The sequence below is a fragment of the Camelus bactrianus genome, chromosome 27, assembly GCF_048773025.1.
Source record: "Camelus bactrianus isolate YW-2024 breed Bactrian camel chromosome 27, ASM4877302v1, whole genome shotgun sequence".
In the NCBI taxonomy this organism is placed as follows: Eukaryota; Metazoa; Chordata; class Mammalia; order Artiodactyla; family Camelidae; genus Camelus; species Camelus bactrianus.
In genome coordinates, this window is record NC_133565.1 from 27,766,534 (window position 1) to 28,343,249 (window position 576,716).

At 42.2% G+C, this 576,716-nt stretch overlaps 4 protein-coding genes, 2 non-coding genes and 1 pseudogene across 13 annotated transcripts; 3 read left to right on the forward strand and 4 right to left on the reverse strand.

Moving 5' to 3' along the window:
* The first annotated feature begins 23,237 nt into the window (after nt 1–23,237).
* Nucleotides 23,238–130,760, forward strand: SH3GL3 (SH3 domain containing GRB2 like 3, endophilin A3). 3 transcript variants are annotated; one of them, XM_045516769.2, is made up of 10 exons: nt 23,238–23,496; nt 81,579–81,647; nt 87,087–87,159; nt 89,685–89,828; nt 91,917–92,050; nt 95,297–95,455; nt 104,570–104,673; nt 107,655–107,764; nt 125,860–125,965; nt 127,930–128,068. In XM_045516769.2, the coding sequence occupies exons 1-9, from the start codon at nt 23,452–23,454 to the stop codon at nt 125,949–125,951; spliced, it is 930 nt and encodes a 309-aa protein (XP_045372725.1). In that variant the 5' UTR covers nt 23,238–23,451; the 3' UTR covers nt 125,952–125,965; nt 127,930–128,068. The 3 variants fall into 3 exon arrangements, with proteins under 3 accessions (XP_045372725.1, XP_010953440.1, XP_010953443.1); XM_010955138.3 differs by lacking the exon at nt 125,860–125,965 and having other exon boundaries at nt 23,245–23,496; nt 127,930–130,758; XM_010955141.3 differs by lacking the exons at nt 23,238–23,496; nt 125,860–125,965 and having other exon boundaries at nt 81,586–81,647; nt 89,692–89,828; nt 127,930–130,760.
* Nucleotides 38,926–58,407, reverse strand: LOC123616884 (actin-related protein 3-like; annotated as a pseudogene).
* Nucleotides 81,235–81,307, reverse strand: TRNAP-AGG (transfer RNA proline (anticodon AGG)). Its single transcript has one exon. It is a non-coding gene; the product is annotated as a tRNA-Pro (tRNA).
* Nucleotides 130,761–143,898: 13,138 nt separating the features above from the next.
* ADAMTSL3 (ADAMTS like 3) lies at nt 143,899–406,131 on the forward strand. 5 transcript variants are annotated; one of them, XM_074354070.1, is made up of 30 exons: nt 143,903–144,139; nt 145,591–145,700; nt 182,939–183,058; nt 224,187–224,314; nt 243,502–243,547; nt 252,610–252,846; nt 259,585–259,711; nt 277,296–277,370; nt 283,297–283,454; nt 295,586–295,697; nt 300,719–300,857; nt 301,970–302,020; nt 302,703–302,907; nt 307,125–307,272; nt 309,337–309,421; nt 320,289–320,578; nt 331,713–331,842; nt 336,111–336,303; nt 336,415–336,594; nt 346,109–346,262; nt 355,361–356,432; nt 361,561–361,688; nt 363,818–363,946; nt 386,532–386,714; nt 389,316–389,432; nt 393,569–393,752; nt 395,162–395,366; nt 398,168–398,268; nt 403,130–403,361; nt 404,026–406,131. In XM_074354070.1, exons 2-30 carry the CDS (start codon nt 145,608–145,610, stop codon nt 404,062–404,064), a joined length of 5,061 nt encoding a protein of 1,686 aa, XP_074210171.1. In that variant the 5' UTR covers nt 143,903–144,139; nt 145,591–145,607; the 3' UTR covers nt 404,065–406,131. The 5 variants fall into 5 exon arrangements, with proteins under 5 accessions (XP_074210173.1, XP_074210172.1, XP_074210171.1 ...); XM_074354068.1 differs by having other exon boundaries at nt 403,130–403,344; XM_074354069.1 differs by having other exon boundaries at nt 145,591–145,676; nt 403,130–403,344.
* Nucleotides 406,132–411,300: 5,169 nt separating this feature from the next.
* On the reverse strand, nt 411,301–425,578 carry LOC105069114 (stabilizer of axonemal microtubules 2). The gene is made up of 4 exons (XM_010955144.3): nt 425,389–425,578; nt 422,352–422,531; nt 417,062–417,264; nt 411,301–414,789 (listed from the first exon to the last, which is right to left on the reverse strand). Exons 1-4 carry the CDS (start codon nt 425,424–425,426, stop codon nt 413,846–413,848), a joined length of 1,365 nt encoding a protein of 454 aa, XP_010953446.1. The 5' UTR covers nt 425,427–425,578; the 3' UTR covers nt 411,301–413,845.
* Nucleotides 425,574–515,313, forward strand: EFL1 (elongation factor like GTPase 1). Of its 2 annotated transcripts, none has more exons than XM_074354073.1 (20): nt 425,574–425,709; nt 426,484–426,593; nt 429,204–429,271; nt 430,755–430,839; nt 435,456–435,589; nt 437,366–437,503; nt 439,006–439,220; nt 446,233–446,356; nt 448,708–448,784; nt 449,518–449,654; nt 450,598–450,720; nt 452,260–452,359; nt 453,656–453,807; nt 454,033–454,199; nt 458,968–459,106; nt 490,553–490,684; nt 495,923–496,070; nt 500,754–501,736; nt 509,625–509,809; nt 514,971–515,313. In XM_074354073.1, the coding sequence occupies exons 2-20, from the start codon at nt 426,503–426,505 to the stop codon at nt 515,157–515,159; spliced, it is 3,387 nt and encodes a 1,128-aa protein (XP_074210174.1). In that variant the 5' UTR covers nt 425,574–425,709; nt 426,484–426,502; the 3' UTR covers nt 515,160–515,313. The 2 variants fall into 2 exon arrangements, with proteins under 2 accessions (XP_074210174.1, XP_074210175.1); XM_074354074.1 differs by lacking the exon at nt 425,574–425,709 and adding an exon at nt 426,333–426,352.
* LOC123616939 (U6 spliceosomal RNA) lies at nt 447,364–447,468 on the reverse strand. The gene has a single exon (XR_006725034.1). It is a non-coding gene; the product is annotated as a U6 spliceosomal RNA (small nuclear RNA).
* Nucleotides 515,314–576,716: the final 61,403 nt, after the last annotated feature.

The following is a 576,716-nucleotide window of genomic DNA, read 5'->3' on the forward strand; positions in this document are numbered from 1 at the left end:
AGCTCCAGAGATTCCTGGGGGAAGGACTGAGGCTCTTGTCAAGATAGCATTACAGTTCATTTCCTTTCTCTGCCTGATCCTGCTTCTATACCCTCCCTTCCAGAGGCATTGATCTATGAGCAATCCCTGATAAAGGTCCTGCGTTATCAATTTTGTCTCAGCTTCTTCTTCCCAAGACACCCAACTGGGGAAGCAAGTGCTGGCTCTCAGCCTGATCTCTTGTCTCCATCTGGATTTCAGATCTGGACAGCTTTGACTCATCAAATTTCGCATTTTCCTTGTATTTTTTCCATGAGTTTTGTATGGGAAAGGAGTGAAAATACCTTCATTTCTTGCTATATTTAAGAAGAATACAGAGTCAAAATAACTGACTCTTAAAATTTAATTTTGATATAGTAATTTCAAACTTTTAGAAAAGTTGCAAAAATGGTACAAAGAACTTCTATATACCCTTTATCCAGATTCACTTATTGTTTGTATATTTCCCTCCATTTTCTCCTTTATCATTCTTTCTCTCTATATATACACATATACATACCTGTATATCATATATATGTGTGTATTATTGTTATTATTTGAACTGCTTGAAAGTAAGTAGCAGACATTGGACCCTGTGATAGGCTGAACGTTTGTGTCTCCCTGAAAATTCATATGTTGAAACTTAATCCCCAATGTGATGGCATTTGGAGATGGAGCCTTTCAGAGGCGATCAGGTCATGAAGGTAGAGCCTTGATGAATGGGCTTAGTGCCTTTATGAAAGAGATCCCACCGTGTTCCCTGTTCCTTCTGCCATGTAAGGACACAGTGAGAAGATGGCCATCTGGGAACCAGGGAGTCCTCACCAGACCCCAGATCTTTAGCACCTTGATCTTGGACTTGCCAGCCTCCAGAAATGTGAGAGATAAATTTATGTATGTTGTCTAAAAGCCACCCAGTTTGTAGTTTTCTGTTATAGCAGCCCATACTGACTAAGACATCCTCCATATCCCTAAATACTTAAGTGTGTATTTACTGAGAACCAGGGCATTTTCTTACATAATCACAGTTCAGTGATCTCAGTTGGAAAGTTTAACACTGATACAATACTCTCTGTCAATCCGTGGTCCGTATTCAGTTTGTTAATTGTCCCAATTATGTCCTTTATAGCTATTCTTTTCTGGTCCAGAATCCAATCCAGAATTATTCTTTGCATTTAGTTGTCATGAATTGTCAGTCTCTCAAATCTGGAACAGTTCCTACCTAGGGCTTTTTTTTGCCTTTCATGACTTTGACATTTTTGAAGACTACAGGTCAGTTAGTTTATGGCATGACCCTTGATTTGGGTTTGTTTGGTGTTTCCTCTGATTAGATTTAAGTTTTAAATTTTTGGTGGACATGTCCCAGGAGTGATGTGTTACTGTCTGTGTATCATGTCAGGAGGGACATGATGTCAGTTTGTCCCAGTGTTGGTGAGGTTAACTTTGATCACTTGGTTAAGGAGATGTTCACCAGATTTCTTCTCTGTAAAGTTCTTTTTTTCCCCTCTTTGTAATTACAGGAGCTACCTGGAGATTATGGAAATATCCTTTTACTCATCAAACTTTTTACCCACTAATTCTGGCATCCACCGATAGTTTTAAAACTATTACTCCTACATTTACTATTTCTTCTATGTGTAAGGAAGAATTGTCTGCATATATTTATTTACATTAGAGTGGACTTCTGGGTACTTAATTTTATTCCATGGGTTTGAATTCATCCAATTTTATGCTTAAGTTGTTTCTTCATGTTTATTTAATTTGATTCCAAAATGGTTTAAGATTCAGCCAGTGGGATCCTTTTTAGGTAGGCCTCTGTGTCTTTTAGACATGCCCCCCCCCCCCTTTGAAGATACCCATATTTTCTGGTGGGACAAGATGTTTCTGGTTTATATTGTGCTTTCCCTGCCCCAACACTGGAATTAGCCCTTTCTCCAAGGAGCCATTATCCTTTTAGTGAAGAATGACATTTAGAAATCAAATCTGGGCACTGAGTATGTTTACTGCTACTGGAGTCATTGCTTCTAGGCCCTCTCAGCTGTCAGGGCTAGGAAAAATGTGTGTGTGTATATAATTTATATACATATTTATGTATGTGCATATATATATGTATTCTTAGATCTATGTTTATATCAATCTGAAAATTTAACGCTTTATATTATAAACCATTCATACTGATACCTCTATTCCAATCCAGCACTGCAAGATTTATTCCGGTCTTCCTCTTTCTATTTGCTAACTCCCTTCTCCAATAGTGAAAAATTGGCTTCCATTATCCTCAATAAATTTACTTTGCTCCAGCCTGGAATACACAGAAAGTAGCTTCTGAGTTACTAACATATCCTACTCTGAAAAGGCCAACCTACTAACTAAAATGAAATATGTGTTTAAAGGTCTTTTTCTTTTTTAGGTAAAACTTACATACAGTAAAACGCATAGATGGGTCTTAAGTATACAGTTAGATGAGGTTTAATCAATGTATACACCTGTGGAACTATCATTACAATCAGGACATGGGATATTGCCATCAATGCAGAAAGTTCTTTCATGCCCCCTTTTAGTAAATTCTGGTCCCCTAGGGAAACTACTGCTCTGAATTCTATCACTACAGATTAATTTTGCCTATTCTTGAACTTCATATAAATGGAATACACAGTATGTACTCTTCTGTGTTTGGTTTCTTTTATGAAACGTAATAGTTCTGAGATTCACCCATTAATCTCAAATTCATGTATGTACATTCATTCATTCACACATGTTGTTGCGTGTATCAGTTGCTACATTTTTTACTGCGAAAAAGCAGTCCATTGTGTAAATATTTTGCTATCTACTTATTCTCCTACTGATGGATGTTTGGTTGTTTTTGGCTATTATGAATGAAGTTGCTGTGAACATTCTTGTATACGTCTCTTTCAGGAAAAATGTTTTTGTTTTTCTTAAGTAAATACCTAGCATGTCATAGGATGATTGTATGTTTACCTTTATAAGAAAATGCAAACCATTTTCAAAGTAATTGTGTACCAGCAAATTAGTTTATACCAACAGTATATGAGAGTTCCATTCGCTCCACATTCTTGTAAATATTTGGTGTTGTAAATTGTTTTAATTGTAGTCATTCTAGTGGATATGAGATGATATCTCATTATGGTTTTAACTTGCATTTCCCTGATGGCAAATGATGCTAAGCATCTTTTCATGGGCTTACTGGTCATTTGTATATCTTCTTTTGGGAAATGTATGTTCAAAGCCTTTTGCCCATTTTTACTTAGGCTGTTTGTCTTTTCATGTAGATTTGTAGGAGTTCCTTAAATATATTCTAAATACAAGTCTTTCTTCAGGTATATGTATTGTGATGATTTTCTCCCAACCCATGGTTTCTCCTCATTTTCTCAATAGTGTCTTTTGATAAGCAGAATATTTTAATTTTGATGCCACCTGGTTTATAAAAAAATTCTTTGTTTTTTGTCTCCTTTATAAGAAATATTTGCCTATTCTCCTATTTTTTATTCTAGAAACTTTGTAGTCTTAGCTCTTATATTTAAATCAGTAACCCACCTCAAATTAATTTTTGTGTGTGGTGTGTGATAGGGGTCAAGTTTCATTTTTTTCCACATGTTTATCCAATTGTTTTAGTTTCACTTATTGAAAAACTTTCTTTTCCTCCATTGAATTGCCTTGGTGCCTTGGTTGAAAATCAATTATATGTGTGGGCCTATTTCTGGACTCTATTCTCTTCCATTAACCTATTTATCTGTCCCTACGTTAATAACACAATCTCCTGATTACTGTAACTTTATAGTACATTTTGAAATCAGGTAGTGTGTGTCCTTAAGCTTTGTTCTTTTTCAAGATTCCTTTGACTGCTCTGAGTCCTTTGCATTGCCACATATAATTTATAGTTAACTCATCTATTTCAACCAAAAAAATGTCCTTGGGAATTTGACTGGAATTAATCTGCAGATTAATTTTGGGGGAGAAATAAAATCTTAGCAATAATGTGTCTTCCAATGTGTGAACTTGGTGTGGACTTTGATTTAGACCTTGACCCTTTGAATTTTTCTCTCACCATGTATGTGTGCATATATGTATGCATGTATGTATATATGTTGGCCAGCTCTGCTCAATAGAAATTTCTTTACTCTTCTTCCATTGAGCTGAAAGCTATAACTCCAACTGCTAACACCTGCCAACACCTGCCTTCCTGGCTCAGAAGCAGGCATATTACGTAGATAAGATTATTTTGGAAAGAGTTAGCAATAAGAATGAATAGAAGAGAGACATGGATTCCTCTGTACTTGTAGGGAGCACAGGCCATGGCTCTCCTGTATGATGGTCCAAGGTGGCTCATGGCACTGGTGGGAAAGAAGTGGTCAGAAATTGGGGGGAAGCATTTAGAGCTCTGATTAGGGAATTCTAGGGGAGAGATAAATTGTATAAGTTCTGGCTAAAGTGACTGGTTATTAGAAAAAGTGGCCCCCTTAGGCAGATACATCCCGTGTAAATAAATCTTTCCCAAAGGAGCATATATCCCATTCAGGGCAAGGCTGAGTCTTTGGGTCTGACAGATAAATAGACTTTCCCTTCTCAGGTCTGGTCACTTGTGTGAATATTTCACTGAAGCAGCAAAATATTAAAATAGCTACTATCCATTGGACACTTATTCTGTGCCAGGCCCCATACTGCCATTTTACATACATTTCATCTTCACAACAACCTTTTGGGATAGGTAATATTACCTATAATTTATAGATGAAGAAATTAAGGATTTGAATGGTGAAGTGCACCAGGACCACATGGTTAGCAAATGGAAGAGACCCTGCACTAACTCCCATGCCTCCTGGTCTCTCTACATCGCACTGATCTATATTCATTTTAAATCTCACAGCCTTAGTGCCCCTGAGACCTCATCATCCTGGGGGAAGCCCCATAGACGTCTAATTTATCTTCTTGGCAACTTCTCTTCTCCATAAATCTAGACCAAGGCCAGGGTGAGCTTCTCTGTCAGATTCAGTCTCTGCTGTGCCTTAATTAGCCCAATGGAGATGGAACACCATGGCCATCAGGCCTGGAAATTAGGCTTGGGAAATCCCTGGTGGTGTTTAGGCCATTATTACTCAGCCTGGGCTTGCTTCTGGGCTTTTAAGTGCATTAGAGCACTCTACATTGACTTGCCTGGCTGCTCCATGCTGGCTGACTTGTCAAATTACCTCTCATTTGTACAGCTCACCTGCTGTTGTTGAAGCACTTTCCTGGCATTGGGAGCTACTGGTTCCTCCTGAGGCATCTGGGGACTGGGCCTAGTTTTACAGATAGGGAAGCTGAGACCTGGCTATATTGAGTAAGTAGTATTTGGTCTTCTTCAAATGCTTCCTGTTTGTAACTGGAGTGATTTCTATGTTGTTTTTTTTTTTAAATCATGTGGCTGCATCTAAAGTTTCAATATGGCAGTTTAATGAGCTTCTAAGTGAGGCTACGTTTGGGGTATCAAAGTGAAGCAGAGAGGAAGGCCGATTCATTATTGCATGTGACCACCCAAAGGAATAGCTTAGATCCTGAGGTTGGCAGTCATTGTCTCAGTTATCTGGATTCATGGGCTTGTGGTCTAAAGTTGCACAGCTGTTCATATATTCTAACGGGAAGTGATTTACCCAAGGCTGCCCAAGGGTGACAGCAGAACCAAGACAGACCCGTGGTCTTGTGACTTCACCAGAGCATCGTGCTGCCTCTCATAGCATCTGCTATGTATTAGGTTTGGCAATAGACAGACACTTGGGATGGGGCTGGTTGGATGGAGTCTGAAGGAGATGTGTAACCAGGTGCAAAGCAGAGTCTCTAGAAATGGTCAGGCAAAAAGAAACCCAACAGCCAGTGACTGGGGCCAGGGCCTCAGTCCCCCGAAGCTCTAGCAGAGACATGCTAAATGTAGGAGTCAAAGCAGCCCACCCTGTGAGCCAGATCTCATAGTGGAGGTAGAGCCAGGGTTGGTGGGAATGCCTTGTCCTGGGCCAGCCTGCCAGGAGCAGTGACCTTACTCCCATTGAGGGAGGGGAACCTGAGGACTTCCTACCTCAAGTTTGTCATTCTGGGATGTAAGAGTCAGACTGAGCTTTTGAGCAAGGACACTAGGGATGGGGAGCTGGGAGGGGCCAAGGTCACAGCATGTAACAGGGGCTCTTGGGCAAAACTTTCCAGCTCTTCTAAGGTGGAAAAATAGTACCTCTGACTGCTGTCCTGATATCAAGATACCTCTCCAGCTAGTTGTACCAATTTACCCCATCGAAAGGCATGTCTCTCTCCTTCAGTAAAGTTCTAAAACTTTAGATATATAAAAATTATTACGGGAGGTTGTGAAAATGCTCTTTCTTCAGCACTGGCCCTATAGTTGGTCTGATAGGAGGAGGCAGCTCTGGATGAGGGGTAGTGAAGTAATCTGCGTTTTGAATAAGCCAACCGGGAGATTCACAGGCAGATGGGAGATCATGGAGACATTTTTATAAACACTCCCCAGTCCCATTGGCACTCACCTCTGGCCAGGGCCACATGCAGAAGGGAGTCTCTGGCATAGCAGCCTCTGTCCAGGATCCTCAGACTTGCTGCTGCTGTCCCAGTCCTGTCACCCAGGTTCCTTGCCTAAACATTGGCCCAGTCTCAGTCTTGTGGTCTGATTTTGTAGTTTGGGTATCTGCTTACTGTTCCTCAAATTCTTAGCCCTTTCTTGGGCACTCCAAAGGATTGGCGTCTGCTACAAATGATCTCTTTTTTTTTCTTAACATATTTCTACTTGAATATTGTTGGTATGTGGAATTTTTAGGGTCTGGCTACATTAGATACTGAAGTGCATTGTTTGTGATATAAGTTGCAAGTATTTTCTCAGTCTGTCATCCTTTTATTTTGCTCATTTTAAAAACCATACAATTAAAAAATATTGCTTCTGGATTTTGAGTGATAGTTGGGTTTTCTCGTGTGATAGAGATAAGTATAAATAAGATGGCAGAAAATGTTAGGGAGATTGATGCAGCTGGTATCTAAGAATACCAGATGGAGGGCAGAAATGGCTGAGGCAAGTAAGCCTCCCTGGGGCCTCAATTTCCCTTCTTGTGGGAGAGATGCCCCCCGCCACTGCCCCGTTCCCTCACCCACCCTAAGAATAACTTTTAGAAAAGATAGCCCTAAACTTTCCAGTGCCTAAAATTTCCACCCAGAAACATATAGGAAATCTAGGGGAAACCACTAACAAGAATATAGTTAACATGTCAAAATTTTCTAGTTTTCCATCCGAAAAGTGTGGCCCAGAATAGAGATCCTCTAAGGTTGTGGGAGGAGGGAGGGCGGGACCGAAACTGGAAAATCATTAGTTGCCCTTCTGCATCCTGTCTGGGATTGTTAGATCTGGGCAAAGCTGGCCGAGATGCACGGCTGTCTGAAGTAGGCTCATCCTGGGGGAAATATGGATTCTGACCACAGCCGTCCCTGTTTCAAATGTTATTTCATGTTTGAAAGCAGTGATATAGTTGATAAAAGAAGGTAAAAGTATCTGTACTTGGTATGACTTAGTATTCATGATATTGTCCTGAAGAAAGTAACTGGCTGGAGTTTCTGTGGCTGCTGCTTCTAAAATAACCCCTTGATCTGGACATTTATCCCAAGAGGCTGCCTCATTTCTAAAACTCTTCCTTACGAGTCATGTCCTTTGAATAATGTCCACACCCTTTGAAGCTAAAGCAGAATTTCAGAAGCTGTCCCAAGGCCTTTGAAGACAGATAGGCAGTCAGTTTTGCTATTCTGTAGTGGCAGAAGTGGACTGATGGTGAAGCAATGAAGCTTAGCCCTCAAAGCCTCTACCTTGTTGGGATCCCTTTCCAGGATCAGCAGGTTCCCTTCCAGGACTAAGTGGAAAAAGCAGCTACCTCAACACACCTCTGTTCACTGCTTGAGCGGGGTGTCCATCCTCTACATGTGCGCTGTCTCCTTCCTCATTCCCTGCTAGAAAGCCACTCCTGTGTCCCCTCACCCCAGTAACACCCCAGGCCCTCACTCCAAGCTATTGAAGAGACCAGGAGTGCAGTAACAGAAGGCATTAACAAAAGGCTTTGAAGCTGAACTATTTCTAAACTATCAGTACTAAAAAATATATTTCCATCAGGCATGCTATGCGAAATACTGAATTACTTTTCTGGGCTCTCTATAGAAAATAATATCACAAAATCAGTGTCATATGAACAAGCATTCAAAGTCAGAGAGTGCGAAGCCAGAAAGGGTAAGAAAATGTGTAATAGGGTTGTGTCGAGCAATTAGTGGATGGTAATGTTGATGATGATAAGTGATTTTCCTAGATTGTCCAGTCATTACTTTATTGCCTCTCAGTTCCTACCCATCCTTCTTTGCTCTGCTTTGTGATGCTGGGATGGGCCGTGTAAACATTTCTCCTTCTCCTGCTGGCATAACGTCCAGATTTGCCAGAGAAGAGTGCTGGAGGGGCCCTGGAGGACAAAGATGCTTCTCTTCCTGCTGCTGGATTTTCCTGCTTCTCCTCCCTTCTCTACTCTTCTCGCTTCTGGGGCTTTTGGCCAAACCCTATAGTGCTTCTCCCCATGCACACTTCAGGGCCACCCCAGTGGGTAGTTCCAGCACTTTCTGCCAGCACTGCAGCCAGCTTCTGGCAAGTCTCCCAGGCACCCAGTGGGAGGATGGCCAATAAGTCTTGCTGGTGCCCTGATGGGCAACTTTCCAGTGAGTTTCTGCTGCGGAAGCTTTTCTTTCTTTCTTTCTTTTTTTAACTGAAGTACTGACAGTTACATTGTGTCAGTTTCTGGTGTACAGCACAATGTCCCAGTTATGCATATATATACATATATTCGTTTTCACATTCTTTTTCATTAAAGATTATTACAAGATATTGAACCTAGTTCCCTGTGCTATATTACACTAGTTAACATATATGCACCCAATTTAGGAGCACATAAATACATAAAACAAATACTAATAGACATAAAGGGAGAAATTGATGGGAACACAATCATAGTAGGAGACTTTAACACCTCAATAACATCACCAGACAGATCTTCTAGACAGAAAATCAGTAAGGCAACAGAGAAACTAAATGACACAATAGAACAGTTGGACTTGCTTGATATTTTTATGACATTACATCCTCAAAACACAGAATATGCAGAAGCTTTTCAGCAAGTTCTCCTCACACCCCAGAGGGCAGAGGGCAGCTCCTCAATAAGTTTAGTCCACACCCTAGCAGGTGGTTTACTGCTTGTCAGACCTGGCCTGAGACCCCCCAGCAAACTTCTCCACCATCCAGTGGGCCACACCCATACCGCCTCCATCGAGGTCTGAATCTCAGCCCTGGGGGGGTGGAAGGTGGGAGGTGAGGAGTTCTTCCAAATTTGTTCCTTCCTTGGGTACTCAGCCCTAGAGGCTGCAGTTTTCCCCTTTATCCACTATTTCCGTACTCCTCAGATTTCATCAGGGAGGCTCCTGTATTCATCAGAGAGTCTGAAGGTACACTGGCCATGGACTGTTAAAGGAGAAACTGAGGTGAATTAAACACTCCTAGCTTCTTATCCAGCTCTTGGGGTCTGGTTCATTGTTAAGGGATTTGGGACAAGTATGGAATTGGGAGCAAACTTCATATTGGGCAAAGGTTTAAGCTAATAAAATCTGTGACAGTTTCCCTTTTTGAGAACTTGAACTTATGCTGGAACATTACTGCCTACACCATGGTCAACAAATTCTCCTAGATTGTGCAGGCCAAACAGTGTCTTCTAAGTTACCTTGGGAAACTACTAGGGGCAGAGCAGGGAGGCAGAAAAACTTGCAGGAGAAAACAGATGATCTACCCAGACCTGCAAGGTGATCACACGTGTTCCTTGGGGAGCATGCTAATTTGGTTTAATGAATTTTGGTATTTTCAGCATATTCATGTGTGCACATTGAGTATCCTTAACAGCAAAGCAATTGGCTATGTGTCTTAGTTGCCCAATTCACTCTTAGGGAGATGACAGAAAACACTTGAAATGGGAAAAGTAGGGCTTGAGGAATTCCCGAGGTAAGAGGAAATTGACTGTGTTGGGGAGAGAACAGTGCCATCTCAGAACAATCAAAATCATTTTTTGATGCCAGATTTTTCCATCCCACCTTAAAATTTGGTTGTCTGCACCATTTCTCTGAGACTACTGGGAGCTGTTACACATTTGAGTGAGGAGCATTAAACTAGCACCCCCTCTCTACTCAGTCTTCATTTGGGACATCAGTCTTGGGTCCTCAGAGGCACATGGGTCAGTGCCCCTGCCCCACAGTCATCTGCTCACAGCACTGTGAGATCCAAGTCCAAGGGAATAGTCCACACAACCAACCACACCAGTGGCTGACCTAGAACTGTAGTTTCAACCAGAAGAACTTTCTCCAGTGGTATTTCAATGATCATCTAGACTTTCATCTCCTCAGTTAAGAGCCTAATCTCAATTTTTACTTCACTGACTCTTTTCCATGGATCAAATCTCCTATCTAAGCAGTACCTAATAAAGAATCTGTGTGCGGGATTCACCCAGATTAGGTTACATTAGATGCAATTATATTAGCATGAATGATGGACTAATGTTGATGGATTACAGAACAGTTAATCTGGCCCTTCAGTCAATTCTTAACTTACATTCAAATGATAGACTCAATCTGTCTGGAGTAAAAGGGGTGGTAGGGAGTAGTCTACCCATTTCATCCTCATATGCCATTTAGGAGTGGCAGGCGCTAGTTTTAGGGGACCTTTATGGACAATCGTGTTTATTTGTCTTCTCAGAATCTCATCCATGCTTGACCTCAGTCTGTGATAACTACTTAGTGTGTGAGCAGAAATAGTTTCCTCTGAAACTCTTCCTTGTCACCCCCACCCCCCATTCCCAGTCCTTTTGTCCCTCATATTCTCCCTAAAGTGGCTGCTCTTGGCCATGGCCCTGGGTGCACATTGTCAGTCTGGGGATTAGCCCTCTGGAGTGGATTTCTCTCTTTTGCTCATTGCTGGAGACAGGGTGGAGGGAGTCTCAGATCCTGCTAGAAGGATGGAAAGGGCCATTATGGTCATCTGGTCTCCAGGTGGATTATCTGAACTATATCAGGTATCTTGTGCAGTTGGCATATCTCCTGTATTTTATTATCCCGAAGAGTGTCTGCCTTCTTCCCAGATTTGGGTTATGTTATGAGCATCCTTTTCAATTATCGTGGCCTTGGAAGGCATGGGCTCTAGAAAGAGAATGGAGGAGAGAAAAACCACAAAAATATTTTAAATATATTGGATGTATTAATTAGTATTTTATGATCCCCAATCTTTTTATTTATTTATATAACTTTAAAAGCAAACTTCAGTGGAGTTGAATACACTTGTGTGATAGCTCTTGCCTCTTTTCATTCTAACCATCTGGGCAGGCCTCCCTAATTTGGTGTAAGCCCTTTGTATGCTATATAATTTGCTTAATACTTCCCTATGTTGTACCAACTTCTGTTTAAACAGTAAAGTGGAATTAAGACACTTAAAAGAGGAAAATCTGATACCTTGGGTATAAATTCTGGGAATCTGTTAAATATGTATTAGAAACATGAAAATAAAGTTGAATTATCCTTAGAAGGAGTGGCTAAAAAAATAGTAATTGATATGATCAAAAGTAGAGGAAGCAGAAAGATATTAAAATTTACCCAAAATATCTCCAAAAGAGTGGGCAGGGGTGCCATGGACAGTTGTGCAGGTTGTCCAGTTGAGGAAGCAAGCTTACACTTCACTCCCCTGGTTAGGCGGCCATGGGAATACATGGATGCTGCAGGGGTTAGGGGCAGCCCTGAGAGCAGAGACTGCTTTATCATATGTGAACTAGAACAGATCATACAACTATGAGTTTTGGGGAAATGTATCATTAAGAGAATGGATATTTTAGCTCTTAGGCAAATTGGGCTTCTCCAGGGCGCTTCCAGCAGGCTGGGACCCAGATTGGAGGCACCTGGTACTTCCCTGCAAGGCACTTTATCTAGACCTTGTGGAGAATAGAAAGACCAGGCCTGGACCTCCAACTTTCAGATTACACAGCTGAAATGCCCAGTTTAAAGAACTAAAAAAGTTTTAGGTATTCAGAGCAACTTGAGCATTTCAGGCCATTCAATTAAATTATTTCCAAAAGCCCAAACATCTAAGCTTCTAAAGCTACTTAAAATTACGCCCCATGTATGTCTGGAAATCAAGGAAATATAAGACAACAATAAAAAGGTAAGACTGTATAAAAGGTGAACTTGGATCTCAGGGGAGGATCCTACCAGTGCCCTGAAGAGATGGGGAAGTGGCTCAGGTTCTTTTCCTGAAACTGAGGAATTTGGAAACTAGCTGGGGCCACGTCTGGAACATCCGGCATTTGCTGCCTGTGGGAAGGGGTTGCCCCACGCCTGGAGGTGTGTGTCAGGGCCAGACTTGTGGAGAGCTGGATGCAGAGAGGCAAAGAGGAGATGGGGCTCCTTTTCCTCACCATCAGAGGGAAGCAGGGGAGGAAAACGTGGGTTCCCAGGATCACATTCAAGATGAGAGGAGGGGGCTGGAGGGAGCAAACACCAGATGGACTCAATTTTCTATATAAAAATCAAGTGAGGTCGTCCAGCAAGCATCAGTGAGTGGAGAGCAAAAGCAGAATGGAAAACAGAGAGGAGACGGGCCGTTTTTGAAGTTTTTAGCCTTAACCGTATTGCACGGGGGTGGCCAGGATTAGGTAATTGGTGATTTGTTTTTAAGCAGAAGTGATGGATCTGCAAAGGAGAAACTTCAGAGCATTTGTTCATTGTCAGTGATTTAAGCATTATGATTTAATTCCTGTTTTTAAAATAGCTGCTCTATGTAGTCAAAATCTTTCAGTTATGAACTTTATGTAATTCTTTGTGCATTTAGAGGAGTGCACATATTTTAAGAGTACAGCTTAATATATTTTCACAAAGTAAACCCTCTCATGTGCCCTGCACCCAGACTGAGAAATGGAACATTAGTAACCTCCAGAAACCTCATTGTGACCCCTTCCAGTCCTGACTGCCCCTGGATCACCAGGATCCTGATTTCCTACAGCTTAGATCAGATTTGCCTAAAACTAAATGCACTTTAAAGTCAATCCATGCATGCTCTGCAAACCCACGGGTGAGATCTTCAGTCACTCATTTACTTCTCAAATTTTGTGGGGTGACAGAATTCATCAGGTTCTGTGCTGGTCGATGTGTGTGTGTGCATGCGTTTGTGTATCTGTACAGACATGGGCCAGACAAAGTTTTGTCTTCCAGAAGCTTGCCTGAGCTGAGCTTACCGTCCGTGAAGAGGATGAGTGACAACGTGTATGTCAGTACCCCAGTGGTCCTCCATCACTTCAGCTGCATTGACTCTCTTGTTGCCAAGCATGAGTGGGCAGACGGTGTGTGAGAGTCAGGAGTCAGGAAAGATCACAAGGATGAGATGGTGCTAACCAATCCAATACATGCTTCCTAAGCTATGTTTTCCAGCTCAGAGTCTGGTAGGGAGGAGAATAAAGCCACAACTTACTACAGAAATAAGGGTCATATTAGGGCCAAGTAATCCAGCCACCAAATACACACCATGTGATACCCAAATGACTGCCCTGGTCAGGGAAAAGCACCCTGAGGGACAGTGGTAGGGACGGATACTGGCCAGCGCACTAGGCTCCAGCCTCTCCTAAGGCTGCATGGGCCTCTCCATGGAAACCTGCTCACAAGTTTAAAATATCTGCTCCTGCTGGATAAATAGATTCATTTCTGCTGGCCTAGCCCCCAGCACAAGGCCAAGTGCATAGCAGGTGCTCAACAAGTGTGTGTTAAGTGAACGAACCCTAGTGTACTTTATTGTTTGTTGTTGTTGTTATTTGGTGGTGGGGGAGGAAGGTAATTAGATTTATTTATTTTAACAGAGGCGCTGGGGATTGAACCCAGGACCTTGATGCATGCTAGGCATGTGCTCTACCACTGAGCCAAACCCTCCCCCTCCCCTAGTGTACTTTAAAGCAAGGAGTATTCAAATACATCAAAGTTCTGATTCTCTCCAGGCCGACTGGGTGGACTTTTGAGGCTAGAGTTTGAGAGGGGCCAGTCACCTCTTGTTGGGGTCACTTTGTCTCTCCGAGCTCGGTCTCATCCCTGAATGAGAGATTGCACACTTCTACAGGGTTGCCATGAGAGTGCACAGTGGGCCTGGCACGTCCCATGCACACTGTGACTTCTTTCCCTCTGCATGTCCAGGGGCCTCCTATGGCCTGGGCCACAGAAGGTGGCTGCAGATGACTGGTTCCATGCTTCAGGGGTGAGGGAAGTCTATGGTTTGGGCAAAATCTGGCAAAATCAGGCTCAGAATCCCACATCCACTTGGGCCAAGGTGATGACAAATAACAGCCTCTAAAGCTTACCAGCTAAGTTGCTGAGCCACAGGAGAGAAAATGCTGCCCCACAGCCAAGGGAAACTCAGTTGTTTTCCATCCATCCAGTGCGTTAAACACCAGAGCCGTTTATGGTGCATGTCCACTGTTCATATCGTGAACATGTGTTACACTTAAAAAGCTGCACCCCGGTCTCTACAAGACTGTCGAGGACTTTTCATTTTCATTTACAGCCTTTCTACTCAAAGTGTGGTCCCTGGACCAGCAGCATTGGCATTACCTGGGAGCTTGTCAGAAGTGCAGAATCTTGTGCCTTGGGACCTACTGCAGACCCAGGGAATCAGAACCTGCGTTTGAACCAGATTCCCAGGGGGGTTGTGTGTACCTTAAAGATTGAGAAGTGCTGCTCTAGAGAGGTGTGGAATCACACATTTATTTGACTTTGACTGTGTATTAAAATAAACTTCTGCTGTTTCACTTTGAGGTCCCTCACTGCCCCCTATAGACCATAATCATAACAGCAATAACGAACCTCAAAATACAAATCAACTCAGACACTAAATAAACTTCTCTTGTATGATTAGAGGCACATGCAGAACAAGTGGGAGATTCTTGAAATACCAGATGCTAAGTCCATTTCTGTTACATTTGTAAATGCACCAAGTCCTACACTTAAGGGGAACCACAGTTTTTTCTCACAAGGGCAGTGGAAAGAGAAATAGAGTCAATCTGGGGATTGATTTAGCTCCTGAAAAATGGGGGCTCTTAGAAAAATGGCTCGTAGGAAAATGGGTGGAGAAAAGTACCCTTTTCAGTAGCCAAACAAGCATTCTTTTCTTGAAGTTGAATGTGTCATCCTTTTTGGATTTTCTTAGAATGATTCAATGATCTACAATTTCATAATTGTCGCCTCTAAGTCCTGAGAACTGGTGTCCTAATGTTCTTCAGTGTTTCATTTAGAATGTTAAAAAAGGGGGGGTTATAAGGGGGGGGAATTAACATTTTTTCCTCAAGGGGAATGGGGACAATGGGCACAGTCAGAGCATTAGTCCCAGCAGGTGCCTGGAGTAGAGACAGGTAGAGGATACATGCAAGCTTGGACTGATGGGGTCTAGGGTCAGAGTCTCCAGCAGAGAAGGGCCCACAGACTTCTGTGCAACCCTGAGTAGTGACTGGAAGAGGAATAAGCCATGTGTAATAATGATATTAATGAGAATGTCTCATGATTTTAACAAAGCTTCCCTGGGTCCTACAATGCCTGTGAGGTTATTGTTATCAACCTCATAGTCCACTTAAGGAGCTGGGGCTCTGGCAGGGTCAAGGACAAGGCCACAACCAAATGGGAATTCCCTGTCCTCCATGGCAGCACTGCTGTGGACACCGACCGAGGTGTGCCCATGGAAAAACCCTGTTTCCTGTGCTCCCTCCCTCTGCTGACCATTCTGGCAGGGTTCCTGGCCCTTAGTCCAGCCTCTGGCTGCAGAACTGACTCATGCCATTCCACGAGAGTCGGTACCAGAAGGACCACTGCTCACATCACCTTGAGTATGCAGCACAAACAGCAACCCCTCACATTTCCGTGGCCCTTTAACGCCATTGGCTTTGACCACAACTCCTCCCTCATCACCCCCTCTCCAATTTCTTGTTAAATCTAATACATTACCTTGGATCTTCACCTTCCCTCTTCATTGTTATTTATTCCCTAAGTGAATATGTTTAGAGAGTGGCTCTAGGCCTCCATGTCCTCTTCTGGCACTGGGAGCCCAGCAGTAAATAGAGTAGAATAATCTCTTGCCTTTCTGGAGCTACTCTGTCCAACACAGTAGCCACTAGCCACATGCGGCTATTTAAATTTTAATTAATTAAAACTAAATAAAGTAGAAATTGAGAGCCACAGCTTGCCTACTGGTTATCGGTATTGGACAGCACAGATAGAGAACATTTCCATCATCACAAAGTTCTGTTGCCGCCTTAGAGTTTTTATTCATTCTGGCAGTGGAGTTGGATGATAAAAATAGATATTATTAAAATATCCGGTATCTAGAGAGCTAAGAGGGAAAGATAAATGGAGGAAAAGGGGATAGATAGTGATGGAATTGGGATGCAGGAGGCTGCTTACTAAGCACTGGCTCTACTGGCCACTTCCCCTTCTTGAAATTCCTCCTTTGGTACCATGACACTGTTCTCGATTTGTTCTTCTCCTCCCTCTCTGGATAGTGTTTTAGTGACAGAACCACCCTTCTTAAGATTCTAACACAATGAGAACTGAAAGAGGACCACTGATTAGCTAAAGTCCCAGATGCAATCCAGAATATCAAGGTATTCAAACTTCAGCAACATTTTTGCACTCAGATCATTCAGATGAGCTGCTGTGACAAGACTAGCGGTGCAAGTGTGCTCTTAAACAGCTTTGAAATACAAGTAAATGACATGCAACTGACCACTGTCTGAAAAGCTAATGGTTTCTAAAGGTTTACTTCTGCCCCTTCTCAGAAGCACCACAAGGTGGCAGCAGTAGTTTACAAAAGCCATCAAGTCATTCATTCCTCATCCCTGGCATCTATTTATTAGAAGTGAAAAGTAGATCTTCTGGGGTAAAATGTGAAGATGAAATCTGCACCTATGTAATTAAAAAATACTAATTAGAATTACACCGTGACCTAAAACTCTAACTGGAAGATTACAGAGTGCCGAATAATGGAGTCATGTATTGTGTATAACCATTAAATGCATTAACTCACCAGTTAATTATATTTGCTCTCACCGTATGTTGGTTGTAGCCTTCAACCCTCATTTTTAAGTACGCAAAAATACTTCAAATTTTTCCTCTTCATTTTAAAATGGCAAGATTTCCCTGGCCTTTTCTTGAACTGATCAATTGATTTTCCATCAGCTTCATGTAAAACAATAAGTGAAGAAAATCTATACATTTGTTCCCAGTTGTGATCTTGCAAGTTCAAGGCAAATTGCCATGTTCGACATCTGGGATTCATCATGTCTGCTCTGTTACCTCATCGATGGGCACACATCTTTCCCAGATGTGCAAAATACACGGTCTATGAAGTTACAAGGAAAGCAAAATAATATCCATGCTCTCAACTTTCTGCTGTGACCAGGTATGTGGGGATATTAAACCAAGGGAAGGAATACTTCTAGGTCTGGTTTATCTAAATACTTGGCACACTGCACAAATGCCACATAGTGGGCCAAACCCCACCCTTTCATGCATGAGTAACCCCGGGTGTCTTCCCAGAAGGCAGTCTGGGTGAGAGCTTTTTTTCAGGAAAAATAAAGCGTAAAGCTGGAAACTGAGAGGCCATGGTTAAACCAACATTTTAGGCTTGTTTAAGACGTTAGTATTTGAACCCAGCTCCCCAAAGCCTGCCAAGAACTGCAATCTGGAGCTTATATCAGGCCACAGGCTTAATGTCATGGAATTCAAGGCAAATGGAAGACATAAATCCATGTCTCTTTCACACCCCTCCCTTTTATAATATTATTCTCTAATGACCATGGTTGATGGGAGCAATTATAACCATGCTGCAGAAATGGCAATTTGCACTTAGAACTGTTCAGGTCTTTGATGCACTAATTTCACATCTGGGAATCCATTCTAAGGAATTACTCCTAACTACAGAAAGAAATCCTAATATGGAAAAAGATGTTTAATGTAGCATTATTTAAATGATGAAAATGGTGGGGGGAATCCCTTAAACGTGTAGTAATAGAAAATGATCAATATAATTTGACACATCTACATAATTGGTTATTAAGTTGTCATGAAAATAATGTATGTGAAGACTAGACAATATAGAAAATATTCACGTAATTAAGAGAATAAAGAAGGAAATAAAGTAGTATGCATAGTCATGACCCTGCTGGGTTTAAATTTTGCTTAAGAAAAAAGACTGTAAAAGAAAAATATGCCAAAATATTGAGCAGTTGTTTTGATGGTGATTCCAAAGGTAAACCTTCCTCCTTTTTACTTTTTGATAGTTTCTAAATTTTTAAGTGTTATTGTATAATGGATACTATATACTTGTGAAAACTTTTATTTTGAATTCAAAATAGCTTCACTATTCTTTCATCTCAAAATTTCTGTTTAAATTGTCTTCTCTCCATCTTTGCCTCCCTGGCCTAAAACCAGCATCCTGCACCCTGGTCTGGTTCATTTGCTGTTTCAGACAAAGGAAACTGGACCCACTCTCGCCCCTGCTGGAGGCTTCTCAGGTGGCTGGGGCCAGAGCATGAGCTGGTTTACGCTAAAGGAGATGACAAAGTGGCCCTTGTCCATGTGCCCTGGCCATGGCTCATTCTAGTTGTGGCTTCCCTACAACATTTAGTCATTGATGTTGATAGAGAATCTAAGTTCAAATATTTTATGGAATAGTGGTAACCACTGGTTGGGTAAAAATTGTGTGTATATTTTACAAAAGTAAAGAGGAAGAAAAAGCAAAGGAAGCCCTTGTAACAGATAGATGCTAGTGAGAGGAGTATTTGAAAGGGGAAAAAATACAGATAACATGCCATAAAAATGACAAAACTGAGACCAAATATGTCCTTTTCATAATAAATGAATGAATGCGTTAAATTTCTCTAGGAATCTCTCTAGGAAATCTCTGGGAAAAGACATTTAAGATAGATTTTGGCTCCACAAACAAAATTAAATTTTATTCTATTTATAAGAGCAAATGGCTAAAACAAAATGAAAGGTCAAAAATAAGGGAGGTATACTTAAAATTTCTGAGAGAGTAGATCTTAAATGTTCTCATGTCACCAGAAAAAAAAAAAGGTCATTAAGTGAGGTGATGGAGGTGTTAACTAACCTTACTGTAGCGATCATTTTGCAGTATATATGTGTATTAAATCACACTGTACACTTTAAACTTATATAATATTACACTTAATCTCAGTAAAGCTGGGTAAAAGAAGATACAAGAAGAAAAAGACCAATTAGGACATATGAAGCAAAAACAAAAAGTAGGGACACAAGAAATGACATGTGACAAAGTAAAATAGAAGCAAAAGCCATAAGTTGGATAAAATATGTTATTTTACACTCATAAAATTCCAATCCACAAGGAAGATATGACAGTCATATCAACACAGGTAGAATATGACAGCCCTGAAATATTTAAAGCTAATCTCCCAAATGTAAGTCACTGCAGACATAATCATAATTGTAGCAAGAGATGGTAGACTACCTCTCTCGGTCTTGGGTAAGTGAAGTAGAAAAAATCAGGATGAAATCTGAAGAATAAACTCAGAAGATTTATGAGGTACATGATGGGATACAATTGGAGACGTTGATCCATATACTTCAATCCCTGCCCAATATTCTTCTGCTCCTGCCCACCCAGCGAGATTTGTCACTCATGACAGGACCAGACACAAGGACTGCAAGCACTAGATTCACCAGCTGGCCTGACCCCAGGACACAGAGATGTGAATGCGCACTAGCATAGCACTCCGTGGACCAGGGAATGGAAAGGGGAAGTGAGAGCCAAGGACCACAGGAAAGGAACCGAAGAGAACACCCAAACCTCTGCCAGAACATGGGCCATCTGTCCAGAGTGCCAGAGACAACCACAGCATCCTTCTTGTCATTGACCTTGAAGACCACCGAGTGCCCAGATATCCTTCAGTTTAGAGTGATGATGGTTTGTGCCTCAAGACTCTCCCATTGGTTTCATTCCATGTAGACAACTGTGAAATAGCCCAAGACATCTGTATACTCCTTCCCCAAACAGACTGAGGAGCTATGGGCCCTTGAGTCCTGGAGGGGTGACAGTGATGTAAGAGACAAGCCTTGAACTGGCCAACATGGCTCCAGCTAGCATGAGTTTGAGGTCTCCCTGAGCTAGGAATTTCAGTGGAACACATATTCCTATTACCAATGAACTGAAAAACTATACCCTAGAAACCGAGACTACACATTATTTCAAGCCTTTATGGTACATTTATAAAATGTAACATAATTGGCTATGTAAAAAAATTCAAGATATATTATTTGACAATAGTACCACAAGTCTAGAATTTAGGATATCATGAATTAAAAAAATCAAACCACCTAGAAAAGATTTTTAAAAGTTGTCCTGAGTAGCATTTGGATTAAAGAGGAAATTAAAACAGCAATTACAGTGGGGAAGGTATAGCTCAGTGGCAGAGCATGTACATGCACAAGGTCCTGGGTTCAAGCCCTAGTACCTTCATTAAAAAAAAAAAAAAGCCTAATTACATCCCCCACCAAAAAGAATCCCCAAAAAACAAATTCACCAAACCACATACCAAAGATTTGTTCACTGTATGTGAGACAAACCTCAGTTTAATAAAGTCATGGAATGAATAAAATTTAAACAAACTGCAGTTACAAACTTATTTAGAACACAATTAGAAGAACTATCTCACATAATGAAAACAAGATGTGAAACCAAAGCCATACTCTGGAGGGAAATTCATAGTTTTACATGTGCCGATTATAAAACAAGAATATATGAAAAGAAATAAAACACACATTCAACCAAAGAGATTAAGGAGTCCTTAGATAAACATTAGTGGGCATTTGTGTTGCTGTTGTTTGCAGATAATTTTTTTTTTTTGGCTGCTTAGCCTCCAAAGCTTCTTTCTCTATTAGGGAAATCCACTGTGGTGTGGGTCTTATTAGGGAAATGCCACTGGTCATATCATCTAGACTTAGCTAATCAGATGCTGCCCCCTGGAACTTTGAATCTGGAGCAAGTGCCTGAAGAAGCAGGGAAGAGCTTAGCCTCCATTCTAATGGTAGTTGCAGGCTGTGGATCAGTGGCGGAGCCAGCGCATCACAACAAGTTGCCCGTGGACATGCTTGGGATCTGACCACTTGGATTCCTAGTTCCTGCCTGATCCCCCAACCTGGTTCCCCACACCCTCCCAAATCTCTGGGCTGCCTGATATCCTTGTGCAATATGTTCTTTTCCAGCTTAGGGTCAGTTTCTATTGTGAATAACTTCAATCCCCTGAACAAAACAGAAGGAAGAAATGTATAATAAAGGCAGAAATATAATGAGAGGAAAAAAAAATCTATAGCCATGATGAATAAACTCAAGAACTGTTTTCTAAACAACCAATAAAATTGGCAAACCTCTGATGAGTCTTACCACCGAAAAAAATTAAGAAAAATCACAAATACTTTTACAAAGGAAAAATATATATGAAAGATTCTGAAGTTTAAAAATGAAAATATGATGTACAATTCTATACTTGATAAAACGAAGAGATAAATTCACTGAATTTGAATGTATTATCAACCATGGAAAAAAGGCCAAAAAGTTAAAAAAAAAAAATCATCCCCTCTCCAAACAGCACAGAGCCAAACTGGTTTAGGGGGAAGTTCCTTCAAACCTGTGCTATTTAAATAACTCTTGGGCATGGAGAAAGAAGGCAGGTGAGCCTGTTGCAGGCAGCCCTGGACCCCAGTTGCCCCTGCATTAGTAGCAGTTCTCCTGGGGGGTTCTGCCTGTTGTGTGGACAGGCCATCTTGCTATGCTGTTTGAACTCAGTTGTCACCACCCTCACACCTGCTAGTTACCTATCTGTGGTTGGTGTCAGCTGTATATAGGCCAGTCAAGCCCACAGCACTCAAGCAAGTCATTACTAATTAACCCTTTGGATGGCCTTTTATCTCCTTCACTAAATTCATTAATTTTCTCCCATATCAGAGGAAGAATGCTCCTGTTTGCATCCACTAGGGGAAAGTGAGACAACTGAGGTACAGGGAGATGTAGTCGCTGGCCCAGTCCTCACTGGGATGAAGTCAGGGATAAAGGATTTGGGAGTTAATGGCAAAGGAGAGGCTGCATGACTTTTATTCTGGAGAAATGCAGGACACCAGGAGTGGACGCCAGGGAACAGGTGTATATTGGGACTAGGTCATCCCACATGGGATCTGTGGAGGGTCCAGAAAAAGGAGCTTCTTTTGTTTAGGTGGAGAATGGAGGAGGAAGGTGCTTGTTTCTTTCCACGGTAAGCATTGCTAAGAGTGGGTTCTAGGTCTTGTGAGCCTTAAGGACCTTTGGTAGCCAGATTCCCCTCAGATGCTGACCTGCTGGGGGGCAGCTCTGACACGAGAATCAACAGGATGCTCCAGACCCTTGGCCGGGCCTCCGCGCACGTGGGCGCTTTGGCCTCTGTGCAAAAGGACGCTCTGTAGCGGACACAACTGGTAGGATTTACCGAGGGAGGTGGATCTCTCGTCGGGTGAATTTCTCCGGGGTGCAGAGCGCGCTGTTTAAGGGTCCTTAACACAGTTGACAGTGGGCTCAGCACTCTCTGGAGGCGAGCACCATATTTATTAAATTGCCCAATAACTCCTGGGCTCCTAGAGGACCAGAATGTATCCAGATCACCGAGCGGGGATAAGAAGAAATAGCCCTGCCTCCCACAGGCCGCTTTCTCTTACCCCAAGTTCCGATCCCGTTCATTTCTCTCCCTAGGCGTATTTCGGAGCGTCCCTTTCTTAAAACAGAAATCTACCGAAAATGCGCCTGAGGGAGGCGATATTGCCCGTGAGCAAAAGCAGATTTCGCACCGAGTCCCAGAAGAACAGAGAGGTAATCCCTCTCTCCCCATCCAGGGCAATCGTAAAGCCAGATGCATCACGCCCTACGCCCAGCAATTAGCCTTGTGTGGCTCTGCTCTCCAGACCCCGGGACATCCCCACGCCCAGCTTCTTAGGCCCATTTTCCCAGCCACTCGGGTCCTCCGGGTCTCCACGCGACAATGAAGCGTGGGCGGCCCCAGCGGCCTCATTTGCATACCTCCGCGGCTTGGCCAATGGGCTGCGCAGGGGCCTTAGAACGCAGTGTTGCCATCTGCGTGCGCGCGTGTGTGCGAGTGTGACAGCGGCTGCGACTGTGGCCGTGGCCGTGGGAGGCGGGTCTGGCGGAGCCCAGCAGCGCGGGGACCGGCCCCAGCGCCCGCTCCCCGAGCGCGTCGCGGCCGCGTGGCCCGGTGGAGCCCAGAGACCATCCGGCCCCGGCCCCGCGCTGTCGTGATGTCGGTGGCGGGGCTGAAGAAGCAGTTCCACAAAGCCAGCCAGGTAGGGAGGCACCGAGGAGGGAAGGAGGGAAGGAGGGGGATTAGGGTCCCCTCGAGGCTCCAGGGGTCTTTGGGTCTCTGTCTCCCTGAGGGGCTTCTCTTAGGGCTGGATTTCTTCCCGCCTAAGAGGGCGCGGGGGTGGAGTAAAGGGCCGCCTTCCCTCTCCTCCGCTCCTTGGCGCCTCCTCCTTCCCAGCCCCCGGCCCCGGCTGTACCCCGGGCCACTGTAATTCTAAGAGGTTCTGCGGGGAGAGAACTGAGGTGGCGGGCCGCAGGGTCTCGGGCGCAGGGGAGAGAGTGGGCGTCCCGAGGCCTGGAGGCTCCACTCGGTGCCTCTCCCAGACCTGCGTGCGCGCTGCGGGAGGACCACAGAGAGTGCGGAGCCGGCTGGGCCTCCCAAAAGTCCCCCACCTTTTGGTTGGGAGCCCCCAGGGCACGTCCTGCCACCTCTGGGCAGCCGTGTGAGCGTCGGCGGTTCCAGGGATGCTATGTACTTGGCACTCGGCTGGGCCCCGCGGCGCTCCCCGCGCGCGCCTAGAAATGGACCCCGCCTGACTGCGCCCAGTTCCCGGGCTGGGAGAGGGTCTCCACAGTCGTCCTTCCTTGCCCCACCGTCTTCCTGGTGTCATTCTGGGGCTGGGCACAAGGCTTCTGCTCTTAAAGAGCTGTAAGTCTGGTAGGGAGATACCGAGACCTACACGTAAACAATTAGTATTAGACACGCCTCAACGCACAAGGGATGGCAGATAATATAGTAGGGGCATCAAGGAGAGCTTCCCGGAGGAAGAGTCCTGTCATTTGAGAATTAACAATGAGGAGGAATTGTAGTAGGGGATGTGGGTGGAAAGGAGGATGGGCATTCTGAGCAAAGGAAATGGGAAAACAGGCAGGGAGGCATGAAATTGGGGGGGGAGTGTTGACAAGCAAATTTGTATTCCAAGATTGCGGTCTCTTCCAGCCATGGGCAGAGCTCTCATTGTAAAATATATCCCACATCTTCACTGCTGGATCTGTTGCTCTGTACTTACCTCTAGTTTTGCTAGAACCAGGGTGGACAGATTTCATTCAGAATTCATGTTTCTGATAAGATCTCAGCCTGCTTCTCCCACAAATTGGTCCCTGAAGAGCAGCTGGAATTAGAGGATTCTCTTCTTTTGGCAGGCTCAGGCTGAAAGGCACTGCCATCCCCTCACTTTCACCTCTTCCATGAAGAAACTGGGTGATGCCTAGTTCCCTGCTGGGGTCACTGGGTGGACAGTGGTGTGGATTAGGGTGATAAGGGGTCCTGGATGAGAGGTCAATTAAGTGACCAGGGAGATGGTGGATTCACTGTGAGCTTTGGGCACTTTGAGAGGTCTGTGGGACATTCAGATGTCACAGGCCTGGAGGGTGAGGGCAAGGCTGGAGCTATAGATTTTGGGGGTTTTTCAGGCTAAACAGAGATTTAAAAATACAAGTGCAAATGAAAGAAAATGCACAGTGAGCTACACATAGACTCTAGGGAGCACCCACGATTAGGGATAATGTTTAGCCCAGGACTTGATAAGCAGTGACCACTCAATAAATATTTATTGAATAAATGAAACTTTTGGGGTGGAGGAGCACAGAAAGGAAAGAACTACTAGAGTGCAGGAGAGAGGAAAGTGTCATGGAAACCCAGAGATGCAGGAGCATTTAAGGGTGGAAGCAGTCAGCAGCTGTGAGCTCTGCACTGAGGAGCAGGCAGCCCAGGGGCTGAGTGCCACTGTGGTCAGGGGGGTGCCTGTGTGATTGCTGGCTGGCTTGCTACACTAGCTTCCTTAGCTCCGGGAGGGAACTAACCTCTTTTGAAAAATATTCTTTTATTGGGTATGGACTTCACAGGAGCAAATCTCAGAGATGAACAAGACACAGCCCTTGGATGATTGAAATTGGTTTCTGACCACTAACCAGAGTGAAGAGTTGAAATCCCAGGAAGTTACTGGCATTGGTGAAATATTATGCTAGTGATGAGGTCTTTTAGTTTAGCTACCCGTAATCAGTCCGTTAAAAAAGAAATGAGCAGAAGGGCTAATTTATCCTTTTTGTATGAGCTGAAAACTTTTGTGACTTTACCTGAAAAGAAAGACATCACAGATTCTTTCTGGGCTTTATAAACCACGTTTTGTGGTCAAAGTACCCAACTGATACAATTTTATCTGTTCTAGAAGTCTTTCTAAGAAATCTTGCAATGTGACAGATTTCATGGAGAAATTAGATTGGGCTTAATATAATAAGAGGGGAGCATGATAATAAAAAATGCCAGATGTTCTTCTCAGACAACCTTTTAACAGCAGGTTTTAATTCATGGAGAACTTTCCCAGAGCAGGGGAAAGGGAGTCCCGGATGATGTCAATGGCTTAATGATTCCCAGGGATCCAGGCTTGGCTCTGCCACTGACTAGCTCTGTGACCTTGGAAAAATGACTTAACCCACCTGGATGTTAGTTTTCTCTCTGTATAATGAATTAGAGGATTTAGAAGCTTTGTTCTAAAATTGATTATGGTGATGGTTGTACAACTCTGTGAATATACTAAAAATCATTGAATTGTACATGTTAAGTTGTGAATTTTATGGTATATGAATTATATCTCAAGAGAATAACATCTCTATCTCTAATCTATCCCAGTTCTGAACTTGTTAAGTAATTCACTTGAAGTATTTCAGAGAAAGACAAAGATTATAAAGTAGACCTTTTACAATTAAGGGAACCAGGACCATGACAAACTGAGATGATTTATCTCAGTAGTAGGCAAGGTGAAATAACTTATAACTTCCTGGTTAACTGGTCCTTCTTTCTTGATATCTTACCTATCTCTGCAGAAAAAAAAGAAATCCCCTAACTTCACAGAGAATGAAAAACTGTAAACCCCAGGGATTGTGCATCATTTTGGCAGCGCATGGAGACTAACAGGAAAGAGGAAGAAATAAACTAAAATGAGAAGAGTACAAGTTGAATTAATAACAAAATTTAATTAATCCTTTCCTTCAGCATTTGGGACTGTGTAACCCATGTGTCCCAAGTTTGTAATGAAATACCTTTTTCTCTTGAAAAGGTGTTTAAATAGAGCAATTTACTATTCTATTGGTAGGGATGCAGCTTGAGTTATTAGGGATAAATACAAATAGCTTTGAGCCGGCATTGTGGCTCCTTGCTAAACATTGTGTCTGACCAATAAAAATATAACTTACAATAATTGTATCTCGCCCTCATGAATTTGTATTCGTTATGTTTATTTCCCGGTAATTTTCTTGACAGCATTTATTGTTGGTGCAGGTTGCTTGGGCCACATCTGTGTTTGCTCTGACTTGGACACGGTGCATGTCCCTTCCCTTTCTGGACTTCCAGGAGCCCTGTCCCCCATGCCATGAAAGCCTAGTTTCATCTTTCCTCTTTTTCTTCTTCTCTCCACAAACTAACCATCTAGTGATGACAAAAGGTGGTGATGACACTTGTGGGCTTCATGTTAAATTTACTTCTTTTTGCCCTTATGTAGCAGCACCCTTTAACCTCTGTCATGTGACCCAGAAACACAATAGGGACTGGGAAGCCCCTAACAAAGCTGTTTTTTGTAACTTGCCTCCCTTTCGCTTTTGATGCATTAATCAGAAAAATGATGAGTGGTCATACATGGCCAGGACATTCTCCCTGTAATGACTGCACAGACTGGCCGTTAATGGGTAAGCACTTCAGAGAAGGATATTCTTTGTAAATTATGAGAATCTCAAGGGAGGCAGTGAATGTCTCTTGTTTCACTTCCTCACTAGAGAGAAAGATAAAAATGCACTTTGAAAAATCCATAATGATTAATTTTTTTCCTCTTAGATGCATCACAAAATATATTAAGCTAAAACATTCTTGCTTCTTTCCACATAGATTGCTTGATAAATTAATCCATAAATCTATGTGTTATCCACCTATTTTTAAGTCAGGGTGCTAGAGTAGATGCTCAAACTAAATTGATTTTAATTCTTTTTAATATCTGAAGAATACAGTGTAATCCAAACATTTATTACCACTGATGACTTTTTTTCTGAAGTAATGTCAGTTAGCCTACCACTTGGAATTTGATTAAAATGCATTTAAAAGCAGGGGTTTTGTGTGTGTGTGTCCCACTTTTTCAGATTAATTTTTCAGCTTTATTAACAAATTGACTATAAATTATATATCCTAATGTTAAGTGGGGGGGGGTGTATCACATGTATTTGAAGGAAGCTATTGGCATGCTTTAGCCAGAAAATAAAACTGCCAATAAACAGAGCTGATACATGACTATTTGGCCAAATAATAGGTGAATGTATTCTGGAGATTCTACATCAGCAAAGCATGGATAGCTAGATTTTGCTTTTCAGTAGAAACCTGGGAAAGTGTTGAGTTTGTGGGGAAAGATCTGGAGGAAGCACTGGAGGTGGGATGAGGAAAGCATTGCTGCAGTTGTAACTATTCTAGTTCTTCCAAGAGATACCTTCCCAATGCACTCTTCCCTTGCAGTTCCCAAGGTCATCCCCACATGTTTTTACAAAACACAGCACCAGCATCAGTGACCTTCCTGAGCCCAGTGTTGTTCCTTCTGACTTTCTTTCTAATTCATTGGATGATGCTGTCTTTCCCACTGGCATTGGACAAACCTTTCTCAAACACTGATGTCATCCAGTGCTTTGCTCGATCAAGTCATCGATCAGTGATAGGAGCTGCTGCTGTTTCAGGCTGGATGACTTGGGTACTCCCTACTGAACCTGATATCTGAGTCATACCTCTACATCTGCATCTGTTCTTTCTTCCTTCTGGGCACAGGTCAGAGGTCTGGAGAGACCTGTCAGTTAATGCACTGGTGCTCCTCTGTTTCTCCCAGTGTAGCAAGGACGGGGCACACCTGGCTGGCCTCTCCACTCTGCTTTGAACCTCGTCTCCTCTCATTTTCTCAGTGATTTTTGCTGCTGTTGCTGCATCTCTCTTCTCCGCTGCATCTTCTTCTTTCCTGGATCATTTCCATCGGCATATGGAATGCTCTTTAGTATCGCCTTTCTTGAGGAAAGAAAGAGACCCACTGCTCTTCTGGCTTATTTCTTCTCTCTCCTTTGCAGCAAAATGTTTTGAGGAAGTTGTTTGTTGCCCCATCTCTACTTTCTTTTCTCCCGTTCTCTTCTCAAACCGTCCTAGTTGGCTTTCTTCTCCACTGCTCTGAGATCACCTTGCCTAAGTGCTGAGTGGCCTCTAAGTTGCCAAGTCTGATGGTCACTTCTCTCCCAGCAGCCGATGGACCATTCTCCGCTCACAACTCCTTCTGCACTTGCGTGGTTTTCCTCTGGCCTCAGTGCGTGTTCCTTCAGACCTCCTTTAATGCTTCTTCTCATCCTCTTGAACCCCAAACCCTGGAGTGAGTACCCCAGGGCCCTGGCTTGAGGTAACTCCCCTTTTTCTCAGCCTTGCACTCTGCCAAGCTGTTCTATCCAGCCTCACGGATTCGTATACCATCTATACTTGATTACTGTCTAAATTGTATTTCTAGCCCAGACACTCCTCCTGAATACAGACCCGTAACAAACTCACAAGTCTAACTGCCTAGATTGCCTCATCTTTTGGATATTTAAAAGGTTATCAAACTTAAGATGTCCAAACCTGAACTCTTAATTTTCTCCACCCCAACCTGCTTTTCTGCTGGTGGTTTCTATCTCAGTCAATGGTTTGCTAATATTTTGTCATGGATTTTTGTTTCTGTATTCATGAGGGATTTTTGGTCTTTATTTTTGTATTGTCTTTGTCTAGTATTGGTGTCAGGTAATACTATAATGAAATGAATTGAGAAGTGCTTACTCTTGTTTTCTGGAGAAGATTATGTAGAATTGATATTAATTTTTTGTATACATGTATTATTGAAGTATAGTCAGTTTGCAGTGTTGTGTCAATCTTTTTTGAACATTTAGTGAAGTTTTCCAGTGAAACCATCTGGGCTTGAAGAGTTCTCATTTGGGAGTTTCATTAGTTTGTGTTTTTTAAGGAATCAATCCATTTCATTTAGGTTATCAGATTCATGTGTGGAAAGTTATTAACAATATTCCTCTATTAATCATTATCATCAGTTCCCTTGCTGTAAGTGTATAGGATCTCTTTCATTTTTGGTATCGGTAATTTCATGCCTTCTCTCTTTTTGTCAGTCTTGCTAGAAGTTTGTCAGTTATATTGATCTTTTCAAAGAACTAGCTCTTTGTTTCATTTTCTCCATTGTTTTGCTGTTTTCAATTTCATTGATTTCTGCTCTTATCTTTCTTTGTCTTTAGTTTTTAGAAGTTTGCCTATAATGTGTCTTGGTGTGGATTTCTTTTGCTTTATCCTGTTTGGGATTCGTTCAGCTTCTTGAATCTGTAGGCTTATGCATTTTACCAAATTGGAGAAGTTTTTCTAGTGCTTTTTCATCCCTGCCCTCTTTCTCTTCTTTTGGGACCCTGATAATATGAGTGTTAGATCTTTTGTTATAGTCCCACGTGTTACTGAGCTCTATTATTATTATTTTTTTTTTTCAGTTTATTTTCTCTCTATTGTTAAGATTGGGTAATTTCTATTATTATATATTCCAGTTCACTGACTCTTTTCTGTCTCTTCATTCTGTGGTTGAATTGCAGGTTGAATTTTTAGTTTTGGTTATTGTATTTTTCAGTTTTATAATTTGTATTTTGTTCTTTATACCTTCTATTTCTTTGCTGAAACTTTCTATTTCTTTGCTGAGACTGTCAATTTTTTCGTTAGTTTCAAGCATGTTTATAATTGCTTCTTGGCTCCTTTCAAATCTTTGTCAGATGATTTTAATGGTTCTGTAATCTTGATGTTGACATCTCTTGATTGTCTTTTTCATTTAGTTTGAGATATTCCTAGTCTTTGGCATGATGTTGATTTTTTAAAATTGAAGTATAATAGATCTACAATACCATGTTAGTCCCAGGTGTACAACATAGTGATTTACTGTCTAAACATTGCAAAATGATCACCATGATAAGTCCAGTTACCATCTGTTACCATACAAAGTTATTATAGTCTTATTGACTATATTCCCCATGCTGTACATTTTATCCTCATGATTCATCTGTTTTGTAACTGGAAATTTGTACCTCTTAATCTTCATTGCCTATTTCACTCATGCCCCTACTCCTCTCCCCTTTGGCAACCACTCATTTGTTCTCTGTATTTATGAGTCTGTTTCTGTTTTGTCATGTTTGTTCATTTGTTTCATTTTTTTAGATTCCACATGTAACTGAAATTATATGGTATTTGTCTCTCTGTCTGACTTATTTCCCTTAGCATAATACCTTCTAGGCCAATCCATGGTGTTGAAAATGGCAAGATTTCATTCTTTCTAATGGCTGAGTAATATTCCATTGTATGTATATACCACATCTTTTTTATCCATTCATCTGTGAAGCATTTTGGCCCTGAAATTTTGTTTGTTGGGAATTTTAAAAATTCCTAATTAATTTCATTACTGGTGATTGGTCTGTTCATATTTTCTACTTCTTCTTGATTTAGTCTTGGAAGAGTCTACATTTCTAGGAATTTATCCATTTCTTCTAGATTGTTCATTTTATTGGCATGTAATTGTTTGTGGTAATCTCTAATGGTCCTTTGTATTTCTGTGGTGTTGTAATTTCTCCTTTTTCATTTATAATTTTATTTGAGCCGTCTCTTTTTTATTCTTGATGAATCTGGCTAAAGGTTTACCAATCTTGTTTATCTTTTCAAGCGAACCACCTCTTAGTTTCATTGATCTGTTCTATTGTTTTTTTAATCTCAATTTCATGTAGTTTTGCTCTGATCTTTATTATTTATTTCCTTCTATTAGCTTTAGATTTTACTTATTCTTTTTTTCTCGTTCCTTTAGGTGTAAGCTTAGATTGTTAATGAGATTTTCCTGGGTAGGATTGTTATCGCTATAAACTTGCCTCTTAGAACTGCTTTTGCTGCATCCCATAGATTTTGGATGATTTTGTTTCCATTTTCATTGGTCTTCAAGTATTTTATTTTCATTTCCTCTTTGATTTCTTCAGTGACCCATTGGTTGTTTAGTGGCATATTGTTTGGCATCCAAATCTCTGTGTTTTTTGCAGCTTTTTCCTTGTGGCTGAAAAAGATGCTTGATATGATTTCAGTCATCCTAAATTCACTGAGACTTGTTTTGTGGCCTAACGTGTGATCTGTCTTGGAGAATATTTTATGTGTGCGTGAAAAGAATGTGTATTATGCTGTATTTGAATGGAATATTCTCTCTATATATCTATGCATTTATCTGGTATATGTATCATCTAGTCTAATGTGTCATTCAAGGCCAGTGTTTCCTTATTGATTTTCTGTCTGGATGATCTGTCCATTGATGTAAGTGGGATGTTAAAGTACCCTACTATTATTGTGTTACTGACAATTTCTCCCATTATGCTTGTTAATATTTGCTTTATGTATTTAGTTGCTCTTATGTTGGGTGCATATATATATTTACAACTGTTGTATCTTCTTGTTGAATTTATCCCTTTATCATTCTGTAATGTCCTTCTTTATCTCTTGTTACAGTCTTTGTTTTAAAGTTTAATTTGTCTGAATATTGCCACTCCAGCTTTCTTTTTCATTTTCATTTGCATAGAATAACTTTTTCCACCCCATCACTTTCAGGCTGTGTGTGTCTTTAGATCTGAAGTGAGTCTCTTGTAGGCAGCATATATATGGGTCATATTTTTGTATCTATTCAGCCACTATACATCTTTTGATTAGAACATTTAGTCCATTAACATTTAAAATAATTAATAATAGCTATATGTTTATTGTCATTTTGTTGTTTTCTGGTTGCTTTGTAGTTCTTTTGTGTTCCTCTCTTCTTTGTTTGCTCTTTTCCCTTCTGACTTGATAACTATCTTTGTGTTATGTTTGGGTTCCTTTCTCTTTTGTGTGTGTGTATTTCTTATAGAGTTTTGTTTTGTGGTTACCATGAGGTTTACATATAACAACATATATAAGATTACTTTAAGTTGATGATCTCTTAAGTTTGAATGCATTCTAACAACCTTGCATTTTTATTCCCTCTACCCCTACATTTAATATTTTTGACTTTGCATTTGCCTCTTTTTATTTTGTGTATCTTTTAACTACTTATTATGGCTATAGATGATTTCACTACTTTTGTCTTTTAACCTTCCTACCATCTTTTTAAGTGACTGATCTACTTACTACCTTTATTGTATGTTTGCCTTTATCATTGAGATATTTCCTTTCATAATTTTTATATTTCTAATTGTGGTCTTTTCTGCTTAGCAAAGTCCCTTTAACATTTCTTCTAAAGCCAGTTTAGTGGTGCTGAACTCTTTTAGCTATTACTTGTCTAAAACCTCTCTATATCTCCTTCAAATCTGAAAGATAACCTTACCAGGTAGAATATTCTTGTTTGTAGGTTTTTCCTTTCATCATGTTAAATATATCATGCTGGTCCCTTCTTGCCTGCAACGTGTCTGCTGAAAAGTTAGCTGACAGTGTTACCCCCTTCTATATAACTAGTTGCTTTTCCTTGCTGCTTTCAAGATTCTTTATCTTTACTTTTTGACATTTTAATTATAATGTGTCTTGGTGTGGCTCTCTTTGGATTGATCTTGAGACTCTGTTTCCTATAGCCCTCTGGCTCTCCTGTATGTAAACCAGATGCTCTGGGGGCTTGTCTTCCCAGTACAGGACTCTCAGGCTGGGAAGCCTGGTGTGGGGCTCAGACCCTTTATTCCTAGGGTAGGACCTCTGCAGTTGTAATTATCCTCCTGTTTTTGGGTTGCCCACCTGACGGTGTGGGTCTCGACTATACAACATCTCTGCCCCTCCTACCTGTCTCATTGTTTTCTTCTTTACATCTTTAGTTGTGGAAGATCTTTTCTGCTAGTTTTCAGATCATTCTTATCCATAATTTCTCTGTGAATATTTGTAATTTTGGTGTGCCTATGGGAGGAGGTGAGCTCAGAGTCTTCCTACTCCTCCATCTTGGCCACACCCTCCTGATGGTGATGTTTAAACTTGAAACTTATGCATTTTATTGTATGAGACTCTGGGACTTATTTAAATTTTCTGTTTTTACTGGCTTTCTTTACCATTGCTCTGGCAGGAGAAGGCAGTGGCACTGTTTTATTACTTCTAAGTGGGAGTAAATGTCCAGGTTTCTCACTCAGACTGTTGGCATTCATGGTGGGGTGCCTCCTTACTGCTAAGTGGGTATTGGAGTTCTGGTGCCTCACGAGGCTTCCACTGATACCTCCCTGGCTGGAATGGGTGGAAGTGCCTTGTTACTGTTCCCCATGTGGCCTCAGCTAACACCATGGGAGGTGGTGGCCTCATAACGACTGGGTAGTGGTAGAAGTCCTGAATCTCCATGAGGCCTCCTCTGATACCACCCCAGGAAGGAGGGTGAGAGGCGCCTTATTACCGCTTGTGGGAGCGGAGGTCCAGGCTTCCCCACATGGTCTCCACTGACACTGAAGGTGGGGTGGTGTGGGGCTTGTTACTGCCTGGTTGGCATGAAAGTCCAGGCTCCCTACTTGGCCTTCTCTGGCACCACCCAGGGGAAGGGAGAGTTGTGGGGGAGGTCAGGTTACCTCATTATAGCCTGGAAAATGTGGAAGTACCCGCTTTCCACTCGTTCTTTGCTGGTATGCATGGGAGTGGGGGGGTCACAGTTTTTTCTTGATGTTTGGAGGAGAGCTGGAGTAGAGCAGGTATCATCTAGACTCCCTCTGATCTTATCTGGTCCTTTGGCTCAAGAGGGCAGGCCTTTATTGAGTCTTTATTTATTTATTTTCCTGCACCTGTTGGCATTTCTAGGTTGCTGGCTTCTTCAGCTCCAAGCCTTGGATATAAGAGGGAAAAAGGAAACTCAGGAAAGGTGACCAAGGTGTCATTTCTTTGCTCCTGCGGTGCCTAGTCAGTGTGCCCCCTTCTTCCCACCTGTTAGGGCCCTCTTGTTTGTGTTACATACAATGCCCAGAGTTTTTGGTTGTAGTTAGTGGGAGGAGTAGAGAAAAGTATGTATCTATTCCATATTCTCTGAAGAGCGGAAGTCCTTCGAGTTACCCCAGTAAAATCCCTTCTTAGCAGATATGACTGTCCTGTTTATCCCTTATGGAATTCCAAGCCTTTTAAATACTGCCTGGAACTACCTGCTAATGTTGAGGGACCATTCAGCAGGTTGTGAGGACTGAAGCCTGGATGGCCTGCTTCTGTTGAAATCCAGCCTATTGTTTGCCTAGATCCCCTTGATCTTGGGGGAAGAATGTTCAAAGTCCAGATTTTTAATGAAATTTGCTGATTTTGAAATTACTGGCAATTAATTTAAATTTATAAATAGCTATGTAGGCCAAAAAGCATGTGTGATGAGTTAATATGGTCTACTGCCAAATGGTTGGCAACTTTTCGCTAAGCATCTTAGATTAGCACATACTGCTCAAACAGTTCATCCTCAGGTTGACTTCTTCTCAGGTTTGAACAGTAGAAGGCGGCTTCCTGGTCACCTGTGCTGTTGGCAGGACTTGCTGAGGAGCTAAATGTGGTCTCTGAAGAGATTGGTCTTGGCTTTTTGGCTGGGGATGTTCCTGGAAGCCTTATTGGAAGGCAGATTGGACGGAACTGAGCTGAGCATTTGACCATGAGCTGTTGTGTTAGGCTCTTGGAAGGAGCTTCGCTGGCATAATGTGGGAACTGTGGGATGATCAGGTGTGAGGGCACAGAGCTGTCAAGTCCTGATATGAATCTGACAGTGCTGAGTGGGCAGAGCAGCAGAAGGCAGGCTTTGATGTGAGTGGGCCGCCTCACTCAACTGCAAATGCTGGCAAGGAGTGAGGCTCAGAGAGAGCGTTGCTTGTCGTGACCTTTTGGGGACTATTTTGAGAGGAGGCTGCAAGGATGGATAGTTTCCAGAGCAGTCTGAGGCAGATAGGACCCTTAGACTCTCACTGAGACTTAGCACCTTGTAAGTAAAAGTCATGTATCTTAACATAGATGTTAATAAACTTTATGTAACTCATAAGATTTTTTTTTTAAGTTAACCAGCATCTTTGGGTTTTATTTATCCTGGATCCCCACAATTCAAATGGGATGTCTTAGATCAAGTACTTTTTCCAAGAAAAGACAGAGTCGTTGTCTAAACCACATGGTCAACCTCGTGGTCATCTTCAATGGCTGATTTCACAATATAATGGAATGACTCTCGGGACCAGGAGTAATGTTGAGATGTGAAGCAGTTAGCATATGATGGAGAAATTTCAGAGTGAAATGACCTATAACATTCCATGATTTGGCCATAAATTGCAAAGTCTTAGACCCTTGAAAGCTCAAGGCCAATAATTCACTTTTACATCTCTTAATTTTCAGTGGTGGATTTCTTTCCTGAAGACCGTGGATGGAGACCTAGGTTTATTCTGAAGGAGTAAAAGTGAGAGTAGGAGCAACTGAGAACATAAAGGAATTTCTCTTTAATTGTCCACCCCCCCACCCCACTCCCTGAGTGGGCATTGTAAAATCAAATATATTAAATGTGCCTTTTATTCAGCTCTGTTCTTTGATGTTTTGAAGCTAAACTTCCAGGAATTGCACCTCTGCTGCGGTTGGTGGAAAGAGCTGGGAACTGCAGAGGCTGGAGGCCTGCATTTGAATAGCGGTTGTGCCAAAAAGGGGGACCTAATATCCTCCCCAGCTGGCTGTGAGGACTCAGTGGAAGGGTGTGGGCCAAAGGGCCTTGTAAACAGTGAAGCTCGTTGCCAGGGGAGGTAGCATGGGATACTGGAAAAAGTGGGATTTGAATTTGGGAAAATTAGGTTTCCCCTGTTTGCCAAGAAGTGTGACTGGGAGAGTAACTTAACTCTCCTTGGGGTGGATTTCCTCATCTCTCAATGGGGATAATGAGACCAATATCTGGAATTCTTCATGGAAGTTTCCATTTATCAAGTGTTTCTTGTCTGTATGGATTGTAAGTAGGAACTTACACGTATGTAGTCTTCACAGCATCCTGCTCAAGTAGTTGCCATGTTCACCATCTTAACCAATGAGAAAAGATGAACAGCCCTTGAAAAGTGTGTGGACCTAATTCTTCCCTGCGTCCCAGTGTTTGTTCTGGAGTCTCATTCACAGGTGGTATCTCCTAAAGGAGTGAGGAGACCCAGAGAGGTAAAGGGATGTCCTCAGGTTCACAGAGCTTTCTCATCTTGGAGTGAGGGCTTGAACTCTGCAGTTGTGAAGGCCTCTACATTTGTTGTTCTTTCCTGTGTAATGAACGTGATTTCTCAATAATGAACTAATTAATGCAGAGGCTGGTAAACTAATTCTGTGGGACAGAGAGAAAAGGAATGTACTATTTTTGTTCGCCATGGTAATTGCTTTAAAAAGATAACTAATTAAATTGAAATAGTTAATCATATTTGAATCCATTATTTATATGTATTTTATTTTATGTACTAAGTGTCCAGGAACTGTGTAAGGATCATGTAGGACATGTCCAGTGAGTGTTTGATACAGCAATGTACGTCACCTGCTGCTTCGGCTGTTGGCCCTTCTCTCCCACTTCTCTGCACATGCTTGGGAGTGTGCATTAGATGTGTGTTTTTCTTGCTTTTTTTTCCTCTCCCTATTCCCTGGCTGTTCTTGTCTTTGAGGCTGACACCTATCACCCTGTCGATTATTGTAGACTGGCAGACCTTGCCACCCATCACTCCTGGAATCTACCATCATATCTCGCTTCTCAACTATTTTTGTGACTTCTTATCTCAGTTTTTCCTTTTTCATTCTTCCTCTCTGTCCGTATCACATCCCCCTTCCTCACAGGGATTATGGCTCTTGCCTAACTAAACTCTGTCCCTGGTTGCCACTAGCATACATTTGAACTTGTCATTCCCTTTCCAGGGACTTGCTGTGGCATCTCCACAGGCACAGGGTAGACTCTCAACTCCTTAAGATGGTGTGTGATGGTTTCAGCTCCTTCTAACAACGCTCAACCTCCATTCTCCAGCAGCCTTATTCCATCCTTTGCCTGTTCTGTTACTTCTGCCTGGAAAATTCCTCTCTATCTCCAGAGCCTGGAGAGCTCCAGAGCACCCAGCTTCCTTGTACTCTTCCTCATTCTCCTCCAACGCTGTTGCTTCCCCTCACTGCCCCCTGAGCCCTGGGTGTACATGGATCGATAATGCTACCTTTGTTGTGTTGAAATTATTTTGGTTACTTTTTGGGCCCTCCTGATAGACCTTGCAAGCTGCTTCTCACATGAAAGTCTTTACTTTTTTATTAAACAAGTTTTTTTTTTAAGCTAATTCAGTTTTAATTTATTTTCATCACTTTTTCTTCATGATTCAGATATTTTAAATTGCAATGAAAATTAACTTTCCATAATATGTCAGGGATTGGCACTAAAAAACTTCCAGACTACAAGTGAATTATACAAATAAATTAAAATATCAAATGGAGATCCAGTTATCAAAGTGAAGGCACTCACCATATTAAAAGTTAACAGTTATGTGTTCAGAGAGCGTAAAAAAGTCAACCTGCTAACCAACTGCTGTGATTTAAAGAACTGTTGCAGAGATTCGATGAAAATAGATTAACTTATAATAACTTGAAACAAGTATGAAAAAGAAATTTGTGCTTTTATTCGAATGATGTTAGACTTTAAATATGCCAATTTTGGTAATCAAATTATTCATTTTTTAGTAAGTAATGACACTATAGAACCGCAACAGTGGTCCAGCATCTTGTCTTCACTTTTCCTTTAAAGCGAGAAAAGGAACGCGAGGAATCAGAAAGCACTTGCGGGCATCAGTTAATCCAAGATACTGGCTTCTTGGTTCCCAAAGCACTCGCAAGGAAAACCGTCGCGGGGCACAGAGGGATGGAAGCACTTCTAATAACTGGAATCTCACGAATGTGTGTCTACATCAAGTCTCATAGGCTGTTTTTTTAACTTATCCTTTACTTGGTCCCTTTTTATCCCTCAAATACTAGTTTTTCCTGTGATTTTTTGCCCTCAAAGTACAAAAAGTATGAAATATAAACAAGCTTTTGCATTGTACACTTAGAAGTGTACAATTCAAGCATTATAGATTTATCTACTTACAGATAAATCCCATCAAATTGTGGACAACTCAGTAAGATATATATCAGGGCATAGAAAGAACTAACACCTACTTCTTTTCATTACACATAAGATTCAAATATTTAGTCTAAAGAAAAACTTTTAATCATCTTGGCTCTCCTGTGCATTCTCATGTTGATAAACTTACTAAAATATTCCTCTATAATTAAGTTTGGTCTTATTATTTCAAGTCGGGTTTAAAACCTTAAAACCAGCCATCCAGACAAAAAAGGCAATCAGAAAGATTATTTCTTCCCCACCTCCCTAACCCCAACAGCTATGAAGTCAATTTTACAGCATGACCCCAAACACTGGATAGTGATGACAAATACTAGGTCCAGTTTCTTCATAATCCTTTTTGGGGAGGCATACATGGAAGAACTCAGGCATGGAAGCCAGCCAGCATGGATCCTTCAAACCAAACTGCATATCACTGCATTTTGGATATAATGACTTGTAGACCAGTAGGTTTTGGCTTCAATCTACCACCACTCAATTCCTCACTTAATTTCAGCCTGGCATCTACAGTTCTTTTCAAATCTCTTTGCAAGTGATGTCCTGAATCCTTGAACATGGTTGAACCTCCAGAGAGGACAATATTCTCATAGAGAGAACATCTGACGTCAGTAGGACAACTGTGGAAGGCAGCTATGCTCACCACTATACCACCAATGCCTCATGAACAGAACAACTGTGAATTACTCCGTCTACCACTTCCAAGATAGGTCAAGTAAAGCCTGGCTTAGCAAACTCTGGTTGAAAAAAAAATCAGTTTACAAGAATCTCTTATAATCAACACTAATGGAAAATTTCTTTCTTTGAGAGAGCATTGGTTCCAGTGTACTGTTTAATCTGCTTTGCTCCATCTGTGTCATACTTGTTCAACTCTTACTAAATCTGGGCAAGCATAACTGTTGTGTCCTTTAAAGCTTCCAAGGATTGCTCTGAGGGATTCCCATTTCTCCTTCTCTCAGCAGTTGCTGAATAAAATATGTTATATTTCATCCAGTGTTTGGAATGTGCTTAATACATCTGCCAATCACATACCCTTCGGCCACAGAGATGACATGAGTGACACTGTCTTCGCTGTCTATTACCATGCCAGTCAGGAGACTGTTCTCCCGCTTGTCTTGAGGTCCAGGATGCAGCTAAGGGCAAGAACAGCCTGCACAGAAATGTACAAGCCTGGAACATAATTTCAGCAGTATATTCCCTGTTTTTTGGTATGTTCAGTGGAGGTTTAAGTAAAACAAAAATAATAGTCTTCAGGTTCTGCTCTTAAATATTTAAAGATCACTTGATCCATAAACTTCCCAGTCTTTAGCTATACCGTGACGAGTTGGCCACTTTTTCTCATAGGAAGGTTTTTCTGTTGCTTCATCGCCAATGAAGAAGCCTAGGCCATCAGCACCTTTCATCACAGTCCTGTGAGCTTGCTCACCCACTTCTGCTGACTGCTTAATGACAAAACTCCGTGCCAAAATCCACCACACAGGCCGGCAGCTGTCTCACCATCACCTGCTGCTGCCGCTGCCACTGTCTGCTTGGTGCTAGCTGGGGCCAGGGTTGGGCAGCGGGAGATGGAAGCTATATGACCATCCACAACCGGCTGCCCTCTCTGCTGGGGAGTGATGGGCAGAGCCGGGAAGCAGCAAGTGAGAAATCAGCAGGCTTGGTCAGTGGCTGCCACTTCCACAACCCAGCAGGCAGGCTGTCCTGAAGTCTTTAGAAATGGTTGTTGAGTGACTGAATGACTGTTTATGCTTGCATTCTTTTCTCATGACTTAAAGCTCACAACTTTTGTAGAAATCAGAGGTTTCCAGACCCCCAATAGCTAACTACTGGGGTGTTGCACCAAAATTAAAAATTTCTTTTGTTGTATTAGTTTTATGTTTGACTCTGGCATCTGCTTTATTTTGAGCTTTGGCTTTTGTAAATTAGGAGTCGGAACTTCTTCACATCCGGGAAGTGTTATCTCCATATCCAGGAAAATTTTTTTGCAGTCAACCAACTAATCATTCCAGGAGTATAGTCATCATGCTAATGAGCTTTCTTTTGCAGAGATGTTGGGTACTGTGCAAAGTATTTTTAGAGGCAGCATCTTACTTCATCTTCATGATACCTCTATCAAGAAGATACTAGCTTTATTCCCCCTTTTACTAAGGTGGGAATTAAGGCTTGGCAAGGTTAAATAAAACTTGTTCAAGGTCATACAGCTGGTGAATGGTCTTGTAAGGATGCAAGGACAGGCCTGTGTGATTCCAAGACAAGTACAATACAGTACTTGTCACCATTGCATGAGATAAATCTGTTGCTACTCTCCAGTCTCTTCCTCATGATTTTTCATCTTTGCATAAGTTCAAGGTGTCGCTATCATTCATTTGAGCCATATGTCACCTGTTTCGTCTCTATTAAACAGAAGCTCTAAATCGGGGGTTGGCGAACTGGTCTGCATGTCAAATATAGCCCATCACCAATTTTTTTGTACAACCTATGAGCTAAGAATGATTTTTACACTTTTTTTAATGGCTGAGAAAAACAAAAGAATAATATTTTGTGACACCTAGTAATTACATACAATTAAAATTTCAGTGTCCACAAATAAAATTTTATTGGAACACATATCCAAGCTCTTTTTTGTGCATACCATCTATGGCCACTTCTGCGCTTTAAAATAAATAAAGCAAAGTCGATTAGTGTGACAAGAGCCAGCATGGAGCACAAAGCCTGGAATATTACTATCTGGTCATTTACAGAAAGTGTTTGCCAGCCTCTGCTCTGAGCTGTAAGTGTGGGGAATTTCTCTCTGCTAGTATGCACATTTCTGAAGCCCTGGGCGGAACTCTAGAGTGGTTTTGTCTGCATCTGCAGTTGGGTGGTGTGTTTTTTTGGAGGCTCTCCAATCACTTAACAATTCGGATTCATCCTGGTGACCTGGGAAGAGCCTTGGTCTGGAATATATTCTTCCTTTGTAATTCAGAAGACTCTCATGCCCAAAGGCACTTCTGGTAATGCCACACCGATGGCCACACACCGATGAACTCCTTTATTCAGAGTTTGCAGTGTGGCCTCATTGTAATTCCTCACCAGGGGAACCAAGCTTGCTCCCCCCCACTGATTTCCTCCACTTCCATCATCATTCCCGTCTTGTTTTAATTATTCCAACTTTACTTTGCCTTCTCCTTTGCTTCATTTTGAATGAGTCCCAATTTGTTTTTCTTGCCAGTTCTCTACTTATTTTTCCCAGGGCTTAAGAAATGATTCTTGAGGGTGATGTCATTTTCATGTTTATCTTCCCTCTCTAGCATGACTTTGATTAAATATGTATGTTTTAACTGGTGAACCGTGTTTTAAGGGAGTCGATCATTGCAAGGACCATGGCCAGTTTCAGCCTCAGTTAACCTGAGTTGATTTGTACAATAGCAATGGAATGTTTTGGCTCCTGTTGCAGGAGGAGTGGATCATATATGTTGTACAGGCTTTTCAGAAACTTCATGCAGAAATTATGTGAACCAGATGGTACCCTTTTGAGTTGCCAGACATGCATATTTTAAAGAAATATGGTGTATTTATTCTCCTTGGTAGACTTAGATGAGAGTTCTTTGGGAATGGAAATCAGCTGAAATTGGCCATAATTGAAAAATTCTTGGAAGCTTGTTATCAAAATAAGATGTGTAATATCAGAAGACCAGCATAGATTGTTAAGTAACATATATTTTTGAATTTATTTAATTTACTTCCCCAAGTATGAAAAGCCCTTTAGACTTCAGTAAAAAAAAAAAAAAAAGGTATACTCCATGGTATGTTTTTTCTTTGATAAGGCTATTGATTTGCTCACTGAGATTTCTTGGGGGCATTTGGGGCAGAGAGAATAGGTGGGTATGAAGTGGAGGAGATTGTATGGGCCCAGAGAATGAATGGAGAGTGAGGGCTGAGTCATTTAACCGAAAGCTAATGGGGGTCACGACCTGGGAGAACTTGCAGGTTATGGAAGGGGCAGAGCCTTGGGAGGACGCTGCTGGGTTTCCTCTGAGTAGGCAGGAGATCTCAATCAGTAGTAGTTACATCTAGGCACTGACTGAGCAGGGATTGCAGAGGAGGCTGGGTTTCTCTGCAGATAATATGAAGGTCCTAATGATGGGAACCCGGGAGCCCCAGCCAGGTAGGAAGGAGAGTGGAGCCAACTTGATTCTGCGCCGGCACTTCCTGGGGAAATGTTTCTCAGTGCCTCAGCCTCCTTACCTGTGAAATGGGGGTAATACTTCATAGGGCTGCTGTATATGTGAGACTTGCACAGTATCTGGCCCAGTTCTAAATTGGAGGGTTGTAGTGAGGGTAAGGAATTATGCATCTTAAGTGTTTTGCATATAATATGGTTCAATAAATGGTGATTTAATTATAATAATCTTTTAACAGGGAGTTGTACCACCTGCTGGTGAAGAGTTTGGGTTCAGAGTCAGGGAGACCTGGTTGGACTCCCAGCCCAGCCACTTAGTAGTGAGTGGTGTGACATTAGACGAGCCCCTTCCCTTCTGTAAGCCTCCATCTGCTCTTCTGTACGACGAGGGGAATAATAACTCCAACGTGGTAGGCTCAGAGAACTAAATGACCTAATGCATGTGAAGGACTTAGCACAGGGCTCGGCACATAATGAACATGCAATAAACACTGTTAGCTTTTTCAGCTGGCCTCCTGCTTGGGACAGAAAGTCAAACTCTGCTCTTTAAAGCAAAATGTGGCCAAGCTTCACCCTCACAAGCTCCTTATATGAGAACCCATTTCTGGGTCCCTGGGGAGCAGAAGGCATGCTGGGGTGATGACTTAGGTCTCTCAATTCCCCTCAACCCCTCCATAATGCTATGTGTTTCCATACCGCATACGTTAAGATCTGCATGTAGTAATTTATGACTTAAGGGCTAAGTGCCTATTTTCAGGATCCTTCAAAGATGAGCACATTTGGGATCAGCACTGCGGGAACTCCCCTGTTGTTTCATTTGTAGTGTTGCATTTGGAGGTAATATAGCCTGTTGGTTAGAGTGTTTTGGGGTGTAGGATAGTGTAGCTGGACCATGTATATTGTTTTCTTTGGTTTGGAGGTCCCCATAAGCAGACCTTGAGACAGAAACTTGTGGGGAGGTAGTTTTTTTGGTTGCTGTTGGTTTTGAGGTGATCCCAGGAAAACCAGGGGAGGAGTGGGGAAGAGAGACGGGGAAGAGAAGGAAACCAGTGAAAGGTGTGCTACCAAGTTTGAGGTGTGCCTACCTCTGAGGGCGCCGGGGGCCCAGGATTACTGGGGAACTCTCAGAGACTGTGTGGAAGCCACCTCAGCATTATCCCAACCAGAGGCAGGAAACTGGGGTGTTTATCTACCAACTGCCCGGCCATCATTGGCTGAGGTCTGCTCCTCAGAGTGTTAACTATCTGGTACTTCCAGGTTCCCCATCCTACCGTTTGATGTTGTTCATGTAGCTGGGAAAAAACCCTCCCACCTGGAAGTTGCAGGTATTTGCAGTAAATAGTCTTCTAGAGATGCCTCCTGGGGGACCATGGGCGGGGCACTGGTAGCATCTATATGCTCCCTTCCTCTGATGTGCAGTGTTGCCTCTGCCACCTACCAGCTCTGTGATCTTGGGTACACTACTTATTGTGCCTTGGTTTTCTCATCTGTAAAATAGACATAATAATAGTACCTCCTTCCTAGACTTTTGTGATGAGGATTAATTGAATGGCACTGGGTAGGATGCTTGCCACATAGTAATTGCTAAGTAAATGCTAGCTTTTATTAATATGTGATTATTTATTGAGTTTCTTCAGGTTCATTGTCAGTGTGATTAAATTTACCATTGTGTTGTAAGATGAAAGTCTTTGGAATGAAGATTAACTTTTAGTTGTATCTTTGGGCATCCAAATCATTTCTTTGATTTTTATTTATTTTAAAACTATTACAACAGGAATGAAAAAAATTTAAGATGAAAAAAACCCTTCTAATTCTACCACCTGTATGCCGTTATTTTTATTTTTAATCTTTCTGTTCTTTGGAAGCCTGTCAATATAAATTTATGTATCTACACTGTTATAATAATTAGTGGCAAACTCCACTTTTATCACTGTTGATCTAATACAAAAATAACAACCACATACCAGGCACACTTCACAGGCTTTAGCTCATACAGTTCTCACCACTCTATGAAGAAGAGGCTATTGTTCCTATTTAACAGGTGAGGAAACTGAGGTGCACAGAGATTATGCAACTTTTTTTTCAAAGCATACAGTTGGTACTTTATGGGGTCAGGATGAACCTGGGAGACCACAGAGCTCAGTCCGCCCCTCTGCTCAGGGCCTCTCGTGTTGGGTGACGTGGGATCCACCTTGGAAGGACATTCATTGGGATGTCTCTTCTTTCCTGACACCTGTTTATTTGTTCTTTATGGATTAAGGGAACTAATTCCTATCACAGAGAATGGAAATATGCTGAAATTGTCTTTCAGTGGATGACTTTAGAACTAGGGGTGATGTGGCACTAGGAGATTAGGTGGCCATTGGATTTGTATTTTGACAGTAATTTGCCAGTTTTGCTCTACTGAGGTGTGGAGCTGTTCCCCACCACTGCACTTTTGATATAGTTCACTTCAGAAATGGCTTAATTTATTTGTTTTTGACTTGAGTTACGTTACACCAGGCAAACATATTTTTCAAGAACTGAAATTTCAGGCTGGCAAAAGGAAACAATGCAATGCTCTTCTTTAGTCATGTATTTGAAAGCACATGATGCTGTGCTATGATGGCAGAACGTTCTCTAGCACTGTGTGAAGGTTTTTGGAGACTCAGAGATCGATTATTTATTTTTGATGAAAATACCTTCTTTCCCTTGTGCAGAGAAATATGTGGTTCAGGCTGCACTGAGAGAAAGCTACTCTTGCTGTTTCTGTCTTGCAGAGATTATGCTCTTGGATTTGGTATTTTCTACCTGAGGCAGTTCTACTTGAGAGAGAAATACTGTAAAAAGCCACTCGAGGGATATTGATACCTATTGTGGGGAAAGGAGTTAATTTTCTTATTGAAAGAAGACAACATTAAAGAAGGAACAAGTCATTTCCAATTTATTACCCAACAAAAAGATGGTTTTAATTTATCCTCTTACCTAGTGGTGTTTGAAAGTGCCCCTTTGCCATATCCTTGCCAACACTGGGTATTTTTATTCTTTTTAAATTTTGTCATCATGATAAATATAAAAACATGTATTGTTTTGATTTGTGTATATTGATTTCATTTGTGTGCTGACCATTTGCATTTCTTCTTTTGTAAATTTCCTTTTATTTTCCATTTTTTTCTACTTGATTGTGAGTTTCAAATTTATCTTTATATATTAAGTATATTAATCCATCATCCTGTGTCATGTAACAATTTATTTGGGAAATCCTCTATGATTAGACATTTGTGTTGTTTTCCTGTTTGTAATTGTTATTACAAATTGTGTCCAATTTTTTTTTTTGAACATAGAATAGTGTTTCCTTTGACACATTCTGTCTTTTCTATCTTTATGGAGTTCTTGTTGTTATGTATATTGACTACCCCTGCCCTCCCAGGGTGTATTCTCCAAATCTCGTTTCTTTCTACAAAGATAATACTGTCCTGACTTTTTTTCTTTTAAATTCAGTGAGGATTTTCTCCAGCTTGTCCTCTAAGTCTCTGATTTGGTTTCCTTTGATATACAAGCTGGCTTTTCAGTGCTATCATGTGTTTAATTTGACAGTTATGTTTTTTCTAAGGATAGAAATCTTGATCTCAATTTGTCTCTTTCCCAGAGATGCAGCGTCCCACTTAGGAATAGGAATAAGTGAACTGCTTTCACGTTTTCTTCTATTACTTTCTGATTCTTATGGGTGTACTTGCTTTCATTTCTCAAATTGGTTCCGTTAATTTGAACTATCAACTTTCTTCCTATGTCAAGTGATTTTTTTTCTTGCTCTTAAAGAAAGTGGCCTTATTGTGTCTAGTTTCAGCAGGTGAGATGTGCTCTGTCAGCCCAGAAGAGGTAAAAAAGGAGAGGCTTAAATTTACAGTTTCACTTTCTCCAGAGAAGGTTACTGTTACTCCCTGGAAGCAGGGAGGGCCTTGCTCTAGAACCAGTGCTGCCCAACACAACTTTCTGTGATGATGAAAATGTCTTAGGATCTGAGCTGCCTGATATGACAACCACTAATCACACATAGCTATTGAGCATTAGAAATGTGGCTAACATGACTGTGATAGAATTCTAAAGTTTCATTTAATTTTAATTAATTAAAATTAAAATTTAATTGGCCATATGTGGTGAGTGGGTGTGTACTGAATAGCATAGCCACCATGAGGCTATAGACCATGTGTGTTTTGTTTACTGCTGTGTTCCCAGCCCCGGTTTCACATGACAGGCACTTAATATTTGTGGAAGTAATGAATGCAGCTGGGGGAAAACTCTGGCGGGGTTTTCTTTAACTGCTGTGCCAACAGTTCCTTTTCCCTTCGTGTGTCTGCGCAAGGTATGTAAGGAACTCTACCTTCATTAGTAACTACCATGAATGCTCTTTTAGGGGCATCTGTGGGACTTACACCCTATGGCCCTTTATTTATCCCATTGTGTGTGCCATTCTGACCAGTGAGTGAGGGATCATCCATCCTTGCTTCAGGCATTCTTGCCTGCTTTATGTCTTTCAGAAATTTCTCAAAGCTTTTGCCAGGTAGATTGGAGTTGCCTCATTTTCCAAAGTGCATCTAGAGATTCTGAATTTTATAATCCTTGGTCATTCCGGTTATTCATTGAAGAGACTGTCTTTGCTCTGTTGTATTGCCTTTGCTCCTTTGTCAGAGATCAGTAGACCATATTTATGGGGGTCTATTTCTGGGCGCTCTGTTCTGCTCCATTGATCTATTTGTGTGTTCTTTCACCAACACCACACCACTTATTTCACTGTAGCTTTATAGTGAGCCTTAAAGTCGGGCAACATCAGTCGTCCAGCTTTGTTCTTCTTCAGTATCATCTTGGCTGGTCTGGGTCTTTTGCGTCTCCGTATAAAACTTCAGAATCAGTTTGTCAATATCTATGAAATAAGTTGCTAGGATTTTGATTGGTATTTTTTACCTTTTATTATGAAAAAATTTAAACATATAGAAAAGTAAAGAGAAAAATACAATGAATACCCCTGCCCCCATCACCTGCATCTCACAATTGTTAACATTTTGCCACCTTTGCTTTATCTTCTTTTTTTCCTGAAATATTTTAACAGGCATCATTACATTTCATTCCAAAATACTTCAGTGTGCATGTCTGAAAAATATAGGCATTTTCCTGCTTAACTATGCTACCATTATCACACTTAATAATGATTCTTTATATCATTCGATGCCCAGCCTATATTAAGACTTCCCTAATTGTTCCCAAATGTCATTTATACCTGGTTTGTACAAACCAGGACCTGATCAAGGACCACACACTGCCTTTGGCTGTTATACCTCTTAAATCTCTCTTTTTAAAAAGTTGAGGTGAAATTCACATAACATAAAATTAATCATTTCAAAGTGGTCAATTCAGTGGCATTTAGTACATTTACAGTGTTGTACAACTACCACCTCCATCCAATTTCAAAACATTTTCATCACTCCAAAAGTCCAAAAGTCTTAACTCCAGGATCAACTCCAAAGTCAGAAGTCTGAAGTCTCCTCTAAATACCCTCTAAATCAGATATGAGTGAGACTTGAGGTACTGTTTATCCTGAGGCAGAATTCCTCTTCAGCTGTGAGCCTATAAAACCAGATAATTTACGTGCTTCGAAAATACAATGGTGGCACAGGCATAGGATAGACATTCCCATTCCAAGAGGGAAAAATCAGAAGGAAGGGGTGATGGATCCCAAGCTTGTCCAAAGTCTACCAAGGCAGATATCATTAGATCTTAAAGTTCAAGGATAAATCTCTCTGGTTTGATGCTTTGTCTTTGGGACCCACCTGGGTGGTGATCCTGCCTTCAGGGTGGCAGTCCCATCTCTGCACCTCTGCCAGTTGGAGTCTTGCCCCCAAGTCTCTGGGTGGCTGCCATCTGGCCTGTTGAAACTGAGGTGATGCACCCCCTCCCCACCCCAACTACAGACTTTGAAACCAAGGAGGCAGCCCGATCATCTCTGAATCGGCTTTGGGATCATTCTTCCCTTTTCTTGAAGAATAGTACATGTTCGCAGCTAAATAGCTCTATGATCCAGTTCTGTTGGAGCTAACAAATTCCTACATTTTATCCTGTCTTAGTCCCTTTCAGTTCAAACTGGCAGTGTTTCCGCTGGGCTGGCTGAGTAGGTCTGTGATTCACACCTACACTAATCTCCTTGTCAAATGGTCGCTCAGCCATGTCCTTAGTGATCTGTTCAGAACTAGCGTTTTCTTTTTCTTTCTTTCTTCTTCTTCTTCCTTTTTTTTTGCAATATGGATAGGCTGAGAAATTTCCAAGTCTTTAGGTTCCAATTCCTTTTTGCTTAACAATTCCTTCTTCAATTAACTTCACTCTTCTCTCGTTTTACTATAAGTAGTCAGGAAGAACCAAGCCACTTCCCCAATGTTTTGCTGAGAGATCTCCTTGGCTAGATATCCAAGTTCTTAGGCTTACAAGTTCTATCTTCCACAAAATACTAGAACACAGTCCAGCCACATTTATAGCAAGGATCACCTTTCCTCTGTTGTCCAATAACATGTTCCTCATTTTCATCTGACACCTCGTCAGAATGGCCTTTGCTCTCCCTATTTCTACCAACATTCCGGTCATGAGTATTTATGTGTTCTCTGAGAAGATGGAAGCGTTCTCTCCAGGTTTCCTCTTCTTTCTGAACCTCCCCCCAGAATCGCCATGACACCCATATTTCCAGGATTCAGCTCACATCTCTCTGGCCTCTACCCGTTACCCAGTGCCAAAGCTGCTTCCACATTTTTAAGTATTTGTTACAGCAGCAACCCTCTTCTTGGTACCAGCTTGGGTTGCACAGCAAGATACCATAGACTGGATGGCTTAAACAACAGACATTGTTTCCCTCGCAGTTCTGGAGGCTGAGAAGTCCACGGTGCTGGAAGGTTTGGTATCTGGTGACAGCCTCTTCCTGGCTTGTAGACGGTTGTCATCTCGCTGTGTCCTCACGTGGAACAGAAAGAGCTCTAGACTCTTCTTCATCTTAGAAGGATATCGGTCCCATTATGCGGGCTCCACCTTCATGATGTTGCCTAAGTGTAATTACCTCCCAAGGACCCCACCTCCAAACACCATCACATTGGGGTTTGGTGCTTCAACGTATGAATTTTCGGGGTGGTGGGGACACTCAGGACACAGCAATACTGTGTACAGATATTTGAGTACCTTGTCAGTTCTTTCGGGCTATGAGTGGAATATAACTATGAGTGGAATTGCTGGGTCATTTTTAAATCTCTTACAATCTAGAAGAGTTTTCTTCACCTGATTTTTTTTTCTTGTTCTTTTCTCCCCTATGCCATCAATTTGTTGGAATGACCAGTCCCACCTTTGTGCTGTGTCTAATTGGCTCCTCATGCTGGTGTTCTAGCATGTTCCATTCGGCCTCAAATGTCCCATAATTTGGCTACGATGTTTTCATTTCTGTGGTCTCTTCTTTACTCAGTTCATTCTGTTCGATATATTGGCCTCTTCTGTTTTGCATGTGCCCTATTTTGGAGGAATGTGCCCTCATTTCCTATTGTGGACCCAAAGCAGTTTCTACTCTTCCCCGCAGTAAAGCTACGTGCAAGAAGGTCTTTGCTCTTATTCCTCGAGGAACTATTTTTGTTCTCTTATGCTTCAGATTCTGGTCTTAGGCCTCAGACTGTTGTGCTTCTGTTTACTCATCCGTGAATGAGCCCAGTGTTGGCTCATGGCTGTGATATGCTGTTCACTCACAGTGCCCTCCCTGTCCTCGCCGACTGAGGCCAGCGGCTGAACCGGTGTCTCCAGAGGGACAGTTCTGGCCTGTCACACATCTTGGGCAGCTCTTTTTGGCTGACATAGCTTCTTTTTCCCCCACCATCCTTTTTCTGACAAGTGATAAAATGGACGTCGGCCCTGCAGGACCTGAGGCCACCTCTGATCAATCTTTCATCCCATGAAAATGTGTGTCTGCCTGCGGGCACTATTCCCGGGTCACCCAGGAAGGCAGTTAGTCTGGTCATCTCTGCGCGGTGTGGGGTTGCTCCCTAGGAGCTGTCAATTCAGGATGGATGAGGAACAAAAGTTACTGATGAGACATAGAGACCCGACTTCTTCAGAAAGTGGTTCCCAGAAGTGTCAGGGAGTTATGTGGTTGGATTGAATTCCTTGAGTTTTGTGTAGGAGCAGCCTACACAATAGGAGTTCGAGTATTGATGGGGTCACTGCTAGCCCACATGGTGCTCTTCATGAATTAGAAAAAGGCTTGAGACCCTTGACTTCCGTGAGCAGAACATTGTGGTGCTATAGATACTGAATTTGTTAGAGGTCATTGGACTGATACTGCTAGAAAATTGTATGGTAAGTACACAGACCTTTAGCGTCTGTGATGGAAAGGGCCTGCTCCCTTGGATGTGGCACAGTTGTCACGGAACCACGTGCTCAGCTGCACACTGCAGCCACCTCGGGTTTTGTGCTGATGTTCACTGGTCAGTGATTATACACTTGAATTCCTTCCTGTCAGTGGAAGAGCCTTCTGATTCTGGTATATGGAAAATGACTCTTGTTCAGATCTCTTGCTTTTATTAGTTTTCATGGGAACTTGAGTGATCATCTAGGCACTGTTAGTTACCTGCCTCCCCTGACCCAGAACACTGATGTTGACTTTTTAAGCTGTGTACCAGGGTTGAATGGGGGGCCCTGAAAGTCCAGCATGGCTTGTGCTAGCGAATGGGGTGCCTTGTAAGTAGTGGGTCTGCTTTGTGGCTTATGAGATGCTCTGTTTCTCTTGATGGCATTCTCCAGGCAGATGTTACATCTTGTATGACTCCCAGGAAATGAGGTTGGCTCCTGAGTGTGACTCGAGGAATTAGACTCTTTAGTCCACTTTCCCTAATTATGATGATAAATACCTACATGAGAAGAAAATTCAAGCAGTACAACAAAGCTAAAGGAAAAAGGCTAAAACTTTTTACTTAAATTCCATTACCCACGGTTAGCTACCATTACCTCCATATCTCCATCCCTGCCCCATTCCCTTTTCCCACATTCATCTAATTTGCTTTTCCAGGATGTTTATTGCTTCCTCTGATGGGGGGTGAAGCCTCCCCCTAGTTCCCCTGTAGTAGCTGTTCTATTACCCAGTCCTTTGCCAGGGTGTGATAGCACAGGGGCAACTTTATGCTTTTGCAAACTGCATTATTCTTCCATAACTGCAAACACAAGGTTCCTGTCCTGTTGAATGGTCCAGTAACCCTGGAGCACAGCAGATTTAGATTTCAGTCTATCAGTGCTGTGTGATCTTGGGAAAGTCACTTAACTCCCCTGGCCTCCACTGCTATTTAAAGAGAGGCTGAACCAAAATGCAGGGGAATTAGGCCTATCTGAGGGAGAACAGCCTGTGGGACAGGTGTGTACCTGTTGTCAGTGGGGTCTAGTGGGAATTCTCTAGAGATAAAGGAGATGGCCAGCTAGCTAGGCACGTAAAAGGGAACTGAACCTGTCTCCGGGGCCTGGGCATTTTTTGCCAGGCTTGGGGAATGGAATCACCAGGGACAGAATTGTTTGGCCCACAGAGGTCACAGAGGTCTGCTAAGAGATTGGGAAGAGATTGATGACCTTGAGTGAGAGCTAACTTCAGGGAGAAGGACGAGGTTGGGACCCTCAAGACATCTCCATGCTTGGATATATATATAAAAATATAATATGTATTTTATATATTACATATATAAAAAATTTAATGTTTTATTTATTTATTTTTGTTGGGGGGAGGTAATTAAGTTTATTTATTTATTTAATGGAGGTACAGGGGACTGAAGCAGGACCTCCTGTATGCTAGGTGTGCACTCTACCTCCCCTCTCACCATTGGATATTTGACCTCCCTTTCTCTGTGGCTCTAGGCTGCCTCTCTCCCTCAGTGGTATTGTGTTAAAATTGCCCCATTAATGGATGCTTTGTGATGGTTTGTTGTTATTTTTTGAGGACCTTGATTAGCAGAGGCTTTGCTCTACACACTGCACTGTCCCAGGTGACTCTCAGATGCTGGTCACTGGTCAATAAAGGCTGGAAGGACTCTGGGAGTCAGTAGGATGGCTCAGCCTCCACGTGGAGAGGAAGCCACTCGGGAGGTCTCCCAAGGATAAAAGTTTGTGGGCTGTTTCTGATAAATGCAATGAGTAGAAAATGTTATTTGTAGCTTTTGAAATATCCACCGTAGGTACAGTGAGTAAGGAAGGGAAGGGAGCTCTGATACCTGGTTCTTCATTCCTGGTTTCTGACACAGCTCCCAAAACCCTTGGAATCTCCTGAGTGATTAGAGTGTCTTTTGTATGCTAATGAGACAGCTGGTGGCTGAGGGCCCCTAGATAGCTTTAGGATGGGGGCGGGTCTCCAAAAAGATCAAGGCATGATTAGAGAGGTAGAATTTTTAGCCATGTCTCCTGACTTCCAGGGAGGGGAGAGGGTCTGGGGATTGAGTTAATCACTAATGGACAATGATTTAATCCATAATGCCTACTTAATGACACCTCAGTAAAAACTCTTAAATGAAGAGGTTTAGAACTTCCCAGTTGGGGAACACATGGAAATGCAGGGAGGGTGGTGTGCCCAGAGAGGGCATGGAAGCTCTGTGCCCCTCTTTAGTTCTTTGCTCTATGCCCCTCTTTAGTTCTTTGCTCTATGCATCTCTTCCATTTGGCTGTTCCTGTGTTGAATCTTTATAATTAAACTGGTAATGATAAAGTGCTCTCCTAAGTTCTATAAGCTATTCTAGCCAATTGTCAAACCCAAGGAGGAGGTTGTAGAAATCCCTGGCTCTGTAGCAAGTCGAACAGTGTGGGTAACCTGGGGACCCGATGCTTGTGCCTGGTGTGTGAAGTGAAGGCAGTGTTGTGGGACAGAGCCTTTAACCCTATGGAGTCTGATGCCAACGCCAGGTAATTAGTGTCAGAATTGAATTGTAGGGCACTCAGCTGGTGTTGGAGAATTGGAGAACTGGTTGTTGGGTGGGGGAAACGCTCCACGCATTTGGAGTGTTTTGAGTAAAAACAGATCACTATCTCTGATGCCTTTAAGAAGATGAATAGGCTGGAATATTGTTAGTCTGGGATGATGTTGAAGGAATTGGCATCAGAGAGGAGATCAAGAGAGACTCCTTCCCACCAGAGGCTGGCACCATCCCTGAGCTCACAGTCAGTGTTTCTCGAACGAGTGAGTTGACAACATGGACCCCAGTCTGGAAAAAGTTTGTTGGAGGCAAGTGGAGATGACCTTGTATACTTAAACAAAGTACAGTGAGGTTCTTTACCAAACAAGCCTAAGATTTTCAACTTGCCAATGTTGTATGAAACGTTGCTTTGGACTAGATCATTCTCTGCATTGAATTTTAGCATTTCTTCAAGAGCCTTAGCCTTTTTCTTTAGCATGCGTGCTGTATGTCCAATACAACACAGTAAGGCAGACTTTTCTTGTAAAATGGTGTAGATGAGAGGATCTGAACATCTCTCTGCTTTGGAATTTGTTGAAGCTTAAAGTGTAAGCAGAGTCACACATTCAAAATTCAGAGTCAGAGGGATCCATGCAGTGCTTGCACGGTGCTGGTATGGAGGCTGGTTTCAAAAGGAGCTTGGTATTTGTAAAGGTGCTCTAAGGAGTGGGAGAATAAATGACATCTTCAGATGCGCGTTCCAAGTCACAAGCAAACCCAGCTTGAAAATTTCCAGCAAGGCCTTTGGAAGACACAGAGCCTGACTTGTCTTCTTCATATTTGCTCAGCTCCCCCAGCATTTGGAAGAAGTTAGCCTGCTTGGGAACATACTGAATTAAGGAACATAGCCAACCAACAAAAGGGGAGAAAAATCTTATTTCAGACTAGACAAACCTTAGGCCCTTACTTCCTGATGTAATGCAGTTGGAAGGTTAATGATTTCTGTTGATGGTGTGAATTGGCCCTTTTCTCCTGTGTGCTTTTTAATGCATGGCTTCTCCTTCAGAGATCAAGGGCCTCTAGGAGCGGCTGAGAGGCTGGAGAGCATCACAGCTCTGCTCTTACCTGTTTCTATAATAGGTTTTATTTATATAAATAATTCTCCTGTTTAAAAATATGTAAATTTCCTGACTGGTTATTACTGAAATTTGAAAATCTACTTTTGTGTATACTTACTTGTAACTAATGACATTTACGAATATCCTTCACTGGTTTTCATTTCTTTTTATTGATTCATCTTGCATCTTCAAAGTATTCAGTTATTCATTTGAAACATATTTATTGAGTACATGCTATGTACCAGACACTTTTCTAGGTGATTGGAGTGTAAATGTGTTTAAAACTGATGAGTATATATATATATGGTAAGTTTAAAAGTGATAAGGACTATGGGAAAAAAGTGTAGAACAAAGGAAGGATGGATTGGAGCAGTAGAGGTGGGGTATGGGACAGTTGCAGTTTTAAATAGGATGGTCAGTGTAGGTCTTATTGAGAATGTGACATTTGAGCAAAGGCTTGGAGGCGAGGAAGTTGGCTGCGCAGATATCTGCTGGAAATGTGTGCTAGGCAGGGGGAAGAGCTGTGCAAAGGCCTTAAGGCAGGAGCCTGCTTGAAGTGTTTGAGGACCCAGGAGGGGAGTGGAAGGAGCAGAATGAGCGAGGAGGTGTAGGATGGTCAGGAAGGATGCGAGGCCACTTCTCTAGGGCCTTGCTGGAAAGACTCTGACTTTTACGCTAAGTGGAAAGAGGAGCCACTGCAGGGTTCTGGAATATTGGACTTAAATTTTAAAAAGATCATTCTGTGTTGCTCTTTTTGAGAATGGACTTTGGAGGGGCAAAGGTATGATCAAGCAAGAGGTAGGCTATTACAAAGGCACCTTCCCCAGGATCTTATAGGGGATTAAGCACTTGGCGAGCCTTTATGGAATGAATGTTTTTTAATACACATTGAGCATTTTAGTATGCTTAAAAAAAACCCCCACACATTTAAGAAATACACATTTTTCTTAGGAAAGGTGGGGACTGAAGTAGGAGGGCTGTGGAATTATCTATGGAACAGGATATTTTGCTCAAGAAGAGACAGGAAAATGAAGGTTGACTTGCTTTGGAGGTGAGGAATGGGGAGGCATGCCCTTCATGTACTAAGACCAGAGTCCAGGCCTCTTGTTACCAGGTGAATCCCAAGATTGGGGTAAATCTTGCTACTGGGGTAAACTCTCTCTGATGAACACTGTAGAGGGCAAGGGGGTGGCAAGGACGATTATGGTATTCATGTTTTACTTCCAGATGGTCACTATGGATTCTAGCTTTAAATTAGTTTGTATTTTCTGATCTCTCACCTCTTACTAGCTATTCAGCTAGGAGATCAGACCTTCTCAGTCATTGGTTGCTCAGTAGTGGGAGTAATGAAGAATTTTGTTTTTAAGTTAAGATTTCATATTTCAAATCCAATTTTTTTGGTGTAATAAATGTTGATTCCTGTTAAACTTGACAGGTTGGTCAGTGTTGATTCTTGTTCAATTTAAGAACTCTGTTTACACTTATAAGAAGATGACTTAAACTTTTAGAGAAGAAAGAGAGCAAAGTTCTTTAAAGAATATGCTATTTTTTATAATGCCTCCCTAATCATCCTGAAATATGAATAATTCAGGGATTTAACCTTAGAACAAATAGCAACTATCCTTTACTGTCTTTTAAATATATATATATATATATATATATATATATATTTTAATTGAAGTATAGTTGATTTACGTATTATCTTGGAGGAGTTTGTGATCACTTAGGGGAGATTCCTCTCCCAGCCCCCCACCTCTCACCCCCAACTTCACAAAATGTATTTAAAATTACACCCTAGGAAAGAATTCAAGCAGAAATAGTGCTCAGAAATACTTGGTATGAAGTTTCATGTTTCTTTTATGTGGTCCTTTCACTTTGGGCCCACACACTTTCCCCATCCTTATGGAGCATGCTCAATGCTAAGGAGTGAATGCATTAATGTATGGGTTTGCCCATCAAAGCCTTGTGTTGAAGGAAAAACAGAAGAGAGTGTCATGGAAGGCTCAGGGATTTTTTTTTTTTCTTATTTGGTAATACAAAGTGCTTTTTGTTATTAATGCATGTGCAATTAGACAACTCCATCCAGAATCCACAGCAGTTCTGTAATATGGCTCTGCCTGGTGCAAAATACCTCATTTTGTATAGAAATGCAGAATTGCTTCATGTAGACAGAATAGAAAGAATCTTTGCTTTATTCACATATGAATAAAACGTCTTTGTCCATGGAAAAGAAAAGTGCCTCTTATTGTTTAGAAGCTGTGTGAATTTTAAATTAAGCTGGTGGCCCACTATATTATATCTTTCAGGGGAAAAAAAGTTAGCTTTGCTTATACACGTTTGGGCCTGATGCCTCATCTGGTGGCATAAATGATTTTTGCTTCGCAGGTTGGTTTTTATCTAAAAGACATCGTGTTTGCCTCAGCCATCAGTGAATTGCTTAACAAATTTTTATAATTTTAACTTAAAAATTGCGGGGGGGGGGTTGTATTATTTATATTCTTTTGTACCATGAAGGATTTGAAGCTGTTTACCAGAAATTTAAAGAATGATGAATCATGATCAGGGAAAATATAAATACATTGTGGTAAAGTCAAGGCTTGTGGAGATCTGTGGGAGTTTATTTACATGTAAATACACTTGTAAGAAGGTCCATGGGGTTGTTATTGTCGATCTTCAAATTTGATGCTGAGCTTCCTGGCAGGCAAAGTGAAAAGAAGGAAGAGATCAGTTAATCTCTTCTCTGGATCTGGGAAGGAGTACTTAGAGCATGTCCACCACAAAGCAGGAGTATGGCATTTAGGCTTTCCCAAAAGAAAACTGACCAATCAGAAGAGTGGACTGAATAAAGGGATGCTGGTGGGCGCTGGCTCCCCTGTGTCTGTGCCTTAAGCCTTACTCTTCATAGAAGGCAGCTCCTCTGCAGTGACACCTGTAGGACCACACGTAGAGACAGGGCTGGAGGAATGCCTGGTGTCCAGTCACACCACCTCTTCAACTCCGCATGTGAATGCCTGGCTGCCTTTGAGGTGTCCTCTGGTCCTTAGCAAAATGAGAAAAATGTAAGGACAAATAAGGGAAAATAGTGAGTTTCTATCAAAACTGAATTTACCCAATTTCAAAAATTATCTTCTTCCTATAATTTTAGTATTGAAAGGTCCTTAATAAAATGAAACAGCAGTTAAAAAAAGTTCTTTCCTAAGAAAATGAAAACTTGAAAACACTTTGTTATATGGCATTATTATTATTATGGTAATATTATTGTTATATTTTATATCTGTTATTTTATTTTAAATATTTTATAATGTAATTACAATTAGATAACTAATTTATAATAATAAGTATAATATTTTATGTTATTATTATTATTACTTCTACTGCCATTATTGATATTTACTGCCTGTAAAATCCTAAAGTCTGGGGACTCCTATCTCTTGGACTGTGAACATCCCTATGAGCTGCTTGGTCTCTAGGGTGCCAGTGAAATGTCCCAGTTTGCTCTCCCAGTGTTCTGTGCATGTCCTCTTCCCCCTGCCCAACTCACCTTGGCTCCTGAGGAGCCACGCATTTGACCGTTACCATCTCTCCTGGGATTTCCTCTTAGCACCCCAACCCAGACAGGACACCTGCAAATTAACAGGAGTCCAGGGTCAGAGGGGAGTTTGTCACTTGGGGCAATGCTGAACCTAAAGGGAGCCGGGCTGTTGAATGGACAGTCATTCGTCACGTGGTTCTGCGTGGTGGCAGTAAGTGTCCTCCCTGAGGTGGGGGTCTCCCAGGGAAAACTGGGTCCCATGAAGAGACCTGGGATGGCCCTGACAGGTCCTCTCAAGGGGACAGATGCCACCTGTTACTTCAGCAAACTTGGCCTGTCCCTGCTTCCATCCATTGGTGGGGATTAAAACAAACACTTCAGGAACTCCCATCGCCAGTATCTTGATGGGACTGTGGGGAGGAAGCCTTTCTGAAACCCAGGCGCAGTGACATTAGCTACATAATATTGTAAGAGAGAGAGATAACTAGTTCAGTTGGCAAAAACAAACAAACAAAAAACAAACAAAACAAACAAACAAAAAACAAACCCAAAACAAAAAACAAAACCCTTGAGTAAAATGTGTTTAATACTCTTCATTTTCTTAACAACTCTACATATATTTAATATTAATCTAATCCTTGGCTTCTCTGAGGTCCAAATAGTTTTCATTTCAAAGCTCCTCCCAGGGTCAGAAGTACCAAGCGGTACTTAGTTCAAAGAATTTGCTTTTGAGCAGTGGCCAGGGCTTGAAAGCAAATGCTCTCCTGGTTACTGGTGTCTGAAAAGCTGCTCCTGGTTCTGATGGGTTCGCGTTAGGCTCTCCTGCAGCTTAGACTTAGAAAGCCCCTCTAAATTCCCTCTCTGTGAGGGAAGGCAAGCAAAAGGCGCCCAACAGTGTAGTCTGACACCAGCACCATCTCCCTGACCTTCAGGCCTTCTCTCTTCTCCCCCTCCCCTTGCCTCCTTCCCTCCCTCCCTGCTCCATCCCCCTTCTCTTTCTCCTTCCCTTTGTCCCCTTGCTTGTCGCCCCCAGCCTCTCTCCCTCTCTCTCTCCCTCTCTCTTGCTATCTCTCTCTCTCTCTCTCTCTCTCTCTCTCTCTCTCTCTCTCTCTCTCTCTCTCTCTCTCTCTCTCGTGCGCGCGCGCGCGCACACACACACACACACACACACACACACACACAGTCACAATGTAATCAGCACTGTGTTTCCCCACCTTTGCCTGGCTGTCACCTCACTCTGTCTCTCTCCCCACCAGCTCCCTCCAGATAAGGTGTTATTCTGCCGAAGAACACTTAGAGAATCCTCGTTAACTAGATCAAGGAGCAGCTGGCAACATTTTCCCTGCCTCTCACATTTAACAAAGGTTTTCTCTCCTTTCCTTCTTAACTTCAGAGCAGTTTGAAAACATTCCTTTAAAAGCATGTCTCCATAGCATCGGTCCTCATGACAAATCCAGATTCTCCTTTTCAGACAGATTTCAGCCACTGCGTGATGACAGTCAGAGTCTGACTTGCACAACAGTTGTACTTTCCCTGTTGTGAATCTGTGCTTCTCTGCTGGGTGTGTTTGTGATGTCTTCCCAGTTCTGCTTTCCACCCTGGTCCATTGATCCCAGCTTAGCGCTCAGAGGGTCTTTGAGAAGCTGTGTAATTGAGATAGAACTAGGTCAAGGTTTTGAACATTAAATGTGTGGGATGTTTGTTACTTGGTAAAGAAAAGGAATTTGTTTTCTGAAAGATCAATCATGACTAGGGAATAAAGACTAGGGAATAATATGACATGGTGTCAGAGCTTTCATGATCTTATTCAACCTCCCCTTTGAGCCCCACATCTACCTAAACTGTTGAGCCACGCTGGATGAGTCACCTTTGTCCTTCGACAGGCTCATATCTGCTTTTTGGTACCTTAGCTCATGCTTTCTTTCATCTGGGAACACCCTTTCCCCTCCTCTTAGCGCCTCCAAATGCTATGAATTCTCCAAGGCAGAATTCCCACCCTACTTCCTTTCTTAAGTCTTTCCTACCTGGCCAGAGCGCAGCCCTCACACTCTGCTGTAGGCTTACTTTTCGCTGCTCTGCTCTTTGCGGTTTACACGTCTGTCACAATGGGCTAAATCGTTGGCCGTCAGTGATTGATTCTAACTCCAGCCCCCCTCCCCTCCCTTGGAGATCGAAGGGTTTGGATGGAGAATTCCAGCCTTCTACTCACTTGGTCTTTCTGGTGACCAGCCCCATCCCGAGTTGTCTAGGGGCCCCACCTTAAGTCATCATCAGCATAGACTCAGAGGTACTCAAAAGGGACTCGTAAAGAATGACAAAGGACAGTCCCATCACTCAGGAAATTCCAGAGGTTTTAGGAAACCAGGGACAAAAGCCTTATATATTTCTTATTATACCACAGTAATTTAGAATCCATTCACATGGAAACAGATTGCTTTTAGGTCAGGAGTTTGTGTGCCTCTTTTGAACCCTTGAAATGTAAGCAGAGGAGAAGTGGGTTCCTCCTAGTCACAGCTGTCACGGGTCAGACTTCTGCTACTTGAGTGTGTGCCAATGCCTGGAGCCTGTGAATGTTACTTTACCTGGCAAAGGGACTTTGCAGTCGTGATTAAGTTAAGAATCTTGAGATAAGGGCATTACCTTGGGTTACCTGGTTGGGTCTGATGTAGTCACAGGGGTCCTTAGTAAGACAGAGGCAGGACGGAAGAGAAGGCAAAGTGAAGATGGAAATAAGAGATTGGAGTGAAGTGAGGAAGGGGTTAGGGGCCAAGGGATGCAAGTGAAGGTGACCTTCAGAAGGTAGAAAAGGCAACGACATGGATTCTCCCCTAGAACCTCCAAAAGGAACCAGCCCTGCCAGCACCTTATGTTAGCCCTGATTTTTGATTTCTGACCTCTAGAACTGTACAGAAATAAATCTGTTTTGTTTTAAGCCCCTAAATTCTTGGTAATTTTTTATAGCAGCAATAGGCTTCCTGCACTTGAGTTCATCATTTAGCAGCAGCGATGCCCAAGTATGAGCTGTGGATAATTGTTTTTAGCATTTCAAAGAATTGTCACCTGGCCCAAATAAACTGTTTTCACACTTTGCTTAATTGCTTGTGCTATATTTTAGTCCCTAGCTTTGATCACCTGTATGACAAATGGAATCAGAATGAATTCCAAAGCTAACAGGCAGAGGGCCTGACATAACTTCACAGAGATGACACGGGTGGTTTGGGAAGTGTTTTGCTTGAAAGCACCTGGCTGTAGGTAGCAAGCTGTGGGTTTGTCTTGGGGTGAGGGTGGGGTAGGGTAGGGTGCAGGTAGGAGGGTGAGATGGAGGAATGAGAGTTAATTCCTAGGCAGGGTTTCTCAAACCTGTGTGAACTAATGTCCCCCCTTTTATAAAAAGCTTCTTGTGTTGAGTTAAATTTAGCTTTGTTATATTGTTACTTAAATATGAATGAACATAAAACTAAACGTTAACTTACGCTTATAGCTTTAAGACAAGTATAAACTCCAAACTTATTTCAAACAAAACTACTAACCCAATAAAATTCAAATGAACACCACTGAGTTAATGTCATGGATAATGTTCTTTTGCTTGATCTAATTTGGCGTTCTCATCATGATTTCACACAGACTTGTAAAGTTCTAGTGTGTTATCTCTGTTTCAACTGAACTATGTTTAATTCACTATATGATATTGTTATGTTCAAAGAAGCAGACACATCACAGTAATTACTTGATTTATCAGGAACAGTTTTCAGACTCAAATGCCAATATTCAGTTGAGTTCATTTACGTAAAGATCAAATGCTGACCAGGGTAAACTGTAGTGTTTAATAGTGTACACGTAGGGGTGAAAAGTCAGGATTGTGACAACTTGTGAGGTGAGGGACGAGGTTGTGTTGGAAAGGGGTATGTGGGGACTTCTGGTTTGCTGGCAGTGTTCAGTTTCATGACCTGGATATTGTTTCTTCAGTCTTTGTGTGTGTGTGTGTGTGTGTGTGTGTGTGTGTGTGTGTGTGTACTAATTTTTAAAGGTATAAAACATAAGTGTGCAGATTGTTGGTTTATCTATAAACTGAACACTAGAACAATCCCATCAAGGACAAGAAATAGAACATTGCTAGCGCCCAGACCCCCCCTTTCCCCATGTGGCCTTTAAGACAGATATACTCCTCTCTCCCTAGCAATTACTATTCTCTTATATAGCAGTCACTTACTGCTTTTATTTACAATTGTATAACCTAAATATCCCTAAATACAATGAATTACTTTCACCTATTTTTTTTTAACTTATAAAAACAAAGCCACGTTCTGTATTTTCTTTTGTGTTTGACTTCTTTTCACTCACCATTTATTTTTTCAGAGCCATCCATGCTGTTCTGTCACTGTAGCTCATTTTTATCACGATATAGAATACCTAATTTATTCGTTCTCCTGTTGGTGGACTTCTGGGTTGTTTTCCGTTTTGGGCTGTTACAGATAATCCTGCTGTGAATTGCTTGCTGGATTGTATGATATACATTACTAAATAATGCCAAACTTTGTTCTGAAATGATTTTCCATGGTGGTTTTCATTTTAGTTTGTATTTCTCTGATTTTGAATGAGGTTGAATGCTTTTTCATATGTGTACTGGCCATTTGTATTTCCTTTTTTGTGAAGGGTCTACTCAACTATTTTGCACATCTTCCTATTGGATTTTCTGTCTTTTTCATATTGATTTATAAGGTATATCTTCATTCTGGATATAAGCTTTTGTCAGTCGTAGCTCAGTGTTATTAATTATTGTGATCATCTTCTCCACTGCCCTAATAGTGTCTGTTGATGAATGGAACTGCTTAATTTTAATGTAGTCAAATTGATCTATTTTTCCCTCTGCGGTAAGTGCTTTTATGTATTCTTTTTAAGACATCTTTCCCAATTCCAGTTTACAAAGCTATTCTTTATTTCATCTTTTAAAGCTCGATGGTTTCTGTTTTCACACTTAGTCATGTATGCTAAGAACAGTAGAGGGTCTGAAATTTTACCCTGCTTGTAAGCTAACAAGTTACCCTGCTCAGTTCCATGAGTGCTGCAAAAGACACAAGGCTTTGGGGTCAGAGACAAATGACTTTATTCCTCACAAAAATAGCAGCAGCCAGAGTAGCAGGATTTTCTTGTGCCAGTTCCTGAGTGCAGAGTCCCACAGGACAAATGTGAAGAGGCCCAGGTGACTCCTGTATGTGAAGGAGGTTGTCTTATAGGAGAGGAACCCCAAGCCAAGGCAAGCTAAGTAAGCCTGCCTGGCTTTTGCTTCAAAGGGAGACCTCCTCTTTATTTTCCTGTCCTTTTCCCTACAGAGAGACATCATATCTTCTAAGACAGGTTGCTCTACAGACATCTTTGAAAAGATAGTCTGGAACAAAGGGAGCAAAGCCTCTACTGACAAGACTTGTAGAAACATGAGAGACCTAGGGAGAATTATCTCCCAAAAGTGCCATCCACCTGTTACTGATGTGTCTGTGGTGGGAAGTAAGTTCTGTTATTTTCCATGTTGATTTTTAGTTTCATGTAATTATCCCAGCATCACGTACTGGTAAAGTGGGAGACTGCTCTATTCTAGGGGAACAGGTGCTGCTGAGTTAGACTGGGGTTCCTGCAACTGGAGGCAGAAAGGACAGAGCTCCATAGGACGTGTGTTCTTGGGGAAGGGGCCAAAGGAGGGAGAGGGGTCTGGGGTGGTCTTCTTCATCAGATCTTAAAATATGTTTGTGTCCATAGAGAGACAAACAGGACATTTGAAATAGGCCTGTATTTCTCTTAACCTGTTAAATATTCAGTATAAAGTTGAATTTAGAATCTGAAAGTTGAGTTATATGGATCATGGACCTAGAATTATCTGCACGGCCAGCTGGCCTCTTTCTGAGCTTTCGGGTTCCTCTTACTGATATGTGTCCTTCCATTTCCACTCTGAAAAGCAGTCTCCTTGGCAGAATAAATGGTAACCAAATGTACAGACTTCTGGGTGGAAAGTGCTATTTTGTGAGCAAAGTACAAAATCTGTAACAAAAGAAAACAAACTACAGAGCAAAAGAAATTTTGTATCATAATTCAGGGTCCATTTAAGATACAGAAACCATGCTAAGCGTTTCAAATAAGAGGAATTTCTGACTATACAGGGGTTTGAAGCCTGAAAGAACAAAAGTGGATGCTGAAGTAATTCAGAGATCGGTAACTTCAGGAAGCAGCTGCTACCTCAAGGTGCTGGGGGGCAAAGGGAAGAACTGTGATCTCAGAACCTACGAGGTCAGAGGAGGGACTGCCGTGGGTGGGCTCTGCCCTGAGAGGGTGGCGAGAGCTGGGTCTTGAATCCCCGAGATGACACCCCAGTGCTGGTGCCAGAAGTGCAAAGATTGGGTGCTGGGGCTTTTACGATGCTAAATGGATGCTGACAGAGGCGGAAGCAGGAACAGAGCCCTTCCCTACTCCTCCCACTTTCCACTGTCAGAACCTAACTAGAAGCCAGCGACATGGAAGCCTGAGAAATGTAGATTGCAGAGCAATAGCCCCAGTGTCACCAAGTAGACGCAGAGGGGTGGGGTTGGGGCTGAGAGACGATAGACAACCAGCACAGATTCTGAGCAGCAGATTGTTCAGATTAGAACATCCTACAACAGTACAAAAATTGTAATGCTCATTTTATTGCCGATTCTGGGTCAGTGTGGAGTGATGGTCAGCTCCCTGGTTTCTCTCTGTGACGTCCCAGCCCCTCGGCAGGGGCTGTGTCCAAGCTGAGGCTAGTGGAGGCCAGTGGTGCTGACCCTGGAAGGAGGCTCTGGGGCAGTGTTTGCTGTTTGTTATCTCCCTGATTACTTTCCAAAGTCAAGCTGAATTAGTTTGGGATGTACATGCGCTTTTGAGGTCAAAGCCAGAAGCCATATCATCTGAGGTCTCGTTGTAGCCTCTCCTCTCATCACCTGGGAAGCTGGGGCTGTCTGGGCAGGTGGGCAAGGAAGGAACAGGTGCAGAGGGAAAGAGGGAAATGATGCACTCAGTATGGAGCGTTTGAGTGGGGATATTCAGGAGGCAGCTGGATATGTGGATCTGGAACTCAGGAGAGTGAATTGGGGCTAAAGATAATAATTTGGGTGCCTGATGTAAGGGACGCTTTTGAGACTATATTTAATTTCCCAGGAGAGAATGGAGGAGTGAGAAGAGATGAGGGAAAAGTTGAAATCAGTCCTTGGAGAGGGCCCCTCAACATTTTCAAAGTGAGAGGAGTCTGCAAGGGCAGGAGAGACCATCCTAATAGAAAAAAAAAAAAAAAGAAAGAAAGAAACATCCTGATAGAAAGCTCTTTTTTGAGCTGTTATTTGCTTGCAACTTTCATCTCGGTGTTACTTAATTGTGCTGTAGTGGAACGCAGTTGCAACAACCATGATGCAAGTTGAAAATGCAGATCCCAAAGTGCTGCTTTTTAGGGACAATCTCCCTCAAAGGACATCTTCCACAAATGTGATTCAGGCAGTCAGTCCACACTCTCCCTGTCCTTTGCTGCAGGGCTGGTGGAGGAGGACGCCGGTTTTTGCTGTCCTCGTCTCTGCAGGTTTCTTGGACCTGACTTAGGCGTTGCACATGTGCTGTGATCACACTAGTGTTGCTGCCTTAATTTCCCTCTGGAATTGAGTTTGATCCATTGAGTTTCTTTTCTTGCTTTGTCATTATAGCTGCTTTTTAAAAAGCAAGATAACTAAATTTTCTGAGCCAGTAATTTCAGTTTGGCTGAGAAGAGGCAAAATATATGGAGTGTCTGAAATCTGCTTTGAGATCACAGAAAGGTCTTTTCCTGATTAAAGTATCCAATAAAACCTCCTGCGTGCCATTGTTATAGGAGATTATTGGTTAGTATGTAATACATTACCTTATAGCGGAAGAAAAAAGGCTCCATGACTGTAGCCTGTGCCGGTAAAAGCAAGTACAACTGAAAAAAAAATTACTACTATGAATAAAGTAAATAAGCTACAAGAATATATTGTATGGCACAGGGAATAGAGTTAATATTTTATAATAACTGTAAGTAGAGTTTTTTTTATTTTTATAAGAGTATAATCTTATAAAAATTTTGAATCACTATGTTTTACATTTAAAACTAATATAATATTGTAAATCAACTGTACCCCAATTTAAAAAATAAATAAGTGAAAGAAAAAAAGGAAAGACTGTGTGCTGGGGCTTTTGCTGCTACTTGATGGATGCTGACAGAGACTGAAAGGAAAAGAAAAATTTGAAGAACTGAAATAGTTTCCTTTCTTTCCCTCCAAACTGTAGATATGGTCCACTTTTTGAGAACAGCTGATATACCCAAATCTAAATTTATATGACAAATAGATATAAGGGAGATTTTTACATCATTAGCACTTTTTTATTTTACTAAAGGGATTCTTTGAAGATGCCTCTAACAAGCTTCTAAATTAAAAATGTGTTTTGAATTATGAAAAACAGATTTACACATAATTTTTCAGGAATACACATCCCAGAAAGGAAGTACTGTTGTAAAGTGTTGAGCAAGGTCGTGAAGGTTTTCATGGGAAGGCAAAGAATGTAACATTCATTTCTACCTTTTCTTTTCCCTTATCAGCATCTCAAAATAGACCAACTGTACATTGTATTGTTACTGTTTATTTGCTACAATATCAATGACGTCTCACTTGATTTTAGTCCTTTAGCCTTGAGCTCAAATGACATCATGGAAATAAGTGAGTACTTTAAGATGTTCTGGGAAGAGTTTGGAAGGGCAGGGTTGCATGGGAGGGTTTGCTGAGGAAGTGCAGGGTGGGCGCCCAGGAGGGTAGCGGAGGCCCTTTGGAGAAGAGACCAAGGTCATGAGTTGCATGGTCCAGGAGCCTGCCTGAGATTGGCTTTTTTCATGTGAGGGCACCTTGTTGAAGAGGGTGGAGGAGCCAAGCCCTCTAAGCAGCATTGAAGCCTTTCCACCTTAGCTTCCGCATTGTGAATTAGTCCATGTTAGCAGGATTTTTTTGCTCCCTGTGGCCAAGCTTTGGGAGCTTTTATGAAATCCTGGGAATGTTCTGGCCCTCAGCTCTCGATACAGACCCAACCTTAATTTATGCATCTGGTGGGTTTATTTTGCTTTGTTTTGGTTTCGTTTTGCTCTTATCCTTTTCATCTCTTTGTGACCTCAGATCTCCAAAACGAGCTGAGTGTGAAATCAGTCAGGATTCTCCTCCCTGAGACCCATGTGTGGGCAAAAGCAACAACCGCCCCAGTGACCACCAAAACCTTTCAGAACAGTTAAAGGGGAAGGTCATATTTGGTCTTCAGCGATGTTAAATTTAACCAAACAGCAAAGGCCAGGGGATGTGAGAAAGACTATGGAAAGTGATTACACTATATAAGATGATTTCTACTCCACCTGTTTTGAAGTTTCACTCAAGTTTGGCTCTTCCTGAGTGTCAGGGCGTGAGTAAGGTCAGCCTGAGAGGAGGTGACAGTGGGTCACGTGCACAGCTAGGGAGTTCTGTGGGGCCTTTGTGGCCTGGAGGTTTTTATTTGCAAAATTGTGGGTGAATCAGCCTTTTCTCCTTAAAGCTTCAGCACTTACAAGCTGCTGACCCACTGGCTTAGAAAAAATCTAGATGCTGTTTTCTTTGTTGTTTTGTCAGGAAAGATGTTATGTCCCCATTTCCAAAGAGAAGTCATATGGATTCATGCCTTTCACCTGTAACTTTCTGTTCAGCTGTTTTGTTCTTATAGGAGGATTTTTTTTAAACTTTCTGAGACTGTTTCCCATATAACTCTTGGAAAGTGACCCAGACAGAATAATAATGTTACTAATTTTGTGCTTTATTCCCTTATCTTGAAGTTATGAAAAGAGCAGATTTGCTTTCCTTCAATTAATCATCATGCTTTTCTGTTATTGCCATCCAGCAACTGTATAATGATTTTTTTTTTTTTAAATCTTAACTTCACTGAAGGTCTCTAGGCCAAGAGGTCACATGTTTGGAGATATTATGGTTTATTTCCTTGCTATCATTCAGAACCAAATTTTACTGTACTTTTATTAGAGAAGTGTCACTAACAGAAATTCAAACAATATCCTTAACATTTCCACAGATGATTTCAGTGGCCTTCAGTACATTTTGTGGGGGCAGTTACTGGCCAGGAGGCCTCCTGTTTGGTGTGCATTGTTCTAGTGCTGGGGGTACCATAACGAGTAAGACAGACAAGATCCTGCTCCAAGGACCTCACAGGCCCCTGCAGGAGGCTGGCTGGGAGCGCAGCATGGTAGGTGTTGTGTTAGCACATGAGGGGATCCACAGGAGAGGCGCCCAACTAGGTCTCGGGAGTCAGGCCAAACGTCTCAGTGAGACACTTGAACTAAGCCTTGAAGGTCTTGTTAGGGGTTAGCTAGGTGGGAAAAGCCTTCCAAGGCAATGGGAATAGCACGTACAAAGGCAGAAAAGAACAGGATGCTTCTGAGGGACTAAGAATTTAGGGGTGGAGGCATGGCTCTGAATGGGGTGGGAGAGCCACAAGGAGCAGCCAGGTCACGGAGGGTATGGCGCACTGTGTTAAGGAGTATGAGTTTTTATTTCAAAGGCTGCAGGGGGCCATTGAATCAGTGTGGGGAATGACATTATTCAGTTGGTGCTCTGGCTAGCTCCCTGGCAGCAGTGTGGCGGAGGGAGTTGAGGAACCCAGGTAGGAGGCTGACAGAGTAGTTCAGGGCTGAGATGGTGGCCTGAACTGAGGATGTGCGAATGGGAATGGAGAGAAAGAAGTGGAATCAAGACATATTTGGGATGTAGGATGATAGGACTTGGAGGCTGATTAATTAGGGGGTGGGGTGGGGTGGAGGAGTGTGTGTTGGATGAGAAAAAGAAATTAGAGTTAATTCAGGAGCGTCCAGAGAGGAAAGGGAAGAGACTTATGTCACACAGGCCAAGAAGAGAGGTACTTTGAAAAAGAGGTTGGTCAATAGAGTCAGAATGCCCATGTAAGCTAAGAGCTGACATTTATTTGGGGGATTTAGAAAGTAGGTCATTGGTGAGAGCAGTTTAAATGGAGCCTTCTGGGGGCACTAAACTTCTTTTTCAGGATCCTTTTGGGGAGGGTCCTGTTCATAACTTGGGCCCTACTTCTGGTCCCCGGGTTTGCTGACCTTTGATCTGCCCTGAGTTTGGGGGTGCAGTCATTTCTCCTCTCTCTAACTTAAGCCAAAGGCTCTGGTTCTTTGCTTCTGTCTGTAGATTTTTAAAAATTCGCCGACCTGTTGACCTGATTCTGCAACTCACAGAGGTTTCATGCAGACCAAGAAAAACTAATGAGGAAAAGAAAAACATTTGACGTTATAAAGTAGATACTAATTTTTTTCTAGGATAAAGAATTCTAAAAACAAGTAAGTCAGAAAAGAGTTACCAAAAATCCCTCTCTCAGACTTTTCTCAGCAACATTAAACAGTGAACTTGCAATGTCTCCAAAAGACTGAGAAGGGAATAAATTGACACCCAAATACTATATTTAGTTTGGTGCCTAGAGGGCACTCAATTTTGCCCAAATGCAAAGGTCTCCTCTCTAGGGGTGGTTGCAGACATTTGTGTATAACTTATTGTCACTTTTGTAAAACACACTTTTGTGAAGTAAGTGTGTGTGTGTGTGTGTGTGTAAATTTAGGGAAAAGGTGGGGAAGAATTGTCCTAGGCTGTTAACAGTGATCATAGCAGGAACAGGGGGAATCATTGCATTCAATTTTTATAATTAGGTCAAAATTTTAATAAGATTTGGTAATATTTTACATTTTGTATTTTTCATTTTTTTTCAGTTTTTAAAAATGCAGTTTATATGAAAGAACAGAAGCTATCACAGGTCAAGGCTTGGTTATACAATTCTTTATTTAAAACAAGGAGTTCCTGCTAATACATTAAAAAACCCGAATATATCATTTGTCTTAGAACTCTCTTTAGACTGCTACTGCTTGGTGAGCATTAGGAGTAAAACATACTCAGTGTCAACCTCCTACCTCCTCTTGAAGGTGATGAAATTTTCCTAGAATGGGCAGTAAGATGGCTTAAGGAGAATGGAATACATTTTTCCAGCCCAACTATTTCTTGTGGTTCAAAGCTCATTTTATCATTCTCCCGTCTGACCTTTTATAATTCGCCTTTTATAACTTTTATACTTGACATTGTCCTTAGCAGATCTTTGTGTACCTAGGTCAATGAAAAGGGTACCCAACAGAGCAAATCCCACAAAGGAAGAAAGGAGAAGAGTTATTCCTCCCAAACACATTGAAACCCTCTCTGGCCCCCATGCACGAATGGGTTCTGGGAACAAAAGTTCCCAGAAAGAGAGTGAACTTCATGATGAATTACATTCCCCCAAAGACTCTGCCTTAACCATGCAGGGTCTCTACAAAGAGAATTTTACATTTTTCTGTGAAAGGATCAAATAGAAAATACCAGTCAGAATCAAATTTTTAAAAAGGTCAGACTCATAGAAGCCTACAGCTAATAATCATTGGCTTGAGTACACACTGGCAAACTTTTAAGAAAACATAAATTATGGGGGGAAAATGTCAGCCTCCTCCATCAGCCCTAATTGGAAATGGCCAAAGAAATATAAAAAGGGATGGAAACCGGCGTTAGTGCTGGAAATTAGAGAAGTCTTCCACCCACATGCCACCAGCTTGGAGGAAGTTCTGTCGGATATGGTACAAACTACAAGAGGCTACCTCGGCCAAATCACAGATAATCTTTTCCAGAAAAAGGTAGGGTGTACAAAAAGTAAATAGGAGAGATTCTGCTAGTCCCTACCCTCCGTAAGAGCCTCCAGTTTCCAGATGTGAGAGCTAAGAGGGGTCAGCCTTTGTGCAGACTGGGAATAGTTGCTCCAATTGTCACCCCATTTCCCATAGTGCACCCACAATTTAGAATCAGCTCCTGAGGGAAGCCCAAAGCCAAGCCAAGCCTGATGACAGCAGACCTTGCTGATACACAGTGGGTGGGGCATCCAGAAGGTGGGTGGTCCTGGGCATGCTCAGCCAAGAGAGGGTTGGGCCAAAACTCTGCTTCTTTCTACTTCTCATCTTTTGTTTTCTTACTGTAGAGTCTGGGACATTTCTTTGACTCTGTCTTCCCAATAAGCAATTCATATTTCAGCTTTGTCCTTTAAGTGCTCATACTTTTTTATTTAGTTTTTTTTTTCTTTCTGATTGCTCCTTTTTCATTGTAGCCATTTCTTGTTTTATGCATATGCTATCTTCTCAAATGTGTCTGTGGGCATTAATGAGAACTTTTAGAAGTTGTCCTCTATGCCTTGATTATCTCTATTTCCTTTGGATCATGTTAAAGTTTCCTCTTTGATATTTTCTCTTACTCTCCTTGTTTTCCTCCAGTTTCTATGATTCCTGGTTGTTAGTCGATAAGAAGGAAGGACTAAGTCCTGGTTGGTGGGTGGCTGGCTTAGGTTTTGTCTGTTTGCCTAAGAGTCTTCTTACTGGAAGGAGTGAGTGTAGCTGGGTGGTTTGTTACTTGGTGGGTTTTACAATAGAGTGAGTAGCCGCAGGGGACAAGCAGGAAGGTTGTTGGGATGTTTGAAAGGTTCTGTAGCATATCTAGGATTTTTACACCCATTTTGGGGCCCATCTGATTATAATAGTCCACTCTCTCGAGTGTAGGTGCAGAACAAAAATTCTAGCTGCGTGTTGGTCAGTTGATATTATTTATGGCTAATATTTAATGGGACTTAACAGTGTCTGATGCTATTCTTTCATGTTAACCCTAGTATATGAGCTATAACCCCTATACATAATCAGCAGTGGGGCAGGGGTGTGGACCAAGATGGTGTAACTGCAGAATCTCTGCCCTCCGGTGTACAGGTGGGCACAGGGATGGAGCTGGAGGGCGTCCACTGATCCTTGTTGCTTTCTGTACAGTTCTTTTATCAAGCCTCCTGATGACTCCCTGAGGGCTCACTCTATTCTTCTTATGTTCACTTTATTTAGACTCAGAAGTTCTCTGTATTAATTTTTATCTTGGAGCAGTTTTCTACCATGTATATATTGCTCTGCTATTTCCTCAGCTCTGATCCCATCTGCTTTCTGTCTTCTAGGAATTTCTCACCATTTCTGATCTGCTGCTGGCACCATTTTTGTTTTTCAGCACTGTTATGCATGTGTCATATGCCTCTTCTCAATATGTATATATTCAAGTTTATTTAAAGATATTTGGTACAGTGGAGAGGAAGATGTGGGTATTCAGTTCACCATCTTGATTCAATGTCTGCGACATTTTCTATACGTTATCTATCTACTTCCGCTTATTGACTTTAATTTCTTTATCCTGCTGCTATAATGATTAAACTTGAAGGGGCATTCAGGGTACAGGAGACATAGTTGCCACATAATAACCCTCGGGCTTTTTGTTCTTTTGAATATAGACTATTTGATTCTGTATAGTTTAGTCACAATTCTACTTGCAGATATGGCTAGTCAGACATGAACATTATTTCCACTATTCAGACAGGGGAGGATGAAGTGGGCCAGCTTTGTTTGTTAAGCTTCCTGTAGATAATTAAATCATGATAAATACGATACATGCAAATGTTGAAAAGATTGAATGCAGGATTCACGGGAGGGAAGACTAAACATTTTTACTGAAATAAAACATACAGACAGGGAGGTGACAGGTCATACATACACAGCTTGATGTATTTTAACAAAGCGAACACTTCCACATAACCAGCTCACAATACCAAACATGAACAGCTCCCTGGCAGACTTCCTGGTAACCCTAACTTAAAGGTAACCACTACGTTGACTTCTGTCATCATGGGTTAGTTTTTCCTGTTTTTAAATTTTATATAAATGGAATAATACAGTATGTTTTCTTTTATTTTGGAACTTTATGTAATTAGAATCACACATCATGAACTTCTTTCATTCAGTTTTATGTCTGAAATCTACCCATGTTGTTGCATGTGGCAGGTGTAGTTCTTTGTTTTTAATTGCTGTACAGTACTGCATGAAAGAAATAATTGTGTTGTAGTTATTCATCCTACTATTAATATAGACCTTTGAGTTGTTGCCAGTTTGGGGTTATTATGCATAATGCTGCTTATACGTGAATTTTGGTGCACATAGGAGGAATTTCTGCTGGATATTTACCTAGGAATGGGTGTGAGTCATAGGGTATGGCTATTTATGTACTCAGTTATAGTAGATCCTGCCAAACTGTTTTGCAAAGTACTCATACCAATGTATACTCCCACCAACAGTTTGTAAGTGTTCTCGTTGCTCCGCTAATCCCCAGAAGCACTTCTGTATTTTTGTTTTAAAATAATTGTAGTCATTTCTGGTAGAGATGTAGTGGCATCTCACTGAGGTTTAATTTGTATTTCCACGATGATAATGAGGTGGAAATATTTCCATATGCTTATTGGCTATTTGGATAACCCCTTTTTGTGAAATTGTCTCCACGAGGCTTTTCCCTGTTCTAAAAAATATTGAGTATGTTGCCTTTCTCTTAGTGACTAGTAGGAATTCTTTTAAATATCTGAATGTGATTTTTTTGTCAGATAAATGTGTTGAAAATGTCTTCTACTCTGTGGCTTGGTTTTCCACTCGCTTATTCTTCTCTTATTTTTAAAGAATTATGACGTATCAATCTTTTCTTTATAGTTAGTATTTTGGGAACTGGTTGAGATATCTCTTATCCCAAGGTTATGTTAATGTTTAGAATTTTTAAAGGTTTAACTTTGACATTTATTTTAAGATCACTGAGGAATTGTTTTTGATCTATGGTATATGGTTAGGGGTCCTAAATTATTTTTAAGAATATAAGGGGATTCTGAAATCAAAGACTTTGAGAACTAGTGATTTAGAGCTGGAAAATCTCCTGTGAGAACACCTTTAGCTCCATCCCACAAACTTAGATTGTATCTATATATTGGTATTATTTAAAAATATTTTCTAGTACACATAGTGATTTCATCTTTGATTCAGGTTAAACTTGTTTAATTTCCAAATATTTGGAACATTTTTCAGGTATTAATTTCCATATTAATTTCACTGTGGTCAAACATACTCTGAATGGTTTTAGACTTTGACCTTGTTGGAGATGTGTTTTATGATTCAGCATATGGTCTGTTTTGGTAAATGTTAGATGTTTACTTGAAAACAATTTTTATTCTGTCGTGTTTGCTGCAATGTTTTACATCTGTCCATTAGATTGTTCAAGTCAACTCATTCTACTGATTTTTTGTTTGTTTGTTGTATCAGTTACTGAGAGAGTTGTGTTAAAATATAAAAATATTTGGAATTGTTTATCCCCAGTTTTGATTTTAAAAGATTTTGCTTTATACATTTTGAGACTATGTTATTATGTCCATATAGATTTAGGATTGTTAGAGCTTTCTTTTTAATTGACTTTTTATAGTTTTTAATGTCCTTCTTTATTCTGGTAATAATGTTTTTGTCTAAAAGGTATATTTCATATAATATTACTATAGCTTCTCAAGGTTTTTTTTTGTTGTTGTAGATGTGTTTGTCTGATATATCTTTTAACATCTGTTTATTTTCCTTCCATATCATAGTTAACGTACGTGTCTTACAGGCAGAATGTAGTGTGTAGTCTCATATTTTGTAGTCTTGGCTGATGCTTCTTTTAATTAGAATAGTTAGTCCGTTTATATTTAAAGTAATATTTTTTCATTTAAATCTGCTATGTTATTGTTTGCTATTCATCTCATTTATTCTTGTTTCTATCTCCTTTCTTCTTTTGAATTAATCATTTTTATTATTCAATTTTGCTTCTCTAGCAGCTTGCCAGTTATATATTTATCATGATTGCAAAAGCAATCCTAGAGATTACAACATGCATTTTTAATGTGGTGGTGTCTTCCTTAAATCAGTGCTTTATCATTTCCAAGCAACAGAAAACCTCATTACAATTTAACCCTGCCTCTTTAGTGGTGGCTTTTGTGCTGTTTTCATGTTTTAAAATTCTGCGTATATTTAAAACCTCATAAGATACTATTATTGCTTTAAACTGTTAATATGCATTTAGATTTAACTTTCTAGTTCTCTTCATTTCTATCTACACTTGGTTGTTTTTCTCTGAAATATTTTCCTTTTATTTGAAGAACTTCCTTTAGTGTGTCTTTTGGTGTTTTTGGTGAGGAATTATCTCAATTTTTTTGTCTGATTATTTTTAAAATTTTGCCTTCATTTTTGAAGGATGTAGTCACTGAGAATAGAATTTTAAGTTGGCAGATATTTTGTCAGCACTTTCAAGATGTGATTTCATTGTCTTGTGGCTTCCATGACTTCTGTGGCAAAGTCAGCTGACAATCTTTTGTGTTGCTTTTTTGAGTGTAAGGTATATTTTTCTTTGATTGTTTTTAAGTTTCCCTGTCTTTGGTTTTTAGCAAAAGACTTGTACCTACATGTAGTTTTCATCATATTTATCCGTCTTGAGATTCATAGAAAAGCTTTAATCTGTAGCTTGAGGTCTTTTGACTCCATCAAATAATTCTTGACCACCTTTTCTTTAAATACTGCTTCTTCTCCATTTCTCTGTTCTCTCATTCTGGAGCTGTGAAATACATGTATGTTAGATGTTTCCCCTGTGTCTGATATGTTTTAATGCTCTTTTTTTTTTTTTTTTTGTATTTTCCATCCTCTTTCCCTTTATGTTTCAACTTGGAATGACATATTCTCCAATTCCAATTCATATATTCTCTTCTTTGCAGTGTTTAAGCCCTCTTTTTGAATTTTTAATTTCAGTTATTTAATTTTTTACCTATAATTTTCATTTGTTCTTTTTTTGTTTTCCAGTTCTTTGGTGGAAATCTACTTTGTCATCTATGTTCTTGAATATATTAGTCATAGCTAACTTTTTAAAAAGTCAGGTAATGTTGTTTATAACATTACATGTTTTATGTGTACCATATTATATTTCTAGTTCTATACAGCCTACAATGTGCTCAACACTAAAAATTTAGTTTCTATTCATCACCATATAGTTGATCTCCTTTACCCATTTTGCCCTCCATTCCTGCCCTTTCCCCTCTGGTAACCACTACTCTATTCTGTGTATCCACATATTTGTTTTTGTTTGATTTGTTCAATTATTTTGTTTTGTTTTTGTTTTAATATTCCACAAACGAGTGAAATCATACAGTATTTGTCTTTCTCCATCTGACTTATTTCACTTAGCATAGTACACTCAAGGTCCATCCATGTTGTCACAAATGCAAGATTTCCTCTTTTTTATGGCTGACTAGTACTCCGTTTATTCCTAGTTATTTTATTATTTTCCTTGTGATTGCAAATGTTGTTGTTTTCTTAATTTCTCCTGATAGCTCATTGTTAACACACAAAAATACAACAGATCTTTGTATGTTGATTTTGTACCCTACAATCTAAATGAATACAATATTGTTTATTATTCCTAATAGTTTTTAAGTGTAGTCTTTAGGGCTTTCTGTATATATAATCATGTCATCTGCAAAAAGTAACAGTTTTCCTTCTTCCTTTCTAATATGGATTGCTTTTGCTTCTCTTTCTTACCCAATTACCCTGGCTAGGCCTTCTAATATCATGTTGAATAAGCGTGGTGAGAGTGGGCATCCTTGTCTTGTTCCTAATTGTAGTGGGATAGCTTTCAGTTTCTCACTACTGAGCATATTGTTAGCTGTGGATCTGTTAATCATAGTTATTTTAAAGATATGTTTCAATGTCAGTATTGAAATTGCCTGTTGGATTATTTATTTTTTTCTTAATTTTCAGTTGTTTGGTTCAGTCTCCTGGCACGCTAGGTGATTTTTTATTTTAATGGCAGATGTGTGTGTGAAGTACATGAAGACTTGTAGCAGTTCTAGGTGATGTTATCTTCATCCAGAGAGAAAGTTTTATTCTGGCACATAATGAGGGTCAAGGCCCATAACCTTGATACAAACAGGGAACAAAATGATTTCAAGTTTGCATTTCAGGCTCTGTGAGGGTGTGTCTCTTTCTACCTTGCAGTTGGTCCTAGGCCTTAGGCCTTCAGGATCTGAACCAAAAGCCCAGGGTGTTTTCTGAGGTACCTCGTTATTGCGCATCCTGAGCCCCAGTTTTGTCTCATGATCACGGTGATAATGCAGGAATCTCTGCTTAGATCTTTAGCCTCCTAGCAGCCTCTTTGTGCTGGTAACTTAGCATCTTGCCTGGTGTATATGCAGCTTCGAACTGTCGAAAGCCTTGAGAGGAAGTTGCACATAGCCTGGCCGGTTTACTTCTTTATATTTCCATTTTTTCCCTGGAATTTTGGCCTCTTAGATCCTGGTTTCCTACGTTACAGTGCACTTCAATTTTCCTCTTCCCAGCCCAGTGAGGCTGCTGCAAGTTCTTGGCCGATGGTTTCTGTTCAGCTTTTGCATCCTGTGTTGCAAGGCTGGAATTTCCCCAAAGGGAAAAAGCAGCTCTGAGTGTCCAGCTCTTCTTGGTGCATTTCCCTTCTTCATGATTTTGGCCCTTCAGGTCCCGATTTCTTTGGATGCTCACTGATGCCTTTAGAGATTTAAAAATTTTTTTAAAAATTTTGAAATAAACTTAGGCTTACAGAAAAGTTGCAAAATTAGCACAAAGAGCTCATAAATGCCCTGTGAACAACTCAACAAATAACCTTCATTATTTATATTTATAATTGAATATTGCCATCATTTCCAAGCTGGCAAGAGCAGAGCATGACAACTAACTAGTTGAAAGAAAAAAACGAAGGAGCCAATGGAGAAGATGATATTTTTGGTTCAGTGTACACTATTCCTCTGAGATTTTTCCTCGTATTAGGCATCTCCCATGACAGATAAGGGTGAGAAGTGCTCTGTCATGTACTTTTCATACATTAATGTAACAATATCTACAGTTATGCCTGTTCGCCCCTGCTCCTGAATGCAGACGCACCTCAGTGTGTTCAGAGCATCCATGAACATCCTTCCCCCTCCCTGTGCTGCTATTGGTTCAGAATTCAATTTTATTGTTTTGTAAACTCACATATTTGCTTTTGCTTGTTTGTTTTCAAATCAGTAGTTACATGTGCCACCAGCACCAGAGCCTACCAATTCCTGTTCTCACCGTTGTTTCTTTGGTCCTTTCCATCTTGGTTCAATTTTTACTTCCTTGGTGAAGTAATTTAGCATTATTTTTATTAGAGACTGTGATGGTCTGTATGTATTTCTATTTTGTTCTGTCTTTCAAACAACAGTTTACGGAGACATAAAATTCCAAATTTTCACTTATTTCTTCTCAGCACTTTGAAGCTTTTCCTTCACTGTATCCTGGTATCCACTGTTGCCACGGAGAAATCTGTCAGTCATATTGGTGCTTTGGCTATTTGTTTGTTTTTCCCCCGTGATAGTTTTAGAAATTTTTATTCTTGAGATCTTGACATGTCTAGATGTGAATTAGTATTTATCTAGCTTAGCACTTGAGTGCACTTCCAAACCATAGACTCATATCTTCCTTTAATTGTAAGGGAAAAAAAATAGCTATTAACTCTTAAAATATTGATTCTCTTATATTCTGTCCTCTTTTCTGGCGTGCACATCGGATATTTCCTGGAGCCTTTCACTTATGCTCCATACTGATTGATTGATATTTCATAAGAAAAAAATAAAACCCTTTTTTCAAAAGAATTTTTTGTTCTTTGAGAAAGTTTCTTAATGTTTTCCAGTTTACCAATTCTCTTCCTGACTAGGCCCGGTCTAGAGTTTATGCATCTCTTGAATTTTTCATTTTCAGGACTACGTGTTTTTTATTTCCAAGATTTCTAATTTTGTAGAGCTGTTTAAGAATTTCCCCCCTTCTTGTGTAACCACTTGCTCTTTATTAATCGAAGTTATTCCTTTGTTTATCGTATTGATAATGGCTAAACACACATATCAAGTCTTTGTCAGATAATTTCATAAAATTATTTTCACCAGGAGTGAATTCATGTTGTGATCTGTGATATTATTGGCTATCTTACTTGGTGTTATACTGATTTGTGTGCCTTAGAATTTAGGTTTATAGACTTAATTTGAATCAGGGAAGATGTCTTTTTGTCACTTTTAACCCCTCTGTGCACGCTTCTGTCTAGCAGTTGTGATTTCTTCCACCTGGCTTCCCAAGGCCCCGATTCTGAGTGTTGGTTTCTGTTCTCTGGTGATATTGGTGTAAATCTCAATCTAGCCACAGAGCTGGGGGTAACCTGCTTAGTCCTTTGGTTTTCGGCCTCCCTGAGCCTGCAGATCCCCAAACACATTAACCGCAGACAGTGACTCGCATCTGGACATTTTTCCTGGCCTCTCTTTCTTTCGCGTCCCCCGGCTTTAAGCAGAGCTTGATTCTAGGCTTTCGTCTCACAGAACAGTTTAGATCCCTTTTTACCCAGTGGGAGCCAGACTGCTGGCTGCCAGAGCTTGTAGCAGACAAGTAGCCTGGCAAAACTGATGCTTCAACCCTGCTCACCGTATTGTATTTCTGTCCTTTTTCTGGTCCACCCAAAAGTGTCTTTTCTCTTTTTAAGCACTGCTTATGTTTCTGGTTTTCTTTTTTGATACTTCTTCTGTGATTGCGATGTAGTCAGTCTTAGGGAATGTATTAGAGTTGAATTTATCTAGTCATTTTGACCAGAATTAGAAGCTTCAGTATTTACTATAGCTTCCAGCACTTAAAAGAAATAGGACTGCAGTTTCTGCAACTATGGAATGAGTTCAGGAGCCCTATGGTGATCAGCCCTATCTTTTTCATCTTTATGTCCCCCCGTCACATAGTAGATGCTCAACAATATTTGTCGAATGATGGTCAAGTATCAAATATCGTCACGTGATCTAGAGAGCTAACACCATATGCGTATTTACTCTTACTTTGGCAAAACAGCTGAACATCACTGGGGAGTTCAGGAAAAGCAGAAGAATGATCATGACTCTTAACTTTGACACCTGTTGAGAAAAAAATCCCACATTGTTGTCTCCTTCCAAATAAGGAACAAATATTAATCACATTAGTTTCTGTTCTTTGAAGTGGGAACACTCATTCTACTGTACATACTGCTTTCTGAAAACAGAACACTGCCTCTGCCTACGTTTCAGCTTTTGTTTTCCTTCCTTCTCCCTTGAGCACTGTTCATTATGGTTAAACCAAATTTCTCACTGTTTCTTGAGTACATTTGTCCTACACTCTACCACTGAGCTATATGGTTCTCAACTGTCTGGAGACTATTGGTTTTCACAACGGGTGTGTGTGTGCTGCTGGCTCCTAGTAGATAGAGGCCAGGGGTGCTATTAAACATCCTACAATGCAGAGGACAGCCGCCTCCACAAGAAATTATCTGGGCTAAATACTAGGGTGCCAAGGTGGAGAAACTCTGCCCTACAAATTTGCTGCCTCCGGGTCTTTTTTCACATTGCCTTATGCCGGAAGGCCTTCCTTCGGTCCTGCCTGTTGAAATGCCGCCTGTCCTTAAAAAGCTAGTTCAAATGTTAAGCCTTCCAGGAAGCAGATCTTGAATGAACCTACCCTTACCCCTCACACCTTAGCCCCTCAGAATTCTTTCTGTGAATCACTAAAATGCCTGTCACTTAGTATGTTCACAATAATTTGTATTTAATAGTATTATTTGGTGTTGTTTGTATTGTTTCTCCCTTATGTTTTAGTTGATTGTTGGTATATGAACTCTTTTGCTGAAATGTGGGTTCCTGGGTGGCCAGGATTAATCTTATTTATCTGTTTCTTTCTTTTTTAACATTTTTTTATTGAGCTATAGTCATTTTATTATTTAAAAAAATTTTTTTAAATGTTTTATTTATTTATTTGTGGAGGAGAGGTAATTAACTTTTTTTTTTTTTTAACAGAGATACTGGGGATTGAACCCAGGACCTCCAGCATCCTAAGCATGCACTCTACCACTGAGCTATACTCTCCCCTCTTATTTATCTGTTTCTACTACAGCAACTTCCATGTGTTTTACATATAATAGGTGCATAATATCTATTGAATGAATGAGGAATGTGTATCTTCCCATGTCGTTAGTTATGGTTACTCTTTTCAACAATTTTCTTAAAGGACTTAGTCTAAAAAAAATCCAACAAGCTGAACCTGAGTTTTTTTGTTGTTGTTTGTTTGTAATAATTTGTGTCAAATACTGTGATAACAAATGACTATATAATACAATAACTTGTGTTTATTTCTACAGCTATTTAGTGAAAAAATAAGTGGTGTAGAAGGAACGAAACTAGATGACGAATTTCTTGACATGGAACGGGTAAGAGAACATTTTAATGTAAATTGTATAATAAATATGACTTTCATCGTGGTAGGAAATATACTGATACTGTGAAGGATATTAGAGTGGCGATCTCGGATGTTTGCAGTCAGGTGTGGCTTATGGAATCCGAAAAAGGTCAGTTCTTTCACTCTTCCTAGTCCAGATGAAGAGCCTGGATCTTGGAGGCGGGATATGGCTAACTGGTGCCCTCTCGTGGACAAAAGTCAGAATGCGCACAAAAGATGGTCAATCTTGGGAAACAGTTTAGGCCTAAGTAATTGGGACTATGTATCTTGGAGAGTCAAAATGTATTTCTGGGACAAGACTATTCAAATATATAAATGTTGACTCAGTGTGTGGAAGACTCTGTTCCCATGTGTTCAAGTTGCTGCTTAACAAACAGGTTTTATCCTGGTTCTGCCCCGAGGACCAGTTGGATAAGCTGTTTCAGCCTTTTCTGAACGTGTGCTCTGCTTGCCGCACACGGATGCTTTGAGGATCATGCAGAAAGTTAATGTGTATGAAAGCGTTTGGAAGAATGCAGCGCGCATGGTACAGAAGTGATTGTCAACAAATTCCGGAGGAAGACTGTAGATACTTTGTCCTTGAACAGTCTTCCTGGTCAGCTGTGTGAAGGAGTTTAGGTGGAGGCGGTCGTGGGACCACCACTAATTACCAGCTTCCTCAGTTTCCTTCCCATTTGTTTTGGGCCCTTTAAACACAGCCTTGTTTTAGTAATTAGACTCTCCAGATGAGAGAGGGCAGAAAGGACAAAGCATCTTTCCTCAGGTGTGACATGGAGGATATGGGCTGTCGCAGGTAGTAGAGCGTTCAGCAGACGCTGGGGAACCAGTCCCTTGGTGGCAGAGAGGGAGGTGGTTTCTTTCTTCAGGATACCCTAGACCTGGCCATGCTGTCCTCCAGGGAGCTCCTTGTTTTCTGGAAGAGCACAATCAACTTTCTAGAAATGTTAATGCCTAGATGGAAAAGCTTACTTTGTTTTGCTTTTGAAAAAAGTTCATTTCTGAAGATTGAAAAACATAGAACATTTAAACATCATTGGCATGTTGGAAATTACTTTAAGAATCACTTGATAAAGAAAGACATTTTGTGTAATTTTATCACTAACAGAATGATTCCATTGAAATGTTAAATGTAAAAGCACATCTCAGGAATTTTAGTTTCTGCTGGAAGACTGACACCTCTTGTTTACTTCCTTTCTCTCCCAAAACCTCAGTGAGTGACAGAAGAGATATAAAAATAAAATCTATTATCTGCTTTATTACAATACTGGAAAGCACAGAAATATCTAATATGTGACAAGAGGCCTTAAGAACTTTCTAGAAGAGGTGAATTAGGTGCTATCAGACCCACGTAAAACAAGACACAGAAACGACAAAGTAGTGGAGAAACATGTTCCATGACAAATGCGAACCATGCAGAAGGGGAGGAGCAGTAGTAATGTCAAAATAAAATTTGATGCCAAAAGAGTACTAAGTGGAGAAAGACGTTTTTAAAAAATTATGGAAGGATGTAGTCTATCAGGAAATTGTAGCAGTTATGAACCATTATACATCACACAGCATGGCATCTAAACATGAAAGGTAAAAGCTGTCAGAACCACATGGAGAACTGACAAAAATCAGTAAAAGATTTCACATACCTTTCTCATAAAATAATAGATTAAACTGACAATAATAGGCTCATAGAGAATTTGCATAAAATATGGTTAATAATTTCCATTATAAATAAATATAAATATCTGCATTCCTCAAATGGACAATACATATTCACTTCAAACTTCTTTAAAACAGTTTTAATAATCCAGTCATATATTGGGCTATAGAAACAAAACTCAACAAATTTCCCAGACTAAAATAGAACACAAGGTTTACAAGGAATCCTGTAATTTCCAAATAATAATTTCCAAATTCTGGATGTTTGGAAATTGAAAAACAGGTAAAAATAATTCTTATTTCAAGAGGAAATGAAAAGTAAAATTAAAGATCATTTAGTCAAGAGAACCCTATGTATCAAGACATGTGATACATGGCTACATCTTACCTGAATTTAGTAGGAAATAAATGTTGGAGAAGCGTGACTCACTGAAGCCAAAAAGCTAGGAAAATAACAGCAAAGTAAATCACTCTAGGCGAAAGGAAGAAATCAATACCGATAAATGAGAGATTAATAAAATAAAAAAAATGATGACAGTAAAAAGGTAGAATCGATAAGTCAGACCAAGAACTATTTGTTTTGAAAATCCACCTCTACTCCTGTGTGTGCAAGAGAGGCAAAAGGGGAAAACAAACTACGTGAGGAATAAGGAGGATATAATGACAGTGTGGAATCTTTAAAAAAAATTCTTTTTTTAAAAGAGAATACGACAAACAGTTACCAGAAACTAGGGCCGCCGGCGGGTCTCTAACTCAGGGACTGAGATGTCAGTGTGTCAGTGGCACAGGCTTTGGGGAACCTCAGGGCTGGAGTACCAATACTAGATGGAAGTTCCAGAGTTAACTGACCGGCAAAGATGCCTTCACACTGAGTGGACTTTACAAAAATAATGTTCACTTCTGTACTTTCCTCTATTTGTCCTGATGGTGTCCCGAGATACTTGCATTGTGTTTAGTTAACCTGAACACACACCCACCCCACCCCCAATATCCGCAGTTACTCTAGGAGGGAGGTTTTGTTTTTATTTTTTCAGACTACATGAGTTATTTTTTCATTGTTCATCTTGATTGCCCACACTTGCCAACATGTTTAGTGTCAGTCTCTTTAATTTGTAAAGGGTTTATTCCCAGTTTAGATTCCTGGGCTGTCCTGGAAGCAGGTCCAGCATGTGCACATCAGTGCCTGGGAGTTTTTGGCCAAGTGTTTCTTGACTTTTTTCCCCCCAAAGTTGTAGAAGAGTCTGAGTAGAAAGTATCTCTGTCTCTGTCTTCTCTCATCCTCACCCTTTGGAGGTGACACCTAGCTTCCTGATGGCTTTTCATGTCTAAAGAGGGTTGTGTACATGGAATGGAGCACTCTAAGTTGTGTTTTAATTAATACTGAATTTATATAAAGTTGTGAATTTAAAACTGAGTTCTTCTTAAGCCTTAAGCTGAACTTATGGATCTTACTTATAATTTTAGTAATTTCAGTATAAAGATGGTGATAATTTTTAGTTGATAATCATTTTACTTAAAGATTTATCACTATTTACATAATTAAACAAATTTTCTTAGACATTTCAAACTGCAGTACAAACACAATGCATAGGATTTCCTCAAATTTCACATCAAGTCTAAAGCAGGATTGTTCTATGTGCTTTCATTTCTTGTAACTCTAATAAAATATAAACACTGAGGTTATCAAATTCTCTTAAACAATTCAAAGAGCTTCATAAACAATTGAACGTACTGATGGGAGTTCAAAGTTTACAAAACTTGTTACCAGGTCAAATGCACATACACGCACGCCCACCGGCACACACAGCTAGCTCACTGGTATCAGTAATATGGGTTTGATTCATTTCTTCAATATCTTTTCTGTGCTGTCTTTTTAAACCTTCCTGGGGCCCCAGATATAAGCATTCAGCTTAAGGGGAACAAATAGAATTGCAGACCGAATGAAATTGCTTGTTTGAAAGCTTCTACCCCTAAAGAGATCACAGGTTTTCCCCAGACTGATTTTGTTTGTGTTATAAATCACTCTGAGCTTGTTTTTCCCCTAGCAATGCACAATAAACGTCTTTCCAGGACATACAGATCTTCCTTATTTCTTTCCCCTTGTGATTAAAGAGTATTCCTTTATTTGGATGTTTCACAGCTTATTCTGTCAGTCTCCTATTGATTATCATTTAGGTTGTTTTCAGCTTTTCAGATGTCTAAGGGACATCTTTTTACCTCAGTGCGGTTTGCTCATGTGTCCCTAGGTGATAAACCCCTGGAAGTATGATAGCTGGCCCATTAATAGGTACTTCCGCCTGGATCTCAAAAAGGTTGTATCATTTTGTATTCCTGTTGTATATGAAAGAGCCCATTATAATACCCTGTATTGGGTCTAATCAATTTAAAAAGTTTTTTTTTTAGATCAGTCAGGTGGGTGGAAAGTACCTCCTTTTTATTTACAATTTTTCTGAATCTTTTGCCAAATATTCATAGGCAACTTGTATTTCCCCTCTCTTGTGGATTGCCGGTTTATTTCTTTCCCTTCTTTCTAGTTGGGTTGCCTTTTTTTTTTTTTTAAATGGGAGTTCTGAGTATAATAGATACTAACACTTTATTTTTTTACATTTTACTTTCTGTTCACCACTTTTCTCAAAGTTTATGTGTTGTGTCTTTTCATGGTTCCACTTTTAAATTTATGGAGTCAGAATTCTGGTCTTTTTATTATGACGCTTGGGTTTTAGGTCATGCTTGGAAGATCCTTCCACGAAGTATTTCAGAATATTATCCTGTATAATTTAGTACTTTTACAGTTTTTTTTAGGTCTATATTTTTAATCCTGTATGTAGTGTGAAGCATGAAATAACTATTATTAATTTGCCAAGTTTTAACAAAAAAGAAAAAAAAATCAAAATTGTGATGGGATTTGAATTAATTTTACATGTTAATTGTGGAAGGATTTACATCTGTCCAAACTGAATTTTCCCATCTAGGAATGTGGCCTTTCAGGTAGGTATTGTGCATTTGTCGTAATATTTATTCCTTGTTATTGCTCATTTTTAAATTGCTCTTACATATGGGATCTCCTTTTTCTTTACATTTTCTTTTGGGCAACTGATGGTATGAAGTAAAGCTATCAGAATGTGTACAGTTAACTATTCTGTGTATTCTCACATTCGTTTTCTGGTTAACCAACAGCCAAGATTGCCCAAGAATGGTTTTGCAGAAGGAAAGATTAAGTCTTAACCTGGCAGGGAAGCCTTTGATGGTAACGTCTTCTGCCCACAGAAGAGTGTTTATTTTTGTAATAACACTAGTGACTATGATTCTTGCATTATTGGTTTATTGAGGTAGTTTCTCATATGAATCCTTGTTATGCCATCCTTATGTAAGTACAGAAATTCAAGTTCACCCACGGTTGAGGAAAGTTTGTCTCAGGAGTGTCTAGTCTTGGTTTTGAGAGTAATATATCAAATATATCGAGTAATTTAGTGGCATATAATAGCTTGTCCAAGTTTTTCTAAATATTATATTAATATTCATTTTAATGTTGAGAAAGAAATTAGTGTTTTCCACTATCATTGGGAAGAGCCATCATTGGAAGGATGTCCCAGAATCAAAAAGTTAAGAAAATATTGCCTTTTCCAAAAGTGGTGAAAACATTCATTTGGATTAAAATCATTATAATGGTGTTATAAGTATTAAATTAATGAAAGTCATTTCTCTGTTTGTTTTTCTGTATGTCGTTTACCAATATCTTATGTGTTTTTTTTTTTTTAAGAAAATAGATGTTACCAATAAAGCTGTTGCAGAAATTCTTTCAAAAGCCACAGAATATCTTCAGCCAAATCCAGGTAAAGTTAGAAAATGTCTTGGAATATTTAGTTTTTCATTCGCTGTCACAGATTCCAATAATCCAGCATGTATAGCTGACATGATCTGGAAACAATGTCCTCTGTGTCCAGATAATGAAATTCAGTTTTGTTTTTTTGAGTGACTGAAGGTAGTTGCTGTGAATCTTAGCTGATGACAAACAGAGCAGACACTTCTGTGAACCATGGTGACACTGTTTGGATGGGGTTTTGGTCTTAGCAGCAAGACACTGCTAAGCAAAGACGTTTTTAATGATACTCTTCAGAAACCTACTAAGTACTTTGTAAAGGTTTTCTTATTCAGTTGTTTTCTCTTTAAAAAAAAAAAAACCCTCTGCTATCCTTTTCTAACGGTGTATATGAATTTTAAATGGCTTTCACTTCATGGCTTTTGAGCTGATGAAATGAGGCGTAATGCATATGAAAAACAGTGTGAGACAGTCCAGTGTTACAGTAGCTTCTCAGCGGGAGGTCTCTGATTCCTCGGCATTGAAGCAGCCTCCCTTGACGAAGTTTTCCTAAGTTCTGGATGATAGAAAACCAACAGAGGGCGTCCGAGCTTTGAGTTCTGCGGGTTTCCAAATCTGCCTTTACTTTTCATGAATTTATTATTTGCACGTAACGACTGTGATTCCTTTGGCTGTAGGAATCAGCACACACTCAACCATCTGAAAATCTAGAAAATAAAACCTTTAAAACATAAATTTAAGAAAATATCATGGCCCAGGGAGGATGGCAGGTATACAGTTCTTTAGAATTGTACAGATGATTATGGTTTTAAAAACCATAATAATATATTTCTTCCCTGGCCTCCTCAACGATTGAACCACACAAGTCCCTTCTCCTGATAAATCAGTCAGCAAATATTTAGCAAATGCTTTCTCTAGGCAAGGGGCTTTCCTGTGTACTGTTAAGTTGGACAGGGAGCCTGCCCTCCATGAGCTGATGTTGGAACGGGGTAGGGAGGTGTTGACCAACAATGGAAGTGTCCACTTGACAAGAGGCCTCTGGTTATTCCTGGAGAAGAAGGGGGAGGCCTAGCAGCCTCTAATTCAGTTTAATGAACCTCAGTAACAGGCCTGCTTACATCCCACATCCTGCCCTGACAGTAGGGAAGAGGAGCAGTGTGTATGTGTGTGTGTGCGCACGCGCGCGTGCTGTGGGCGTGAAGCCTGTGTGCCTGGGGACCAGGAGGATATAAGTGCTTCTGAGGCTGAGGTGGGCAAGATTCAAAAAGGCTGACACCGTGAGTGTCTGAAGTCTTGCTACTCAAAGTGTGGTCCGTGGACCAGCAGGATCAGCATCCCCTGAGAGACTGTGAGAAATGCAGAAACTTGGGCTCATCCCAGACTGACTGGATCAGACTCTGCATCTTAACAGGAACCTTGGGTGGTTTTGCGTGCACATTAAAGTTTGAGAAACACTGGTTGAGAACACATTAAAATAAATATGTAATTATTAAAATAAGAGAAAATAAAATTTATCCCTTTACCAGCTAAAGTTACCTCAAACACCACCTAGCCTACAGAATAAAATCCCAAACCCTTAGCTTGGTGTTCAGTTCACAGTCACATTTTCCCATAGGTATTTCCTGACTTGTCCTGTGCTAGTTTCTTCTTCAGTCAATCCAAGCCTCCTCTTTATCTGCTGGTTATGTACCATTAAGCATTCCCCTTCTGAGCCTCACACTATTTCTGCACTTTGGGAGACACCTTTCCGCCTTCATTCAGCATGTTGTTATGTTTTCCTTTCCCTACACCACACCAATAACTAGGTGTGAGCTCCTTGAAGGCAGAGGCTGGCTTAGGTCTTTCTGGAGTTCCAGTAGTTAGCATGGTGTGTCGCACAGAGCCGAGATTCGTGAACACTCCTGGCCTAAGTCACAGAAAAGAAGGTCCCAAGCAGTGGCCGCCTATCATTTCCCTTGGGCCTGGGAGCTGAGCTGCACCTGAGGGGCTGTCAGCACAGACTCCCATTCACTCTGGGGACATCTGTCTCCTCCCGTAGGTTCTGCTTCCTACATTGAAGTGTGCAGTGGCCCTCCTCCATGATACTGAATATAATCAGTCTGGGTACATGCTTGGGGGGTGGGAGAGTGGTGTTTAATGACCAGTTGGTAGTTTGAAACATCCACCTCAGCAATTCCAATCTTAGTTTGCAATCGGTTCCCAGGAAAATTTGTCTGCCCAGGTGTCAGCGTCTGACAACGTGTTAGCTGTGGGTGGGGTAATGATAGCCCCAGGTACTATTATTTGGAGTCAACAGCGTGTGCCGTAATTTCTATTTCCCATCGCGGCTGTGCGACGGTGCCCTTAGCTCCCACCTTGGTTAAGATTCCAGAAAATCATGTGAGAACCTAGGTAGTTCACACATGGTCCCCTCATGTCTCAGGTCTCTGATATTTTGCCCAAGGCGACCTCGATTTCATCAGCCACGTTTGTTAAATGCCATGCACCTGTCACTCCACCTTGCCACTTTAAGGAATTACAAATGATAATGTTTTTAAGCATACAGAGCTAAGCTAGGAATGCTGAACACTGTGTCGAAGATCCGAGGACAGGTGAAAACCACCGGCTACCCGCAGACGGAAGGCTTGCTGGGCGACTGCATGCTGAAATACGGGAAGGAGCTCGGGGAAGGCTCCGCTTTTGGTGAGTGCTCACCCACCACCTGGGAGAGCCGAGAATGCGTCCTTTGTTGATACTGTGTTATGCACAAGACTTTCATTTTAACAACCCTTATTATTTTTTCATATTCTCAAAGTAATACATATTCAATGCAGGAAGTTTATAAAACACAGGTAAGTAAAATGCCAACATCACCCATAACCACTTACCCAGTGACTGATCCAGTCACACTCTCTCTTGTATATCCCCTGTACCTTGTGTTTATTCTTATTTATATTCACATAACCTTTAAAAGTTAAAATGGAGTTATAAGATATTTACCTTAATACCCTTCTGTAACCTGCGTATTCCCACGGACAATAGCGCAATCCATGTCATAAAACAATTAATCTTCTACAATATTTTTTAAAGGCACCCCAATATTTCAAGTATCATAGTTTGTTCAATCAACCCCATTTATTGGATATTTAGGTTCTTTTCTTTATGTAGCTGCTGCTGCTTTGGTAGCTTCCCAGGTACCCTGTGACTCGAGGGAACGTGTATTGAGAAAGAACTGGCGTCAGGAGGGCGTTAGCAGCAGATGGGCTGCTTGCTGTCCTGAGGAAAACACTGTGCTGTTGGATACCCTCTTCTTGGGGCCACAGAGGGGAAGCTTCCTTAAATGCAGAGACCTGAGTGGGTGGAGGCTGAGCCCCACGTACTCGTGCAACTGGAAATGCTAATCTTGGGGAAGGAGAGGGGATGTCAATCCATGGAGGTGCCGGCCAATATTCAGAATGTCATCTTTGGTGCCTTCAAAGAAACATATTTGGAAATGTTTCTGTCAAAGCTAAATTGGCTGACATTCTGTGGTGTGGGCACTGGAGACAGTGAGCGATGGGGCCAGAGGCAGTATCCTCTGTTTCTGACCAGTTGGGCAGGAGAGAGACCCCAGGCTCAGAAAGGACGTCTCATTTCCATCTCAGAACAAGTTAGGACCAGGCTCTGGGGAGTTAGTTAAGGAAACTTAGCCTCTCGGGAGGAATAAAGCTACAGTGGGCCAAAACGGGTCTTGGCCAGCTGCGGTTTAGAGTAACAGTTTCCACTTAGCTTTGCAAGGTCCTATAACACACACTATCTAGTTTATTTCTTTAAAAAAATAAAAAGTGAGGTGAGGTAACATTACTATCCTGTTTCACAGATGAATAAACTGCACATGCCCTTGACTTGTAGGGAAAACAACTTGAAGGTCAGAATTTTCTGGAAATGCACATTCTTAGACTGGGATTTCAGGTCTTCTTCAAGCCTGGGAGTTAAGAGACCCCAAGCTCTACCTTTTTATGAGATCAATTGGAAAACCCCAACTACAGGAAAAATAGTTCAGTCTAGTGCAGCATTTCCCAGAGGCGTCTTCTAGGAAACCTGCCACTCTCACTGTGCACAGCTACCAGGACACCTGCTTGCAAATTACTGTAGGGTAGCTGGCGCTGAACACTAGGGTGTCATCTGGCGAAAGCTGTCCATCACTGCCCACGCCCAGCATGGCTGGCCGCGGACCTCACTGCAAGAGCGGGCCCTGCCCACCCTGCTGAAAGGCTGTCCCATGTGACGCTGCCAAGCTTTGTTTGACATCAGAAAGAGTAGGGAGCCTTAGAACCGTCTCAAGGATACAAGGAGTGGCCTCAAGAAGACCTAGCATTTAGAAGCTGAGGTTTTGTTTATTTATTCCTATTGTAATCTTTACTGGTTAATACTTAGCCTCTGATGAATGAATCCTTTTATTGTTTACAAAGAGGGATTTTGTTTTGGAGCTTCTAAGGAACCCTTGGTGCCAGTTCACAAAACTACTGGTTTAAAAAAAAAGCTTTAACCCCATCTAGTGGCCTATATGGTAAGTGCCTCGGTCTGTCTGAGCCTCATTTTTTTCTCTATAGTGGAGAAAGTGCAGAAGTAGAAAGACTTTCCCTTTTCATTTTTCTCTTTTCTGGGTCACGATTCAAAGGTCCCAGACTAAGGACCTTGTTACATACCATTGATCATCACAAAGTTTTGGGAAAGAGTTAAATGAACGTCACTGTTAACTTGGAGTTGGATCACCTAAAGAACCTTTTTTATTTGTATTTCCTATTCAAGGCAATGCGTTAATAGAAGTTGGTGAATCCATGAAACTAATGGCTGAGGTGAAAGACTCTCTTGATATTAACGTAAAGCAAACGTTTATTGACCCACTTCAGTTACTACAAGACAAAGATTTAAAAGAGATTGGGGTAAGTTTTCGCGGCTATAAATCTCCCCATTGCTGCTTAATATGATGTTTATATTTAAAACCTTTAGAACATTTCTACAGGGACTCAATGAAAGCTTCCTCTTATTGTGAGTGGTAAAAAAAAAACAACTCAGTTATGTTTACCTGGTTCACTGGGGAAGAGTCCCAGGATCAATTAGCCCTTTACTCTGAGTCTTACTGAAGCCAGTAGAAGCCAAGCTCAGGACAGATATTTCTGCAGTCATCTCTCACGTAACAAAATGATTCCATGACTTCCGTTCTGGATTTTTTTGATCATCAAAATCATACCATCTTTTGATATGTTGGTTATTATTTTCCATTACTTTTTCAAGGAAGTCAGTATCTCGGAATCAACATTTTATATTTGGAAGATGTGCAAGTTGGGCCTCCAGAGCATACGTGGGAACTTTCAGGGAGCTGTAGTCAATCACGTGCCACTTGCTTGGCGGTGTTTTTGCAGATGTGCAAAAACAGCCTTGAGACTTTTACCCGGACAGAGACTTCTACTCTAGAGGGACAGCCCCTGTTGAGAACTTCTTTGGGCGCCCCCTTGAGGAGTTGAACGGAAGACCTTCCCCCCAAGTGCCTTCAGGGTGACCTGGAGGCAGCCCCAGCCAGCTCGCAAGGCGGCTGAACCTCAGGGATGTCCCCTCTTCCTTTCTTCAGGCCCAGTGCTTCTCTTGGTGGGGTCCCTGCACCAGCAGCAGCCTCGCATGTTAGAAATGCAAATTCTTGGGCCCTATTCCAGAGCTTCCCTTCAGAAAGGCCTGGACACCCGTAAAGGCATTTAGAATTTATGCTGGAACCGAAGGGGAGGGAAATTCGGGAAGGTTGAAGGGAAAATGGAAGCAATCATTCAGGAACTCCCAGAACATCCCTCTGCCCTCCCCACAGCCCACATGCCCCCTGCACCCTCCTCAGCTCTTCACTCCTGTCGTCCACTTTCTCTTCCATCTTAGGGAAGGTGATGTTCCTCCTGCTCCCTCAGGCCGGTCCTCCACTGGGCCCCAGAGTCCATCACCCTCACCTCGTCAGGTCCTTTGCTGCGTCTGTCAGTCATTCTGTCTCCTGAATCTCCCTTTTCCCTCTTTCTATCTGTTGGCTTCCTTTGGTTAACATTTAAACACACCAACACAGCAGCCCTTGATTCCTGGCTTCACATCTCACCCCCTCCAGTCCATTCTCCACACCACAGCCAGAGCAGTCTTCCTAAGATACCATCCCCCTGTAGCTGCCCCATGACGTGGGAATAAAGATCCAGTAAAGATCCCCTAATTACGGGCCCCTCCTTCTTTCTACCGGTCAATCGCTCACCCCTTCCCACTTGAACTCTCTGCCCAGCCTCACTGAATGACTTGCAGTCCCCAGGGGATGTTTTGCTTTGTGCTTTCCCTCTGTTCTCTGTCTTTCTCCTTTTCCTCTCCTCTCCTGGCTAAGTCATCTCACCTCTCAGGTCCCAGCTCAGGTGTCCTGTCCTTTGGGAAGCTCTTGTTCTCTCCCTGACTTCATCAGGGGCTCCTTCTGTGTTCCCTGTGCTGTGAGCATCACTGTGCTCTTTCTCTGCTGTTGGGGAGTGAGTGCTCAGGGTAGGGAGTCATGTTTTGTTCACTTTGGTAGCCACAATGCCTAGTGTGGGGTTCGTGCTCCCAAATTCTTCCTGAACAGATGATTCTAGGGAAGAAGAGACACTCTGAGTTGTGGGTATGCCAAAACATCTTTCCCAGATGTGGAACCTTAAAACCAAACATCTCATTTGCCGAAATACATAATACGGCATTTTTTCTTGTGCTGTTTTCCTTAAGAAAGTCGTACAAAAAGCCCAATGGACAACGTAGCTCTTCCACTTGGCCTGGTCCAGTAGGGTAGCTAGCCATGGACACCAATGTGGAATCTGAGCAGTGAGTGGGAGAGAGGTACAAAATACACATATACTTAAATGTTGCAGTTCCCTGTGCAAAAAATTGTTTTCTAAATGGCGTCTCTTGTTACTCAGCTTTTCTTTGATAGATAAACCATATAAATCTAAGTGTAAATCCCATAGATGGTCAAGAATTAAGAATCTAATATTCAGAGGGCTTTTCAGTCTCAGCTGTGCGCTATACGTACCTTGGACATTTAACACGTGACTGACGTATCTGTAAAAGCGTTTACGGACTCAGACGGCTTTCACAAACATTTCTTTACCCATAAACAGTCAGGCTAAGCCATTCTTGTCCTGGTTTTACAACCACACATGTGGAGGCTCGGAGGGATTTAGAGACTTGCCCAGAGTCACAGAACATATGAGAGAGATGCTTCTGACTTTTTGTCCCAAATGCTCTTTTCACCCAATCATTATGGAAATTAGAACCAGTGTTTTTCCACCAGAAGGAATAGTCAAGTCACCCTCGTACTTCAGTGGGACAGTCTGTTTTCATTATACAGTTTTGACATCAAATATTCCAGGGATTATAGTCATAAACTCCCTTGCCCTGTGCAATTATCTGCTCTACAGAACTTCTGATGTGGGATCCCTCATCCCTCTGCTTGAACACAAACTGTGATGGGGAACTTACTACCACACAAGGCAGTGCATTCCATGAACGGACAGCTCTCATGTTTATAATTGTTTTATTTTGTTAAAGAGATCATATTTTAAAAAAGAAATCCCACCATTTCAGAGGTTGCCTGTGAACATCTGTCCTCTTTGTGCATCATGTCCATTGATGGCATTTATTCAGCTTGTTCTGTAATTGTTTGGGAACTTTATGGAAGACGCAAAAGTATTCTAGAGGATACTAGAAATTTGTGCTCTTATAATATACTTCTTAGTGAGGAGCTGACGATAGTGCCAGAAGAACCATCCTTATTTTTGGCATAGTTAATTCAGTTGGAAATTATCTGGGCATTAATAGAATCTAAGTGAGGGGTCCTATAAGGAATGTTGGAAAATTAATCTCAGTACTGACACTGCGTCCTTATGTTCCATGTAGACACTCATTCGTTCTATAATCTATACACCCATCCATCTACCCATTCATTCATTCCACAAATATTCCTTGTGGACCTGCAGCGAAGGGAGCCTCTAATAGATGCTTGAGTGCATGCAAAAGAAGTGGAAGGTGGGTTCCTTCCCTTTTGACTTCAGGCTGAGAAAAATCAATGACTATTTTCATAGCAATGATGAAGATTTCTTTATGCCGTGTTTGAGTGTGATAGGTCTCTGATGAACTCCTTTGTCCCTTAGCACCACCTGAAAAAGCTGGAGGGCCGGCGCCTGGATTACGATTATAAAAAGAAGCGAGTAGGTAAGATACCAGACGAAGAAGTCAGACAAGCAGTAGAAAAATTTGAAGAGTCAAAGGAGTTGGCTGAAAGAAGCATGTTTAATTTTTTAGAAAATGATGTAAGTATTTAAACCAAACAGGAGACTTTAATGTGAATGAAAGCATTGACTATATGACAAGGGTCAGCATGTTGAGAAGCTCTGGAGCCTTAGTGGTTACAAGTTTCTGGAGTTTTCTGTAACCGTTATCTCCTGCCTCAGAAATAGCTTCAGACATTTGGCAAGTCCCAAGTCATATCTCTGATCTGGAGAAGTCCTGTTTATCCTGAATTGCTTCAGAGATGTGCTCAGATCGGTCCCGGGGAGGTGGGGCTGTCTGGGGGGAAGTGCATGGTCGACTAGCCTTTGTATTTGAGACCATAGCCTTAGCAGTTTTGCAGGAGGATGGAAAGCCCATGCCATGTGGTAATTTGCAGTTTTGCTAAGACCGTGAAAAGCACTGTGGGAGGCAGATGTTTTAGGTGGAGCAGCTCTTGGCTGGTGGGAGAGCCTCACTCATCACCCAGCTCTCTGATGCCTTCACTCGTCATAATGAACCTTTAGGATCTAAAAGCATGACCTAAATTTCCAGCTGTACCACAGTGGTGCTTGTGAACCTGAGGATGGTGAAGGTCTTGACACAGATCCCTCAGCAATGCTAACGTTCTGTTGTACCGTGATTCTTGCCACCAGCTCTTACTTTATTTGCCCAAGTGAAGTTAGATTAAATGAAACTAAAGAGGATGGTGACCCCCAACTGGGCACCGTGAAGGCCGAAGGTCACCCTTCTTTGCCTTGGTGATGAGGACTTGTCTGGCATTTTTCACTGCCTGATGAGAAGAACCCTTGGCACCTGTCCCCTCCAGAGGCCCTGCCCTAAGCCCGGCCTCAGTGATGCCAGGAGTTACCTCAGCCCAGCATTCGTTTTGGACCTATCTGTTGAACTTTCAAACCTATTGGGACAAGTCAGATGAGTTATTTATCTGCAAAACTATGTTCTACTTATAATAATTTATTAAAAGGTACATTGAGGTCTTGCATCTTTTGAGTCAAGTCAGACCAAATGTACTGAGCACCTTTTATCTGCCATGGTGATGTGGGGTGGGGGGAGTTATGTCCAATGTTAACAAGACATGAATCCTGGAGGAAACAGTTTGAAAATTCCCATGTCCTGAGTACCAAAAAGTACACCCTGTTTCTCCTTTTAAATATTTTATCAGGTCTTTTACATTTTATGAGAAATAAGAAGAGGTGTTACAGTTTTCCCTGTTTTGCTATGTTGTTTGTTTTTCCTTAAAAAAATATTAATTTCCTTGAAGTTGCCCCCACGCAATAGGCCATTTTGCTTTTGTTTTGTCTTGGATTGCCTTGCTGATTGAAGTCTTTAGAAAGTTTTTGCAGTGTGACATATCAGATGCGTGCATTCCTTATCAGGCCACAGCAAGTGTTGCCCTTCCAGCCCTGCACTCTTTAAAGTGGATTTAAACTCTGAGGTTGAATCTCATGTGTCAGACATGCTGTCTGCCCCATGTCCTTTATTCATGATCTTCATTTGTCATCTGCATTGATAAGCTATTGCAAAGAACTCCCTTTCGGAGGCCTGTCTCAGTTGCTCTGGCCTTGGCGATGGACCAGGAGACCTTAGTTTTCCCTTCAGTGTCAGTCAAAATCAGAAGTGATCCATTCCTTATAAAAGCTCAGTCATTTGTCCATTTGTTGACAATGACAGTATTCTGCTTGTCACAAATAGGTTACCCCCTCCCCACCCCACCCTGGCAGAAGAGCAAGGTGGTGTGTAACCCAAGCCCCCGGGGGCCTTGGCGTCGGCCCTCCAGAGGCACGAGCTGCAGCGTTTCCCCGGAAGTTTCCTGGGGCGGGAGGCACCTCTGTTCAGCTCTGAGGGGCCTGGGCTGCTCCCTCGTTTTAGGGCCTGGACCCACACCTCCGCCGGCAGCCAGGGGAGCCGGCCACTGAGAGGGGAGGAGACCAAAAGGACGAGCTGGTGAAGAGCGCCGCAGGCCCGGGCTCCTTCTCTCCCTCTTCCTGCCTTTCCTGCGCCGTCCTGAGCCGCAGCGGTCACCCTTCGTGCTGTGGTTGCTGATGCTCATAATGACGGCAGTGCTAAACGGGCTCCCGGTGGTGGTGATGGTGGTGATGCGGATGATAGTGAGGAGAGCTCGTGGTCGAGAAGCTGCTTTTGCCTCTTCCCCGTCCCAGGTTTATGGTTGAGGAGACTCCCAAGTTACTGTGGAAGCTCCAGAAGACTGCCTTCGTTCTCTTCTTGGGGCAACAGAAATTAGACCTAGAAAGGGACAGCCTTGTCCTTTTCCATGACAGTGTCTAGACCCTGCCCAGACGGTCTGGCAGTCCTCTGGATGGGGCAAGGTCTAGAAAATCTGCTCCATGTCACCCCTTGGACCTGGCAAGCTAATACTGAAATTGCCTCGTGCTTGGGGTAAGCAGTGGATTGTTGGGGGAAGACAGAGGACCAATGTGTGGTGGGATGAGGCAGACTTTGAACCCTCAGCCCTGTCCTTGGCCCTTCCCCAACAATCAGGCCAGGCCTAGTGGCTCTGCAGCCCACAGAACCCTGACTTCCTGCTCCCTCTGGGTCACCAACCTCGTGTCCAGCCTTCGTCACTCAGCCTCTTGTATTGGTGTCTGCTTCCTTTCACGGTGAAAAGGTCTAAATGAGGAGCCGTGCTTCAGGATGGCTGGTGATGACTGGGTTTCCTTCCAGGAACTCATCCTGGAACTAAAGATGGCTGGGATCTGTCTAATTCCCAGATTAAATGCAGTGGGTCTGCAGGCCCTGCCTTTGCCCAGTGGATCGGATATTCCATCTGACCTGGCACCTGCTGGACACCAGGTACATGCCTGCTTCTTGAGGGCAGACAGACTTGGTCAAACATGTGGCCTCAGGACAGGGAGGCAGGTGGCCTGGGCCCTGGCACTTCTTTCAGACACAACTGGGAGAAGCTTATAATATTGTGGGTTAGCAGTTGGGGGTATCAGAGCTGTTCACCTCAATCTGACTGATTGAGGAATTGACACAAATCAGACTGAAATCAAGGCACAGTGCTTTTAACCAATGGGAATGCCTGATGATTATAAAATACAGGCTTCATGGCCACCTGTGTTGGAGGGTACGCCACGGCCGACCCGCATCCACATCGCACTTTCTGCTCCTTGCACCCCCGTTGACGAAAGCCCCCTCAGTAGGAGCCAGCCTGACTCACCCACCTGGACACTGTCTGAGACAGGCGGCCTCTGGTCATGCGGAGCTGGGTTTTGAGGCAGAGAAGCCATCTTCCTCATTAAGGAACATTCCCCAATCTCGTCCACAGGCAGAGGGGTGAGGAAGGCCGGGGCAGAAGGCTTGCAAGTGTTCGCTCCAGGGAGAAAGTGGAGAGCAGAGCAGCGTGCAGGGAGGGAGGCCACCTGAGGCGGTGTGTCTGGTGCCGCCTGCCCGTCTCTGTCTGGCACTAACGAGGCAGACCCCAAAGTCTCACTCTCCAGGGAACAGGCAGTGTCTTCCCAGCCTTCATGTGCCATGGCCCTGGCTAAGACGCACTAAAAACTTCACCAGATAATGCCTAAAAAATTATTTGCCAAAGATCTGCCTGATTTGAGGAGAGCTCTGACCTAACAGACTTGGTCTCCCGTGGGTCTCCAAATGCAGGTTAGGCAACTCTTCCTAGGATTTTCTGGCCAACAGGCCATTTGTACGGGTTTCCAGGGTGTGGTTGCTCATCTGTCCTCAAATCTGCCTTCTCCCAACTGAGGGACAGACGGAGCAGCCCAGCAAGGATGACAAGCCAGCCCCTTGCCTAGAGGACAGGCTGTCTGTGGGCAGGGGCAGCTCAGGCCTGGGCCCATGGTGGTCCTCCCGCTGCCTACGCCAGGCCTAGTCTAGACCTTAGAGCCACCCTCAGGGAGCATGAGGTGGGCAGAGCAGGAAGCTAGATGTAGCCACCAGCTCTCGGCTCCTTCACAACCTACTTTCTTAAAGAACACAGACCCCAGGGCCAAGCTTCCCGTGCAGGGTCCAGTCACCCTGCTTGTCAGGGCCCCTTGATCTCATCCATCAGAGATCACTCCTCCTCCTGTGGTGCGGAAGGAAGGAAGGGGTGATGAGAGGGACCTGAATTGTTTACTCTGCGTTAATTCCTGAGGGAAAGTGGCCTCCATCTTTCAGCCTATTTCTGGCAGAGCTGGGAATGGGAGAATCAAAGGCAAGCGTCTCGTTTGGCCCCACACTATCGTCCTTGGGGGTCTTGTCGGTAAGAGCTGGATTGGAGACCTTGAGCATCACTTCATTTCTTGCTTGAGGCAGAGGACCCTCATTATTCTACATGCAGATGCAAGCCAGGAGGTGTTTTGGTCCACGAGCTTTCCCACAAGCTCAGAGGGGCAGGTCTATGGCTGATTACTTCTGCTGTGCCAGGCTGGGACTGGTGGGGCTCCCAGAAGCACCCAGAACAGCCCTCCCCTGAAGAAGGGCCGCTGTGTCCACCACCATTAGCTCTGAGGTGTGGGTGCAGGATATTCAGCAGGTTTTTCGCGGTCTCCACCGCCATTTCTTGGGAACACTGTCACCCACAGGCCCACTAACACTCTCCTCTGCTGTCTTTGCAGAGAATTTAATTCCTCACAACCTGAAATTATGGAATGTAGGTTTTTGACATTGGCAGGAACCAGAGCTATCAGCCAGAAGATGCCCATTTCAGTCTGGTGAGGCCAGGCACCTGCAGTCCTCTCTAGATCTCCTGGTACAGATTCCCCACCCGGCGATCCTCCCTCTGTCCACAGGCTCCCACAAGGACAAGCGGCATTACTAGATTCCAGGCTCCTGGGTTCTTCCCATTGGTTTAGGGTGGTGTTTCCCAAAATTCATTTCACGGGGTGTGGTATCTGTGACATTAATCATGTCTCTGTGGTCAAGTAAGTTTGGGAAACCCTGAGTTAACCAAAACTGTCTGGGTTTTCTTTGTCACAAGACTTTTCAGAGTCTTTATATGAATGTCTGAAAAATTAATCTCCAAGAGATTCCTGTGAGAGGCTAGACGAGGCGGTTTCTCAAATCTTTCAACCATAGAACTCTTCACGCCACTATTATTATTATTACTGGCATGACAAGGCACCTGTGACGTATGGAGTGTGACATTTAGGAAGCACTGGACCAGCAGAGAGCAAGCACGCTGAACCAAGCGCAAAAGACCTGAAATACGGTTCTGGTCTTGCTGCTGCCCAGCTGTGCGCCTCTAGGAGGACACCTTCACCTCAGAGTATCAGGCCCAAGAATGACTGCACGTGAGGAATTCTTTAGAACTGTAGAGCGAAGAATAAAAGTGTCAGGGATTATTATCCGTGTTATTAGTTTAATAGGAATTTAATGGCCTTCCTCAGCCTTTTGGCTTTTGCCTTTTTGGAAAAAGCATCTGTTTATGACCAGACTGTAAAATTCATGAGAAAATTTCCCCCGGCTTCTCCGAGGAATCCACAAAGAGTGGAGGTCTTTGATACGACAGAGCAAGAAATCATTTGGATTATCACAATTAAAACTGAAGATGGTCTCCATTGGAAATGCGTCATTTCAGTTGTGAAAGGGGAGGGCTTGCCAGGGCCCAGAAGATGCACGTTTCCTTATTCTTGCGTGCCAAGTACACTGCACATTGCAGGGATCTGGGCAGGGCATTACCTGTTCACAGCAAGTTATCTCTGTTCTCACCGTGGTCTTCAGAGTGTGCCTCTCTGCCCACAGACCTGACTGCCGACCAGTCCCTTGGTAACCGATTGCTGGAGAGTCCGAGGAGGAGGTTTCACAGCCCTGCTCCTTCTCAGCCACCGCAGTTTCCACATCCCTCTTGCACAGAGTTGATCTGAGTTGATCTTAGCCTTTACTACAATATGTAGTACCTTTGAGCCATTCTTCCTTTGGGTATAGCTCAAATCCTCTGCTGTTGGTTCACAGGCCACCCGATGGCTCAGATCCCACTCAAGTGTCCCTGGAGTTTCTACAGCTCCTGGGAATTTCTCTCACTCTTAGTCCACAGCAGTATGGGGGCATCTACGCTCTGCCCCCATCCCCTGGGCTAGGGTACCTCCAACAGCCTCAGTGGGTTCATTACCCCCGTGAGTTTGTTTCCTATAAGTCTCAGGATAATAACTCCCATCCCCCATAAGCAGGGGTCCCTGATCAGAGCTAGTCCCACTGTTAAATTTTGCTCCATTTGAGAATGAGCAAAGCAGCTCTGAAATAGCAGTGTCCTATTGCTGCTGAACTGCCACAAATCTGTGGCTTAAAACAACACAAATTTATTAATCTTAAAGAGTGGAGCTTGGAAGTCCTAAAATCGAGGTATTGGCAGGGCTGCATTCCTCCTGGAGGCTGTAAGGAGGAACCCATTTCTTTGTCTTTTCCAACTTTTAAAGGCCACCTGCATTCCTTGATTTCACAGTCCCTTCCTCCACCTTCAAAGCCAGCAGTGGGGCATCTTTAGCTCTCTCCTCCTGACCCTGCTTCCACCAACACATCTCCTTTTCTGACTCTGACCTTCCTGCCCTCCTCTCACTGGGCCTCCTCCTTATATTGGGCCCACCCGGATAGTCCAGGTAATCTCCTAATCCCAGATTCTTTACGTAATCTGCCATGTAAGGTAACATTTGAGCAGGCCTGGGGAAATAGGACTTGGACCTCTTTGGGGCTATTTTTCTGTCAAAAGCCTCTTCTGGTTTCAGGGTTCCATGAATCTCCCAGGTAGCATCCAGGTCCCCACTCCACCCACTTGTCACCCAGCAGTGCCTGTGTTCGGCCTCTGCTTCCTTCATCTCTTCTTCTGGGGAAGTCTGTTGTGTTACGAGTTTCCCACTTTAGGCATCGGAGCTGGGTGTGAGCCCATCTGTAGCAGCAAGTGACTGTACTCTCAGAGACGGGAGCTGCTTCCCTGGCAGTTCTGCTCCTCTGTGTATGTCATGTGACCCCTTCCAGAGGGCGAGGTCCCACTTTACTCCCAAGATGGCCCCAGCCAGGTGGCAGCTCAGGTCTCAGCCAGAAGTGGTCATCCCCAGTGACCTCCCCCGATTCAACAGGTGAGTTTGCCAAATTGAGTGGTGTGGCCAGTGGGAGAGATCTTTCACCTTCTGGACAGGCTTTGGCTCTTGCAAGGCCTGGGTTTATTGCAACCTTGGTTCTGCCAGTCCAGGTGTTCAATTCTATTTGGGGTTTGGGCAGCAGAGGCCACCTGCACACAGCTCACTGCTCACTACCTGGGGGCAGCTAACACCTCCATTTCCTGTCAAGGAAAGGCAGATGATCCACGTGTGGCACCCCATGGCTTCACTGTCAACAGAGACTTCTAGCTTAATGACCATCTCTTCAAGAGTTGCCTTGAGCACCTACTATGTGCGGGCACTGTATAGCACTGCTATTGTCTTCCAAGTTTTAAGGGGCCCCCAGATCCATTTCCTTCCTAAAGTCAGCCATCAAATGAATAGTTACAAAATCATCTCCAGAAGACATGATCTTGTATTTTAGCCACATCAGAGAGGACAGCCAGCCATCTCCCCCCTCCCCTCCCAATCGCACATGTGTTTCAAAGAGTATTCATTCAACTACCTTACCCTGTTCCCTTAAAAATTATAAAATGTCAAGCATATTTCACAGTGGGTCTTAAAAATACAAATCCGCCTTACTGAAGCCAGAGAAGTGTGGTGGAGACTTTACCCAGCACACAGCGTTTGCTCTGTAAGGAAGGAATTCCTTTCTGTAGCAGATTCTGCTGTGATCGTGTTAGGCCGTGGTGCTGGACTTATTTAAAAGTATGTGTGAAAGCCAGAGAGGTGAAACTTAAGAAATCCTTAGGCTTTTGTAGGGGCCAGTCTGTCTTTGTTTTGTTCATTGGGTTTTCGGAAATTTAAGGCTAGGCTTGTTGTTGTTCCAGCCACAGAGCAGAGTCAAGTAGCTATAATATGACGGGATTTCCTTGTGCGGAGGCTGATCCCAGCACGGCCCACGTGGAACTCCATGCTTGTCTGACGTGAACATCGAGCCCATGCTTAAAGTGGTGCAGGTGGGGAAGGAAAATGAAAGTGTAGACAGCTAAAGCATGGATTATAATAGCAAACACAAGCAGCTTGGATCTTTGAAGACAAACGAACCCATGGTTGCTTTTGCAGGGTGAGTGTGTAAGGCTGAACGAACATGCAGGGCAGGCTTGGCCCTAAACTGATGAGCACATCGAGGGAGGAGATGACGCAGAGGCTTTGGGGAAGCTTGGGAAGGAGGGGTTGATTCTGATTTGTGCCTTTGTCTGGTTCCAGGGTTCATGGGATTCATCCTGGGGCCCCCACCACCTCCGCCCAGTGGCCCTGCCTCTGAGGCTGGCGGAAATCAGCTTAATTAACCCGTCATTCTGTAGCAGCCCCTCAGCCACGTGGGGAAGCAGGGAAGGGTGCTCTCAGGCCCTACTGGAGACATCTCTTCCACAAATTATGCATCCCTAGGTTTTCCAGGCTTTCTTACATGACATAACTTTTTAATTTTATTTTTTTACATCCACTGTAATTTGGTTACTAATTTCATAAATGTCTTGGTTCATGGGAAAGAGATGCCAGAGTCTTTCTAGTTCGTTCCTTTGGGCTGTATGTTTCAGGGAAATGATTGTGTTCTGATAGCAACAAAGACATGTAGGGGCCTGGCAAGTCTTTGCCCTGGTCCGTGCCCTGCTCCGTGGCTTCCCTTCTTACCTGAGAACAGCTTTCCTTGCTTGGGTTCTTTATTTGACTTAGCTAGAAAATGCCAGTAGAGAAGGAAGCAGTTCATTTACTAAACGTTGGCTTCTCTTGTAATTGGAAAAGCTTTATCTCTCCGTTTTCAGATCCATGAGCTTTATAGCACGAACATCTCCCGAGAATATCATCTAATTGGAAAAAATAAGCTTTTTTTGTTGCGTTAAATCAACTTCATAATCACAAATAAATTTGAACATTTTTTTTCCCCAGCATTTATAGCTCTATATCACGACCTGTGTGATTATTATGCAGGGCTCCAAGACGAAATTAAATGAAATGGACCAGAGCCGAGGCAGACAGGGGGCTTCCCTGCAAAGCTGGGTCTTTGTTGATGGTCTCCTGTCTCTCTGAACGTTACCCAGGCTCTGGCCTCCATGGAGTAATTTTCCACTTCTGCTGCAGGTAGAACAAGTCAGCCAGTTGGCCGTGTTTATAGAGGCAGCTTTAGACTATCACAAACAGACCACAGAGATCCTGCAGGAGCTACAAAACAAGCTACAGATGCGGTAAGAGCCCTCACGTTCATTACAAGCCTGGGGCCGCGGAATTAAAATCAATCGAAATCAGTATCCCTGCCTGTCTCTCCATCTCCCCCCTCCGCCCCCCACCCCCGCCCCGTTCTGTTTTGAATTTTCTTCAGCTGGCGCTCTCGGTTGGGTGTGGGGTAGCACCGAGAAGATAAGTACACGGCTTTGGCCGATAGGACAGAACTGGGAAAAGGGATCTGGCAGCTTTCCCCTTGTTCTTTTCTCTAAAGCCCTTTTTCATGACCTATGTTTAGGGCAACCGGGCAAAGCTGCTCACTCGCCTTCGAGTTGAGCCCCTACAGAGCTGTTCTGGATTCACTGCCGACTCAGTGAGAGTTTAGCTGAGGGTGCTATGTCATATACCTCCCTCTGCAACGTCTACGGGTGTGGAGAAAAGTGAGATCATATTCAGAAAGTATGTAGTTATCTGGAAAAAAAGATAGGTTTTTACTTCACCAGCATAAATGAGCCTGTGTTCATAATATTGACTCTGGGAGATACTGAGTCAAAAATATCTTCTGAATGATCAAAGATTGCTGTGTTCCTTATGACTTCAATGATAAACGTATTCTCTATTTTTCTGAAAATTACTGATATATGTAGCATGCATGGTAACCCTATTAATTAAAATGATGCGTTAAAAAACTACACTATTTTTAAACCAGGTTTAATAACAGAAAATTGTTTTATACAGAGGATTTTGATAATGAATACATTTGGAGGGATTTTTGCTTAAATCAATACAGGGAAGACAAAAGGTCTGTCCAGTCTCTGAAGCATCCACTTTTGTAGGGGAGTAGTTCATTGACTGCTCACATGAGCATATTTTCATAATTCTATCTTGATATGAGGAGAAAGAGAAAGCAGCTAACATTGTTGAGTGCCCAGTTCATTCCTGGTACTTCCTAGATGCCTCAGAGACTTTTTGAGAGACAAATACTTCACAAATACAGGCATACTTCGGAGATATTGCAGATTTGGTTCCAGACCACCATAATAAAGCGAGTATTGTAATAAAAGTGAGCCACATGAATTTTTTTGGCTTTCCAGTGCATATAAAAGTTATGTTTACACTCTACTGTAGTCTATTCAGTGCATAAAAGCATTATGTCTAAAAACAATGTACATACCTTAATTAAAAACTACTCTATTGCTAAAATGTGCTACCCATCACCTGAGTCTTCAGTGAGTCCTAATCTTTCTGCTGGTGGAGGGTTTTGCCTCCATGTTGACGGCTGCTCACTGATCAGGGTAGTGGTTGCTGAAGGTTGGGGTGGCTGAGGCCATTTCTTAAAATAAGACAGCAATGAAGTTTTCAGCATAAATGACTCTGCCTTTCACAGTTTTTCTGTAGCAGCCGGTGTTTGATAGCATTTTACCCACCACAGAACTTCTTTCAAAATTGGAGTCAGTCCTCTCAAACTCTCTGCTGCTTTATTAACCAAGTTTATGCAATGTTCTAAATCCTTTGTTGCCATTTCAACAGTCTTCACCAGCAGTAGATTCCACCTCAAGAAACCACTTTCTTTGCTCTCCAAAAGAAGCAACTCCTCCTCTGTTAAAGTTTTATCGTGAGATTGCAACAATTCAATCTCATCTTCAGGCTCCACTTCTAATTCTAGTTCTCTTGTTAACTCTTGAGAGCCCTAGGATTTTCAGAATGGTAAGTGACTACTGGCTTCAATTTCGGGTCACCAACTGCATTAGCCTCTAACACAGTTAGCTTGTTCTTTGAAGCTTTGGAAGCCAGGCATTGACTTCTACTATGGCTGTGAGAGTCCTAGACGGCATCTTCTTCCAACAGAAGGCTGTTTCGTTTACACTCAAGATCTGCTGTTTAGCATAGTCACAGCTTCATTCGTGGTCTGAGCTTGGTCTTCTGGACAACTTGCTGCAGCTTCTACATCAGCACTTGCTGCTTCACCTTGCACTTTGATGTTACGGAGACGGCTTCCTTCCTTCAACCTCACGAACCAACCTCTGCTGGCTTCACTTTTCTTCTGCAGCTTCCTCACCTCCCTCAGCCTACACAGAAGTGGAGGGAGTTAGTGCCTTGCTCTGGATTAGGCTTTGATTTAAGGGAATGTTGTGGCTGGTTTGATCTTCTAACCAGACCACTCAAACTTTCTTCATATCAGCAATAAGGCTGTTTCGCTTCCTTATCATTCGCGTGTTCACTGAAGTAGCACTTTTAATTTCCTTCAAGAACTTTCCCTTTGCATTCCCAACTTGGCTAACTGTTTGGTGCAGGAGGACTAGTTTTTTGCCTGTCCTGGCTTTTGACATGCCTTCCACACTGAACTTAAAAGATTTCTAGCTTTCGATTTAAAGTGAGAAATGTGCAAACTCTTTCTTCCACTTGAACACTTAGGGCCATTGTAGGGCTAATAATTAGCCTAATTTCCATATTATTGTGTCTCAGGGAGAAGGGAGGCTGAGGAGACGGAGACAGACGGGGAAACGGCAGGTCAGGGGGACCAGTTAGAACACACACAACATTTATCAATTAAGTTTGCTGTCTTATGTGGTGCATTTTATGGGGCCCACAATAATTACAGTAGTAACATCAAAAAGCACTGATCACAGATCATCACCACAACAAATGTCATAATAAAGAAAAAGTTTAAAATATTGTGAGAATTACCAAAATGTGACACAGAGATAGGAAGTGAGCGCAAGTATTGGAAAACTGGTGCCGATAAACTTCCTCTACCAGGGTTGCCACCAACCTTCAGTTTATAAAAAACACAGTATCTGCTAAGTGCAGTAAAACAAAGTACGTCTGCATATAGTTGAAAAACTACATGTGGCATATTGCAGCTGTCACTTTGGGCTACTCAAGAATCAACATGTAAAAATCATCTCCTTCACGACCGTCACCTAGAACCTAGGTTTGTAGGCTCATCAAGGCTTTGCTTTCTTCATCAGATGTCTGACTGATCTTAAAATGTGTGTTTCAGAATATCGGCTGCGTCCAATGTCCCCAAACGAGAATACAAGCCACGGCCCATAAAAAGGAGTCCTAGTGAGCTCAATGGAGTGTCCACCACCCCTTCAGCAAAGACAACAGGTGAGATGACCACTCTGTGAGTGCTGTGTGCCCTTCCATGAGACTCTGGTGAGATGACCCTTCTGTGGGTGCTCTGTGCCCTTCTATGAGGCTCTGCTGGAGGCATTTGCTTACTGCTTATTGCTGTATCCTGTGTGAATTCACTGAGACACTGGGTTTCTGTTTTAGGTTATTTGGTGAATTCCCTTTTCCCCCTAGTAATGCCCCCTTTCCATCTTCCTTGTTTCGAGTACTCATACCAAGGAAGAATTCCATCACTTTATTTATTGCTTTCTCATGTGTTAAACCTTAGCCATAAAATCATCATGCTACATTGTCCTTTATATTTATGCTTTTAATGCTTTAAAATATCTTCTTTGGTCATGGTTTTGTATAGTCTCATTTCCAAATCATGATAGTCCTTATAGGTTCTAAGGACACAAATTAAAATAGTCATATATATATATATATATATATATATATATATATATATATATGTAAAAGTTTGAATTAACATTTGTTGAGCACCTGCTATATGCTAGGCACTGCCTTAAGTGCTGCCTCATAATTTTTTAGACAAATGGCATAAATATATTCCTGAATAAAATGATCAAACTGAGAAAAATAACATTCAAGTGATGTAAATCATGCTGTGATCACCCCCTCCATCCCAGCCCCCTCCCCAGATGTAGCCACTGTTAACAATTCGGTATGAACCCTGTCATAGCTGTTTACGTGCATAGATACATGCACTGTGTACACACACATTTTAGATTATTTTCTGTTTTTCGAATACAATCATACTAGCTCGACTGTTCTGCAGTTACCTTTTATAAATGTGTCACGATTTCTTGGAGTTATTTCCATGTCACGTATATGGCTCTATCCCAATATTTTTTAATGGCTTCATAGTTTTCTATTATATATACGATTTTCCTATTAATGGACATTAAGGTTGTTTCCAGTTATTTGCTAAAAGGAATGTCCTTTGTTTGCCTCCATATGCTGCTGGGCACGCCTTTCTTGGAAGAGAAATTGCTGAGTTAGAGTGAGTGCACAGTGTAAGCGGTAGTAGGTACTGCCAAACTACCCTCTGAAACAGGCACACTACTATGAGCGTAGCAATGCCTGCTTCCCCATACCCATGCCGTTAGACTTCAATTCTTGCCGCGTATTAATGGGTAAAAAAATGATTCTTGGTTCTGTGCACAACTTTTTATTTGAGATTCCACGTTAGTGGTGCCGTGACTTACTGCTGCCTGCTTGCCGTGGTTGTCAGGGAATGGGGATGCTCTGCTGAGTGAGATGAACTGGTTTTTAGTTTTCTGGGTGGTTGCATTCCTCGTGGCACTGTTTCAGGTCCCTGCACTCAGTACTCCTTCCTGGAGGCAGATGCCTCGGCTCCCAGGTACTTGGTACAAACCCAGGATAGGAGAACTCAGCACACTGCTCTGTTCCTAGAATGCCAGCCAGTCATCCAGCTTTCAGTTTCCACTTTGAGTTCTGGACATCCTCAGAACCCACGTTTGTTGCATCTGCCTTTGGGAACCACTTTGAACTTCATTTCCTCCATCTGCTGCTTTCCATCTCTCAGGCATTTTGTATATTCCTCATAATTTATGGTCTACCAACTGTGTTCGTTCTTGTTTTCCAACATTATTTGGAACGTGAAGACATACCTATTTTGTAATTAGTAGTGATTCGATTTGTGAAAGGAAGGCTGTGGTCTTGCACTCAATCTGCTGTTTGAATGCAAACTTCCTTTAAGTCCTTCAGTGTCATATGTCCCACTGGTTGCATCTCTCTGCTGTTTGCTACCCAACATGGCTTTAGGTGCCAAATGGATACAGACCTAGAGAACCTTAAATCACGTCTTGAGAAAATCGTTCTTTTTTCATTTCTCTTTTAGTCATTCTGATTTCAAGGAGATAGTAGTACAGTTTTGTGCCAGAATATTTTTAATGTCTAGTTTTAGCAGAGATGATAGGCCTCAGGCTAAAAGTCTTTTACAGGCAAGAGCACCTAGCTTGAATTTAATAAAATGATCTGTTTTTCATCATAATTATTCTCATGATTATAGTCTCTTTATAGCATGTACTTCTACTTTTCAATTTACATTTTGATGGAATGTTTCATTTAAAATTATTTGAATAAAATTGATTTCATTAAAATATTATCAAGAGGATACTCAGGTATAGTTCTCTGTTAAGTCCTTTTGTATTGTATTAGGGTAACACTCGTTTCTGTTTTTTTGAAAAAGAAAGACCCCCAGAGTGCAACCAATGCTCAACAAAATAAGATTTTCTCACTCAGGCAACAATCCAGGGAGAACATTCCATGGTTCCCATCCATGGCATCACTCAGGGGCCTAGGCTGATGGCAGCTCTGTCATCTTCATTGTCCTGGGACTTCCAAGTTGTCCCAGTTGCAGCCAGGCCAGCAGCAGGAAGAGAAGAAAGAACAGAAGGCTAGGCTGGACATTTCGTCTGAAGCCAGTGAGGCAGAAATGACATGCTCACATACCAGAAAGGGAACTCAGATCCAATGACCACGGGTAGTGGCACAGCAAATTGGGAAGTGCAGTCTCTGGCTGGGCAGCCACGGCCAGTTAGGATGGGAAATACACAGCAAGCACCAGTCTGTAAGAATGATGGAATTCTGCTGGACAGGAACTGTGAGGACCCCCTACTGTGTCAGTGAAAGAAGATTAGACCTGGTTGTGCTCTTTGGAAGGTGTGGGGAGGAGTCTGTCTTATCCTGTGGGCCCCCAGGTTCGTCTTCTCAGCAGTCTTCCGGATCTTCCATATCTTCACTTCACATCTGCTGTGGGCTTTGGAGAGCTGCCTCCTTTGGGAATTACTTCTGCTTAGGGGCCTTGAGGGTTCTTCAAGGTTCAATAGATGCAGATGTTTTCAGGTTAGGCTTACACTTCCTTTCATAATTCAGCGCCTCCAAAAATGTAATAGCTTCTGATCTGTATCTCCCAGGCACTTCCATGTGCCGGCATTCACATCCAAGTTTCTTTCTTAGAGCAGTTAAGACTGCCTTATTTCTTTGCTTTCTTGTCTAACCTTTCTCAACTTATGGAGGCTACCTTGAGGCCACCTGAAACAACAGACATGGGTGAGAAGGCAGTGCCTTTAGATTCATCTTTGCTGTGGAATGGGGTGCCTTCATTTGGTCTAGAGAAGTTTCTGAGAACGATTTGGAGCAACAGCCTGCTTACCTTCTGCTATTTAGGGTACAGAAGCAGTTAGCTTTTTAATGCTCTGTGACCCAGCCTCTGATTTTTCTCTTGTCTCTTTTATCTTTGCTTGCAAACTGGGCAGTTCTTGTCTTTCTTATAATAACTTGCTAGATTTATCAAGAAGGAGCTAACATCCACTAACATTCTGTTTTCTCCAGTTTCTTTCTCTAGAGCTGCTGGTATGTGGTATGCTTTCGAAGTCATCATAGGCAAAAGTTTTACCAAATGTTTTGCCACTACCTAACAAGGGCTTTCATGCCTGCTGTATCTGTTTCTTCTTTATCACTAACTGGCCACTGAGTCAATGCCACTAATTTTAGTTTTTATCATGACAACACTCCACTTCTAGTACCAGTTTCTGCATTAGTTAGGGTGATAGTAGTTACTGTTGTTAACTCAGGAAAGCAATGATTCAAACAAGATAGAAATTAACAATGGAAATCCAGGGCCAGAGAGTTCCTCTTAGGCAAATGAGTCAAAAGTGGCTCACATCACTTCCACTCCCATCCCATTGGGAAGACGTTAATCACGTGACCACAACTAGCTGCAAAGGTTGGGGGGGAAGGTTGCTAGAGAGCCACATCCTACCATCATATTACTGTGGAAGAAGGAAAGAGTGAGTTATGGTGTCCAGTCAGCAGTTTCTACCTCGTACATCTACTACAAATGTGTTGTGGAAGAAAATGTCTGAGCTCCCTGTAGGGCCCCACATAATTCATTTCTGTTAGAATGTGGTACCCTGTGCATTCCCACACTGCTTGTGCGAGTGTACATTAGGAAAACCCAGGGATTGACAAAATTTTTTTGTAGAAGGACGGATCATAAATAGTTCACACTTTGTGGGCTCTGTGGTAGCTGCTCAGCTGTGTTGTTACAGTGTGAAAGCAGTCGTAGATGACAAGAAAATCGCCATATGGTTCGCTGACCCCTGGGGTGACTCACTGGGAAATCAACTTAGCAGTAGCTATCAAAATTAATAAAATTGTTTATATACTCTCAGTGGCTTCATTTCTGGAAGTGTATCCTAAAGAAATAATTTACGCAAAAACATAGTCCTGCATCTATTACAGCACTATATAAAGAAAGAAAAACTTATACGTGGGAACAGCCTAATGATCGATATTAATTTATATACATTTGTCAATTGTAGGGTAATGGTTAAGTAGATAATGGTATATCAAATGGGCTATTATGCAGACTTACTCACATGGAAATTATGTAGAAACATAAAAATGTTTGTGATTTGATATTAAGTTGAAAACAAAGGTGCAGAGTTATAAGTATACTATGATTACAACTTTGTACATCAGTATCTGCCCTCAGGCTAAATGGTAGAGTTATGGATAATACTTTCCTTTTTTCGAGATATTCTTTAAATTGCATTTCAGTAAGGATATTTAAATAAACAAAAATGTATTTAATAATGGAAAATGGATGGCTTTTGAAAAAATGGTGTGCTTCCTTCTGTGAAGAAATTGTGTATCTCATTCCATTCTCCATTCTCCCGGGCCCCCAGGAAGCTCAGGGCCAGATAGATGTGAAGTTCAAGCACAGCAGTCATTAAAATGACCACAGCTAGTACGCATGCTCCTCCTCCCATTTGACGAGGGTGATCATGCAACCTAGTTTGCTCGGGGCAGTCCCCGTGTCCATCTGTTGCTCTAGTATCATCGTTTATAGTGCCCCTCTCCGTTTACTCTCAACAGTTCTCTTGTTTGAATGAAAATGTATTGTTTCCTTACTTTTTATGGCTTTACTTTTCTATTTCTGATCTGTAAAACCTTTAGTCTGTATTATTGTAAGCCATTTCAAAATTCCTGTTTAGAAAGAAGCTGGATATAAACAAACTAGAAACTTTGAAAACGAGTCCAACCCCAGCCTAGTTCCCTCTCTATATTATATGTGAATGAAGCAAAATCGGCAGACCCCAGGACCCCAGGACTCAAGTCCTGCCCACCTTCTCTACCCTTCCAGCCTGCCTCCAAACAGGGGGATGGTTCTTAGAGAGGGGACCTCCAGTCGAGCTCCCAAATGCCATGTTCTCATTTGCTATGAGAGAGAACTCAACTTTCCTTTGATGAAAGTGTCTTCATCTACCTATAGGGACATTGAATTTGACCTCTCAGACTGGTATAAAATAAAAATGAAAAAGTATTTTAGTTAAAGTATCACTTCATGAGGATGTAGGTGCCAAAAATAAGCCAGGGATGATTATTTGATGCTTTACGTACGTAACTCATTTCATCCTCATAACAATATTGAAAGGAAGTGATAATAATAAAAACAGTAATAAATAATACATTTGACAATATAACAGTTACACTTACTGAGTACTTACTATGGGCCAGGTAATGTACTAAATACTTCATACACGGTTCTGGTTCAATTATTACGTCCATTTTGCAGATGAGTAGGTGGAGGCTCAGAGAGGTTAAGTGAGGTTTCTCCAAGGTCACAGAGCCAGTGAGTAGCAGAGCTGGGCACTTCACCTTATAGATACTTCATTTTATATCATTAAGAAAGAATACTGAGGAATGTTAGAAAATGTTCAAGAGCATCGGGAATGATTCATTTCCAGCATTCTCAATCAGAGGGAATCCAGCCAGCAAGTGGTTGCAAAGGGAGTCTGTTGTATGCATCTGACTTGGAAGAAGAAAATACTGATAGGACAGTGAGTTCCTTGGCTTCCTCATCCAGACTGTGCATGTCAGTGCTTGTGTCCCCTCCTTCTTGGCCAGTAGCTCAGTCCCTAGGCAGATTAAGTTGTTAGAAGGATGGTGGTCAGCCAGAGATCACAGATGTGCAAAAGATGGCTTTTAAGAAGGCTCGGTGTCCATAACTGGATTCTCCATTGTGCAGACTCCTTGATGGGCCACTGTTTGACGTTTGCCTGTGCCTTTCATGGGCTGCCTCTTCTAAATTTCCCTTGGCGGTAGTCTTAGTCCCTAACTCCAGCACTGGGCTTCGTTGATTTGTAGGTGGAATTTGCAAGTGTTAAGGGGTCCTGTACTGTTTGTTTCTAAGGCACAGTTTCAAAAGAAAATGGCATTTTATAGCCTGCATTAATGGGAAATTACTTTCCATTAGGATTCTGAATGATTTGCACATAATGTTTATAAAGTGAAGGAAAAATGTCAAGCATTTCACTAACAATTTAAAGCAAAGCTCACAGGACTCTGCCAGAAATGAATTCCAAGAACATTTTCTTCAACATTTCTTCTTTCTAAAGAAAAAAAAAATGAGAGATGAAAGGACGGAGATCAATTAGGCAGGATCCATTGTGGGACTGAGATGGAATCTTTGATAATATCACTTCTAGGTACTTAAGAGAATGAATAAAGTGAGCCAAAAATGGAGAAGAGGAGGTGGTGGTGGAAATCACATCTTGAAATGATGGATTGCAGACAAAATCCAAGTTTAGGCCCTGGCTAGGAGAAACCACTGCCTGTCCAAGCCCCTGAGTGTGGGGTCATGACGCTCCATCAGCATACGCTGCCTCTGTGTCCCCAAAGAGAAAGGGAAGCCAAGAAAAGTCTTCCAGCTCAAACGTGTGCTTGGGTCGTTCCCAGAAAACCCTTGGCTTTGAGAAACATAGTATAGGAACTTGTGACCTATGCTCAAGTACCTCCCCTACCCTGGGTAAGTTGTCACTTACTGAATTATAAATGTAAAGACTAGAGGACAGAGTGTAACTTACGTTTTTTATCAGCTCATTTATTTATGAAGGTTTTTTCTTTTCACTGCTGTTCTTAAAGAGGACACCACTTTATATAATTACAACTAAGGGTTAATTGGGTCCAAACTGAGATCGACTTTAAGAAAGTGAAAGGCTGAAATGAGTGAACAAACGTGGGTTCCAAATGTGAGCCCCTGGCATTTCAGAGCGAGGCAAAATCAATCTCTCAGCTGGCTTATATTAAGACATTCTAACTCCCTTTAGGTATAAAAGAAACTTTTATAGACTTCTTGACACTTCTGAGGGGGCTCGGATATTATGTCTAGAGCCGAAGTCATTCTCCTCATTGCAGTGAAATCTCTAGGATTACATTGGAAAACAAACATTTATTCAAAAGTCAAGTGTGAAATTTGGAACTTAAAGGAGAAGAGCACTCTGCAAATAGAAATATATGTATTTTTAACCTAAATTTCCAAAGAGGAAATTAAAATTTCACACAGCAGTGACAATGGGGATTGCCCAGTCAGCAGGTTTTCTTTTTTTTCACTTTTTCCCTTCTGTCCTTTCCACTCTTTTCTTTTTTTCCCCCTGCCACAAGCCCTCCCCCGCATCCATTTCTGTATATATCAGTAGTGCTTCAGAGTCAGAGTTACTGACAGAAAAGTAAGCAAGGAAAAGAAGTCCCATGTTGTAATTCAGATACTGGCACTTATTTGCTGTGTGACCTTGGGTGAGTTTCTTAACATCTCTGGACTGACTTGTACTTGTCCCTAAGTGAAGTGATTGGACTCAATACATTGCAGGTTTCTTTTCCAACTCTAAATTCTGTGGCTGCAATATTTATCTTTTATGAGTACTCAGCATTCTTAAAAATTTGAAAAGTGCACAGATTGAATGTTTTATATTTTCTGTATTTTAAAAAATATTAAAAATTAAAATGTGAACTATGATGATTATTGTTGCCCAGTAGTCACTGATGCTGAGAAGGAAAAGAGTCCTTTACCTAGTTTTCATCTCAAGGAAGCTTTAGAGGGAAAGGTTTTCTCACTAAAAGAAATAGTTTCCTGTAATTCTTCTAAATAGTCTGTAAAAAGAGTTTTTGAAAAGCCTGTAGGATGTAACTTCTAGTATAGTTGTAGGAATTTTAATACTACTTGGCTAAAATGGTTATATTATCTCAAATGCATATTTTAAAACCTTAATATATTTTCTATAATGATATGCTTGGTCTTTAAGCTAAAATTTAAAATGCCATCATCTAATTATTAATATATGCGCTTCTGTTTTAAAAAATGGTGTAGAAGTTAGGGATTACAAACAGGGCACCTATGCAGCACAATTCCAGAGGACTTCATGTTTGAATTCACATGAGTGATGCCCCCTGGAGCTGTCGAGCGGGTGCGGCCTCGGGTACAAACCCTAATGCCAGATTATGGGAATGAGAGACTTAGGGAAAGTGTAAGAAAACAGCGCCGGGCCAATGATAGAAGTCTGACAGCAGACCTCCACGTCAGGAGCACGACAGGCAGAGGGAGTCTGTGGCCAACTTGAGAACACGTGCCCTGTCCAAACAGCGGCTGCTTGTTGCCCAGGAATGTGGACCTAGGGCAGCCAGCCTTTATGATTTTCCAAGAGAAGCCAGAAATCCTATATTTGTGTGCCATCTCCTGATTTTTAAATACTGGCAACTAATGCACCCTGCACAAAGCAAGGAGGAGGCCAAGCAAAACACCATCTGCAAGCTGGTCCTTAGGCTAGCGGCCAGGAAGCCAGCTCTGATTAAGGCTGTCGTTTGTCCTCCCTCTTCCCTTAACGCAGAGAGGCAAAGGCAACCCACAGGCGCTGGACCTGGTTGTAGCAGAGGGGTCACCTCCCAGGAAGCTTTGATACATAAATGGGCTGTGGCTTCTGAGAAATCTGTGGAAGTTCATCTCAGTACATGAGGGGAGGCTTTGTAAGGGTGGAGGGCACAAAGTCTACTAGTTAAACCCATCTTATATAACCCATGTAAGTTGTGGAGGGTTGGTACTAAGGTTAAAACAAATTACAGGGGCTTACTTTTATAGATTATAATGAGTAAGCTTGAGTTCCATTGACAAGTCATTTTAATAAATCACATCTCTTATGGATAAATAACGGGTTCTTATTTCCAGAAAGATAGTTCATAGACTTTTACTAGACTTTACTGACTAGTTTACTACTTAACTGTCTTAGCTTGAGCTGCTACTAAGTGGCTTAAAACAAACATTTATTTCTCACAGTTCTGGAGTCTGGGATGTTCAAGATGAAGGTGCCGGCCGATTCGGTGTCTGGTGAGGGCTCTCTTCCTGGTTTGCAGATGGCTGTCTTCTCACTGTGTCTGCACACATTGGCACTAATTCCATGCATGTGGGCTTCACCCTCATGACCTTATCACCTCCCAAAGGCCCCACCTCCAAATACTATAGCTTTGGGGATTAGGACTTCAACGTCTGAATTTTGGGGGGACACGAACATTCAGTCCACAGTATTAATCACAGATTAATACTTAAAATTTGCAGGTAAGGAAACCAAGGCCCAGATTTGATCTAATCCAGAGCTAAAACCCAGGGATCTGAAATTTCTATCCCATATGTTCTTATCAAGTAGACAAAAACAGTATTTTAGAGATATTGAACAAAATAGATTGTATGGTATTTATCAGAGTTATGCACCAATGCTGTGACTGGGTCAGCTAAAAGTTGTTAGCTTCAAAATTTTTTTGTTACAAGAGCTTGAGATTTTAGATCAGAAAAAAACCAAAAAATGACAATTTTTGATGGAAGCTTGAACCAGATATGCTCGTTCTAATTCAAAAGAGATAGTGTCTATTGGGTTGGGGGGGTGCCTGGCCCAGAGTAGACACTCAGTGTTGGAGAATGGGTCTGAACCGGAAACAGACTTGAAAGTTCCAGGTCAGTTTTTGCCCCAGCATGGTAAGAGATGAACTCTCTAGTTAGAGGGCACAGGTATAGTGAGTCTCAGGGGGATCTCGGGTCCCCTTCCTAACAGGGCTACTGATTCTACCTGGCATCAGGCGCTTCCCTCCCTGTTCCTTAGCTGCCCCATGGGTAGCAGAGATAATATGGAAACACCTCTGAACCCTGGACTTGAGACCGGGAAGCGAGCAGAACACAGGCTCACCCAGCCAAGACAGGTGTCACCTGCAGGCCTTACTGTTAAGTGGGTCAGAAGGAGACCCTGGCTTTCACTCCATACCTCTGGGTCTCAATTCTGTCATCAAAAGAACGGGAATTATTGCCCCAACTGCACGGGGTTCTTCGAAGGATTAAATTAGATCATGTAAATAAGAGGTGCTGGGCAGGATTGGTACTTCTGCAGAGTAAGAGCCTCGAGCACAGCGGCTGTTAACACTACATTATTGGTTATCTGATTCCCCAGCCTACAGCAGATTGGAAGCAGCAGATTAGAAAGGCCTGAGGGACTGCTTCGGGAAGGCCCACTGACAGCAGGAAAAAGTGACAGGTCGCAGCCTGACTACAAGGGAGGCAAGAGAGAAACTATAAAAAGCAGGAACAAAAACGCAAAAGGCACAGCAGTCTGGGGCACTTACTAAAAGACAAAGAGCCCTCCTCAGGTCAGTAGCTTCCAGTAGACCCCACACCTCGCACCCTGATGGGCACTTATGTCGACAGCAGTTGTGTGAATTACCTCTTTCCGTCCTCTTTCCCTACCACCAAAAAAAGAAGAAAAGCAGGAGCAGAGGGCTGTTATAACTGGCCTTTCCACTGGGATGCTCTGACCAAATGCTTCTGGGTAATGAAATTCCCAAAGTCAGGGCCAGCAGAGAAGAAGAGAGTATGGTGGGCTCCTTTGGTGGTCTGAAAATAAGCCAAGGTCAAGGACAGCTAAAGAGCTGTGATTTTTAGTGCTACAGAGAGAAGGATGCCCCCTGCCCCTCTGACCACGCCTTCTTCCTCCACCTCTATCTCCTTCAAAGTCGGGATTAGAAATACAGCCTTTGAGAACAGGCTGGCAGATCCTGGCATGTGGCAGAGAGGGAGTAGGGAGGGAGCACATGAGGTGGCCAGGCTGCAGGAATGCCAGTCCTGTCAGATGGCATCTCCACTCTGGTGTCTAATCCATCACCTGGAGTAGACACTGGTTTTGTTTGGTTATTTACGTACTTATTCTAATGGAAGCCTGAGCTGCTCACTTTGAAGCAGGACAGAGAATAAGCACCTGAAGGACATCCCTCGAGTGACTGGCAAGGAGAGATGGGCTGTGGGCAGACCCCCCGGGATCAGAGAAGGATTTAGGGGGCGAACACGCCTAAGGAGCGTCCCAACGCCCGGGATCTCCCAGCGCACGCCCAGGTGAGGATCCCCCAGCTCACTCCGAGCCCAGCTGATGGGCCACCCCCTCGGCCAGGGATGGCTCAGAAGCTGAGTGGGCATGCATTCACTAGCTAATAATTTTCAGAGCGGGCACATGCCATGGTGGTCCAGAGCACAGACCCTGGACCTAGACGGGGGTCACGTCTCAGACTGCTGTTTAATTGCTTTGAACCTCAATTTCTCCATCCATCAATTGAGGGAAATAGCATTACCTTATCAGAGGGAGGGTTTCTCTGAAAATTAAATCTGCTGATATCTCTGAGGCATTTAGAATATTGTCCTGGCACATGGTAGATACTAAATATTGAGAGTTATTATTTCATCCCTGTGGCTGACCGGGACTGCAGAATTAATTGTGGGACAGCCGCTATCGGAATAAAATGTGCCCGGCAGTTCTGTACATGTGAGTTGTCCTTTGCAGCAGGGACTTTGGGAAACAAAAGGTGGGGTCAGAGGAAGGGCATCCAAAGAATTTTCCTGCTGTTAAAATAAGAGGGGACCCAATATTGTTAGGAACTGGACCACATTATTGCCAAGAGGGAAGGGAAATTTATTTTAGGGAGAACGCGATTTCCCTGCTTATTGTGTGTTGCCAATGCAGCGCTGACTGACCAGCTACCTTAAAGTTCTCGTGGTAGGGTCTCTCTCTCTCTCTTTTTCCCTAATGATGTGGAACAGAGCTTGAATAATAAATATTTAACAGGGACACTCCCTTTTCTCTGTTAAAATAATCTTTGTTTCAGCACTTTAACAAGGAAGACTGTGTTTTTCCCACCTCTGCTCTCATGTTACGTGAAGCCAGGTCTCGGGAGTGAGAGAAAATAAACACGGGTGACCCGGCCAGGGCAGGAGGAGAGGCGGCCTCCTCGCTGGATGGCTGGGGCTGGGGATTCAGCTGCCTGTTCTAGAGCGCGCACGGCCACGGCCACGGCCACGGCGGCTGGCCGGGAGCTCACGTGCACCAGAAAGCGCGGAGGTGGAGATGGTGGTGTGAGACCCCAGGGGAAAAGGGGGTAGCTGTTCAACAAAGATGGGGCGCCAGGTGGGACCCATCCTTTCTGCTGGGAAGATCTGGGCAGAGGCGTGGCTTCGGATCCTGGGAAGCCAGGCACTCGGGCATCTAGTGCACGTGTGTGCCTCGTCCAGTTGGAAAGATCCCACTGACGACATTGTCGCCATTCTGCCTGCACTTTTGGGTTCCACCTCTGGGGAGAGGGAAAATTCACGCACTGTGACTCAAGTGGGCACGGACTTTCTTTCTTTATCTGAACTTACTTATGAGCCTCCGTTTAGACCAATGGTGGAAACAACTTAATCTTTTTTCCATTTCTACTGTTGGCCAAAAACAAAAAAAAAAATTAATCTTTTTTCCATTTCTTCTAATGGTGGAAAAAAATGTAATCTTGCCATTTCAAGGTAACTCCGTCCCTTCCAATAGAAAGCACAGACTGTCCACCTATTGCTTTGTCAATTCGAGATTTAAACCCAGTCAATTCAGTTGAAATTTGCTGTCAGGACTATTGGTTTTTCCTCAAAGGTTCTCTCCTACCTCCTTCTCTACCCCAGGAGGTTGCCTGGGCGCACGGGGGAGTTTAGGGAACTTTACGGTGACAGGTGAGGAAGCTTGTCTCACGCTTAACTGCTCCCACAGCTGAGATAACTCGTCACTCAGGGCTGGTCTGGGTCTGGGGCCCAAGCCTCTGCCTCTGGGTTGCCAGATCTCTGCATTCGGAGCCTGTGTGCCCAACCCCAGGCCCTCTCTGGTCCACTTGCCCCCTCGGCTTTTCCTCACTTCATGCTGGGACTCGAGGAGATGTGTTCACAGTTCGTGGGGAGCCCAGGGTTGCCCCCCCCCCACCGGCTCCCTTTCTGTTTAATTACACCACCTGCCATTTCCACTGTGCTCAGCACCCCCAGGTTGGTAGGTCACTTTGATAGCCTGCTTCTCCCAGAGTTTCACGGGGAAGTGGGGCTAAGAGCCCCCAACCCCGGGGTGGAATCCAGGGAGCACTTCAGCCTTCTTGCCTGCCATCGTCTCTCTCCAGGCCTCTTCCCTGACTCCAGGAAGAGCTCCTGTGTCTTCTCTGGATGGCAGGAAGCAGCCCTTCCCTCTCTACAACTTGTAATAACAAATCTCTGTGCTTTGAGTTCTTCAAGCTCCTTGGAACTCAAAAGTCTCCACCCCCACCCCTTTGCCTCTTAAATCTCTTAAAAGCCTCCCTGACTCTGGCATGAGAGCTGGAAAGCCTTGGCATCCACACCATTTCACAACTGAAATGGCATCATTTTTGAACTTCCAGGCTGAACATTGATTGCTTGTCTGTGTGCAGGTTCCACTGTCTCCCTAAAGTAAAGGGGGCCACAGCTACTTGGGTTGATGGTCCCAGGTGGCAAAAACAACCCAGCCTGGACAAATGCATCGGGTGATATTTCAGAATATCGTCCTGCTGCGAGTGCCGTTCAGGAGCGCCGGCCTGGGCTCTGGTGGGGGTGGGCGTAAAGGTGCCCCTACTGCTGGGGCCTGTGCTCTGTGCAGGAAGCGGTGCAGAGGCAGGTGGAGAGTCAGGTGCTCGCACCTTCCCTGAGTCGGGGAACTCTTGCCTGGGGACTCTCCACACAGGGGTCTCAGGAGAGATGCCATGTTTTGGGTTCGTTTGCTGATGGAGTGTGATGTGAGTATGGTCGGTTTCTAGCTCTTAGAAGAGCAAAGCAGGCAGTGTGGGCAGTGGTCCCTCGCCTGGAATAAATGAAGCGAGAAGTGAGTAACGTGTCTTTCCCCTGATTTGCTCAGTGTCTGTGTGCAGGAGTGCACACACAGGTCGTGGCTGGGGTGAGTACATGCCTGCCATTTAGTATTTATTTTAGTCATTGCAGGTAGCTTACAGAGTCAATGGGAAGAAAAAAAATATATATATATGTATATACACATACAATTAGGCCTGTAGTCGGTGTGACAGTCTGTGAAATTTCTTGGCAACCTATGGCAGTGGTTGATCTATGGATCATGTAGGAGCTACCATCAGGAAGGCGGTCATAGGCTGGGGTCTGGAGCCCTGGTGTCTCATTCTGGCTTTGCCATTAGCCCTGGGGCCAGGATGTTGTGGCCTCTCAGAAGCACTGCTGCCTCTTTGTCAAAAAGAGGAGGGTTCACAGAAGACCCTTCCAGCATAGACATTTTGTGTTCAAGGAAATGCTTCCCAAGACCACCATGGGGCTTGGCACCTGACTCTGTCTCTATTAAAAACTGGTAGTGGGAGAAATGATAAAAGAATACTAATCATTTATCAGACCACATTAAAACAGTTATTCATTAATAAAACTGACTTTGACTCAGTGGCTTGAATTGCCACAGGGATTCAGTGCCCTGCCCTCATCCATCTTCACACCCAGATGTGAGCTGTATTTCCAAAGGGAAATGGAAAGTTCTGTATCGCGAACACACGACTCCCCAGTGCCTTGAACTCACTGACGGTTATTCACTTCAAATTCAAGATAATGAACCTATTTAAATCCTTCTGCTCCCCAGTTCATGATATACAGATCTAGGGTGGGACGGGAGTCTGTCGTGGAAGGAGCCATCTAAATGCTGGAAACATCAGGTAGATTCTAGAGAGAATAGTGCGGGCGGTCCAGTTTTTAAAATGCTGACCTACCTGGATGCCACCACCTGGGAAGGTGCTTCCTACCTAGAGGGGAAGAAGAGGTCCGCCCTCCCCGACCGCCCCCTCTTCCCTTCCCCTGCCAGCTCTCCCAGGCTCTGGTCCAAGGAGTTGGAGGAAAAGAGGGCCATTAGGCTGGTGGTTCACACCCTCTCTTAGAAATTGGAAACACCTGAGAAAATTTCGAAATCCTGATGTCTGGATCCCGTTGCCAGAGCTTCTGACTTAATTGGTCTGGGGTTCAGCCTGGGCTTTTTTAATGTGCTGCCAGGTTGAGAACCCCTGCAGTAGAAGGAAATAGCGGGGCCACCTTAGTCCAACTCGGGACTGCCCTGTTGGAGAAATGGGTGCTACTCGGTGAATTTGCTTCCACCTCCCGGTCTCCCCCAGGACCAAGGGGCTTTTCATTTTTTTTTTAATTGAAGTATAATTGACTTACAGTGTTGTAAAGGGCTTCGCATTTGACTAACCCAACTTTGTCTTCTCTCTTTAGTTGGTTGTAAAAGACTTGGTGAGGAAGGAACTTGGTCTCGCAGACCTTGTTTGAACTCTCAGCTGAAGTCTGGACAGAGAGAGAAATAAGAATGTTTCATAATGATAGAGAAAGGGAATAGAAATGGAAAACATAAAATAGGATGGCAGAAGTGAGATAACATATGCAGATATTTCAATCATGGGAAAGGATTAAGCCCTCTTCTTAAAGGACAAAACCCATGAAACTGGCATGGTCTTGCCCCGGGATGCTGCCTCCCTGCCTCTGCAGACCTCCCTCTCTGGGGTGATGTAATGAGGACATGAGGTGTCTGCCGTTGGTGGTATGCAGGCTTCCCTGGTCTCCCTCTGGGTGGCATGTTCCGTCTACTGGGATGGCCTGTGTCCATGTGGTGGTCTCATGTAGATGGAGTGTGTGGTTTTCCTGGGGTAGATTTTAGCCCCTTTCCAGCCCCATCTTCACTGGAACAGTCAGGTCTCCCTCGGAGCTCATCAGTGATGCTTGCCTTCCAGCCGCTCTGTGGGGCATCACCGCACTAGGCCAGGGCAGCCCCTCAGGCTCTGCACATGCTCTCACTTTTGGCTCTTCTACATGGAACCGTGGGAACCACAACCACTGAGGCCACGTGTACCCTAGACTCTATAGGGAACTGGAGTGGAGCGACCATATGTCCTTCCCAGACACACCAAGCCACTGTCATAAGGTATCCTAGAAAGCATTCTGTCTTCAGAAACCCATAGGCCTAGATAATTGGGGGCATTTAAAAAAAATCAAATCTTCAAGTTGAAATATTTAAAAAAATAGAAAAATAGAGTTTATTTTATAAATTCTTTGACACCAAAACATGACCAGAATGTAAAAAGAAGTCATTTCACTTTTAAATATAGGTGTAAAAATATAAAATAGTAACAAATCCAGTCTAGACATAGGATAAATGTATAACACATAAGTATGATTTCCTCAAGGCATGCAATGGCCATTCATTTTAAAATAATCTTAAAAAATTAATCTTATTATTACTCAAAAAATATGATCCAGTTAAAATGGAAATGAGGTTTTGTGGGAGAAACTCAATACATTGATACTAAACTTTACCTGGTTGAATGATTTCATGAGAATAGGAAATTTTGAAATAGGAAATTGTTTTCTTATGCTTTGCAGATATTGCTTTTTTTATATATAAATAAGATTTGTGGCAACCCTGCGTTGACCGACCAAGTCTCTTGGCACCGTTTTTCTCACAGTATTTGCTTGCTTCATGTCTCTTTGTCACATCTGGGTAATTCTCACAATACTTCAAAATTTTTCATTATTATTATATCTGTTATGGTGATGTGTGAGCTGTGATCTTTGACGTTATTATTATAACTGTTTTGGGGCACCACGCATTGTGCCCATATAAGGTGGTGAACTTGATAAATGTTGTATGTGTTCTGACTGCTCCCCTTGACCTGCTGTTCCCCCATCTCTCTCCCTCTCCTCATCCTCCCTAGTCCCCAAGACATGACAATAGTGAAGTTAGGCCAATGAATAACCCTACAATGCCCCCCCCCCCAAAAGTTCAAGTGAAAGGAAGAGTCACACATCTCACACTTTAAATCAAAAGCTAGAAATCTTTAAGTTCAGTGAGGAAGGCACGTTGAAAGCCAGGACAGGCAAAAAGCTAGTCCTCCTGCACCAAACAGTTACCCAAGTTGGGAATACAGAGGAAAAGTTGTTGAAGGAAATTAAAAGTGCTACCCCAGCGAACACATGGATGATAAGAAAGGGAAACAGCCTTATTGCTGATAGGGAGAAAGTCTGAGTGACCCGATTAAAAGATCAAACCGGCCACAACATTCCTTAAATCGAAGCCTAATCCAGAGCAAGGCCCTAACTCTCTCCACTTCTGTGAAGGCTGAGGGAGGTGAGGAAGCTGCAGAAGAAAAGTTTGAAGCCAGCAGAGGTTGGTTCGTGAGGTTGAAGGAAGGAAGCTGTCTCCGTAACATCAAAGTGCAAGGTGAAGCAGCAAGTGCTGATATAGAAGCTGCAGCAAGTTGTCCAGAAGACCAAGCTCAGAGCACGAATGAAGGTGGCTGCTCTAAACAACAGTGTGGATGAAACAGCCTTCTGTTGGAAGAGGATGCCATCTTGGAATCTCATAACTAGAGAGGAGAAGTCAATGCCTGGCTTCCAAAGCTTCAAAGAACAGGCTGACTCTGTTAGGGGCTAATGCAGCTGGTGACCTGAAATTGAAGCCAGTAGTCACTTATCATTCTGAAAATCCTAGGGCCCTTAAGAGTTAACAAGAGAACTAGAATTAGAAGTGGAGCCTGAAGATGGGACTGAATTGTTGCAATCTCATGATAAAACGTTTTAACAGATGAGAAGTCGCTTCTTTTGGATGAGCAGAGAAAGAGGTTTCTTGAGGTGTAATCTACTCCTGGTGAAGATGCTGTGAAGATAGTTGAAATGGCAACAAAGGATTTAGAGTATCACATAAACTTAGTTGATAAAGCAGCAGAGTTTGAGAGGACTGACTCCAGTTTTGAAAGAAGTTCTACCGTGGGTAATACACTCCTAGACAGCATTGCCTGCTACAGAGAAATCGTTCATGAAGGGAAGAGTCAACTGATGCTGCAAATTTCATTACTGTCTCATTTAAAGAAATTTCCAATTTCCACAGCCACCCTAGCCTTGGACAACCACCACCCTAATCAGTCAGCAGCCGTCAACATCGAGGCAAGACCGTTCGGCAGAAGGATTAGGACTTGCTGAAGGCTCAAATGACGGTTAGCATTTTTTTAGCAATAAAATATTTTAAATTAAAGCATATATGTTTTTTTTAAGATACAATGCTATTGCACACTTAATAGACTACAGTTTAGTGTAAACATAACTTTTATAAGCACAAGGAAACCAAAAAATTTGTGTCTTGCTTTATTAAAATATTTGCTTTATTGTGGTGGTCTAGAACCAAACCTACAATATCTCTGAAGTCGGCCTGTAGAAAAGTAACAACAAGGAACTTGCTTTACTAATTATTAGCATTTATTTTAAAGCTATAGTATTTAGAATGATTTGATTAGTTACCAAAATGGGTCAGTGGAGCAAAGTAGAAAATCCTAAAGTAGATCCAAGTGCATATGATAATTAAATATACGATAAAGATAAAAGTAGCATTTGAAATCAGTGGAGAAGAATCGATTATTTAATAAATTGTGTTGAGATAACTGCTTAAACATTATTAAGCATAAATAATACCTTTATTTGCCAAAATCCAGGTGGATTGAAAGAAAATATTTTCACATTAAAAATTAATTTTGAAAATTATTGGGATAAATTTAGTTCAATATTTCTATGTAAATGTGGAAGGGAAGCCATGAAGTTTTATCAGTTTGACTGCTTATGCTATTTAACCTTTCTGCATGGGTAACAAAACAAATCAGAAACCCTTCTTCCCTGCTCCGTCCCCAGCACGCTCTCCAAAATGAAAAAATCAGATAAGCTAGGAATGCTGCTTGTGTCAAAAATGACAGATATGGGATTAATATAAAAGTTAGTAATAAAAGGGGCTCCTGATACTTAAAAGACAAAGAATGATCAAAAAATACATTGGAAGTGAATGTTGAAAGTTCTGGAAAAATTTATGTCTATAAACAGCCAGTTTACTTCTAGAAGTTTACCCTCAGGAGTTAATTGCACGTATTTGTAAATACACGTATCTTAGGCTATTTTTCAAAAAGTTATCAATGAAAGCCAAGAGAAAACAAGCAGAAAGATGAAAAGGAAGGGATGAAGAAGGGAAGAGAGAGAAAGAGGAACGAAAGAAGGAAGGAAGGAGAGAAGGAAGGAAGGAGGTCCTTTAAATATGCAATAGTAGGAGATAGGTTAAATAAATTGTTATACTGATCTAGTTGATAACTGGTCAGTAATTAAAAGTAACCTGGAAAGATGTTCACAATAATATATACAGGAAGATTCTTTTATGAAAACAGCTATATGTAAATACATAAATATATTCATGAAGGTATCTGGAAGCTTCTGTGCCATGATGTGAATTTAACATTGGCTGTCTCTTCGTTAGTGGTTTACAGCTAACTTTTCTCAGTTTTACATACACCTATTCTTTCTCTCTCTCTCTCTTTTTGAAATTAAAAAATAATTTAAAAATATTATGAAGACTTCTGGCTTGCAGCAACAATCCCAAGACCTCAGGCTGGTCTGCAGAGATTCTGCTCATCCCTCTCTGGTCTCACAGCCTGCCATGTTCCAGCTCCTGGTCACCAGTTCTAGGAATATGTCCCTAACCACCCCGACCTGCCCTGCTTCCTTCTCCTCTGAGCTTCTGAGCTATAAGTGGTACACAACCTCATCTTTGTTCTTTGAATGTTTCCCGTGTGTTGTGCAGTCTCCAGAAAGAAACTCTGAGCTCCCTGAGGCCAGGGGTTGGGCCGTGTAATTCTGCACCTCCCTTTGGCTCCAGGCAGAGCTGAGTGAGCCGCTGCTTCCAGGAGAGGGGCTGGACCGGCATTCTCGGGCTGAGAGTCCCGATAAGAAAAGCCACGGGCCCAGGGGGGCAGCGAGGGGCGAGGCCACAAGCACAGCACCCATGAGGCAGGGTGAGCCTGCCTGGTCGTGGGAAGGCAGGCAGGGGCCCGCTCTTCACGGTTCTTCCAGCTCTCCACCTTTGCAGTTCTCTGTGGGTAATTAGTCCTGTTAACCTGTACTTTTTGTCTTCACATGATGCGGACAGGTTCTAACATTGCCATGGACCAGCCCTGCTGTCGTGGTCTCTATGACTTTGAACCAGAAAACCAAGGAGAACTAGGATTTAAAGAAGGGGACATCATTACACTTACCAATCAGATAGATGAAAACTGGTATGAAGGAATGCTCCATGGGGAGTCTGGATTCTTCCCCATTAATTATGTTGAAGTGATTGTGCCTTTACCTCAGTAAATGTGTAACTCAGACTCTGGACAAACTTTCATAACTGAAATGAATTCGCACCAGTGTTCTCTCAGTGTGGTGTTATGCGGCATTCTTGCTCTTTGACCAACTTAATGACTTTTGTATGTGTGCTCTCTTTATAATGTATTTTGTATCAATTTAATTTGTATGAGTTTCGTGTCTTAGCTACATGAAAATACCTATTTCCTTTTTTTGCTGACTGTCCTAAAAGTCATTGGTTAAATAAATGTACGTGCTTCTTGTTGCTAAAAATAAATGGTAGCCGTTGCAGTTTTGTCCATGAACTGCCCATATTCCTCAAACTGTGATGGAATGCAACACTTGAACCTAAGAATTGCTAAATATTTTGTTTCCTGACATTACTGGTGGCATCTGGTCTTTTCCCTTCATGGTGTTTTAGCTGACCTGTGAATAGCCCAATAAATATGACACACTGTTGGCAAAAGGCCTTGGTTATTCTTAATGTTGAATTGATTTTTAAGTACAGTCATCAAGCTGCAGATTCCTGTGCCCACTCTGACTCCAAGCCCGACCCTGTGACCTGGTTGGCCTGTGGGACGGTAATAGTCTGGGTATAAACAGACTTGAAAAGCACTCAGCCTTTCCACCTGCACTCCTGCACCTCCATCTTCGCCATGAGAACGTGCCCAGATTGCCTGCCAGAGGGAGACGTGGACCAGAACTGAACTGCCTTAGCCAGCCTCCAAACCTGAGGGCCAAGGTAAGGGAGCAGAGACACTATCTACCACAGTTCTAAACATAAATGGGTACGAGATCTTCGTACGTGGATCAAGTTTATTTACCTGGCTGCTGCTTCCTTGAGGATATGTTCTTTTCTTCTGAGATTTCGCCATCACTCAAACAAATGGACGCCTGATGGGCGCATCTCCCAATTCAATAGGTGTTGCCAGGTGTGTTTGACCCTCAGCGTGGACACTGCTTAGCTTCAAGCTGGGATCCCACCCTCACCTTTGCCTTGCCTACTCCTCATCTCTTATTTTGCTGTAGAGGTGAATGGATTGGGTCCCAGCAGACTCACCTGGTGTCCGTCCTTATGACAGCCAGAGATCTGGCGGCACCAAGGGTTGGTCTCTAGGGGCTGACAAAGGAAGTATGAGCCTACTCAGTGTGAGTAAAAGTACAGTGATCAGGAAGGGGGAATGAAAAGTCATGTGTATGAAAAATAAGAGATCAGCTAAGGAGATCAAATGCTCACCTCGAGGTCAAGTCCAGAGAAGCACTAGAGAGATGTCAGAGCACAGAGTCAAGGGAGTGTTCGTGAACAAGGCCTAATGAAGTGTGTCCAGAAGTGTGTCCATAAAAACGCACCGTGTTTATGCACGTGGACTCATCTGCCTGGAAGAGACCCCAAACTTGGGCCAAGTTCCCTTGGGTCTTCTCTGCCTCAGAGGTAAGCCATGGGGAGGGGCTAGGAATCAAAGTGGATGTTATGGCTCCTTTAGGAAGATTTGTTCCAGTTCCTGAGATTGCCCTGGGACTGAGGGCCCTTGGGGACCCTCCTTTGGGCTTGGAGTAATTCAGGCCTGCATTACTGAGCAGCTGCCCTCCTCTCCTGCCCCATCAGCAGGAGGTGCCGGTATGTTCCCCTTCATGGAGGTGGAGGAGAAAGCACCTTCCTGGACCAGCTGTGTCATTTGCTTCATGTGCATTTTCTAATTTAATCTTCATAAAAACACTAAGACAGTTGCAGTGTTCCTATTTGCAGGTGAGGAAATTAGAATTAGGGGAGGTAGGTGACTCGCTGAATGAATGCCACAGAGCTCAGCTCTCAGGGCCATGCTGTTTCTCTGTCTGTCGTGCTAACCTTTTAGAGTGTCTGCCCCACATATAATTTCTACAGGGACCCCGTCAGCCTGAGCTTTGTGACCCTACCCACTGGTCACAGTTGATTGGACCAGGGGTATGCATCTAAACCAGAGAACACCTGTCAATCTCTTCCCTGGGAATCTGGAATTTTCCATATGCTTTTGGTGTTATAGACACTCCTTCCACACTTGGTCCTGTTTCTTCCCTTTTGCTCTCATTTACCTAGCTTTCGAAACTTCAAACTTTATATTATTATTTTACAGCTTGTCTATTATCTTTTATTTTAATCCACTTTATTGAGATTTTATCCAAAGTTTTTTTTTCTTCTCCTTTTTAGGTGTACTTGGAATTTATAATGGGTAATTTAGCCTTCATTTCAATCACTTAAAAGTGATCTGTTTTGTATTTTCAAACTCCTTTCTATTGGCCTTAAATATTTTATTTTAAAATGTGATGCCACTTTCAAATTTTCTTCTTTGTAAGAGGAGTCTTGAATTGTCCTCCTAAGGCACTCCATGAGAACACTCCTGTCCCCCCCGCCCCCCCACCACTAACTCCGCCCCACAGCACAAGTGACAGTCTGCTCCAGGAGTTCAGAGTGAGGGGTGTGTGTCAATCAGTGCCTTCCCCTCCCCTTCCCCTTAGGACTCGGCCTGTCTGCAGAGAGCACGTGTTCTGAATCACTCTTGGCCATGCTGTGTGCTTCGTGATAAAGACCCCGCACTGCAGGTGAGGCCCAAAGGAGTCCAGGGTCTTCTGTGCTGGGTGGTTAAGTCCGTCTGAGTGTAGGGTTCAGAATAAGGAAGCCCTCTTGCCCAGAGATCTGAGCCGCATTTTCCAGTACTGGCTTCTCCAGGAATAAAATGTTATTTTGGTTCCTTTATGGTCTCTATTTCTTTTGTCTTACTTCTCATGTGGTTCTTAATCGGGCCTCTTCCGGTACCAACTTTTGGCATATTTGTGCAGGAACTTTGAGAATGAGGCAGTGAGCATTCAGGGATTAAAGTAGCACATGGGAGAGTCTCATAGTGGGGCCAGGGCACGTGACTTTGGACATCAGTGTGTGGGCACTTGTGTCTTTGTCTGTGACAGCTTTCTATAGTTTTTATTAAGGCCCACTTTGGAATGGCCTCTGTGTTCGGCTGTCCAGACGTTACATGAGTTGAATAGTTTTTACTCCCTCTATTGTGTTATGTTGTTTAGGCCTGTCAACCATTTGGACTTTCTGCCTCTGGGATGATAAGCATTGATTTTCTATTAAGGTCCAAGTGACTGACTCAGAAATACCATGATTTTTCTGCATTAGCATCCCTCTGGGGCCTTCCTCCCCACACATGTTAGATGTGTTTGTTGGTCTTGGAGGTCTAGATTGCAGCTTTACGTTAAAAATGTGGTAGATATTTTTATCAGATAAAAAGGAAATGGGGCTACTGTTTTATTGGACAAAAGACCACATCTCACATGTCTTAGTCTTGGGAATCAGGCTGGCCTCAAAACTGTGTGAGGACCTACAGCATGGATAGTGGCAGGATAGTTTTGATGGTTTAGATGAGTGGTTCTCAGCTCTGCCTGTGCATTCAAATCTGGGCAACTTGAAAAAAAATAGATGGCCTACCCCCACCCCTATGTTTTTATTTAAATTATTGGGGGTGAGCCTGGGCCTTGATATTTTTTTAAGCCCTTAAAATAATTCTAAGGTATAGTCAGGATTGAGAACAATGCTTTCAATAAAAGAGGACCATGCATTAGGAAATGGAGATAAACTAGGGAAGTCCTGACTGGGGGGGGTCTTGTGATGTTCCAGGAAATGGTACCCCTCTTTCCCCGGAACATTAGACAAGGGTCAAAACAGGTGAGAGCCCATATACAACCTGTGTGTAAAAGGATAAGTTGGAGCACGTACTTTAGGATGGGAGCTGGAGGATATGCTGATGAGCCCGAGTAACCAGACAGGCGACCTAGTCCTAGAGGAGCTGGACCGTCATCACCTCCTCTCACAGGGACAGGCTGCATGGCTGCAGGCAGGTGGCTTCCAAACGAGGGGGCCTCTGTTACTCATGCCTAGTGCTAACCCGAGCTCACAAGTCAGATCACACAGTCTCCCTCCCAACTTGGCAGAACTGTTCAGGGCAAACCCCTTCTCATAGAAATCAGAAGAATGGGGGGAAAGTTATTCCTTTCTAGCTCTGGAGAATGAAGGTGAGGAACACACCTCAAAGACGACTCGAGTTTTCAGAGGCCAAAACAGATCTACATGAAAGGGAAAATGGAATATGTAGAAGATATATCCCTTATAGCTGCCTTTCAAAATGAGTTTATACCAGTGCATTAAAAAAAAAATCTAAAGATTGAAAAGCAAGAAATCAAACTCTGTTTATTTGCAGAGCATAAGATGTAGAAAATTCTAGGGAATCTACAAAAAATCTACTAGAACTAATATGCAGACTTATCAAGGTCATGGGATAGTAAGTTACTATATAAAAATTATATTTCTACATATGGCAAAAATTATTGAACTTAATAACTAAAATAGTGAAAAGCAATGCTATTTATAAAACATCAGAAAGCATAAAGTACTTAGAAAGTATTTGAACAAAAAATATGCAAGGCGTTGACAGTGAAAATTACAAAGCATCGCATAAAAAATTAAAGAAGACCTAAACAAATGGAGAGATATACTCAATATTATTAAAATGTCTGTTTTCTCCAAGGTAACCTCTAAATTCGATGCAATTCTAATAAAAATCTCAACAGTCTTATTTGTTGAAACTGACTAGCTGATTCTAAATTATATGGAAATACAGAAGTCCTGGAATAGCCAAAACAAAGAGGAAAACAAAGTTAGAGGACTTACACTATCTGATTTTAAGACTTACTATAAAGATACAGTAACTAAGACAGTGTGGAATTAGCATTAAGTTTAGATAAATAGATCAATGGAGTATAACAGAGGGTCTAGAAATAGACTCACATGTAAATTTATTTTCAGTAAAGGTGTTAAGGTAATTCAGTAGGAAAAGGAAAGTTCTTTTCCATAAAATAAAAATAAACCTTGACCCTTACCTCACACCATATATAAACATTATTTTAAAACGGATTGTAGACCTAAACATAAGAGCTAAGATCTTAAAGTTTTTAGAAGAGAACATAGGTAAATATCTTTATGGTCTTGAAGCAGGCCTAATTTCTTAGGACAAAAAAAGCTCTAATCCCAAGAAGACAAAATTGATAAATTGGACTTCATTAAAATTAAAAATTTCTTCTCATCTAAAGACACTATTAAAAAAAAATAAAAAGACAAATCATCAACTGGTAGAAAATGTTCACAGTACATATCTGTGACAGACTTATATGCAGAATATATACAGAGTTCTCATAAGTCAATTAAAAGCATTTTTAAATGGGCAAAAATTTGAAGAGACACTTTCACAAAAGGAGATACACACATGCCCAGTAAGCATATGAAAAGGTGCTCAACATCATTAGTCATCATCAGGGACTGGCCCATGGAAGGCACCAAGGAGGCCTAGACTTAAGCACTGAGTTTAGATAGAGGAACTAAGCAAAGGTAGCTACGTACCCCCCTCTCCCTCTTGGGAGCTGCTCATTTACCCAGAGCACACAGACAACTCAGGAATAGTGGTGGTGTGTGGTCTTCCTCTGCTTTACTTTATTATTATTGCTCTATTAATTCAAGATTTGGACAAAGAAAGGAATGCTGTTTGTTGGTTTCCCTTGAACCAACTTTTTGAAATAAAGCAACCATGCTTTTTATTTCAAGCTTCAAGCTGGTTGAGGCTTATTATCCTACCATTTTATCCTATTTTAGTCTGCATATATTTGTTCAATCTCTTTGTACATATTTATAACTGTCAGTGTGAAGCCACAGGAATGGTAATAGCGAGAGGACCACAGGCTGCCTCGGTCTCAGCTGTCACTGCCTCTGCCTCCTGGCTCTCCCAGTGCATCTGCAACTCAAAAAACAACCGTTCTTCAAAGCCTTGTGACTCTTGAGAGTCCAGAGACAGAGGGGTTAGTGCTCCCTAGAACCTCTACCAGGGAGGTGACACATCTTGTTTACCTTAAACTAATTATTTTTAAAACCATGGTCTCTGGTTTGCATAGCCAGGAGGAAGCCAGAGGAACAGGCTGGCAAGAGGCAGCCAGAAGGGCACCACAAAGGGAGATCCCCCTACCGAGGGGCCATCCCTGTGAGGTCCCAGGCCAGACGTGGTAATGAATCAGGTGATGCCGAGTCTCCTACAAGATACCCACCACCTCCTTTGCTTCCTGGCAGGGGTCAAAGAAGGCCAATCACAGCACACAGTTCTCTCCCCTCATCGTGATGGTCATTGTCGCCAGAGCAATGGCTACTGATGTATGTCATCAACCCCCTGAGTCTCAGTTATGAGGATAATTCCCTTCCTCAGTTCCCAGCATTCAAATAGAATTTTATGTAATAGCCACGTAGTGATTTCAGTGGGGAGTGGGTAGTTTGAGTGAAACATTTGAGTTCAAATCATCTTGAATCAAAAAAAAAAAATCATCTTGAATCAGAAGTCTCTCTACATGACCTGACATTTCATGTCAATATCAGTTTTTTAAAATTCCTTTTCCATTTTCCTTATTTATGCTTTGTAGAATACTAGTCATTTTGTTCTCAATTTTCCTGACCCCATACATGAATTTGGGGATACTTGTTTCATGGAGTTTTTTTGGTTTCTTTCTTAGTTTTAAAAAACAATAAAAATACACTGCTCTGGCCTAGATTTAATGAAATAGCATTTAGCAATTTCATGGGAAAGTTCTGAATAAGTCCCACTCTTGCTTTGATGGTGAACCAGAGACCCAGGCTAAGATTGAACGTCAAAACTTGCCTTGGAGGATTCAGGGTTGGGTGTGTCTTTCAGGACGAAGTTCGCAATGAAAGAGCAAAAGAACAGAGCTGAGAAAACATCCTAACATCTTTCATGCCAGACCCACTGAACCATATGAGCCAATGGTGAAGACAAAGGCAGGAATCAAAAGTGGCTCACAATGGTTGGTTTTTGTTTTTGAGAAAAAGAAATGTGATATTCTTCACTGTTTAGGAGAAATTATACACACACTACATGCACATTAGAGAACATTTAGAGATTCCTTTTTTGATAAACAAACATGGATAGACTGAGATGGTGAATGAGCTAGGTAGCTGGCGATTTCCAGCCACTCCATCAACTTCCATGGCTTCCAGTATCAACCGTATGTTGATCTAAACCTCCAGCCCAGGTTGTGTTCCTGATTCTAGACCTACAGGCATTCCCAGCTCAAAATGTTCCAGGTGAAGCCTTCATCTCTGCACTGCCTCTTTCCACCCAGTATGGTCCTCATCCTCTTATGTTCCCAATATCCACGAATGACAGACACTACCACCACTCACAGCCCATGGCAGAAGTCAGGGCATTAGCCTTGACTGTCTCTCCTTGGTACCCTACTCCTTAAATTGTTCACCAAGTCTTAACAATTCTACCTCTCTAATAACTGTCTCCAGTCCATCTGTTTTCTTCTGTTTCCACTACCACTCGTACCAGTTTAGGTCATCATGGGCTCTTGCTTGGATTATTAAAAATACAGCCAGAGTTATCATTCCTAAAATCCAGTCTTATTGTGTCATTGCTCTGCCAAATATTATACTAAGCAACCCATTGTGCTTAGAATCAAGTCTAAAAACCCATAGTATGGCATATGTGGCTTTGACAACTTGACCCCTGCCTGCCTCTGTCCACTTAGCTTTCGCCAATCCCATTTCACCTTGTGCTGCAGATGTATTAGTCAGCATAGACTGGTTTATGCTGCAGTAACAAATAACTCAAAAATTTCAGAGGTTTAATAGATAAAGGTAAACGCTTGTTCATACAAATTCTGCAGTTTGTTGGATGACTCTGTGGGTCAGCTGTCCTTCATGGTGTGGTTCAGCAATCCAGGACCCTTTGATTTTGTAGCTCTGCCATGTCAACACGCAGCCTCTATGTCAGCTGCCCAAGAGGAAGAGAGAGACGGAAGAAGCCATAAGCGCTTCTCACTAGGGAATCATAGTCCTCCAGGAGGATCCAGGAAGGAGACACATTAGAAGGGACTTGGTGGATATATAGCATTGTCTTTGCCACACCAAACAACTGACAAACACATGGTTGTTGAACTGGAACTTTCGTCTTTGGGCTTTTGCACGTTTTCCTTTTCGTCTGGAATTCTTACTTCACACCCAAACCTTCTTATGAATAATTCCTGCCCAGAACTAATTTTTTTTCTTTTGTGGAGGAACTGCATGGAATGCCAGACTAGAATCTCTTTCTCAGGATTATGAAATCTGGGACTATTCTAGAAACTGGCTTGTACCTGTCACCCATGAAATTAGATGTAAATTATGTCCCTTGAAATTTGATTTTCAAATCAAACAAAAATGTTTATTTGTATAGATTTTCACATCTCCCTGTGTAATAAAAAGAAATATGTTTAGATGGTTGGTTTTAAGTTGCTGAGCAACCAGCTCCCTAGTTCCGGATCTGATTTTTAAAATATTATATATAAGAAATATAGAATGGTGTGGCACACAACCATTATAGGTAAGCAAACATCCAGCCCATTTCAGAGTTGCTACCACTGAGAACATATTAGGAAAGAGAAAGGAGATGAACAAGTAACAGATGAACGATTTCTTAATTCTTTTTTTTTTAAAATGTAATAAAGTCATTGACTGTATTAATTATCATCACGTGACAAAGTATCACAAACTTAGTGGCTTGAAAAACACACATTTACCGTCTCACCGTTTCTGCAGTTCAGGAATCCAGGTGCAGCTTATCTCGATCCTCTGTTTCAGAGCCTTTCACAAAACTGCAGTAAAAGTGTCAGCCAGGGCCGAGCTGTCATCTAAGACTTGACTAGGGAAGGATGCACTTCCAGGCTCACGTGCTGTTGGCAGAACTCGGTTTTTTTGCTGGTTGTCAGCTGGAGGTCCTCAGATCCTTGCCATGTGGGACTCTGTTTTATAGTGGTGTACTCCATCAAATCCGGCTTGGGAGAGAGTCTGTCTCCTAGCCAGAAGGAAGTTGCAGTGTTACATAACACAGTCAAAGAAGTGACGTCCCATCACCTTTGCCATATTCTGTTGCTAAAGGTAAGTCCACAGGTCCTGCGCACACTCAAGAGGAAGTGATTACACAGTGGCGTGAACACCAGGACAGGGATCGCTGGGGGCCCTCTCAGAATCTGTCCACCACGGATACCCTACAATGTCCCCTCAGTTCCTTATTAGGCTGAGGGTGCATGCACACATACACACGTGTGAGTGTGATGGAAGTGGTCAGACAACAATTACTCGGGAGCACGTGATAAATTTACTCATTCTTTCCTAGATCGCCCCCTTAGCCATTTATATTATTTTAAAACAACCATTTGAGATAGTAGATTGTTCTTCATAGGAGAAAAACTACAGGAAGAACGTAGTTTTGATTTTTTAAAAACAATAACATCCTGTGCTTGTACTTAAAGTGTAGTTCTGACCTGAAATACTCCCTCTCCTAAGAAATCTTCAACAGCCCCATGACTGAATTAGTTACCATCCTACCCACAGCTTTTATAGGTCCCTGTTCTTACACCTCTGGGAACACTCATCACTCTGTACCACACTCGTTCCACAAGGCCAACTACAGGCAGGGACTGTATCTTATCAAGCCACTGTATTCCCAGGACCAAGCACACACCTGGCACAAGGTAGGCTGCCAATTAATATATATTGCGTTTCACTGCATTGAACCGGATTGTTTAGACCGAAAGCTGACCAGATGTGGGTGGTGGGATCTGAAGGGCTTTGGTTCTTCCCACTCACCCAGAGAACATTTTTGCCAGACTCTTGGTAAAGAAAGGATAAAAATGCTTAATTGGCTATCAGAACTCTCCCCCAAAGTTGTGTGTTTTGCAAAACTTAATACATAGGAATGTTTTTTTTTTTTAACTTATATTTGAAAAAAAGACTTTTCTTTGTGGTGTTTCCAACCCAAATATCACCAAGCTGACAGAGTAAGGAACACGAAGGGAGGCAGACTAAACAGGCGGGTCTCACTCTGCGGTGCCGGGTGAGTGACATGCAGAGCAGCCCTGGGGAGCACGCTTCTGTGCACAGCTCGGTCCTGGACGAGTCATAAGAAAACTAATATCACAATTTTAAGCAATAAAGTGTACAGAGTATGTTGGACTCTGTTCTTTTTGCTCAGGTGAATCAATTCTGGAATAAAACCTTGGTCTCCTTGAGTTGTCAGAGATGATGTGCTAGAGATGTAAAGTTTTCCGGCAGCTAAGGGTGAATCATTAAAGGAATATAGAGTGCCTGGTTTCATTTTCCTTTTCTTACAATTTAACCCTTTTGGGAGTGAATATTTTTCTAAAATGTAGCCTGTGCTTCCATATGTCCATAAACAGAATCCGATGGACAAGTGTACTTGTAAATCACCTGGATTCGTGAGCAGAAACACAGCCCTGTGTAATGACAGCGCGATGCTCTCAGGCCCCAGCGAGGTGAACAGATTGTACCAGATTTATGGTGTCTTTTACTTCTTTGGTGCCTTTTACAGTTTTTCTGTAGCCACTTTCTGCTGTCCATATCCCTTTTCTTAGCAGGTATTCTGTCTCTAATTTACAGCCTTTATTTTACTCTTGAAAACTAGATGAACAAACAAGTTAGCACTGTGTGCAAAGAAAGAATCAGTAGTGTTGAGTGAGAGCCAAGTGTTTGCTTATACACAGTGTGCTTGAATCTGATGTCAGCTGGATGCTCAGAATTCGTTTTTGTTCTGCTTGTGGGGAAACTTGGAGAGACTTCTAGAGCTGAGTTCTAGATTAGGAAGGTGTTGCTATGTTATATAAGCAAAGTGTAAAAACATTCTCAGAAGTTACACTGGAAGGACCTCTTAGAGCTTTCTAATTTTTATACTTTTCACAATATAATGAAGAAAACTGATGCTCAGAGAGGTGAAGCAACTTGCCCAGAACCACCCAATTTGTGGCCAAGCCTGGACAGGTAGGAGATTTCCTGACTACAACTCCAGGGTTCTCTACGCTGGCCTTGTGTCTCTAAGGGGAAGAAGACACGGGTCTCGTCAAGGGCAGAGTGCATGAGTTCAAAGGCACTGGCACATCTGCTCTCCCAGAGCATCTCTGTTCTGCTCACGTTGCTTGGTGCAGTCTGTGTGGACATACACGTTCGTGTGTGTGTACAGGTTTATCAGTGTATGTCATGCACACAAAACAGTCAGGTCGGCACCTTCCTAGCCCTGGAGCCTGGGTGAAAACTGGCCTTGGGTTTGGGGTCTGGAGAGTTTTCTGGCCCACCCCTAAAGATGGGGAACTTTTTAGAAAGAGTGTGTCCAACACCACCTCACCCTCCTGACAGCGATCTTGATGGGCTCAGGCCTCCCGCGTGGTGGCAGTCCCAACTCCTGAGCCTCCTGACTTGTAGGAAATCATGGATCTGGCACCCGAGGTGCTCCTTGGGGATCTGGGTGCAGGATGAGAGGAAAAGCCAAGAATGAGGGTGTGCCAGAGCACACAGAGCCGCTCACTGAGTAGAACCACTCCTGTCATACCGCCTCCCAAGGACTGTTTGTTGCTGATGAGGCAGAAGACTTGAACCCATTTTATAAAGTGGATTTCTGTTCCCAAGAAGGGCTCTGGACAGGCAGAAAACTGTCACCACTAGCTGAGCATGTTTCCCAGGTGGGGCGGGGGCTACCTGAGCAGCCGCGTGTGGTGGATGCCTTAGGGGTGGGTGCCCCGGCCAGACCCTCGTCATCGGCAGGCCCACCCATCCCCCAGCTGACGTGAGTGTCCTTCCCGGGGCATTGTCTTTGGCTGGTGAGACATGCCTTGGGGGTTCCACCGCCAATCAGCTCCAGAGGAAGCAAAGACCGACTAGCATGTGGGTACAAACAACACAGTCCTGTTGCCCGAAGACAGGGCAACTCCATGGTGCAGCCTCTGCTCCAGGGTCCCTGAGGATCAGCAGAGGGGCTAGACCTTCCCTCGGGCCCAGGCTCGCTCTGCTTCTGGCCCTTCCTTCTCCTGCGTCTCTTGCTCCATTACAAGTCTGTCCTTTAAGAGTGGTCCCTCGGCAATCTCGCACTCCTAAGACCCCCATGCTCACCTAACGTCCCCCCAAAGCATCCTCTCTGCCCACTGCGGTCAACTGTCACTTCTACAGGATTTGCCTGCAAGAGCTCCTTTTCTCCAAGTCTCCGACTCAGTCTTCTTGAATGTGCTTCCCAAGTCCGTCTCATGAGTCCTGCAACCAGAAAGAGTAATTCTGTATCAAGAACAAATTCAGGCCAAAGCCCTGAATTGATGTCACCTCTCTCTTAAGGTAAAATACACACATACCCCAACATCACTGAGTAACTTCCCTGGTTCTTTCTGTCTATCCCTCATACACATGGTGCATCGTTGAGCTTGTCTGGCTGGGGTCAGTAGATAGTGTGGGGAGTAGGAGTAAGAATCTCTTGAGACAGAAAAGGGAAACTGGGAACTCCTTAGGAAGGAAATGGAACTTGGTTTCTTAGACCTTTCAGAACTGAAATACACTGCCCTTGTCCCCAGGTGGTGGGGTTCTCATGGAGGCAGGTAGCCTGGGAGCCAGTCAGGGAGGGGCCTGAACTCCCCCACCTACCAGAGATAGACTGGTTGGGCAGTCACACCCAGTGGCCTGATCTGAGAGACTGGGCTTTTTTGCAATTGATTTTCTTACGTTTTCCCCTCTCTCCAATCTCCCCCCCACCTCCATGCCTTTAGCAATGTCTTAAAAATTATATATATATATATATGTATTTAATGGAGGTGCTGGGGGTTGAACCCAGGACCTAATGCATGCTAAGCATGAGCTCTACCGCTGACCTATACCTTCCCCTAGCACTGTTTTGTTTAAACATTTAGGCAGGCTTCGGGGGTGCAGGGTGGAGGGTGAGAGGGGAGAGTGTGTGTGTGACTGAGGGAAGACTGCATCTATACTTGGGCAGAGTGATGAAGGAGAGTTCTAAGCAGTGGGTAGCAAATCTGGGGACAGGACCTGTGAGGTCCAGCTAGCCCCCCATCCCCCCCCCCCCCCAGTAGAGACTGTCATCTGTGGCTCTTTGTTATTGTAACTCACAGCACCTTAGCCACACAGGTTGGACTGCTCTCCCTGCTACAGTGAACAGGAAGGTGGAGCTTCCATCAGGGAACTCATGATGTTTTCTCTTCTGCTTTTCACTCCTGACTAACTGTTCCTTGAAGGGGCTGGCCAGATACTAAATGGCACCTGTGGGAGAGAAAGGCTCAGCCCTCCTGGCCTCCTTGCTTAATGTGGGCACTCCCCAGGGGCTGGCTCAGGAATCAAAAGTGCCCAGGGGAAAATGAGACAGGAAGTCTTGCTGAGCCATTAATATCTTCAAGCAGAGTAGCTCAGCTGTTTCCAACAGCCCCACCGCCCCCTCCAACCCCTACTCCAGAGGCCTTCTGAGTGCCTTCCTGAGTCACTGCACCAGCATAATATCTCTTTGAATTCTCCATTTCATCTTGAATATTCATGTGATTTTTGTAATAGACTCCATGATACATCAGGGCTGGTTTTAGACTGTGAATGACATGAGAAGCTGTGTAGTCTAGTTGCTAAGAACATGCAGTGTCTAAACCTTTCTACATCAGTCTCCTCATTTGGAAAATGGAATTAAAAATTAGACCTACTCCATAGTGGTGGGCTAACTGAGTTAACGCAAGCAAAGTAGCTGGCACAGGGCTTGGGGTGCTGTGCATGTGCAGAAATAACATCATTATCCCTCAACCATTCCCTGAATCAGGAAGCAAACACAGTCAGCCCTCATTATTTGCAGATTCCATCTTTGTGAATTTGCCTACTTGCTAAGATTTATTTGCAACCCCCAAATCAATAGTTGCAGCACATTCATGGTCCTCTGATGAGGGGTGAAAACTTTGAGTTGCCTGGGATGCATGTTCCCAGCTAAGGCCAATCAAGGAAATGCTGTGCCTTCTTTTGTCAGCTCTCCCACTGCAAACAAGCATGCTTTTATGGCCTATTCAGTGCCACTTTTCACATTTTTGTCTTTTTTCTTGGTGATTTTACTGTTTAAGATGGCCCTCAAGACCAGTGCGGAAGTGCTCTCCTGTTCTTAAGCAGAAGAAGGCTGTGATATGCCGTGTGGAGAAAATCCTGTGTTAGATAAACGTCATTCAGGCACAAGGTGTGGGTTTGATGTTAATGAACCAATAAAATATGTTAAATAAGATGTCTTTAAGGAGAAATACACACAAAATAATTATGTTATGTATTGATTGGCTGACAAGAACATTATGACCAGAGGCTGGTAGGACTCTAATCCTGTATTTTCCCCAGGAGCAGCGGTTTAGTATTCCCAAATTCATGCTTCCCTTGACTTTATAAGAACATAACAATGGGGACTAAGGAGAATTGGCATACATAGGTGCAGTCTTTCTGGTTAACCCTGCCCTCACTGACCAGTCTCCCCTGCCTCCTGCACACTGAATGTCCTCTGCTCCCTTCCTGCAAGATTCCAGTCATTTTACATGGAGTGGAGAGATGGTGGATTTCCCTGGCTAGAGGAAGTCACCAGAGTAAGGAAGGGAAGATAGGGGAGGAAGGTAGGCAGGGCTAGCTGCACCATCTGTTATGGACCAACCACAGAACAGGCAGGAAAGCAACTTCAGGGATGAATGATGGAGGCTTTAGAAGAGATACAGGCTGTAATCCTGACTTTGCAATTCATTGTGTACAAGTTAGGTATCTCCTGGGTCTCAGCTTCCCCATCTGTGAATTGGGAATAATGATACCAACTAACACCACAGGGCTGTCATGAAGATGAGTTGCACATAAAGAGCTTGGCATGTGGCTGGCACACACTAGGCACCCAAGGAAACGATGACTGTGGTAGGGCTTAGCTGGGGGCATAACGAGACATTCCAAGCAATCCCCGAGCCCTTGCCTTTATACCTGTGAGTTTAGGCCAAGGCCAGGGACAAGCCTTTTGCCTTGCTTCTCTTCACTTCCCCAAGTCCATGAGGAATTCACCCCACTCCCGGTCCCTGGCACTTCCACCCTAAATCCCAGACCTAGACACCCCATTATTTGGGCAGCTGCTTAGCTCTCTGTTAAGCATGGTCTGCTCATAGTTAGTGGCACCAATTCCCGCTTTAGAGGCACCGCTACTCGGTCGGTCGCTCGTGGTTCCTGGCAGCCAAGTGTCTGGGTGGTGAGCGAGCTCAAGGGAGTCCGCCGGCCCCTGCGCGGGTCCACCCTGGGCAGCCCGGGAGGGGCCACTGGTCTCCGACTTTGACTTTGGTCACGCCTGGCCCGGAGCGCCAGAGGCTCGCAGGCACGAGCCAGCGGTTCCGGGCAAACCTCCGTGTGGCCGCTGGGTCTGACTTAGCAGAGTCGGCGCCCGGGCCCGGGAAGGGAGGGTGGAGGCTCGGGGAGGTGGTGGGGGTGGCGATGGCATCCCCGCTCCCGGCTCCGGCTGAGGCGGGGCGCCCCGGCTGGCTCGCGGCGCAGCGGCCGAATTTCCCCAGCGCGCCTGCCGGCGGCGGCGGTGGCGGCGTCGGCAATCCCGGCTCTTGGCACCACGCCTGGCGGCCGGCCCAGGGCGAGGAGTGGCTTCCAGGAAGCGGGCGGAGGAACGTTCCAGCCGAGTCTCGCCGTCGCCGCGGCCCCGCGCGCTCCGAGCGGCCCGGGCCGGCCCTTCACGCGCTCCCTTCGTGCCCCTGTTGCCCCCGGCACGGGCGGAGGGCGCGGGGTCCGGGCGAGGGCGGGCGGGCGCCCGGGCGCGCCGTGCACTTGCCGGGCGGTGCAGGTGGCGGCGCGCGCCCTCCGCCTCTGGGTCCCGGCCAGCGCCGCGCTCCGCACGCCCGGAGGGGGCGGGAGAGGCGGGGCAGCCCCCGTCCCAGCCCCATTTAACTTCTCGGAGGCGTCGGCGACTGCGGCGCCGCGGGCTGGAGGCCGGCGTCGGGGAAGGTCCCGGTCCCGGGTTCCGCACGAGGTGTTGACGAGGCGGCTTCTGCCCGCCTCTCCTCAGCGTGCGCCGAGCCCGCGCGGCCCGGGCTGCACGTCCCAGACATTTCTGCGGCGCCAGGTGGGTGCTCGGAGCTCGGCGCCCGGGGGCGGGCAGGCGCTCGCCGGGGGAGGGAGACGAAGCAGCAGCCGCCGAACCGGCCTGTGGGCCTCCGAGCAGAGGGGCGCTACGCGGCCCCGGCGGCCCCCAGGGCCGGGGCGCTCGCACGGCTAGGAGACCTCGGGCCGGGCCGGCTTCGTGCGGTCCTGGCGGACTGCGGGAGAGGCATTCGGGGGCGCGTAACTGTGGGGGCGCCGCCAGGTCGAGCGCGTTCAGGTTTGAGGGTTTTCAGGTAGAACGCGGGCTGACAGCAGCTAGTGGTCTCGGGCGTCGGAAGTTCCGGCCGCTTGGCAAGTGGGTCGCGAGCGCCTAGGGCGCCACGGGCTGAGCTACGCGCCCGCAGCGGCAAGTGGGAGTGCGGGGCCGGGGCGCGGCGGGGGCGCGGGCGCGGGGACCGCGAGGCGGCCGGTGGTCGGAGGAGCGCGCCCCGGGACGGCTGGGGCGAGCAAGCCCGGGGGGCGCACGGTCCCAGGGCCCGCACTGGCCGCCTCCCTTCAGCCCAGAGTCGCCGCCTCAGGTCGGAAACAGCAGCACATTTGCGGATCGCATTAGGCCAGGCCCTTAATGCTTTCTCCAGATGGAGAGAAGCCACCGACCCGCCCCCGGACACCGGCTCCGCCAAGGCGCCCGCGAGGCGAAGCGAGAGGCGAGGGTGACCTCGGCTTTTCGGCTTTTCCAGGCTCGACTCATACTCATTTCCCTGCAGAACATCAGGAGAACTCTGAAGAACAGCCCCGCTGCCCTCCTGGTCTCAGAGGGCCTCTGCTGGCTCGCCCTCACCTACTTTTAGGAGATTCTGCTAGGGTGGCTCAGAGGCTGTGCCCTCCGACGCTCCCAAGGCAGCTCTCAGGCCTCTCTGGCTGCAGGGCTGGGGCTCTGAGGATTAATGTTGTCATTTGGTCATTGGGAAAGCCTTGAACTATCAGACGACCTGCGGTCCAGTCCAAAAATAGTCACTGTCCTGCTGTATGAACTTAGGCAGGTCCCTTCCTTTCTCTGGGCTGGCTTAGTTGGGTTTGGACTCATTTTTGCCTTAAGTAAAAGAAGCTGGCAGGTGCCCTAACCCTTGGGTCCATGCTGGCTTTCTGAGTCAGATGCCAATAGCCACACCCTGCTGTTGACAGATGGGTTGGGAAGTGGCTGGTGCAGAGATGCCTCAGCTTCTGGAGGGCTGGAGGTGTGGGTTACACACTGGAGCGGGTCTAGCTGCCCGCCTGACTTTGATGTGGACTCCTCCTAGAGAGAGCCCCAGATGGTCTGTACCCTGTGGTAGGTAGCTCCATCCTGGGCCAACACAAACCTTTCCAAGTCATTGTGTGGGGTTCGGGGTTCCTCCCTCTGATTGGTCTAAGTCATGGGTGCTGCCGCTGGGTCCAGAGCTGGTTGGAAACCAACTGTTCCCTCTTTTGTAGGTTAAAAGTGAGATCCCATGGCTTCCTGGAAGAGCCCCTGGTGGCTGCTGAGATGGATGGTCTTCATGCACACTGCCCTCCTGCAGGTAATAGGGAGGGCGAGAGGGATGGTAGGCATCCTTCTGTTTACTTAGGAACATTATTTGAGATCACTTAAAATGTGGTATGATTAATGTTAATCTTATACCAAAGAGAATCTAATTTTGTCTTTTACTTTAAGCAAATGGTACTTCTGGTTGACTTAGCTGTAAGAATATTCCAATCCATTGAGTCCTAATACCCCTGTACCTTGATACTACTATGAATACTATATACCAGTGATGACGTGGGGCTGTGATGGATCCTGCCTTTTCAGTCTAGAATGGCTGTCTGCATGGGCCCGGTAGAGACTTTGCTGCTAGAGGCTAGGATGCAATGAATGAACAGAGCTGAGGTTCTGGCCATAGCTCAGCCACTAAATAAGTATTCTGTGTTTACCTCAATCAACACATATCACACTGTTTTGCAGTCCTTTCTTTAGATTCCTGTCTTTCCCACCAGTCAGGGGGGACCCAGCTCAAGCATTGCATCCTCATTTACCTACAGAGCAGACTCAAACAAAGGAATGAAGCTAGTGTTGCCTGAGAGACAATAGGGAATGGTGGAGACAGTGGCAGAGTTGCTGGTACATGCTCCATCTTTTAAGATCAGCCTCTACTCAGCTGCAGGTGATCATTGCCATGTGACAAGCAAACCCAGGATTGCCAAATCTTCCTATTTTTCAAGATAGCTGGTTATCCAAACTTCCTGTGATATCTCCCAGTTTTTAAAGCATTGAAAGCCAAACAAATATGTTTGTAGACTGGATTCAGCCAAGCAGTTTGTACCTCCAGATCTAAAGGTGCAGAGCACCTTCAGTACTGTGTCCCGAGTGTTGCTGCTAGCCCATACAGTACCTGGTGTGAATTAGAACATGCTAGTCCATACGGTATCTTGTGTGAATTAATAGAAGGCAACCCTTCCCTGCACATTTAACCTCTCATCACATGGCTTGGTGGCCTCTGTACTCTTGGGGTTTGGCAAAGGGCCTGGCCCTTAACAAGGGCTTTCACATCTATTAGATGAGCACGCACACGTAAATAGATACATCCTGGGAGAGATTAATCAGACTTCTGCTTTTCATTTCACTCTCTGGGACTTAGTGCTTCTAAGGCCTCTTCAGCTCCAGTGCCCCATGGTTTCTGTGACTCATGCAGAACTGGTTAGTGAGGTACATCTTCTCCCCCATTATCCATTTTATTGATGCTACCCCATATTCACAGTTTAGTAGATCTCTTTTATTAGAACAAATGTTAATATTTTCAGGGTGATTTTCAGGTTTCTGTGGTCAGCGAGATGTAGCATTGGGGCAAAAGTGCGGAGACTTGCTTCTCCATCCCATCAGCAGATCTGAAACAGGCTATGAGATCTGCAGAGATTTGTTCCTGATCAAGTGGGGCTGAGGCTTCAAGGCGCAGGGTTTCATTTTGTCTTCTTCCACCCTATAAAATTTAAATGTGCTTTGAGGCAGTCTGTTGACCTTTGGCCAAGGGCAGTGTTTGCCCAGCTTGAATCACTCACTGACCTCTTTTGGATTTTTCCATATCTTTGTGCCTCTGCAGTGTTGTTTCCATGTATGGGGCAGTGCGCACAGAAGGTTGTAAAAGGAGATTTCAGGCCAGCGGCCTTCATTATCCACAGCATCAGCTGTGGGAAGCCCAGCTCCACCACTTCATGGCCTGTCATACAAACATCTCTGCATCTCAGTTTTCACGTTTGCAGACAGGGGGTATCTACTTCATTGAATTGTTTGGAGGAGTTAATCCCTTGCGAAGATTAGAAAAGTAAAAAGCAAAACAAAACGAAACTGTCTGGCCTGTAACAAGTGTACCAAAAATATTAGCTCTCCGCTGTTGCTGCCGTCATAACCCCTTGAAATGGGGGAGGCGCCTGTGATTCCGCTGTGGAACTGTAGGGGGCACTCAGGAGGCATCAGCTGAGGACAGAAGATGCTGCAGGGGCTGGAAGGAGGTGGGACCTGATCTTTTCATGGGAGGTTCCTGCAGGTGTGGGTGGGATTGTCCAGGGCAGTCCCATCACTGATCCTGGGAGAATGTTCTAGTAAAGGCTAGGTCGGTTTGGGGCCCTGCTTATGGGTTGGACACTTGGTTATTTCCCCAGGGTCAACCTGGGTTTGATTCAAAGCTGCCCCTCCCAGGTATCGTGGGATTTGGGCGTTGGGGGCCCTTGCCGCGTTCTCTAGTCCCTCCCCTTGTCTTACAAGTGCTGCCACCAGAGGGCTGGTGGGGAATTAATAGCCACGTGAGGATGGGCCACAGGGAGCATGGGATGTGCCAGCTAATTTAATAAAAACTAGATTTTCTTTATTAAATCAGTTAAAACTGAAACTTTTATGTTCACTGACCACAAGTAATTGTGATAGATTGCAGAGCAAGCCATGAGGTCGGCAGCCTTGTGTTTTTCTAACTCGTTCTTGACCATTTCTGGAGGAGCTGGCTGTTCCCTCACGCGGACAGCTGGAGAGGCCTCCCCGCTTCCTGCCACACCCCGGCCCTGGCAGCTTCCTGTTGCTCTGGGCCTGCTCCTGAGGGACCCTGGCCTCCCCTGCGAAGGCAGCTGCTGCTGCTCCAGCTCCCTTCCAGCCTTCGTCACCGAGAAGTCTCAACTCAGTGGGCTGTGACTGTGGGGCCAGTTTTGCCAAATCCATTCCGTTTCCATGCCTGCACGTGGCCTGGGGCAGAGTCACTCTCATTTATTGAGAGGCCAGTCCATTTCCCACTTGATTTCAGTCTCATCTCCCTTCTCTCTGGTCTAGGCTTGCCACACGGCTCCAGGTACCTGGAGAGGGCCACACCACGGTCCGTTCTCTTCTCACCTTGACCAGTGGTGAGGATCCGTCTTCCTTTTAGTTATTCCGGGTCCAGCTCCCAGGGGTTGGAAATAAGGAGAGGGATGGAGGGGAAGGGCCAACAGCTCTGGGCTGAACTGGATGCCCCTCTCTGGTGGTGCCACCGTCTCTCCTCTCTGGCTCTCACTGACTTTCCGCCATCTGGGTAGCACATGTGAGTTCGTCAGAGGGCGCTGTGGGACCTTCCTGTCCCGAGGCAGGAGGTCCAGCTCTGACTTGCCTCGTGCTGCTGGGATCTTCTTGCCCAGCAGGCAGCTCCGCTGGGTAAAGCACTAGCAGGAAGAGTCAAACCCAACTCCCTTTGGTGTTGTCCACTTGATCCGGAGGAAACGCACACGTCCTTGTCATACAGACAGTGGGGATATGGGGTGCGCCAGTGCTGCCTCCTCTCTGTCCTGCCTCCTCCCTGCCATTCTTTGTTCCTTGGTCTGCTGCACAGGAACAGATCAGTGGACCCAGGCTAAGCAGGTGCCTATCTGGGGAGTGGATTGCCCGTCTCCCCTTGCAGGCATCCGTGAGCTCTATGAGTGATTCTTTTCTTTCTTCAGTGCATCTCAGTCCTCCTTAGAGATCGAGGAAGGAGTGAGGTGGTGGCTGGTGATAACAGGACTTACGTCCCTTTGCAGGGAGCTCTAAGAGAGAGGTCCCCCTATGTTGGTAGCTCTCTTTAGAATGTGGGGCACTGAGCTCCTCTTCGTTGTTAGCTTTGGCCCCTAAACTGCAATGGGAAGGGTCCCACTGACTATCTGGATACTAAAATGGGGCTTTAGTCTTAGGGCCAGTGCTCGTCTTGGTGGTAGTTCTGGTTTCAGTGATCCTGATTTCAGTGGTTCTGGTGTGATGTTTTAAACGTTGTCATTTTAGGTCATTCTTGGTGGTTCTGGTCTCAGTGGTTGTCTTTGGCGTTGTTTTTGGTTTTGTTTTGGATCTTAATCATTCTGGTTTTATCAGTTCTGGGGTCGGGAGTGGGGAGTGGTTCTGGTTTCAGTCCTTTTGGATATTTTGGTGGTTCTGGTCTTGGTGGTATGTTTGTCTCAGTGGCCGTCACCGTGGTGGAGACTCTGGTATTAGCAGCTCTTGCCTTGGTGTTGCCTCTGGTCTTGATGGCAGTTCCCCCCCGTGATACCACCTGCAGTAACCCCAACCTTCGCTTTCACTCCACCTCCTTTAAATCAGAAGGCAGAACCCACGCTTGAGGGGTGGTCGTGGGTACAGAAATCCCCTGCCTCCTCCTGACCCAGTGGCAGATTCAATCTGAGTTGGTGGCTGCTGTCACTTCCCTCTTGAACTGAGTCCTCCATGAGCATTGGTTAGAGATCTGTAAACACTTAGATTCACCCTTTACCATAACTTCTTATGATATCATTTAATTTGTGGTAGGACCTTTTTCTTTTTTGCATCCTTTTAATGTTTCTCCCTTTCTTCTCATATGCGTGATCTTCTGATCATCCTTCCTCAGAACTCTTCAGCCAAGTTCTGTGACACTTTTCCTGCTGTTCCCTATCCAAGAAATACTTTTAAGAGAATGACAATCAGTTGATTGAGCTCATTGTCATCATTTGACATTCTGTGTCTAGAGGCATTGACCACTAGCAGGTAAATTGTGCAAATAAAACATTTAAATTGTAGAAAAATAGAAGATATAGATAAATGAAAGGAAAAATCAAAATCTAAAAAATTGCCTTAATATTACCACCCAGATAACAACTACTCACATTTTCATGTGTAATCTTCCAGACTTTTTCTATGCATAAATATGATATAAATTTATGTATATGTTTTGATAAATGGGATCATGCTAAACATACTGTTTTATGCATCATTTTTCAGTCTATAGATCATGAACATCTTTCCAATGTCAATACATATATGACTGCATTTTCATTTGTAATGACTGTGTTCATTGTGCTTTTGGATACACAGGAACACAGTCATTTGTTTAAATACATTATTTCTTTATTGGGCATTTGGGTTGTTTCCAGGATGGTTTGTTCGCTTGTGTTTGCTAGCTGCCACCTGCCGTGAACATTATAGGCTCACGTTTTTCTCACTTACTTGAATATTTCCTTAAAATAATTTTTCCTTAAAGGAATGTGCTTTGCTACACATTTGATAGACACTTTGGCCTTCCTCCTCTTCGCCTTGTTTTATTCTGGGTGGAGGTTTGCCAGTTGGATGCATACTGCAAACTGTGTTGGCACTGATGGTGGAGTCTGAAGAGAAAGACCTAAGCTTGTCCTGGAGGCAGACTCCACCTTATTACCAAGTTGCTGAAGTTATTGGATAGGTAAGGAGTCAGATAGATCCCGGGAGAATCCAGTGGGAGAATGAGTGGGAACTCTCACCTTGATTGTCACAAAATGGAAGAGGTCTGGTATCCCTGAGAGGTTTCTGTCTGCCTCTCTGCCTCTTCCATGAGCTGCAGATCAGCACATCCGTGAGCTGCTTCCTACTTCCCCCAGCGTATTCCCTGGGGGCCTCAAACACAATACTTCCTAAAGGGAGGTCCTCACTGCCCACCCAGCTCTGTCTCAGTGCCTGGATTCTCCATCTTCTGGTCATTTGATACAGAATCCTGGGGTCACTCTAGATGCCTTCTTCTCTGTTGCCCCTGCCCTCTACCCATTTGGCCACTAACTTCCATTTGTTCCATGTCAGAAATATGTCTTAAATCTGTTTTGTCCTCTCTGTTTCTGTTGATACCCTATGTTTGAAGAGTAGGATATCTGACAGCATGGGGTATGAAATAAGGATGAACAAAGAGAGTTTGTGGCTATCTGTCTTGTGGGGAGGACCTTGACGAGCATGCTAAATAAGTAAATGATAAAGAGGAGTCGATCCGGCGGGCAGCATGGAGTCCTGTGGGCCTTGGCCAGAAGGTGACAGGACGCACTACGTTAATACTCCACTGGATCACTAGAACATCCCAAGGATACTTGGGATGCTGCTGGTACTGTGCAGTTGGTTATGGTAACTTCAAGTCAGTTCACGAAGGTGCATGGGTGGGGAGTTAGTCATGGACAAGAGGATGTGAATATGGGCACCGTTTTAGAACCTGAGGGATAGAACTTGACAAGTGATTATGTGGGATCGAGAGAGAAAGAGGGAAGAATTGAAGATTCCTTTAGGTTTTGAACAAGTTTTAGGGACACGTGAAGGTGAAAATTCATCCTGATCTTGTGAGATTGATTATGTTTGAAGGAGTAGTTTCAGGGAGAGCTGTGGATTGCAGAAGGTGAGGCACTGAATGAAGAAAATATGTAATACCCCTTTAGAAGGAGACAGGATCATTAGAAAGGTTTTTCTGAGCAAAGTGAACACTTCAGTGTATATGTTCTTCAAAGGGATGCAGCCAGGAGAAAGGGAGGGATTAAAAATACAAGATGAAAAAACCAATTATATGCAATTGTTTCATAACAGAAAAAAGTAAGCAGTGTTTCCCCACTGCATTGCTAATGGATCTTAAAGCACCAAAATTAACATCTTATGGAAACCACATTTCAAGGTTTATGATTGTGATTGCTCTCAGTTTATTTTTACAAAGATGCTAATTTCCATAAATAGCATGGAAGCATAAAGCAATTTCCTTTCCAAGTATTTTATGCAATTACTTTCTGGAATTTGTCAGCACTGAACAGCTCCAGCCAATAAATGCTATAAATTATTGTGGTCAAATGCTCAGAAATGCATTTGTTTTCCAAGCTTTCATTTATAAATATAATAGCATGTTATTTTGAAAAAAATTTTAAAGGGAAGAATAACTCTATTTTGTCAATAAAAACATATTTATAGTATTAAAGGACTCTTTGAATTCTCTTTACTCTCTCATTTGAAATTCCCATTTTCCCCCGATTTAAAAACATAAAACATATTCAGTATTAAATATGTGGAAAACACAGGAAAGGACAAAGATGAAAAAAATCACCTTTCATTCTAACAGCTGTTAGAATTTTGTTGTAGGTGTCATTAATATTCTTAGAATATTAACATATATATGTATCTTTTAAAAAGTGATTACACTATATTTTGATCATAAGTTTGTAAAGATTTAACAATAAGGACTATTTCTATATGCCATTGCATATTTTATTTATAATAATATTTAATGTCTTCATAGTATTGCATCATTTGGTGTGCTGTATTTTATTAACTATTCTTTACTTCTGACCATTTAAGTTCATCAGTTTTTTGCTGTTGCAAATAATGCTGCTATAAAAATATGCTTGTAGATCCATCTTTGGTCACACTTGTGATTATTTTCTTTGAATACATTTCTAGAAAAATGTGTTTGTTGAAGCATAATTTTAAGGTCAAAAGCTATGCCGGTTTTAAGGCCAATATAAGATTTAAGGAAATTTTAGTAGTGAGAGATTCTTTTTTTTTTTTTTTTTTTTTTTTTGTAGTGAGAGTCTTGAAAACACTTTTGGGCCATTTATATTACTGTTTTTGTGTTTGGTCTCTGTAAGGCATTAGAAATAGTGTGAAAGATTTTATATTCATATTTTTGCCTATTTTTCTATTGAGAATCTCTTACTAATTTGTATGTGCTCTTTATATATAAAGAATATTAGTCTTTTTCTTTAATATATAGCACATAATTTCCCAATTTTATCATTAATAATTTAATTTAATTTTCTTTATATACTGACATATAACATTTTTAAGTTGTCTACTCTAGGAGTCTCTGAATTTAAGAATTCTTTGCTTTGCATCACACTTAGAAATAACCTCATACTGAGAGTAAGTAGATATAGTCTATGTTCTAGTCTTATATTTCTTTTTCAGTATTAAAATTTTTATTTTATAATGGGTTTAGTCAACGTATCTCCCATTCTCTTCCTGCGCTAATACCATTGTTTTAAAGTTACTGTGTAGCTTTGTAATGTATTTACCATCTACTAAGGCAAGACCTCTGTCTTCATTGTTATACTTTTGACTAGTCTGGAAGGTCTTTAACATTGTTTGGACAAGTTGCAAGGATGAAAATCCTACTGGTTTCAATGGCCATGGCAGAATGGAGGAGTAACAAGAGTTCATTCCCTCAAAACTATATGAAACAAACAAAAAAGAACAAAGTGTTCTCCAGTGAAAGCAGGAAATGGTGCCTGTTCGCAAACACAAACTATGAAGTACTTTCTCCGAGCACTGTGAGGTCTAGACCTGGGTGGGAGAGGGTCCTGCAGGCTGACACGTGTGTCCGGATTCTGAGCAGGACAGAGATTTCCCTGATAATGACCGTCACAGTTTGTGCTTACTTAATAAACTTTTGGTAAGAAGAGTGAAATTGGGGGCCTGGATGGGACTCAAAATAAATGAGCATTTTCTCCAAAGAGGCCTAGTTGACACCCAAAACGGTAAGGGACATAGAGTTGAAGGGGAAAACTGTTGACACAGAATTTTTGTCGTCTGGGTGCACAGCAGACCCTCGTACAGGGAGAGCCCGCCGAAGGCGGAGTTGGGGGAGGAAAGCAGCTCTTCTCTTTGCAAAATGCGGTGGATTAAGGGGGTTCCTTGGGAACCTCACTGATTTTTGAATGTTGAAAATAAAAGGAAGAGGTGACGCTAGAGAAAAGGAAAGAGCATATTTAGTGAGAGAATGAGCCAGACAACAATGCAGAGTTGAAGCTGTGGACACTCTAGTTCATTCCCTGATCTCAGGCCTGTTGTCCTTGTGCTGCTGCTCTTCAGCAAGCAGCTGACCCCATTAGGAACAAGAATATAGTAAACTCAATGGAATCAGCACTGAGGACATGCTAGATAGAACGGGCATTCTGTAAGATGAAATATAAAACAAACAAACAAATGATTATGGGAAAACAATAACAAAGGAAATCCAACATACATATAGTTAATGTTTCTTAGAAAGAACAGAAAAAATTCAACAATACAATCAGAGAAAGCTTTTCTCATTCTGTCTTCAGGTCTTTGTAAATTATGATTCTAAATTTTTTGGCATTGAGTATTTCTGAAGAGAACTCTGGGGCCAATCTGATTTTTTCCCCCTTATTATGCCTCATGTGTCTCCCCTGATGCATACACGATTTTTTCTTTATTCTAATGTCCGTATTTTCATCTGGATATGATGTGAATACGTTCTTATCTTCGTAAGTGTCTCTGTTTGTGTGTGTTTTAGGACAGGTTTTTTTTAATGTGGTCTTCAAATCTCTAATGTTTTTATTTTTTATTTTTGCCATTCTTTTCCTGAGCTCACGTTTTCTGTCGTCTTAAAATGTTTTCTTTAAACTCTTGTATTTCTTCCTGAACTTTTTAAAAGTGAGATCAGATTGTCTATAGTTTACTTGTGACTTTTTCTGAGTAATTTATCTAGAGATTCATGTTCATTGATCACATTTTATTTATGTTTGTTTCTATTTTTGAAAGTTTGTGTGCATTGATCTTGTGAGGGTTCTGTTCTGATAGGGATTCTCTTTTCAGTGGGGCTCTGCTCCATGTGAGTCTCATCCTTCTCAGATTAGCAGGCTAACCAGGTTATATTCTTCTCTTGGTGATGAAGGAGACACATGAGAGCAATTCCAAATGCATGAAGGTCTTTGTTATGCATTCTGCTTGTGTCATTTTTGTAAATCTCATTGACCGAAGCAACTCACATAGCTGAAGACACAGTCAAGGGACAGGGAAGTACCCTCTCCTACTATGAGGACATACCAGGTTATATGGCCAAGTCCAGAGTTATTGGAGTGGGCAAGTATTCTCCCATAGGGACTGTATGTATGTACAGGGTGAGGGCTGGGAGTGAATATTTTTGAATAATTAATCTAATCTGGCAAAGCCAGACCTTTCATTGATGCAGTATAGCTCTGGAGAGCATGCTTTAATTGCTACACTCACAGCATTGGCATAAACTAATATTACTCAGTTGGGAAGAGTCAACACTAATGAGGAATTGTAGCCAAGTCCCACTTCGTGCTGTAAAGCCAGCTGTCCTTCATGAGATTGACGTTCATATTAGATAGGGAGGCTGTGATACCTTCCTTCCTATCTTACTCAAAACTCTAGCCCTAAACCTTAGTCTGTAGCAAGTAGCAGTCTAGAAATTGATTGCTCTCAACTCCCTAGTTGAGTGTTACTTCAACTCTTCGACACTGACCCACAGGAGGATGTGCATGATGACTCTAGCATGTACGTATGTATGCGTTCACATTGCTGGAACAAAACTTTCAAGAAACAATGCTTATTCTTTCTATGAGTGGTTCACTATGGTATTTGTTTTTATATCCATTCCATCCCGATTAGTTGATGAAAAAATGGCTGGTTAAGACCTAATTAATTTCATCGCCCACTGATGGGCTGTATTTACAGTTTGATAAAAAAAAAAACTGCCCTAGTTAATAGACCCCATTCTCTGTCTACTTTTATGTGTAGTGTCCTTCTCGGGTATTTGGCTGGAGGGAAGGGGTTGATAAATGAGACTCCTAGCACAACTTCCAAATTCTGATTGGCCATCATCTAGTGTAGCTCTGCTCTCCTGGGGTGCTGTGTTCCCCCACTGAACTGTGGCCAATGGTGTACGTTTAAAGCCATAGTTTCCAACATGCTTGGCAATCAGCGTTCTTCAAAGCTATCTAGATGATCATACTCTTTTACTCCTCTGACCTGCTAACATGATGAATCATATTAATAGGTTTCCTAATATTGAATCATCCTTGTGTTCCTGGCATTAACTGTACTTGGCCATGATATACTGTCTTTTTAATATTCAGCTGGATTTGGTTTGCAATATTTTGTTGAAAAATACTGCATCTGTATTCATAAGTAATGTTGGTTGGTACTATATTTTCCAGGTTTTTATATCAAGATTTCTGTTAACTTTGTAAAATGGATTGGAGCATTTTCAATCATTTTTCCTTTTTTGGATAAGTTTAAATAGCACAGGAATAACCTGTTCTTTGAAGGTCTGAAAGAACTGGATAGTAAAATAAATGGGGCACAGAACATTTTGTGGGGAGTGAGTAGTTCTTTGACAACTTTTTAAAACTTTTTATATGATTATTGGACTTATTCAGGTTTTCTCCTGCTGTTTTAGTCAATTTTGGTAAGTTTCCTTTTCTAAGAAACCTTCTATTTAATCAAAAGGTAAAAATTTTGTAGGATAGAGCAAAGGGGAGTATTTTTGTAATTTTCAAACACATTTTATATTTTGCTTTAATTTCTGATTGATTTTTCTTGAGAGTATGCAACCTTTAAGATTTTAAAGTTTTTAAATGCTCAATTTTAACGTGCTCAATTTCATGAATGTTGCAAGGATATTTAACAATTTGACATTTCTCTAAATTTCCATGGATAATTGACAATAAATTGTATTCTCTGTCTTAGGAAATGTTGTTCTGTTATCCCCTCTCTTTCTTCATTGGTCCTTTCTGTCTACTCTGTGCTCACTCCCTGCACGAATTCCTGTTTAGTTCTAGTGGGTAACAGTCTATCTTGTTTTTTTCCCTCCCTTGGCTCTTACTGATCTTTGTCTTCAGGAAATCACCAGTGTCTTGTCGAGCTGTTTTTGTAAACAGAGACAGTTCTTTCCTTAAGAGGAGTAATGGGTTCGGGTGTTGGGTAGGGTTGAACTATGCTTTCCCATTTTCTGCTCTTGCCTCTGGGTGGTATTTTAGTTTATCCAGTAGGATCAATGATGAAATCTTCAGCATATTTGTTTACAAATATTTTTCTTTATTACCAAGTTGTGCCAGGTCACACTCCCGTTGGTAGCCTGGGAGGGTGCCTCTCACTGTATACTGACCAGCATTTGATAGCACTAAAAAATGTCAGTGTAATAGCAGTCCAGACATTTTAAACTCTTTTAAACTTAAAAAGTCCAGACATTTAAAACCCTTAAACCCAGACAGAAGTGACCACCTTGATTATCGGAGCAGGGAATTCTGAGGGTTGGCGTGGCTCATTTAGAGGTACACTTTAAGCTGTATTATAAAGTGAATAAGTGATGAGTCTATGATTTGTGAAAAGAGAGACCAGTACATGTTAAAATCCCAAGATAAGGCACCAGTGAGCGTGGAAAGATAAAAATACAAGCAAAACTTGGTGGCGCTCAGTGGCATCTGGGGGACAGGACTCCAGGTGAGTTTGGAAAGAAGAAACACAGTCCGGGTCTTCCGCTGGGGTAAAGGCGGGGCCTGCGGAGACCCTCTTCCTGCTTGGTTTGGTTCTCTGGGTGGATGAGAGATGACCTGCCCCTTTGCTGGACTGAAAATTGAAGCCAGCGGCGGAAAGGAGCCAGTCTGAATGGGAGGGCTGTGACTGCCTTCCTGGAGGATGCGCTGCTCATTTGCTCCAGTGATTGTGGTCCTCCTTCATTCAGGTTGAGAGAGAAGAGAACGTGGACTTGCCGGGATAGGCAGAGTGAAGCAGCTCCAATGCCCTGTGGCTGTTCAGATGAAATTCCTTTCAGTGCAAACGCTTCACACTTAGAATGCAGAGCCTCCTTTCCACGGAGTAGTGGTCTGTAGGACAACAGCAACGACTCCTCCCCACCCCTGTCCATGGCCCCCTGATGGAAGCAGGCTCTCCCAGGACCCTGCTCCTCAGGACAGTCTCAGTGGACCTACATCTTGGAGGTAGCCCAGTGGCTCTGAGCTGACCTGCAAGCCCTCCTTCGCATCCTTGGGAAGTCCGGCATGCGGCAGGCATCATTGTTCACAGCTTTGGGGGTGGAGCACTTGGGCTACACACTGTGTAAACACTTTCTGGGATGCATTAGCAGCTTCCATTGTCAGAGCCAGGAAAGCATTTGGTGCACGGGGCAGGAACGCGTGGAGTGGCAGGCGGCCATGCTCTGGCGGGCTCTGATCAGTCCCTGATGTGGAGAAGCTGTTTACCTGGGTGGTACCCACTGTGCATCTGGCTGTTGCCCAGTGGGTCCTTAGGAAGGCAGCTAGCAACCAGGCACTTTGAAAGACAATGGAAAGATTTGGGGTGGCAGTGGGGAACAGCCCAACCCATGCTAGGAAATGAACCAACCACACTTTATTATATAGGTAATTGATAAAAGTAATAGACCAGCACATACATGTACATAGAGCAACACATATGATCTGCTGATGCGATCCCAGCCTTTCTCAGTGGGGCATTGGTGAATCCTTTGAGTGTGACAGATTGAGTGTCTCTGTCCTTTTTGGCCTCACTGCTGATTTTTTCCTATGTTGTCAGTTGCTCCTCTTCGATGCCCAGCCCAGAGCATGAGGTATATGGAGGAAGCCTTGGCTCCCAAGGTTCTTCTGTGGCCAGTGCGGATAGATGTCAAGGTTTTTTTCTGCTTCAGGAATTACCAAGGGAAGCCTGTCCTTCCAAAGACACATGGCACACAGAACATAGGCATCTTTTTTTGACTGTCATGTGGAAGTGCTCCCTGAGCTCAGAGCTTCATTGTGTATTGGACGACTGTGGGATTAGCGCATAATCCTGAGACTCAGTTAATGAATCCATTGACTAACAATCTCTGATGAGGTCAAGAAAGAAAATGATCTTAATGAAAACTAATTTGGGACTAGAGTTGGCAGTAAAAGTGCAAATGGAGCCCTAGTCTATGTTCAGCATTTATAATTCAGATTCTTCCTTCTTCTCTCTTTGATAGTAAGGTGAGTATATATAGAGGAGTTTTCACTTCTTTGGTATGTTAGAATTCCTTTTATGGGATATGTGGTTTATAAATTTTTCTCTCCTGGTCTAAAGCTTGATTTTTTTATCCTCTTATTAGGATGTTTTGCAGAACAAAAGTTTTAAATTTTGATGAAGTCCAATTTACTATTTTTTCTCTCGTGGATCATGGATTTTGTTGTCATGGCTAAGAACTCTTTGCTAGGTCCTGAAAATTTTTGCTTATAGGCAAAATACCCTAACAAGTTCTTTTCTGGAACAGATTGTGTAGCATTGGTGTTAATTCTTTAAATGTTGGGTAGAATCCTCAAGTGAAACCATGTGATCTTGGAGCTTTCTTATTTGACAGGTTTTAAACTATGAACTCAATTTCCTTAATAGTTATAGCACTATTCAGTTATCTTTTTTTATGTTGAGTGAATTTTGGTAATTTCTGTTTCTCAGGGAATTGGCCTATTTCATCTACATTGTTGATTTTATGCATGTAGAGTGGTTTGTTGTATTATGTAATTATCCTTTTAATGACTGTAGGATCTGTAGTGATTTCCTATTTTGTTCCTGATATTAGTAGTTTGTATCATCTCTCTTTACTCTTTGTCAGTCTTGCTTTTATCTTTGTCAATTTATTGTTGTGTTGGACACATTTTGTTGATCTTTTCAAATAATCAGACTTTTCTTTTCTTTTCACCAACTTTTTTCTCCCCTTAATGGAGGCACTGGGGATGGAACCCAGTTCCTCATGCAGGCCAAGCATGTGTTGTGCCACTGAGCTATACCCACCACCCACTAATCAGGTTTTTTTCTTTCATTGATTTCCTTTATTATTTTTCTGTTTTGTAGTTCAGGGATTTTTTTTTTTTTTAAGTTTTTAGTGGTTTTTGTTGTTGTTGTTGTTGTTCTCTTTTGGGGGGGAGGTAATTAGGCTTATTTACTTATTTTTTAATGGAGGTACTGGAGCTTGAACCCAGGACCTTGTGCATGTTAAGCATGCACTCTGTTGCTGAACTATACCCTCCCCCCCACCTTATTTCAGTGATTTCTGCTCTTTATTATTTTATTCCTTCTGGTTGCTCTGGGTTGTTTTTTTTTTTTTTTCTCCTTATTTTCTATTTTATTGGGTGGAATTAAATAATCAATTTGAGATCTTTTCTTTTTTCTAATGTAAGCATTTAGTGCTATAAATTTCTCTTTCTGTAATTTGTTTTGCCATATTCCACAAAATTTGATATGTCTTACTTTAATTCACTTCTTTGAATTTTTTGTTTCCTTTGAGCAGTTCTCTTTTTCCCCATGAATTATTTAGAAATATGTTATTTAGTTTCTATCTGGAGAATTTCCTGTTACCTTTTTGTTACTGATTCCCAGTTTGATTCCATTATGGTCAGAGAACACACTGTATTATTTTAATTCTTTTAAATGTGTTGAGGTTTGTTTTGTGTCCAAAAATATGGTCTATTTTAGTGAATGTTCCATGGGCACTTGAAAAGAGCGTGTATTCTGCTGTTGTTGGTAGAGTGTTCTTTAAATGTCAATTAGATTTTGTTGGTTGACAGTGTTTTGTTCTTCTATATCTTTGCTGATTTTCTATCGAGTTATCATTCCGTTGCTGAGAGAGGGATTTTGAAATCTCCAACTATAATTGTGAATTTGTCTATTTTTCCTTTAAATTTGATCAGTTTTTCTTCAAGCATTTTGAAGCTCTGTTTGGTATATACACATTAGTGTTTATATGTTTTTGGTGGAATGTTCCTCTGTGTCCCTGGAAATTTTCTTTGCTCTGAAGTTTACTTTCTCTGCTTTCATGTAGTCACTCCTTTTAAGGAATTGCTATTAAATATAATATTAGCAAAATATATTGTTCTTTTTCTTTAATGTACATTTACTTTCAGCCTGTCTATATAATTATATCTGAAGTGAGTTCTTATGGAGAGCATATACTTGAGTTGTGTGTGTGTGTTTTTAATCCATTCTGCCAGTCTCTAGCTAATGTATGGTGTACTTGGTGTATTTCAACCATTTGCATTTAAAGAAATTATTGATATGTTATAATTTTATGCTATATAATTGTATGCTATTGTTGTTATAATTATATATTTGTAGGGTTTTAGCCTGCCATTTTATTGTTTGCTTTCTCTGTTTCTTATTCCTCTGTTTCCCTTTTATTGCCTTCCGTGGGTTTCTTGACCATTTTTCAGAATTATGTGTTAATTTATCTATAGAGGTTTTGAATCTCTGTCTTTCCCCCACCCTCTCATGACTGCTTTATCTTATCACAGCCTCTCTGAGTGAAGTGTAGAAACCTTACCTCCATTTAGGTTCTTTTATATTTCCCCATTTTAAATATGGTAACTATCTTAAATATTTTCTCTTTATACATTGAGCACCACATCAGATGATATAATTTTTGCTTCAACTGTCAAACATATTTTTTAAGAAACTCATGAATAAAAGTATATTTTATTATCTTTACCCCTATTTTTACCCATTATATTGTTTATTCTTCCTTCTTGAAGTTCCATGTCCCCTTCTGTTATCATTTACCTTCTTTTTAGAGAACTTCTTTTGTCCTTTTCTTTAGGGGTAGTCTTCTGATGACAAATTCTTAGTTTTCCTTCATCTGAGAATGTCTAGATTTCCCCTTTATTCCTGAAGCGTATTTTTGTTGGGTGTAGAATTTTGGTCTAAATGTCCTTTTTCTTTGGCACTTGAAATCTGCTACTTCCTTCTGGGCTCTGTAGTTGCAGATGAGAAATCCACTATTATTTGAATTGTTGTTCAAATGGAGGTAATGCCTTGTTTCTCTCTAGCTTCTTTTTAGATTCCTGTTTGAGCTTAGATTTCAGATGTTTGATTATTATGTGTCTTGTGTATTTCTTTGGGGTTATTTTATTTAGGGATTCAGATTCTCAAGTCTTTGGTTTTATGCTTTTCACCAAATTGTTAAAATTTCAGCCTTATTCCTTCAAATATTTCTTTTCAGCCCACATTCTTTTTCTTTTCCTTTTAGTACTCTGATAATATGAATTTGATATCTTTTTTATTATCCCGTAGGTCCCCAATGCTCTGTAAATTTTATTTTTAGAGTATTTTCTTTCTGTTGTTTAGATTGAATAGTTTCCCTTCCTCTTTTTCACTTTTACTGACCTGTCATCTTAATATGCTAAAAAAACTGCATCCAGAGAGTTTTTTAAAAATAATTTAAGTTGTTGTATTTTCAATTCTGTAATTTCTATTTGTTTCTTTTTTGTATCTTCTGTTTCTTTTCTGAGATTTTCTATTATTCATTTGTCACTTGAGTATTCATATTTGGTCATTGTAGCATTTTTATGATGGCTGCTTTAAAATCCTTGTCAGATAATTTGAACATCTGAGTCATCTCAGTGGCGGCATCTGTTGATTGTTTTTTCTCATTTAAGTTATGATTTTCCTGCTTCTGGTATAACAAGTGATTTTTTTTATTATTTTCTAAATATTTTTGGTATTATGTTATGAGACTCTGAATCCTACTTAAATCTGTCTTTTATGTTAGCAGACAGTAACCCTGCTTAGATTAGTGTGCAGGTCCTTGCCTTTGTGCGCCGTAATTATAAGAGCTGAGGTAGACCCACTTCTTTAGTTCACTTGATATTTTGCTCAGATGACCTATGTGGCTAGTGGCTGAGTCACTCTGCCTATCACTGCCTTAGGCACATCTTCCTTTACTTGTTTTATTTTTCTTCTCAGTCTTTCATTCATCCATTCCATCCCTTTTTAATTTACTTCCCCAGTATATGTTCGGTCTGCCAAAGGAGGCTTCCAAAATTGTTTATTCTTGCTGTTGACATGAAATACTGAATAGACTACTGACTGGTGTACTGGAAGAAAGAAGCATTTGGTGTCTAGTTGGAGAACACTGGTGTTAAAGGGTAGAGAGATTCAGTGATTGTTTATTGTACAAGGAAGCATGATGGTGATGTAGTCTAAATAAGACTAATTGGTCTTTCCCTTGGCTTGGCCTGAATCGATGCTGTTTTCCTTAAATTTTCCATCAGAGAGCAGATGTCATCTAATGACTTTCCTATAAATGTTTGCTTTCTTAGAAGTGAGCTATGTTTATTTCTCCAGTTACAAAAATGTGTTGTTTATAACGTGTAAAGAAAAAAAAGAAATGTGCATCTATTCTGATTTGCTTCCCATCCACTTTTCTCACTGTGTCATTACCCAGCCTGTTGTCAGGTGGACCAAACTGCCTTCATTAAATAGTGAAGAGGAAGACATCCCAGGCAGGACTTCTAAGCTTGCCCCGCCTTTATCGGAGGTTTAAGAGTATAAGGGAATTCACTTGGAAATATTTGAACTTTAGCCACAAGTTCAGATTAAGGTATTGGTTCAATAAAACAGATCATTCCTTTGAGTCAAGATGAAATTTGCATCAGTGGGAAGAATGAGAGAAAGTGGATGCAGTCATCTCTTGGAATCCTGGGGGGATTGGTTCCAGAACCCGATACAGATACCAAAATCTGAGGATGCTCAAGTAATTTGCATATAACTTAGGCACATCCTCTGTATACATTAAATCATTCCTAGATCACTTACACTACTTAATGCTGTGTAAATAGTCATCAACACAGTGCAGATGCTATGGAAATATTTGCCGGTGCATGGCACATTCAAGGTTTGCTCTTTGGAAAATTTTTTCCGAATATTTTCTATTGGCAGATATGGAACCTGCAGATGCAGAGGGATGACTGTACCTGGTCAGACCTTCTGTTTGTGACTGAGATAGGCATCGCTGAGTTCTTACTTACTATGCCCTTGTATGCAGCTTACTATTTCCTCCAGATAGTGTGGTTGGTCCTGTAGCCATGCTCCAGTCAAATGGAACTGCTGCCTCTTGCTTCCCTCTACTCATTCTCCCCTCTTCTCAATCCTTTCTCCACCTGCCCCTCTGTTCCTAATCCTAGCCATCTATCAAGATTCCAGATGTTTGCAAAGTCTCTTCCATCCTCTCGCTGCATACATCTTGCCCTGATTGTGTTCAACTCCAGAACTGAGTTAGTTCTATCTGTGTCCTTCTTCTCCACTGAGCTTCACATGTGATTCCTCTCCCGCTCTCCTTGAGTTCAGTGTCTGCTTTACCTTTGGGCCCCTCACAGTCTAGCACAGATGCTTGGACATCATGAGGACTCATTTGAGGACATGCTCTCTGCCTTGGAAGAAGTTGGGGAGACATAACATGAGAAGCAAAGAACGGTTCCTGATGTAGCCTCGCTGGGTCCCTGATCCAGCCATGTCTCAAATCTACTCGGTGATCAACCCTGTGCTTTTCCTACACCCTCACCTGCCACGTTCAGGAGCATCTCTTTCCTCTGACTGTTCTGGGCCTTTTCCACACTGGCGCCATGTTTTCAAAGCCTGGGTCTCTCTTATGGGACAGCCTTTGCCATGAGACATCTTCAAGGCCTGGCTTAGCCTTTGACAACCTGACACCATTAAATCCAACTTTTTTGTTTTTGTTTTCTCATTCTGCTGTTAGGAAAAACATTTACAACTTCTCCTTCACGTAATAGTGCTTTATGTCCCTGGCGGCACACTTTGTGCTGATATTCCAAGTTAGGGATTCCTAGTAGATTTGAAATGCAAAGCAAAGATGAGCTGTTTACAACTTACAAAGAACAGCATTCATTTATCTTTGGAGAATCCGTGCATATTTCTCATAACTGTTCTATTTCTTTTTGAGATGTATGACTTGTTTGCTAAATTTTTTATTATGTAAGAATTAGAAAGGATTAAATAATAATGTAGTGCATACTTATGTACCTCCTTCCAGTTTAAGAAATAAAATAGTATTGGTACAAAAACCCAGTTACATTTTCCTCTTTTCCTTTCTCTTCTGTTCCCAGATGTAATGACTGTTCTGAATTTAAAGATTCTAATTCTCTTCCTTTTCTTTATGCTTTTACTACATGTTCCTAGACAAAATATGTAGTGCTATTTTGTAATTTTAAAACTTTATGTAAGTGGAACTGTGAATATTCTGCAGTTTGCTTCTTTTGCTCAACATTGTTAGTGAGATTCATCCATGTTGTTAAATGTAGCTTTTATTCATTCATTTTTTGCTGCTGTGTAGTATTCCATTGTATGATGACATCAAATGTATTTTTTCATCTTCCTGTTGGACGTCTAATTAAGGTGTTTCCAATTTTGTTTTTATGGACAATTCTATTACATTTTCTTTTTGTATGTTAATTTCTCTAAGATCTATGCTTGAGAAAGAAATTGCTGAGTGAAATGATACACCTGTCTTCAGCTTTACTAACTGCTGCACAAATTATTATCTAAAATCTTGGTACGAATTTATAGTCCTACCAAAAATCTCGGAATCTTTATTGTACTGTATTATCTTCAATACTTGATATTTTCAGGCTTTTTCATTTTTGCCAGTTTCATAGTTGTGAAATGGTTTTCTCTTTGATGTTATAATTTGTATTTTCCTGATTGCTAGTGGAATACCCACTTTTTTCCATGTTTGCCGGCACATGAGTTTCCACTTCTGTGAATTGCTTGTTCCTACCTTTTGCCCGTGTCTTTTTCTCATTTATTTGTAGACATTTATATATGATAGATACTAACCATTTGTTGGTTATATATCTTTTCTCAGTCTGTGACTATATTTTTACCTTTACGGTGAACAAAAATGTTTGAATTTTAATGTAGTTTCTCCCTGGCATGTAAGTTCCTGGAGAGCACAGACTTTGGTTTCTTTTGTTCACTAATGTGTCCCAAGTGCCTCGAGCAGTATATGGCAGATGGCAGGTGTTCAAAGTATTTGTGGAATAAATGAATGGATGGCTGTTTTTTCAGCTTATCATTTATAGTTTGCCTTTTCGTGTGTCTTTTAAAAGAAATCCCTTCTTACCTTGATGCCACATAGATACCCTCTTACATTTTCTTCTACACGTTTAGCCTCATACACTTTTGGCCCAAGAAAATTATTTTATATCCTGTATGGCTCCATGAAGAGGAAATGAATGGGTTTTCCAACAGGCTCTGCCTCTCTCAAGCTGTGATACTAGACAGCTCTCTTCACCCCAAGAACTCATTTTTTTTCCACCTTTTTTAAAAAGGGGGGATGATACTAACTGCCTTGCAGGGTTGATGTGAGATTAATTTAGATAAACGATGCCCAGCATCTGGTGCATGCCTGGCGCCTCACAGCCATTCACTATGTGGCTGTTTCTTCCTTCTCTTGTCTCTTCACTAAGGACAGCAAGGCTAGAGCAAGGCCCCAGGAATATGAAACCGTCTCTCCCTGCAGCAACTTCCCCGTGGATGTGGAGAAACCCATGATGGGCTCTTTCCAGCTTCTTTCTGGCAGCTCCCTCTTCCTCTTATCCCCCCCCCCCCCCCCCCCGCCTTCCTCCTGGTCTGGCCTCCTCCCCCCAGCCTGGGTTTCTGCCCTAAGCCAAGTAGCAGACGCCTCTTTTTTACAACCTGTCACAAACCCCTGAGTGGATACAGACAAGCCTTCGAGCCGCTGCACCATTTTTCCTTCTGAACACTTAAAGACACTTTTCATCAGAACGGGCTTGCTTTGAAAGGAGGGTCTAGGCTGCTTTCCTTGCATGGAAGGTTTGTGATTCATTTGCATTTCAGTTACTCCTAAACACAACCAGCCAATGACATGGGTCAGTTCTCTGCTCTTGGCATCGACTTGCTGTGGGAGGGGACCGACAGATTTGCCGCGACAGCAGGCCATCCGCTACGTAGAAGACTTCGACGGAGTCACGCGGAATTATGTTTGAATTGCAGCTGTGAAAAAGGGAAGCCCTTTCGTGCCTGAGGTGGCAGGCAGCATCGTGGTTAGAGCGTCTGTGCTGCTTCGTGGGTCCTTGTTCAGGCATCAAGCTGAGCTGAGTTGTTCAGCTTCATTTTGGGATTAGAACATTGGCTTTTTCAAGTGTGCTCTTGCAGTTAGGCCTTTCACGCCGTTCAAGGTGGGTGGCCCTTGTCATCAGAGCCAATAATTGATGTGGGGGTAGGACCCCCTTCTCAGGCATGGAGATTCTGCAGTGCCTCCAGGTCTTGATTATTCCTTTCTGAAGCCACTTTAGGGACCATCTGCTTAGTCCTGGTGAATAAGAAGCATTGGAAACATCCACCTGTCTTAGCTCAGTGGGATTTTTTCTCCTCAGAACTTTCAGGGAAGTAAGAACTACTCCAGAATCTTCTATAGTGCCATTGTTCAACAGAATGTAATGCAAGCTGTATGTGTATCTGTAAATTTTCTAGTAGCCACATTTAAAAAAATTAATTCTAGTGATATTTCATTTACCTGAAATACCCAAATATTATGAATATTTTAACATATAATCAATGTACAAATTAAAAAAAAATTGTTTAGGGGGGAGGTAATTAGATTTATTTATTTATTTATTAACAGAGGTACTGGGGATTGAACCCAGGACCTCGTGCATGCTAAGCACGAGCTATACCCTGCCCCCTCAAAGTACAGATTCTGCATGAGATACTTTGCTTTGCCTTTTTACATACTCACTTTTTGAAATGAGGAGTGTATTTTACACTTACAGCCCACCTCAATTCGTTCAAATGCTCAATAGCCACGTTGCCTAGTGGCTAGCATACTGGGCAGTGCGGCCGTAAAGGGCTTCTTGGAAAGAGATGGATCAGCACAGCTTGCCCACCTTTGCTCCCTCACTTAGACCACAGCTAGCTAATTTCCTCTGTTCTCTTCTTTCAGGGAGATAATGAATGTGGAGTAGAATCCTTACATAGCCTGGAGCAGGTTGAAATCCATCTCTCTTGCCCTTACCAGACTGATAAGCTGCTTATGATTTAACTGTGCTTGACTACTGTTTCAAAGTATCCCTCATTGTTAGTTTTCAGATTGGGAGGTTAAATAACTGCATAATTTGCGTACTTTAAAATGGCAAAATTTGTCTGAAACGCTCTCATGATAATTTCTTTAGGATATAAACCCCTTGAGGGCAGGATGGCAGCTGTCTCCTTTACCGCTGTGTCCTTAGTGCCTCTCCTACGACCTGGCACAGAGGTGGTGCTCAAAAATCCTGGAAGAATGAATGGGTGAATGTGCTAAGCCTGAGTGCTTTCATCCGCAGTGTTCTGTTTGTATGGTCGTTTTAGCCATTTCAGCTTTTAGACGTGGATTTGTTCTGAGATTTTATTTGGGATGTAGTGATTTTTGAGTAAATTTTTAAGGTTAAGATTGCCATCTGTTCTTCATTTGAATTTAAATATTTGGAAGTCCAACTTGCTGAAATGTGTTTCAAACCTGACCCTTGCCAGCACTGGGTAGTATATTTTTTAAAAAAGTCTTTGCCAATCTGATAAGTGTTTTAAATCTCTTTCTTATTGCTGGTGCTGTCATAAGTTTATTGGCTGTTTTCATTTCTTTTTTATTGAGTTTCCTATTCATGTCTTTTGCCCATTTTTTAAAGTTAATCTGTTCCTCATCTTTTTATTGATCTTTAAGAGCTATTTTTATACATTAACGTTAATAATCTTTGGTTATGTATGTTTAAAGTATTTTCTTATTTGATTATTCCCTTTTCAATTTCAGTTTTAATATTAACTCTATAAATATTTATATGGTTTCTGCCTTTGATGTTATGCTTCTAAAAATTTTCCCTGCAACAAGATCTGATATGCATATAAATATATTTCATTCTGTGCAGTTGCTATGTCGGAATAATTCAGGGTCATGCAATCCAGCAGCCATCTAAGGCGCCTGCCCCTCTGGCAAAGGGTGGGCTCTGGGACTGGTAGACAGAGAGAGGATTCCGGCTCTCCCAGCTCCTAATGCAGGCTGTGAAAGGTGGCCCAGAGCTTTTCTCCCTCTGGGAAGAGAATAGGGCTGGGAGGCGGAGAGGCTTTCTCCTGGTGCCTTGATGGGCGACTGCAGCTAGCCAGCTGGTTCTCCGAGGCCCCTCGGGGACATTGATTGTGCATCCTCCCCTGCTGAGGGGGGTCAGCAGCCAGAAGGAGAAATAACAAACAGCCCCCTCAGATCAGGCATCTCTTACATGGAACTGCTGCACGGAGCTTTCCTCGTACATGGAAGGAGAACTGCTCTGGAGGAGACAGAAAGAAACCGGAAAACCACAAACCAAGAGTATGTAAGGAGATTCCACGACAGCCCCAAATAGCTCTCCTCAGCTAAAAACAAAGAGATTTTCAAAGTGAAAAATTCAGCAGATGAGTTGAAGGACATCCAAGTGGAGGAAATGCCATCTACACCAGTGGGAAACCACGAAGTGTAAATCATGAGGGAAAAGCTAAGGGACTTGGAGAACAGATTTAGGAGACGAGGTATTCAAACAATAGAAACAGCAGAAGGAGAAAAAGCAACGGATGGAGAAGAGGCAACGATGAGACAACCATTAGTAGAAAGTTTCCTCGAATGAGGAAAGACTTGAGTCCGAAAGGGCTCTCTGGGCTGCAGTCAGGACTGATGGAAAAAAGACACAAATGGAGACATACACATATTCTGGTAAAATTTCTGACTTCGAAGGGTGAAGATAAAAGATTTTTACAGTTGCCGCATTATATTATTTAAAATGTCCAGTTTTCAACAAAAATTTGAGACACACAAAGAAACAGGAAAGCGTGGCCCCCACACATGAAAAGAACACAATCATAGAAACTGTTTTAGGAAGCCGATGTTACACTTCTTAAACACTTTCTTTTTTCTTTTTGGATTATTAAATTTCCCTCATTTTCTTCCAGTTTCACTGAGATGTCATTGACATATAGCACTGTGTAAGTTTAAAGAGCACAGCGTAACAATTTGACTTACATACATCCTGAAATGATTATCACAAGAGGTTTAGTGAACATCCATCATCTCATATAGGCACAAAATTAAAGAAATGGAAAAAAAAATTTTTTTTCCTTGTGATGAGAACTCAGGATTTATTCTCTTAACTTTCATTTATAATGTTCAGCAGTGTAAACTGTATTTATCATGTTGTACATTACATCCCTAGTACTTATCTTACAGCTGGAAGTTTTGACTGCCTTCATCCAGTTCCCTCTCCTCTCCCCCCACCCTCCACCTCTGGTGACCACAAATCTTACCTTTTTTCCTTTGAGTTTGTTTGTGTCTTTCTTTCTTTCTTCCTTTCTTCCTTCCTTCCTTCCTTCCTTCCTTCCTTTCTTTCTTTCTTTCTTTCTTTCTTTCTTTCTTTCTTTCTTTCTTCCTTTCTTCCTTTCTTCCTTTCTTTCTTCCTTTCTTTCTTCCTTTCTTTCTTCCTTTCTTTCTTTCCTTTCTTTCTTTCCTTTCTTTCTTTCCTTTCTTTCTTTCCTTCTTTCCTTCTTTCCTTCTTTCCTTTCTTCCTTTCTTTGTTATACATTTCAAAGTGATCACCTTGATTACGTCTAGTTGTTGTGTGTCACCACAGACATTGTAAATCAGCTGTTGTAAATATGTTCAAAAGTTCCAGATGAAAGATCAAGTAACTCACAGTGGGAAAGCAATCAGACTTTTCTTTCACAACTCTTGATTCTAGGAAATGGTGGAATATATACATACAATATACAAAAACATATACACACACACACAAAATTCCACTATTCTCTAGAATATGTATTTATACACACATAAGATCCACATACACATAAATATATATATACATATACATGTACATTTTAACATTTACATTTTTTATCCATATGGAATTGATTTTGATGCATTGATTGAGGAGGGAATCTGAGTTTGCCCTTTTTCCTCCTAATTTACCCATTGCCCCAAGAATGTATTGAATAATCCACCACTTTCCCGTTGATATAAAAGGCTGTGTTCATTTAGTGGTGAATATAAACATGCATATACTGGTCTGACTCAAAGCTTATTTTATTATTATAATTTATTTTATAATTATTTTGCATATATAGGTATTCTAATTTTTATACAAATTATTTTTACTTAATTGTTTGATTGTGATAATTATTTTGCATACACATAGAAAGTCATTTGTGTAACACATTGCTTAAAGGAAGATGGCCATATGCAGGGGTACAGTGGCCGCCTTGCACAACTGTACATGAAGTGACCCAGCAATGATGGTATAAAGAACACCTGTGAATCAACCATGGAGCTCATGAAATGGAATGGAATTATCAATACCCCTGCAGTCTCTTGTGTGTCCTTTCCTTATTGCACCCTCCTCTCTGCTCAGACGTCACCATGGCAAAAGGTGAAATTTGCATCTGTATGTCCTTTAGCCACTTGAGTATGCATCCCCAAATAATGTATTATGTGATGTGCGCCTTTTCTGAACTTTTTATATGAATGAAATCATACTGTGCCTATTCTGCTCAGTGTTATAGTTTAAAATTTCACTTCTGTTGATGTATGAAGCTGTGATCATTCATTTTCACTGCTCTGTTGTGTTCCAGGGTATAAATATACCACAATTTATCAATCCATTCTACTCTTGATGGTTTCTTTTCATACAGTGTTAGATTTATTTTGCTGATACCTTATTTAGGAATTTTGCATTCATTTCAAGAGTGAGATTGATACGAAATTTCTTTCATGTATTGTTCTTGTCTAGTTTTGTTATCAAGATTTTAATCTCATAAGATGAATTATTGGGTGTTCCTTTTTTCTATTCTCTGGAACAGGTTTTTTAAGATTGGAAGTATTCACACTTGGAATGTTTTGTAGAGCTCACCTCTAAAACCTTCTGGATCTATTTTCTTCATGGGAAGAATGTAAAATACTGATTCTATTTCTTTAACCGTTGAAGGCCCATTGAAAGTTTTCTTTTTTTAAGTCAATTTTTGATGATTTAGAATTTTTCTAAAACTTTTTTATTTCTCCTGGCATTTCAAATTTATTGGCCTACTTGTTTTCTTGAGTTCTGAAATATTTTGTTAAGTTTCATTTTCCTCTCTGTATCCTCTCTGCCACCATCATCTCTGTCCTGGACTTTCGTAAGGAGTCTCCCTGCCTTCTGTCTCACTCCCCCTCCAATTCATCTTCCATAATAATAATTTCACTCCTCTACTTAACGTCCCTCCGGTGCTCCCTAGGGACAAACACTGGCTTGAATCTGACTCAGCAGATCCCCTTCAAGACCCAGCCTGTCTGCCTCTCCAGCTCCTCTGCACTTCTCTCCGTTGCCATGCTTCAGCTGTGCGGAGCTACCCCAGTTCATCCAGTTTGCACTATTCTCTCCAGCCTTCTGGCCTTTGTGTTGCTCATTATACCGGTATTGTTCTAGAAGACTCTGTTCCTCCATCCTTTTCTCCAGTTTTCTAACAAATTCCTTCTTGTTCTTTACATCTCAGCTTGGTGGCTGAGACTGTCTCTCTGATGCATTCTGTGACCCTTACTCCACTCCCCCTGCCTCGAGCATGTCACTCTCACACGCTCCCAGAGTGTCCTGTCCTTCCCTCCCCTTGGGTAGCTCTCATCACATGGCTTCGGATTTTCTATTTACTGATCTCTTTCTCAGTCCATGCCCAACCCTAGACAGTGAGCTCCCTGAGAGCACGGACTGTACCTGCGTGTAGGAGGCATTGTATTAATGCTTACATTAAAAACTTGTTTTTGGAACTTTGTGATAGTAACAATCATGGTACATACACTTGTACAGCTTCCTCCAATTTAAAGAACACTACCAGATGCGTTATTTTATTAAATAGTTGCAGCAATTTTGGGGGGGTATAAGGTTTTTGGCTCTACAATTGAGGAAACTGAGTCTTTGTGAGCACAAATATACCTTACCAAGACACACTGGCTCCCTCTCTCAGGAGCCTCCTTTTTTCCTCTCTGTGCTGGCGGTGGCAGGTGGGGGAGACAATGGGTAAAGTCTTCCATGTTGACGCTTTTATCCTAAAGTTATTGTGTGTTTTTCTTTTAACACTGGGCCTCGTGTGCAGCTGTATCTGAGGTCCCTTTGAGTCAGCGAGGGGGTCGCTATGCAGTTCTCTCCTGGGACTGCTTTTGGTTCAAGAAAATGCAATGACTCTCACTACAGAAGATACCAGAGTTTTACTTTTTGGCTGCTGGGTACTTTTCTGCTCAGGAGACTTTTTCTAAATTCACACCAACAGTATTAATCTGGTAACAACAACAAAAAAAAATATAGTAAAGAAACAAAATCACTGCCCCTTCACCTTCTTGCCTGGGTTTCCTGCCACCACGTGGGGTTTTGGAGCTCATCTGGCCTGGTCTCCCCTGTTTACTGGCGGGATGTGTAAGACCCGGAGACGTGAAAGCATGCTGGCAGCCACATGGTTTCTGGTGGAGGTGGCCTGGACCCCCGGGCTCCCAACTGCAAATCCGGGCCCCTTTCTAAACTTGAGCATCCATCACCAATGTAACAGGTGTCCAGTGTCTCCAAGTTTGTCTGGCTTATGAATGTGATTTCCCACGTATCCGGTACCATTAATAAATCCAATCCTATGTTTATTCAGGATTTAAAACTAAGTGACATTTTCACGTCAAACAAGTCTAGAAGGATGTGATTGTGTTTTAGCATGCAGAAGAAAACCAGTCTTCATTCCACGTATCATGAAGAAATTAAAATCGTACCTTAAAAATATACCTGCTTAAATCCACAAACCTGCGTCACACCCGACACCCTGGTTGGATTGAACACTGTAGTTTGCATTCCTCCTTTTTTTTTTTTTTTAAAGTCAGAAGATAGTAACATTTATATTCTTCCTAAACTGATTTGCTTGTTAACAATTTCTTCTCCTGATTTATGCCTCCAGTGTGACTTTGTTACCACTGAATTGAAGAGGTTGATGTCAGTATATCAATTTTATAAAAGTATCATCTTTTGTTTTCAAGATGTCCTTAACATTTTATTCTGAACCCCCAGGATTTTTTTGTTTTTTGTAGTTTTTGAAAATCAGAGTGATGGCATTTTATGCATATGGAGCGAAGACATCCTGACTGTAAATCACTATCTTCCTATCATTTTGCTTGTTTAAGAATCCTGAAAGGCAGGAGCATCCAAACAGCAAATTTGGCAGCTCTGCTGACGTGTTTAGCACTGAAGACTTCCTGCCCAGCTAAGCTTAGAAAAACAAACCAGCTTAGGATGAATATAAATGTTTTTCAGGGTATGTGCAAACAGCACATTTCTGTCTTTCTCTTCTCTTGGAAGGCTGCGTTTTGAAAGCCTGTATGATTTCAGCCACACAGACGAGCTGTTTCCTGAAAGAAGGAAAGCCGTGAGGGTGAGAAAGACCTTGAATAAACATGACTATGTCCCTGATGTGTTTCTGGACTGTGTCAGGTTGGGTCGTGTCTCATTGCCAAATCAGGAAGGGCTGGTAACGCTTTTTTTCCATTTCTTTCTTCTTCCTTCCTTCCTTCCTTCCTCTTCCTTCCTTTCTCTCTCTTTCTTTTTCTTTTCTTCCTTCCTTCCTTCCTTTCTCTCTTTCTTCCTTCCTTTCTCTCTTTCTTTCCCTTTCTTTCTTTCTTCCTTCCTTCCTTCCTTCCTTCCTTCCTTCCTTCCTTTCTTTCTTTCTTTCTTTCTTTCTTTCTTTCTTTCTTTCTTTCTTTCTTTCTTTCTTTCTTTCTTTCTTTCTTTCTTTCTTTCTTTCTTTCTTTCTTTCTTTCTTTCTTTCTTTCTTTCTTTCTTCTTTCTCTCTCTCTCCACCCCCCTCTTCTTTCTTCCTTCCCTCCATCCCTCCATTCTGCCTTCCCTCTCTCCTTTTCTCTCTCTCTTTTTTCTATGGAGTTAACATGAATTCACAGGTATAAGCAGAGTTGCTTGACATTTAGTAGTGGGCTCTGAGGTTGGCAACAAAGACACTGCCCCGCATAGCTAATCAGGTGTCCAGTGGCCGGGCTTTCTGCATCCTTTGCCTGCGCTTGTGTTGTTAGGGCCTGGGTGGGGCAGGCTGCGGCTCACTGGGAGCTGGAGACCTTGGGACAACTGGGGCGGAGCGCTCAGGCCCGGCTTGGCTGCAGCCGGCTTGCTGCGCAGGCAGACAGGCTCCGGGGAGCCAAGGAGCAAAGGGTCACCCCCCTGCTGTAGGTAGAAGCAGATGGCTTCAGAGCCCTGGCAGAGCCCAGCCAGGTTCCTAGAGAGAGTAGACATTTTGAAACCTCCAAGGAAAGGGGCAGGCTCCAACTTGTCAGTTTAGAAAACAAGAAGTGATTGCCTAAGGGACCCTGGCCTGCCTTGGCCGACCCTGCCACTCTGGTTAAAACTGCAGTTTACCATCCCCAGCACTTCCAACTGCTCTCCCCTCTGTGGCACAGTGTACAAGGTCTTTATAAATTATGTTTGCTTTCTGTTTCCCCTAATTAGATTATGAGCTCCTTGAGAAGAGTGATTCCTGTCTGTTTTGTTGACTGGGTGACCGAATAGATCCCATGAACCCCAGGAAGTACTCGGACATTTGGTGCTTCAGGGAGTCCTTCCCTCCTTATTTGTACTCTATATTTAAAAAGCAAAGATGCCTTTTCTCTGCCAGAGAGGTAATCCTGAGTGTCCGCGGTGAAGAGGCTGTGGGAAAATACATATTTCACTTTAGGATCAAAGTGCAGATTCCACAGCTGGGACGGGGCCCTGAGAGCGTTCCGCCCTAAACACCGAGTTCCTGTCGGGAGTGGAAGGGACGCCTGGGAGAGAATTGCAGAGACTCCCCCAGAAAACCCCTCGCTCCTCCAGGGCACCTTTCCCGGTAGTTCTCACCATCAACCGTTGCTCGCTTTCCCCCAGTACACAGCCCTTCCCTTCTCTGCTGACTGTTCCGGCAGGAGGAGTGCTGCCCCTGGCCAGTGTGACTGGACCCGGGGGCGGGGAGGGTGGGGTGCGGTAGGGGGTGCACAGCTGATTAAGGTTGGCCGCCACCGTCCATCCGTCTAGCTGTTTTCTTTACCAGTAGAGCCTTGTTCGTGGACTACAATTTTCAGTTTTCTGCCTGAGGTATTTTAGAGTTATTTCCACGTGACATTTTGCTCACTGAGGCTCTTTCCAATGGGTCAGCTTCCTTCAAGATCTTGAAAAATGGACTCGTAAGTAAAATTTTTTTGGTGGTGGGCGGTCTCCAGGGCAAGAGGATCTGTATTGTGTATATTGGCAGGGGAAGGCTTGCTTTCCTCTCCCCATTCAGAGCAATAGTCAAGTTTTTAAATAACCCCTTGTGAAATGCCAGCGTGTTGTTCCGCCAGAGCGTTTTGGTCTTTCTGCAGCAGACAGAATATTCGGACATCAGTCATGCAGGGCCCTGTCGGGGTGCTAGGCCTATATCAGTTTTTCTAGGAAAGAAAGTTAATTGTTGAATGTCTCCTATGCACAAAGCCCAGTGCTGAGGACTGAAGGAGGTTCAGAGATGTACAGAAGTATTGTGACTTCATTTTCAGGTTTGCTCCTTTCAGGGAACTGAAAGGTGAAATCTGTTCCAGCAAGATCATTTTACTGATTACTCTTGGCTCTGTTTGCCAGCACTGATTAAAGATGTGTGTGTGTGTGTGTGTGTGTGTGTGTGTGTGTGTGTGTTGGGGGGTGTGGTGCAGAAGGGAGTGAAGGAGAAAGAGAAAATTTGAGAGAAAATAAGTGTTTAGTGGCAAATGGAAGAACAGAGCTATGAATGACATTTACTAGATCCGTTTCCAGTTTGCTAAAGAGTCTTAATACGGTATATTTAAACTCAAGGAAAGACCTTCTCCCTGGGACAGCTCATTCTGAATATGCACACCCACAAGGCACAGCCCACCTCACAGCAGGGCTCCAGCAGCGTCTGCTGCTCAGATTTCTTTTAAAAACGTGGCTCAGGGTGAAGTTAAAACGTTTTTTAAATGGTTTTTTGCGATGTACTCATACTCGGACGTTTATTCAAATGTCAGGTCGTTCGACCCAACAAGATCAAGGGAATGTATGAATGAGTTGATGGTAAATAGAGAAGATGAATCTTAAATCTGTAGCATTCCTTTTTTTTAAAATGACTCGGAAAAAATGTGAAAACTCATTGTCTTTCAGCCCACCCTTTCAACCTTTGCAAAGTTAATGTATCCTATATTTAATCAGGAAATTTGGGGGCACCCAAGACTTCGAAACGACTTGGCATGACGGCATCCTACTTGAAAAACCAAAAGGATCCAGAAGGTTTCTTTTTTTTTTAGTCTTCATTTCAGGTTCAGGACACCAAATCGGCATGACGCTTCTTGGAACAAAAATGTGCTTGGTAGGCTGAATTTAAATAGTATTAGTTAACTTGATTTTGCCCTCATGGGCCTTGGAAGGTACATACTGTAAAGTCCCATGGGCAATCAAGGTGGAAAGGAACAACTCCCAGAGATGTTCCTTGCAGACTGTCCCTAAAGCCTGGGGATTCTGCATGTTCCCTGGAACACACAGTTTAAGACTCACTAAAAAATTTCATTTAAAGGGACCTTCCACCCGTAGGAACGGTCTGAGCCTCCCACCCTGAGGCTGAATTCTCCCCTGCAGGTCTTGGTCATTAATTGACCTTGACTTCTTAGGCATTCATATTTCTGACAGTGACCTTAACTCTGCTAAGCGCTGGTGTCACGGGGGAGGAGATATGCAGCAGTGGCTCAGAGCTGTATCTTCTTAGCTTTCAGCTCTGTCCCCACCTGTAAGATCTGGTGAAATCTCAGTTCTTCCGTCTAGCATCCCACTTCCATGTGTGTCTGTGTCACTGCGGATCTGAAGTCTGGGGAAGTGTTTCTTGAATCCCCAGTGGCCAACTTGGGGATGTCTGAAATGAGGAGACTCTTAAGTGGGTTACGTCACTGTCAGCCTGGAGACAGGCTTTTCCTGGCCGGGTAAAGGGCCCAGTTCTCAGCCTTGTTTGTTCAGTGTTTGTGGCAGTGACAAGGAGGCAGATGGAGAGCATGCCGCTCAAATTTGGGCTGACACGAAGCAGGGAGAAAGTGATGCATACATTGGTAGATGGAGTCAGGATCCAAAAAGAGTCTGCACGGGCTGGAGTGATGGGCCAGATCTAAAGAAAGCATGAGTGACAGTAATGGTGCAGTCCAGCTCTTGTCCGTGCAGGAAAGACACGTAGTGGCCTTCATCGACTGCTGTTCCTTAGAAGTGGGTGGTGTGGTGTTTGGCTGTGTTTGCGCTCTGGAGAGAGGTGGATGTCCCATCTGCAGTGCTCAGACCAAGCTGGGACAGGGGTTTAACTTGGCCTGTTGAAAGTCAGTGGGAATCACACTGTGTTCTTTTTAACCGGTGACTGCTTGACTTGAGGCACGCTGGGTCCCGTCCTCCAGATTCTGAATTCCCACTTCTCCTTCACTTCTGTCTCCATCATTCATATCAGCCACACCTTTTGCTAAGTCTTGACAGGTGCTCTGTATCCTTTAGAGGGCACAGATGGAGGCTAGGACGCTGAAATCTCGTCCTCGAATCGCCATCCCATACTCACTTCCTCCTGCCAAAGTCAAAGCCTTCAGCCAGAAGGGGAGGTGGAGACAGCTGTGTCCTCAGGTCTCGGATTCCGAGTCCCTGGAGGGGCCGTCTGGATTCCTCCTGACCCCGTCCCTGGTGACTCGGCAGCTGTGGACAGTGGCTGGTGGGATGATGCGTTTTGGCAGTTTCTCTCCTAGGCCCTGGATCTGTGCCCTGGGAGGACTGCACACTTCCTAATTCGGCCTCGCTCCCCCCGCCTTCCCTTCAAATCTTGCTCCTTAAGAGGCCTGACCTCTTCAGTCTCTCCGTCCTGGGAGGAGCTGCCTGCCACCGAGTCCTCTTGACATTTAGGAAGACAAACCCCTGTGGGTGAGAATGTCAGTGCGTGTTCTTTGCCGCCCACGTCTTGTGCGGCCCATGAGGCTTGCTTTTTGGAGCCGTGAGTGAGCTTAGCCATCTCTCCTAAAGGAAGGCCCAGTTCTAAGGCTGCTTTCCACTGAGGGACGTAGGGAAATGGAACGGAGGTGAATCTTCACTCAGCAGCTGGGAGGTCGTGTGCCCCTCATTCAATTATCTGACCTCCTGGGTCGTCATGGCTTCTTCCTGTGTGAAATGAAGCTGATGGCCCCTGCCTCACAGTGTCGTGGTGATGACAGAAGGAGGCAGTGTTTGCGAATCCTAGCTCACAGTCGATGCTCAATAAACTCGAGTTTCCCTTCTGCCCAGATTTCTCTTCAAAGGACCTCTATGAGTCTGTTGTGTATGACTGTGGGAGATGCTGCAGGAGAAGTTCCTGCTCCAAGGGAGGGGTCGAGGTGAGACTGTCTCTGAAGTTCCTTCCAATTCTCTAACTCTGCAACTCAGATGTGTGCCCCTGCCTAGATCCTGCTCTGTTCAGACTCTAGAATTCAACTTAGTATGTGTGTGTTTGTGGGGGGAAGGGAGAGGTGGAGGAAGGATGTGGGGGACGAGGACAGAGCAGAGGGGCTGTTGGCCAGGGCACCCCATAGCTCCCTTGGGGAGCACTTCAGACTAGTTTGGAATCTGTGAACTTGCTAGATTCTGATGGAGCCCTGTTGCCTTGTGAGAGAGTGAGTTACCTGTCACTAAAGGTATTCAAGTAGAGGCTGCAGGGCAGTTGGCAGGGTTGCTGAGGTCGGCAGCCTGGATTAGATGACTGAGAAGGTCCCTTCCAGCCCTGGGCTTTCATTATCATGGGATGCCACGGTACAGACAACCTCAGACAACCATGGTGGTGCATGGTGACCTTGGTGCACCTTGCTACGACAGAGGGAAAGGACCTGCATTGCACCAGGCTGTAGCATTGGCTCCCAAATGATTGAAAATTTACCCAGGAGTATGGATTTTGATAAGAAGAGGTGAATGTAAAATCAGTTTTTCAGTAACACGGGGCGTGGTGTGGGCGTGGAGAGAATCTGGTCCAGCCAAGGGGCTGGTAGCCCTTATCCCTCAGGAGAGTCAGGGCTGCCGAGGAAGCAGGCCCTTTACCGCATGGCTCAGGTAGTGCAGGCCACCCGCCTTTCACTCTCACCACCTCGCTCCAGGTGTCTTCGGTGGGGAACAATGCAGGTACCATGTGGACACAGTCCTCTGCCTCGGGGAACTTCCTCCAAAATGCGGCGCTGAAATGGGCCTTGGGGGAGAGGCAGAAGCCTGGGACAGGAATACAGTGGATACGGTAGAGAGCAAACATATATCATTTTGCCCAGTCTGAATTAGGCAAGGGGAAAATAGCTCATTGGAGCTTATGAAACGTTTGTAGTTGTTTTTAACAGCATAGAAGCAAAACAGGCAAATACTCTGATTACAGAGGCTTAGTACAGTCCTGCTTTCTGCAGGAGGCACCCTTTGGGAGGAGACGTGGCAGCACTTTTGTTCAGCAGCAGGGCAGCAGCAGAGGAGCCCAGGAAAGGCAGCCAGCTCAGAGATGAGAAAGCTGAATGGGGCAGTGAGGAGAGTGATAGGGAAAAATGGATGGTCAGACATCCCTAGGACCTAGTAGAAGGGTGTCCAAGGGGGTAAGGAAGGGAGCTGGAGCTCAAAGTCAGCTAGGGAGCATGGCCTGATGAAGGCTTATGTAGACCAAGGGCCCTCATCTTGACAAAAGTGCATCCAGTTTGGATCCCATTCCTCTTCCTTCTCCAGAGCTTTGCATCTGTCTTTCTCTTCTGTCTCCTCCATTCTCTCTCTTCCTACTGGATGACTCTCGTAACCAGACGAACATGCCCCAGTATCTCCTATCTCCTATCTTTTCCCTCGGGCTATTGCCCTGTTCTGAGCCTCTCATCATGGTCTCTACTTCCTCATCTTCCATTCACTCCTCAAACCCATGAGAGTTTTCTCTGCCACGTCACTGTAACTACTCTTGTCAAGGTCAACCATGACCTCCTTGCTGCCAGACGCATTGGACGTGTCTCTGGCCTCATCTTAGTCTCTCAGCAGCATTCAAGACAGTTGACCAGTTGACCAGTTGACCACTCTGATGCCTAATCCTTCCATGACTCAGTATTTGTCTTTTCCCCCCTTAATTAGACTCTAATTGATTATCATTTTGAGTCTCTTTTGCTTACTCCTCCTCTTCTACTCACTTTCAGATATTAGAATTATCGAGGGCCCCAGACAAAGCCCTCTTGTCTGCCAAACGCTTTCTCTAGGGAGGGTCCTTTCCAGAATGATGCTGTAAATATATGTGTGTGTGAAATGAAAATGATGACTTCCAAATTTCTGTCCTCAGCCTTAGACTTCCCTTATGAGCTCCAGACTTGCATATTGAACAGCCAACTCAAGCTTTCCACATAGATGGATGTCTCATATCTCCCTGCGTATTTCCCTTATAGTGCTTAGAACTTAAATTTTCTTGTTTCTGAATCTATTTAATTTTAGTACATATCTCTTCCCACTCAAGTGTAACCTCCATGAAAATAGGGACCTTATCTTCCTTGTATGTCATTGTGTCTATAGGACTTGGAACAGTTCTAGGCATATAGTAGGTGCTCAATGAATCTGTGTTGAATGCGTGGTCAGTGAAAGGTTAGCATCCTACAGAGAGGCCTTGTGTATTCAGGGAGCTGGTTTAAGGTGCTCCAAGGCTGCTCTTGGCTCCTACTCTTTGGTAAATATATCTGCCCATGTCTTTGCATGTGGACACTTAACAGGTGCCAGCCCAGCTCCTGCTCTGTGGTGCTTGACAAGTCTCTTAACTCTCAGAGCCTTAGTTTACTCACTTCTAAAATAAGGAATTTGATTTAGATGACTCCTATGGTCGCTTCAGACTCTAAAAATTGTGATTCTATGAACTCTGAAGCCAGTACAGGCAAACAACAACAGTAATTCACCATGATTGATTATTTGTTAAGCATTTTGGTAATCAGCTTACATGAGTTATCTTAAGACAGAACCCATCATTTCCCAGCAGATAAGTAAGTTTTGGCCCTGAGGTTTAGGTGTGTTTTTATACTTGGTGAGATAAGGGTATTTTTATGCATGCTCCGACTTCTTAGGAAATGTACCCAGAAATAAATCTTATCATCAAATTCACCTCTGAGAAGTTTCTCACTCCTTCACCAAAAACCAAAATAGAAGGAAAAAGAAAGAGAAAGAAAGAAAATCCCAGAAATGATGGATTTGCAACAACAAAACTTAAGCAGATTAGCCACACCATGGCTGCATCGCTGGAAGGTTGTGGGAGGGAGGAGGGGGCAGGTGTCGGGAGAAAATACCGTGTGAGCCAGTTGGAGGTGGCCCAGTGTGGTAGCCGGGCCTAACAGCATCTTTTTTTTTTTTTTTTTTTTTAACTGACTGAGATTAAATGGTTTATTCCTACAAATTTCACAAAAACTTTTGTCCATGTGAACACAGGGCCTCGGGAGGTTTGCTTGCAAGGGGAGGGCCCGCCAGGTAAGCTCCAGCATTTTCATGGTAAATCTGCTTGATTCAGAAGATGAAGATTAGAGTAGAAAGTCCAGGGCGGAGACGCATGAGTGCCTCAGAGTGGACATGGCAAAGTGGGTCAGGCCAGCACCCCCTCCTCTGCCTCTTCACAGTCCGCCTCGTTGCAGGCTGCCCATGCGTTCTTTTTTTCTTTTTGAAATTGAGCTATAGTCAGTTTACAATGTAGTGTCAATTTCTGGTGTACAGCACAATTCTTCAGCCATACCTGAATATACATATATTCATTTTCATGTTCTTTTTCACTGCCTAACAGCATCTTGACCCAGATGCCTGGGGCGTCTCCCTATGGCCTTTGCCGAGAGAGGGCACTTGCCTTTCCCTGCTGCAGCCACTGGGGGGTGGATTCTCTTGGACTCAGCCTTTTCAGAGTCTGCCTGTCAGGGGGTCCTTACTGGGGCCTTACTTGTAACCAAGCGATCTTGCCTTTCAGACCACAGCCGAGAAGTCACCTGGGGCCTACTTCCTTCCTGAGTTTGCCCTCTCCCCTCAGGGAAGTTTTCTGGAAGATACAACAGGGGAGCAGTTCCTCACGTATCGCTATGACGACCAGGTAAGAATCCTATTCAAGAGCCTATTTTTGGCTTTTCCACTTGCCAGTGGGCAGGAAACAGTTTCTCAAAAATAACTTCAAAAAAGTTATATTTCTCCCTTGGCTCATCTAGTACAATAGACCTGTGACACCAGGAAGGACCCCAAGACCTCCGGGCAGCCCATGCCTGCACGTCGTTTCCTTCATAGTGTGTGGTTCTGGCGCTGACTGGGGCATTGACCGAGAGACACTTTCTCTTCCTCCCATCAGAGAGATTTAAGTGTTAAGTTATATATTTAAATTTGTTCATTTTCCTCTATCGCCAAATCCACCCTGTAATTCTGGAATTATCCCCAAGTTCTGTTTTCTGATTAACCTTTACTTTCTTTGCCGTCTTAGCTCTTAACTTCATTTCTTTTACCAGCACAAAAGCTTTTCTTTTTCAAGCCCATTTTCCAAGCAGGGAAAACGTATGCATGCCTTTGTGTGAGTGTGTGTGCCCACATGCGTGTGTGTTTAAACCACCGCAGGAAACCGGACTAGAGAACAAGGCCATGCTTGGCTGAGATGCAGAAACCGCGCACTCGGAACCATGAGTCTCTCCAGTCTTGATTTACACTGATGCCTTAGCAGAGTTAAAGGTTATATATGTCTTTGAAATCACTCACAGCACGTTTGAAATGGGGAATGTCAGTTTTGCCAAATGCAGAGGTTGCTAGCCAATGGGGTTTGAACTTGCGGGCAGTGGAGCAAACTGGGGTCGGGTTTAAGATGATGAGGGGCTTTGATGGAGGGCCAAGTGAGGAACAGGGCAAGAGTATCTTCTCACGGGACTTGAGGGGTGGAGGAAGGTGGCCCAGTGGCCGAGGTCCACGGTGCTGTTCTGATCTGTGTGGTCTGTGTGGTCTGTTTGGTCAAGGCCGGCAAGTTCTGGCTTGATGTAGGCAGGCCTAGTTAGGAGGTGAAGGAGATCAGTCAGAAGGGGCAGCTCTGGGAAAGTCAGTCTACCAACATGGGTCAATGTTAAGATGCGACACCAGGGAGGGGGACCTGGCTCTGGGGCTAGCTGGAGCTAGGCAGAGTGCCGGAGGTGACGCTGGGAGGAGGAGTAATTCTCAGACAGCGTAACAGGCTGATGAAGGATGGAGCTTGGAGGCTGGGCAGAGATGTCTGTAGCCCAGCTCAGGGGAGGCACCCTTGATTTTGATCCTCAAGGCTTCTGCTGAGTGGCCTGTGCTTGGTGTGTTAAGCTCTGGAGCTGGGGTTGGCAGGGACGGAGTGGGGTTGGTGGTGAGCGGGCTGTGAACCAGTGTGCCCAGCTGTGAGCAGGATGCTGCCCCTGTGGTTAGGGGCAGGGGTGGGATGAAACCAGTTTTTTAATCAAAAATGTCAACATTCAGTCATTTACGTTACTTGAATAGTGAGTGCATAAATAATTATCACGGGGGGCAGGGTGGGAGATAATTCTGTATTCATATTACAGAGCCCAGTTAATGCTTTGGACAGGCATTTGGGCCTGGTTACTAAGAGGGCCTAAACCATCGAGTTGCTTTCTGCCCTTCTCCCTGATGGATTTTTAAAGGGTTTATAATTTATGGCTCCTTTTAATCGAGGAACTAATGATCTAACAGGTTTTCATATGACAGCTTCAGAGAAACCAATCGAGAAGGCAGTAAAGGATAACAGAAGGTGTCTGGAAAATCACGAGCTATGTGCTTTTTAATTAAAGAATGGTTAATGCCTTCTCCAGGTTCTACAGATAAATTATATTGAATATAATACTAATATAAAAGCTAGTGAAAGAGGAAAGTAAGCCCTGTAGTCTTTCCAAAAGGCGTAAAGCAGATCTTACAAGTGTGTGGCACACTGTGGAAATTTTGTCCTAGGACATAGTGTTCCGGAGAGCCCCAGTGAGCAGCGTATGAAAACATTCTGCATTGTCCCCATTGTGTGTTTCTTTTAAGGGAAAGGAATAAGGTCAAACTGTAACAAGCCAATAATAGCACCTACCCTCTGCTACTACAGGCAAATAGGCCTTTGTACCAAACTAGGTGTATCTGTTGAATGCGCCTCAAGAATGTAATCATCTGGAGACTGTTAGCCCGTCACCCCGAACCTTGATTCTCTTTCCTCTTAGTGCTGAGTGTGCAGACTGCACTGTAGGGAGCTTCTCAGGGACTGGGGAAAAGTGAGAGCAATTATTACTCAATTTGGAAACAACCTCTGTCCTGCACCATACCACAAAATGTGGAGACCAGTTAAGAACATAGACTCTGGAGTCAGCCTGCTTTGGGTTTGAATGCTAATTCCAACACTGTACTTGCTGTATGACTTTGGACGTTACTTCTCTGTGCCTCAGCTTTGCCATCTGTGAAATGGGGATGTGGATGGTATCTACCTTGCGGAAGTGTCTTAAGGATTAAGAGGAGGTAATTCACATAATTCATGTAAGTCTCCCTGCACAGATCCTGGTGCAGGTAAGCACTTCATCTAGCTCTTGGTATTACTAGTAATATTATTTTCAAAGACTCATTTCAGAGAATCTCTGATATTCTTATGCTAAAGAAAAGAAGCAGATTCTCCATTTATATCAGGGGACCTCACACAATATGTTAAATTTATTTTTTATCAAAGTATAACATGCATAACATATAACATATCTGAAGTGTAGCACTTGATTAGTTTTTAAATATCTTTACACCTCAGGAACCACCACCTGGGATCAAGCAATTAAACATTTCCAACACCCTGGGATTCTTCTTATGCCCTTTCAGCCCATATCCCTCACCCAAGAAGTAACCACCATTGTGACTTCTATCACTGCCATAGACTCATTTTGTTTTTTACTTGTAGTTTTATAAAACTAACAAATATATAAACTGTGTAAATGCAGCCCTGCAGCACATACTGGTTTGTGTTTGGCTCCTTTCACACATTATTATGTCTGAGAGTTTCAACCAAGTTGTTGGATCCAACATAGTTTAGGGTTAATGTCTGTCAGTTGTGCTCTTCGGGAAGATGGTCTCATATTGGAACAAATTGTTGAGTGCTCATTGGATGGCATGCAGCATCGCTCCTGCGCAGAATTCCCAGGCTGTCCCGAAAAGGTTTTCAGGGCAGCCCCTCCAAAGATCCCATACCTGGGGCGTGGTGGGGAAGTTCCCAGAGCATTCTTTGTTCCACTGCAACAGCTGCTGGCATCCGTGGTCAGAAACAGGTGCAGGTCTGTGTGAGCTGCCACCCAGGGCAGTGTCTGTGCTGTTTCGTGGTGTAAGGACCTAACTGTGGAGTTTGCAGATCTGTGCCAGAGGCACTGTCCTGCCGTCACGGCGGCCTGAAGCCAGAGTGACAAAGTGCTTATGCCGTGGAGGCTGCTGTCGGGTTCCTGAAGTTGTTGGGTGAGGACCGGCTTCACTGGGAACTTTCTACCTGCAAAATACTCATTTGATAAATTGGGAAGAGAGCAGATGGTGCATAGGTATTTGCTCTCTTTGACAATCCCTATGGGACTTTTTAAAGTATTTTATCCTGGTATATTTTCATGAAGACCTTCAGGTCACTCTTCAAATGTCTCCTGGATTAGGTGTCTGGAAAACTAATAACCCTGAGGCCGGTAAAGCACAGCTGTGCTGTAGGCTGTGTTTAATGAGTCACATAAAAGGCACACTGTGGATTAGACAGGGGCCGAAGCAGCTTCTAGTGAAGAAAGCCCTTCTGGAGCCAACTGGGTAACAGTGCGGTTCAGTGCAGACGGGACTGGTCAGGCAGCCTTGTCTTGTTTCTGCCACTGATTGGCTTGTAATTTAACAAAGTTATTCGACATCTTTGCACCTCAGATTACTCATTTGTTTTGAAAAACAAAGTGACCGTATTTCATGATCTGAACTCCCTCCACTCTAAAATAGGTCATTTTTTGAAGCTACAAAAAGAATATTCTACATTGCAGAGTGTTAATTGGATCATTCTGATTATCGCGAAGCAGGCTTGCCAGTGGTGCAGTAAACTATTACTTAGAGAATCATAGAATTTTATAGCTGGTGGAGACTTTGGCTCAAATGCCTCATTTTACACGTCAAGAAAACAGACTCTGGATGTGCAAATGACTTACTCAAGGACACCCAGATGGTTATTTGGGAAAAAAAAAAAAGATTACACTTTAAACCTCAGGCTCCCCGACTCTGAGATACGTTCAGCTGCTTCTCTCGGAAGAATCGCCTAGAAAATTCTCTTTTCCTAAAAATCCTAATTCCACTGTTACAGTGAATAGGGCTTTGAACACCTTAGTAGACCAAAAGGGATAATGAGCTTCATCAACTCATTCTTAACTCCTTGAGGAATTTGGCATTAGCTATACTGATAGCATTTATGAGCAGAATTCTTATCACAATAGGAATGACATTGCTTCCAAGGGCTGGGTGAAGCATGGCAGCTGAGATGAAAACCCGCAGCCCTCCCACTGAGTGAGCGTGTCATTGGGATGAAAGCCCCCTGTCGTTTGGTTGCATTGGTCACACAAGGTAGTTAAATGAATTAGTTTGGGATGACTCGCTAAGGAGCTTGTGGTCGAAAGTTCTGCTGGCCAGCCAGCCTTTGGGGTAGATTCTTTACTCATTCCTCATGGTGGTTTTGGAGTTTTGTCCCCCAGAGGACCTGTTCTCTGTTCAGGCTGCTGAATGTTGGTTGGTTCTAGGAAGTGGAGTCTTGAATTCCGCTGCTTGTTCCTTCTCCCAGCGCTGACCATCACTCTGCCTGGGTCTCTTTCTGGGAAGGAGGGTGGTCAGTCTTTCCATCCTTACCCTCAGCTCACTGAAGCTTTAGACTTGGGGCCGCCTCGGTTATCATGGAGACTGACGTAAAAGTCTGCCCCAGGCTTTGTGGTTCTCCGTTGGAAGTCATTTCTTTTTGAAAAGCGTTAGGGAAAACCCTTTGTGTTCCACAAGTGATCTTTGCCTTTTGTGATTTATTTTTTGGCATTGGCTGGGTGCAGGGAAGTGTGGAAGGCTGTCTTCCCAGACTTGGTGGATTTTCTGCAGGACACTTCCTCCTTGTGGGTTGGCCACGGTGGAATGAAGGGGGTTAAAGCACACTTAGAAATTCATGCCTGGGGACACTTTTTCCATGGCCCAGAGATTGTCTTTTTCATGCACATGTTGGTGTAATATCTACCTTGCCACCTTCAGGCTATGAGGCACCAAAAGGCAGGAAAAACAAAAGCAAAAACAAGCCCATTAACTGGGATTCCAGGCATGTGGGATAAGGCTGGGTGGGTGTTCAGTTAGTGATGGGTTCTGACTTTCCTAAAATTAACGTAAGCATGGGTCATTTAGAAGAGAACACCTTGATTTCATGTCTCAGGGGTCCTTTTTTACCGTTTATACCATCATCCCTTCTCCCCTGTAACCCTCTGTGTCCCCTGGAGACTCCAGGTAAGGAGCCCCTGACTGATCTGGCATTTGTTTTGTCTCTTCCTGCCCACATTTAAGTGGACTCAGGACTTTTTTTCCAGTAAAAAGTGCTGTCACCTATCCTCTGATCTACCATCGCTTCCAGTGACCACTTGGGTTTCAAATTCTGATTGTTTCCTGCGGCTTTTTTCTACTCATTTCCACTCTTAAAATCTGACTTCTAGCATCTCCCTCCTCCACCTCCCCCTCACCTTAGACAGACATCCTTTTCAAGAGTTTCCTGAAGTCAAATCTAGATTTTGGTGTGACTCAATCTGCACCCGTAAAGTTCGATGTTTGTAAAATTCTGTGTTTGTGGGAACCCTAAGGCATTAATGACATCACCAATGCAGTCAGACCTGACTCTTCTCTTTCCTTCCCTGGACGCTGTTGACTGCCTACTTGTGTGATTGCTTGTCTCAGAATGCCTCTTCAGTTTGTATTTTATTTGTTATTTCCATTGCCAGGGGGGCAGAGGGCTGGATGTGTGGCCCTGACAGGCATCTGGAATTGTAGCAGGACAAAGTTGGAAGGAAGTTCAGGGATTCTGTTTGTTCAGGTGAGGAATCTGAGCCCCAGAGAGGAACAGCGTCTTACCCAAGATCACACAGCCAGGCAGTCGCAAAGCCAAGTGCCTGTTCTTCGCCCTGAAGCTCAGTTAAGACATTTTTACCTCTAATTTGCGGGAAGGAAAAGTATGAGAGCAATGCTTGAATGAATTTTTTAATACCGGTAGTAACAGTAATATATTAATAATGAAGTCTTTGTGTAGTCTTATTTCTAAACTTCTTTTAAATGTCTTTTTTTTTTCTTCTTCAACTATTATGGCAAACCCAATTTTCCTTTTCCTTAGTTAACTATTGATTTATGCATTCTTTCGAAGGACAAGAAATCTCTCTGCCGGGAGTACATCTTCGTCAAAGTAACTTCTTCCGAACTTTTCATGAATATCTTGGCCAGGAACTTCATTGTGGTTAAACTGTTGGCAGACCTCAGAAATATCACTTGACATTTCCAAGTTATTTATGTAATAGTTTTTAACTTGGGCAGTATACACCAACTTCTGAAATTTCTAGGGAAGGGCGGTGGATATAGTTCTTGGACCTACAGGGTATTGTCATCATCTTTTGGGGTCTCCATGAGCGGCTCACATATTCTCCACGTAGAAGAGTTTTCTGTGTTGTTTCTGGCCTGTGTGTATAATGTTTTTAAGCAGCACGCCATTTGAGTTTGAATAGTTCATTCCTTTGTTAGTGAGTAATCTTGGTCGAATGAAGTTATGCTCCTTCAATATTCCAAAGATTTAGCAATCTAAGGAGAAAGCGAGATCGTGGTCTGTTAGAACACAAGAACACATTAATTGCAATAATATTCCTCGTTCAGGCACAAAGCAAATACATGGACATCGCACGTGCAACAGTACATGCCGTTCTGATCGGCTTTGGCACGTGTGAGCCCTGAATTTCATGATCATCGGGCTTTTTGCAAATCAGCTCTTTCTCAAGCATGAAAGAATTAGGTCTGTTAATGGAAAGTCAATTCTAGGTTTCGAACCATGCAGGCATTTTCCTCTTCTAATGCTGTCTTCCTTGATGCATTTTTGGGGTACTGTGTGATTTTATTTTTAGGTACTTTCCTCAGATGGGTTAAATGATGGAGGCAGGCTGGTGAAGTTCAAGACCGTCCCAAACACGGCTTCCCATACACACCCCTCGCTGCAGTCAGGATTGCCCTCGCTGCCTGTGCCCAGACTCCTCTTCTCTCTGAGATCTGGTCAGTCCCTGCTCAGAGATGCACAAAGTCTTCAACCCCTTTGAGACTAGGTCACTTCCTGCTGCTCTGCTGTGTCATCCTCAATCCCTGGATGAAAGAAATCAAGTGGGCCCTCCTCTCTTCTCAGCTGTGAATTGTGCGTTTCTCTTAAATGAACGAAATGAAGTGAAAAAAAAACTTAATAATATTAAAATGTCAGAAACTTAAGGAGAAGATGACTTTTTAAAATTGTCACAATTCTTTAAAACTTATTAGGGAGGTTGCAATTCATGAAATTCATTATCCGGGCTCTTAATAGTCTTTCAAAGGGCATCAAAAAGATGCCAAAGGACCACTTAGGTACTTCTCCTATGGCCTTATGTATTTCCCTGCTGTTTGCATTCATACGACCTGGTGGAGAACCTGGTAACCAACAATACAATTACCTGGTAGAGAGAATGGCTAGATCATAGCAAGGGAGCCCTGTCCCATTCTTTCTATTCCTAAAGATCCCCGGAAGCCACACCCCCTGTTCTGTTGTGGTCCACTTCGGGCATAGTAAAGGGAGTGGGTTTTAGTAGTGTCTGCAGTCTTGGGGAAATGCAGGGCCAGGGCCAGGAAACTGGACTTGTAGGAGGCTCTGAGGATGGGGAGTAAGTGGCAGCTGGAGGACTGGATGGAAGCATGTTGTTTCTTTGTCTCGTCAGGGAGGAAGAACAGAGATCCGGAGCGCTACAAAACAAAGGTGTGTTGATTTGCTGGCCGGGTGAGAGAGAGTCGTGTCAAGCAAAAAAAAGACTTTGCTGGTTCTCTCCAAGCTGGAGTTGGAAGGGCTAGGTGCTGAGGCAGTAATGGAATGTGTTCCCTGTCGTGAGGGATTTTAAACATTGTGTTTGGATTGGCTTGTTTGGAGTTTGGGAATGTTTCTTTTCGTCGGGCCAGTTCTGGCGTGCATCCCAAAGGTGCAGGCATGGCTTGCAGAGAGGGTCCCGACAGGCTCAGGGTCTGAGGCTTGGGTCATTCCATAGACGCTGCTGTCAGCTCATGCTTGGGGCGTTATCACTCTGGACTGTGTTCTTGGGTGTGGACTTTGGGTGGCAAAGACGTTCTTGACGGCTCTTCCAGATGGCAGAGAAGTGGCTCTGGCACGTGGATGCCTGAGGCCAGCTGGAGACGTATCTTGAACGTGTCTGTGGTGTTCTTCTCCATCTTACCTTTTATGATACTCTTAATATGAGTCTTATGTAAACTTGAGTAGGGTGGCCAGCTGTCCCAGTTTTCTTGGGACTGAGCTAATCCAGGCAAACTGGGACTGTTGGTCACCCAACTTTCCAGCCTGGACTTTCTGTGCACTCTTGGGCTGGAGTTACCAACTGACATCGGTAGCCCTGAGGTCGGGGTGCTGCTGGCTACTGTGCTTGGTGGGCCATTCCAAGGGCAAGTAGGGGACAAATGTATAGCTCTCAGGGGTGTCCCATTTGGACATCCTCTCAGCATTGCCTTCCAGTGACTTTCCAAGCCTGGTTTTATTAATGAAACTTTCGTGTGTCCGTTCAGGTGTCTCCTCTCCACCTGCAGTCTTTGCACAAATTGTCCCAGTTGCTTGAAACACCCTCCTCTCCTTCTTAAACCCCTCCCCTTCCCCTGGCATCTCTGTCAAAACCTCGTTCATCCTTCAGCTCAATGGTCACTTCCTCGGGGAAGTTCCCTGATACCCTCCTCCCTTAACTTCCCACCAGGTGAGATTAGGTCCGCTCACTAGCTTGCTTCCACCCTTTACCATCCTGGGATTTTTTTTTTCTTGTAGCATTTTCTGCCTCTTAAGGAGGCTGTAAAGAACCTTCATGGGTGGCGAGAGGAAGTGAGGAGGGAGAAGTGGGTGTGGTGAGAGAGTGCACTTGGTCGATTTGAATTTCTCGTGCTCGTTTGGGTGCCATATTTATCCAAACAGCGAACCCCACGGGGATGCTGCATCATGAACTATTTCAAGAAAACAAAATCCAGGATCTGAGGTTTGGAGCACTTTCTGTTGAGCCTCATGTCCCCAGGGTCAGCAGTGATGGTCCAGGACAGTGATGGATGGCCTTTAATCTTGCCTCTCCCCAGAAACCACTTCAGTCACGTTCATCATTCTGCATATGCATAAATGCACAGTTGTTTTGGACAGGTTTCCACTTTTAAAAGTTCGTAACGCGTGGCTGCTCGCATGAACACATTTGAGTTACGTGGAAATTGATGTACATAACATAACATACACTCCCTTTCTGGAACTAGATTTAGCTAATTAAGTACTTTCTTCATCATGTCTTCCCTCATCCCCTTCGAAGTTCTGACAGTAATTCCCTGTCCTTTGCTCCGCTCCAGGCACAGTGATTATTTCCTCCTCTGACTCTTCCACTGGGCTCTGAGCCTCTTAGGGGCAGGGACTCTGTCTTTTCATCACCATAGTCTCAGATCTTACTTCATGGCCTGGCACATAGTAAGGGTATAATGAACATTTGCTTGTTGAAGTTTTCAATCCCTTGTCAAAAACCTTCAGTGAGTCCTGTTTGTTTCCTTCTCTGAAATAGCTCAGCCCTGTGGCATTCATGTCCCCACATAGCTTGGTCCAGGTTACCCCTGTTTCTTTTCGCTAGCCCAATGCTCTGGCCAAATTGGACTTCATGTCCTTTCTGACCTTTGCTTATTCTGGGCCCTTGGCACTGAGTGTCTGTCTTTCCTGCCATGCTCAGCTGAGGTAGCATCTCCTCCAGGTGGCTTTCAGAGAAGTCCTCAGTGTGAAGTGGCTTCTTTCTGAAGTTTGGAGAGGAGGAGCTCATCCTTGCTTAGGACCCCAAGGCTTCATCTGGGTTTGTAATTGTTTATGTGGATGTCTTCTCTCTTCTCCTGGAGTAAGAGCAACTCTAGGGCAAAAGCCTGTGCAACTTCTCTGCGTCTCCCATGGACACGGAGTAGACAGAAGACCTACCCCCGGGAGCGACAGGACTTGAAGAAATTGTACCTTTATTTCCGAGTTTTCTTTAAGGAATGAAATAAATTCTTCAAACATATGAATTATCCTTTGTTATAACAAAGAGTCTGTCCTGATTTCTTTCTTTCTTGTGTGTATGTATTCATTTCCATTTTTTACTCTCTATCTGCAACTGTGAGGAAATAATGTTCTTTCTTCCAAACACTCTTTGTCCAAAGGCTTGGTTGGAGAATCAGATTGTTCTCTGGTTTTGGACACTGGCTCTTCTGCTTTCAATTCTCAGCTCTTTGCACGCGGCAGACCATCCACGAGGAAAGAACTCCTGGGCCATTTGAATGAATCCTTCTGTTAATCTCTTCCCTCAGGGATTTAATGCTGACAGGGTCTTAGTTCTGCAAAGTTCAAAATGGTTGAGCAAATGTTCCTTTCTAATTAGAAAGGGTGGGTGGTAGATAGATCACGATTGGCCTTGGGTTTCTAATTGTGGGGCTGAGTGAGGGATATTTGGGGGTTCATTTTATGATTCTATCTTTATGTAGATCTGAAAATTTCCATAATAATAAGTAAAAAAGTAAGAGTTACAAAACAACAACAAAATGAAACTCAGCATTCCTGAGAGGTGGATATAGCGTCATTTCATATTATTAATAAGGAAGTTGCAGCTTGGAAGAGTTAATGACCTCACCAAATCTAGACTTTCTCAAGGGGCTAATTGTCCATTTTTTCCCATACTTGGTTGCATACTTAAAATTAAATAATACAAATTAAACATATCAAATTCACAAGACAGAAATTAATTAGGAGAACATCATGCCGTTAGATGCTTCTTCTACATATATTTCTTAAGTGTTTGGCCCCAGACCATACTAAAATACGATATAAAGTCGTTTTCAATTTAGTCCAAAGTTATATGTACAATAAATGAAAGTTTAATGTATTAGTATTCCATGGGGCTTTGTAAAAGCATCCCATGATGTTTCACACATTCTGAAACCAGAATGTGTTTGAGGAGTATTGATTTAGAGGTTGGTGACAGAAGGTATTTTGGAGTTCCAGCATTTACAAAAGGAAGAGTGTGTCAGTGGGCATTGCATTCTGAATGACTCTGTTAAGCGCTAAAATATTTTAATGACACTAAGTATGCCCTGCTATTGGCAGTGAAACGTGTTAGCATTAGCATATTTTACAAGAGGAGTCTATTTTGTGTTCTAACTTGAAGCAGCTTAATTTCCTGCCCCATTACAGGAGAGTGCTCTTATAACACAAGAATCCCAAATTCAACCCATTTTAAGGCATGGCTTTATTAATGCCAAGAACTTGGGAAACCTTGAGCTGGAATATTTTAAAGGCATATTTTAAGTTTTAAGACTTAAAATAATCACTGCTAGTTTTTAAGTTAAAGAATACTTCATTAAATTTGCCCAAGTTTATTGCAAGATATTAGAATAAGAAGCCTGAAAAATAAATGCAAAAATCCTCTTGTTCTAGGTTGAGACGATGAATATAGGAAATTTTCTTCTGTCCAGCTTAGTGTATGCACTCTCTCTCTCTCTCTGTATACACACACACAGTCACACACACACACACACACACACACACACACACACACACACACACACATAGAGTTTAATGTTATAATTTTTTCAGAAGGACCATAAATGCTTTTTAGGTTAGCAAAGTTGACCCATTTGGCAGAACTGTCAGAGGCTGTCTTGGAGTCTCCTTTTGTCTGCCATGTGTGAGCTTGTGGCTGTGCAGTGTACCTGTCTCATCAGGCCTCATTCTTGCCCAACAGCGCAGGAGATCTTTTTAAACAAGCAGAATTCATCTGATCAGCAATATCACTAAACACTGGCATACTTTAACGTTCATGAGCATTGATGGTGTTAGACCCGCTATATTCATACTGGCGACTCAGAGTTTCCTTAGTAAAGGTTTGGAGTGAATAAAGTGTCTTTCCCTCGTTTAACTCCTGCTTGGTTATAATCCAATTCTAGATCAATTTACCATTTTAAACAATATTAGCAAGGGATGTCATGGAACCTATAAAATGTTGTTCAGTTTGAGAGAAAGGGAACCTCCAGTTTTCTTAACGCTCTTAGATATTGTCTCCTTCCAAAATATATTTACAACAAGAAACCTAAGAAATATAGGACACAGACTGATTTGTTTTTCAGTCATTACCTCTAGGAACTAGCTTACAGCATCAGGAGGCACAGCAGGCTGGGAAGAGCAAAGACTGAAGAAGAGGAGATGAGTAGTTTCAAATGGAATCAAGATGCAGGAGGTATCAAACATTCTGGATTCAAGGATTCAACAAAAAATTGAATCAGTGAAAACAAATTTCAGAAATTCAGTAACAGAGGACAAGGTCAGGGAAACAGAATCCGTGAGAAGGACACTGTAGCTGTGCTGTACAGATCTGAGGGAGCCAACCAAGGTGCTAACAGATGACACAAGAGGTCAGGTGGGAGAGAAGACGAAATTAAATAAATGCCATAAGATAGCTTTGGTTTACTAAAACCTTTTATAAAAAATCCAAAAATATCAATGATGGATATGTTGATTATATTGCATTCTGATTTCAAAAAAAGAAGGTAGGAAGCAGCATCTTAGAATTTAGGAAATGCAGAAATAGAAAAAAATTAAGACATGGAGATGAATATAATGCACATTCTCTGAGTCTAAGGAATCCAAATAAACATTAGGAAAAGATGTTTAAGCAAAAACTATAAGCGTTTAGACATTAGAAAGCATTCTTCTAAAGCAATTATTGATCAAAGAGGAAATGAGAAATATAATTACATTCTTTGTAGGAAATAACAAAAATGAGAAGACTGTATCAAAAATCATAATTAATCACAATCTGTATTGAGAAGTAACACTATAACCTCAAATACTTTCAGTAAATATGAACATTTAATATATGCAACAAGTAGTTTTGGAACAATTGCTGAACTATTTAGAGAAAGTTAAAGTCTTTACTATATGCCAAAATAAATTCCAGATGGATTGAAGAGTTAAATAAAAATTAAACCATAAAAATATAAAAAGACCATAAAAGTAGATGTTTCTCAAATTTCTGATGGAGAAACTTATAATGAATGGAAAATGAAATGTTTTGATGGGTTTGACTACTTAGAAGGCTTAAATGTATATTTATTGAAAATTGTTCAAATGAAAAATTAAAGGAAAATAACATATAATACAAATTATGTTAGAATACTTACTATATAAAATAATTTGCAGGAAAAATTAAAGTAAATGGTAAAGGAAAATACTTTATTCTTTCAAATGGAAAGCAAATGACCCATTAACAGTCTTACAGAAAGATCCAACTTCACTTTTAATCAATAAAATGTAAATCCAAACAATGACCAAATTGCTTTCCCCTACCCCATCCCCACTTCCAGCTTTACTTTAAGAAAAGAAAAACTATGAAGACCCAGTGCTGGTGATTGTGATGGGAAAGATTAAGCTTATATGATGCTATTGAATAATAAGTGCAATGCTTTTGATAAGCAGTTGTGCAACCTGTATTAAGAGCCTCAAAAATATGTTTACTTTTTGACACAGAAAATGTCTTTTCTCGGAATTAAAAAAATTTTTTTTCAGCGGGGGTAGTTAATTAAGTTTATATATTTGTTTATTTCAAGTGGAAGTACTGCGGATTGAACCCAGGACCTCATGCATGCTAGGCATGCACTCTACCACTGAGCTATACTCTCCCCTCTTTTTCTGGGTATTAATTAAAGGAATATTCTAAGTTGGAAAAAAAAAAGCTTTAAAATTGCATTGGTCTTATCATTATTTATAGTATGTGAAAACCAGGAACAATCTAAATATTTAAACATAAGGAAAAGGCTGAGTAAATTATGGGATTCCTAAAATGGAATATTACAAATTTATATTATATACTTACTTTTGAAATAACTTGGGGAACATGAATATTATATTCACAAGTTAAAAGATTAGGTCACAAAATCATACAAGCCTCCAATTTTATTCATATGTGGACAGAAAGAAAAACATAAAAAAATAACCCAAGCTGTTAACAGTGCTTATCTTTGGATTGTAGAATTATGGATGTTTCAAATTTTCTTTTAAATATATTTTCCAGGGTTTTCTACAAATGACCATATAATACTTTGATCATGAAAACATGATTAACATTCTTTCTGAATAGTGATAAAGGACCACTCAGAGAGAATGACTAACAATACTGGCATACTTTGAAAGTTGGGGACAATTTTAATAAGTGGAAAGTATTGGGGAATGAATACCCAAGACTCACACTTATTTAATATTTTTCTTGTCTGGTGGGTCATTTCTTGTTTTGTTTTTCTTTGAAGAACTTCACTGAGAGACAGAAGACCTCACCTTTACTTTTGCGTTCTATGGAGAAACTTTATTTTCCTGTGGAAACTTTTTCCTTCTTTCATTTTTCAGAGCAGAGCAGTCTACAGGATTTAGCCTTGGGAATTGCATGTGTTCAGATGTTCAGTTTCACCTACTCAAACTCCTCCCTTGACATTTGAATGAAATCCATACTATAAGTTGAACATGAATATCTATCTATCAGTATAAAACCTAATCAATAAAGAATTGGCCTGGAACTGTAATTTGTGTTTCTTATTAAAGATGGTTGTGTTAAATCATTCAGTAGAATATTTTTGATTTTTGTGATTAAAAAGTGTAAAAAATTGAGGATGGATATGTTTAACTTGGGAAGAGAACCCCCTAGAAGTGTCCCCTTGCAGTTACACTCAAAATCTGAGAACTTGCACCCTGGTTTGAGAAATATTGCATTGAAAGTAAAACCCAGTTACTTTGGATGATCAATCAACTTGAACGTGATCATCACATAAATACAGAAGGGAGCAGAGAAATCATGTGGCTATAAGGTTTCCCCACCCTCAGATGAGCCACAATATGCTTAGATTAATTTTTCAGATTATTTCTGAAATGGAAACTCAGCATTAAAAATTCCCTGGTAATAAATACTGTATCTCTATGAATCTCAATTTGAAAAAGACCACCCATGGTTTCTGCTTTAATTTCTGAGGGACAGAACTGTCACAAAACAGGTGACCTAGTGGTATGCTACCTGATCTGCAGGTCCTAATTTTATCTCTTTAAGAGATGGATAATGTCTAAAAACTGAAATTAAAAATCAGATGTTTAACAGCTCATACAACTTAATAACAAAAAAACAAACAACCCAATCCAAAATTGGACAGAAGACCTAAACAAGCAATTCTCCAGTGAAGACATACAGATGGCCAATAGGCCCATGAAAAAATGCTCAGTGTCGCTAATTATTGGAGAAATGTAAATCAAAACTGCAATGAGGTATCACCTCACACCAGTCAGAATGGCCACCGTTCAAAAGTCCACAAACAATAAATGCCAGAGAGGGTGTGGAGAAAATGGATAGTGGTAAGTGATAAGACCAGGGCACTGGTCACCTAGAATGTCCCCAAACAATGGCTCGTCAAGCAGGAACTCCAGGAGTAAAGCCTGCAGAGTTTTATCTGGAATGCCACCTGAAGCCTGTGATGGTGAACTAAGAAGGCCTGAGGCTGGAGCATCCTCCTTGGAGTGGGGCTCAGGTCACTCTGTGTGGCAAAGAGAAAAGAAGGGAAAAGGAGGCCAGAAGCTGGAATGGACGTTGGGGTTTGAGAAACCATAGCTTGGCTTCACAACAAAGTGAAAACAAGCCTCGAGGCCTCAAAAGCTAAGTGGTTGGGAACAGAATCACACAAACTGATCGGCTGCTTTTTTGGTCATGGATGTGTCCTGAAGTGATGCTGAGCACCAAGAAGGTGTTATTTTCTAGGCCGTCCCTAATGTATGCTTTCCATTTAAAAAGAGTTAAGCTAAAAATGACACTCTGAAGGGCATCCTTCATTACCTGGAAAATTACTCATTTCCCTAATGGTGTCAGATAAATGAGTCATCTCTGTATATTTCATCCTTCTAACAGATGCTTCCTTTGTCAGATCAAAACGTATGAGTAGAACTGGGATTTAAAGGAACAGGTTGGAATCAACATTCTTCCTTAAAAATGGATTTTCCAAGAAAATTCTACTCTGTTTGAATAATAATGGGCAATAATACCTACTAGGGCTAGTCCTTTTACACTTAATAACAAGTTTGAATTGCAAGAAATACTGGAGAACTACTATGAGAAGCTATACAGACAGTGCTCAGCTCTGTTTTAACCAGTTGGTTATATTCCATAAAACCGTTCTTTTTATTCCATTGATATTTCATGGAATTTGTTGAATGTTCTTCATTTGTGCTAATTACCTTTCTACTTCTTAGGTAGGGCTAGATTTTCATCAGAACATCCCACATTCCTGTTTATCCTCTTTTGTGTTAAAGGGATCTGCTTCTCTAGAAACTGCCAGGTTAGGATACAGTGTTACTCTGAACGTGATTCCTGTCAGGCTGCAGTGAGCGCAGGGAATGGATGTTGTCTTCACGCGACATTTGGTTCATTAGAATCTGTCAAAATGGACTGGGTCCATTATGGCGCTTGGAAAGGGCACAATACTGCATTGTATTGGGGAATCACACTTTTTAAGGAGTTCCTGAGCTGGCATTTATTATAGCCTGCCACATTATTTCCACTTTCAGCATTTCATTAGATTTACCGTCTGGGTACAATCACAAGAGTGAAGTGGGAAATGTAATGTAAAATGTCTCCTTAAACCCTCCTAAACAAAAATGAACTGAATCTTTTATTCAATCCAGCAAATTGAGTGCCTAATATACAGCAGCTCTCAGGGATGAAATGAGGAACAAGACAGTGTCTGTTTTCAGCTAGCTCCCAGCCCAGCAGGGGAGCCAAATGGACAAAACTAATCCTAATGTGACGTGAAGGTAGAGGTGTTGATGGAGAGCAAAGAAGTTGATGGAGAGGCATGTTCTCTACGTGGGGATGAGCGACTCGAGCGGGTACTGAGCTTGTTGGGGAGAGACTGTGAGTCACAGCTTCTAAGTGTGACTGGAATTCTGGGGCTTGTGCTAAGTTCATTGTCCTTGGCATTCTTGTGGGCTGCACACATATGAGTGGAATTTAATGCCACTTTAACTCACCAGAGAAAGTTCGTGGGTCTCGAGGTTTGGAAAATAACTCGCTCTGCAATACGCAACATTTTAGGACAAATCTTTCAAATGATCGTGCCGTACTCACGAAGCTGTGTCTGATGGAAGCTGTCTCACTGTCTGGAGAAGACGGTGTTGATTAAATTTACAGGGGGATGACTTTCTTTAAAAATCTCCTCGAGTTTGTTGACAGCACTTGTACTTCATAAAACAGGGTGCACAACCCTGAATTTCATATGAGGAAAATTTATTAATTTTGACATTTATTTTAAATGCTTTAGATCATTTATTTGGCTTAGTGCCCAGAAAAAGCAGGAAAGTGACTTGAACATCAACCACAAAATGGCCCAGGGACCCCTTCCCGCTGGATAGACATCTGGAATGGTATATGAGGAATAGACATTGCAGGCAGACATTTAATTAAAGGTTGATATTCAGACTGGAGGGAAGGGTGGCGAGTCTCCTAGCATAAAGGGAATAGTGAGTCTCTGCAACAAAAATTGTTAATAGTTTTGTTTTATAATAGTGCTTTGCAGTTTGAAACAGTTAAACTATAGACTCTGAACTCATAATGACATTAAGTCCAGATAGTAATTTTTATGGCAACAATTTATGATGCATCTGTGTGGGCTCTTTAAAGGGGAAAAAGTCTTTGACATATATTTTGCAGTTTGTCTGCAAAAAAAAAAGAATTCTCTTTTGAGTTTTTGGGATCTGAGTATAGCACTTGTAAGGATTTTATTGAGTCATCTATTATGCTAATTTGGATTCACAGACATTATTCCATAGTTAATGACACTGGCAAGAATCATAATCTAAAAAAAATAACATCTTGTTAATTAAAAATTTTTTTCATCCTCAAGCTGTCACTAAGTTTGTACGAGCATAACAAGGGCAGAGCTAGGAAGTCCAGGGGTGGGATTCCACCCTGGCCCTGGAGATGTTCGTGCAGTAGTTTCTTGACCAAATAGCTGTAACAGTTCAGCATCACGACACCTGTTTGCCTGTGTTGTGAAGAGTTGCCTCTGCTCACAACCGCCAGCTCAGGGACAGGTGTGGCCATTTCTGGGCGGGAGAGATGCTCAGCAGATAGGCTCATGGTTTATAGATATGAACACACCAAGGCACCAAAGAATTAGAACATTTCTCCTCCAAACCATGCAAGCACACGTCATGGTTAGAACTAAGGAGAAATGAATCTCCTTTTCGGACCCCAGAAAGCACCAGGGGCAGCCTGTCCTGCTGATTTCCTTGGGAATGATGGCTGCAGAGGATAGAAGTATCTTTTCTCTAATTTCTCCTCTGCTAGGAGTGGGGGGCAGGAGGTGTCATGTCTGATATGACATCTCTGATAGGAGGTTATCCACCTTCTCTGTGAACACCTCCACATGGGGAGGAGCTTGGACTCCCAGTACTGGTTTTCTGATCTGATTATGTTATTTTCTGAGCTTCACCTGTAGTTCCATCCATCTAGTGGACAGTAAAACTCTATCTGGCAGCCTCACTGTACAAATGTTAAAGAATAAGGGTTTTTATTTTTTAAAAAATTAGATCTAATTTTAAACAAGATGGCCTATAAAGAGATAGGAGATCTGATATGAAATAAACCAGAAGTGGGTGACAAAGGAAAGACAAGGATAAGGGCATATGTTATAGCCCAAAATAAGACTAAAATAAAATATATTACAGCCAGGAATAAGACTAAAATAAAAATGCATGCCACAGAGGTGTGCATACTTACTACAGGATAGGAGGGGGCACATATTTAATTCTGAGCTTTCTAGCAGCCAACTTGGAGGGACAAACTCAATCAGTTACATAATTCATCGGGTCCGTAAGATAATAAATTAGCAGGAGCAAAACAATTCTTCTTTAAGAAGGAAAAAGCTACTGATTTTATTTAAAATAAAGCATTTAGTCCACAAAGCTCAGGATATTTGACTTTGCCAAAGAAACATTTCAATGTTGGACTTCCTTAACCTTGCTTACCAGATTCATATGAATGCTTATGTTCCAGAAGCTTCTCCCATTAAGAATCTTCTTATAGGTATTTATAAGGACATTTTTGCCGTCAAGGGGAGATTTTTCATAAACTAAAACATATGTATATTTTTGCATCTCAGTAACGTAAATGTTTGTTTTTTGCTACTGAGCAATGTTTATCAAACCAGCTACAAAGGATACTTAGTAAATTAAACTGAGTTTGGATTACCTATAATCTGCTGGTGTCAAGAAAGGAGGCTCACCTTTAAGACACACAGTAGAATGTGAAGGAGTCTTTGCCTAGGAAGAAGTTACCAGTGAAGTTTGAAAGTGCCTCAGTCCCTCTTATGTGTTCTAATGACCAGGCAGAGCAGATTTGGGGAAGCCCTGCATAGAGTGAAAACAAGGGAGAAATAGTCCCTTTTGACGTGACCTGCAGCGGCCACCCTAAGGACAGGAAGAAGCAAAACTGACTCAGCTTTGTATTACTGAGGCTCAAATTAGCAACAGTTTCAGGCTTATCTAACATATCATCCTGTGCAGTAATCTAGTGTCCGTAATAGGGAAAAGCAGTCCTTCCATTCTTTACTAATCCTGCGGGGATTATACTGGATCTTCTGTCAACCCTGGCATTGAGGTCCTCCCAAATGATTAGCTGCACCATGGAATATGTAGACTATCTAATGATTAGATAACCATTTTTAAAAATTAGACCTCATGTGAAAGAAAAGGAACTATTAGGAATTTTTACAAGAAATTTAAGATGAGAAATGACACTTTGGGTCAAGATGGTGGCTAATAGTCTTGGATCCACTTCATCACCTATTGCAAATCTGCAAATCTCATGAAATGACATCAAAGATGAAGAATAAGAACTGAACAATAGCCCGAAAAAAGAAGAAAAAGCTGTGCCAACAAACTAGAAATTCTGGGGAATTCCTAAAATATAAAGGAGGCCGTTCATATATGTGGAGAAATGGGACTATAGGAAGCTGTTGCCTGAAATATATTCAGGAGAAATCCTGTGGTGGGAGCCATGCCAAGGAAGTCCTAAGACTAGAATCAGCAGATAAAAAGTAGTGGGATTTGGGCCTGTTTGAGCAGAGCAGTATGTGGCAATATATATATTTTTTATCACAATGCAATAAAGCTAGAAATATGCAAGAAAAAGTAGAAATCAAGTCCACTCATAAGCAAAATGAAATAAGCTTCTCTCCTAAGCCAGTAATTATTGGATCAAAGATGAAATAAAATCCATGGTTGTAAGTTATCTGGAAAACTATGAAAACGAAAAATACAGAGAACACCTTATGTTAAAATACACAGCCTAAGCTGACTACAATCTAAGCTCCTGACATTAGAAAAGCAAAATATACCTAAGGAATTGAGAAGAAAAAGTTAATATAAGTGAAAGCAGAATTTTGTTAATTAGTGTAGTTAAGGACATTGAAAGTCTAAATTTAGCCATAGTTATTTGGAAAAAAGCAGCCATAAAATGAATAAACCTCTGGTTAGTCTTAGCCAAAAAGAAATAAGGAATAACACAAACTTAGGAATAACAAAGTGGAGTAACAGATAAAAATAATAAAGTATTCTTGGCCAGTAGGACTTTTCTTAGTTTGTAATCATGTATGTTTTTCCTTTCTGAAAGCCTGTCGTAGATTAGTTGCAAATCTTTGTACTTCAGATAATTGACCTGGATGTGTTTGTGTGAGGGGTTCTTTTTAGTGATTTTGCCTGAAATGAACCTCTGCGGTCTCTGTGTGCAGCTCTGACTTCAGCTCAGAAAAGTTTCTTCTGTACAATTAAAACCGTAAGTTGTGTGTTAGAATATTGCTCCTTGATCTCTACATGTGTTATTTTCTCTCTTGTTGTTTAAATTTCCTTATCCTTTTCATCAGCATTCTGGGAGATGCTTTAATATTTGCCTGCTCTTAATGGGGTTTTTATTTATGAATTTTCTGTTCTGTTTGTTACTGCTTAGACTTAGTTTGTCACTCTCTCTGGTATTGTATCTGTTCTTACGCCCTAATTCTACCTATATCAGCTCCCTTTTGGTAAGAGTTTGTTATCTCATCATGCCATTTTTATCTCTTACCATGTGTCCATTTGCCTTGAATTTAAATGAGTGGAAACAGGAATCTAACATTTACCTCTTTTTATTTTAATATATATATATATATATATTTTTGAAGTGAGCGTTCCTTGGCTTTTTGAGTGGTATACGTGTTTGTTTCCCTGAACAAAAGCATCTACTTTTGTAATCAATTTGACATTTACAATTATCTAATTTCTCTGCCTGCCACGGTGGGGGCAGAAGAAACTAATTAAAAGGTAGATATGAATGACTAGAATCCAACACCAGCCTGAAAGGATAACACACAACTTTATAACAGTTGTGTGAGGAGACTGGATAAGATTATTAAAAGTGTTGACTTTCAATCTAGTGTAATAATTAATGTTTATAATAATAATGGATTTAACAGGAAAAGATTTCTTTAACCCACATAATACCTCAAAGGGCAAACTTTTTTTGTGTGGAAAGTTCATTTATGTAGCACAGTTAATTCTAATCATCTTCGAAAAGCAGAGCATTGCGATATAAAGATTAAATCACATTCATGACTTAATAATTGCCAAGGACACCAATAATATTTTTGTTCAAATTTACATGCTTTGGAATACTTCAGGTTCCATGATTTTCTCCATTCTCGCCCTATGTAAAGTAGAATTCTTTCCACCTCCACTAGATAGCCCATATGTTTCTTTCATGGACACTCAAGTAAGTGTTGTCTCTGGGGGTTAATTTTCAATCAGTGGCTTGTCAGCAGGGTTTTAGTGCTGATGATTTCCCATATATGCCTTTCTAGAGAAGCCATTTGTGTAACATCATAAGGGTGTGTTTGCTTGTTATATGAAATTATTTGCATTAATACATGAAACAGAAAGTGCATAGAGTGACACTTGATTTATCCAGTGCCAGTGGGCAATAGATGTTATGGTCAGTGGGCAGGCTTTGAAGCCAGACAAACCTAGGATGTACTCAGTGCTTTACCAAGCGACTATTGTAAATAACTTCTTTAATCTTCACAGCAACCCTTTATCACTTATGAGTGTTTTCAGCTCCAAGGAGCACAACACCACACCAATAGTTGTTTAAAGGAGTAGAATTGGTACAGTGGCTCAGTGACACCGTCAAAAATGCAAGCTCCCTTTCTTCTGTTCTCTCTACACAGCGTGTTGGCTGTTTCTCTTATTGCAAGATGTTATGACAACTTCAGGTGCCGCATTGAGGTCCAAAGAGGAAAGAAGGAGAGAAGAGAGGTGGAACCACCCATATCCCATTAATCAAGAGGAAGCAATGTTTGCCCAGAACACCCAGAACAGATGTCGCCTTAAGTGTCACTGACCAGAACTAGGGGGCACATGGCCACCCAGAATGCAAGGGAGGCTGCGAAAGTGGAAACAAGCTTGTCGTGTTGAATTATGACTCACCACTTGAAATTCTGTTGCTAACAAAGAGGGACATGGGCATTGCAGGTCAATGTTTGTGTCTGACACAAGCTCTATATTCTTTATACCCATGGGAAAGCTCATATTGAGATAGGATGAAAAACTGGACCAAAACCACCAGCTCTTGGGTGACAGGACATCAACCAAGGTCTATCTCACTTTTAAAACCGTGCTCCTGATTATTTTGCAGTAAACCAGGGTCATTTTATGAAGGACATCAGGGACTGTGAGTGATATTTACAATGATGGTTACACGACGAAGCTAGTCTTAGGTGAATACAGTACACTTCAAGTTTAAAGGAGATTGTCTTTTTTTTAAAAAGTGAAGTAAAATAGGAAATTTCCTTTCTTAACATCTGATGGAATCAATAATTTCCAATAAAGTAAGGCAAAGCTTTGTTGTGGATTTTCTGGGGGAAAAATTAAAGGACTGGAACTTTCTCATGATTTATCTCTGTTTGGACACCAAGAAAATGTCCATAGCTCATGGAAGTGACAGTCTAGATTAGGTGTCAAGGGATGCTGCCCAGATAATGAGGTCTAAAGGTAATTTGGAAATTAAGGAAGTATTGGGCTGCCCTCTTGCTGCAAGTCTCTGAAGTCCCTGTCAGCTGAGAGCCAGGTCTGGCCATTCCTGAGGTTTTCTGCTTCCCTGACCCTCCCGTTGCATCCTGTTCCTGGTTTGCTTTCCTCTGCTGTTCATCTTTCACTTCCTCTTTCCTCACTCAGAAAGCGTGTTGAAACCACATTTCATTATTTGGCACTTCAAGGCAGTAGTAGTACCCCCACTTTGGGCTTTTTCTGCCCTGGCAGGAGAAGTGGTTTCAGTAAGTTTTTCCATTTCTCACGTGTATGATTTCCTGTCAGGTACCTGGCCAGATCTGTCCACTCGTGTAAGAGAAGGCAGGATGCTGCGCCTCTCCCCTTTTCAGAGAGGGAGTGGCAGGCAGTGGCCCTGGCTGGAGGACTTTATCCGGGCTTTGCTTTTCCCCTGGAGGATGAGGTGATTTCTCTTTCCTTTTCAGAACGTGCTCATATATCACAAAATTCAAGCCTTGGCTCTAACTGCTCATAAGGGGTTTGTGTTTATTTTTTGTCTACTTCATCCAGTTTTGTTTTAATTAAGGCAAACCCATGTCTCCCAAACATCCATTGTTCTCCATGAGAAGGAAACAAAAGGAATCGTTTTGCTTGGCTGTTTAAGGACAGGGAAGTGGCTCCCATCTCAGAACATGGGTCATCCTGGATGAATGAGGGCAGCTCGCAGTGGGGCGGTCCTCAGATCCGGCAGACCCAGACTCCCTGGCACCAGAGGGGCAGCTCTCAGCCAGTGTCTGCTCAGCGTCTTCTGGAGTCTTCTAGGCCTGGAAGAAAGACTTTGTATAACATCCCTCATATGTCACTCCCTTTAAGCAAAACATGTCTTCTGCTTCCTTTTCTCTCCTCACCTCCTCTTGCATGTCTGAGAATACAAAAGCAGACTTACTCTCCTTCATTCTGAAGGGAGTGTGCATCCAGGTTGTGCTGGACATTAATTCATAAGCCATAGGTGTCTATGGGGATAGCAGTACTCTGCTCTCAGGGAGCTGTCATCTAGTAGGGGAGGAAGACTGACACATAAGTTGAAATGGATTGCCCGTTCAGGATCTGCTGTGTCTTCATTATCCCTAATGTTGTCACCGTTCGTCCATCCCTCACTATGTATGTGGCATGGTACTAGTTCCTGGGGACACAAACAGGTGTGAAACACAGTGGGTGCTTTTGGCTTCACTTGTAGAAAATGGAATCAATGACATAGAATATAAAGAAATAAAAAATGCTGAAAAGAAAATGCCCTGTTTTGTTTATACTTACTCTCATTTCTGTTATTTTTGGTTTGTTTCTTTATCTTTTTTGGCACTGCCAAAATTTTTGGTACATTTATTTTTGGTACTTTTCTATACAGATCATATTTTGCTTAAATCCATTGTCTCTGGTGATTCTGAAGGTTTAAATTTTATTATTAAAAATTCCCACAGGATATTTTTTAAGTTAATTAAATATGTGATCAAATCAAGTAAATGATTTAATGTAAGGTTGTCTTATAAATCTGTGTATGTGTGTGTGTGTGAACTTTCTTCTCTAAGAAAATTTTGGCTTTCCTTTCAACTTTGTGACTATTTCTAATGGTTAACCTGTACTGCTGATGTCTAACAGAGCTTTCTGTAATTACAGGAATTTTCTGTATAGGCACGGTCTAATACCATAGCCACTAGGCACACGTGTGCGTAGCAAGTACTTGAAATGTGGCTACTGTAGGTTTAAGGTCATAGTGTGGAAGCAGATAAAAATCTAACTGAGATGATACAGATCTTTAGACGTTATCACATTCTTTTGATAACTCTATGTACAACCCACTAGAATTTATACAAATATTTCCTCCGTTCTCCACAAATTATAGATACTGTTTGCTCATATGTTCACTGTTAAGGCTTCCTAAGCCCCTGCTCACCATCAGATTCAGCTCCAGTGATGCCTGCCTAGGTCTCCCAGGCTGTGGAATAGTTACCCTTGCTTGTTCTTTGAGTGCTTAGTACCTGCTTGCAGTCATGTGTTTTCCTTTCATCTTCCAACTAGATGAATCTTCTTAAGGACAGTAACTAAACTGGGCCTAGTGAATGTCGTTGATTGAATGAATTTTAACTTTGCTCACTTTTGTGACAACTCAATGGACCTGATCCTCAGCCATTTAGCAGCGACCTAACAAGGCCATTGTTATCCAACCAGGGAGACTCTCCTACCATTTTTAGTTAAGAAATTAGGATTTAGCTGTTAGTTCTTCCAACATCCGGGCCACCAGTCTCAGTTATGCTGAACCTCCCAGTTTCTTCTTCTCACCTGGGGTGACCATGGGTGGCCCAGAGCATGCAGACCGCCAGCCAATCCCAGAGGGAGAGGCACGAGATAAAAACAATATACTGGCTTCTTTCTTACTTACTTTCGTAGCTGTCAAAGAGTATTTCTTGTGGGAGTCTGCTTAAAGCCTGTGCCCCTAAAATGTGGTCTGGGTAATATTCTTGATGAGCTGTTGGCACAAAACCTGTGTTTTTCTATGTGAAATGGCTAACCATGGGTGGAAGTAAATCACTAAGGAAAGTCAAAAAAGTATTTTTTAAAAGCTTGATATCAATAAACGTGAAAACCTATGCGTCTTTTTTCCTTGGAAAGAAAAGTCTGCTGTGGATTGTCAAATATGAATGCTTTGAATATGGTTTGAGGTATGTCGAAATTAAAAGCTTCTTAAGACTATTTTGCAGTTCTTAATGTAGGGCAAGGAAGTATATAAAGTAATCTTCATGAACCGGCTTTAAAGTGGTAAGAAGCATTAGACATGTGGAGGGTATTTTGCTCCTGTGTGAAGAGTGAGAGTAAAGCATTTTGCATTGTTAAGGCTGTCTCAAGTCTGAGAGTTTTAATGATGCTTGGTTGTTAAATTGGTCTAGAAAAGTTGTTGTTTTTTTTTTGTACTTTAACCAGTATAAATCATTATAAGAGTAAAGAATCTAGGTTGTGTGGACATGCATCCTTCTAGAGTGGATTCTCAACCTCGCCACTGTTGACTGTTTGGGTCAGAGAACTCTTTGCTGTGGGGGCCTGTCCTGTCCTGGGCAGTGTAAGATGTTTAGCAGTATCCCTGGCCTCCATCCATTAGATGCTGGTAGCAGCCCCCTAGTCCCAGTTACAACCACCAAAAATACCTCCATTGCCAAATGTTCCCAGGGGACAAAACTACCCAGTTGAGAAGTATCCTTCTAGAACATTTGTTGAAATGTATGAGGCTGGAAACCAATAATCTGTAGCATCTGACTGCAGGCCTTGTTGGATCAACCTTGAGATGCCCTGAGGCAGTTTCCATAAATACTGATCACTGGAATGCCAGCCACCAATACAGGCTTCTTGGCAGGCATTCACCAGAGAGACCCTGAATTGCCTGGGTTTTGAAGCCACAGTGGAATGACTTCTTTGGAGAAAGGTTGGATTCATTTATTTATCAGAATAATTAACATTCAAAAATTGTATAGTTGTTATTTAAAAATACAGCAGTACAGAAAAGTAAAAGGGAAACTACAAATCACCCCATATTCTACTTTCTAGAAGTATCTAGTGTTCATATTTGGTAATAGCATTTCTAGACATTTTCACACACATGTACACATAGGATTTTGGATAGGATAAATAAATCGACGTGACTGTATAACAACACTATCACATGATACATGCCATTTTAAATTAAACATATTTAACTTTTGTGAATTTAATAGATGGTAAGAAAATGAAGTGGAACTGAGGGACTTGCCAAACTTGGGATGAATTTTCCTTTACAGAATCATAAATTATTTCCTCAAAGATATCTCTAAGAAATGACAAAAGATTATGAAAAACATTTGGAGGTTGGAGTTATGATGTTTTAAAACTTCATGCTTAAATTTTAGTCAATATTACTTGATTCCTTTGCAACTTTCCTCTATTCACGTCCCAATTTTTATCATCTATATACTAATTTAATATAATCCATGTTCTGTTCTACAACCTTAACTTTCCTGTTGTTTATTTGTGGTTCAATATTTGAATGGATTAAATACTCACCACCATTCCTTTTATGTGATTTCTACTGTTCTGTTTTTGAATTTTTGAACCATTTCTCGATTGGTTAGATATCTTTATCAATTTTTTTTTAAAGAAATGCTCCATTTCCTGAATGTTTTTCTTACATTTGAAAATGTTACTGTTGCCTTTATTCTTTCTATTTAGTTGTGGATACACATGAAATAAAATTGATCATCTTAACCATTTTTAAGTGTACAGTTCAGTGGCATTAAGTACATTCACATCATTGTGCAAACTTCACCACCATCCACCTCCAGAACTTATTTCATCTTGCAAAACTAAACTCTGTACCCATTCAATGGTAATTCCTCATTCTTTGGCTCCCACCATCCTACTTTCTGCCTCTGTGAATTTGTCTACTCTAGGTACTTCCTGAGTAGAATCATGCAGGGTTTGTTCCCTTTTTTTTGGTCTGGCTTATTTCACTAATTACAATGAACTTGAAGGTTCATCCATGTTGTAGCATGTATGAGAATTTTGTTCTTTTTTATGGCTGAATAATATTCCATTATATATGTCTTATGTCATTAAATGTTACTGTGGAGAAGGCAGACTTTTCCCCTTGCAGATGACTTTCTTCAGAAATTCTCCCTATGCACATCCTTTAAGGAGTGTTTCCTGTGCTTGTTTTAATTGGAGAAAACTATATAAAGAAAAAGAATAATGCTGAGACTAGGAAAACAAACTAATAAATACCCACCATGCAGAATTAACTACTGCTAATGTTTTGTCATATTTGGGTAACAGTATATTTTATCAGTATTTTGCACATGTATAGTTTAAGGAATTACTTGGGTTGAGTTCTGAGAGGCAGAGCTGAGATGAGGAGTCACATCCCAGTGATTTATTCAGAAAGTATTTCCAGTGGAATCCAATTAGGGAGTGGGAGAAGCAAGATAGGGAAGGCGAAAGGGAAAGAGCCCAGCAAAGTGGGTTTTCAAGTGAAGTCCCAGCCTCTGCCTTATCCTGTGGGGTGCTCCAGAGGGTAGATTACTCTGCAGACCTTGTCCTGCCTCAAGGCTGGGGGGCTGAGCCTGAATCTAAATTTTGAAATATATTAGCATAAAGTTATCATCTTTCATCCTCTTAGCATTTTAGAGCTTGCAGAATCTGTGGTGATGCTCCACATTTCATTCTTAGAATTGATTTTCTCTCTCTTTTTTCCTTCAATTGTCTTGCTAAAGAATTTATCCACTTTATTAGTTTTTATAATGAGCCAATTTTTAGATTTGTTGGTCCTCTTTCTTACATCTTATTTTTCTATTTCATCATTGCTGTTCTCATTTTCATTATTTCCTCCTACCACTTTCTTCGGGTTTTGTTTGCTGCCAATTTTCTAGTATCTTCAAATGACCTGAGATCATTGTTTTTTTTTTAACTCTCTTCTTTGAAAATATGTGTATATTTAAAAAGTACAAACTTCTTTGAAAGTACAGCTTAACTGCTTTCCCCAAGCTTTGATATGTAACATATTCACCTTCATTTGTTAAGAATATTTTCTAGTTTTCAGGGTGATTTCTTTTTTGACTCATGGGTTATTTAAAATAAACTTTCTTAATGGAAACCTACTGAAATAGGAGAAGGTATTTGCAATTATATATCGGATAATATATCCAAAATATGTAAAGAACTCATACAATTCAATGTCAAAAACCAAAAAACAACACAACTCAATTAAAACATGGTCAGAGGACCTGAGTATTTGTCTAAAGAAAATATACAAATGACCAACAGGTACATGAAAAGATGTTCACCATCACTAATCATCAGGGAAATGAAAGTGAAAACCACAATGAGATAACCACTTCACATCTGTCAGAATAGCTATTATCAAAAGGATGAGAAACAACAAGTGTTGACAAGGTTGTGGGGAAAAGGGAACCCTCATGCACCATTGGTCAGAATGTAAACTGGTGCAGCAAATTAGGTAAAACAGCATGGCAGTTTCTCAAAAAACTAAAAATATAACTACCACATGATCCAGCAATTCCTCTTCTGAATATTTATCTGAAGAAAATGAAAACACTAATTTGAAAAGCTGTAAGTACTTCTGTGTTCGTTGCAGTGCTATTACAATCGCTAAGAAATGGAAGCAACCTAAATGTCCATCAACAGATGACTAGATAAAGAAGATGTGGTGTGTGTGTATATATATGTATACACACACACACACACACACACACACACACACACACAATGGAATATTACTCACCCATAAAAAAGAATGAGACCTTGCCATTGTGACAACACGGTTGGGCCTGGAGGATATTATGCTAAGTGAAATAAGTCATACAGAGACAAATACCATATGATTTTACTTATGTGTGGAATCTAAAAAACAAATAAATGAACAAACAAAGCAAAACAGAAACAATGTCATAGATACAGAGATGGAACTGGTGGTTGCCAGAGTGGCGAGGAGGTAGACAGATGGACAAAATAGGTGGAGAGGATTAAGAGTTACAAGCTTTCAGCTATAAGATAAATAAATCACAGGGATGTAATGTACACATAGGGAATACAATCAATAATATTGTAACAACTTTGTATGGTGATAGATCGTAACTGGTGTTATTGCAGTGATCATTTAATAATGTATAAAATATCAAGTCACTGTATTGTGTACCTGAAACTAAATTAATATTGTATGTTAATTATAACTCAATAAAAAAATCCCAGCTGGGCTTTTTGCAAAAATTGACAAGCCAACCCTAAAATTCATATGGAAATACAAGGGACCTAGAATCGCCAAAACAATCTTAAAAGGCAGAACAAAGTTGGAAGACTCACTTCCTGATTTCAAAACTTACTGCAAATCTACTATAATGAAAACAGTGTGGCAGTGGCATGAGGATTAACATATAGATCAATGGAATAGAATTGAGAGCTCGGAAATAAACTGTCATATTTATGGTCAACTGATTTTTAATAAGGGTATCAAAACAAATCAAGAATCCTCTTAACAAATGGTTTGGCTGCATAACTTTATATACTTAAAACCATTGAACTGGGCACTTCAGGTGAATTTTATGATATATAGTTATATGTCGATAAAGCTCTTTAAAAATGATAAAGAATATCTCTTAATTTCTGAGTATTTGGAATTTTTTTAGTTTTATTTTTACTGATGTTTAGCTTATTTGATTTGTAGGCAAAGAAAATACTTGTATGATTTCAATCCTTTGAACTCTTAAGATTCACTATATGCTCAGCTTATGATTGATTTTTATAAACATTTTATAAATAGAAAGAATGTATATTTTGTAGTGGTTGGTTATAGCTTTCTATATATGTATATTCATTCAACTTGTAATTGAATTGTTTCAATACCCTGTATGATTACTGAACTTTTCACCTATTTGGTAAGTTGATATGAGAGTTGTGTTAAAATCTCCCACCATGTTGCAGAATATTCTATTTCTTATTACAGTTCTGTGAGTTTTTGCTTTATTTATTTTGAGGTGATGTCATCAGGCATACCCACTTTTAGAATTTTTGTTCCATCCTGGTGAATTCAACCTTCCAACATCATGAAGCATCTCTCTTTGGCTCTTCATCTTAAAGTCTACTTTGTCTGATTAGTGTAACTAAACTAAATTTGTTTTGGTTAGTAGTCTTTTTTCAATCTTTTATTTTCCATCTTTCTGGTCATTGTATTTAAGGAACGTCTCTTTTAAACAGAATATAATTGAATTTTCAAAATTCATCCTGATAATTATCTTTTAATTGGTGCATATATTCTATTAGAGTTTAATGCAATTATTGATATTTAAATTTTACTATGTGCTTTAAAAGTTTATCCATCTTTTCTGTGTTCTTTTTTTCCTCTCCATTTTGCTTTCTTTTAGGTTGATTGAGTATGTGTTTTTATTGTATCTTTTCCCACCTATTAATTTGAAAGTTATACACTTCTGTTCTTTTAGTGATAACACTAGAAATCAAAGCATGTATTCTCGACTTTCAAAATCAAGTATTAATTGGTCTTTTTACTTTCCTAAGGGATACGAGGATCTTAGGATACTGTAGTGTCATTTATCGCTCTTCTGACTTATAGGCCATTGTTGTCAGACATCTTAATGCCATATAAATATTTTAAATACCACAAGCCACCATAATTGCTGTTTCCTATAGTTGCTTTATTTAGAATTACCCACATTCTTATTTACCATTTTTATTTTTGCTCTTCATTTCTTTCTGTATCTCCAAGCTTCCTTCAACCCTAAAAACACCTGTTAATATTTCCTTTAATATTTCCCTGTCTGCCGATGATGAATTCTCCCTATTTCTGTTTGTCTGAAAATGTCTTTATTTCATTCATGGAGGATGTTTTTGTTTTTCTAGTTGCTCTCAGTGGGATTTTTGGTCCATGTTCCCCAGCCCACCTTTACTCTCCATTGGACTTATGTATTTGGCAACATTTGATTTCCCTTTCTGTTCAGTCTTACCTGATGTTGTATTGTACATGCTTCATGATGACTTACCAAAGTATCATAGATAATATTGTATTAAATCTTTCTTCATGTAAAGTAGATTTATATTTAGGAATTCCCTTTTAACAAAGAATGAAGTCAAAACAAAACAAAACTAAACTCTGTTGAATGTGGGCATTTTTATTTATGTTTCTTGCTACAGTTGGAGAAAACCTGGTTATGGTTATTTGCTAACTTGTCTATAGCCAGGAACATGGCACTCAAGGGGAAAAGATAACCTAGCTGTTCTCATCCATAATGCAGGGTTGTGTGGGGAGTGTTATGGAGAGGTGCCCTGTGTGATTCCTGGAATGGGCTCCCCAGTAACCATGATGTCCTATATGTTAGAGACAGCATAGGTGGGGTTCCAGAATGTGATTTATCTACACTCTTGGAAGTTTTATTTGAGCTTCCTAAATACACTGATATTTTATATCTGAGATACTCCAAAGGCAAAGCTCAAAGGTGCAGAGGGAGTAGACTTTAGACACCGAGCACCACGGAATAACTTCTTATACTGTGCCCTCTGCATGGACAACACTAAACTCAGTGTCCGGGGAAGACAACAGAGCACCCTTTGTTTTGTATTATTTTGAAGTTATTTGTGTGTGTGTTTCTTACTCACTGGAACTTCGTGTTGTTCTGTAACCAGACTGTGAAGAATCTGACATCGGTTACAAATACACCTGCCTATTGATTACTTCCAAACCGACGGTCATTCATCACCAGCAAGCTCCCAGCTGGGCCCCAAGGGCCAGGCAAATAGTCAGTCCTCACAGTGGCTGGATGGGGACTGTGCCAATCAGGAGGCACATGCCCCTTAAAAGTTGTGTGACCACCCTTAGTTGGAATTATTTCCATGTTGGGGTGTGGGTCCTGTATTGATTTCCTCTTTCCTTTTCCTGAGAAGTCAGAGATTTTTAATGAGAAATCTCCATATTTGTAAACATTAGCAAATAGTTTCTTTTTTAGCGGTAAACTACATACTTCGAGTTAGATGAATAAGACCCTCCAGGCCAGATTCCTCCCAGGCACCAGCCGTTTTCTCCCTTCCTCTTACCTATTATCTAGACACTGCTTGTATTTTGTACCCAAGGGCACCAAGCGTCTCATCTCAAGGTGGGTGGACGATGCTTGTAAGGCTGAATAAGATAAACATCTCTCACAAGTCACTCCATACGGAAACCTGAGAGTCACCCACACACCTCCTTTCTCTCTGCTTCTAGTCAGCTGCCGGGTCCTGCTGATTATACCTCCTTCAAACTTCACATCTGAAAGAGTAGATCCTAAAAATTTTCCAAGGAAAAAACACTGTATGTATGGTGATGGATGTTAACTAGACTTACTGTGGTGCTCATTTCTCAGTGTATGCAAATAACGAATCACTATGTTGTACACCTGAAACTAGTATGTTACATGTCAATTATGTGTCAATAAAAAAAATTAAACAAACAAACAAACCAATGACTACAACAACAAAGCCCCTGACATGTATGCCCTCCTCTTCTAGACACCGGGAGCGTCTAGCTTGGGCTCTTGTTTCCTGCACAGCCCGCGCAGTTACCTTCTAGCCCTGCGCTTCTGTGCGGCTCTCCTCCCTCAGTCCCTCCCCACAATCCTGCCAGAGTCATTTTTCCAAAATACAGTTTGCCAAAGTCACTCCTCTGCCTAAAAATATTCCAGTGAGTCAATAAATTACTGTGCTGGAAAGCATCCCTTTGCCCTCCGGATCCACCCTGTGCTGCCCCCGCCCGGGAGGCGCCCTGTAGGAAGGCATCAGTGGTCTCCCATGCCCTCTGGCTCCGGTCGGGTTTGGCCAATGGTGAGCAATGGATTGGAGAGAGGGAGGAAAGAAGTGTATTCATTTCCCCAGTGCTCACTTTGTGAGGTTGCTGTGGGCGGAATTCTTGACCAAAGGCCTTGACTTCTGTCAGCCAGTCCTTTCCATACAGCCTCTGCCTGCCTTTGTCCCGCAGCGCACGTGAGGCCCAGGCAGATGGCGTGAGTTGTCTGATTCCCCGGGTCTGCCTGGCCCTGGTCCTGGGGTACTGCGCTAGTCCTGCGGTCTTCCTGTACCCTGTCCACACCTTAGTGAATTCTGTGTTTTTCAATTGCTCCTCCAAATCCCCATCTAAATCTGCCCTCTCTTTGCTCCGGGACCTCGTTCTCCCACCTAATGTGATGGACTGGATCGCTGTGTACAGAAGGCCGGCCTTGCTCTTAGAAGTCTGGTGTGTTTCTTTGGTGTTCCTTCATCATGGCCTTGGTTGCTGTGATTTGGAAGCTCTTCATAGCATGTGTGGGAGATTTTTTTTTTCTTTTACTAGAACAATAGGCCAAATCAACCTCTAATGCAAGGATTGAGAGCAAGGGTGACTGGAAGGTGTGGGTGAGGAGGGCAGATCCAGGTCAGTCTATGCCTGGCTATCCAGGGGAGGAGGGGGTGAATGAGGGGAGGAATCACAGAACTGGGGCCAGCCTCCTAGGTAGTGGGGCCAGCAGGAAAAATCCAGGGGGAAAGAAGCTTTCTCAGAAGCTCTGCTGGACTAGGCTGACCTCGTCTTCAGGGAAGCAGGGCTGGTAGGTGCTGGATCTCTACCCACTGATCACCTGCAAATACCTCTGCTATAGGAGGAGGGTCTCAGTGTGGCGTTGAGGTTTTCCATGGGAAGCAGGACTTGGCAGACGTGTTTGTGTTTGGGCAATAATGAGAAATGTGATGTGTTTGGAATAAGGGATGCAAGAAGTGGAGCTGGAGAATGAGGCAGAGCAGGTCTTGGAGAGCCCGGAGGTACAGAACATGCGTCCTGAGGAACCAGTGAGGGACTTTAAGAAGGCGGTAAGATAATCAGGAACACATTGGCTAGGAAAGGGTGGACCCAGTCCTGGAGGCCACTGACCATCAGGGTTTTCAGCACACATATTTGTGGATATATATACTTCTCAGTAGAGGGTAGAATGGATGAAGAAAGGAGAGGTGTGTGCCCAGCACACGGCTTTAGATATGTTGCTATTTTAGAAATTCTGGTTGAACTGAATTGTTGAGTCTCTGTGACAGCTGAGTGACATTTTGAGTTATTTACCCAATTCATATTAAAATCTTCCATGTTGTTAAAGGTCTTAAAGTTGTATTGACCTGAAAGAATGTATTTACCACTACCAAAATCTGAGTCGTTTGTCAGCTGCTTAAATAACCTTTGTGGTAACGTTGGAATGGACATTTGTTTGATGTCTGGGAAGTAATATCCCAGTGGAATTTATTTTATTTTGAGTTGTTTTTAATATGGAGCTGTTAATATAGCATTTCCAATAAGTGACCTTATATTTGAAATCTGTGTTTAATTACTAACGTTTCTGCGAGACCAATAGAACTGTACTGTTCATTATAAGTCACAGATTTAAGAACTTGTCAGGGAAATATTTTATGATTTGATTTATGCATGCAGACCCAAGAAAGGCAAGAAGTCCTCCAGTCTTTGTGAGGTTGTGAACACATTTATCTGACAATACTCTTGGCTTTTACCAGCCCTATTATATAATGAGTAAACAATATCTTTTTTGAATTTTTCACCGAAAATATTCCCTAGCTAGAACTTTACTTAAGAAAATATGATTTCCTAAGAGATCTTTAAGCCTGATAATTTTAACCAAACGGCACAAAGTACGTTTTTCTTCTCTGGAGGTGTTTCCATAGGTTTCCCTTTAGTGTTTTTCCCCCTAAAAAAGAAAAAGAACTTTTATTGGGTATTTTATTGCACGAAGTATACATGTTCATTGTATAAAGAAGGGAAATGTAGATGAGCAAAAGAGAAAGTAGGGCAGTGTTGTAACTGAATCACAATTAGAAGGTAGAGATGAGCCTAAGACAGGAACTCACTTGCCATCCCACTCCACGAGAGGAGTTGGTAGGTGAGGCTCTGCCTGGTGCTTCCCGCAGAATTGGTGTGTTCGCTGGAGAGTATGTGCCCCGGCCCTCCTAACTGAGGCAGAAATGGCTTCTGCTTCGTCATCTCCTTGCTCTGGGGCCTTGCGTCTGCTGCTCTCAGTGACCGAGAACTGCTTCTGCCTCACTGAGCCCCCTCAGCCCCTCTCTCCTGCTGCTTCTCACTGTCTTGAGGGCCTGATCCGTGCTTCTGCTCCCAGGGCACTGAGCCTTGAACTCCACAAGCCCTTGGGGTACATGTCCATGTGTGAAAATTAACAAATGCATCCCAGTCTGGGAACATCAGTCAAGAACGCATATTCCTCATGAAATCACTTAGATAACATCGAATGCTTTTGAAAAACAGAAGTGTCGCTCTGCTTGCCATATAGAGAGGGAAGGAAAAGGAGAAGACTTCACTGAGATACGGAGAGAATGTTGTGGTCAAGCGATTCACAGCAGCAGATGTGTTCGATCCAAGATGCGGAATGCAGACTGTGAGTGATGATAGGTCGGCTGCTGTATTTGACTGGATTCCTGGTCTTTCAGGAAGGGCAGGGGAGGAGCATCGTGAGGAAAAGGCAGGCTTTGTCTGGGTCAGGCAGGAAGGGGGCTCCCCCACACCTTGGACATGTGGTTCTTGAAGCCATGAATTGTTCACCTATAAAACGGGGATTGGTAATATTGACGAGAAGGTTAGAAAGGATGTAGGAAAAGTACGTGCAAGCTGTGCTCACCCTGTGCACAAATGGTAGCTTCTTTATTCAGGGCCGGATTCATCAGCTCTTCCTTCAGGCCACACTTCAGAGTCTGGTCCAGAACAGGGTCACCGAGTGACATGATGTTGGTTGACTCAGGCTTGGGGGTAAAAAAAAAAATCTATAGATAGTGTTCAGATAACAACTTATCTTATAAAATATTAAAAACATGGAATTTAAATAATTACTTAAGACAGCTTATAGAGATGTTTGAAAAGAAAGAGTTGGGACTAGTGGTACTCAGCTTGCAAACATAGAAGTTGCCTCTTCAGGGTGACCATCAGGCCAAACAGGGATCCGGTATCAGTCCGCCATATTTTACCGTTACTGGATTTCAGAGCTGGGGCTGCCTGAAGTGGGGCTGCTGAATACCACTTCACTGAGGAGGCTCGCCACCACCTTGCAGCGGCCTAAGAATGCAGACCCCACCCCAGTGCCTGATCCAGGTCTTCCTAATGGCTGATTTCTTTCCTCCCCATGACTCTTTCTGTCTCCTAACACGTGGTGATGGTGACTGGTTTTATTTCATATTTTTATTGTAACGTTAAACGGTGTTCACAGATTCCAAGTCTGATTAGTTGGCTGCTTACTTGGCATTAGATCCTGCTTACTATTTTAAAACAGCAGAACTGTGCATATGGAATTCTGTAAGATTAGGGAGCTTGTGTCCAGTGTGTTTATCAGGGACTTGGGTGGAGCATGGGAGCTGCAAAGCTGAGCAAAGTGGCTCATATATGGGGTGACAGGATCAGGGTTCAAAAAGATCTCGACAGGCTGGTATTCTGGGCCAAAACCAACAAGAGGAAATTCAGTAGTGATTAATGTTAAGTCTTGCCTAAGTAAAAATGGGAGAGAGCTGGCTCTACTGTGGTTATTTTGAAAAAGACATTATTTTGAAGAACAATAACTTATGCTTCTACTTACTACTTTTACTTATTTACTTACTCCTTTTATTGAGATGCTGTGTGATTTGTTATATGTATGGTATTTTATTTAAATCCTGTTGGAGTATAATTGTCATCTCCATTTTATAGATGAGTTTTGGAAAGGTTAAGAAACTTATCCAGAGTCACACAACTTTTAACCATCATGTGATACTGCTTCCACAGTGAGATCCAATAAATGATGTGACTGAAAAGGGAAGGGAGGAAGGAAGAGAGGGAGGGAGGGAAGGAGAGATGGAAAGTTAGATTTCATCAAAAGAAACCTGGATCATAGGGGCACTGTGGGTTATTCTCAGATACGGTGTTGTATTCTGGACACTACATTTTAAGATTAAAATTGTGCCAACTTAAGTTTGCGCAGAGAGAGAAAATATTTGTGAAAGAGCTGGGACAATTGAAGGTACCAGATCGTTTGAGAAAGCTTGAGAAGGATTCTTCTGTAGAAGAGGATGGAGGTTCACTCTCTGTCCACTGCTGTAGAAGGATGTCAGTTCCTGGGAAGCAGGTTCTGTGTCTCTGAAGGAAGAATACACAAGCATAAATGTTCAGAAATGACCCTAGTGGCACTTTGCTCAGCTCCAGTGGGGTTTTTTTGTTTTTGTTTTTTTCCCTGAACGTTTGTTATCACCATGTTGCTGGTATCAAAGGGAAGAGAAGAGAAGTGGGTAGAAACTGGGGTTATCATTGCTATTCTTTGGAAAAAGCAGAATATGTGAGAAGGACAGGAAGACTGGTTGGTAGGAAGTAGCAGTGGGGTTTCAGAGCAAATCTGACCACCTTCATGGCAAGGACAGGAGAAAAACTCCAGGACCCCTCTTGAGATGTCATTTTCTCTGTTTTCTTAGGGGAAAATTGTTGTACTGATTCCACCAAAGAAACCAAAGTCCTGCATTTATAACTTGCCTATTTTAGTTATTTTAGAATCCAGATTCCTTTTTTTTTTTTTTGTAAGTAAAGGTGGGGAAGTTATGGAAAGAAACCTGACTCTAACTATAAACTGAACAGATGGGATAGTGGGAATAAAAACAAATTAAAACAATATTGTAAAGAACTCTCAACTTTCATTTTAAAATATATATGATGATGTTTTTCAACTTTTCACATTCAACCTATCAGTGTATCGAGTGACAAAATGAAAAATCAATTTCAGCTGTGTATATTTTAAACATTTACCTAAATGATTTAGACTTACCAAGCTAAAAGCCCAGTTGAATGTATTAAACTGCTTATTGTATTTTTTATGAATCAAAACTTTATTTTATACTGGGTTATAGACAGGACACAGTTCTATTTGGTGACGTTTAGTGTAGAAAATCGAACTGAACAGTGGTCTAATTAGAACAGTAAATAGCATGAGTTTAATTAGCCCTTCTTCCCGATGACAGATTTGATCAGTTGCCAGATATTTTTTCTTTCCTTTCACTTGACTGTTCCTGAAATATTGCCTCTGGTAGGGCTGCCTACTGTGCTATAAATAGGTGGCTTGGCCAGAAGCCAGGAAACCCACTGACCGTGAGACGCGGGTGAAAATTACTGGAAAACCTCCTCGTTGCTTCCCGCCTTTCTTCGTTTTACTTTTGAAGGTCCTCTCTACAGATCCCTCTCTTAATTAATTTATTTACTTTTGGTTGGATGAGGTAACTTGGCCTAAGGGCCTAAGGAAATGTGTGCAGTTATCTAGTGGAGTCCCCTGGTTCAGTTTATGAGTGGGTCAGGGTTTCCTTCGTAAACTCTCCTGGTCTCCAACCTAGAACTTACCTATTAAGTCCTGTCCTTCTTCAGCTTTTCTGTATGTCAACAAGATGCGGCTGGGTTTGTCTGCTTGCCAGTTTTCAATTAAAATTTCCATTAAAATATTAAAGTATTCACTTTTAGAAATCCTTACAAAGTGCAGAGAAATGGAAACAAAACAAGTGAAAATCACCCAGCATCTTCCCACGAACATTTTAATTAACCTCTTACTCCTTTTCCTATGCACGTTCATATTTACCAGTGTTAAACAGGATACAGGCTGAACAGTCTTCTTTAATGGCTGCCTTTTATCCCCAAAATATTTTTTAAAAGAATCTTCAAAATCCATAACAGTTCAGATAAAGCTAACATCCATCATAGCACCACCTGGCTTCATCAAATTTAATGTTTTGTCATATCTGCTTCAGATCTTTTATGGGAGGGCTGGGAGGAGAATAAAACGTTCAGTTGGCATTCCTTTTGTGTCTTTCCCTGGCATCGTTCACCCCAAGTCCCACTTCCTCCATTCTTAGAGGCAGTTCCCTATGTTTTCTTCCAGCCCATACGTTTGTATTTTTATGACTGCATCTCTTGGCGCGGATATTCATGTACTCATACCTTTATCTATAAGTGAAGAGATGGAAAATGCTATATGTTTTTATTTTAATGTAATTAAATATATCAGCCTTTTCCTTTATAGTTTCCACCTTTGTTAACATGTCTAGGATAGTCTTTGCTATATCAAGTCTATATGGAGTTAGCACCAAGATAACTTTTAAAATATTTTATGGTTTCAGCATATTAAATATTAGTCTCTGATATATCTGGAATTCATTTTGGTGTATTTTGTGAAGACGTTATCCATGATTTTTGTTAAACCATTCATCACATTGACTTGTGGTTCTATACTGCGTCCTTATACTTGGGTCTGTTTCCAGGCTCTTCTTTTTTCAAACTTAATAGATCTGAACGCTTATCGCTACGCCAATTCTGTTCTCTTTTAATTGAGGCAACTTCCCTCTAATTTCCCTTCTTTTACAGTTTTTTTCTTGGCTGTTGTAGACACTTACTCCACCAGATGAACTTTAGAATCATTTTGTGAGGTTCCAAAATAAAATCCCCTTTGGGATTTTGATTGGAGTTGTTATAAGTTTATAGATTAATTTGGAGAGAATTAACGTTTTTATAGTATTGAGTCCAGCTATTTAGAACCATGGTATGTTTCTCCATTTATTCAAGTGTACTTTAGGCCTCTTCGTAAAGTTTTGTAACTTTTTTAAAGTACATATCGTTTCTTTTCATACCTAGATCTCCATCTATCTATCTATTTAAACATTTTAACTCCCTCTCTTCTCTTTTCTCTAGAGTATCCTGATATAAGTCAATGATGCTGAGTCCAGAAGACAAATTAAACCAAACTGTATTCATGATTGACCCTTCTCTATTTTCTTGGAATAGAGCCTCTTTCAAGAAGTTGTAGAAATCCTCATGCAAAAAAGTTTCCTTGGAGTTAGCACCAAGTCTTTATGACAAACAGTTGTGAGAATTTCTTAGGTACAAGCTAGGGCCCTGCTATGAAAGTTATAAAGCAAAATAATAATAATACATATGATTTATATTCAGCCAATGTATTTAAATTTTGGAATGATAAAATTTCAGATTTAAACCCGAGCTTAAAAGCCATCTGGACAAAACCTTCGTAAGGTGGAAAGGTACTCATGTGCCATTGATTTCTATATGAAACCATTTTGTGTGTGTGGTTTTTTAAATGTAGCTATTCCAAAGCAAAGCATTTTTAGGCACTTTGTGAACAGCTTAGAATAAGATTCTGGAAAAACGGGAAGCTTTTGGGATATTTCTAGCATATTTGTCTATAATTTGTTGTGTCTTTTCATTTTTTAGACCTCAAGAAATGCTCGTTCAGATGAAGAAAAAGATAGCAACTGGGATGCTTGGGGCGACTGGAGCGACTGCTCCCGGACTTGCGGGGGAGGAGCTTCCTATTCTCTGCGGAGATGTTTGACCGGCAGGTAAGTGGCGGCTTTACCTGCTCTTCTCTGTGGCTGTCGGTGCCTTTGGATGGGTGAGGTTGAGAAGGCAACTTGGCCTGTTGGCTTTGGAAGGCACCATGATGGTGGTGTAACACCTGCTGTGTCTAAATTTTAGTCAGCCTCAGGTTACCATATTTAAATAGTAATGGCCTCATTTCCATGAGTGTAGCCATGCTCGTCCACAGGAGACTCCCAGCTCACAGCAGCCAGGGGCACTACACACTCTGGGCTTTAAAGGAGGGAAGGCTGGCTTGCTAAGTCACTGGCCCAAAGTTGTCAAGACTTGGCGTAAGAGTTGTTGCAATTTTAGACATTTTCTCTTCATTTTCTCTGAGCAATCCATTGATCAAGAAGGTAATGTGGATACTAACTACTATATATAAAATAGAAAAACAGCAAGGTCCTACTGTATAGCACAGGGAACTATATTCAATACCTTGGAATAGCCTATAATGAAAAAGAATATGAAAAGGAATATATATATATATATATATATATATATATATATATATATATATATATATATATATATATATAAAAAATATATATATATATATAAACTGAACCACTATGCTGTACACCAGAAATTAATACAACATTGTAAACTGACTCTACTTCAATAAAAAAAGAAGGTCATGCAAGTTCTGTGTTCACATCTTAGGTGTGTTTATCTTAAATAACATTTGTTAAAATGTAAGATGAGCTTCTTAAAAAATAAACGTAAGTTGTAATAAGCCCACACTTATCAATGCTGTTGAGACAGTCTGAGGTAATTCTTCATGAGGCAGTTTAAATTCCAGCCAAGAATTTTCACCTGAGCTCTCAGGTGAGACAGAGCCCCAGGTGGATGGAACCAGATGTGCTGGTTCTGGACAAAAGAAGGCCCCAAAATCTTGGCAGCCATCTTCAGATTTGGCATGTTGCCCGGTGAAAGAGGAACTCATGTAAGGTGCAGAGCAGAGACGCAGGGAGAGCATGTTTTATCTGGCTCAGGTCTGGGTTTCACCAAGGTTGCTGTTTCACAGCATACTGGAGAGTGACCATTTACCTTCTCTCTGCCTTGAGACAGCACAGAGCAGAGCAGACGAGAGGTGGTAGATTGGCCTTTAAGAGGGACTCTTAACCCCGGAAGGCAGGGGAGGCTGCTGGTGGTCACGTTGGTGTCATTATCTTGGGGCAAGTGCCAACTCAGAGCTTGGAACCCTAAGTAAATGGTTGCAGAACTGAGCCCAAGGATTAGTCTTGCACAGACAAAGTGGTACACCTGCTCCCCCTCTGCTATTACCTTGGAGAGGAAATAGACGCCCTGTTTCTCTAAGGGTGTCATACTATACGGAAGGATGATGGGATATTGTGTTGTACTAGGATGTGTTTATCTTGGTGAGGCCTGTGGGCAAGGGTCAAGGAGGGGCTTGATAGAGGATAGGTTCTTTCCCACTGAGGCAGAGGTTTCCAGTATGGAGACTGGTATGGGAAAGGTGAGATTTGGACACCTCAATCCAAATCTGAGTGATTCGAATAATTTGCGATTAATGGTAGGGCTCGGGTGGGAAAAGAGTGGGACTCTTCCATGTTTTGTGTTTGTCTTTTCTTTTTTAAAGTGTACTTGTGTTTGTTAAAAAGAATTAGAGGAATATGTTAAGGACCATGAATCTCCACTTTCATCCTGTTGTCTTACAACCAAAATGCTTACATGTTTGTTGATTATTTTATTAACTTTAAAAATTACTTCGATTTTTGCCTGGAATATGATTTTGCCAAGTGCGTGTAAATGTGTGTTTTCTCTTTCCTGACTGGGGTCAGCTGCTGACGGAAAGACTTCGGGTTAGGAAGGGCAGCTGCTCAGCCTCTTCTGCCTTCTCTGCACTTATTTGGAAAAGCAAATTTGGGCAGGAGCAGAGGAGAAGAAGGAGGACAGTTCTGCCTTGACTTTGGTCCTCTCTGCTTTGGTAGATCTCAAAAGTTGGCTTCTGTTGTGAGCGCTTTGATGGAATTTTCTGAGACACTGTCTCCTCCTTCCCCCAGTCCCTTGGGATCCCTGCCTGCAGTTCCCCTGAGATGTGGTACCCACAGTCCTCTGACTTGGTAAAACTGCTCTCTCCTAGGCTCTTGGACACCTAGGCATACTCCCAGCTTCTCCCTGTTTATGTCTACTCACCCCTCAGCAGCAGTCTTGGTAGGTTCCTAAGACCACCCTATGCTGGTTCTCTTGCCTGTGGCCCACATCTGGTTCACGGGAAATCTTCACGTGAACTTTGCTAAACAAACTCTCAAAGTTCTAGGAGCCAATGCAGCAGCACCTACTCTGCTCACACAGGCCCCTGCAGCTGATGTCTCAGCCCTTCAATTTCTCAGGTGTGAATTAGACACCAGCCAACTGCAGGAGACACATACTGAACTCTTCAGCTGGTGTCCCTAAAATTTCTTCCTCTCGATTTGGGGTTAGCCGATGGAAGCCCTCGTCCCTTCTCTTTGCTGGTGGAGCAGAGTGAGAGGTGGGATTGTAGCATAGATTTCTCAAAGAAATCTTTAAAAAGTCCTTATACTATCTAAGCCTCCAGCTCCAAGATGCCTTTTATACATTGGTGTGTGTAAGGAGTTTAATAATTGTGAATTAAACTAACACGAAGCCTGCCCTCATGGTTCTTATAATTTAGGGGGACAAACAGTAAGCAAGTATGTAATCAAATTAAAAGTAGTTAAACATTGTGTCGAGGGGGTAGATAACCCCTGTCGGGGGAAGTTCTCTGTGCTGAGGATCTATGCTGAGACCCGACTGCTGAGAGGAAGGCAATTATACGAAAGGGGAGGGTTATGGGACATAAAACTCAGATAGTGGGGCCAGCATAGGTAAAGGTGCTGGAGCAGGAAATGAAAAGAGGCTTTCACACCTGGAGAACAATAGCAAGGGAGAAAGCAGAATGGGCCAGTGTTGAAAAAGGCAGATTTGTAGATTGTGGTAATGAATCTGATATAAGAACCCTGAAAGACTGAAAATAAAGTATAAAATAAGATCTAACATGTGACACTAATTAAAAGAAAATTGGTGAATCTGTGCTAATATCAAAAAAAAGGAGAAACTTGAGGAAAGAAGCATGATCAGAAAATACAATTTATCAGAACTTGGAGGATGTACATCCTTATAGGGAAGTTCATAGCCCTTAACACGCATATTAGAAAAGAATTGGCTGAGAACCATCAATGGTCTAAGTTTCCATTAAAGAAATATGAGTAAATTTTAAAAAATCTACATACATGTTAATACATATGCGTATGTATATATAGATGTATATGTTTATCTCCAAGTCCCTATACTTCAAATATCAGGGATCTAGATTAGAGTCAGAATTATCAAGTCCCTTGTTAATTCATTTCTCACTCTCCATGGGAAAAATGCCTTTCTTCTGTTTGGGTAAAAATCATTGCTTTAGATCTATTGCAGCTTTGCATCACTATGGAGAATGAATAGGAAGCTGCGGTTGAGGGCTTTTGTGGGAAGGAACATTGCCTTTCTGCTAGTGAATTTCTTTTCTGTGATTTTTGTGGCTTTCCTGTATTTGGAGATAAGTCTCTGCGGTACCTACACTGGTGTACCATCCTTTAATTCAGTCTTGCATACAGATATATTGAAGTTTCTGGCTTGTATATAGCCTCTATGAATTTGTGGATATGCTGTAGAGATGATAACCTATTAATATATTTTGCTGTTCATTTCATTTCACTAGGCATTTATAAGAGGGAAGAAATTCAATTTGTGTACTTGGATTACCAACTGTATTTAAAATCTTTCTCCCTCTCCTTTTTTTTTTTTTTTTTTTTGGCTGAAATTTTACCTCTGGTAATTTGGAAATTATATATATATATCTCCTATTTTTATATTATTAGTGATTAAATTTAAGATGTTTGAAAACCATTCTTTAATAATTGCTTTGTTACTATCAATGCCGATAATAAAATTCTAGTTTCTTTTGATTTCTATTTGTAAGCTGGTGTATATTTTATGCTTTTCTTCTTCATTCCCACTTGTTATTGGGAATTTTGTTATTATAATTTGGGATTTTATACTCAGTTTCTTGGCACCATTTCTCCCTTTTATATATTTTCTTTCATCTTCATATTTCAAACCATTGTTGAAACTTAATTGTGTTTGTGTGCATATATTATTTCAGTGTTCATTGTCAGTCTTTTCAGTGCTTCATTCTGAATCCTCACTTTGTTGGCAGAGATGTGTTTTGAGCTGTGCTTCTGGAATTTTAATGCACATATAAATCACCTAGGGATCTTGTTAAAATATAAACTTGGATTCAGTAGGTCTGGAGCAGAGCCCAAGAGCTTTCATTTGTAGTAACGAATTCCCAGGTGATGTCAGTGCTTCTTGTCCACGGACCACACTTCAAGCACCAAGACTTTATAGCCTTTTTAATTTCAGGAAAAAGTTGTGTGTCTTATACTTTATGAGTCCTTCTATATCTAAAAATGTCTTTCTTTTGATGTCACACTTAAACAGCGAATGGCTTATTTGGGTATAAAGTTCCTGAGACACAAAATTTCCCTTTCAAGACTCAGAAGTTTTTTTCCCATAACGTTTGATATATAGTGTTGCTCACATACCTCTCAGGGCGCTTGATGTTTTCCCTTCTTTGGTAAATAACCTATTTGTTTTGCCTGGCTACCTACAGAAGGCTTTATTTTTCCAAGAGTTTTACAAGGTTGTGTCTAGCTACCAGTCTCTTTTCATTTATTTTTCCTTGGTACATGGCGGTTGCTTGTGTTGTATAGATTCAGATACTTCTTTATTGTAGGAAACTTTTTCTTCTATTATATCATTTACTGTTGGTTCTTGCCTCTTTGTTCTGGCCTCTTCTTTATGAACACCAGTTATTTCTGTCTGTCTTCTACTTTTATCATGTTCTTTCTAGTGACTTTCATCTCTTTTTTATTTTCCTTTGTATTTGAAAGCAGTTTTCAAATTTTTTTTTTCTGATCTGTTTTCTAATGATATTTTAAAATGCTGGTAGGGTGTATTTTTTACCTTACATATTTTTCCTTCGTTTTAAACCTGGCCCTTTTCTTGTGTGTCTATTGTCTTAATCATCCACATCTAATCATGTATACATTTGTGTCTCTTCTTAGTGTGATAGCTGGCCAATTCTTACTTATTCTTCAAAGTCATCCTCATTTAGGTAGCCTGTCTTGATATCTTGGTCTAAGTTTGATGTTCCTCTTTTGTGCTTCTTATTGTTGGCAAGATAGGACTCCTTTTATGGTAGGGACGTTAACTTTACCACTCTAAGGTCTAATAGCGAACATGTAATTAGGACCCAAGCAATGTTAATTGATTGAGTAAGTAAGTGAATGTGTGCTTACCCATCACCTCACATCTTTTGTCTGTGCTCTTCTTTGCCTAAAGCATCCTTTTCCTCCTTTTGGTTATTAACACATAGTTGACCTTGGAAACTCCTTTAAATTTTCATTTCTTTCTTAGAGCATTTGTTGGCAGTTCCTACCCTATACTAGGTTAGGTGATAGTCTTCCATGTTTCTACAGAATGTTGTGAATATACTTTTATGAGAGTGTATTTCATTGTATTGTTTTATTTTTCTATTTCCACAACTGAAACAAAATTTTTGGTGGCATAGATGGTGTCTTTCATCTCTTTGTCCTGTGTCCAACATTACTACTCACATGTGATGGAATGTTAGTATATTTTATTCCATAAATAAATAGATGAATGAATTAATAAATCCCAGTGTTAATTAAAAAAAAAAGCCTGCTTGACTATAGTATGGGTCTGTGGGATAGTAAGTATGGGTAATTTTGTGAAGAATATTGAAAGCTATGTTGAAGAATATAGACTTTTTACAAAGAGATTTCTTAAAGTTTTAATTTTTGTTTATTATTTTAAAATGTTTATGTATATATTATTCAGATATTAGACTTACTACTTTTCTCCCTTTACCAATTTGCTCTACTTTCTGGGACATTTACTTAAACTTATTTTCCAACTTTCTGAGTATTTTGTCTCTCTATTTTTTTTCCTGAGATATTTTTTGTTCCTTGAATTATTTTTAAAAAGGCAGTCTATCCCTGATTCTCAGGTACAATATCTTTGCTTTTATCTCTAAGCATATAAATAGATTTTTGGGGAGTGAAGTTTTCTTCTCCTTGCATAGTCTCAATTCTTTCCAAATTTCTGTTTTCTGTTCTGTTTTTCTGTGACTATATTTGTTACAGAATTATATTATTATATGTTAGAGACTTCTCTAAGAATTTTGGTCATCCTTTTGTTGTTGTTGTTCATATTTAAGGAAAAGAATTGTGACCTTAATTTTAGGGAGATGTGGCTGGTCTATCTCATTGCCTGATGATTTTTTTTAGGTATTTTATTTTGAGCTGTTCTGATTTCTCAGACAAAGATCTTCTGATTTCAGTATTCTAGGAACGAAGTTGGGCAGAAAGCTGGGCGAAAATTGATATATAGATTTATTTCACTCAAAATTCCAGCAAGTTTTTTGTTGTTGTTGTAAATTAAACAAGATTTTTCTAAAATTTATATAGAAAGGCATAGACCATACAATATCTAAAACAATTTCAGGAAAAAAAATAGATTAGAAGGAATCAGTCTACCTGATAGCAAGACTTATACAACTACAGTAATCAAAACTGTGGTATTGGCAGAGGGATAAACACCTAGATCAATGGGAGAAAATATTTGCAAACCACATATCTGATAAAGGACTGGTATCTATAGTAAGAACTTCTAAAAATAAACAATTAAAAAAACCAAACAACCTAATTAAAAAATGAACAAAAGACCTGAACAGATATTTCACCTAAGAGGATACACAGTTGGCAAATAAGTATGTGAAAATGTGCTTAACATCACTAGCTATTAGGCAAATGCAAATTAAAACCATAATGAGATATTATTACATGCCTATCAGAATAACTTTTTTTTTTAAAAGAAGTGACAACATGAAATGCTGGCAAAAACTCAGAGAAACTGGATCACTCATACATCAGTGGTGAGAATGTGAAATAGCACAGCCACAGGCAGTTTCTTAAAAAAATAAACATGGAACTACCATACAACCCAACAATTGTTCTTCTGGGCATTTATCCCAGAGAAATGAAGACTTGTTTTCACATGAAAATGTGAATGTTTTTAGCAACTTTACTCAAAATATTCAAAAAGTGGAAACAACCCAGATGCCCTTCGTGGGTGAATATAAAGAAACTGTAGTACATCCATACCATGGACTACTACACAGCAGTAAAAAGAAGCGAACCACTTATTCATGCAATGACCTGGGTGAGTCTCCAGAGAATTACACTGAGGTACAAAAAGCCATTCTCTGAAGGTTACATACTATGTGATCCTATTTATATAATATTCTTGAAATGACAAATAATACAGGAGTAGAGAACAGATCAGTAACTGCCAGGTATTAAAGAAGGGGGTGGGGTGGGTGGAATGAAGGTACAACTATGAAAGGCAACTTGAGGGATCCTTGTGGTCATGGAAATGTTCTTTATTCTAACTGTATTAATGTAAATATCCTGGTTGTGTTATTGTACCATAGTTTCGCCAGATGTTATCATTAGGGGAAACAGGGTAAAGGATACAAAGGATTTCTTTTCATTATTTCTTACAAATGAATGTGATTTGCAGTTGTTTTAAAATAAAAGATTTAATAAAATACCTAGAAATGCCAGGGAAAATAGGACATACATCTTTTAAAGTAAAGTTGAATGGAGAGCTATTCCATGTTCATGGATAGGAAGACTAAATACTGTGAAGATGTCAGTTTTTCCCAACTTGGTCTATAGATTCAATGCAATCTCAGTCGAAATAGCAGCATATTATTTTGTGGATATCAAGAAGCTTATTCTAAAGTTTATTTTTAGAGGCAAAAGACCCAGTATAGTCCACAAAATATTGGAGGAAAATAGTGTCTGAGGATAAAACTACTTGAATTCAAGACTTACTATAAAGCTACAGCAATCAAGACAATGTAGGGTTGGTTACAGAATAGACAGATAGATCAGTGAAACAGAATAGAGAGCCAAGAAATAGCCCTCCATAAATGGACTCAACTGATCTTCAACAAAGAAACAAAGACAATGCAATGGAGCAAAGACAGTCTCTTCAACAAGTGGTAATGGAAACTATTGAACATCAACATGTAGAAACTGAATGTGGACACAGACCTTACACTAACTCAAAATATATAACAGAACTAAATGTGAAACACAAAACTACAACTCCTACAGTTAACCTAGGAGAAAACCTAGCTAACCTTGGATGTGGCAATGACTTTTTGCATACAACACCAAAGGCATGCTCCATTAATAAAATAACTGATAAGCTGGACTTCATTAAAATTAAAGACTTCTACTCTGCAAAAGACAATGTCAAGAGAATGAGAAGACAAGCCACAGACGGGGAGAAAATATTTGCAAAAGATGTGTTTGATAAAGGACTCTTATCCAAAATACACAAAGAACTTGTAAAACTCAACAATAAGAAAACAAACAACCCAATTTAAAAATTGGCCAAAGACTATAACAGACACCAGACCAAAGAAGACATATAGATGGCAAATAAGCACATGAAAAGATGCCCCACGTTGTATACCATCAGGTAACTGCAAATTAAAACAACAGTGAGAGACTACTATACACCTATTGAAATGGCCATAATCTGGAACACTGACCACACCAAATGCTGTTGAGGGTGTGGAGTAATAGAAACTCTCATTCATTGTTGGTGGGAATGCAGCTTTGGAAGATAGTAAGATGGTTCCTTACAAAACTAAACACACTTTTTCTATATAAGTGAGCATTTAGTTCATTGATATTTGCCCAGAATAGTTGGGCACACGGAGACCTGCACATGGATGTTTATAGCAGCTTTATTCATAATTGCCAAAACTTGAAAGCAACCAAGATGTCCTTCAGTTAAGTGAATGGATAAATAAAATGTGGTACATCCAGACAATGGAATATTATTTAACCCCAAAAAACATGGGCTATCAAGTCATAAAAAGGCATGAAGAAAATTTAAGTACATGTTACTAAGTGAAGGAAGCCAATCTGAAAAGGCTACATACTGTACGATTCCAGCTATATGACAGCCTGGAAAATGCAAAACTATGAAGACAGTAAAAAGATCAGTGGTTGCCAGGGGTTAAGAGTGGGAGGGATGAGTAGGTGGAACTTAGAGGATTTTTAGGGCTTTGAAAATGCTCTGTATGATAATATAATGATAGATACGTGTCATTATAAATTTGTCCAAACCCACTGAATAGCCAACTCCAAGAGTGGACCCTAATGTAAACTAAATTTTGGGTAATTAAAATATGTCAATGTAGGTTCACCAGTTGTAGCAAAGGCACCACTCTGGTGGGGAATGTTGATAAGGGGGAAGCTATGCATGTGTAGGGGCAGGGGATTTATGGGAAATCTCTATTCTTTACTCTCAGTTTTTCTGTGAACCTAAAACTGTTCTAGAAAAAAATTGTCTTAATTAAAAAAAAAAAGTAAAGTTGAACCTAGAAGAAATTAAATGAAATCTACAGAGCTAAAAAACAAAGAGAAAAATGAAGGCCACACCAGTAAGTGCATAACGGATTCTGTGCCTGCTTTGAGGATGGAGGTAGGAGTTACTGGTCTCTAGGACTCAGGTTTTTGAGTTTTAATTTCTTCATAGTCACAGGAGATCAAGTCTTCTGTGTATGTGAGGCATACCATATGAACTCCAGCCCTAATAGAAAGGCAGGGCTGTTGAGGTCTATATATTTACTAAACAGATGGACTAGAAAAAAAAATAAAAGCCATACACCAACATAGGGAATTTAAATGTCTTGGTCTCAACAGTAAATGAAAAAAAATTTCCCACCTTGGTAACAGTGGACCTACTCTTTTGGCAAGAGTTTGAGGTGCATGTGTATTGAGCTACATATTTTGTATTTATTGAGTTGAATGTATATATCCCATGTGATTGTGGAAGCCTTGGGGGAAGAAATTAATATGAAAAGTAGTCTTGTTCGTCCTGAAGTTATTGCAGTAGTAGAAGAAATGGAGAGATGGGTCACCAAGCCAGGCTGTAGAGGAATTTTATTCCTGTCAATAGAGCCCTGCTTGTGATAAGCTCACAATCCTAAAATAGACAGTACATAAGGAAATATTCGTCACGAGTGAGCACCAGCAGGCGCAGCATTGAATATTTAAGGTAGGAAGGTCATACAGTTACCTAAATTGATGCAAAAGTGGCATTTGATAAGATGAACACATTCATAACTGAAGAAAAATCTCCACAAACTAGGAACAGAGATGCATTCTCTGAATCTATAGAACGTTCCTGCATTTTCTTGGGAATTCGAAAATTGCATCTCTTAGGGAGTAATGAAATGTTAGCTGTCTTGATTGTGGTAGTGGCTTCACTGGTATATATACATCTATCAAAACTCATCAACTTGTACATCTGAAGTATGTGTAGTTTACTGTCCAGGAACCATACCACAATAAAGGTGTTAAAAAAAAAAGAATACATCCACATTATGGAAAATAAGACCATGTTTTTTTTTTAAACAATGTTACTGCATTTTCTTTAACATTAGATATGAGGTAAGAACCCCTGCTGTCATTGTATATTCATTATTGTACCCGAGGTCCCATCAGTATAACAAGGGAAGAAAAAGAGATATAAAGTATAACAATTATTATTATTATTATTCATAGACTGCCTGATTGTCTAGATAGAACATCCAAGAGTATCTACACATGACATAACAGGACTCATGAAAGAGTTCATTAAAATTATTGGAAACAAAATTAATGCACAATAACAACCATATTCTTACACTGTAGCCAAAACTAATGAGAAAGCAAAATTTCAAAAAGACACCATTGATACTACCTATGAAATATAAGGTTCTTTGTAACAAATTTAGTAAAAGATGTACAAGGCCTTTATAAAATACTTAAAAGCTCACCTAACTAAGTGGAGCTGTATAGTATGTTCATAAATAGGACGTCTCCATATCATAAAATGCCAGTTTCTACTAAATCAATATTTTAAATAAGTGTAATTTCAATCCTAAGAATCATATGGAAATGCAAAGATAATGGAAACAATTTTGAAGGAGAAGGAAATAGAAGACTTGCCCAGACACTAACATTAAAAAGAAATTTAACTATAGTAGTAGCATGGGCACCAATAGGCCAATGTAGCAGAATCGAGAGCCCAGAAAGAGAAACATGCATAGACGGGATTTTGATATATTTTCAAAATGGCATTAAAAATTTGTGGAATTACACCTGAAGCTAATATAATGTTACATGTCAATCTCGCCTCAATTAAAAAATTATGGAGAAAGGATGAATATTTAATACATAGGATTCAAATATGATTATTAATATCCAAAGGAAAAGCATTAGCAAATGTCAAGCCGTATAAAGAATAAATTCCAGATGGATTAAAGTCCACTAATGAAAAGCAAATCTTGAAAACATTTAGAAGGATATATAGGAGAATATCTATATGATCTCTGGGTAGTGAATGATTCCTTAACTAAGACACAGAGGACTTAAATTACAAATATAAATTCGAGCAGGCTAAACAAACACTTTCCATAGCACAAAAATATATACTGTAAATCGAAAGAAAAGCATAGAGTGGGAGAAATTCTTGATAATGAATATAACCAATAAGGGATTAGTGTCTGAACTATTTAAATAACTTCTACAATAAAACAAAAGCAAAGCACACTGGTAGAAGAATGGGCAAAGGAGGTGAGTAAGAAATTGACAGAAGGGGAAACTTCATAGTCTAAAAGAAATGAAAATATTCACCTCACCAACAACAAAGTGCAAAAGAACACAAAGTGAGATGCTTCATATTCTTCAGACTGGGAAACTTTTTAAAGTATAAAAATGCTAACATTGACCTAGGTGTGTATAAAAGAAGAACTTTTCTGCACTACTGATGGGGGTGGAAATTGGTATTCTCACTTTACAGAGCACTTCGTCATTATCTGGTAATAGTGAAGCTGTAAGTACCCACAACAGAACAGTTCCACTGGAGTATGTATCTCGGAGAAATGTGTGCAGATGTGCCTTAAGTGATAATATAAGATTGCTTGCTGCAGAACCAACCTAAATCTTTACAGACTTTCAGGAAAATTGATCAATAAAAAATAAAAATAATTGATACATAAATTGGGGTATATTTATAAATTAGATTACTCTAGAGCCATAAAAATGAATGAATTAGAGTTGCATCTGTCAACATGGATACTCTCAAAAGCAGTGTTGGGACAAAAAAATAAATCAATCCCTGGAAGAATATACAAACTATGATCCTTTTAACTTAGTCACCTCTAACGAAGGGGAGGGAGGCAGGGGAATAGAAATGAGGAGTTTGGCAGGAGCTTCTCCATATTTGTAATGATACATTTCTTAAAAATAAATCCGAAGAAAACTTTTAAGAAATGATGGAGCTTACTGGCATGTACATGAGTTTGCATCATTCTCCTTACTATTTTTTTTGGACTTAAAACGTTTCATAATAAACTAATTGTGGGGACTCAAAAACAGTTCTGTTCTAAATATTGCTACTATATTTCCAATTACCATTCCTGGAATACTGCTTGTGTAACTCTTTTCATGTTTTAGGACTTATGTAGTGTTCTTTATAGTCTATTTACATACAAATCTTAATCTGTATTTTAAAGTTTGCTTTCAGGACTGAGAATCTCCAATTTTTTACTTGCTCCCTGAGCTCATCTAATTTGAATATATATCCAAAGCTAGGGGAAATCCTAAACCAAATATAAGAAAAAAAATCAAATGAAAGAACAGTATATTCTGAGGTATTAACAATAAGACAAGTGTATGGTGAGGTGATATATGTTCTTCCTCTGGCTTGGTTCCTGGCCTGAGGCCAGGTCTGCGGTGCACCCACTCTTTCCGTGACTCCGATACGAAACAGGGCCAGTAACATTATTTCTCTGCATAAAAATTAAATTAGATTAATTCAAAGGAGGGGCGGCAGGGTCGTTAATAATTCTCTCGTTCCTGCTCTCTACCTTTTAGGCAGCCCCAAACCTTATGTACTCACTCCCATGTTGGGAAGTTTCACTGTAATCTTGGAAGTACTCTGAGATTCTTAAGAAGGAAACCTACTTCCCTTGGAAAGCTTATCAGGTCTCTTTACCCTTGAACAGCCTTAGAGACTCATTAAATCTTCATAAATATTGAGCTCTTGTGGTCGATATTTCTTGGAAGAGGAATATGGAGGTGGTTACATAAAAAAAATAAACAAAAAGCTATCCTAGGGCCTTAGAAAGCACTTGTCTGTTGATCAGTGTGCTCCTTTAAATTCATGATTTAGGAAAGGGAGTGAGTGTGGCTATTTTGCTCATTTATTCCTTTGGACAAAGTTATTTCAGAATTTGATTACATTTAAATACACAGTCAGTTCTTTTGCAGTGCACACCATACGCCAGCCAGAATGTCTCTTTCTCCTGCAGAAATTTGCAATTTGATATTCTAGTCAAGTGCCAACCATGGGGAAGACAGGTTTAAGTTAACTACTATTTTTTTTAAAAATGATATTTTTTTTCTTCAAAACATGCTTCTCAGTTTTTAAGACACTAGTATTTGAGTCAATATATCAGCAAATGAATGTAATAAATTATAGTGCTATAAACTCCAGGGAAATTTTGTTAATGTTTTTAATGTAGCCTCTTGTGGAATCAACATATGTTTTTTATATATTCATAAATTTATGACTTCAGAAATCTTTAGTTTCAGGGTGTTATGAATGTTGTAATGGATAGAAAATTAGAAAATACATAATTGTGAAATGATGTTCTTGAATTTTCATATACTCTTGATAACCATTAGCTCTTACAAATAATAATTAGAATGAAATTAAAAACTTGGAAGTAATATTCCTGCAGCTCAGATGCTTTGAGCCAAAGGAATTATTTCCAGAATAAGCTGGCAGGTTCCTGCCTGGGGAATTAGGACTCCAGTGTCCTTAACTTTAAAATAACTTGCATTTCATTTTATGCCTATTCCATAAAGTGGTCATTCATTTTCATACTAAATCGTAACCAAAGCCTGCCACATCAGTGGAGGCCAGTCAGTGGGTTCAGTGTGTGTTAGGTTGGACGAGTGCAGCAGAACATTAAAAATGTCCACCAGGTGGTCGGGTTACAAAAACCTTACTACCGACTTGTTAAGAGAATTGGGAGATAATCATCCTGCATCTTTGTATCCACATCCTGGTGCACCACAAAGAGTAGTTGGAGAAGGAACGAGTCCCAGATGGTACTTTATATTTTGAGAATTCATGAAATAAAATGCTCCCTTTCCCTGTCACTTTGCTGCAGTTGTAGTGGGATTTGTAGTGAAGATGTACTTATGTTTTAGGTTCAGATTTTCAGGCACAACACTCACAATGCAAGTTCATGCCTCGCAGCTAACATAGGAGGTGGGGTATAGACCACGACCAAATAGCATACACAGCAGACCTGAGACACAGCTACCAGCTGCCATTGGCAAATATATTCTTTCCCTTTAGTGTTAAATTTTGCAAAGTTAGTTTTGTTTTTCATTTGAACAACCAAAGTTAAACAATTACTAAAAATGCATCTGAAAAATTATTTCTGAAGTTCTCACACACTTTTAAAGAAAATGTCATTCTTATAAGTTTCAACAGTTTTTGTATTCCAGTATTTAGATCAATTCAAATACTCTCTTAAACCATGTCTTTGTAATCTGCCTGCCCCCTTGAAATTAGAACTGAAAGCCTTTTAGGGTTGTAAGTCAGCATGATACAAAAAGATTTTGGTTATCACTTCCCTAATATGTTAGCTGCTTTCCTCAACTGGGGCTTTTCCAAAGTAAGCAGAGTACTTTAAATTACCCTTTCACTTTTTCTGTAATTTATTTTCTTCCTTCATCCACACATAATAAGCACAATGAAATAAGCCATGTAAGTCAATGACCTTGTCCACTGGCATAGCTGTTGTTCCCAAGAGAATGGAGTCACATCCCTTTGACCAAGAGAGAGACTTCTCCACCCTAATAAATTTTGCCTGTGAGACTCCCAGTTTGGTGCTTCTGGAATGTCTAAAATTTAATGTAGCCCTGTTGAGAGTTTAATAAATTTCAAAGTACTGTAACTATGATGAGTCACAAAGATGGAAATACACAGTGTTACAAAATACTAAAACTGGGTCAGCCTACTGTGATAATCTAGGAAGAGGCTCTAAACTAAAAGTCAGGAGAACTATATGAAAAAGGGGCAACTAATTGGACACCTCATCTGTCTCCAGTTCAGAAATTTAACTATTATTTAGACAGTGCTTTTGGAGCCAGCTGTAATGCTGTTCTTTTCACCCCAAAATGTCTTTCTCCCATATGCCCTCTAAATCCTGTTAGGGGTTTCACCTCCCAGAAAACACGAAGATGTGAAGAGACTGGGGTATATCCTGCAAATGGAACAGGAAGTATGGTATGAGATGTAGGTGGCGGAGGGTGAGTTTGAGAAGGGTTGCAAAAAAAGAACAAGCAGAATCAAAAGTGTATCAGATAATAAACTACAAAATGGTCACTACGGAAAAAGAAAATCAGTCATGTGGAGGGCTGGCTATAGATTTCTTAGAAGTATAAGAGAAGGTCAAGTCAATGAGATGTATATTAGAGAAAATCATAGATCAGAAAGGAAATAATAAGAGCAGAGAAAAGGACCTCTAACTTAAGAATGACAAGTGTTCTTAGAACAAAGGCAGTCATCAAAATTATAATCTGAGAATAACATACAGCACTGCCAATAAAGACCTCGAGTCTTCCAATCAAAGCCAAGGGACCCACCATTTTCAGCCCAAACTGATTAAACACACAACTAGATACATCCTGACTACAATGTTTACTTCAAATACTAACAAAACAAAACAACACTATAAGCTTCCAGGCAGAAAAATAAAACACACAGACAAAAGAATAAAAATCAGACTTCTCTGCAAATCTAAATGTCAAAGGTCAATGAAGGATATCTACAGTTTTGAGAGGAAAAACGGTCATGAAAAAGGTAATACATCTTGCTGCATTGCCTTTTCTATGTGAAAAGTAAAGTTCAGTAATATGCCAGACATTTATCCTTCTTGAAAAAACAACCAGTCAAATAATACTTAGCCAACCAAGAGTTAAAGCCTCATAAATGAAAAAGTCACATGACCAAAGGACTGGACTGGCATTTTTCAGCCACTTCTTGACATATATTCTAAATGTGAACTAAAGTGAGAGCATAAAGTTGTTCAGCAAAGCATTATTATAGTATATAAAATAAGCAGACTCAGTAATCCCACCTCTCAGTGTTTACCCAAGAGAAATGAAGATTTATGTTTTCACAAGACCTATATGTGAATGTTTACAGCATTTTTGTTCATAATTGCTAAAAACAGGACATCACCCAAATACCCAGTTGGTGAATGGATAAATAAACTGTTGTACATACACATAATGGAATACTACTCAGTAATTAAAAAGGAGCAAAGTGCAGATACATGCAGCAATATGGGTGGATTTTGTATGTATTATGTTAAGTGAAAGGAGTCAGTCCCAAAAAACTACAAATTGTATAATTCCATTTATATAACATTCTGGAAAAGGCAAAATTACTGGGGCAGGAAAAAAAAATCAGTAGTTGCTCGGGGCTGAGGGTGCGGGGAAGTTGGGCTACAAGTGGGCAGGGTGAGGGCTTTTATGGGTGATGAAGCTGTTCCACATACTGATTGGGGTAGTGCTTACACAGCTGTATGGGTTTGTCAAAACTCATGAAATCGTAGACCCCTGCAAAGTGAATTTTACTTTATGTAAATTTTAAAAGTAGGGGAAAAGAAGAGGCAGCATAGAGAACCACAAAAGGTAACGTCTATACAACAATGTGAATATACTTACAATACTGAATGGTATACTTAAAAGTGATTAGAATGGTAAATTTTATATTACATGTATTTTACCACAAGTAAAAAAAAATAAATTCAAAACTATAAGAAAAGCAATGTCTGTGTGATGGACTATTATGTAGTCACTAAACAATTTTTCAAAGAAATTATTAATAAAATGGAAACATGGTTATAATATTAGATTAAAACGAATACAAAGTTGAATGGCAGCATGATTTCACATCTGTAAATGTCATGGCAGAAATACTGGAAGATTAAATGCCAAAATATTAAAGGTAAAGGTCTCAATGATAGGATTATAAATGATTGATTTCCCTCCTTTATACTTCCTGGGTGCATTGTTAGTTTTCACTTACTCTTTTTGTAATTAATAAAACAGAATCATCAGAAAGTATGTACAATGAGTTATGTATGGCTGAAATAAACTTGTTCAGTGGTTTCATTTAAGCTTATATTCAAATCACACCAGCAAAAAATGACCTCCTCAGATCCACTTTTTAAAAGTTCTGTTCTTCCAGGACTAACTATTTTAAAATTAATAAAATAGTCATGATTGACTTAACTCAAGATGGTGAGTTAAGCCTGTGCTTAGCTTTTCTTACTCCAGATTTGCCATTGAATTGACCAGAAAAACCCAAAGGGTAGAAACATATAAACTCCATGGAAAAATTGGGAAAGGTACCATTTATAGAAAAGTTATCTTTAAGGAGTTAATGTAAACTGTAGAGCACCAAGCACTGCACTGAGGAAACAACACACTAGATGGAATTCCAAATACCCAAAAGGAAAGTTTGCCTGGAAAATGAGTGGTGAGGTCCCAGAGCAAGTGGCTAGAGGGGAGGACAGCGTACGTGGCAGTCATCCTTGGAGGATTCTCAAGCCTATATTTATATGAGTATATGGCTTCAGACTCTATCTGTATTGGTATCCTAAGAAAACCACCCAATTAAAAATAGAGTTACCATATGATCCAGCAATCCCACTCCTGGGCATACATGTGGAAAAGATGAAAACTCTAATTCAAAAAGATACATGCACCCCAGTATTTATAGCAGCACTATTTATAATAGCCAAGACATGGACGCAACTTAAATGTCCATCTACAAATGACTGGGTAAAGAAGATGTGGTATATATATATATATATATACACATACATACATACACAATGGAATACTACTCAGCCATAAAAAAGAATGAAATATTGCCATTTGTAGCAACGTGGATGGACCTAGAGATTGTCATACTAAGTGAAGTCAGTCAGACAAAGACAAATATCATATGATATCACTTCTATGTGGAATCTAAAATATCATACAAATTTGCAGAACAGAAATAGACTTACAGACACAGAAAACAAACTTATGATTACCAAAAGGGTAAGCAAGGAGAGAGATAAATTAGGAGTTTGGGATTAATAGATACATACCACTATATATAAAATAGATAAACAACAAGAAACTACTGTATAGCACAGGGAACTATATTCAGTATCTTGTAATATCTTGTAATAACCTACAATGGACAAGAATCTGAAAAAGGGCACATATAAGACTAAGTCGCTTTGCTGTACATCTAAAACTAAAAGATTGTAAATCTTCAAAATGCTTCCCCCCCAAGAAAGAATAACACCCCAACACTATTTTTGTGGCATCCATTTATTAAGGCCAGTGGCTGCAATAAAACATAAGCATTGCGTCAAGCAAATTTCTGACAGAGACAATTGTATTGGTCAGAGAGGAAAGTCATGGAGGGCCCAGCGAACTTGGGTGACCTCAGTAAGTGAGGAAGAGAAATTCCCTGACAGGGACGTTCTACACAGATGTTTCTGTCCATAGCTTTCCCTTCTTTTGCATAGGAAAAAAATGCATATGGACACTTCACACACACACACATATATACAGGCACACACACTACATTAATTTCAGTGGTTATGTATGGACCCTGGGGTAAAAACTGTGCTTAAATAATATTATTACATTACTTCAATTAAAGAATTCATTCTCTATTTAAATTGACACTTTCATGAGACTTTTTGGCCTTCAGTCCTTGTAAGTTATTTCTTTTCATTTAAACTTTGAATCTTTGAGGTAACCAGTGCCTGATTTTTATTTATTAATTTTTTTTTTTTTTTTTTTTGCTGCTTGTAACTTCCAGGAAATCATTATTTTCTTTTCTCCCTCAGGAATTGTGAAGGGCAGAATATTCGATACAAGACATGCAGCAATCATGTAAGTTCTGTAATGAAAACATATAATCTAATCAAGTGTGTTCATGTTTTAAGTTATAATATATACCATAAAGCTAATAGCCTCTTGGTACTGTTTGTGGAAAATCTGAATATTTGTTTAATTGACAACAGCTTTTGTATATCTCATCCCTTCCATTTATACTACCTTTTTAGGCCATTTCACATTTATGATCTAATTTGGTAAGTGTTTAATAAATTATGAATTGATAGAAACAATACATCATACCTGTAAATGCCTTTGAAGTTCAAAGTGCTCTTACTTACGTACAGTAAGTAAGAGTCATCTGACCCTCGCATCCGTCTCCGAGATGCTGGCGCACGAGGTGTGGTTATTTCTCTTTTTCTGGTGAGGGGACTGGGGCTGAGGGAAGTGAAATGACTTTCCAAAGGCCGCATAGGAAGAGTATAGACTTGAACTTGTCTAGTGCTGCTTCTCCTGATCTTTCAAACCACCTGTCCTGCCCCCTGCAGAATGTGTTAAGGAGTACTGTAGGTGACACAAGAAGATCACACAAAAGGAAGGGTTTGTACACCTCTTTTTCTACAGTGATCAGTACAAACAAAAAAGAAAATTCAGGTACACCAATGTGCCGTGCAAAATAAATGTCAGAAGGAACCAGTCCTGTATTCCACACAAAAGATGCCCTTTGTTAGTCCTATATACCTGAATCAAAATGACAGGAATTAAAAGGAAATTCTGAGACTCTGGAGATCAAAGTGAAATTTCAGATTTCTTTAAAAATCCATTTTTTCCCTCAATTTGCTGTAACTCGTTTATTTTAAATGTTTCACTAACTGAGGAGCTTTGTCCCTCTCTCTTCCTTCTCTGTCCTGGGCAAGCATTTCTGTTCTCCTGACCCAGCCTTTTCTTGGCGGGTGGCCGCAGGCTCTCGACTTGGGTAGGGGAGAGTAGGCAGTGTTAGCAAGGCCTTTTGTCTCTGGAGCCCAAGCTCCAGTCGTGTTTTCAGCCTATTTTTTATCAATGACAAAGCAGGGATGTTTACCTTGATCTTTCAAACTTGGGTGGGAAAAATGAGTGCTTGTTTACTGGGCACTTAGACCCCAGTACCACCCAGCCCTGGAGTAGCTGGATTTACGTCCACTACATCCTAGGAGGAATTTTGGGAGACAAAGCAAATCGATTTCACATGTCCTATGACAAACAGGATGGACTTGGGGTCTCAAAAGACACACGTGTGCTTGGTGCTCAGTTAAATGAGCTGGAAGTCCAGGTGGGGATGAAGGAGGAAGAGAGACTGACGTGAGCACAGACGAAGGCGGACATTCAGGCACACAGTCTGGCCTGCCTTCTCCAGCTAGCACGTGAGCGCATTAGCAGCCAGAGGGTTTTATGCACAAGGCTTTTACATCAACTACTTTTTGCCTGGGTCCACTTTAGTTTTTAATTGCTGTAAAAAATTACCACACACTTGGCTTAAAGCAACACATTATCTTACAGTTTTGGAGGTCAGAAGTCTGATACAGGTCTCAGTGGGCTAAAATTAAGGTGTCGGCTGGACTGCATTCCTCCTGGAGGCTCTAGGGAGAATCTGTTCCTTGTCTTTTCCAGCTTCCAGAGGCTTCCTGCATTCCTTGGCTTGTGGCCCCGTTTTCCATCTTCAAAGCCAGCAACATTGTATCGCTCTGACCATTTTTCTGTAGTCACATCTGCCTGTGATCAGAGCTGAATGAGGTTCACCCACCTGGATCGTCCAGGATAATCTCCCCGTCTCAGCATCCTTAACCTTAGTCAAAGGACGCCTTGTGCAAAGTCCCTCTTGCCATGTAAGGTGACATATTCACAGGATCTAGGGATTAGGTTGTGAACGTCTTTGGGGAGGGCGCATTATTCTGATTAACACAATGGGACAGCTCGTCTTCTCAGGCACACTGGCCTGGCAACTTCCTTGCCGTTACTCCAGAACAAATTTCACAACAGTGTGCTATCCAGTATGCTATTCAATACTCTGTGAAGCTATAGAGAGGAATTCATTTCAAGTGCCCAGATCAAGATATTACATTCTAGGATTTCATTCTAGGGTTTATCTGTGTGTCACTCTACTCTGGCTAATTCCAAAAGGCATCTCTTTTCAACACAAACGTTATAAGGGTCTAGGAGTGTTGTGTCATATAGTGTGGAGATAAAACGTAATCTACTAAAAGTGGTGCATCTAAGTTGCAGCGGTTAGGGCTTCGGTGTACTTGGGTGAAGATCTGATGCCCCTGAGGCTCTGTGTCTCAGGAGTCGTCGTGGTCTCTAACTGATGGCCCCTCAGAGGATTCTGCAGAAACCTTGGCCACTGCTAAGCTGCTGAGAAATGGATGCTTAGGAGGTAGGAGCTAGCAGGGAGGACAGGGTGTAAAGGTTGCCCATTTCTATTTCTCAGAGTTGGAGTTCTAAGAGAGTCCTTAGAGAGGTTTCATAAGACTATGACATTAATCTCTATGCTTGCCATTGCAAACTCAGAGTTTCCAACAAAATTCCTTATAGGGAAATAAGGGAGCGTTGTGGCAGGTCTTCCACATCTGTGGTGTTCAGGGCACCCCTCCATCCCGGTGTGCCAAGTATTTGCAGCTGCGATACTCCAGCCCCGCTGCAGACCAGATGTGGGTGGGTGCAGCCTCAGCGGCCATGTGGATGATCTGTAAGAAGTCTGTTTCTGCGCAGGAGTGATTAGGCGGGTGTGTTCCTGGGAATGCACCTTAGAAACGTTGCAAGGGTGTTGAGTGCCTCAAGTGGATGTCGACTGAAGAAGTACACAAGCTAAAAGTTGAGAGTTGTGTTTTATTCTGCGGACTTTCTGAGGACTTCAAGCCCATAAGACGGCCTCTCAGATCGCTCTGAGGGACTGCTCCGAAGAGGTACAGGAGGAGCCAGGACATACAGGAGTTTTTGCAACAAAGACCAGATGGAACATCCAAAGATCACTGTTAATTAAAGAAAACCAGCTATCTGACGTTCAGGAAGCTTTTCTGTGTATGGGAAGATGCAAGAGTCTGGGCTCATTGGAATCATTCTTTTGACGTGCACCTTGACTATACTTCAATAAAATAATAATAATAATAATAACAACAACAACAACAGCAACAGCAACAGCAACAACAATAATAGTTCACACTTAATAAGTAAATTCCTAAATGCTAGGCATTGTTCTGAGTGCCTTTTCATGAATAAGCCAATTTAATTCTCATAATATCCCTATGAAGTAGGTGTTATTTTTATCTCCACCTTTACAGAGAAGGAAACTTAGGTAACCCGTAGAGGGTCACAGAGCAGAATTTAACCCCAGGAAGCCAGGTTCCGGGCTCCCTGGACGTGTGTGTCTTGACCACTCCACTATACAATGCCTCTTGGAAAGAAGTGTGACGAAGTCTCATGCTTTGTCAGATAATGAAATGACACCACAGACAGCAGCAACTGAAACAAAGTTGCTTTTAACAACTTGGAAGCACATGGGTCGTGGAGGTAATTGGAGGAACATTGTACTTTCAGATTCTTCATAGAAACTCCAGCACCAGGAACGGTAGGGAGGACCTTCTGAACATTCACAGTTGTCCAGGGACAAAGGGCAGGGAAGGGCAGGGAAGGAGCTGAAGGCAGAGGCAGCTGAGGGGAAGACCCAGAAGTGAAGCCCTCCGTGGCCCTGGGCCTTTCACTCCAGCAGTCCCTGGGTGGGATGGGGGGGGGGGATCCCCAGCACAGGGGAGGATCTGGCTTAAGGACCCTGACAGCTGCATTTCTGACCTCTGCCCACTTCAGCAGAAAAGTTGGTTCCAGGCACTTAAGGAAAGATTTAGTGTTCTTCTGTTATGAAGTCTAGATGTGTTAGAGGTATGCGTTCAGAGCTTGTACACAAAGAAATTCCACTCCTGGTGGCACGTGCAGAGTGGGAGACATGACCAGGAGATGAGGACCACGTTGCTCTCCCGTGGAAACCAGGCTTCAGTTCAGCGGCTCTCCTTGGGTTCATTCTGCTCGGGAAGATGGGGCTTTGGGATGAAGGGCCTGTGAGCTGAGGGCACAGAACATGCCTGTGTGCAGTGCTGGGGCCCCAGGTAACTGTCTTCTTCAGACAGCTCTCAGCATGGACTCTGACAGCCATTCAGGAAAGAATTATCCTTATCAGGGGTGCAGAGAGCCAGTGGGGAAGTTCCAAGGGCAGTCGTGTGTGTCAGCAAGGAGGCCTACTACCTGAACTCGCTGACTGCGCATGTTTTTACACCAGGGTTCATGAGACTGAAGGTAAAGCTGGAAGAGATTAGAAGGAAAAGATTTTAAAAAAAATAAGTATATCATAATTTGGTAAGAGTGCTTTTGTAGCATTAAGACATTTTTATGTGAGCACAGAGGGAGGCGTGGCTGATTCTGCACAGTGGGGCCCTTGGGCTCCCTGACAACTTTCCAGAAGAGGTGACATTTGATGTGAGTCTTGAATATCCTTTATACGCTGGGTCCTAGGCATGGCTAATTTCTGACAGTTTTCTCTTAGAGGCGTTCTTTTCCTTCCATTGCTCCTGCTCTGGGCAAGAGCCACTTCCTCTCGGAGTTGTGTCCAGAGCTCCGGTCCACCCTGCTAGCAAAATGCCACCCATGCTACCCCCTTTCCATGTCACTCCCCTCTGTGGATTCTTAATGGTTTTAATTCCCCTCCCTTGCGTTCAAGGACCTCCAGAATTTGGTGAGATTCATCTCTTACTCAACTCACAACTTTCACTCTTGCTGGATAAGGCTGTGCCTCACAGATACTGAATTTATTTCTGCTGTTTCTCTTTTGCTTACGTTGTTTCTCAGATCTTGTCCTGTTCACATGGCACCATTCTTTAAATCTCATTTGAATTGGCACTTTTCCACCAGGCATCATTTGCTTTCTCTAGCATATAGTGGTCGCCTACAATAATTTATTTTTATGCTAGAAACTTTGGCATTTGTTATATGAGAGGATCGTGAAATTTAACTCAAACCACGACATGGATTTGAAGATAAAATGTTCAAATTTGCTTGTATAAAAGTCGTATTTCTCCTGAGTCCCTCCTCGCTGGTTATCTGGGGGGAAATTAAATATCTAACCCAAGTCAAAGCTTGGTCCAGTCCTATTACGTAAATCATCTTGTAGGTAATGGTCTGTCCGTCTTAGAGAATACTCAGCTCGTTAGATGATCTCCTTGTTTTGGCTTCTGTCCCTAAGTTGCCCATGAGAATGGTTTATGTATTCTCACAGCTTTAGGGAGAAAAGGAGATCCCTATCTTCAGGGGTCTTGGATGGTTGCTGGTTGTTCTCTGCTGTGTCTTACCCTCCCTCCCTTCCCTCTGAGCCTCCCCTCGCCCCTTTCTTCCCCTTCTCCTCCCAATCCCTCTCCTCCTTCTCTTTCTTCTTCTTTTCTATGCCTCCCAGGCTGGCTACCCACTCCTGACTACGCCAAGTCTTCATGATCTAGGATCCAGTCTTCCCTTGTTAGGTTTAGTCTTTCCTTATTAATTCCACTTAATCAGTTTTTAATTTAACTCTTGGACAACGATTTCATTTCCTTCACTGCTGAGTCCTACTGTAAGTCGACAAATACCAGTAATAACCCACTGTTTCAATGTATTCCATGCACGCAGGTGCTACATCTCCAATAAGTTAACAAGCTCACTAGGTAACTGATGGCTTGTATTCTTCTTTTGTGTTCCTCCCAACATGTCACCTAGGCAAAGCCCATAAAGTATATTTAATGAGTGAGTGTTTTCTGGAATGTAACTGATATGAAGAAATGCTTTTCAGGGCAAAGAAAGCAGAAGGATGTTAGGCCTTCAAGCTCCCCCAATGTCAACTAAACTTTAGACACAAGAATTGCTAGATTGTCTTGAGCCAGAGCATGGGACCTGGCTGAACCAGACCAGACAGGCTCGGTGTTGACACTGGAAGAATGCCAAGTAAATGAAGGCATTTAATGGAAGTAGTCAGTGTCCCCCTAGATGACTAGAAAGCAGTATCTTGTAATAGAATGCTTGTCGCCTTGGGAATCAGTCTTGGCTCTGTCTTATTCTGTTGTGTGTCTTTGGGCTAGTGACTAAAGACTTTCTAGATCACGGTTTTCTCCATTTATAAAAACAAAGGTAGTGGTAATCCCGACCTACCTAGCTCAAAAGGAGGTGGTGAAAAGAGAATGTCAGTGTCGATCCCTGGTAAACTGGGAAACATTATCTGGGTATAGGGTTGTCTCAATCAGGGATCATCATTTGTTAAGAACAGAAACCCACTCAAGTTTGCTCAAGAGAAACGGGATTCACTGGCTGGATGGGTGGATATTTAGAAGAATTTAGGTATAAGTACACCTTGAGGGACTGGACCCAGGAATCAGAAAGCGAGAAGCCCAGATTACTTACTCTTTCCATAGAAACCCAAGGTTTATCATTTGACCTTCTTTCGTGGCTAATTCATTCTTCTTTGCTGTGGGAACTGGCTTGTTTCACTTCAACAGGCATCTTGTAAAAGCAGTGAGCTAGCCCAGCCCAGATGGATGTGACTTCTTAGCTCCAGCTCTTCTGTTACAATTCCAAAGTCCTGGGAAAGACTGACCAGGCATGGACCAGATGTTCGCCTCTGATCACCAACTGTGGCCAAGGAGGCTGGGTCGCACGTACAAACCTGGCCACCCTTTCAGCAAGGACTCAGTTTAGGCTGGCCTCGTACACTGTCCTCATGACAATTAATGATTGTTAATTTTGTGAAACTTCATGGCTTTATGGGGTTTAAGACAGACAGCTGCCACTTTCATTTCCTAAGCAGGCTTAGGACAAGGGAAGTTGTTTCTACCCTGCTCTCTCATATTCTCTGGTTTGGGTTTCAAAGAATCAGATATAGAGAAAACTGGCCATGGCTAAGGAAAGGGGAGGGGGTATAATTTTATCTCTGATGATCTTCTCCATGGCCAGATGGAAGACACAGCCCTTATTCCAAGAGAGAAAGGTCTTCTAATTTCAATTCTCTTCAGTTTAATTGTTTCTTCCATAGGTGTGACCCAGGTTAAGGGTTAATCTTGCTAAAGAAAGAAAAAATGTGGATGCAACATAGGGGTTTGGAATGATTTGCAGCAACGTAGTACAACTAATTCCAGGGGAAAGTTTATTTATTAATTATATTTTTTTTATTCCCTTCCTACTTCCAGAAAGGATTTGAGGCACTTTATAAAGGCCAAAAGCATAAACATAGTGAAATACAAAAGTAAAGTAGTCAATAGGGGATAAATAGAAGAAATTATATTTTAAAATTCTGGCTGATAATTTATTAATAACTATTTACAGAAAAATAAATTTAGGCTTCTACCTTCCCTCATACATCAAAATAAATTCCAATGTAATAAAGAGTTAAATATAATTGATAAACTACAAAGGAGCTAGAAAAATAAATTTCAGTATTTATTTGTTTTCAGGGCAGAGTGGGAAAAGCATTTCTAAGCCCATTTGTAAAGAAAGAAACCTTAACAGAAAATATGAATAGAGCTGACTGCCTAAAATTTTAAAACTTCTTGATTTCATAAGGCATCAGAACCAAAATTAAATGGGGAAAATATTTTCAGTACAAATGACAAAGTATTGGTAACTTCACAGTGAAGTTTGAATAGCTTTATCTGTTAAAAATAATAAAAAGACAAACATTCCAATAGATAAGGACAGAAAACAAGACATTTTTTAAGGATTAATACAAAAAGCAAACATATATGGAGAGATATTAAACCTAAATAATGAAAAGAAAATGTAAATTAAAACAGTGAGGTTCTGTTTAATATTTATCATTGGAAAAATTTTAGAAAATTATAATGTCCAAATTGAAAAGATTTCATATTAAGAAAAGGGAACTTACGTAGTCTGATTATAATAATAAGACCTTCCTGGAGGGCAGTTTGGCAGTATTTTGAAAAGTCCATGAAACACACCCTTTTTCTCAGGAATTCTCTTTCCAGAAGTTTGTCCTTGGGAAATAATCAAGAATTTGTGTAAAGGTTTAGGTATAAGAATCTTCGTTATTCATTCTTCTTCTTCTTTTTTTTTTAATAGAAACTATTTCCAAAGTTTTTACCATGAACATTTATTACTTTTGTAAAAAGGGAAAAACAAAATAATACATTGCCTTTCTGGATCTGTTTTCTTTAATTGGGGAGTTTGTACACAGTGAATTAATCCCCATCAACTGGGAAGTTTGCAAGCAGCTTTGAAGAGTAAAGTAACATTTTTGTCATACATCATCTTGCTTTGGAGGTACTAGATGGGAGTGATCAGTAATTAGGTAAAAAGATCCTTGAGTTATCAAGACTTGTGCCAATATTTTTTGCCATTATGATGAGAGCTTTCTAGGGTGTTTTATTGAGAATTTATTTGTTTTTGTTGTAGACAAAACTTGAAAAAACTGTCTTTCCATCCTAGAGCCTGTGGAAGGCAGGCCCTTCGTACCAGTGAAGAGCTCTGTGGCTGGGGGCCTGGTGACAAGGGACGAAAGGAAACAAATTAAACAACACAAACAATAGCACAAACAAACAAAAAAAGAAACAAACACAGATTCTCACAAAGCACAGCAGTTTCGGGCCAGTTAAAATAACGGCGAATAATCCTTCACATTGAAATGGCTCCTAAAGGCATGGATGATAATTAATATTCCCTGTGAAGACCTTAGGTCACCTGGAAAAATTAAAAGCATTCCATTTTTCTTGTTTCAAAAAGAAGAGGGTTGTGTAATGCATCTGAAAATTTATATCCAAGATGGTTAAAAATAGAGCAAAATTTCGCATTTAAATATGGTCAGCTTTAGTTATCCGGACAAAAATTACTGAGTGGAAGAGTACCCAGATTCGGTGAGGTGGTCGGTCTCCTCCATTATCACAGAGGTACCGGTAGGATTCCACAGCTATAGGCCGGTTTTGAAGTTAAAACGGTGAAGGAATGAGGTGATTTCCAGGAGAGAGGCAGGTGGGGTCTGCTCTCCTGGGACTCTGGTAGACTTGGCCAGCCTTCTGCTGGCCCCTCTCACTCGGTGATGTGCATGTGGCCTTTTTCTCTTCCTCCAGGACTGCCCTCCTGATGCAGAGGACTTCCGAGCCCAGCAGTGTTCAGCCTACAATGACGTCCAGTATCAGGGGCGGTATTATGAATGGCTTCCACGGTACAATGATCCTGCTGCCCCCTGCGCGCTCAAGTGCCACGCACGGGGACAAAATTTGGTAGTGGAGCTGGCACCCAAGGTACTGGATGGAACTCGTTGCAATGCTGACTCCTTGGACATGTGCATCAGTGGCATTTGTCAGGTAAGCTACACCTGCTTCTCAGACCGCTGGCTCAAGGATGTGCCACCGTCACTCTCAATAAAGATAATCCTTTTCTTTTGTGCTTGTCTTTGTTAATTTTAATGTGAAAATATTTTAGAGAGTATTATTCACCTTTTGATTATGTTTTACTTATTTAACACAGGATAAGTTTTGCCCGTGTAGAACCAAAAGATTGTAATATATGACTTGCGATTTTTTTAGGTCAGTGCTTCTCCAATTTGAAAGTGCGTTGGAATCACCTGATGAACTTGTTGAAACACAGTGTGCTGGGCCCTGATCCCAGAGTTTCTGACCCAGTAGGTCTGGGGTAGGGCCCAAGAACTTGCATTTCTAACAAGTTCCCAGGAGACGCTGACGCTTCTGGTGAAAGGGTGGCATTTTGAGACCCACTGCTTTATTGAAGGGTCATGTTGATAGGCTCTCTGAGCTCTCTCATTAAAATTAATTCATTGTTTTCGGTTTTTGGGAGCAATGACTTATTTACTAAAAAGTGAACATGAGTGCGTTCCAGCAGATTTTTCAGAGTGGACTTTGCAGAGCTGTGATGAATGTGGTTGAGGCATAAGCCCTCACCACCTTTAATGGGTAAGACAGTATGTGGATAGCAGAGAAAGGATAGGATTCCACCCCCATCCCTTTGGTCTCTGGAAAAAAAATTTTAAATAACGGATGTCTACTATTCCATCTATCTGCTTATGCTCATAAGAAATTAGTAGTAACAACAGCAAATGAACCTAATCACCTACTAAGTGTCAGACACGACCAGGTGTCAGTGACTTCATACACTCAGATGAACCGTGATCTTCCTTCTCAAACTACCTTTTCCTTCCTACGTCCCTTGAACTTGAAAATGACCTCCAGCTGCTCCCCACAACTTGGGAGTCATTCTTGACTCACTTTCAACCCACACATCTAATCCATTGCCAAATCTCATCAATTCTACCTCCAAGGTCTATTTTGAATTCACCGTTTCTGTCTCCAGTGATGCCTTTCCTAGTCTAAGCCCCCATTAGTTCTGACCATAACCAGGACCTCCTGTCCTGATCGCCCAGCCTCCAACACTGCCCCCCTTAGATCCATTCTCCACACAGCAGCCAAGTGATTGTCTTAAAACCTAAATCATTTTGTCACTCCTCCCACCGAAGTCCCTAAATGGCTCGTCATTGCGTTGATGATGACATCCAGGATCCTTGCTTAACTTCCCAGGCTCTTCCCTAACTCTTCTCTCCCCTCTGCACCTTTTAAAAAACAGACTTAAGTTTTTAGGTTCAGAGCAAAATTGAGTGGGGTACTGATTTCCCAAATACCCCCTGCACCTACATATGCATAGACTAGTTCTTTGATTTTTTTTCCCAGCTGCTGGATCTGTCCATTTCTGATAGGGGAGTGTTGAAGTCTCCAACTATGATAGGGGGTTCATGTATTTTTTTCCTTGCAGTTCTGTAGGTTTTTGCCTCATGCATCTTGTTATGTCTTCTTGGAGTACTGACACCTTTATCATTATGTTCATGCCCCTGATAACGTACCTTGCTCTGCAGTCTGCTCTGTCTGAAATTAATATACCTACTCCTGCTATATTTTTATTACTGTTATGTCTTTCTCCATCCCTGTACGTTTAATCTCTATATGTCTTTCTATTTAAAGTGCTTCATGTGGACCAAAAACAGGCATCACCAGTGACCTCGGCTTGAGCAGTCTCAGTGACGTGGCTGGAGTGGACACTGGCTGGTGGCAGGATGTGTTAGTTTCCTGTGGCCACTTTCTGTCTCTGAGCCTCGGTCTTTTCAGTCCATATGAAGCAGATGTTACCCTGCTTGTAGGTCCTGTTTTAAATTCGTTCTTTCATGAACAATATTCCATGAGCCCAGCACAATAGCTGTCAACACAGGAAACCTACAGCCCGCACTGGTTCCCTTCCCTGGTTTCGCCTTGAGCTCTCTGACCACAGCCCCTTCTTCTTATTCGTTGTCTAAGGTGTATAGTCTGTTCCAGCAGTTTCCAAGGTTTGAAGCGGATTGCAGGATAAAGGCAGTTTTCATTGCTGAGTTAGTTCCTTTAAGATGTGTGCTTCCTATCATGTTTTTGTGATTCTAATGGATAAGTGGATTCTCTGGGTAGTAAAAGGTGATGCCTTGTGGGAAGTTGAGTGCTCTTCTGGCCAGTCTGTTCAGGTAAAAAGAATTGTGTGCACTTCTTCAGAAGAGACTCAGATGCCTCTCAGGTGAATTCAGTATCTTTCCTTCAACAGGATAACGTTCTCAGAAATTCCCTTTCTTGTACCATGTAGCCGTGGCCGTCCACAGTCCTTAGGATGGGAGAAAGTAAACCGTGTGATTCTCACCGATTGCCTTAGGATCAGTGAACCGAGCCCTGATGTTTCCTTGGCAGCGACTACAAATGATTTTTGCAAGTGTGTTTACAGTTTGCTCATTTACATGAACATGTCACCATGCTCCTGGGAACAACGTTCCTTGAGCCTGAGCACAGCCCACAGCATGAGGCAGCGAGACTCACTGAATGAAATTTGCTTCTGCTTTGGAGGTCTGATTTTTATCAGAAACGGGACCTGGTTGGAACCAGATCTGCAGAACAAGTCTAATTTATCATTCATGTTTATTGACTTCCTTGACGACTGGGTAAATGAAGAAATCACTTTGTGTTTCTAGTAAAAAGAAACGCTTAATGGTGCTTATTACATGTCAGGCGTTGTCTAAGCACTTTATTGTGAGGGCTCATCATGCACTAGGAGCTAGCTTTGGTCATTATCCCCACCTTGTTTATAAGGAATCTGGAATTTGAAGAGGCTAAGTAATATGCCCAGGATACAGAGCTTGAAAATGGTGGAACTGGAATTTGACCCCAGGAAACCTAATTCAGAATTTTGTCATCTTAAGCATTGCATTACCCTGATGATACCTGTACTTTTTCTATGGCTATAAGTACAGAAGCTTGTAGCTGAAAATAAGATGTGGTTCTAGTAAAGGACAGTCGGTACCATAGGGGAGTGATGCTTAGGGAGTTTAGTATAGAGGTTCCGACTCAAATATCTGCACACCACTCAGGGAGGAAAACCGCTCAGGCGTAGTCACAGTGGGTGACGAGGACTTTCGTGACCTGGAGAATACATGCCCGCTCATTGGGACGCTCAAGGGGGCAGCTATGTATACACATGTCAGAGTTTTTATTTGTCAACAGGAGCCAGGAATCTGGATTTTAATGTGAAATGCCCAGTTTAAAACAACACTTTGGTGTTAAGGACCCTGCTTTATCCAAGAGCAGTTAAACGGTGCTCCAATATAATAGAGGCTAGGTTTTCCTTCAGTACCCAACCATCCCCAAAGCTCAGTGGCTTAAAACAATTAAAGGTGACTGTTAGCTGATGCTACTTGTCCAACGTGGGTCAGCAGGGGGTCTCTGCCCTTTGAATGGCTCAGAGACCCAGACTGAGGGAGGCTTTATTGGAACATGTGTTTTACATAATCACCACAGCAGTGAGAAGGGGAACGTGTGACTCACGTGCTGACCCCTGAAGCTCCTTACAGAAGTGACACAGACACTTAGACTCGTATTTCGTTGGCCAAAGACAATCAATGACCACGCTTAATTTCTGAGGGGGTGGAGAAGTGCAATCCTTCCGTGGGCTGAAAGGAAAAGCTAAATATTTATGAATATCCCTGATGACCACCATAGCTCCCTATACTCTGATTTTTAAGGCAGGGATGTTAAGACTTTTTTTGCAAGGTAGAATCCAGTTTTCAGAGATCTTAAACAGAGATTGACTCAAAAAATTCTTTGCTTCTTGAAGGATTGAATTTGACTGATCTGGAAAGTTCGTACTTTGCTTAATATGGAGTCATGGCACTTACTTAAACACTGACTTCTATTAGCTGATTAGGGAGTCATATGCCGGCACTATGAAAGAATCCTTAGCTGAAGCAATGATTTATATATGAGAATTTATTCCCCAAAGCACTGCTCATATATTTTAAATATTTGTTTATCCTATCCCTATCCTGTGTAACTTGTCTGATTAACTACAGTGTAGGATATGAATCTTGTCTTACTAATTTATACTCTGTAGTGCCTGGCTCTGTAGAAATTGGCTACATATGGGTGTTAATAAATTTTATTGATATGTTTATTGATTAGTGGTTTTTAAATCATGACAGTTAGAGATTTTGACTTTAGGAGAAGCCACAGAAGTTGAAAAAACACTTCGGGCAACGGTTAAAAAGTTGTTCATGGTTGATTGTGATGAGATCTGAGAGTCAAAATTTAGTATTTCAAGGGCAGTGCTTATACCCTGTGAATCACAAGGCAGTTGGATCTTCTTTTCAAGTAGTATTTTTCTGTGATGTTTTCGCATGCCTTTTTTGGCTGTAAGATTGGGATGAACTGTAGCTTTAACATTTTTTAAACAAATGTAAGTACTCAGGGAGGTATTCGATTGCCCAAGACCCTGCAAGGCTCTAAACTCTCTTCACAAGTCCATCCTAGCTCCTAAACCCACACCCTTCCTGGATGACCAGATAGAGGGTGATTCTCATGCTCATGAAATGCAAAGTGCTCAGGGACACAAATGTGTGAGGACAGAGCTTGGCCCAGGAACAGTGTTTCTATAATTTAATGGTAGAATTACTCCCCTTGGAGAAAGTTACATGAACACAAGTTATTCATTGATTGAATCCCAACCATGCAAGTGTGTTTCCAAAATCAATCAGTCTTAAGTTATTCCACATGTACTTGTAAATATTAAGGTAGTGGCCTATGCAACTGGGTTCTTTGCTGTCTCTCTGCTGATCGCTAAGATGGGGAAGGTGTAGCACAGTGTGAAGATTCTGTTGGGAGATGACCTGAGTTTTAAAACCATGACTGGCACAATATTTTGGTTGTGTAATGTTGGAAAGTCATTTAACCTCATTAACGTTCTGCTGCCTTATTTGCAAAACAGAGATAAAAGTATCATAAGGTTGCTATGAGGATTAAACGAAATAACGTGTATAACACGCTTGGCATCATGCCGGGTACGTGATAAGCTTTCAACAAAAATCAACTATTATTATTAATATTTTACTATTATCTTTATAAAAATCATATAATCAGAATGAAAAGATCTCAAAAGATGTAGCTGCTCATCAGATAATTTAATCCCCTCTCCAATTTTCCTGCCAAGAAACCTTCTGCCTAGCCCATGGCTGAATAGTTACTGTTGGAGAACTCTGACTTTTCAGACTTTCTCAGATTGAACTAAATTATGCCTCCACCTGTAGCTTTCACCGTTTGAAAATATCGAGAACAAACGGAAACCCTTTCTTCATGACAGCCCTTTGTGAATTGGAAAACATCGCTAATCACGGGCTTGTCCTTGAACTTCCTTGGAACTTTTCCTGCATCTCCCTGAAGCTTTCATTTGATCCTTCTCCTTCCCTTCAGTGCCAGCATTTTGGAGAGAATAGTCTATAGATGTGGTCTCCACTTCCTCCGGTTTTATATTCTCTTCAACACCTTGGGTATAGAATCTGATTCAGCAGCTCCCCAAGGTGAAGCAGAGGGGCTCGACCGGGGAGTCAAACAAAATGGAAAGCAGAGAGATGCTCTTAAAACGGGCTCTCTGTTATCGAGCCCTCTGAGCGTTCTCATCACTAGACTGGGAGCTTCGCGTGTCTTTTCTCATTTCCTTCTTAGCAGACCCTGTGTGGGGTGTGTGTTATTAGCCCTACTTCACTCTTGAGGAAGATGAGTCTCCTGAGTTTGAATCATTGAACATCCTGCAGCCTGAAAGAGGTGGTGGGGCGGGCAGGTGGGGCGGGCTGTCAGCCTCCAGATTCTCTGCACTGAAGCAGCAGGCGTGTAAACACAAATGACTGTGTGTGGGGAGGTGGAGATGAGCGGGCTCCTCAGCTAATATCATTGGACGCGTATCGTGTAAAAGATGTATTTGTAAAATAAAAAGAAATATGAGACATAGTCCCTTTTCTCATATAAGGAAGCTCACAGTCTAGCAGATACACACAAACTCACAAAGATAATAATTCACAAGAGACTGAAAGATACCAGTATAAGCATGTTCTATGGGACATCTTAAAAATTGTTTATAAAGATTTTAATATATATAATGACCTAGAGATAGAGATATGTGGGTCTAGGTCTAGAAATTATAAAGAGAAGGAGATGCAAAGATACAGAATACAGACTAGCTCTCCATAGAGAGAAATGGATATACTGATGTTGAGATGTAGGTATTGATCGAGATTAAAACAGAGAAAAAAAATTTTAAATAAAACTAGGGACCATAAGGGTATACATCAATCAACTTCAGACTGAGGTCATTTTGGGAGAGAAATGAGAGAGTCTAGGACTAATGTGGGGATAGGAAGAGAGGGAGGTGGGTGGGGAGAAAGGAAATACCTGTGATGCTCCATCCATTTTCTGTACATAAAATATCTGAATAAAAATATAAATTAAAAACTAAGAGTGGGATTGTAAAGGGGCAGCTTCCATTCTTATTTTTTTAAATTATTTGGGCTTTGCGTCACATAAATGACATCATACTATAAAGGTTTATATATTAGTTGCATTCTAAGAACTAAGTGCTCATGAAAGAGAGCCAACTCATAAGTTTAAGAAAGGTGACACGTAAATACGGTTTCTGAAATACCTAGAGTCGCATCTCCTTGCGCTGTCGCCCGCTCCTGATCGCCGTGCTTCTGTCCGCAGGCAGTGGGCTGCAACCGGCAACTGGGGAGCAACGCCAAGGAAGACAACTGCGGCGTCTGTGCTGGTGACGGCTCCACCTGCAGGCTGGTGCGGGGACAGTCCAAGGCACACGTTTCTCCTGAGAAAAGTAGGTTTTAAACCCGATTCAACGTTACTATAAAATAACATGTACTTTAGACCGTCTGCTACTAGAATAACATTTTCCTAATGCTAAGCATTTTTTTAAATTGAAGTAGAGTTGGTTTACAATGTTGTGTTAGTTTCAGTATGTTGTTTCAGTTATATATATATATATATATATATATATATATATATATATATATTTTTTTTTTTTTTTTTCATATTCTTTATCATATCGGCTATTACAAGATATTGAATATAGGTCCCTGTACTATACAGTAGGACCTTGTTGTTTATCTCTTTTATTTAAAGTAGTTTGTATCTGCAGATCCCAAACTCCTAATTTATCCCTCCCCCTACCTTCCCCCCTGGTAATTGTGAGTTTGTTTTCTATGTTTGTGAGTCTGTTTCTATTTTATAAATAAGTTCATTTGTGCCATTCCTTTAGATTCCACGTATAAGTGATATCATATGGTATTTGTCTTTCTCTGTCTGACTTACTTCACTTAGTATGATCATCTCTAGGTCCATCCATGTTGCTGCAAATAGCATTGTTTTATTCCTTTTTATGGCTGAGAAGTATCCCATCGTGCATATATACACCACAACTTCTTTATCTAGTCATCTGTCGATGGACATTTAGGTTGCTTCCATGTCTTGCCTATTGCAAATAGTGCTGCTGTGAATATTGGGGTGCATGTATCTTTTCGAATTAGAGTTTCCTCTGGATATATGTCCAGGAGTGGGATTGCTGGATCATAGCGTAAGTCTGTTTTTAGTTTTTTATGGAATCTCCATACTGTTTTCCATAGTGGCTGCACCAAATTACATTCCCACCAACAGTGTGAGAGGGTTCCCTTTTCTCCACACCCTCTCCAACACCTAACGCTAAGCTTTTAGTTGGAAAGAACTTTTGACTAGTCTTCTAAAAGTCAGATTTCTTCCAAAAAGTGTAATAAATCAAATATTTGTTCCTATTACCTTTCCTAAGACTACCTGTTTCTTTGAACATTTGTCAATACAGAGTATCACTATTTTTTAAAATATTTGCCAATTTTAAGGTAAACTATGAGTTATTATTTCTTTTATTTGCCTCCCTTTGATTGCTACTAAGGTGAACAATATCATCATGCACTTATTGCTCATTTATACTTTTTCATGTTTCAATTAGCTGCTGAAGTCGCTTGCTCATTTTCCTATATGGGTGTTGATTTTTTTCCTCACTTGCAACCTTTCACCGTTTCATGAATATATACTATTTGTTTGTCTGTTGTACCTGTTTCTAATGTTGCTCTCAGTTTGTCATTTGACTTTCAATCCTGCTTGTGTTTATAGAATCAATAGTTTCTAAATTTTATATATTCAGAATTTTCTATCTTCCATTTCAATAATATCTGCTTTAATTTTTTAAAAAATATTTGGGGGTCAGTCAACTTTTTCTGTAAAGAGACAGATAGTAAATATTTTCGGGCTTTTCAGCCCAAATGGTCTCTGTCTCAACCACTTAACTCTGCTGCTGCAGTGCAAAAGTAACCACAGGCAATCGTGGGCCAATGGGTATAGCTGTGTTCCAATAAAACTTTATTTACAAAAACTAGGCTGCCGGCTGGATTTGACTCTCAGGTTGTAGATTGCTGACCCCTGCCTTAAAGGGAAAACATTTATACATGTACACTTTCTGCCAGTACTTTTTTTGTGTGTTTCTACTGTAAAATCACTTATCCCTTTGAATTTGTTTGGATGTAACTTATGAAATAGTGATTTTACTTATTCTCCCCAGATGGGGAGAACCTTACAGGAGAAGTGGAAGGTGGGAAGGGTTTTCCAGGCAGAGGAAACACACAGTTCATGGTGTGCAGCTGGAGGAAAGCCTGGACTCTCCTGAGGAACTACCAATATTGCACATTGGATGGGGAGGAAGATAAGGCCGAATAGCGTTCAGAAGGCGACCACAGAGGTCTTCAGTGTTCTGTTTCCCATTTCAGGTTAAGTGGAGACATTAAAACAATTTAGGCAGTAGGGTGACATGGATAGGTTTGTGATTTAGTAAAATAATTCTGGCAGCATTATTACCTGTGAGGTGAGCCTGGAAGCAAGGAGCCCAAAAAGCATGATGTTTTTAAATATTCAACAGTGTTTGAAATAATGAGGCTTTCCTCCAAGGGAGAGGTGGAGGAAGGAACAGATGGGAGAGATATTTAGGAGAGAGAGTCAGCAGAGTGATAATTCTTAGAATGAAGACTGTAAGAGAAAAGAAGAAGCTAGGATGATGTAGATTTTCCAGCTTGAGCAGCTGATCATCTGGGCAAGGAATTCATGGACAGGAGACACATATCAAAGATAAGGGCTCACCTCCTTGGGTTTTTCTTCTTTCCAGAAATTTGGCCCCGTAAGTATTCAATATTTGGTACCCTTCTGATATGTTTAAAGAGACGTTGATTATATTTTGTTTGGGGTTGAAGGTTTGATGGGAAACATGACAGTCCATTGTTGCTAGTGGGGAAACCCCCTCACTGGTGGTCTATCATTATAAATTAGCTGAGTCCATCCAAAGGAAGTGTATAGAATATATCAGGAAGACAAGAATACCTAAAGTCGAGGCGTTTAGCCAGGGAAGAAGTTTAATGGAATTCAACTGAAAAGAAATGAAGACCAGGTAAAAGCAGACCTTAGCAAAGCAGGATCACGGAAGCTGAAGGAATAAGTCATTCCAAAAAGGAGGTAATGATTAGCCATGTTAAATGCTGTTTGGAGGTCCACTGGAATAAGGATCCAAACATTTCTGTTTGTCAATTTGAAGCCAAATTTGTGACCTTAGCAAGAGTGGTTTCAATGAATTTCTGGCTGAAGCCAAAGCCTGATGGTAGTGGGTGTAGGAGTGAAAAGAAGGTGAGAATGTATCAAGGGAAGGATTTTCCCAGGACAAAAGAGGGGTGCACACCCACATCACATCAAGAACTGGTTAACTACAGGCACAGTTGGAGAACGTGGTAAGAAATTAACTGTGTTCCGTTATATTGGTTTTTTTTTAAACTCTGTTCATTAGGAGGTAGAGAAAGTTGCTTAAGTGTGAGGGCCCTCAAACAGACTCACAGATACAGAAAGCAAACTTGTAGTTACCAAAAGGGAGAGGGAGGAGAGGAGGGACAAATTAGGGCTATGGGATTAACAGATACAAACCACTATATATAAGATAGAGAAGCAACCAGGATATATTGTATAGCCCAGGGAATTATACCCAATATTTTACAACAACCTATAATAGAGTATAATCTGCAAAAATACCAAATCACTCTGCTATATGCCTGAAACTAACACAACATCGTAAATCAACTATACTTCAATAAAAAAAAAGAAGACTGAGGGTTCCCAGAGATTCGACAGTGTTCCCATTGAGGAAAGGAGGATAAGGAGCTCATCAAAGAGAGTAAGGAGACAGAGGAGTAGCTGCAAGGGCCTAGGTGAGATTGGAAACCATGAATTCAGGGAGGTTCCATGGGCTTCCTGAAGGAGCTCGTCTGAGTGGTGGTGTACCAGTGAGGCACGCATTCTGCTGCAAATCATAGAAAACCCAACTCATAAATACAGGAGTTTATGTATCTCTACTAACAAGAAGTCTGGAGCAGGCAGTCAAGTTTGGGGAAGCTGTTTCACAGTGTCTTTAAGGAACCAGGCTCTTGTCTCTCCTTCCCCATCCTTAGGGTATGGCTTTCATCTCCGTGGTTGCAAAGTTACTAGTAAATACTCAAACAACACATTCTGCACGTCAGATGATAAAGAAGATAGTGGAAAAGGCATTCTTTTAACCCTGTGCCCTTTAGTCAGGAAGGGAAGTCCTCCCTGGAGAATTTTGCCTTGTTGACCAGAACTGTGGCATGTGACAGAGTGGCCTCTAAGTTGCAGAGAAACCAAGTAGATAGCATTGCATCCATTCTGTGATTACTAATATTGCTCTAATGCTTTGGAATTACCAATGTTCTCTTCAGGCATAGCATCTCATTTAATTCCACCAGCCCCCTTACATTGCAGTTTTGCTCTTGTCCAACCCATTTTACAGATGAGGAAACTAAGGAACAGAGAAGTTAAAGAGTGTCTCCCATAATTCATTGTGAAAGGCAATATAGGGAAGTAGGTAAGAAATTGGGGTCTGGGGCCAGACTGCCTGGTGCTTACTAGCTGTGTAAGCAGAGCAAAAAAAATTTTTTTTAACTTTTCTGTATATCTTGACTTTCTCATTTTAAACTGGGAACAGCAATTGTACTGCCTTTGTAGAGTTGTTGTCAGAATTAAATAAGTCATTCATGCCGAGCATTCCAAATAGTATCTGTCACCTAGAGAGAGCTCAGTGAACGCTGGCTGCATTTTTATTAGAAATCTTGTTCACTTGGGTACCAAAGGATGTCACACCTCTAACAGAACATCTGTTAAATGTAAACAGACTTCTGAGTCAACTGGTCAGTCTGGACATTGTTTTTGAGAGAGCTGCTGATGGGTGTGGAGGACAGTCCTGTCAGAGGTGTCAAAACATGGGGAATCATAGGAGAAACCAGAGTTAGAGGGAAGCCCAGCTCTGGGGCAGGCGGTGCAGAGGCAGGCCGCACCAGGGCGCGTTCATTCACTAGGGCAGCTTTTGGGCAAGAGGACGAATGGATGGAAAATAATACCCAATAACAGCCAGCTGGGGAGGTTAGGGTTGGCCTTAAAATGTGTAGAAATTTCCACAGAAAAGACGTTGTCTTGTCAGAGTCAGAGAGAGATTTGAAAGCGAGATCATTCTAATTGAACCGATGTAGGAGGGGAGTGAAATTGGGTCAAGAAACCAGTCTTGCTGGAGATGCGTGCAGAGGCGGCCCTGGAACGGGAGGGGAGGGGGTGGAGGGCTGCGCTTGCTGGAGGGGGCCTACCTGCCTGTGCCTCATAGCGCCTCCCTCTGGGTGAGGCAGTTCATATCCTCTGTCTCTGTCCCTCTGTCTTCACTCTCTGGAAAAAAGTATGTGTACCCATAAGCCCTGAATTTGCCATTCTGATGTTTTTGAGGGGATCTCAGACCCCTGATGCCAAGTCATTCCAGGTTAAGAGTCCCTAAAAAAGCTGATCTTTTTATTAATTTCTGCCAAAGAAGGGCATCTGGACCGCACAGACAGACCCTTGAATGCAGCAAGTCGGGGGATGTGGTGAAAGCTGGGGGCGCCCCGTGGCTGCTGGCAAGTCCTCAGGCGCCATACGCTGAGTCCCGCTAAGGGCTAAGGCTGAAGTTAGCAAAGACGCCTGCCTGCGTGAAAACCCGATGCTTCTCATCCTTGCTTTTCCTTGCGGCCCCTTCGCGTCTGTTACTGCTCTGAAATTGGCCAGCTGAAGCTGTTTTTGGCTGGGATTTTCCATGGGCCATATGGAAGCACTTCCCCATAATCATGCTTTGTGTGAAAGAAATGTGGGAAATGAAGCCACGTCTCTCCCTGAGTACGCATCACCAGGCCTGCAGAGTCCACCAAGCTCCTCCGTGCTCACCTTGCCAAGCAATCATTCCTGTCTTCCCTGGGACTCGCACTGAACGAGGCCATGGCAAGGAGATGCTCTTGGCACTGCTCCGCTCCGGAGAAAGTGCACGAGGTTGCTCACCATGCAGTGAGGCAGATTCAAGGTGTAGGAGCCGGGAGCCAAAACCTTCGCTATGAGAAATATCAGGAATTAATCCACATGCAACACACAAATTTCCTGTTCGGAGGGAGAAGGGGAGAGACTGAACTCACCACTGGCATAAACAGCTTTGGCTGTTGCAACAGGGAACTGGAAGCCACTCAGCTTTTAAAGAGAGAAACTCTAAAACCGCCATGAAGAAGCAGGCACCTCTATTTGGAGCATCTCGATCTGTTACTTAGAGACTCAGTTTTGTCCATTTTTTGTCCATTATTTTGGTCTCGTCCACACAAGGGCATGCCTGAAAGAGACCAATAAATAAGTAAGCTGAGTTTGTCTGGTCTGAGCTCTTTGTAGAGTTGACCCTTGGACAAGACGGGTTTGTACTGCGTAGTTCTGGACTTTTTTCAGCAGTAAATAGTACCTTGCTAAACCATCTGTGGTTGGTTGGATCCACCCATGTGGAACAGCAAATACGGAGGAACTGTGTATAAGGAGGGCTGGCTGTAACTTATACTCAGATTTTTGACTGGAGGTGGGGTGGTGCTCCTAACCCTCAAGTTGTTTATGGGTCAACTATACGCTTTTACCTAAAACGTGACAACTAAGCCTACAGATACAATGATGCCCAAGGCTGACCTGGGACACCAGCATTGCACTTAACTTTGGACGTTATGAAGATAACCACACCTTCTTATAAAGCATCTATGGGTACACTTGACAAAAATAGGATCCTGGGTGAGGCGGACTAATGGGGCTGTGTCACAGGATAATTCTTCTGATGTTTTTTCTTCATGCACTGTTCATTTCTCCTTTGACTGTCATTTCCAAAAATAATCTGTACGTGTAACTTACTCCATAACAAAGAAGACTGTATCAGCTATAAAGGGCTTGCTAATGTGGTGAACAGTTTGGTTTTCCTTCCTCCCGTCTTCTCACACTGTCCCTTTCTGCCTCCCTACTCACCAGGCAAGATTCTGATGGATAATACCCTGATGCCAGAGCTGTGTGTAGGAGAGGAATATTCAAACCAAGGACCTTGTTAATTTTAAGGGGATATTTCCCTATTTAATTCACAAGAGAGAGCCTGGCATGGAAGGAGATCCCAAGACTGAAAACCTGGAGCCCCAGGCTTTTGCACTTGCCTCTCACTTGTGTTTGTGTGTATCTTCTAAGTCCTCTGCATCAAGAAAAGCAAGAGGGAAATGACAGGCGGGTTCTGTTGAGAAGGAATGTCATAGATTCACAGAGTAGCCAGACTGACCAGGAGCTCCCCAGCTTAAAGCCCCTTTTTGAACTGCCTGTATTTTTACACTTATGATGAAGTCCATGCCCCTTTGCATGACTTTCAAAGTCTTGTGTATCTGGCTCTTACATCCTGTGTGTCTTTGTGCCCCTCATTCACTAGGCTCCAGTCATGCTGACTTTCTGGAAGATTTTAGAATGCCAAGAGCCCTTCCCCCCACGGCATTTGCACCCACCGACCCCTGAGCCTGGAACGTGCTTCTCCCAGCTCTTAACGTGGCTTCCTTTCTCATCCTTGAGCTCAGCTGTCACCTCCTCAGTTTTTCTTTCACCAATTTACCTAAAGTCAGCCCTTCTTTTTCCTATTTCCAGCTTAGCCTTGACTGCAAGAGGTTTATTTCATTTACAGTTGACCCTTGAATAACATGGGTTTGAATGGCGCAGATCTACTTATACACAGGTTATTTTTTCAATGGTATTTACTACCTGATCCACAGTTGGTTGAATCCCCATATACGGAACCACGGATACAGAGAGCCAACTAGAAGTTATACCCAGATTTTCGACTGCCTGGGGGTGTCAGTACCCCCTAACCCCCAAGTTGTTCAAGGGTCAACTGTATTTATTTGTTTAATTTGTCTCTCCCACTAGTGAGGTGTTGTAACAACAGACGTTCTGTCTATCATTTCATCCCTAATGCCTGTGTAGTACTGAGCACGCCGTCGCAGCTCAGGAAACATCGCATGAGTAAACACAGGCTCTTTGATGGAGACAGCTCTGCTTCTCATTATGGTTCTAGTGAGACTGAATAATGTTGCATAACAGAACTGGACTGGAAGCCAAAGGCAAAGGTGATAACCTCAGCCTAGCCACTCGCTGTGATCTTAGGCAAGGTCACATGAGAACTTTGGCTTTTTTGTCCGCATCCTGAGAGTGTTAGCACAGATGATTTCTAAGGCATCTTTTAGCTCTGGAAGTCTGTTAAGTATATCTGTAATTTATTCCTTATTTTTCAAAAGCACAGATCTCGGGATTGAGTGGAGGTCAGAGAAATAAATCCCAGGATCTTATGTGAAGACATCGTTCACCCTTTTAATGAAAAGTTTCCACCAAGATGGTTTGTCTATATTCTTAAAGAGCCCAGGAAATGTTACATATTTGTATTTGTTTACACAGCCTTCTTGGCTCTGAATTCCCTGTCTGTGGTGATAAGGATGCCTTCCACCCTCCCTGGTACAGAGAGGGTACATTTTACCTGGGAGATTTTTCTCCTGTTTTCAGGGGGACAGTGCAGGGTCAGAATGCCCTTCTTGAACTGGCTGTTCCTCAAGTACCTTGAATGCACAATAAACCATATGCCACAGTGGCATATTTGGGGTGACACATTCTGAATCTCTGCATCCCAGTATGGAGTCAGACAGCAAATGACCGTTTAATCCTCACCAGGCTCTTGATTTCTTAGATGCAGTATAAAGGGCAGAAAAGAACAGTTATGCTATGATACTGGGGAACATGCGGACAGAAAGATGTTGTTAGATGCTGTGTGTAACTTAGCCCCCTCTACCGCGTGCTGTGCAAAGCTGGTCCTGGAAATGAGCAAGCACTACAGCATACACTGTTAGGCACTCTGCCGGTTACCTGCTCTTCTAGGGTAAAGGTGTTTTAAGCCATTTAAAGGTATATACCTCCAGGTTGGGAGCAGATGTTTCTACACAGACACGAGGGCTAATAGCTGAGGACACCCATTTGCAGATTCAGCAATAACAGACATCCACAGGAGCCACTCAGGGCGGGAGGGGGTGTCCTAGCAGGAGAGCCATAGGTATGGGAATCAGTATTCAGCTTGCAGCTGGTTGCTCTCAACAAGTCGAATTCCTGCCCTGTCTATTGAAAAGATGGTTGTTAATTCCTGAATTTTACTTTCCCTGTCTTTGCTCCTGGGCACATTTCATTTATCCCATTTCCATGTGAAAAGGCAGTTTATGGACAGCCTTCCAGCTGCAGAATCAGTGCAGCCACACCCTGACTTTCCTTCTTTCACCATCCACAACCCCACACTACACCCAACAGAGTGACAGATAAACTGGAATCCAAGTTGACTACCCTGCTTTGAAAAGGTGTCAGCCCCTGTACGACACAATGTCACACCAGCTAACTCGTTTTAGCTTAAATGATGCCAAGTGGTTATGGGTGTGTAAGAGCATTAATAAAGCCATTGTTTTTCAGTTGATAAAATGCTTTCACACCCAGTATCTCACTTTAAAGGAAAATAAGTATTATTTTCAATTTTCCCATAGTGTTTATTATTATTATTAGCACTAGCATTTATTCAGATACTTTTCTTCCTTTTAAAAAAAACTCCCTTTATTCCTTGGGAATGGAGAGTAGGGGAAGGGTGTGTGTGTGTGTTTGAACCTAAAAAGCAGAAGATAAATGCAGGGTCAAGAAAATAACATGAAAAATGCTTGACCGAAAGTTTTGTTCGGCAAAAAGCCCAACTGAATTTTAAAAAGTCAGAAAACAAAAACCAGGAATGGAAAAGTGGGAATGAGGTTGTCGAAGAGAGAGTAATAAAAGAGTATGTTTCTTTTCTTGCACTCCCATGGAATGTGTGTATTTAGGTTGGTGTATTTCTAGTTGGACTTTATAGTGAAAATAAACGATCTGATATAAATTACAGTCCTTCTGGGCTGAAACTGATGTTTATTGATTGGTTAATATTGTGTGGACAATTTATTTCCTGTACATCTTGCTACTTAGCAAAGCTGTGATCTGTGGCAGGAAATGAGACATAGAAAAAATATGACAGAACAGCTGGGCTTGAGTGTTTACGTGTGGGAGGGAAGTCAGGGGAAGCAAATTTAATAGATCCTTGGGTCAGTCCAGTGATTGCAAAATCAAACAAGGGAAACCCGTAAGATGAAAGCCTGCAATGAATGTACTTGTGATAGGTGAGTTTGGGTTTATACAATTATAACTTGGTCTCTACAGTAGAAGGATTAACAGTGTAGTTTTTGGTTCTGACACCAGCCATGTGGCTTAGGAACTTTGTGATCTTGGGCAAGTCACTTGAACTTGCAAAACTTCAGTTTTATTAATTTTAGAAAAGGGTTTTTATTAGAACAAAGGAGGTAATTAATCTCAAGTTACCTAGCATCGCGCCTGGGGCCATAGCATGGGCTCAGTGTGGTTTTAATAACTTACACTTACCCAGTCCTACTGGTGGTGAAGTTCTCTTCTAAGCCCTTTGCATATATCATCTTACTGAATCCTCTTAACAACCCCTTGAAACAAGTATTCTTATTTTACCTAATTTTACACATGTAACTGAGGCACAGAGAAGGTAGGAAACTTGTCCAAGGTCACACAGCATTTGTAAGTAGCTGGTATTCCAACCCAGGTTGTCTGGTGCCAGAGTCTGATCTTAACCATTATTCAACATTGCCTCTCCCAGTAGTTTTAGAGTAAAAATAATGCAAATGACATTTAAAGTGTGATGAGAGGAAGCCCTGGAAGATGGCACAGTGAGTAGCAGAATCAAGAATCTCTTACCCTAGATTTCAATGAAAAAGTTTTGGAATAGTTCCAAACAATAAAAATGTCCAGCAGGAACCAGTTCCCAACATCACCACAGAATCTGGATGTTCCTAGATGCAGACCTGCTGTCACCAACACTGCAAGTAGAGAAGAAGCCTTTCCTTGTCTTGTATGTTCTCCACCATGGGATTCTACACCATTAGGAACCATAGAATTTTAAAGCAGCCTGAGAATCAGATGTGATTGGCGGCCTCATAGGCAAACTTGTGATAGGAGGCTTCACGTGGTCTGCACTTAGCCTGTCCTGGAGCACAGGAAGCAGCTGGCTCCTACCAGCTCTGGGTCTGGCTCCAGACAGAGGGGGAATGTACCTGGAGGCTGTTTGTCTGGGATTTAAAAGTGCCCCATTGTAACAGGGGAGACAAAGAAAGCATGATAGTATTTACATCAGGACTCGGGGCATCTCAGGCAAGAAAATAACAAAGATGAGTATTTACTACCCACCAATGTTCAAAAAACAATCTTAAAAATGTGTGAATACCATTATAGCAAAATATATAAAGAAAACAAAGCTCTAGAGGGATGTAGGAAGAAACTGAAGGATGTAGAACTGCTTTGAGAGACTTGAACATATTTAAGTCAGTAAGTGGGATCTGCACAATGTAATTAGTAGTATTACATTAATAGGAATTACTGAGCATTGCATTTTGAGGGGATGTACTGTCTTTTCAAGCATTTATGGACCATTTACAAAAACTGATTCTATGCTAGACTCCAAAGAAGATTGTAAAAAGAAAAAAATCTCAGTAAAACAGAAACCATCAGAAGAGACCTCACCCTGCAGCTGCACCCATCCAGTCTCTGCTCCCTCCCATTACGGAGGCACAAGTGTCTGTCTTCCTGTCCAAGGCTAATTAATCCCTCCATCTGTGTCCTGGATTCCAGCCCCCTCTGCTTCCTCCGAGATCTCACCACACCCATCATCCCCTCTCTTTCCTTTCCTCTCTGTCTCCCTTTCCCATCAGGGCTAAATGTGACCACATCTCTCCCATCTTAAATAGAGCTATAATTTGCAAAACATGTATGTGTGTATACATGTATATATGCATATATAATGTATGTATATTAGCATATGTGCATGTGTATGTGTATGTGTATGTGTGTATATCTTTTAAACTCTCCACATCTCCAAGTCTTACCCTAATCTTTCACTGACCTTTTCTGACAAGTTTTGGAAAAACCGTTCACATTTTCTGTTTCTACTTTTTCATCATCATTTAGTCCTCAAACCACAGCCTCCTGTGCTTATGACCCAGTTGAAACTGCTTTTACAAAGCACATTAACCAGCTTTTTACTGCTTCATCCAAAAGGCATTTTAAGCCCTCAGAGTATTTAGTACTACTATCCATTCTCTCCTTAGCATTTTCTATGTCACCAGGGTTCTCACTTCATTTCTGGTCAGAATTAGAACGGTGCCATTTCCTGCAGAACGGTGAAGACGTGCTGAAAAATTTGTGACTACGGAACCACCCCCACTTACTTTCCTTATGACCTGGAGTTTTCCCTCACTACGCCCTGGGTCACTGCTGTTTGAAACCTGGCTCACAGGTGCTCTGGGAGCAGCATCCCGTGGAGACTGCTGGACGGGCAAGTTCTTGGGCTCCACCCTAAACTTCTGGGTCAGGAGTTCTGTGAGCGGAATCTGTGTTTTAACAAGCTCTCCAGGTGATTCTGGGAGGCACTGCCTTGTGAAAGTACCCCAGGGACATCAGATGTATCACACAGTAACTGGAGAGTTACAGAAACAAAAGGGGATGGCAGTGTAGGAGAAGGCATTTAAAACTGTACAGCACAGGTTACTTTTCCATAATCTAAGGACAGTAAATCCTTAAGGGGGGCTCTTATAGGTTGTTCCCTGTTTCTAGCCTTGCCCAGCTGCCCTGCAACATGCCTTTCTCTCCAAGGTAGTACTGGCGATTCGTTGCCCTCCACGCAGCCAAACATTTCCCCTAAGTTTGAACCATCTGGCTAAAATAAAAAGCCAGGGGTTCTGGTCTGAGAGGTTTCACTTGAATGTATAATTGTCAGTGGAGGATGATTGGAAAACACACACACACTCTCTCTCTCTCACACACACACCTACATGTGTCCACTGACACAGGATAAATGTTTCTCAAAGACACTACACCCCAGGTTCACACGATTTTGCAAGAGAGTTCTTAGCCCAGTTGATCTGGCCAAGTATGATTTCTTCAGCTTAAGGAAAGCTTTCTAATTTATTATTTTCAAAGCCATTTTTGTTACCTATGTAACATGCTATTTGTTTACTTTAGAAAATTTAGAATATCCAGGCAAAGGAAAAGAAAGTGGTACAGTTGACATCAGCCACACGGCCATGTTATCATATTAGTGTGTATTCTTCGTGGGGTAGGGGTACAGTGATTGAGTATGTATAGTACATGTTTATAATTTATTGTTGTAAATTAAGAATTATTTTTTGTAAACATACCAAAGGACACAGAAGGATGTAAAATAGAAGGTAAAAGTTTAGCTTTTGAATATTAATTTCCTCCTGATTTCCAAGGCTTAGACTTTTTGCCTAATTACTCTGGCTAGTTTCTCTAAAAATTTTAAATCAAATCGTGGTAATTGATATCCCATCATTTCTCTAATTAAATAGCAGTGTTTCTAATATTTAAGCTGTAAGTATATTAATCATGGTATGGGCATCTGGGCATTTGTAAATCACACTGCAAGCATTTGGTTTATTATATTTACAGAGAGTTTTTTTATCAGGAATAGCTATTGAATTTTACCAAATGCTGGAAACCAATTACGGTGATATGATTTTTCTACTTTGGTCTACTCATCTGGTAAACGATTTCCATAGATTTCCTAATTTTGAATCACACTAGCATTTCTTGGGTGAACAACGTTTGGATATAGTGCATAATTAAATTTACTATTAGATACTCATTTCAAATATTTTATTTAGGACTTTGATATTGAATGGAGAGTAAATTGAAATATGTTTTTCCCCTCAAATTTGTATTACAAAAAATTTCAAGTGTATGTAGAAGTTGAAAACAATAACAAAATTAACTTCTGTACATGCACCACCTGGATTCAGTTATTTACATTTTGCTAAATTTGTTCTATCTAGCTGTTTAGCTATCCAGCCATTCCTCCGTACAACTAACTAGTTGAGCCTAATGAGAATTAGTTACAGATATCAAAACATTTACCTATAAATACTTTAGAATCATTATCCTAAAGGATCCTAGAGGATCTAAAGGAGAAGGATCTTCTTTATATTACCATCTCATTATTACACCTAAAATATTACAGTTTCTAAATATTATCCGATCTCTAATCCATATGCAAATTTCTCCTATTGTCCCAAGAATATCTTTCATAGTTGTTTTGCTCCTCCCAAAAAAGTGATCCAAAGTTCACTTATTGTATTTAATTTTTCTCTTTAGTCTCTTTTATTTAGACCATTTATTTTTTCATAATACTGACTTTTTAAAGAGTGCATCCCAGTTGTCATATAAAATTTCCCGTATCCCAGATTTGTCTGATTGCCATTTAATTTGTTGATCTCCCTCAAGTATTTCCTATAAACTGAACTGTGAGTTCCAAGACTTGATTAGAATTGGACTGAACATTTGTTTAGTCAGGAACACATCCACAGCGATACTGTGAGCTTGATGCTGTACCCTAATCTGGAAGCCCGTGTGTCAGCCTGTCCCAGTCCTGCCAAGTTTGACCACTTGTCTAAGGTGGGGACATACAGATCACTCTGTATGGCGTTAGCTGTGGGCTTGTCACATATGCCTTTTATTATTTTGAGATACGTTCCTTTTTTGCCTGATTTGTTAAGACTTTTTATCATGAATGGATGTTGAATTTTATCAAATGCTTTTTCTGTGTCTGTTGAGATGACCATATAATTTTTTCCTTTTTTTCTCTTAATGTGATGTATCATACTGATTGATCTTTGTATGTTGAACCATCCTTGCATCCCAGGGATAAATCCCACTTGATCATGGTGTATGATCATTTAAAAATGCTGCTGAATTTGGTTTGCTAGTATTTTAGTGAGGACTGTTGTATCTATATTCATCAGAGATATTGGTCTATGACGTTTTTCTCCTTCTTGAACTTTTAAGTGGTTTAAATATAAAAATAAAGGTATTAAGATTTTTTATTTATGATGTGTATTATTCTAAATTATTTATTTTTAAATTACATTGATGAGGATAAGAGTCCCCAGTAGACTGTGGGGGAAAATGATGACGATAATCTTTGCTTTCTTCCTGATTATGATGGGAATTATCCTAATGTTTCACCGTTAAGTCTGCTGGTGGCTTCTGATTCCTTATCAAATTGAGAGTGTTTCTTTCTGTCCCTTTAAAAGGAGTCTTATCATGATACACGCTGAATTTCGTCAGATGCCTTTTTATATTAATTGAAATGATCCTAATGTTTAACTCATTTGACTGTTAATATAACCAATTATAGTAATAATTTTCCTAATGTTTAATTCCTAATGAATCAATACTTTATTTTACTCTATTTAGTCATGATGTGTGGTTCTTACGATAGAGTTCTGGAATTCATTCGCTCCATTTTATTTATTATTTTTATATCCTTAGTCAAAATTAAGATTCAGTTTAAATATTTATCTTTGTGATCTCTGTGTTTGGTTTGGGTATCTGAGTTATTTTAGCTGTGTATCACTAAGTGGGAACCTTTCAGTCTTCTATTATCTGCAACTTACTGTTTGCTTAAGGTTTTGCAAAACTCATCCAGCAAAACATTTTGGCCCTAGTTATTTATTTTCTTTTTTCTCTCTTCTTTTTCTGTAAAAAAATATTTTTAGCTTTTTTGAATTGTATTTTAAAAGTAACTCATCAGTACATTTTCACTATCAAAAACAAAAAATATGGGAGTATGGTTCCCTTCACTCCCTCCTAGCACTGTTTTCTTTCCTCAGAGGTAACCACTGTCAAAGGTTTGGTGAAGGAGGATGAAGAGTTATTATTTAGTGGGCTCAGACTTTCTGTTTTGCAAGATGAAAAATATTCTGGAGATGGATTGTGGTAATCTGTCTTACCCCACTCCCTGGCAACAACTAGTCTATTTTCTGTCTCTGTGAACTCGACTACTTTATATACCTCACATAAATGGAATCATATGGTATTTATCCTTTTGTAACTGGCTCACTTCACTTAGCATAATGTCTTTGTGGTTCATCTCTGTTATATAGCATGTGTCAAAATTGCCTTCCTCTTTAAGGCTGAATAATATTCCATTGTGTATATTTATCACATGATATCTTTCCACTCATCTGTGGCTGGATACTTGGGTTGCATCCATCTTTGGCTGTTCTGAATAATGCTAAGAATATGGGTGTACAAATACCTGTTTGAGTCCTTGTTTTCAGTTCTTATGGGTGTACCCAGAAGTTGATTTGCTGAATCATGTCGTAATTCTACATTTAATATTTTGAGGAACCGTTTTCCATAGTGGTTGAATCATTTTATAGTCCCAACAGCAGTTCACAAGTGTTCCAGTTTCTCCACAACCTGAACAACACTGGTTGTTTTCTGTTTTTTATTTTTTGCTTTTGTTTATAATGGCCATCCTCATGGGTGTAGAGTGGTATCTCCTTGTGGTTTTGATTTGCATTTCTCTAATGATTAGTGATGTTGAGCGTGTTTTTATGTGCTTATATTGGCATTTGTATATCCTCTTTGGAGAAATGTCTATTCAAGTCCTTTGCCCATTTTTAAACTGGGTTGCTTTTTGTTGTTGTTGAGTTGTAGGAATTCTTTATATATTCTGGATATTAACCCCTTATCTGATAGGTGATTTGCAGATATTTTCTCCCATTCCGTGGGTTGCCTTTTCACTCTGTTGAGTGTCCTTTGATGCACAAAATTTTGATTTTGATGTAGTTCAAATTATTTACTTTTTTCATTTGTTGCCTATGCTTTTGACATCATATTCAAGAAGTCATTGTCCATATAATTGATTTTTAACTTGCTTTTTTATTCATCAGAATATATGTTGGCAGTCTTTCCACACCAAGTAAGGTAGCTTCTTATCATTACTTTGATCAGTTGTAGAGTATTCCTTAGTATGGCTATGCTGCTGTTTATTTAACCCCTTCTGTAATGGTAGATATTTAAATAGTGTTCATTGTCTTTTACACGTATGTATATTAAAAACAAACAAACAGAAAATCTAGGAAGGATATTTATTGAAGCATTAGAAGTGATGATCTCTGAACAGCAGGATTAGAATTACTTTCATGTTGTCTGGTATGCTTTTTTTTTTTGCATTTTCTGATTTTAATAACAAATAGGTATTTTTATTTAATAAAACTTACACACAAAACAAGTCAATAAACATAGTGACATCCTTTGATCCAACAATTTCACCCCAGAGGCTATCAAAGATTTGTTCTCTGTAAGCTAAACAAACAAAACTCAACATTTACTTGAAGTGATTCATACGGTTGATTAATGTCCTAATGTCATTTAGCAATAGACTTAATGTTCAAATAGAGGACTGCGGGATAAAATTTCATATATGAGCTTCGATTATTTTATTGCCATAAAAATTAATTTCAGGATGTGTAATGATTAATGACATGGAAAAAAACCCTGCAAGGACCAGGATTTCTACTAGATAATTATCTAGGCCAGGGATTATAAAAATTTTTTTGGGAAGGGCCAAATGGTAAATATATTAGGCTTTGTGAGCTATATTGTCTCTGTTACAACTGCTTAACCTCTGCATTTGTATGGCACAAACAGCCTTAAATGAATGAGTATGGCCTGAGGACCCACCCCTTCAAAACCCTCCCCATCAAAGCAGGTAGATGAGGCCTGGGGAATGAAGGCATTTGAGGGAGTAAGCCAGTGCATTTATTTAAAGCTTTTTTTCATGTTTAAAAAAATGTATTTAAATGAAATGATGTGAATGGTATTAATATGCCTTATACAGAGTAGCTGCTTTCCAAAGATTTCTTGACAGTGAGATGGAAATGAAATATAGTTCAGAAAGCTTTGCAAATGCCCCAATTTTGATTGAGTTGCTTATTTTCATGGGCCTTTAGTGCACAACGTTTTTTTTACATTTGTCTTGTGTTCTTTCCCAGGGGAAGAAAATGTAATTGCTGTTCCTTTGGGGAGTCGAAGTGTGAGAATTACAGTGAAAGGACCTGCACATCTCTGTAAGTAGAATTAAATCTTAACATGCTTTTCCTTCCTGAAAATTTATTTAGCGAAAAAAAAAACCTCTTTCTTTGGGTTAATGGATAGGCAGACCAACATCTTAAGGATTTTGCCTCCCAGTCTGAAATAGTCCGTATCACTAGGGGATGATCTATACCCTGAATTTTTCAGTTCTCTTGCCCTAGTAGGAAATATACCAGCTTGGGATTAATCTCTTCATGGGAGAGGAAAGCAAGTTATGTGAAAAAAATTGTTTTTATATGGTGAGTAAACTAGGATTTGAGAGTCTTCTGCAGATTTTAGCAGTTGGGGACAAAAAAAAAGCAAAACAAGATTTAAAACACAGTACATACAGCTGACAACTGTAAGTTTGGTTGCCAGCACATCACGACCTCTGGTCTGGGGGGCGCTGAAATTACACGCTGGTTTCCCAGAATATGGAGAGTTTGAAACAATAGAGGATTGAAATTGTATTGTTTCTTTGGCCAAAGTGACATGGCATCTCCTCTATCTTAGCCTTTCTGGTCTCTTAGGACCTAAAAATACCAAAGTTCTGCTTCTCTCCCAAGGTCTCCTGTGGCCACAGGCACAACTTTCTTAGGCTTTTCCCAAGGAAAATGGGCCTTGGCCAAGACTGGGTCCCTGGCTTCTTGAGAAGCTTACTGTGTTCAGCACTATATTTCTGTAAAAAGTACAAAACTGTTTATAACTGTTTTAAAGCCACACAAATCAAGGTCCACTGGATTAAAATGCTACATATTTTGCCTTTTTTTTTTTTTCTGAGCCACCATCTTAGATTTTTCAAATCATAAAAATTTCTCAGGGCCACAAGCATTGTACCTTTTGGGGAGCTTTTAAATGTGTGTGTGTGCGTGTGTGTGTGCTTGTGTGTGTGTGAGTTTGTATATTTTGGATTCAGTACTGATATTCTAACTGGAAGTGTCCTTTGAGAAAAATTTATATCAAAATGTTAAAGTAAAAATGGTTAAGGTTGCCAAGGATATAGATTAAAATCTTAAAAAAAAAGAAAGAAATTCTGTAGTATATTATGACCTAAATTAGAGAAGCAAGAAGATATCTTTAAAACAGTGAGGGTGAACAATGATCGGAAAGTCTTTTTTTTAACTTTATTATATGAATTATGACTAAAAGAATGTGACTGACTTATTTAACTAAAATATTAAAATGTTTACCTCTATGTAATGGTCAGTTCCCTCAAGGCTTTCTCTATAATGAAGCATCCAAACATTTTAAACGGCTTAAAAAAGCCACAGCCCTTGATGAGAGTAAGTCTTCATTTCTGTCAGTGCAACCCTGAGGCTTGATGACAGGTGAAAATCATTCAGATCCAAATTTTGTGGCTCATTTGAGTGATCACATTGTGAAATACCATTTTGGATTCAAAACTATGAAGTGCTGAGCAGCATAATTCACAATAGCCGTAAAGAGAGAACAACCCGAATGTCCATCATCAGTGGATGAATGGGGAGATAAAATGTGGCATGTGTGGAATATTATTTGGCTGTAACAAAGAAGGAAGTCCTGACATACGCTACAATAGATGTGATCCTTGAAAACATTATGCTAGCTGAAAGAAGCCAGTCACAAAGGCCACATACTATCCGATTCTATTTCTATGAAGTGTCCAGAGTAAGCAAATCTGTGGAGACAGATGGTAGATTGGAGCAACCCAACTCACTCCTACGGCTCCTACGGCTGGAGTGAGTTGGATTGCTGGGAGGTAGGGGGCAGTGACTGTTAATGGATATGGGTTTTCTTCGGGGGAATGATAAGAATGTTGCTAACTTAGATTGTGGAGATGGTTTCACAATTCTGTGAATATACTGAAACTTTTGTGAAACCATCTTTCAAATGGGCGAATTTTATGGCATGTGAATTTTACAGCATATCGAAAAGATGTTTTAAAAAAGATGCAGGGACTGGGCCTGATTTTCTCATGATACTAAAGGCAATTCTTAAAAATTCAGCTCTAAAAACAGTTTTATAAGCTCTAAAAACAGAATAAGTAGCCAGTAAACAGGTTAAGTAAAAATGAATATTTTGAGGCCAAATGTTCGTTTACATACATATATGTTCTGGCATATTAGACATAACCTTATACTCAAAACTGGCACTGCTACAAGAATGGGGTTCAAAAATATTCCCATTTCTCCAAAGGTGGCAGATCTGTTGCTTGGAATATTTTTCCTTCTGAATAATCTCAAAATTGGCTCTAAAAGTGTTTCTGAAAGTTATCCTTCTCTGCCAGTGAATAGAATGAACTGGCTTCATTTACAAAAGATTTAGTTAACATTTCTGAACATCTAAATATAGAAGCGGCTTTATTTTCTTGATTTAGATCAATGTTTTCTTAATTTTTATTCAAAGATATATTCCTGAAATTAAGCTTACTTTGCAGTGATAAATCATTCTTTTCAAGATTTGTACTAAGTACAACCCTCCAAAAGTCTGCATCATTGAAACTGGAGAACACCCAGTAACGTAATGTTAGTCTCTCTGCTGTGGAATGGAATTTAATTACAGAACGTCCATCTCACATATTGCCTAGAGGTGCTTAGAGCCTAAATTTCCAGTCCTTTCGTAAGCTTGGCCTCAGCATTATACCAAGCACACAGCTCCAAATTTTCTCTAAAATTTCAAAAATGGAAACAATATGAGGGTTTCTGCAAAAGAGATTTTATTGTAGAAAAACTTCAGCATTGTGTTTGACTAGCAGTAAACTTGAGAAGCCAAGATGCCATAAATTGGAAACCTCCATTATCAATTGTAAGAATTGGGTTTTTTTTTTTTTTGTCCTCTACGCCCTGTCTAATGACCATATATAGAGATGCATAAATATGAACGTGGACACTGTGCATAGTGACCAGTCAGAGGAAATGGAATCCGAGTGAAGTATGCACATGTAAAACACAACTCTCAGCATAAGTCTGATGTGTTTATAGCCAAGTCAGCCATGCAGAATGCTCATTACATGTTTGGTGGCCTTCTAGGAATTTAAGGAGACCTCCTGGGGATGATTAGCATGACTCTGTCTCTTTTCAAAGACTCCTGGACTGAGTCTTCTTAGGGCAAGCCCTTCAACTAGAAGCATTTGGAAGCATTCATCATCCTTCTAGCCATTCCTTCTGAAAACAACTGGTCTGGGTCAAAATAGTTAAAGGCACCATTATAGACTTGAGTTGTGAAGATTTGTGGATTTAAGAGGGCCTTGGTTTCTGATCCTAGTTTTATCTCTTTGAGGGCACGCATCATCTCTTCCTTGACTGCTCTCTGCAACCCCCATCATGTTAAGCCTGAAGAGGGAGAAAAGGCAGTAGTGGGCAGCAGTGGAGCTGGGGAGGTGTTTACAGGTTTGCTGGGCTCTCCAGCCAGCACTAGCTGCCTTGCTGCAGAAATCACCTTGAGTCTGTGAAAGCTCTGAGAACAGAATGGCTGTGCGTGCAGCTATCCTGAGCTGTGAATTGCACATTATCACAACATAGGGCTACAGTACCTACCTGGGAATGCTAGAAATTAATTTTTAAAAAACGTATCCGTAAGTCAACACGTCATCTGAATTGCTGACTTTCTCAAACTCCTTTTCCGCCAATTTTGTAAGAGGCATGGACACTAAGGAGGAGCAAGGTTACCACCAGGAAAAGTGACGATTTTTGAAGAACAATACTTCCCTCCACTTTATTGTGAATGCATGCTAAGTGGCTTTGTTAAGCTAAATGATCTGAGTTGTTTGCATCCATCTGTCAGCTGTAAAAAGGTGGCTTCGTCAAATCACTCCCCGTGTCTGCACTTATCCAATTTGGACTCAAGTTACACAGTTGAGGTCAGAGCACCTGCTTTCGACCTCCTCTATATGCAACCAGGGTTTGTGACCCAGAGAGTGGGAAGCCTTCTGAAATCACTGGAATAAAGACATTTTATGATAAGTGGGGGAAAAGAGCGGTTTGGGTAATTCACATGCACTTGAAAATGGATTTTCCTCCTTGCTTTCTCATATCCTTGTGACAAAAAATCTTGGACACCGTTGAAGCAATAGAATAGACTCAACATCCAAAAGAACCCCCCAAAACAAACAAAAAAACAAACATTAAACTAATGGAAATCCTGGCCTTTGGTTTAGAAGATGGATGTCAGACTGGTCTTCCCTTCCTCCCAGATCGCCTTCCCAGATTCCGACCCCCACTCCCCACCATCACTCTGCAGCCAGACGAAACTTGGACCGCTGTGCTCCGGGAGGTGAGCGCAGTGGTAAAACATTCACTGCCCCAGCACAGCCTCCCAACCCATTGCACACTGTTTGAATTTCATCAAGTCGTTTCAGGCTAAATCTCGGTCTAGAAACTCGGTGTTTCACTTGCCTTCCTCTTCGTGTGGATGGATTTTGTCCAGCTTCATTTGGGTTTGATATTACTGAGTGTTCACCATTTTTCCTCCTTTAAAGGACTGATTCCTTCAGCATAGGGCCCTCTTCCTGTCTCCGGTTTCCCATCTCATTTTTACTGACAACTCACTTTCTAACACTCAGTTTTATATCTTCATTGGAACTAGGAAATGAATTTAATCTCGCACTTTCCAAAACCCCACTGCGGTCACGGAGCTCAGGGCCAAAGCGGCTGGGGTTTTGCGCGCCTGAGAGTAGCCAGCATTATTCTTTGACCGCTAATGACTCCTGCAGATCAAGTAGCTCCTGTCCAGCCTTTGAATTTTCCCAGAAAAGTTCCCAGCCTGCCTGTCAGGGATAATCAGGGATGTCTCCTAATGCCTGTTATGCAGTCTGTCCAGGGCGCTTGAACTCCTGCAGCTGCTCCAGTGGCAGAGAGAAATCCGGCAAAGGAAAACAGCCCAGCACAGCAGCGAGTGGGTTGCAGCCTCCTGGTGCCACATCACTTTGTTGTGTTTTATCAGCGTTCCATTTTCAAGTTGGAAACAGAGTGAAGTTCTGGTTCTGTTGTGTGCTTTGTTCGAGATGGCTGGAGAACCATTGAATACCAGTGAGTCAAGTGTAGCTTCCAGAGTAGAAGAGGTCCTGGGAGGTCGTCTGTTCTGACTCTCTGTTTTAGAAATGAGGCAGTGAAAACCGAAGGCAGTGAGTGAGGGAGAGAGCTGAGGCCAGAAATGCAGGCCGACCAGGTCCATCAAGTGTGGTGACATTTGCAAAGTGACAGAGAAAAAAAGAGAAGGGAAAGAAAGAAATCACTTAAATAAAGAAGTGTTATTTTGGTTAAACCGTCAGCATTGTTCTGAAGGAAATCTAGAAGCACTCCTGCTCATTTAAGAGCACATGTGAATAAAGAGGGCACACAGGAGAGAGACCTTGGTGGTGATGGAATACTTCTGTATTTCGATTGCGGTGATGTGTCAGGTACCAGCGTCTGCTTCCTGGTTTTGATGGTGTCCTGTAGTTATGTAAGAAGTAATCATTCCGTTGGGTAAAACTGGATGAAAGGTACACAGGACCTCTCTACTATTTTTGCAACTTCCTGCAAATCCATAATTATTTCAAAATAAAAAGTTTTTTGATGCAAATTCAAAATTTCCCGTGGTTTTGTCTAAATAAAAAGTCTAGGCTTAAGATCTGAAAGGGTGAGAAAACGAGTTACACAGCTTTACTTTAAGTGACAGCAGCATCATAAAAAAATAGAAAGAGATGTTTTCTTCTTCCCTTTGTTGTAGACATGACTCCAAAGTGGTGAGTAGACCTAACTGGACCTAACATTCTTGTTTGCTCCTTTTTATGGGCAGCTAAGATCCTTACCTTCCACCAATACGAATCAATGTGTTTGTAAATTGAGTGGATGTACTGATAGTGTGTTAGTATCATCTATGCTATCACAGGTGGTTAAATGGCTTTTGAAATAAAATGCTTTTACGATATTCTCTGACTTAAACCTTATTTTTAAATTTTAGTTATCGAATCAAAAACACTTCAGGGAAGCAAAGGCGAACACAGCTTTAACAGCCCTGGAGTTTTTGTCGTAGAGAACACAACCGTCGAATTTCAGAGGGGCTCAGGGAGGCAAACCTTCAAGATTCCAGGACCTCTGATGGCTGATTTCATCTTCAAGGTAGGATGAGCTTCTTCGTAAATGGTATGCCTCTGGGGCCCAGCACATCTGGAATTTTAAAAGCAATTATGTTTGGTCAGCAGCAGCCATCAGTGACCATTTTCACACCGGGCGTGTGTCATTAGGAGTTCCGTCTGGACAGTCAGTTCTTAAAGGTTGTTCATCTCTCTCACGTTTCTGCTCCTCAACCCCAGAGGTCAAGAAACAGACTTCACTTTTAGAGTGGAATGATGGCTTTTGTGTTTATGACGTCTAGCTGCTTGCTGTGTTCAGCTTTAAACGTCTAGATGGGTCTGGTGGCCATGGGCAGTGGCTAAACACTCCGTGTCTTGACCCACGACTGTGCTGTTATTGCACTTGCTCGGCTTCCAAAGGGGAGAAGAGAAGACAGAGATTCATTCCTTACCCTCCTGTCTCTTGTCCTTGGTGCTGTCCCATAAGGACCATTTGTCTAGGTACCTGGCACAAGGTACCTAGAAACCTTCTTCCCTGTACCCACGAGTCTGTGTCCCCTCTTTTGGGTAAATTAGGGGCCTCTTCCCTCACTCAGAGGATATGAAGTGTAGTGGCCAATATATTTCCAAGGTGACACCATCTGAAATTCTTCTGATAAAACTGAAAATACCTAAGACGTGCAAAAAGAGGGGTTATTTCAGTGGATGGTATGTCTGATCCCTTTTTAGAAATACATTCAAAATGGAAATGGAAGAAAGAAAATAGGGTTAATCTCCAGGAGTATCTTTACCTGTGAAAAGACCCCGTGCCTTGAAAAGAACCTTCTATGTTCCACATTAATTTGTCAACGAATGTTTCATTGAGACATCAGTTGTGCCACCAGAGAAATGTCTTTGGAGTTAGATGAGAGTTGCTAACTGATGTCCTGTTGGCAGAGTCCAAGTGTTGGTCTGGGTGGTGGTGTTGTTTCGAAACTTCAGATTTTAAATGGTCAGCCTCTAAAAATCAAGAGATTTTAGCATGAAAATACTAGGGGGGGTTTTCTTGCTTCTCTTTAAAAAGGGAAAGATGTGACAACCAGCTTGCATTTTGCCATAGCAATAATTGGCCGGGGCTGGGTAACACTGCCTTCTCGTCAGGGCGCACTCTCTCCCTGGCCATGGTCCACACCACTCCGCAATGGGTTCCTGACGTTGAAGGTGTAAGTGTCAGCTGCCGTTCATAGACATTTAAGTTGCCATTCCTATACATCACTTGCCATTCATGGACTTCGGTGTCAGACCCTTGAAGCATCAACTCAGTGTTATTCTTTGACAGTAGCATTTCAAAAGGCTTTTGGAGGAAGCCATGACTGTCATCTGCCTTTCTATTCTCTTTCTCTCGTCCGTTGCTGGGCATCAATTCTGGCCTTGGTTTGCGCCTGTTAGGGTTTTTCCATTTGATTCTCAAGTAGTAAAACACACACACACAACTTTTAAAAAAAAATTCTCTTTTCATTCCTGCTCAGAGGATCTGTATTCTTCTCAAGTCAGTTTGGAGAGCTCTGACTGAGTAAGGGACATTTGTATAATGATGGGATAGGAGAAATAGCCACAAAGTTTACAATTTTAAGGTCCTGTTTGGTAATAGGATCAGCATGGAAAACATATCATCTATTGATCCCATGCATGAGAATATATATATATATATATATATATATATATATATAAACACATATGTATCTATAAACTGTTCACTTGTTTTTAGTAGACACACGTATATGTATATGAATATGTGTATGTGTGTGTATGTACATTTTGTTTTAAGATTTGAGAGGCTACATTGCAAGCTGAAAACACTGAAGAAACAATGGTTACTTTAGAGGGGACACATCAGAGGTGCCCTCGGGCAGTGATCTTGGTTTTACTTATAATATTCTAGTGCATAAAACAATTTTTAAAAAGAATCCAGTCATTTCTCACATGTGTAACTAAAATTACTTTATACCTTCTTGCCCAAATTATATATTCACGTCTTAATAGAATTTAGCAGCGTGTTGCCACTGTCTGAATTTGTACTCAGTCTTCTGTTGTCTCTGAGTTCTGATTTTCTCAGATTTAATAAACAATTCTGGGCTTTCACTTCCACTTTTGGAAAGCTTTTGATCTCTCTTGACTGGGAAGTTTTCAAAAAATAATATGTATGTATATTTATCAAAGAGGGTATTACACACAACTGTCTGACTCATGTGTAAACGGAACCTCATTTTCATGCCTACAGCCATTTTCTTTCATGAATACTGTGTTCTCAGTGGGAGAGAATTTGGCAAAATTGGAGACACTGTGATGAAGCAAGGATGACTCTGATGTTTTTCCCTGACTTACAGGCGTGTCCAAGTACTGTGGGTTTCTAGGAAATATCCTTTTCCATCAATTACTCTTTTTTTTTTTTTTGCTTGGAACACTGTAGTAGTACCTAGCCTCCATTGTTGCTAAGATAAGGAACTCTTTGCTCCCATGCAGCTCTTTTTGGCCCGGGATGCACTCAAATAATAGCTTTCCTTTGAGTGGGAGGTTGAGTGTGTGAGGTCCCTGAGGATGGTCGGCCTTGTATTTCATTGTATCACTTTCCATTCCAATCAACCAAGAGCAGCTGATCCAACAAAAGAAAGACCTGGCTTCGAGGAGAGAGAGGATGTGCAGACCTGCTCTGCCTCACTCAGTGCTCATTCCACAGAGTCACGGGCGTGCTGAGATGGAGAGACAGCCTCTCATCACTTCATGGATTAGACCTCATTTCATGGGCTTTTAATAAATGGACCATTGAAAACTTCTGTATTCTGACATGGAGAGTTAAATACGCAGACATCTATGGGATGTTAGATTCTTTCGTGGTGTGATGTGTGCATTCTGAAGTCTGGCCATTCACTGCACCAGTGAGACAAAAGTGTCTTTTTTCTTCTTTCTCAGAAGCTATATTTTCATGATTGGACCGTTCTTGAAAAAAAGCACTTTTTCTTCTTCCCAGTGGATTTCTCACTATACGTTCTTATTTTTCCTGAATGATCTGTTTCGCATGGATGATGCTTGTCACGCTGCTACTGGGTCCTGGGTATTTTGCAGTAGAGTCCCGGAGGCAGTCTTATTTTGCATCTGCAATATGTGCGTGTTGCCACCAGGTAGCAGTAGAGAGTCTGGATCCAGTGGGTGATGCTGTATGCTTTGCTGATTGGACCATGAAATAGGCAGTATCCATTCAGTGAGAATTCACTGAGTATCTGTGAGTAAATATGGGTGAATATCAGGTTTAAGTATATGCTTGTTAGAATAATCGAGCAAAATAAAATTAAGTGGTGTTGAGAAAGACATCTTGTTGCATGGTTAACTATTTTAATTATTGCTGGTGGCGTTTCCTACTCTTTTAAAACATACATCCATCTGCAGGGGATAAAAAAGTTTCTCTTCGTGGTCTGAAATCTTCCTTTTTATACTAGTTGTCGGTCTCCTTTCTCCCATTCAGACAGTTTGTGTTTGTGCAGGAAAAAATTTTCTGATTTCTTTTGCCAGTAGTTTTCAGCTAGGCAAGCCTGTTTCCAGTTTCCTCCAACCTCACTTCCAGATACCATTTATGTTTTCTACCTGCAGAATCCCTCTTTTCTTTCTGCGGAATTATGCCATCACATCTGACTTATCCAGGGATGAGAGGAAAATTGAAATTGCCTGTTTTCCTTTCTCTACAGAACAGATTTCAGCTTGGAAATGTGGTGCAGACAGTGGCTAAATTCATATGTTCATAGGTGTCTCAAAACATAGCAAGACACAACTTTTAGAGTCAGTGCATGTGTTAGTTTCCTGAGGACGCTGTAACAAAGCACCATAAACTGGGTGGCTTAAACAGCACACATTTACTGTCTCACAGTGCTGGAGGCTAGAAGCCCAAAATCAAGGTGTGGGCAGAACTGGCCCCTTCTTAAGGCTGTGAGGGAGAATTTGTTTCGCGCCTCTCTCCTAGCTTCTTGGACCCTTAGGTTTTCTCCCTTTGTTTTCACACCATCTTCCCTTTGTGCATGTCTGCCTCTGCGCCCAAATTTCCCCTTTGTATAAGGACACTAGTCATATTGGGTTGGGCCACTCTAATGACCTCATCTTAGCTTGTCTAGGTCTGCAAAGACCCTGTTTCCAAATAAGATCATACTCTGAGGTGCTGGGCGTTAGGACTTCAGCATAATCTTTTCTGTGTGGGATGCAGTTCAGCCCATCACGGTGCCTGACAGAAAAGAAAATGCACCTATCTCATTGTGCCTCCCAATCAGAATTCCATCTCAGGTGTTTGCCATGAATCACAAAGGTAGAAACCTCAGAAATATGACACGATATTTACTGTCATGTGGTCTGTTCAGGGAAATTTCTTGGTTAAAGCAGTTCAAATACGCTTCTACTAGTTACCATAATTCACAGCTAAACTATTTGTGTAAATATATACACAATTATAGAAAGAAGAGTTTTATACAAAAATCCATTCCATAAATTTGGGGAATTATTTTGAAGTCACCAAGTAAGGCAGTTGAAGTTGAATTCGTTTCCTTACCATTGTTATAAAATCACTTTCCTGATCAGAAGAAGTGATAAACTCTTGTAAATGTTGACATCTGCTTCTCTTTTGCCATGTTGTGTACTTGGCCACCTCCCACGTCAACAGAGCTGTCTGCCCTGCGGTCTTGCAAGTAGCGGGTGATGACCGGGCTGTCGTTAGCAGGAATGCAGAGAGTGAGCATTAATGTTCAACTTCTGATTCTTAAAGTTAGGATTTTTTTTTTTTTTCTCTTTTGGGTTAGACTTTCGAAAGGCAGGCTCGTGGAGAGAGATGAGGCTTCTACAAATTGATTTAGTTCCCATAACATTTCAAGGGCCAAGCTCGGGGGACTGAATCCAAGTGTTTCTTCTGCATTATAGAGAATGCCTCTACCCACAGGAAGGCTGAGCTGTGGCCTCACGTCCTCAGCGCCCTCCGCTCAGGAGAAGCATCCACTGTAGGGAGAGCCCAGCGAGGATGTGGAAGTTCTGCTTCCTCTGCCTCGGGGAATTGTAGGTGAAATAAGAAAATTGGGGACAGGATGGAGGAAGCAGGGTGATGAGCTGTGGTCAGGAGACATGTCTCATGATGGCAGTCTCTCTGCAGAGCAGGAGAGCATGTTAAGCAGGTTTTAAAGCTAAGATCAGACAAGGTGATGGGCTTCACTTTTCATTTGGAACCCCAAGAAGAAAATGCCTCCAAGGGTGTCCACCTCCATCCACTACCTGGGGAGACTACCTTGGAATGAAACTGGCATTAGTGCCATGAAATGTTTAGTGACAGGTTGAGTCTGAGCTCAGCTAACTGGAGTCTCCCTCCACTCCCAAGTGGCATGGAAAGTATCTAGAAAATTCCATGTTCTCTTGGCTGGCAGTCTTCCTGGAGAGGCTGACATGGGTCAGGGCCATATGACCCTGCAGCTGAGGGATAAAGGCAGAGAGACCATACATCCTAATTCAGAAAAGACCTAGCTTATGCCCGCGACCCTGACTTAATTCTTAGAAGCTCCTCCTTGCACCCTCAGAAGCATCCTGGACAAGAAAGCATCTGCTCTCCTTGGGAAGGGGCTCTAAGCCAGGCCAGGGACTGGAGAGGAGTCCCGGCCACACCACGGAGAACCTGCAGTCCGAGAGGAGCGTGGAGTGGGCAGGTCAGCAGAGGAGTCCACCGGCCCCTGGCTGGGAAAGAACTCGGCCGAGCTCACTGGCTCTGAGGCTCCTGGCGGGCCTTCCGGGGTCCAGAGGGACAAGGGACACAGCTGTGGGCCCAAAGACAGGATGGGGACCATCACACATAGATCCAAGGCCCCTTCCTTTCCTGCCCCTGTGAGGTCTTGGGCCGAGGACCACCATGGAGGAGGTCGGTCTGAACTAGGGGGCAGCTGAAGACTGGGCACTTCCCCACCTGCAATGGCAGTGCCTACAGAGACCTCTGCAAATGAGTGAGCCAGACCAACTTCATAGGGTTGAACTCAATTTAAGTTGTTTTCCCCTCACTCTCAGTTAGGAGGGGGCCTGTGAGGATCAGAGCAGTTGTAAGAAATAGGAAGCTGCCTCTTGCCATCCATCACCTGCCCAGAGACTGAGCTCTGCTGCTCAGTCACGGAGCACAAAACACAGACGGAGCCTTGGCGGAGAAGAAGACCCCTGCAGGTGTAAGTCACTTCATGGCTCTCAAGGTGTTAGTATTGGAGGAAAGGGCATTATATATTTAGTTAGTAGTTTTTATTTATTTTGAAGACATAATCTTATACCTCCCATTTTGCCTATTTTGTTCTCTAAAATAATACAACATAATGCCAGTGTTCTTGGAATTGAAGAACAAATATCCAAATATAAACGCCTTCTTGGGTTTAAAATTCTCTTCCAATGCTCAGTAATTCTCAATGGTAAAAACAGGGACTTTTTCCAAGGAAGAATGATGATACTGCATCACATTTTAATGATGTTTAAAGATATTATAATATTGATAAACCTCTAAACAATTGCTTTGTCCTTTAAAATGACAATGTGGAGAACTAGAATTGAATGAAATTTCATGAGTATTATAAATATAAGCTGCAAGTAGTGTGTAGCTTGAGGGAAATATATGCATGATTAATTTTTTCAGAATTATGTTATTACCAAAAAAAAAAAAAGTGGGCAGAGGGCCTGAATAGACATTTTTCCAAAGAAAACATATAAATGGCCAACAGGTACATGAAAACGTGTCCAGCATCACTAATCATCAGGGTAATATAGATCAAACCCACAAGGAGCTATCACCTCACACCTGTTAGAATGTCTATTGTCAAAAAGACAGGAGATAACAAGTGTTGGTGAGGATGTGGGGAAAAGGAAACCCTTGTACACTGTTGGTGGGAATGTAAATTGGTGCAGCCACTATGGAAAACAGTAAGACGGATCCTCAAAAATTTAAAAATAGAGCTACCGTGTGACCCAGCAATTCCGCTCCTGGGTATATATCTGAAGGAAAGGAAATCACTGTGTCAAAAAGATACCTGCACCCCCGTGTTCATCGTAGCATTATTTACAACAGCCAGAACTTGCAAACAACCTAATTGTCCATCAGTGGCTGAATGAGTAAAGAAAGTGTTGTACGTATATACAAAGGAATATTATTCAACCCTAAAAAGAAGGACATCCTACCATTTGCAACAACATGGATGGACCTTGAGGGAATTATGCTAAGTGAAGTAAGTCAGAGAAAGAGAAATACTGTATAATCTCACTTACAAGTGGAATTAAAAAAAAAAAAACACCCAAACCCATAGATGCACAGAACAGACTGGTGGTTGCCACAGGAAGGAAGAAGGTGCAGGTAGATGAAATGGGTGAAGGTGGTCAAAAGGTACAGACTTTACAAGATAAATAAGTTCTGGGATGTAATGTAAAGCATGGTGACTAACGTTAACAGTACTCTATTGTATATTTGGAAGTTGCTAAGAGAATTATCTGAGATACATTCAGGAGGAATGAACACGGGAAGAAAATTGAGCCTCTGACAGAATGGGAAAGGGAAGTGAATATTGGGAAGCAGCTGAATGCTTCTGCTACAATAAGGATTATTTATTTCTGTAAAATGTCTGGGCTTAATGCCTTTTCTTTCTTTTTCTTCCTTCCTTCCTTTTTTTTTTTTTTTTCCTCTTTTTCTTTTAGGTGGTAATGAACAAGACTCAGAAAACCATTTCAATTCCTCTTAGGCTTACTGATTTATTTGGGACAGAAATACTACAATTTCTGTCCAATTCAGAAGTGTCCAGTTCATCTAACTCTTCAAACTTAACTTCTCTAATGTAATCATAGCATTGCCTTATCATTAAAAAAAAAAAACTCAACTGTACCTATAATTGTGTCTTTTTCACTCTTAAACTTGTTCACTAGTTCCTCGTCAAAAATTTTTTTTTGTTCAAACCATTCAAAGATTTGTCTCCGAGACACCTAAGAACTGGATTTTGGTCTTGTTAACTCTCAGAGTTTATAAAAAAAAAGTCTATTTGTGTAAATTCTTATTTTTGTTTCTTTATCTTTACATGGTTTTATTTTTGTGATATATTTTTAGCTTCTAGAGCTAAATTTGTAATTCATTTTATTTTCAACTTTTGTTCTCCATTAAATGAATTTAGGACCATCAGTTTCCCCATACAGAAGTTCTTAATTTTGTCATGGTGTAGGTTGTTAATTTTTAACTTTATGCTTAAGCTATTTGTATATGTTTAGAATACCTTTGCCTTATCCAGGATCATAAAAATGTTCTTGTATGTTTTTGTCTCATAACCTTATTGTTTTACCTTTTATATTAAGGGGTATAATCCACCTAGAATTGATATTTGTGTATGTTATAAAGTAGAATCAATTTTTTTTCCCATATGACTATCCAGTTGACTCAAAACCATTAAGTGAAAAGACAATTCTTTCCCTATTTGTCTCAAATCCCAAATTATATATGTGTGAGTCTATTTCTGGACTCTGTTCTGTTTCATTGACCTATTTGTCTATTTGTGCCAATACCATTGTGACTTAGTTACTGTAACATTAAAACAAGTCTTGATATCTGGTAGTGTTAAGTTCTTTTCCTTCATTCAGTTAAAGTGCATTGTAATTTCCATAGTAATATTATATTCTTTGACTCTTTGAATATTTAGATGTGTAGCATCCAAGTATGTGGGAATTCTCCAGTAATCTCATCATTTTATAGCTTAATTCTACTGTAGTCAAAGAATATTATATTATTTCAATGTTAAATTCATTAAAACTTAATTTTTGGCTCAAAATATAGCAAATTTTAGAAGAATATGATACGTAGTCTTCTGTTGTTGGACACAATGTTCTATGCATTTATTAATGATTTTATTAAAAATTATAACCTTCCTGATTTTTGCCTGCTTATTCTATTAGTTACCATGGGAGACATGGTAAAACTACCACTATGTGCATTTGTCTGTACTTTCTATTCTTGTCAATTTTTGAATTCTGTATTTTGAGGCTAGGTGGTCAGATACACTTAGAATCATTACCTCTTCTAGTGACTTGACCTCTTTATCATTGTGAAATGATTTTCTTTCAGCCCTTTGAAGATATCTCTCCATTGTCTTCTGGCTTCCGTTTGTTCTGTTGAGAAGTCAGCTGTCAGTCTTGTTTTTGTTCCTTAGAAGGTAATGTGTCTTTTTTCTTTGCTTTCAAGTGCTTTCTCTTTGTTTTTGGTTTTCATCAGTTTGACTATGATGTGATCAGTGGATTTTTCCTGCTTGAGGTCCATGGTGCTTTATGAATCTGTGGCTTGATATCCATCATCAGTTTTTGAAGATTCTCACGTATTACCTCTTCAGATGTAGTTTCTGTCGTACTCTCTTTGTTCTCTTTTTCTGAGGCTCTATCCCACATGTCTTATTTCCACTTTCTTTTTATCTATCAGTTTACTAATTCTCTGTTCAGGTGTGTATAATCCAGGAGTCAGCCGATTACAACCAGCAAGCCAACCACCTGTCTTTGTAAGTGGAGTTTACAACAACCCCCATTTGTTTATATATTGCCTGTGGCTGTTTTTGCACTACACCAGCAGAACTGAATAATTGCAACTGAGAGAATATGGCCTGAAAGCTAACTTTTACTATCTGTTTTCTGAAGACAGTATTTGCTGAATCCTAGTGTAATCTATTAAGCCTACTCATTGAGATATTTATTTAAATTTCTGTGCTTTTTATTTCTACAATCACATTTTATTTTTATTGTGTTCTCCATCTTGTCATTTAATTTCTTGAACATTTTAGTCATAGTATCTGAGTCTAGGTCCTCTAAAAAGCAGAGCCTGAGGCAAAAGCCATGTGCTAACACTGATGTTTTATGATCATGGGATCAGAATGAGGTGTTGCTAGGCCCCTCAAGCAGGGAAACAAGACATGAAGCCAAAGCCAGGGTTATAGGAAGTGGTAGTGCTCTACTTCAGTTTAATTTTCTATCAGTTAATGCCCATACCTGGATTTCCTGTAATTCTGTTAGTAATGTCAATTTTCCCACTTTTTTGGTTGTTGTTAAATTTTATATTTTTTGTATACTTAGGGTTATTTTTAAGTTTTGTTGAACAAAGTTGATGAAAGATTAGACATATAATTTGAGACTGGATAAATTATTGCTTTTGAAAGACGGGTTAGCAGCCAGTCACCTTCATCCAACAAGGAACTAAAATAATTTGAACCTGGGCTTCATTCCCTTTGAAAACTGGACAATTTCCAGATAACTCTGATTCCTAGGATACAGCTTTCTGGGGTCCCAACTGACAGCCTGGGCTGTTTACCAACACTCCTCACCTTGGCAGGCCTGGAGCTCCAGGATTTGCTCCCCTGGCCCCATGAGTCTGATGACAGGCCTGCTCAGCTTCTCAGCCGCTCAGTCACCACTTGCAAAATGGAAAATGTCTTGAGCAGAAACGTGGTGCCAAAGGTGGTGCCAAATGTTGTGCTCACCTTTCTGGGCTTCCTTTGTGTCTGGGATCTTGGCCCTGCAAATCCTCACTACTATGGTAGCTTTCTGATGCCTTCAGATACGTTTGAAAAATACTTGACACAGCATTTTTACTTATTCTAACTGGGAGGGCTCATCAGAAACAAGCTATTCTTCCATGGCTAGAAGCAAAACACCTTACAAGTGTTTTCTGCCTCTGTGACCTCTGTGCTGTCCTCGCCCGTCACTGTGACCCTCCCTCCACACACAGCTCATGTCTGGAATTTTTTTTTTTTTTTTACCATTTTACAAGTTTTAAACTGTTGTATAATTAAATACATCAAACTATTACTTTTCACTCAACTCTAGTTTAGATTTACTGATAAGCTTTCCTGATTTATTTCATCATGATTGCTTCTTGCGTGTGACTACTTTCTTTAACATTTATATTAGTTCTTGTTCAGTAGTGTTTTTTTTTTTCCTAGTGAGGGCCTCTAAGTGGTAATGTTTCACTCCTTTTGTGTCTGAAAATATCTTTATTTCACTGATTACTGATTGATAATTTGATCATAGATTGTTTATAAATTGACAATTGATTAGTGATGAATACTTTGGTTAGTGAATTCTAGATTAAAAAATGATTGCCCTTCATCCTTTTGCAGGTATGATTTTATTTTCTGGCATCCACCATTGCCTAAGAGAAGTCTTATGCCAATCTGATTCTCACTACTTTGTAGGGAATCATTTTTTTTTCTATCTGGTAACTTTTAGGATTTCTCTTTATCCTTTGTTGCTGGGTTTTTTTAGAACGTCTGCTCAGAACTTGATGAGCATTATCAGAGTGAGTAGTCCTGTCTTTCTTAAGGTCTAGCAAGTTCCCAGTAGTTATGTAATCAGATATCTCCTCTTCATTATTTTCTCTGTTCTCTCTCTTGAGCTCCACGTGAGGCTGACATTTCTGGATCTGTTCCCCCACCAGCTGAACTTTTGTTTTTCCCTCTCCTTGTGTTACGTTCTGGGACTTTTCCTCAGTTCACTCATTTGTTCAACCACTAGGGAAGAAAAGAACAAAGAGGGAGAAGACTTGCTCCCGGAGTAAAATAACCCCCACAGCAAACTTACCTCTGTCTGTAGCTGCTTGCTCGCTCTCTCTTTGAATTAGTGCTGACATGCTTGTCTGCAGACACCATGTAGTTGTGTACCTTTGAGTTTCTTCGGCTGTGCTTTCAGATGGATTTTTCAAAAGGGTCTTCTTAAAGCTGCTTTAGACGCGTTGTTACTAAAAACGTAAGACTCCCCATTACGTGCCATGTTGTAAGCAAACCCAGATTAAGTCTCAGTCCCTGCTCTCGTGGAGATTAAAATCAAATGTATCAGGAAGGAAAAAAAGTTAAACAAATAAACAAAAAGTCCACCTGCATTTTTGTGAACTCGTTCAGAGACATGGAATTATCTGGAAAAATGACTCCAGGGAGATGGGTTGAAGATCTTCCGAGATCCCATTCTTGACAAATCGAGTTGAAATGCTATCATCTCTTAAAATTCTGGGACTCTTCACATGCCAGAATTTGTTGTGATAGATATGTGGTTGTCTACACAGGTGGCTTACATTCATCTCATTTTGAAAAGTGTGGAAAGCACTAGCTCCTTGTACACAAATGTGCTATCACCGTTCTCTCTGTCCAGACCAGGTCCACTGCGGCCGAGGACAGCGTGGTCCAGTTCTTCTTTTACCAGCCGATCAGTCATCAGTGGAGACAGACTGACTTCTTCCCCTGCACTGTGACGTGTGGAGGAGGTGAGGCACAGACTTTGTTCCTGAATGTTTAGAGCTCAGAGTTGGAGATGACACATTGGCCTTTTTGAAGCTGACTTTAAAATTATGTGGTAATTAGAGGCGTGTCATCTCACAGCATCGTGCTCAGTGGCCTGGAATGCTGCTGTGTTAATAAATGTGCATTTGCCTTGTTCTTGAAGACAGGTGAAAACTGGATTTGGAAACCACCCTTTACTTTTAGCAAAGAGCTGGAAAGACGTTTGCATGTGTTCTTTTCTTCATTGTCCTTAAAGCATGTCCTTTAAATTTTCTGTGGAAAACCCGAGGAACGGAGAGTCCAAGTGACTTGCTCAGTCTGCTCAAGTTAATGGCGGTGTTGGTTCTAACACTTAGATTTCCACCCTCTGTCTCCTCAGGTGCCAGAGTATAAACTTAGCAAAAAGAGTTTTATTTGATAAGGGGAGGGTCCTGCTTACTGTTTGCTTAGTTCAAGGTGTTCACAGACAGTTGAGGAAGGTCCTGGGGCTCAAGTGTAACCCGGGGCTCCCCACACATGCGGCTCATCTTTACAGGCTCAGATGGAGGATGATTGTTTATTTAACTGACCCTCTGGAGCAAATGAAGCGACCGGAGCCACTGTCAAGACAATTCTCTTTCCCTGAACTGAACTTTTAAATTGAAGAGTAAATGGTTCAAAACTAGTGCCAACCCAGGAGTTAGTTTCTCAAACTGCTAGAGGGACTTAATGCTGATGCTGCCACTAAAAGTCCCAGATAACATTACGTGGCATGTACCACGTCTCAAGCCATGTGCTGGAGTACTCACCATCACATTTATTTTTCCAAGAAAGGTCTGTTCTCGTGACTTCCATGTGTGAGCAAACTGAAACTTAGAAAAGGTAAAGAATATACTCAAGGTTGCTCAGCTAGGAAACAGCACAGCTCGGATCTGGCTCTAGGTCCGTCCGATGCCAGAGCCATGCTCTAAGTGATCTTCCCCTTGGGTCTCCCCCGAACCGTCTACTGCACCTGGGACCAGGTCGGTGTCCGCAGGCTCAGGGATGGTTCTGTTTGAAGAGCCAGAATAAATCCTCCTCCTTCAGGCCAGTCCAGCTCAGCCCAGCCCCAAATCATTTCCTCCCTCCAGAAGAAGATCAACTTAGGCAGAGTGAGCAGCTGAGCTGGGCTCTGGCCCCTGTCCTTTACACTGCGATTCTGTCAAGGAGGAATCCTCAGGCGATGTCAGCTTCTGTGAAGACGCAGGGCAGACCTCTCTCTTCTGGGATTCACACTCCCTGGGAAACCAGGAGGCAGGCACTTTTGTGGGGAGCTGTGGGCATCCCAGACCCCAGAAGGAGCTTGTGTCCCAGGGAATGGAAGGGAAACAGTTTGAGGGTTAAACAGGGCTCTGAAAAGAAAGGAAAAAGCAAATATTCCTCGTTTCCCAGTTAGTTCTCCCCAGGCCAGGCCTGGGCAGTAGATCACGTGGTGGTGATCCTACAGCAGCGCTCCTCAAGGTGGGGTCCCTGGACCAGCAGCCCCAGAGTCTCTTGGGAACTTGTGAGAGGTGCAGATCTTTGACCACACCCCAGGACTACTGGATCAGAACTCTGGGGGTGGGGCTCAGCAGTCTGTTTCCAAGGGCCCTCCAGGAGACTGGTGCACCCTCAGGTTTAAGATCCACTGCTCTCTAGGGCAACGTCTGACTGTCAGCTATAATCACGCTAACTGTACTTTTATGCCTTATCTGTGTTACCCCTGCGCTGTTATTTACTTAAGCTGTTTTCTTCAAATGGACCTTTAAAAAAAACTTAAATAACCATGTTTACCAAATAACTTAATATTACTACCTTACGTGGGAAACTGTTATCTCTTGTCATAAATAAAACACAATCACAAAAATCAATACAATGAAAATGAAACAATGGGGCAGACAATCTTTGGATCCCTGCCAGCTCTAATGTGCTCTCAGTTTTGAACCTCGAGATTATCGTACTACGTGAAGTGAGTCAGACAAAGACAAATACCATATGGTATCACTTATACGTGGAATCTAAAAAAAAGGACACAAATAAACTTATTTACAAAGTAGAAACAGACTCACAGAAATAGAAAACAAACTATGGTTACCAAAGGTGAAAGGTGGGGAGGGGGATAAATTAGGAATTTGGGATTAGCAGATACAAACTACTATGTATAAAATAGATAAACAGCAAGGTCCTACTGTGTAGCACAGGGAACTATATTCAATATCTTGTAATAACCTATAATGAAAAAGAATATGGAAAAAAATATGTGCATGTACACCTGAGTCACTATGCTGTACACTGGAAACTAATGCAGTGTTGTAAATTGACTATGCTTTAATAATAATTTCTAAAAAAGGGGCAGCATGGCATAGTGGGACAAGTAGTAGGGTTGGAATTTGAAGATCTGGATTCACTTCTTGTTTTTGCTGCTCATTAACTCTGAGACATCTCTGAGCCTCGTTCTTCTCATCTATAAAATAGAATGATTCCCATTATAACATTGTTGGGGGTTAAAGTGAGAATGGCATATCTTAAGGAGCGCACTATAATGCCTGGCACTTAGCGGGCACTCAGGAAATCTCCATAATGTCGGAATTGACACCTGAGTTTTGTCAAAGGTGCCTCTGTATAATCTACAGGTCCTCAGCCATCTCCCACTTCTGGCGTTCTCTGGCCATGAGTTATGTGGTCACAGGAGAAAGCTCTCAGAGTGAGTGGGACATACCTAGAGATGAATATTTTTTATCCAGAACCAGAATCCCACCAGCTTAAAACGAGTTGGATCATGGCTTCAGGAAGGACAGGAGTCTCTCAGGGACCCCAAATAAAAGCAAAGGGATCAGGGGCTTTTTAATTCTTACGCATCAAAAAAAAAAAACAAACAAACATCTCTTTCTTTTTAATTTATTCTCTAGCTCTCACACACAGTTAGAGAGATGCTCCCATTTAGACACACAAGTTAAAAGAGAAGCTTTCCACTCTGAGAGGGACGTTTCCTGTTTCTGATGGGACTCAGCTTAGTTCAGTTGGTTAAATTCTTGGGAGGAGAATAGATGTTTCTCATATCTGGGTGCCCAAAGGAAGACAGTCAGTCCTGCTGGAACGTTAAATGGAAACACCTGACTGTGAGACTGTCCACCAAAGATAGCGTTGGCTGTAAGATCAGAAGGGAAACTTCACACTGCTTTTGGGGTCCCTCAATAGCCTGCCATTTTCTGCACACTGGCAGAACTTCACTACATTTGTTCACCACGTAGGAAGGCCGTCTGCCTTATTTCTTTCACTTTTGGTTATCTCTGGACTGCCACAAAATTAAAGAGGAAAGTTAATTGTCTCTCCCTAAATTATAAACGACTGTAGGCTTCTCATCTCCTTCTTCTAGAAATATGTTTCCATTTAGAGCAAAGATTTTTCTTTGACTCAGGGAGCTGTGATCTCATTCTGTTATTGTTTTGAGGAAAATAAAAACACACACGTAAAACCCACAAAGAAAGCATTACCAAAATTTAATTATATTAGTAATCAAATCTATATGATTTGTGTAAATGGCATTTCAGAGTTGTGGGGTGGGGGGTAATTAGGAAAATTAACTCCCTGGTCTCCAAGGTGCTTGGATGGACTTTCCCAGTCTTGTCTGCAAGCATCTGTGTAGGACACTTGAGATCAGTTTGGGGGAAGTGCCACTGCCACCTGATATTGTAGACTTTCTGGCAGATATTGGCACCCAAGTAATATTTTATTGACTCCATTTGGATTTTCATTCCTGTGGTTTGGACCTTGCTTTTTATAATGCATAACCCGTCGTCCTTCCACTCAGCCATGACTTGTAGAAAGCTGTCTAGTAGTTTATAAAATCGGATTCTTCTCAGCAATCAGGCCTCTAAGTGTATTTTTAGAACTTTAGACCAATTGGCAGAGGCTGAGAACTTAACTTAGGGCTTTTTTTTTTTTTTTTCCTGAAGAGCTCATTCTGGTTTTGAAAATTTACCTTTTTTTAAACTTAACATGATACTTCTGTAGTGACAGGAAACCTGGAATCAAATCTTTCAGGAAATAGAAGCGTCGTTTTGTGAGTTGTTTTTTAAATTTACAGCCCTCGTGCTTTTGGAGCGTTCACTTCCCTCAGAGACTGTACGAAATGAATCAAATAGAATCAGGAATCAGTCTTCATTCCCTCCTCTTTGAAGGCTTGTGAGTCAGGGGGAGGTGCTGGCAGAAGTATTTTGTTCCTCTGTATATAGGCAATGCTTAATTCCCCAGGTAGAAAGCTTATTGTCATCAGAGGCACCCTAAGTACCCCAGGACAGGAAGTGAGTTAAAAGTAACAAGCAATGGAATATTACACAGAAGAAAGAAACAGCAACTCAGCACAAGGGTTGCTCTCAAAAATGTAATGTTGAGTGAGAAAAGTAGAAAACAACAGGATTTGAAACACAGTATCATTTATTTAGTTAAAACAAATACACACAAAACAACATTACATAAGGCAGATGTATATTTAAGGACAAACAAACAATAAAGAGGTGTCTCTGGGGGATTGTAATGGGAGTGGTGATGGGAGAAGAGGAAAAAGAGAGGGGCCTTGCCCAGTACCATGATGACAGTGAGGACATGTGACAATGACCTGAGGACAGTGAATAACTAACAGTCTGTACGTGAGGTCCAAACATTTTCAAAGGAGTCTACTGTAACTTTAGTTATAAGTGCTCAGACTAACACAGTCAGTTCAAGTAGTCATTCTCAATCTTGGCCACACATTTTAGACATCTTAGAGGAACCTGAGAATCCTGGGGAAAAAAAATTAATTTCTTGGACCTAGTGACAGTTGGCCCCGGAAGGGACCTGGGCATTGGTGTTTATGAAAGGTTCCCAGGTGATTCTGTTATACACCCAGGGTGGAGAACCACACAGTTAAGTTCCTTAAAGAAGAAAAAAAGTGTGCGGCAAGTGCTAGCTTTGCCAAGTGAAGACGGAATGGATGTGATATTCAGACGTTCCTGTTCTGCTGCTTTAGGTTATCAGCTCAATTCTGCTGAATGTGTGGATATCCGCCTGAAGAGGGTGGTTCCTGACCATTATTGCCATTACTACCCTGAAAATGTGAAACCAAAACCGAAACTGAAGGAATGCAGCATGGATCCTTGCCCATCGAGGTTTGCATAACTGCCCAGACCCTTCTTCCTTTAAAAAAAAAAAGCAAATCAATTGCAGCAGAGACTGATCCATCCTCTCCAGGTGACACATTTCCATTGCATGACCTTGAACATACACTGGCGGCAGGCACTGGCATTCACGTTTATAACCGTGGTCGGTAGGAACTGGGCTCATCAGCTCACTAAGCGCAGCCCTCTCTTGTGGGCTGTGCGCCCATGGGCTGTGCCATTTACCTCTTGCTAATGAGCCTCTTTGAGCGTCTTCTGCATACACAGCATGAGAGATCTCTCCGTCCAAGTACAATGTCTAGTCCATCTGCTCGCTGTAAATACCGGCAACTCACCATTTGAACTTTTTAAACTGTCACCCATGACCACGTTTTGACTTTTGAAGTGTTCACATTAAATTCAGTATAAATAATGCATCGTGCAAGGAAGTGAAAAGTTTTAATGCCAAAGCAGAAAAGCTATCCATAAACTATCCTGCTGCATAATTTAGTACCTGATGACTTGGATTGCCTGGGGAAGTTTCCTGGCTTTACTACAGTATCTTAAAATAACAGCACCATATCAAGTCCCAGAATCCCCCAGCTATCTGCCAGCTGGCAAAGGCAGACATGTGCAAGTGGAAAAGGAAGCATTCTCGGTGGATTTCATTTCCTGTCACTAAACTGAGCATTTCCTGTAGTCCCAGGTGTATGAATTATTAATAGAGGCTTTTCAAAGGACAAATTCTGTGAAATAAAATGGTTTTCTGACAATCCTAATAATATGACAATGTGTTAATATCCTTAATATATTTTATCAAAATAACCTCTTAAGATGATAAAAGCAAATAAACAGATCTAAGTTAAGAGAAACTCATTCCTTTGATTAATACATATCGCTAGTTCCATTTTCTGTATTTTCATATAGAACTGGGGGGGTTGTCAGAGATGTTCCTGAAAATTAAGGAGGTGGTGGCTTAATTTTGCGGGAAATGGAGCATAACATTTTGCATTTAGCTTTTAATTTGAAAGTGCTCTGTCTTTTAGGATGTCACATCTGTACTAATCAAATTAATAAATGTTAATTGGTTAGAAATTATATTCTCACGATGATTTCATTTGTAGTGATGGATTTAAAGAGATCATGCCCTATGACCACTTCCAGCCTCTCCCTCGGTGAGTCACATGTTTCCTTTTCCTTTTTGTAATTTGGTCTAAGTGGTTTGCAAGGAACTGCAGTATCTGTAGCAATAGTCTAAAATGGAAGAGGGACAGATATTAGACCCTTCACGGAGAGCTAGGGGGACACAGACTTCAACTCCATGATAAGAAAGATCTTTCTAAGAATTAGATGGAATAGGCAGCCTCAAAAGGTGATGTTTTCTGTCACTGGCGATGTCAAGTGTATCTTGGATAACTGGGTGTTACAGAGGGAGCTCAAGCATTGCAATTCACCAGAAATTTGAATGCCCTTTTACGCCTCGATGACTAGTATGGTTCTTCCTGACTTTGAGTTTCTGTGATTCCCTAGTAATGCTGTCCATTCGTGATTTATAGTTTAGAGACAGTTTGAAGATGCTTTCATAGTCTGTATTTATTTGATTCTCACGATGGCCCTATTGTGCTAATACATGAGGGCAGGTGTGTTACTTCCACTTGACGATAACCTTAGAGTCAAAGGAGTTAAGTACCTTGTGACTGCAGGTTGTGTGTAGCATAAGATTAAAATTATAAGATTCCAAGTCCAGTCCTCTTTCATCTGAACTACAACTGTTTTCCTGAGGCTGCACTTTTGCCATCATCTCTGCAAACTTGAAACAAACAACAAATAATGTGTTTTCACTTGTTTGCTTTGGAGCTGGGAACATAATCCTTGGACGGCATGCTCGGTGTCGTGTGGAGGCGGGATTCAGAGGCGGAGCTTCGTGTGTGTGGAGGAGTCCATGCACGGAGAGATACTGCAGGTGGAAGAGTGGAAGTGCATGTATGCGCCCAAACCCAAGGTGATGCAGACCTGCAATCTGTTCGACTGCCCCAAGTGGATCGCCATGGAGTGGTCTCAGGTAAGACTGGAGAACATGCCTCTTGTAATCAAATTTCAGATTTGAATGATTATTTGCTATTTGCCCAACACTGTACTGGGTAGCATGAGGGGTGCAGAGGTTGTGTGTGAACATGCTTCTGACTTCCAAAGAGCTTAGGAAGACAGTTGGAGGACCATGTAAGAGAACATGGTAGGCATCAGTGTAGGTAAGAATAACTAAGAACCGTGGTACACCTAAAGGAACAGATATAGGAACAGAGTTGATTGGGAGGTCTTTCTTGCCCTTGTAGTGCTCAACCCATCTTTAAGATGTGCAGAATTTAACCGAGCAAGAGCCTAGAGAAGACATCACTGTGGGATATGGCCAAGCTAAGATGGCTGAGCAAACGTAGAAATGACACGGAATGACTAGAGATTGGAAAAGGTCCTAAGTCATCTAGATTAAAGGGAGAACCCATGTTCCTAAGAATTGGAAGCTTAAGATGGAAATACTAAAATGGACATTTGAAGTGTGTTCTTGATCTAGTAGTTACTAAGAATCTTCACAATTCTTGTTGAAGAAAATAATGTATTATATTTTAAATACTTGAGGCAAGATAGACTGGCGCTGGGAAAGACCCAAGGTGGGCAGCTTATGTGAACATCACTGGGGTGTCAGGGTGGGAAAAGAGAAAAGAGCGGGGAAGCAGCCCAGAGGTATGAGAAAGCCTCGTGTCAGATTAGCTTAGTTTCCTCATTCTAGGGAGACGGCCAAGTAAACCTCCAGAGCAAATAAAGTGCAGTTGGAGAAGTCAAGTAGAAACATCGCACGTGTTGGTATTGAACATTTTAATCTTAAACTTTTATTTTTCTAGACTCGCTATTTTTCTTTAGCTCTTTTGAGTGATCTTTACATATTTAGCTCAACATATGCATGCATTCATCTATTTATTCATCTATTTATGTATTCAGTGTGTCAGCCACCATCCTAGGAAGGAAATAAAGCGTGCTCCTGCCCCCCAAAAACTCAGAATCCAGTTGCTGAATCGTGCATCAAATAAACCACTGTGATGCAGTGTAACACTGTGGTGCACGGTGTCGCGCGTCCTGTCCTGCAGGCACCCAGAGGTGGGGTGGTCCTCTCCACCTGAAGGTATCAGAGGAAGCTTCAGAAAGGAGGTAGCACTTGAACTGCAACTTGAGGAACAGAGATAAGTCTTCTGGGTGGAGAAGACCCACTTCCAGCCCCAGTTTTCGGAGGCTGCCTCCATCACAGTCCTTTTCCCATATCCCCAGCTCAAGATCATTACCTTCTACAACTTTGCTTGTACTTATTAGGGCAGGAGTTATTCATTCTCTTTGGTTCACACGCCGAAAGAAGTTTGCAAAATTACATACCCCTTCACATATATTTAGGTTGACATCTGAAATTTTTTGTCACGAGTTTAAATAAAAAATATCAAAAGAATGTCATTTCTAACATGTTGTGAATGCTAACATTTTAAAATAAAAGTGGTATAGCATTCAAAAAAAATGTCCAGTAGAATGTAAATGCCATGATGGTTTCTATCCTTGCCATCTTTCATTTTTAAAAATCATATGAACAAGCTCTTTTTGAATAATTTGAATATTTTGCATTATTTCCCCCTTGAACTCACATTTTTAATCCACTCCCCCCCCCACAGAATTTCATCCTAATATAATGTACTTTTATGGTTTAGAGCCTTTTATTGGTTACATTATTCTACTTTTCTCCAAGAAAATGTGTGTAGCAATTGAATTCATTTATTTTAATTTCCTATAACCATAAGGCTTTAGGTATTGGAAATGTTCCCCTGGATTAAGTTATTGTTAAATTTAATTTAGTACACAACCAAAACAACATAAATATATTTCAATTTTTGGCAAATAGTTATTACACATAGAAAGGAAATTTTCCTGTGAAATCTGTCTTTCTAGGAGATGAGTGGACCTTTAAAAATTAATGCATTGCCAGTGTGAAACGTAGGTTCAGCCGTAATTTTACTCCAAATTTTTATTGCCGATTTCTTGCTTTGTTTTGTTTTGCACGCACACACTGGGAAAGCTTGTTCACATAAATCAGTAGACTGAGAGGGAAGGGCTTTGTTGTGGCAAGGTCATTCAGTTCTTTGAACTCCCAAATTATATGCCAAAAATCACATTGTGCTCTATCATCAGAGATCAACACGACCTCTACAACCCGCAGAGCGTGTTCTCAGCTCTTGAAAGTCTTATCCATATGTTTTGTGTTGTCTTTAGAGCTCTTATTCCACTCCCAGCCCCATCAATATCATGACTGTATCATCACTTTTAATACCCAAAACGAAGGATTGTTAACCAGCACATCTCATTCACCTTTCTTGGCTCTTCATACTTCTCATTAAATAAAAAAAAGTCAAAATCATTCTCAGTGATGAGGATTTGCTATCATCAAGGGTGTATTCAGCTTGAAAGAGGAGTTCTGGAAATGTTGTAAACACAGCCCTGTTGGGGAAAATGTCCAATTTCCTTGAGAAGCTACTTAGGAGACAATACTCCCTTGGATTGACCAAGTTCCAGGCTAGTTAAGACCTTAGAACCGTATTGTTTTCTTTTTCTTTGGGCAGAATATTTTCCTTCTTGGCCAATGTAAAATGGCCTCTCAAGATCACATGGATTTCAAATTGGTACATGTGGGGGTGGGTGAGTCGGTTTCCCAGACGTAGGATGTAATCTCAAACCTCACTGAACTCATATCAGTATTTGTTCAGTGCTCCTAAGAGTGTCGTGATGAATAAGAGAGGTTTCCTGCTCTTCTGCTCTCCCTAGAGGTGGGTATATGCTGAAAAATGCCTCCACGTCCTCTGCAATGTGTCCGTGACAATTAAGACAGCGTCCATGGACTCAGGAAAGAGTCTTCAAGCTTTATGAAGCAGTGGCAAAGCCCTTATTTTGACAACAGGAGACGCAGGAATGGAATTCCACTCTGCCTCTTAGGAGCTATGTAACCGTGAGCAAGGTCCTTAGGTGGTGGGCCCTTTGTTTGCTCACCTGTTAAATGGGCATGAAGCCGTTAACCTGCCAGTGTGTCGGGCGATTAGTGAGATCACATCTGCAGAACAGTGCCTGCTCTGTAGCGCATGCACAAGGACTCCAGCCTCTCCCATGGGTGGATCCAGGATTGGCGGGGCCTGAAGCGTATGCAGTATGGAGGTGACTCTTTAAGAAGAAAGAATACGAAACACAAATATTGGGCATCTAAGCGAATGTTTATTTAGAAAAAGAAAAAAATTGTAAGAAATTACAGATTTTTGAAAGCTGACAACCGTAATAGAACTCTGGACTTTAGTTAATAATAATGTACCAGTATTGGTTCGTCAGCTGTAACAAAGATACCACACTAATGCAGTACTAAAGCTAGGGGAAACAGTGTTGGGGGGGGTGGATGGACTTTCCTGTACTGTCTGCTCAATTTTTCTACAAACCTTAAACAGTCCTAAAAAATAAACTCTTGATTTAAAGAATAAACCCACATACATACATACATACTCACCAACATAAGTAGATAAATTGAAAAGAAATCCTTGATGTCCACGACTTGAGAATATTCCATTCATAGGCAAGAATACCTTCCAAATCTTTCACAAATAATTCAAGGGGAAAAAAAACACTGACAACACAAAGTTTGTAAGAATGCAGAGAAAATAGCATAATATCTTCATTAATTTTAACTGCCTGATGTATCTGTAGCACGTTTTCCTAAACTTTTTGGCTGAGTTCTTTTGATGTCCTCTTCACGTGACAGTAGTTTTGCATGATCAATTTCCATACACAGATTAGAACGACAGTCCTCTAACATGATTGATCAAAATTTGATATTTTTAATTAATAGTTTAGAAAAGTTTCTTTTATCTTCGTGCATTGTGTTGGATGATGTCATGTGAATTTTTAATCAAATTTGAGGAAACCTATGTTAGGATTCTTTCATATTTGAGTGGAAAGATTTCAGGGCATTTCAATTTTTCTTGCGCTGTGACCTCAACTGAAATACTTTTCAAATGGAGAATTGAAAGGAGGCTTTGCTAGGGAGGGGCCCTGAGGCATAAGAATCATGGGGAATCAGCCTCCACCTCCTTCCTTCCATAATATTTTGCATCTAATATTCATGGAGATCAGTGGCTCTCCTGCATCTGAGACATTAATATCTTTGTGGATCTCTTCAAAGAATCTCATTGGCTTCTCTTCTCGTCTTTGAAGTGCACAGTGACTTGTGGCCGAGGGTTACGGTACCGGGTTGTTCTCTGTATCAACCATCATGGCCAGCACGTTGGCGGCTGTAATCCACAACTGAAGTTACACATCAAAGAAGAGTGCGTCGTTCCCATCCCATGTTATAAGCCAAAAGGTAACTCTGTGGTGCACTTTAAAGTTAAATTAAATGGTGTTTTCCAGCTCTCATACTAATATTGCAGCATTTACATTTCAACGTACTAGCTTTCTTATAAAAATTATTTTACTGACAGATTACAGTGGACCTGTCCACTTAGATAAAGAAGTTAGACCTGTGTGATTAATTGATCTGGAGGGGAAACTGAGCTCTTGTTCATTCAGTACATGTAGAGTGGCTCCCACCTCTCTAGGCTTATATTAATATTCCTTGGTAGGCATAAAATAATTTGATGCAGTCCCTGCCTTGAAGAAAATAGAGAAGGAGGATGAAAATGAGAAAGAGGAAAGGAAGGTTCCCCCGAGGTTTTCATTCTGTGTTCCCATGGTATTTCATGCATGCCTTCTGCTGCAGTGTAAGTTTCTTGGGGAAGGGACAGTGTCATCTTCATTGTTGTCCTACTGCCTCCCATGAGGGAATGAAGACTCTCATCTGCCAATCTAGATTTATAGATGCATTTAGAAATTCTTTTTTAGTTCCCATTTGTTCCACATGATTTAGCAGAAATGGGTAGCATCCATGGTTAGGAAGTCTTGGCATCGTCTCTTGGATATCTTGGATATATGTTCCTCTCTAGACATGATTATTTCCATCTACGTACTTTTGTAAGGTATTACCAACCCTCTGACAACTATTTCCTTTTGGAAATGGAAAAAGAATTACTCCCAAGTGTCAGTGCCAAGGAGCCGTCCTTAGTACTTCAGAGAGGACGGTAAAAATTCTTCTTCATTACTTCTGGGTGCATTATTCATACAAATAGCCTCATAACCTTCTATTCAACACATATTTGTTTGACGAAGTCTGTCTTCCAGAAAAATCAGTGGTTTCCATGCAAGGTACAAATCCTGATTATATAACTTCCTCAGTGAAAACTCTTTTTCTTTCTGCGGTTGACGGTCCTTTTATAGCCAGGTTCTTAGTGTCTGTGGTTCCCCTGGAACAGCCCAGAATGATTCCCTTTCTCATTTCATAATTAGATTATTTCTTTCTTCACATCTTAGGAAGTTTCAAAGGGCAGAGAAGCCCAGCAGCTTGCTCCTGCCTGCTAACTGTAATTGGTAATAATCTCCCTCAACAACTACAGCAATTAAAGTCTGAGAAAACCACAGCACAAACTCTTCTCCTTCTCCCAGGTTTCCGTCTTCTATGTTATTTGCTTTTCTCTATTAATTTCTTCATCAATGGGCAAAAAGATTTTGTGGCAAAAGGACGCAAACTGATGTGGTTGAAGGAAGAGCTTTAATATGCAAACAACAGAGACTGGTATTGACTTATAAAAGACATTTTTATGCTAACTTGAGTATATGCAACCGTCTCAGGGGATGATTTGGTTACATTTTGATAATGTGTTAATTAAAAAAATATATGACATAAAAAAGAATAAAATAATGCCATTTTCAGCAACATGGATGGATCTGGAGATCATCATTCTAAGTGAAGTAAGCCAGAAAGAGAAAGAAGAATGCCGTATGATATCACTTATATGTATAATCTTAAGAAAAAAAAAAAGGCACAAGTGAACTTATTTACAAAACAGAAACAGACTCACAGACATAGAAAACAAACTTACGGTTACCAGGGGGTAAAGGGCATAGGAAGGGATAAATTGGGAGTTGAAGATTTGCAGATACTAACTACTATATATAAAATTTATAAACAAGTTTATACTGTACAGCACAGAGCTCTATATTCAATATCTTGTAGTAACCTATAATGAAAAAAGTATGAAATGAATATATGTACGTACATGTGTGACTGAAACATTATGCTGTACAGCAGAAATTGACACAACATTGTAAACTAACTATACATCAATAAAGAAAAAAGAGAGAGAAAATAAACAAAGCAAAAATATGACAGACATTTTTGATTCAATCCAGAAGCCACTTAACGTACTGGACATTTGAAAAGCATGACTGACCTTTTAATTGATGAAATCTTCAGCAGATTAACAGTCATATATTTAACTCTTGAATGATTAACAATAATTAAGCTTGTTGTTTATGTTCCTTTTTTTCTTAGAAAAGGGTCCAGTGGAAGCTAAATTGCCTTGGCTGAAACAAGCACAAGAACTAGAAGAGACCAGAATAGCAACAGAGGAACCAACGTAAGTCCAGGACCTTTTATGGGAGCAATCAGGGCATGGCCAGTTAACATGATATATGTAATTTTTGTCCTCATTGGAGTACAATGATACGTTTCAAATCCAAATGGCCTGGATTTGCAGACTCTAGAGAGCTTGAGCTGGCTAGAATTCTTCTTTATTTCACAATTCAGCAGTCCTGCTTTGGCAGTGTCTGTGAGAAGCATAGGAAAGGACAGTGTTATTTAACTCAAAGCAGACCCAGCGGTCTGCTACAGTTAGGAGATTGGGGGCAATCCCTAGGTCGAGATTGATACATATGGTTTGACCAAGGATCATCACAATATAAAACAAGTCAGCCAGTCATTCCATGGTTAAGTAATAGCCAGTCTCTATAAAACCAGTGAAGGTGAAGTGTGTCAGGGTGGCCTGAGTGATGGTAAGGAGAAATCCCAGAGCTGCTGTGGTCTGGTGCATGGAAAGAATATGGCACTATGAGTCTTGGAGCCTAGAACCTACACCATGTTTACCCATGTGACCTTAGACAGGTCTTAAGTTTTTCTGTCTCATTCTCCTAATGAGCAGGCTGGGCTTGATCTCTCCAGGGTCCATCCCAACTCAGAAACCTAATGACTTCTGTCCACGTGGGATTTGGCAAGTCTGTGTTGTAACTATCAAGAGCAAATCAAAGAAACGTTGGGGAGGCAGAGGGTGGGGACCCAAAGAGAGCAAGGAATCAAAGATGCCCTGAGATCTCCAGCCTAGGAAGCTGGAAGAACACCAGCATCCGTGATGGACTCAAGGAGCTAGACAGGCCGCTGATTCCATGTCAGACACGTGCGGTCTGTGGCGCTGACAGGCTGTCTACCAAGAGAGCGATTCATAGGGCGTTAGAGGAGAGGATCTCGGAGGTGATCTGGCCAGTCTCCCTCTCAGAGCAAGCGTTTCTTCTTCAACACGTTCAGCGACGGGCAGAGTTCACTGCATTGAGAGACAGCTCCTTCTTCTGTTATTTGCAAGATTTTTTATTTTCTTGTTAAGTCAAAATACAACCGCCTTCAAATTTCTGCTTTCTGAAAAAAAAAAAAAAAACCCACGTCTATGCCTCATCCCACATGACAAGTTTTCACAAATTTGGAGAAAGCTGGATCCCGAGAGCCTTGTCTTTCCCAAGCTCATCATTCTTAGCCTTTTCAGTGGTTTTCATGGATTGTTGTTTTTAGATCCCTTACCAAGCCCATTGCTCTTTTCAGAACAGGCTCTCATTTGTCAATGTCCCTTTTAACTGTGATCCAGCCCAGCAGTGAGCCCCAGGCGGACGTGGATTACTTGTCTCCGAGAAGGCACCGTGCCTCTAGTGATGCGGGCCAAGAGAATTGGCACATCATGCTTGCGACACGTGCAGAACTTTTCCACGTGGACTACCGACAGGCCTGGATGTGACCCCAGGAGAAACTGCTGATGCTGTCAGGTGAATGGCCCCAGAGTGACTGAAGAGGGAAGAGCGTTTGGCTAATGAGGGAAGCATGAAGATCTAGAGGAAGAAGTGGATTCAGAAGAAGTGGATCGTGAACGGAGGAAGGAACAGACGCAAGGAGAGCTCATTGTTACAAAGACCAGGGGAGGAGACCGTTTAAGCAGGGGCGCAGCGAAGAGTGTTCACATTCTCAGAGAAAGCCGAAGAACAACTGTGGGGACTGAGTAAAGGCTGTTTTGTTTGACAAGAGGGTCTTTCTCAGTTAATTTTAGAGTAGTATCATAGTAGGGCAGAGAAGTAAAAAGTGGCAGAGCTTTAAGAAATGAATTCTAAAAAGGAAATGGGGCAGTGGGTATTTGACTACGAAGAAGGAAGATTGGGAGTCAGGTTAACAGGGAGGAGTGGTTAAATGTATGTGTTTGATTTTTGTTGTTTTTCATTTGAAGTTAGGACAGCCTGACACATAATTAAAAGATAATAAGGATATTAGACAAGTCAGTGACCACCCCTGGGCCTCCCAACTGTACAAGGAGGGTGTTAGGCTAAATGCTACCGGAATCTTCTCCCAGCTCTGGTCTCCTATGATTCTGTAAGGGAAGGGACCTATAAAAGGAACGGGACTTGAGACATCGGCAAGGGTGTATGTAGCTGTCACACGAGGAGGGTCATGGAGTTCTCAGTCTCAAACGGTGCATCCTACCAGGATCTTTTCTCAAGACACAATGAGATAACAGTTGCTAATCCTTCTGCATGTCCTCTCCTGGTTAAAGGGTTTGCTGTCCAGTTCCCCAGAGTAGAACTCTGCCATCATTCTTGCCTCTTGTTCATTCTTCCCTTATATGTAATTGCTGAGTTGTGACAGTCATACCCATCTACTGATATCTTTCTCAGTTCTGGCTCTCTCTCTCCTTTCCTTCTATCATCCTAGTCCAGGTCCTGAAATCACCTACAAGAGCCTTCCGATTTGCTCTCCACTTGATCCCCTCAAATCCACCCTCTCACCCAGAGTAGTCTAGCTAAGGCACAAATCTTTCTTTTCAGCGTTCATAATATCTCAGTGTTTCCCCATCACCCAAAAAGATTTAACGCTCGTGCACAAGGCCGCCAAGACTGAGCAGGCTATTACCCTTCCTGGCTCCCAGCCTCATCTCTGACCACTTCTTTGCTTTGCCTTGAATGGGATGCTCCAGGCACATGAAACTGTCGGTCGTTCCTTGCCTGCAACAACCTGCCACTCACCTCCATCCCTTTCATCGTGTTCTCCTCTCTGTTGGGAATGACCCGGCTCCCACCTGGTTTTTAAAAAGCTTTTTTTGTTGTTACAGAAAATTCCAAACATGTATAAAGGAGGAGAGAACAGTAGAATGAACCCCCATGTATCCACCCCCCAAGTTCAACAGCTATTCACTCAGGGCCATGCTGGTTTCATTTGTTCCACCAACACTGCCTCCACCCCACTGGCTCATCTCTGAAGCAAACCCAGACAGCATATCATCTCATTCATAAATATTTCAGTATAAATCTCTAAAATAGAAAGGCCTTTTTTTATTGATAACTGCAATATCATTTTTTAAAGTGTGGTCCTCAAATTGCTTCCTTTAGAATCACCTGTGGTGCTATTGAAAAAACGCAGATTTCTGGACCTCACCAAGTCAGACATTCTGTGAGTGGGACCCAGTCACCAGCATTTTTTTTTTCTTTTGACTCTGCCAGGTATTTTTTAAATTGTGGTGAAATATGCAAAACATAAAATTGACCATTTTAATCCTTTTTAAGTGCACAGTTCGTTGGTATTAAGTACATTGGCATGGTTGTGCAACCATCACCACCATCCATCTCCGGAATTTTTTCATCATCCCCAACACAAACTCTGTTCCCATTAAACACTCACTCCCTTCCCCCGACTCCCCCCCCAACTCCCAGCCCCTGGTAATCTCTGCTGTACCTTCCATCTCTATGGATTTGTCAGCAGCATTTTTAGCAAGTGCCCCAGGTGACTTTGGTGGGTGCATCCAGATTTGGGAACCATTGGGTCGGTTAGACCCTAGGGCCCCTTTTAAGGTCTGAAATTACTCTTCATTTTATTTAACTGGAAAAGAGAGACATCGTGTAAGTTACAGGAGGTTCAGGCCCCATTTCTTCCCCAAGCCTGCATTTTCTGTTGGCCCCACTGACTTTGCTGGTGGAGCTTCCTGTCCGTCTTCCCAGAGCAGAGCTAACATACCCTTTCCTCTTGCAGACCTCCACTTCCTTCTCTCCAGCACAGAAGACGGAGGCCCCAGCACCTGTTCCCTGGCCGAGCGGCTGCCTCCTCCCACCCTCCTGCCCTCTCTCCCTCTGTGGTCTCTCTGCAATTTTCCTTTATAACTCACACTGCCTGGCAGTTTCTGGCCTGTTCCTGGCTGTCTAGTGTGAAGTTTATGGTTTCCTCCCACCGCTTCTGACTCTGTTCATTCCCTTGATTTCCAAGCAAAACCACAACATATCTCAGCTTCCAGTTCATCCTTTTATTACCCCCATCTTTTGTGGTTTGGGGATGCTTGCTTGTTGACAGTGAACGAGAAGATGAACATAGCTGCAGTTCAGATCCCTGGAGGAAAGCCTGCCAAGCCCGCCTGGAGAAGATAAATATTTCTGCCTCTGTGGTTTACCAGGGCCCGCCCGAGCTCTGAATTTACATAGAGGGGCGGATGTTCAGAAGGCTTTTTTTTAATTAGGAAAATAAAAATTACAGCTTATAAAGCTAAGCCAGGGGAACTGCAGTTTTGACCTTCTTAGCTTTCGGCTGTGGAATGTGTTGACAGTTGATACTGTTCATTGTTGTTTTCAAAGTTCTTCCCTGGAGTCTCCCTGGTTTCTGTGGGATTCACAACGCTTCCTCAGTCACGCTACCTTCTCCCCCATTTTTCATGTATAAATACCAAGGAAATACTACAGATTTAGAACACTTTGTATGTTTTCTTTCCTGCTATTTTAGCCCCTCCGTTTATGGACTTTGTATTTGCTAAGATCACATTAGCTTGTATTCCAGGCATCTTTCTTCTCCCAGCAATAGTAGTTAACAACTAACATCGAGGCCTTTTTTTGTGCCAGTGTTCTACGTGTCCTATGCGGATTGACTTATTTAATTCTCACAATGACCCCCATAAAGAGGTGTTATTATTACTCTCATTTTAGGGATGAGAAAAACCAAGGTGCAGAAAGATTAAGGAATTATCCAGCATTTCAGATATTGGTTCTCTGGCATGTGATACTAGGGAGAGCTCCAATTTTGTGTTAGGAAACCTGAATTCAAGTCTCACCCACCCTTAGGTGGTCTAATAGGGCTGAAAGAGGAATTAGTGACTATATTATGGTATTGTGAAGCTTAGAGGGTCAGGGGTGGCTTCCTGGGAGAGTTGGCATGTGAAGTGATGCCCTAAGACCTGGGTGTTTGGTACTTGGGATGGCAGATAGGCCTGCTGGCCCATGGGGGACACACTTGGACATTGAGGTACTGAGTGTGGAGAGAGACCTGGAGGATAGGGAGGTGGTAATGGCAGCAAGGATGCAGCTAGAAAAGTCAGCACGTCTTGGAGGTCTTCCATGGTTCACGAGGGAATTTGGACTTCATCTGGAGGCAATGAGAGCCATCGGAGGATTTTTAATAAGTGATGTAATCACGATTGCATTTTAGAAAGATCTTTCTAGCTGTCTGCAGTTTGTTTCTAATTATTTACCATGATACATAAAACTGTAGCAAATCTCAAATTGCACATCCCTACATCCCTAATTGTCTCCTTAGGACACATTTGCTGTGTGGAATTTCTGAGCCAGAAGATAGGCACGTTGGAGGCATTCGATTTCTATTGTCAAATTTCCCTTTTAAAATTTAAACAAAAGATATATTAGTGTTCATGCAGTTATGAATCTTGTTTTGCTTTTGTTTTTCCCTCACAGTAATTTTTTAAATTAAATTTTCATTGAATTGGAGTAGATCTTTATGCATGTTTTTCTAGGAGATTATATGGATAGGATAACCTCTAAGATCCTCTGTATTTAAGAATGCATTTCTTAGACCTTCTCAGTTGAGTAGAAGCACAAAATCTTGTTTAATAAGGTTGCTTTTTTTTCCTTAAAACTCTGAACATGTGGCTCTGGATATTAAAGAAGAAATATTTGAGCCTAAACTGCCTTTTCTCCTTTTGTTCTCCATTTTTTTCAGCTTAGATTTAAGAGTTTCTCCCCATGTACTTAAAATTAGAGGATTTCACCAGAATAAGTCCAGAAATTGTTTTCTTTTCAATAATTTTGCTAAATAGTGAGGGCTTTTAGGACATAGATTCAAATCTTTCTTGGGTACATGAAAGTTTTCTTCTGTTATATTTATGCCTCTTTTCTATTGTTTTTCTTATTTATTCTAAAGGTTCACCAGCATCTCTTTTCTATTTTTAACATTTGGTGTTTCCCCCCACATCTTTGTCTTTTTTCCTCTATGTTTTGGAAGCATAACTTCCCTTCCAACAAAAGCACTTCCCTCCTCCTCATCATTGAATGGATTTCCATACTGTTCATTTGGATTTTCTTCTGTTGTAGAGCAAACTTTGTGTTATTTTTTGTATTTTTTAGTCTTTTATCAACCAAGCCAGAAGTTTTTCCAGTCATGTTTTGACTTTTTAACCACATTTTTATCTTTTGTTTTATAGAATGTTTCCCTGAATTTTATTGTTATTAAATTTTAAGTAGATGCTGTGCTATGTCCTTCTATTTCTGATATTTATCCCCAAATAATTTTTTCTTTCACTAATACGTGTTACATTCTTTTTCTTTTATACTGAAGAATTATTTTTATCAGTTGGATATTAGTGTTTATTTATTTGTTTTGAAATAAAATAAATAAATGCCGCCAAACAGTATTGTCGATTTTTCCTGGGATCCTTTTACTGTCATCTTGGATAATCTTAAAATACATCTCTCATCTATGATACTGCCGAGGCAGAGTAAAATAATGCCAGCAGCTACTGTGTAATTTTTGACAAATGACTTCTCTGTATCTCAGTTTCCTCATCTGTAAAATGGAAATAATAGCAATATTTCCTGACGGGGTGGTTGTTATGAGTAAATGGTAAGCTGTATGTGAATTACATAGAACAGTATCTCACCCAGCTAACAATGCGATGAATGCTGGTTGTTGCCGTTTTAATTTTATTGTAATTATTGAGCTTTTCACTCTGACTCTCTTTTAATCCTTACCTAACCCTATAAGGTTGAGCCTATTGTTCCTATTTTAGAGAAAATTATTGCCTTTGTATTTGAATAACATTTTGACTGGACACAGTATTCTTGGGACCCAGATTCTCTCTCCCAAATCTTTTGCTCCACTGCTTTCTGGTTTTGAATGTTGTGTGAGTCTGGGGTCCGCCTGACTTTTTATTCTGATAGGAGACTTGTATTTTTGTGCCTAGATGCCTGTGCAATTCTTTCTACATCCTCAAAGGTTTCATTTTTTTAGCCAGGTATCTTCATTTACTCTGGCTGCTGTGAAAAATCACCACAAACTTAATGGTTTAAGACAAGATGAATTTGTTATCTCACAGTTCTGTAGATCAGATGCTAGTAGAGTCAGCTGGTTTCTCTGGATCCCACTAGGCTAAAATCAAGGGGTCTCTCAGCCTGAACTCTTCTCTGGAGGCTCTAGGATGGAATCCACTTCCAGGCTCTTTCAGAGAGTTGGCAGAATTCCGTTCCACGCAGTCGTAGAGCTGAAATCCCCATTTCCTTACTGGCTGTTGGCCGTGAGTTGTTCTCAACTTCTGGGGCCCTCCTGCATTCCTTGGCTCCTGGCCCCTTCCATCTTGGAGCCAGCGACAAGGGGTTGAGTACCTCTTGTGCTTTGAATCTCTCTTAACTCATGTTCTGCTGCATCTCTCTAACTCCAGCCAGAAAATTTTTTTCGTTCTTAAGGACTCGTGTGATTAGATTAGGCTCACTAGGATGGTCTCCTGATCTTGAGGTCCATAACCTTAATCACATCTGCAAAGCCCCTTTTGTCGTGCAATGTAACATACTCAAAAATTCTAGGAATTGGGATGTGGGCATCTTTAGGGGAGGCATTAGTCTGCTGAAAATGCTAGGTTTTATGTTAACCATTTCTATCACTTTTCCTGGAGGACAGTGTACTTTTCCAAGCTGTGTTTTAGGCACATTTTTTTACATATTTATGAACACTTTTTCTGTTTCATGTGTTGCAACTTCTGCTTGAAGAGTCCAATTATTTTCAATATTGGATTATTTAGATTCTGTCTCGTTTTATCTCTAAAAATGGCATTAAAACATCCATTTTAGGTATAATTTATGTACAATAAACTGTGTCTGTTTAAAGTGATGCATTTGAACAGATGTGTCTAGCCACAGAACCCCAATCCCACTCGTGATACAGAACGTTTCCATCACCCACAAAAGCTTTCTTTGCCGCCCAGCCCTCCCTTCACTCCTCTAGCTGCTTTAAAAGCTTTTCTTTCTCTCTCTCAATACTGCGTTCACTTCCAAGTCTTGCCTCTATGTCATTAATTTGATCTTCAGCCATGTTTCTTCTGTTTTTTTTTCCTTCTGGTTCTGAATTATTTGTTGGATTTCTAATAATGTTATATTTCATAGTTTTTCCCCTCACCTCTGTAGTTTTCCATTTTATTCTGTTATTTTATCATCTCATGTCCAACCTCTGATATTCGTGAACTGATATTATTTTAAAGTTTTCCTATTGTGCAAAAACATAGGAAACTTGCTCTGTTTCTCTGGTTGTGTTTTGCCCAGATATGGCTCTTCAAATGCTTTCATACAGCTGTGTTCCTTTCTTTCCTTAAAAAAAAAATTACCGTGGGGGAGAAACAAAAACAAAACAAGATTCAGAACTGCACAAACTTTATAATGCCTTTTGTTTAAATAATAATACATTGAAGAAAATCATGCTAGGTTATGCATACATTTTTTTGAGTTGCCATGGCTCCCCTCCCCTCCTCCTCCAAATCACATGGTTAATTTGGACAGCTCTGACATTTATTTTTTAAGAAGACCTCTAAAGCGTCCTTGACAACCATCTTGAAACATCCCGGGCACCTAGAAAAACATTGGTATAACAATCATTTGCCTGGTTGGAAACTGAGGTGAGCCTTCCCACTTACCCACTCTCCTCTCAGGATTCCGAATCACTGAGACACAGGAGTCCAATGGGAATGAAAAAAAAATACTTCCCATTAAAACATAATCCCCAATTTCAAGTTTTTATTACTAAGGAGAAAAGAGAAAAATATTAATGACCGTAAAATTACAGTATACACATGGTTAGAAAATTCAAACCTTTTAAAAACTGCAAAACAAAAAGCAAAAGCCTCTCTCTTTACAAACTCCAGTTCCTGACATTTGTAATTGCTTCCTGAAAACAGAAATTATACTAACATATATAGACATCTATGCTATAAATATGTATCATATATGTACGCTGTATGTGCATATATATGCCCTCTTTGAATGTTTAGACAGGAGGTCATCATATATGAACTGCCCCATACTTGTTTCGTTTAACGATCTCCAAGAGGAGACTATTCCTCATCAATTCATATAGACCCGCCTCCTTCTTTTACAGTCCTCCGGTCTACCAGCTGAGCTGTTGAAGGGCACATCCCACCTCCTTCTTTTAAATTGTGTGGATGCTTCATCTTAAATTTAATCAGTCTCCTTCTTTCCAGTTTTACCCCAGGAAAGCAGCAAGCAAAGCAAAGGGTAAAAACACAGATATTTCTCCAATACTCCTGGGAAGTTGAGCAAACCCTCTCATGGAGAATAAGAATTAAAGAATAGAGTTCCCCACTAATCATTTTCAACACAAGAAACAAATTGGGGGGCAGGGAGGGGTTACTAATATTTCTTTCTTGGGCTCATTTAGAGCAGTGGTGTTTCAGTTGTGCTGACTGGGATGTGCTGTTGTGCACAACAGGAATGAAGTCTTACTGAGGGAAGGGAGGAAGGCGGGATGACCCTGAGAGACCCTCCAACTCTGTCTTTCTGAGATTTTAAACTTGAAGCCTTGGGACTGCATCTTAAGCAAACACCTCAGTGGCATTTTCTGCAGTTATTTAGGGCAACATTATCCTACGAATAGAGCCCTGTACCCACTTAAATGATGAAGTGATGCACCTGAATTTCCCCTCTTAAGGATGGATAGTGTGCATTCACGTATCGTAGTTTGGGGAGAAGTTTTGCAGTAAATGAACCTATTGAACATGCATGAACCCAAAGGTTCCCAAACTTCCTCTAGCACTGAGCTCTTTCCAGCCTGTTACTTGTTAAGATCTCATGATGCAAGTGTTGCCTTCAGAGTATCTTAAAAATATATGTCTCTACTGAATCTCTTTTTTAAATTCAGTGCAGGAATCAGTAAACATTTTCTGTAAGGGGCCAGATAATAGATATTTTAGGATCTGCGGGCCAAACAGTCTCTTGCAAATACTCAGCTCTGCCATGTAGCACAAAAACCACCGTAAACAGTGAGTGAACAAGTGACCACGGCTGCATTCCAATAGGTCTTTAATTACGGACACTTAAGTTGAGTTTTATGTCATTTTTGCAAGACACCAAAGATCATCCTTGTTTTTCCCCCAGCCATTTAAAACTATAAAAATCATTCTTTTTTGTTTGTTTGTTTGTTTGTTTTTGGAGGTGGTGGGGGTAATTAGTAAAAATCATTCTTAGTTAGTAGGCTGTGCAGAAAGAGATGGGCTGAATTTGACCTGATAGGCCATAGGGTGATCTGCTCCGATTTAGTAGATAATAATTTAGGATAAGAAATAAATGCTTTATTCAACCAGACTGTGTGACGTCTATGACATTTTCAAGCAGATTCGGAAGTTTTGTGTATTTATATATTAAAGAGAAAAGATATTAAAGCTGCATCTACTCTACAGAAAGCATTTGTTATTCTACAGTTTAGCTCCTAAATATTGAGACATTTTAATAAAACTCTACCTGTTAAGACAGGGTAAGTTTGATAAAGATTTCTTGAATAAATGCTGGTGAACATCTCCATGTTATAAAAGAAATGAATTAGAAATTGTCTCTCCACAAAGGTTTATTTAGTGCCAAATGTTAAAGAAAAGCTTTTCATGATGCTTTGCAAAGGACACAGCACAGAATTTGCATCATAAAATGTGTGCAAAAGTTTAGTGTACCTCTGGTGAAAAATTTCTTTCTGCTGCTGATAAAGTCTGAACATTTGTCAGCGACAGATTTTTGAGCATCCACAAAAGTATAGCTTTCCAAATGTATTGCAGTCCTTCTGAACGCATTTCCTTTTTTCCTACAAAGAATGCTTGCCACGCCTCCTTTTGGGGCCTCTCTTTAGTGACTGCCCTCTTCCCGTGGCTCCCTGGTTTCTCGCAGGTTCATCCCGGAGCCCTGGTCCGCCTGCAGCACCACGTGTGGGCCCGGCGTTCAGGTGCGTGAGGTGAAGTGCCGCGTGCTCCTGACCTTCACACAGACGGAGACCGAGCTGCCTGAGGAGGAGTGTGAAGGCCCCAGGCTGCCCACCGAGCGGCCTTGCCTCCTGGACCCCTGTGACGAGAGCCCAGCCTCCCGCGAGCTGGACGTGCCCCTCCAGGAGGAGGACAGTGAGATGACTTACGACTGGGAGTACGCTGGGTTCACCCCCTGCACCGCGACATGTTTGGGAGGTACTTGATCTTTTGCTTAAAGGACCGTTAGGTCTTGTGTTGCTAATGGCTTGAGAAATCACTAAGTCAGTTAAGCCAAACGTGCAAACTAGCAGAAGTGGAAAGGAGGTTAAGTCATCTGAACAACTGAAAACTATGCTTTTTCTTTCTTTTATTTTTCATTGTGATTATTCCAGAAAGATAAAGGATAGTGGCACTGTATCCGATGTTCCTTTGGCCTAATTGAGATGGAGAGAGAGGTCCCTAGTTCATAGAGAATAAGTAAGAAAATGCAGAAATGCCAAGTCAAGGCACTTGTGCATAAATCAGAACTGCAGCTTGAGGCCGCCTGGGGTTGCCCTGTCTGATGCAGCTCAAGGTCAGAAGCCATCCTCAGAAAATTCTTAGGTTCATCCCCGCAGATTAGGCCAGAAACCAGGGCCGAGCAAACGGATGAGCACAATTTATGTGTGTGTGTCCGTGTGGAGTACAGGCATAGCCGGGGGACCCTGTTAAGATTAGGAGGTGGCAATCAGTCAGGTGACCCTCTGAGGGTGGAAGTTGGCCCCAGGGTGCTGTCAGCATTCCAGGATCCAAAAGGCAGTGGATGAGCAGGGAGCAGGAGTCCCGATCGGCGTTCTCTCTCGGTTGGAAGTAAAAAGACAGAAATAATCAATGGGAAACCTAATCCTCTACCCACATGAAGGAGACTTATCTCATCAGGAATCCAGGGCCCCTGACATCCTGTCGCTGACTCCTGACCACGCCTTCCAGCCAGCTGTCTCGGCTGAAGCTGGAGGCTAGGCGTGCTCTGACTTTGGCCCCAGCCAATGGTGGGAAAAATAAGGAGGCCGCGGCCTTCCAGGTGATTGGCTCAAGAGCATGCTCCACCCGTCCTGGTGGCCCTGAGCCCGTTACTGGGAGTCCCCGGCCAGGTCTTAGAGCTCATGGCCCGGTCATTGTGCCCGAGCCTCTCACCCTTTGTTCCCCGGGCTCTTGAGTACATTCTCAGTCCTTACCATCCAGTGGCCGTGACTCGATGGTATCTGTCCTTCTCCTTTTCTGTGTAACTCAGCCTGCAACCCACCTGTCCTAGACACCAGTCCTTCCGTAAACCCAGATGGAGCGGCATGTGCTCTACCCCCAGGCTTCAGCGAAGCTACTGCCTGTCGTATGGAGGTACACACGTGGAAGTCACGGAAAGAACCCTTATTTGCCTCCAGACTCTCTCTCCCTCTCTTACTTGCTTCTCCCTGGTTCCTAGCAGCCCACTGAACTAGCCAGAAATGTAGTTCTCCGTCTCACTCAGATCCTAAATGTCTGCTCCATCTCTTCCCTCCAGGGCGTGTGGTCTCAGTTGCCCCTACGCTGCCTTATGTCTGTTGCTGCCCAAAGCTTAGCTCTTGCTCCCTCTGAGTTCAGGATCCTGGACGTTTCTTTTGTTGTATCTTGGAAACCTTAAGGCTGATATTCCCTTGGACATCTGGGGACTGATACCTTCTTGATGAGTCTAGGAAACCCTCTAGACATAGTCACCGAGATGCAAAAATGTTTCCCAACTCAAATGCAATTATAGATGTCTGGAGCTTTCTGCTACACGACTGCAAAATGCAGCTCTCTCTGCCACATTTGAGCCACTGTGTCGCCGCTGTGTCACCAGAGACTTGGAGCTCTGTCCCTCGTTGTTGGAGCAGAAGTGGGTGCTGCTATTGTGTGCATACCCCACATCTACTGTATTAATCTCAGGCTTCTAACTATGGTCATTGATAGAATTGCTGTTTCGTCTAGTACTCTGTCATCCTCGACCTCATTTCTTTTCCTGACTGGGAGGGCCCTCTCCAGGTGGAAAAGAATGGCACGTCGGGTCCTTGGAACTCAACGGACCAGTTGGAGTTGCCCAAGGAAAGAGGATCAGGTGAATTCTGATTCATTTGGGAGAGTCTGTTAGACTTCTGCTTTGGAGCCTGGTGCCAACATGTGAAGATCTGCTGTTGAGTTCCCGGTGCCCACTAAGGTGGCCCTAGGTTCCACCTCCAGGATGGCTGCACCCACTGGAATGATCTTCTATTTTTTTCTGCAACAGCTTTATTAAGATATAATTCACATGCCATGCGATTCATGTATTTAAAGTATACAATTTGTTGTTTTTTAGTATGTTCACAAAGCTGTGCACCCATCAGCACAATTTTAGGACACCTAAAACAACCCTGTGCCCTTAAGCAATCATTCCCCATTTTCCCTCAAACTGCCGCTCACCCTGCTAGCAGTAGCCTCTGGCAACTGCTAATCTACTTTCTGTTTGTTCTGGATATTTCATATAGATGGAATCACACAGCAAGTGGTCCTTTGTGGCCATCTTCTTTAATTTAGTCTGTTTTCAATGTTCATCCATGTTATAGCATAAATTGGTAATTAATTTCTTTTTGTGACTGAATACTGTTCCATTTGTATGGCTGTATCACATTTTATTTATCCATTCATCACTTAGATTTTGGATTATTCACATGTCTTGGGTATTATGAATAATACTGCTTTGAACATTCGTGTACACATTTTTGTACAACGTATGTTTTCATTTCTCTTGGGTATATACTTCGGAGTAGTAGAATGACCTTTGGATCCACTTAAAACACGCAAGTTTTGTGAAACTTGACTAATTGAGTTTATCCTTATTGGCACCGTGGACCTTTTGGTCTGCTGTGAGGAGAGAAATGCCTTGCACATGTCAAAAATGCATTTCAATATTCGTATGGTTGATGTGAAGGTGCCCATTTGCTTTCTGACATCCTCTTGTGTATCTGGAACACATTTTACAAATTTTAACAGTGATCAATTTGGTTCAGCACTCAATCTTTCAACACTCAGTTAAACAACAATTTAGCCTTGTGAGGGTGTATCATGTTGTATAATTCAGAATAATATCATTAAGATGAACCTTGGTTACCCACTAACCCAAATTTTACAGCTGGGGAAGCTGCGGGTCGGAGGCCATCACACAGTTCAAAATAGAAAATGAACAACTTAACTGTCATTCTTTAGAGGGGGTTGGTTGAACTGTAAGTGCATGTAATAAGCTTCTCAGCTTTGCAAAACATAATGTTTTTAGGGTCTTGGGTTCAAGCTTAACATTTCCTTTTAAGTATGTAACTAAATTTTATAAAACTGAAGAGCTAGGGCATGAAACCAAAGTCCTCTATAAATGCGGGGAACTGGACACCTGCCCTGTGCTAGACTCCATGGCTCTGCACCGAGCACAGAACAAAGACACGGCCCCTGTCCTGACAGAGCGCAGCTTTGGTTACTTTTTGTTTTACTGTCTCTACTGCATTACTTACAGGCAGTGATGCTGCCTCTCTGGGATCCATTTTAATGTGGTTTTAGAGGCTCGGCCTTTACAAGTCCACTTACGTGTGGTTTTGAGTGTGGGTTTTTAGCCCTCACCCTGGATAACAGAGAGGGTAAGTCTGTAATGACTGAAAACCACAGGAAATAGAATTTCCACAGACCTATAGTTATTTCTTCAACATTCTTGTTTCTGGTAAAAAATATCTGTATATATATATATATAGATATGCAAATGATAGATTTCCAGAAAGATAAACTTTTGGTCACATCATGATACTGTGTGTTCGTACTTTCTAGCTGGCCTTCACATTGTGCAGGAAACAAAAGTAAGTCCATTTGTTGTAATTACTGATGCTTGAGTACCTTTTATAAGTCTGCTTTCGTACTGCAGGGGCAACAGAGAATTCTTTTTTAATTCTCCAGAGTATGAAGAATCCAGACATACTCAATTTCCAGCTTCCAGAGTGTATTTGTGTGTGTGCGTATGCACCCCTATGTGTGTGTGTGTCTGTGTGTGTGTACGCAGATGTATACATCCTGGAAGTTATGCTTACCTCTTTTAATACTTTATGGTAAGGCTTTATAATTTACTACATCATGAACATTCCTCACCAGAGTCTTTCTTTTGTATCTTATGTTACTTGTTTCATTTATGACTTTTCGTTTTCACCTTCGTATTTCCCAACAGCACAGGCTAATAGTACACACGTGGACTGTGAGGGCTGGCCCCATTTGGAACGCTACGTCTTTCACTCCCTTTGGGCTAATTATTTAAGTTTTTAGTGGTTTATTTTTGTAAATAAGAAGAGCCATACTTACCTCATTAGGATTAATGAAAGGATTAAATGTGATCTTTCAACAAGATCATGTTGCAGAAGTGTTTAATCATAGTGCCTGACACATGGATGTAATAAATATTAATGGGATGATTGTTTTGTAATATAATAGTAATAGGTTATTCCTCTTATATTAGGGTACTGGTTTTTTTTTTTTTTAACATCTGATCTAACTAACTTGCTGAGCCTCTCAATGCATCTAACAGTTTTCAAGTTCATTCTTTTGAATTCTTCAGGTAAATAATTATCTACAATTGATGATGATTTTTCTCTTTCCCTTTCCAATATTTGTTTATCTTGTGTAAGTTTTCTATCTTACTGTGTTGTCCAGAATCTCAAGAACATTAGTAAACGATGTGGACGATGCCAAGCTTGCCTTGGCTTTGGCAATAGCAGGAATCTCTGTTTTTTCATTAAAAAAACAATGTCCTACAAATATTTATTGCATGTTTCTTTGTGCCAGGCCCTGGGCTAGGTGAGAGTGTCTCACCAGTTCCTATCTTTGGAACTCAAAGCTAGCAGGGCGAATGGGTTACTCACATAATCACACACGTATATGTGAAGTTACAACTGGTTATAGCAGCTTCAGGAGATGTACATGGATGGTGCTATGAAAGCATATAATAGGGGGAACTTGAGCTATTTAGGGAAGTCAAGGAAAGCTTCCCTGGAAACAATTACACTTGAACTTAAATCTTAAAGATGAGGAATTAATAACAGAGGGATTAGAGAGGATGGCATGAAGAGAAATCTCAGCAGAAAAAAGAGATCGTGTGGAAGGGCCCTGGGTGGCAGGAGGGCACATGGCACATTCCAGGAGCTGAGGCAGGCGGGTACAGCTGGGGTACCGGGGAGGACAGGGTTTAGTGTGAAACACTGCTAGAGAGGCGTGCAGGGGCCAGGAGGTCAGGCCTCGCAGGCCATGTTGACTGGGGTCTTTATCCCAAGATCAATGAGAAGCCATTCAAGTCATTAAAATGGGAGCAACATGATAAAATATTTATTTGTTTCAAAAAGGTTAGCCCAGTCGTCTTGTGAAAAAGAGACTAGGAGGGATGATCACAGATGTAAGCAAGACCATCTGGGAAGCCTCTGCCTGTTCCCGGCAGGGGCTTGGGCTGGAGTGGTGATGCTGATGGAGATGGAGGAAGCAGAGGACTTCGACAGATGTTGAGAAGGTTTGAGGAGGTAAAAATCTGTCGATGGAGTAAGTGAGAGTGCGGTGGCAGGTCTGAGTCCCAGGATTCTTCTCCGAGATGACGAGTGCTGACAGGAGGTCCGAGTTGGCAGGAGGAAGTCGTGGGTTCAGTTGTGGACATCGTGGTTTTACAGCGTCTTTAGGCTTCCAGATGCAGATGCTAAATAGACAGCTGAATGTGCGACTCAGAAGCAAAGTGGAGAGATCTAGACTGGAAATACGCATTGATGAGTTGTCTGTGTATGGAGGGAATTGAAGCCAGGGGTGTGGATGCAAGTCTTCAGGAAAAGCATACCTATGAGGACTGGGGAGGGGCGAAGGGTGAGCTCTGAGGACATTCAGCATTTAATGCTGGGTGGAGGATACTGAGCTGCAAAGTCCAATGAAAAGAAGAGACAGGAGCAAAACCAGGAGGGAGTGGTGGGTGTGGTGGGAACTGAGGTCACTGCGTCACGGCCACTGAGAGGTGAAGTGAGGTGAACTGAGAATCAGCCCCGGGTTCAGCAATGGGACATCATTGTGACAGAGTCAATTCCGTGGAGCGGTGGAGATGGGGTCAGACTTGATGGAGGAGAGTGACAGGTGACAAAATGGGGATGAACAGAACATATTTTTTTTGTGTGTGTGGCAAGATCCCTGATAAAGTAAACAGAGAGAGGGAGATGGCTAGAAGGCATTGTGGGTTGAGGGAGAGCTGTGTGTGTGTGGTGTTATTTAGTGACAAAGAGTCATGGGTACATTTAAAAGGCAATGAGACTATACACATAAATAAAATAGACTATTTACATATATAAAATAGATAAACAGCAAGGTGCACAGGGAACTGTATTCAGTATGAGGTAATAGCCTATGATGAAAGAGAATATGGAAAGGAATATATACATATGTATATGTATAACTGAATCACTATGCTATATACCAGAAATTAACACAACATTGTAAACCAACTATGCTTCAGTAGGAAAAAAAAAAGGCAATGAGAAAGCTCCAGGATGAAAGTGGAAGACAGAGTAATCAATAAATTTCCTGAGAAGATGGAGGGAATGAAGTACAAAGCCCAGTTGTGAGGAGCAGTCTTAAATGGTTGGAGGGGCAGCTCCTAATTGCAACTGGCAAGGCAAAGGCTAGGATGGATGTGGAAGTAGGTGGGTTTGTCTGCTTGCTTGCTTGCTTGCAGGAAGTCCCTGTCTGGTTGTTTCTGGGTAAGTGTGTGTGAGTATTTGTGTGTGAGTGGTTTGGTGGGTGAACACACACATATTTGAGGTCATGATGTAGCATTTTTTTATTACACTATTGACTATCATGAACTAGTGTTTAATTTAGGATTTTGCATATATATATGTATATAAAAGATATTGATGCATGTGTAAGTGTCCTCTTTTTAGCCTGATGGAGTACACGAGTGCCTTCCCACAAATGGGAAAATGGGACTGGAAGCTGAATTGGCCCACGTGGCTCATTTTAGCCTACTCCCTACGGAGATGTGTTCCCGACATGGTACATTAGCAGTCGCCGTTTTGTTCTCTTCAAATCTCATCAAATCATAACAGGCCTCTAGCTGTAGTTTCTTCCAGTCATTCTTGACATAATTGGTCCCTTCCTCTCAGGCTCCAGTGATGTTTGAGATGCCCTTTATAAGGCCAAATGGCTTTCAACAATCCTTAATTTTTACCAGCTGTCTCCTCAGCTGGTTCCTAAAAAGAGCTCACCTATTCAGAGTGCTCTAAAACTTGCGTTTTTGACCCCAAGAATGGCACTCCCCTGGCTCTATACCATATTATGCTTCTCCTCTTTTTCATTACTTGGGGGTTTACAGTAGCATCTACTCTATCATATTGGCTAAACAGCAGAGAGAAAAATAAACATGCTAACTGTTCTTTTCAATATGGCCCTAGGCTTGCTTCTGTCATAGGGCGTTGAGTAAGGTACCACCACATGGAGTAGATCTCTTTTTTCTTTCACAGATTTTGTCATCAGGGTTATACTAGTTTTGTAAGATGAATTGGACTTTTCCATACCTTTCAATAATCTTAAATAGTGCACATGATAGATGTGATCTGTTCAAAACTTTGGAAAAGAATTTATTCTTACAGCTGTCTAAATTCAGTTTTTACTTTTCCCTCTTGGGGACAGGATTTAGCGGGGTGGGGGGGGGAGTAATTCCTCCCCCTCCTTATTGTTAAATTCAAGATCTTCATTTTTAAGTGAATTCCATAATTTAGATTTTCTTGGAAAAAAGTCATCTATTTCACAATGATATTGAAACTATCATCCAGAGTTGTTCATCTAGGCTCAGGTTGCTTTAAGCCTTCCCCTTCTCTTTTTTCTTGCCACAGCTAATGTATAATCTAGTCATTCTTTTTGACCTAAGAGATTTATAGGAAATGACTTAAAAAGTTCTAATGTTTGGATTTGGGGGGTTAGTTGTTTATTATTCATTTATAGTTGGACTCTATTATCATCAGAGAATGTCACCTAGATAATTTCTGACTTTTGGAATTTAGTGCAGTTTTCTTTATAGACTAATAGAGGATCAATTTTTGTTAATGTTTCACTGGTGCTTAAAAAGAGCCTATTACATCTATTTCTGGGGGCCAAGGCTATTTGGTTATTAAATCAACATAATTTTCTTATTCAAATCATTTTCCCACATTTATTTTACAATTTGATATGTTAAATACTGAGTGGCACCTTGAAGGTTCTGACTATAGATTTTTTTTGTTGCTCTGGGTATTTCTTACTGGGTGTGTGTATGAGTGTGTGCGTGTACGTGATGTTACTTGGTGTGTTGAATTAGTCAAGATTTATTTGTAACAAGCCCAACTCAAACTAACCTTAAACCAACAAAACAGAATGTATTAGCTCATTTATTGGCTCTGTTTCCCCTCTGAGAGTCTGTGTTTTTACCCTCTAATTATTAATTCATTTCTTGGTGTAGGCTTTAGTTTTTTTTTTCTTTTTTTGCCAAAAAAAAAAAATTATTATTATGACATTGCAGAAATCAAATGTGAAAGGGAGGGTGTTGCCTCATGCTACCAAAGGAATTTGTTAGAAAAATTACATTGAAATTTCAACACGATTTATTTTACATCTTCTAACTGTATATTTGTGATTACTACCCAGATTTTGTTAAGTATAAGATGAAGTAAACTTGTTTTTACAATTTTGACTCTTACATTTGAAGATAAAGCTTTGCTCAAACCCCTTGAAGTGAAAAGTGGTGAAGTCACGTTGTTGTTTCGGTGTGTGGGATGCGAGATACTCTCGTGATTGTCTTTGGAAAATACACTCTACCTCAATGCGTATCCTAAATCACCCATTAGCCTTTTACATTCTTTTGAGTAAACTTGCTTTAAAATACAAAAATTTGTCATGAGTGTTGGGAAATTCCATCAAAATGGTTAACATGAGGTACCGTCCACTCAATCTCCAGAGAACTTTCCAAAATAGTCCCTGAGTGCATTTTTAAAATAATTTTAATTAAAAATTAAGGTATATGTGAAAGATAACTGAATTTTTCTCAGGTTAAAAAGAAATGAAACCTGCTAGACAATGAACATCTATGTCCCTGTAAAGTCACTAAGGAATTTAGACATTTGCAGGTGAGAACCCGAGTTGTGAAGTTGGAGCCTCTTTATATTTCAGGTTAGCCAGTGTTTATTTTTTTTTTTTTGTTTTTAAAGGTTCACCCTACAAAAGATTGCTTTGGCAGTTCAGGCTCTTTTATTGTTCCGTATAAATTTTGGAGTTGTTTGTTCCAGTTCTGTGGACAATGTTGTGAGTGCTCTGACGGGGGTTGCACTGGGTCTGTGGATTGCTTTGGGTAGTGCTGCCATTTTGATAGTGTTGATTCTTCCAGTCCAGGAGCACGGGATATCTTTCCATTTCTTTGTGTCATCTTCAGTTTCCTTCATCAGTGTTTTACGGTTTTCAGAGTATATAGGTAACCTCCTTGGTTAGGTTTATTTCTGGGTATTTGGGTTTTTTTTTTTTGATGCAATGGAAATGTTTATGCCAGTTATAAAATTCTGGGTTTTGAAGTGGAAAAAAAAAAGGGAATGAAGGGCTGCAAATGGCAAAATATCCTTTTTCCTTATGGATGAGTTGTATTCCATTACATGTATATGCTGCATCTTCTTTATTATCCATTCATCTATTGATATGATGCTTCCATATCTTGGCAATTATAAGTAATGTTGCTGCTAATAGTGGGGTGTATGTATCTTTTTGAATTAATTCTTATTTTGTGGTTGGCTTTATTCCTTTGATAACTATGTAAGTTTAAAAAGCTAAAGCTCTAAATGTTCTTAGAAACAATGAACAATATATATATGTAAATTTTAAAAATATGTGCAGTATATTGTGTATATGTATTTACATGCAGTACATTGTATATGTGCAGTCAAATTGTAACAATTCTACCTGATAAAACTGAAAAATGAAAAAAAAATTTTTAAGGTTAATGGAAGATGCAGAGATTTAAGACTGCATCCTGCCATGGCCAGAAACATAAGACTGCAGTGAAGAAAGCAGAAGAAAATTTAGTGAAAGGAACTGAACATTGCAAATACATATTTTATACATACTTTTGGCCCCTACTGTGTTCTGCAAAACATTGTAAAATGGTTGAATTGAAACATGGCATTTGGAAAAAGAACCAGAATCTTATAACAGAATCATATAACACACATTCTTGCATGAAACTGAATACATTTGCATATTTCCAATAGCATAGTCAGTTGCCATTACAATTTTTATTTGATTTTTTTCAGCAAAAGTTTGGTTTATATTTTGTTCAGTTCTGATTTCCCAGTGATTCTTTTGGTCTCAAAAGATAAAAAATAGTAGTTGAGACATGGGCTTTGGGGTCAGACAGACCTGTCTGGCCTCAAAGCAAAAATGTGCTTGTGAAAGTTCGTATTTGGACAAGGAGCAGTCACTGCTTTGGGAAGCTGGTCGGAAGTACTGCGTTTTGGAATCCCTGGAGTACAAAGGAACGACCACTGAATTAGGAGGCAGGATATCTAATTTTCAGTTTTGAATCTACGACTTTTTTGTTGTCGTGATTTCTCTCTCAATTGTTTCCTTATTATTAAATTAATAAAATGGACATAACAATACCATTCTTTGGACCTCACAAGATTATCGTGGGCTCAAATAACATAGTTAAACACACTTCGTGAGCTGCAAACCACTTTCCCAATGAGAGGCATTGCTGCTGTTCTTGCTAGTAATAGACATATTACTAATTATAGTCATGGTGAACAGGAACTCAGGCTGTATTTTAATCAGAGTTATACATCACATTTAGCACATATGCAATGAGATGGAGAAAGTGTTATTCTTTAGGAGATGATACGAGAATTCCTCTTAGGGACATTGCTGTGTATGTCTGGAAGGAACACTTTGATGTTTCATTTGAGGGAGTGTCTAGCTTTGAGTGCATTTAGAATGCACATTAGTCCGAAGGTGGATGGGGAGTCAGGGGTGCTCCTCAGTGTCTCAGAGTGAGTGTCTCTGGGGGAGGGACAGCAGAGGGGCTGAGTTTACAAGGGGGCTGAGTTTACAAGGTGACTGAGAGAGTGTCAAAGACTGGGAGGCTTTGGAAAATGCAGAGTTGTTTGCTGCACGTGTTCCCTGAAGTGCAGCCTGCAGCCACGCCGTACAGTCAAAAGAGCAGCAGCTTAAGACCGAGAAGTCTCAAGACCCGATTTTGTTTTCTCGCACAACAAGTTATTCTAAGTCATTTGCATTTTCTTCTCTTTCCAACCTCCAGGCCGTCAAGAAGCCATTGCGGTGTGCTTACACATCCAGACCCAGCAGACCGTCAATGACACCTTGTGCGATACGGTCCACCGCCCCCCAGCCATGAGCCAGGCTTGTAACACGGAGCCCTGCCCGCCCAGGTGTGTGCTGTCCCGTGCTCCCGGGACACGCTGTTTTGACAGGGTTGGTTCCTTCCGAGGGCTGCGTGGGAAAACCTGGTCTGTGCCTCTCTCCTAGCTTCTGGGAGCCCCAAGCGTTCCTTAGCTTACACACAGCCTTCTTCCTCTCTTTTCACATCATCTCCTTTCTGTGTGTCCCTGCGTCAAAATTCCCTGTTTTTATAAGATTACCACTCATGTTGGGATTAGGGCCCACTCTAATGACCTCATCCGAACTTGATCGTCGGCAAAGACCCTGTTTCCAGATAAGGTCACATTTACAGGTACTAGCAGTGAGGACTTCCACATCTTTTTGAGAGAACCAATTCAACCTATAACAGCATATAAACTCCTTTGTAACCCTGGTTTTAGATTCTTGAACCATACTTGTCATGACCACCCTCACCTCACCCCCTGTCCACACACACACCACACTCAAGTGCCAGCCCAGCAGACTTGCTCAGCAGCCACACTGAATTATCCGTTATGACCCATGCTCATGCTCACTCATGGCTTCTGGGCCTTTGCACGTACCGTGCCCTCTGCGTGGAGCCCTTCTCTGCCGTGAAATGAGCTAACTCCCGTAAATGTCATCAGTGGCTCCCTTCTCGCTGGCATAATGAAGTCCGACAATGTGAAACAGGATCCTAACCTGAGACCTTTACTGGGGGTGTGGGGGACTCTGAATAGTCCAAAGAGAAGTGGGGATGGTCAGGGACATGAGCTAGAGCCCTAGTTCTGCCTCCGTCAAGGAGCGTCAGACATGTCCCTTGGCTCTCTGGCCTAGCTTCTTAGTGTGAATAATGGTGAAAGGTGTTCAAGTCAAGGTCCCCAAGGTCCTTTCAGCTCTGGTCTTTCATCTTGAGCAGTGCTTTCTGGTTGCGTTTTCCACTCACGTCTCCAGAGCTCTGCCCGGTCTTTTTGCAGTTAGAATAATTTGAAATGCTCCGGGGCTTGTTTTAGTTCTAAGAACAGCAGCCTCTGCGTGCCCTGCCCGGGAGGCCAGGGCGGGGTTGAGTTTGCTCACCAAGTCAGGGCAAGATGGAACAATGAGTCTAGAAACTGTTTCTTCAGGTTGCTGAAGGCAGCATGCTGGTTTATTCACGCGCAGGACCCCTTCCCCTCATCCCTCAGCCTCAGCGGGAGTTCTTGCAAGTTATCTTCTTCAGCAGTGTCTTGCCCATGGAGCTTTCAAGCTAGGAATAACACAGCACACAATGTGTCTTGGCCACTTTGCAAAATTAAGGGTCTGTTTTTATGTGAAGAGAAATACTATTCCTCATTTCAAAGTTGCAAATTTAATAAACTTTTTGAAGGTTGAGAGTTATATTGGAAAAAAACCAGCAGAGACAAAGGGTTGATGCCAAAATAAAGGTAAGTTTACAAAAATGTTTTAGGTTCTAGAAACCAGTGGTGTAGGAATAACAGGAACAGGGTGTTGCACAATATTTTCCATACAAATATTTACGGACTCCAAGGGCAATAGCAGTAAAATATCACCCCAGGGCGAAACTTACCAGTGAGGCTGGGTTGGACAGTCAGTAGATCTCAATTTACCCAAAGGCAAATGTGTTTGATGTATTAGCCTGAACTCTCCGAGGTGGGGCGTTGTATGTTTATTTGCTCTTACGGGGTCACTCTTCTTGGTCTCTCCTGTAACTGCTGAGTGTCTGCTGGTTATGGAGTTTGCTTTTTCCAGGAGAGAGCCAGCAGTTCGTAGAAACATGCAGGGTTACATCATGGTCCCACTAGTCCCGAGAAGAGCCTTCTATGACAGGTTTCAACACAGCTAGATAGGGAAGTAGGAAAAGTAAGAGGCAAGAGTAATGTGTTTCTGTACCAACTTGTTACCCAGTTCTTGAATTTAAAATATACTCTGTGTAGTTTATTGTCTCTTAGTAAGAAATTGTTACCCATTTCTTGAATAAAAATGATCCCAATCCGGTCCCTTATGCCACTAATCGATTCTTCCAGTTACATACTTTCTTGAAAGATTGAGCATCCCAGAATCACTCCAAATTAGTTACATAGTTAAGCTGAATTGTTTTAATACTGCAACAAAAGCTTTCTAATGATTTAACTATGTAATCTGATTATCATCAAAGTATGACCTATGTATCTACTCTTGGTGAGTTCCCTCACTTCTGAAGCTACTGGAAATTTAGATATGAATAGGCTAATTTAATAGGTCACCTAATTAATATGCTTCCAATTAAGATGGTGTTTTAATTTCACGTTCTGCTCCAAATACAGATCAGTGATAGCTATAGTATTAAAAAGAGAGACGACATAGGGAAAAACAGCTACGTGGGCTAGGAAAGAAGTGGTGGGTGGTGAGTGGAACTGGACCTATGGTTCCTCTGGGCTTTAGCACCAAAGCAGTTAGGGTAAATCAGAGTTCAGATACTATGGATGGCAAGGACTGAACATCTGCCTTTTAATTCATGGGAGAGAGCCCATGTTTTTTGCTTCTTTGAGAAAGCAAAAAACGAACAAAAAAACTGCTGCTGATTACAATCTGAAGCGGTTGTTTGCATGAGGCTGCTCACCTGTGGGGATGGAGGACAGACACAAATGAGCCTTGTGACCAGACATGGCCCAGATTACCTGGACCCTTTACTACCAGCAAAGTTGCCTTAAAGATTATTTCAAAGGAATGTATTCATGAAGCAAAGAACTGATCCCAGAAGGAAGGTCTGAGATACAAGAATGAATAAAGAGCAAAGTGCATTGTAAAGACAGTTACTCCAAAAAAGAATCATCGACTGTGCAAATCAATAATAAGATTGACTTTATGAATTTAAAATCGATGTTGAACAGCAAAGCCTGGTAAAACTGGATCAAAGGTTGATTGGAGTTAAGGTACTTTAAGCCCCCTTGTACTGTTTGTGAAGATGGGAATAATTTTGATTAACTCTGGAAATTAAATAAGCTCTTTAGAATTCCAAGGATAACTCTTAAGAATGAAAGATAGCAGAGGAGAAAATGGAATTTAAAAATATAACAAACTCAACCAAACCTGAAAAAAGAAAACCAACCCAGGAGTAATTAAATGAATATGAAGAAGTCAGGGAAAACAGTTAGAAATCAGAAAAACCAAAAATAACCTTTAGATAAACACTATTTTTTTCAAAGAACTAACTTATTTTTTCTAATAATGAACGTTTATTACAAGAAAAGTCAGGAAAAAAATTGGCAAGTATAAAGAAAATTAAAATCCTATCACTTAGAGATCATCACTGTTAACATTTCTATGTATAATTATCCAGATTCTTTTTCTGCGTGCATTTCTAAGTGCATAAAATAATATGGTGATTTTATGACCTACTTTCTGATAAAAAAAATATATCATGAATGTATTTCTATGTCAAGAACTCTACATCTGCTTAATTTTTTAATGGCTGCTAGCATTGTGCTGTATGAAGAGACAATTATTTATTTTGCCCTTTAATATTAAACCTTTAGATTGCCTCCTTCCACTTTGTAAAGTTAAATTAATTTATTTTTATTCCTTAAATTATTTTTGCTGTTACATGCTACCCTGGAACAAACATTCTTTTATTAACGTACATTTTAAGCGTTTGTAAATTCCTTCCTCATGATGTATCTCTACAGTAACTAGTTAAAACTTCATGTTCATTAATAATTAAGTATCCAAGAATTAAAATAGTCATCACATACAATTGTTCACTCACCAGATGGGCAGAAACTTTTTTAAATGGCATCGTCCAGTGTTGATGTGGCTGTAGAAAGCCAGGCCCTCTCCAGTACTCCTGGTGAGAGTGTGACTTGAGACAGTCTTCCTTGAAGGCAGCTTGGAAATATGTATCAAAAGCAGCTGAGCTGGTTTTTCATTTTTACAGACGTTTCATGAGAAAACCTGATTTTTCCAAGATCTTATTGGAAAAGAATCATATGTATATATATATATATATTCCAATCCTAACATAAAATAATTTTCTTAGGGATATTCCAAATAATGAATCCAGGTGCCCTGAAGATTTCTTGAAGTGTGCTTTTGAGCATTTAAAATTTCTTTTGACACCCAGATAAATCATCCTTGCCTTAGGGATCTGTTCAAAACAAAACTAAGAGTTTATTATTGATATACGGTAATAAGTTAGGATGGGGATCAGTATGTGAAGAGCGGAGTCTGGAGGTCCCGGGAGGAACTTGAAACTGTCCCTGCTGTGGTTGTGGCACAGAGGCTCACTGGACAGTTAACTTTGCCCACTTGTGTTTCGGTACAGGTGGCACATGGGGTCCTGGGGGCCCTGCTCGGCTACCTGTGGTGTTGGCATACAGACCCGGGAAGTGTACTGCCTGCAGCCCGGGGGATCGCCCTCCCCTCCTGAGGACTGCAGAGAGGAGAGGCCCCACGCCTTACAAGCATGCAATCAGTTTGACTGCCCTCCTAGCTGGCACATCGAAGACTGGCAGCAGGTATGGCCGACGGGTGACTGCAGGGCCGCCAGGCTTCTGATGTAAGAGCCCTGCCTTGCGCTAACTCGAAAGGGGCCCAGCCCGCTGACCCACCTCTCTCTGTCTCCCCAGTGCTCCAGGACATGTGGCGGGGGCACTCAGAACCGCAGAGTCACCTGTCGGCAGCTGCTAACGGATGGCAGCTCTTTGAATCTCTCAGACGAACTGTGCCAGGGACCCAAGGCCTCTTCTCATAAGTCCTGTGCCAGAACAGACTGTCCTCCGCATTTAACTGTGGGAGACTGGTCAAAGGTAAGGGCCACTGCCAACTTCATAGTCTCTTCTTTTCTGATTCTCCTTTGTTTCAGCCTTTCAGTGTTTCCTCGCAGGGTGAGTGCTGGGGCTAGTGTGAGTTGAGGGGAGCGTCTGGGGTGCAAAATTTCCAGGGGCCCTCACTCGCTCTCGGGCTTGTGGAAGTGTCCTGGTCCAGACGCACACGTAAGGATTCGTTTTCAGTTTACTTCTTCTAAACCAAGTCCCATAACTTCTCTCTTTTGGAACTGCCACAGCCATTGTATCCCAGGATAAACTCAAAATCGGTTTGGTTCTTCTCTGCCTTATGTCTCCTTATGTGGAATTATCCATTAAACCCTGTCATTTCAACTTGCTGAAAACCTTCCATACCTTTACTTCCTCTGCACTCTGTTGACACCACGGCTGATTTTACCCTTTATCCTCTCAAACTCGCGTTAACTGCAATAAGCATAATTCCAATGTATCATTTTAGTGCTGGCAGGACCTAACAGTCTCGTAGCAATGCCTCATTTTTCAGGTGGGGAACGTGAAACCCAAAGAGCTGAAAATACGTTGCCTAAGCTCCCACAGCTGGCAAAGTAGGAGCAGAATCCATATGTTTTGACCTGATTCTGAGGGGTCTCTCTTTCATATTACATTGCTCGCCTGATTCCCTGCCTCCGTACCGCTCTCCCGTCTCCAAGCCAGCTAGCACAGTCTTCCCATCACTATGTCCATCCAGCCACCTCCTAAAGGTCATATTGCCTGAAAAATCAGCTTTCAGTTCCCCAGAGTACCCTGCAGAGCTTTCCTTAAACTGGTGGGACTCACGGTCCAGCCCCCTTTATTCTTACTCCTGCTCTGTCTTCCAGTCTTGCTGTATCCTGAATGTTTACAGGCTGAGGTTTTAGCACAGATTCTGAAGCAGGGAGTTGAGGTAGGTAATCAGAGTCCTAAAAGCTCCAGTCATTGCTCCAAATGTATATCTTCTGGGAGTAGAGAGGCAATCTAACATGGGAAATCATCTCAAGAAATAAGAAAGAGCAGTAACTGACATTAATGAATTTCCCCAAGTCCTAAATTCAGCGTACAGTCAGTACAGTCATGAGCTACCATTCTCTTCTCATCCTACAATGGCCTGGGAAACAGAAGCTGTCTCCATTTCTATAGACGAGAGAACAGAAGTACATTGAGATTAAGCAGCCTTCCCAAGGGTAGACCTAGGATTCAACCCATGTGTAATATGAACAGCGTACCCTTGTATTTCTCATGCAAGAACAGGGCTTTTGAGCCAAACAGACACATGATGGAACCTGCAAGCTCTAATGCCTGCATGTGACCTTGTTCAATATACTCAACCTGCCTGAGCCCCCATTTTCCTTTCTTTTACCGCAGTGGTGGTTGTAAGGATAACATGAGAGATTTCTAACCCCCTGAAGGAAAGTCCACATTCTTTTGGTGTAGATTGGATTGACAATACTTTAACCTGCGTGTCCTACAGTCTTATATTTTTTTCTATTTTAACTGTCTAGCTCAATTAAGTGCTGGTGATTATAAAGTATCTTAATGGACAAGCCACACAGGTCATGGGCCTCATCCAGGCCACCGAGGGTCTACATAAATGTGTCCCCAGACCTCAGAAAATGCTTCCAGTTACTCTCTCTGTAAAGTGAGGGGCAGAGCTTCGGGGAGGGAAGGGCCGTGCACTTGTGGAGAGACCTCTTGGCATTGGGAATGCTTTTTCTCCTTACTAAGTGTGACACAGGGACAGCCAAATGGGCATCTTTTTAGAAGCCCGGAGCTTGTAAGAGATGAGGATCTCAAGTCCCACCCAGACCTAAGGAATCAGAATCTGCCTTTGAACAAGATCCAGGTGAGGGAGTGCACGTTACAGGTGGAGAAGCATTTCCCCGCCTGCCCCTCACTGAGAGGGTTGCTTAGCCCTTCAGTGTGTCCAGAGGAGGGATGGCTCTGGGAAATGACTGCTTTGAGTGAGTGCTGCTCTAACCCAAAGGGAAGAGGCAGGAAAGGGGAAAGACAAGGTGTGAGCAGATGTGACAGGGAAACCAGGCACCTTGTTTTCTGGATGCAGCCAGGGAGCACCTGGAACCCCTGCCATGCTCTGCAGTACCACACCCTCCTCATCTCTCTTCTTTTCTCTGAGAACAAACAGGCTTTCACAGCTTCATCCTGTCTCCTGGAATGAACTCTTCTCACCAGCCTTTTAGCTGAGAGACTGATGGTGGCCTCCTTGCTTTCCTTCCCTGTCCATCTCTCTGTGAATAACAGATTTGCTGTTGTGGGTTATGTTTCACTGAATTAACACCCATTCCCACGTTTACTCGTGCTTGCCTTTGCTCTTGTGGTTACCCTCAAATCCTGGGCCCGGCTCTAAGCTTCCCTCCTCTGTGAAGTCTTCCACTCCCGAAAGTCATACAGCATTTCCCAGCTTTAACTCACAATGACCTAATTTGTATTGCGTTTTATGGGGAGCTACTTCCTGAGCATCCATATGGTCTTCTCATCTGGCTGACAGTGTCCTTGAGGCCAGTGGCCATGAGATCACTGACAGGTCCTTGGGCCCAAGAGACCTTTAAGCAGGTAAATACTCTTCCTTAAGGGTCTTTGCAAAGACGGGGGACATACAAAACGGTGTTGAAGTAGTGACCTGTAGAAAAGCTTGGGCCAGCTAACACAGGGCAGGAAAATCATTCATTGGAAGGGATTTTGCTGGGGGAAACAAGAGGAGACAGAAGAGGTTACTCATGTGAGCTGGGTTGGACCTGAGGCAGGTCAGTTTCCTAGGCAACCATTCTTCAAGGCAAGAGCAAGCTTGCGCACGTGCCAAGAGTTAGCCCAAGCACCGTCAAGACATCTTCCTGCTCCCAGCCAAGGCCACTTCTCTAGGAAACCTCCCTCTGGGAGGGCGGGCAGGTGTGCCCACGTGCACAGGAAGGCAGAGCCAACGTTCTGACTTGGGTCGGGCCCAGCGCACGTATGGCCCTGCAGTTTGTTTCCTGCTGGGTTCAGCTTTTCTTTTGATATTTGAAATTTTCTCTCATTGCAGAGTTGCTTTGTTTTGGCAGAGACTCTGATGCCAGTTGCCACCCTCCCTAAAGCTTTCTGCCAGGCTAGTCCCTCCACCACAGGATGGCTCCCTGGGGGCAGCCGTCCATCTTGTGGTTCTGGGTGAGGCTCTTCCGCATTGGAACTGGCCACTGCCCCTGGACACAGAAAGGCTGAAAAGCCACACCAGAATTTCCACTTTTCACCGAGCCAGGCCTCTCAGCCTGCAGCTGAAATAGTGCTCCCTCCCCGACACTAGCTCTATTCATGGCATGTGTGGGCTTTGTTCATTCGTTGGCTCATGCGTTTCCCTCAACTTCCTTAGATCTGAACCCAGTTTTAGGCAGAAAGGAGCCTTCAATTTTTACACTATTTTTTTCTAGCTACAAAAAAAAAAAGCATTGACTTATATATGGGACAATCTTCCCAAAAGGTGGATTGCTGCAATCCATATGCCCCTTGCAGAGGGTTTTGTGGCCCCATCCCTTGGACTGAAATCCAGTAGCCTGTTTTCATTCTTTGTTCTCTGTACTTTGATGGAACATTTGTCTACTTTGATCATTCTCCTTCAGGGTGTTCCTTGGTGTTTTTTAAAAATTTTTCCTAGTTACCTGACTGCATTTTTTTCTACTGGTCTGTTTTCTTCCAAATCTCCAAAAAGCTCCATATTTGACCCTTTGATTTCCATTGCTGCATTTTTCCTCTGTAGTTGATTCTGTGGCCTGATTTCTTCTCTAACTTCTGTAGGTGACTCTCTGTCACCAGGAATTGTCTCTAACCTTCTGTTCAATACCTTGTCCTTAGTTCTCTATGTAGGGTCGATCCTCATTATGGGAAAGCAAAGAAACACCCTCTTCACTCCCATGCAGCCCCACCACCTACTTCCTGTCTCTGTCCATGCACCAACATCTTTCCAACATTTGTGATCACCTCTGACTTCTTTACCTCCTATATTTAAGAAGGGTATTAATTACCTGGGCATGGGTACTTGAATGCAGAATATTCTTCAATTTTTGAAATATATCTGTATGCTAAGGGAAAAGGGAAACAGCTCTATACATGAGACATATTACAAAGCACAGCTCAAGATACGTCCAAGAACATGGATTTCCAAATACGACTTTCCAGTTTTCAATAGATGTATTAATTGTGACTCAAAAAGGCAGTTATGTGTTCATAACTGGCTTTGGAGAACCAATTGTAATCTCTTCTTACCTTGTATTCAGTGACATTAGGATGACAGCTTGAAATCAGCCATGATGGGAGTATTTATACCACAGAAACTGGCAAATGTTACAGTCAGAGCCCTTGTCTTCGAGAACTTATTGTGAAACATTTACTAGCACACAACTTCATGAAAGGGTTATTCACACACAAACCCACACACACACAATCTTATCAATAAGACAGTTTCAGCTTATTGATAAGACAGGTACTTAGGATGGAAACGCCCTTACTTGTTAACTGAAATAAAGAGACTTGTAAAAACTTCTTCTAAATTGAATATGCCTATTGCCACAGCCCTGCATCCTCCCATTCATTCACTGAGCTCTGAGATGATTGATTATCCCAGGGACCAGGAATCTGAGACAACCAAGAATACAGCCTTCAATGAACTCACAGCTTAATGAGGCAGACAGGTACAAAATTGAGTAAAAAGCCCAATAAAGGTGTCCCATCTCCAGAACTATGTGAAAATCAACAGGAAACATCTAAGTTGGCCCGAGGCCCAGGAAAGTATTGTGGAAGATGTGGCTTTAGAGTTGGGTCTTAAAGGATGAATGCCAACTGTGTGGAAATGAGACAGCAAGGTGTTCTAGGCAGTGACAGGAGTGTAGACACAGATTGTGAGTGAATCAGTCTTATGTGGCTTGAGAGTAGGAAGCATTAAAGATGAGGAAGAAGGTGAGAGGTGAAGGTGAAGTTGCAGCCAGATTAGGTATTTGGATTTATCCCTAGTCATTGAGGGCACGGTGGAAGTTGTTTGAATAGGGAAGTAAAAGGCAGGGTTTTTTGTTTTTTTGTTTTTTTTTTTTTTGATGGACGTACTAGGGATTGAACCCAGGACCTTGAGCATGCTAAGCAAGAAAAATCATGCAGAACAGTGAAGATAACTACACTGAAACACTCCCACCCCCTTACCCTCTTCTAACAGTACAGGAAAAAAATCTATTTCGTTTAAATAGGAGCATCAGCAAACCCTACAGAAGGATACTGTAAGATAAAAGTGTCAATAACATAACAACGTAATGAAAATTCTGCCTTGAGGCAGATGAATTGAATATAACTTACGATTCAAAATGAGTTAAAAAATCAAGAAATGTATAGAAGTATATCAGAAGTAGAAAAGCTCAGAAATGATATTAATAAGGCAGGGGGATGTGAAAAAAAAATAGCTGACAGGGTTTAGGAAAGAATTAGAAAACTAAGGGGGAAAAAATTCAGAAATGCAGACTAAACTAGAAGGAACACAAGAATGACAAGATGCAGGAAGCGTAAGTGTAAGAGAAACCAGAGAAAGAAGGGAGTTGAAAATAATCAATGAGAAATACAAAATAGTCAAGCAAAAGTGATAGATGTAAAAGAAAGAAAGGCAATCCAACATATATATATAATTATATATATATAATTAGAATCCTGAGAGAAGAAAACCAAAGCAATGTAATAGAACAAAACTATAACTAAAAGATTCAAATCACCATCTTGAAAGAACACACACCATACCTGGGAAAATCGACCCAGAATGGTCAATACCAAGACATAACTGTACTAAAACTACTGGATTTTAAAGATAAGGAATAATGTATTAGTGTATCTAGGCAGAAGGACCAAGTCACTTATTAGGGGAAGAAAATCAGGTAAGCATCAGGCTTCTCAACAATACCACTTCATTCTAGAAAACAGTGGAGCAACATACTTAATATAACAAAGAAAAAGAAAAAAAGAACATGTGAGCCAAGGATTTTATATCCTGCCCAACTGACCTTCGAGTTTGAAAGTCACAGACATATCATTACAAAGATGCAGGAACGCAGGGTCTGTTGTTCCCATGAGCTCTTGCAGAGGAATCTGCCATATTTCCATGGAACAAATCACAGAAACTTTGGCACAAGGTGCTGCTTTGGGAATTATAGTTGATGGCACTGATCTGGTCACTTCCTCTCGCTCTGAGTTGTGAACGTTCTCCAAAGGCATTCTAACTACGAACTTAGCGGATGCAGGTCATGTAAGACCTCCATCCAGAAAAGGAGTTTACAAATGATCCTCCCTTTCATAATAGGGAGAAAAAATCAAATACTGATCATTAAAAATGGCTTATGGGTGGTGATAGACAATCATTTAACCACTACTTTTACATTGTGTGGTAACCTCAGATAATGATTTGACTTGTTAAAAAATCATAATTTGCTGAGTGATAATTTTTAATTATTTGTTCAAAAGCTTACAAAAAACTTTCCTCCATACTAAAAAAATGTATTAATAATTGGGGCTTTCTGTTAAAGATGACAGTAAAGGCATTTAAGAAAATTCCATTCCCCTCCTTTGAAATCCAACAAAAAACCCACAAAGAGAATGAAAGAGAGGGAACAGTCTGTCTTCAATGAACAATGAAATGGCCACAATCACAAACTATAAATTATAAAACACACCTGCCAAAGATCGTAAAACCTGGACCAAAATAAGAGAGGGAAGGCTGAGGGCTGACAAGTATTTCCTCAGGCGCCGAACGGGATGTAGATTTCCCTAGGAGTAAGTGTGACCGTCCTGACAGGCCTACTCAACAGTTTTTTGAGTACAGAGACTAGGTGGAGGACCATGAGCTGCCCCTGAAAGCAGCGTGAACGTCCCTGCAGGACGGCTGGGGAGATGGAGAAACCTCAAGGAAGGCTGCCAGCGATGAAGTGGTGTGAAGGGAGAGGGGCAGCAGCCACTGGACGGTTACCCAGCGAGCCAGGTATTTACGAGGCTTTTTCCCAGCCACACCGACCACTCAAATACCAAAATCTGAAGAGAGATGTGGGCAAGGGAAATAAAAATCTGGTGACAGAGTGATGAAGACAACAGACTGTTATAAACACCCCAGTTCATTCCCCGACCCATGTTCTTCACAAACAGCCAGCTGCATTTAAAGCTCCAGCGTAAAGCTATGCATCGGGTGTGTGTGTGTGTGTGTGTGTGTGTGTGGAGGTGGGGAGGGTATAGCTCAGTGGTAGAGAGTGTGCTTAGCATGCATGAGGTCCTGGGTTCAGTCCCCAGTACCTCCATTAAAATAAATAAATCTAATTACCCCCCTCAACAAACAAACAAACTATGCATTAAAACTGGGGAGAAAAATTGAACGGGAAGAAAGAAGTCAGGATGTGGGGAAAGGAACAGAAAGTGAGTCACATGAACAACACAGCATCACAAAAATGTTCCCCACGGAAAAGAACCAACAAATAGGCTCTGTACTCCTGAGGAAATTAGAGCCGTGATGTCTGGGGAAAAGCGGGCTTTAAAATGGAATTTGAATTCCCAAAGAGATCATAAGTCAACAGAAGGAGATGAAAAGACACCTCAGAACAGTCAGGGAAGAAAATTTGAAAAGAAAAATTTTAAGAAGCAGACATAAAAGTTACTTTACAAGCAACAACAACAAAAATAATTTAGATGATTGAGAACAGAGAGCTGTAGTATACAAGCTGGAATAGCTCATATAAAATGGTAGGGAAAAGAGTCAAGGTGTAAAGTTGGTGTCAGAGGCAGTGGTGGATCTGGAAGACGGCGGAAGGAGATCAAACGTAAGCGACATCGGTATTTGCGAGAACAAAATGAATGGAACAGAAAAGCATTCCGAGATAATTCAGGGGAATTCACTTCCTTTAATAAAAGCTTTAATCTGCAAGTCATAATGGTAAACCACGTGCCAAGAACTATGACCCACTGAGACGCAGCCTGCTTAAGGTGCTGAACTTCGTGAGTCAAGAAAGAGCCCTGGGCCTCTGAGCATGAAAGGCAAAGCAAATAAACAAGAAAAATTCCCCGCTGGGCTTCCTGCGGCCTCACAGTAGCATCAGATGCAAGAAGTCAGTGGAGCAGTGTCTGCACAGTTCACAAGGAAAGCACGTACGGCCCGAGCGTTTTCACCTCGGTGGTTCTTCATGTAGAAAGGCAACAGAGGGGCAGTCAGAGAATGAGTACGTTCGCATAAGCCCGTCTTGAAAACGTTGCAGGGCCAAGGTGAGACACCAAGATGATTCTAAACAAAGAATACAGGAAGGTACTGATGCTGGTAAAAAAAAAAAAAAAAGGAAGATGAATAATAAATTCACTTAAATTCAGAAATAAGACTCAGCAACCAGCAAGTTGCATTTCAGAAGAGTGTAAATATCAGAAGTCTTGCCATTAGCTAAATGATTGAACAAAAACAAATGGGTGCTTGGAGAGGAGAGGTGGGTTGGGAGAAATGTAAATGTGCTTGTTTTCTCCTCTTTCTTAGCAGCAAGTCAATAGATACTCTCATAAGTCAAAATATGTCTGTAAAAATAACTACCCGAATCTTTTGTTGGTTTCTTTCATCTTGCTTATTAACTTCAGAAAGTTCTTTTGGAAATCAGTCACCTAATAGTGAGAAAAAAGATCAATCTTTCAGCAACTCTTTTAATTTTACTTTAGTCTTTTATCCTAATATACGTCATCAAATTGCATTAAAATTTTACATTAAAGTTGCACATGTACATGTGATTATGACTATCAAATATCAATGGTATACCCATAATTATTATCAAATATTAGTGTTATTTTATGTATAGCAGTTTGGATGGTTTTTTAAAAAAACTTTCCGTTTATACTTTTCTGCTTCTTGAAATTCTGATCATGGGTATACATTACTTTTTAATTTTAATTTTTAACTGAACTGCATATGACATATATTCTTTTCAGGTGTAGAACATGGTGACTTAGTGTCTTTATACATTACGAAAGGATCACCACAATAAGTCTAGTTACCATTGGTCACCATACAAAGTTAATACTACATTTTGTTGATATTATGTTGTTTTTAAAAAAGCAAAGTCATCTTGTTGTATAAATAAATAGCTAAAAAATAAACGTTAATCACAAGGCCAAAAAAAATCCCATGAGAATAAATTACTAGAAATTAGTTACTATCTCAGAAAGAAAGAAATAAGGAAGGAAGGAGAAAAGGAAGAAAGGAAGGGAGGGAAGGAGGGAGAGAGAGAGGAAGGAAGGAAGGAAAGAAGGAGGGAAGGAAGAAAGGAAGGGAAAGGAAAAGGAGGAGAGGAGGGAGGATTGGGGAGAAGAGAGGGAAACCTTCCATAACCTAAAAGATGTTCAGGCCTAGGAAATGCTTATGGGCATACCCATACACAAAACACCCCCTTGTTTCGCCATGGGAGGCCTCACTGTTGCTGGGAGCATGTGTCTGCTCACGCCCCGTTTGACTGTTGCACAATTCTCATTGCAGTGTTCTGTCAGCTGTGGTGTTGGAACCCAACGAAGAAAGCAGGTGTGTCAAAGGCTGACAGCCAAAGGCCGGCGCGTCCCCCTCAGTGAGGCGGTGTGCAGGCATCTCTCTGGGCCGCCTCTCGTGAGATCTTGCCATATGCCTGTGTGCAGGAGTAAGTATGGAAAGTCCGTGCGCCACCGGATCTTCTGACTCTGTTCGTCTCTCCCAGTGGCTTCATCTTCCCTAGAGCGACATATTTCTAATCTGTAGGTAAAGCAAATCTTGCAGAACTCAGGGCTGTTACAAGCGGCAACCAGTGTAACACTGAAGACCAAGACATAGCTCTAAGAAAAGTCAGTTTTAAGACACATCCACCTGCTTAACAAATGGATCTTTTAGGTTTCCTCGCTTGGATTTATATTTCTTATATCCTCCCCTCCACTCTGATTTCTTCTACTTAGAATTCATGAGTGTTCCTTGTAGAAGTGAAGCTGAAATACTTTTCTGGCTGACTTTGCGAACGATATACCGCGATGCATTCTATTAAAGGTAGATGAGCTAAGTATTTTTAAGTACAAGTATCTCTTCATTTGTGTAATCTAAAACTAGCACGGATGAAAAAATGAAAGAGCTTTGTTTTTTTTTTTTAAATGGCAGTTTAGACACTTCTTCCATTTATTCTAAATAATAAGCTTAGTATAAAGAGTTAATATTATAGCTTCATTATATCCAAAAGCTAATATGCAGGTAGCATTTGTCTCTGTCTTCGGCGTGCATGAGATCGTGAATGCACGTGTGCATGGGCGTGTTTCATGTAGAAAGCTGACAAAAAATGAGTTGAGGGCTGCCCCTGCAGCCGTTGAAAATAAAGCAGCAGAGCGATGGTGGGAGGTGGGGGAGGGGGTGAGGAACAGGCACCCTGGGAACACACGGCTTCTGGGTCCGTCTACTGCTTTTGTTTCTCACTGTCTTTCATTATCCACCTGAAAAAAGAATACCAATTACCTAAGTAATTACCTCCTGAGCTTACAGTAAGAAAAAAAATCAAAAGTAACTATTATTTTAATGCTTCTTAGGAAGAAAAATATATGTGAATACACATACATATATGTATTCTCCTAAGTTTACCAACAACTTTCCTGGAGAAACTCACAAAAGAAAGTAAGAAAAGCAATCATAGCTCATTGAAAAAAAGTAATAGCATTTATTGAGCTCTTATTCCGTGGAGTTCCTTGCAGGCATTATTGCATTATCTTATTTAGTTCCCAGCAACATTGTGATTCAGGTATTATCCTCATTTAGAGAAGAGCAATCCAAGACTTCGAGAAGGTATGAGACTTGACCAAGGATCTGTAGCTGCCAGTTGGACCTCTTGGCCTGTTTGACCACAAGTCTGTCTGAGTCCTGAGCCCACGCTCTTAGTCACCTCTCTATGGTGATTCATGGATAACATTCACTTTTTTTTCCCTGGGAATTCTTTGAGAACAAATTTTCAAAATCTTGAGATTCCAAAAATTTGAGATCCCAAGTTTTATAGTGTCCTGGAATCCGAGAATGTCCGTGGCATGTGGCGCAGTGTCATGCTTTCTATCTGATTTCTGTTAATTGTGGATGGTTGCAGAGCCATGTGGCTACACCGTAAATTGCCTTAGAGGAGAGTGAAATTAAATTTTGGCAGCTCTCTCTAAAATAATAATGGAATAACATGTGGGAATACATCGTGGTTATTAGGGCATGTGATGTGGTACAAGATGAAATTATAAATTATTATAGCATGCAGTAGAAAGTAGAAATGATAAGTTTTAGGGAGAAAAAAACAAGAAATAAGGCAGTAATATTTCTTCTTGACCCCACCCTACTCCCTAGCTTGCCAACACGTGGGTCATGGAAGCAAACAAGAGTCAGGAATGCATGCTCCCAGCCCAGCCAAGTCACCCTGAGCTGTAGCCTGGCCTCACGCCATCACTTTGGATCAATGGCCCTTGTTTGCAGAAATTTGGCTTCTCCCTCTGCACTCTCCTATGGCATCCTCTTCTCCCACCACCGTATCGGAGTCTAGGGATGAGCCCGGCCCTCATCCATCCTCCTTTCCCCTGCTGTCTCCGCACCCTTTTCCCTCTGTCATCACACACTCAGCACGTATGCTGCCCTCATCCTACTTTCAGATGCATCCTGTGCAGACCTGCAGGACACTTGCTCCCTTTTTCCAGGATGCATCACCACCAGGTCCATTCTTTCCCTCCAACATTTGCCAGCATCCAGGACAACCGGCATCCATGCTGATGGCTTTCTCACACCCTGATGCCCCAGTTTCCCAACATGGTCACGCTCACTGACCGCCGTCACCTTGGCGTGGTGCCACCCTAGCCCTTCTCACTTCTTGGCACTCAGATTCTTCCCTGCTCTTCCGCTTTCCCCCACCTCACCCCTGCTGACTTAGTTAACGCCTCCCTGTGACCTCTGGTTCCTCCTTCCCTGTTGTCCGCAAACTTTCTGCTCTTGTGCTAGAAACCATTCCTCTTAGTTTAACCAATTTCCTTGTCACTTAACCAATTCTATAGTCAGACTCAAATGCCTTTCCTTAACCAACCTGCCTCAATTACCCTGTTTATTTTCAACTCTGGTAGGTTACCTTTCAGGCAATTTTTGTTTGCTTGTTTTCTGGTTCTCTGACCTGAGCTACTTGAATTTACTAAAGGAAATAATATAGCCATACTGATTAACATACTTCATATTTATGTCATCTGATCTACCTGGGAACTAATGTGTGGGGTTTTTTCCCCCCAGTTTCCTAAGAATTGCCTAGAAATCCGCCATCACAGCTATTTCCTAACTGGCGCACTGACCCCAAGTTCCCATTTCTCTACCAATGAACTCGTCTTTTATTCCAGTAGGAATGTCCAGGCTCTGTGGTGCAATGACCTTCTGACTGTCCTCCTTGACCTCACATCTGCCCGCTCTGCTCACCAGAATGGAAATGTATGATCTTCTTTATATGTCTGACTCCTCAGTCACGGAAGGGGTCAGAAGACAGTAAAAATCAAGCCTGACTGTGCTGTGATCTTTATTCCCTTTCAAGGCTCCACTTCTAGAAATGTATCCTAATCAGTGTCTTGAGTTTAAGTAAAACCTTTCCTCTTTGGAGCAGTGAATTTTCTTGCTCTCGGTTTTGACCCTTTTAATGTGCAGCAGGGTGGAGGGCAGCGGGGGGAAGATATCTTGAGCTCCCCCTAGAGGCCAGTAGTGCACCATGCAGTCCAGTTATAACCCCACTGCTTCTTCCCAGACCTTCCCTGCATTCTCCCACCACTGGCTTTTACCCTTGCTTGAATTCTTCACTGCACCATATCTAGCAACAGACATTCTTCTCATTCTTGAAGGACCAGTACAAACCAGTAATCTTTCTCAGTTGCGCTTAATCTCTGAAAGGTAATATGACGTTGTGGTTAAGCCAGTTCACCTGAGTTCAAATCTCATTTCTTCCAGTATCTCATCGTGTGACATTGGGCAGGTGTTTAATCTCTGAGAGTCTCAGTTTTTTCATGTGTAAGATGGGAGTAGCAATTATACCTACCTAATAGAATTGTTCTGAGAATTAATGCCTAGAAAGTACTTAGAAATAGTGCCAGGCACATACTTTAGCCTCAAAAATATTAGTTATTTTTAATGTCATTACCTCCTTCCTCTAATTCTTATTGTAGCTTTAAAAGAGGATAAAATATAACAGACTAATGTGTGTTGTGGCTTCTGGCCGATTAGGGTATGATCTTATATGGAGTAGGAACACAGTAGCTCTGGACATTTTTTCCGTTTGGGCCCCCAACGTGCTTTCATAATGAGTTTTAACCCAAAGGCCTACTTTTCAAACATGGCAGACTTGGATCCTCCTCAAACTGCTGTTAAAAGTCTACCTGTCTGGGTTTCTAATCAGGCATCTGAAGAAAAGAAAGGATAACAGGAATGTAGTGTTTGATTTTAGATTTTTTTAAAATTATGACTCCTGGTTTTAAGGGTTCCCAAGTGTAGGGAAAGAATTCTTATTTTTCACCCAAGGACTGACATCAAAATGGCTGAGGGAGGAGAGGCACCCAGGCAAGACCTATATGATTGATCCCCTCCCCGGGGTTATCTCGAACCCACTCCCTTCTTTCCAACTCTGTCTCCCTCCTTGTTCCAGCCGAGGGTCTGCTTCTGCAGCTCTCCCTGGTCCTGGTCACACCTTGGACTTTACAACAGCATTCAGCCTTCCTGGCTTCCACTCTTCCTCTAAGCTTTCTCAGCTCCTAGTAATACCCACCCCCCACCCCACATGACATATCTATGTCCCTTGGAAACCCAGCCAAGTGCAGGGCCATCTGGCCAGCACCCCTCTTGGGCTTGTATCACCTCCCGCAGCATCCAGCAACATACATGTTATTTTTTCTCTTGCTCAGTCATTCTTTCAGTTAGTCATTCTATAAACAGTAAGAGTTTACTATGTACCAGGCCCTATGCTGTGCCCTAAGGACAGGGATCATCTTTCTGCCCAGGCGTATATTGTTTTCAGTGTCAGATGATAGCATTTCTTTATTAATTCTTTCCAGCAATCATTCGAGTGCTACTGTGATTTAGATGTTATGATACAAAATGAAAAATATTCATTTCCTTGTCTCTAAGAACTCACAGTCCAGCGGGAGAGAGACATATGTAAATAAATAAGAAGAGTAAAGTGCCAAGGATGTCCTAATAGAATGCAGAAGTGCGCGATGCCCCTGGGGGAGGTCAGGAAAAGTTTCGTAAAGGAGGAACCTTTGGACAGAGTTCTGAAAGATAAGTGTCCATTCATCAGACCCACATGGGATACAGGAGAACCTGGGAAAAGAGAGCAGTGTAGACAGAGGTGGGGGATGTCAGGTGGGGTGGTATGTTTGGGAAGATTGCAAGCAGTTCCACAGGATTAGAGCAGAAGTTGAAGATGGGTTATGATGAAGGAGAAAGCTTGAGAGGTTAGCTGTAGAGGATCTTGAACTCCATACTAAGGAGTTTAGATTTTATCCAAGAAGGAAGTGACATGGTCAGATTTTATTTTGGTTTATTTACTCGGACAACTATATAGATATACTGGAAGACTATGAGAGTGCAGGCAGGGGGTCTAGTTAAGGGAATATGGCAATATCTAGGTGAGAGAGTGTGAGGATGGAGGCAGTCAGGATGAATTCTAACAGTGTTTCAGATATCCCATCTAAGTACACGATGCCGGGCTAGAGTTGGGAGCTAAAGGGACAATGGTGTGCTTGCAAATGCTTAACAACCGGCTCTGGGGCAAGAGGGTGTGGAGGACGGGGAGGCTGCTGACATTTGTTACCTTTGCTGATTTCTGTGGTGTAAACAATCCCATCACGGCTCGCTTCCGGGTACCAATGTGACATCATTGAGTGCAGAGTAGGAAGTGGATACTAATCCAATCTGTGAGTCAGTGAGCAGTAGGGCCAGCATACCACTGGACAGGGAGGAATCAAGGTGACTGGTTTCTGCCTTGAGGAAATTGGTAGAAGATGAAGCCATTAACTTAGGGCATATCGGAGGAGGAGAATCATTGGGATGAGATGGGGAGGCAGAGATAATGTGTTCAGATGGTAGTATTTTAAAACTGAAGTACCAGGGAGAGATTTCTAGTAAGCAGTGAACAGTTAGGTCTGGAGCTCCCGAGAGGTCTAGGTTAGACAGACCAACTTGGGAGGCATCAACCTAACTTTGTTAGTTACAACTCTAGGTTCATCCAGGGAAAAGCTTTCAGCAAGAAGAGAAACAGAGGAAGTGACCATGCACAGACCCCTGAGGCATAGCCACAGCCAGCAGCACGCTGGCAATGAACAGTGGTTGGAATCCAGAAGAAGCGTTAAAACAAAAAAGGTGGGGAGGAGAGATTTCTCCATGAACTGGGTGATGAAGGATGCCAGATGTCCTAGAAGGGTCATGTAAGAATACTGAAGAGGGGCATTGTGTTTGTCACTAGGGGACTGTTGGTGGCCTTTCCCTGAGAGCTTTTAGTGGGATGCTGTGAGCAGAAGCTAGATGACCCTTGGTTGAAAAGCGCCTGAGAACCAAGTGTGGAGAATATTCTTTAAGGCTGGTGAGACGTTTACTGTACAGTCTTCCACGGGGCTTCGGGGGGCTTCACAGCTCGCTTAGCGAGTCCACCCGCAGCATCCCTCGCAGCCGCCTCTCAGCTAGCTGTGCTGCCGCCCTCAGAGAAGCCTCAAGAGAACGCGAACAAAGCTGCCCAGGTTCTCGATAGAGCTCCCAGGGGTCTTCCATGCTGGTGGAACGAGCGGGACTCAGCGCCGGCCAAGCCCCCTCTTGCAGGGCTGGACTCTGAGGGGCCAGGGTTCCAGCAGGGTCATGGAAAGCCCTAGAGGCTGATTTGCAGCCAGAGCCCATTCAGGAGTGGCAGGAGTCAAACGCTGGCGAGACCAAGTGCAAACATCCAGCGCAGATGGCTCGGGGCAGAAACCTGGCTTGGCAGCAAGACTGAGAGTCATGGCCAGGGTATGCCTGGACTTAAGGCAGGACATGAGCAAGCGAAGAGCAGAGGAAATTGCTGTAAACAGCCCCAGGCACCAGAGCTGAGCTTGGCTGGGTAGGGCAGGCTGGCCCAGAGGCCAGAAGGAGACTTGATAACGTGACAACCATCTTGAAAAAGGCAACCTGGTCGGTGACACAGTTCAGTGTTCATTGGATAGGAAGCAGACTCATTACTCAGAGGAAAGTATAAGGATTCCTGATGGTAAGACCACAAAGAGATCCTCCTGCATCCTTGTTACTGAGGACGCCTCAGGTTGCAAAGACTTCGGCAGGATTCGCACAGAAACACAGATGCCGTTCCTTACTTTCCCTTCCCTCTTTCCTGGTAGCATCCCATCAGACTGCCTTTGAGTTAAGACGATGAGATGCCCTGGGGCTCCGTCTTTGCTGTACCTTTCAGTCGCCTGGAGAGCTTTTAAATTCTGATAACCAGGCTGTTCCCCATAAGACAGAATTTCTGGAGGTGGGATCCAGGACATTGAGATTTTAATAATAATGATGATGATGATGATGATAATGGCAGCAACATTTGAGAGCCACTGCCTACGGTCAGAGTTGATACTGAAACTCTACATAACCAGTTTGTCTCTACTGGTTGTTTAAGTATGGAAATACTTCCCAAAGGGTTAGTAAATAGCCTCTGTCAGAACCCCATGACTGTCTCCCAGCTGCTTGGACCCTTCTGCCAGGAGCCATCTGACCTCCCCATCATCTAACAATGTTGGGAGAGGGAGCACCAGTGTTAGAAGCCCCTGGTCTGGTGCTCCAGTGGACATCTGTCTGTTCTGGCTGACTGTGCCCCTGCCGCACAGATTTAGTATTTGGGGCAGCATCTCTGCCTATAGTAATGGATGAACCGTCGATTTAGCAGGAATCCTCTTCCTGCTTGTGATCACTGTTGAACAGCAGTAAGTTCAAAATTCTATGCTGCCAACCAAAAGATAATCTATGTGCCATGACTGGCGGAGGTGAGCTTGACCTCCTCTGCGGAGAATCTAGATCCCAACAGGGAGACGTGTATCCATGGCTGGTCATCCAGCTCCACTTGGAGATGAGCTGAGGGGAGCATCCACGGGCAGAACCCTAAACAAGGGGCCCGGCCTGCCAACTGCATTGCTATGGAACTTGCATGCAAACTCATTACGCATGTCCCTCACCTAGAACATCCTCTACCATAGAAATTATGCATCCACCCCCATTATTTTCCTGAACCTACTGGCACCACAACACCCCAGCAGGCAGCCAGACCCTAAAGGAATCACAGACCACCCAAGAGGAGTCCAGGAGTTGTCCCGGCAAACCAGGGTACCAGTAAACACACGGGAGCTAGTGCCTAGGGCCTGAGAAGTCCATCTAAGGGGAGTCTTAATCTGGTTCTTCTCCCAACATATCCCTGTCAGCGCTGCAACCAGGAGGGGTCATAACTGGGATCCTCCAAGGTGCTGAGGCCCCTCGTCTCATGACCTGGATTCCACAATGCCTTCATGGGAGTCCAGTCTCTCTTCCATCACTCCCTGGTGGCTCCAGGCCCTCCAGCCCACCCACCACCATCTGCCCATGGACCTAAGTACATCTTCAAAGAGGAATCAGCCTTCTGCCCACATCATGCCCCTTACTCACAGCAGAGTCATGCCAGGACACCTTGAGACCTTCCCGCAGGTGAACCGAGGGAGAGAAATACTCCTCCTGGGGGATGGGATCTGAGGAGTATCCATTCATCCATTCGCTGGAGCCAGTGCCCTGGAACAAGTAAGAGTCAGCCCGTCTCTGACCCCCTCAGATGGCCCTGTGGCCTGCTGGCTGGACCTGCCTTTGTCAGCCGACAGCAGTTGTATGTGAGGGCTTAGGTGTGCCTGCTGCTGTGCTGTGTACTTGATGTAAATGCTCCAGCCTAACCGTCATGTTCCTCTGGTGAAGGTGCTAACATTACCCCCACTTTATAGGTGAGAAAACTGAGGCTCAGAGAGAGTAAATGACTTGTCCAAGTGGCAGTGGGAAGATTCAAACTCAGACTCGTCTGGCTTCAAAATACCTGTTCTGCCTTTTCTTCTTTCTTGAGCTCCTGTTTCTTCAGGCCCCCATGCTAGTTTAACTGACCTGCTGCAGTTGGCCAGCCTCATCCTCCTTTTCAGATCCTTCCCATGCTTTCACTCACCTGCCCACTCTCACTTTCTCCTTCAGATTGTGTACCCATGGCCAAGCCATACCAGGTTCTCAGGGGCCTCCCTGCCTGATGGTGGTGGCCCAACACACTGGACATCTTGTTGATGGAAACATTTAACCATGTAACCATGCCTCCCCCAACCAGGCTTTATAAAATAATGTACATGTTTTCAGGCAATTCATTCCAACCTGCATTCTCTGCTGCCAAAATACTAGGTAGTTGTGAAATTTACCCCAATCTATGGATGTATATCACTATTTTGGTTTTAGTTCTCAAATATTTTAAAAGGGGGAGAACAATTTTTAAAAATAAGATAAATAAAAATACGAAAAGGAATATATATATATATATGACTGCATCACTATGTTGTACACCAGAAACTAACACAACATTGTAAATCAATAAAAAATAAACAAATAAATAAAAAGGAAAAAAAAAGATCCATTTGTTGACTTGTGTCAGCCTTGGAAGATGACTGTCAAAAAGTTTTCATTATTGAGATGTTGCTCTTTGTTTTCTTTTCTTTCTTTTTTCCCCCACAGAAACGAAACCAGAGGTGAGGACAAGGCTTGGCGATCAGGGTCCTCAGATCCTCGGTGTCCAGAGAGTCTACATTCAGACGAGGGAGGAGAAACGCATTAACCTGACCGTCGGTAGCAGAGCCTATTTGCTGCCCAACACATCGGTGATTATTAAGTGCCCGGTGCGACGCTTCCAGAAGTCGCTGATCCAGTGGGAGAAAGACGGCCATTGTCTGCAGAACTCCAAACGACTCGGCATCACCAAGTCAGGCTCACTGAAAATCCACAGCCTCGCGGCCCCCGACATCGGCACGTACCGCTGCGTCGCGGGCTCTGCCCACGAGACGGTCATCCTCAAGCTCATTGGCACTGACAACCGGCTCATCGCGCCGCCGGCCCTCAGAGAGCACGTGAGGGGGTATCCTGGGAGGGACCCCAACGAAGCCAATAATTTGGGAGCCACGTGGCATAAAATGAGGCAAATGTGGAGTAACAAAAATGAGCTTTACCTGGACGACGACCACATTCATAGCCAGCCTCTCTTGAGAGCTCTGTTGGGCCACTGCGGCCCTTCTGCGGGGAACACCGACTCCTGGGAGCTTAAGAATAAGCAGTTTGAAGCAGCAGTTAAGCAGGGAGCCTATAGCATGGATACCGCCCAGTTCGATGAGCTGATAAGAAACATGAGTCAGCTCATGGAAACCGGCGAGGTCAGCGATGACCTGGCGTCCCAGGTGATATATCAGCTGGTGGCCGAGTTAGCTAAGGCGCAGCCGGCACACGTGCAGTGGGGGCGCCTGCCCGAAGCGGTGCCTCCCGCGGCTCAGCTGAGGGGGGGATCAGGAAGCGTCCTCCAGAGCGCGAAGGTGAAAAAGGCAGGCAAGCTGACGTTCAAGCCAAAGGGACCTGTTCTTCTGAGACCAAGCCAGCCCACCTTGATTTCCTTTAATAAAACAATAAATGCAAGGATTGGAAACACAGTCTACGTTACAAAAAGGACGGAGGTCATCAATATACTGTGTGAGCTTGTTACCCCCAGTGAGGCCACATATACATGGACCAAGGATGGGGCATTGCTACAACCCTCAGAAAAGTAAGTAAAGAATCCAGTGTTCACTCTGTCCTCTGTCATACCTTCTTAATGGTTATTCCAGTTTTCTTGAAAATATTTTCAAATTCCTTCTCCTTTCCAACAGGACTTTTTAAGAAAGAACCTCAAAAATGTTAGGGTATGTTTTTCACATATGCATTGGAATTCTAACAATGAATCATACTGTCCCAATCACTATCATGCAGATGTAATGCAAGATGCTATGAGACTGAGTTTAAGCATATATAGACTTGCTCTTTGCAGGGCACTTAACCTTTGCAAATAAAATCAGTATGAGGCCGTTAAAAAAGTAAGCATACCTGTAGTAACCCTACATTACGTAGGAACTGCAAATCAGCATTTACAGTGCCCTTCCATGTCTGGGAGATGTGGTATCTCATTTGAACTCACAGCAGCCCCGTGAGTTTGGCAAGGCAGGGGTTAACACATTTCTGATGAGGTAGTTGAGAAACAGAATCTCATGACTAATTCATGGCCAGTCAGAACCAGGGATCATATCTCCTGAACACTGCCAGCAGTGTTTGAAGATCACAACAAAAACAATTTCTATATCATGTAGTTTTTTATGTCATGAAATCCAAAAATAAAATGATAAGGACCAAATTTTTTTGAGATTTTCGAAACACAATGTTAAGTCACACATGATTTTATTGTGATCTCCATCTGTGACGGTGCAAAAATGCTACGTTTCATCCATTTTACATAAAACAACAGGGGATAACAGAAATACTAATTCACTTTTGTGTCTTTACTGCCTCCAGATCTTGTTTGTACACATAGGACTGTGGACATTTGGCTTTCTTTCAATTTGCATTTAAGAGCTCAAGGGGCACCTTATCTGCCTCTAGGGATTGTTAAAAGACACTAACAAAACATCAGATGTTAAACTGTTCCACAAACCATAAAGTGATTTTAAAATGCAGGTTTTATTTTTAGTATGTCTTTTGTGCATCACTTAATATGTGAAACATGAAATCTAGGTAAAATTCAATTTTTAATAATAAATTATTAGGTTATGTCTTAGAATGAAAAGACAGAACAAATTTAATTAAAAAATTTTTTTTGCCTGGAACTCTGAACTCAAGAGTGTAATGAAGTTATAAAAGTGGAAAAAACTTTCCGTATCAACTAGCTTAGCAGTTCTCAACTCTTTTGGTGTTAGGACTCCTTTAAACTTAAAAAAAAAAAAAAAAATGAGAAGCCCAAAGTGCTTTTTTTTGGGTGGGTGGGGAGGTGATTGGGGTTGTATTTATTTATTTACTTATTTTACTAGAGGAGGTACTGGGGATTGAACCTAGGACCTTGTGCATGCTAAGCATGCACACTACCACTTTGAGCTACACCCTACCCACCAAAGTGCTTTTGTTAATGTGAGTTATATCTGTTGATGTTTACCGTGTTAGAAATTGAAACTGTGAAACATTTAAAATACCTGTTTATTAATCCTTTTAGAAATAACAATAATAAGCCCAATTCTTGTTCACATAAATAACATAATTTTTGAAAAGCAGTATTTAAAAAAATTACTGATAGTGGCATTATTTTACATCTTTGCAAATTTCTTTAATGTCTGGCTTAATAAAATACAGCTGGATTCTCCTAATGCTTCTACACTTCATTTGTTGTGATATGTTGTTTTAATTGAAGTTTATGGAGAAAACTTGGCTTCATACAGATATGTCAGTTGGAAGGAGAAGGAAAATTTTCACAGCCTTTCCAGGTAATTATGGCTATTCTTCTTTAGTCCTACCCTAAAACTAGACAAGGGGTAGTTTCTTAAAGGTTAGTTGGAATGTGGAATCCAAAACTATACTAATGAGATTTTGGTACTCAGTTACAATGAAATCTATTGGTTTATCCTGCACTTTGAATTCATCTTTTAACTACACAAGATTTTAAACATCATACATTGATCTTTGGGGAAATATTGGCTCACTGAATTATACATCTTCAAAATATTGACACATTTCATTATATAATATAAAAAATATGTATATTCTTTAATATTACTACCCAGCTTTTCAGAGAAGTCTTTGAGTTTAGGGAAGCAATCAAAGTCACATCGGTTACCTATTTTCCAAATTCTGATCTTCACTTGAAAGCTTGAATTTTTATCATCTGCAACAAATATTGTCCATTGTTTTCCTTGAATTGGCCAGCTCATTTTTGTCCATGAGAAAAACAGCTTCCAAATACCCTAATACGAATAATCATGGTGTGTCTGCCAGTTGTTCTTTCAGGCAGAAATGGGATTCCATGGAGAAAGCAGCTGGTTCCGCCAGCAGGTCACACCATCGCACCAGCATCCTTCGGCACGTGGCGCAAGTGCTCTGTGCCTACTTCCTGGTTTGTCATACAGAGTGTTAAAAACATACACCCAAGAGCTGAGATTTAGTAAAATGAATACGTTCTACTGCTTCATTAAGAACATTCTTAAGGGAATCTGGCATTTTTGTTTTTACTGCAAATGTGTGGTGGCACGAAGAATACAGTGACTCCTGGTACCCTTTGGTGCCATGGCCTTGGTCCCCGTCCAGGTGCCAGCAGTTTACCCACCACTGCTTTTACTACCAGTGCAAATGTCAACACAGTGAAAAAGGAAAATCGTGGCTTAGTACTTATTATTATGAAAATAGTTTTGACCTCATGGACCCCTGGGCTCCTTGGACCACCCTTTGAGGACACCCCAACAAGTTCACTTCAGAAACTTACCAAGAAACAGAGGCTGAGAAGGTTGATCAGTTGACCGGTGGCATAAAGTGCTACAGGGAGGAAGCAGAGCAGGGTCAGTTTAAGTCAATGTTTGTTCAGTTGCGTTTATTGTAAATAGTTTGACTTGTTCAGATGGAATTAACATTAGCTTCTGAGGCTGAGTCTCCTGGAGATCCTATAAAGAGGTTTTCACATGATGCCTTCCACTCAAATGTGTTTCTGTACACTTTAAGGATCAACCATTTAATATCAAAGACATCCAATATGGCTCATAAAAGTTTTTGTTTTTAATTCTTAAGAGAATTTTAAAAGAACTATTTGTATTTCCATTTTTTTCTCAAACTTACCTGATTAGTTTTTTCAACTTATGTTTCATTTTCTTTATGTAGCAAAGGTTCTCGCCTTTAGATGTATTTTTCTGAATCTCATAGATCTTTTCAAATGAAATAATTCAGAAATGGAATTACGTTTCTGAAAGCCTCTCTCAGATAAGAGGGAACAGTGTAGGCGTGGAGTATGTTTGGATGCCAGCTGAGTAAGATATCCCAGCGAGGAAGGGAAGGCTGTGGGTGGATTCACTGGGGATGATGCCTATGGAAAGATCAGCTTTGTTATCCCTTCAGGCTAAGAATAAGGTTGTGCAGCAGGGGCCAAGATCGGATTCCTTAAAGAACTCTACCTGCTGGTTCTCCAACCTGCAGACTGATTCAGGCTAGATACTGGGTGGCTCCACCAGGCAGGAAGGTTCATGTGTGCTCAACTATTCCTTGATTCAGTGATTTCTCACTGTGCTGTTAAAGTGAGGCCAACAAAACAAAGGAATCATATATGTGAAATAATTTAAGAAAACATTTTAGTGTATAAACATTTTTCAAGTCTAGTTATGAGTTACACTTTTGTTCTTAACTCTTCCTTAATAGGGATTTGACAGAGAAAGTCTGGCCCTAGTAATAACTAAGTCTGCCACATTCCTGTTTTTGTTCTGGGCAATTAGGCTGTTTTGAGTTCCACCCACCTTTGTATATTTCATCTGTGTGTTGCTGGGGAGCTTGCATCCTCGTGGTACATTTACTCTCGACCGTTATTCTGTTCTGATCATTCACAGATTTAGTCATTAAGTGTTTTTAAAAATTTGCTATATAAAAGGAACTGTACTAAGCATTCAAAATGTACAGCTGTGAATAAGATTTGGTCCCTGCTCCTGAAAAGATCACAATCGAGTGAGAAGAAAAAGATATTTCATTAAGTGAACATGTGAACCAGAGCGGAAAGAGCCCAGAGGGGGCAGAAGATAACTCTGGGAGCATTGGGGAAGGCTTTACAGGGGAAATTACATTTGCCCCAGGACTCAGTGGGTAAGTCGGAGTTGGCCAGACATGGGGAAGAGCCCTCCAAATAAAGGGAACAACGTACGCTACAGCTCAGGGTGATGAAAGATCACAGAATGTTCTGGAAACTCTGAGGTTCATTATGGCTGGAGCATAAGGCGAGTGACCCACGTGAAATGACAGGAAATGAAGTGGCCCAGTTCGATTCACGAAAAAACATACAATATTTAGTCGCCAGAACAGTCCGTATTAGCTAAGATCTGTAAAGTGGGAAGAGGCAGGGAAAAAAGTAGTTTATGGACCACTAGTCTAGACACGCTAGAAGCAGTTTCAAATCATTAAGAAAAAAATTAAAATTAAAGCAGAACAAGCCCTCTCTCCCATTCCCTGAATAATCATCTCATCTGTAAGGATGCACCTGACCAACTCTGATTCTCAAAGTGGCATTTACATGCAGGTGTTTATGAAGATCGAAAAATGGGAAACCATAAGGAGCTCACACCGTTTAGCCCTGATTCTTAACCGTGCAGTCAAAATCCAATACATTGCAGCTTCGGCTCTGTTACCTCCACTGACTTCTTCACGCAGTGATCGTGAGACAGTGACCACCGCCAGGCAGCAGTGACTAAAGGTCCACTCCCATCCACTGTGAACATCTGAACTGAAAATCCAACATCTGCAGTTTGTTAGGAAGGATTTGGGGAGAAAAAGAGGGCTTAACATTCAGCAAACTAACGTTTGCTCATTTGTCTTTTTTTAAAATATGGTGGGTTAAGCATTGAATCCATCCAGAAAAGTCTGTTCTCACGCAAAGTGAGATGGGAAGACCATCTCCAAGCACAGTCCAGCTCTACCATTACAACGAGTGTAAGCCAAGAAGAGAGACTTTTCCACCCTCCAGTCTCCGGAGTTTCCTGCATATAGGCAGGAAGCTTGACAAGATCATCTTCTGGGATCCTTGCTGGCCCCAGGTCAATCATGCTTGCCGTCTTCTTTCTCTGTGAGTTGCTGTCGTTCTAGAGGGGTTAAATGCGTTACATGAATGCATCCTCTTTCTAACTGTTCTATAGAGTCGTTTTGGATGGAATGGGGGAAATGCAGATACAGAAACCCACGAAGAAAGAACAAGGAATATATGGCTGTTCTGTAGCCAATCATCACGGTTCAGATGCGGAAAGTTCTCCCGTGCTGTATGCAGGTAATGCCTCTTGTTGAAATCTGGAATGCTTGGTCTTTGTTTTTGTGTTTAACATTAAACTCAGGAGCAGCAGTTTTCACACTTCAGCGTGCCAGAGAATCCCCTGGGGGCTTTGTGAAAATGCAGATTCCCTAGACCCGTTCCCAGAGGTTCTGATGCAGCAGGTTTGGGATAGAGTCTGAGAATGTGCCTTTTTAACATGTTCCCACATTGTGCCAGTGCTGCTGGCCTGAGGACCACACTTTGAAAACAACTACTCTAGAGTTCACTTTCTAAGAACTGGGAATTAATGAGACGGGGTTTAACTGGCAGTGTTAATGGTATGGATTTTTCTTTTTTAAAGTGCCACCAGCCAATGAAAGACGTTAAGTATCCTTTAAAGTTTGCTCTATACCTCCCAATGGCATAGCCACCAATCCTTAGAAACACTTCCAGGAAGTTGTCACTCTAAGTTAGTGTGAATTGTCCTAGGAGGTAGACAAAGTCATTTTAATATTAAAGTGTGCTTTTATTATGACGGAGTATTTTTAGGTGGCAAAGTTGTAAACAATACTTCCTTGTGGCAAGCTCATGTTCTGGGATTAAAAATAAGAGAGTTATCCTCTAACTGTCTGCTCTGTGGGTTCTGGTGTCTGTGGCTCAAGTAAACCAAGATGAGGTGAGGGACAGTATCAGGGATTGCAATCCAGCATTTAGATAGATGACTAAGCATTGAGCTTTATGGCCAGTAAATCACTTCTTTAAATTGAGGAGGTTGGACCAGTTGATTTTGAAAGCTCCTTGAATCTGTATAGCTTGATGCTAAGTCCCTCTTCTGACTGAGTTCCCAAGGTGGAGTCTTCAGCCTTGATTTTCTGTGCCTTCATCCTCTTGGATTTTTCGCTCCTATAAGGATCCACTCCTTTCCAAAAACATCAGTTCCAAGGTTCTGGAATTCCTGGGAGGAATAGAAGTCTCTCTTGTAGCTCACAAGTCTCCCCTTAAGTCCACGTCAGAACAATCCAGATTCAACAGAAAGCTGGTGCAAGGTCCTCAGAGGCCAGAGGACATGTGACAACTCCGGCCCTTTCCCAGCCCAAGAGTTCCTATCTTTTCCATTCTCAGGTTAGCGGTTCAGTACCCCAGGCACTCCAGGAGAGAACGGAACATTTAGTCACCTAAGTGTAATCGTTCCTGAATTCTCTTCTCCAGGATACATGATTACCAAACAGCTAGCTTAAAATGTTGTTCTTTCATGTGTGATGCATGGGTGATAAAACAGGTTAAGGAAATGTGACCTCTCCCTCCAGGAGCTCACATGCTAATGGTAGAAGAGGGAACCAACCATGGCAATAGTTCTACAGTAGAGGAGTGTTGCCTTCCCTGACCCCCTGCATGCTACTGAGAGACCCCTGGTCAACCAGCACCTTTCTCTGTCTCGACACCCATCGCCCTGTATGGTAATAGTGGCTCCCACCAGTCTGTGAGTAGCTTGAGGTCAAGAATGGCTGTTTTCCAACTTTGTCTTCCCATTGTCCAACTCAGACTCATTTCCTGAGTCAGTTCATGAATGAATCTGGTGAAAGCACATAGTTTTAAAATCCAGGAAAATAAAAGTCTGTATCAGATCCTGATTTTTTGCAACCTTGTTTTTATTATTTTTTTCCATGCAAGTTTTATGCAGGTTTGTTTCAAATTTTCCTTCCAGAAAAAGAGGCAGGTGGTCCCAAACCCTGGTGTGTTTTGATCCTGCTGTAGCTCATCCACAGCTGCATGGCAGAGACATTGTGCCTGCCCTGCCATACCTTCTTTGTTTCTTATGAACTTCTGAGTTCCTTCTTTTGCAAATTATGAAAGAGGACTTTATCCTCAGTTTTGGTTATAAAACCAAAATATCCTCATGTCTGCATATGGTTGTTGCAATGCATCTTTGTAGATATCTCTTCGAATGGATCCATCTGTCCATCCATCCACTGAGCACCCCTGGGCTGTGGATGTGCAGGTCCCCCTGGGGCACCGCAAGGGATACAGAGAGAGCCAGGAGTCTGCTCCTGCTCTCAGAGAGCTCAGCAAAGTTTACCAGGTGCAGCACAGTTTGCCAAGAGCAAAAGCCTGAACCTAACATAGTTTCCTGCTCCCTTTGAATTAAGAGGCGCCTGTCATCTTGTCTATTGAAAGAAATATCACCAGACCGAAGCACAATCATCTCTCTGTCGTGATTGGAGGCATCGTGGAGGCACCCCTGCGAGCAAGTGTGACAATCCAATGTCCTGTAAAAGGTGAGTGTGGTCATTTCCAGTGAGAGGGCACAAGGCCATTCCAGTGCGGCCAGGAGACACCAGCTGGTATTTTGGCATCTTAGTTAGACAGCCCTACAGGCTTGAGAATCTGGTTTTCCAGCACCCTGACAGTGGGTCTGTCTCTCAAAGGTGGGTTTACAGCAGCTTATGAGACCAATGTGAAAAGCAGAATGCAGTTTACTCATCCCCCTGAGGACTGTGAGGGCAGTGTCCAGGCCCTGCCCTATATGCTGTCATGTTCCTATTGGCAGGACCAGAACACACTGTCCCTCTGGGCAGATCTGCACCAACTTCCAGCAGGGGATTGCTTGGTAAGCATGGAGTCAGAGCAAGGGGGTCTGCTGGAAATCATGAGCTGCATCCTCCAACTAGACCAAGACTGTGCTGTGCAAGGCCAGGTTGGACAGTGAGAACGTCAAGGTCCTGTGGCTAGACTCTCTATCCTGGACTGTCCTGGGGTGAACATCACCAGTCTGTGCCTCAGTGGCTCTCTCTGCTTTGTTTACAACAGCAGATAAATCTTTCCAACTGACTCATCCTTTCTTTAATAGAAGTAACATTTTCGGTCTGACTTTGTCTTAATCTAGGGCCATTCTGCCTCTTTAAGCCATGGATTCTTAAGTCTTAACCTGGGCCCAGACATCCACAAACTAAGATCAATGTTCTGTGCTGCACACATGTATGTTTTACTGGGGCCAGGGGCCTGTGTGAATAGCTTTTTTTTTTTAATTGAAGTATAGTCAGTTTACGATGTTGTGTCAATTTCTGGTGTACAGTATAATAGTTCAGTCATACATATACAAACATATTCATTTTCATATTCTTTTTCATTATCGATTACTACAAGATATTGAATATAGTTCCTTTTTCTATACAGTATAAACTTGCTGTTCATCTATTTTATGTATAGTTCTTAGTATCTGCAAATCTCAAACTCCCAATTTATCCCTTCCTACTCTATTCCCTCTCTGGTGACTGTAAGTTTGTTTTCTATGTCTGTGACTCTGTTTCTGTTTTGTAAATAAGTTCATTTGTCTTTTTTTTTTTTTTTTTTAGATTCCACAAATGCGTGATATATGGTATTTTTCTTTCTCTTTTTGGCTTACTTCACTTAGAATGCAATCTCCATGTCCATCCATGTTGCTGCAAATGGCATTATTTTATTATTTTTTATGGCTAAGTAGTATTCCTTTGTATAAAAATAGACTTACCATATGATCCAGCAATCCCACTCCTGGGAATATATCCAGAAGGAACTTTAATTCAAAAAGATGCATACACCATAATGTTCACAGCAGCACTATTTACAATAGCCAAGACATGGAAGCAACCTCAATGTCCACTGACAGATGACTGGATAAACAAGTTATGTGAATAGCTTTGACTGGTTTCTCAGAGACTTGTGAATGCCTCAAGATTACGATCTCCTATTTTAAGGTGACTTTGTGTATGCCTGTCACTTACTGTGCATTGATTTAATTCTCTGGGAGAAGTGTATTTCCCTTGTTTCCACGTTCTAATGGGGTACCTGGAGTTGCAGCCACTTAAGCTGAATCTTGCCGAGGCTGGAGAGCCCAGGACGACTGGAGAAGCCCTTCTTGCGGTTCTGGGTACCACCGTGAAGGTGCATGTCATGACAGGATCCTAGGACACAGCCATCCAGTCTCAGGCTCTCCCTCCCTGGTAATGGTCAGTTACTTGCCATGTTTCCAGAGTTGCACTGTCGGCTCCACAAACAGTGGAAATTTGCTAACTCCCAAGGTATTATTTTTCACCCCTTGGAAGTCCCTTGGCCTACACAGACTTTTGAAAAATCCCTCCAGCCTCCCAACTGACTCCACCCACAAATATGTGAGTTTTCTGGCAAAACACACCTACCCATACAGAAGGGCCGGCATTCTCTGGCCGCAGCAAGGCGAAAAGCAGAACGGAACTCCTAGGTTGCCAAGCCACAAATGTCTAGAGTTCCTTCTGCCCTACACCTGCAGAGGATTCTGCAAAATAGATCTGACTTCTATTAAGAGAAACCTCGACTTTTAACATTACTTCCTAATTTCTTACTTCCACACCAGTTTACAATTAGGCTTTCTAGGGGACGAGCCATTGAAAAGATCGTGGGGTATTATTTGCTCTTGTAAGTCAGGGACTGGATTCAGTGGAAACAGTTTTTGTGAGTGAAGCCTCTGGCTAAGACCATTAAACTTGTCTCAGTTTATTCTCCGGGCAGGCCCAGTCGCCATGTGGGCTGTCTCTGACCGCTCCCTGACTCCCTGACTCCTGCGGCCCCCTCTGCCCTGGGCTGTGCTCCCTTGATGAAGCTCAGAGTTGGAAGCACGCCTCTGGGAGCATGCCCCTGCCCCTCCCTCCTCCCAGTTCAGCTCTGAGTAGGATTGGGCCCATTTGGTCTTGACCTGGCAATCCTCCCCTGTGGACTACACCCCAGAAACTCATCAGGAGTCCTTTCCTTCTCAAAATAAACACCTCCTTTTGAGTTTTGTGCCATTTTCAATACGCCTGCAGGGAACTTAACTGTGTTTTCTTATGAGCAGAAGCTGTAGCTAACTTAGCTGTTTATGGAGATTCATCTTTTTAAAGACAGATGGTGAGGTTGACGAAGAGCTGGAAGACTTGGGTTTGACAGACAGGTCTGTCATTAGCTGGTATCTGACCCTAGGTGAGTCATGTGTCCATCCTACTCTCATCTCGACAGTAGGAAAGCTGCTCTATGAGTGGAAGGCGGGACTTGGTTATCACCTGTTATCGCTGGCTGGACGAGGGCATTGTAACATTACAGACTTGAATACTGCTTTACAAAGTTACACTTTCATACTGCAAGTTGAGATGACTTGTCAGTCAGTGGCATGTATACACTTTTCTTTTATTTCTCAGTTGTCCTTAAAATGGTTTCTACTAATGATATAGTGAGCTTACCTGTAAATGTATTTTAGACAGATTCATCGTTCTTGGTTATAGCCAAGTGTGCTGTATTTCACCCATGTGGTGTGGATATCAGTAGTGAGTTCTCTAGTCACTCTTAGATGGTATTTCTAATAATGATATCAAATAATAGAACCTGAAAGTCTGTATTTATAAGGGTTAAAATTCCAAGTTGCAAGAGTTATTTGTCTTACTCTTTAAAAAAAATTTTCCTCTAAAAATGTGAGGAGTGGGGGAGGGTTTAAGCTGCACCCTCTCTGCCACCTTCTGGTAAGAAAGGAGAGCTCACTGGAGGAAAATGACCAGTAAAGGTCGATAGCTGCACATTTTTTTTCTTATGTTAATGCTTGGTAAGAACATGATTTATCCTCTGATTTGCTTGTATGTGTGTATTGTGTCGCTTGCTTTTCTTATTCCTTAAGCTCTTTAGAGGTGCAGCTGATCTGAGTCTCTGCTCCAAAGCTGGGCTCCACTTTAGCCTCTGAGAAACTCTTGGCAAGCATCATACTCACTTTAATGGTTAGACTTTAAAACCTTCCCATTAAGGTCAGAGATAAGGTAAAGATACCTTTATCACTGCATCTGTTCAATACTGTGTTAAAGGCACTAGCCAGTGCAGTAAGATAAAAATATTTTAAAAGGAAAATGAAATGTGATGTTTAGAAAAAGTTCTATTTACAGACAATATAATTATCTGCATTGAAAAATCCAAGAAAATATACAAAGTTTCAGATCTCTAAATTCAGTGTGATTCCAATTATTTTTAGAAAAGAAACCCCTACAGGATTGCTGGAACTTAACAAACTGATCCTATAATTAAAATGGACGAGCAAGGGACCAAGAACAGCCCAAACATTCTTGAAGAACAACAAGGTAGTTCGTTCACATTTGCTCTGTCAGCTCTAAAGACTTATTATCAAGCTAGAGTAATTACAACAACATGGCATTGGCAAATATGTAGACAAATGAATGGAATATATTGCCCACAGCAGATTTAGGCATCCATGAACAAAGTATTTAATAGCAGTACAATTAAAAATCAATGAAGGATATACTATTAAGCAATGGTAATAAGATAATTGGTTTTGATAAATAGGTATAAAAAGAAAACTCTACCAAAATAAATTCTAACTGGTTTAAATGCCTAAAATATGAAAAGCATAACACATTTATCATGAAATATAAGTAATATCTTTATGATTTGAGGATGGAGAAGGTACAAAAAGCACAAGGTATAAAATAGAAGGTCTGCTAGGTGGTGCTAATGGTTGCACAACTCTGAATATATTAGAACTGCTGAATTGTACACCGTCAAAGGGTGAATTTTATGTATGTGAATTATATTTCAATAAGCTGTTATTTAAAAAATAGATAAATTTTCTATGTTACAATTTAAAAATCCTGACCCCTGCAAGACACTATCAACAAATTTAAAAGTCAAGCCACACTATGGGAGAAAATATTTGTTATACAGTATCTAAGATATATAACTAGCTTCTGCGAATCAATGTAAATAACAAATGAAAACAAAAATAGCCAAGGATATGAACAGGCAGTTCTTAGAAAGTAGAATCCTAATAAGCATATGAAAATTTTCTTATCCTACTAATTAAAAAATTAAAATAGAAGTGAGTTTCCATTTCATAACTATTAGGCTGGCAAAACTTACAGAGTTTGATTTTCCAACTATCAAGTGTTGGCAAGAATGTGGAGAAACAGAATCTCATGCAGTGCTGATTGGAGTGTATGTTTGAAGAATTACATTAGAGAACAATTTACTAAAATATGACCAAGTCAAAGATGCTTAAAACCAGAAATTCCACTTGCAGATATAGCCTTGTAGCAAGGCAATGGTTACTAGAGTGTGAATTGAACCTTTGTAATAGTGTATGTGTGTTTATGTGTGTAGAGGGGTGGCAGTGGGAGGAGAGAGATTGATTACAAGAGAAAGAAAAGACTAAAGAATCAAAGGAAACAAACTAAATCTCTGTCAGCAGGAGAAAGGACACATGGTAACATTCACTTGCTGAATGCTATCTAGTTGTAAAATGAATAAATTAGAGCTACAGGTGTCAACATGAATAAATCTTCAAAACATAATCCTTTCAAAAGGGTTTTAAGAACATTCAGTTGGGAAAACATAATCTTTTCAATAAATCGTGTTGATACTACTGGATATCCACTTGCAAAAGAATGAAGTTGAACCCCTACCTTATACGATATACAAACATTAACTCAAAATGAATTAAAGACCCAACTGTAAAAACTAACAGTATGAAACTCTCAGGAGAAAACAGCCATAGTCTTTGTCACTTTGAATTAGGCAATAATTTCTTAGCTATTACACCAAAGGTACAAGCAACGAAATAAACAGGTTAAATTGGGCTTCTTCAAACTTAAAAACTTTTGTGCTGCAAAGGACACTGTCAAGAAAATGAAAAGAGAATCCACAGAATGAGTGAAAAGATCTGCAAATCATATATTTCATAAGAAAGTACCCAGAATTTAAGGACTCTTGTAACTCAGCAAGAAGAAGACAAATAACCCAATGTAACTTGGACAAATGATCTGAGTAGACGTTTCTCAAAAAAAGACACAAACGACCAGTTAGCACATGAAAAGATTCTCAACATCATTAGTCATCATGGAGACATTAATCATAACTACAATGAGGTGCCACTCCACACACTAGGATGGCTCTAATCAAAAAGATAATAAAAGTGTTGATGAGAATATGGAGAAATTGGAAACCTCATGCATTGCTGATGGGAATTTAAAATCATGCAGCTGCTATGGAAAACAGTTTGCAATTTCCCAGAAATTAAACATATGACCCAACATTTCCACTGCTAGGTATATACCCAGGAGAAATGAAAACATATGTCCACACAAAAACCTATACCTGAATGCTCCTAGCATCCTTACCCATAATAGCCAAAAGGTGGAAACAACTTAAATATCCATCAACTAATGGATGGATAAACAAAATGTAGTGTATCTATACAATGGAATTGTATTCGGTCATAAAAAGTAATGAAATATTGATACATGCTAAAACATGGATGAATCTTGAAAAATGATGGTAAGTGAAAAAAGCCAGACACAAAAGATCACAAAGTGGGTGATTACATTTCCATGAAATGTCTAGAATAGGCAACTCCATAGAGACAGATTAGAGGCTTCCAGTGGCTGAGAGGAGAGGAAAGTAGAGGAGAATGGAGAGCCATGACTAATAGGCACAGGTTTCCTTTTGGGTGATGAAAATGTCCTGGAATTAGATGTGTAGTGATGACTGCACAACCTTATGAATACACTAAAAAAATCACTGAATCGAAAACTGTAAGAGGGTGAATTTTACAGTATTTAAATTATATCTCATTAAAATCGTAGCCATAATGCTCACAGTATAATAGCATTGAAAGTTTAAAAACCTGCAGCACAATCATGTATTATTTATGACTGTGTATGGAGGAGATACACAAACATCCATGGGGAAGACACAGACCGGTGTCAGGATGGTCGGTACTCCTGGGAGAGAAAAGAAGGAAGGGAAGTTCAGGGGTGGAACTTGAGCTCTGACTGTAAAGCTTTATTGCTTAAACAGGAATTAAAGCAAATAAAGCTAATCACCTTTTACAAAGTGTAAACTTACTGGCGGGTATAAACTTAAGCCCTACACCCCTGTCACTTTTAGCCCCCCATTTTTAGAAGAAGATGGAGAAAATAAGCAGGTAAAGGTACAAAATGAACTGCACGTAGTGTGAGTACAGGCAGACGGGGGAGTTAAGGGTCTCCCCAGGTCTAAGCAGGGTGCTTGGTACTCCCTGAGATGCAGAGCGGGAAGGGAAGCCTTTCCTATCCGAGAGATGGTGGTCAACTTCAGAAGAAACATATTACATGAATTTAAAAGTATTTTCTTAATTGGAGGATTTTTTTTTAGGGTTCAAATGCTGTGAAATATACCTAGAGTTCTGCTGACGTCTAACTAAGTTATTAGCTTTCATTACTGGTTTCAATAGTTTCCCTCACAGGGGAGGATTTTGAGAAAATTTTTGTGGCGCAGCAAGATTACATGCTTAAATTCCTGAACATCGCCTCATCTCTCTGACAATTATTTTCCTCCGTCAGCTGTTGGTTTACATTATATAGTGTGGTAATGGTAGTGATTTAACATCTTTAAGACACAAATCCCTTTGACCATCCCCCCCACCAAAGAAAACCTTCTCTCTCCAGAGAAATACATTTACCCACAAAGTTTTGCATGTAATTTTCAGAATACTTCAAAAGAAGACTTGAGGATTGTCTGCCTGCTCTTGTTTTACGAACTGAACATTCTGATGCTTTTGACCATATTCTAAATTAAAGCTGACTTCTTTTCCTTCATCTGTAGTTTTTGAAACAGATACTCTTCTATACTGTTTATCTCTTTTTTATACCATATACAATCCTTGAAATAGCTAATATTTTTTAAAGTACATTTAAAACTTCTTCTTCCACAAAAAGCCTATCCACCTCCCTTGTTTTTCCAACTTCTGCCTATGAGACAGAAATGTCCCCCCCATCCTCCTCTCTTAACCCTATATTCAGTCAAACAATCAATCATAGACAGTGGGAAATTCCGTCCATCTTTCCATCCACTCAGCAAGCCTTCACTAAACATCTGCTAAGCCTCAGCTGGCTCCTGAGTACACAGAGATGAGTAAGATCTGGTTTCTGCAGCTGTATAGACGAGGAAACTGTGATATAGCAAATGCAAAAAAAAAGTGTTTATGAAGACACATAGGGGAGAGACTAATTGAGGCTCCCAAAGGATCAGAGAAGGTGAACAGAAGAGATGACACTACAACCAGGCCACTTGGAACAAAAAAGGAAGGCCATTTTTGTTGAAACAGCGTGTATGCAAAAGAAAGAGCATGTAGGCAGAAGCATAGGAACGTGAGAGCCCCTGGCTTATTTGCAAAACCATGAGCAGATCCATGTGCCTGAAAGCTGAGGGTGTGAGGGAGAGTGGTAAGAGGTGGGTTTGGAAATCTACGTGGGGACCAGATTGTGAAGGGCTTTAAATGTCATGCTAAAACCCTTGAACTTCCTTTTACTGGAGGCGGGGAGACAAGAAATATTTGAAGTAGAGTAATGGTGTGAGCCAATCTGTGTTTTAGGAAGAGCATTCTCTGCCTGCAGTACGGGTGGCAAGCTGCAGGAGAAGGAAATTGCAGAAAGCCGTAGGTGAGCTCGGTGAAATTGTGGCAGTGGTCATTGGTTGGATTGTGGGGCCGGTCACTCCAGATATTAAATTAAGTTTCTATGCCTCTGATGTATCCAAAGGGAAGCAGGCATATCTGGCATTTAGCAATGGATGTGTCCTTAATTGAGGACCTGGGACATAGCTGTCCCCAGGGTAGGGCACATAGAGGTGAGTTAAACATAGAAAGTTTATGCAAACATAGAAACATTGCAAAGAGCTAAGGCATGTATGCTGACAGGCAGCATCTCAGTAAGAAAAACCATCAACACTCATCATCAAAAATAACTCGAGTACCTAATGTGTGTCAGCTTGAAGAGCCTACGAGGTGGATATCATTATTGTCTTTGCTTTGCTAATGAGCGAACGTGCTCAAATAGATGCAGTCACTTACCTGTGTGCATATATGTGACAAGTGTGGGAGCTGAGATTTAATCCCAAGTCCACGTGACTCCAGAGAACTGGAGGGAGACGGAGGCTCTGGGCTTGAGACAGCAGAGTGAGAGCCCTGCGGGGGTCTGAGGCGGGACTTATGAAGTGCGGCAGCTTGGGGACAAGGTGTTGAGCTCAGGTACAGGCAACAGCCTGGGCTCAGTCTCCCTGGAGAATTGTCCCCTGGTGTGAGGTCTAGGCTCCAGGTAGAGTACACTGATGCCTGCAGGATGCCGGCCAGTGTTAGGCCAGAGGTCTGCCCGAGTGTGCCCGTTCTGTCCCCAGGAGCATGGAGGCCCCACCTTGACAGGTGCTTCCACCATCACTGCAGCTGCAGGAAAGGGACAGGGCACTGTCTGGTCATGGCTCCCCACTGCCTCCCCCAACCCTCCATATACTTGCCCCAAACCTCTCTGTACTCATATTTGGATTACTGATTCAGTGGATTAAAAAGATCTTTGTAAACCAGCTATCTGTCCTTCGAAGATCCACTGAAGCTCTGTTCTGAACGCTCCTTGAAAGATGACTGTCCTCTCACCTCTTACCCATCTCAGTTTCCCATTTGGAGGAGACAGGAGTCGCTATACAATCAAGAAGGAGAAAGAAATGCTAGAATAAGGAGTTTAGATATGCAAAATGAGAAACAGAAGGGGCAACTCAAGCACCCATCGCATGTCATGCTCAGCTGCGGAAGGCCACGCACTTGGGCTTCTGTGTCTGAAGATGCTGAGTCACACCATCTCTTGAAGCATTCGGCCCCCAGCTGCTGTGGCCAGTCCTGCCATCAGCAGCACTGCTCGTATGCCCACGTACCTATACTCCACCCCTGTCTTCAGTCCCACCAATATGTTTCTCTGTCCTGAAAACTTCACAGCCACCCAGCCCCACGTTAACCTTCACACGGTAGAAACAGACTGACCCACAAGGACTTTTCTCATGTCGTTTCATACTATGCCCGTCTACTCCCTGTCTTCCAAATAACCATGCATCTTTCTTCTGTGTGCCATCAGTAGATGGGTGGGTAACCCAGCGGTTTTCAAACTAGAGAGTCCATGGAACCTTGTTAGGGACCCCAGTCTTACCTTTCAACCCTACCTACCCTCTCCCCTAATATACTGTTCAGGCAAAAGACCTCCACGTTTTACAGTTTTGTCAAGTGGACCTCCTTCTACACACAAAACAATTTGTTCACGAATTGGTTCTGCGGCTAGTAGTGTTGGAAAGCTGCCGGTTGGAACACCAGAGTAAGGCTTATGACTCATGGCAGGTCCCTGCTCCCAAACTAATATATAACCTCTCCACAGTGAGGCCTTTTATCAGATTTAAAATAGCTTTTACCCCTGTGGTTTTTCCATTACCACATTTCTGATAGAAGACTCATTAAGCCCCCTTCAGTTGTAACGACTCAGTCCTGATGGAGCCTGCTGGGCCATGTGCTGAATTCCTCCTCTGTGCTGTCTGACTTCAGGTCTTCTCTTGGTGATCTTCTGAAGCTCGGGTTTCTACTGTAGCAAGCCGCTGCACTCCCACGAGTCTCCGAGTGATGCCTTGGGCTGGCCCTGGGTTCTCTTGGCTCCTCAGAAATGCTGTCCTAGCAGGAGCCGGAGGGGCTGGTGCAGAGCTTCTCAGGCGTGTCTGATCTGCTAGTGAACCATGGGGAGGCTTTTTTACAAGGCGGTAAGAGCCAACGCCTCACACCGATCACATCTAGTTATCCTATAAGAAAGGTCCTGGCTTGCTCTCTGCCCCCCAGGACCCCAGACGTGGATGGAGAACACGAGATAGCTGTGGAGGCTGGAGGAATCCCTCTCGTGTAAAACGCACAGAGCCATCAGAAGCCCTGGAATGACCCACTCGTCCACTTTCGCTCCTTTGCCTTAAGTGTGTCCTCCAAGCAAGAGAGCGGGGCCCACCGGGCCCACACAGGCTAGGGGCTGAAGTACAGCAAATTTTGTTGGAAGTCAACCCCTAGAAACTGAAAAACACGAGAGCTTCTCAGCTCAGCCTGAAAAAGGCATTCAGGAACTATCGATGGAAGAGAAGCAGTCTTCGTGGGGATGACACCCCACGTTAGGGAGCAATAACATAGGACCAGGATAGAATGCCAGCCTCTCTAGTTACATCCCAATTTGGGTGGCCCTGTGTTTTCCTCTTATTTTTCATTCATTTATTCCCACTGGTTTTGTATTTGATAGTTCAACACCCATGTGCTCATTTTCGTGACTGACGAATAACATACTAAAGTCATTTTATTATCATGCAGAGTGTCAGTTCAGGCCGGGACATCACCCCTCACCCCACCCCACCCTGCCCCAAGAGGGTCTGATTTAATTTGTTTGAAGTATGGCCTGAGAATCAGAGGGTTTTTTTTAAAGCTCCCAAGATGATTCTAACGTGCAGCCAAGGTTAAGAACCAGTGCTTTAGCCGTCAGTGGGCCAAAGAGTGTCCTGGAACTTAGCTCAAATGTATCTCAAAGTGGGAGACTTTTCCTCAGGAGACAGTGAGTAACAGCGTGACCAGAAGCTGTGCTTAAATGGCAGAGCCGGGGTCATGCTCTGGGCTTATTCCAAAGGTGGGGTCAGGCACGTGAGCAACTGATACCTCAGTGTCCAAAGGTCCTCAGAGGAGGAGTCCGCTTTGGTGTCAGAGAGGGTCATGGAAGAGAGGCCTTAAGATGGATCTTTAAGAACGAGTAAAATTTTCCAAGTGGTCAAAGAGAATAGCAAATAAGTCCCCAGTGGAGAGAATTCACATAGAAAATCTCAGTGTTACGCGCGGTGAGGTGTGTTTCAAACACAGTGGGGTTCCCGGGGCTGGAGGATGAGATGAGCTGTCGTTAGCAGCGGTACGCATACCTTGAAGGGTTTTTGTGCTTTCCTCTAAGAAGAGTAAAAGCTATGGAGTCAGGAAAACTGAATCTTATCCCAGGAGAAAGGAACCACTTAACAGAGTAAGTGGGAGAAGCTCATAGAAACGAGAGAAGAGTCAGTGCCCCGGGGGAGGAGGAGAGGGAGCCTTGAGGAGTCAGCCCAACCTGGAGATGTCACCCCGGGAGCTCCACTGACAGCCGCCCGCGTGAAGTTCTCCCGGGTTTGGTGGTGGTGACAGCCAGTCAACGTGCAGGTCATGCTGCGTGACTTCCAAAGGATACATTTAATGTAGCTTTTTTAGGGACGTATCAAAGCTTTTTGTTCATCCCTGTCCCAGTGTTGCATTAATAGATTACCAAAATCTCTGTTTATCAGGAAGGGCCCCGGCCTGTCCGAGGTTGTCCCCGTTTGAACTGCTGCTGAGGGGCTCGCTGTGCTGGGCCCCGCGGTTCCCACCACTTGTGTGGCTCCAGCGGGTACCGCTGCGCCTGACTTGCAGCAGCTCTGACTTTGAGTCTTATTCTCCAGGGAACCGCCGGAGGTTTTTGGTTTTGAGATAATACATGGGATAACTCTGGTGGGCCCTTTCTAGCCGAGAAATGAGACCCTGGAGGACACTAGCCAGGAGTGAGCTGCTTATCGCTCATGAGCTATGCCTGTTGGAGTTAAAGAGAACCGCTCAGTCCCGAGCAGAGCAGAAGCCCAGGGTTGCTGAGAGGTCAGGCATGACCACGCTGGGAAGAGGACTTGTCAGCACCCTTCTCTGGCAGAAGAAACACATTCTTAAAAACCTTTGGGGAAAGACTCCTGATTGTGGAATTGGAGATAGATGTTATGACCCAGATTGTTTCTAAAGTCCTCAGATCTAACCCCTCGAGGACCTGATCATGCCAATCTGTTAACATCATTTTACTAGAGAGGAGGAAGTACTTCCATGGATAGCCAGGAGAATTCTGTGAATGGTAAAAGCCGTAGCCTTATATTTGGGGGAAGTTCTGGATATGACATCATTGATAGTGCTTTATGTCCAAAATACATGATGACGTATTTACTGCTGAAAGAACTGAGTATGCAGTTAACTCATAAGAGAAAAATGCCTTGCAAAGTGTGCAACACGGTTCAGATTGACCTCGCAGTGGAGAACAGTATATATATACCCTTTGTGCTAGTAGCTTTGAGATACTCTCTTTGACAATGAAACTGTGAACTCTTTGTTTATTTGTTTCATTTATTAGTAACAACTGGCTCTGTGCTTGGCCTGCCCTGTGTTCAGTTTGCTTCTAATCTTATAAACTGGCAACATCATTTCTTCACATTCCCTGGAGGTAACTAATGGTAGCTGAAACTTTCAGTTGTCATATGTGAAACAAATACAGAATATTGTGTGAGTGTTGAGTAGCTGGAGGAAACAGATGAACAAAACATACAAGTGTAATGTATGTGATACATTGATATAAAAAATCTTGCATTTTAGAGCGGGTTGAATAGGCCAAGGATTTTAGAGTGTAGGAAATTTCATAGGCCTTTCCAGAATGGAGGAAATGTGTTTTTTAAATAGTGAGTGTTTTAAAGACACCCCAGAGGTGCAGACTTCTTGCATCACATGTGTCACAGCCCCTCCACATCTGAGCTTTTTTTCCATAACATTTGCCTTCCAAAAACGATTTCAGCATTGTGGAAACAGAACTTTGAATATTTCAGAGCTGTAAGTCTTGGGGGAAATGGCCTGTCTTTGAGGTTAGATAAATAAGTTTAAACTATTTCTGACATTTTATAGCTGTTTCAACAGAGCAAACATTTGTAGTTTTGAAAGACCACAGAGAGCAGGGCTCTGAAGCATCCCGTCTGGGCTTCCTCTGGCCTCTGCCGTTCTTTGAGAACACTCATATGTGTCATGATGCTCTCGGTGCTGAGTTGCATGGTCAGCTTCTTTCCTCAGCACTGAAGACCCTTGTCTCCCCTGTTACAACTTAAAACCTGAAAAGTTTTGTTTCATTTTCTTAAATTCGTTGTATGTGCAGTATATCACTATCTGTGGAAACACAGTATCATGCCCTTGCCGTGCTGAGGTTTACGTTTAAAACGTAATTGTCTTTGACCCCCATCAGTTCCAGGGTCTGGAAATTCCAGAGCCTCCTGCATCTGACTTTGGATAGTTCTTGGGGGCTGACATTGGCCAGGGTCCTCTGCCTCTCACTCTTTCTTGGGTCCTCCATCAACCAGGATGCAAAATTCAGTTCCTGGACTGGTTTCTGCTCATAGCAAGACATCCATTAATACCAAGCATTTGGCAAAGTTTTCAAGCAAGGCCAGAGACTCTAGGATCATGGCAAAGGCACCTTGTCCCCTAGCCCTTTTGCTCCCTGATCTCCCTCACCTTCAGCACTCCTCCTTGGGTTGCCATAGGAACTCCAAATTCTTCTTTCCCTCTTATGCGGCTCCTGCCTACAAATGCACGTATGTAAGACTTGTAAGGTGCTCTGAAGGAAAAGCTGCACCCTCTTTAAAAGACAGTATGCCGGAGTGACATACTATAGAACAGAACAACTTCTCCGACCCATAGTTCATTCTGTTCAGCTTATCTCAACACACTTGCTGGGTGTGAGCACGCGGGGGATTCCTCAGGAGCGTCTGCACATCTCAGTACTGAAGGAGCTGGCGGGCTGATTGTTGCCTGAGGCCTCAGATGAAGTTAGAGGCCCATTGAATGTGACTTGTTAGACTGCTGGAGAAAGAGGCAGCCTCCTGAGAGGCACCTACCCTCCTGTCCTCTGCTGAGAGCCTTGACGTGGGAGAGGCTGAGGCGCAGCGTTCCAGCCAAGCCGTGACCCAGCGCCTGCAGGAGTGCCGGCCGTAGGAGGCACTTGCAGGAGACTCAGAGGGTGGGTGGATCCCTGGTTGCATAAAGGGGAAGGGGCTTGGTGGTAGGGGGATTGAGTGGCCTATGTGTTGTCCCCTGCACCAAGCGATGTAAGCAGAGGCATGAGGGACTTAAAGGACCTAGGAAATTAGAGTGCAACAGAATAACTAGTGAGCCAGATGGACTCCAAAAAATAGTGGTGGGGTTTGCCCTTTCTTTTTTTTTTTAAATTTCTGCTGAGCAGTAAATTCTGCACAGATGAACCCCAGAATTCCTGAGTGCCGTGTTCCTACCACCATCCTCACCAGCTCAGCTCTGCATTTCAGAATTTCTGGGATGGGGAGGTGGGGTGTCTTCAGGGAGCATCCTGAAACGGGCGCCAGTCCCCCTTGTACAGTTACCTGCAGCTCAGACGTCCGGTCAGCTGAACTGTGGATGGACTCTGGGGGTCTGTCACCAGCCCCAGTAGCCGGTGGACCCTGGTCACTCTAGGATGGGGCAGCCAGAGCAGGACAGCACTGCAGGAGTTGAGACCAGACCCCACTAGGTGCTCTAAGGTGATGTCCTTCCCTTAGGGTCTCAGCTGAACACAGAACGCAGGGGCGGAAACGCAGCAGAACGTGTCTCATGCGGCCTTGAGGACGGGAAACCCTGAAAGTCAAATCGTCCTCTACAGCTGTCTTAGTTTAGGCTGCTACACAGAAACACCACAGACTGGGTGGCTAAAACAACATTCATTTCTCACAGTGATGGAGGCTGGGAAGTCCAAGATCAAAGTGCCTTCAGACTTGGTGTCTGGTGGGAGCCCCTCCTGGTTACAGACAATAGACTTCTCGCTGTCTCCTCACATGATGGAGCAGGGGAGCTCCAGTTTCTTCCTCTTTTTATATAAGGGCACTAATCCCATCATGGGAGACCCACCCTGATGAACTCATCTAAACCTAGTTACCTTCCCAGAGCCCCATCTCCAAATGCCATCCCATTGGTGGGGTAGCGCTTTGAAATTTGAATTTGCTGGTTGATGGTGGGGTGACAAGGCATGAACATCCAGTCCATGACAAGAGCCATGAACACTTTTAATTCAACAAACTCTTACTGACCGCTTTCTGCATGCCCAACTGACAACAAGAAACTCCCAGAAAGATACAACACTGACCGTGACATAATGTTGTAAATGGGACAGTGTTTGCATGAATAAAACACCATAGGAACTGGGAGGAGTATTCAAGCAAGTCAGGGTCAGAGGTCCACGGGGGCTTCCCAGGAGATGTGAACAGGGCCACGAAGAGGAGCGCGCCAAGGTGACAAGGCAGGAACAGCCCAGGCGGAGTGAAGAGCATGCGTGAGGGCAGCTGGCAGGCGAGGGCAGGCTTGTCGACAGGATACTGAAGCAGCTACGGTGTGGGGTCTGTGGAAGGAGGGACATGGCAGGAGGGTTAGGAGGTAAGGCTAGGAGTGTGGGTGGAGATAAGTGGTACAGAGCTGACATGCTTCTGAAAAGGCGGGCAGGGACCAGCACTTTGCTCCCTCTGACTTTGCATGAGGAACCGTTGGGAAGTAGGCAATCCAGCTAAGAGCTTGTTTCGTAACTATGGCAAGAACCGTGGCCCTAAGCCACAACAGTAACCGTGAGGATGGAGAAGAGGGGGCTGATCCAAGAGCATTCTAAGTTAGAAGTGATTTTTTTTAACTTGGTGGCAACTTAAACATGGAGGATGAGAAGGCAAGAGCCAGGAATGGCTCTGAGGCTCCGAGGTGGGGAGGTTGGAGAGATGGGTGCTGTAATGGTGACAGGGAGCAAGCATACGAGGAGGAAAGAGGGAGGACGTGGAATCTGCTACGGGACTTACTGCGTGTGATGTGCCCGAGGGACGTGCTGGTGGGAGGTGTCCAGGAGACCACTGGTTTTGAACTCAAGGGAGAGGTTAAGACTGGGTAGGGAGATGTGGCATTTTCAGCATAGGAATTATCACTGTATTCTTAAAAGCTGGTGAAATTGCTTAGTTGTGTACCGTGAGAAGGAAGAACTTGGGCCAGATTCTAGTGTGGTCTCACTTTTCTCATCACAAACTTCTTATTTCCAATGGTTTCTTTTGGAACACAGTTATGCCAGTTTGTTCTGAGAAGTGCATGCTGGTGTGGCCAGTTGGCCATCTGAGTTGTTTTCATACCTAAGGTTTTAGTCCAGACTCCCATGGTTACAAGGTACAAGGGTCAGAGAACCACCTCGAACTGGCTTAAGAAAAAAATGGAGAAATTATTGGCTCTCGACACTGAAAAGTCCTAGGATACAGCTAACTTTGGACCCATCTGGATCCAGAATCATAAATGATTTCATCAAGAATCTGTCTCTCTCTGGCTCTCAGCTCTCTTTCTTTCTCTCTTTTTTTTTTTTCTCCCCCTTTATTTTGAGATGATAGGGGCAGATCACATAGGGTGAATAAACCATCATAACCATTTTGTTTTTTGTTCTGAACGAAATGGAAGGCATTGGATGATTCTGAGCAGAGGAATGACATGACCTGACTTTTACATTTTAGGAGAAACACTCTGGCTACTGTGTTGAATGAACTATTTGTTTGTATTTTCTGGAAATTCAGCCCTTGTCAGTCACATCATTTGCAAATATTCTCTTGTTGGGATGTTTTTGATTACTCATTCAATCTCCTTACTAGGCATCAGTCTGTTCAGACTTTCTATTTCTTCATGATTCAGTCTTGGAAGGTTCTATGTGTCCAGGGATTTATCCATTTATTCCAGGTTGTCCAGTTTGTTAGTGCATGACTGTTCAGTGTAGTCTCTTACGACCCTCTGTATTTCTGTGGTGTCAGTGGTAATGTCTCCTCTTCCATTTCTGATTTTATTTGAATCCTCTCTCTTTTTTTCTTGGTGAGTCTGGCCAAAGATTTGTCAATTTAGTTTACCTTTTCAAAGAACAAGCTCTTAGTTTTATTGTTTTTTCTTCTATTGTCTTTTTAGCCTCTATTTAATTTATTTCTGTTCTATTCTTATTCCCTCCCTTCTGTTAACTTTGGGCTTTGTTTGTTCTTTTACTAGTTCTTTGAGGAATAAACTTAGGTTGTTTGTTTGACACTTCTGTTGCTTCTTGAGGTGGGCATTTATCAGTATGAACTTCCCTCTTAGAACTTCTTTTGTTGTATCCTATAAATTTTGGTTTGTTACATTTCCATTTTCATTTGTCTCCAGGTGTTTGCTTTATTTCCCTTTTGATTTCTTCTTTGATCCTTTGGTTGTTCAGTAGGTGTTTTTCCATGTCCACATCTGTGTGGCTTTTTTCCCAGTTTCTTTGTGAAACTGATTTTTAGTTTCATACAATAAGGGTCAGAAAATATGCTTAATAATTATTTCAAGCCTCTTAAATTTATTAAGACTTATTTTATGGCCAAACATGTGATCTATCTTAGAAAATGTTCCGTATGGACTTGAGAAAATGTGTATTCCATTGCTTTTGGATGGCATGTTCTATAAATATCTGTTAAGTCCATCTGGTCTAATCTGTCATTTAAGGCTGACATTTCCTTACTGGTTTTCTGTGTGATGACCTATTCATTGGCGAAAGTGGGGTATTGAAGCCCCAGACTATGGTTGCACTGCTGTCTATTTCTTCCTTTAGGTCTGTTAATACTTGCTTTATATATTTAGGTATTTCTATGTTGGGTACATAAATATTTATAAATGTTATAACTTCTTGTTGGATTGACTTTTTTATCATTATGTGATGCCCACCTTTGTTTCTTACTACAGTCTTTGTTTTAAAGTCTTCTTTGATATAAGTATGTCTACTCCAGCTTTTTGTTTGTTTGTTTGTTTCCATTTGCATGGAGTATCTCTTTCCATCCCTCATTCTCCATCTGTGTGTATCATTACATCTAAAGTGAGTCTCTTGTAGGCAGCCTATGGGTGGGTCTTGTTTTCTCATCCATTCAGCCACTCCGTGTCTCTGTGTTGGCTTCTGTCCAGTAGACGAAGCAACTGCCTCTCCCACTTTTGAAGGCATAGCCTCATGTAGGAGATGAAGCTTGTTGTTCAACCCTCAGCTCCTGATTGTCTCTCAAACCTTTGTGCTTGTCCAAGCAGCCTCTTACATTTTTAATAACTCCTAGTAGTTGAGGATGTGCCAGGACCCTTCCGTATCCCAGAGGGAAGGATCTCAGCACCTAGACTCAAGCTGACTGGAGGCTAGACCCTCAGGATCAGTTTTTTTTTCTTTAAGTGTGCAGATACATGCCGTCCTGTGGGACTGCAGGTGTAACCCCTGATGGCCACCAGATCAGAAGACCTGGGGGCGTCCCCTGGGTGGCAGTTGCTCCAAATGAGTGTCTAAACTCTTCTCTGGGTGGTACTGGTGAGCTGGAGCGAGGCAGACGGAGAGCACCGAGACACAGCCACAGCCTCCATTCCTTGAAAGCAGCTTCATAGGCCACTGAATGTGAGCCAAACCTGAAGCCATCCCCTTGGACCAAAGCTCCAGGGCAAGCGAAGAGGCCTCCTTCACAGAAAGACTGTGTTTCAATCTGCTGTCTGTCCAGTGCTCTGGTGGTAGTAGCCTACCCAGAATGACCTCTCTGATTGCCACAGCCCTCTGGGACCCAGGAATGCAAGCCCCTACCCTGGCCACCAGGGCCAGGTGATCAAGGAGCATCCTCTGAGTGGCAGCCACCAAAACCAGGGCACCTGATGTAAAAACCAGGGCACTGAAAGTATGGAAGGCTTCCCTCCAGGAAACACTGACACTGCGGAGCATGGCAGAGGCTGACGCTCAGAGGTCTCTGGAAGGGATTGCAGCCAGCCCCAAGATGCAGGTTGAGTCAGACGTCGTGGTGCTTAGCTGACAGGCCTCCTTCAGAGGAAGCAGGAGCACCTGGGTCCATTGTCTCTTGCTGTGCCCTGGGGGTGATAGCTGTTTAAGAACTTTTTCTCCATTGGTCACAATTCTGTGGGACCCACAAGCATAAACCCCACTGGCCACCAGATCCATGTGGTGCAGAGGTGGCCTCTGGCAGCGCAGAAATCAGGGTGCCAGGCAGGAGTACGAGCTCTTTTCTGGGTGACACCAATGATTACAGTCTCATGGGACTGGAACACAAGCTCCTCCGTCCTCCAGAGCTGGGCAGTCAATCCAGAGGCAGCTTGCAGGCAGCAGCCACAAAAATCAGAGCAGACGTGTGTAAAAGCGCCCTTCTGGGAGGTCTGATGCTCCAGAGACAGCAAAGGGCGAGCACGACGGTGGCACCCGTCAGTCTCCGCCCTGATGTGTGCCAGCAGGCTCCTCGGCGTGTGTGCTCAGTGAGATGCCTGCCCCTCCGGCCTCAACACGCTGACAGTAATTTATCACGTACTCCATATGGACCTGCTCTTCCTCTGATTTCCCGCTTCAGTTAATGGTACCACTATCTACAGGCACGTCATCCTTAAATCCTTCTTCTCCTTGATTCCCCCATATAAAACCAGTCACCAAGACCTACTGGTTTTTCTTCTTTAATATTTACTAAGTTAATCCATTTCTCTCCGAATCCATGGCTCCTGCCTTTGTCTGAGCAGCCTTCGTTGTCTCATCTCAGTTGCTTCAGTGACCACAGGTCCTCCTGGTCCTCGCTTCCCTTTTCTCCATTTTACACCACATCTAGACCCATGTTTCTAAAGCAACAATCTGATATTTTTACCAGTACTTAAACTAATTAAACCATTTCCTGTTTCCTTTAGGATACATTCCACCAAACTCCTTACTACAGAGAACAGATTTTCATTTTATGGGCACTTGCTCACCTCCCTAGTTTTATCTCTCCTCACTCCTACTCCATGTACTTTAAGCTCCAGTTATAAAAAAAAACAACTTATGATTCCCTAGGTGCACTGTATTTTTCTTCGTGTCTAGGCCTTTTTCATGCATGCTGTTCCCTCTGCCTAAAACACTCTCCCCACCCCCTTCAGTTGATGTGTTCCTCCTTGTCCTAAAGTGTTGTTTAGATGTCCCTTCCTGTGGACATTTTCCCCGTCTTTCCAGTCTGTATTAAATACAGCTTTTACATGCCAGTGGCATCCAGTGTTTACCTTTATCATAAGCCCTTATGTCCTTTCATTGCAACCATGAGTTTCCCTTCAAAGCCTCCTTTTAAAATTGAGTTTCTTGAGGAACTTAGTTCTCCATCGTATCCTTCGCACCAGCATGGAGTCTCACATAGAGTAGGCGCTTCATAAACATTTTCTAAATGAGTGAAATAATCGTAATAGTTTATTGCATTTCAAAATATGATACACAGTCAAAGCTGTACTCAAAAGAAAATTAAGAGCTTTAGATATTTTCGTTCCGTTAAAAGTCCATTAAAATAAACTGTTAACTCAAAGACTTAGAAATTTCCATGTAAGCCAGAAATAGAAGGCAATTTCTTTGATTTGGCAACAACCATCAGAAAACAAAAGCAAACGTTGCACTTAAGGATGAAATATTAGTAATATTCCCTTTAAAGCTGGAAACAAGAAAAATGTGCTTGCTGTACCTGTTATTGTTCAGCATTGTTCTAGAGACATCAGTTAACATAGTGTGATAGTTAATAGAAATTGTAGACATACATGTGACAAAAAGAGATAAAATTATCTTTATGTACAGGTGGTATGATTGTTTCCCTTTAAAAAAGCAAGAAAATCATTTGAAAACTATTCAGAATAATAAAGTTCAGTAAGATGACTGGATACAAGATAAATATGCAAATGTTCATTGCTTTCTTAATTGTCAGCAATAAACAACTATAAAATATATTTTAAAAGAGCCTGCTTAGTGTGGCAATAAAAATTATAAGATGCCTGGGAATAAATCTATCAACAAATATATAAGGAAAGAGCATATATCTCAGTGGTAGAGTGCCTGCTTAACACCCACAAGGTCCTGGGTTCCATCCCCAGTACCTCCTCTGAAAATAAATAAGTAAACCTAATTACCTCCCTCAACAAAAAATTAAAAAAAATTTTAAATAATTTAAAAATTAAAAAGAAATAAACAAGATCTACTTACATTGTGGTTAAGAGAGAATTTCTGGAGTAAACTGCATGGGAGTGAATCTCAGATCCATAGTTTACTAGCTGGTGACCTTAGGAAAATTTAACCTCTGTGTATTTATATTTGTAGAAGAAACAGTGAAAAAGATACATGCACCTGAGATTAGCACTTGTCTGAGTATTTGGGTTCCGGCCTGGTAAGACAGAGCCAACCATGACTGCCTCCCAGCAGGTGGGAGTAACTGAGAATCAAAGCGCCCCCAGTGTTCACAGAGCGTGTGTTCTGCTTCTTGTCAGGTGCATTGCAAATGTCATGATGACAGCGATGACATCTCTTCTTTGCCAGAAAGCCTTGCTGTGTCTGCCACAGGCTGTGTAGCCAGAGGCACTGCAGGAGGAGAGGACATCCCCCAAAACCAGTTACCTAGGTTGATCTCAGGCATCATGAGACGCTGCCCCAGCTCTTAAAGACCAAATGAGGTTCTTCTGAGTTTCGCATCCCACAGCCACACAAACTGCTAAGACTTTCCAAGATTTGGGGGAAGATACTTTTTCAATTCCTTATGCTCCTCTCTGTGTCCAGAGATGTTGCTTATGGTCTGTGCTCCTCACTACGTCGACCCAGACTTGAAATGCAACACTTTCTATTCTCTGAAATTATCCTCTTTTGCAAAAGCATGAATGAACAAAATCTATTTCCCTAAAGATTTTGTATTCCTCCTGAGGGAGGAACATTTCATTGCATATGCACAGCGAACCACTTAAAAGATCCGTATTTGGTATTTTTTTTGTCTTCCAAAGCCTTTCTTGTGACAACCTCCTGCTAGGAATTTCTCTCTGTGTCTCTGCCTCCGTGTTCACCCAGCTTGACCAGCTCCTCTTTGCCAGCCACTCTCCCATCACCGCCACTCAGCTTCAACTTTCTCTCCCTTCCCAACACAGAGCAATCCCACCTTCTTTGGCTCCCACCCCTTGACTTATCTGCATAAACCAATCAGGTGCTCAGTAGACCAAAGCCCTTTGCCTTAGCAGCATTCCCCACCTGCCACAGAGGAGCTACAGAAATGGAAAGAGCCGTTTTTCCTACTCTGTGAGATTAAACTCATTTGCCGGCTTGTGTTCAAAATGCTAAACGGTATTTGTCATCTGGTTCTGTGTCCCTGTTCTTAAAGGAATTTGCCTTTGTCGTATTTGTTTTTATTCCAAAGGTGTCCCTCAGCCTAATGTAACTTGGGTGAAGAAAGGAGGATCTCTGAGTGACAATATTTCCTTGCTTTTCAATGGATCCCTGTTGTTGCAGAACGTTTCCCTTGAAAACGAAGGAACCTACGTCTGCACAGCCACCAACGCTCTTGGAAAGGCAGTGGCAACATCTGTCCTCCACTTACTGGGTAAGCATCAAATTCTTGTTGTTCTCCAGGTGCTTCCTGGAATATGTACAAAGTAGCACCTGGCTTGGTTGATTCTGGAATCGAGTAAACAAGTGAGCATTAAATGGTCTGAACTATTGCTGCCACTGCCCGCTTTCAAACAAGCGCTTACCTCACACTCCATCTCACCGGTTCTCCCGCTAGAAGGTGTGACTTTCTTGCCGCTGCTTCTCCGCCTAAGAGCATACGCTCAGATATACACTTTCCTGGCCAGAATCCGGATCCTTCAACTTCTGCCTCTAAACCTGCTTAACTCCTTACCTCCAGTGTAAGCTAGCACTAAACTCTGTTCTAGTCAGCATGGTTTCCTGCCGTATGATCCAGTACACACACACACACACACACACACACACGTGCACACACACACCCCCGCCCCATGCTGCTTGCCTGGAAGCACACACACACACACGTGCACACACACACCCCCGCCCCATGCTGCTTGCCTGGAAGCACACACACACACACACACACACACACACACACACACCCCCGCCCCATGCTGCTTGCCTGGAAGTCTGGCTTTCAGGCACCCTGCTCTTTCACGTCTAATGTTGTTTTTTTGCAGGCCTAAGAACATAATATAGTATTAAGCACATAGTAGGTGCTCAATAAATACCAATCAAGTCTTAAGACAGCTTATATTTGGGTTGGTGGTGTAATTTGGGGAAGGTCATTACAACGTGGCCCCGGCACAGGATGGTAGGCTGGCTTCTGCTGCTGTCTGTCAGGGATCATATCTGGAGCTCACCAAACTCCTGTCACCAGAATGGACGTTAAATTGCTGGGGTTTTAGGACTTAATAAATAATACTCCTCTTTCCTGCCAGAGTTTGGAGCCAATTGAGATCTAATCACAGAAGTCGGCTAGACTGACATTAGAGATCATTTATCACTCCCCATTGTATCTCCAGCACCTAACACAGGTGTAAGTGATAAATAAATGTTTCATAAATGAATGAAATTGAATCATTGGCGGAATTGGTATGAAAGTATAGTGTCCACCGATGAACTAAGAGGACGATAGGAAAGCGCTCTCTCCATGACTTTTCTTGCTGGCGATTAGAGGAGCCTGGTGATGTAAATAGACAGGCAGTTGGAATAGTTGTCATGCACGAAGCACTCTGATGTACGTTCACTCTTTTGACATTTCCAGCAGCACAGTATTGTGGGCAGTCATCTTTTATCCTGTTGTATAAATGGGGAAACCAAAGGCTCATAGAAAGTTTCTATTAGGGACCAAATATATAGTCACCTCCTTCAGTGTTCTTCATGCACCCCCCTCCTGGACGCTCATTGCTGATAAGAAAGGTGCTGGTGTACCTCCATGTGGCCCTTCCCAAAGAGCCTCTGTGGTCCTTGAGAGTCTTAGAGTAGAAGATTTTCAACAAATGGGGTAGGCCAAACCCATCTGATTCTTTTTTTTTCTTAAGTACAAAACTATTTGCTGTTTTACTTGTTGATACAGAATCCTACAAGCATCTGCAGCAAGCCCACAAAGCACTTCTGTTGTCCATACTGATAGCTCAGTATTCATTGTATGTAGAATATTTCTATTAAACAAAACAAAGATATTCACAAGAGGCTGTGGAAAAACTCATGCAATTAACAAAGACTGCAATTTATAAATTAAAAACTTAGTCGTCACATAATATACAAATAATTGTCCATTTTTAGGTGAATATTATATGTCTCATACTAGTATGTTTTCACAGGCAAAAGCTGCTGCACAAACATTTGCTAATGCAAATGAATGGAATCTTCGTAAATTCTGCTTTTATATTTAACCCCCAAAGTGGAAACTTTTGCTATTTTTGATGATGGTCCAAATGAAGCTGACGTCTGTGAAAAATGTCCCAATTCCTTTGCGTCTCACCTGGGGGGCAAACCCATCTGATCCTTGAGTGCCTTCCCCAAGCTCCCTGAGATGTCCCAGCCTTATTCCTTGCTCCTCCCCGACCCCACTCATGGGTGTGCATGGCTGTCTCGGTTCTGCCCTGCACACTTCTCCTCTCAGAAGCCTCTGCAACCAAGTGGCTCCTGCCTTTGATCATGTAGTCGAGGGATCAAGAATGTCCTGTATCTCATGAGATGCAGCATTCCTCCACCATCCTTCTGCTCTTATACGCACAATTCACAACCTTCCTGAAAGCCTGAGAGCACTCTTCACCATGTGAGTTCCCCTGTAAGACATCATCTCTTCTCCTGCTCCCAAAGTTCCTTGGAGGGGAGGCCCTTTGTCAGACCTAGCTGCTTCCTCCGGTCCCTCAGGGGATTCTGGTGAATGTATCTTTCCTACCTTGCGAGTTAGGCTATAAACCCTGAAAACATGCGGAGATGCCGCATTAATTGGCTTAGTTAACCACTCTAACTAAACCCCTGGAGCACCCCACATACCCAGCCCCACACAGAGCTCCCAGGTCTGTGGGAGCCTGAACATCTGGGACAGAGAATTCTGTTGGAAAAGGCTTATTCCCTAGGATTCCTCCTCTTTAAGAATGCTCAAGCTGGAACAAGAATTAGGTAAATTCTAATTGGTAAATAAGTGTTTTTTTTTTTTTCTCAGAACAAAGACAGTCAAACAGTAAGAGTGTATTTCCCAAGGACCATAAAAAGCATATACTCCAGACGTCCAACACTGGAACCAACAGCAGTGAGCCAACAGGAGAACCACTACCTTCAGGTCTGGGATTTTGACTTTTTTGGGGATTTGTTGGTGGTGAGACATGTGCGAGGAAAAGGATTTAGTTTAAAAAAAAAAAAAAACCCTCCACGTTTTTGTAGTTTGTAATAAGTAAAATTATTCCTAGGCATTCAGCCAGCTTTTCCCTTCCCCCTCAACCCTTCTGTGGTTCAACTTGCTCCTTCTATCCTGAAACTTTAAAATAAAAAATCACTCCTGAGAATGCCCAAAGAGCTCACATCCCAAAGCCCATCATTTGTGGTAACGCAGGTATTGCTTTTCCAGCTGCAAAACGATCGCCAACTTGGCAAGTATTAATAGAGGGAAGATTTGCTAAGAATTGTGGAATTGATTCTTTCATTTTTCTTCTTTCACAAATATTTTTTTCCACACTACTGACTTTGTTATGCATCAGTGCTCTATCAGAAGAACCTAATCTAAGTATTTCAAGCTTGCAAAAACTTCAAGAGGCCAAGGGAGGAAGGTAGAGTTAAGAAATCAGAAATGCAAAAAGACACAAATGAACTTACGTACAAAACAGAAACAGACTCACAGACATAGAGAACAAACATGGTTACTGGGCGAAAGGTGGTGGTAGGAAGGGACAAATTGGGAGTTCGAGATTTGCAGATACTGACACTCTATATAAGATAGATAAACAACAGGTTTCTTCTGTATAGCAGAGGGAACTATATTCAATATCGTGTAGTGACCTATAATGAAAAAGAATATGAAAATGAATATATGTACATATATATATGACTGAAGCATTGTGCTGTACACCAGAAATTGACACAACATTGTAAACTGACTATACTTCAATTTAAAAAAAACCTGTCAAAAAAAAAGAGAGAGAAGTCAAAAATGCTAGAATCTCAGGGAACCTGTAGTGATGATCTCAGCTCAAAAATGAATAAATCACAGGACACACAGAAGCTGCTGTTAGACCTCGTGCTTCTTATACCGACTATGTAGGAATAATAATGACTATGTCATTTCAACCTTTTAAATCCTGAGCTAGTGCCTTTCATTTGCAGAATATCGCCTACAGGATATAACTCTGCAGACAGAGATTTGAGAAATGTAGCTCCTGGGCTTCCAACCTGCTGAGATGCAGGGAAAGCGTAGAAGGGCAATACAGTGTTGAGCTGCCAGTCAACAACCCATCCAGCTCATGTTGGTTGTGACCTCCTCATCTAGGGTGTTTATAGGGCATTTATTTTCTTCTCCTTAGACATTATACTACCATTATTACATGCACTGCTGTCCATTTGTTCAGCACTCATCTCGGTCTGTTTGGGCCACTGTAACAAAATAGTGGAGACCAAGTGGCATATAAACAACAGGCGTTAATTCCTTGCAGCTCTGGAGGCTGTGAGCTCCAAGCTCAAGGCACCGGCAACTCCGGTGTCTGGGGAGAGCCCGCTTCCTGGTTCACCGACAGCCTTCTCTTCTCTATGTCCTCGTATGGCAGAAGCAATGAAGGCACTCCCTGGGGCTTCTTTTATAAGGGCACTAATCTCATTCAGGAGGGCTCCACCTTCATGACCTGATTATCTCCCAAAGGCCCCACCTCCTAAGACCATCACGTTGGATGTTAGGATTTCACCCGTGAATTTGAAAGAGACACAAACATAACCACATTCAACAAGTACTTGCCCGGGGCTTACTCTTGCCAGGGCTGGGGATACAGAGGTGACCTAGCCCTTGAGAAGCTCACAGTCTAAAGAAGGAGGCAGTCATGTAAACAGGTGTTTGGAATCAGTGTGACAAGTGCTGTAATAGAAGAATGACCAAAGCACCGAGGAACATGGCAGGTCTGAGGAAGGGACCCTAATGCTCTTTGGAGAAGTCAGCCAGGTCTTCACATAGGTCATGATGTTTGTCCTGGGAAGAGGAAGAGCATTCCAGGAAGAGGAAGAACATTCCAGGAAGAGGAAGAACATTCCAGGCAGAGAAATCGGGATGTGCAAGGCAGAGAGAAGTTCCCTGTGGCATGGAACGTGAAGATCGAAATGACCCCCTCAAATCAGTTAATAAAAAAATTGGATATTCACGAGGCTGAAACTGCTGGTAAAGGTGGAGTTTTGGGGATATTTCAAAATTTGGTTTATTGGAACTACCTACATTGTTCTGCCGTCTCCTACACACACATACACGCATTGTGGAATATGCCAACCCTTCAGGGGTTAGCATTTCAAAGATACTCATTAACTTAACAATTGCTGGCTGAGTTCCTAATATATAACATGTCCAATCTGAAGGACGGGACATTCCAGTAGGAGAGAAGGACAACGAACAAGTAAACAGATAAATGTGTAAGGTATGTCTGTGTAGAAAATCTATAAAGAAAACAGAACAGGGTGATGAGATACCTAGGGATGGTTGTAGCCACTTTAGTGAAGGTAGGACCACGTGTTCACAAAAAAATTCATGTAAGAATGTTCATAGCAGTCCTCACTTCATAATGGCAATTAACAGCAGAATGGATAAACAAACTATGGTATATTCAAACAATGGGATATTATTCAGCAATAAAAGAGAAATGAATTACTGATATGCACAGCAATATGGATGAATCTCAAAAACTTTTGTTAAGCAGAAGAAGCTAAACACAAAAGAGTATATATTGTATGAAGTCCAAGAACAGGTAATACTGAGGTACACTGATAGCAAAGAGCAAGTAATTGCCTGGGAGGAGATGGGAATTGATTAAAAAGAGGCAAGAGGAGATTTAGGGGGTGATGAAATGTTATAGACCTTGCTTTGGATCATGGTTACATAAGTACATACAGTTGTGAAAACTTATCAAACTGCACACTTGATATCTGAGCATTCTGCTGTATATGAATTATACCTCAATAAAAAAAAAAACCACATTTTTTAAAAGAAATACATGTATGTCCTGCCTTGAACTATCAGCGTATCTCATGAAATGTGGCCTGGTAGAAAGAGTTCGATCTGGAGCCAGACACCCTGGGTTCCAATCCAGCTGACACATGAGGGACCCTGGGCAAGTCACTTAGCTTTTTTTCAGTTTCCACCTCTGCATATAAAAATAATCTAATTCACAGGATGGCCGTAAGGATTAAATAGAAAAATTGATGTTAAAGTGTTTAACTCAATACCTGTCATCTGGAAAATGCTCAGCAAACTTAGCTATTTAGAAAATTGTTTTAAATGAACTTTAATCCTGAGGGGCCAACTAAAAATTATATACTGTTCTGCAATGATGCCATATGCAACGTAAGACAAAAATTCAAAAATCAAAAGGAAAAACTGGAAAACAATTAAGTTAAAGAAATCACTCTGCTCTGAGAGGGCGCCTGTGGACACAGCTGGTAGCTATCAATTACTTGCGATTATTACAAGAAAATCTGGCACCTCCCGTGATCGTACACAAATCTGTCATCATCGCGTCCTACCTCATCTTTTGACCAAGTGTCAAAAGGGAAGGGAAAAACTGTTTGGAACAGGGACCAACATAGAAAAGCTGTAATTATTGGAGGTGATCAGTGTCAGCTTTTCTAAAGGAAAGTCCCGTTTTCACCTTTCCAGATGTCTCCATGACAGATTATTTACGCAGCTTCAGGACTGTGCTGAAGTTTAGATTAAGAATTAATGGAAAAGTAAGGATGGGACTGAAATGCCTCTTTAACCTTTCTGCTTAATCCCTGCTCCCTGCTAAATCATCTTTCATTTCTCCACCTGATCTGCTTGTGAGAAATGGAACCCACTAGGATGTCCCCCAAGAGGCCCTCCTCTCCTGTCCTCCTGGCTCCACTTGGAGAGAGCTAGAGGGCTGAGGAGGCAGCCCCTGCACAGAACATCTCCTCCCTCTCCCTGGGAGTTTTCTGGCAGATCCAGCTGGTCTGCAATAGCCCCTCTCCCAGGCTGTGGTCCAAGGGCCCCATTCTGGCTGCCATTCCACCAGTTATTACAGTAAGCTCGTTGAGGGAGAAGGAGATTTAAAGGACCCCCTTGCACTGTGTGATGGCTTACTCTCTGTGTGCTACTTAAAGGACCAGACAGGCGGCCAGCCAGAAAACAGCTCGTGGTGGGCTTTGGCCTTGTCGTCTCCAGCGCATCATCGTTTCTCGCCCAGGGTTGTCATGGCATTCATTTTCTTTCTGCAGAGCCTTTTTGGGAGCTGGGCAACTGGACACAATGTTCTGCCACCTGTGGCCACCTGGGAGCCCGAGTTCAGAGACCCCGGTGCGTGATGGCCAATGGGCAGGAAGTGAGCGAGGCCTTTTGTGGTCATCTCCAGAAGCCCCTGTCTGGGTTCCAGCCCTGTAACATCCGGGACTGCCCCTCGAGGTATGGATAGTCACTTCTTATCTCACCAGAACCAGGTTTTTGCCGGTTTTAAAACACACAGTAATTTGGATTTAATAACTCAGTCACTAAGATTTACTTACCGTGCACTGTATCAGGCCCTCTGCTAACTGCCTTATGTGGGGCACTTCACAATCACCTACAAAGCTGACGCTATTCGTTTTCTATTTCACAGATGGAGAAAATCCCTAGGCCACACAGCCACAAGGGCCAGAACTCAGACTGAGATAATCTGATCTCAGAGCCGCCGCTCTTAATCACTGCCCAAGTCTGCTGCCTGCACTCGCACTGCACCCTAAGAGCGCGGCGAAGCTGATCTCATGGGTTTACCTAGGAGCTCATGCAGGGGGCCAGACTCACTAGGGCTGCTAGTTAAAAGTTCTGTTTCCTAGACTCCAACCCAGAGGTAAAACCATTAATAACCTTACTGTGTAATAGATGACACTAATCGATAATTTTGTAAAAGTCCAAAATCAAACGCATGATCCCCACCAAACCCGACCCATCCCCTGTGTTCCAGCCCACAGCGACGGCATCCTAAACTCCCCTTCTCCTCTCACTTCCATCCACGCTTGTCAATTTCCACTGTTACCACTGGGGTCCAAGCCATCATCATTTCTCACGATGATTTCTCCAGGAGCCTCCTGAAATTAACACAACATTGTAAAGCAACTATACTTCAGTTTTTAAAAAATGGAATTCTTTTCCCATCCAAGTCCAGGGTTCCCTTAGAGAAGCATGGGCCTCTGGTTAGGAAGCCCTGCTGTGTCATGTCCCAGCAGCAGCTTGAACATCTTCAGTGGCAGAGCTCTCTGTATCTCCAAGGTGTCCACTTCTAAGATTAGTCTCCTGAAACCATCAGAGTATGAACTTTAGAGTCAGATAAGTCTAGAATTTAATCCCAGCTCTGTTGGCATGTTAGTGATGTGACAATAGCTATTTGACCCCACAGACATTAGTTTCTTCCTTAGAAGAATGGGAACAACATGGCAATTACATAAGATAACATGTAAATATCCTGCTGCAAAAAGAGCTTATAGGTGCCTTAAAAATACTTTCTTCCCTTTGTTTTCAATCAGTTGAAATTCACCTTTTTGAAATCTCCACCCGACTGTGCCCAAGCTCTACTCTCTGAGGCTCTCACGTACTTGAAGATGGCTCTACCCCACCTCTGTGTTGGTTGGTTCTATGTGGTAATTCTGTCGCTTCTCTGAGTAAAACAGAATCTGAGAGTAGGGCTGGGGGTTACTTGTGCTGCTGCCCTGTCCCAGGGAGACGTGTGACGGCCCTGACACATTCATCGTGTTAGGATCCGGTTTTCCTTTGGAGGACGCTCTCTGTAGGGTCTGTCATACCAGTCCTTACTAAGCGCCTGTGGATTTTGTTCCTAGGTGGTTCGCAAGCGTGTGGTCAGAGTGTTCCGTGTCCTGTGGTGAAGGATTCCGCAGTCGGCAAGTGACATGTAAGCGCACAAAAGCCAACGGAACTGTGCAGGTGATGCCTCCAAGAGCGTGTGCCCCCAGGGACAGGCCTCTGGGGAGAAGACCCTGCTCTGGTCACCCGTGTGTTCAAGGGCTGGTTGACCCAGGGAACCAGGTAATCCCGACAAATTCTACTGTTTTGATAGTAGGATAATCATCACCTTGTTTCTAATACTTTTTTTTTTTAATTTTGTGGGGGGATCCTATTGGGCTTTAAAATGAATGTATGTATCCGACCTCAAGGATTGCATTTAGAAGTCATAGTGTCTCTGTCTTCCACTACAAAGGCAAACCAAGGTTGTGTCCCTCTGAGTGCAGCAACTCAATAGCAGAAAGTCCAGGACAGACTGGTTTGAGGCAGTAGGAATAAGAGCAGGCTTTAAGAAAAGGAGCAGAGGAACATTAGTAACATGTGCACAAAAGTGTCAGAACCCATATCCCAAATGCTACCTTGAGTAATATTATAATAAAAAAATACTTGGGAAGAATTTTAAAGAAGTGTGTAGGACCCTGTATTAGTCTGCAGGACCGCCATAACAAAATATCCCGGACTGGGTGCCTTAAACAGCGGAAATTTATTTTCTCACTGTTACAGAAAGTCCAAAAGCAAGATGTTTTCAGGGCTGGTTTTGGTGAGGCATCTCTTCCTGGAGTGTAGACAGCCACCTTCTCTCTGTGTCCTCACATGGCTTCTTCGCTATGCGCACACAGAAAGAGAGAGATTTCTGGTGTCACTGCCTCTACTTACAAGGACACTATTCCTATTGGGTTAAGGCCCCATCCTTATGGCCTCATTTAACCTTTAACCTCAAATAGACCCTATCTCCAAATACAGTCACATTGGCAGTTAGGGCTTCAACATATAAATTTTAAGGGGATTCAGTTCTGTCCATAACACTCCACCCCCTAGTCTCCCCAAATTCATATCCTTCTCATGTGCAGAATATATTCACCCCATCCCAATATCCCCAGAAGTCTTAACCCATTGCAACATTGATTCAAAATCAAAAGTCTCACTAAATGTCACCTAGATGGAGGATGGGTGAGAAATGAGTCATCCTGAAGCAAAATTCTTCTCCAGCTGTGAACCTGTGAAACCAGACAAGTTGTGTACTTTCAAGACACAACAGTGGGACAAGCATAGGATAGATATTCTTATTCCAAAAGAGAGAACTCAAAAAGAAGAAAAGGATGATGGGTCCCAATCAAGTCCAAAACCTGGCAAACATGATTCCACTAGATCTGAAGAATCTTGAGAAGAATCTTCTTTGGCTTGATGCTCTGCCTTCCAGACACACTACGGCAGCAGCACTGCCCCCGTGGCCCCAGGGAGCAGCCTAACCCTCATGGCTCCTCGGGGTCTCCCTGCCCCTGAAGGACTGGCCCACTGAAATCGCGGAGGGAGCCCCACCGTCTGAAACTCGGCGGGGACCACCCTTTCCCCAGGGCCTGTAGTAGGAGCGGCAGCCCTGCTGATTTCTGAATCACCTTTGGGTCATTTGTCCCTTTTCTTGAAGAAGAAAGCATGTTTGCAGCTGAACAGCTTCATCATCCATCCTGTGGAATCCCCAAGGTTTGAAAGCCTTCATTTACTGTGTTCCTTTTGGTGCAGACTGGCAGTGTCTCTGCTGGCGCAGTCCTGCCTCTGTGCCTCACTTCTGCTGGGACGGCTGCCTCACTCCATGCTGACCTCCTCATGAAGCGGCTGCCCAGCCGCACCTTTCGTGTCCTCTCCAGAACGTACTTTCTCATTTTTTCTGAAGTACAGATGGACTGAGAATTATCCACATCTTCAAGTTCTGGTTGAACCTTTTTTCTTAACAATTTCTTCAATTCATCTCTCTCCTCTCACATTTTACTGTAAGCAGTAAGGAGGAGCCAACTTGCACCTGGAACACTTTGTTTAGAAATCTCCTCAGCAAAATACCCAGTTTCATCACTTGCAAGTTCTCCCATCCCCAAAGCAACAGAACACAATTCAGCCAAGGTTGGGTTTTTTTGCCACTTTATGATGAGAATTGCCTTTCCTCCAGTTTCCAATCGTATGTTCCTTCTTTCCATCTGAAGCCTCACCAGAATCACCTCTAATGTTCATATTTCTACCAACATCCCCTTCAAGGCAATCTAGACTTTTCCTGGCATGCCCCTCAAAACCCTTCCAGCCTCTCCCCATCACCCAGTCCAAAGCCACTTCCACATTTTTAAGTATTTGTTAAAGGGGCACCCCACTTGTCAGTATCAGAATCTGTGTACCTGCATTAGTTGGAGTTTCCTGTAGGAAACAGAACCAATAGGGTGTATGTGTGTGTGTGTGTGTGTGTGTGTATGTGTATGAGCCCAAACTCACAGCATACGGCAAAATAAATTCTGACCTGATTAAAGTACTCAATATAAAAGTAATTAAACTGGAACAGAACTATCCTGATGGGAAAGACCTTTTCAAACATAAACCAAATTTATAAGGAAAATTAATTGTAGTTATGACTACATAAAAATTTATGAACTGCATGTCAAAAATATTTTTTTTCTATAACTGAGTTCACCTCAACACACAAGCCTCCATTTTTGCTCAGAGCAGGAAAACCCAAACTTGGCAGTAGCTTATGGTTTTAAGCATATTCATTGCTGAACCTAAGCCTGATCCAGTACAGACTAGCCCTGCCCTTTTCCCTTCTCTCCAGATGTGGTTTAAGTTTCTCAGGGAAAAGAGGAGGAAAGGAAACTGAGGTGTCTTCCTGGCTCTGAAGGAGGGCTATCTGGTCCTCAGAGCTGGGCTTCCACCCTCCCTAACTCCCCTTGTGGACAGCTGATCGCCTGGAGCTAGTCTTTGGCAGTCCCGCCGCAGCACGTGACTTTGGTACCCCAGCATGCGCGAGCTCACAAGGTTGTGTGTCCTGCGTTGTGCTTTTGTTCCAGTGTCCTGGACATTGCCTGGGTCGTGCGGTGAGGACGCAGCAGCAGCATCTAGTCTGTCAACACCACAACAGTTCTGACTCCGGCTGTGATGACAGAAGGAGGTAGGGGCCCCACCCTAGGGCAGCACACCACCTCTCCTGCTCAGTCAGTGACTATGACCACCTGAAAAGCAAGTCATCTCTCCTGTATTATAACTGCCTCTCATAATGGACAATTCCTCCTAAACTATGATTTCTTGCAGTACCATCCTCAATAACCTGTATTATACTGAAATGTTAATTAATATGTGCTATTTATAATCACAAATTACTTGGATGTTAAAAATACAGAGATACCCCAAAGAGGGAAAAAAGTAGCATTGAAAATAGACAGATATCTTCCCCTCTATATATACAAAGCTGGTGAAGCCTACTAATACTTCATTTAGGTTTACAGATGAAATCTTCCTAGTGTTTTCAATGAACTACTTTATTCCTCTGGTTAGAAACTGTTTGATTAAGACACGGACTCAGTGGGTTAGCAGAGAATAAAACAAACTTTTATCTTGTTAAGGGGATTAAACAAGAAAAAATGTTCTTGCTTTTCTCTTATCTAAAAGTCTGAGCTGGTAGATGGTTTAGGAGTAGGAGAGCTTTGTTCCATGAGGTCACCCAGAGACACCCAGACTCCTTCCATGTGGCAACTCCCCATCCCAGAGGGCGTTCCCCAGCCAGAGAGACGGAGGAGAGAGCTGGGAAGGCACGCTAAAGGGGACATTTGGAGATCCACCACTCTCTTTTTGTGTCACCTTGGACTACCTAACCTCCTAATCTGCAAAATGAGGTCTTATTGTTCATGGGATGTTATGGCTGTGAAGTTTTGGTTAGTTGGCTGAGTGGGAAGCACGCAAGCAGCCTGGGTCATGGAAGATGCTCAGCACGTGGCGCCTCCTTTCTCCTCCACGCCCTGAGTCTTGCTGGAGAAAAGGAGATGACCTTGACAATTGGCTGAGTTTCCATTTTGAGCCTTCAGTAAGGTTTGGCAATGTGGTGTCAGCTGCATTTCCTATTCCCCACAACACAATTCAAGCCAGAACCACTCTCCTCAAATGGAAAATGTTTGGAACAGCTGCCCTTATTCTCAACAGACAACCTAGTTTTCAGTTTTGCTCAGAAGATAGAGACCACACACAGACTGATACGCATCACCCCAGATGTTTTGCTTTGCCCCCTCAAAGATGCGTTTACAATACAAACACATATGTGGATTCAGCTTTCTTTATAACATTCCAGACACATTTTTCTGAAAATTGCTTTTTCTACTTATCAATACATTATAGCCTTTTTTTTTTCCCATCTGAGTACATAAGAGTCACCATATTCTTTTGAATTATTATATGTAATATTACCTCATTCCACTGCTGATGGACATTTGATTGTTTCCAATTTTTGCTATTATAAACAAATGCTGCAGTAAACATCCTGGAACATAGATCTTTATGTACAAAGGGTAATATTCTTACAGATTTTAGATATGGAACTGGATTAACAGTCATGCTCATTTGGGTACTACTCAAATTGCCATCAAAATGTCTATACCAACAGTATATATTTTCATCAACATTATATAGATTTTCAATCTTTTAAAACTTTTGCCTATCTGATGAATGAAAAGTTATAACTTCTTCTAATTTGTACTTTTCTGGTTACTTTTTATGATGGCTCTTTGTATTTTTTCTCAAACCCATCCACTTTTTTTCCATCTTTGCCACCATCATCCTTGGCCAAGCCATCCAAATGGTCTCCCTTCATCCATGCATGCTCCTTTCCAATCCAGTTCCATACTACAACCAGAGTAATCTTTCCCAAAATGCAAATCTGACCATACCACCACCCCACCCCATCTCCCTGCTAGATTAACATCACTTCAGAGGCTCCACTTGCTCTTAGGAAAAAAGTTGACCAAAATCCACAATGTGGCCTATAAAATATTGCACAGCCAAGTCCTATGTCCCATCACAGCCTCATCCAAGACCTCACTCTCTCACTCTCTGTGTTCCAGCCACACTGTCTTAATTCAGTTCCTTGTGTCTGCCATGCACTTTCCCACCAACAGCAGCAAAAACAAGAAGCAGAAAATAGAGAGAATAACAGATGTTGGGAGGTTCCGTACCTGAAGTGGGGTTTTAGAGAAAGAGATATGGAAATGAACTGAAAAGCAAGACATTTTTAAAAGAAATCATAGAAGAAAAATTCCCAGACCTGAAAGGGAAAAGAGTCAAGCTGCCTTTCATTTTCTCTATTGCTTCTGCTTCCTCCAGGACTGGCTATTCAGCTGTGACCCTGGTGCTTTTCTTTCATGCTATTTGTTTTCCCCAGACAACTGTTGGTTTATAGATGAAGGATGAGTTTAGTTTAGAGAGCTCCTGTGGGTTGCTTTTGCAGTTTTCTGGCCTCCTTCCCCCCCCCCCCCCAGACCTCTTCCACTGACTGTGCATGCTTACTGTGGGTTTGCTGAAGGTAGATAAGGTGTTAGATCTCCCTTTATGGAGAGATGGAGCATGGAAGGGGAGCAGTGGCCCAGCTGGAGGCCCCCAGTTGCCATAATATGGCCTCAGTAAATGTAAACACCTCAGGGTGTTTTATAGGGAGTGATGTTATTAGAGGCCTTGAGCAGAGGATCAGTGGTGAGCCGGCTGTCTGCTAGCCTCTTCCATAGGCCCTGGGAAGGGTTTGGGAGGTGTGGCTTCCATTGAAAAGAGTTACAGAGGGAGTGAGAATTATCAAGGAAGAGCTAGCACATTGCCCATTGTGGCAAGAGGACAACATGAGGACCTGGGGAAATGCTTGAGGACCCAGAGAGTTTGTTCCTCAAAGTGGTGATTCCTCACCTTAGCCAAGAGTCAAAATTACCTGGGAAGTTTCTTAAATAGAGATTCTTGGGCCTCAACTCAGAGTTCATGAATCAGAATCTTTGGGAGGGAGTGGAGCCTGGCAATCTACATCTCTTTAAAGCTGCCCACGTACTTCTGAGAATAAGCCAGCCCTGGCATCTACGGCCCAGAATCAGTAGTTCCATCTGGCTGATGATGAAAGGGGTTATTTGCGGTAGGAGCAGAGCTGGACTGAATAGGAATGAGAAACTGACAAAGGCTAGTAGAAACAGGGTTACCTTATGATTTCTGCTGCCATTTCTACTTTCACGTGTTATGTGGAAAAGCACACAAACTCCATTAGTGTGCACGGTGTCGGTGCCCAGACTGGGTCCCCCTAGCTCAGGCGTCCCAAACCCCAGTCCCACCCCATCCCTGGCCTGAAGGAAGCGATGCTCTCTGCTGGGCAGGCTTGCATGGTTTTATTGGGTCCTTGATGACTAACCTCTTGGGCTTCAGCATAGGTGTTGTTCTCTAGCTTCCTGGGCGCCTCTCATCTTTTATATTTAGGAAGCTAAATAGTTCCTTCAGGCTTCCCACTGGCCCTACCTTCTATCAAAACAGAAAAAGTGGCTGTATTAGTTAAGGTCCTTTGGGCTGGAAACAGCAAAAGTCAACTTGGAATGGTTCATACAAAGAGAGCAGGAGACTTCGTATTAGGACAGGACCGCTGCTCTTGCATTCAGCAATTTGGTGTCTTTTAAAATGTATTCTTTGAATATTTGTTCAGCTTTTTCCAGTCGAAAAGCTGATCTTTGCATAGGGGGACGGCTAAGGAGTACTCTGTCTCTGCCCAGCTGTCCAAAGCAACTCAGCTTTTGGCCTCTAAGATTCATACCCAATGGGGAGAACAAAAACCCTGCAGTTAACAGGAAAACTTCATCCCTCCTCTTCTGAGAAATCTTATAAACAAGTTTGGTGTGACAGTGTTGTTTAAGTAAACCCTTTGATGGAGTCTCCCCCTACTGGCCAATCAAAGTATTGCTTCTAACTATGTGTAATACTAGAGAAGTTCAGGTGATCACAATTTTCTCCATCTTATGACATTTCCAGTGGTGTTTCAACACTCCTTACAGATTATGTGCCCCAATAAGGAACCTTTTATAGATATACCAAAATGTCTCAAGAATTCAAACGGAGACTGCCATGAGACCTCAGGAAGGACTGTTACCAAGGGATGGAAAGTCATTGGGGGTGATTCCTTCTCTCATCTATGAAGCGCTGTGTGTTTCTGCTTCATTCTTTGTTCTTTCCGAGTTTTTTTCCTACTTCTCTGGACTGTGTGGCAGAGTATAACCTATAAAAGTATTGAATCACCGCGCTGTACACCAGAAACTAATATAATATTGTAGGTGAATGAAAAAAATTAAGTACCTGATGTATAAGGTGGTTGTGAGGATTAAATGAGTCAATCTATGTAAAGTATTTGGAAAGTCCTCTGGAACATGGCTATCCAAAAAATATAAATATACAGCGGATCCTTTCTGACAACAACAGCAACAGAAACAGAAGGCATTAACTTTCTGTTCTATTTTAAAGGGTAAGGAAACCAGAGGTAGATCCCTCTTCCCAAAAGGTCTTTGTTAGTTCCCACGATGAGTCGTGGTGTGACCTAAATGTAAACCAGGAGCACTTCTCTTAGCAGACAAGATTGCTCACACACCACTTCATACTCACACGAGAATGTATTTCAAGTGCTGATATAAACAGAACTTCAAGTCTGTTAACAGATGTCTCATTCTTCTCTTCTTTGCCTAAACTGATCTGCTCCAGCTTTATCAGGACAGTGCATCTTTTGAGGTGTGTCCCTTGACTGGGTGTGGGAGGCTAATGGAAACACGTGGTTTGCTTGCCTCTGTTAAGATCACGATTCCTCCCCCACTTTGCTTAGTCAGCCGGGAGCAATGCAGATCAGTTTCCTGTTGCATAGGGTCCTAGTTGTCAAACCTTTAATACATCGAAAATGTAGTATGGTTAAAGACTTGATCCCAGCAAGAAGTGACACCCCACTTCTCCATTTTCCTTTCTTTTGTTTGTTTGTTTCATTTCAGAGCCACCTGGAGGAGGAACTGCTCATCAGGGGCTTGTGACACGTGTTGGCGCCCCGGCCCTTGGAGGCCCTGTACGGCGGCCTGCGGCAGGGGCTTCCAGTCTCGGAAAGTCGACTGTGTCCACACAAGGAGCTGCAAACCAGTGGCTGAGAGACACTGTGTGCAGAAAAAGAAACCCGCATCCTGGCGGCACTGCCTGGGGCCTTCCTGTGACAGTACGTACCCCGCTCAGGTATCACGACTGCCCCCGAAGCCTTGTCCAAACCAGACCACCTGGTGCCTTTTGCCAGGGTCGTGTCCACAGGGGCTATTCTGAATGGATGTGGTATCTTGGGACATGAGGAGATTAGTGGCTTTGATGTGGGTGTAACTGGGTGTTCTTTAGAGAAAAAAAGAGTTGAGTGAGTAGGGTGGTCAGTGGCCTTCTGATGAACACTGGTAGCCTCTGCAAAAACTCCCTTTTGCCTGAAATCTCACCCCCTAAGACAGGGACTCATCCCCTAAGACTCCCCATAAGATGGGACTGGCAGGTATGCAAATATCCTGAAGTTGTACGTAAAATGTAATCTTGTATATATTTTTCCAAGGAGTGGGTCCATAGCTTTGATAAGTTTTCCTGGGGGTCCATGACCCTTCAAAAGCTAAGCAGTGCTGCGGTGAGCACTGGGGGGCGGCCCGGTGGCCTGAAGGGCTGGGAGGTCCCTGGAGGCCCAGCCACGAAGCGAGTCCAGTGCATCTCTGACTCCGCTGCAGAGCAGTGGCTCTAACCCAAGCCTAGTTTTTTCACTTCACTCTGTGATCTTAGTTTCTGCTTTTCATAAATCAATTGCTTTTTTTTTTAAACTAGGTTTCTAGTGAGCTACATGTTAAATGGAAATACATTTTTTTCTTTACAGGAGACTGCACAGACACAACTCACTACTGCACGTTTGTAAAGCATCTTAATTTGTGTTCGCTAGACCTCTACCAACAGAGGTGCTGCCGGTCGTGTCAAGAAGGCTAAAACTTTTGGGGGAGGGTGGTCAGAATGCTGCTGTGAAGATAAAACAAAAATGTAAAAGCTCTTTTCCCCTTGTAGCTGGTTCAAAACATGTATTTCTTAAAACAAACAAACAAACAAACACACTCTAGATTCTACCAACAGAGGTCGATGCAAAATCACCACCGTTAAAATTTGTTACTGTCATTTCCCTGTGGTTGGGTTTTAACTCTAACTCTTTTAAATTATATATTCCAGGACTAACATCAAACCCCCTGGCAGGCAGGCCATTGCACTTGGGACCTCGTCCTGTCCTAATCAGGAAAGCACCGAGGTCACCTGCGCATTGTCGCGAGCTGCCTCTTCCTGTAATTTGCAGACGAGTATAGAGTGGAGCATCGAGAGGGCTTGGGAAGCACAGCAACTGATGACGTCTCTCAGTTTTAGGGTTTCAGCAGGTTTATAAGGCATTTACGTTCTAGAAGCTCTGGCCAGTAGTTGTTAAGTCGTTGGCGCTAATGGCATTTTTATGGATCCTTGAGTTTAGTCTGTGAAAAAGAGACAGTCACTCTGGACAGGCTCATGACCCTGACTTTTCCAGGGATCATGGTGGGTGGGGTGGGGGGTGGGATGGCGTCTTGTCCTCGCTCTTCGAGAACCTGTGGAAGAAAACACAGAGCAAATGTTGCTGCCATTTTCGCAACTACGGAAATCTATCTGTGACCAAATGAGGCATCTTGGAAATCAGAGGGAAAGCTAACCTCTTCTACTGATGGTGAAGATTCAAAGCTTTCTTTTTGAAGAGCTGTGAATGAAACTTTTTCTAAGCACTATTCTCTTGCACACAAACAGAAAACCAAAGCCTTATTAGATCTAATTTATGCATAAAATAGTATTTCTAAGGATTTTTATTTTGGAAAAATCACAAGAAAGTAATCTAAATTTGAAACGCGATCATTGAAAGGAGTTGTTGATGGTAAATAATTGTTTTAATTTGAACTGACTTCTCAGTAAATCCAAAGCAAATTAGGGTTAGGTTGGCAGGTGCAGTGAGGATGAGGGGTTAAAGTTAGGATCTGGTGATCAAGTTTAGGGTTAGTTTGGTTTTAGGATTGGGTTAGGTGAGAAAGGAAGTTAAGTTAGGGCTAGGGCTAGGGTTGGCTTCAGGAATTAGAGTTAGGGCCAGGTTAGGTCAGAGCTGGTTTGGGTTTAGATTGGGCCGATGCTGGTGTTAGCGATGACGTGTCAGGGTGGAGGTTAGGTTTCAAGTAAATGTTGCTGCTGAAGGATTTGGGGACGAGAACTAAATTGTAAACTCTAAAGCTGATTTCATTAGGGGGCTTTTTCCTTACATGCTACCAGTTACGGCTTTAGATGCCACACAACGCCAAGTAAGTGGTCACACTTCTTTATTCCGTGTTGCACTTGCCTGTTCGCACACCATCTACAGCAAAGTTCCCTGAAGCGGGAGTGCTGGACTTAGTCCCCGACCACTCGTAAGTGGACAGTGCGTTCCGGCTTTGGCTTTGTCTGCGGACAAGCGTGCTGAGTCTCTCTGCCCTATCCCGAGCGTCAGGCCTCTTGTTCTAACTTCAGCCTCACCGACACTGGGATGAGCACTACTGTACGCGGAGGGCTTGGTGGTTGGGAATGGATGCGGGAACGTGAGTTGTTAATCATCAATCACACTTGATTGTTGAAGGTTTTTAAATTAAAAGAGAGATCATTTGTAAAATACTCTTTGTATATATTTATTATATGACTTAAAGGTGCAATATTTTATTTTGTACAGAATGTAATAAAGACATGGGACATATATTTTTCTTATTAACAGAATTTCTTATTAAATTGCTTCACCTTTGTATTTAAAGTTGCTATTTTTCATTTGCTATTGTACTTTTTGTTATCATTCAGATGGCATTCCTGTGTACTGTATTTTACTACTGTTTCTATCACATAAGAGTTGGTATTTCTCTTTCATGATCCTTAAGTAATTCAGAAATAAATGTACTTTGATTATTCAGTGGCATCCTTATAAATAGAGGTGACTTATTTGCATTCTGTTCTTGGTAGCCTTGGGTGTTGTCACCTTGGCTGCCTCCTTGTGAGTCCAGGAGCAGCCCTTCTGGGCTCAGGGCCTTGGACTGCCCTTTGGAGAGTGCTTACAGGATTCAGGGCAGATCACACAGAGATTCACTCTGACACCCCCATCCCAGTCACTGACTTCCTGTGAATCACAGTCAAAAGAATGTCAAGGGCAGAAGGGGTGGAAGGGAGTCTCAAATGGACAGCTGGAAACAGGTATGGAGGTAGGTGTGGTTGGGAGAATGGAGCTGGAGGAAGTAATACTCTTTTATTTTTGGCCACCGTAAGGAGTTCACGGACTGACTTGAGATGTCTGCACCCAGAGGCTTTTTAGCAGCACTTGGTGAGTGACCCCTTCAATTCCTTCCAACTCATGCAGTTGACGGGTTTGAGCTGCTTAGGTCCTCTTGTATGTGGATTTCTTTGAGTAGTAAATACAACACCATCTGAGGTTGGTTGAATATGTGGACGCAGAACTGCAGATACGGAGGAGTGGAGTATAAGGAGGGCCAACTGTAAGCCATAACGCAGGTGCGGGGAAGGTTGGCACCCTTGACCCCCACGTTGTTTAAGGGTCAGTTGTATAGGGCTTTAAGACTGACAGTGAAAAAAAAAAAAAAAAAGACTGACAGTGAGTCTTTATAGAAAATGTTCATGTGATTGGAACTGAGATGTCCCTTCATTTGCCATGGGCTTTGGAGTTTCCAAAGTCACTTGGTGAAGATGAAAATTAACCATTTGACAGTAACTTGTGAGACTATGTTAACCTCACGAGGCTGAGCCAAAGCAATGGGACACCGCAAACATCTCAACAGTGTACTTCCTTCTTCCTTTTTCATTCTTTCCTTCCTTCTTTCATCTTTCCTTTCCTCCTTTTCACCTTTCCTTTCCTCTTTTCTTCCTTCTCTCTTCTCTTTCCCTCTTCCTCACTCCTCTTTCTTTTTCTTTCTATCTTTCTCTCTTCCTCTTTCTTTCTTTCTTCCTCTCTCTCTCTCTTTCTTTCTCTCTCTCTCTTCCTTCCTTCCTTCTTTCCTTTCTTTCTCCCTTTTCTTTTTTTCTCTCTTCCCTTTCTTTCTGTCCTTCTCTACGGCCTACATAAGTTACAAGGAGTAGAGAACATTAACAGGAGAGAGAGGAAAAGTTACAACTTTATTTCCAACTCAGAGGAATTTTTCTAGGAAACTCCCTTTATTTTTTTTTTTTTTTGGCAGTTTGAAATATTTTTTAAATCTTCAGTAACTATGCAAGGACACAGAAAAATTCAGATTTCACAGTAAAAGCACTGATGGGTTCTCTCTTATGTACAGTGTGACGAATTCCCAAATGTTCTGTCTTTTACATACTGGCATTCGGGGATTTCATCATTTTTCCACTATTGCCCTTTTTTTTTTTTTTTCTGCTCGGGTTCTGGTCTCGGATCCCACGTTGCATTTGGTTGCTTTGCCTCTTCAGTCTCCTCTAGTCTGTGACGCCTCCTTAGGCTCTTCTTGTCCATCATGATCTTGACACTTTTGAGCATGACGCTGGCTAGGGATTTTACAGAATGCCCCTCAGTTCGGGGTTATCCAGTGTGTGGAGTGAGGTTATGTGTTATTGCCTGTCTCGGTGTGTGGTATCGGGGGGATGGTGTGTCAACATGAGCTGTTACTGGTGATGTTTACCTCGACCTTCCGGTGGTTTCTGCCAAGTTTCTTCTCTACAGAGGAAACTATCAACTAAACTCTCCTCAGTAGAAGAAACTACTATTTTTCTCTTTGTAATTAATAAATATTTATTTTAGAGGCAATACTTTGAGAATATGCAGATATACTGCTTCTCTTTAAAGTATCGTCCCTTAATTGGAGTATCCACTATGGATTGTGCCTACAACATGAAGATGTTCTAATTGTGACCTTCTGTTTTCTTCATTCCTTTTAGTTTTACTAATTGGAATCCTTTGGATAGGAAGTGTTGTTCCTTATTCCCATTTATTCACTTATTTATTTATATCCATATAGACACACACGTGTATATGCAAATGTTTTAATACACATACATAAATATACACATATATTTATACATACAAATTTTATATATTTTATATATTTAATAGTATATTATATTAGATGTTATAAATTATATATATTTTAATATATACAAATGTATATACATATATATATATGTGTATTTGGGGGTTGAAATCCAACACTCATTATTTTATTGCTCAAACTATTCTGGCTTTGGCCATTGGGAGGATTAAAAAGTTGAGCACATATACACTAACCCATGAACGCACACGCGCGCGCGCGCGCACACACACACACACACACACACACACACAGAGCTATTTTTATTTTCTGCATCTGTGAATTCATACTGAAAGCTTGGATGCCAGTCCAGCACTGTGGGGTCATTATTATAGTCTAATCTTTTTCTCGTTTGTGAACTTCTTTCTCTGACAGGGAGGAGCCTGGCTCTCATTATCCACCGTGTATTTTCTCGGTGTGACCTTAGTATACACATAAAGTAGCCTCAGAATTGCTAACGCATGCCCCTGTGAAAGGGGAAAAAATGACCAGCTAGAGGACAGTGTTTGTATACTGTTCTTTTGTCTTTTGCCTTACAGTGTCCAGTCACAGCACTCTCCCAGGCTTACTCGGGCCATCCCGTCTTCCCACCTCCTGCAGTGTGGTTATGTGATTCCTTCGTACCACAGTTATGCTCATTTGTCACAGACTGCATTCTTCTTGGGTTCCCCCCACAGCCTGGGTGACGGTTTTTGTAATTCTACGTGCAGTTACATTGAATCTGTGGTTTCCAGTTTTAATGGTTTTGACAAATTCAGGGTTGTTTGTCTACCACCACACTTTCTTACGTGACGGTTCCAGCATCCCCCACGTTCACGTATTCTGCTTCTTTGTGGTCAGTTGTTCCCCCTCTCCTGTCCCCCTAGCATTTACTGATTTATTTTCTGTCCCTATAATTTTACCTTTTCTAGAATTTCGTGTAAGTAGGATCATACAATATGTGGCCTTTAAGGTCTAGCTTTTTTCACTTGCTGAAACACATTTAAGATTCATGCATGATTTGGGATGAATCAATCATTTATTTCTTAAATTGGCTTTCTATGGCTGTACTATAGATGTTTATCATTTTTTCAGTTAAAAGACATCTGGGTTGTTTCTAGTTTGGGCTGATTATTAATAAAATTCTGTAAATATTCACCTATAGGCTTTTGTGTAAAACTAAGTTTTCATTTCTCTTTGATAAATACCTAGGAGTAGATTTGCTGGGTCATATGATATGTGGATATTTACAAGGAACTGTCAAACTGTTTTCCAAAGTGGCTGTACCATTTTATGTACCAACAACATCTGAGTGTTCCAGTTGCTCCAAATCCTTGTCAGTTGATATTTTCGGGGTGTGTGTGTGTGTGTGTGTGTGTGTGTGTGTGTAGGTGTGGGTGTGGGTGTGTTGTGTAGCTATTCTAATAAGTGTGCAGTGGTATCCCATTATAGTTTGAATTTCCCTATTGATTAATGATGTTGAGTATCTTTTCATATACTTATTTGTCATTTTAATGGGTTGAATTGTGTCCCCTTACCAAAAAAAAAAAAAAAAAATCTAACCCCCAGAATGTGACCTTATTTGGAAGTAGAGTCTTTGTAGATGATGAAGTTCAGATGAGATCATTAGGGTGAGTGACATTGGCGAAAGTCCTATGTCTGTGAACCTCAGTATGACTGGTATACAGGTGCATGCACACAGGGAGAAGATGAAGGCGGAGACCTGCAAGTCACGAAACACCGAAGATGGCCAGCAAAATTCCAGAAGCCAGGGGAGAGGAACGGAACAGATGCTCCCTCACCGCCCTCGGAAGGAACCAACTCTGCCAACACCTGGGTCCCAGACTTCTAGCCTGTGAGACGGTAAATGTGTTAAGCCACCCAGTTTGCGGTACTTTGTTGCAGCAACTTTATAGACTAACTCACCAATTGTGTATAGCCCTTGGTGAAGTATCTGTTTAGATCTTTTACCCATTTTTTTCCTCCTGTTGTCAAATTTTAAAGGTTCTTTATATATTCTGGACACACATCCTTTGAAGTCTGTTTTACAGATGAAGAAGCAGGGCTCAGACAAGGAGAGTGACTTGGACCCGGTCACACGTTAGCCTGTCTGTGGAAGAAGATAGCCTTGCCCCTGCTCTCCCGGACTCCCATCTTCAGATGCCTGCTGGCAGGCAGCATCTCCCAGCCACATTTCCTTGTTAGCCATTATAGTTCCGTACTGTCTGCAAATAAAGAAGTGTTAATGGGGATATTGGAGGTGATGGTGAGGTAGCCCTGGCCACCCTAGAGAGCAGCTATCAAATGTGTGCCATGTTCAGGGATAGGTTGGGGAGGGGTGACATTGGTGAAAGTCCTATGCCTGTGACCTAGGGTAACAGTCTGCACATCCACGTGGAACAGCATTGAGTGGAGACAGAAGAAACGCTAAAATGGTAGCAAAATGAAAGTTCCCTGATGTTTTGTTGGACACTGTGATCCTTTCAAAAGTATATTAACAGCATTCTTTTTAAACAGCCTTTTTGCAGTTTGCTAACGTGGTTACAAGGTTCACCTCCTCCTCCTCTGATGAATGTGCAGAGGTCTCCTCTCCCCTTGGTATTAGCAGGTCCCCCTATCACACAGCGATCCTCAGAGAGGGCCGTAGTTTTGTATAGAAGGCAGCCTGTAAATCTGATGTATTTAGGGGCTGGGGTATGGGATTCCCAGCCTCTGACTGGTGCACACTCCCCTCCTTTCTTCCTGCCGTGAAGTCTTTGTTTTTAATAGTCTTTATTTTTCAGAGCAGTTTTAGGTTCACAACAAAATCGAGTGGAAAAGGACAGAGGGTTACCCTACATCTCCTGCCCCCACACATGCACAGCCTCCCGACTGTTAACAGCCTGAACCAGAGGGTATATGTGTTACAATGGGGGATGGGACAGTGACATGTCGCAATCACCCAAAGTCCATGGTTTACATTTGGGTTCACTCTTAGCGTTGTTGTCCAAGCCTTTCTTTCTGATGTTTGAGTCTGTGGTCTTATTTTGCACAACAAGGACACGCAGGGAGTCAGGTGAAGGTGGGATGGGGTAGGGGTGGGAATTTCCCACTGCTTTTTCTCTCCAAATTGTCCTCCTTGCTTCATGAGATTCATCCAAGTTTGGTGTAGTGGAAATTCCTTCTCAATCTGGCAGATGGTTAAATAACAATGCTAGTTTCCAGTGCTGTTCAAATGTTGCGTGACTGTGTGTGCACTCCTGCGTGGCACTTCAAGGGGACCTAAGGGCATGATGCGTCGGGGTTGCTACTCTCCCCCGCCGTATCTCAGGAGGCCCTTCCTGAACTCCCAGGCTAAATGTCCCACGTACACTTTGTTCCAATTTCTTTCTTTTTTTTCAGTAATGGCTTTATTGAGATGTAATTCCCATATCATATAATTCGTTCAAGAAAAGTGTACAACTCAGTGGATTTTTAGTATGCTCTCAGAGCTAGGCAATCATCACCCCAATTGTATTTTTGTTTTGTTTTGTTGGTATTATTTGCTTTCTGGTTTTTAAATTGAAGTACAGTCAGTTACAATGTGTCAGTTTCTGGTGTACAGCATAATGTTTCAATCATACATAAACATCCATATATTTGTTTTCATATTCTTTGTTCCAATTGCTATATTCACATCTATTATATTGAAGGTTAGATTATGGTGGAGACACCATTATTCATCTTCGTGTCTGCAGCCCAAGGCAAACTGCCTCAGGAAACCTCAGGAGATGCCTTACTATGGGTGCCTTTTGTCACAGTGGAGACCACCCCCGCTAGATCACAGAGGGATTTGAATATCCAGCATCAGAAAATGGGCCAGGAGGAGAGCTGTAATATTCCCTAATTTTTCATTTTGAGTATATAAGAATGTTTTCTGTTAGAAAGGTAAGCATATCTAATTATGTACAGGTTAACCTAGAAAATATTTTATGAATAAGCTCTGTTTTCCAGAGAAAATTGGTTACAGAAATGATTTCATGAAAGCCCATTTCTTTCATTGATGCTTTATTAGTGTTGCATAGACATATAAAATTCAACGTAATTTTCACGACCATGAAAGTAAATAAAATTAAACTACTTCCACATAATTAAAAATGCTGATGACCTTATTCTCAATTAAGTATATAGTTTGAAACAATTCTAAAGCTACAAGAGACTAAACTTTATGATAAAATAAATCATATTCTCCCATAATGCAATCATTTATCAAAGGAAAAAAACAATGAGTTTAATTCGTTAGGAAATTTTCAACATTTGATAATGCAGTATGTTCTACTTCATTTAATGCCCCCATTCCATCCCTCCCTCCCTTTTTAGCACTAATCTTCACACTGGAGGGGGAGGAGGACATAATTATGCCCATGCTGAATCGGATTCTTCTTTGCACTGAGACTGGGAATGGTAATTAGGTGCATAATTACTTAAGGTTACCCTGAAGATTTCTTTAGAGCTGTCAGTCATTCGTAAAACTATTCTTGCAAATGCTTTTTCCTTTTTGGAGATACTGTCATTCAACCACATTCTTCTCCTACCCAAGCTCTCCATTCTCTGTAACAACTTTTCGGGGGCTTGTAAAGCTTTAGAGGGCAAGACTCTTCGCAGAAATCATACTACTCAGGAGCTCGAAGCAAATGAGGTGATTTTACAATCCTTGCTACAGGCCAGAAAGTGAGTGTGGCGTAGGTAATTATCCTAATTTGAAAAAGGAGAAACAGGTTCAAAAAGAGATTGACTTATTAACAGTCCCTGGCATTTGTTTAGCACTTTTACTTTATGGATTACAATGTATCATATGACCTGACGCTCAAAGCAAAGTTTGTGTGAGGCAGGCCGAGCAGATATGAAGACACTGAGACTCAAAGGAGTCACTTGCCTACGGTGGCACACACGGAGAAACTGATGTTACTGGAACTTGAACTCAGGTGCTTTGATTCCTGGCCCACAAAGCCTCTACCCGTCACGGCACAGTGCCTCTCACTAACTTGAGCATGGTGAGGAGCAGTGGACTCAGGCCACGTTGTGTAGATGCCTTGGAGCCTGAGAGGAAAAAATACTGTTGTCTTGAAAGAAGAATCCACGTCTCATTTTCAGTGGTGTTCTAGACAGTCCTAATGCACTTGATAAATGATAACTGGTATGTGAATAACCATATAACTGTCATCATTATAAACACAAGTGCAAATGATAATAGATTGAGACAAGCTGCCAAACAGTATGTTGGGATTAAAATAGTTCAGATGGGAATGTACATTATTCAGCTTTCAGAAATGCATATTAAACAGTCTGGGTCGGGGTTTCAGACATAGCAGAGTAGCTCCCTAGCTGTGATCTATTGAAGGTCGGCCCTTGAAAAAAAAATTTTTTTTAATAATAAAATAAAAAACAAACAATCTTGGTTAAAATACCAATACAAAATGGATTTTGAAATCCTGATTTCCTGTAATAAACTTTCTAGACTTCTTATTTAAAAATTTTAAAAATGATTTGTTTTAGCTCTCTCATAAATTTTTTTCTACTATAAAAAAATTGTTTTTGCCCTTGGAAAACCAACATTCTGTTAGCTTCCTTTTCAACATGACTTCATGGTTAGAAGGCCTTCACTGTGGGAGTGATCTTGCGGAAGAATCTGTGACCTCGGGAATTTGTGTTTTCAAAGATGTAACCTGGAGGAGAAGGATAGCTGGCTGGGCAGAGTTCCCGCTGCTTTGGCGCATACTCTGTGGAGTACATGGTTACGTCATCAAATGGAATCGAAGTCTTAAAGGCAACATTTGAAGGTTTGCAGCTCTCCGTTGGAATCAGTTCATGTGGCACATAGTGAGATCGGAAAGTGCTCAAACCATCAAATTTTCCAGATGGGTTGGGAATCTGCTGCTGCTGCCTAATGAGTCCTGGACGACAGCTCTCCCACGCTGGGAAATCCTCCTTCATGGTGCTTTTTCCTTGGAAAGGAAAACCGTTGTTTCTTCTGTGGGAAACTGGCCTGATGGGAACAACCCGCTTGGCCGGGTGCGGAACGTAGTCCAGGTGGCTTGTGCTGTCGAACTGCATGGTGCCCGCAGGAGGGACGTACTCTTGTACTTTCTTGATTTCAGGAGGTGGGATTTCCCATGGTTGAAAACTTTCACGGAATTCAGTGCTTCCTTCAAACTGAGCATTTGGGGCCACTCTGGGGGGTGCGGGTCTACAGATTTTTGCCGTTTCACCAACAAGACCCTGAAAGTCATATCGGTGAGTTGTGAGATCCTCGAAGGGTTGGTCAGATGGCTTGTAAACTTCCTTTGGCCTTGCAGACTTGAGTTCTAGCTGGTAAGGTACGTAATCCAGGCGATGGCTTGTGGCATCGTTAAAGGGGGCTGCAGGGCGTGTGACCGCAGGGCTGGGCTTAAAGCTTTGCCTCAGCTTTACCTCCTGAGGAACATAGTCGTCCTGAAAGGTAGTTGAATTTCCAAATTTCACAGTAGGGGGATTGTAAACTTGTTCCGGTTTACAGAGTTCACTTTTCTGAATGTCCCAAGCTCTATAATCATCTTGAAAATTAAAAAAAACAAAAAGCATGTTTAAATACTGAAGAAAACAACCACCTTCTAAAAACCATGACTGACCTCTCTCTCATGGCCGTATTACCATCATTCCATTTCCTTTGGGAACCTGAGCACTAGTCAAGTATGAACTTTCACTGATTCCCTCAGATTTATTCTTTTTTCATTTCTACGTTCCTCTTCCTGTCTCTCCACTTTAATATATACAACTTCCACGTTCAGATTCTTCTAATGATGCAAGAGAATGGAACTTCTGGGCCTGATCCCAACAGTTTTTGAAAGCCCCAAGGGCTGTTTTGGGTGGAGCCAGAGTTTAGGAGATTATTGCTGTGTTCCCAGGAACTGGTTGGAACTTTTGCTATAATATATAAAATGCTAAAGTAAACCCTAAAATCTAGGGCTCGACATAAAATCAAGGGCCCTGATGTGTGGGCAAAAGTGATGTGGGTATTACTTCTTGCTTTGGGGGAACTCCTCAAAGGAGAGGAAATTTCAGCTCCGTTACACTGGGATTTAGCATTAAATAACCTTAATTCTGCTTCTTGCAGCTTACCTAGACCATGGATAGAAAGCTGACGTGCTTCTATTTCAACTGAGGGTTATTAGGTTTTCCATTCCTAGATGAGAAAGGTAGAAAGCTGAGAAAAACTGTAAAATTGACCTCACTTCAAAATATTTATTTCTAAATACCAAAAATTAATTTATAAAAGACAGGTCCTAAGGACAAGGCGAGGCAGAGGAGCCCTTCATTCCTTCCAGTTCTGTGCCCGCATCCTTTCTCGGGGCCCCTCCTACCTGTAGCCCTTGGGGGGCTTGGCAGGACTGACTGCCTGGCAACCCGGCTGCCGAGCCCTGCCCCCTGGGTGCCTGGGCTGTTCCCCAGGGCACTGAACTGGGCTCTTGACCCACATAATGTCTTAATCCTCAAGAGCATCCCAGGGAGCTCCACAAGAGTCCTGGCCTGGGCTATGAGTTTGGGGGGGGAAAAAAAAAGACGGAAGCCATACAAGATAAAGTATTCGAGTCTAGACTGAAGTCCAGGCAATGTTTACTGGAAAGGCCAAAGCTCAGATGCTTGTTATGCGAACACCTCTGAAGAGAAAAGTTCCTCAGCCATAGATATTTCTGCCAAGATGGCCAGGTTTTAGACCAAATGATCACTCCCACTCTCAAGCTACTGACCTACAAACGAGAGTGAATACCGGACCCAAGGGCAGGCAATCTTTAGGCTGGTAGAGACCTGGCAAGAAACAACGTGGCAAGCGAAGATGATCTACGTCAAGCATATTCTTGTTCTTGGGAACCTAAATTTGAACATACAGAGCCAGATAAAAGTGAGAGAAGAATCTAAATGGATGCCGTCAAGCAGAATTGGAGCACCGTGGTGCGCTGACAGCTTCAAAACAGACCCGTAAGGAAACAGAGGTGACACACAGGCCGCGGAGGCCTGTGAGCAGGATGGTGATCAGAGAAGCCATGTAAAGGGAAGCGATGCTGCAGAGGAACCATGCAGCTCATCACAGAGATGGAGGGAATAGCTCTTCCTTCAAGCTTCCTCTGTCCCTGATAGCTTTTCATTCCAGGTCACGTGAAGTTTTACCACAAACTCACTTTTTCTTGAGCCACCAAGAAGGAATCTCTGTTGTTTGCAATCTAAAGTGTATAAAATTACCACACTGTTTTTCAGTAACTAAAAGGAAACCATAGGATGTTATTGGAAGTCTATGGTTCCCTGTAAACATACAGGGAGAGTCCTTGTTGCCGAAATGTCTACAAGAGAAAGATGTTATTTCATCAGAGAAACTAAATAGAAGAGAGTATTTCTCCCTTACCAAACCAGCTTTGGTTTTCAAAAGGGAAGCAAGAATTTGGAGACTATTTAATTTATTTGAACCCCAGTATGCTCAGTAGAGTTTCAACTCATTCTGGGATGTAAGGAAAGGACAAGTGCCAACATATGTGGCATGTGACACATCATGACATAATGCTTGTTCAATGGCATCCCTTGTTTTCATGTTTTGAGTCAGAGAAAACTAAGTGACCGAATTTGGATGGGAATCCAGTTCTCTTAACTCTCAATCAAGCAAATGGTCTTTTTTTTTTTCACTATGCAATACTGTTTTAGCCAAAGAGAAGTTTTTTCCTAAGCCATAGGGACTAACTTTGGCAACACACCAGAATTATGATTTGATATTAGATGTCAGAGCTGGACGTGAGTTTTAGTATTTTTGGCCCTTTCATTTTTGAAACGGCAAGTTACCTTTATAGGTTGGGACAGTGTCCAGCTTTCCTTTTTTGACTTGTTGTCTCTCCAGAGGCCGGACTATTGCCACAGGCTGTACTTTATAAGAATTAAAATCCCGTTTGTAGGTAGTACCAAGATCAATCTTTCCCTGTTTTGCTTTATATTCTTCTGGCACATGGCGAGGTTGTTTGACTATTTCATAAGGACGATAATCTGACCTGAAATATATAAATTTGAAACATAGCCTCATAGGTTCTTTTGTGTCTAATTATTTCAGTGCAGTATTGACATTGTCAAGTCTTTTTGTTTTCACTTGAAAAGTCTAAGAAGATATTTAAAATGGTGATGGTTGATAAACTACTTGAGTTTGTTGAATTCCTTTATGCCCTATCCAATGAATAAATGTCTTAAGAAAAATAACTGTCAAAGATCCTAGTTTTCAAAACATCCTTATAGTGGATCCTCGGTTACTTGGATCTTACATAAATAAAATCTTCAAATAACTGAATTTTTTTTCTGACCTAGAAGGTCAGAAAAATTTTTTTAATAGATCCCCTGGGTCCACCTTGTCAAAATCCTTATTCCTATTGAAGACTTTAATAAACTATCTGAGCATCCTCTCTTCTTGCTGAAGTCATGCTGTCTTCCTGCTCATCATTAAATAATCAATGAAATAAGTAATTTATGTCTAAACTCTGGCTTTTAGACATAAATCATATTCATAGTATGGATGTGAGTCTGACTCATCTTCAGATCCCCCAGAAACCCTTGCCAGGGACGGGAGTCATATGGCACCCCAGCCTCCCTGGGCATTATAAAACATTATGTGGCAGAGGCAGTCATCAGACACCCAGGTTGTCTGGTGGGGTGGAGGAGACCACAGACTAATCAGATTACAGGGTCCAAACCCTGGCTCTGTCGTTCACTAGATGTATGATGTTGGACAACTTCGTTAACCTGCCTATGCTCCAGTTTCCTTAGATAGAAAAGAGGACAATAATACCATCTATGTCACAGGGTTGTTTTAAGGACTGACACATGTCCACCATACACCTGAGTGTTTAGAACACAGTAAGAATAATATGTTAGCTACTGCAATACGACTACAAGTCTTCAAAATTGCTTTTTTTTCCCTTTTGGGACTCCAGCGACTGTTTCACTCATTTTATGATTTATTTAAACCATCTTGTATTAGTAAATATTTTCTGTATACATCCATAGCTCCAAAAACCAAAACTCACTGAACCCCTTCTCTATTCATGATAAAACTTCTTAAGACTTTTGGCTCCATTTTGTCACCTGCACCCACCCACGCTGGACCCCTCTTCAACCCGCTTCAGCCTGGTTCCCAGCACTGTCACTTCTCTAATACAGCTTGAAGGTTCACAGTGACTTCTATTGATTAAATCCATCAGATGTTTTTAGTCCTCATCTTACCTGACCTCTCAGGCAATAACTGACATTACTGCCCGCTCCCTCTATTTCTGGCAAAGTCTCCCCTCCTGCCTTCCTCGTTATTTCTTCTGAGTCTCCAGTGCAGCTTCATCCTCCTCTCCTCGTCTTTAAGGGCTGGAGTTCCCAACACCCAGGCCTGCACACTCTCGTCCTCTCATCCAGTGTCCTTCCCGAGCACAACTCCTCTACTCCCACTTTCAATTTCCACCTTTATAGAGATGCCTCTCAAACTTGGATCTTAGTTCAGACCTTTCTCTCGGCTCCGTATCAGTGTTTACAGTGGCCTCTTGGATATTCAATGGCATCTCAAACCTTAGTATGCCCCTAATCAAACCACTGTTTCCCCCAACAAATCTGGTCCTTTGTGCTTACTCCCTGTCTTAGTGAAATACATCACCGTCTCTTCAGCTGCACAGTCAGAAACCTAGGACTGACCCTTCATGCCTCACCTCCGCTCTGTATTTAGTTCCTCATTAACTCCTGTCAGTTTTGCCTCCTAAATCTCTCTTAAATCTAACTGATTTTTCTCTCTCTCTTCACCACTCTTAATATTCCAAGTTTTCATAATACCTCATTCAAATCAATTCACTAGCTTCCTAAACTCATTTACTAGTTCTCTTTCCAGTCTTTTCTCACACTGTCCCTGAAGTAATCCTTTCAGGTGTAAATTTGACCAGGTTATTCTGCCCTCATGTCCCAAGCCTCTTTCTTATCCCCTTTACATACTTCCTTCAAGACACAAACACACAAACCAACAGAACAAGAAAGAAAAAGAAAACTTCAGTGGCTTCTTATTGCTCTAAATATACAGAAAAAACTGAACGTGGCCCAAAGGCCCACGTGGCCTCGTTCACTAGCCTCAGTTCACACTGTGCTTCCTCTTGTCTTCCTTCTTTGATAATTCCCTTCTTTCATGTCCTCCTGCTACATGCTGCTCTGCCTGGAATGCACTTTCTTACTCTCTCAACTCTAGTTAATTGCTTTACATGTTTCAGAGTTTAGCTCATTCTCCTCATTTCCCTGATAAAGTCAAACCTCTTACTCCGGCTCTCCAGTTGCCTTGCGCCTATCCTTCAGATTCTACCACTGTTGCAATTTCATACCTATTTTGAACGATGTTGTTGATTGCCACCTTCACTAGACTGCCACGTCTGTCAGCAGAGAGATCATGACTGTTTTTGCTCATCATTGTGTCCCAGGTGCCTAACATAGCACCTGACACTTAACAAATGCTTAAGAAATACTATTTAGTGGATGAATAATAGTAGAAATCACGTACCTCTGCTTCTCAAGACATCTGAGGTGTTTTTTGCTCTTCCCAAATACCAGCTAGAGGGGAATAGGCTAAAATGCAATCAGGGAGTGGAAGGATCAGGGAGAGGACAGAGAGAAAGCTTAGAAGTCTTAGTCGCTCCAGTTAGATTAGTTAAGTGTCAGACAGTATCCCCGCAAACCCAAAGCGGCTTTCTATGGGGGAGTGGTAAGGGGTAAATGCACTCTTATTCATCTGACATCCCCAAACATTTGACATGTCTGGAATCATACTTTCAGCGCAGACTTCCTGCCAACTCTGGCAGTCATCTATTGTGCTACAACTGTAATGCTATAAAGGATCAAAAGTCCTGTACAAGTCCAGATATCTGCTCTTTACAGTCTCTTCCTATATTATAGAAACATATAGAATAGAATGACACCTTATTCCTTGTACAGATAAATCAGCTACTTTCTGCTTCCTAGTCAATGTTGTCAACATGAGGGAGTCAAGCAAGAGTTCCAAACACCTATATAGCTCTTGGAAATACTGCTAGTTCCCTAGTCAAAACACAAAGAAAAGTCCTAGTGTTTTACTAAGTAGAAAGATGATGTTTTAAGAAATGGAAGTTTTAGTTTTATTGGCATATTTAAACCTTTGGGAGTTGAGACTTTTTTTAATTAATTTTTTTTTTTTTACTATTAAAGGCTACCTGAACAAGGCAACTGAGAAAAATCTAGAACTGAAAAGAAATTGCCTTTTTAAAGAAAGAATGACAAGTTAAACTTTCTTGATTATAACACTTAGAATTGGTTAAATGCAAGATGTTTATTCATAAATATGAACATTATGAATTTTATTTCAAATCTCCATTATGAATCATTAAGGCATCAAGGAAGAAAGGAGTAAAGGTGAAAAAAAGAGCAACCATTGCCTTTGCTCTATCTCAACTAATTGTTCAATTCCTTCATCTGATTTACTATGATCTGTCATTATCTTGTTTACCTAATTTTTTGTTTTTGGACTATTGTTCCCACAAGACTATGAACAACAGTAGGGGAAATCCCTTCTTTGTGTTCCACACCATCCCCAGTGGACAGTCCACCACCGACCCACTGCATTGAGTCTGCAGCAACAGAATCACCAGCAGGGCTGGTTAAAAATGCGTATCCCTGGGATCCACTCCATTATCTACTGACTATTTTAGGTGGAGCTCTGGAATCTGCAATTTTAATCCTTCTAGGTGATTCCAAATCACACCAAAGTCTGAGGGCTATGGAAAATCTTCAAATTCCTGGAAGAGCCACACACTTACAGAAGTAACTGGAATCACCAAAGCACTATTACTGCATGAGTTGCCTGAAAGGTGAAAGGTAGGCGTATTGGACTAAAAGTCTAAAGGTCTCCACCTGTGCTATGTAAGTCGAATGAGCGCTATCTGAAATAAAAAGAAAAGGGATAGCACTACAAATTAAAGCTGTTATAGAGCATTTTAAAACCCTTATATTGTAGAAATCTGATGTATGCATTCCTTGAAAGCAAGAACCTCTATTTATTGACATTTTTACACTTAATGCCTAAGGTTGCACCTTGAATATAGTGTGCATGTTAACAGAATAAAGAAAAGAATTAACCCCTTGAATTGACAAAGATACAAAGAGATCAAAAAAGCTGAGTCCAAATGAAAAGTTCAGGCTTAGAAGGACTTTTCTGTCTCACACACTGAATGAATACTGACTGCCTACTATGAGCTAGGAAGCACTGTACTGGGTTTCTGGAAGTAGAATGCCGAGATAAGAATAGACATAGTTCCTGCTTTCATGGAACACTGAAACTAATCTGATGATAAAATAATAGGAAGACGCTTTGGGAGCTTACATAGGGGGCTTTTACCTAGACTGAAAGCTGGGAGAGGTGTCAGAGAAGGCTTTGAATTGAGATCCATAGGCTGAAAGGGTATTAACTAGGGTAAGAGGCAGGAAGAATCCCAGGCAGCTGAAATAAAATCTTGGAAGGTTCTGTGACAAAGGAAACCTGGTACTTTCAAGAAATGAAAAATATCTGATGGTACAGTGACCATAAAAAAGTGCAAAGGGCACTGCAGTGAAAATAAATCAGAGAAGCACGTAGCGACTAAGCAATGAAGGGGTTTTGGTGTATAGTAAACGTAATGGGAAAATAGAGTATTTTCAGCAGGGCGGTGATAGGATGAGATCTGCATTTTAAAATGCAGGCTAGAGTTGGAAAACAGATCAGAGATGGAAAAACTAGAGTAGATACAGACATAACAATTAGGAAGCTACTGCATTCCCCTAGGTGCTGGTGACAGTGGAAAGCAGATAACACAAGAGATTTTAGGGGGTTAAAAAAAAATCAATAGAACTTTTTATTTCCCTTTTTCCTTTTCATTTTTGTCATCTAAATTATCTTTCTGTTTTTCTCAAGTCGTGACTCAACTGGTTTTTTGCTTCTTGGATTGGTTCAACTTACAACAACTAAATAGTTCAATTTAAAGAGTTGAAAAACAAACAAAACCTTTATTAAGACCAGAAGAGTCAGGAGAAAAGTAAGTAAAGCAAATGGTTTCTCGATATTTACTTAAATGTTGTTATTCCTTCCATTTTACTGTGACATGCTCTGAATTCTTCCTTGGGTTTCAGACTCTGAGGTGGAGGCACATTGCCATACGTAGGATATTTTTCCAAATACTCAGTTGTGGGACAAGACATGCCAGAGTTTTCATAAATCCTTGTGGTTCCATGCGGACAACGATGTCGCCTGTGCAAACATAAATAAACTGAAAGATTAAGTTCACCTTCAAAAACATTTTGTATAATTGCATTTTAATCATAGAACCTTCAGTAAACTCAGAATCTCTAAACTTAAGAGCAGCTTTACTGAAAAACAAAACCAAGAAAACTTCTGTTTACTCTGCAGTCATGTTTATAAAAACAATGCATATATTATGGTATATCCTGATGTGGTAGAAACTCTGGTTTTGCTCTGGCAACAATTTAGTGTGTTTTCTTATACTAAGCTGAAAAGCTAACAAGTAAACTTCCCAGGCCCCTTGCAGGCAGTTTCTACATACAATTCAGGTTTCAGGTTTCACTTATTGGATGTAGTCACGTGAGACTCTAATTCAGAGAGAGCTATGTAGGGGGAGAGGTAGGGCAGGTCCATTTTGTGTGAATGGATTGTAGCTGTGGCACAGAGAGTTAGGGGCCAGCAGTTGTCAGGCAGCATCTTGGTTTGCAAGGTGGCTTCTTGACTTGGCAGCTCCCTGACCTTGGCAGTGATGAGTAGTTCTGTTGCAGTTTCTTGATTGTGGTGGAGGCAGTGACACCTGGCAGCCCTGTTCTGTGGTGAGTTTTCTGGGAATTTTTCCTGAAAGCTTAGTTTGCAAACTGTTTCTTCTTTCTTGCAACAATTCTGTGAGCTGTATATTCTCCTTAATAAATTCCTTTATGCCTTAACTAGCCAAAGTAGATTACGTTGTCCATAACTAAGAACCCTGATCAATACATCATATACATGAATGGCATGCAGTTGTTAAAGGGAGTAAGGCTCTTTATGCATGGCCATTGGAAGGTGCGGAGATTGTAAACAGTAAAAAACTAGGTTGTGGAATAGTATGCCTCTCTCTCTCTCTCTTTACAGAATGCAGACGTGAAACTAGTCAAAGAACATTTGTTATCTGTGGGGATAGGATTATGAGGGATTTTCACTACATTATAGATATTTTATTTGAATTTTTATACTATGTTTCATGTAGTATGTTTCTTTCATAATCAGAAAAAAAAGGATAAAGCTCTTAACAAGTAAACAGTTTAACTCACATGAGCAATTGTACATACAGGCTGCAGAGAAAAATATGTTATGAGATAGATGATAGTTTTGATGGATATAGTGAAACAGACAGACATTTGAAATGATTTAGTTACATAGTATGAAAAAAAAAAGATTCAAACAGCAAGATGAAAAACTAGCAGACTCAGGTCAAAATTTCCCTGAAGCGGTCTCTTGAGGATCTTGATCCTCCTGGAGAGAAGCAAGGCACTGAAATACTAATGAGCTTGTTCTCCTTGTTTTTTCCCCTCCTTTGTTTCAAGCAGGTAATCATGACTCGGATATTTCCCTGTTGCAGGGTTTTTGGGAGTGCAGAGGATGGAAGATGCCTGAAGTCAACACTTTCCTGTCTTTTTAGAAAATAACTCATGTAAGAGATGAAATCAGGCGTCCTTCTGGAGATGACCCCCTCCTCTCAGAAGCCCTTCCTCTTCATCTTTTACCTCCTTCCTCTCTCTGGGGGAATTGTTTCCTCTTCCTTCTTTTTCAGTACAAGACAATCTGTTTCCTCTTAGGACCTCTCTCCAGAAGGACACCTGATTTCATCTCTTCCATTAATTGTCTTTTAAAAAGACAAGAAAATGTGGGGTCTTTGCCTCACTCTACCAGTGTACCAGGAGGTGAGGCCAGATCTCAAGAGTGGGCTAGGTGAAACCCTACAACAGTGGCTCCCAGCTTTGCCAAGATTCTTGTACCTCAAACATAAACCTGAAAACAGGGGTGGCAACACTCTGGAAGGGATTATATAAACTTCAGCAAGAGATATTTCAGTGGGAAGCATTACCATTGTTTATTAAAGCCCAGAGAGGACTCCTCCTGCATTGGCAATGCCTCACAGCTCCCTGGATTATTTTACTGCCTAAAGAAAAGGAAGCCTCTAACATCATGAAGACTGAAATTTCCTGACAGCTGGTTGACAAAAGAACTTGAGTTGGATATAAATTAACTTAAAGATTAGAAAAAAATTAATTTTCTTGCACATCACGATTTTTAGATAGGAATCATACCCTCAAATGTTATTGTATCTTTTAACCTACATGTAGTTATTAATTACAAACAACGTTTATCATGAAACTTGCTTCCATCAACATGCAGAGTGTTTTCCCTCTGGAGGGGCTTACAATACGATGGGAATGACATATTCATAATATTTACTTGGCAAATAGTGATCTAATCCCTGGGTCAACAGGGAAGCAGAGGAAAGAGAAGACGGTGTTTATAGGTGGTTGGAGGTTGTTAGGCAAGACTCATAGACCAATTCTGGGTTTCAGGGTGGATACTATATATTACCTTTTCAGTCAGTCAGACCCTAAAGGAGCGCTGCCTGGATGGGAATGGGAAAGGGAATACGGTCAGGCTCGGATGGAAAACTAGATATAGAAGGACGCTTAACGCGGGTTGAAAATTCATAGACTTGCACACCGTTCTGATCTTCTTCCGTTTTCTTTTATGTATTTATTTATTTTTAATTTTGCGGGCATACACTCCCAAGTCGCATCAGATCCCCCCACTTCCCCAGCCTGACATCGGGCCGCTACACATGCGTAGACTACCCGCCAGGCTGGATGGCACTTCAGTTTGCGCCGCTGGAGAGGGAGCAGGCAAAGCACAACTGTTTAAGCCGCGGTAGCTGGCGGGTGCGAAGCGGGCATTCGCTGACCCGGGTAAGTGGGGACATCGCTGCGCCCGCGTCCCTACACCTCCGCCGGGCGGCCACGCAGGGCTCGGTCCCGCTAGGGCCCAGCTCGCTCCCAGGCCCCGCGGCGCCCCAGGGGCCGTTTCTTACCCGCAGGTACAAATCTGACACAGACACCAGCTCCTCATGCTGCTGCGGGCTCGCGGGGTCGGCTCCGCGGCTCCCCTGCGTCCGCCGTGTCTATGGTGCCACCGCACCCGCCGTAGTCAAGGCAACCGCGGGAGCCCGGGTGACGGACGCGGCGCGGCTTCCGGCGGCGTCAGAGACGCGCGTGGGTCAAAGGTCGTGCGTCCGTCAGCCCCGCCTCCGGCGCGCGGGCGTTGAGGAGGCGCCGAGCTCTGGGTGCTTTCGACGCGCGTGGTGTGGCCCGGCGCGGACTTCCGAGCGGGGCTGGCGGGGCGGCGGGAGCCGGTGAGTGCGGGCCGGCGTTCGGTGTGGCCGTCCTCCTCCGCCAGCTCCGGGCCGTAGGGGGACCCGGGTCGCCGCGGCGGCGGGTCAGGGAGCGAGGCTGGGGGCGAGCTCTAGCTGGAAGTGTCCAGCCCGGGGCCGGGGCGGTGGCTTCTAGGTGCGCACCCGGGATCCTCAGAGAAAAAGGGAGTGGTGGTGAAGGGAATGTGAGATGAGCTTTTGGGTTTTTTTTTTTTTTTTTAATGTAGAAAGGAATGAAAGACCTTCAGTGCACCTGCTTGGTAAATAAGCACGTGACCCAGAACTTTTTCGGGCTGGAGCAGTAATAAAGCTGGGCATTTCATCTCCAGCGAAAGCAAGCGGGAGTGATAGAAGGAAGGACTTGGGAAAAGGTCGAGGACGGGGAGGGAGAGTAGTCGGCGTCTTCTCTCCCTCCTGCATGCGACCCTTCCAATACGTAATCACTGACCTGGAGAGAGTTACCGGAGCACAGAGTGCTGGGCAGAGTTACTGGTGCCGCGGTGCACGCAGCCCGCACGAGCTGTGTGATTCACCGCAGCCGCCTGATCTGGAAGGATTAGTAAACTCCACAAGTACAGTCGTGATACGGTATTTGCTTAAGTGCTCAAACTGGACTTGGGCCTAGGTGGGTATATCCCTTCAGTAAGCGTTCATTGGGTTCTTCCTTTAAGGGACCTGAGTTTTGTCAGCTCCCAGGATTAAGAAAAGTTTTCATGCCCGGACCTGTAGCCATTATATAACATGTTTAATTTTTAGTCACAGGAAATAAGTGATCATGGTGCTCGGTAGTTTGGATAAGATGATTCAGCTCCAGAAAAACACTGCTAACATCAGGAATATCTGTGTTTTGGCTCATGTTGACCATGGTAAGAATCCATTTTAGATGGCTTATTTACATTAATAAAGGGGTGTGTCTCCACTTGTGTCAGTGTAGTGACACCATGCGCAGCTGAGAGTGATGCTTGTTAACCTGCAAGTCTCATTTCCTTTAAAAGTTTGATGTGGGAGGAACACGCTGTCAAGTATTTGAAATGAAGACAGCTTACTAGTGATTAGCATTCTTCTATATAGCATACTGCATTGTTTTTTAAATATGAAGTATTTTTGAAATGGCTTTGTAATATAAAAAGTCTGTGGTCTTGACATAATATCCTCAGAACCTGTGTTACATGGTTCTCTTAATCTCATCAGATGTTTATCGAACTTCTGCTAAGCTCAGGGTATTTTGTTAGGTATGTCAGAAGGTAGGGGTTTATGAACAGGGCACTAGAAGTGATCTGGGGCTTGAGGCAGCACAGCATGAGAGGCAAAAAGGAGACTCTAAAGGTTGAGAGAGCTGGAGGATTGGGAAGCCAGGAAGAAAAGGCTTCATAGCATGATTAGTGTTAGGGATGACCCCTGAGGAGTGACTCAGGATGGGAGAGGGGTTCATACATTCCGAGCGGGAATAGTGTCAGCAAGGGGAGAAAGAAATGTCTGTGACCAAAGCACAGGACATGGGAGGGGCGGGGATAGCTAATGCGTGATGCTTAGCTCCTGACAGACATTGCTTCTGTACCATGGCATTGCCTCTTGCTATAAGCCTACTCTTAGTTTCAAACTCCTTCTTAGTTTAGGTAGCCACAGCAAAGTGACCAGAATGAGCGTGTGGAATAAAAACTATATGCCATCCTGAAGGTGAGGGAGTAAGAGATAAAAGCGATGAGGTAGGCTGGGCCATATCTCATAGACCCTTCATGCCCTCATAGACCCTTCATAGGAGACGGGTTAATGCTCCAGCTCTGGAATTAGACAACCTGAGTTGTAAACTCCGTTTCAAGTTACCTTGCCTTTTTGAGCTTCAGTATACAACATCTGTGCACTGGGATGAAAACTGGACCTACCCTAGAACATTGTGAGGATTAAATGTGATAGTAATGAGAAGCCCTCGGTAGAAACATGCTTTATCATGAAGATGATGATTAACATTTATTATTAGGTAATAGGGCGCCATTGGGAGAACACAGTAAAGCAGGAATGTTGTGATCAGATAGTACATTAGAAAGATTAGTCTGGTGGAAGTGTTTAGGATGGATTGAAAGGCAGGAAAGAGGTTAAGTGATTATTGCCGTTGATATAATAGCTGAAGGGAAGTAGTGTGGGAACTAATAATGGATTACTTTGTAGGTGAAGCCAACTGAAAATGAGTTTTTATACAAATCTAGTGACGAACTCTACCCCATGAGTTTTTATAATTATGCTGCTCACATTTTAAGGACATGAGGTTTGACAGAAGTATTTTTTTGCTTTATGAATTAAATCATGTTGGCAAGTCAGTGATGTGTGTGTGTGTACAACAAATTACTTTTAAACTTACTATTTAAAATTATGTTAAGATAGTACTGCCCTAAAAAACCTGTGATTCATGTATTCATTCAACAAATATTCATTGACTGTTTCTTATGTCAAGCCTTGTTCTGGCTCTAGGGATACAGCTATGAATAAAGCAAAGTCCCTGCTTTCTTGACACTTGCATTCTGGGGGATATATGCTTGCCACACTTAGAATGAGTTCTCCTCCATTGGATAGCAGGAAAGTGATGCTCTAGGATTATGTACTAACACATAATATTTACATGGCAAATACATTTTGCAGTATTACAGGTCTAAATGGATACTTAAGTATACAAAGAAGTTAAATAGATTCCTGGGTTTAGGTTTGGATACTAGGCAGCATTGGTCGCTACAGTGTAGCTGATGCCCTCCATTGGCTTGCAAACAATAGGAGTTATAGGGAATTTCCTGAATTTCTTTGCCAAATAAGTATTTTCTTCAGAAAAATTAACTGGCAAATGCTAGCTAAGGCCGTACATGGGGAAATGTGGCAGAAGCTTATGTTCTATTGTTTCTTGATGATGTTTTACCCAGTATCCCATCCAGTGAGGCAAATGATTGCTGTGCCATCCTTTTGTCATTCTGCGCTGTCAAGGGTTTAAGTTTATAGGCCTGGTCACTCTTATGGATGTCTGATGACTGATGTAATAATTACAGTAAAACTGATCAAATTCTTATGGGACAGATTTTAGTAACTATGAAAATGTTGTTTGTCAGATGTTTTATATTGTGATTGGCACAGTGGTTTATCTCATCATTTAAGAGTCTGTGCATTTTGCTCTGTGTAAATTATGCCTCAGTTTAAAAAAAAATGTTTTCTGTGCTTAAGAAAAAGTTGCTTGACAATTTTTAAAGTGAGGCTGTTGAGAGCCACAGGATTGAAGATACAGATTACAGTGCTATACAGTCTAGAGTCTGACCTTCCAGATGGTGCTTTGTTGAAAATTTAAAATGCCAGCCAGTTGTGTCTTGCTTCACTTAGTATAAGTAAATAGGAAATATTTGCTAAACCAATTCTTATGATTAGATGTTAAATTTGTAGATACAGTTTACCCACCTACTCCTTTAAAAGAATAGATTGAATTAATATTGTTATTTTACCAGGAAAAACTACCCTGGCTGACTGTCTTATATCTAGCAACGGGATCATCTCAAGCCGCCTGGCAGGAAAGGTATGTTATGTCTGATAAATACTTGCATTTCGGTAAGTATTAGTAATCTGCAACGAGATGAACCATTTGTTGTGCTCTTAGAGATCCAAAATGTATACGGCATAATTCATGTATCTAAGAAGCTGCCAATTCATTTAACAAGATAAAACAGATGTTGAGAAAAAGCTCCTTCTATGTTGCTTTATATTACTTTATGTTAATATTTTAAAAGCACAAGAATGAGTTTTTGCCACAAGTCAAATGATAGCCTGGCATGATTGTGGAAAATTTTACAGGTGGAATAGATTCTTCACAGGGGGAAGTAACATGGATAAAGTGGACAAAGGTTAATTTGTAGATAGCGTTTGATTTGAGAAGAACTTTTGCCTAGAGACAACTGAGAGAGAAAAATGTGCTGGTAGAAAAAAGTGTATCCCATTAAGAAGACCTTGAAGGCTAACCTAAGTACCAAAGGAAGGCTTTTGAAGCCTGAGGGTCATGATGAAAATCATGTTTTAGGAAATAATTAAAGAGACCTTTGTTACTAGCTGTGAATTGAAAGGACTTGGAATAATTTATTTCCAGTAGAAAAATAGAAATATTCCTCCCCTCCATGAATTTAGGACCTAGTCAGCAGGATTTATCAGGTGACTGGGAATATAGAGAAGAGGAAATGGGGAAGCAAAACTGAGTCAAAAAAAGTAGACCTGAGAGACTGAGGGAAAAATTGGGCATTTCAGGCAGGTTGGGTGGAGAAGTGGCCCAAGGTACTGTCTATAGGAGGCTAAAGAAACTGGGTTGAATGAAACAATAAAGTGGTTTTATTTTGCCCACTTGAGAAGTTAGAAGCAGTACGATAATGCTAAAGTAAATAGATGAAAGGAAATAGTAAAGCACAAATTAATGAAATAGTAAAGATCAGTGAAGCCAAAATTTGTTCTTCAGAAAGATTGCTGCCACTAACAAATATAATACAATATTGGGGGACACATGTCATCCTACATTTAGGGTGTGGATCCTGATGTCAAGTGTAGACTTTTATTAATAATGATGTATTGATACTGGTTCATTAATTGTAACCTACACCCCACCACTCACTGATGTAAGATGTAAGTAATAGGGGAAACTGTGTAGGAAGGGAGGGGGTACTTGGGAACTCTGTACTTTCCAATCGGTTTTTCTGTAAACTTAAAATTGCTCTAAAAAGATAAAGTCTACTACTTTTTAAAAAATTGCTAGCAATATAGACAATTTATGATTATCTTGCATGACAACTGATAAATATCTCCTTGATCAAGGAGAAAGGAAAGGAGAAAGAAATACATGGTACTAGGAAAGAAAAATGCTGCAGAGATTAAAAACGTAATCATGGGACATAATGAACAATTTCATGACAATAATGCTAAAAATTTAAATATTTAAAGCAAAAATCCAAATCAGTCCATTTTAATATTACATTTTAACTCATTGGGAAATAAGGGTACATAATGTTACATTTTTACAGTTAAGGTACATGGACAGCAGAGAAGATGAACAGATCCGAGGGATCACTATGAAATCCAGTGCCATTTCACTACATTATGCAAAAGGTAAATCAATCTGTGTTTAAAGAGCAATAGTTTTATATCTTCTGTGTCCTCCTTTCTCTTCCTGAATAAATTTCACGTCCCAGTTTCTTTTGCTTTATATTCCACGAACTTCATTCTGGCCTCTCCAGATGATCTGTTGTCAGAGTCAGGCTGTCCAGACTTGGGTGCAGATGGGGACCTCTGACTGGCATGAGGGCAAAACTGGCTGTTTACACCAGCCCCCATCTGCCCAGGTGACTATATAGATTTCTTCACAAGGAAGGTCTGGAGTCTTAGGACCTTGCTGATTCAGCCTTACTATCCCATTTCCTGGCCAGGTCCTTGTTCTGTCCTGAGGCCTGCCTGCTGGATTTAGAGTCTTAGTTACTTGACTGTGCATTGCCATGAGCATTTAGCTTGTTATCCCCAAACCAGGACGCCATTTTGAAGTAACACTTCTAGGAATTTATCTGACAGAGATTGTCATACAGGTAGGTGAGATACACGTTCATTGGTATTCACCCAAAAGTTTGTATTAGCGAAAAGAATGCCAGCACCTTAATGCCTGTCTTTGGAAAATGGTTAAGTAAATTGATGTATCCATCTGTGAAACACTATGCAGTTGTTCAAACAACTGTTTGATCTGCATATACTTATATAGAAAAAATAAAGTAAGAGACAAAAAGCAAGTTGCAGAGTAAATACTTATAAGATTTGAATGTGTTTTGGTAATAAAAATATAAGTATGCTGATAAAGGTGTCTGGAAGGATACATACCAAAACCTAACCAGAGTTATTAAGGACTAGATTATGTGAAACTTACACTTTTCAAAATATTTATTTTGTACTGTTAGGAAATTTTACACAAAATGCTTATTTTTATAACTAGGAGAAAATAATACAGATGGATTTCATTTCCCTAATGATTGACCTGTGGTTTATCCTTCACAGTGTCGTGTCTCTGGCACTGACACCAAGGATCATACTCTGTGGGGCGTGGCTATTCTCTTTGAGGTCAGTCTTGAAATATTTTTTGAACTAAATCAGGTTTGAAGCTTTTAGGTACATGAATTCCCGATGTTTAATATTTAAAGCAATGCCTTATTTTTAAAAACTGCCTCTCACATTTTAAAGGGTATGTCCCCATTCTGTGATCCAGTGAAGGCGTCAGTGGTCAGCTAATTTCTTATCTCTTCGTATTTTTACAGACATCAGAGAGGTGTAGCCTTCCTTTTTCCACATTGATACTATTAGTTGGTTTTTATTTGAAGAGGACTTTAGTGTCAGTTTCAGTTGCTCTCTGGGCCTTGTCTCCAGTTCCTCCACCCCCTTTTTTAATCATTTTATCAAGGTTTATTTTATATACCATGACCTTCACCCATTCCAATTCACTTTTGTCTTTGGAATAGAGTATTGTAGGAGAACAGCTACAGGACCCTGGGAATTGAATGGTCTAACTCTGTTTGGTTGAACTCTATACCCTTGGTCAACTTGCTGTCAGATTGTTTTGGATATACCTTCCTGATTGCACAGAACTGAGGCTTAAGCTAGCCTGGGTTGGGTGGGGTGGCCTATTGAAAGAAAATGTGTGAAATGATATTGGAAACAATATTCATGAAAACCAAAAGGCGAGAGCATTAGTGGAGTGGCATTGCAAAGAAATTGAAGCCAGACATTGATTCTGGATCCAGGATGGCTCCAGAGAGCGTCAGTAAAAGTTAATGGGTCTTCCCTCAGGAACTCCACTGGTATCCTTGGGTTTAGTTCTCTGTTTTCACCCTGTAAGTCTCCTATCTTACAGCTTTTGCCTATTCTTAGTGTCTCCATCTTCATAAACTTACCTTGCCCTGATCCTTCATCTCATCTCCTGTTTTTCCCTATTAGATATAGGACTTCTTTTTCCCTACCTTCAAAGTTTTAAGTCATTTGGGAAGAGTTCCAAGACGACCTGGCTCTGTGCTGAGCTCTGCGTCTCTCAGCTGTGAGACTGTCCACAGCAGTTCTGCTTTTTCATAATCAGATACATTTGGGAAACTAGGTTAAACAAAGCTGGACAGGCTTCTTCAATACAGAGCTTCTCTGAGTCTTTAATGTGTATTGTGTTGGGAGCCTCCCCCTTCCAACCCCTGAATTTCTCAAGTTTATTTGATCACACAGCCTTATTTTTTATTTTGCTTATTTTCAGGTGGAAGCACTTGGTATATCTTCCTGTTCTCTTCTAGACTTGACCCTTCCATTCCTGAATAAATTTCAGGGGGTCTGGAATTGGATGGATAATTAGGAAAGGATGGATGGATAGATAGACAGACAGATATATACGTATGTTTGTTTTTCTTGATGTTCCCTAAAAGGTCTGTAACTCCAACAGAGGACAAGCGCACTGTTGTACAGGAAACCTGAGATTCCTGTGTGAGTGCATTTTTAGATTCTGTAGAGAACCTGATAGCAAATCCAGTCTCTGAAACTTGTGTATCAGGGCCAGATACTGTCAGACAGCAGAGGGGAGTGCTTGTGCTTCTCCCACGCTGAGCTCTGGAGCTTAGCCAAATGAACAAGCGAGTGTTGTTTCCCCAGCTGCAACGTATAAAGGCATTTGCAGTCACTTTACAGGAAGTGACTAAGGTGATAGATTGACCTGGGTGTGTCACAAGAGCTTGCTACTGCTTTTGTGACCTTGGATAAATCTCTTCCCTTGTGGGGGCTTTAGCGTGTTTATGAAGTGAAGGGTTGGGCGAAGAAAACGCTGAATGATTTCAGTAATCTCACAACTTTTGTCTTATGTTTTATGGGTGCAGATAGAACCCTGGACCTTGCTAGCATTGCTCATTTTTCTCTAGTTTATTTGGATGGAACTGTATGCTTATCCAGAAAGGTGGCTGTGAGACTGGTGCTTTGAGACCTGACAGTAATAAAAGGCTCAGTTAAGGACACACAGTGGCTATTGTTTCAGGACCCTGGTTCTTTGACTTTCTTTAGGGATGTCCACAGTCCTCTCTGGTTGGAGTCTTCCCTGGTGGGTACATCCGAGCCTATATTCCTTATAAAACAATTTGCCTGAAAAGCTGGGAAGCAGGGGAAGGGGTGGTAGGCACTCTGTTGCTGATTGATGGCAGTCTTTCCCAGAGTCCTACTGCATTTTGGAATCCTTAACCTAGTGTTCAGAAATTCACTACCAGTGGCGTCTGGCACGTGAGATGAAATGTATGCCATCCTGAGTGTAGTGTTAAGGGTATGACTTTGGAGGGTATGACTTAGATGGTTTTGAACTTCCACTGTACCATTTTGAATTCTTTGATCTTAGGCAATTTACCTTAGAGTTGGATTCTAGCTGGATGTCCTTCGGAAAGATATTTAACTTTTCTGTGCCCAGTTTCCTTCCCTGTAAAATTGGGCTAACGGTAGTAACTACTGCAAAGAGTTGTTATAAGTAAACATTAATGTCTATAAAATACTTAGAAGAAACACCAGATAGTGCCCAGGTAGGCAGTCCACGGGTGTGAGCTCTGGCTGTGGTTATTGTAGGGTTGTTGCTATTTTATCATTTCAGTGATACCTAGAGCACTAGTCAAGTCATCAAGTTGTTAAAATTCCACTGGGGAAAATCCTTTAAATGGCCCCAAATTATCATAGTCAGCCCTGTAGTAGTTCTGGAGCACACAGAAGTTGAAAAACACTGAGTTAAGAGGAGGAGCAAAAGTAAAGTGTATGTGTGTGTATATATGTATGTATATATATAAAATATATATATATATATAATATATATACAGATGTTTGGTCATTTAATTAATCATTTTGCTGTTAAAAGAGAATTAAATCAAATTTAGCAGTAAATGGGGAATGAGTATAGAAGTCTAATGAATTGCTGTTTTTCTGCCTGGTTTACCTAATTATGTTTTAATGCCACATCTCTGTAACCTAGGATGGCCAGTTCTGGTTTGCCTGGGGCCGATTTGAGGCTTAATGGAATGTGGGACTGACTTTGGCATTTGGTGGGATGTGAGACTTTTAGTGCTAAACCAGAACAAATAGACATGAGTTGTCACCCTTCTATAAGCTTGAAACTTTTGTTCGTTGTGAGGATTAAAGGACACTATATACGTGAGAGCATGTAGCACACCTTTGGGCACATAGTAACTGCCCTTTAAATTTTTGTAGCATCGCATCTGGATTTGGACTGAGCATATTCGCGCACTGCTCTTTGAGGAGTCGTAGGGCAGTGGTTGGCCACCTGCTCTGTGTCTTTTCCTGTCTTGGCCCCTTTGAACAGCTTTCACTCTCAGCATTAGTTTCTTTTAGTCTCAACTTCCTAATCTGTAAAGTGTGCATAGTAATATTTACCTCTTGTGGATATTTTAAAGGTTCAATAATGTGTGATGAGCATATTAAAAGTATTTAGCGCAGTGCCTGGCTCACAGTCACACTAAGCTCTTAATGCGTGGTAATTACTAGAGTCATAAAGCCCTTTAACATTTAATACAGTCGCTCTTTGGACTCAACAGCTCCATCATGGGGAATTCCTAAACTGAAACGGTAGCTGTTGATTGAGCTTTTGGCTTCTTTAGCTTTATTCAGTCGTTTCTTAGAAACTCTCTTACTCCAGGTTGCCTGAAAATGTGTGTTTTCGAATTTCATTTCAGATGAGGAGGAGTACCTGATTAACCTGATAGACTCTCCAGGACACGTGGATTTCTCCTCGGAAGTGTCAACGGCCGTTCGCATTTGTGATGGGTGCATCATTGTGGTGGATGCTGTGGAAGGAGTCTGTCCACAGGTAGTGGGTTGAAGGGTGAAGATACTTAACTGGTTAAAGAAGGTGGAGAGAGAGGAGGAACTGACTGTCAATTCCTGTGTGCTACTTGAGACATTCCGCTGACAGTCAGGAAGTTGGTTTTACATTGATAATGCTCCGCTCTACAGTGGAGTTAAATCACTGAATTTTGAAGGAGAGTTAGAGAAAATGACTTTAAGATACTTTGATGTGTCAGTGATATCTGCTTGGAGAGGGACTTAGCAAAAATTAGAGAAATGTTTAGGAGGATCTGAAGTTTTTATTCCAGTGGAAAAGTTTCTGAGCTGTGAGAGGTTAGGCAAGCTCTCCCCTAGGTGAGAAATTCTCTTCTGTTGGCTTCTCAGTCTACACTCAGGCCTCCTTCCCCCTCCACACACACTCTCCCTCCTCCTTCCCTCTCTTACTCTTTCGTATCCTTAATCTAAAGTTTGTTACCTTTCCCACCAAAGTTCAAAAAGTTCATCCCTAAGTCCAAGGTGAACATATAACTCTGGTCGACATGAAACTCAGTGATTTTCTAAACTCAGTTTTTTAAATAATTTTTCTTTGAAACCTTATGTTTTATCTTTAAGAATGTTGTCACCTTTGTGTCCTGCTTCTTAATATACCTTTGTTTTTTTTTAATGTTTTTAGAAAAGAATAATAAAAGGTTTAGATTACAGGCATACCTTGGAGATACTGTGGGTTTAGTTCTGGACCACTGCAATAAAGTGAAATATCGCAGTACAGCGATTCACATGAATTTTTTGGTTTCCCAGTGCATATAAGAGTTATGTTTACACTACATTGTAGTCTGTTAAGTGTGCAGTAGCATTGTGTCTAAAAATAAAAGTACATACCTTAATTAAAAAATACTCTGTTGCTAGAAATGCTAACCATTTCTGAGCCTTCACTGAGTTGTAGTGGTGACATCAAAGATCACTGATCACAGATCACCATAACAAATATACTAATAATGAAGAATATAAAATATTGTGAGAATTACCAAAATCGGACGTAGTGACATGAAGTGAGCAAGGGCTGTTGGTAAAATGATGTGGATAGACTTGCCTGATAGAAGGTTGCCACAGACCTTCAGTTTGTTAAAAAATGCAACACCCGCCAAGCACTGTAAAGTGCAGTGTGATACGATGAGGTATGCTTGTAGAAACGGAGGAAATTTGATAATTCCAAGAAGACATGCCCTGCTTATTCTGTAGCTTCCCCTCTGGTTTCCCCCCAGGGCACAGGGACCCCAACTAGAGAAGCACAGCCTTTGTCTACGTAGTGTCTTAAGTGTTCTGACAAGGTGCAGCAGATTAACAGACCTGACTTCTCAGGAGCAGGGCAGTGGTTAACTCTGAGAGATGGGCTTATGATCAGGAAGGTGTGCACAAGGGACTTCTGAGGGTCTGCTCTGTTTTCCAACCTGTGTGTTGGTAATGTGAGTATTTGCTTTCTAATTATTGTGTGTGTGTGTGTGTGTGTGTGTGTGTGTATAATTCCATGAAACTCTTCACTATCTTTTACACAGTTTTCTTTATCGTTAAATAAATTGTCAATTCCATAAAGGCAAGGGCGATTTTTTTTTTTGGTCTGTAGTTCTTTGCTTTTGTGTGATGGACTTTGTGAATGTCTGGTGAGCACCTGTGTCTGATTGGCATGGTCTGAGTTGTGATAAGGAAGTATGGAAATGAGCTGATGGGTACTCAAGATTTTCTGATGTGCTTTAAATATTTCAAATCATGAGTTTCACGTTTTCCTTTCTGTTTCACTCAGACACAGGCAGTTCTGCGACAAGCCTGGCTCGAAAACATCCGTCCGGTTTTAGTAATTAATAAGATAGATCGCTTGATAGTGGAACTGAAATTCACCCCACAGGAGGCCTATTCTCACCTCAAGAATATTTTAGAACAGGTATTTTATCCTTTACTTCAGTATTTTAGAAATTGTCCCTCCAAAAAGAGTTGTAAGGAAGTTGCTAAGTTGAGGATGAGGCATTGCTATAGAAAATTCACTTACTTAGATTCCTGTGTGTTGGAGTCATCTTACTACAGGGGTCCCCTCCATCTCCTGGAAGCTCCTTGAGTGTAAAGCTGAGACAATAGGTTTTAGTGCTCTCTTGTTTAAAATCTTATAGTTTGGTTTCGAAGCAAAGCAACATTAGGAAACTCTTTGATTTTTTAATTACCTGTCTTTAGATGAAATTTTACCCAAGCATTTATTTATTTAGCAATCATTAACATAGCTATATGTTTGTTTTGTGCTAAGGATTCTAAATATAAAGGCAGACAGGTCAGTGTCCCTATTTTCAAAGATTTCACAGTGTGGCAAGAGGAGGTAGATACTTAAAAAAGATATTTGGAGAACAATGAGATAAACCCTGGGTATGATTTGAGAGTGTAAATGAGGGCCACCTCGCTGAGACTGGGTCCAGAGGGAAGGGAGAGTTAGGGAAAATCTCACAATAGAAGCCTTGAGATGGAGGAAAGATAGTGTTTGCCAGGTAAAGAATTGTGGCAAAGGCCTTTAAGAGAGGAAGAGTGAGATATGTAAAGACATAAAGAGGAAAAGCATAGTACAGTGTTGCAGTCAAAGAACTGCAAATCATTATAGTTGAAGAATTAGATTGTGCTGAGTGACGACAGGAGGTGGGAGTAGAAGGGAATACAGGGCTTAGGTTGTGGTGAGCCTCGTATACATGCATGGAGGTGTGAGTTGTCTTCAGGACAGTGGAGCACCATTGAGGAGACCAACTCGAGAATATCTATTTGCGAAAGGAAAGAAATGATAAAGGTAGAGCAATGAAAAGGAATGGAGCAGTGGATCTAATTTCCTGTAGAGGCAGACAGGGGTGGGTACAGGTGAACTACTCCTGCCCCCTGGAAGAAGGGCCACTGGTATTCGTAGATATAGATGGACTTACAGCTTGGATTATGGGGAACTTGCAGGATTTCTGAGTAACAGGTTCCATTTTCTCTCTGAAGTAGGACTCAGATGACTTACTTGGGAGTGAAAATAGTTAGGGGTTAGTGGTTGAAAGAGGGCCAAAGTGAAAGGTTCAAACAGCTGATGTGAGAAATGGTGAGGGAGTTGACTAAAGTTATAAAGTAAAATTGTAGGGGTTGGAAATTGTAGGCCCTGGTACTGAAGAACAAGTTGAAGACATGACATATTAGTGTTTGTATTAAACTAATAAACACAGAAGTGACCTTTCAAAAGTCTTACAGTGTAGTTTTGCTGGGTTTAGAAAGAATGAGTTAGCAAGTTAATGATTGCTGTAAATGTCCACTGTGGTTAATATGAGCCCAAGCTGTGCGTGATGATTCTAAGCTTAACAAGGGTTAGACAGCGTGACTCCCAGTCATGGGCATGCTATGCATCTGAATGACATTCTGCCATTTTACCATCTCTCCTAGATTAATGCACTCACAGGAACTCTTTTTACTTCTAAAGTCCTAGAAGAAAGAGCAGAGAGAGAGACTGAATCCCAAGTGAATCCAAATTCTGAACGAGGAGAGCAAGTGTATGACTGGAGCACTGGCTTGGAGGACACGGATGATTCTCACCTTTACTTCTCTCCAGATCAGGGAAATGTGGTGTTTACAAGTGCCATAGATGGTTGGGGCTTTGGGTAAGTCTGTTTGAATCTAATTAAATTGCTTTGTGGATATTACACACAATTGATTTTTTAATTAAAGTTTTTATTTTGAGATAATTGTAGATTCACATACAGTTGTAAGAAAGAATACAGTGAGTTCTCTTGTTCTTTTCCATAGTATTCCTCTAAAGGTGGCATCTCGCAGAACTGCTGATTGATGGTAGTTGATACAGTCCATCCACTGACACAGTCCATCACCGCACAGAGCCTTCATTGTGTGCTGTTATCGCCACACCTGCTTCCCTCCCACTCCCAGCCCCTCCTTAATGACTAACTGTTCTCCATTTCTGTAATTTCTCATTTCAAGAATGTTACGGAAATGGAGTGGAGCAATATGTAACCTTTTCTGGATTGGATTTCTAGCGTAGTTCTCTAGAGACGGCTCTCAGCTGTTGGCATGTATGACTGGTTGGTTCCTTTTTATTGCTTTGTAGTATTCATGGTATGGGTGTACAGTAGTTTGTTTAAGGAATCACCCATTGAAGGACATCTGGGTGTTTTTCTAGTTTTGGGCTATTATGAATAAAGCTGATATAAGCATTCATGTATAGGTTTTTATTTGAACATAAGTTTCCATTTCTCTGGGATGAGTGCCCAGGAGTGCATTTGCTGAGTCATAGAGTAGCTGTATGTTTAGTTTTTAAAGAAACTCACTTTTTCTAGAGGGGATGTACCATTTTACATTTCTACCAGCAATGTGTGAGTGATCCTGTTTCTCCATATCTTTACCATCATTCGATATTGACCCTGGTTTTTTTTTTTTTCTTTTTTTTAGCCGTTCTGATAGGTGTGTACTGATAGGTTATTATGGTTTTAATTTGCATTTTCATACAGCTCATGATGTTGAACAACTTTTCGTGAGCTGATTTGTCATCTGTATATCCTCTTGGGTGAAATGGCTCTTCATTTCTTTTGCCCATTGTATTTTCTTTTTTTTTTTAATTCAACTAAAATTGACATGTAAACATTATATTGATTTCAAGTATACAACATAATGATTCAGTATTTGTATATATTGTGAAATGATCACCACAATAAGCCTAGCTAATATCTGTCACAATACAAAGTTAACAGAATTTTTTGTGTGTGTGATGAGGACTTTCAAAACAGACTCTTAAGAACTTTCAGATACACAGTACAGTATTATTAACTATAGTCACCATGCTATATATTGCATTCCATGACTTATTTATTTTATAACTGGAAATTTGTACATTTTGACCCCTGTCATCCGTTTTGCCGACCCTCTACCCACTGCCTCTGGCAACCACCAGTCTGTTTTCTTTATATGAGCTGCTTGTTTTTTGGGGTTTTTTTTTGTTTGTTTAAGATTCTACATATAAGTGAGATCATATAGTATTTGTCTTTGTCTTTCTCTGTCTTCTCTCATTTAGCATAATGCTCTATAGGTCTCCATGTTGTTGCAAATGGCAAGTTTGCATTCTTTTTTATGGCTGAATAACATATTCCGTTGTGTGTGTATATATATATGTCCTGCATCATCTTTATCCATTCATCTGTCAGTGGGCACTTAGGATGTTTCTGTTCCTTGGCTATTGTAAATATGCTTCATTGAAGATGGTGTGCATTTATCTTTTCAAATTAGTGTTTGGGGCTTTTTTGCATAAATACCCAGAATTGGAATTGTTGGAACATATGGTAGTTCTATTTTTAATTTTCTGAGGAACCTCCATAATGTTTTCCATAGTGCTTGCATCAATTTACATTCCCACCAACAGTGCACAAGAGTTTCCTATTCTCTACATCCTTGCCAACACATGTTTCTTGTCTTCTTGATAATAGCCATTCTAACAAGTGTGAGATGATATCCCATTGTCATTTGGCTTCAGTTTCCCTGGTGATTAGTGATGATGAGCATCTTTTCAGGTACCTGTTGGCCATCTGTATGTCTTCTTTGGAAAAATGTCTTTTCAGATCCTCTGCCAGTTTTTTAATTGGATTGTGTTTTTTTTTTTTTTTTTTTTTTTGCTATTGAAGCTGTATGAGTTTTTGATGTATTTTGGATATTACCCTTATCAGAAATATGGTTTGCAAATATTTTCTCTTATTCAATAGGTTGCCTTTTCATTTTGTTGATTATCTCCTTTGCTTTGTAATCCCTTGCCCATTTTCTAATCTTATTTTATTTTATTTTTTTTACTGTTGAGCTTTGAGAATTCTTTATATATTCTAGATGTTGGTCCTTTGTCTCATATGTGATTTATAAATATTTTCTCTCAGTCTAGAGTTTGGCTTTTCATCTTAATAACAGTGTCTTTCAGAGCAAATTTTTTAATTTAAGTGAAAGTCTGGTTTATCAACTCTTCCTTTTATGAATTATGAATGCTTTTGGAGTTAAGCTTAAGAAATCTGCCTAGACCTAGAGCCTGAAGATTTTCTTTCATATTTTTTCTCGAAGTTTTATAGTTTTTCTTTTTACTTTTAGGTCTGTGACCTGTTTTGAGTTAATTTTTTTTGTATAAAATGATCAAGTTTCATTTTTTTGGCTGTGGGTGTCCAATTACTTTGGCACCATTTATTGACAAGGCTATACCTTCTCTTTTGAATTGCTTTTATACCTTTGTCCAGTTGACATATTAGTGTGGGTCTATTTTGGAATGTTATGTTCTATTTTATTGATCTATGTCTCTGTCTTTCCACCAATACCACATAATCTTGATTACTGTAAGTATATAATAAGTCTTGAAATTGAGTGGATTGTTTCCACCCACACTCTTCTTTTTCAAAATTGTTTTAGCTGTTCAAGGGTCTGTGTCTTTCCATAAACATTTTATAATAGTCTTCATCTATATCTGCAAAAAAATTTTGCTAGGATTTTGGTGCAAAATGCATGGTAAACTTGTATGTCAATTTGAGGAGAATTGATGTCTTTACTATGTTGAATCTTCTAATCCATGGACACTATATGTTTCCATTTACTTAGATTTTCTTTGATTTTTTTCATTAGTGTTTTGTAGTTTTCAGTATGTAAGTTCTCTACATATTGTGTTAGATTTGCACCTAGTTTTTCATTTTTTGGAGCAATTATAAATGGTGTTGTATCTTTTATTTTGGTGTTCACATACTCATTTCTGCTATATAGAAATACAATTAAGTTTTGTAGTTGATCTTGTATACTATGATCTTGCTAAACCTACTCATTAGTTCTAAGAGTTTTTCTTGTAGATACCTTGGGGTTTTCTACAAGATAGTTATGTCATGTGCAAATAGGGACTGTCTTATTTCTTACTTTCCTGTGGCATTTTCTTCTCTTGCCTTGCTGTTCTGGCACGAACTTCCAGCACTATTTGAAGAGGAATGGGGAAGGTGGACATCCTTGCCTTGTTCTTGATCTGTGGGGTAAAGCGTTCGGTCTTTCACCAGGTTGTATAATGTTACCTTTAAGTTATTTGTCAAGTTGAGGAAGTTCCCCTGCATACCTTTTTTTCTGAGTGTTATTACTATGAATGGGGTCAGATTTTGTCAGATGCATTTTCTGTATCAGTTTATAATCCTGTGATTTTTTCTCCTTTTAACTGTCAATATGTAGTAGATTACATTGATTGATTTTTGAATATTCAACCAATCTTGCATATTTTTTGTAAATTTTATATACAATTGATTTTTAAAACTTTATTCTTTGAATAAATGCAAAATTCAGAAGGTACAAAAATGCGTACCATGAAAATCTCCTACCCTGTGCCTTCGCTTTTTAGTTCATTTTTCCATAGGAAACTAGTTTGTCCTGGCAGTTTCTTGTATGTCGTCTGGAGGTTATTTATGTGTATATGAGCAAATACATTATCAGCCTCTGTTATCTGCACTAGCAGAAGTTAACATGGAAAGAATATAACTGTACTGAAGACGTACACATGCTAGGCATGGAGCTCGTCACTTTAAGTATTTCAGTGAATTCTTAGAACAGTTAGTCCTTTTAAATAGGTGATACTGTTTATTATCTAAGATTCAGAGAGATTCGTTGATTTGTTAAACAGCACTCAGACACCGAGTGGCAGAGCTGATGTTAAATTTAAAGTCTGCCTGGGACTGAAGTTCATACTTTCTTACCATGGTGCTTCTATGGGATCTTCACTACGGAACATAGGGACCTTTGTTTCTTCTGGTTGCCCCTCTGGATATGTACACGCTTGGGCTAAGTAATTAAATGGTGTCAGGTCTAGAATGTCGTAGGCAATTCATTACACTTCTAGCCACAACCACTACTGACTTGTGGAATCAGAAAATTCAAAACATTATTACGTAAAATGTCTTCAGCTCAGGTAAACAGTTGTGGAAATATAGTGAAATTTACTTTAGCTGTGGGCTTAACCTTACATAGAATTTGCAGGGGTAGTAGAACTGGAAATAATGCACCAAGTGAAACTAACCTTGGCTGTTCCTTGTTCTCCTTTTTATGGGAACTTGCTCTTCAACTTCCTTTTGAATGAATGCATTTTGCCTTGGGCAGTATAATAAGTTATAATACCGTAATTTCTCCATGTAGGTCTGTGATAAATTACAGATACCTTAGTTGATTTCGTGCCTGTGAAGGCCATTCCAGACTTAAATAAATTCAGATAACGGATATATAATGAAAATGGAAATTACAAACCTGTTGAAAATGTGTACTTTTCATATGTGGTCGATGACTTACCATTATGACTTTCTGGGCCTCAGTTTCCTCATCTGAAAAATAAAAATATTGATCGAAGATAATCTCTAAGGATTTCTTTGGCTAAAAAGTACAGTAATTGAGGCAATCATAGAACAGGGTCAGAGCTGTTGCTTTCCCCATTTGTAGGCATTCTGCTAGTGAGCCACAGGATGGGGGGCTTGTCCTTTGCTTGTGATGATTTTCATAGGTAATTGAATGTTTTACGCAAATTTTAGTCTAAATCTCACAAATTGGAGAAAGCTTATTATGGGAAAGTTATGAGCAGAGGCTTAAATGACTAGAATGAGGGTAACTTCTGTATCCCTCACAACTTTGGACACTCTTGCATACTTTCAGTCAGTAAATGAACTCCCCTGTGTCAGAGAAGGCCATCATTGGAGAGAAGCTAGTGCCTGTTCTCAGCAGGTTGATACGTTAACTAATGGGAAAAGGGTGGTGGAAATGAAAGTCCTGTAGACCCTTTCCTTCCAGTTTTCCTCTAAAATGTCAGTGAATGGGGAAAGTAGGCAACCTCATGTGTCACAAAAGGTGGGAAATGAGCACATTTCAGAATTTGGAAGATGGTTCTATAAACTCTCGTGTAGTGGGACAAGATGAAGAAGTGTGACTAGTGTCCATGTGGCCTAAATCTGCCCTGTTGATAGTTGTTACTCCAGGAGAATCTGCTCTGGAAAAGCAGAAACACATTGACTTGGGTAGGTGGCAGCAACAATCTAGTTCCTGCTTAAGGTAAATAGAACTGGGGCCCCAACCTTATAAAACAGGGACAGGAAAGAAGAGACAGTGAAAAGCCCCTCCCGATAGTTTTGTTTGTCTTTGTACCCCAGTGTCTTAGGATCCTGCAGTTAACATTAGTCCGCTGGGTAGCTTGGACACAAAACAGTATGTGGCCCCGTAGTTCACGCTTGGCCAAGTTGTCGTTCAGGAGGACAGGCAAAAAGATTGACAGGCCGGTAACGTCTCAGAAAACATGCTCTGCACATCTTTTTGAGACTCTTGTTTAAAGTTACTCTCTGGAGGAAATGAATTTAAATAGAATTTAAGAACGGAGACATGCTATAAACTTCCAGTGTTTTAAAATGATAACTAATGGCAGATAAAGGAATAAGAGTATAAAGCAATAATGGAGAAAGTTAATAAGCAACTTTGGTGGTAACTGTGAGGTGAAGAATGAAAAGGATGAAAAACAGGATTTTGAAAGATTTACGCATCTGTATGTGTAAATAAATGATTGCATAGAAAAGAGTTTGAAAAAGGAAATTTGATTTTTTAAAAAATTCTGGAAGTTTACTACACAAACATAAAGCATAATGGACAGATGGTAAACACCAAAGCTTTGGCTCAATATGTCAATCAAATGTGAACAGAAGAAAGTAGGTTTGGCAATTTTAATGATAAACAAAGCAGAATTTATGGCAGATGTGGCATGAGGATCATTTTTATATGGATAATTGACATATTTCTGTAGTAAAAAGATTAATGATCATAACAACAAAGCTCATGAGACAAAAATAGAAGTATAAGTAGAAATCTACAGGCATGTGATTTGGGGGGATTTCATCATATCACAGTCAGACTGGACTCAAAACTTAGATTATGTAGGAACATACCGTTTCCTGCAAAAAAGATATTTCTTTTAGGTCCTTTATCCACATAGTGCGGATGCTGTATACAGCATCCTTATTTGTCAAGTGACTGCTCTCACGTGGCTGGGGTTTGCAGTAGAGCAGACCTGGTGCTAATTGGTTTCTCTAAGAGCTGAGAAGAGTTAAGTAAGTATCTGTCCGTCTCCTGTTTAATCCAGGATACTAAAAGAGCCCTTTTTGGGGGCAGGTTCTGGCTGTTGATCTCATTTTCTTTGTGAACAGTGGGCACTGATAGCAGTGAAGGGCTGAAACAGAGTTTATTGTTGGCACAATTGCGATGGGCAGCTGGAGCTCTGTTTCCTTGGCCACTGTTCCTCTTCCAGGTTATACACATGCAGGATTAGGAAAGGGAGCTATAGTGTGAATTCTGATTCCTATGAACGTAGGGAGGGTTGGACAGGAGCGTAGGCTCTGGAGCCAGACTGCTGGGGGTTTGAATCCCAACCTCACTTATTACCTGTGTGATGTTTTGTGCTTCATTATCCTTTTCTGTAAAATGGGGGAGATAATTAGTACCTACCTGGTAGGATAGTTGAAACGATTATGTTCAGTCAGACATTTAAAGCACTTTGAATGGTGCCTGGCACAGAAACACTCAAGCGTTAGCTGTACTCATACTTATTTCTGTTGTTATTAATAATGTGAACACCTGCTTTTCTTTCAGAATTGAGCACTTTGCCAAAATCTACAGTCAAAAAACTGGCATCAAAAAGGAAGTTCTTTTGAAAACCTTGTGGGGAGATTATTATATAAATATGAAGGCTAAGAAGATTATGAAAGTCGATCAGGTAACGTGGCACATGTCCCTTTTGATTGTGAGTCACATTCTTGCCCTATGAAAGCCTGTACTGCGGCACCTCTGTACGTTTGGCCTTGGTTTATGCGGGTCAGTTTATGAGGGATTTTTTTACTGTATGTATTTGATTAAAGTTCATGACTCTTATATCCAGGTATTGTTTAAATAAGAGTTCTTTAAATGTAGGGAACAAAGAACTGCCTTTTCTTTTTCTTTTTTTTTTTTTTTTAAAGCAAAAATCTCAGCTCCTGGGCACTTGAACTTGAAGACACATATTTTGCTTCATTCATTTGTATGTTCCCTTCGTAAAGAGACAGCTCGTTTAGACATCCGTGTGGCCCGCACCATATTGTTAGTCTCGGCTGAGACCTTCTCTCACAATGCCAGTCAACATGCATTGCTGATGGGGAGAGGCAGGTGCTCCCTGGGCCACTTCATTCTATAGATTGAGGTGATGTAGGGCTGCTGGATCACATTGCCTCAAAGGATGCTTTTTCTTTCTTTTTTTTTTTTAATTTTTAAAAAATATTAATTGAAGTATTGTTGATTTAAAATATTGTGTTTCTAGTGCAACATGATTCAGGTAAATATATATATATATTCTTCTTCATACTGTTTTCCATTATTATAGGATGTTGAATATAGTTCCCTATTCTATGCAGTAGGACCTTGTTGTGTATTTATTTTATATATAGTGGTTTGTTTCTGCTAATCCCAAACTCCTAATTTATCCCTCCCCTGCACCCTTTCCCCTTTGATAACCCTGTGTTTGTTTTCTGAGTCTGTTTCTGCTTTATAAATAAGTTCATTTGTATCATATTTTAGATTCCACATATAAGTGATGTCATATGGTATTTGTCTTTCTCTTTCTGACTTACTTCACTTAGTATGATAATCTCTAGGTCTGTCCATGTTGCTGCAAATGGCATTGTTTCATTCTTTGTTATGGATGAGAGTAGTATTCTGTTGTGTATATATACCCTACACCTTCTTTATCCAAAAAATGTGGAGCACTTCACAGGTTTCGTGTCGTCCTTTCACAGGGCCGTGTTAGTCTTCTCTGTGTCGTTCCACTTCTAGTACACGTGCTGCTGAAGGGAGTGCAGGATGCTTTTCTTGAAGCTTTTTTTTTTTCATCTGAAATTTAGTATTTTATAAATTTATTTTCATTAAATAGCATATGTATTTCTTTTAGAAAGTACTCGTAAGTTTATAAAGCTACAGGAAAGAAAAAATAGCAGAAGCCAACACTGCTAATGCTGTGGTTTTCATTTCTTTCATTCTTTCTGGATAGATACGTACATCCCTCAGTTGAGATTATACCGTTTATATAACGTAGTTGCTTTTTTGCTTGACATCATACTGTGAACATATTTCCTTGCCATTAAAAGCTCTTTATAAACAGTATATTTAAAAAGGAGCCAGTGTAATGAAGTGGAAAAGAGCGTGGTTTGAGAATCCAACTCTGTGTTTGAATCTCAGCTCCACCACGTAATAGCTCTGTGATATTTGTCTCAGTTTTTTCATCTGCAGATTGGAGATAGTAAAACTTACAGGGTGGTTATGATAATTATATGAAATATCCAGGGAAAGTCTCTAGAACAGTTCCTATCACATAATAAGTACCCTATTATTATTTTATTTTGTGATCATCACTTATATAATCATTCTCCTGAGATTGGACATAGTTTTTATTTCTGTTTCTCAAATGTTTTGATATTTTAAGTAAGGCTTTGAGAGACATCTTTATGTATATATTTTTACGTCTTCATGATGACCTTTTTTTAAATCAGGCATTGAATGTGTGACTTAGTTTCCTAATTCCTTGCCAGTAGCTCTTCAGACAGAAGGTGTCAGTTTATTTCCATCTCTTGTATCCATCTCAAAGTGCTCTTGCTATTACTTTGCATAGTTTGCTAAGAGAAACAGTAGGGAAGCTTTTTTGTTTTTTTAATATCCTCTTCCTTAAAGTTGAACATTTTTCATGTTGAGGAACATTCTTTAGAATGAAGTCCATGGAAATTTTAGGGTGAAGTTGTAACTGTCAGCTTGGGTACCATGTATTCCTTTCATGGCAATAGAAAGGCAGCTGCAAGGATGTGTCCCCTGAGGGGTCTCGTTTGTGAAGTCCATGGTTCCCGGAGGAAGAGAACAGTGGGCTATCGTTGATTGTGGATTATTGGCTGTTTAAAGCGTTCTTACAGCTACTTTCTTGTACTTTATTGTTGAATAAATATTTTCTAGGAGAAGTGAAACATACTGATGATAAAACATTTCAAGAATGGACATGTTAGATACCTGTTAAATACTCAGAAATTTAAGCCCGTACATTCTTTTTTACAGGCAAAAGGAAAGAAACCTTTATTTGTACAGTTGATCCTGGAAAATATATGGAGTTTGTATGATGCTGTCTTGAAGAAGTAAGACTATTATAAATTGTTTATCTTTGAGCAGTATAATTTGCCTCACTCTTCAGTTTGAGGAGTCACACTTCAGAAAGCTGAGATAGACTGAGAAAGTGAACAGAGCCTTTACAGAGGGGTTGATTACAGGGCTCAGAGGCAATTTAAAGAGTATATGTAACCTAAGAAAAGGGTGACAGGAGGGTCAGAACAGCAATATTTTATTGAGTGCTGAGGTGAAGAGATAAAAGGTTGGGAAGAAACATTACACGTTTGTTTTTACAAACTCAGTCTAAAATAAAATAGTAATTGTGGTGGAAAACGTGCTTGATATCTAGGCTCATTAATGGGGAACTTGGGAAATAATTTGCCTGATACAACTAGCAAAGAAAGTTTGCTCTGTGAATTTACTTTCTAAGTTATTCTAGAGGCAGAGTACTGATTTTTCAGTATTTATTTGTAAAACTGCTTTACCAGTTGGCATAGCTTGTTTACAGAGATTGTGGGATGGTGCTTCATGGGAAGTTTTAAAGAAAAGTTCATTTGGAAAGGTTAAGAGTAGGGGTGAGCAGTTCTCTACTATGGCAGGAGCTCCTTCAAGCATTTTTATTTTTTTGTAGTAAAAGTAAAACACTAGAAATAAATGTGTCAAATAATGTTGAGTTTCTTTTCGTCACTGCTCCTTTATATCTTTATGTGATCTCTCTCTCTTCCCTCACCCCCTGCCCCTAATCTTGTATGTTTACTGTAGGGACAAAGAAAAAATTGATAAAATCGTGACTTCTTTAGGATTAAAAATTGGAGCCCGAGAGGCACGACATTCAGACCCTAAAGTTCAGATCAATGCTATTTGCAGTCAGTGGTTACCCATATCCCAAGCTGTTCTTGGTATCCTTTATGTTAATGGTTTTTAATGAAATCATAGATTGGATAAAACAAGAAACAACAATGTATTGTTGGCAACCAGGAATTCCTCTGAAAATAACACAGCCTGATCCAGAGTAAGTCTTCTGGGGTTATTTGGTGTTCTACCATGGAACTGTGTTAAGTACTTTAAAAATGAATATACTAATACTAATTAGGATTAATACTCATACCAATCTGAAGGTTCTCTTAAAATAAGCATTTTTAATTTTTGTTTAGAAATCTGTAAAAGTGAAAACTCTTAGACTGAGATTTATATGTAAGCAGATAATTTAGATGTTTGTGTTAGATCACTGGTCCATTTTAGACCTATATTTTGTTTAGCTTGTTGATATTTCCTGTCACATTAGTGCTGCCAAAAAAACTTGACTTTAAATGGCTTACATTAACTAAAGTAATTTTATAGATTTTCACTATCTTTTTTTCATTGATCTGTATGTACTCAGCATTGCCCATGTGATGGGCTGGGGGTGCAGTGTCCTGGCAGTGGTCCAGCAGTGGACCTCACCCCTGCAGTGACACTAGCCCTGGTGGGGGACCTTCTTGTATCATAGCTAGTCGCTGATTGTTGTTTTATGACAGTTTACATAGACTGAAACCATATGAAAAATTTTGAGGACTTAAAGGACACAGGTAGTCAAGTTCCTAAGCTTTGTTGTCCTCACTTGTTCCAAAGGATGTCAGTATTAGAATATCTATCAGGAGGATCCTTTCTGGGCTCTAGATAATCCGTGAACTCCCTGAAATTGTATCCATATTTTGAGATGTGATGCATAAAATACTGCTGCTTTATGGCCCAGGTGTTGTATGGACATACATTAACGTCAGTACTTAGTGCGTTCTGTGAGCCTCTGCCATGGCGGAGGGCACTTGCTCAAGGCTTTGAGTCCTTAACAGCAGACTTCAGCTATGGTGTGTCAGAAGCTTCCTAGTCCCCTTGGCATTACCGCTGAGAGAGTGGAGAAACTGATGTGCACAGGATCACAGACGTTTGACTCTCTTCCACCGGAAACGCAGGCACTGAAAGCAGGTGAGGTAACACTGAACTTGCCGTGTCACATACTTCTGATTGTCCTAAGTTAAGGCCACTCTAGACCGATTTGCTGAATGCTAGTGTACTAAATGACCAAAGGGCCAATTCCACAGATAAACAATTTCACAAGTAGCCAAATTAAGACTAATTTGTTTGCAAAATAAGTTTAGTTTCATTAAACTTGGCCTGATTATTTATGTAAGTCCAGTAAGAATAGCAATTGACCATATAGGCCCTTTTAAATCTGCTTTGCTGGAACTTTTCATAAGGAATCTCTAGATTGAACTTCTAATAGCCTTGGGAGGCTAAGAAGACAAGCCAAATATTTGCCATCAGAGCTGACTGGTTAGTCTTAATCTCTTCTTCCAGTTCCTTTCCATCTCCCTGACTTTTTAATTGTGGGGTGCCCCAAGCAGGGCTTCGTCTTTGGACCTCATCTGTTTCCTCGTGCAGTCACTCCAGGTGATCTCATCCAATCTCAAGGATTTACGTAACAACAACATGCTCATAATTTCCATGTTTCTCTCACACCCTTGTATCCAGTTTGTCTGTAGATCCTGTTTCCTCTTCCTTTGAAACAGACCCAGAATTTCAGCTACTTTCCAACATTGCCGCTTTTGCCTCCCTGGACCAAGCAGCCTGGTTCTCTCACCTGGTTGTTATAATAGCTTTCTAACTGGTACCCTGCTTGTGTTCTTGATTGACTTTAGTGTTTTCTGAGCGCTGCAGCCAGAGTGATCCTGTTCAAGTCTGAGTCAGCGCATGTCACTCTTCCTCAGAGTCTTCCAGGGTTTTCCCTGGCAAAAACTCTGATAGATAGCTAATTCTTCCTTCCTGGGGTATTTTTCTTCTCTGAATTTTACTGTTGAATTTTTTATGTGTAAATTATTTTGATGTGGGGTGAGTTAAAAAAAAAATTACTACCCAGTTGTTTTATACCACCAGTGTAGGTTAAGAAGGAATGTCAATGTGTTGACAGGAAATTGTTAAAATTTATAGATTTAGGGAAAATTGACCTCATTATAGGATTGGATCTCAATTCATTTCTTAGATTTTTTTTTTGTTACTATCATACTAAGTTATTTTTATCTTTTATTTTCTACTCTTTTTTGTGGGGAATTGGAAAAGCTACTGATTTTTATGTACTTTATAAACAAGCTACCTTGTTGACTACTGACCTTTGGAAAAACTCCTCAGTTCTGTCCTTTCTCCGGTGGAAACATTTGCCGGGGCTCACAGGGGATGGGTAAGCCCAGCTCCAGCTGCGGCTCTGTGCAGGTGCTCCCCCTGCTCTCCCTCTGCCCTGTCGGGTTTGCTTTTCTTTCCTCATTTCTGCCAGTTCTGTTGCTCTTGCTCTGCTATTTTTCTAGCAATTTTATACTTTTATAAGTGGAATTTTTATCATAGTTGTAAAAGATTACAGGTTGCTAATGTATCTAGATGATGCTGTGCTCTAAACCTCCTAATTGTTTTCAGAAAAATCTGGCTTTTTAGTAATGGGAAAGAAAGTGACATTGTTGCTTCCTGTTTGTTTAGCTTTTCTGAAATGTGGAAGTGAAGATACTGCTCCAGTTATTATCTTCGTTTCCAAAATGTTTGCCGTTGATGCTAAGGCTCTACCTCAGAATAAGCCAAGGTGAGAACAAAGGGGAAGTTGGACTGGGCCCGGGAAATGGCCTGTGTTTGGTGGGCGCAGCGAGGGTATGGGCGGGAACGTGCAGATAAAGCTTTTCCTCCTCAACCCAGAATTCACACTGAGCAGCCTCTGTGGTAACGTAGAATTTGCACAGTACTATATCTTCCCTGTGATGCCTCTGGAGGAGATGGTTGGAATCGACTCTGGGACTGTTTGGGTGAATATAAAGTGGAAGAAGAGTAGTAACAGTAGTAGTAGGCACAGTTAACTGTTAGCGAGCATCAGGTGGGTTCCAGTCTAAGCCTGTCTTGTCTAAGTCAGTAGAGATTTATGGGGGGTGGGACTGGTGTCCAGTCCTGGTGGGGGGTCTTGTTTAGCAGGCAGGTGTCTGAAGAGGATAGCAGTGGACAGTCAGTGACTTAAGCAGCCACCTTCCAGGGTAGCCTAGATGAAGTGAAAAGGGGTTTTAGAGCACTTGACATCAGGATTTCCAAGAGCATGTGGCCACTTAGAATGCACGTGGGCAGTGCCCTATCAGAATGGCCATCTGTATGGATTCTGGAGCTTCAGAAGAGAGAAGGGGAAAGTGGCATGACTGGGTGGGAGGTGAGATTATCAGCCAGGTGTCCAGTCAGAGATGAGGTAGAAAGGCAGGAATCATAATGCCAAAGGGGAGGGGCAACAGTGGGGGGAGGCCCAAAGCAACAAGATCACGCAGAGTGGCCCAGCCCCCCAGACTAACATACAGGCACACCCGCACACTGCCTTTTCTCTGGTGGTTCTTGGATCTAACACAATGGCTGATACTCACCATTTGACCTTTTAGTCCTGCTGAGTTGCCAGCCTTTAGCTTGACCCTTCCTCTTGGACCCCAGTTCTCCATGAAGATACATTTTTGTGCTTGTGGAGAAACCTCAGTGTCTTATTGAGGTCTCACGTTTCTCTGCAGGGATGTTCTGAGCCCTGATATCTGTTACTCACTCCCTTCCTTTCCCTGTCCTTTGCCTCATTGAGGAGCAGTGTGGGTACTGAGAAAGCTGCTGTTGTGTGTGGCTGTGTGTGGGGACATGGGCTCTTGGATGTCAGTTCATAAGCTCAGAATGGCTTGGGACGCAACGTTCTCAGTGAAAGCCTCTCTCCTGTTGCTACAGCGAGGGAGAGGACTTGGAGAAACCTTCCGTCTGGAAGGGACCAGGGACCGATCACTATCTTCCCCAGCCACGCTAATACTCGCTGCTTCTCTGCTTGAACACACTTGATGTCGCCAGGTGTTAACATACTTGTGATGCCCTGTAGACCTCTCACTCAAGAAGAGATTGCCGAGAGGCGTGAGCGTGCAAGACGAAGGCACGCGGAGAAGCTCGCAGCAGTGCAGGGCCAGGCACCCTTGGAGCCCACCCAGGATGGGGGTGCCCTTGAAACAAGTCCAAAGGGAGAAGAGCCAAAAGGTACAGCTTTCCTAAATAGGCTTCGGTGAGACATGATTTTTACTTAACTTCAGCTCCTGGGCTTTTAGCTTTAAAGGTAGCTTTTATCAATACTCTTTCATTCTTAGTGTTTCCTTCCTGAAACTGGGCCACGTATAGCATATTTCCTGTTCCCTCTATGCTTGTAGGCAGTTCCTGGGTTGGGGGGAGCATTCTTGGCACTCATTATCCTTTTGTTTCTGGCAGGTGATGAGCAGCAGGTGGAGAGTGTGACCTCTAAATCTGTGCCCCAGGAAGGAAATGACCAAGAGTCTTTTATTGCATTTGCTCGAGTCTTCAGTGGTGTGGCTCGAAGAGGAAAGAAAATTTTTGTCTTGGGGCCCAAATACAGTCCTCTGGAGTTTTTGCAGCAGGTAAGAATTGGAAGTAAAATAGTATGTTGTTTCAAGGTTGTGATATCTTTTCAGATTGGTCAAGATTGGTGTTTACCTTATTGATAGATTTATTTTGTCTCTGGAAGGGCACATTCAGGTGAATCCATATACTTCCTCTTGTGTTACTTTGGTAACATTTGCTAAACCTGTCTCACTTAGTAGCATTTAGGAAATTAAACCGGAATATGAACCTTATGAATATGAAGTTTTCAAACCTTATTTAATTAATTATAAGACTTTTTTCTTCAAGGCTAGAGGAAAGAACTGGTAAGAAGAGGTGTTATGCTGGAGCCAGGGCAGTGGCAGAAGTTCCAAGAATGTGGAGATCCCAAAGCCAGGTGGCACAGGCCAAAGGCACGGGCAGTGAGCAGGTGATAGGCAACGGTTTCTTGGCAGGCAGATCCCAGAAATTGATCAGGAGGGTCTGAAAGTAGGCAGACAGCCAGCATCTAAACATGTCTGAGCCAAAGGGCAGATAAGAAAGCACAGGCTAGAGCTGACTCAGAGTATTTTTGGACATAAGCCAAGGTGTATATGTAGTAATTAAATGATAAAGGTCATAGGGTGATAATGCCAGAGGTCTGGGGAGCCAGACAGGATCAACAAGAAGCAGTAAGTTAGGTTTACAAGATGTGCAGCATCACCAGCAGAAGAGCTCATGCTCCTCTCTTTACGGATAAACCAGGGAAGCTGCTGTACTTGGCTGTGAATGAGAGAGAGGGAGGTGGCAGTTGAAGGAATTGTACGCCATCAGCTTTTCCTTGCCTTGAGTATGTATTCCATCAGTTTTAGCAGTTTAACCCTTGGAGACTGCAACGCTGAGTGGTGGCTGAATGGTCCCTGCTAGTCTGTGGCGCGTTCTGATTTGGCAGGGAGCACAGCAGTCGGTACGTGTGGGTTAGATTTCACAGGAGGCTGAAAGTGCTGTGACGGCATGTGTGAAAATCCGTTGATGTTAATCTTGCCGTCCTGGTTTAGACATAACTGATGGTTTGTTACGTATCAGAAAAGGTTAAGTGCTGGTTAATTTTTTTGTTTTTTACTCTGAACTGTGAAGATGAGTAAGGAATTGTTACTTAGTGCAATACTGATTTATTGGGTATTAAAAGTTCCGTGAGCACTCCAGTTTCTCTTCTGTACATACGGTTTCTTTGCTCTTGTAGGGCTAGAGGTTGAAATCGACTGTTCATGTGTCAAACGACTCAAGCAGGAATGATCAAACGAACTGACAGCACAAATAACTCCTTATTTCAGTAATTGGAGCCCCATAAAACCTAATTTTAATTATTTTTTTAAAAAGTGAACTATTTCAGACACAACCCTACCTGGAATTTTGTGTTTGTCCTTTGTGTTATTTTTTCTATTGCTGCATGTTACAGATTACTACAGATTTAGCAACTTAAAACAATGCATGTTTTATCCTCTCACAGGATTTGTGGGCTAGGACTCCAGGCACAGCTTGGCTGCTCCTGCTTAGGGTCTCACAAAGCTGCAGGGAGAACGTTGACTGAGTTGTAGTCTCATTTGGAGACTCGACTGGGCAAGAGTCTGCTTCCAGGTTCACTTAGGGTGTTGGCAGAGTTCATAACCTTGTGCCCAGGGGACTGAGGGCCCCGGACTCTTTCCAGCTATTGGTTGTTGGCTGCCCTTAGCTCTTGGAGGCTGCCTGTAGTTTCTTGTCATGTAGACTTTCCCAACTTGGCTGCTTCCTTCATCAGGCCAGAGAGGAGACTGTAGAATGAATTTACTAGCAAGACAGAGTCTTGTAAAGATGTTAATGCCATCCTGGGAGTGACAACTCGTCACCTTCGCCATCTGCCATTGGTGAGACGCAAGTCACAAGCCCCACTCACCCTCAGAGGGAGAGGATTGCACAAGGAAGCAGGGGTCATTGGGGGACCACCGTTAGTCCATCTGCTACATCCTTCTCTTGTTTTTCTCTATAGTTTGATACTGTGTGCATTACTAAAGAATGTATTGTTTATGGACTTTGTTTAAGTGGAATCTTACTGTAGTTATTCTTATACTGTCTCCTTTTTTAACTTTAATCCTGAGGTAGATTTATGTTGATGCTTATTCCTGTCATTCATCCATTGTTCACTGCTGCGTAGTACTTCATTATAGAGATAAATAAACATTTTCCTGTCAGTATGTGTTTGGACTGCTTTCATTTTTTGCTAATTTAAACAGTGATACTTTGAATATTTTTATATAGATTTCCTTGTGCACATTTGCAAGAAATTCTAGGTAATGTACCCATAGTGGAATTGCCTGGGTAATAGAGTGTGTATACCTTCAGCTTAGCTGGATAATTCCAAATCGTCCTCAAAGTAGTGCTGACTGCTCCTCCCAGCAGCAGTGTATAACTATTCCAGTTATACCACGTCCTCAGCAATATTCGCTATTATCAGGCTTCTGATTTTTGCTGATCAGATGGATATAATATGGTGTTTTGTTATGGTTTTAACTTACATTTTCCTTGTTACTTTTGTAATATGTTTATTGGTCATTCATGTTTTCTCCTGTGAAGATACCTCTGGGTCATTTGCCTGTTTTTCTGTTGTGCTGTATATATATTTTTTAATACTGGTTTTTATATATTTTGAATACTAATTTTATATATTTTTGTATATTCTGGATACTAATTCCTTGCCAGTTTCAAGTATTGCAGATTCCTTCTTCAGTTTTTGGCTTGTCACACTTCTTATTTGGTGTCTTTTAATGGACAGTAGTTCTTAATTTTAATGTAGTTGAATTCATCAGTCTTTTCCATTATGGGTTTTACCTTTTGTTTAAGAAGATTAAAATTACGACTACACTGAAGACACAAAATTTTATCCTATGTTTCCTTCTAAAATTTGTTTCGCCTTTCATGTTTGAGTGTTTAATTTGATGTTTGTATTATAAATGGTATAGAGAAGGCATCCAATTTCATTTTTGTCCCCATACAAATAACCAGTTGTCCCAACACCATGAATTAATTGTCTCATCTTTCCCAGTGATCTGCTTTGTCGGTTCTGTAGTAAATCAGATTTCACATGTACATTGGTTTGTTTCTGGGCTATTAGACTTCATTTTTTTTTTTTTTTTTGGTCTGTTACTGTCTCTGTCCAGTGCTGTCTTCATTTCTACATGTTTTGACACCTGAAAGACCAAATTCCTCTACCTTGTTTTTCTTTAATCTTGTTTATTCCTAATTCTCTACTCTTCTCTGTGAAGTTTACAGTCAGCTTGTTGGGTTCCTTGAAAAGCTCCAGTGAGCCTTTGGTACTGCTTTAAATCAGTACATGTATTTGGCATGAATCAACATTTTGTGGTACTGAATCTTTCTATCCATGAATGTGTTAGGTATAGCTTTTCATTTATTTAGGTCATTTAAAATATGTTTCATTGAAGTTTTATCATTTTCTCCATAAAAATCTTTAATCACTTTTGTTAGACTTATGCCTAGCTCTCTTATATTCTGTTGTGATTCTAAAAGTTACTGTTTTAAAATGTATAAATTTTCTATTGCTGATCTATAGATATATCATTAACTCGTGTACTGATCTGTGTCTGGCCACTGTGCTAAACTGTCTTACTGATTACAATGTATCTGTTGCTTGTTTGAAGTGGATAGTCATACTACTTGTGCATAATTCTGTTTCTTCCAAGTTAATCCTTATAGTTCACATTTCTTTACGACCTATCTTTAGAGCTACCCTGCAGAGTTGTCACTGAATCAGAACATGTACATTTAAATGTAGCATGTGCCTGGAAAGGTCATCCTTTTCATGAAGTTTCCAAGTCTATCCTAACACAATAGCTTCTCTCTCCTTTGAGATTTTGTGAATTTACTTGCCTGTGCTGCTTTTTTTTTGTCGCTCATTCTGTGTTTGCAGTATTAGTTATCTTTATATATGTTCTATCTGGGACATTTTTTTCTCTTCACAGCACTAGCACAGTGCCTTGGGCCTGTGGGTACCAAAGATAATTTTATTGGTTCCTTGGTTGAAATGCCTTCAGGTCACTTGCATTTATCTGGAGATACAGAATAATTTAAGATAATATTTTGAATAATTTGAGACAATAGCTCCATAAGAACAAATATGATGTATTGTCTAGGGTATCCTGGCTGTGTGTGTGCTGTGTCTTCTCATCAGAGACCCCAGTATTTCACTGTGTGCTCTCTTCCAGGTTACCAGTGTAGCATAAAATAGCCGTTGCTTGGCCATTTCATTTCATTTCATGTCATTTTTGTTACATCTAACTACTTTTCCAAAGTTACTCATTTTCATGTGTTATTCAGCACTAGCACCAGCCCTTGTTATGCTTAAAGGACATTATGATAAGATTAAAACAACTTCAAGTAATAATGGTAATAATAGTAGTAATAGCATAGTAGTCACCAGAACTGGCATATGACATGGTTCATATAAATACTAGCAAAGGGCTGTGGGGACTTTTGCTTATTGGTTAATGTGATACTGCCAGCTCACAACAGAACTTATATTACTTAGCCATAAAGCTGATGATTATGTGGAATTCTTAACAATTCTAAAATATTTAAGAGGTTTTACAATTTCAGAATTTATTTTTAAAGTGAAACTTATTTTTATGTCACATGATTTCACATTTGCATGTTTCAGGTTTTACATGAAATGTGACTGCACTATATCTTACTAATGAATAAAAGTAACTGTAGATATTAAGTAACATTTTCATTTGATGCCTCCTAACTTATCTTCTGTTACTTTTCTTTGCCGAGGTGCCACTAGGCTTCTCAGCCCCACTAGATGACCTTCCCCCAGTCCCCCACATGGCATGCTGTGCTCTGGAAAACCTGTATCTTCTTATGGGAAGGGAGCTGGAAGATCTAGAAGAGGTACCTCCAGGAAATGTGCTGGGTAAGGTGGCGCTGTGTATTGCATCTGTGCTCCGTTCTGAGATTACTTCACATGTTACTCAAACTGAGTGAAATCTTTGAAGGAAATGACTCTGATATTGTTTTTGGTTTGGTTATTTTTTTCCTGGTGTCCTTAGACTTAAGCTTAGAGCAATTGAGTAATTAGCATGTACACCAATAACTTGCTGTAAATTATGGTAGTTCCGTTAAAAAAATAAAGTCCTAAACTTTAAGGAGATAACATTAAATAGCATTATATGGATACATTTTATTGCTGTAGCTATAAAATATAAACAAAATTGTATTTTGTACATCTTTTGTTTGTATTGTGAAATATAATACAAACGTTTGTAAAAATAAAATACAAACAAAGTTAACGTTTAAAATTGCCATTATGGCAGGTTGACATTTCATTAAGAATGGAGTGAGGTAAAAATTCCTAGTACTTTTGTCATGAAAATCTTCCCTGGCTCAGGTCAGTATACCACTGGTTGAAGAAAGTCCGAAACTAGATTATCTCCAAGGTCCCTTCTAGCTTTAAGTTTTCAGGCTTGTGTTTTTTAGAGAAAAATCTTATTTCGGTTATTAGGCCATTTCCCCTCCTGGTATTCATTAGAGGGAACAATAAATTTTTGATATGATTTCTTGGTTGGGTTGACAACCCATTTCAGTGGCTCCATCAGAACATCTTAGAGTCAGCCTGAGAGTCAGAATTACCTTGTTTTAGGCAAATTTTACTTGTTCATTGGTTAAAAAACTGGGGCATAGGTAGCAGTAGCAGCAGTTTCACAAGCCAGGTGTTCAATGAAAGCAACTTCTGAAAGCTAGGAGTAAGTTTAAGGCAGGACAGACGAGAAGACCAAGGATTCTGAGGTGAGGAGCAAACAGCACGCGGGAAGGCTGACTGCCCGCAAGGGTGACGCGTGTGAGGACGCTGGCTGTCAAGTTTCTGGGACCAGGTTTGTCAGCCCAGTTGTTGTTACTGTTGTTGTTTACTTAAAACACGTTTGTCTTCGTGGGGGACCAGGGGGCTTGGAATGAAAATAATTAAGTTGAGTGGCTGAATGTGATTGAACTAATCTACACTTTCCAATTACCTGTTGCCTCGTAATAAACCACCCAAAGCCGAACGGCTTACAAGAAAAATGGTTTTTAGTTTTCCTTAAATCTGCAGTTTGGGCATGGCTTGGTGGGACAGCTTGTCTCTCTTCCACATGGTGTCAGTTGAGTTGCTCAAAGCCTGGGCACTAGAGTCATGTGAAGGCTCTTTTCACTCACATGTCTGGTGGTTGATGCTGGTTGTCATCTGGGACCTTAGCTGGAAGTGGCACTGGGGCTGAAACATGTGGCCTTTCCAGATGGCTGCTTGGCTTCCTCGCAGCACGGTGGCTGGGTTCTGCAGGTGCTCATCCCAAAGGCAGAGGCAGGAAGAAGCTGTGTCAGCTTTTATGACCTAACCTCTAAACCCTTCAGCCTCATTTCCATCACATTCTCTTTATCAGCAGTGAGAGTCACTAAGATCGGCCCATACTCAGAGGGAGGGAACTAACTACACCTTTTGATGGGAGATATGTCAGAATTTGTGGTCATGTTTTAAAATGACCACACCACTAATCATAGATAATTCCATGTTTCCTTTTATGTTTTAGCAGGCCTGTGGCAGGACACATATTACAAATTAAGACAGCAATGTTTATAGTGATCAGGCAGGCCTGTAAACTCCATCTTTTTTTTCCTCTTGTTAACATAGAGAAAAAGTTGCAATTCCTATTTTCGTAAGAAAATAGTAGAGAGTGATATGACTGCTACCCATATGCTTTTCATCAGAAATGATACCAAGGCAGATTTATCAGCTACAGATGAAAGTTTTTGTTGGAGAAGGAAATGAAAACATTATATGCATTCTTGAACAAGTCAGTGAATGTAGTCATATTCTAAAGGAAAGTTCTTTTATTGGCACTTGAAAAATGCAGATTTCACATTTGAAGTCCTCAATAACTCACTTAGAAAACTTACACTGACTGATAAGTGTGGTTAGATTTTATGGTCTGGAAATAGTCTATTTTAAGTTTAAAATAACTTAATTCCAACCTGATGTTTGAAAAGTTGGTATGGATGGGACCAGAGAGACCTTACTGAGTTGAACACACAATAGCCTTTTGTTCAATTCTCTACAGAGAATATCTCTAAACATAAATGTTTGCTGCAGGCTCCTATTAAAATGTGAGGGGAAATTGAATTAGGATTCCAGATCTTTAGCCTTTTCTTATACGCTTTCAGATCTCTTCCATATGGTTAAATCTTTGAAATTTCAGGGGTATATTCTGAGAGGAAACATGATATTCCTTTTTTTACAACATGAGGAAAATAATAAATATTAATTAGCCTTTTCCTGAAATGGTTATAGTTTTGCCGTGGTTGGTTGCTGAGTTGCTAGGAAATCAGTGTGGATTGAATGAAGTATGTGTATGTGTGTGTGAATCCTTAGTCATGTGGGGTGACTGAGGAGTCAGAAGCCTTTGAGAGGTTTTACTGGCAGATTTGATTTGATTATTTCAAGGGAAATCTCAACAGTTTGTGACTCTTAAGCCTTTGTGGTGCTTTCGTCATACTTTAAATTCACTTACTAGTGAATTTCTCTTAAATATACTTTATTATCAACATTTCCACTTGGAAAGAATCTGTTTTAATCAGTAAATAGCCAGTTACCTTACTAATCATTTCTTAGTATTAATAGTTTCAACTGATTATTATATTTTTTTAATTGAAGTATAGTCAATTTACAATGTTAATTTCTGGTGTATAGCAAAATGATTCATTTATACATATATATATTCCTTTGCATATTCATTTTTGTTATAGGCTTCAACTGATTTTAATAACTTTTCTTTTACACATGATAATGATTTTATTCTCCTATTTCCTAGTAGTTATGTGTGTTATTTCTTTGTATTTTATATTGCTTATAACTCTCATGTGCCCAGCTAAGCTCTGGCTTGGGGCAGGTTACCCATAAGCCAACTATTCCAGTTTATTTATTTTTTTCCAGATGAATAGCTGTTGGGCCATCACAGATAAATCCTCCCCCACCTCCAGGTTTTACTACCACTTCTGTCATAATTAAGTTTCTACAAATACTGTCGTAGTCTGATTCTTGGCTCTGTTTTCTATTCTGATGTATTTGCCAGTCTATATTGTTTGGTTTTGGTGGTTTCAGTCATTCTTTCTTAAGCTGGTATTATCACTATTCACTTTAATAATTTTTAGCTGTTCTTGGATATTTATTTTTCCATATGTACTTGATATCATTATATTTCATTTCAGTAAATTAAATATCCATATTAAGACATTCTATTTATAGAAGTAAATCGTGACCACCTTCTTTTACTGTACAACTCAATAATAATACAGAAAAAACTAGGTGAGTGTCCTTCCTGGGGGTAATCACTATAGGTGTTATCAGTGCAGTGTATATTGTTTCAGACTTCTGTCCATGCATAAGCACACATGCATACATACACATGTTCTTATAGTAAGAAATAACTTTATGTGTGTGAATTTATAAGTTCATTTGGGAAGAACTGACATTCTTACCATATTGAGCCATTTCTAGCGATGGGGAGGGGAGCCAGGAAGGGGCTGTGACTTAAACCTATGTTGTTCTGCTCTCCTAACTTATAAAGTACTGAATCATTTTAAACCACTAAGTTATACCAATAGTAGTCCATTCTGGGGAGAAGCCGTTTCCATTTTCGTACAGGTTCTTTTGTCACGGGCCCCAGGCCTGGCTGTCTGAGATTGAGCCAGCTGGCAAGCAGCCAGAATTCCTTCTGCGCCAGGGTCTTCCTGGAGAAAAAGCCTTCTGCCTTCTTACTTGGGGTATTTATGAGCTCCAGGAGCTCTTATTTTTAACCCATGGCGAGACCAGTTGCTCTCTTAGTGGCATAAATTAATTCTAGGATGCCTGGCTGACCTTTAATCTAGCTCCATCTTTCAAATTTTCTGGCATTTGGATGAGACCTTTTCCTCTGTTGACATAGCCTTTCCCTAATTTTTACCTTTCTTTGGACATTTCACTTGAGATTTAGGGGTAGAGGGATTTGGGGAAAAGAAAAGTGATATCAGTGTCTTTGATAAGCCTTCCTTTCTCAGGATCCAAAGTCTCTTAGAATTAAAATATGATGGAAGTTTAAAAAAATAAAAGCATAGCGAACTATTGTGCTCTGAAAAGACAGATCTTTGCTTACATTTTATAGCCTGGTCACCCTCTCACATGCATGTATTTCACGCTTACTGTATGTTTGGTTCTATATGACCCACTCGGTTAGATTTCTTATGTTGAGTGCTTAAATTTAATCTTACAAATTATTTATAGGCCCTTCACAGTTTTTATCCCAAATTAGCCAGAATCTCTTTCATGAGAAACAGCACTGGGTGTGCCAGCTGGGATCTCTGGCAAGTTGGCTACTTTTGTGGGAACTTTCAGACCTAAAAGTATATCCATATAAAATATCAGATGATCTCATGATAAGCCTTTCCTACTCTCTTAGTTGCTTTTCCGGGAACCTTCCTAGTTGCCCACATCTTGGGCTTTTCTGCCTTTTTAATTACTTTGCTCACTCCCCTCTATGCTTCGTTCTATTTGGATTTCTCTAGGTGATATTCAGAAAGCCAGAGGTCCAGAGGTCATTTGACAGATAGGAATTCCATCCCTCTAGAGCTCTCTTCTCACAACCAGGAGCTTTAAAAAAGCAGTTCTCATCCTAATTGTATGCACAAGGACTAGCTGCACGCGGCTGTGCCTCCACAGAGGTCCAGAATAGTTTTCTTAGCTTTGAACAAACTCAGAAGCATTGCTGCTTTCTCAGAAAGCTCAAGCAGTGATCATCATTTATACCAGCCTAGACTTCTGGGCAGAGGTTGAGTGGGCTAAGTCGGCTCTCTGAAGCCACCATGGGATGTTGAAAGGCATCTGCAGCCTTCTGGCTCTAGCAAGGGCCACGGCTACACTGAGATGAACACAAGGGGGCAGCCTTTCCCACGGATTGTCATCATGTTGAAAAACAGAACAAAGACTGGGATGTCTGTGTGAGCGTGTGCGTGAGCTGTGCTCTGTGCCAGAGCCCCTGTGTAAAATTCGTATCTTCTACCTCTGTATTTATAAGGATTATTAAGGTGTTGGGTGAAGGGCATATGAGTGCTGAGTAGGTTTTGTGCTTTGCTGGAGTGAAGTTTGTTGACACAATCAGGATTACTCTGTGTAGTTACTGTGAACTATACCCCCTTGCCCAGCCCAGAGTCTTGCAAACATGTAGGCAGGCTTTTTTTATTATCAGAGGTTGAGAGTTCTGAATCATTAAAATAGAGAAATTGAAATTAGTTTAGCTTGTTATTTGAACCTTCTAAGAATGATTTCAGAGCAGTAATTTAAATTTATTTTGGCCCTTTCTTTCTCCTGTCTCTCCCACCTCTCTTCCAAATACTAAAGGCATTGTTTCAGTTGTATATTTTTTTCCCTTTGGTTTCCTCTTTACCTTGGAAATTGAGTTATGACTCCTTGGGTTGTTTCTAGTTGAAAAAAGCATTATTATGAAAATATATGCTGCTTAGTGGGCAGCGAAACATGATATAAAACATCACTAACGTCCTGCTCTCCTGTGCAATTAGAAGCACATTGTCACTAGTTTTGCTTTATGTTTCCCAGATGACTGTTTGTTAATTTACAGCAGTTCAGCGCTTAATTGCATTGATGATCATATTTCAAAGGATTTGGGTCTATTGGTTCAAGTGCAGAATTGAAGTAAGGGTTGTTATTCCTTCACTGTTGTATCTAAATCCATCTTATTTGACTGTGTAATGGCTGGAAGAAATCAGATATGCTTTGAAAATCAAAGGCAAAGCCCCTGTCCCCTGGGCACAGGAGTAGGGTAGAGAGAAGAACGTTTTCTTTTTGGTCTCTACGGAAGCGCCCGTTAGATTTATTGTATAATGGGTGTTTTTCTCCAGTGCCACACGCCTTCAATTTTTCTAGAATGATATTTGTAAAATTTGGAAGTCACGGTGGCCGAGTGGTTAAGGTGTTGGACTCGATATTTATAAAATATCATTTTCTAAACAGTTTACATAATCAATGCCATTATATTTGCATATCTTTTGTTAACTGATCCCAATAGAGATGGCACATAGGTAAATGCACTTGAGAGATACATTTAACCAATATTTACTGAGCATCTATTGCACACCAGGTGTTCAGTGACTCATTTTTGTTTGTGTTTTCTGATTTAAATCTCACAACAAACTTGAGTGGTGAATTTATTATCTTCATTTTGCAGGTGAGAAATCTGACGCTGAGAAGGTTTTCACTTGTTCAGCAAATGGCACTCGCCCTTAGTTGCCAGATTTTGTGTTCTGTACAGTTGTGTAGCTGAGATTAGTTACTGATTCTCCTCACTTTCTGTGATGGTTAAAATGAAAATACGCTATAATGATTTTTGGCACTCTGCTTATTAGGTCCTTGAATTTCATGGTTCATGTAGTCCCGTCCCTTCTTCCTGTGAAAAGGGAGTTTGAGACTCAGAGAGGAACTAGGTCTCCTCCAGCTTGGGTCGTGAGAGTGGAAACTAGAACCCAGGTCTTTCCTTTTATAAGGGAAAAAACTGTTGGAAAGGAAAGGAAGAGAAATAGCCTGGACCCTCTCAAAAGAGAGAAACTGAACAATGAGAATTTGTCGGGTTTACCCAGTTTGGAAAGAGAGACTGTATAGAGGTGAGATGTGAGGCACCCCACTCCCCCTGTCCCCACGGAGAGGTATTTTCCATTGGCCCCTTATGCTTCCTCACTGCTGATGTCACACTAAGAGCCTAGATTTGTTTTATGTCCATAACTCATAGGCCCTTCAGTGTTGTCTGGCTCGTCCCACCCCAGACCCTGTGCTTTAGTTCTCACCACTTCTGAATACATCAGAATGTTAATAAATGTGTTTTCAGGTATAATTAACATGTAACATTGCTTACGTTTAAGGTGTACAGCATGTGGAATTTGATGCATTCATGTCTTGGGATATGATGACCACCGTGGTGTTAGGTACCACCTCTGTCACGCCACATAACTAATTCTCGTTTCTTTTCTGTGGTGGGAACAATTAAGATCTAGTCTCTTAGCAACTTTGAAGTTTGTAATACAGGCTTGTTGTCTAGAATCACTATGTTATGGTTTAGATCTCCAGGAATTATTATCTACTAGTTGCAAGTTTGTACCCTTAAATACAATCTCCCTGATTTTCCCACCTCCTGGTAACCAGCATTCTATTCCCTGTTTCTCTGAGTTTGGCTTTTTTTATATTCCACATATAAGTGATAACACATAGTTTTGTCTTTGTCTGACTTCTCTCTCTAAGTGTGCCCTTAATGTCTGTTCATGTTGTTGTAAAAAGCAGGATTTCCTTCTTTCTCATGGCTGACTAATGTTTCTCTGTGTGTGTGTGAGAGAGAGAGAGAGACAACTTCTTTATCCAGTCGTCTGTTGATGGACACTTAGGTTTTTCCATGTTTTGGCTATTGTGAATAATGCCTCCATAAACACGGGAGTGCAGACTTCTCTTTGATATCCTCGTTTCATTTCTTTTGGATGTATACCCAGAAGTGGGATTGCTGGATCGTATGGTAGTTCTATTTTTAATTTTTTGAGGAACATACATAGTGGTGAACTAATTTACATTCCCACCAGCAGTGAATATATCAAGATTTTTATACCTCTGTGTTCCCGCACATGCTCTCTCTTCTCCTCCAGTGTTCTCTTTCCCTTCACTGCCTGATAAACTCAGGTTCAAGGCCCAGCTCAATTGCCCCCTCTCTGTAGCCTTCCCCAGCTGCTCTGGTGGATCACCTGGCTCCTTCCCTTGGGTTCCTATACCTCTTTTAATACATTTCTCTTAGAACATTTATTCCATTATATTGTTTATGTTTTTAGTTGGTGTCTCTAAGCTTCTGGGCTAGGGTTCATCATTCTTTGGGCATATCCAGTATTGAGCCCAAGCCTACTACACATACTTTACTAGGACACATATTCTAGTGTGAGTGTGAGTGAACAGATGAATGACTGTGTACTACCCTCCCAGTGGTACCTTTTGAGCACAGAGATGGAGTAGAATTTTGAGCAGGAGGAAGGGAGAGTCTTGAGAGTTCTAGGAGATATTATTACTGTTATTTATTAGTTTGGTGATTTGGCTTTTAGATTGTATATGGGGAAACTGAGGGACTACAGATCAGAAAGGGAGAATGGAAGACAGAAGTTCTAGGAACTTGAGTATCCAGCATGTGACCACCAGTCATATGCTCCTGGTTTGTTTCCTTGTTGCTTCTGATGTTCGATGTGTTCACCAGGAATTAATTTCTCCAAGGACCTGCATTAATTTAGAGGTGCAGAACTTGGAGTAGACAACTAGGCTGGGTGTCGTGTGCATTAAGTGTGGCTGTTTGTTTTTCATATGTAGATATATTAATCTGCCCGGATACGAGACACCTTAGGGCTCTTCACAGCCTGAAATCTCATAGCTATGAGAGTTTGTAAGCAATGTAACATTAGTCTTTTCAGGTCTTTCAGAATATCTTCATTTTTCAAGTAACTTTGAGCATTTTCTGGATTTGTTTGACCCAGGAAAGTCTAATTTTCTATATAAGTCTAATATACCCAAAGTCTTTTTTGATAAGTTTGAAAAACAGGCCCCTTTATGAGGTTAGACAGGTTTATAACCCAATATGTTAAACTTATGTTAAAATAGAAAATTGTCTTTAAAAAATAAAAAGCCCAAACAAGTAGAAGGTATTAGTTTACTGGTATAATTATAGATAATTCGGGTATATTGATTTTAACTCTAAATGATGTAAAAATATTTCCAAAACTCACATCATGACCAAAAAAGCAGAAAAGCTGTAGAAAGAATATTTTGTGTGTACCCTAGTTTGTTTTCCACTTTTTTCAGTATACCTCATTGGTCTTCAGATTCTGAAAACAGGACTGTGGGGAGTGGAAAGGAAGATGATCGTTTGTACCCATTAACTCCGTCTGCCTTTCTTAGTAAAGCAAACTGTTTTTATAACTAGGGAGACATCGCAGCCTGACTTGCTCAGGGCATCCTGGTTCATGCCTGCTGTCTTGAAGAAGCTATTAGTAGTGCCCCCTTTCTCCTTTGAAAATGCTAGTTTGGATGATGAATCCTATTGTCACGCTGGTTATGACTAATATGCTTTTCCCTTGATTGTTGTAGTTTATGCTTGATTTTAATACTTTTTAGTGCATCTTTCCCATATTTTTAGATTTTCTAATGTTTTAAAAGGCGTATCCTACTTATAATTCTATTAACGGCTGCCCCTTACTTTTTCAAATCATTCTTTAAATATGAGTCAATACTGAAATGTTATTCATGTATCCCACCAACTTAAGACAGATTATAAATTCTTTCAGAATGGCACCTGATTCATCTTTGTATCTCTGACAATATCTAGCATTATGCTTTGAACAAAGTAAGTGCTCAAGAAATATTTATGGAATGAATCTTAGGAAACAGTTTAGTCTTGTAGAAAGAAGGGTGGATTTCGGTCCAGTCTGATAATACAGTGAATGTTCTTCAGGTGAAGGAGCTGGGACTGAGCCAGCGATGGGGATACAGTCAGCCCCACGGTGACTCCGACCACGCCAAGTTTAAGAAGAGATTCCATTTATCTCATTTTGTTGCCTGGGGACTCTCAAATAAGTTTTCAGTAAACTCTTTTTCAGTTAAAGTTCTTTCTGGAAGATTACACTCCTGCTAAATGTAAAGGCAAAGGAGTTTTCCAGTGCTGTGGCAGAGAGAGAGCAGCTTGATTGAGCCACTGTGGCCACCAGCAGCATTGGCAACGTGACTGTGTCTAAAGTTAGGAGAGACCAAGTGGAACAGTAGTTGGAGAGCCATGCAAGGGGTGCATGGAAGAGATTTTTGTGAGCAAATTCAGTTGACTGAGCTATGTGTATTTCTACAGAATAAGTTTGCCTTCTTAATTTGAAAGCTAGGTGTATTCAGTAACGGTTAATCACTTCTGAGCCAGAAGAGGGAAGAATGCCACTTTTTTAGAATTTAAGTTGTAAAATATGTCTTGTACTTTCTCATCATAGGCAGTTTACAACACCAGAAAAAAATCAGTCTTTTTAAAGGCTTTGCCAAATTTTGCTCTGGCTACGTGCCTCCAAATTTAGGCAGAATATGGACGACTTAACTGTGCTTACATGTAATAGTGCTGCAGACTCTCATGACTAAAAGCCTTTGAGCTTTAGAAAGTATGGTCATCTTTGAATCTATATTTGAAGCGTAAGTTCTGCTTATCTGCAAAGCTGAAAGGGAGTTAATTGGTTGTAAGTAAGGCAGATGTTATGGATAAACTGAGCACAAATATTCTCTAAGTCCTAAGTTATTAGATAACTGCTTAGCATATGATGGTCAGTGCTCAATAAATTGGTGAATCTGTATTTTTTTTCTCTAGCAGGTATATTTGATCATAAAGCTCACTATTCAGTTTTCAGGATCCAATAATCACAAACCATTGCATAATCCTGGAGTGTGTTCTTTTTCTTTTATTTAAAAAAAAATATATAATTTGAATTGTTTTCTGTTTTAGAAGTTACACGTTCTTGTTGGCAAATTTAGATGGTACATTTTTATTTTTATTTCACTCATTCGGATTTCAAAAGTAATACTTGCCTATAGTAAAACTCCGAACAATAACAGTGTCAGAAATTAATAGTTTCGCCTCTGCCACCACTTCTCTGATGGAATCATCGACATCAAATTGGCATGTATTGTTCCATAGGTTTTCTTTATACAGCGTGCACACTCGTGCACACACGCGTCTTCTGCCTCTTTCTTTTGCCCTTTTTTACAAAATGGTGGTTGAATATATTGTTAGTTTTGTACAGCTCAGCTCACACAGTGTGAAGAGGCACTGCGCTGTGAGTGTGTACATCTCTTCTGACACACTTTCAAGTTCATTACTGCTGTTAATGCCCTATCAGTTCACATGAGCCTTTCCTGCCCCATGGTGTTGTGAAACCCAAATAAGGCAATGCTTATTAAAGCAGTTGTTAAGCATAAAGCTCTTAGTAAGCATGATAAATACTAATAATTATTTATGAATAATTCTAGTTTTTGTAATTCCTACAGGACAAAATGGTACATCTGCTTATACTTGACTTATTTTAGTAGCTTCCATACATTTCTGCGCCTGGTTTTACTTATTGTATTTGTTACTTTAAGTTGCAGCGTGCCTGACCTTCTTTGCCTCAACAGATGTTAGAAAAAAAATCCCATTTGTTGTGTCTTCAGCAGTCCTTTTCTTCCATGTTTTTGGCTGTATCTTGGCCGTATATTCCTGGGTGAATGAGAGTGATATTATAAATTTCATTTAGTTAACATGGCGTGTGTTGGGGTCTAGGATTTCTCATGGTTTGTAAGTCCATATCCATTGTCATTGTGATTATTTTATCACTAGCTAATCAGTTACAGCCAGCGATTTTAACTTTGCCACAAGTCTAAAGTTCTTCTTTGTCAGAAAGACCACACACAGCCCTTGAAAAGTTACTTTCAAATTTGATCACAGAATTTCCAAATGTCCTCCAAAAGAGTGAGCATGATGGCTTTGAGTGAAAAACTGGGGCGCTTGACCAAAGGCTCTCGGTTTGTTTCTAATCATGTATGGGTGGAGTGTAACTTGATTAGAGTTGACTGGCCTGAAATGATCCCAGTAAGATGCAGAACTGGATCTGGATTGAAGTCTCACTATTTTCTGCCTTTGTCCAAGATTTAAGGGAATCATCGAAATGAATGAGTTTGGAATTTCATGTCCAAATCCATTTTTAATACTACTATCTTATGTTTTTATAGCACTGTATGCTTTTCAAAATGCTTTTATCTATAGTATTTGATCTGTCCAGTCTGCTTTTAGCTTCTATATTTCAAAGGCCAGTAATGGCAGGGTTGGAAGTAATACCTATTAGAGTAGTGACTTTGAAAACTTTGAAATGATTTCCAGGTGTTTTAGATAGGGCACATTTGAATGGGGAAACTTTAAACTTTCTTTTGTATCAAAGAAAACTTGAAGTAATCTTAGAAATTAGCAGCTCATTTCTTTCATTGTTGTTCTTCTTTTTTATACGAATATATATAATTTACTGAGATGTGGATAATAAATAATATACTGAGGGAAAGCTGTGGTTGAGCCAAGGAGAAAAGGGGGCAAAGAAAACTCAATTTTCCTTAAATCCCTAAGGTGGTGGAAATGCATTTTAAATAATTTTCATGACAGAAAGTCCTTTTTTTTTTTTAAATCACAGTAAGCATGCAAACTAGAATGGAAAAAAATCAAGGAGAATCAGAGAATAAAATAATAGCTGTGCAGTATATACCTTGGGGACGGTATATTTTATTGAGATTTTACTGGTGACCTAGTATCCATTTTTAAAATGTCCCACAGACATTAAAGATAACTTGTGCACGCACACACACACATACACCTCTGTTAAATCTGTATTAGTGCTTCAGGACATGAAAAAGATATTATTTGAGACAAAAGTAAAGCTCTCTTCTCTGATTCTACTTGCTGACCCTTTCTTATACCATAAAGATAATTGCATCACCAAGATGGCAAAGAAATTTCCAATAAATCTAAAATCTTGCTTCCACTTTTTGTGAAGACCAAAGATTAGAACAGGAACCTGTGTGCTGTCTGTTACAGCCCTTCACTCGCAGAACCAGCATGGGTGCTTCCTCTCTTGGCGTGAACATAGAAGACATCAGTGGACGTATAGAAAGATGTGGCATTTCAAAAGAAAGAGACCAGTTTGACCCACAAGAGTGAATAGGACTATTTGACCCGGAGAAAACTTAGGATAAGAAGTTATTATCCAAAGTAAGATTAGGAGGCTACTGCATTGATAAAATCAGAGCCTGTAGTCAAAAAGATAAATAAATAAGTGATCTGAGAGGAGAAAAAATGTATACACTGGAAATTACAAACGTGATTGTAGGATTTTAAAACAAGGCTGTGAGGAATGGATTTGATACTGAAGAAACCTTAATCAGTGAGAGGAAAGCTGAAGAATTCTAATAGAACTGAAAAGAAAAAAGATAAAAGTTCTGAGTGAAAAGATTAGAAACATGGAAACTAAACACAGAATTCAATATAGATAAATATGTATACTAATGTGTATGTGTGTACACTAGAAAAAAATAATGGGAGGAGGTTTTCTGTGGGCTTGGGTCCTCATAGTAAAACCCCTGAGTGATGAGCGTAGTTGCAAATGGGGGCAGGAGCAGGAGAGAGAAGGCTCCTAGAAATATTTCAGACAAAATCAGAATGTCAAGAGTAAAAGAAAATATTTCAGAAAATCTGGATAGCTTAAAGCAGGATACCCACTAAAAAAAGGAAATGCAGTTGGCATCAGGCTCATCGTGGCAGGGGTTTTAGAGACAGATTTGCTTTTTCTTCACTGAAGCATTGGCTTCATGTGAATGTGGCATGGAGAAATGAAGTTCTCCTAATTTTTTTAGCTTAACAGTGGACTTACATTATTCACTCCACTCTTTAAGTTATTCTTGTCCCAAAATCCTCAGATGAGAGAACTTTCCATTTCTTTGTTTTTAAGATGATCCTTATTTTGGCTGTGAGGTTAATTATTTTATCCTAACCTTTTTCTGTCAATCTCTGAGAAATTTGGTAGTTAGGAATTTTCAACTTCTTCCTTGTAGTCTACTTAGCTTCCTTTTTTTTTTTTTTTTTCCAAATGTGGGGACAAAAATTCTCAAAATACCGTGAAGGAGATGAAATGCTGGGGAGACTGTTCAGTAGGGCGTGGAAGAGCACTGCAAAGTGTGTCTGCGCTCCCTCGGGCGGTTTGCTGTGCCTCCCGTTTTTGAGCAGGGATGTCGTTTAGTTTTGTGGTTGGTCCTGCTGGGGAGAGTATAGCCAGGCCCTGATTTAAAGTGAAGTGTGACTTAAGGAGCAGGAGGAGGACCTGGTTCCTTCCCAGGGAGAAGACCACGATGCTCATGGACCTCCACCTGCACCAGGAAGCTGAGCTGAGCACTTCACAAGTCACCCTGAGTGCAGGGTTTTGTCGTCTCCACTGCTAGGAAAACTCTTTTGAAGCTAATTAACGTTCCTAAACATCAGTCTCCGAGGTTGCTGTGAATGTGTGTTACGGTCATGATTTGAACGTTCTTTTTGCTTCTGCTGTTTCCTGCGGGTACCGGGAGAATTTGCTCTTCAGAATCCTGTGTAGCTCAACTGCAGATATTTTGCATAGTAATACGGCAGTCAGTGCTTTCCAGGATAGATATTTTAAATGATGACTTCCCTAACGATATCAAAGATGAAATATTTAGATTAAAAATGACTATTAAGTGGGGTAAGGGTAAAGCTCAGTGGCAGAGTGCATGCCTAGCGTGCATGAGGTCCTTGGTTCAATCCCCAGCACTGCCATTAAAAATAAAAAACCTTATCACACTCCGCCCCCAAAAAAGAAAAAATAATAATTATTAAGCACTGATTATAAGGATAACTATAAGATTGGGTCACTTTTCTTAGCCCCTGTTCTAGCCTCCTTCACCTCTCTCCTCACCTCTGAGGTCCCAGACTGCCACAGCCCCATAGAATGTAAACCAAAACCATGGGCATGAGCACATGACTGGCTCCAGCCGGCCAGGAAAGGCGAGCCTTCATTAATAATATGTACTGCTCGAGTGTTCTGCTCTTGGACTCATGAGATAACCTTCTGATACTGTTCTTCTGGGCAGACTTCCCGGTACTTTGCACTTTTTAGGGAATCCTGTGCTTGGTTTTGTTTTAATGTTGGCTTCAGTAACTCCCTACGAAATTTAACCAGCTGCCAACTGACCCTGTTCACAGAGAACACAGGGCCCATTATAAACCCAGTGATAATATTCAAAATGGCTAAAACTGCAGTGCTTCAGAGCTGCAGGGTACATTTTGCTGGACCATCCTTAGAAACTTTGTTACTACATTTCTTCCAGCTCCTTCCATCAGATTTAGGGAGGGAGGGTGCAGTTTATCACTAACCCTCCTCTCCTCAGCCGGCCTTTGCTGCAGTCGGCGGAGTAGTAGTGTGACATGCTCCGTGGAGCAGGGACAAAAGGGTCGGTGACCAGTGACAACTAATAATGGAAGGTGGCTGAGTGGTATTGTGACCCCACACCCTAAGGAAGCAAGTCTCTCCACCACCACCACCAAAATAATGAGATTAGCTGACCAAAGAAAGAAGAGAGAGCTGCCTGCTAAAAACCCGACTTCACCGCCAATTTTATTTTTATCCTGTGTGCTTGAAGAGTTAGGCAGATACACCCTGGCATATGTGAGGCTCTCAGTTACTAAAGAAAATTAAGTTTACATTCAGGACAAAATTATTGTAAAATATGATTATCAGCTTTTCTTTCTCCCCACATTTGAGAAATGGATCCTTTTTGCTACCAAATGACTATACAGTCACAGGGCTTCTCGACGAAGATTCCCTGGGTAAGTCCTCACATCGTTGTGCCATCTCCCACCAACCGGGGCCAGAAGTGTGCTGTCGCCGCCCAGCTCTCTTTCCTGCTGGGTGATCCTCTTCACCTGCAGACCTCATTGTTGTCTCTCCATCCCCTGCCCTTTAAAAATGCCCCGTGCCATAGAGGCTCCAGCCTTGACATGAGGTTGGATGCCCAGTTTTTCTTCCCACTTGTTTGTCGCTGGTGCCTTTACAGGCTGACTGCTCCGCTCTGGTAATTAAACCTGACATCAAGCCACATTTTAGCTCCTTATCCTTCATAACTAGAAAATGTGATTTCCAGGCAGCTTGCTATCCTCTTCTGCCATTTCTGGGTGGACTCAGGTTTGTCCCTTCCTAACAGAATAGTGCTTCACTTGTCGGTGACCAGTGCTGGAAGCTTTTCCTTTGTGAGCTGGTTCCTGTGCTTCACGAAGGAAACCTAAGTTTGGGTTAGCAGCTACCGCAGACTGTTAGTGTGCACCAGACCTACTGTCAGCCACAAGCTGAAGACCTTTTCATACAAATGACTGCCTGAAAATGTACCTGTGTGGGCAACTGATTTTTTTACCTACATGTAGTACTTTACTCTGTTAAATTTATATGTGGCACACAGAGGGAATGGGAAACGTTTAGGGGTTTTATGGAAACAGAAGTGTTGGGGAAGGTGTGATAGCTAGCTTTCAAGTATTTAAAGGCTTGTATTATTCCAGAGAGTAAAACTAGAGGCAGTGGTGTGATAACAAGGAATGTGACTTGAATACAACTATACGAAAGCCAAGAAGAGCCTGCTCGGGAGAAGCAATGTCTTACTCATTTGCCTACCAGAGAACTTGTTGTGCAGTAGGTGTTCACAATGATAAGTGAATTCTCACGCGCGCACACACACACACACAACTTAGAATTCATGCTCCTGCATCAGGGAAGCGGGCTGCTGTGACCATCTTCTCTTAAGGGATATATGAGGGAGATTTTGCATCGCAGCGGGTTGTTTTAAAGCAAAGAGGCTGTCAAGCTTCTTCCAGTTCTGCACCTCTGTTCGTGTGATTAGTTCTGATTTTCTTACTGTCACCGAGGATAGTAAATCCGATTATGTATCAAGTAACTGATTTTTTTTTCCTTTCTATGTTCAAGTATAATCACAATGGAAGTGTATCTAAATGATATTCCTGCACTTGTATGCAAAAGCAGAAGTACAAATTAACTCTAGTCTTTTTTGTCGTCTGGGGATCATTTTATCACAGTTAAATTCAGGACAAGGTCGTATATTGAGATTTTAGAGGGTGCCGTATATGTATGGAAGGGGAATTTGCTGATAAATCATAAGACCCTAGATGTGTAGAGCTTAAAGGAACTTGGGATATTTTATCCATTCCATATTCTTTGGGAAGGGCTTACTTTGATAACCTAGCTGCTCTCTGTGACAGTCAGGTTTACCTGTGTACCATGGGTGTCCTCTTACCAGGTGTACAACGTATTCCAAGTACATCTCCTTATATCCAGAGGGGAAGGGAAGAATCTCATTATTAATGTTGTTTTACTCTATTCTGTTTTTTTTTTTTTATCATAATATAGCTTAGAGTATTTTATCAGTGCTGTGTCTTAAAATACGTTATCACATTCAAATTTACTGTATTCTGTTTCATGGCTAAATAAATTTTATGAATGTACCACAAGTATTTTAAACTAGCTCCTTCCTAATGAATAATTAGTTCGTTGTTTCGGTGGTTTTCCTGTCAGACAGTGCTGTGATGACCGTCACTGTATTTATGTTGTGGTGGCTCTGGGTTTTTTGCCAGTTTGATCACAGCTATTCCTTCATTTTAATTGACACTTAAGAGAGGTGAAATTCACTCATTCATTCAACAGATAACTGCTGAGAGCCTACTAGATTCCAGGCATACCTATTCTGGTGATTATCTGAATAGAGAGGCAGTGAGGCCGTAGTAGGGTGGGTAGGAGATAAGAGATGAGAGAAAAGGAGACGGCACAGCCAAATGGTTGATGAACACCTGAGGTTCTCTGTGTTGCCGGTGGAGGGGTAGCAGCTGGGATGAAATACAGCTCGTGCTCTCTCCCCTTTTCCTTTCCTGATTGAATTTACGTGGTCAAAGGACTGTCGTTTGTCCTTTGAAGGTTTCAGTTGATGTTCATTGTGACCCAGTTTCCCTGTATGAAAACATTCATAGCCAGGGTCCCTGGTGTTTACTTGCCCAGCCCTTTTGCCCCTCTGCAGGGATGATCCTGGGCACAGATGCGTCTTCAGAAATTATTGCCACATCCTCTCCACCCTGGTGCACTCTGTCCTGTGTGCTAGCCAGCTCTACAGAGGACGGGGGACCCACTGCCTCTTTGTCCCCGCCTTTTCTTCCTCCTCACTTCTTCTTTACCAGATCTGTCATTTACTTTTCTGTCAGTGGAGGAAAGGCATGTGAATGAAATTTCAATGATTTTGGAAAGGACGAGAAATATTGTAACTATTTATTGGTGATGAAAAAATATAATTCACTTTATCTGGAATTCATCGAGGAAGCGTGGCCTAGAGGAAAAAGCCCTGCCCTGAGTGTCAGGAAAACCGGGCTCTTTCCAGAACTGCCAGGGACTGGGACCCAGGATCAGCTCTTCCCCACTGTCCCCCTCAGAGACCTCATCTGTGAAATAGATGAGCTCTAAGGACTTGGTGAGTTTACATTTCACATTTCTGCCTGTAGATCAGGGTCAGTGCTGTTTTACAAGCATGCTAAAAAGTTGTGTGCAAAGCTTTAAAGAAATCCCTTGATGTTTACGAAAACAGACTATCCTAGAGAGGTTTTGTTTTCTAGGTGAGGCATTTACCAACCTGATACGGTATTGCATCTGGAAGCCTAGCTGCTTCCATGTCTCCCTGAAGGCTTTTCCCCCGACCGGAGTGTACTCAGTCGTGTGGCCTCTCTTCTGCCACCTGAGCCAAATACCATGCGCTGTTTTCTTAATGTAGAACAATAACTCAAATAGTCATAGCCTCAGCATGGACTGCGTTACCTTCTGGGGTGCAGTTGTGGGGCATATCCAGATATTGGTAGAACGGAACAAGAAACCAGACGTGACTGGGTGGTCCATTAGCTGAGCCTCAATCTCCACAGGGAGGGATGGTGTGATGCCTGTCGCTTCCTTTACCTCTTGGCCCAGCCCTTTGGCTCCCATGCCCGAGGCCTCTGAAAGGTAAGAGTAAACCCTGAAAGAGTTGACCTCTGTAAGACACTGGGTCACAAGCACTGTCTTCCCTGTCACAGCGTGTAGCATACACAAGAAGCATTTCCCCTGCATCCGAGACCCCTGCAGAGTTTTGGCACCATGACAAAGCACGGCAGGTGTGAGCTCGTGGGCCTTTGAGGATCAGCTCCTGGGACGATGATGGTCAGGAAGATGCAGGCCTTATATGAACTGGTGGGGACAGAGAGCCAGTGGGATTTGACTATTGTTCATCTGACTCCACTTTGTAGGCACAGACTGGGAAGCCGCCAGTAAACGGTTTGCACTAGTCTGTCTTATGAAGGCTTCTTTACAGATGCTCTCTTAGCATTTCAGTGTTTTGTTACCAGGAGGCATCCTTTAGTTTGCGACAGGTTTTGCTAGGGACTAAGCTTGTTAATAAATCAGAAGGACACTTGTGGCTGTCGGAGAAAACATACCCAAGTGCCCAGTGGAGTAAAAAGAAGGCCTCTTGACATACCTTTTTAATAGGTCTCCTATTTGGGGTCCGTTAGAAATGATAATCTTACCTCACAGTGTTTCTGGGGTGTTTGCCAGACTCATATACACAAGGCCGCTGTGGACCATATTATGGAAATAATCAACTGGAAATGACTTTCACATTATTTTGCTGACCTACTTTTCACAGCACTTATTCTCTGTTTTTCTTAGAGCCAAAGGAACATTTCCCATGATGTGAGCTGAGATTATTTTACTCTGATGGTGGTTAGATTTCAGCAGTGGTAGCTAGTAAAAATGGAATGAGACACTTGGAAATTCTTGGGTAATGTGTTGGACGATTTTTATACGTAAGTAAAGGCAGCTTTGGAGAATTGTGCGATGTTTGTTGGGGATTGTTTTATTTTCTCCCCAAAGTGAAGCAGACCAAAAACCAAGAAATAGCAATCATTAGGGTATCTTCCAGTGGGTATCTGAAAGGACCAACCTCTGAAAGAACCACGGAGTATCAGGAACCAGAGGGTAGACAGAAGTGTGCAGCCAGGAGGATGAAGAAATGATTTGCTCAAGGACAGACATGTTCAGGAGAATCTGTGTAAGGACACTGCGGTGAAAGACACCTTTCATTAGTCCTTGGAGGCTGTTGGGGGAAAAGATACAGGAGACAAACCATGCTCTCGCTCTTTTGCTGCCAGGTCTTTTTCAAGGGCTGGGAAATGGTTTTTCTTTATTAGCTGCAGCTAATGGCGTCTGTAAAAGACTCAGAAGCACTTTAAATATCCATGTAATTTGTGCCAAATAACACTTCTAAGTAACTTTTATTGATGCATAATAGTCATATAGAAAACTATGCAAATCTTAAACCACAGCCTGATAGATTTTCTTAAACTGAACATATGCCAGTGTTACTAGCATCCAGATCCAGAAACAGAGCACTGCCAGCATGCCAGAAGCCAAGTGCCTTTCCAGTTACTGCCACCAGCACCCTCCACCCCTAAGGGTAGCAACTCCCTTGGCTTCTAACATCATGGATGAATTTTACGTGTTTTTGAGCTCTATATAAGCCGGGTCATAGAGAATGTGCTCTTGTGTCAGGCTTCTTCCATGCATCGTTCTGGTTGTGAAATTCATCCTTGTCGCTGCATGTGGTTGTGATTTGTTCATTCTCGTTGCTGTATTGTGTGACCGCCACAATTTATCTGCTCTTCTCCCAGTGGAACATTTAGTTTATTTCCAGTATCTGGCTGTTATGAGTATTGTTGCTTTGAATATTCTTATACATGTCCTCTTGTATGAGAGAACCTGCTGTGTTACAGGGTAGGTTTATGCTCAGACTTAGTGAGCTAGCCGGTTTGTGCTTCCACCAGGAGTGCTTGAAAGTTCCCGGGGCCCCGTATCTTGGCCAACACTTGTGTGTGTTCTCATCTGGGCCATTCCGGTGTGTATGGAGTAGTAGTTGGTTTCCTTGATGACTAGTGGAGTTAAACTCCTTTTTATTTATTTATTGACCATTGACTTTTACTCTTCTGTGAATTGCTGTTAAGTCATTGTCTACTTTTTTTTTTTTTTTTAAGATTCTCTGCCTTTTTGGTATTGATTTGTGGGCATTCTTTATATATTCTGCATGAAAGTCCCTGGTCGGATATATTTACTGCGAATGCTTTCTCCTACCCTGAGTTACCTTTCTGCTCTCTGATGCGGCTTTTTGATGAATAGCAGTTCTTAATTTTAATCTAGTCTAATATTTATCAAGTTTTTTACAGTTAGTGCTTTTTGTTTAAAAAACCTGCTTACTACAAAGTCATGAAGAAGTTCTGTGTTGTTCTTCCACAAGTTTTTTTTTTTTTTTTTAACTTACGAGATTCAGACCTGTAATCCACCTGAACCGGCTTTTGTACGTGGATGAAGTAGAAACCAGATTGATTGTTTCTGCCGATGTGGATATGCTATTGACTTAAAGTCATTATCAAGTCCCCACTGTGCTGCAGTGTCACCTTTGCCATATTTCAGTTTATATCGTTTATATCCATTGGATTCTGTTAATGGAACCTTTTTTTAAAAGCTCAAAAGTTCTTGTAGTTTGTGTCTAATAACTGTCTAATAATTTTTAAATTTAAAATGGTCATTTTAATCTCAACACTAATAACACTGTTACAATTTTCATTTTTAGTTAAATTTCTTTTAATTTTATTTATAAATCCTGTGTACGTAAAATTTTATATCCTGCTTTATCTGTCTAAACAGTCTTGAAAATTCAGCTTATTAGAGGCTGTATGGTATTTTATTGACAGGAATAGCATATTTAATTAGCCAGTCCTGTATTGCTAGGCATTTAGCGTATTCTTAGATAGTGATGAAAGCTGCTGCCTTGTAGAAATGTACTGACCTGTCATTTTACAAGCGGGCAGCAAATGAGAATGGATGTATCAGTTTGTTCGCCTTTTAACTGCGTCTGCACTAATCCAGCCCTCTGGTATAAATTACTTTGTCTCTGATAAAGGAGTTTAATTGCTTTACAATACCAATACCAACCAACTGTGCTTTCATAATATTATAAAATTAAAACCCATTACTACCATAATGTAAAACCTCAGTAATATTTAAGGTGATACTAATATTTAAAAAATCCAACCTGTAGTTCTTATTCTTACTTCATTGATATATGAATTGATCAGTCCACAATAACAGAACCACTTGGAAAGGTGCTTCACACAGGGAGGTAATGCACGCACTGGAAAAACTATTGGCTGGAATTAAAGTAACCTCTATGTGCTTAACATTTCACTAACATTCTAATATTGTTACTTTTCCCCCTTAGGAATTGCATTTCTTCAGTAGGTTCTAATATCGAGTATTAGAACCATATGCCATGCCACACATGGCAACTGTGCCACATCAAGACGCAGACATAGGGCAACAGTCACGGAAACCTCAGGCTCCCAGGCTCAGGGATTGAAATAAATTATCAGCAGTAACGTGACTGAGTTTTTCAAATGCTTTAGGAGCACTTGTAATACTAAAATGCAAGAAAATTGTGGGATCTTGGTCTTCTTCATCTCTGCTTCCTCCGTGGTACTCAGCACAGATCTGTAAACACAAGTGTCGGTAGACATTTGCTGACATAAATCTAAAAAGCACAGGGATTATGTGAAATACTTCTTTACCATCTGTGTGAAGCCCTGCTCTCAAATAAATCACAATATACTAGACTATCAGTTTCCTTGGGACCCTCTAAATTCCGTAATTCCTGAATTGACTTTGAGGAGAATATTTACCATTGGAAAGGCGATGGTTACCAAGGATAAAGGACACGAGGTGGCATCAGATGACGCAGGCTCACATCTGATGCCAGGGTGGCCTGTGAGTGGGTCTGGAGATCAGGGTCTTTCTGTGGAACTAAGATTGATCTAGTCCTTTAGTCTAAGGCTACCAGACTCCTCACTCTCAGGACCTCAGTTAACCTCAAGAAACATTCCAGCTCCCTATCAGATAGGAATCCAAGACTCCCTCTGTGGACACCAGGCACCAGGGAAATCCAAGTCTGGCAGTCCAGAGGTGAGAGCACAGTTTCAGTTTCTACGATCTAAATTGATTGATGCAAATGTAATGTATTTACAGCATAATCCCAGGGTTTATTGCCATGTGATAATTCAAACAATGCAAGCGTTCAAGGCAGGAGCAACAAAAAGGCTGGGTTTGTTTTTTTTAACCTTCTAGTTAAAAAAAATTTTTAACAATAAAATAAAGTACCTTGCAGTATATAAATGTTCCAGTTTGACTATACTAGACGGCATAATCAAGTCAGATACTTGTAGTCACCATGGAAGTGACAGCTACGGATGCAGTTTGATGCAGATGCATGGTACTGAGGATCGGGTGCCGTAGGACAAAGTTCCTGACAATTCAACATATATTAAACTATGCAAAAAAAACACTTTGTTATTAAAACAGAGTTCAGTATAAACTCAGATCGTTATAAACAGATTTGTCCAGCAGAATACTCAAAAACTGTGCAGCTTAGGAAAAGTCTTTGTGTGGGAAATTTTCCACACATTCCAAGGCACTTGTCCTTGGCCCTGCCCAACAATGCCAGTAGCCAGCCCCAACCAGAATGTCCCCACTAGTTACCAAATCGCCTAGATGTGTACCACTACAGTTGCACCGCTGTTGGTGGTAGATTACTGGTACACTATTGAGCCTACTACCCACACTGTTTTGGGATATGCAACTAGAAATTAAACTGGTAAGTTGCACAGTCTGAGCATATTTGGCTGAAATCACAAAATTGTTCTTCCACATAGTTGTGACAATTTTTGTTCCCATCTCCAGTTCGTAAGACCTGCATTTTCTGCACGTACTTGCCAACACATATTTTCTTCAGACTTACACCAGTTGTATTAATGTGAAACAGATACATCATTGTCTTAATTTTACATTTACCTTATTATTAATGAGATCAAGATTATTTTTTGCATGTTTTTGAATCCTTAGAGCTTACTTCTCTTCTAGTGTCTTTTCTTGGAACTAATCATATCTTTGTCCTGTTGGTTGCCCTGTCTTTCTCATTGATTTGTACTAGTTCTTCATATATTATGCTTACTAATCCTTTGTCTCATTTAAACATTGAAAACGTCTATTTTATAACTTTTTACTTTCTTTATGGTATTTTTGTTTTATAGTTTTTATAAAATAGTAAGCCTTACCAGTCTTTACTCTTATGGTACCATCTTATGATTTGTACTTTCAGTTCCATGTGAAATTTATTTTTCTAGATGGTGTATGATAGAGATGGCAATTACATGACTTTTTTCCATCTCATTAGCTAATTGTTTCACTGCTGTTTACTCCCTCTTTTCTACCACTGTTTCCTCTTTGTCATTGTCACCTTCCCACACGTGTGTTTCTGGGCTCTTCATTCATTCTCATTGGTCTGTTATCAAACAGACCACCGTTAGTACACTATGTACACAGTCGTTTTTCTTAAGTTGTGTTACTTTCTCTAGAAAGGAGTTGTGACCAACCCTTGCTGATTTTCTTTAAGCTGATCTGCAGTTAACAGAAATAGCTCAGTTTGAAGTGCCCTCTCTAATTTCACTATTCATTTGGTTTTTCTTTCTTTGATCCATTCAACTAGGATCTTTTGTGTACTTGTGATGAAGTTGCCATTTCATCCAGAAGTGACTCTGCTTCCTGTTTTTAATTGGAAATATTTCAAATTTAAAGGTAGAAGAAATCCGGTTACAGTTTCCTGGTTGTGTAAAGCCATACATCTTTTCATTTATTCAATCTTAAAACAAATTTCCAGCATTGTTTTAAACTATACTAAGCATTTTATTCTCCTACGTGCTAAACATTGTACATTTCCTCCATTTTATTGAAATGACTTGAATTAGAATTACATCTTTGAAAGAGCATCACTTAAAACCATATGTTATTATACAAAATGTAAATTTAGGTCAGTGGGACAGGATACAAATCTTATAAGTGGATCTGATTATGAATTTGTGCCTCATAGAGAAGTTACAAAACCTTCTTTGCAGTTAACTAGTTAATAATACATATGAAAAATTAAATATGCAATTCATGCCATGTACCAGAAAATTCTAATTGATTAACAGAACTTAATGTTTTTGTTACTACTGTAACCATTATAATCAGCACTGCCACCACCTCCATTTAGTGAGTTCTTGCTCTGTGCCAGGGACTCTCTCTATTTGATTATCTTACTTAAGGCTCACCGTAACCCTTTGAAAGTACCACATATTACATATATGCAAACTAAAACTAGGGAGAGATTAGGTGGCTGGCATAAGGATAGAGCTTTAATTAAATTCAAGTCCCTCTGATTCCAAGTCACACATAACAAAAATGCATGTTGACTAAAGAAAAAAATTGATGACAGTTGCAAGATTTCAGCGAAATGGAAATGAATGGGATGAAAATGTCTTTTCAGTCCTGCTTTTTGCTCCGCACTGCAGCTGTAGATAATGACTTTGGTTTCTCACTTGGGCCTCCAGTGGTGCCATTTCCCCCCACCTCAGCACTCTCCTCCCATAGCATCTGCCTAGATGTCTCAGATGCTCCTGTACGTCCGCTTCTCTAGGATGTCTGTAACCTCTCAGTTTCTCTCTCCACATAAACAGACCTTGTACTTTTCCCAGTATGACATTTATCACGTTATATTGTAATTTCCTGTTTATCTGCCTTGGTCCCCCTCCAGATTTTAAGCTCTGAGGACAGGTTTACTTGTTCGTTAAAGAAACTTTATGAAGTGCCTAGTTGTGCCCCTGTCCTTAAAAGTGAATCATTGAGAAACTAGCCAAACGCTGAATAAATATCTGTTCTTTGAAAGCACGGTTTTCTAAGCTCTGAAGTTTAGACACCAAATAGAAAAAAACTCAAAAAGCTACTAAAGAGAAAAAATAGAAGCAAAATGAAAAGGGAAACTATAGGTCTGGAGAAAAAAATATGATGAGTTAAAATGTTTATTACATAAAGAACTAATACAAACGATAGGAAAAAATTACGAACCTAGAAGTAGAGGAGTGCTTTGACTAAGTAAGCATTGCCTAGTTTTCCAAATCAGAAATCTGGATTTTATCCTTGTTTCTTCCTTTTCCCTTCTTCCCAGCTGCTCAGTAACCACCGAGACTTGATAGCTTAACTCCCTTCTCTGTATTCCATCTACATCTCTCCATATCCGTGGCTTTTAGTCTAAACTTGGCATGATATTCACATCTCTTGATAAGCTGTCTCTGTTTCCTTCAGCCTGCTGTTTCACCAGCCCCTTGGTGTGCTCTGTGCACTAGGTAGTAACAACCAGCTCTGTCGAGTCATTCTGTTTTGCAGGAATGGTGGTCTGGCATAAATGGAAGTGGTCTTGGGGCATAAATTGAGATGCCACAGTGACACCTAATTATAGCTCTCTTACTTGATTCAGGACACTGATGGCCAAGTTTCCACCTATTCTCAAATGTAGACAAAGATAGCAAGCCTAGGCATTTCTTTTTTAAAAAAAATGTATATTTTTCATTCTTAAGGTGTTGCTTTTTCCATTTACTGTAGTCTCTCTTCTGAGAAAAGGGCCCCAGATCTTGATGTAACTTGCTTAAGAAATATTATTAGCTGATTATGAACGCCATCTTTCCGAGAGGAAAAAAAAAATCTCGCATGGTGATGTCATTGTTGCAAGATTTTTCCCTAGGGCCTGCTATAACACCAAGAAGTTAAAAGGGCAGCTGATTTAAGGGGCTTGTTTGGCACAATGGACAGACTTGGCCAATCCTCTGAAAACCTTAGCAATACTGATCTGCACTGGGGATGCTGGGCAAGCAGGCTTGGAAAAGGCACACTTTGTATTTATTGTACCTGCCTGCCTACCTACCTCCATGACAAGAGTTATAAAGTGCATGGATCCCCTGATATCCTTTGTAATTGACGCAGAGAGAGCAGGATTTGAGATTCCACGAAGGATACAGAATAAGGGCATAAAATTAGAGGCAAAGGATATAGGCTTCTTTGATATTCAAAGATGGAAGGACCTAGAACAGAAGGTAGCTTCCAAAACCAAGGGTTTTCTAGGTTCTCATCAACCAGCCTGAGAACCTGTAATTTAAAAAAAAAAAATTTTTTTTTTTAATACTCATCTGAATCCTCATGTCTCTCCCAAAGTGGTGTTTATTGCTCTCATAGGCCCAGGACTCTGTAGACATCCATGATATATGACTTGTATTTACTGTGAAGTTTTAAAGGACTCCATTAACTCAGGCTTATTAAACAGTTTAGGAGGAACAGGTTGATGGTTCCGGGTGCAGTAATGTTAAAGTTGGCTTGAAATAAAACTGTGGAGATTAGGAGATCATATTCCAGCTAGAGCATTAACATGCTTTCCCACAGAGTTTTTTTTTAATCCCAATAATATTTTTATACCAGCAATGAAAGAGCACTTTACAAATCCAGACTTTCCTGAAGATAGTAATACTGTTCTCTGTCCAGACAACTAACAGGCTCTTCCCTAGGAAACAGGGTTAGGATTCAGTAATGATTTCATCGCCATCCTGCTGCCAGTGTGACCTCGTCCTAGATTGGTTCAAACTGTACAGCGGGGGCTTGTTAAAGACAAAAGTTGTCAACAAAGGCCAATCCATCTCTCAGGCCCCACACAATATTTTCAGTGTCATGAAAGGTGTGCTCCTTAATGTTGCTTGATTCTGGAATACTTTTTTTTTTAATTTTTTACAATTTTTGAAGGTTACTTTCCATTTACAGTTACTGCAAAATATTGGCTGCATTCCTTGAGTTATATAGCACATCCTTCAGCTTGTCTTACACCCAGTAGTTTTGTGCCTCTTACCTGACCCACCCCTATATTGCCCCCCGCCCCCCACTGGTAACTACTAGTTTGTTCTCTGTATCTGTGAGTCTGCTTCTTTTTTGTTATATTCACTGTTTTTGTTGTATTTTTTAGATTCCACATATAAGCAAAATCATACAGTATTTGTCTTTCTTTGTTTGACTTACTTCACTTAGCATAACCTCCAAATCCATCCATGTTACTGCAAATGGCAACATTTCATTCTTTTTATGACTGAGTAGTATTCCATTGTATGTGTAATACTGCAGCTTCTTTATCCATTCATCTGTTGATGGACATTTAGGTGTTTCCATATCTTGGCATTTGTAAATAATGCTGCTATGAACATTGAGGTATGTTTTTCAGATTAGTGTTTTTGTTTTTTCGGGTATTTACCCAGGAGTGGAATTGCTGGATTATATTGTATGTGAGTGATATGACCAATAAGGGATTAATATTCAGCATATATAAACAGCTCATACAATTCAACATCAAAAAAAAAACAAAAACCCTATTAAAAAAAAATGGGTGGAGGAACTGAATAGGTATTTTCCCAAAGAGGAAATGCAAATGGCCAGCAGGCACCTGGAAAGATGCTCAACACTGCTAATCATCAGGGAAATGCAAATTAAAACCACAGCAATACATCACCTCACCCCTGTCAGAATGGCTGTCTTAAAAAAGAACACAAACAACAAATGTTGACAAGGATGTAGAGAAAAGGGAACCCTCTGTTGGTGGGAATGTAAATTGATGTGGCCATTATGGAATACAGTATAGCGGTTTCTCAAAAACACTAAAAATGGAAACATTAGAGAAAGCCTAGAAAAAAATTTGGTCTGACAGTGTTTGCAAAATGCTGATTTTTGATTAAGAAGAATTTGAAGGGTTTGGTATACAGCCTGGTAAGGGCCTGTGTACCCCATGGAGGAACTCAGCATTTACTCAGGTGTCACCGCAGTCTGTGAGCTAGAGTTCACTCCTCAGAATATCTAATATTCCTTGTTATGTAGAGAACAATCAGGACCAGACAGGACCTGGAGCATTCATTTTCAGTTAGACAAAAGTTACTGATGTTTGTATAAAAACAAGCTAGAATTCTTGGCATTTAGTAAATTCCTTTTGGTCCATATTCCTCAACCTGTCTTTTATTTAAATCATATGCCATGTATATATATATATATATAGAGAGAGAGAGAGAGAGAGAGAGAGGGAGAGGGAGAAACATTTACATCCTCTCGAATTCTTGAAACAAATTCATGCCATGCTAATTTTGGATTTTTTTTTCCTGACCTATCACTTCCCCTATCCCAGAAATTCTAAAATGATACCCTGAAGGGAACATGTCCTTCAGCCCCAGTTCCAGCTGAAAAATGCTTTAGCAGGTATATGTTATGTGAAGGAATTATTCCTCCTTAATTGTTATAATTCTGATTTAAGCAACTGATGTGAAAGTCACATGATTTAAATAGAAAAAAGTGACACAAAATTGTATGGATGTCAGTGTAAGTTATGTGTGCCAATAGAGGAGGGAATAAAATAAATTTATCAAAAGAAAGTGACAATTTTAGAATGATGTGATTATGGATATACTGTGTTTTTGTTTTTGTTTTTGTTTTTTCAAAATTATACCTGATGGCATTATTTTTAAAACAGAAAGCTTGTTTTAAAGTGTGTGTTGTATAAATATCGTTGTACATTTAATAATTGTCTGATAGTACTTGAAGAAATTCTCAAAGTAATTTTTAAAGCATTTTATTGTGATTCAGTCATATAACTTTAGTGGTTCCTTTCCTATATTTTAAAATTATATTAAAAAATAAGCTCAAACAATGGCATATAGTATAGATAGTGAGGTTTGTTTTGCTTTGGTTTGGTTTTTTACTCTATTTGGGAAACAGCTTTTTCTATAGCATCTTACTTTTGACTAGGAATACTGTGGTATTGACTTTTTTCTTTTCTGTTTTTAGGGGAATTATAATCATGTTCACAAATCTGGGCATATCTAAATATCAAGAATAGATTTGGTGATTTGAACAGCAAAATGTAAACCAGAAGTTTAAAGAGACAGTGTTCAAAATATACTGACCATCTGTCTGCAGCCTACATCCCTGGTGATACAGAGGAGAGACCAGCATTTATCTTTTCACTGAGACCATGTGCAGTGTGTGCAGGAAGGAAATGCATGCTAGTCAGAGGTCAGAAGCAGGATGGATAGGATTTGAAAGGGAATGTTTACTGTGGGGTTTTCCTAAACCCCTGGCCTCATGGGAAATGTTACTTCTGTGGACTTGGTGGAAGCTTGGGCAGACCCAGATCTGTTACATCACGGTACGTGGGGGTGTTAACAAGACGCTGTAGCCAGGTATAGATCTCTCTGTGTGCTGGATGAGAAGGACAGCGCTAAGAAATTTAGGCCGTGACCAAATAAATACATCGCAGGCACTGGAACTGAATGTAGCATCTTGGAAACTTTAGTCTGAGGAGGATCCCCCGCACACATAAGGTCTAGAAGTCATGTCATGCGCTAAGCCGTTAAAAAAGCTAATGATGCTTAGAGCGAGGCAGAAAGGGATTAAAAAGATCTGACGGATGCCTTTGAAATCCAGAGAGGAGTTGGTGAAAGTAGAAGCAGCACGTTCTCTGTGGCCCTTTGGGGGACTGCATTAAGGCCATGTACAGATGGGGGAGGCACGTTTTAGCATAATGTAAGGAAGATGCTCTTACAGTGGGTTCTATCCTTAATGTAGTGGGATGGTGAATTCTGGATGCATTCAGGTGAGGAGGTTAGAGGGGGCTTCCACACTATGTGGTCAGACTAAAAGAAATGTCTAAGCCATCTTCCAAGCTTGTGTGTCAGAAGCCTCTGCTTCAGTTCCCTCCACCGGGCTGAATCCCCTTGCCCTGTGCCTTTACATCCATTTCTCAGCTGAAGGCAGCAAACTTGTTTCCTTTGTTTCCTTCTCATAGTTGTTTGTAGCTCAAGATGCGAAAGTAGAATGCTGATTAAATATCCGGGCCCCTCTCTCCTGTGTCACCTCCTAAAACAGGTAGCCTCCCCTTCCATGCCCTCCTCAATGTGTACCTTAACCCAGAAGCACGAAAGTGGCCCTTGTGTGTGTTTCTTAATTTGTTCTAAAATGTTGTCTGCTCTTACTCTGGATGTGAGGTTCAGTATAACCCCTTCTTACTTTTTGAGGCATTCTCTTTGCTCCTTTCTGCTCAAAGACGAGTATGTGCCCTTTAGAGTCTCATGCAACTGTCAGCCAGGAATCTGAAGTGGAGAGGGGGCTGAGGGGGGCAGGGGAGGGAGGTGAGGAGGTAACTGATGCTCTTTTCTAAACCTGGGGTCGTGGGGATGGGGCTGAGGGGCAGTACTCCATAGCAGTGTCAAATCCTAAGTCTCTAAATTCCATTTACCCATAGGCAAGTAGATTGGCCGAAAGAGATGATTTCAGTAGAGATCCATCTTCATCAAATTAATATCTTTTACAAACTAAGGGTTACTATTAGAAAAAATTGGCATTTTCAGATAGAGATATATATGGACGTGATCGTTTCTGTGGTCGAAGTAGGTATGTTTTAGCCCAGTTTGTTACAACAGGATTTGCATATGTGAAAAACAAAAATGTTTAGCAGAATTTTTGTAGTGTTTAACAACAATTAAATAGTAGCCAGTGGGGAGAGAGCCACAGTGCAAATCTGCCTCGTTCCCTGCAACATTTTTAAGTGTTTTTCCTCTGTGACATATATGCTGGGTTGATGTTGTTATTTTTCTAACGTAAATTCAGAGTTTATCATCTTTTATTGACTCCATGGATCTTTTCCTCCCTACAGGAATAGGAGGCCTTCAAGACTTTGTGCTGAAATCGGCAACACTGTGTAGCGTGCCGTCCTGCCCACCTTTTATACCACTCAACTTTGAAGCCACCCCTATTGTGAGGGTTGCTGTTGAACCCAAACACCCAAGTAAGATGACCTTGTTTTTAAAAGCACGTGATGTTCGTTACATTTTGTCAGTGTGTGCATCTCATGCTCGAGTCCTTGTGACTTGTGTGAGCAGCATGCTGTGACGTTTCGTGGGGGTACGTAGCAGGAGTAACCTGCCCAGCCATGAGGCCATGCAGGCCACCAGCACTTCAGGGGGGCACCTCACCTCCGTCTTAGGGACCTGGCATCTTTAGGCACCTCTGTCCCCCAGGGAAACTGTGTTCTCTGCATCCCCCAGAACCCTGGCACAGGGTAGTTAGTATCTCAGGAAAGCTCATGTTTTATGTGACTGGTTCTCAGAATCTAATCCCAAGCTCTTTAGTTGAAAATTCCTGTGTGCCTCTTCGCTCTACGTTTGCTAGATCTTCTGGACACTGAGCATTTCCTCTCGTTGAAAGTATTTCCTGCCTCTTTCTGCCTGGCTGTGTGATGCTCACATATGCTAGACCCTGTAATAACTCATACTTAGTCCTTGGTTTATACTGTTTACCTGGCCAGTCCCCACTGACTCTTGTGATTTACTTCCCCTGCCTGTGGCTAACCCCCCCTTCCCCATGCTTGATGGTGGTCAGTGGGACTCTCCAGACTGCTTTAAGGGAACCAGAGAACAGTGTGCAAAATGGCAGTTTCCTGTTGGGGTTTCTAATGGCCTTACTGCCCCTGCATCTGTACACCCCTCCTCTCCCCAGAGCTGGGGCCTTCCGAAAGCTTGTCTGTGCCTCAGTTTCTGACATATCCTTAGCCACTGAGCATCCCTAGGACACTGGAGCAGATGCTTGGAGAACTGCATCTCTGGGCTGCCATTGTGGACTGACAGCGCCTTGGCAGCCGCATGGGTTCTGTGTGATGCCTGCTTCCTCTTTGTGGACTTGTCCAGATCCTGGCCCCTCATGATTTGCTCTTTTATTCTGCTTGCTAACTGCCTCTAACTCCAAGAAGCTCATGTAAGACAAGAGAGCTCAGTTTTATTTACATTGTGACATTTGAGTCTAGCAATCATGATTTATTCTTAGGCATTTCTGGTACTTACTTATATCTTATTTCTTATTTAATTCTTATCTATTCCATTTGGATCATGAATTTTAAAATATGGATTAAAGAAATAATTGATAATTTAAGATACAGTGTTTTAATAGACATTTATCAGTTTTTGAACTCTGATAGCTGTGTGCTGCTCTGTGCTGTTACCCAAGCGGAGTGAAGCCCAGTCCTGCAGGGCACAGGACCAGCTCCTGGGCCGCTTTGGCGACACGAGATGAGGGGTCCTAGTACCTAGTTTACTTCCTGTCTCATAGCAGACTCTCAGCAAGAGCAATTTCCTTTTCACAAACAAGGTAATCTAATAAATAGAATTACTTAGGATTGTCCATCTGGATGCCAGAGTTTATTTCCTCATATATGTTTCATTAGATTTTTCTGAACTCTGTAAAAAAAAAAAAACAACTAAAATGATTAGAAGGGGGCACCCAGTTCTTCATAATTTTAAAAGGAATGTTGCTACTTTTCCCCATCAGATATATTGTTTTTGCTGGCTTCACCATGCATGTTCTTAATTGTGTTACTAAAGTAGCCCATTCCGTGTTTCCATGTTTGAATTTTATACTCATTGTTCTACCTTCTTGGTGTTACCATGGTGTCAGCATCTTATTTTACTTTTAGAATGTCTGGGAATACTTCTCTTAATGCTGTCCTCATTCCTCTGAGCCCTCAGAGGATATTTATCGTCTCTTTACCCTTTGTCCTGGTTTCTTTTGCCCGTCCTTTCCTTGGGGCTACAGTAGCCCCTCTCTCTGTGGATCACATGTCTGATGACTACTGGGATGTCCCACCCTCCTGTACCTCAGCAGTACAACCCCGAGAAGCGCTGGGCAGATGCATTGTTCATTTTTGAGTAGAACATGGGTCCCCAGTCCCTCTTTTTTTTGTTTCATCCTGACAAACTGGGCTGACTAATCTAGAAGACAACCTTTTACTCTTCTTTGGGTGTGAAGTAATTCTAAACATTTGTTCTTCCACTTTCCTTTCTCTGGTTTCCCAAGCTGAGGTCCACATGTCACAGTGGCCACCCCTCAGCTCCGTGCCCACCTGGTCTACTCAAAATCCAACACCCAAACGGAGAACTACAGATGCCCAAAGCCATTATTATTTTCAGCATCACATTGATGCTTAGGATTTGACATTGATTGCCTCATTTAATCCTCTCAGCAGTCCTGTGCTGCTTTTTATCCTCATCTTCACATAAGGTAAACAGAAGCTTAGAGAAGTTAGTTAACTTGCCCAAGGCCTTACATTAGCAGTTAGTAAGTGGTTGCGTCAGGATTCAAACTCCTGCTTTGGGGACTGTTCTGGATCTTTATTTTTGGAAATCCCAAGAAATTCTATTTTCCTGAGAGCAGAGTTACTGGTTTCCAGAATTTTTTAATCTTTTATCCATATCAGTGAAAAGAAGAAAAGCCCTCTATACATATGTTTATATAGATATATGAGCTTTCGTGCTGATGTTTCATGTACATAATGAAATACAAATTATTTTAAAAATTGAGATGAAATAACTGTCTTTAAAATATTCTTATTTGTATTTGATGGAGATACACACAGTGTATAAATAGGTGCGTATGTATATTATTTATTTATGATTGTGGTTTATAACTGTTATTAATTGTCTAATACTGCCTAACTTATTACTCCAAAATGTAGTGGCTTGAAAGAACAATAATCATTTACTTTTCACAGTTCCTTTGGTGAGGAGTTTTGCAAGGGTTCAGTTTGGGGATGTCTCATGCAATTGTAGTCATGTATCACCTTGGGCCACAGCCATCTGCAGGTTTAACTGGACTTCCAAGGTGGTTCACTCATGTACACTCACAAGTTGGTGCTGGCTGGGGGCCTCAATTCCTCTCCTCAGGGACCTCTCCTCGTGGCTGCTCGATTATCCTGGAGCACAGCATGGTGACCAGCTCTAGCCAGCAGGCCAGGACACTGGAGCAGAAGCTGCAGTGCCTCTTGTGTTCCAGCCTTCAGAATCACACATCACTTCTGCAATATTCTGTTGGCCGGACAGGCCAGCCCTGACTCACTGAGGGAGGGGCCTGCACAGGAGTGTGACTAGCAGGAGGTGAAGATGATTGGGGCCCTCTTGGAGGGTGTGTGCCACAATAATGCTTCGTTATTTTTGAAAATCTTACCTTAACACTTTGTAACCTAGCTGTGCAAAGGTCTGCTTCTAGGTTCCACTTACTGCATCACTTGATTTTAACGGCTGTTGTTACTGAAAAAGGCGCCTCACAAAGTTACAAAGTCCAAATGGGAGAAATGCATCGTTGGCCGCCTTTACTAAGTCATAATGTCCATTTTAAAGTCCCGTTTACTAGTTATATAAAGGTTTTGATGAAATGCAGATAGTGATTACTTTTTCTGATCTCAGTTTTTCTTATATTAGTTAGAAGATGTCAAGTTTCATATCTTTAACAAACTATTTATTTGGAAGATTTTTAAACAATTAGCTTCCAGTTTTTAAGAGGTTTTGTAGATGACATGTTCATGTTGTTTCTGGCAACAAAATGACTCTAATGTAAACATTTTCAAATATCTGATCTCAGAATGTTGTCTCCATATTCCAAATATCTTTTTTAAAAGTTTTCTACTTGGCTTATTGTTAAACTGTCACCTTTGCCATGAAGAGACAAATTTAAATGAGTGGGTTTTTTAAAAAATTCATTAGGTTCTCATGCTAGTGACATTGTTTTTATTTTGTAAATTGACTGTTGGAGAGCTGACAAAAAGCTTTGTTATTTTTTTAAAATTTTTCCTGTAGGCTCTTGTGATATGTATTATCAGTGGTCTTTTTGCAGGAGCCTTTTTAAGCCATGCTCCAAACTCTGTGAATATTCATTTACCGCTGGATAGTATCTGTAAATCCACTGAATTAGGCAAAGGAAAACGACAGTATGCTGTAAGTGCGGGTGCCCGTCTGTCCCACATACAGTGAAATCCCTCTCCTGTTGTTCCTCAGCAGTTCGTGCGTCCTGTAGGTGGCTCATGACCACGACCCAGGAGGGTGCTGGCACCCAGCATTGAGTGTGGGCTCCATGGCTGTCTGCCTGCAGGCTTCAAAACCAGTGCGTCTGTGACCTTGAGCACAAGTACCTTAGCGTCTTTATACCTGTTCCCTCATCTATCAAGTGAGAACAGTAGTCATCCCTGCCTCATCGTTAATGAGTTCACACATGTTAAGTGCTTGTCTATAAAGTGTTAGTTATCATTTGGAAAGCATATTTAAAGAATAAATAGATAATGGAAAAACAAACAGATGTGGGATAGATATGGATAATCACCTTGAGTAGCATATATTGGAAGCCACTGGTTGCAGAAAGCTCCCGTGGTTTGTTCTGTTCGACATGTTGAAAACCAGACATTGAACAATTACTGAGTCCTTCCTTCAAATGCAGAAGTGAAACAAGACTGCATAAAAATGGCTTCAAAGCCAAGGTCTCTGTTGAAGAAGCAGCAAAGGAATTCCTCTGAACTGCCTTCAGTGAATAGCGGCCGCTGCGTGTATGAAAGGGGTGAAAAAACAGCTGGTTTTTTCCCTCAGCTCCCATCAGCTATGGGGAATAAGCAGCTGGACACCAAAAGCACATGCCACATGGAGTGCGAAGGTGCCCCTTAGCTCACTGAGCAAAGTGGCTGGCTAGTGCACTACAGCTGCAACCTAAAGGGCATCCTTGTTCTAAAACCCACAATTCTGTCAAGCAGTTTCATAAACAGTTATTTTAAATATGAAGTTCTGGTACAGTTTCGTGAATTGGGTATCATATTGAATGCTGCTTTTGCTTATTTGTTGATTTTACAGTTTTATAGGTAGTGTTTGGGGAAGAGTTCTCTTACATTTCTTGATACCTAATACGTACATTTGTAATAAGATTTAGGTGGTTTCACAAATATAATGATGGCAGTTTATATTAGCTGAGTATTTGAAGAACTTATACATCAGCTTTGGGAGTCTTGGTGAATTTGTAAGTGTCTCATGTTAGCTATGTGTACAAGTAAATTATTAGAAGGTAGTTTTCTTCGCATTGCTTTATTATTTGAAGGAAAAATAAAACATTATTTTGAGAGTTTATTTCATTATGCTTTACTCTTCAGTTTTCCCATGGGAATTGTCTTTATATTAGTCCTTATCTTGTATTTAATGAGTATTTCATTTTGTTAACTTAGGTGAAATGCCTCAGCTCGTCAAAGGAATGAAGCTGTTAAACCAAGCTGATCCCTGTGTCCAGATTTTAATTCAGGAAACGGGAGAGCATGTATTAGTCACAGCAGGGGAAGTCCACCTTCAGCGATGCCTGGATGACTTAAAAGAAAGGTTAGGTGATGACAGAGTTGGGAAAATGATAGCCCCAGAATCAGTGGGATGTTGTGTTTCCTAAACCTGTTCAACTTAGACTGCGGTATGTTTTTGGAGAAAAAATGAAGTGCCCCCAATTAAACATGAACTGTTATTGTGTTATTATATCATATATTTAATTTTTAATAACTGGAAAACAGCATTCACTGCTAGACTTGAATAATTCTGCACGTTTAGCTTGAGTCGTAAAATATCTTCTCATATGTGCGCGTTTTACTTTAAACATACACACACAGAATATCAGGGCAGCAAAGCAAAATTGTGTTTTGTAGATTTAGGCTGTGTTTTGGATGGGCTTCCTTACCTTATTGACGTGGCCTCTACAGTGTAAGCCTTTAGTAACTCTTTGTATTTCTCCATCTTGTAGATATGTAGGGACCCCAGATCTCTGTGTCTAAGTTACATTTTTCCTCTTTATTCCAGAAGTAATACGTGTTTATTGTAGCAATTAGGAAAATACAGACGATAAAAAGAATCATTTAGTTGCCATGAAGAGATAATTATGACCATTACATTTGGGTTCATAAATCCCTAGTCTGTTCTGTGCCTTTTCAAGTATCTGTAGAGATCTATGCGTACAGTTCTGATTAGTTGGTTAAGATAAACTTCTGGCAGTGTAATTTCTGACTTAAAAGGTTGCATGTTGTATTACTGGCATACTTTTTAGGCTCATGATCCATATTATCCTTAAGAAAGGCTGTTCCAATTTACACTGTAACTAGCACAGTGTATTTGAAAGTGTCTCTTCCCTTAAACTTTTGACAACCTTATATATCATAATTTTTAAAAAATTTCATCACTCTGAGGGACAAATAAAAGGTGTTCATCATATATTTTCTGTGCTTACTAAGGATAGTGAAACATTTTTTAATGTGTTTATTGACCATTTGTTTTTCTTTGGTGAATTGCCCTGTAATGACCTTTCTTCCTTTTATTTTTAAATTTTCTGGGACTATAATAATCAAAATAATTATAGATAAAATAACAATTATAAATAATCAACCTAATTATATACTAAGTATTATATGTTAGTCACTGTGTTAAACTTTGTCTCATTTAATCCTTAAAACAACCTAGTATAATTGGTGGTGGTGGTTGTAGTGGTGGTGGTGGTGGTTGTAGTGGTGGTGGTTCTGGTGGTGGGGGGGGTGGTTGTGGTGGTGGTTGTGGTGGTGGTGGTTGTGGTGGTGGTGGTGATTGTAGTGGTGGTGGTACTACTTACTACTTACCACTGCGGCTGCTAATAGGATAGAGTAAGAAATGCTGCGGCTGCAGCACCAGCCTTACAGATTTTGTAGAAACGTCTGCTGGATTGGGAATGTTCTCATTTCTGTTCTTCAGTTTAAAATGGCATTGTAGTAGCCTTTTCCTTTATTAAATGTTTTCATAGCCATAATTAGTACAAAATTAGAAGGTAGATTTTTTCCATCTCTTTCATGTTGTCACCATTTTCTTGGAATTTCTGAAGGTTATAATGTTGGTTAGAGGATAATGCTAATTGGATAAATTATAAGGCTTAATGTATTTTAAAATAATTTAATTCTCAGAGATTTTTTTTTAAGTGTTAATTAAGAATCTTAAGAAACTTACAATTAGTAAGTAAATTCAGCAAGGTTGCCATATTGAAGATTAATGTGCAAAATCTCTTGTATTTCTATAATACCATTAATAAACAGAAAATGAAAATTATTTTAAGGTTAAAATTTATGGTAACAACAAAAATATCAAATACCTAGGAATAAAAATGTATTCATATTTATAGGTTCTCTATGCAGAAACTGTAAAGCGAGTTCTTACGGTGAGGATATCAAAACTTACATAAAGCTGTAATAGTCAACTGTGTGGTATTGACCCAAGGATAAACAAATAGATTAATGGACTAGGAGAGTTCAGAAGCAAATGGCCTTGCAGAGCAGTGAGGAAAGGACAGACTTTTCAGTAAATTGTGCTGGCAGGTTGAATATCCATATGGAAATAAAAGAAACTTGACCTCTACCTCGTTCACATTGTCTCAGATTTAAGGTGTATTATAAATTAAAAATCATTAAGTGCCTAGAAGATAAAATACAGGAGATTACCTTCAAGACTTCAGGGTAGGGAAAAGCATCTTCAATAGGACATTAAAAACATTAATGACAAAGTAAAGGTTTGATCATCAAAAGATGCTATTAAGAGAGTAAGAAGGTAAGCTGTGGGGTTAGAGAAGACATTTGTGATACATGTAATAAACAAAGAACTTCTAGCCCCAGTATATAAGGAAGTCCTGCAAATAAATGAGAAAGGCAGCAATCTACTAGAAAATGGGACAAAGGCTTGAACTAGTACTTCACAAAAGAGAAGTTTAAAGACCAGTACACATTTGAGAAGATACTCAACTGATTAGTAATTAATGAAATGCAAATTAAAACCAAAGTGAGATACCTTTACAAACCCACCAGGATGGTTGAAACTTTTTAAAGTGACAGCATCAAATGATGGCAAACATGTGGAACGATAGGAATTACCTGTACAGCTAGTGGGAATGTAAATTGGCACAACTACTTTGGAGCCTAGTTTGGTATTATCTACTAAGGTAGGAGATAATTATTTCCTATGGGTTGGCAAATTACTCCCATTTCTACTCTATATATACTTAACTCCAAGCCGGACAAATTGCATCAAGAATACTCAAAGCAACAAAAATTTTAATAGCCAAAAGCTGGAAACAACTCAAAATAAAATGGATAAGCAAATAATGGTAAATCCATATCATGGAATTCTATAGAATTCTCACAACATAACTTACCACATAATGTTGAGCAAAAGAAGCCAATTGAAAAAAAAATTGATTGTATTTATATAAAGTCCAGAAAGCAGGCCGTTTCATAGAGGATAGAGGTTACATATTTAGATGATAAAAATAATTTAAAACGGGATTACAATAAAAATCGGGCTAGTGGTTACCTTTTCGGGGTTGGGAGAAGGCATGAGAGGGCCTTCTGAGGGCTAGTACTGTTTTGTTTCTTAACTTGAGTAGTAATTTACATAGGTGTTCACGTTGTGATAAGTCACAGATCAGTAGAGTTTTGTTTTGTGCACTGTTCTATGTGACTATTAAATTTTACAGTTATACTGACAGTAAGAATATGCATAAAATTCCAGAGGTTTTTTAGTTCTCATAGAAAAGAACCTGCCTTCTATATATAAGCTGCTTTTTCAGCGCTCACAGACACGTTTAGGATGCATTATGTACAGGCGTGGGAGACAAGGAGACTACCTGTGGTCTCTGGGCCAGAGGAGCTGCCAGCCTTCTCAGCAGCCGCCCCTCGAGGTAGTAAGGAGCAGACCTGGCAGCAGCCGCAGAAGTGCTGCTGTCGCCTGAGCCCGCTCTGCTGCTTTTCAAGTCGTGACAGGCTCTGCCCCGTCAGGATTTCAAGAACCTTTAGCCCTGAGGCGCTTTGCAGGTGTGACAACCATACACACACACTTCCACTTCCATGGCGTGGAGTGGTTTTAATTAATCTTAGAAGTGATTACTATCACTTCTAAGAGACTTCTTGGGAACCTCAGAGATTTAAAGAACTAATAGGACTCACAGCCCTTTTGACGTTAAAATACAAGGAAAGGAGGACAGTGTCATAGATGTGTTCACTCTCAGAGTTTCAGTAGCTGTACAGTTGGTTTTCTTGAATGTTCTAAGTATATGAACATACTTTTCCTAAATAATGATAATTTTAAAAATATTTTCCTATTTCTAAGATTTCTAAGTGCTTTTCTTTTTTAAAAATCAAGAATGGATGTTACATTTTACTGAGTGCCAATTTAGCATTTTTAAAGATGGTTACATAGATTACTTTGTAGACACTTTTAATGTGATATATTATTTTCACAGATGTCATAATACAAATCAATTTTTATAACCTATAATAAAAACTACTTAGTGTTGTGGTGAATTATTCCTGTAATATGCTGTTTAATTGAATTTTTCAGTATAGCATAATGGCTAAGAGCATGGATTCTGAGGTCAGATCTAGATTTAATCCTAGCTTCTCCACTTACTAGCTTTATGACTTCGGAGAATTTACTTGAGTTTCTCTACAAAATGAGGATAAGAATAGACCTACTGAAGAAATAACACACGTAAAACACTTAGTATAGTGGCTTGTACATAAGCGATGAGTAAAAACAAAAAATACACACAAATATCCATTTTTTCGTTGTATTTTATCTTAGGTACTGTATCTCAGTTCTTAGGTCTAAGACTGAACTAGTTTTGTCTATGTCTGCTGTCTTTGTCAGGTTCAACTATAAAGTAATTTTAAATTAATACAGTGTCAGGTAGACATCCATTTATTTTCCACTCAAAACATTCTTATCTAAATAGATGGTTTATTTATTTTGAGAATGAACAAAGCAGTGAAATTCTAGGACATGTAGAGAACTCCCTGAAGGTGGTATGTTCCCATTAGAGATAGTCTTTTCAATATGAAATGAAAGCAGTTTTTGAATTCTGATATAATATAAATTACCAATATTTCCTAGTAAAATAATTTTTATATTTCTGTGTTTTTGCAGAATATTCGTTATGTAATATTTCTACATGGGAGTTTTGATGCCATTTTGATTATAACCTTCTATTATTTCTCTTGAGTTTGTCTGTAGGTTTGCAAAGATTGAAATCAGTGTATCTGAACCAATTATTCCATTCAGAGAAACAATCACAAAACCCCCAAAAGTTGACATGGTCAATGAAGAAATAGGCAGACAACAAAAAGTTGCAGTCATACACCAGACCAAAGAAGATCAAAGCAGAATCCCTGAAGGAATACAAGTTGACTCTGACGGGCTGATCACCATAACAACTCCCAATAAACTTGCCACGCTCAGTGTTCGAGCCATGCCCCTTCCAGAAGAGGTCACTCAGATTCTGGAAGAAAATAGTGATTTAATTCGTTCAATGGAGCAACTGACATCCTCTTTGAACGAGGGCAAGAATACTCAGATGATTCACCAGAAGACGCAAGAGAAAATTTGGGAATTCAAAGGAAAACTAGAGCAACATCTAACAGGGAGGAAATGGAGGAACACCGTTGACCGAATCTGGTCATTTGGCCCGAGAAAATGTGGGCCCAACATATTAGTCAATAAGAGTGAAGATTTTCAGAACTCGGTATGGACAGGCCCAGACGGCAGAGCTTCCAGAGACACCAGTAGATACCGCGATTTGGGCAACAGCATCGTGAGTGGCTTCCAGCTGGCAGCCCTCTCTGGCCCCATGTGTGAGGAGCCTCTCATGGGTGTCTGTTTCGTTCTGGAAAAATGGGACCTAAGTAAATCTGAAGAACAAACAGCAAGTGATAAACAGAATCAAGAGCAAAGTGGTCTGGTGAAAGCGGGACACGGGGAAGGTGAAACCTGTGCTGGTGGAGGTGAAAACCAAGCTCTGCAGGGTGGCTGCTCCGAGCCCTTGGAGAAGAAGGCTTCCCAGAAAGCAGAGTCTGCGCTCACGGACTGCTATGGACCCTTCTCAGGGCAGCTGATTGCCACCATGAAAGAGGCCTGTCGCTGCGCACTGCAGGTGAAACCTCAGCGTCTGATGGCAGCGATGTACACGTGTGACATCATGGCCACCGGTGACGTGCTCGGTAAGGAACGGGAGGGAGAGGCAGCCCCTTAGATCACAAAACTTAAACTCAGTGGATGTTTTTTTGCAGAAGCTACATTAGCATTTAATATATTAAGGATCTAGGAATTTGGAAAGCCAGAGGGCCTTAAATATTAAAATCTTTGAGTGGTGGGGGGAGCGGAAGTTTGACAACTGAAGATCATTTCTTTTTCAACAAATAGAAAGACTTTTTTGTAATAAAAGTTCTGGTAAATGAAGTTTAAGCTCCTCATATATGTTACCATCCAACCTGTGCAGTATTTCTTCACAGGGGAATAGCCACATCAGTCTGAGATGATCGGAGTGATGGGACTTTCATGAACTCCTAACACAGAGGGCTTCTGCAAATTCTGGGACTTTACTCACTGCTCTTTTGTCAAATCCTGCTCCCGATCTTTCTCTCTTTGCGAGAAGAACCTTTGGGATCTCAGGAGACGTTGAGCCCTGGCACTCAGTAGCTATTTTGACTTTTGACAGATGCTACTTCACTGAGACTCATTTTCTTCACCTATGAAAGAAGAAGATAATGATTCACTGGAGGTTGTGAATGGTAACATGAGAAGAGAGGTGTGGGGCCTAGACCCATGCCTGGTGCACAGTAGTTCTGCCCACTTGCGATCACGGAGCTGCTTCCATGTGAGGAGGGTAGACGAGGGAACTGAGACCTAGATGAGAGAGTGGCCCCAATTACTAGGTTTCCTCTAGCTCTGAGGTCCTCTGAGTCAATATGTGGTTATTTTGCATTCTTTCTAGTAAGGTTCTTCTGATTAATTCCTGAAAGCATAAATCTAAATTATGGTTTTCCCCTCCAAAGAAATTTAGGCTTGCATCCCCGTAAGGTTCCTGTGACAGGAACTGAGAGTCCATAGCAGCATTTCAGAAGCAGTTGGGTTAAACAAAGCTCCACAGGATTGGCTACTCCCGGACTGCTGAAGGCCAGTGTGTGCTGTGAATCAGATCTGCAAACATGACATGGAACATGCAGTGGCTTTAAGCCCTAAGCTACGCTCCGCCCTTAGCTGGCGTCTTCTTTTGCCTGCTGTGATGTCCTCTTAAAACAGGAGTTAGAAGACACAGCAGAATACCTTCCGTGACCCAACATGTGTTTTGGAGCTATTTATTTTGGGTGTGGAGGAACTCTCCTCCTTTTTTCCCTCGTTGGGATCATTCATGATTGAGATTTTCAGACTCTTGTTACTCCCAAAAGGAATTTTATCTTAGGATTGTTATCCTAAAATCCGTTTTGTTTTTCTTTTCTTTTATGTGTTGGAAATGATCCTTCCCAGAGGCTGGGGTCCATGTAGGTCTGTGCCTGTCCTTCCCCTCCCTGAGACCCCTGGGAACATCCTGGGAACACATATTTCCCCCCCACATTGCCATCTCTCCTACTTTATCCATTTGGAATGGCATTTGTCCTTTACTTTCTGAGAGGACAGATTTTAAGCCCAACACATGAAGCCAGGATCAGCTGTTGGCATTTATCAGCCTGAAGTTCCCAGCAGACTGTTGAGTCAATCCTCTATTACCCATTTTTTCATTTCTATTAGGAAATCACCATCAGGACCCTGCGTGTGACCACGCAGTCCCTCAAAATATGACTTGTCATCCCTGCACTTCACACCTGGCCATCAGGCTCGGTTCTGGCACCTTCTGGGGAGCGATGCTTTTCCTGACCCTTAGGCTTACTGGTCCTCTTCGCTCTTAGGAGCAAAATATGTCTTTGCTGTGCCTTGTCCAAGTACAAATGTCACTGTGCTAGGCCTCACTGACCCCTATGAAGTGGCAACCGTGTGTATGTGGATTGTTTAGTACGGTTGACCCTTGAACAACACAGGGCTTAGGGGTGCTGGCCGTCCATGCAGTTGGAAATTCAAGTATTATTTTACAGTCGGCCCTCCCCATGTGTGGCACCACATCTGTGGAGCCAACCAGCTGTGAACTGCACAGGGCTATAGTTTGTCCTTAGCGTGAAAACCCACGTATAAGTGGACCCACGCAGTCAGACTCGTGCTGTTCAAAGGTCCACTGTAGACCGTCTGTACCAGTGTCACTGGTCAGCCTTCCTAATACATTTCTCAGAGAACAACTGACTACCGCACCCACTGTCTCACAAAGAAGCTATGTTTAGATTTGATCTGGATTTTTTTTTTCTCCTGATTTGGTTCAAAGCCCTCTTGCTTAGACTAGAGACTCTCCTAAGCCTGTTTCCTCGTTGCTTGGAGGGATCCTTTGGTGCTGATAGTCCGCCTCTAGCATCCAAGGTCGTCAGGATAGTCAGCTCTTCACTTCTTATGTTTTCCTTTTCCTTTCTAAATCACCACCTTCAACTGGAAAAGGAAACGGGAGACCTCTGTGTTCCTGAGGCCTTTGCTTTCTGCCTGGATATTCAGAGATCTTCCAGGAAGACTTTAGACTGCTGAAGGTTGCTTTTATTCTCCAAGAATTGGCACAAGACAAGTAAAAAGACAAGTTCATATCTTTCTTATTTAGCAAGATGAGTTAGTTTCTTTTTAAAACTTACTTTTTTCTACATGGATTGTTAAATCCTTTTATAAATGTATAGAGTTGCTTATGGTTAAAATGGGAAATTTTGTAGAAAATAATCATCTTAAAATTATTTTTTCTAGGGAAGTAATCCCAAGAAAATGACCTTCTTTCTTGTAAAATTTACTTTCTTAACGGTATGGTTCTAAAATCATTTTTTACCCATGAAAATTGCCTTTAATGGGCTTCGGAGGATATCAGAATTGGTTTGTGTTTTAAACTGATCATCCTGTAAGTAGTAAATTGTCTCCTTTCATATTTCTTTTTCTGACCTGTTAACATCTTTCATTTTTGCTCTTCAGTAAAACTTTGGCAATAACTTCACATATAAAAGTAACTTTCTGTTAGATAGTTTTTAATCTATTATAGTTCTTCTATTTTATTTATAGGGGTAAATGCTTTTATTGTTAGAACATATGTATTTTAATGTATTTAAAGCATTCTTAATAAGTATCACTGTTTACTTTTAAAAACCAATTCTCATTTCACACTTGGGGTTCTTTTATGTTTCACCAGCATTTTATAATTCAGTTCAGCAAAAATGTATTGAGCTGCATATGCCAACACTATGTTAAGCACAATTCCTGCTTTGAGAAGTGAGTTAAGATGAGAAAACTTAATTATGTAAAACAATTAGTAAAATACAATTGAAATTCAGTGAATAAATACGGGTTTTTAGTGAAATTTTGTGAGAAATTTGGATTAGCAAAATCTAAAACAAGGTAAATCTTTTGAAAGTGATTGTACTTTGAAATGGGCCTTGCTGGAGGGAGTAATTTTGAGTTCATCAAGTAGATGTTAAATTGGCTTGACACCACAACACTGAAGACTCCTACGGAGCTTAAAGGAAACTGCTGCCTAGTTGGTTTTCTGGGCACTGTGGCCTCGGCACTGCATCTCTAACCCTGGACGCTGGCGAATTGAACGGCAGTAAAGCCTGGCCTTTAGCCGTGCTACGTGCCTTTTTAAATTTGGGTTCTTACCTAGTCTTCCTGATTCTGTCAAAGTATTTATTACTCTTACCAGCTTCATGTCAACTTTGGATTTGATCACCACGCCTTCTGAATGTTTAAGTAGCTGTTTATCAGAGTAAGGACACAGAGCTGTCAACAAAGCACTGACACTTCACTGAGGACATCCTTCCAGGGTGGAGGTGACTTGCTAACATCCATTTTCCAGAAACGTTGAGCTGGATTCATCTGTGTAATAGCACCCGGCCTGATTCCCCACTATGCCCCCAGCATACTTCACACGTTCGGTTGAAGCCCGTCTGCATCCTGCCAGCCGCATTTGCTTGATTTAGCAGTCTGTTGCTCTGTGACAAAAGGAAAAGAGGGTAGTGTGACCCAGTTTATAAGAATAAGAAGTGCCCACCAATTTCTTCTTGTGTGTGTGTTTTTAATTGAAGTTGTACCACAGGCATTACCAACAATAGCAGAAACCGCAAGATGAAAGAAATCTTCCTTGGAAATCCACCTGTCATTTTTCATCTTCTTTTGTCTTTGTCCATATTAGTACGTTTTGTATAGCTATTACGCATTATAGTAGAGACAGTTTAATGCTTTGCTTTCTACATTTGTTATTTATTTTATAAGCATGCTTCCATTTGGTACTTAGTATTCATAATTTTCATTTTAACCTCTGCATAATATCCTATCATTTTGATAGGCTGTAATTTACTTTGCATCATCCCCAAATTGGAAATTTACATTGTTTTCCTGTTTATTTACTATTAGAGATGACATTGCTGTGAACAGCTGCTTCCTTTCCTAAATTCTGGGGGGGGGGGGGAACTTTAATTGCCAAACTTTCAGCTCTAAAGATTGTAGAATCTGCAGACCAACCTCCCTGCCTGTTATGGAAGAAGAAAAAATACATACAAGATCTGTAATGCCGCGAAAGACCAGATTAGGTTCAGTGAAGCCCAAATGGTGAAGAGATTACTTTGATCTCGGGGTATCACAGACGATTTCGCAGAGCGAGCTGTTTTTGAATGGGCTGTAAATGATGAAAAGGACTTGAGTATAGAGTTGGGCTAAGAGTGTTGTAAGTTGAAGAAACTGTGAGCTCAGAGAGGAAAAACCTCAAATGTGTCCTGTGGGCAGTGAGTGGTTTGCCTTGGCTTAGAGCGTGGAGTCTGTGCTCTGCTCTGGGGTTGGCAGTCACAGGAGCTGGAGTGGTGGCTTCCTGCCAGGTCATAACAGACCTGGAGCACAGGCTGGGACAGTCATAGTGCAGTCATTAAAAGTGGAGCCCTGAGCAAAACCGTCTCAGTTGGTTAACTGTTCTGTTGCTGGATTTTTTCCTGATGGATGCCTCTTCCCGGGTGCTTTGCATACAGTAGAGCACACGGTGAGCTGTCTTTGACTGAGGTATGGTGGAGCAGATACCCAGCTGAAGGTATATCAGAACATTTGCAGTCAGAGGCCACAGGATCAGAAGTCCTCATTGACAGGGCCGCATTCATTTCTCAGTGTCACAGTGGCAGCTGTGGAGGGTCTCCAAGTGCATCCAAGCGCTGGGCACACCTGTCATGAGCGCCAAGTGCATTTGGAAGATTTTATTATAGCCGTTTTCCTTTGTTCGGTGATCCATCACTGTGTCCCAGTTTTAGGATTTAGTTTTAGTGGAATTAAAACTGAATGGCTCAAAATTACATGATTAATTACATTCAGTTTCAGTTACAATTACTGATCCAAGCCTGCTGGCATGACCCGTGAAGGAAGGGGGTGGGGCTGTGGCCACTGCAGCCCAGCCAGGCGGCGCATCCCCACTGACCCACCTCTTCATGGTCTGTTTGCCTCAGTTTACTCATTCTTTCTCCTTCCCCACCCCGTTGTTTTGCATTTACATCCATAAACCACCTTAAAACTTTCCTTAGAATGAGGTAGCAGGGTAAGAAAAGATCACTAAGTTCACACATGTTAACTATTACAGTAAATTTTTCCCTCATATGACTCTCAGGCAAATTGTATATAGCCCAGGGGGATCGCTAATATAGATAATAATTATTCTGCTTTTCTCAGAGCTTTTCTGACTGTACCTAAAATATTGCTTTCAGTTATAGGTACTGCATTTCGAAAGCAATGTAAATAAATTGTAATTCAAATAGGAAAATGATCAGGATGGAACAGGAGAGAAACATGTCAGAGAAAGACTGGAGGTGTCTCGGCTGGAAAAGAGAAGGCTGGATAGCTGTCTTCAAGTAGCTGAAAGGCTGATCTGTAGAAGAGGGGTGAAATCTGTCACATGTGATTAAAATCTGGGACTAACGGTTAGAAACTTCAGGGGAACAGATTTGAGGCTCAAGAATTGTGTAACGATGAGGGCTGTCCAAAGATGGAATGGGCTGATCCAGAGGAAGCGAGTTTTATGAGTCCACAAGCAGAATTTAAATGATGTCTAAGTTCCCTTCTAACCCACCATTCTGTGATTCTTGACTCGCAGATTTTCTACTGTGAATGACTGGGGAAATGACTGTTTAAAGTGGGGGGGGGGGTGTGCTGTGTTGTGGAGATGCCCTGGCAGTCCCAATCCCAGTACACGTGAGATTGGAGGTCAAGTGAGAAGCCTGGCTTAGAAAGTCTCAGGAGTCCCAGGCATAAAGTGAATAATTTAAACCACACAAATGAGAAACAAATGGGAACTCTCTGAGGTAAAAGTCTGTTCAGAGGAAGTTGTACCCTTAAGAAGTATTGTAGTAGACAGTAGAGTGATGGTCAGAGGGCCAGGGGTCAAAGGAAGGTAATGCTAAGACTGGAGAGAGGCGTCAGAGCGGGTGTTGATCAGTAGCTGCAGAAACCACAGAGAAATCATGGAGAATGAGGACTGAGAAAAAGACTTTTCAGTTAGGGATATGAAAATAACTGAAATTTCAAAGAAGCAGTTTAAATAGAGCCCAGGGCCACTGGTGGAGCCTGAGTGTTGAAGAAAGAACCCACAGTGATGGAGTGAGAGGCCGCCCGTGAGGGCGTCTGGGGAGGGAGGGGGGAAATGTGTAGGCCGGCAAGGGAGACGAGAGGAGGGCAAGGGGGGGGCCTGTCATCGCTCGTGCAGGTTTTAATCTGTTTGTTTTTATGCTAAGCCTAGAGATGCAGAAGGCCCATCAGAGCTGTAAAGGTTTATTCTTAGACCTTGGGACACAGTGGGTTTCCTGCCATTTGTTTTCTTTTATTCTTCCTAATCACCACTACTGGGGGAAATGAGTCAGAAGAGTTTGCCTGTCTGACAGTTTTACTCTGTGTCCTCAGTTCCTACTCTAAAAAATAAGCAAATAAACAAAGATGGGTGGCACACACACCGGATCACCACCCTGTCACTTAGGAGGGCAGAATCCTGGACTCAGTGTGGTAGTCAGAGGAGCCCTTGCTCTGCTTAACCACAGCATTGTACATTTTTAAGGATGATATATTCATAGATCACTTTTGTAATTCAACTTATTTTTTCTAAGTGATATGTGAAACAGGCGGCCTTAATGAGCATGTCCACTAGCTACAGCAAGTTCCTCACAATTGCCTGTGAATCTCAGTTGCTCTCTGTTCTTTGCAGTCTGTTCTGCTTTCTTTTTGAAGGGATACTTTGGGCTCCAGAGGGACTCATAAAAAAAAGCCAGTCAGAGGGGAAGATGTCTCCCTCCTGAGTGCAAGGCAGAATGGTGCCTAAAGATGAAATAAGAGAGCTAGCAAGAGGATGTGCTAGAATTTTTGTGATATGGCAGTAAAAGTTGGTACCAGGTGTTAAAGATTCCAAAACACTATCCGTTTTCAGGGAATAAAACTCTTGTACCACTTAAATATTATTAGCTTAAAACAAATACGAGCGAGCATTTATGCATGTGTGGCTTTAGTTTTCGGTATAAAAATGTCATGGTGCCAGTTGCTTGCTTTCTAGGCCCAAATAGCCTGTCATCTTTATAATCATCATCATCACATTAATCATGTCTCATAATTATTGAAATTACTTTAACCTTTGCAAAACCCAATCACACTCATATCATTGGATTTCACACCCAAAGACAGCTCATAGTGAAATGGTTTCAAAAGTTCCTTTTAAAAGCCTCCTGCTTCTCGTGCTGTGTTGAGGGGATTGTCTTTGGGTCATGCAGTTTGGGGTGACTTCACCTTTTGTTATCTTTTGTTTCTAATTTTTGTATAGTTGTCCTGCTTTACTTTCTAAATAAACACTTGAAAAGTTTTGTAAAGCAAAAGCATGGGGAACAAAGTTACTCCTTCGTCGATTGTTACAGGGTGTAGGGGCGGTCACAGCTTTGTGTGGCTCAAGGTATGTAAGTGGTCAATGCGTTGAAAAGATGTGTGTCTTTGCAGGTCGGGTCTACGCTGTCTTGTCAAAGAGAGAAGGCCGAGTGCTGCAAGAGGAGATGAAGGAAGGGACGGACGTGTTCATCATCAAGGCCGTGCTGCCCGTGGCCGAGAGCTTTGGCTTTGCTGACGAAATCAGGAAGAGGACGAGCGGCCTGGCCAGCCCGCAGCTGGTATTCAGCCACTGGGAGGTACAGACCCAAATCCCCCTTCCCTCCTTACTGTTTCTGGATGTGCCTCCTTGTAGATGACGCCGAGGGTAGCAGCCTACTTCCCAGGCCCCTTGGCTCTGCTCAGTCACGGTTTGGAGAAAGCAGGTGGCGTCCTTTCATCCGGATTGAATGAGCCTTAGGGTATCTGTGCTTTGTAATACACACACACACATATTCATTATTCTTTTAATTTGATATAAAATTTAAGACAGAACATTAAATCCTTTGTTTCCCTCCAAAGACATATTGTAGATTTTTAAGAGAAAATCACAGACCTTTTGAAAGTGAAACTTTCAGATAATGTTTCTTCTTCTGGGGAAAAAATACTTCTAGCATTTAGAGGCTGCATTTAGAGGCAAACAGTTATGCTTCTTACAAGGGACGGCTTTAAATTATTATGTTACATATTCTTCAGTTCCCATTATGGAGATTTGAGTCTCCTGTGGCTTTGAAGTGTTATGGAATGAAATGGCTCATCAAAACACTCTGGTGTCAGTGTAGGTAAAGGTAGGTGACAAAGCAAACTTTATCCGTAATCAGAAAGGCAAACCTAACAGATCCACGTTGGTCGGGAGAGTGGGAGAGAAGAGGTTGTAAACACACTGTTTTTTAACTTAGGGTGAGAAAATAATACGAAGAAAGGACAGGGAGGTCAGACTGGCCTTCCTCAACAGAACCATAGAGGAAAAGCAGAAACTGGCAGCTAAGGAGAAGGACGCTGGGCTGGAGGGTGACCCATGAGAGAGGGCAGGCGAAGGACAGCTGGAGGGCGTGTGCAGAAAGCAGTGTGTTGTGTTTCAGGACAAGACCTTCAGGTCAGGGATAGCATTTTCAAGCTCTAGGATATAAGTAGAAAGGTGATTTTTTAAGAAAGCAGTTTTGTTGTCACTGTGTACAGGGACCCTGAATAACTTGGCGTTATTCACTTGTCCCGTGGAGGAGTGTAGTTTAGTGGAAGGAGCTGACTTCAGTGTCAGGAAGGCCTGGTTTCAGATGTTAATTCTGCCACTTACTTGAACAAATTATGGAACCTCCCTGAGTTTGTTTCACCCCTGCCCCAAGATATAAGGTGTATCGAATATGTAGCCTAGTGCCTGACACTGGGACATCCTCCCTGGCACGAAGATCGTTTCCCTGTCAGTGTTGCTGGAGTGTGTGTCGTGTTCCTCCAGCTCCCTCTCGGCAGCGTGGCGTTGCAACAGACTCCACACAGACCGGCCAGTTTTCTTCCTTAAACTCTACTTAAAACTCACGGTTTAGGTTCAGTGCTAGGCTCTTTTTATTTCTTTCACTTTCTTTCTGCTGGGCTGCTTTCTCTCAAATACTTTGAATGAGTAGTTTAAATTTAGACAATATAGGGGAATGGAAATAATTGAGGCAGAACTTTCTCTTTAAAATGAATTCTGTAGTCAAGTAAATCTGGCAAAGTAAAGAAAGGTGACACTTCAGAAAAGCTGGCTTTGGACAGGACAAATTTAATTTTAATTGGGCAAGTTCAAATCATCTAAATTGATGTGAGTGAAGTCACTATTCCAAACGCTTAAATGTGTCTTCTTCTCCTTAAAAAAGAAAGTTAACATTCTTAGTGCTTGAGAGAATTAAAGTTAATGCTGTTCCAATTTAGGTTACTTTTTTTGTTAGTATAAACTGTATTTTAACAGTGATTTACTATGAAATTTTTCTTGCATCTTTGTCTAGAAATTAAACAATGTTTTGATGGTTTTATTGGCTTATATCTGAATAGATGCCATTGCTGTACTTCATTATGTAAAAAACAGTAACACAAAACATTAAAGTTAATCCCCACGCTTATGGGTAGTGATTTCTCACTTCTCCAAACTTCCAGCTTTTTGGTTTTGGTATTTGGCACTCAGCTTTTACATGAGAACACAAGCCAGTAAGAAGTAGAAGGAATGGGTTTATAAAGGCAAGCTCTGAAGAGTAAGAACTATGTAGTATAAATATATCATGGATGTTCCTAAGGAAAAACATCCTGTCGCACGTGTTTTGGTGACCTGTGATTACGGGGCAGCGCAGCTAAATGGTACTTAGAACTGAAGAGAGACTTACTGCACTTCCAAGTAATGACCTTGAGAAGCGAAACGCTTTCTTCATTTGTGCTGCCATTGCTGAAAACTGCCTTCAGAACTTGCATCTCATGCTTCTGAATATCTTAGAGATGACAGGTCCTCCATCTCATGAAGATGGCCTTGATTAACACTGGCGCAGAAAACTGGGTTATGGTATGTTTGGTCAGAACTAAGAGAGTGTGATCCCTGGGACTGTCTGTAAATACAGATCCAGAACAGATACTCAGAGCTGTTGTAATGGCATCATTATTAGAATTCATATATTCATATTTGAATTCATGTATTCTGTTGTTTGTTTAAACACCTCAACAGTTTATATTCACTCTTCTCCTTGAAAGTGATTTTATAAAGCACATTTTAAAAAATGTATAAATTAAAGTTCTCATCATTTCCCAAGTGGCAGATATATTGTTTAAGAAGCAGACAAGGCTGCTCTATCAGAGGGGTCTGAGAGTGGCTCAGGTACGGCAGAAGGTTGTCTCTGGAGTCTGGGGAGGCCGCGCCGGGCTGCTGCGCGGCTCGCGGTGGAAGGGGCCCGGGCTCCTCCTGCTTTGCTGCCTTTCTCAGCACTCAGCTTCCGCGGGTGGTCCAGAGTGGCCGCTCCGCCTCCTGCCATCCCTGCACTCCAGCCCTGAAGAACAGGGCATGGGAAGGGGGCAGACTCCTCCCCTCTAAGGGGACGTTGCCCGAGTCTCCACCTCATCCCACTGCCCAGAACAGATCATCCAGCCACATCCAACAGGGCTCCACCTAACAAGGAGGCTGGGAAATGTAGTCTTTAACTTGATCAGGAGTCAGCAAACAATGGCCCATTACCTGTTTTGACAAAAAAAATATCCTGAAATACAGCCGCACCAGTCCATTTCCGTGTCTTCCGGGGCTGCTTTCAAGCGGCCTTGACCGGCTGCAGCGGAGACCGCGTGGCGCACAGTCTAAGATGTTTACTGTCTTGTGCTTTATAGAAAGAGCGTGCCTACCCACCCCGCACCCCAGAACCTAGGTCATCTGTATGCCCGCCTGGAATACCTGTGCCAAAGAAAACGGGGAGAATAGATAGTTAGAAACAGCTAGTATAAAAACAGCAAGTGTTTACAAAATGAGCCATTTTTGTCAGTGTGAAAACCATAATGGTTTTTCAGCCTCCTTTCTCTCTCAAAATTAAAAAAAAAAGGCTGAAAATTAATCATATATACCTAATAGTAGTTCTTGAAAAAAAATACTAGTTTTTGGCTTAGTTATAGCTTGTTACTAAAAATCAGCCCCTTAATAAATAACATTAGAGAAAAATGTAGTCAAGAAAAGTCGCTGCAGTTTTGTACCATCCTTCTGTCATCCCCTTGCCACCTGTCATGGTCCTATTCCCAAAAGCTTCAAATCTTTGAAAGTCTTGAAAACTACATTATAATTAAATGTCATTGATCTGATATTTTCTGGCTGTCTCAGTTTTTCCCCCCGTAGTTAGGTTTAGAAATAACACAGTTGTTGAGATCTGGCTTCTCACTCCAAGGCACTCTTTTTCATTTGTATTCTGCCACACCATATAATTTACAATCAAGAGCTTTTGAGAGAGAGTGCTTCAAAAAATAGAGAAAATAAAATTACAGGCATTTTCCATGAGGAAACCTTTGAAGTCAGCAATCTCATAATTTCTCTTTCTATGTTTTACTCTTCCATGAAAAAGGAAGAAAAGGAGCTAATAACAGGCACAGAAAGAAAAATATTACCCACCAGTGCTGTTCTACACGTATGTCAGCACAACCTCCACGTTTGCCTCATTAATACTGAGATTACCCCAGGGCTGGGCTAAAGTTCATGCCGGGTGAGGAAGACGGGCATTTTGGACATGGTGTTTCCCACCTGCGAGCCATAATCATGGTGAAAATTGGGCAAAAAAGTTGAAGTAGAGCTCCCAAAGCTTTTCCCTTCTAAGCTTTTTTGTTTCTGCTTTTTTTATGCTCAGGGCAGCAGCTAGCGCTTGGGCGCCTTCTTTCCTCTGAGCTAGAAAATGGCGTTCTCTGCGGCCGTGGAGTCGCAGCGCTGCTTTGCCACCGCAGTGCACGAATTCTGGGCGAGCCAGTTAGGAGAAAGCACCTTTTCTTCCAAACTGATGGCCAGCTCGGCTCTGCCGCCTCAAGGGGCCCTTTCTGCAGAGCATCACTAGACAGCCTTCAAGACCACCTTGTCATTGTCCCTCTAGGAAAATTTCCTCCACCTCAAGGAAACCATCATGGGTAATGCTCCTCCTGCACATGCACAATCTCCTGTCCTGTCCCGGAAGTCAGTCCTTTGGATATGGACCTCAGGGAAGTCCACGTCCAAGTTCACCACCTCCTTGAACATCACAACTTGACTGCTGTCATCTCAGAGGGCCTGAGCCCTTCTGCCAAATCCGGCTTCCAGATTAACCCTTTCTCAGCTGCCCTCCTTTGCCTGAACTTTGCCCTTCTCCCTTCCCCTCAGGAGCAGCCTCAGAGAAACTGTCCTCAGTATGCCTTCCGCTGGACTTGTCTTCCTCACCCTCAGGGTGGTAAAGGGTGTGAGTCCAGAGAACAGAGGAAGGAAGGCTGTTTACATCTGCCTCCACTGTCTCTGCCTCTGGTCCGGGCAAAATACATGGTCCGCCTGGCCAGCTCACCAGGCGCTGAGTAGAATCTTGGAGCAACAGTTCAGAATAACCAAGAATGACTGTATTTGTCAGTCTTGGCTGGGGGAAAGGCAAAATGAATGAAAAGACACTGCTACCCAGATATATCCTAGTGAAAGGGAGAGTGTTTTCTGTTATATTATTGACAATTAATAGTTTTCGTCCTTCTTTAGTGTTACGTAAAGGTTCTGAGGAAAGAATAATATACACGTGACAAGTTTTGTTGACTCCACTTCCACTGTTCACGCCTCCTGTGATTCTTTATATTTATTTGTATTTGCCATTTCTATCAAGCTTAACTCTTCACTGCTTAACTTTTATTCTTGAGCTAAGACTATTTGAATTAGTATTTGAAATTAAAGTATACTTGTCTAATCTAGCACATTCTGTCACCTTCTTTTACAAGATCATTCCCAGCGACCCCTTCTGGGTACCGACCACTGAGGAGGAATACTTGCACTTCGGGGAAAAGGCTGATTCTGAGAACCAGGCCCGGAAGTACATGAATGCCGTGCGAAAGCGGAAGGGTCTTTATGTGGAAGAGAAGATTGTGGAGCATGCAGAAAAGCAGAGAACCCTCAGCAAAAATAAGTAACTGCTACTACTGGCAGATTCTTCTTTGTATGATAAGTTAAAAAGTATCACCTGGGGTTTGATACTGGGAAAATTTCTTTACACTGCATTATCTCTGTGCCGTCACTTTCAATAAAGTCGATCCACATAGGTATTTTACAGAGAGCGTTAGAGAACACGTTTCCAAAGTGTCTTTTTAATTGATTCTGGTACAAGGTGAGAGGTGACTATGCATACTGCAGTGGCACCTTCCCACCGCCCTGTGTCTAACCCCCGAGGTCAGACGACTGCCGTGGTAAGGGCAACCTGCTCAGCGCTGGGGACGCGGCGTGCAGACCCCCCGGTGGGCTGTGTCCTCTACACTGAGCAGCTGCACCTCTGCTGTCTTCACAGTGTCACGCTTCTGATGACATCCTCCACTTAAACACATTTCGTACTTAATCATTGAATCACAGCATTTAACATCATTTGGAGAGACCACATACTCGGGAGACCAGCTACCTTTTAGGCAGTTTAACCAAATCACTGTTACAGCTAATTCACCTCATGGTTTCCTTGTCTAGCAAAACAATGTAATGTTCAGCTGCAAGCCTTTAAACCTTCTGTTCTTACACTCCCTCATAAGCTGCATCACTCATATTTAAATGTTCATGAAAGTTGCCCTATACATTTTTCTTTTAGAAAAAAAGGTAAATTTCTATAATTTTTTTTAGCTGTTTCCTCTTAGCCTTCCTGAAGGGATATTATGTGATGAGTTTATTGCCTTTGTTGTAAATACTTTTCCCAAATCTCCTCAGTTGCCTCATTCAGAGAGATCCCCATATAAGTAACAAATGCAATTCAGTCAAAAACAGGTTTTGTAATTTTTGATGTTGCACTAATACCTTTCATAGCCAGTTTGAAGAAGGGTTCTTTTTCAAAACACATAAAATTATCAGACCAGACTTTGTTTCTGAAATGCTTTTAATGGCGTTTTTCAGTAAACTAGGTCATTCTTAATACCAGAGCCCCGGCATAGCTGGTCGAGTCTCACTGACCCAGACTTTGGGGAAAGTGTAGCCAGATAATTCACTGTCTAAGTTGAACAGATACTGATATCTGAATTAATTTAGGAGAGTTATAGCACGTATTGGTTTAATCTGAAAACTTTGATAACACAGGAAAAGCCAGCACATCGATTTAAAGCATTTGTAAATAACATCATTCAAACTGCCAGATGTGCTATAAAAAGTATTCTTAGACTGTACACTTTATCAGCAAACGCTGCATTTAATAGAGAAAAGAGGCATAACCCAGAAGGAGCTGAGCTCTGTCTGCATTCTGTTGGCCCTGCCAGATGTGCTGGTGTGGGGGAGGTGGTGCGTCAGGGGACTGATTGCCTCTCTTCCTTCCCCGCGTTTGGAGAGAGAGTAACGACCACGAGCAGGCAGGCCAGGGAGGCAGCTAATCCACCATGCGAGCAACCTGCCCTGTGGTGTAACTTGTGGTGGGCCCCAGTCATGGGGACCACATCCACGTGTGACAGCTCAGTGAGACTTCATGTCCCCGGGCCATGTTTAAACCCTAGTAGCCTCAGTGTGCTGAAATCAGTGGGAGGGAACCAAGAGGTTATCAGTCCCAGAGTGGAGCTGGAGTGCTCCTACTTGCACCGAGGGGCTGGTTTCTTACCGTCTTCTGTAGACAGGCCTCGGGGACAGTGAGGAAGCCACAAAATCAGGACCCTCACTCCTGGAGGATTCTTGGCGTTGAGGGGCTGAGATCTTAGGGGACAGTCACAGGCAACACCATCAACGTGATGCCTCTTCCCAGCCAACCCCAGAGCCCAGGTGGGCCCGGGGAGGGGAGTCCAGCAGGGGCCTGTTTCTTGGTCTAGAGTTTCCATAGACCTGAAGGGAAATACCCATCTTCTGTTATGACCCAGGGGTGAGTGTGTGTGTGTGTGTGTGTGTGTGTAGGGAGGGAGAGAAAGAGAGAATTGTTGGATCCTCACACGTGTTGTATGGAAATAGGGAATAGGGAGGAAGTCATTATGGCCTGGTAAAAGTTAAATTCACAGCCCGTGGTCCCATATCCCGCTCAGCTGCACCTCTTGGGAAGCCCTACTCCAAGTACATCACAAAGGCATTCCAGGGATTACTGCCTGATCTGCGTTAGGATCAGAGACATCACCAATAGAGGATGAACCTTCACTACAGCAGAGGAGGAGGGGAGGACTTGGAACATCTTCGTATTTATGATGTTTATATTCTGCACCTAAAACTTAGGTAAAGCTACCAATGTCCAGGATACAAAATCATTACCTACACTGGCTCACGTTTGTGACTGGTAAGTTTAGAAAAATAATTGATTCAGAAATCAGGTTAACTGTGCACTTGTAGCTGAGAATAGGGAACTGGATAAGAAATAGCCCTTCTCTCCTGTCTTGCAGCAGCCAGATAAGGCCCAGAGCTATAGATGGCTTTTCCTGGAGCCAAAGCCCTCCAGGTGAATAGGTTATCAAATCCCAGAATTAGAAAGTGTGCCATTGTGAAGCAGTCAAAGTAATCCTTTCTTTTTAAGGCAAAGACCATTTTAAACTTGCTAAGCTAGGGGAAAAAAATGATAAAATAATAATAAAAGCCAAGAATTTAGATCAGATTCTAAAAACAGGATTATGAATGTCAGCCCAAACACAAACCAGACCGTGGGAGTCCTAAGACTTTCCTTTGATCCTGTTGTCCCATGTACAGAGCCCACTGCACAGAGAGCATCTCCCCATGATTTAGGAATGAGCAGTGGGGACTCTAACCTGTGGCACACCTGCCCTGCGGGGCACCAGTAGATCCGTATGCTGCAGGCTGCAGGGAGGCAAGGGAGCTCCTGCCAGAGGAGACCGGCAGGGGGAGAAGGGGACGGAACACGAGGTTGGTTCCCTGGAAGGGCTGAAGTGAAGGGGCCAAGGCCCCCCCCCAACCTGGCCATCCCTGGCCCAGGGCTGGAAAGCCGGAGACTCTGGAGATGAGGTTTCTTCCAACCCACGTGGGAAATACAGAGGGCCAGGCAACTGTATTCCACCCCGCAGGTCCCTCCCGTGCTCGCCTTGGCCTCACAGGCCTGGGAGTGGGGTTGGGGTGGGGCGGGGGGCGAGTCCCTGCATTAGTCATCTGCGCGTCTCTGCCAGGTCTCTGGTCTGGCTGAGATGATTTTGTATGATTTGGGTTCATGGCAAAAGGCATAGCCGCTCTAACTCTGTTGCCCCAGATTTTGTTGTGATTTCTCCTCAAGAAACAGCCTTTAGTGCCCAATTTAGAAGGTCTTTTCACCACAGCTGCAACTTTTACCTTTTTGCAAACCAGTGACCTTGAAGAATTTTTATTTATTAATTTTTGAATGACCTTTTGTAGCATTTTTTCCACAAAAAATAGTTTAATCTTTTTTGGGGAAAGAAATTTCTGTGCCCCTCAGAGCACTGATACCATTGGGTGGTACAGCAGTGCGATCAGGAGCAAGGAGACAAGAGCTTAGAAGCAGGAGGGCTCTGGGTCCTGTCACTCCTACCGGGGTGACCCTGGGAGGCTCTAAGCCTTCCACCCCTCAGATGTCAGAGAGACGGTCATTTCCCACGTGAGAGGAGAAATGAAATAATCCATGTTAGGGCACAGCCCCTGGTGTATTGTGCCCAATGTATTAAAAGCACATAATAATTGTTGCTTTTTTATGTTTGTTAAATCCTTGGGCAGCTCTGGCGCACTGAGAGAAAAGAGATCTGAATTCAGGCTGAGCGTGCAGTCTGCTGACCTGACAAGGCAAAACTTCAAACTGATGTTTCACTTTATTTTTCTCTAATGGCGTCTTCCCATCCTGCTGACCTTCAGTGGTCGGGACCTAAGAGGGGGGAGGGTGGCAGTCCTCTGAAGTCCCAGGTGTGCTCGCTTTCTAGGGACCTCACTTGTCATTGTGTTTCCTTCGGGTTCAGTTTTACACTGTAAGCAGCGTCCCTTGTCAGATTAGGAGCTATCTGTCCCCAAAGCATAGCAAGTAGGATCGGCCACCCCCAAGATTCTGCATCTGTATAGTTGGCCTTCGGACAGTGACTGTTTCTTCTTAAGACAAAGCCGATAAGGTTGCCACCCAGGCCTATGGACTGCCCTTCGTTGATCCTCTGTGAACCCCAGCAGTCACTGGTTACAGCTAGAAGACAAGCTACTGGCAGGTGCTTGGTAACAGGGCTGCGTGGGCTTGGCCCGGCCGAGGTGCCCACTTCCTGTTTCTGTGTGTTGCCCTCTCCAGCGTTCCCAGTTCCTGAGCCGTCTCTGTGCCAACTCCCTTTCCTCCCCACCTGCTTCGGAGGCAGCGCTCGGGGCCCGTCTGGCCCTCAGCATGGGCCGGGCCCGCTCCTGTCTGTGGACCCTGGCAGGCTCTGACTTACCACGACTGCCAGCCACCATTTATTCCACTGTTTACCTTCCATGGCTTTACTTTCTTTTCTCCCCAGCCTGGACTCCATCACCAACCACTCCAAACCCTTTCATCAGTACACTGGCTTTCTTCTCCCTTCCCCAGCCAGCCACATCCTCCAGACATAACCATGGCTGCCCAGACCTGCTCTCGTCAAGGCCCTGGATGTTGCCTTCGCTGCCAGAGCCAGGGCTTCCTCTCAGCCAGCCCTCTGTGACTGTGCCCTGGCACAGTGGCCCATTCCTTCCCCCTTTCAAGAGCAGGAGGGTCAAGAGAGCCTTGGAGAAGGCAGCTCACGGAGAGGCAGCAGGTGCGGGCACCACAGTCACTGAGGAGCGACTCCCAGGGAGCCCATCGCGTGTGCGCACAGACAGCGCGGGAGGAGCTCGGCGACAGCGGTGGCTCCCGCGCTGGCCGGTAAGTGCCTGGCAGCAGCCACGGGGGCGGGGAGGGCCCGGGGCCTCTTAGGAGAGTGGGGGCGGGCTGCCGGCCTGCGGAAGCTCACTGGCCCAGAGGTTGGCTCTCAAGGCCTGGTCTAGAGGAGCCCCCCGACTGCAGTGGTGCCCCCACCCTCCCTGGATCCTGCTGCTGCTGCAGAGGAGAGACACTCTGAGCAGAGGGAACAGAGGACCAGGGAGCTGCCTGAGACCAGACTGAGAACGGGAGCCAGGCCACACCAAGCCCTTTGGCAGAGGACCTCAGAGGTGGTCAGAGACCTTGGGTTAAACCGCCTCCCCTCTGGTGGTCACCTGGACCCCACGTTCAGGCTGGTTATGTCTCTAGTAGTTCCTGGTTGTCTTCCCTAACAATACCCACTAGACAAAAGCCTTCTGGAAATAGCAGCCTGCCGTTCTTTTGGAAAACCACCTCATTTCAACTCAGTCCGTGAGGTCTCAGTGGGTTTGACCTCACACACCCACATAGGACCCAGGATGGGACAGTGTGTTTAAGTCCCTCGGCCTCTTTGGTATGGATGAGAGACCAATTTCTGAACAATTTTGTGTATCTAAATTCTGTACCTTAAACCAAAGCTACCCCTGGACTTTCAGCTACATGAGGCAGAGAGTTTCCTCCCCTTTTTCTGTTAAGATCAATTTGAGTCGAGTTTAACTCACAAGCAATGAAGAGTTCTGACCAGTACAACACCTTTGATCATGCCACCCTTTTGCTCAGAAAAGTCTTGTGGTTCCCACTGTCCCCACACCCTCGCCCTCTCTCCTTTCCTTCTCTCAAAGCCCAGGTCCAGTGCCATCTGTATTGGGATGTCACCTTTCTCATTGCCGACCAAACGAGCTTATCTTTTTCTGAGGCCCAGAAAATTTGTATCTCTTTTATGGTACGCAGGGCGTTCTGCTAAGTGTGGTTTGTGTACACATCCTGACCCATTTACTTATTTGAAAGCTTGAAGGTGAAGATTTTTTATACCGTTCTGTGCCTTGCATGTAGTAGATGCTCCGTAAATGCTGGTGGAAGTGTCCTGAGCAGCCTGAGGACATTTAGTCACGTGGAACCACACTAAGAGCACAGTCCTCCTGGCTCTCCTCCAGTGCTTCTCCTGGACGCCACACTGCCTCCTTCCTGAGAGGTCTTGGTAGAGCGGACGTGTGGAAGAGCAGTGGTACTCAAAGCGTGGTCCCCAGACAGCAACACCAGCGTCACCTGGAAGCTTGTGGGACATGCAGATACCCCACCGAAGACCTGAATCGAATGGGTGGTCTCAGTGAGCTGTGTTTTAACAGGCCCTCCAGGTGATTCTGATCCACACTTAAGTTTGAGAACGACTGCCACAAAGATTTTCATTGACATTTAAAAAAAAATACACTTTGCACTTTTTGAAATTTTTCTTATCTACTTCATGATTTACAAATGGAAATGCACGCTATTCATCTTCAGTCTAATTTTAAGTAAAATTTGCAAAGGCCTCATTTGGATAATCAACTTTCTTCTGTCTTCCAGTAGATACGGAAACCCTTAAGTCTTTCCAAGAGTGCACACTGTTATTTTAGGATGGGGAAACTCGAGGTCAAAGGAGGGAGCTAACCAAAAAGTATTCAGTCTGAAAAAGAGCATCCACGTGCTGTTGGTTCTGGGCAGAACATTGATGGAGGAAGACGCTACTTGCCACTCAAACCCAGTTGGAGCGAAGAAAGGAACCAGCTCAAAGATCTGGGGCGCTTCTAAATGTACTGTTAAGGAGAGAGGGTTGGATCAAACTGGAAAGGTTGTTTGAACATCAAATTTAGATGTTTCTTTTTTTATTTGCCCTAATTCGAAAAAGAAAAAGGAAAAAGAAGTGACCTCATGAGATGTCTATTTATGAATGTTTACTCCTCTTCTTTCATCTTTTTGTTAAAGAGTGTCTAGAAAAATCAGAGCCAGGAGAATTTTTCTGTAAAGTGAGATAATTGAAAATACACACTTTTCATTTTCCATACTACCCTTTCCAAAGACGTTTTCTTTTGTTAAAACAGCGGCATTTTGGGGAATGTCAATTAGAGGTGAATTCATTTTGTTCTCAAAGGCTTTGAAATGTTTTAAAATTGCCACCACTGCACCACCACCACCCCTTCCATCCTTCAAAATAAGTAGGATTTAGCATTTGGAAAGGAATTTGATACAGAAGAGGCGGGGCTTACTGGTCAAATACTTCTCTGAAAAAGGCAAAAGTACCCTCAAGCGGGTGGTTCTCCCTGGGCATCTCTTTGAGAGCTAATTCCCTTCCCCAGAAAGGGTTAATAATATTTCTTAAGTAACGTGCAAGGAAGGGGCCGGACTCATGTGAGCTGAGCTCACCCAGCCCCTAGTCCGGGGGGTCACTGTGCCGGTGGCCCTGCTCCTCCTCCCCCTCCCAAACGCTGCAGGAGGCTCGGGGTGCAGGGCTGTCACCTAGGCCCTCATCTCCGGGCAGCACAGCTCCCTGTCCTCTGGCGCTGTCCCTTCCGTGCATCCTCTCACCCCCACACTGGTCCCCTGCCAGCTGCTGCCGCTGTTCACCGAGCCACGCTCCTGCCAACACTGAGGAGATGATGGACTTTTTTTTTTTTTTCTTTTTTGATCTCTTCCTTTTTGTGCTGTTATGTTGGAAAGGCCTCGAAGCAGCGGGCCCTTGTGTCCTGGGTTTTTCTTGGAGTTTTGTGTGAATCAGCTCCTTGGCACCCTGCTCTCCGGAAGCCCAGGCAAGTGCCCCCACGGCTGAGCTTGGGATGGATCCAAAAGGCCGAGACTAGCTGTACTCAGAATTACCACCACCGCCTTATGCTCCTCACTCAACCGATTGCGTTTGCTGCCTTCCTGCAGGATGTCTCTCTCCAAGGAAGTTCTGAGTCCCTACAAATAAAATCGCCTACAAACAGCTTGTTCTACCTCCTTGTCATGCCCACAGCTCCTTCTAAGGGGGCCCCTCAGGCCATTATTGTTTATAAATATGCTGGTGGCAGGGGCAAAGCTGCCGTTGAATCCATCCGCAGTTTGCAGTGGGGTTGACAACGGACATGATGTCAGTAGAGGGAAACGGCACCCCTGGCAGCTGTTGACTCTGACCTGGAGAAGCAGCTCCGAGTGGCTGGCTTACTTTGGTAATACAGTTAACCCTTGGACGGTGCGGGGTTTAGGGACACTGATGCGCCTTGCGGTCAAGAATCTGGTTATAACTTTCCACGGTGCCACATCAGCGGACTCAGACAACCACGGATCATGTAGTACAGAGTATTTAGTATTGAAAAGCAGGTGTAATTGGACCCGTGCAGTTCAAACCTGCGTTGTTCAAGGGTCAGCTCTATGTGTTAAAATGTAAGCTGGCCATACACTTTAACTTAGATATCTTTTTAGAGATCTCTTCTGTAGAAACGTTCACACAGGCGCACAAAGATATCCAAGCAAGGCTGTGAATAACAGCTCCCAGAGGGAAAAATACCAACACCCAATGAAGAATTGTTTATATGGGTTGGAGGGGGCATAGCTCCGTGGTGGAACGCGTGCTTAGCATGCACAAGGTCCTGGGTTCAATCCCCAGTACCTCCATTAAAAATAATAATGATAAGTAAATAAATAAACCTAATTACCTTCCTCCTCCAAAAAAGAAAAAACCAAACAAACAAAAAACAAAAAAAAGAACTGCTGATAGAAATGATGGTGTATTTGAACAATGAATCACTAACAGCCATTAGGAGGTTGAAGAAATCGTCACTTAATGACATACAAATCCAAGTTATATTGGAATAAATTTTTTAAAAAGCTGCAAAACTGTACTTTGACTCCATTTTTATCGTTTATAATGTATGTATGCATTGTGAATAAATGCTCAGAAAAAACCTGAAGACATTTACAAGCCTGTTAAATTTATTATCTCTATGGATTTAATTACAGACCATTTTTCTTCTCAACATTATGTTTCTCTATTAAGATTTTCTTTCGCACATTCAACATGTATTAGTTTAATAATCAGAAAAGAATAATTAGATGAGATAAACAACCAAGAAGCCCTCCACCATCACTTAAACAGCCCTGCCTTCTGGTTGCAGAGAGGCAGAGTGTGTTGGCTTGCACCTGGAGTAGACGGTGTTAGGTGGGCACCTTGTGGGAACTGTGCTGAGAGGACGGTTCTGAGAACCTGGCAAGCAGAGTTGGAGTCACGGCAGGCATCGTGCCCGGCGTGCAGAGCCGGCCCCCGGTCCTGCTGCAGGCTGGCACGAAGGGCAGGGGAAGAGGACCCCCAAACCTGGCGGCAAAAGCCGGACCTGCTCCTGGCAGAGCCCACCCTAGGGGTCTGTGGAGCATGTCAGCAAACTGCCAGCTGTGGGTCCTGCTCAACCGACACCCTCAGTGTCCCTCTTGCACACCTATCCCCTCTGCTGGGCTCCCGGAATTGCACACATACACACCATCTCCGGTTCCACTACCAGCAGCTGTGGGGTGGGGCACCCAGTTCAGCCGCCTGCTGACTGCTCACCCAGATCTCTCCATCAACAAGGATGGGGGGAATCTAGGTGACATACAGCCACGCATCCAAGGTCCCAAGAGCTCTGCTCTAGAACGAGGACTTGGACAGTCACTTCGATCCAGTTGTGAAGCCCTATGTCAGTGGTTCTCAAAGAGCGGTCCCCAGACCCGCAGCAGCAACATAGCCTGAGAGCTGTTCAGAAATGCACGCCCGACTTCACCTCAGACCCACTGAGCCAGACACCGGGTGTGGACGGGCCCCCTCGTCTCTCCGGCTGACTCTCATGCACTCAAATATTTGAGAACCGCTGCCCTAGACAATGGTGAGGAAAGGAGGCAGGAGTGACTCTGAGTTCACCTAGGATCTGCATTTCAGATTTGTCTCCTGGACTAACTTCCCGTGAACCCACTGCGGGCTGTGAGTAAACACTGAGCACCTGCCTCGCTAAACCTCTGAGCCCCAGGGAGGGAAGACCTACGGTTCCTTCCTCCTGGCCCAAAGGGCAGCCGAGGACAGAGCCCAGACACCTCTCCCGCTAAGGCCTGGGACACAATTCAGTCTCAACGCCCTGAGGGCTCTAGAGAGCACAGCTCCGTGTTCACACCTCGAGGGCCCCACCGCGGAGATGCTCTTAGGGATCTTCGAGAACTAAAGTCACGTAAGAGCAGGTGGACAAGAGCCAGAGGGATGCGATTCCATCTGGGTCCCGGTGACGCCGGGGCCTGAAGAAGCACTGCTTATTCGTAAAGGATACATTTTCCAAATCATGTGGGCTCCTGGGACACGGACACACACACACATACACACACACACACACACACAGATTACTAGTTCTTTCATTAAGTGGAGTGAGCTTTGGTCACCTTCCCTCTCGGTTTTAACATTATTTACATACAAGAAGTAAGGGTCTCAGCCTGCAGATGCCCTCATACAGTTTGGAGGAAGCAGAGTTGGAAAGAGCACACATGAGACTGGCACCTCTCTCACCAAATGTACCGATTCCTCCACAGGATGAGTCAGCATTTCTATAATGATAATTAATATTTTTTGAGCTCCTGCTGTGTGCGGACTCCATTCTAAGCTCTTTACATGGATTACCTCCATTAAATGTCACCGTAACTTCCAATTACCCCTTCTGATAGCTGAGAAAACTGAGCCCCGGTCGGTTACAGAGCTGGCTCACCATCACACTCATTGGCACGTGATCAATTAAACGACTAATCAGAGACATGACGCGTCTCATCGGTTAAATTCTTCCATCGAGTAGGGCCCTCGTGAGCACCTCCAGCGCTGGATCCTAACGGTTGTCGGTTGGGATCTACTTTCTCAGTGCTCCGAACCGTGGACATGATGAGGGTTGGCAGGGGTGTGAATGCCGGGGGCCCGAGTGGTCGGGGGGAGGACTCAGCCATGCACAGCCTGGCCTTGGCCCTGGGGGTCATGACTTTGGGTCCGCCATCTTTCACCAAAGAGGAAAATGCTTGGTCAAATCTGCCTATATTTACAATTTCTTATCACCTGGAAAAGACACCCACACTTTGAACCAAGGAGAGGCCAGTGTTACTGGTGGTTTGACTATTCGTTTATCTCTATTTATCTCTGTCTATAAAGTTGAACTTTAAAAATTGGAGTAGAAAGTAATCATTCCTGCTTCAATTCTCTCTGTTCTCAATTTGGCCCTCTCAGATTCTGGCTGCACCCATGGTTGAGACAGCCAGATTAAGGGGTTGAGGAGGTGGAGATGGGGCTGAGTGGGACCAAAAAACATACTCGAGCCAGAGCCCAGGATGTTTGTAATTTTCCTATGGGTCTTCCAAGGAGTGTCCTCCCCATAGGTCATGTGTCCCCAAACAGGCTGACTCGAAGAGCTCTTGGCAACCAGGGAACTCACCCCAATAACAGAAGCTGCCATGCGCTGGGCCCTTAGGTGTAGGCACTGTGCCAACCAGTTTACCCCTCCAAACCCATTAATCACTTACCACATCCAGGATTCTAATGCCTCATGACAATCGTCGGAGGCAGAGACTCATACAGGTGAGGAACTAGACGCAGAGAGGTGAAGGGAGCTGCCCAAGGGCCCACAGCTAGCAAGGGGCAGAGCCGGGATTTGAACCCAGTACTCACACCAGACCTCATGCTCCCAAGCCCTGGGCTAGGCTGCCTCCCAGTTGACTATGATACGTACTAGTTATATCCCCATGGACAGGTGCTAATCTCAGGGGCACTGAACTTAGATAAATTCCTGAAGGTCACACAGCCAGTAAGTGTTGTGAGAGTCTCAGACTCAGACAGCCTCGCTCCCGAGCCTTGGCTCCTACATGATGCCCCAGGGCTCCGGCATGCCGTTTCTAAGATGAAAATGAGAGCCAGAAACTGCAGAAAAGCACAGCTAGCTAGGTACACTCAGCCAGACCAAGAAGAAGCTGCTAAAAAACATTAAACTTCATCTCTTTCATAAGAAGCATATTGTTTCCAAGAAATATACCCAGTCTAGTTTTCAGCGGAAAGACTTTCCATATCAGCTATGGGTTCTATGCCCTGCGTTCCCGTGGTCTGTCTCAGAGAGACTGGGGGGGACACAAATGCCCATTTCCTATGTGAGAGGCTGGCTGGGTGTATGGTGAAGGGGACAGTGGTTGAAAGGGTTCACGTCTAATGGGCTCTTTGTGGTGGGGTGTGGGGTGTGGGTAGAGAGGGAAAGAAAGAGAATGGGAGATGTTCCACTGAGAATGAAGGACTAGAGGTGAGATTCATGCAACAAAGAAACATTTACTGGGTTCCAACTACATGCCAAGTGTTGTATCAGGCACTCAGGAGGTATTGGCAACCCTAGTTGGGGAGGAAGATATTAAGAAAAGCATCTATTGAGAGGGTGAATTTTGAGCTTATCTAGGCCAGGTTGGGTGAGGAAATCATGTTCCAGAAAGAAGAACAGCACGTTCAAAGGCCCTGTGGCAGGGAGAATCTTCACAGGTCTAAGGAACTTAGACAAGGCCAGCATGGCCAGAGCAGAGAGAACCTGGGAGTAACCTCTGCCATGTCAGGCAGGGCCCAGAAGGCCATTTGAGGAATTGGATCTTTTCCCTAGGAGCAGCAGATGTCTCCAAGGATTCTAGACAGGGTGACATGAGCTGACTTACGTTTTTAACTGGTCACTCTGCCTGCTCTGTGGTTGCCAGATGGGAAACTATGGTGGTACGTTAGGCAAGAGGTGACTGTGGCTTGACATGAGATGGTGGCTGTGAAGATGGAGAGAAGTTTGTACTTGAAACATAACAAGTCCTCTTATGGTCCTCCCTTCATCTCATTTTGCTTTTCAGTGAAAAGAGGAAGAAACTGGCCAGGCTGTTGGGGGAAGGACAGAGCCAGATGGCGCTGGGGAGACTGAGACCCAGAGGGCTGGGCGAGCAGGGACTCCTCGTGAGGTGGGGAACAGGTATGGGGGCAGAAGGGACTGGGAGGGGCAGGAGGACAGGCAGGAAAGGATCCAGACTCTGAGGACTCTGGCCGCCTCTGGGAGGCCCTGAGCAGAAGTAACAACGAACCCCCAGTCATTTATGGTGAGCCCAGCACCACAAACCTTCTGTGGAAGGAGGAGGGGAATGTAGTCCAAGGCCGCCCAGCACCCACAGAACAGAGGGTGGGAGGAGGGTATAAGATGGTTCAGCTGAGTTGGACGGTCCAGCCCTTTACATCACAGTCAGTGGTGGGGAGGGGGCCGCAGCCCCATGTTCCAGGGGCCCCTCCTCCGTCAGGTGCTCACACACGTGCGGAGCCTCGGTCCTCAGCCCTCCACTCTCAAGGTCACCCAGCAGGGCTCTCAGAGGGACTGCTTCCCCTTGACCCCCTGTGTCTTCTCCCTGGTCCCCTGAGACCCTCAGCCTTTCATTCCCACCCCTTCCTCTCCTGAGCTGGCTATTGGCCTTGGCTCCGGCTGACCCCTCTCACCACCCGCGGCTGGAGGAAGAAGGGCGTAGGAGGGAGCTCCTCGGGGAGCCTGGCGCTGCACTGAGGCTTTGCAGGCATCGCCGAGTCCCCCATGTTGACTGCGAGAGGACCAGGGACCTGCCCGGCGACTGGCAAAGTCCAGATGCAGGGCCAGGCCCTGTGGATCCTAAACCAGGGTCCTAAACCACCCTCCGTGATGGGGACAGCAACTCTGGGGACGTGAGAGAAAGGAGGTGGTGGCAGTAAGTGTGTTGGGGAGCCAGCGGGTGCCACCTGTGACCATTCTGCTGTGGCCGGAGAAGCTGTCCAGCACAAGTCAACAAGACACAGAGGCTGCGGCTCGACCTCGGCCGGGGGGGGGGGGGGGGGGGGAGGGTGTGAGGGGAGGGAGGGAGGACGGAGGGAGTGAGGACAGACGCGGGGCCTGGGTGGCTGGAGAAACTTTCAGGAAAAACGGCATTAATCCCGTCTCAGGGACAGCGCTGTTTCACAGCTTTCCCAGCTGAGTGGAGGGACACCACCAGGGCCACCCTGCCCACCACCCCCGGAGAATGGGGACTCTCCCGAATGCCGCTGAAATGCCTGGCTTGAGGTTCTCCCAATGGTGTATATACACAGTTCTGGAACTTTCCCAGCTTTTAAAACAAGTCTCTGCTTAAGACTTAAAGTAGGGGTTCTCAACTAGGGATGAATTGGGGCCCCAGGGGACATTTGACAACGTCTGCAGACACTGCTGGCATCTCGTGGGTGGTGGCCAGCTGCTAACCGGACAGCTCACAGGACAGACCCCACGACAAAGAGGGGAGGCAGGGAGGCTCTTCCATCCTGTTTGAGTCCCAGGGTGCCCATCCTGATGGGCAGGGAAGGTGGTGGAGGATGCCAGATGGTCACGAGGGCCCAGGCTGCAGCTTGAGAGCAGTGGTGGGATCCGAAGGACCACGTCTGCACCCACCTGGTGAGTGGGATCCTGCAGGCCCCCTGAAGAGGTTTCCAGGCTGTCCCCAGCTTTTCTGCGGCACAGAGACAGACGGTGCACAGAAGACTGAGACTGTCCAAACCCCATCATTTCAGGGGGAGGTTAGGCGAAACTCTACTCAGGGTGGAATTTCCTGGAGTCTTTCCCTCATCCCCTCATCGCAGAGGCAAGGAAGCCAAGGGCAGGGGTGGGGCAAATCTGCTCCCTCTGCCGCCCAAGGGAGAAAGTGTCACTTGGAAACCTGAGAGAGTCATCTAAAGGACAATTCAGCAGCTACATACTTGAGAGACTATGAACCCAGGTCCTATTTTATCCCAAGGCAATGTGGAAACCACAAAATTCCCATCAAGATGGGAAAAAAGCTCTTCCTGGCCCAGCCAAGTCATGTGTCCACCCCCCAGGCCGCCCCCACCACATTCCGGTGACGCGCCTGTTTGCAGCCTCTCTGGCTGACCTCAGGCCTCCAGGCCGGTGGCGCTGGGGCCCAGAACCCGAGAAAGTGCTTTGTTCCCCAAGTGGATGGCTTTTCAGAGATCGACCTCGCAGCTGTCCCCACCCCAACCCCCGCTTCCCGCCCAGGACCTACCCCGGGGACCAGCACCTTCCTTCAGAAGTTGTGGCAAGATGCCCCAGGCGGGCTTGGCAAGGTTGGAAAAAGAAAATACTCTCCTTGTGGCTCATCTCTCTGCCTCAAGCGTGGCTTGCGCGTGGCCTCTCTCGGTGGCTGCGGTGGGCTTCTGGAATATGCCTGGGAGCCCCTCGCCTGCAGGGATCTGGGCTCTGTGGCCCCTCCTTCCTGGACTTGCATGGCACCCAGGAAGGCTCAGGAATGAAAAAGGAGTGAGTTGCTGGGAGATACATGGGAGACACCTGGTCCTCCCCGCGTACCATGCTGGTCAGCATGTGGTCTGAATTAAGGCATTTGAGATGGTTTTCAAACCATGCTGCTCTGTGTGAGGACTTCACTTGGCTCCTGGATCCGGGAATCCAAGGGTAGAAGTGGAGGCCCCTGGGGAAATCTGAATAGGGCATGAGTGTGAGACGCTAATAAGAAATTCCAGATCATTCTGTTAAGTGTGATCACAGTATTTGGGTTAAGTAGGGAAGTGTCCTCATTTTTCAAAGATGCAAAGTGAAGTCTTTGACGGTAAATTGCCACGATATCTGTAATTCACTTTAAAATACTTCTTCTCCCAAGAATATTACACTATCCTCCTCGCTGTCCTTGTCTGCAGAACCTGTTCATAGTGAAAAGTAAGAGTAAAAGTAAAACCGAAAGCCTGCAAGTCGTCAGGTTCCTCATCTGAAGGGGAAAACGCTGCTCTGACTTGGACGTAAAGGAAAAGCATGTGCGATGGATGGGTGGGGGGTTCTGCTTCCTTCAGTGAGGGCGGGGCCCCCCCACCCCGGCTGGCCCCCTTTCCCACCTTTTGGGCCAGCTCACAGCCTGCCTCTGGTCCTTCTTCCGAAAATGGGGATGAAGCTGTGGCCACACAGAGAAACTGTGGCAGAGCATCCATTCATCAGCTGTTTGTCCGGTCATTCAGCCAATGTCGATTGAGGGGCTGTCATCTGCCAGTGTGTGGGCTGGGTGCTGGGCACACAGGGATGAGTGAAAACAGACCCTGCCACTGTTGAGCTTATAACTGAGTGGGGGAGGTGGGTGCTAATCAAAGAACCAGGAGACTGGATGTAAAATTACAACTAAATAAAATGACATGTTATGAGAGAGAGTATGAGAGAGAAGAAAATGACTGAGCCAGGAAGCTCAGTGTGGATGGAGGGGAGAGTGGACGTGCAAAGGCCCTGTGGCTGGAGGGCTGCTGTGGCTGCTGTGAAGGGGAGTGGGAGTGGCTGGAGCTCAAGTGGAAGGCAGCCGTGGAGATGGGGATGCCTGCCCCCGGGGCGACTACTCCTGAGGTGCGGAGATTCACTTGGCTTGTTTGGGGTCTGCTTGTTCTTTCTTGCCAACTTGGCCCTGCCCCCCACTTCCCACGGTGCTGCACAGCACCCTGAGTCTAGACACACCCCCGACCTGACTCCTATTAGGTTGTGGACTCTGTGTCCTTTCTAGTGGGGGTCATGTCACCCCTTACCATGGCAGGTCCCTGGGTCTCAACCCATGGCTGTCATCCACTGGGCCCCTCCAGGCCAAGGGAGGGCTGGGGAGCTCTGACTCAGACTCCATCTCACGCTGCCAGGTCTCCACGGGTACTCGGTTCGCCTGCTCCACGTCGTGCACCAGCAGAGCACGAGCCCCCTCCCCTTTTGGCTTTTCCCTCATCTTAACATCCACCCCCACCACGGGATTTCTGCGGCAGTGGGGAATCTGTGACACACGTCTGACTCCGTTGCCTCTCTTGCTCTGTCTCTCCTCCTTCCATGGTCTGTCAAGAGGAAATAGCAGATTTCCATCCCCTCCTCTTGTCTGGAAGAGTCTCCTTGTCCACAACACCCCCTCCCTCCCCTGGTCCTAACTCCCAGGGTGGCTGGGGTATCTTCTTTGTGTGCTAGAAGAAACTTGACCCAAGTCTACTGGGCTTGACATCAGATAGTACCTTAGATAAAATATATTGGTTTAAGACTTCCCCCAATAATATTCTTATTATATCAGCACATTTGACTAATAGCGGTTGTTGTTGTTGTTGTTGTTATTATTATTATTATTATTATTAATTATTCCCCATCTGAGAGGGTTTCTTTTGGACTCTGTAGAATTACTTACTCCCTTTTTAACCCAAAAGCCGTACTGGGCTCACACTCACCTGTCTCTGCCTGGAATCTTCAGTTTGGTGACACAGCCCATGACCCCCAACCTTCAGGCTCTAAAGACAGAGCCTCCATGTGCCTCATAGGTCTCTGTGCTCTTGGGTTCACCTGTGCAGACCCAGTCCCAGAGGAGCCCGAGGAGCCCGGCTCTCTGCCGCCCCCTGGTGGGGCCCTGGCGTACTGCCCTGCCCGCCCTTGGTCGACTCTTGTGACCTGGGAACAGCGGCGAGGTCCAGCCAACTGGCCCTGCAAGAAAAATGTGAGGGAGGCTAAATCCCCACTCGAGGTGGGCCTTACCACTCCAAGGTACCTTCACCTGTAATCTATTGGAGGGATAAAAATAAGGAAAGAGGGAAAATGAATACTTTTTGAGTTCCTGTTATGTGCCAAGCTCTTACGAAACCATTTAATTACGTTGTTTCATGACAGACTTGTGAGGCAGGTGATAGGGTAGACAGAGCCGGGAAACGAGAGTTTAAGTGTGTGAGTGGCAGAGCTGGGTTGCTCTGCACGCTGCTTCCTCTAAAATATAGAGGTAGCATCCAGCAAAGAGTTAACAGGGAGGGAGCAGAAGTACTCAATTCCTGCTTTGCTTCCAGAAGAAATAGAGATCGGGATGTCAGAAAGCCCCTTGCAGTTCCCAGAGTGCCCAGCAGGGGCAGCAGGGAGCCCACTCTTCCAGCTCAGGGAGGGAGGTTATGCCAGCTAGGATCCTCCTCCACTCTGCGGCCTGGCTCCACCTGCTCAACATCTGGACAGCAACATCGGTCACCTCTAGGACCAGCCATGGCCAGGTCAGTGGGAGCCTGGCTTGGGAACAAACGGAGAGTCTTCTGGGCAGGACACAGCTCCCAACATAGCTGTGCCCATCTGTCTGGGTCCTAGTGCCTGACTCACACCATCCGAGGGCTTCAGCCTGCCCCTGATCCAGCCCAGGCACCTGGCTGACCAGTGCTACCTCCTACCCCACCCTGATCCATTGGAGACAGCTGCTCCCAGGCAGGTCTCGGTCACCCATGTTGGAAGACACTCTTTCTCCTGCCCCAAGAGTACAAAGCCACCGTCCAGACCTCATATCCTTGCCACTCATGCAGGTTCCTGTTCCTGCAGCACAGCCAAACAGCCTTCTGATCACAGAAAAAATGCTGTGAAGGCGGCTCTGATTTCTCATGGGTTCTGCTGTGTTGCTTTCCCGAAAGGGTACATTCATCCACCAGGGCACCAGCTCTGTAAGTATACCGTTCACCAATGCCTCGTCAGCAACGGAACTGAAAAGTAATTTTTAAAAAGTGTTTTGCTAGTTTCGTGGGTGTAAAATGGCACTCAGTCATTGAGTTGAGTTTGTATAGTGATTAATGTTTTAACTATCTATTTTCCAGTGAGAATTGGCTTTAATTAGGATTTAAATTCCAGCTCTGCCTTTTACTAGCTTTGAGAACCAGGAAAACTTACTTACCTTCTCAGTACTTCAGTTTCAACATCTGTGAAAATGGAAATCATAACAGTTCAGAGTACAAATGCTAATTATGAAGATTAAATGCAAAACAATACGTAACACACGTAGCACAGTCCCCAGCACGTAGTGAGTGCTCAATGAATTGTCACCAGTGGTGCTAGAACAGAAGACCACCCTCACTTAAGCCTAAGTTGTTTCTCTTACATATTTATAAGAACTTAATAGATTTGAACCCATGATCACTTGTGATGCAAATATGTTTTGCAGTCAGTTTTCTCTCTTTTAGTTTGGTAATATTTCACTTAAAAAAGACTGGTATCTCTGTGTGGTTGATTCCATTCCTTTCTGTTTCCTCTGATTATTTGAAATCTGAGAAAACATTCCCCAGCAAGCCTGATACATCCCCGTTTTATATTCTTTGCGTTGAAAGACAAAGTGATATATAAGTGAGAAATCGGTGGACGGGGCTGAGAACTACGATGTGCTGGGTTTCCCAGCCATGTCCTGGGGGCCTCAGCCGGCAGGTTTTCCTGTGCAGCTGTGAACATCCTTAGAATATTCTGAGAAACTTTGGCCCAATTCCATAAAAATGTCTGAAAATTAATCAGCAGGCATGCTCACCAGCAAATGATGAAAGATTCGTTCACCATGTATTTATAATAACCCACTGTATTATGCAAGGTCCAGGCTTCTCATGGATCCTGGGGGCGATTCTGACGTGGAGTCTATACGCTGGGATTTCACAGTCGGGAGAGGAGCCATGTGCTGGAGACCCTCTCTGCTCCACTAGGTCCACTCGCCAGTCTTCTCTAACTGCTCTGAGCCCTGGGACCTCCGTGGGCTGCACTGACACGTTCCCTTGCCCCCGGTTTTCTTACTGGGTTCAGCCAGTGGGAGGCACTGGCAGGACAGCAGGGGGCGCAGAAGAGGAAGGCTGGGGCATCTGTTCCCCCATCTCCCTCCCTGCCAGGCTGCCCTCCGGCAGTGTCTGTGCTCTTTCAAGGCTGCAGCTCCTATTGGGCGACCCTCTCCCGGTTCCAGGATCCATCTCCCCACCTTGTCCATCGTTGTAGTCATGGCGTCCAGCAATTTCTAGCCTGGGGGCGCTACGGCTTCCTTGTTAGCTTCCCCTAATCCTGCCACATCTTTGTAAATTGCCCCTTTGATTAAATGCTCTTCAGCTAATCATTTGGAGTGTGCCTGCCTGGGCAAGCGGGCCCTTAAATAACTGTCAGTGAAAGAAGAAAGGAAGTGGCCACAGAGCCGTGTCCAGGGCAGAAAGAGGGCAGAGGCTGGGGTCGTTCTTCACCTGGGCATCACAGAGAGAGAGAGGAGAGGAGAGGAGGTGCTGTTTGAGCTGCACCTTGAGGGTAGAACTCGGGTGTGCAGGAGGACAGAAGCAGCAGCGGGGGACCGGGACCAGAGGCGAAGAGAGGTTGGTGTAGGGCGGTGGTGCTCAGGCTGTGGGCCAGCCCAGCAGCAGCAGTGGCAGCAGCAGCAGCAGCAGAGATGCACATCCTGCAGCCCCCCCGTCCAGACCTGCTGAGTCAACTCAGGGCGGAGCCCAGTCATCCACGTTTTAACAGGGAGATTCTGATGCAGTCAAGTTTGTCACCAGGGTTGGATAGCAGTTCAGAGACTGGAGTGGGATGGGGAAACGCAAGTGGGAAGACAAATGGGCCCAGGGTGGGCAGGGTGTGTGGCATGTGCAGGGCCTAGACAGTTGGCAGTTTAGACTGTGGGTGATGGGTGCTGTGAAGGGGGTATGTGTGTGTGCACCTGCGCAGGTGTGGCATGAGCAAAGATGCTTCTAAGAGTGAGATTGGAGAATGTCCACCATTAAAAAATCCACAAACGATAAATGCTGGAGAGCGTATAGAGAAAAGGGAACCCTCCTACACGGCTGGTGGAAATGTAATCTGGTACAGCCACTATGGAAAACAGTGTGAAGATTCCTTCAAAAAACTAAAAATGGAATTACCTTTAATCCAACAACCTCACTCCTCGGCATACATCCGGAGAAAACTCTTAACTCGAAAAGATCCACGCACCCCAGTGTTCACAGCAGCACTGCTTACAATAACCAGGACATGGAAACCTCTAAATGCCCATCGACGGATGACTGGCTAAAGAAGCTGTGGTGTACACATGTATACAGTGGGATACTACTCAGCCGCAAATAGTAAAATAATGCCACTTGCAGCAACATGGATGGACCTGGAGATCGTCACAGTAAAGGAAATAAGCCAAAAAGAGGAAGGAAAATACCATTTGATATCACTTACCAGTGGAGTCTAAAAAAAAGGGGGAGGACATAAATGAACTCATTTACAAAACAGAGTCAGACTCATAGACACAGAAAACAAACTTATGGTTACCAGGGGGGAAAGGAGGGGGGAGGGAAAAAATTGGGAGTGTGGGATTTGCAGATACTAACTGTTCTATATAAAATAGATAAACAACAAGGTCCTTCCGTATAGCACAGGGATTTCTATTCAATACCTGGTAATGGCCTATAAGGAAAAGAATATGAAAAGGAAAATAAACACACATATGTATGAATGAATCACTGCGCTGCACACCAGAAGGTGACACACGTTGTAAATCGACTGCACTTCAATTGAAAAAAAAGAGTGAGATTGGAGGCAGGAAGATCATCAAGGAGGTGACTGTCGCCAGGCGGAGGGAGTCCTAAGGCAGGGCTTCTCCACCTCAGCACGATGGGCGCTGGGGCCAGGTGACTCTGTCGTGGGGGCTTTCTGTCCTGTGCACTGAAGGAGGCCTAGCGGCATCGCTGGCCTCTCTCCGCCAGAGGCCATTAGACCCCTCTGTTGTGCCAACCAAAAAATGCCTCCAGACATTGTCAAATATCCCCCGGAGGGCAAGTCACCCCAGTTAGGAATCGCTGCCCTAGGCACGGCTGTGGGACCGAACGCCCAGGGCCGCGCGGCTGTGAAGTCAGTGGCGCTCGGCCACCGACTGGAGCAAGAGGCCTGCGGTGGTTACAGGTGAGCGATCAGACAGCAGTCAGGTTGAGGCTCTGATTGAAAACTGCTCATTAGGAATTAGGCATTGATCTGTTCGGGCAAACCGCTTTCAGGAACCTCCCCCAGTTCGTTCAGGTGACGCTGTTCCTCAGGGAGCGCCAACGACAGGGGCAGGCTGAACTTCCCAGCCTCCAGAACTGGGAGAGGCAGTTGTCAGCGTTTATAAGCCGCCCCGTCTACGGTGTTGTGTTACAGCAGCCTGAATGGATTAAGGCAACCTACTTAGGTACGTAAACCACCCCGCCTCCCGTCCAGTGCCACAAGCTCGGGGTGGCTTCTGGGGTGGTTCCTGGACTCTGGGGACTGAGCTGGGACCTATCCACCGGGAATTCTGTGGGAGGTCATTTTGAAGATTTCTAGAGCTGGCTTTTGATGAGCACCTTGAAGAGTAAACAAGAGCACAAATGGAGGCGAGCTCTGACTTCCCAAATCTCTTTCCAAATCTTTACTGCGGTCCCTCAAAGATTGTCAAAGGAGAATTTCACAACCCACAAGCCCTCTTTCCTCGTTACCTTTGCTCTCGACGACTCTCACATCCCAGGGTTACCCTGAAGTAACTCCTTCCCAGTTCCTCAGCTCATGCCCTAAGAAAAGCTGCCCTGGAATCTGACTTTGGCTGGCCTTTGACTCCCCTTCTCCTCTTCCCTCTCTTTAAATCTCTTCTTTTTACCTATAAACAACTTCTCCACCCTTATTCCAAATCAGTTAAGGAAGTCAGTTTGCCCTCTTGTGATTGTTTAGCCTCTTCAAGATATAAACGAGTTTTGTCAGAAAGCTCGGGGGGAAGGTACAGCTCAAGTGGTAGGGTGCGTACTCAGCATGCACAAGGCTCTGGGTTCAATCCCCAGTACCTCCTCTAAAAATAAATGAATAAACCTAATTACCTCCCTCCTTCCCCATAAAAAATAAAAAGTTATGGTAACTGTAACTTTAAACAAATAAATATATAAGAAGAGAGGCTCTGGGACCAAGATGGCAGCCCTTCCCCCTCCCATGGAAGGAGGGGGAAGGGAGACGTGGCCGGAGATGGAATTTGCTTCATTAGGCTGTAGGAGGGGGAACTATCACAACTATATCTTCATTTTTTAAAAAAAAATTTTTCTCAAGCAGAAATGCCATTCTTAGGAAGTAAGCATCCTTTCATGTCCGGGCTGAGGCTTCTGACAAATTGTTGAGATGGGATATTTGTCATGTCCTAAAAAATCTCAGAATTGAAGCTTGACTGTGCTACTGTTGTAACCCAGTAGCAGAGGAGACTCTCACCGACCGCGTGCCCACAGGTGACATTTAGGGGAGATAAAGGACGCCCCGAGCCTCAGGTAGCACACAGTGAAGGAGGGATAGGTGACCAGATCAGAAATGCCCCGTGTGGGTGAGTGGGATGTGGTTTATTACTGAGTAAACAAGGGTTGTCCCTTGATCTCCCTGACCCCAGTTCCTCCCACCCCAAAGATCTGTGTGAGAAAGGACAGCAAAGAGGGTGAAAAGGTTTTGAGAAAGACAAAAGACTAGGAATAGACTTACCATATGACCCAGCAATCCCACTCCTGGGCATCTATCCAGAAGGAACTCTAATTCAAAAAGACACCTGCACCCCAGTGTTCACAGCAGCACTATTTACAACAGCCAAGACATAGAAACAGCCTAAGTGTCCATCAACAGATGACTGGATAGAGAAGATGTGGTATATTTATACAATGGAATACTACTCAGCCATAAAAATGACAACTTAATGCCATTTGCAGCAACATGGATGTCCCTGGAGAATGTCATTCTAAGTGAAGTAAGCCAGAAAGAGAAAGAAAAAACACCATATAAGATCACTCATATGTGGAATCTAAAAAAAAAAGAACATAAATACAAAACAGAAACAGACTCATAGACATAGAATACAAACTTGTGGTTGCCAAGGGGGCAGGGGGGTGGGAAGGGATAGACTGGGAGTTCAAAATTTGTAGATACTGACAGGCATATGCAGAATAGACAAACAAGATTGTACTGTGTAGCACAGGGAAATATACACAAGATCTTGTGGTGGCTCACAGCGAAAAAAATGTGACAATGAATATATGTGTGTTCATGTATAACTGAAAAATTGTGCTCTACACTGGAATTTGACACAACATTGTAAAATGACTATAACTCACTAAAAAAATGTTTAAAAAAAAGATTTTAAGGAAGAAATTGCTGCCAATGCCCCTGCAAAATGGTCAGAGCATGAAGCAGGGCCAGCGTCTGGGGGCGCATCTGAGGAGCGCGGGGGGGGGGGGGGGGGCGCCTGGCAGACAGCCAGCGTGAGCTCAGCAGGGGGCTGGGCGGAAGGCTTTTCACTTGGCCCCTTGGCGTGTCTGTGACCAGAAGGGAGCTCAGCTATTTCCTCTCTTTTACATCAAAATACAGGATTGTGGCCGGGTAATTAGAAACTTTGTTTTTTTTCCCCTGCCGGACCACAGGACAGCCTTGTATCGGCCAGATTGCTCCCAGTCTGAGCGCTGGTTGCTCCTGGGCTGTTTTCCCAAGTTCTGAGATGTTACATATTTGTCTTTGTGCTGCTGCCATGTGTGGTGGTGAGCGTGCAGTTATCTGTGAAGGTCTCCCATTATTTTCTTTAAATTTCCATTGTGAGGCTGAGAAGAATTCAGCCCTCTCTGCCAATAGCTGCACAGCTGGGGTCTGACAAGTTGTGAGCTGGTCGAGCCCCTATGAAGCCTGGTTTCTAAGGAGGGGGGTGCAGTCAGACAAACTGGAGCCTCTCCAGGGGCACTTTGTCAGGAGGGAGCACCTGGAAAGCAGGTCAGGTATCGAGAGTCTAAGGGGATGGAGGCCTTTTTGCACCCCCTTGGGCATTCCATCTTTGGGCAGTTTGTGCCCCGTGCCTCGTGTTTTGGGTCCTATAGGTGCACAAATATCTCAAGAGTGTGTTTCCAGGGATAAGCAATTATGCCAAATCTCAAATGATGAGATTACAGAATAATAGAGTTGGAAGGGCCCTTTGAAACCAGGTTGTCCCCCAAACGATGATTTTATAGAGTTGCAGACAGGCGTTCAGAGGGCACCTGACTTGCCCAGCATCACACAGCTGGTAGTGAGCAGGACCAGAACTGGGCCAGGCTTCTGGCTCATGCTTCCCCATCATCTGCTGTGTCCATGAGGAAAGCGGAGGGAGGAAGGGGGAGAAAGGGAAGCAACCTACAGTGGATGAGCACCTTCTATGTGCCAAGCACTGGGTTCAGTGGTTTCCAAGTTCATTCTTCACTCAGCTAGAGGTTCCTGAGTGCCACCAACTTGGGTTAGAACTCCAGGTCAGCAGCCTACAGATGTACATCGGGGGACCTTAAGTAGCTGCTGAATGTCACCAAGGGACAGACATCTGTGCAGCATAGAAAAGGAAACTCATCAAAATGACAATGGCTTTTCCACTCGGACACCCTAACTTTGATCCTGGAAGGGTCGGGAGGGTTCAAGGGCTCCTGGAGGAACCAGTCAAGCAGGTAGATGCTGGATGCCGCATAAGAAGCCCTGGACCTGATCCCACTGTGAAAGTCTCTGAAAACCGTTCTTCTCGTCCCCAGCCGCTCACTTTTGGATGCCGTGTCTGCTCTTCCCGTCTCTTTCACACACATCCTGGTGAATCGGAGTCTCTCTGACTGCGGTCCTCAGTAGACGGGGTTATGATAACATAACAACCGCAGCGACCGACATTTGCTGCGTGCCCAGTAGCAGGCATGTTACATCCAGTATCTCATTTAATCTTCACCACCACCCTATTATTCTCTCCTAGTTTATCGTTGAGAAAATTGAGACCCAGGGGAGTTGACCCACCTAAAGTCACCCAGCAGAGCCAGGACTCCACACCAGGTCACCCTGACCCCAAGCCCGTGCTCTTCTCCCACGAACGGCCCTGCCTCCTCGCACCACAGGGCAGTTACGAACGGAGCACTTATTTACAACTGTGGTTAAAAGTGTGTGAAAAAATTACAAGCACGAGTATAAATGTCCTCTATTTGTAAATAAAGGCAAGGCTATTTGGAAACTCAAAAAAAAAAAAAATACACAAAGGGGAAAAAAAAAACAAGAAAGCACTCAAAACTGAATTTACACATTGTTCAGCCAATAGTAACAACAAGAACTGTGTGGTTTAACAGAAGGTGAAAGCTCGACGGAAAACCAGCGAAGGCTATGACTAGGAAGCTAAAGAAAAGAAGTGATGTGAATGGTCCAAAACAGATGAAAAAGTCAATTTGCTAACTAAAGGATTACAAATCAAAGCAAGAAAAGATTTGGGGAAATGACACAACTCCATGCTGCGAAGGATGTAGGGAGACAGATGGTGAGATGGGCGCCTTCACATGCTGTGATGGGGCGGGTAAGTCTGAACGGTGCTTGTGTGGCCAGGGCTCCTTGAATGACACGTTTTGGCCTTAAAAATGTGCACAGCTTTGTCAAAGCCAATTCGCCCTTTGAATACACAAAAAAAAAAAAATTATAAAAAACATTCAGCGTTAACATTGTTCAGGAGAAATCTGGCAAAGTGTTCAAATTTGGCAAAACCATAAGAGTTACAATAAAGAAATATGATGTGACAATGGAAACCTATGCATCTATTAAAATGACTGTGTAAGATTATTTAAAACATAGCAAACATTTGTAATAAGTTGTTCAGTGAAAAAGTAGTTTAGAAAACTGCATGTCCAGGGTAACCCCAATTGTCTTAGTTTCTGGCCATCACCCAGTGATGAATGTTCACATCACCAGCAGTGAGATAAGTCCACGTCGTGTGCGTCCTGACAGGACGTGCTGAGAACACGTATCGCTTCTGGGGTATCTGTACCAAAAATTGCAAACCTGAATGGAACCACGAGGAAACCTCAGATACCCCCTGACTGAGGGACATCCTATCAATTAAATGTCCTGTGTTTTAAAATGCCAAGCTCATGGAAGGTGAAGTCTTACAGATTAAGGGAGACAAGAGGCAGGAGCATGACGTACAACACGATGCTCTGGACTGGCTGCTGAGCCAGGGGAAAAATTGCTAAAAAGAACATTATTAGCATAATCGATGCCATTTGAATACAGACTGTGGATTAGATACTAGTATCAGTGCTAAATTTCCTGATTTTGATACTAGCACTGTGCGTATGAAAGAGAGCTACCTTATTCTTAGGAGACAGACACCGAGGTACTTAGGGGTCAAGGGCATGATACCTCCAGCTTAGTCTCAGACGGTTCAGAAAATGAGTGTTTGTCTATAACATGAGCGTGTTGTTAAAGTGAGGTGTTCTTTCATGGTCATGATAACACTGAAGACATGTATAAACATATTAATGTTTAATTAGTCTTTTATAAAAAAATAATATATATATATCCGAATTGATGGGGGGAGAAAGGGAGAGAAAATAAAGGGAGAATAAAGGGAGAAAAATCAAGCAAATGGGGCCAAATGTGGACAATCGGTGAGTCCGAGTGAAGAGGCTGTGGCAGCTCCTTGGACTCTTCTTGTAACTTTTCTGCAAATCTGAAATTACATCAAAATAAAACCTTACGAAGAGACTACACTGAAAACTGTCTTGTTATTCACCCAAATAATACTTTGAATAACACTTTTGTTATCACGCTTGATTTTTATCTCCATCTTTCTACAGACAAGTGCCTCCTAAAGTGGTCCACGGTGAACGTCTAGAACCACATAACTGGCTCGTTCGCAGCGGCGCACAGACGTGGAGCTGCCTTTAAAAAAAAACAACTGCAACCATGCAGTTCTTTTCAGGTTTTTGATGTCAACTCAGGTATAAAAACTTGGCAGTCACCTGTGAGTATTAAAAAGTCTGGTCCGGACTAAAATGTCTATTTCACATCCAGCCGGGAGCGCTTCCTCCTGCCCTCGCGCTGGCGTGAAGGTGGTGGAACCAGGAGGTGGCTCTGAGGCACACCTCTTTCCCTCTCCTCCCCGTGCTCCTCTTCCTCCTCTTCTCCCCTTTGCTTCTGGGCTCCAGGTGTGGGACAGAGAGTGGAGGGAGCGGAGGCAGCTGACGTTTCCCCACTGACTGGGACCCTTTCTGGTAGCAGGAGTCCGAGTGCTGCTTCTCTCAGGAGCCGTGTGTGTGAGGTCTTCAGGGCTTCCCCCTACACGCCTTCCCCCTGCCCCCAGCACAGGAGGCACTGCCGCTTCTGTGCAGTGTCTCTCCACAACGCCTCGCTGCTCTGGTCCCCTCGCCCAGCAGGTGATGTACCCCGGCACCAACTGGAAGCCCCAAGGTCAAAATGTCCACAACTGACCCCCCTGTCTCCCTCTTCCACTCCACCAGACTGGATCCTTTTCCAGCATTTCCCAGTGAATCAGATCACCTTCCACCCAAGCCATTCTTCCCACCTCCTCTCCCTCCCCCATTCTCCATCATCACCATGTCTTGTCTTTTGTTCCTGAATCTTTTCCCAAACCAATCACACTTGTTTTTAAAATAAGCTTCTGTCACATCCAGTTAGTCCCAGCGTCCACAACATGCTGTGATCGCCAGCCTCCAGACCTTTAGACACGTCTTCCTCTCTTCTTATAACGTCCCTTCCCAGTCCCCCGGCCCCTTTTCCTTGGCCTGGTTGATTCCTCTGAAGCTTCTGGTCCCATCTGAGAATGGACTGGCCAGAAGGAGGTTATCAATGGGCATGGATTACACAGAATGGACTCTGAGTCTATGGAACAGCCCAAATGAAGATGAGAACCCTCTCCCTCCAGTTACGCAAGGACGGATGTGTTCAGGTTGTATTTATGAGCTGGATGCTCAAAGGTCAGGCACCAGGAATCTTTGGAGCTGCTCTGGGTTTAAAGCTCCTTTAACTCCCAAAAGCTGTCCATTTTCCCAGGGTGCTCTGTACCCTGTCCCAAAGAAAGCCACACAGAGGGGGTTTTGGAGATGATCTGGGGATGCTTTTGGAGAACCTCCTTCTAAGATTCACCTCCCTCTAAGTGATTACTGGTCCGCAAAGGTGGACTCAGTCTTTACACAAATTTACAAATTCAAATCGCAGAGCCTTGAGAAGGGCCTGGACCCGGGGTGGGGGTGAGATGGTGCAGCAGCAGCTTAGTTTCATGAACTTCCTGCCAGGTCTGGCTTTTCTGATCAGAGGCTGAACTGAGGACAGTAACAGCAGCCTAGAATGTTTCCCATTCTCAGGAGGATTCTGGTATCAATATGGGGGGCAGTAGCATTAGGACCATGGACTCCAGGGTCAGGAAGACTTGGGATCCAGTCCAGGCTTTGACTCTTACTAGCTGTGCACCTGGTAGAAGGTTACTTCAGCTCTTTGAACCTCAGAGTCCTCTGAAATAAACTGGGACTGCTAACTGGAGCATCATTCTGAAAGGGTCCCTGTTTTCCCTTCCAGAAGAGCAGCCTTAGAACTGAATTCAAATGACTCCAGTCCTTTCTGCACCTGTAAGGACAAAAGCAAGTGCTTGGAGTGATGATTTAAAATAAAAATTGTAACTTAAGGATTCACTTCATAAAAAGCAGCATGTGCTGTGCTCCCCCCCCCCCCCCCACTTGGGAAAAGAGTGCTTAATCGTGGATTGGAAAATTCCTTTCCTTGTTTCAAGAGAGTTCTGTGGCTGTGGGGATTGCATTAGTGCTGCCGCTGCTTGGACTGACTCCCTGGAGCTGCCCTGTGCTGCAGGGCTCCTGGTGCCAGGGACACCAGTCACAAAGATGGGTGCCAGTTTTACTCTTTTGCATGTGAATATCCAGTTTTCCCAACACCATTTACTGAAGAGACCATCGTTTCTCCACTTAGTACTCTTGGCTCCTTGGGCAAATATTCGTTGAACTTACATGCATGGACTTATTTCTGGGCTCTGAATTCTGGTCCATTGGTCTTTGTATCTGTTTTTATGCTCATACCATACTGTTTTGATTACTATAGCTTTGTAGTATCATTTTCAATCAGGAAGGATCACGCCTTCAGTTTTGTTCTTTCTCAAGATTGCTTTGCCTTTTTGGGGGTCTGTTGTGGTTCCATTCACATTTTAGGATGGGTGGTTCTATTTCTGTGAAAAATGCCACTGCAGTTCTGATAGGGATTGCATTTAATCTGTAGATGCCTTTGCATAGCATGGCTATTTGAACAAAATTCACTCTTCTGATCCATGAACGCAGGATCTCTTTCCACTTACTTTTGTCTTCTTCAGTTTCTTTCATCAGTGTCTCATGGTGTTTCGTGTAGCACTCTTTCACTTCCTTGGTTAAATTTATTCCTAAATATTTTGGTGTTTTCGATGCTATTGTAAGTGGGATTGTTTTCTTTGTTTCTTTTCCAGGTGGTTCATTGTTAGCATATACAAAAGCAACTGATTTTTGTATGTTGATGTTGTGTCCTGAAACTTCACTGAACTTACTAGTTACAACAGTTTCTTGGGAGTTGGAAGTTGAGGGGGACTTTTTAAAGGACTCATATTCGTGACTGAGGTTCTCTTTGACCGTCAGTGGAGAGAATCCACAGGTTGCCTTAAGGGCTGGCTGAGGTATCAGAGGACAGAACTAGGATCCAGAAAATATCTCTTTTTAAAATTATTTTTAAAACTGAATCTTAAGTTCTTTTTTTAAGCTTTTCTTTTGGGGGGAGGGGAGAGGTAATTAAATTATTTATTTATTTATTTATTTATTTATTTATTTATTTATTTATTTATTTAAATTGAGGTCCTGGGGGTTGAAGCCAGGACCCTGAGTGTGCTAAGCATGTGCTGTACCACTGAGCTATAACTTCTCCCCACTGAAAATATCCTGATGGGCCTGGATGCCACCCTGTTGCTGGCAATTGCCTCACTGCCAGATCTGGGGCCCTGGCTAAGTAGCAGTTATGTGTGTGAGTGTCTAGGGACAGCGAAGGAGCCAGTGCAAGGATTCCACAGGAAAGGAGAAGAAAGGGCTTCCAATAGCAAGACTGCGACCCAAATGCTGGCCCACAGGCTGTTTACTATTTCAGGGGCTGGTGAGACCACACCTGCCTGTCGTACTTGGCTCCCAGCCCCACAGACCTTCCCTTTCTCGAGCTCCTCGTCCTCTCCTCTAATCCCCTCCCTCTTTCCTGTCCATCCCACCTGGAGGGCTTATTTCCTCCCACATCTGCCCTGGAGCCTCCTCAGCCTTCTCCTTGTCCTGGGGCCAGCATCGAAGGTGATGCTCTAAAGCTTCTTTTTCCCCCCAGGACCCTCTGCCACCCTTCCCTCTACCACCACAGAGATGGATGTTTGTCCCTGACCATCTCCCATCCCAACCCTTCAGTGGCTCCGACAGCAGTAACGACCACAGCCACCTCTTACTAAAGCCTAACCCACGCCAGTCACTCTGTGCTGGGCAGTGAGCTGCGGCTGGTGGGGGAGATTTTTAAATAGAGTTGCTCTTGGCTGCCTCTCTGCTCTCCTACTCCCCACCCCGCCAACACACACACGATCAGTTTAGCTAGTCAGTGATTTCTTTCCAAATATCAACCAGAAAGAAAAAACACAGATGTTTTCTGGGGGTGCTAATTAGTGAACGGTGTGTTTGTCATTACCCGTGAGAGATGATTGTCAGCAACAGAACAAACACACGCCCAGATGGAAGGAACAGCATTGCACCACTGCACTGTGTTCTTTTGGTGCATTCTTTAAGCAGAGCTTTACTGGAAAGGGAATTAGGGTGTGCTGAGAACATACTAGATGCAGGGCTCTGTGCTGAGGATTGAGTGTTTGCAAGCTCTGGGTGCCTGTCTTCCCTAGGAAGACCCTGGGCACACACTGTGGTGACCGAGAACCCGGTAACACTTGCAAATGCTCCAATACTGAGATGAACAGTGCAGCGAGCCCAGATGTCAGCGTGCATCTCCTGGCCCCTTCACCCCGTGCAGCCTCCAGCCTTCTGCCCCTTGGCGGATTCTTCCCTCTGCCCTTCCTCCCTCTCCCTTTCATCCCCTTCCAGAGCCAGCTTCAGGCGTGTCTGAGTCCATAGAGGTGCCTGGCAGAACAAAAGGGTCTTTACAGGATGGGCTGCCCCTTCCTTCGAAGGCTGTTGTGGTTATAAATAGCAAAAACATTTTCCTCCTTTACAGAATCAAGTTTCATGAACTGCGAATTCCCCACCTTGTGTGCTGCTGTTGAGCCCCGGGCACACGGACAGCCCTGGACTTGGGTGCCTGACACGGGCTTCTTTCCCTGGCTTACCTCGGAGGTTTGCCCATCTCTGCACGACTCCGAGGAGCATGAGGATACCCCATTGCCCCTCACCTGGGTCGTCCTCCTCTCATGTATTGACCATGCCCTCTCTCCGGTCATCTCTTCAGGAAGCATGCACGAGGAATTATCTTTCCTCTTTCCTCCTCATCCTCCTTCTTCTTTACATTAATGGACTCTACTTTTGAAGAACAGAGCAATTTTAGATTCATAGAAACATTGAGCAGACAGGACAGAGAGTTCCCATGTACCCTCCCATTGCCACGTTTTTCCTATTATTGTCATCTTATGTACCAGGATGGTACACTTGTTAGAATTAACGGAACAATATCGGCACTTTATTATTATTATTTTTCATTGAAGTACAGTCAGTTACAGTGTGTCAGTTTCTGGTGTGCAGCACAATGTTCCAGTCATTCATACACATACATATATCTCTTTCACATTCTTTTTCATTAAAGGTTATTAAAAGATACTGAATATAGTTCCTTGTGCTATACAGAAAAAACTTGTGGGTTTTTTTTAAAATCTATTTTTATATATAGTGGGTAACATTTGCAAATCTCAAATTCCCAAATTTATCCCTTCCCACTCCCTTTCCCCAGTAACCATAAGATTGTTTACTATGTCTACAAGTCTGTTTCTGTTTTGCAGATGAGTTCATTAGTGTCCTTTTTTTTTTATAGATTCCACATATAAGTGATATCATATGGTATTTTTCTTTTTCTTTCTGGCTTACTTCACTTAAAATGATGATCTCCAGGTCCACCCATGTTGCTGCAAATGGCATTATTTTATTCTTTTTTATGGCTGAGTAGTATTCCATTGTATATATATACCACAACTTCTTTATCCAGTCATCTGTCTATGGACGTATAGGTTGCTTCTGTGTCTTGGCTATTGTATATAGTGCTGCTGTGAACATTTGGGTGCATGTATCTTCTTGAATTAGAGTTCTCTCCGGATGTATGCCCAGGAGTGGGATTGCTAGTAAGTCTATTTTTAGTTTTTTGAGGAATCGCCTTACTGTTTTCCATAATGGCTGCACCAAACTGCATTCCCACCAGCAGTTTAGAAGGGTTCCCGTTTCTCCACACCCTCTCCAGCATTTATCATTTGTGGACTTTTTCAATATTGGTACATTATTATGAGGTCCATAGCTTATTCTGATTCCCTTAGTTGTTCCCTAATGTCCTTTTCCTGTTCCAGGAGCCCATCCAGGACACCACCTTACACTTAGTTGTCATGTCTCCTTAGCCTCCTCTTGGCTGACTGTTTCTCAGACTTTCCTTGTTTTTGGTGACTGAGACAGTTTTGCGGAGTTCTGGCCAGGCATTTTGTAGGATGCCCCTCTACTGGAATTTATCTGCTGTGTCACTCACAGTTAGACAGGGGTTGTGGGTTTTCGCCAGGAAGATGACTGCAGTAAAGTGCCATTTTCATCCGATCGCATCAACATCGACAGTATGGACTATTGGTGTGATTTACGGCTGCTGATGTTGACCTTGAACACTTGGGTGAGGCAGTGTTTATCAGGCTTCTCCACAGTGAAGCTACTCTTTTTGGCCCCCTTTTCCATTCTGTGGTCTTTGGAAGGAAGCCAGGACACAGAGCCCACACTTAAGGGGTGGGGAGTTACGCCCCACTTCCTGGAGGAGGGGTGTCTACGGGATGATTTGGATTCCCCTGCGCCGGGCATTGTCCCTTCTCACTTATTTGTTCACTCATTATCACCACCAGTGTGGACGCAGGGCTATTAATTTCATACTTTGGTTTATAATCCAATATTAGTTTATTTATTTTGTTGCTCATAATGTCCCAGTTTGGCCTTGGGGAGGCCCTTTCAATCCGCCCCGTGGTCCTCTGACAAACCCCCATCTACGTGTGTGCCCTGAAGTTTAATCACGTTTCTTCCTTTGTGGCACCACGAGATGCTTTCTTCTTGTCTTCTCATCCCAGCTCTTGGGTCTTCTTGGTCTTGTTCTCAGTCCTCTGTCTCATGAAATAAAATAAATGCTTCAACCGCCAGAGCACCAAGCATTTGCCGCCCTTTCCTGTGGGCGGTCCAGTGACTGCCCACATCTCTTCCTGGCTGGGCAAGCAGGTTTCAGTTAGTCACTACAGGACACCTCTGAGTCTGTATCTTCTGTCTCAGCTTAGGATGACTCAGGCATGTTAAATAACTGGGCCTGAACCACATAGAGTGGAAGCAGGACTTGAGCCCATGCCTTCCCTTACACAATGTGTTAGCCTCACCTTGGAAGAGATGCTTCCTTAGCTTCTCGGAGCAAGTGCAGTCCCAGCATCCCTTTGAGGGAATACAGACCTCCAGGTCTCCCCCACTTCCCCTCCTTTGAAACGCTTTCAGTGGACCCCTCAGGACCATCTCTTTCAGGCCTCTGCCCATCCCCCAGCTCTGTTGAGGGGTCTGGAAACGTACCTGTGTGTGAGATAATGGAAAATGGGTAGCTGGATAACGATTACAACAACGAACCATACCCTGTAAGCAGCGCTGAGATCCATCCCGTACTAAAACCTGTCTCCGCTGGCGGGGGAGGGGTGTGACCCGTTGCCTCCGCTCCCCACAGGATGGCTTTTGGTGGATTTCCAGCGACATTCCGTTGGTAGTTTAGATAGAAATGAGCACTGGGCAGGGGGAGGGGAAGGGGAGAGGAACAATGAAGAACACAAGGAACCTGAGCTGTCAGTTAACCAGAGTGCAGGGAACCTGAGTTGTCAATCAATCAATCAATCAAACATGAAACCAGGATCTAAAAACAGGAAAAATAAAGGAACAGCACTATTTTTGCCCTCTTGGACTGGCCCGCTCCCCGTTCTCAGGAGTGCACTATCTTTCACTGTTTTTTTTTTTTTTTTTTTTGCTTCACTAATAAAAATCTTGCTTATATCATGCTTTTTGTCTCTCGTCAAGAATCTTTTTTTCAGGTGACTAAGAACCGAGGTAATTCTTATTTCCCTTTTCCTGGTAACAATTCAACAAATGCAGGGGAAAAAATAACACAAACCGAAACCACTCTATTTTTATGAGAGGGTATGCATATTTATACGTCAGTCTCATATTTAAATGTTCCAGTTTGGGCTATGGTTTTTGGAAAAAGTACTGTTTTTTTCCTTTTTATAGAAACATGGTTCACTTTGAATTGTGGCAGTTTTTTTTTTTTTTTTTTTTTGAAAAGACAAGGCTACATTTGAACTTTAGAACTAAAAGAGCATCTGGTCCATAGCCACCACATAAACGAGATTTCAGGAACTCCTGCGGGGCCTTACCAGAAAGGGGACAGAGGGGTTGTCAGCTGTACGTGGTTGCTGGGGCCTGTGGGCCTGACCACGAGCATGTGACTGGGGCCCGAGATGAGGGAACTGAGCTGAGTCAGATCTTCTGCTTGTCTCGGCACTGGCTCTGCAGAAGGCTTAGCCCAAAGAGATGCCTCGCCACTGCCTGGCTGGGCCCCCTCCTCCCTGCCCTGCCCATGCCCCCGCCTGAGGCCAGGGCTCTGATCGCAGCTGCCAAGGGCCGCCCCACGCCGCAGAGCCTGACTCCTGGTGGGGGAGGACCGCGCAGAGCGGGAGGCGGAAGAGTGGGGCTGGGAAGTGTGGATGGAATCGCTGAGCCCACTGGGTCCGCAAAGGAGCCTGGTTAATGTCTGCCCGGAGGGTCACATGCTCTCACAGGCTGTCAGGCCCACCAAGAGGGAGGGATGGATGGGAGGATGAACTCAGCAACTTTTCGATGCGGGGGGTAAGAAAAACCACCCAGTGCAAATCCACATCCCACTGACCGGCTCCCCCTGACTTCCCGGCCTCACGTTGCGCCCTGGGATTAGCCCCCTATCGGGGCCCACTCTGGTTGCTTTACTAAGTACCAGCAACACTGGAGCAGCTCCGGGCGCAGTTTGAAGTGTGTTACAGGTGTGCGTTCTGTCTCTCTCTCGCCTCCCGCGTCCCTGTGAGCACATGGAATCATTAGCCTCAGTTCACAGATGACAAGGCAGAGGCTCAGAGAGGTTAGTAAGAAGTAGCGTTTGGACTCAAAGCAAACTCCCAAGTCCGGTACTAGCCTCTGGCTGAAACGCCCTCCCTGGGTCCCACCCGGGAATCACAAGACCCGGAACCTGATTCTCTGTCACTAACGGGCTGGGTCACCTGGAGTGAGTCACTCTCCATCTCTGGTCCCAGATTCATTATGAGCCAAATGCAGCTAATTCCAGTAGTTCCCTCTCCAGGGTTTTCTGAAGAAACACATATGAAAATGATATGTTACAAGTGATGAGACAGCCTCCATCGCAATAACGCCCCCTTCTCTGCAGCCGCGGCCCAGCTCGCTCCCGCCCCTGCTCGTCTGACCCATCATTTGGAACTTAGCTGGGGTGGAGCTCTTCCAGGGGGCCTTCTGTGCCCCTCAGCCCAACTGGAGGGCTTCTCCTTGTACGTTCTGCTTCCCCATCATGGGGCAGGGACGGCGTGGCTCCTGCCTGGTTCAGCGCCCAGCAGAGGGAATGCTGCTGGTACAGGCCTGAGGAATGACAACCGGGTCAGACACCTGCACTGATGTGTGACTCAGTCTCGAGGTTGTTTGGGCACCTGTTGGACCCTGCTAATGCTCCCCCCCTGCCCCCACTCCCACTTCTCCTCTGTGCTCCCCAAGACCGTCTGTAGTGTCCCACCCTCTTGCAGGGTCACCCCCATCACGACACTCCCGCCTACCACTGAGCCCCTGGGCTGACGCTGAGCAGTCAGAGGACAGGTGGCACCGGTGAATGGCGGAGGTAGAGGCGCCAGCTGTGAGGGCTGACCATCCCCCACTGGCCCCGCCACCGCCGCCTGGCTTCTGGGGCTCAGGGAGTCGTCTAGGCTGGGTCCCTCTGTTCTTAGCTTAGTCAGGGGAAATCCCTACCTCTGGCCAAGATAGAAATAGAAGCAGCCAGCTTAAAAGCCACCCCTCTCCCCTGGGGTGGAAAGCCATCAGAGCCTACCACATTCACTTTATCTAAGGAAACATCAGATTTGCTCAAAATGAAATAGAAAAATGCATCTCTCCTGTGTCTGGAGTTCCAGCCACGCAGTGCACAGTCAGAGGGCTCTACACCCTCGTAGAGGAATCACTCTCTTAATAAAGTCACTGCAAAGGAAGAGCCGTGGCCACTGATGTGCACAAACTAAGCATGACTGGGCTACGCCTACGGGGGTGGGGACAGACGGACAGGACACCACCACCTTCTGTGGCTACTTGTCGCTTGTCTTTCAGGGAAATCTGCCCAGACATTCAGCAGACATTTGCTATTAGCAAAACCATTCTCCCATTTCCTGCTGGAGTGATGAGGAGTAGAAATGCTGGTGGCCAGGAGCAGGGCCCAAGCAGATTTCAGAGACAGAAATGTAATTCTTAGTGAATTAAAACCAACAAACAAATAAACTCAGCAAAAACTCTCTGCAGTCTAGAATCTTCTGGGAAAGTGCAGTCCCAAATTACAGAGTCTCTTTCCTTGAAATGAAAGCTTCTGTCTCGAGACGTAATTTATTCTCTTAACCATTTTGGAAGGAAATTGCTCTCCCTGAAGCCTGAGCTCCTTGAGAGCAGAGCTATGTCTTAATCTCTGCGTCACCCCTGGTGCCCAGCTGTGAGCGTTGTCCTCAAGCTATTCTTTTTTCTTCCTCACTGACAGAACTCCTGTATTGTCGGCAGCTACGGCAAAACCCTGCGCTTCCCATTCTCCCTGCACATAGAGATGGTCAACGAGATACAAGCAAAATTGGGTAAAGCTTCCTTTAAAGCGGTTTGAAAAAGGTTGATTGAGGTGCCTTTTTGCCATTCCCCTTTCCTCCTCCCTCCCCACTGACTAGAATTTAGGTGTGATGACTGGAATTGAAGCAGTCATCTTGTGATCATGAGGAGACTTTGAGGCTGGCAGCCACACACTAAGAACGGTGAAGCAGAAAGACAGCAGGTTACTAATGAAATCAAGAAACCATCACAGCAGTCTTGGACTCCCTACCTCTGGGTTTCCTGTTACGTGAGAGAAACCTCCCCCCCTACAGCTTGTTGAAACCACTCTTATTTTGGGTCCCTGTAACTAGCAGTCAAAAGCAATAGCTCACTAACACACCAGCAAAGAGCCTGGCATGGAGGAGAGGCTTGGCAAAAGATTGGATAAATGCACGGTGTGGTCTTATGATAAGTCCTCAAGACCCTGAGGTGTGCAAGGCTGGCAGGCGTGCTTAAGTATGTGCAGTGCTCAGAGATGTCATGTTCTCAGGCGTTGCCCCAGCGCTCATGTCGTTTGCTAGTGTGTTGATATAGTTCATTAGAGTTGTGGGTCTAGATTCTGATGTTCTGTGTGTACATGTGCTGTGGTAGAAGAGAGGCTTCCACCACGAGCGAGAAGCCAGGTACCACGTGTGATGCTGGTTGGAGGAAAAAGGGAGATGCCTGCTTAGCACCTGGGACGGTGATGGTAGGAGGACCGTCACTGATGCGGAGGCTGGCTGGTGAAGGGAAGGAATAGATGGGACATGTCAGTTCCTAAGTAGGCAAATTCTCTCTCTCCCTACAGGTTATCTTCCGCTTGTGGACCTCCCTTCAGCTGGGGCAGCAAGACCTTGTCCCCATCACCACTCACCGCATCCCAGCAGCGGGAGGCACCGACTCACCTGCTGCGGTCCCTGCCTGCACATCTGCCCTGCTGGTTCAGGATCTCAGACCCAGCAGGTGGCAGGCCCCATGGGGAAGGGATGGAGCAGATATTTTATTAGATTTTACTTAATTTAATCATAAGCCAGTGACTTATTTGTATATGTTTCATTCAAAAATGTTTTAAATTACTCAAGTTTTACATGTTGGTTGCAAAACTTTCAAGCAACTCAGAAGCGCATGTAGTAAAAAACAAAAGCCTCCCTTTCCCCTCCACTTTGCCTCCCCCAGGGGTAGACTCAACCCTTATGTACGATTTGAGACATACACTTTCAGCTGTTTTCTGGGCGATCACACCATATATATATTTTAATCTACAATTAACCCCCCCCAATATATCATGGTTATCTTTCCATGTTAATCCATATATATTTAACTCATTCCCTTTTATCAGCTCCATCATATCCCATTGTATGGATGTTTGATAATTTGCCAAGTAATTCTTTGGCGAAAAGCATTTGCATTGTTTCCAATGTTCCACTATTACCAAGAAGAAAAAAAAAAAAAGCTGAGCTGAACAATGGGCTTTCCTGTAAGATAGTCCAAGGGTAGAATTCCTGGATCAGAGGGCAATTATAATTGATCTATGATTGATCAACAGGTGCCGTCAAAATTTCCTCCCCAAAGTCCCTGTGCTCTTATCCTAATAAACAAACTTGATGACTAACAAGTGCGAGTGCCTAAGTCGTACACGAGCTGAACGCCTGTCACCACACCACTGCTCATTATCTGCTGACAATTCGACCTTTACGATTAACATCGAAAGTCGCCCGACACATGCTGACATCTTGGTGAAGGGCCGGCCCCATGACTAGAGTTCCACACCCTCTGTTTCCAGTGGGACTTTGGATACCCTCCCCCTTGTTGTCTGCCCCTCCAACTCCTCCAGGGCCCTGGCTTTGACATCCTGGCAGACCCTGGCTCTTCCCCCTCGAGCTCCCGTGCATCCCTCACAATGCCTGAAACTATTTGTCAGCATGTCTTTGTCTTTTTTCTCCCCACAGGTGGGCGATTCCTGGGAGGCAGGGACTGATGACCAGCCAGTTATGCAGAAAGTGTGCTGTATAACAGTCAAGTGATGATTTCTGGGCATCTTTTTGTGCCTGTTGGTTGCTTTCTGAACAGCCCCCAGCTCACCCTGAGCCTGGTAGATGTTCAAGCAACGCTGATTGCTGTGTACAGTCATCCTCCCCAGAACCCTCCACACCTACCAGTGATAAAGCTGCCCTAAGGGGTAGAGATGAGGCAGTGGAGATTGGCCAGTGGGTCAGTTAAAGAGAGAATGTTCGGACTCGCCAACAGGGAGAGATGAAGGTTGAAGCCTTGTGGGTATGTGGGTTCTGTACCAGGAGGGTCGGGGAGGTGGGGCAGGAGGAGAGATCACAGGTTGTGGATGGAGAGAGGAAGAGCAGCCTGAGAGGAAAGGTGATACCAGAGAGAGAGAGGTCAGAGGTCGAGGGGATAGACTTCCTGGAAAGTCAGGGGAGACGCAATCAGGGGAGACTTCCTGAAGGAAGGGGACTCAGGTGGCTGGGAGGTGCAGGTTTGAATCCCAGCTCTGCCACTGACAAGCTGTGTGATCTTGAGCTTAATGTTTAATAAGCAGCTTCCTCGAGTGTAAGATGAGGATAATAAGCCCTACCTGCTGGAGTTATACTAAGGATGAGATGAAATCATGCCCCTAGTGTGGTGCCCCTAGCACAGAGAAAAGAGTGGGAACATCTCTGCTCTGCTCAGTGATCTGCTCAGAACAATTAACCATATTGGTAAAATCGTCTACCGAGTATTTCCCTGATAAGGTGACCCTTAAGAGATCTAGACATGCATCCGTACTGCAAGTACTTTCTCTCCAGACTCAGTTCTCCCAGTGCACACCACCCTGATCTCACTCCTCTGAACCTCTTTCTTAAGACAGCACTTGGAGGTGAACACTGGTCTTCAGTGTCCTCTGGATGGAGCCCATGAGCTCACGTATAGGGGACTCTCTTAGCCTCTCCCACTCGCTCCACATTATTCATGAGTATTTACATTTTTATTTTGAATATTCTAATTATGCCATTGCCTTATCATGAGCTTGTGGTTATCTGAAACTCTTAGGCATTTACTTCTACGAATCAATTTTTTTTGGCACCAGGTCAATTGTTTTTTTGTTTTGTTTTGTTTTGTTTTGCTGCCAGAGTTCACCCTTATTTGTTGAGATCCACCTCGTCATAATTTCAGACTCATGGGATTTTTTTTTTGAATCCTCATTCCTCTGTCCAGAGAAATGTCAGCTAATATGGTTTTCCTAGCCAAAGACAATGGTTCCTCACCACCTTTGCCACTTCCCTCAGGACTGGTGCTCCCCTCCAGACAATCCCCCAACGGGTGGCCCCCAATGCTGGGCTGGTGTGTGGTTCCCAGGGCCCGAGTGGGACATTTGCTCTCGATAGGAAAGTCCCTTTCCCCTTCTGTTTGTCCAGCCTCAGATTGTGACTGATCTTGGTTTGCGTGGCATTGGTTGTTCAGGAGAATTTTTCTTCACGTAAAATCTTCCATTCATAGGAGCTGCTGCCTGGAAGATCACGGACAGTTTTGTTTTATTAAGAATCCAGTTATGCCCCAGGGATTTCCCTATCGCACAGTAACATTGCTTATTCTTCCCAAAAAGGGAACGGGAGAGTTTGGCAGGTTCTGAGCACAGCTCTAAATGGCTAAAAGGGGCTGTCATCTCTGCGGTCAGGCATCTCCCCCGAAGGAGTGGACCTTCAGAGGGTGATGGATGAGCAGAGCTTAAGATCAAGCCCCAGGGACAAACACACAGTGCACTTGAAAATGTCTGAGCAAACATTGCCCAACAAAGAGTGTTTTGGAGTCTGCAGGGAACACGTGTGCTCCACGAGGGCTCTCCAGGCAGGCATTTGTGGTTACAGCACGCTGCTCACTGACGGTTTGCTTTTGGCCCCTTCCCAGACCTAAATAAATAAAGATGATTTATCATGTGAGGCATGGGAGTTTCCCTTTATAAATCGAAGTATAGCGTAATGGGAATATAATGGAAGGCTTATTGTCTGGGAAAGGAATAAAATCCTGTCTGACATTATGGCAGTAGGGTCTCCCCTGACATTTTGATTCTAAGAGGGTTAGCAGTGTGGAAGCGGAAGGTGTCAGGAACAAAGGCATCCCCTTTAACTCTAGAACACTTTCTTTCCCCCCAGAACACTTTCTTTCCCCACATCAAAAGCAGTGGAGCCTTACACATCTGATCGTGACTCAGCTAAATCCTTAGAGTGAGATGACCCTCCTTGTAACTCCATTGGAGAGTCCCTGTATTTCCGTCATGTGCGTGCGTGTGCGTGCGTGTGTGTGTGTGTAATACAGATAACACTTTGGACCAGCACTGTCCAAAAGCACTTCCTGCCATGATGGACATTTTCTGTAGCCTGTGCTGCCCAATACTGTAGCCACCAGCCACGTGTGACTATCGAGCACTTGAGATGTTGCCAGTGTGATGGAAAAACTGAGTTTTTTTAAAAATTACTTTTTTTTGGAGTGGGGGGTAACTAGGTTTATTTATTTATTATTATTATTATTTTTTTTTAATGTACGTACTGGGGATTGAACCCAGGCCCTTGTGCATGCTAGGCATGCACTCTACCACTGAGCTATACCCTCTCCCACCAGAGATGGAGGGTTTTTTTTTTTTTAATTGCATTTAATCTTTTTTTTTAAAGCTTTTTATTGGTGGGGGGGAGGGTACGTAATTAGGTTTATCTATTTTTTTTATGGCAGTACTGAGAATTGAACCCAGGACCTCCTGCATGCTAAGCATGTGCTCTACCACTGAGCTATACCCTCCCCCTAATCTTAATGAATTTTAAGTGGCCACGTGTGGCTGGTGGCTACCATACTGGACAGCACAGCTCGACACCACAGAGCTGTTTTTTCACGTCATTGACTCACCTCCTCACTCTCTCTGTCTCCCTCATTTATTCAACAGAACTTCTCTTAGCAGCTTCTACCTGCTGGGTGCTGAGCGGAAGTCTTACAGCCTTACAGAGGTCATAAGCCACAGAGAGCGTACTGTCTCAAGGGCAAGAAGGACATGTAAAAAGGTAATTCTGGGCCAGTGTGGAAAGTACGGTAACAGAGGTGCCAACAAAATAGTATTCAGGAAGGCGTTCTGTGTCGGCAGAGCACTGGGAAGAGCTTCAGGAAAGAGGTGATGTTTGGCAGTGTGTTTCAATAATTATTTCTAACATTCAAAGAGGAAATATTTACAATAAAAGTATTAAGAATTCAATACTTAAAATATGTGAACATTCAAAATTAATATAGGTTAATGGAATAGAATAAAAGGCCCAGAAATCAACCTGACTAAGAGGAAAACATTAATAGTTAGCATTTTGGAATAAGATAGTAAGGAAAGATGATCTGATAGGTGCTGCTGGACACCTAGAAAAGTAGGAGGCTAAGTGCAGGTTCACAACATGCCAAGTGCTTCCAGGTGCTGTGTGTCGGGTGTTTTTTAAACACAGATGTGTCCCTGCAGGTGTTCCCCTGCCATCCTGGGGGGCAAACTGGCATCTGAACAGGCAACCACCGGTATGCCCGGTGCTCCAGGCAAAGGCAGCACGGGGAGCTCTGGGAACACCCAGGAGAAGATCTCATCCCAGACGTGGGGGCCAGCGAAGGCTCCTGAGAGGAAGGGAAAGCTAGGTTGGGGCCTAAAGGTGGAAGGAATTACCTGTGGGAAGGAGTTGTTTGAGTGGAGGAGGGAGACTGAGGCTGGAAATGCCTCTGTGAGTTCAGGGGTGGATGGAGGAGAGAGAGGGGACTTCTTTTGAGAATCTGACTATGAACAACCAGAGAAATAGGGCAGGAATGCTAGGCAGGTGTGGAGCGAAGGAAGGGAAATTCTGGAAGGAAGGAGAGACTGGCACCGCCTGACTTTGTGATGGGAAGAAAGCTTACGTGAGGGAGAATTTGAAGACACAGGAGAGAGAGAGAAAAAAAAAACTAGAGTGTGAGCGGGTAAATGATGAAGCGGAGCTCCACAGAGGCAGAAAGGAAGGGACCCAGGGCCGAGGTAGAAGAAATATATAGACAAGATTCTTTTGGTTTGTTTTTGTTCTTTTAGGGGAGGTTGTTTAAGGAGCTCCGGGACAAGGCACAGTCTCGTACAAAAGCACCAAACTTTGCTCCGTGGGAAAACACAGGAGTACAGAAAAACCGGGCTTGCTGGGAGAGGGGACAGCGTTTCAGCTGCCTGTAGGATGGGGAGGAATGTTCCCAGGGCCTTCAGAGGGCAGTGGGGGCCTCAGCCTCAGGGGCACGGGAGTCAGGGGTGCCCCTTGGGATTTGAAGAGTGAACTGCAGGAGGCTGGGAGTGGACCCCCAGGGTGGAGGAAGGACCCCAGGAACTGACGGGGTGATGAGAAGGAGGATGGTTGTGGGAGGTGGGTAATTGTCTGTGTGTTTTTCTGCAGTGAAATTCACACAGCATAAAATTAACCATCTTAAGGGGAACAATTCAGTGACATTTTGTACATTCACAGTGCTGTGCCAGCAACCCCTCGATCTAGTTCCAAAACATCTTCATCATCCCCCAAAGAAATTCTGTATCTGTTAAACAGTTGCTCCTCATTCTCCCCTCCTCCTCTGGCCCTGGTCACCACCAACCTGCTTTCAATCCTGGCTGCACAGATTACTAACTGCAATATTGGGCACGATCCTTTATTTCTCTAAGTTCCTTGTTCTCATCTCTCAAAGAGAGATCCTAAATATATGTACTGCAGAGGGTTCCTGGGAGGAGTAGATGAGAAAATGCAGGCAGAGGGTTTTTATCATAGTGCCTGGCATATAGTAAGTGCTCAATAAACAGTAGTTTTTATTATTATTCTTGCAGGTGATGAAAGAAATGCAGAGTAAAGCACTGTTGACTGACCATCTCACACCTACGGAATCAGCAGACAGAGCAGCAGCAGTGACTACAATCCTCAACGGCTGAGAGTGCAATGAAGCGGATCTGGCCATAAATTGTAAACCAGGATAGCTATTTGGAAAAGCAATGTGGCAATACAGACATAACGAGCGACTAGAAAAATGGTCACAACTTTTAAGCCAGGGTTCCAGGTAAGAGTACAGTTGGAGCCTTACACATCATATGCTTAAATAGTTTTGACTTATAAATCAGGTTGCAAACTATTAAATAAAATGCATTCTATCCTTTTATTGTGATAAACACATTTTCACAACCACCTAAGGCCAGGCTCAGCTTTAAAGTTCTGGGTTTCCTGGAAGTTCCATGCTGGAATGTGACCAACTGGGAGGTGCCAGCCGTTGGTCCCCAGACCCATTCTCTTCCTAATTTCTAGGTCATCTGTCATTGGAAAGGACCTCCTGTCAATGTGTGTGGACACTCCAGGCCATGTGTCCAAACTCTGTCCACTACCCCAGATCCACTTAGCCATTTCTTGGGTCCAGCTCTGTGCTCACTGTTGGTGAGAATGGACTTCAGGAAGAGAGGTCTTGGAGCAGGTTTGGAAATGAGCCTGGGGCAGGGACTTCTGGGGGTGGGGTCCCAGGTACCTGGAGTTGAGGGGCACTTCAAGTGGGCATGTCCCTTCGGCCTGAGGATTCCACACCAGATCAGGAGGGATACAGCCAGAGGAGGGACGGCGGGACACCTCTTGCCTGATCCAAGTGCATGGATTGCTTTGATCCCCTCCTTAGGATCTCTCTAAAAGAAATTTTATAAAAAATTCAGCAGAATAAAGGGGCTGTGGGCACAAAGATAATGATCACTGCATTATATTTGACATTGAAAAAAACCAAAACCCTAACCTAATGTCCTAAAGTAGAGGAATGTTAAAGCAATCAACGGTGGTAAAGCTCTCCTGAGAAACAGCATGCTGCCACTAACACCGGTAACTGTGACAACCATGCAGCAACAGGGATAACGTCCAAGGAGACGCAGAACATTAACAAAGTCTGGCACCTGCGTAAACATCTGTACGCACTGGGGGAGCCTGGAAGCCAGTCTGCAGAAAAGAGAACAGTCACCCGGTGGTGGGGGTCGGACTAGGGGGGACTTGCCCCCCTCATTGTCTCTTTCCTGTGGCTGGGGAGAGGTAGGGACTTTGAGGGGACTGGCAGGTAAGAGCTGGTTGGTTGCTTGGGTGTCTTTGCACACTCTGCTTACGATTGTCAGAGATAGGAACCTGCTGTCTGCCACATGGAAGCCACGAAAGCTCTCTAACCCATCGTGCCTGCTCTGCGCAGGTTGGAGACGTCCTTGCGCCCTGCCAGTCGTGAGCCCCTTTCTGCTGCGTGCCTCCTCCAGGTGCCAGCACGCACCGCAAACCACGCCCACAGCGTTTGCTCTGGCTGCTCCGGATGCTCTCCGCCGCATTTATTGAGCATTTATGGTGGGCTGGGTACCAAATGTGCCTTGTCTCGCTGGCTCTTCGCAGCACTCCAGTGAGCAGCAAGCCTCAGCTTCCAGGACTTAGACACCGAGGATTGGCTCTGACGTCACACATCCGGGAAGCAGAGGAGCCAGACTTTGAACCGCAGTGTTACATTTGGGCACATTAACCAGGAAACCACAAGGCAAATGTTCCCCTTCTCTGCCATGAACGACTGCCTGTGTCCTGTCGGGCTAAGGGGCTCAATCAAAGCAATATTTCCATGATCGTGAGAGTGTGACGGTGCTAATAGATTAATGATTGCCTTTCTGGACCCTAGACTGTCCCTGTGACTCTAACAATGAAGATACATCAGTACTTAATTTCCATTGTAAAGAGTGAGGAGAAATCTGCTGCTGGTTCTCAGTAAGGAAGAGCCAATGATAACATAAAACAAAGTGGGGTGGGGTGGGGTGGGGTGAGGGGACGGGAGGTTGGCAAATTACAGCCTGGGGCCTAAATTGGACTTGCTGCTTGTTTTCCTATGGCCCGGGAGGTAAGAATGGTTTTATATGTTTTTAAATGGTTGAGGGAAAATATAAAAATTATATGAAATCCAAATCTCCATCTTTTTAAATAAAGTTTTATTGGAACACAGCCACACTCATTCATTTACACTGTGTATGGCTCCTTTAGTGCTATAACAAGCAGAGCTGAGTGGTTGTGACAGAGAGACTGCACTGTCTGCAAAGGCAAAAATATTTACTGTCCGGTCCTTTACAGAAAGATGTGCAGGAGGACCACAGACTATCCACAGAGTGATGCAGGAACAAAGGAAGTGGCCGAGGGAAAGAGGAAAACGTGTGTGTGTGTGTAGCTCCTGTGTTCAAAAAAGAACTCAAACCAAGGGGCAAACAACATGAAGCAGGAAAATGTTTGCAGAAAGTATGAAAGAAAGATTTGATATCTTATAAACAGTTCATAAAAAATAGATAAGAAAAACATTAAGGGGCCCAGAATTAAACAGGCAAGAAATAGGATCAGAAAATTCTCAGAAGAGAAAACATAATTAGTATACAACCATAGGAAAATGTTCAGTCTTAGTAGAAATCAAACCAATGCAAAATAAAGCAAGGAGCTATGTCGATGGACAGATCGCCCAAACAGGAAGTCAATAAGGAAACACTGGCCTCAAATGACACATTAGACTAGATGGACTTTGTGTGAAACTTCCAGTTATAAGATAAAATAAGAGATGTAATGTACAACCTGATAAATTAACACTGCTGTATGTTATACATGAAAGCTGTTAAGAGAGTAAATCCTAAGGGTTCTCATCACAAGGGAAATATTTTTTTTATTTCTTTGATTTTATCTATATGAGATGATGGATGTTCACTAAACTTGTTGTGAACGTTATCATTTCACAATGTATGGTAAGTCAAATCATTATGCTGTACGCCTTAAACGTGCACAGTGCTGGAGGTCAACTATATCTCAGTAAAACTGGAAGAAAAGAATCAGGCAAGGAGATACACATTCAATTACAAGGCGAGTGAAGTTTAAGAAGTTGTTACTGCTGTTGTGGGGGAGGTGACGTGACACAGGTGCCCTTCTCTGCCAGGGAACTGGCCCAGGCCTGTCGGAAAGTGATTTGCTGCATTTGGCCCAGTAATTACACTCATGACGTACATTCTAAAGAAATCATTCCATAAGCCGAAAAACAAACTTTTTAGAAATCATGTAAACCGAAGTGGGTTATATAATCCTTGATAGATTCATTAGTATTTAGAATTTCCCAGGTTTCCCTGATAACAGTCACTCTGTGCAGATCATGGCCTCCCTCCCTGGAAGATTCTGATTCAGTAGGTCCGTGATGGTGCCCCGGAATCCACATTCCAAGGCGATCCTTATCTTCAGATGAATCTGGAAAACATTGACAGAGGAAATATATGAAATGATGTCATGATGTCACTGAAGCTGAAGTTTATAATGGAATTCTATTAAAAAATACGACATTTGAAGGACGAAGAATGTCAAATGAAATAAAAGAAGTATTTGTGAAGTATTTGTCTAATTCAACAAATGTTTAGTGAACACCTAGTGTGTGCTAGGCAGAGAGAAGTTACAAAACAGACACCATCCATCCTCAAGGAGCTTAGTGTCTTACAGGGAGATGAGCAGTAAAATCAAGTAAAATAAACCGAAAATGACCCCTACTTATCTACCTGGGTGGTGACTATCTCTACAGATGTGCCTCCCTCACTAGGCTGAGGGGCCTTGGAGAACCAACTGCTTAGTAGCCTTGTGTCTTCAACTCCCAGCAAGTGCTTATCCCTCTGCAGTTTTGCAGGAAGGAGTGTGTTACATGGATTTAGCAAAGAGGTATGTACAATAGGAGCAGGAAGAGAGTTAATCACTGCCCAGAACCGTGGCTGAATTTTGCATAGTGGGGCAGAAAATATTTTCTTTAAGGTGACCTCTGGGGACATGCAGACAGAGGTGGGGAAACCCACAGAGGGGAATAGCTGCCCTGGGCTGGAGGGGCCATGTGGGGCTCCAGGAGCTGATATTCTGGGTCAGAGGTTAGAGCATCTGCCCTGAACCCAGGATCAGTACTGACCTAGGACCAGGCACAGGCCTGGATGGGGACAGAAGCCCCTGCAACTTGGCCTCCCATTCAGGAAGAGCCTCAAGTTTAGACCTGGGGTTACCGCCAAATGAGGTTATAAATTCAATCGCAGAAATACACCAACAGGATTGGAAAAAACCTTTTGTGCTTGTGTATCATGACTGAGCTGTATTGTTTCTGATGTAGTATGAACAGTTTTTAATAAATCTTATAATTATCCGGGAACTAGCATAATCGTATTGCTATAGAGTTGGTTGATGTAAACATTTAATATATATGATAATTTTTGTAATTCTGTGTTGGCATTTCTTCTTTGAATCAAAACATATTCTGAATCCTCAAACACTGGAAGTCATTTAAACCGCTCTTGACTCTGAGCAGTTGTTCCAGAGGAAGAATGCTGCCTGGTGCCCTCAAAACCCTGAAAGAAGAGGGTGTGGGGCTTGTTTCTGGAGTGTAATCTCTGTGTAGTTCATCTTTGGTGTTAATTTGGTCCTTTTAAACTTCCCAAGTTAAATAGGTTGTTCTGGTGCTGTGAAGAAGAGAGGTTGCTGAGTGGGGAGAATCTTGGGGTCTCTCTCCCAATGTCCCCGCAGGGAGCAGCCCCAAGGGGTCTGGAGGGAGCAGAGCTGGGTAATTAGAAGGGGCAGCAGCCCTTGATGAATCTAAGTCTCCCAACCCTTCACTCATTCCAGACATCTTCCCCTGGAGTTTCTGGAAGTGGGATTTACTGGTGCGGGGCAGATGGTGGAGACAATGGGACCTGCTGGTCCTGCTCTTTGGCAAGCTGGCTGGGTAATGCTGGCCCAGGCCCCCCTCACGTCATCACCAAGAGCCCGTGCAGCCGGGACATTCTACATCAGTTAGGCTCAGAAAGCTCATTGCACAACAGTAAGAATGAAACCCACACATTCCAACACGGGCCCTCCCGTCTGTTTACAAGCTTCCAAGTTTTCTTTGTTGAATCCCACAGGTCCTAAACATCATGTCCACTTTCCTTCCAAAGTCTTATTCCCACGAGTAACATTTTTATACTAACCCTGAAGCACGAGTCTCTTGAAAGTAGCCACAGATGCCAACATTCTCACAGCAGAGCTCAAAAAGGAGACTTTTGTTTGCACACATTTACCCTCCAAAGCGCTTTGAGAAATTAGGAAGAAAACGAGATGCAATTCTGCCAGTTACTCAGCCCTCAGGACTGTCTTACAGTGGGTAGTCTGTGCCCAGGCAGGGATTCCTAGGAAAAGGAACTAAGGCAAACATGTCTTCAGCTAATGGGACCACTGAATTTCATCTTGCAATAAGACACCATCAGAAGTGCCATGCAAACATCTTTCCCTGCCAGCATAAGTTCCTTGCAACCCAGCAACCCTGTGCTTAATCAAACAGTAAGCCAGCCTAAGTGGTCCATACAAATTTAGACTACGGAAATTCTAAACAAACTGTACTACCATGACGAGGTAGGAACCCATACATGGCTTGGGGCCTGCAAACTAAGTTCTAGTCACCTGTGTGACCGCAGCCTAGAACTGCCCTTAGATCTGGACAAGAAGGGCCCAACCCTGGCCCCACATTTTCAGAGGCCGTGTCCTAGCTCTCCGGCAGGCATGGTCTTCCTCTCAGGGAAGGTGTCTAAAGGGCCAAAGGACACAGAGCACTCAAGGCCTGTGCCGCCCCATTTTAGGTCATTTTCTGAGGGCCCAGGATGCTGGAATTTCCTGCCCCCAAACTCCAAGGCCTGCTTCTGGCACTTGAGCTCAGGCTCTTTGCTGAGTCCATCCTCCAGAGGGCAGACCACACTGAAGCCCGTGGGCTGGCACGTGGATCCGCAGAGAACTGGTCCTGTGGGCTGACATGCGCATCTGCAAGCAGGCCTCTTGTAGCGCTGGTGGAGCTGGAGGGAGTGAGACGGGAAGGGAGGTGGCCTCATGCTGGCGGAAGGCTCTCCTCCACCCAAATGCTCTGGTGCAGAATTCCAAGGAGCCTGAAAAGTCTAAATTTGGATCTGCCCTTCTAGGTCAAAAACAAAGGTATATATGTCAAGGTTGAGGCATAGAATATATCATCTTTAATAGTTTGCTAGTGTGATTGGTTAATGTTAAATACTTAGACATGTAACATGTGGGCCTCCGCTTGTTCTAGGCCGCAGTGTTGGGGGTTGGCTTGCTTCAGGTGAACCTCTCCAGCCCGCGAGGCTTGAAGCTTCTCTGCACCATGAAGTCTCGGGCTCCAACACCTCTATCGGCTTTCCAGCCCTTTCATTCTTTGAGTGTTAGCTGATGAGACTGAAACTGATAAAGAAGAATGAAATTCATTTCTTTCCACTGATGTTTTGGGTGGAATTCTTTTGGATGCAAGGGACAGAAATCCAGCTCAAGTTGGGTTAAGCAAAACAGAGGGTTTTTTTTTGGTCCACTTGTTTAAGACATGTTCAGATTTAGTTGCTCAAACCTACACTGCCTATAATTTGTTTCTGTTTCTTGGCTCTGCACTTATTCTGTGTTGGCTTCGTTTGGGGGCAGCCAAGACGGCCACCAGCAGCTCCAGGCTTGAATTTGGCAACTCCAGTAGAAAGAGAATGCTCCTTTCCTGAGCGGTCTGACAAAAATCCTAGGTAGGATTCTCACTGGCCCTGCTTGGGTCACAGGCTAATCCTCTGAACCTGAATCATCACGACCCACTGGCCAGGCCGGGTACGGGGAGTGGAAAATGTCAGCCTCACTTGAGCCATGTAGACAGTGTGGGGCAAAGGTTCTTTTTCCAACAGGCAAAGAGGGGTTCTGATGCTGGAAGAAGGAGCGTCGATGCCAGGTGGGCAAAACCAACAGGTCCTCCAGCAATGCTCACCACAGGCGCTGTGAGGACAAGGGCCGCGGAAATGCACCAACGTTCATGGAAGTCAGAGGCAGTGACGCGGTGAGGGGGTGGGCACGTGTGCTAGGGCAGTGGGTGAGGTGTGCCCGGCCTCCCGGCGGCTACAGCTAATTGGACTCAAGGTGAATCAATCCAATTGTCTCCATGATAAGCTTAGACATTATGACTCAGAGGCTCTGGAAAGATCTGTTAGGTATTTGGACTGAGGAGATAGCTAATGGAGATAAGCAGAGAAAGGCAGTCTGTGTTTCCTGCCCTTGACAGAGACTCCTGGGTCCTTCCGACTTGTTTCCCTGGTGTGGATGTGGGTGTGTTGGAAAGCTGCATGGAATAGATTGCTGTTCTGCAAACCGCAAATAACACCAAATGTGATCAAAACACAAAGGCCGGGAAGGAACGATGTTTTTTCCTTCTGATGCCTCTTAAGAATTCAGTCAGATGTTTCTCCAGAGCGTTTTGATTTTTGCCTTCATTTTTCACACACATTGGGAGAAGCGGGCAGGGAGATGTGCTCCAGGAAGGCCTGGTTGTGTTCAAGGTCCGGGACAAAACGGTCCTTCGGGGAGAGGGGACACGCTGGACAGAGCTAGAGGGAAAGGCCATTGTTTGGGAACCTGTAGCTTCTACCCCAAAAGGTAGACCGCAGAGAGCTTTGGACACCCAGGCCACGTTTGTGGCAGCCGCACCTCTCTGATGCGTAAGACACAATTCCCCAAGAATTTTATATAAAATCAATGGCCATCAACTGAATCTGATTATCAACGCTTTGGGGGAACCCACACTCCCCTCAGAGATACTCCTACAATCCCTCCGTGAAGTGGAACACAATTGCTTCACAGCATTTGTATAAGATCATATTTTTTAAATCAGAAAACAAAAGCATGAGTTTTGAAAACATCAAGTGGCCAGGACCAGCGATCTGAATGAACCCAATGTCTGCTTCATGCTGTTTCCACTAACTGCTGTCAGAGCCAAGTTGAGGCCAGATTACAGAGCCTGACTGCCCTGAGCCAATCTGTGTCTGGAAGAGAAGGAGTGAGTGCTGACTTTTTGAAAGTAAACTGTGTTTTAAAAGCTCCAGGGGGCTGTGCTATTTAAAGGAACAATGGAGTGAGTGGAACTGTAATGAGGGGGACTCCGGCTTTGGGCTTTGGAGTAACCAGTTTCCCTCTGGGGTCTCCTTCCACTGACTGTGACGTGAATAAACAAACCCTCTGTGATGGGGAGGTTCTTAACCAGGGCTGTCCGTCAGGATCACCTGGGGAGCTGTAGCCGGATACACAGCCCCCGCCTCCCCCCATCGGTCCTGAAGCAGGATGGGGGTGCGAGGGGCGGAGTGCAGAGGGGAGGGCTGCGCGAGCTGCCAACTCCCCGGTAACTCCGCTGCTGCCAGCTTCTGGTTAAGAACCGCGGCTAACGGGTCTTATTTAAACACTTGAGTTTTTAATTCTGCAAAATCCCATTGCCTTTAAAATGGGGAAAACACTTTTTCACTTCACCTTTGGGGAAACCAGCACGTTGCGTGCCACCGTGGGACGCTCCCCATCCCCCGCCCCTGGGAAGAAAGAAAACACGCGGAGAAGAAGTGATGCTGGCCGCCTGGAGGAGGTGGTTCTCCTCAGCACTCAGATTACAGGAGGAAAGGTGGGAGTTGGGAGACTGCAGGGAGTTCAAGAACCAGCCTTTTAATTAACTCGACGTGCCAGATAACGAAGCCATTATTGAGAGTTTCTTAATTGAAAGTGGGAAAAGAGATTAAAAAAATATTTTTGAAATCATCTGGGATGAACATTATTCATTTTCAGATCAGGAAACAACCTTTTTCATAAAAAAGCGACTGGCCACTCTGAGCTATTCAAAGGGAGCGGGCTGGCCGGCACAGAGCCTCAGCGGCTCTGTTCTTCTGTCCTTTGGTAGCCTGTGACTGAGTGACAGAGGGCAGCCTGGTTGATTGCATTCGTGTACGATCGTTCCTGAGAATTCTACCTGCAGATCACTTGGGCCAGCGTGTCCTTGGTATTTTTTTTAGCTGCACCTCCAAGTGACCTAGCCCTCTGGCTCTGAGGCCAGCCACAATGAAGCAGTTTGTTGTCTCTTGTTCATCCACGCTTTGCGTGTGCAATTTTCTCTGCATGGAATGCGACCACTTCCCCTTCCCTCCGTCTTCCTTCCCTTCAGCCTCCAGACTCCTCCAGTCTGCTCATAAGTCACCTTTCCAATCTTGGTTCAAATGCCTCCTCTGAGGACATCTCTGATTCCACTTGATTCCATCACCCGGGACCTCTCGGTGCTCTCGACCGCCATGATAGCAAATGGCTGATTGTATAAAGAGTGGCATGTTCATGTCTCCCCACCAGCCACGCTCGTCAGCACTTACTGAGTACTTCCACATACCAGGCACTGTGCTAGCACTGGACGGATGTTCTCCTTGGATCACTGAAGCCACCCTGCCAGGTAGCTTTTACCATCACCCCCATTTCCCTGCTCAAGAAACTGAGGCTCAGATCTTAGTAACTGCCCACATCTCACAAGTAAATACAATCCAAGTCCTTCCTACTCCTGAGTTTATGCTCTCACTGGTCATATAAGCAAATGTGGGGCAGAGATTGTCTCTTTTATTTGTATCTTTGATGTCCAGGTTAGGGTTGGTGCTCAATGGCTCATTGTTCAAAGAATGAATAATCAATGGCTTCAGGCTTTGGCAGAACCCACCCCATGCAGATCATTCCCTGAGGTGTTAATTACCTGCCAGGGCGCCCTTCCTACAACACCTGTGACACCAGCCTGCATCAGAGACACAGGACGCAAGCAGTTTGTCACAACAATAGAAAACATAAAAGGAGGTAAGGCAAACCCAGGTGGGCTGCTGAAAGCACTGTCAGTCGTGTGTGTGCGTGTGTGTGTTTGTGAAAATTTACTCCAAAAGCCGAGGGTTTTAAAATCAATATGACTCTATTCCACCTATTTGAGATTTTCATCTTTTTTATCTTGAAGAGAATTTAAAAAGTGTTGACCCTGACTGACAAGATTCGGATAGGACAGTAGATTGGATAAAAGAATTGTATCAATGTTGAATTTTCTGAAGTTGGTAACTGTAGTATGGGTTTGTAAGAGACTGCCCCTATTCTTGGAAAAAGTATGATGAAGTATTTATGGGTACAGGGCTATGAGGTACCCACTGATTCTCAAAAGTTTCAGAACGTAAGTGTGTATATCTGTATCCATGTCTATGTGGTGTGGGAGAGACAATGAGAAAGCCAACGGGAGAAATGTTAACAATAGATGAATCTGGGTAAAGGATATATGAGTGTTCTTTGCACTATTCTTGTTTTTGCAACTTTCCTGGAAGTTTGAACTTATGCACAGACGAAAAGTTAAAAATAAAAATTGCTGACCCTGGGAAAAATGAGCCCATCAGGGAAGAAGTGTGATGGATGTCTTTCTTTGAAATGCACAGAGCAGGGGCTGTGAGGGGGCAAATGCTCCCGGGTGGAGTGAGAATTCCTTCAGACTGACTGGTAGGGGCTGGTTTTCTTTCCTGATTTCTGTGTCTTGAATCTGTTTCAAGTTCAGCTGGCCCACTTCCGTGAGAGGCGGTTGGGTTTCCTTGCAGATGTGACGCTGGGAGGACAGTGTTGCCTCTGCCTCCAGAAGCCACCCGACACGTGCTGGGGCGGACGCACAGATGGTGTCAGGCCCGCGGCCGCAGATGCAGGTCCGTCCAGAACAGTGGGGCTGCAGTTGGATGGCCCCCATCTGCGCATCGCAGGACCGTGCGGACAGTAGCGTCTGTGTGGCTGCAAATTCGCCCACTGTGAGTGGGGACAGTTAGGGCTATCTGTGAACCTCACATCTGCTGACTCCATTCATGGTGGCGACACTGTGGCCCTCCAACTGTAGACCTTCTCACCATAGGCCTGCCACTCAGATGCCAGGATAACCACCCCCCCCACCAAACATTTTCTGAGCGTCTACTATGTGAGCTCACTTCCTAGATGCTAGGCACTGTGTAGCATTTTATTGAATTCTTGTGCAAACTCCATGAGCATTGTGCAATTCATATCCCCCCATTTTCCAGAGGTGGAGACTGAGACCCAGAGGTTAAGCAATTTCAGAGGTAACATGGTTAGAAAAAAGTGGAGGAGAGATTTCCTGAACCAACCTGCAGCCTCACAGGGGAGAGTCCACAAGGAACTTTAATACCAGGCTGAAGGAAAGGGGTGCCAATGAGAGACCCTAACTCTTGGCCTGGAGATGAGAAGGGAGAGGGCCCACTTTTGATTCTGGGGTTAGTCTGGGAGGCTTCATGGAGGAGGTGGCCTTTGTATGGAGCCCAAGAGGATGATTTAAAAAAATCACATAAGGAAAATCATTTTTAAAAGAGGGGCATTCAAGACAGAGAGAGCTGTGTCAGTGGAGTAAACACGTGGGAGTTGCATTATTGACCGAGCCCTTCCTAGGAGCCCTTCCTTTAGATCCATCGACTCACTTAAAGCTACAGCTCCCCGAAGTGAGCCCTATGACCACACTCATTTTATAAATGAGAAACGAGGCATCGTGGCATGGCAGAGGTTATTCATGTCTAGTGGGGCTGCAAACCCGAGAGCTTAAAAAGTGCTTCGTGATGATGGCTAAAAGATGATAATGAGGAGGAGGGGAGGAGAGGGAGGCGGAGGGGGAAGGAGAAGAGGAAGGAAAAGAAGCCGCAGCATTAGCAGTAACTGGAGGAGTAATAGCAGTAGCAACAGTGGCGGCGCAGTAACAGCAGTAGCAGCGGCAGTAACGGGGCAGCACTAACGGGAGCAGTAGTGACAACATTAGTTGTAGTAATAATGGTAGCCGTGGTAGCGGTAAGGGGGGGAGTGCTGGTGGTGCTGGTGGGTCGGGGCTTACATCCTGGAGGGCTTCAGAAGCTTCACTAGGAGTTTGGTTTCTGTCCCACTCTGCCTTAGTCTTGATCAAGCTGGTCATCTCCTCAGTACTGACTCCCTGCTTGAGGGCATATAAGAAGCTTTTAAAAAAGTGTCAGGCTCATAGGATAAAAGATGCTCAGGAGACAAGATAGTCCCCCTTCCTCAGTCGTTTCCTCATTCTTTTCTCAGTTCTGATTCTGGTGTTTGATGTTGTCCCAAATCCTGCAAAACGCCCTCTGAAACAAACCTACGCTTGTCCTGCAGTTTGCAGGTAACTTAGAGGAAAGGCCTCGCAGGTGGCTGCCACGGGCAGGATGGAGAAGACGGGGCGGACACCGCAGTCCCTGGGGGGTGGGGGCAGCTCATTCACAGTAGCCAGGTCCGTCCTCAGTGCAGTTCTGGAGACTGGCAGCAGGGGACACCGTGTGAGGGGCAGGAGACCCACCCCAGGGTGTGTCAGTTCCCTTAGGGCACCCACCCCCACCAGCCAGGGCCACTTGCACCAAACCTGCACCAGTCTAGCTCCAGAGATCATGACCTTGACATTGACAAGGTAAAATCCAACCTGAGCACCTCTTCTCAAGATATTCTTCCCGTATCTGTTATTCCCAACTTTTTGGTATTTGCTTTACTTGGTTGTTTAATGTTTTCAATGCTTCTTAAACACTTTCGTTTTATACTTCCCATTTATAATCCTTCCAGCTAGAGATTACATTTCACTTTTTTTTTCCCCCTGAGATGTGGAATTTTCTTATGACATCTATTTTAATTCTCTGGTATGGTTTACTAGTGAGTGTGCTTACTCAAAAGCATTCTTTCACTTGTATTTCTTTGGTTGTCAGGGTCAGTGAATCTTCTTTATAAGGCTCCATATTCATTTTACTACAGTGATAACTTGTAATAAATAAAATTATAGAAGATTTGTTTTATTAATGTAACAAAACTGATCCTATTATTAGCTAAAATTTCCAATAGCCCTGTTGACATAATCTTTATCACTTGAACGGAAATGTAAGGGGAAAAAATATTTTTATCATGAGGATAAACTAGATAATTGTTCAGAGTTATTTGTGAGAATATTACAGCTGTATTCATTAATTTCCATCTTGACTTTTGGGGTGATGTTTAACATACACACATAAATTCTTTAGGTTATAAAAATATTCCTTACTTTTTAAAAAAGTTATGAGAGCAGAGACCACGTAATCATATAAAGTATTGAAAAAGACTAAAGAGTTTTTACTACTTTTTTTCCATTCGATTTTCTATCCTTTTATAAGAGGACTGACAAGAAAACCCTAAAACCCTCATCCACTGGACTATGTCTACATCCCCCCAGCAAGAAAGACACATTTGTTACTTGCCTAAGTAAGGACTAATATTTCTGTTTTACAGATGAGAAAACCGAAGCTCATAGACTAGGCGATGAGTTAAATGTCCACAAATCAATTGAAAAAAATTCAAAATTTCACCACTGATAAAATTCACTCGTCTACCCAGCCTGTGCATGAATCCTCTGTAGGTTTCTCCTGGGTAAGTGTTCCTCAGAGGTTTTCGAGCATCACCTGCGAAGTGGCCTGCCCCTACCAGTGACCAGCCTGCTGCTTAAGGAAGTTCTTATCCTGTGCCAGTATGCCTTCCAGTGGTTTTTATCCTTGTTCGCCCCACATAGAACACACCTCCCATGGAGTAATTCTCTAAGTATCAGAAAACTACCAATCCCCCCATTGCCCCTTCCCACTCTTGACTTTTTAAACATCTCACTATTCACTGAGCACCTATGATTATGCAGGACTTTATCTATTATTATTATTATTATTGTTATCGTAACCTGTTTGTCATTCTCAGCTCTGAGGAATAAATATTACCAGCCCCAAGCTCCTCTTGTCTAAAGAGTCATAATTCCTTCAATTATTTCTCTTACATCATGTTTTTGAGGTTTCTCACCTTCCTGGTTATCTTTTTCTGGACACGCTTCTGTTTGAGAAGGTCGGCTGAAGGCTGGATTCTGGAGTTGCTGATGTGACCCTGAGAAAATCAGTTTATAGAATGGAAATGACAGTATACCCTCTGTGGGTATGCTGTGAGAATTGAATGAAAAAGTAGCCAGGTGTTAAGCAGTGTGCCTGACTTGTATTATATGGCAGTGCATCACAATTATTTTGTTTTATTTCCACGGTATGGAAGTCCCCCAAAGAAGGTACGGTGCTGTTGTGATGACTGGAAGCCACTGCTGGTGCCTCATCTGTCTCTCCCAAGCAGGGTCACACAGCTCCTTGAGACAGTCCCTTCCCCAAGAGGTACTGTTTAGTTCAGGAAAAATAGACTGGAGAGGAAAGGGGCATGGGACTGCCTTTCTTTAGATATTCCCCACCATGGGCCCCTTCCTTATTCTCTGCTACACAGACTTGGGGAGCAATTGCAGAGTTCCTTTTAGGTTTGATACCAGCAGTTTTGACTGTGAGACCACAGCACAGCTGACCGATGAAACACGAAAGGGGCTCGCTAGAGGCAATACCAGATTTCCTGAAATTATAAGAGAACCAAGCACATCACCTTGGAAGTCAGGACTCTGGGTGCCTCGCCCACTTTTACTATCCACAGCATTGATGTTGGGTCAGCTTACCTATTTCCGGCCTTCAGTTTGCTCACTGTCAGATGAGTTTGGGACCAAACACTGTTTAACATCTAAAATCTTAATCTTCTATGGCTTTTGTTAGTTTCATAGATAAGGGTTCAACTTAAGACTTTGGAGGAAAAAAGGGTAGATTCAATTGCAAAAAAATGTTTGAATTTCGCTGATTTATTTCATCTCTGCTCAGAAAGAAGAAAGCGTCCCTTCTTTCTGAAGATCGGTGAGTTTCGAGGCTCCTTGTATTCCCCTGTATCGGAGATTTTTAAATTACCTTCTCTTGTTCTTATTCCTTTCTGATATTGCAGAATGGTTATTACTGATTATTAACTAAGTAATGTTTAAATTTTAGAAGTCAAGCTACTTGTAAGGCCCATTTAATAAAATTTATGAAATTTTCTTCCTCTTTATTCTCATAATTCCAAAAGCTTTAATGAAAACAAGTGAATAGATGTGAGCTAGGATTAGCTTAGGGGGTGTGTGTGTGAGTGTGTGTGTGTTTGCTTCTATTTACAGCAGGGATGGGAGTGCTTTCTAGTTTATTAAGGCTTTTAGCACTATTTAATTTTTAAACTAAGCATGCATTATTTTTAAAAATTAATTGAATAAAGATGTATGTCCAGAACTTGAACATACAGAAAAGTAGAATGAAAACAAAATTGTGACCCACTACTTAGAGAATATCCATTGTCAAATTTTGATGTTTTTTGTTCTAGTTTATTCAATTGCTTTTTCCAGTGCTTACTGAGTGTTTAGTAACACACACACATTCCCTCTCTCTCTCTCTCTCTTTTTATTCATTCAATAGAAGGAGAGTATTTCCCATATTCTTAAAATATTCTTAAAATATAGGTTTGTGTTCCATGTGTTATATGTCATGTATGAGTTAACAATATAAAAACAACAGAATATCAAGAAAACAAAAATGCTTTGAGTCCCCTCACACATGTGGTCATTACAATCCTGTGGGAGAAGAAGGGCTGGAAATATTTCCAACTTCCGGCTGAGGAGCCATAGCTGAGAGATGGGAAGGAAGTTGGGGTTTGTTAAGATCACAGGGTCAGGTACCACTTATCAGCTTCGAGACTCTAGGCACAATAGTGGATCCAATATTTGCTGGGCCAGAAGATTACATCATTTTGGGGTCCTCCTTAAGGAAAGGATAAAAACTTTGCTCTTGAAAATTTTGCAGGCAATCCTGTAAATAAATGGCCAGGGCCCCTCCCAGAGGTGGGGAAGTGCCTGTGTAAGTGAAGGGCCCTGAAGCTTCAGTTTTACCTGCTTCAAGGTAAATGTGCCTCTACTTGGGCAGGCTTAACTGATTTTCATCTGTAAAATGGGGATAATAAAAGTGTTTGCCACAGTAGCAAAGAAGATTAAATAAGATACTGCATTAGAAAGCATTTGCTGAAACTGCCAGGTACATAACAAGTGTTTATTCTATTATTATTCTATTATTCATGTGTTAAGCAGTGTGCCTGACTTGTATCATTCTGTGATTTTTCTATTATTATTCAAAATCATGTACTTGTGGCTGAAGTCTTTTGAGCTGCTTCCCAGAGACTGTTACTCATGACACCTCGGGCCTTCTCAGTGGGGCTCACTCACTCATTGAATAAGCATTTATTGAGATCCTAGTAGATATCTGGTGCTATGCTAGATGCTAGCCTCAATTACTTCTCACACCTCGTCTTTTGAAAGCACAACTCAAATGTCCACACATCTGGGAAGCTTTCGCTGGATGCTCGGCAGATTCACTACCGTAGGGATGCTTAACTCCTGCTGTGAACTGGGTTTGAAAATAACCGGGGTTTAAGGGAAAGGAATCCCTCTGACTTGCTAACCTCTGTGGCATCAGCACTGTCCTCTGTGCCTATAATGAAGTAGGCAGGGGCTCAATAATGTTAAATGAGTTTGTTGCTTTTCCATGAGGATTTTAGTTTCTTTCGCCAGCTATTTGGTTTGCAAGTGTAAGCGAGATGTGTGCAAAATAGTCTGGATATATGTACAAGGTGGTTTCTTCCTAATCATGGTTGTTTCTGAGTGACTTTGTCTTTTCTTACTTTATGACAATTCAGCTTCTCTATTGTCTTACCAGATCACATTCTGCAAGTGTCTCTCTTGTGCTAATAAAAAAAAAAAATATGGCCACATGGGGGATGTCTTTAGGGAATGTGTCCTGTATCAGGAAAAGTAGTTAAGCTCTGAGGTCCTAAAGGAGCCTGGGAAAATCTAACAAGAAACTTTGGGGTTGGGTGTATTATCTATTTAAAAACAGAACTGGGCTTTGCAAGTTTTATGGTGTCTTGTTAAAGCCATTAATTGAGAGTTAAAATTTCCAGATCGTTACTTTTGTAACAGCAGTCAAGTGTCAGAAAATACCCTGATCAGTCAGTACTGGATACAAATAGATAAGACAAGAAGTGGTGGTGGGGAAAGCACCCATTTACCAATACATCTACTTAGGACCCTGCAATTTACAATAAGTCACCTTTCACTATCATTATCCATTGGCTACACCAACCCCTTGAGGTAGGTGGGAAGCGGAGGCTAGCTTCTTTTTGCAGGCAAGAACACTGGGGCAGGGCTGGACTGGGAACCAGATCTGTCAGCCCTCAGAGTTCCTGCCACCACAGTTGTCTCCTCCTACTCTCAGGAGGG

Bases quoted from the DNA above. Each gene is read 5' to 3' on its own strand.
- ADAMTSL3 (XM_074354068.1), top strand. From the start codon at position 145,608: ATGGCTTCCTGGAAGAGCCCCTGGTGGCTGCTGAGATGGATGGTCTTC. The intron at 295,698-300,718 runs GTGAGGCACAGA...CTGCTGCTTTAG, and splicing joins CACTGTGACGTGTGGAGGAG to GTTATCAGCTCAATTCTGCT. The intron at 307,273-309,336 runs GTAACTCTGTGG...TTTTTTTCTTAG, and splicing joins CCCATGTTATAAGCCAAAAG to AAAAGGGTCCAGTGGAAGCT.
- EFL1 (XM_074354073.1), top strand. From the start codon at position 426,503: ATGGTGCTCGGTAGTTTGGATAAGATGATTCAGCTCCAGAAAAACACT. The intron at 435,590-437,365 runs GTAGTGGGTTGA...TGTTTCACTCAG, and splicing joins TGGAAGGAGTCTGTCCACAG to ACACAGGCAGTTCTGCGACA. The intron at 454,200-458,967 runs GTAAGAATTGGA...TTCTTTGCCGAG, and splicing joins CTCTGGAGTTTTTGCAGCAG to GTGCCACTAGGCTTCTCAGC.
- LOC105069114 (XM_010955144.3), bottom strand. From the start codon at position 425,426: ATGAGGAGCTGGTGTCTGTGTCAGATTTGTACCTGCGG. The intron at 422,532-425,388 runs GTAAGAAACGGC...ATGTTTGCACAG, and splicing joins TGTCAGATTTGTACCTGCGG to GCGACATCGTTGTCCGCATG. The intron at 414,790-417,061 runs GTAACTTGCCGT...TTAATTTTCAAG, and splicing joins CACTGTCCCAACCTATAAAG to ATGATTATAGAGCTTGGGAC.
- SH3GL3 (XM_010955138.3), top strand. From the start codon at position 23,452: ATGTCGGTGGCGGGGCTGAAGAAGCAGTTCCACAAAGCCAGCCAG. The intron at 89,829-91,916 runs GTGAGTGCTCAC...TTCCTATTCAAG, and splicing joins CGGGGAAGGCTCCGCTTTTG to GCAATGCGTTAATAGAAGTT. The intron at 107,765-127,929 runs GTGAGATGACCA...TGATGCGGACAG, and splicing joins CCCTTCAGCAAAGACAACAG to GTTCTAACATTGCCATGGAC.